Source organism: Bubalus kerabau, chromosome 4 (assembly GCF_029407905.1).
Source record: "Bubalus kerabau isolate K-KA32 ecotype Philippines breed swamp buffalo chromosome 4, PCC_UOA_SB_1v2, whole genome shotgun sequence".
Taxonomy (NCBI): Eukaryota; Metazoa; Chordata; class Mammalia; order Artiodactyla; family Bovidae; genus Bubalus; species Bubalus kerabau.
Window position 1 is genome coordinate 130,965,022 of NC_073627.1, and position 487,587 is coordinate 131,452,608.

At 40.7% G+C, this 487,587-nt stretch overlaps 3 protein-coding genes, 1 long non-coding RNA gene and 2 pseudogenes across 6 annotated transcripts; 3 read left to right on the top strand and 3 right to left on the bottom strand.

The window, feature by feature from the left end:
• Positions 1 to 109,688: 109,688 nt before the first annotated feature.
• On the bottom strand, positions 109,689 to 110,011 carry LOC129651621 (ATP synthase-coupling factor 6, mitochondrial-like; annotated as a pseudogene).
• A 3,507-nt stretch (positions 110,012 to 113,518) lies between these two features.
• LOC129651622 (dolichyl-diphosphooligosaccharide--protein glycosyltransferase subunit 1-like) lies at positions 113,519 to 115,342 on the bottom strand. Its single transcript, XM_055580255.1, has one exon. It carries the CDS (start codon positions 115,340 to 115,342, stop codon positions 113,519 to 113,521), a length of 1,824 nt encoding a protein of 607 aa, XP_055436230.1.
• Positions 115,343 to 236,748: 121,406 nt separating this feature from the next.
• On the bottom strand, positions 236,749 to 434,154 carry LOC129650965 (homeobox protein Hox-D9-like). Its single transcript, XM_055579724.1, has 5 exons — positions 434,033 to 434,154; positions 433,777 to 433,945; positions 416,883 to 416,998; positions 244,360 to 244,447; positions 236,749 to 237,374 (listed from the first exon to the last, which is right to left on the bottom strand). The coding sequence occupies exons 1-5, from the start codon at positions 434,152 to 434,154 to the stop codon at positions 237,372 to 237,374; spliced, it is 498 nt and encodes a 165-aa protein (XP_055435699.1). The 3' UTR covers positions 236,749 to 237,371.
• Positions 422,602 to 422,921, top strand: LOC129650312 (glutaredoxin-1-like; annotated as a pseudogene).
• A 1,778-nt stretch (positions 434,155 to 435,932) lies between the features above and the next one.
• Positions 435,933 to 478,559, top strand: NR4A3 (nuclear receptor subfamily 4 group A member 3). 2 transcript variants are annotated; one of them, XM_055578637.1, is made up of 8 exons: positions 435,933 to 436,389; positions 439,681 to 439,854; positions 442,707 to 443,680; positions 447,297 to 447,426; positions 447,886 to 448,058; positions 458,183 to 458,382; positions 461,414 to 461,592; positions 475,275 to 478,559. In XM_055578637.1, the coding sequence occupies exons 3-8, from the start codon at positions 442,709 to 442,711 to the stop codon at positions 475,520 to 475,522; spliced, it is 1,902 nt and encodes a 633-aa protein (XP_055434612.1). In that variant the 5' UTR covers positions 435,933 to 436,389; positions 439,681 to 439,854; positions 442,707 to 442,708; the 3' UTR covers positions 475,523 to 478,559. The 2 variants fall into 2 exon arrangements, with proteins under 2 accessions (XP_055434612.1, XP_055434613.1); XM_055578638.1 differs by lacking the exons at positions 435,933 to 436,389; positions 439,681 to 439,854 and having other exon boundaries at positions 442,178 to 443,680.
• A 245-nt stretch (positions 478,560 to 478,804) lies between these two features.
• LOC129651623 (uncharacterized) lies at positions 478,805 to 485,527 on the top strand. Of its 2 annotated transcripts, none has more exons than XR_008714250.1 (2): positions 478,805 to 479,394; positions 484,679 to 485,527. It is a non-coding gene; the product is annotated as an uncharacterized LOC129651623 (long non-coding RNA). The 2 variants fall into 2 exon arrangements; XR_008714251.1 differs by lacking the exon at positions 478,805 to 479,394 and adding an exon at positions 483,927 to 484,570.
• The last annotated feature ends 2,060 nt before the right edge of the window (positions 485,528 to 487,587 follow it).

Below are 487,587 nucleotides of genomic sequence, written 5' to 3' on the forward strand. Positions count from 1 at the left end.
TTCCTCATCTGCAAAATGAGGATCATTTTGATAAGAAACAAATTCAAATGTGATTGTTTCTGGAAATCTCAAGCACAGTACCTGTGCTCAATAAATGGTAATTGCAACTGATTCTAAATCAACTTCTCTAGACTAGTATTTCATACTGCCAGGAAACAAGCAAAGACAAATGATTCAGAAAACTAAAGTATTGGAGTTGATTGTGTTTTTATATTTAAAAAAAAATACCTCTCAATCAAGACAAAACAATCTCCACAAAGCAGTCTGAAAAACTTGCCATGGAAGCAAGGATTTGGGGGAAGGATAAGAAAAGAGACTTCTGTAGGATTATACTAGAAGAATCAGAGCCTCAAATTGCTTAGCGTCTCTAAAATTTGTGCTGCAGCTTGTTGTATAGAAATTCTAACAACTAGGATGCAATATATGTTTCCAGATGGCATACACTAATAGAATTATGTGTGTGGGGGGGTGCTTCTGCAAGTGTGTCTCTTCATCAGCCACTGATCTATAATCAATCTATCCCTCCTCTGTCTTAACTTTTCTTATATATGTACCCATCTGTGGTTTCATGTAACAATGTCATATGAGTAGGTGGGGGTAGGGGTGTGGTGGAGAGGCCAGGAGCTCAGACCCTGAAGGAAAACATTCCTGATTCAATCCTTGGCTCAGCCTTGTATTGTCTGAATGGCATGTTGGGGAGAACATATAAGATTATCTACCTTATCTACCTCAAAGATAGTTGTAAAAATGAGGGATACTGTGGTAAAAATGCTTAGCATAGTTCTACAAGTATCATTGTATAAATTCACATGGGCTTCCCTCGTAGCTCAGTGGTAAAGAACCCACCTGCCAAGTAGGATACACGGGTTTGATCCTTGGGTCGGGAAGATCCCCTGGAGAAGGAAATGGCAACCCACTCCAGTATCCTTGCCTGAGAAATCCCATGGACAGAGGAGTCTGGTGGGCTACAGTCCATGGAGTTGCAAAGAATTGCACATGACCGAGCAACTAAACAACAGCAATAAATTCCCACACATATACACATAAATGTAAATACTCATCCTTTCATTTAGGTATACTCATTCACATAGGTGCGTGTTGACAAATAAGCATGTGTACCTACACATGTGTGCATTTAAGTATAGACACACAGGGCATGTGCAACTTTTCTGTATAACCTAATGGAGAATACTGTTTCTCCCAGAGTTGGTGTCCAGAAATATCTTGGAGCCTGAGTTCCTATAATGCTCTGCATGCGGGGACTGTGGGTGGGGGCTGAGACCAAGCAGCATCCCTGATCATGCATGCTGCACCTCATTAACTTGCACACCCACACTGCCAGGCAGCACTTATCATCATCCAGGTGGGATGAGGAGACTGAGGTCTGAGAAGCTCTGTCCCTTGTCCAGGCCCACAGGATCAGAAAGTAGCCGAGCCTGGTCAGAAACCCAGGCTTCTGGAACCCCAAGTCTCTGCTCTTTTTGCTCTGTGCTGCCCATTGAGCACCTTACCAAGAGTTTCCACAAGCCTCATATCACATCCTCAATTACATCCTCAATTATCATCGTGACTCTTTTGTCCCTCCTCCAAGGGACATGTCCCACTCCCAAGCCACTTTAGTCCCTGCAAAAAATCTGGGAGTTTCCTATTCCTCCTGACACTCCCCACAAATTCTCATTTCCTCTCTCTTGCTGGGAGCAAAAGCCCCAGGGAGACTGAGCCTCACTGTACCAAGTACATAGCAGCCTGGGGTCCGCCCTGGGGATGTGGGGAGAAGCTTCTGCTCCCTGCACTGGAAACTTGCCCACTGAGCCTCCTTCCTTTTTGCTTGAAAGTGCTCTAGAGTTTCTGTGCTCACAATGCATCTCTTTGGAAGCCTGCCCTCTGAGGGTTGCCATGGTGACTATTTTGGTACTGCATGCTAGAAAAAGCCGAGGCACCTGCTGGTCACACCACCAAAACTTGTCTCTCTGAAAAATCAGCAGATGGCATTTGTCAGAAATTCCTACTTCTTGATTAATTTGAGAAAAAGAAGAGTGTGTAGCAATGCTTGTGTCCTTTAACCTGGATTGGCTGTGTTGGTGTTTCTTCGGGGAAGATGTGAAATCACTGTGCACGAACCCCATAAGCTTCCTTTGAAGGTGGTGGGTCACTTAGTTTTCCAGAGAGGCTAAGAAGTTTGGTGATTTGAATTTCAGTAGATGAAAACAAGGGGAAGGTGGTGATACCACTTTCCCATTAAGAGGGGTTAGGATTTCAAGACTAATTCTGTAAAGGGTCATCTCTCATTTCTAGTAACGTCCACAGATTTTCAAACATGCTTCAGATCGGATCCAAATTTTAATTAACATGAATGGGAAAAAAAAATCATGATTTTTTGGATTTGAATCCCAGCTCTGCCACCCATTAATTTTGTGACCTTAGGGCAGTTCCTCAGGCCATCCAAAGCTCAGATTCCCCAGTGATAAATCAATGATGATAAGAGTATTTATCTCACAAGTTTGTAATGAGGATTAAATGGGATAGCTATTATTATCACCATCACCATTATTATTAAGTAGAATTAAACTTAGGCATGGAGGGATTGACCAATCCATATGCTCATACAGATTTTACATATAACTCTGTTCATAAAAATAAATTAATTTCACTGTTGCAATCTAAGCAATGATATTTTAGTTAGAACAGCCCAACCCCTCCCCCCAAGAAAACTTCTGGGTGCACATTGTATAATGTGTCTCTAACTTAACTGTTCTCTTATTCTGCCTTCCTAGGTCTCACATCACGGCTTTCACATGCTCTTGTCACAGCTTGCAATATTCTTTGTTCCCAGTGTTATTTAGCAAACTTTGAATGTAGGTGTGAGCTGGTTCCCTAAACATACCTTGACTACCAGCTCTTAATTTGGGGCTATTTGCAAGCATCTTCAGCAGACTGGATTATGTAGATTTCTACCCCTTTTTCACTTGTTTGTTCTCTAGGAAGAATTTCTCTATGGTAATTTGATTCTATAATGAGGCCCGGTAAACTAGGGATGGCAAAACCTGGGTGATCACCCTTCCCTCCTGTGGCTGTGACAGACATTGCTAATCAATTACAACATTCTTCCCACCAGGCCCTGAAGGACTTGTGAACCTTCCTGAAGACAGTCTTCAAGGAAGCCATGCTAATTCACTAAAATCAGCACAGGAAAGGGAAGGAAATCTGTTTGCCATTCCTGGCATTGGGGAAAGAACCCTGGAATGGAAAGCAGTAAAGGTAATGCTAATCCCAGTTCTGCCTTTAACTAAGTCTGTGAACTTAGATTCATCATTTCCTTCTCTGAGGCTCAGTTTCCATATTTGAAATAAAAGAAAGAAAGAAAGAAAAAAGGAAGTCTTCCTTCTAGCTCTAAAAGTCTCTATACTCTCAGCATCCACCTCCCCACCTCCCACTACAAACACATATTCTCCCATCAGGTGGGCTCCCAACACCCAAAGCAGGCTCTGATCTGTTCTTTTCCTGGGACTTGTCCAAATGATCAGATTTTATCAAACATCCTGGGGTGGCTGAGTGCTAAATAAAACATTCTCAGATGCTTAGAATTACCAAATTGCAGCATTTGAGAGCTGAAAGTCACCTTAGAGCACACTGAGATGAATCCTCCATACGCAAGACTAAGAACTAGAACAAGTGAGTCCAGTGAATTCCCTGAGGTCACTCAGCAAGTTAACAAGTTGATCTGGTCCCCGTGTGGGGATCCATCAGCTCTGAGACCAGGCCAGTCCTCAGTTGTGTGGCCTGTGCTCCACCGGTCGGATGTACCCATGGAAGAATTCAGTTCAGAAGTGGAGCAGAAAGCCTTGGGAGTGTCAGAGCCTGAGGTTCTGGTGTTCAATGCTCAGTATGTTTGGTGAAAGCCGTGGTATTTATGCCTGCACGGGTTGCCAGTGGGGCCTTTGAAGATGTTATCTCACTTTGTGGTTTGGGCATTTGCCTGGCTGGCTACCTATATGCTGCACTCTTTGGCTGTCCTGGAGATTTTGTGAGCTATCTAATATTCTTTAATAAATTCTCTTTCCATTAAAATGAGCTAAGTGGGTTCTGTTGTTTATACTAAGAGTCCTGACTGGCACACCAACCCTTGAAAGGAAAGGAAATTCTAAATATAAACGCCACTTCACAGACACTTGTTAATCCTCTCTCTTCTCCTCCGCCCTCCTGCCTTTCTTCTGTCATGCCTGTCAAACTCATCATCATTGAAGCATTGTGGGACCTGTGAAAAGAGATATGTTGGATCTAAATTCCCACAAAATGACACTGGGTGTTTGAAAACGCATACAAAGAGGCATTGCTCCTCAATGGGGAGGGGTGGGCATCTCAAGGATTTGTGAGGGCTGCAGGGGATGGGTGGTGGCGGGTCAAAGAGGGTACAGATGTTCCTTTAGCTCTTCTCCTTCCATCTGCCCCATTCTAGAATTTAAAATACTAGTAAGAATGATGGAAGATAATTTTCATTGGCTCATGTGTGAACTTAAATAGGAGCTGATTCCCAGGTTGGTACTCCTGCTCTTCTCCTAGGTCCCTCCTTGAAAGACTTGTGCTATGTAGCAAGAGGTGCACATGGATTAATTTGCTTGGAGAACCTTCCATGCAATGACAAAACAATAACAGATGATCCAAAAAACAAACAAAGAGGGGCAGGGAAGGGAAATAAAGACCAGCGGAGCAAAGGAGAGGCTGAAAACAGAATAAATTCTCCTTACCTGAGTTCCACAAATAGCAACTGTTCATGCAACTTGGTGGGTGGAGAATGGACTCAGATCTACCTGGCATCCATTAGATGTGGGATCTCGGGCCTTTTGGGCAGATTCTCTAACCTCTCTGAGCCTCTCTTCCCTTTATTTTATATATTGCATATATTATATAGGATAGTCTGCACTGGGCTTCCTGGGTGGCTCGGTAGTAAAGAATCCGCCTGCCAACATAGGAGATGTAGGTTCAATCCCTAGGTCAGGAATTTCCGCTAGAGAAGGAAATGACAACCCACCACAGTATTCTTGCCCGGGAAATCCCATGTGACAGAGGAGCCTGGTGGGCTACAGTCCATGGGGTCGCCAAGAGTCAGACACTCCTGAACAACTAAATAACAACGACAACATAGATGTATTATGTTCTCATTACTTGTGATAGTTTGTCCTATAGACTGACTGGGAGTGCCGTCAGGAGCAATATTTGAATTGCTTCTCTGAGGAGAAACACATAACTTTGCTTTCTGTGTGTTTCTGTTTAAAGATACTAATATTATTGTTGATTCATTGACATTGAATTCCTGGCCAACAGCACTGGAATTCATGCCTGAATGAGGCTCATCTAACGCACATTTTCTCTATAAGTCACACCACAATCTCCTTGTGCACCACTATGCTTGGAGGCATTTTAAACAGTAAAATCTCCAACAAAAAGAGCACAGTATGTGAAAATAGATGGCAAAAACGAGCTTGTTTGCAGTATGAGAGCTGAAACAAGACGGCACCTTGTTGAACCTTGGCTGGGAATATCTGTGATGGGCAGCTCGGATTTTGAACTGCTCTGGCCATGTCTGCAAACAACTGTAGGGTGCTGCAAGTGTTGATTTTGGGATCACAGATCAATTTTAACAAGTAGGCAAATTCGTACACATGGAATCTGTGACTAATGAGGATTGACTATATTCACAATTATATATTGCTATCTTATCTCACTTAGTTTTTGTCAGGACCAAATGCATGGGAGGATTCATCACAAACAGTAAGACATTGTAGAAATTAATTTAATGGTTATATAATACACGTGCTGGTGGATGCCAGCACATTCTCTCAGTTCAGGTGTCACCTCCTCCAGGAAGTCTTATATCAAAGGCAATGACTTAACTATAAATATAAACTAGAATGGGTTCCTGGTTTGCCTGAGTGGGGTGGAAAGAAAAGAAGGTCAAGAAGACCACTTGTTTATTTCATTCAACTTCTCACCTTGTCCAGGAACCTAGATGCAAGGGTATACACTGCCAAGTGGCAAGGTCAGGATGTGTATCCAGGATTTCTGACTCCAGAGTTTGGAGTCTTAACCTCTAGGATATACTAAAACCAAATTTTGTCACATCATAATTGAAGCAAAAGCACATCACTTAAAATTTCTTGGAGAAAACTCATAGACTCTTGGGAATACCTCTCTGTACCTCCTCCCGTTGCCCCAGTTAGAGAAACATAGATTTACTGGAGTCCCTCGAAAGTGTGCTAAAGGTTATAAGCCTCTTTTCCTGCCCTCTTCAAACCACCACCCCAGTGGTGACGTGGTGGCTCCAAGATGACACAAGATGACAACGGCCTGGGATGAAGACTTAGGGCTCTGGGATCATGAAGTGGGAATGAGTCGGCTCTACGGAGGATTAAGGATGGAGATTCGATCTAGGAATGGGCTAAGCATGAGCAAAGAATACCGAAGAGGCTTCTGAGATGGGGACATGGCCGGATGACCTCTCCCCAGTCTCATTTCTCTTCTGCTGTTTGAGAGTTTATGGGGATATGGATTCCATGCACAAAGGCAAAATTTCCTAGAACTAGTACCCTGAGGAACCCACTCATTCTACAAATGTTTACTGAATGCCTGCTATATTCCAGGACTTGCATACTGACATCAAGCATTAGGGTATACTCATATCGTATTTACCTTAGGAGAGATAGTCAGACCCAGTGGTTGAGAACGTTTCCTCAGTTGACATGAAATTAAATAGGCTAATACACATAAAGGTTTAGACCAGTGCCTGTTATGTAACAAGCCCTCGTTATTGCTGTTATTAATCTAAGTGAGACCATGAGAGAGAAGGCGATGGCACCCGACTCCAGTACTCTTGCCTGGAAAATCCCATGGATGGAGGAGCCTGGTAGGCTGCAGTCCATGGGGTCGCTAAGAGTCGGACACGACTGAGCGACTTCACTTTCACTTTTCACTTGCATGCATTGGAGAAGGAAATGGCAACCCACTCCAGTGTTCTTGCCTGGAGAATCCCGGGGACGGGGGAGCCTGGTTGGCTGCCATCTATGGGGTCGCACAGAGTCAGACACAACTGAAGCGACTTAACAGCAGCAGCATGCGAGAGAAAGAATGTGAGAAAGAAAAAAGTTGTGCTGGCAACTATGCAAGTGCATATGCTTTCTTTCAAGGTGCATATGCTTCTGAAGATACGCAAGGTGGGATTTTGAGGTCATATTGATTGGCTATGGATTTCATGCTATGAATTTACATTTAATCCCTATATTTACCCCTAGATTACAGGAACCCCCACTGCAGTAGTAGTAAGTTCGAGCAGTAGTAGTGGCAGCAACGAGTATTTACTGAGCACATATGCATGTATCAGGCCACAGTGCTGTGTTTCATGCATGTTTCATCTAGTTCACACAATAACAGGTTCCATTGTTGAGGTTTTAAGAAACTACAGTACGAGGCAGTAAAGCAATGTGTCCAAAGGTACAGCTGACACAGGACCAGGTCAGGAGGTGAATTCAGTTTTTACAAGTGCAAATGCTGCATCTTAGCCAATAAGCGATACTGTCTCTGAGGAAACGCACAGCCTAGGGGTGCTGCTGGCAATTTTAAACAAATAATCCCAATAGGTGGGAAGAGTGCTGGAGGAGGTGACACGGTAATTAAGCTTTTTGCCAACCTGTTCTCTCCCTATCACTCTCTTGCTGGTGCCTAAATGGCAGGGACCAGATATTGCCCATCTTGGTTCTCCTTGCACTAGCCAAGTGCTCAGTAAATATTTGCAAGTTTGGTTTGATTTGAATGAGATATAATGACTCTTTCAGATGGTGCTCCATGACTGAGCTAATGATTTCTCTAGTGTGGATTACAAGCCCTAAGGGTATGTTATTGTTTCTGAAGCTGGAGCCAGAAATGACACTCTCTGTTTAAGGATGTAAGAATCCTCAAAATAGGAATGATGTTCATTGCAAGCAAACTTGCTAAATGTGGGCCCCTTTGGTTTTTGGGTCATTCACAACTGGCTACCTTTTACTCTTCTATGTTCCAAAAAGCTCCTGGCTGATCTGTTTCCCTGAGTCATGAGTTGAAATGCAAAATAATAAGGCAGATCCTATCTTTGCAACGAAAACCCCACGGGCTACATTTCATCTGTAAAAGCAGCTATGTGCCAATCTGACCTTTTCCCCAGTCTCATTCTCCTTTTGCCTCTATTTGGGCACACCCAGAGGAAGGGAGATCACCACCATTCATTCCATCTTTGAGAAGTTCTGAGCCTCAGGCAAGGTCATCTTACTAAGTGAAGCTGCCTATCTAGAGCTTTCTCCCTTTTGACAGCCTCCAAGGGTCACACAAATGGCCATCAGCTTCCTTTGCCTCAAGACAGTTCTTTAGAGATTAGCTATTACTTCTATCAAGGCCATATTCATAGTTCCTTTGAGCACCCTCCATAGAGCATGGTTTCCAGTCCCCTCACAGCCTGGTCAGCTTAAGTGGATGACAGCGTGAGGTCCAGAACTGAACATGGTGCTTTAGATACATTTTAGCGCAGTAAACATGGACCATGCTCTTTACAACATCCTTCTTATTTCTGCAGTGGCACCCCACCTTTGACGCAGCTTGAATTAGATTCCATAGTTTTTTTCTTACTATTGCTGTCAAGACAGTGCCCCCCAAATAGGGAGGCGTCAGTCCCAGGGCCCTGAGAGCTGGTGGGAAATTGCCATGAGTGAAGAAACAAGAGAGGTTGCCTCTTCTCCCTGAACAAGTCCCTGGATGTACAGAGAACATCCCAGGCCCCAGGTGAACAGGCAGAGGAAGAAGGCCTTGAGAAAGGGTGTTGGCGCAGGGTGGAGAGATTTGGGTTTAAAGCACACTATTCCACTTGCCATGAAGTGGAGATGCCAACTCCTCTGCTCACAGGGAGGAGACATGTCAAGGACAAAGTGGCAAGTAGCCTAAAAATTCTCGGTGACCGCTAGTCCCAACTCATTAGGTCATACAGTCAAGAAATATCTGGTCTGACATCCAGAAAGCAGTATCAACATTTTTATATTTTTCCTGAGGTTCTTTTAAAAAGGTAAAATGGAGAGATTTCATTGAATGAATCACAGCAAAAATTTTCTTTGCTTATGTATGTCCCCAAAGTCAGCCACACTTTGATAGCTGCACAATATCCCCCAGCTGAAAGTTCCTTTCTTCCCCCTTCTCTCCTTCCAAACCTATAAACCAAACTCTCTAATGAGGGGAACTATTGGAAGAAAACCTGACTCCTGATTATCTCTTTCCTTGCTCCTGCCTTTAATTGTGTTGTTCATTTACTCCATTTTTTCAAGAGATGCTTAAAAAGCACCTGTGTGATCCTGGGCAGGTCATTTGACTTCTCAGCTTTACCATGGGATAATGACTGTGAGGCATTTAGTATGTGACTAGAAATGATATGCCTCTTCCACAGCAAGTTACATTCAGCCAACAACATTAGGCTGGGGCTTAGAGGATATGCTCACATGTCTCAGACTGAATTTGCTTCTTGGAAAAATTCGTGGTACAGTAGTGGAGACAAGGCAGGCAGAGCAACATCACTAACAGAAAGCAGAGCCTGCTGAGAGGACAGGACAGGACTGTGAGAGGTAAGGATAGGCAGAGCCCAGAAGGCTCCCCGGAAAAGTCAGGTTTGAACACATCCCTGCTGAAGGGCCAGATTTGACCACAAAGGAACAGAGGAAAGGAGAGTGGGGTGCTTGTGCCGGGAGAGCGAGTTGCAACACAGAATGAGTAGGTAGCAAGTCTGGAAAGCAGATGGAAGGTGGGTATTAGTCTGATTAAGGTCTGACTTTCTTGTTTCAGAGCTGGAGCTACAAACAGGTCTTCTAAATGAACTTTTGCACAGACTTATGGGGTATGGGCAAAAACCAGTCCAGAAAGCTTTAATGCCAAGACCAAGTGGGAAGAAAGAGAAGTACTGAAAGTCAGAGAGGGCTCACTGTTTCTCCAGGCACATTTGGTGCCAGTGACTCCAGTGGAGGATGGAGATATTCTGACAGCCTGTGGCCCCCGAGGAGACCCGGTCCTTCTGCATGCCGTCACTTACTCAGGAACAGGGTCAGTGTGGGTATCATTGCCTCAGGCTGTCTCAGAGGGACGGACTTCAGCTCTTATGAGGCCAGCTGGGTGTAGCTCTAACTTTTATTCAGAGTCATCTGCCATTCAGGCCTGGTCTGTGCAGGCAGGAGTGACTGTTGGTTCTTTAAAAATGTACAGCTAAAAGCCTGTCACACTTTTAACACTTCAAACACAGCATTGGCTCTTACATAGCTGCTGGTGGCATCCATAATCTTTATATTTAAAGTCTACCTGCTTCAAGAACTTTAGGATAGTGTTATCTGCTTATAGACTTGAGGTTCCTGCCAATGAATCTTCTGCTTATAGACTCAAGGTTCCTCCAAAAGAATTTTCCCCAGGACTCTTACCAAGAGGTATAAATGCCAGGTTCAGGCTATTGGATGGTCTTTCTATGGGTTCAAGAGAAAGTATACGAGATGTAGGGTGGGGAACAGAAGGCCCAGGAAGGAGAAGACATCAGTGGAAGAAAGAGCATGGGGGAGAGGCCTGGGGGATATCGTAAACACTCAGAGGAATGTCTGGGAAGCTGGGTCAGGTAGGGGCAGAGGAAACAACAGACTTGAGAAATAATGCCCAGGACAGAGCATGACTCTAAAGAGGTGAGTCCACAGATGCCAACCACAAGGAAAGTTCTTACAAAGGATGGAGGGCTCCTCTTTTATGGAAGTCAGATGAGAGAGTTCCCTTCCAGTCAGTTCTATTTTCTCTGTACAGAGGGTCATTCTCTCTGAGGGTAAGATGCTGGGGTGGAAGTGGAGAGCAGGAAAGGGATGGATGGTACCCAAGGGCCCCAGAGAAAGTACTTGGGGGTGGAGGATGAAGACCACAGTGGCAGGAGCAGGAATTAGGGCCTCTTGCAGGAGTGGCTCTCACTGTTTGAACCCTCCACTCCCCTAAGTCTCTCTGTAGAAATGAGATGAGCAAGCAGGCCAAGGGGAAGAGCCGAGGTTACTCTGGGGTCTTCAAAAGCTGTGACTGATTACTGCCTTCTAAAAACTGGAATGTCAGCCTCAGGAGGTTGATGGAAAATGATAGGTATGTAATGACCAGAGAAGAAGCAGGCATATACTCTATGTCAACTCACGATTTCCTTCCTTTACCCCATAAAAGGTATTTCCCACTTCGGAATGTTGTAGCTGAAAAGGATCATGTAGTCAAATCTAACATTTTGCTACAGGGAGAAGAGGCAAGTACATTATAGGGTGATGGGTGCTCCCATAGAAAGAGCAGGGTCACTTGGGATCACTTGTGAAGGACACTTAATCCCCGCCAGGAGTGACCTCCCAGGGAGGCTCTCCAACTCGGATGCAGGAAGGGGACCCAGGGGTTCAAGGACTTTGTGGACAAGCGTCAGCCACTGCCCACACAGCCTGCCTTACCCAGCACGCTCCTCCCTCTTCCTCCTTCACCCCCAGGGGTGGGCACACACCCACACTGGCCCTGAGTCTTGGCTGCCCCTGGGATTTGTCCTACAGGGTGGCAAGCTCTCAGGATACTTGACTGGGACTAGAATTTCATTGTGGAAAATCTCCCCAGGCTCCAACCGCTGACTCATCCCTTGAGCCTTATCCAGGAAATCAGTTTCCAAATTGCACAAACTCACATGCAGAAAAGCTATCAATATGTTCACATTTGTATCTATGTCAATCTCCTTTCCTTATTCCTTGATATAATGAGTTATCTAATTACGGTGACATCTGTTGAGGAGGAATCTAGCTTCCCTCTCCCTGAACAGAACCCAGTACAGGGCTCTTTTGGGGAGATCACATGCTGCAGGGTTTATGGAAGATGGGCAAAACCCCACCAGGAATCAGCCACGGCTGCCACATGGCTCCTGTTATCACCAACAGCCAGCTGCTCTCCATCATCAGCACCATGGCAGACATGGGCAGACCCACAAGCTGAGCTACAGAGCCATGGCAGCCCAGGCTGATTGAAAAGTCCAGGGAAGAGGGGAAGAGAACACGTGCTGGTTGCTTCACCTTTGTCTCATAATTAACACATATGCTTTCTTTTCCCTAGTGGCTCAGACGGTAAATAATCTGCCTGCAACGCAGGAGACCTGGGTTCGATCCCTATGTTGGGAAGATCCCCCGGAGAAGGGAATGGCTACCCACTCTAGTATTCTTGCCTGAAGAATTCCATGGATAGAGGAGCCTGGCAGGCTACAGTCCATAGCGTCCCAAAGCGTCAGACACGACTGAGCGGTAAAACACTTTCTTTTCATCCAGAAATGAGTTTATATTGGTTAACTACCATATGACCTGGAGATTGAGGTAGCTGCAACTTCTCTCTTATGTCAGCACTCCTCAAATCCAAAGTTTAAAGTGTGCCGACAGCCATTTATTTGACAATTATTTGTCAATATTGACATATTGTCATATTGACAATATGAGTACCGCATACTGAGGGGGCCAGTGGAGGTGGGGTGGGGTGGTGCGTCCTGAGATAAATAAAGGCAAGCCTTGGAGAATTTAACATCCGGTGATACAAATGATTGCCGCACAGGCAGATGGTGCCCAGACTTGAAGAGGGCGCTGAAAGAGACTTAGAAGATGGGCTACCCGGGCCGGGGCTCCTTTTTTGCCAGAGCCCCTAGACATCTTTAGAAGCCGTAGTGTCTTCACCTTTCAGGCTGAATCCCAAAAGACTCGAAGTGGCATAGCCCAGTATGTCAAACCACTTTCAGCAGGGTCAACGGCCTCCCAGGGAACTTGGACTCATTTTGCTGGTGCTTCTCATTGTTCATTTTCTCAGGAGAATTCTCAGTAGCTTTTATTTTTTTTTCAAGCTTCCTGTGTCTTTGGGATAAATGTGGCTGTGGTACATATTTCCGACAGAATTTCCCTTCTTGATGTGTTAGTCCTAATTAAAGTGAGGGAACAGAGGCTTCACCTCTAACACAAGCCCTCACTATTTTTGATAAGATCTTTCTCTATGCCCTAATACTGAGCGTCATTTGGAGGTATTTTTTCAATTAAAAAAATTCTTCCACTGACTTTTCTAGGAAATTCCTAATGGTGTAGTCATAAAAAAACAAAAGTTTTAAGAATCTAGTGATCCCAATAATAGAACTTTAGGGCTATTGAGGACTTTCAAGATCATTTAATCAACTCTTCATTTTGCAGATGAAAAAAAAAAAATCAAGGCGCAGAGTTGGGTTTTGAGAATACCCAATGCTGCAAGGCTTGCCCTGTGCCCTTTCTGTATGTAGATTTTTAGGTTCCTGCCGTTACCCACATAGTCTGTTTTTTCCTTCAAATATTAAAGTATCCTTTGTTTACAGCACCATAGTTAAATTCCATTCTAAAGCTTACATCCATTCATTCATTCACTTACTGATTCATTTTACAAATATTTATTGAGCACATACTGCATAAATGCATCCTGTTACTCTCTGAGGAAGATGCACAAATGAATAAGCCACAGTCCTTGTGCTCAAAAGACTCAAATTTATTATGAGAATTAAAACACGGGCACATATAATTTAAATAGTAATAATAATGATGATGATGATAAGAACAGTCGTTGCTTTTACAAAATTCACTACATTCCAGGCACTGTTCTAAGCCTATCACACATATTAACTCATTAAGTCCTTACAGTGACGTTAGGAGAAAGGTATTATTATTATCCCCACTTTATATTTATGAGAAAATAGAGCCCTGGGAAGGCTAAGGGACTTGCCCATGGCCATAGAACTGGCAAGCAGTAAATGTAAAGCTATGGTTTGGATCCAGACAGTCTGATGCTAAGGTAAAAAGCCATCGTTGCAATTAGAAAGGTATCATCTGAAGAGGAGTGAAAACTCCAAGGAGGAAAGGTCCCTTCCAGGTAGGAAAATTAGGCAAGGCTTCATGGAGAATGTGGCACCTGAGTAGGGTTTCCAGATTTAGTAATTATACCTCCCATGCTGACTTGTGACCCTCAGTGTGGAGCTGGACATGAGGGCAGTGTGAAAACATATACGAAAGAGGGATATTCTTAGAAGCAGCAGTCCAACTAGTCTCCTTATCCTGAAAATTCCCCCACTCCTTCAAACAACCCCTCATTTCATCTAGAAAGAGAGATACGGTACTATCACTCTCTACTTAAAACCTTTTAGTGGCTCCCCAGTGCCCTCGAGATTCAGTTTTGACTCCTTTACCTGAGATTTGTCCTCTCTCATTCATTCACATCCATTTGCTCATTCATTCTATTTCTCAACCTTATTGCAGATAAATTTCCATCATCATAACAACTGAGTCCTCAAAACCTTCAGTGGTTTCCCATTGGCCAGATGGTACCAGTTCTCCAGACTGACTTTCAAGGCTGTCCACAGTCCAGGCCCTCATATCCAAATGCTTTTGCCAAAGAAACGACCTTCTCTGTCTGGGTTATTCATAACAGGAGCACATTCTGCTCATGGTCAGCTTCACACCTTGGTCCGTCTCATCCTGGAAAATGAGAGTCATCTCTCCTTTTGGCTCCACCTATTCCTTCCAGCCTTGCTCAGGTTGACCTCCCCTCCCCCACAACTCTTTCAGCCTTTGCCACACATTTAATCATACCCTGACCTCTCTGCTTTTCCAACAGCACAGTGCAGCCCTCAATTCTTTTCTCGGCAGGGCTGCTGCAGGGCCCTTTATTCCCTGGGAGGATCTGGAGTGTCATCTCTAGGCCTTCGCTTACAGAGATGATTATTTTATTTCGATGTGTTTTTGTTGGCAACGGTCTGATGCATCACACATCCAACTCAATGTGCGATGTGCATCACACAGTGCTCTTACGAGAGGAGTAAACAGTGAGACGCAAGAGCGGCTGTCATTTGTCTCAAAATGTCTCCATTCTGAGAATCGCAGGCTGCAGATAAGATCTGTCAATCAACAGTCACGAACATTGTTTAAACTGGCAAAGACTCTTTTCAAACTTTTTTTACAGAAGAAAATCCAAATGACTTAGGCTCTTAAAGTCAAACTCTCCCAAGAGCTTGTGAATCAACCAATAAGTCAATGAATTAATTAAAAAATATTTATGAACTATCACATGTCAGGCTGTGATATGCTGGTATATGTTGTTGAAGGTATTGAATAAAAAAGTCAAAATCCTTGTTCTCCTGGAGCTTGCCTTTTGTAGAGAAGTAGACAACAAATGCCTACACCAAGGGTCTGTGGACGGTGGTCATAGATTAAATGCAGCTCACCACCTTTGTTGTAATAAAGTTTTATTAGAACACAGCCATGCTCTTTTATTTATGCACTGTCTATGGCTGCTTTCATATTACATTGGCAGAGTAGAGCAGTTGTGATGGAGACCTTATGGCCTGCAAAGCCTAAAATATTTACCATCTGGCCCCTTTATAGAAAAAATTTGCCAACCTATGACCTAGAAACATAAGTATATGTCAGGTGATGATTTATTTCATGAAGAAAAATGAATAGGTGTGAAGGTAGAAATGATGGAAAGGAGGGTACCTAGCTTTGCACTCTGATAGTGTGACCATCGAGGACAGATCTGAGTGAAGGAGGGACCAAGCCACGAGAGACAGATAACTGAGAAAGGGATTTAGAGAGGAAACAGCAAGCATAAAGATCACAGCCAAAAAACCAAGAAGGCTGTGGGGCTGACGCTGAGTGAGTGAGGAGAAGAGGAAAGAGAAGAGTGAGGAGAAGAGGAGAAGAGATGGGATTGGAGAGATGGTGAGGGGCCAGATCACAATGGATTGGACCTTGGTTAGCCTGAGTGATGTGTGAAGCCAGTGTAGGTCTGGGGCAGAAAATGGTCTGATTGTTTGGAAGGATCTCTTTGTCTGCTGTGTAGAGAGAAGGATGTCCGGTGAAGGGTAAAAGCAGAGAGCCCAGTTAAGGAGCAACCACACCAGTCCAGGTAAGAAAGGCTCACATCTTGGACCAGGTCAGTAGCCTTGCACTGATGAGAGGTGGTCAGATTCTGGATACTATTTGAAGGTAGAGGCACTGGAATTCCCTGATGGGTTAGCTGTAGAGTAATAGAGACTCCACAGTTTTTGGCCTGAGCATCTTAAAGAGTGGAGTTGGCATTTATGAGTTGGGGAAGAGGAGGCATTTATGAGTTTGGGAGAGTGAGTGAATGGGCACCAGGGTTTCTGCTTTGAGTGTATATTGAATGGCAACACAGGATAGGCAGCTTCACCACGACTGCCCTCCTTCACTCATCACCTATGGCCTGTGGGCCCTGAGTGGCCAGGTCCTGCTGACCCTTCACTTACTTCCTGCCTCTCTCTTTCTCAACCCTACTGTCCAGCTATGCAGGTCTTCTGCTCTTGAGCAGATGGCACACCTTCCTGCCTGATGGCCCTTTCAGTGTGGCTCAATGCCCCTTCTCCACCCTCTCCTATTGGCTGCACCTCCTCCTTCAGGTTGCAACTTGAACTTGACCTCCAAGAAGAGGTCTTGCCAGATCACCCTACCTAAAGTGTTCCTCCTTCCACTATTCTCTACCTCAGCCCCCATATCTTACTTCAGTAGTGCTTTTCCCAGTTTTCAATTATTTTATCTGTTTGTTTACTTGTCTTCTGTCTACCCTAATCCATGTGTGTGTGTTAGACACTCAGTCACGTCTGACTCTTTGTGATCCCATGAACTTGTAGCCCGCCAGGCTTCTCTGTCCATGGAATTCTCCAGGCAAGAATACTGGAGTGGATTGCCATTCCCTTACCGAGGGATTGAACCCTGGTCTCCTGCAGATTATTTACCATCTGAGCTATAGGGAAGCACTACCCTAAGCCACAGATTATGTAAATAAATGAGAAGTCTGTGTCTGTCTTGTTCATTATCATGTCCCCAGAGCCTAGCACAGTCTCAACCTTTTAATTTTTCTTTTTCATATATAAAACCCTTTCTTTATGCTGAAATCCTATGCAGGAGCATGGCATATGCATTAATTCATTCATTACACAGATAAAACAGGTGTGACTTTTGTTGAATTGGCACTGAGGGGCCCCATATTGTGGCCCCAGAACTGAGAACCATTGTTCTTGTCAAATTGAATACCTCCCATGGTCTAGTTATGAGAGTGTCAGAATGTCCAAGAGGTTCCATTTCCTAGGCTGTTAAATGCCAAAAGAGAAAAAAAAGAAACATCAACACGAGACTGGCAACATTTCATTTTGCTAAATAAAGACATGAGAAAAATAAACAGCTACTCTCTTAGTCAGACTGGGCTGCAGGAACAACTCCCCAAGACTCACAGCCAAAGTTTATTTTTCACTCACACTGTGTGCCCAGCGAGGTTGGCAGGGTTGTGGTCACTGGGGGAGCCAGGTTGACAGAGGCTGCATCTTGACACATTTCCACAGTCTCTGAGGCTGGAAAGTGGAATTGCCTGACTCTCACAAATTCTGCCGGGAAGTGACTCATTCTTTTGACTTAACGTTTCATTGGTGAAAACAAGTCACTTGCCTGGACCTAACTGAAAGGGGGACTGGGAAGATTAATCTTCCCATGTGCTTGGGAGGTAAGAGTCAAAACAGTTATGACCAGACCCATGACTCCACCAACTACCAATGACAATCATTATAGTACCCAGAACATAAGAAGGACACCATATCAGAATAAAGGAAAACTTGAATAAATTAGCTTGATTCAAAAGTTGCTCTTTGTCCTTATTTTTCTTGTGTTCTCTGTGGACGAAAGGAATATAGTCACAGATTGGTGTGGTCCCCAGGCCAGTGCTGGTTAGCCAATGCTGGTTAGCCAATCCACTGGGTGGTCCCCCCTCCTCACCCGTATGCTGCTTCCTTTACCTGTAAGCTTGTCCTCTGCTTGGTCTCCCTGTTGCCCATTTTCTCCCATATTGCCCAATTTCTCCATTTTTCGAGCACCAGCAGGAAGCTTTCCCCAAGAAGGACGTCTTCCCTCCAGCATCACCATGACTTTGCCTCTTGGGGCTCTGAGCCCTTTCTGTTTTTCTGTGCATCACATTGAGGGGTTCAGACTACACATGAGGAACAGAAAAGCTACAGTCTGTCCACAACCCTACTTGTTCATAGAAAAAGTGAAAAGGATAAGGGCAAAGGTTCATCAGTTAGAGTTCCTTACGCTGAGGGAAAGGAGATATTCAAAGGGAACAGATGGCCCAGGCACTATTTGGAAACCCTCAGAAGTACGGTTTCCCCCAGACAAATGTATCGACTGGGAAACACAGATGACAGGAGGCAGCAGAGTAAGCTTCAGGCACCTGGGCGCCTGTGTGCTTTGGAGCGCCTAGGCGGCTTCTCAGGTGTTTTGTGTTCTGATTTTCCAGGGGAGGCTGGGGAAACTTTGTTTCTCCATCCCTGGGCAATTTCTGGCCCCAGAGCCAGCCAAAAATGATGAGGACCAGGAAGGAGAAGCAGGGCCATTTAGAAGAATGTACTGCAGCAGGCAAGGAGAGGTGACGGAGGGTTTTCAGGAACATCTCCTAGATGCCTTGGTCCATTCCAACCCACCGTCATATCTCATGGTAAATATTTGTTAAACACCTACTTTTTGTGTGTGTGTGTGGTGCTTTTGACACATTCTCTCATTTGCTACTTGCTACATCCCTGTGGAAGGGAAATACACTTCCATTCTACAGATGAGGGACCAAAATGTCAGAGAGATTATGTAACTTTGGGGGATGGGTGTCACAGTTAGTATGGTAGGCTGAATAATAATCTCCCAAATTATCCACATCCTAATCCCCAAAATCTGTGAATGAGTTACTTTACATGGCAAGAAGTGCTTTGAAGATGGACCTTAGGATAAGGACCTTGAGATGGAGAAATCATCCTACATTATCTATAAAGGGCCTGATCTAATTATCCTGGGAAGTGCCCAATGTAATCACAAGAGTCCTTTAAGAGGGAGATAGAAGGGTCTGAATCAGAGAAGGAGATGTGACCACAGAAGCAGAGGTCAGAGTGATACCATTGCTGGAAGGAAGCCACAAGACCAGGAATGCAGGCAGCCTTGAGAAGCTGGCAAAGGAAATGAACAGGCTCTCCCCTAAAGTCCCCAGAGGGACACAGTCTTGCTGATAGCTTGATTTCAGTCCTGTAAGACCCATCTTGGACTTCTGATCCCACAGAACTATAAAGTAATAAATCTGTGTTGTTTTTAAGCCATTCAGTTGGTGGTTTGTTTCAGTTTGTAACAGCGGCAAGTGGAAACTAATAGAGGTTAGCAAGGAGGGGAGTAAGGCTTTGAGTACAGGCCTATCTGTCTTTGATGCCCATTATGCCATCAGCCCAGAGGCCTGGGTGCCAGGCCTGTAACTCACTCTCTGAGGCCCACTTTCCTGCTGCATATAATTGTGGGGTTGGATTGTCCTGGTTGATTTCAGCTATAGGAGAACACAGTGGGAAGCTCCTGCCATGGCCCAGCGATAATGACCTGAACCACAAATAAGACAGCTGGGCAGTAGAGGAGAATGTAGGAGCTGGTTATGAGAAAATAACAGAGATGGGATATGGTGAGTAGTTAGATGTGGCAAGTGTCTTGTGTAATGGTGTGGGCTGGGAGGTGTCATTCACCTAGATGGGACACAATGGAGGAGGACCCAGGTTTTAGTGAAGATGAGGTCAGACTGGGGCCTGTTGAGTATGATGTTTATGTGAAACTGATCCCTGGGGGAGGGGAGGACCATGTGGATCTTGGGATCAGGAGAGTGACTTGGGGGACAGCTAAAGATCTGGGCATTGCAGGTGAATAGATGGTCGTTGAACCTGTGGAGTGAGGACTGTGAGAAGAGAGGAGAGCCAATGATGAACCTTCAGGGGAACCAAAACAAGGAGCAGCCAGAGGAAGAGGACTCAGAAGCAGACTGAGAAGCAGCCAGGCAGCAGGCAAGCCAATGAAGAGAGGGAGGGAGAAGGGGAGGGCGGAAGGGAGAGAGAAGGCGTGTGATGACATCAAAAGCTGACTGCAGCTGGGGTAAGTGAGACATGTCATTAGGCTTGGGAATTCAGAATCCATTGGTGACCTTCACGAGCACCGTTTCCATGGAGAGGTGGGTAAAAGCCAGATTGCTTTGGGATAAGGAAGGGAAGGGAGGGGAGGACACTCGAATGGCAAGTTATTAGAGAGACATGTTCCATTTAGCTTGGAGAAAGGTGTGCTTAGATGTGATACAAAACACTCCAAAGATAGTCAGAAAGCTTTCCAAACACCCATGAGAAGGGGAAAAAATTCCTTAATAACATAACAAAAACTACTCAAAAGACCGACAATAACCCCACATGGTAGTCAAAATAAGAGGGGAATAAAAGCTTCCCAGGAAAGTGGCAATATGAGGGACTTTGGGGATCAGCTGTACTATGGCCACTGTCCTTCCCAGGCTGCTCTGCACCCAGCCCATTTGTCCTAAGGGCCAAGAGCCCTGGAGAGCAACATTCAGGTCATGTCCTTTACCAGCCTCAGTTCCTAACTGTCAATGCCAGGCACTCCTTTGGTCAGATGCTGGTTGCTTGATTTCCTAACCTTTCTGTATCATTTAGGCTGGGGAGATTCTTGAGCTGCAGCTACTCCAGCATCCACAGGAAGGAGACCATATGGGCTCAAGGTCAAGGAGCAGATACTGCTGACGCCCTGGCTCACCCTTTAGGTCCACAGCCTGACTCTCACTCACCAGCACCTGCATGTGGGCTCTCTCTGGACAACAGAGCCTACTCCCTATTTAAGTATGCAGACGGATGAATTACTTCCACTGTCCCTTGCTCCTCGGACCAATCCTCAACAAAGACTGCAGGGAGCTGGTGTATCCACACCCCAGCTCTGTCACCCGTTGGGCAGGAGAACTGTGAGATGAAGCTCTGCACTGTCACTCACAGTCCCAGCAAGACTGAGATCCAGGTGTTCACGGTGGTAAGTAGCTTGATAACACCATCTACTGCTTTCCTTTTCTGCCTTACTTCCCGTGTTTCGTGGGACTGCCTCCCAAATAAACGACTTGCACTGGAATCCTTTTCTTGAGGTGTGCTGCTGGGGCAACCTAAATGAAGTGGGAGGGATCATCTGATCCACTGCGTGTGAACCTTCCTGCATATAAGTGAAGACTGGTTCCTGACAGCTGTGACGTCAGTTTTTACCAGTTATCCACAGCTTTAGTATCACCAGCATCCAGACCTACTAGGTCCCAGCTCCAGGCTAAGGGACCCAAACATTTTCTCATCTGTGCAAGAGGTCCTGGTGGTACATGGGATAATGCACCCACAAAGATGTCCACATCCCATTCCTGCAACCTGTGAATAGGTTACCTTACCTGGAAAGAGAGACTATAGTTATGATTCAGTACCTTGAGGTGGGGAGTTTATTCTGGACTATCATATTGGTCCTTTGTAAGAGGGAGGTAGAGGAGTCAGAGGAGAGACAGGAAATGTAACAAGGGAAGCAGATGTCAGAGTGATGTGAGGAGGGAACCACGAATCAAGGAATTGCAGGTGGCCTTTAGAAGCTGGAAAAGGCAAGGAAGAAGATTTTCCCTTAAAGCCTCCAAAAGGAAAACAGCTCTGTCAACATGCTGATTCTAGAACTTCTGACCTCTAGAACTGTAAGATAATAAATCTGTACTGTTTTAAGCCACTAAGTTTGCAGTAACTCATTGCAGCAGCCACAGGAAATCATTAATAATACACTCAATGTAGAGGTTAAGTATATAGATTCTGGAGCCAGAAAGCCCCAATTCAAAGCCTGATTCTATCATTTACTAGCTGTGTGATCTTGAGCAAGTAATACCTCTCTGTTCCCACCAGTAAAATGAGAATAGTAATAACATCTGACTCAAGGTTATTGCGAGGCTTAAATGAGTTGAGTTGAGTTCAGTTCAGTTCCTCAGTCATGTCTGACTCTTTGCGACCCCACGAACTGCAGCACGCCAGGCTTCCCTGTCCATCACCAACTTCCAGAGCTTACTCAAACTCATGTCCATTGAGTCAGTGTTGCTATCCAACCATCTCATCTTCTGTCGTCCCCTTCTCCTCCCACTTTCAATCTTTCCCAGCATCAGGGTCTTTTCCGATGAGTCAGCTCTTCGCATCAGGTGGCCAAAGTATTGGAGTTTCAGCTTCAGCATCTGTCCTTCCAATGAATATTCAACAGGACTGATTTCCTTTAGGATGGACTGGTTGGATCTCCTTGCTGTCCAAGGGACTCTCAAGAGTCTTCTCCAACACCACAGTTCAAAAGCATCAATTCTTTGACACTCAGCTTTCTTTATAGTCCAACTTTCACATCCATACATGACTACTGGAAAAACCATAGCTTTGACTAGATGGACCTTTGTAAGCAAAGTAATGTCTCTGCTTTTTAATATGCTGTCTAGGTTGGTCATAACTTTTCTTCCAAGGAGTAAGTGTCTTTTAATTTCATGGCTGCAGTTACCATCTGCAGTGATTTTGGAGTCCAAAAATATAAAGTCTGTCATGGTTTCCATTGTTTCCCCATCTATTTGCCATGAAGTGATGGGACCAGATGCCATGATCTTAGTTTTCTGAATGTTGAGTTTAAGCCAACTTAAATGAGTTAATACATGCTTATTTTACATGCTCAGAGAACTCACATGGCTTGCCAAAGGCCACAGAGTTAGAGTCAGAGCCCTCAGTTCCATTGGCCCAGATGCAGATGGAATGCAACTCTCCCAACAAGAACTTGGTCTTCTGTCCTTTTACCTACCCTCTGACCTGCTCTGCTCAGCCACGCACCTTTTTGTAGTTGGTCACCAGCTCAGATTGCAGGTGGCTAGAAAACACTGTAATTTTCATTAAATGTGTGAAGGGCTACCTCATAATACCCTTGAAACAACTCTAGTTGTGGGGAGTGGCAGTTGGGCTGGGCAGGGAGTAGCACCCTCAATCTGGGAATAAAGAAATAGGTTGAGAGAGGTTAGAAGACTTGCTCAAGGTCAATGGGCTCTTGAGAGGTAGAGCTGAGGGAGGAGGCAGGTCTCCAGGCTCCTGATGCTGAGCCTTTCAGGCTGCCTGTCAAATCCTTCTAAAGGCGCCTGCTAATTTCCTGCTGTTCAAATCCCAGCCAGTGAGAACTGCCATTGATTTAATGCTCGTTTAAGAGAATGTGATAGAAATCCTGCGTAGGTGGCCACTAGGATGTACACATTTTATTTCCCTTAATATTGCTTTAACTGAGTATCCCCTGGGCAAATACTTTGATTACCAAATGTTTGTGCTTCAAGGATTTAACTAAGTTAGACTTTTCCAGTGGCTGAAAAATACTGAGCTCTGTGATTATTTTGATTTTTCTGATGCATACAGTGGAAACCCAGAGTCCCTTGTCAGGGTTCACCGTCCTACAGCACGGGGAGCCTGCGTCACTGAATTCCCCGTGACAGTGAACAAATTCCTTTCCCTCTCTGGGCCCCCAGCAACTTGCTCTGGGAAATGAGGGGGTTGGACTAGATAATCCCTAAGGGTTTTCCTAGCTGGCGGTTCTGACGACGAACCCGCTCCCCAGCCCCCACTCGCGACGCGCGCGTGTGCGCGCGCACACACACACACACACACACACACACACACGTGTCGATCACACACACACACACACACACACACACACACACACACACACACACGTGTCGATGGTTCCTAGGAGCATAGAGCGTCTCTCCCAGCCTGTGTGCTTGGTCTCTGCCCTGAGTCCCAGCGCAGGAGGAAGGGCAGCCAGCGTCATCAGGAGCTGAGCCCTTGCCCCTCCCGCATCCCGGCCGCTTTTGCTTGCTCTTTGCTGTCATGGGGAAGCTATTCTGGCCCAGCCTCAACTCTTCCAGCGCAGAGGGGAAGTTACCATGAGGAGCTGGACCTCCTCTTGGCAATGCAGATAGGAATGCCTGTTTCCTGGGTCCTTCATTTTGCCTGTTAAGTGCCTTGACTGAGGGGGGCGCAGCGAATGGCTGAAAGCCAACTGTTGTTTCATGGTCAACTACACTGACAATGATCCGTCCATTGACTTTTTTACATTGTAAAGATGACCTTTTCCTTACTTTTAAAGTTGGACATTTTCAACTTATTTTGTACTGCCAGTGATCACCCAAGTTGTGTAGCATTCTTCGAAGCGTGAGGTTTTTATGTCCTTGAGGACGTCTTAGAGCGCCAGTGTTCTCAGGCCTCAGCAGACTGGGGATATAAGTGATATTCTGGTGACATGAATGCCCAAGTCTTGGTGGCAATTAGCCCTGACCTGGATCTGAATTCAGGAAAGTCTGAGTTCAAATTCTGTCTCTGTTTGCTCTCCAGCTATTTGAATTTGAGCAGGTTGTTCAGCTTTGTGAGAATTACACGAAATGCCAGACTGATTTGCAGTAGCTGCTCAGTAAATATTACTTTCCTTCCCAAGGGCACCGTTTTGCTCATGCACCACAGGGGAACTGGATATCTTCCCAACTCTGAGCATCCCAAAACTTTAAAAAACTTTGAAGAGCTGATGGAGGTGTTGTTTGAGCTTGGTGTGGAAGAAATGCATAGAGTTTGGAAGTATGAAAATGGGGAAAGGATATTCTACAAAGGAAGAATATAGTGAACAAAGGCCCAGGAGCAATAATATATACTATGGTAGGGCTAAATGAGTCACTTGCATTTGGGCCCTATTAGGTCTGGCAGTTTAGACAGCTTTGTTTTTCTTTTTCCTTCCCCCCCCCAGTTTGCTTCTTTACTTCTTAACTGTCTGCGAGAGGTTAAAGCAATCTGAATTAAGTTAGTTAAATTGACTTTTATTATTGAATTATAATCATTTGTGCAATTATGAAACCAGGTGTTCCTGATTGAGATCAATTATTCCTTCACCTGATCACTATAGAGCTAATAAGGACTTAGAATTGCTGTTCAAGTGTACTTCCAGCCGGGTTGAAGCCTTCTGGAAAGGCATTTATTAAGCCAAAGAGTGGTGGAAAAAAAATCCAGGGGAGAACAAGGACAGAGATGAAAATCCTTTAGGAAAAGGCCTAGAAAGGCTGATTTGATCATTAAGTAGCCTTGATGCATGTGGCTGGCTGTTGACAAGGAATCTTTGAGGTGTTTGCACAGGAACTTGGGTGGGGGTAAGGCAGAGTGGGGGCGGGGGAGGCATGGGAGGGAGGCAGGAAATGAGGACACACACAGTGTAAACTGAGGGTTAGAGCCTGTCTATGCTGTGTTCCTCTACTGAGGTGGAGTTGTCCTCTCTCCCTCCTGAGGCTTCATCTTGACTCCAGTGAGGATACGAAGACGCCATGGCATCCACTTCCACTGCGTGAGGAGTGTGTGGAGTGGACACACAGCCTCTGTTCCAGGAGGTGTTGGATTCCTAGAGTTCTAGGTTCCTTCACATCTGATCCCTGTGAGACCTCCGTGAGGAGGTCAGAGCAATAGTAGCTAGTCTTATCTAACAAGTGGTGACCCTGACACTTGGTCAACAGATTTGCCTTCATTCACAGAATGAACGAACAAGATGGGGCTGGGACCAAGCCCTCCAGGTGCCAAGACTGCTGTGTAAGGATCACAACTTTATTGCCACATGCTACTTTCCATAAGCAAGTAGAGTGAATCGGTCATCTCTACAGTGGTGTGCAAGCTAAGATACATGTAAAAATCCCCTGGGGAGATTAAAAGCATACCGGATGCTTGGGCATTCTCTAGATTCAGTTAAGAGTTTCTGGTGTGCCATTGTGTTTCAGTCAAGTCCGACTCTTTGAGACCCCATGGACTGCAGCACTCCAGGCTTCCCTGTCCATCACCAACTCTCAGAGCTTACTCAAACTCATGTCCATTGAGTTGGTGATGCCATCCAACCATCTCATCCTGTGTCATCCCCTTCTCCTCCTGCCTTCAATCTTTCCCAGCATCAAGGTCTTTTCCAATGAGTCGGTTCTTCGCATCAGGTGGCCAAAGTATTGGAGTTTCAGCTTCAGCATCAGTCCTTCCAATGAATATTCAGACTGATTTCCTTTAGGATGGACTGGTTGGATCTCCTTGCAGTCCAAGGGACTCTCAAGAGTGTTCTCCAGCACCACAGTTCAAAAGCATCAATTCTTTGGCACTCAGCTTTCTTTATAGTCCAACTCTCACATCCATACATGACCACTGGAAACACCACAGCCTTGACTGCTGCTGCAGTGCACTCAATAAATCACTGTCCTACTGTGTTTAGGAAAGGTTTAAAGTGTAACCTACACAGACACTTCCTTCTACACTAGCTTTCTAATCCTCTGGAGAAAAATGGTTCAAACCCCACATATTCCAGAAATAAGTCAAGTAAACTAATATGCTGCTGCTGCTGCTAAGTCACTTCAGTCGTGTCTAACTCTGTGTGACCCCATAGATGACAGCCCACCAGGCTCCCCCGTCCCTGGGATTCTCCAAGCAAGAACACTGGAGTGGGCTGCCATTTCCTTCTCCAATGCATGAAAGTGAAAAGTGAAAGTGAAGTCGCTCAGTTGTGTCCGACTCTTAGCGACCCCATGGACTGCAGTCTACCAGGATCCTCCGTCCATGGAATTTTCCAGGCAAGAGTACTGGGAGTGCGTCGCCAGCGCCTTCTCCGTAGCCTTGACTAGATGCACCTTTGTTGGCAAAGTAATGTCTCTGCTTTTTAATATGCTGTCTAGGTTGGTCATAACTTTTCTTCCAAGGAGCAAGCATCTTTTCATTTCATGGCTGCAGTCACTATCTGCAGTGATTTTGAAGCTCTAAAAAATAAAGTCTGTCACTGTTTCCATTGTTTCCCCATCTATTTGCCATGAAGTGATGGGACCAGATACCATGATCTTAGTTTTCTGAATGTTGAGTTTTAAGCCAACGTTTTCCCTCTCCTCTTTCACTTTCATCAAGAGGCTCTTTAGTTCTTCACTTTCTGCCCTAGTGTGGTGTCATCTACATATCTGAGGTTATTGATATTTCTCCCAGCAATCTTGATTCCAGCTTGTGCTTCCTCCAACCCAGGATTTTGCATGATGTACTCTGCATTTAAGTTAAATAAGCAGGGTGACAATACACAGGCTTGACAAACTCCTTTCCCAATTTGGAACCAGTCTATTGTTTCATGTCCAGTTCTAACTGTTGCTTCTTGACCTGCATACAAATTTCGCAGGAGGTAGGTCAGGTGGTCTGGTATTTCCATCTCTTTAAGAATTAAGAATTTTGTTGTGATCCACACAGTCAAAGGCTTTGGCATAGTCAATAAAGCAGAAGTAGATGTTTTCCTGGAACTCTCTTGCTTTTATGGTGATCCAACAGATGTTGGCAATGTGATCTCTGGTTCCTCTGCCTTTTCTAAATCCAGCTTGAACATATGGAAATTCATGGTTCACATACTGTTGAAGCCTGGCTTGGAGAAGTTTGAGCATTACTTTGCTACTGTGTGAGATGAGTGCAATTGTGCGGTAGTTTGACCATTCTTTGGTATTGCCTTTCTTTGGGACTGGAATGAAAACTGACCTTTTACCTAATTCAGCTAAATAGGCTTGGGTTATTTGCAGCGGGATTTACTGGAAGGCTTATTTAATCAAGAGGCATGTAGGAAATAAAGTGGGATCTCAAGGATAAGTTATATGTGGGAATAGAAAACTGCCTAATCTCACCTGACCCATCTCCATATCCCCTTTCCCTTGTGCCAAGTTCTGTGTGGTCACTTCATTTGCTCCCTCCTCAGGTTGTTTCTTCCCCAGTACAAGGGACCTGGTCACTGCCAACTCTAGACATTTCCACTGCTAGAGAAGATCTGAGACTTCTTCCTCCCCCTTTTTTAGGCAGGTGCCCACTCCAGGCCAATCACTTTGGTTACATGGCTGTGCCACGAAGAGACTGGCAGCCCCCATTCAAACCACATGGCTAGAGTAGGGAAAGGAGTTATTTTCCAGAAGGAGGGAGTACTGTTCCAGAAAGATACACAGTAGAGATTCTCTAGCCATTGTCCATGAGCTTCACATACCACTCCTGCAACTGGACTGCTTACATTGAGGGCAAATCCTTCAGTAGTGGCCTTGAGAGTCCTGCCCTGGTCTGGAATCTCACACCACCAAGGAGCAAAAATCAACAGCTTTGAAAGCAGGACAACTCTGGACCCAATCACTTCTTGAATGCTGAGCACCAGGATCCACAAGGCAGAGGAGCTAGATGCTGAGGCAGTGTGGACACCATTTCTATCCCCCGAGTCTGCCAGAAGCTCACAGCCTTGGGTTTGGATGGGACTCTATTAGTCAAAGACCTTCAGGTTGCAAGTGACAGAAACCCAGCTCAGGCTGATTTAGACACATAAGGAAATGAATCTTTAGGCTCACATGACTGTAAAATTCAAGGTATTTGCTTTCAGGGATGACTGGATTCAGAGCCCAGACAATGTCCTGAAGACGCGGTCTTCCCCTCGCCCTCTCTCAGCTCTGTTCTCCTCTGTGGTCTCCCCTCCCAGAAGTAAGATGATCATCAGACTGTCAGCTGCCCCTAAGGAAGGACCAGTATCTTTTCCTCCAATGGAATTAACAGAAAACTCCAGGATTGAGTATCATTGGAATAATGTGACCTAGACCTGCAGTCAAAGGATAAAATTGCATGAACTGAGAGTAGGAGATGGGAAAGCTTTGTGGGGGTGTGGAATGGATGCCAGGAAGGACTGGACAACAGATCTCTTTTAAAGACCCCAAAGCTCATTTAGTCCCACATGCCATAGGTCAACTGCCCGAACAGAATACTCTGTGAAGCCTTCTCTGACAAACAGCCTGAGAATAGTTAACACTCTCTCTTTGTCCATTTCTCATTTGTAGACAGAAAATACATAAAAATCACTTCTGGAACTTGCTGAGAGACTGGGTATGAATCAGTTGCAACAGAAATGTTGATCGGAGTTCTATTGAATCACAGGACTCCCAGAATCATCAAGCTGAGTAGATGGAATTCTGAAGTTGGGCCCAGATGCCTAGTGTGGAGCTCTAGTTCAGCCCTGATTCACTGTGCCCCTCAGACAAATCCCTTCTCAAGTCTGAGCTTTGTCCACACAATCTTGCTCAAGTACCTGTTAGGCTTACCCAGAGGTTTGCCTTAAAACACATGGGAGCAAGTTCTAATTGTCAAGCAGCATTATTATGTTACTTGAATAACCAAGGGACACTTTCAGAAAATACAGCATTATGAAAAAAAAAACCAAAAACAGTTTAAAGGTGAAATGAATGGAATGATGGAACTGCAGTGCAGCATTACAAAAAAAAGTCTAGGGAAAAATGATTTTAATAAAATATGTACTTTGAAGAAAACAGTGCAGTGGGGGTATGTGGGAGAGCCCAGCCAGAAGCCAAAAATCTGGAGCAAAACCAAAGAGGATGGCCATGCTGGAGAGAAATCCCTAGCACAGGCAGCTGCTGAGTTGTTAGCTGGAAAGAACTTTAGTCATGGTCTTTCCAGGTTTGGCCACAAAGGGATGCTTCTTTTGGAGGCCTTTCTCAGGCCTTCTCCTTTTCCAGTCTTCAGAATGAGGGCCAAGAAGTCGGGTGAGCTTTGCAGGCAGATTACAACCAGATCCAGGGCTGTCTGCTAATACTGTGGCTGCTCCCTTCCCCAACACTGAAGGCCGTCTGGCTTTCTTCACTCTGTCATCTTGGGCTGTGAGCAACCCACTTAAATCACCACTGGACAGGGAGTGGCTCGCAGCCTTCTTTGCAGCTCTCTTTCCATCCAAGCCATTAGTGTGTTTAATAGCTCTGGCCCCATGCTGATTTCTGACACACGGTAATTAATTCCTTTCCACTCAGAGATATGGCCATTCACAGGTCTGGATTCAAAAATGTCTCTGCTGTTCCATTTGAAAAACACTTAAAATGTTGAGTAGGGAAACCATTTGGCATTTTGTAAAAAGCCACCGATCTCTATCCCACCCTTACATGAAAATAAATTCCAGATGTGTTAACGATCTAAATGTAACATATGAAACCTTTATAAAAACACTCTAAGGTGAAAATTTATATAATCTTAGAGTGGGAGAGGTGCTTCTAAGCAAATGACCATAAGCAGAAGCCATAAAGACAGAGGTTCATAAGTTTGTTCACAACAAAATTTTAAACCTCTATATGGATGGCTTAAATTATAAAATAAAATTTAATTAGAATAAAAGAAAATGACAAATTGGGGGATGTGACTGCTACCTACCACAATGATGATGATGCTAACATTTATTTGTATGTGCCAGTATGTTAATATATACAGGATACTAACAGTTTAATTCACAAAAGAAAAAAAAAATCAAGTGCTAAAGAAACATAAAGGAAAATACTGTACAATGCCATCCTATATGAAGGACTTGAGTAACTATAGATTTTGGTATCCACAGGGGTCCTGGATCCAATCCCCCATGGATACCCAAGGACAACTGAATTCTATCTTATTTATAATCAAATTAAAGCATCAGTAAAAGGCTGCATGTGAAATTAATCAAGACAATAAAACAATAATACTCAAATATTAGTTAGGGTTCAGAAAAATGCTCACCTTCACACACTGCAGTTGAGAGTCTAAATTAGTGCAAACATTCTTCAGGGGAAACTTGTGAAAACCAGAAGCATGAATCCATTTCAGTATTAAGGAGTCTGACTTGGAGACATTATTAAGGATATGCACAAAGATATAGCTATAAGATGCTATTTTAATAGTGAAGGTTGGAATTAATTCAAATGCCCGGTGTTTACAGGTTTGCTAAACAAGTTACCATACATCCATACTATACAAACATTAAAAATTATGTTGCAGGTGTATATTTACTAATATGGAAAGAGGTTCAGCATCTCTTGTTAGTATATTCAGTTCAGTTCAGTTGCTTAGTCGTGTCTGACTCTTTGCAATCCCATGGACTGCAGCACGCCCGGCTTCCCTGTCCATCATCAACTATTGCAGCTTGCTCAAACTCATGTCCATTGAGTCATTGATGCCATCCAACCATCTCATCCTCTGTCGTCCCCTTCTCCTCCCACCTTCAATCTTTCGCAGCATCAGTCTCTCCCAGCATCAGTTCTTTGAATCAGGTGGCCAATTATTGGAGCTTCAGTCCTTCCAATGAATATTCAGGACTGATTTCCTTTAGGATGGACTGGTTGGATCTCTTGCTGTCCAAGGGACTCTCAAGAGTTTTCTCCAACACCACAATTCAAAAGCATCAATTCTTTGGCGCTCAGCCTTCTTCACAGTCCAACTCTCGCATCCATACATGACTACTGGAAAAACCACAGCTTTGACTAGATGGACCTTTGTTGGCAAAGTAATGTCTCTGCTTTTTAATATGCTGCCTAGGTTGGTAATAATTTTTCTTCCAAGGACAAAGTGTCTTTCAGTTTCATGGCTGCAGTCACCATCTGCAGTGATTTTGGAGTCCCCCAAAATAAAGTCTGTCACTGTTTCCATTATTTCCCCATCTATTTGCCATGAGGTGATGGGATCAGATGCCATGATCTTCATTTTCTGAATGTTAGCATATAAAAACAGATTATAAAAACATATGCTCAGGGGCTTCCCTGGTAGCTCAGTGGTAAAGAATCCACCTGTCAGTGCAGGAGACATGGGTCCAATCCCTGGTCAGGGAAGATCCCACAGGCTGCGGGACAACTGAGCCCACGCACCACAACTACTAAGCCTGTGCTCTAGAGCCTGGGAGCTGCAACTACTGAAGCCCGAATGCTCCACAACAAGAGAAGCCACCACAATGAGGGAGCCTGTGCACCATAACTAGAAAGTAACCCTTGCTCACCACAACCAGAGAAAAGCCCTTGCAGCAATGAAGACCCAGCACAACCAAATAAATTTTTTTTTTCCCCCAAGTGAACTCTGAACTTCTCTAGCTAGCCCCTCTTTGTAGGCAGAGTGCGGTGAAATAGACATTGTAACAAATAAATTTTTTAAAATACTTTTTTCAAAATAAAATTTTCTTATAACATTTTTTTTTATATGAAAAATGTATGCTCAGCATAGAAAATCTCATTTTTTCCCCAAAAATATCATGGAAAAAATACACCAAATATTGACTGTGGTAAAGTTATCACTGGATAGTAAAATTAGAGTGGATTTCAATTTGTTTTTTGTTTATGAATAATATCTAATTTTATGTAATGAATATATATTACTATAAAATAGGAGTAACAAAATTGCTTACTGCATCTTGCATGATTAGTGTGGGGATTGATGGTGTGGAAAGTGGTTTTGGTGCCCTTTGAATGGTAACTATGATTTCCAAAGGGAGAGCCCCAAGAAAGAGATGATCAGAGAAGTTGGGGAGGATGAACCAAAGGAAAAACAAACTTGAATAAGCCCATGGCACTCTGAGAAATTAGTGTGAAGGAGTTATATAGAGAGAGGGTGGACAGAAAATAGGGTCACAGACCTTCCTTTGGAGAGTCTGATAGAGTAGAACAAGGAGAAAGACTAAACAGAATCAAGAAGGGAAAAGGATCATGAGAAGGACCCTAGTGTTTTCTCCTTTCAATTTTTGAAGATTATGAAGTTCTGAGAATGTCTGAAAATGGGGAGAGCTTGTACAGACTCATGCAGAGGTATGCAAGTAATCACTCAGGATCACCAGTCACAAACCCCTCTTGGGTCCATGGCCCCTGGTGTGTGCCCTAGACAGGCTCCCTCTGTTTCATCTGGAAGTTCTATGGTGATCCCTACCTCTCTGCAAGTATTACACCATTGTGGTGTTATCTACCCAAAGGCAGTGGGTAAGATTAAGCAACCTTAGGGAGGATTCTCAATCCCACACAAGGAAAAGTCAAGTTAGAAGGAATTCTAAGGGCCCTGGCCAATTGGAGGATATCCCATTCTTATACAAATATCTTATATTAGTAGTATCTGCACCAGAAAGAGACGTGAGGATGACCTGGCTAATGTTTAGTCAATACTTCTCTCCCCTTTGCAATGATCCTGATAACCAGTTGTCTAGTCTGTTCACACACTTTCAGTGATTGGTAGCTCATTACCCCAAGCCAGTCATCCACAAATGGACGAGCTCCAGGAAACACGATAAAAACTTATGTCTAGAATTTCTAAGGTCCTTTTTCAAATCTGCTATGAACTTTTTATAGTTCATATTTTCTATTCACTACAGATGCTTTCAAGTTTGTTTAAAAAAATTTTTATGGTCCCTTTCACACATAGCTGTTATGAATATAAACTATTGTTTTATAGACTGTGTCTGATAATTCCCCCATGTAAAGTTTCTGTAGTTCCGTTTCTATTGTCTGTTGTTTTTGCTGGTTCTGTCTTGCAGAGCCTAATTTCCTTTTGTGACTTGTTGCCTTAGACTATTTGTCAGAAACTGTATTAGAAGAACTATTTTCAGGAATAGTTTGAGGCCTAGAAAGAAAGTGCATTTCTCCTGAGAGGATTTAGGTTTGCTGCTAACAAGGATCGTATTAAAGTATATATACTCTATAAGCAGTTTGTCTGGAGGGAGACCCAGGAATCTGCATTTTTAACTAGCTCTCTGGTGCCACGGATTTCCTGGATGCATGGACCATACTTTGAGCAGCAAGAGACTGGAATAGGATCCAAAGGTTTAAAGCCAGTGTGTCATTCTTGGGACTGTGTCACTTCTGGTCCCAGCTTATTGTGGGAAGGGTCTCCAAGGAGATGCCTCACTGTGTGTGGGCTGTGCTTTGCTTTCTGTCCCTCTCACCTCTTGACACTACCAGAACAAAGTTTTAATTTTGAGGGATTAAATGTGTTCAGATCAAAAGCAGTTATGGTGCTTGCTTATCTCACTATGTTTTCTTTTTGCCTGTATTTTTAATTCAGTAATTCCTTATTTTCTGGTCATCTCTGATACTTTTAAAAAGTTTTTTTTTTAATCTATATTTTTAGTTGCTTTCAGTGGGAGGATTGATCTGAATAACCTATCCCAGTGTTCCTAGAAACAAGAAGGTCTACTATGCCAAGCACGTGCTGTCTTCTCACTCACAAATTGTGCAATTCTCTTGAAATAGTAATATCCAAAGAACCTCCTAGCATTATCTCTTCCATCAGTGTAAGACTTCGTTTGCATCTATGATTACTTGTTTAGAATAGATTTGCAAAGCTCTCTCCAGTCACTTGTACCCGTCCTTCTTTTAAGGCTCTATGCAAGCTCCTTCGTTCAGCAGCGCTTCCCCTGCTGTTCTGGCTTGCCTGGCTCCTCCTCTTTGCACAGGCTTCTTGCCAGTGTCCCAACATTTCAGAATGGGGCCGCTAAGAGGAAACATTCGGCTCCACTTCTCCAGGTGAGGAGACTGCAGCCTCAAGAAGGGAAACAACTTGCCCAAGATCTCACAAAGAATTTACTGCTGCTCTTAAGACTAGAACCCAAACCCTCCTCATCCAGCCTGGCAGAGTTTCCACAATCATATGTGAGTCCTTCATTATGTTGAGCCAAGCTTGCCTCTCAGCAACTTCCATGTAGTAATTAATCAAGAAATGGCAAGATGTGTGTCTTCTAAATCTGGGAAAAACACCAAAAGAACTCAGTACATTTGTATGTAATTTTTATCTGCCTGGTTCTGAGGATAAAGGAAAGGTCCCCATCCGCAAACAGCTGAAGGGGAAGGAAGCAGTCAACACTGCTCTTACTCTTGGAGAAAGTAACAGGTCACAGGGTTTTACTTTAACTGTCCCCTTTTATTTAATTTCTATCTGTGAGAACTCTGAAACCTGAAGAGCCCTGAACACGCCATAGAATATACCCACTGTCCTCCTGGAAGGATTCCAGTAAAAACAGTTTCTAATTAAATAAAGGAGCTCTGCCATGTTCGCTTCAGATAACAGAATAACGCTTCCAATGACAAGCGCGTTTGACTGTGGTCCGTTTATTACTTGTTAAATAATCATTGAGTTTTGCTGTTCCTATCCATCTTACAACCTTTCACTAACTGAACACAGAATAATTATAAAACAAACAAACAAACAAACAAATCATAAGGAGGAAAAAAAAAAGGCAATGCTTAGGGAAACTGGAATGTCTATAATGAAATCCATTAAGAAAGGAAGCAAAATGACTAATTCAGGAACTGGGTAATAACTCATTCAATCTAATTTCTTAAACTCCTGAAATCCTGGCCCCCAAACACTTCCCGGACCATATGGTCTCCTGAGCACCACCGCATGCAGACACACGCACAGATGACACACGTGATGCTGTGCCCCAGCCACCATTGTCTTCCCAGTGGCCCCAGACGCGGCACACACTCCTGTACCTCTGTGCCTGAGAGTACGCTAGGCTCCAGGCTGCAACATCAATTGCTGCTTCCCCACCTATCAAAATCTCTTTCAGCCTCCAGGGCTTAACATCAACTTCTCTGAAGATTTCTCAGGGACGAAGCTCCCACCCCTGCTTGTGGGGATCCCCCTTCAGAGAGACCAGGGAGATCCAGCCTCTCTGGAAGGGATTCTGGCTCCTGAAGTGTGACCACAAGTCACATGGATCCTCCCCCACCATACTTAGGATTTTTTCCTTTTTTAGCATAAGGATGTCCCATGGAATAGTTGGAGTATGCTTAGGATACTAAACAATTCTTCATTGTTTATCGGAAATTCAGATTTCATTGTTTATCCCTGTATTTTATCTGGCAACCCTACTAGGAGGCTTGGCGGTCTCTGACAGTGGTTCATACTGGAGGACCTTTGCAGGTCTCACCACTCTGGGCTTGATCCAGGTTATATGCAACTTGCTAAATGATGACTTGCCCTCACCTTGATCTCTGCCATTTACTAAAACAAGTGAGTATAAATTATACATAAAATTGAGTCTTTCTGAACATAAGTGTGATTTTTCAAACACTTGTATAAACTGAAAAAAAAAAAAAAAGTGGGTGAGTGCTAAGTTGTTTCAGTTGTGCCCAACTCTTTGTGACTCCATGGACTGTAGCCCACCAGGCTCCTCTGTCCATGGAATTTTCCAGGCAAGAATAGTGGAGTAGGTTGCCATTTCCTACTCCAGGGGATCTTCCTGACCCAGGGATTGAACCTGAGTTTTTTGCATCTCCTGCATTAGCAGGTGAATTCTTGACCACTGTTCCACCTGGGAAGCCCAGTAATAATAATAATAATAGTATCTATATTCCCAGGTACATTTCCAAGCATTTTACAGGCACATGATAATCCTCATAACAACTTTATGAGGTAGGCAACAATATTTTCTCCCTTATACAGTTCTCCTCTGGAGAAGGGCATGGCAACCCACTCCAGTATGCTTGCCTGGGTAATCCCATGGACAGAGGAGCCTGGTGGGCAACAGTCCATGTGGTTGCAAAAAGTCAGACATAACTTAGTAACTGAGCACGCACAACTATACTATACCATTTGTATAAGGGACTCGAGCATTGGTGGATTTGGGTATCCTGCAACCAGTGCCCTATGGATACTGAGAAACGACTGCACAAGTGAAGGAAACTGAGGCACTGAGCACTAAAAAAATTTGCCCAGGGGACAGTAGGTGACTTGTAGTTAGTAAGTGGCAGAGCTGGAACTGAATCCCCACAGCCTGGCTTCAGAGCCTACCTTATCCACCACTCTCCTCTACTGCATCTTTAATAGTCAGCACCAATACATTACTCACAGACCCTCACCCCTGACTGTGACATTCCAGTGTGCTGTGACCTTACACTTGTGAACAGTGGCCTACAGAATCAATTCCAAGTTCTTTACCTGGGAGTCATGACTTTTAGCAAGTTGATACAGATTACTTTTACACACACAACTCCTGATACTCCCCTTCTCCACGTATGCTCCAGTGAACCTCCCCATGGGAGGAGACGCCTTTCTCTCTAGCGGAAGGGATGAACAGAGACTCAAAAACCTTGCCTTTTACTTCTCCTGCTTTGGCACACACTCTTTGTGATACATAGCAATACATTCTTTGCTGCAACTGTTCTTTCTTTTCCAAAAGGAAAATTCCTACTCATTCTTCCAGATCTAGGTCACCTGCCGCCTCCTTTGTGAAGGCTCCCCTGATTTTCCCTGGCTGTGTTCGTCCTTCCTCTTGCTTCTGTGCTCCTTTGGTACTTGGGTCATGGCTTAACTCCTGGTTTCTAGATTCCCAAATCAGACTTCTGTTGACTCCACTCTATCTCAATGAAATGTTTATCTGGAACAGAACTTCTCCACCTTGACTGAGGCTCTGAATCAGCCAGGGAGCTTGGTAATATACAAATACTGGGTTCTCACTCCCCAGAATTCTGATTTGGCATGTTAGATGTAGGATACAAACACTGGTATTAAAAAAGTCCACAGATAGTTCTGAGCTGCAGTGATGAGCCTGGTTCAGAGTTAGTATTCTGAGTAGAAGCAGTACCATACATAAGCTTGCTGAAGTTCAGCTCCATGCTTGATACCTAGTGAACACACTCCTCTCTGCTGGCTGGGCCCTTAAGGGTAGTTATAACTGACAGCCTAAAAGAGCTTTGGGGAGAGTCCTTAAGTTCACTTCTAATCCATCCTCCTATTATTCTGATGACATTTTCAGACATGATATTCAATTTCATGCACCCAAAGCAGCATCCCCTACTACAGCAACATCAGGGAAAGGTGCCTATTTTAGAAGTTGTTTAGAGTAGAATACTTTATAGTCCTCCAGTATAATCCCAGGTGGGGAGACTGAGGTTCAGAAATGTGAAGGGAGCTGCCCAAGGTTCTGGTTTTCCTGCCTCCATCCTACTTGTGCCCTCACATACCCTGTCCCTCACCCAATGCCAGGTCCCTAGGGTGGCATTCACTTTCACTTGAAAGCGAAAAGAAAAACGGCTTGACTCATGTACCCAACTTGTACCAAAACAAAGTAATTACACTCTGGTTATCCAATAAAACATAATTTGAAATGATAGCCAACTTCATAAAAGACACACACACCATGAAACATCACACAATTTAACGAAATCTTTTACTGCAATATTATTCAAACCAGTGTAAAGCAGCTGCACTTTAAAAAAAATTAAAATTGAATTCTGAGGCATAATCCAAGAGATAAGAGTCAAAAAAAGCCAATATGTGATGATTGAGTATGCATGACCACAGCCCGTAATCTCTGCCCATCCTTTGCAGTGTAAACAAATCTGCTGATTGTTGATGGTATTGCTGAAAACATCACTAATCAAACCTTAAATACCAAATACATTTAAGCAAATAACACTCCGGTTACAGTCATTCTAGCTAATCGTGAAGGAAATCCAAATCGGAGACCAGTTTGAAAATGGCCAGAGCTACCCTGTAGCTGAGCATTAATTGACCAGCATCCTAGAGGCAATGCTTTCTCTTAAGTACAGAAGGCCTGAAACACAAAAGGAAATAAGGAAGAAGTCCAGGAGGCAAGAGCTAATGCAATTTCAAACTGGAATTACATCAGCAGCTTTAAACAGATGGCAGAATGGGAATAAATGTGTTAGCTCCTTTCTCTTACTTGGGTTTTCATTGTTTATATCATTAAAAATAAGGAGAGTTTAAAATAACATATATCGTCATGTAGCGACTCGCAGAAACACGCAAAACTAGTTGGAAGGGAAAGACTGAATTTGGTCATACTCCTGGTTGTTTTGAAAATAACTGGGTGAATTCAAGTAAGTAACTAGCTGGCTATTTACAACAGAGGTTTAAACCTTTAAAGACGCACTGAACTGGTCACCAAAAACTCTGGATAATTCAGAGACTGGTTTAAGAACATTTCTCCTGTGTGTGAGAAAGTGGGTGTCGTGGATTATGGACTCATACTCCCAAAGTTCAATAGACTTAATCAATTATCTAGTTAAGGAATAACAAAGAAATGCATGAGTGTCAGCACTTTATGTTCCCAGACCTCAACAGATAGCATGAATCTATTCTAGAATCATTCCTGCTACTAGAGGTTTAGTCTCAGAATTCTTCTCTGGACAGTGGATGCTGCTTGTTCATGACAAGAGTGGGTATGTGGGAGCCTTTTCCCCATCACTGCTCTCATCCAACTCATTCATTTTTTTCAGATGAAGAGATGGGACCCAAAGATGATAAAGTGCCCAGAAATATTGATCATGGCCAGAACTATACTGCTTTGCTCTATAAATGCTTACTAGTGAAGTCAAAGTCTCTCAGTCATGTCTGACTCTTTGCAACCCATGGACTATAGCCTGCCAGGCTCCTCTGTCCATGGAATTCTCCAGGCAAGAAAATTGGAGTGGGAAGCTATTCCCTTCTCCAGGGGATCTTCCCAACCCAGTGGTTTATAAATACTTATTTCCTATGTGCCTGGCACTGTGCTAAGTGCCCTACACGAATCACCCCATTTGAGCTCACAACAATCTTATAGAAGCAATTTTTGTTTCTATTTAAAAAATGAGGAATCAGAGTTAGGTCAAATACTGCTCTTCTTGTCAGGATCTTAGAGTAAGCTCACATGAAATCCCTTTCTCTTCTTTGAATTCATAGGAAAGTTAATACAATACTTGAAATGCTTAAAGCACATAAGAAATAAAGGGAATAATTTGTGGATCAGGAAGAAAAAAATCTATTTATCTATTTAGTAATATTTAGGAGTCAAAGTGGGGCCATGGGAATAGGAACTGCATATGAGCTCCCCCCAAATTTTGGGGGGCTCTGAAGTATGTCTGAGCTTGCACTGTAGGCTACATACACCCACCTCTATCAAAAAGTTTCTTATGAAATCATGGACGTGTTACAGAGGGGAGTGAATTCGTGCTGCACCGAGACCATTTTGTGAGGTGTGGACAGACAACCTGCCTCAGAGGACTTGGGTTCACATGTCCATTCTTGCCTCTTTGGGAATGTAGCTTTCATTCTCTAGGGATAAAAAAGTTCCTCATCTTCCAAACAGAGTATTAATGCTTCTACTGTGTACTCGTAGCTTCTTAAATTTAAGTTAGGTAGGCAGCCTCCAAGATGGCTCCCAGAGGATCAGTGATGAGTCATCATGCTCTGTAACAGTCCCCTTGCACACTGAACAGGGCTGACTTAGTGGCCAATAGAGTATTAGAATAATTATAGTGTGTGTTTTCTGAGGCTTGGTTATAGGAAGGATTATGCCTTTTCCTTGTTCTCTATCACTTCCTCCCAGGGAAACCAGTGCCATGCTGTGAGATACTCAAGCAGTCTTATGGAGAGGTCCATTGTGGCAAGGAACTGAGTCCTTGTGCCTGTAGTCAGCCCCAATTTGGCATCCAAACAAGCAAGCCATCTTGAGAGCAGATCTTCCAGGGCAAGTCATGCCTTATGATAACAGAAGGTCTAGCTAATGTCTCAATAGCACCCCCATGAGAAACAACCCCACCAGAACCACCCAGCTAAGCTTCTTCTGAGTTTCTGACCCACAGACACTGTGAGATAAAAAATGTTTGGTTCTTTTTTTAACCACTAACTTTTGGGAGTAATTTGTTATGTAGCACTAGAGCACTAATGTAGACATATATAAAATAATAAACTGTGAAATTCTATCTGTATCTTTCATAGGGAAAATTTCCATATTTTCATATTATCTGAAAATTTCAAATTTCAGGTGATCGCATTTGTACTTTGTACAAGTCATTTGATCTTTTGTCTTGGTTTCTCTGGCAAATGGGGAGTAGTGGAACTAATACAGCACCACAAGTCATTACTAACAGAAGATGTGAAGTCTCAAGTTTCAGGAATGAAACGCAAAGGGCTTAAACCAGCACTCTCTCCCTCACCCCCAGTATATGGAAGTTGGGATTCGAGATGGTGTGCTCCAAGATGACGCCCCTGAGACCTCACTTCCTATATTAGCATCCAGACCAGTCAGCTTCTTCTTAACATTTCACCCTAAGCCTGCTGAATCACCTTGATGATTTTTGCATACACTAATTGAAGGCTTTGTTTTTTTTTTGAAGGCTTTGTTTTAGGAGAGAAAATAACAGATACATATTTTTTCACCTACTTGTATTACCAAGAATCTTTATGACATTATGTCAATATTTCACACAATTAGTCATATCAAACAAGCTAGTATATTTCTTATTTCTTTTTTTTGTAAATTAACTAATTTATTTTAATTGGAGGCTAATTACTTTACAATATTGTAGTGGTTTTTGCCATATATTCACATTTCTTGTTAATTTTTTATCTTTCCATTCCTTGAAAACCAGACATGGATATATAATACTTTGTTAGAGCTTTTAACAATTTTATAAAGTTAATTGCTTTCATGGTCATTTGGGAGAAATTTTTTGAATTATCATTCTTCTTTAAGGGTTAAAAACTTTTCAAACCCCTTCATCTTTGGATCAGAATGAGATTTTTAAAAAGTCACATTGGGACCCCAAATATTAACTGATTACTTAAATCATGATATTTCTCCAAATTTGTGTTTATACAAATATTTCAATGTGAATTGAATGGATGGACTTATTGGGCTTTTTTTTAAAAAAAGAATTATCTTGTGGCATGAAAACATTCTCTAGGTGATATATTTTTCTTGGGAACTTGTCCTAAGGCTAAGAAACCAGAAGAGTTACAGTTAAAAAATATTTGTGTATTCTTTGTGTGTCTAAAACAGCAAATCCTAATTATTCTTACCAGTTGCTTTAATTATGTAAAATTAAAATGTTTTCAGCTTATTTCTCACATACATGTTGATATCGGAGGCTGTCCCCCACAAACATCTTTACTTAGTTTAGGTCTAAATGGGCAACAGAGAAGATCAGCTCAAAATTTCTTGAAGTTCAAGGACATTGGGTTCAAGTCTGATTCTGTTGCTGGGTGGTTGTGGGACTCAGTGTCCTTGTCTATATAGAGTGCAGTGCCTGGTGGGTGGTCTCTATAGAGTTCTTCTAGGTTTAACTTTCTGGCTTCTAGTGAAGCACTACAGACTTGCCTTGTGATAATGATGAGAGTACTCTGCTTTCTGATACGAAATAGGTAGACTTATGTCACCTCTGACTTGTTAAGGACCCTAAAAGGTACATTTCACCTCCTTAATTTCAAACAGGTGCAGAGTTGCCATTCCCATTTTGCCACAGAGGGTAAGAACAAAGTATGTAAAGTCTCAAACCACAAGACATTTGAGGCCTACTTGGATAGCTTTCTCTGAATGGGTCAATATTTAGAAATTAATTTTGTTTTCTGATTAAGCAGTAATAGTTGAAAAAAAAAGCACAAAGTCTCAAAACACAATAACTAATATCTATGGTGTGCTTGCTCTGTGATGATACTGTTCTGAAGCCTTACTTATGTTAAATCATGTAGCCAGGACATGGAAACAACCTAAATGTCCAATGACACATGAGTAGATAAAGAAGATGTGGTGCATATATACAATGGAATATTACTCAGCCACTAAAAGGAAGGAAATAGTGTTATCTGCAGAGATGTGGATGGACCTAGAGTCTGTCATACACAGTGAAGTAAGTCAGAAAGAGAAAAACAAATATTATATATTGATGTATATATGTGGAATCTAGAAAAATGGTACAGATGAACATATTTCAAAGGCAAAAATAGAGATGCAGACATAGAGAACAGACAAATGAACATGGAAGCAGAGGGAAAGGGGAGAATGGGACTAACTGGGAGGTTGGGATTGCCATATATACACTACCATGTGTAAAACAGATAGCTAGTGGAAAGGTGCTATAAAGCACCTTAACTCAATGCTCTATGATGACCTGGAAGGGTGGAAGGGGGTGGGTAGGAGGGTAGGATGTCCAAGAGGGAGGGGCTGATGTACTTCATTGTACAGCAGAAACTAACACAACACTATAAAGCAATTATACTCCAATAAAAAATAAATAAGGCCATCCTTACAACAAGACTCTGAACTAGGCACTGTTATTGTCTTCATTTTAGAAATGAGGGAACTGCGCCACAGAAAGGTTGACATAGCTCATAGGCATATAGCAGAGCTGGGATACAAACCTGGATATCTTGTGCTCTTAATCCCTCGCTGTACCTATGAAAAGATATAAATCTTACAAATGATCAGTAAAATGAAAATTACATACTATTTTTTAAACCATCAAAGTAGCAAAAAGTTTAAAATTTTAAATTAAATAATGTCCAAGGTAAAGAAGTGTATGGGGTATTTTCATGTAGTTCTAGTAAGTGTGTAAATCGGTACAGCAATTATAGGTCCTCTGGATAGAGGAGCCTGGCAGGCTACAGTCCATGGGGTCGCAGAGCCAGACACGAGTGAATGACTTTCACTTCACTTCACATATATATTTATTTAAATCTTTTTCTTCCCTTTTTACACAAAATAGGGATTATTATTACATGATACATTTTCCCTTTAAAGTCTGCAAAGTTTTGCTCCATGGACGCTCTGGAAACTCATGCACCAATCCCTGACTGTTTTACCCTTCCATGAGAGCCTGGCTGGGGATGAGGTCTAGGGTGTGGGCCAGGGGTGGGGCTAGGGGCTATAATATCACATGGGCTACCATTTATGGGTGTTTGCAGGGTTCTCCCAACCCTGCCACAGACCTGATGCTTCTGATAAAGGATTTAAAGTTTGGGGAAATGGGAACATGAAAACTATTCCTTTTAGCATGTGAGTTTATCACTTGACTTGTAGACACACTTTTAATCTGTTTGAAAGTAGGGGCCCATCAACAATTGACTTCCTCCCAGAAATGGGATCAAATTATGGAAGAGGACAAGAATCAGAAAACATGGTTTAAAAGGGGGGTATTTGACAACTCTAACCCTCCAAGTGGATTCAACTGTCTTCCAGTCTGCCTGCCTATATTGGTGGTGTTGCAAAGTGTCTGTTCTCATGGTTTATTCATGGTTATGAAGCACTGGTGCTGGGATGGGTGCTAGATGGAAACAATACATTAAGCATCTGGCCTGTGGTCCAGAAAGGAAGATAATGTGTACATGTAGAGCCCTGATTCAAGGCAGATCTGATGCATTGCAACTAGTGGAGCCCTAACCAATCTGTCTGGCTTTTCAGGTGGCTCAGTGGTAAAGAATCTGCCCATCAATGCAGGAGATGCGGGTTTGACCCCTAGATCGGGAAGATCACCTGGAGAAGGAAACGGCAACCCACTCCAGTATTCTTGTCTGGGAAATTCCTAAGACAGAGGAGCCTGGCGGGCTACAATCCATGGGGTCTCACACACGACTTAGCGACAAAACAACCACCACCAATCTGATAAATAAGGGTGTAATAATGGGGACAATAGGATGAAATTCTGCTATTCCTAAATCTGTGTTCTTGGGGGAAGCGGGAGTAATTTTCCTACTTTGCTCTCATTGATTCATTCTTGAACTCATAAACTTGAAGTCACAACCCTACATGGTTAGAATGTCACCCCTGTGTTGGCATTCCCATTTTGGTTGCCTAGAGAAGTATAGCTGCATTTGACTCTGGTTCAGGGGCATCAAACATTAAATACACACAGTCTGTTAATACCTGGGAGGCAATGTGGGTTTGAATCTTTCTGGCTCCACTTCCTTATCTATAAAATGAGGATTTTTTTTTTTTTTAACATCTCTCTCATTTACCTCTTTCTATATACTCCTGAGAATCAAATGAGTTAATGGATGTGAAAGCAGGCTCCATATTTTGACCACTATAGAAACGTACCATTATATAGATTTTTATCAGAGCTGCAGGTCTATCAAATGTTTATATTTCATCCTTGGTGACCCTTGCTTTTATGTGAAATGCTGTATTCATCTCACCGGGTTTTTTTTTTTTTTTTTTTTTCTGTGAGACTAATCTTTTTATCCAGTGTCTTCAGTTTGTTTGCTAGAAAAAAAGTTGTCCAGGTGACAATGTTGATATTCAAAAGCCAATCTGAAAACATTTTCCATCTAAGAAGTGTTAAAAATCACAAATGTGTATCTTTTAAAAAACCACTTTATCTACTATTTTACAACTTTAGTGAAAATATTATCTGTTTTAGGTGTATGTCTGCTCTGAATATTTCTGGCATTCTTCATGGGCTTGAATGTGGTTCCTGATTTATCCCTTTTAAATAACCTGGTGATCCCAAGGGGAATATCACAATCTATAAGTATCTCTATTAACAAAGAGATGGATTTTCCTTGGCTAATTACAGTATTAATTTTCATTTACAAGTTGGTAATTCTGAGCATCAATCCTTTCCATGTCAGTGGGGTGGGGCCACTGTTTTCAGAGAAAGCCCCAGGAACATTTTTTCTATCCTATCTCCAGTCGTGCCACACATAACAGAAAATGTAGGGGAAAAGGATAAGATAGTTTCCTTGATGGTAGACTAAAACAGGCAGAAATTTCTCAGGTTTCTTAACACACTCTCCACGCAGAACCACACCACTCTGGGTTTCATCAGCATCTCAGAATCCTTTTCATTATTCTCCCTGCCTCATCCTAATGAAATCTCATCCCCACACCAGGTATGAAAGCATTATCATCATTATTGCAATATTTATATTCCCATTCCACTCCCCCCTTGCATATTACATCCCATGGCCAGGTGTGAGAAGAAAATCACAAAGTAACAGCATTTCCCCACATGCTCTGTTTCTCTGCTTTGAACCCTCAGTCCAAGCTGCCAGCAGGAGCACCTCAAGGGCTTTTAGAAACTCAGTCGGTTCCCAGATGAGAGCATAACAAGATATTAACCTTCATACTGTTGTCCTCTATGATTTGGATTTTCCACTTTTTGAGTAAAGTCTAGTAATTTTGCTTCAAATGGGACAAAGGAGGAACAGGAAATATGGAGGTGCTTCTAGGGCTGGAGCTCGGGAATTAAGGAATCCCCACAATAGAAGGCTGACCCTTTCTCTCCTTTTATTATTGGTTTCAGGATAATGGAGATTAGAGGATGATGGAGATCTGGAAAGCATCAGAGATGAGAGGTCAAAGTATGGGATCTGAACCCGAGCTGGACCAGCGAGGACCCGTACCCAGTTGCCATGCGGGTGTGAGTGAGCAGCCTTGGCTAAAAGGGCATGAAGCAGAGCCAGTCCTCGGAACTTGTTTGGGTTTCCCATAACGCTTCAACATGGTACAGGAGACAGGGATCAACAGACTGGTTCCAAATAGGAAAAGGAGTACGTCAAGGCTGTATATTGTCACCCTGCTTATTTAACTTATATGCAGAGTACATCATGAGAAACGCTGGGCTGGAAGAAGCACAAGCTGGAATCAAGATTGCCGGGAGAAATATCAATAAACTCAGATACGCAGATGACACCACCCTTATGGCAGAAAGTGAAGAGGAACTAAAAAGCCTCTTGATGAAATTGAAAGTGGAGAGTGAAAAAGTTGGCTTAAAGCTCAACATTCAGAAAATGAAGATAATGGCATCTGGTCCCATTGCTTCATGGAAAATAGATGGAGAAACAGTGGAAACAGTGTCAGACTTTATTTTTTCGGGCTCCAAAATCACTACAGTTGGTGACTGCAGCCATGAAATTAAAAAACGCTTACTCCTTGGAAGGAAAGTTATGACCAACCTAGATAGCATATTCAAAAGCAGAGACATTACTTTGCCAACAAGGGTCCGTCTAGTCAAGGCTATGGTTTTTCCAGTGGTAATGTATGGATGTGAGAGTTGGACTGGGAAGAAGGCTGAGCACTGAAGAATTGATGCTTTTGAACTGTGGTGTTGGAGAAGACTCTTGAGAGTCCCTTGGACTGCAAGGAGATCCAACCAGTCCATTCTGAAGGAGATCAGCCCTGGGATTTCTTTGGAAGGAATGATGCTAAAGCTGAAAGTCCAGTACTTTGGCCACCTCATGCAAAGAGTTGACTCATTGGAAAAGACTCTGATGCTGGGAGGGATTGGGGGCAGGAGGAGAAGGGGAGGACAGAGGATGAGATGGCTGGATGGCATCACTGACTCGATGGACGTGAGTCTGAGTGAACTCCGGGAGTTGGTGATGGACAGGGAGGCCTGGCGTGCTGCGATTCATGGGGTCGCAAAGAGTCAGACACGACTGAGGGACTGAACTGAACCGAACTGAACCAACGCTTCAACTCTGTATCATGGTTTTAGAACAGATAGCAGGATCTTCAGAAGTCATCTAGTCTTCTTTTATTGATTAGAAACTTTTAAGCTTTTAAGGAATAGGAATTGTTGATATATTTAGGTAAACAGACTTAGAAAGTGACCTGTCACAAAGCTGAAACAGGAGGACTGAGTCCCGATGAGGGATGTTTCTGAGAACTAGAAAGGAACCTGGTGTGTCTGAAGGGCTTGGTGAGTCTGCATGTGTTGAGAGGAGTTTTACAGCTTGGTCAGACAGCTCCAGGAAAAATGAGTAATAGGTACACAGAAAACTAAGCAAATGAAAAAATAAATGCACAAGAAAATGAAACTACAGTAATTTCACTACATAGTTGAGTTGCATGAGATACTTACGGGATGATGATGTAAACGCTGTGTGTGAGGGAGAGAGGGAAGTCGAGTCTTGGCTAGCAGGCACTTACCCAAATGGTAACTAACTAATGGAAAATCAGGAACTAGAACTATACACATGTTATTCAGAAACTGGGAGGTAAATTCTAGAAGAAATCATTAACATAATTCAAATGGGCTGCTACCGAGAGCAGCCCTTCAGAGTGGAGCAGGGGACTGCAAATTCTCATGACTAAGCTGACAGTTCTATCTTACAAGATACAGATTTTTTTAAAGGATATTTATGCATTTAAAGGGAGTCACTGGAACTGTCCATAAATATATAGTGAGCTCTTATATGTGGCCAAATGATGTGCTTTTGTCAATGAAATGAGACCAGAAGTGAAGTATCAGGAAAGAAGTGTATGATCCACTGTACTCCCTTCCCTATTTCAGCCTTTGTGCATCTGGAGCTGGATTTTCCTGCCACTGGGCCCCTGAGGAAGAACAGCAGAGAGCAAAGCCTGTCAGTCACCCCATAGCTGATAGGTAATAGGAGGGAAACTGAGCCTTTGTAGTTTTAAGACACTGCAGGGCGGGTTGTTCATTAAAACCTATACTCAAAGCTTATCTAACTGCTATAATTACTTCAATAAAGGTAGAATCAAGTGAAAAAACCAAAACTATGGAAATAGCCCATTCCATCCAAGTCACTGAGGGTGGAGCAAGGGGTAGAGAAATAAGAGTAGTGACAAGCAACTATGAAAAAGACTTATAGATAATTCACTATATATCTATAATATATATACATGTAAATATATATACACATGTACATATATAGACAAATTCAATATGTATATAAGAAAATTTAAAACTTAAATTATATATTTATAATATATTTAATAGATGTAAATTTTATATTATATTCATAAAATATAAATGTTATATATAAATATATGTTATATATTAATATAAATATTGATAGGTAGAATAATGTTCCCCAAAGATGTTCACACTCTAAGCCCTGGAACCATATTCGACAGGGTACCACCTATTGATTCTATATCTAAACCATCTCTAGCTTCCTCTCCACTCTTAATGCTCTTGAACTGACTGCTTCTCCCCTCCCCTCCACACCTCATCACATCTCCCCATTGCCTCCAGTCCTTTCAGTCAGTTCAGTTCAGTTCAGTTGCTCAGTCATGTCCGACTCTTTGCGACCCCATGAATTGCAGCACGCCAGGCCTCCCTGTCCATCACCAACTCCCGGAGTTCACTCAGACTTACGTCCATTGAGTCGGTGATGCCATCCAGCCATCTCATCCTCTGTCGTCCCCTTCTCCTCCTGCCCCCAATCCCTCCCAGCATCAGAGTCTTTTCCAATGTGTTAACTTGCCCAGAATATTCTGTCTGCCTGGAAAACTCTTATTTACAGTTTTTCTCAAGATCTGGTTCTTATGCCACCTTCTCTCTATGAAATTAACCTATTCTTCATCTGGACTCCCCACACATTTATCACTGACTTCTAACATCATTCTAGCATTTCCACCTCCTCCACAAAATAATGAGCTCTTTTTGTTTTATAGTTAGAGAAACTATGGCCCCCAAAGTCTAAATGATTTACTCAAATGAAAGTTTACTCCGTTTATCAATAGCAGAGACAGGTCTAGAAGACATTCTAAAACTAGGGCTCATGCCCATGATAAAATGTATACTGCTGCCTTTGGCTACAGAGAAGCATCTGCTGGGCTGAACCCATGACTGTCTTTGAGGTTAAAGCTGTACCCCACAAAGGACCTGTTCTGCACTGGGGGACAGAGCCAACACTCTAGTTGGTGGGCCTGCGAGTGTCTGCGTCGAGGGGCTGGGTGGAGATGTTTCGGCTTTGCTCGAAGGATGGCCTGTGGAGAGGAAGTGCCACTCCGATTTGTGAGTCGCCCATTTCCGCTCCACAGAGGCTTTGTCAAGTAGGAGCCTGTCAGCTCTCATCTCCATCTCTCTTACCCCTGGGGCCAAAAGTCAAATTCGGTTTCTGTGCACTTGTTTGATTTTTAGTGGCTCCTCTGGCAGCCCCAGCTCCAGAACCTTAAGCAAGTGGCTTCTTTTGAAAGTTTAAGGTGGAAATCTCTGAGCTGGTCCCGTGCTTCCTCTGACAAGTGTGTAATCGATGGGAAATCTCTCACTGGAGGCTATCCTTTCCTGAGTCTTGCTAAAAGGCACTTTGAGCAATGGGAAGTGCTCTTAGAGACCTTTTACAATGGACTGAGCTGGGCTAAAATCGTCACCTTTTTCCTCCTGGGTGACCATTCACTATCACCAACCTTTCTGGCAACTGGAGAAGAATGTGAAGATACAGACAGAAAAGAAATCATTCGCTTAATACATACAGGACAGAATGTTCTTAGGGATGGGCAGGAAAGCAGTGACTTGGAAGAAGTTTGTGAAGGGTGGGTGGATGCTGCACCTTTGGGCTTTGGTCTTCCGCCTCCAAGTATCCTCTCTCCCAGGGTTCTCTGCTTTTGATTCCTGGGGCCACCACCACATCTGGCCCTTCCCTACCAACCCCATAGGGAACACAAACCCTTTCCCTGTTTCTCTTGAACATAATTAAAACAGGCTAATACTTTCCAAAGGGGCTTCACTGACACACTAAAGATAACAAACAGAAAATATCAACAGCATTGGAAACCATCCAGCTTACTAAGGGTCACATCTCGATCCCAAGAACCCCAGGAACAGGTTTAAGAGAACTTCATCAAGCTTCCCCTGATGCCGTATCCTGCTCCACCCTAGTCTTGCATCTTCCTTCCCCTGCAGGTCCCCTGCCCTCCTCTCAGCTAGAAGGCCTCCAGGTACCATTCTGCTTTTGAAACCTGGAAGGTGGTGTGGAGGATGCTTTCATTCAAATCAAATCATAGCAGGAAGGAAACCAGTCAGGAGACAATTGAAATCTAAATTAAGGCAGTAGAATAAAAAATGTAAGAAATATTTAGGAGTCAGAATAAGTAGAATTTGGGGACCTATTAGATACAGGGTGGAAGGGTTGAATCTTCCCTTTCTCGTCTTTTAAGGAATCTGTTAAATTTAAGTTGAATTCCCTATACCTTTTGAATGTTGGAAATGATACTGCTAAAAAAAGAAAAAAAGCTTGGGGCTGGTGCACTGGGATGACCCAGAGGGATGGTATGGGGAGGGAGGTGGGAGGGGGGTTCAGGATGGGGAATACGTGTACACCCGTGGTGGATTCATGTTGATGTATGGCGAAACCAACACAATATTGTAAAGTAATTAGCCTCCAATTAAAATTAAAAAAAAAGAATTGGAAAGAGGGGAAGCACAGAGACACAAGGGGTAGATCAAAATTTTGTTATTAATGAAGACATATGGAATGGCATGTCACCTTCTAAAAGTATAATTTATTAAGGTATATTTTACATACAATAAAGTTTCCACACATTAAGTGTATAATTGAGTTTTGACAAATGCATACATCCATATCAATCAATATAAAGAACATTTCCACAACCTCAAAAAAAAAAAAAATCCCCTTGTGCCCTGTCCAGTCAATAGCTCCACTCCCATCCCTAGGCAACCACTGATCAGCTTTCTGTAACTAGAAATTAATCGTGCATGTTCTAGAATTTCATATAAATGAATCACATAGCATATAATCTTCTGTGTCTGATCTTCTTTCATTTAGCAATGTTTTTGAGATTCATTCCCATGTATCATTTTATTTTATTGCTGATTATTATTTCACCATTCAGATATATCACAATTTGTTTATCCATTCACCTACGGATGGACATTGAGCTGCTTTCAGTTTTTAGCTGTTAGAAACAAGCTGTCCTGAACATTTGTATGCAACTTTTTGGGTGAACATGTATTTCCATTTTCTTAGGAAAATACCTTTGAGTGGAATTGCTAGATCATATGGAAAGTACATGTACATTTAACATTATAAGAAGCTGGCAGCTCATTTGTTAAATTACAGAACACTTCCTATCACTATTTACCATAATTCAAGGATGAAGGAAAAACAAATTTGGCCCAATACTACTTGAATTATCATAAAATTTAAATTAGTGGCATCTGAATTAATGAGATTGAGCCATTATAAAATGTTAAATTAATATAAAAATGGTTTGAATGTTTAATTCATATGAAAAGAGTGGTTGTAAAAGAGTATGATAGGTACCAAGGGAAGAGAAATTTTGTGAACTTTGTATATTTCCACCCAGAAAAGAACAGCAATACATTGTTATTTTTATCAATGGGATTCAATTATATAAAATAAAACTGTGATGTGCTCTAAAAATGTACATAGGGTATTACTGTTTTACTTTAATGGAAACTATCATGGGACTGGTTCCAAATAGGAAAAGGAGTTTGTCAAGGCTGTATATTGTCACCCTGTTTATTTAACTTATATGCAGAGTACATCATGAGAAACGCTGGGCTGGAAAAAGCACAAGCTGGAATCAAGATTTCCGGGAGAAATATCAATAACCTCAGATATGCAGATGACACCACCCTTATGGCAGAAAGTGAAGAGGAACTAAAAAGCCTCTTGATGAAGGTGAAAGAGGAGAGTGAAGAAGTTGGCTTAAAGCTCAACATTCATAAAACAAAAATCATGGCATCTGGTCCCATCACTTCATGGGAAACAGGTAGGGAAACAGTGGAAACAGTGTCAGACTTTATTTTGGGGGGTTCCAAAATCACTGCAGATGGTGACTGTAGCCATGAAATTAAAAGACGCTTACTCCTTGGAAGGAAAGTTATGACCAACCTAGACAGCATATTCAAAAGCAGAGACATTACTTTGCCAACAAAGGTCCGTCTAGTCAAGGCTATGGTTTTTCCAGTGGTCATGTATGGATGTGAGAGTTGGACTGTGAAGAAGGCTGAGCGCTGAAGAATTGATGCTTTTGAACTGTGGTGTTGGAGAAGACTCTTGAGAGTCCCTTGGACTGCAAGGAGATCCAACCAGTCCATTCTAAAGGAGATCAGCCCTGGGTGTTCTTTGGAAGGAATGATGCTAAAGCTGAAAGTCCAGTACTTTGGCCACCTCATGTGAAGAGTTGACTCATTGGAAAAGACTCTGATGCTGGGAGGGATTGGGGGCAAGAGGAAAAGGGGACGACAGAGGATGAGATGGCTGGATGGCATCACTGACTTGATGGACATGAGTTTGAGTGAACTCCGGGAGATGGTGATGGACAGGGAGGCCTGGCGTGCTGCGATTCATGGGGTCGCAGAGAGTCTGAGACGACTGAGCGACTGAAGTGAACTGATCATGGGACCTGTAGCATTGTAAACATTATAAGCATTGTTTTGCTTATAAAATCATGTGGATCCAGTATATGCTATGATATCATCTTTCTGAGGTGACTCGGCCAGAAAGCTGGGACATGTATGTTGCCAGATAAGCCAGAAACTTGGAAAATTATAGCTCACCTCTTCTTAAGGATTCCCCTGTGAGCGGGAGCCTTAACATTGTCTCTAGGGGACTAACATCTCCAGGAGCAGCCTAATCATTGGCCCAGACACTTCTTTAGAAACTGATTGACGGCAGCTGCCAATCTAGATAATCACCAGAGAGCCCCAATTAAAGCTCTCTGACCATCGATCTTACCACCAGGGCTTGGGACTTTAATATAAATCCACAAGTGGAAAAAAAAATTACCCCCTGAGGAAAAAAGCAGTGTTTTTATAGTAGGCACTATATTACACAGCCATATTATACATTATTTATAATTCCTAGATCCATTTTAAACCCATCTTCTTAAATGTTGCATTGTTAGTCTAGTAAGATTGTTACTTAGAACCTTTCTTTTCCCAATTCTTCACTTTGTAAAGGGACATAGTAAATCTGGAAGAAAATATAAATGAAGGGGTATTTTTAGAATTGACAAAAATAGGAACTATTTTAAAGTGATCTGTACTATTGTCATTGCTGGGACCTTCATTTCATTAACCTCCTAAGGAGGAAGTGCCCAATGTTTTCACTAATCCTCCAGATGAGGCCAAGTTTAAAATACACTCTCCCTATAAGGATTATGTGAGGATGTTAAAACTTGGCCAGAAAGGTGACAAGCTATCTTGATAATTGAGACAATTCTGGAATTTGGCTGGTCTGTCCAACTGCTACGAACTAATGGTGGGTAATCAAACACAGCAGGTCTGCGCAGATACAGGCAAATGCCAAACAGCTTTCTGTATGCACAGAATTCAGCTTAATTAGTCACAGAGGAGAAATAGGCACATTTAAGCTAATCCAAGAAATCGTTATTGTTCAAGTTGCATTCATACAAACATAAAAATTGTTGTCCTCTTAAAACAAGCAGCTCCTACCTGCAAAGGGAGGGCACAGGAGAGAGTCATCTGACCTTTATATAAAAAAACTGTCCAGAGGATGCATTCTCTCCATCATTTCTTTTTGTAGCTATATCCCAGGCTTATTTCTCAATAGCTCTATTTCACCCCATAGATGATAAATGTATGGTGCACGCTAACTCAAGAGTGGCTACTGACAAGAAATACAAATGGACTTTTAAAGTGTTTGGGTAGTTTTTCGGATGAAGAGCTACAGGTGCTGCTGGGAAAAGGAGATATAGACCTGGCTATTAAGTCAGGGCTTTCTATGACTGTGTTGAGGGGAGGGGGGCAGTCTTTATCGACAACTGGAACAGGAATGGCAAGTGAGGGTTTTCCTGTTGTCCCAGAATTGCCACTAAGACTGAGCGGTGAGCAAAAGGCACTCAGTGTCCCACTTTCTAAGTCCTGATCTCTCCAGGGAGGCTTTGGGTGGTTGCGCCCAGCCACAACAACACAGGCTTATTCAGAGAGCTAATTCCAGAATTAGCCATCCCACCCATCCCCATTCCTCCCATATCCCCACCTCACAGGAGAACAGGATGTGGAGGTCAGAGAGGGTCAGCCCTGTGGGTGGTGCTGCGTTCACAGAGAGCAGCTATTCCCTTTCATGAGTAAGGTTAAGGAGAGCCTTCCTGTTCTTAGACCATCTTGAAGTGATGTACTTCCGCTCTCTAACTATTAATATACACAAAGGTAGGAGGTGCCAAGGGGCTTCCCTTGTAGCTCAGTTGGTAAAAAGTCTGCCTGCAATGCAAGGGACCTGGGTTCCATTCCTGGGTCAGGAAGATCCCCTGGAGAAGGAAATGGCAACCCACTCCAGTATTGTTGTCTAGATAATCCCATGGACAGAGGAGCCTGGCAGGCTACAGTTACAGTTTATGGGGTTGCAAGAGTCGGACACGACTTAGCAATGAAACCATCACCGGCAGTGCCTACAAGAAGTGGGGCTGACATCTCATTGATTATCACTGTTTAGGCTGTGAAACTTGAATGAGAAAAAGAGAGAGAGTCTCCCCATCTGTGTAGGTGTAAGTGGTGGTGGGGGCTACAGCCCCGACTGCCCCCACAGAGAGGACAAAGAGGCATCTGCATCAGAGGAACATCATAGGAAAGCCACCAGCTGGGGTACAGTTGGAATTTTCTTTCGAATCTGTCAAAAGATCTTTAATGCACGAGGTTGATGTTTGGGCACAAGTCCCTTTCCACCTGACACGTAGGAGCCACTATTGTCCTCCCCAAAATGATAGAAGATGAGGTAGAATAGCAGGCATCCAGCCCAGAAGGCCATTGCTGTACCCAGTTGCATAAAGAGACATCTGTACCTCTCTCCTCCCTCCTCCCCTACCTGTACCCAAAGCTCAGCACCCAGAAGGTGGAAGGGAAGGTATTTGAAGCCACATGCAGCTTCCCTTCCCTGGGTCCCAAGTGCTCAGGGCAGAGGTGCTGGCCTGTGCGAGGGTTATTCCTTCTCTGTCCCTGGATGAAAATCTAACAAGTCCCACAGCCTTCCTGGGCACTCTCGGGTAACAAAAAGTCCTGATGTTTTCACTCACAAAGGTGTTTTCCTTTCGGCAAATAATGACCAATTAACCTGCTTCATTCATTCAAACATTGCTTCATTCAGTGTTAAACCTCTCCACTCCCCTCCCAGTCCTGGTAGGCCTCCGGCCTGGAGGCTGTGGTGGGTCAGCTGCATTCCTAATCTTTCCCCATCTGGCTCTTCTACTTCTTAGCCACTCACTGGGCTGTCTCTGGGGTTGGAAATAAGATGAGGGGTAAAGAGAGAAGTGAGGGACAGGAAAAGGGTTCCCTGACTGGGTAGATGCAATCCACCCTTTGAGCAGGGTGGAGTACCATTGCTGATTCTGTCTCCTGAGTGATGCTTTCAAAAGCAACTCAGGGACCTCCCCTCTGTAGACTCTGACTGTGCTCCCTTGATGTGAGTGAAGCCCACTTCAGCCCCTGTGTATCTGGGGATCCTTCCTATTGTATTTTCAGGCAGTCCTCTCTGGGGGAGTCCAAGATGATCCCAGGCTAACTCCTTGCACCCTCTTTCTACTGAGGCCATATCTGGTCCCTGAAATATCCTCATCCAGCCAGTTCCCCACCGTTAATGGAAGCCCTTGGCTCCTGACACAGTCTCCAATCTGTGCCCATAAACCCTTTTAGTAGGTTCTTGGTTGTGAATTGACTTTAGACTAATTTGTGGATTTTTGTCTGATAGAAATGCAAATGACTTTTGTTTGGTGCAACAGATACTTCAATGGGTTATGATTTCTGGTCCTATTGGAAACTTTTCTATCTAATCCTTCAGTCTTTACATTGCTACAAATACTTAGCTTCTCAAATGCTCTTCTAAATGGTTTTAACATCTTAGTGGATCCCTCATGGATTAGCAAGTTGAATAAAATATTTGACTTGTGTTTATTTCATACTTGAAAGAGTCATAATTTTATCTTTTTGAAAATCATTCCTTACCAAGATTAAAATCCAACACTTTCTGCTAAGAAATTCTATTACCGTTTGATGACAGTACTACCTTACCTGTCTATAGCAATTTATAGTATGCAGCTGCTTTCCTACGGTGAGACGCTCCTTGAGGACAGAAGCGGGCCGTCTTGTGCACCATTGTGTTCCTTCTGCCTGGCATAGTCTCTAGTACAAAATAGGAGCCCAATGAATATTTGCTTTGAATCTCATTTGGTGTTCTCATGAGGTAGAGAGATTCACAAATGAAATGTATTTGGATGGCTTGCCCAGCGTCACACAGGTAGTGAATTAAGAACACTGGAACTCAACCAGACCTTATTTCTAGGGCAGTGCTTTCTGAGGATGCTACAATTGTCTCTCATGTTATAAACAACCTCTTAATACCCCCATACAAATTAGAAATACTTCCTGGCTAAAAGCTTCCTTAAGTGACTGCTTCTGTTAGGATGCTTCTAAAAAATTTTAAACATAATTCAATAACTAAAACTTTGCAATTTATGGTCATAAACATGAAGTTATCTAAGGTCATGGCAATAATTTCTAGAGAAGTAATTAAGTAAATTTGAGGAGGATGATTTGTGACTGAAACACTGGAGTCATGTTTGCCCTAATAGAGCAGTGTGTCTTGGTTGAAGAAAAATCCAAATGTAAAGAATCTTTGTTTTCCAAGCAAGTCACAATTAACACTAGAAAATCAGGAGCTGATTCCATCTGTAGCTGGAATTTCCTTTAGTCCATATTCTTGTTTCCTTGGGTGCCAATTGGACTCCCCTCTCCCTTGCCAAAAAAACAAAAAAAATCAAACAGACAAAACAGAAAAGTTGTTGGTCCCCTTAAAATATGCCTGAGTCCCCATTTCTTTCCATCTCCTCTGCCAGCACCATATTATAAATCATTGTCTATTCTTATCTGAAGTGCTAAAAAAATCTCCTAGCTCATCTCCCTGTACCTGTTCTTATGCTTCTCTCACATCAACACCACAAGTAAAGTGATTTTTACAAAACAATCTGACCTTGTACTTTTAAGCCCTCTCTGTGGCCTCCCGCTGCTCTTAGATTAAACCTAACTCCTTAATGTGGGCTTGATGCCCCACGTGATTTGTCCTTGCCTGACTCTCTTTCCAGTTACCTCCACCCTTGCTCCCATGGGACCTTCCCCATCTCAGACCCTTTGCACAGTGAATCCCTCTTCCTAGAAAGTTCTACCTTTGCCTTCATTTTGCTAATTCCTGCTCCCCAATCAGGGCTCAACTTCAGTGTCCCTTTCTTGGGGAGAATGCCTGTGCTCCTCCAGCAGGAGCAGTCATGCCTGCAATCTCTTTTACCGCATCTGCCTTCCCCCCAGACTCTAACTTTCTTGAAATTTATATTGTCTGTAGCCCTAAGTTCGCCGTGCGTAGCACAGTGCCTAACGTATACAGTATTTTACCAGTTCTCAGAAGTGACTTTTCTTTTTTTACTTTTTAATATTTCTGAAATCAGGATGCAACTTTCAGTCATTAGTATGTCATAAGTTAAATGGCAGTATTTTTCTTTCTCAGTGTAAGTGGAATAATTGTGTATCATATAACCAACACTATCTTGCATTTGAAGAAATATGTTGGCTGCCACATGAATGCTTACGTATAATAAAAAGTCTTCAATAATTTGTTTATTTTTTTTGCCTGAATACAGAAATTCTACTACTTATGAATGGTTGGGTTCTGAAAGACTATTTATGAGTAGCAAAGCAAAACAGTCAATTGCTGTTTCCTCCACTGGTCATGGGCAGAATCAGTGCATTTTCACCTGACATCTACCTAGATGCCATGCATGTTGGAAGTTCATTGGGAAAGGAATATTGTATCTGAGACAGCTCATGTAAACTCCTGCCTGCTGCTCTGGTGTCTGCTGATGCAACTTCTGTCAACACGACTCTGTATCCCAACCGCTGCTGTCAGCATCTCCCCTGCCAAGGCTGATGTCATATCAGCTGCCCAAGCTCAGATCAGCTGCCCCCATCGCTGTCCTCCTTCTACACCAAATAGCTCCTTCTCTGCTAGCTGAACAGAACAGGCCTTTGGTGCTCACAAGACACCTGCCCTGTCATACATTCAGAACCCTTTGCTGGGAGCCCAGCTAGAGCCTCCTGGGAGAGAAGCAGGGAGCTATAGAGTGCTTGATCACTCGTCATGCTCCCACCTTGATCATTGGTCCACAGGCTTCAGGCCAACCAGAATGCTTGAACCATTTTTCTTTGGGATCCAATTCTAACAGAGAAACAGTGATATATAGGGCCTAATTTGCCTTTACATAAAACATTAGCCCATTTTTTTCACCTCCCCTTCTTGGGAATCAGCTTTTTCTTTGATGGAGATTGTACCCCCTGATCACTTACTGAGAAAATTCCATCCATATCCATGGGCATGTTTCAACCCTTGCACAAGTAGACTTACATAGAACAGGTTTATTCAATTGACTGTGGCCTTGCTAAGTTGTACTCATGATTGACGAGGCTGCTATTTCTGGGTGTCCTCTCCCATCATTACCCTGCCTGGGGCTTTACAAAATAGCTGGGTTGAATCACACTGACAGAATCTTTTAGTCACTTTCAATTCTGCCAAGGAAATATAGACATGGGCGTTCAGCTTCTAAATTAACTTTGATTCCCTCCAGACCCTGATCCCTTTTAGGTCACAAAGCATCTTAAAACTGAGCTGGCAATTTTCATTTAAAAGAAAAGGAAGAAAAAAGGAAAACAGATAAGGGAGAAATAATTGAAGCAAATATGACAAAGAATTAAGATCTATCTCAAGTAGACTGTTACTCAAAGTGTAATATAAGTAAAGATCTTAATAAACAATTGGCATCAGCTCAAACTTTCTAAGCCTGAATGGAAGCGAGGACAGAACCATCCAGTTAGAGGGTGCCACCGAACAGTGATTGGCAGAGGGCTCTGCCCTCAAGTGCAGCAAATAATGGCCTTAGGAGACTCTAGTAAGTCAGGAGACACATGTGGGTTTGAATCCAGTAAACCAGAGAAGACCATCTGATGAAGTTGCCCCAGCTCAGGGACCAGGAGCAAATGTCGGAAGCTGAAATGTTGGGAGGATTACTGGGTATATAGACATTGAGATCCCTTAAGAAGCCAACTGAAATTACCTAATGAAAAATTTTAAGTGGGGGCAAATAACATCATTTTTGATGCTAGAGTAATATCTCAAGCACATATCATAAATTTTGAGGAATTTCTGATCTTCAAATGGAATAATTGGGCATCTGATCAAAGGAAATCTCCAAGGCAAAGGGCACCCCCAATTCCTTTGGGGTTCAGGCTAGAGGCCAGACTGGGCCAGGAGAGAGGGAGGATCTTTTCACTTGAAAATGCATCTGTTACCATGGGAGAATCTTTGGGAATCAGCTGTACTGGCAGGGGAGGTCTATGGTAGCCAGCAGAAGCCCAAAATAGCAAGGCTGCTCTCTGAGCAGGAGCCTCTCCAAAGTGATTCTGCTCTTCTCTGATATGGCCAGGCATTCCCTGATGTGGACTGTCAGTCAGACACTCTACCTGTGTGTGTGGAATGGAGGCTAGATCAGAGAGTTGGGTGCAGGAAGTTTTGTCAATATAAAGCTCCTCTGATAGACAACTGTAGCCCTGAACTAGGATTACATGGTCAACCATTCGGTTGAAGACTTTGAGATTCTAAGTCCATCCAAGTAAGACCTAAGAAGAATTTATCCACTTTAATTTTGGGCAAATACAGGCCATTATTCAAATATAAACATACACACATACACGCGCACACACACACACACCCCCCATAGAGGGGCTATTAAAAAACTTTCTACAACATTGAAAATAAATGTAACACTCAGAGATAGATAAAGTGAAGTCACTCAGTCCTGTCCGACTCTTTGCGACCCCATGGACTATAGCCTACCAGGCTACTCCGTCCATGGGATTTTCCAGGCAAGAGTACCAGAGTGGGTTCCATTTCCTTCTCCAGGGGATCTTCCTGACCCAGGGATCAAACCCAGGTTTCCCTCATTGCAGGCAGACACTTTACTCTCTGAGCCACCAGGGAAGCCCCAGAGATAGATAAAGGCAATTCTTAAAATGCTTATTTCATCCAGGTCATGGAAGTAAATTTTAGAGAGAATCTGCCTAATACCGTTGAGGAAATCAGAACAAAGATTCTAAGAAAGAAGAGATAAAAGATGAGATAATAAGACAATATATAAGCAATGAAGTAGTTAATTGAAGAATAAATGTAAAGACAACACTACAGTAATTTGATAACTGGCAAAGGCAATAAAGGAGAGAACTAACTTCAGAAAATCAGATCTGTAATGCAGAGGGTAAACGAAGCAATCTCTCAGAATGCACAGGGAAAAGATATAGAGATTGAAGTGATTAAAGATATAAATGGAAGTTAGAAAATGAAGCATCAGCGTGTGGGTCTGCTGATTACTAGCTCTAAAACTCTTGTTTCTCCTGAGTTTTAGGTGTTTCTTCAACTATAAAATGGGATAATAATACTACTATTCCATAGAGCCATGCAAAGATTCAGTGAGATAAAGAGTATAAAGTACCTAGCATTTAGGAAGCATCAAATAACTATTAGTATTACTAGTGTTTCTTCCACTGTTCTTACATTACACTATTATTAAATAAACACAGAGCCACACGGAAAAAGTCAGTACTGTGCTCTGTGTCCTAGGGCTATCAACTAAGTTTTGTCTACAGATAGATATTTTTTTCTCAAGAAGGGCTCATGGCTGCTACATTTCTTGAATCCTTTTTATATTTGTTTTTAAGGATATCTCCCTATTACCATCATATGTAAATAATAATTTGATGGATATAAAATGCTTGTGAACAACATCCTCTATAGCTCTGTACACAGTATATACCAGCTTCCTGACACTGAATGTTGCAATGGAGAAATCAGAGGCCAGTTGATTTTTTTTTTACTTGGAATACTTTACGTAGAATAAAAATTACAGCCACAATACTCTTTTTTTCATTGCAGTAACTCAAGATATGCCTAAAGAGTTTTTATTCTGAGTGGGTTTTTTTTTTTTTTTTTTCCTTTCTGAAATGAGTGCTCTGTTTTCCTGCAGGTTCAGCTCTTGGTCTATAGAAGTTTTCTTTTATGATATCTTGCAATGCTTTTATGTCTCATGTTCTCTTTTGCAGAAACTCTCATATGTTATGTTGGTTTTCTTTTATCTTCCATGTCATTGTTTTTCTTTCTAATTTATAAAAATCTTCTTACCATTTTCTTGGATATACTCATGTTCTGATTATTGCAGTTTCTAAGGTGACTCCTCTTTCTATAGTGGTTTTACAGTTGTGTTTAGTTTCTTTCTTAAACATTGTAAGCTCCCTTTTTCTCCTTTGGCCATCTTAGAATCTCTTCCTTGAGCTCTTTTTCTGTCTTCAGTACCTTCATTTTCTAAAGGGCCACGTACTTTTTAACTTCTCTGGAGGGAGAAAAGATTTATCTGGATTTTTTTCTATATTCTGGAGTAATTTTCCCTTATAACTTGGAATGATTCTATGTCAGATGTGAATTCCTAATCTGATTTTCACTTCTTAACTTTTCTTCATTCTTTTTCTTTTTGTAGTGTCTATGTGTGTGGTCCATTGTGGGTCTTTTATTCACCTGTCTTTGAGAGGGGGTCATTCTACCTAGTCTTCCATTTTCTCAAAAGTGGTGTGGTATGCTTAGGAAGGGCTTCCCTGGTGGCTCAGATGGTAAAGAATCTGCTTGCAATGCAGGAGACCCAGGTTTGATCCCTGGGTTGGGAAGATCCCCTGAAGAAAAGAATAGCAATCCACTCCAGTATTCTTGCCTGGAGAATTCCATGGACAGAGGAGACTGGTGGGCTTTAGTCCATGTGGTTGCAAAGAGTCAACATGATGAGCACCATGCACGTAAAAGAATGGACAGTGATCTGAAGCAGCTGAAGTGTTGTGAGAGTCTGTCCTTCTGAAGATATTCAGGGAATCTGTCTCTTAATTTTTATTCTTTTCACATTTCAGCTGAGCAGATCATCCAGATAGGATGCAGATCTGGCTCACAACAAAAGCCTGACTCACGTTTAATGTCCATCTCGTTTACGTGCATGCGTGCTCAGTCATGTCCGACTCTTGTGACCCCATGGACTGTAGCCCACCAGGCTCCTCTGTCCATGAGATTATCCTGGCAAGAATAGTGGACTGGGTTGCCATTTCCTTCTCTAGGGAATCTTCCTGACTCAGGGATCAAAATCAGGTGTCCTGCTTGGCAGCCAGATTGTTTACCATTGTGCCACATGGGAAGCCCTCCATCTCATTTACTTTTAGAGAAGTCTGGACCATGCTGAGGTCTGGAGGGTTATATATCATCTCTCAGCATCCTTCTTCAAATTGATCCCCAATTCACTGATATTCTGATATTTGACAGATAATCTCTTGTGCCTATGACTTGGAATTTTGTAGCTCTATTATTTATTGGAGATGCAGTTTTCTTCTCTATTTATGTTCTTTGGATTATTTTAATAGGTTATGACCCAGATAATCATGATGGTGTGGTCACTTACCTAGAGCCAGACATTCTGGAGTGCAAATCAAGTGGGCCTTAGGAAGTATCACTAAAACAAAACTAGTGAAGGTGACAGAATTCCAGCTGAGCTATTTAAAATCCTAAAATATGATGCTGTTAAAGTGCTGTACTCATTATGTCAGCAAATCTGGAAAATTCAGCAGTGACCACAGGACTGGAAAACGTTAGTTTTCATTCCAGTCCCAAAGAAGGGCAATGCCAAAGAATGGTCAAACAATTGCACAATTTCATTCATTTCACATGCTAGCAAGGTTATGTGCAAAATCCTTCAAACTAGGCTTCAGAAATAAGTGAACCAAGAACTTCCAGATGTACAAGCTGGGTTTCAAAGAAGCAGAGGAACTAGAGACCAAATTGCCAATATTCGTTGGATTATGGAGAAAGTAAGGAAGTTCTAGAAAAATATTTACTTCTGCTTTATTGACCATGCTAAAGCCTTTGACTGTGTGGATCACAGCAAACTGGAAAATTCTTAAAGAGATGAGAATACCAGACAACCTTATTCTCCTGAGAAACCTGTATGCAGGGCAAGAAGCAACAGTTTGAACCTTACATGGAACAACTGACTAGTTCAAAATTGGGAAAGGAGTATGTCAAGGTTGTATACTGTCACCCTGCTTATTTAACTTCTAGGCAGAGTACATTATACAAAATGCTGGGCTGGATGAATTATAATCTGGAATCAAGATTGCCAAGAGAAATATCAATAACCTCAGATACACAGATGATACTACTCTAAAGGCAGAAAATGAAAAGGAACTAAAGAGTCTCTTGATGAGGGTGAAAGAGGAGAGTGAAAAAGCTGGTTTAAAGCTCAACATTCAAAAAATGAAGATCATGGCATCAGGTCCCATCACTTCATGGCAAATAGAAGGGGAAAAGGTGGAAGCAGTGACAGATTTTCTTTTCTTGGGCTCCAAAATCACTTCAATCATGGTGATTGAAGCCATGAAATTTAAAGATGCCTACTCCTTGGAAGAAAACTATGACAAACCTAGACAGTGTTTCAAAAAGCAGAGACATTACCTTGCCGACAAAGGTCCATATAATCAAAGCTTTGGTTTTTCCAGTAGTCCTGTACGGATGTAAGAGTTGGACTATAAAGAAGGCTGAGTGCTGAGGAATTCATGCCTTTGAACTGCGGTGCTGGAAAAGACTCTTGAGGGTTTCTTGGACTGCAAGGAGATCAAACCAGTCAATCCAAAAGGAAATCAGTCCTGAATATTCATTGGAAGGACTGATGCTAAAGCTGAAGCTCCAATACTTGGCCACCTGATGTGAAGTCAACTCATTGGAAAGGACCCTGATGCTGGGAAAAGTTGGAGGCAAAATAGAAGGGTGCGGCAAAGGATGAGATGGTTAGATAGCATCACCAACTCAATGGACATGAGTTTTTGCCAACTCCAGAAGATAGTGAAGGACAGAGGAGCCTGGCATACTTCAGCCCATGAGGTGGCAAAGAGTAGGACACAATTTAGAGACTGAACAACAACAATAGGTTATAAAATGGGCACTCTAGTAAACAGACTTCTTACCAGAAGTCCAAGGTAGTGTTTTGAAAATAAAAATCTGGTGACATCACCCCCTTAGTCTGCTGCAGTAATATAATCTGCTCCCCATCTGCATCTCTAGCCCCTTCCTGCACTTTTGTCTCCTTCACCCTTCTGTATCATGTGACATAATTACTTGTTCTCCCCCTGAAATCTGTTTCCTCATATTTTTTGTTCTCTCTACCTGGAATGTTATTTCTCCTCCTCTCCATTTGCTAAACTCCCCTCCTACTCCAGGCTCTGTTTAAACATCCCTTGTCAAAGGATACTTTTTCTGAACACTCTAAGTTTACATCCATGCCATGCCTTGCACTTAGTATGTCAAATCTCCCTTCATATTTGGTTAGCAGTTCCCACAACATCTTAATTTCTCTTAATGTTGTTAAAATGTGGATTGGACAACAAATAATAAATTCAAGTCTACTGCAGTTTTCAAGTGAATATTGTCTAGACCAGATATATTAATGTCAAAGTAAAAACACTAAAGCTAAAGCTGAAACTCCAGTACTTTGGCCACCTCATGCGAAGAGTTGACTCGTTGGAAGAGATTCAGATTCTGGGAGGGATTGGGGACAGGAGGAGAAGGGGACGACAGAGGATGAGATGGCTGGATGGCATCACCGACTCGATGGACATGAGTTTGAGTGAACTCCGGGAATTGGTGATAGACATGGAGGCCTGGTGTGCTGCGATTCATGGGGTCACAAAGAGTCGGACACGATTGAGCAACTGAACTGAACTGAAAAACACATTGAGAATTGATTTTGAAGTGTTGTGTTTGTGTGTGTGTTACAGATATTCAAGCTAGAGTAAAAATAGTACTGATGAAGATGTATAATAAAAAAGGATGTTGTGGAAATCTGTATCTAAAAGTTCACTGGTGCCTAGGTCAGTGCCTGACCTAGGTGCTCAATAAATGTTTTGTTGAACAAATGAATGACTGATGTACCCTTGAGGTTTATGTTCCTGTACAGTACAGTCCCTCTGTATAGAAATAAAAAGAGACAAGAGGTTCTATTCAGGTAGAAGAGAGAACAGGTCAAGATAAATCAGGGTGTTGATTCAAGTTGTTCTGTCAGCTTGCTTCATTTGTTTTCATACTTCCTGTTCATAGGTAACCACTTTGTAAACCCAGACGTGAGACGGAAAGCCTGTGGATTCCCGCTAACAAGCTGTGTAAGGCATTCTCAGCATTTCTCCAGGCTGTCAGAGGGCTTAGATCAAGTGTTCTCACACATTGCCTAAGCTCTTCTCAGACATATTTGCTCCAGGCTTTTATCAACTGCCAGGAAACGAGCTGCTGTGAGTTCCAAACCTGGCAGGTATGTGAAGCTGTCAGCATGTCCAATTCTGATCAACTGGAGAGGAGGAGTTGTGCTAGGGTCAGTTGTGTGATACCCCTCCCCTCTGGCCAGTAGGAATTTGTGCAAGTTCTAGGCTCCAGCTGAACGAGGAATCACTATAGAAGGAGGTTGGCCTGGGGACTTCCGCCAAGCTGGCTCCCCAGCCCTTCGTAGCCCCTCCAGTGTCCTGTTATTTGAGATGACACGTGGGATTCCAAGAGCAGGCTTAACTCTGGTAGCCTCCACTGCCAGCAGTCCATGGGCTGCACTAGATTAATTCTAACGTCTGTAAACCATTTAAAATGTGGCTTACTGTGACGTTGAATTTGTTTTACCTGGTTTTAAAAAACTGAGAATTTAATTAACTTTTTTCCCCCCAGTTCTTTATAGAATTGAAAGTCAACTACTTTACGCTCAGGGAAGTGTTCATTGTTTTAATAGCTCTCAGGTTGTGTTTGGGTCTTAACTTTTGCATGTGGTGCCTTTTTTCAACTAATTACTTTTTAAATGTGTTAAGACTCCTTTTTAACTCTACTCTGCTTTAGAGTGATATTCCCATTTTATCTTTTAAATTTTATTAACTTTTATTTGGGTGGTTTAAAGAGTTTTCAGTCGTGAGATTCCATTCTCTTAACTAGAATCATAGACTTTCAGAGCTGGTAAGGCTCCTGAGAGCTTCACTACAACTCTTATAAAGGTGAAGAAACCAAGGTAAAGATGTTAAGACCCTTGCTCAGATTCTCACAGCCAGAGGCGGAGTTGGGGTGAGAAAAATCAGGGTTTTCTAACCCTCAATTGAAAGGTATTTTCACTTCAGCTGGTTATCTTTTCAAGATACTTTCACTGGCTTAGTATCTTACTCTGATAGTCACCACCACTGCCTTTGATGAAAATACATATGCCAACTTGTATGAAAGACAGAAATGGAGAATTATAACTACAGTTAATGTGATTTTTGTCAATTCCTCACCCAAGTCCCCAAAAATGCCAATACCCATGTCAGACAGTCAATCAATGGTTAATTAGTATTAAGTCCTTCTATATGTCAGGCACAACATCTGCCAAAATATGGAAGCCCTTGGTTCTTGTGACAGGGTCACAGGATACATGAAGTCCTAGGAAGCATATCAATAATCTAGCAAACTAGATTTAGCAGTGGATATGGGGGTGGTGCTTGAAAGCCAGATGTATTTAGATTACACATCATGAGCCAAAATAGCAGAAAAAAATCAGATGTGCTCTTTCAACTGGTAATACTGATAAAGTATACTGACTTTAGTAAGTTCTAATATTTTGTTGCAATAATAATAGTAATAATATTTTCATAGCATCTTACAGTTTGCAAAGCTCTTGCACTTTTAAAATCTCATATAATTGTCACAATAAATATTTTAGATAAGTATCTTCCTTTTCAAAAAATGACACTGAGACTCTAAATCTCACAGCATATTGTTTGGAGAAATTAGATTTCAACCTAGCCTCTTCCTATTCAAAAATTTCATGATGGTGTTTCTTCAACACACATTCATGGACCATTGTTTACGTGCCAGAGACTGTAGTAAGGAATGATCCCATCAAAAGTGCAAAATTGGTTCAACACAAGGAAAATTATTAGCTTAATCTATCACTTCAATAGACAAAGCAGCAAAAATTAGGTTTTGTGGCTACACTGGAGCGATAAGAAACAGCTCTCTTTGGATTAGCTCATCCGAGTTCACATTTTACAGATGAGGGAAATCTGGCATGGAGGTGGGAAACAGCTCAAGCATTCAGTGAGACAGAAGCAACTGTAAATCGGGTAGCTCAGATATTTCTAGTAGACAGCAGTGCTTCTCAGGAGACACACAAAGCTATGTACTTGGTAAAAATACTTGTGCATTTCTGAAGAGCAAGAGCAGGTATACACACGCCACACACACGCGCACACACAGATAAAATACATGTTCAGTCCAGTTCAGTCTCTCAGTCGTGTCTGACTCTCTGTGATCCCATGGAACGCAGCACACCAGGCCTCCCTGTCCATCGCCAACTCTCAGAGTTTATTCAAACTCAAGTCCATTGAGTCGGTGATGCCATCCAACCATCTCGTCCTCTGCCGTCCCCTTGTCCCTCCTTCAATCTTTCCCAGCATCAGGGTCTTTTCCAATGAGTCAGTTCTTCGCATCAGGTAGCCAAAGTATTGGAGTTTCAGCTTCAGCATCAGTCCTTCCAATGAATATTCAGGACTGATTTCCTTCATGATAGGCTGGTTGGATCTCCTTGCCATCCAAGGGACTCTCAAGAGTCTTCTCCAACACCACAGTTCAAAAGCATCAATTCTTTGGCGCTCAGCTTTCTGTATAGTCCAACTTTCACATCCATAAATGACTACTGGAAAAACCATAGCTTTGACTAGATGGACCTTTGTTGGCAAAGTGATGTCTCTGCTTTTAATATGCTATCTAGGTTGGTCATACTTTTCTTCCAAGGAGCAAGCATCTTTTAAATTCATGGCTGCAGTCACCATCTGCAGTGATTTTGCAGCCCCAAAAAAAAAGTCTGTCACTGTTTCCACTATTTCCCCATCTATTTGCCATGAAGTGATGGGACTGGATGCCATGATCTTCGTTTTCTGAATGTTGAGCCTTAAGCCAACATTTTTACTCTCCTCTTTCACTTTCGTCAAGTGTCTCTTTAGTTCTTCTTCACTTTCTGCCATAAGGATGGTGTCATCTGCATATCTGAGGTTATTGATATTTCTCCCGGCAATCTTGATTCCAGCTTATGCTTCTTCCAGCCCAGCGTTTCTCATGATGTACTCTGCATTTAAGTTAAATAAGCAGGGTGACAATACACAGCCTTGACGTAATCCTTTCCCAATTTGGAACCAGTCTGTTGTTCCATGTCCAGTTCGAACTGTTGCTTTCTGACCTGCATACAGATTTCTCAGGAGGCAAGTCAGGTGGTCTGGTATTCCCATCTCTTTCAGAATTTTCCATAGTTTGTTGTGATCTACACAGTCAAAGGCTTTGGCATAGTCAATAAAGCAGAAATAGATGTTTTTTTGGAACTCTCTTGCTTTTTCAATGATCCAATGGATGTTGGCAATTTGATCTCTGGTTCCTCTGCCTTTTCTAAGTTCAGCTTGAACATCTGTAAGTTCACGGTTCACGTACTGTTGAAGCCTGGCTTGGAGAATTTTGAGCATTACTTTACTAGCATGTGAGATGAGTGCAATTCTGTGGTAATTTGACCATTCTTTGGCATTGCCTTTCTTTGGGATTGGAATGAAAAACTGACCTTTTCCAGTTCTGTGGCCACTGCTGAATTTTCCAAATGTGCTGGCATATTGAGTGCAGAACTTTCACAGCATCATCTTTTAGGATTTGAAAATACATGTAGAAGCAAGTTAATATCATTCTCAGTGGCAAAACCACAGAAAGGCATGTTCCCGAAAGAATAGAACATTATAGTTTTTAATTGCATTAAGGATTCTCTATACAGATGCCCCCAAAAGGGAATTAACATAGAAAAGGAAAAGAGAAAAATCACTTTCTTTGAATCCAAAGGAATCCACCTAAAAGCTAAGGTAAACAAAGTGGCAGAATGTCAAGTAGTTACATAACAACTAATTCCTGAAGCCCTGAGATAAATAGCCATCAGATCAGATCAGATCAGATCAGTCGCTCAGTCATGTCCAACTCTTTGCGACCCCATGAATCGCAGCATGCCAGGTCTCCCTGTCCATCACCAACTCCCGGAGTTCACTCAGACTCACGTCCATCGAGTCAGTGATGCCATCAAGCCATCTCATCCTCTGTCATCCCCTTCTCCTCCTGCCCCCAATCCCTCCCAGCATCAGAGTCTTTTCCAATGAGTCAACTCTTCACATGAGGTGGCCAAAGTACTGGAGTTTCAGCTTTAGCATCATTCCTTCCAAACAAATCCCAGGGCTGATCTCCTTAAGAATGGACTGGTTGGATCTCCTTGCAGTCCAAGGGACTCTCAAGAGTCTTCTCCAACACCACAGTTCAAAAGCATCAATTCTTCGGCGCTCAGCCTTCTTCACAGTCCAACTCTCACACCATACATGACCACAGGAAAAACCATAGCCTTGACTAGATGAACCTTTGTTGGCAAAGTAATGTCTCTGCTTTTGAATAACTATCATAAAAAAAAAGCTAAAAAATTTTTTTTAATAAATCTGACTTATAATAGCTATATACAGCATGAAATATTTTATTTATTAATTCCATAAATGTTTATTCAGTGCCCACTACATGCTGAACAATGTTCTGGGCACTTGGTTTAGAGCAGAAAGTGAATAGACAAAGATCTTGGCCTCAGAGAGCTTTTGTTCTAATGGAGGATACAGACAAGGCATAAGTAAACTGTATCACATCCTTGAATCTAGGATTATGGGAACAATGGTGAGCAGTAGGAAGGGCTGCTATAGGGCTATAGGGAGTAAGCATGGTGTTATAGTTTTAAATAAGACCATTTAAAATAAGGCCACTGAGAAAGTAACATCTGGCCCAAAACCTGAAGGATATAAGTGAATTAGCCTTGCAAACGTGTGAGAGAAGAGTGCTCAAGACAGAGGAATCAGCTAGTGCAAAGGCCACAAAGTAGGGGTCTCTCTGTTATGTTAGAGAACAGCACAGCGAGGTGACCAACAAAGCTGCAGAATTAACACTAATGTGAGAGTGGGGGATAATCACACACAGCCTCAGAGACCCTTGTCTACTACTCTAAGAACATGGACTTTTGCTCTGAGTGAAATTCAAAGTCATATAGGTATTTAGGATAAGAGTGCGACTTGAACTTTATGTAAGTCACTTGGGTGAAGTGTTGAAACAATGCTCTACTTGATCACTGCTCTACCCTTCTCTCTGATTCTGGTTCAAACCTTCACCATCTCTCACTTCATTTATTGTGGATAACTGTGGTTCGGGCCAAGGTAAGGGCAGTGGAGGTGATAATAAGAGACTGAATTCTGGATATATTTTGAAGGTAGAGTCAACAAGATTTCCTGAGGTGGAGTATGAGAATAAAAGAAGGGCACTAAGGATTTCAGCCTTGACAAACTGGAAGGAGAGTTAATAACATAGTATGAGGCATGTGAGAATGGCTGAAAGAAAATGCTAAAATCCATATCAGATGGTACCAGAACTAGGACTCTATCCTTGTCTTTTCTGTACTCCTAGAGTCTATAACTATGTCTGGCATACAACAGGCACTCAATAAATATCTGTTAAATACATTGATGAATGAATAAATAATAACTACTGGATTCTCCCCTCTGAGGTATAGTTTAAACCAGTTTTCAAACTCTCACGTGTAATGGAATCCCTGTGTTATAAAAGATATAGGGCCTCACCCCCAGACTTTTGGTCCAATAGTTCTGGAATGGGACCTAAGAATTGGCATTCATCACACCTTCTCTGGGGGATGCAGCTGCCACTGGCTCAGGGACCACTCTTCAAGAACCATGAGTTTGACTGCTGTGCTGATGTGCTCTGATGGTGGGCACATCCCTGCCAAGCCCAAGACAAATGCCTGCCTCCTACACTGTGGTCCCAGCCCCTACATCAGGTTCTGAGGGCCAAATGGCTTCAACCACTCCTGACCACTCTGGGGGCCCTTATTCCTGCCCCTTAAAACTTTCGCTTTTGGTTTTCAGTATAGCCATGTTTTTATTATTATTATTATTAATATAAAAATGCTTTTATCTCTTATCTCTCTTTGTTTGAAGCAGCCAGCTTTGCCATTCAATCTCAGTTGCCTCTCACCTCCTGGGCCTGCTTCCTTCTTTAGGTTATGTCTCAACCCAAATGGGAAAATAGCCCCCTTTTCTTGATGTCCTTAAAGCACTGTAAATTCCCATGGCCGTCGTGTGGAGTGGATGTTTACTGAGGATTCTGGCATATAGCTCAGCAGAGAACTTAAAATTTAACAGAAGAAGCCACATCACTCTCCACAAATTTCATAAGCCATTCCCCAGAGATCAAATTTCTTCCCTCTCCTCTCCTTGTGGGGGCTTCCCTGGTAGCTCAGCTGGTAAAGAATCCACTTACAATGCTGGAGACACCGCTTTGATTCCTAGGTCAGGAAGATATCTGGAGAACGGATAGGCTACCCACTCCAGTATTCTTGGGCTTCCTTGGTGGCTCAGATGGTAAAGAATCTGCCTACAAGTCAGAAGACCAGGGTTCGATCCCTGGGTTGGGAAGATACCCTGGAGGAGGGCATGGCAACCCATTCCAGTATTTTTGCTATGACTTTCATTATTTGGTCTTTCTTATCCCATCCCCTTCAGAACCGCCCCTCATATACCCACACCCATTGTCCCCTAAACTCAAACTCCTTCCCTCCTGGCTCTACAGAGCAATTCTCAACAGACCATGCCCTGGGGGCTTTCCTTCCCAACAAAGTGATTTATTTTTCCAAAAAAATGACTTTCCCATTTATGGTATTTCAGCACCCAGTTTTAAAATCAAAACATTTCTCTCTACCATAACACACACACAATTAATTTTAATAAGCAAAAAGTCCATATTTCATTATGGTTTTAGTTTCCATTTCCTTGTTCTTTTAGGTACTGAGGTCATTCTTAGTGGGGGTTTTTTGTTTGTTTCAATTTATGTGTATCTTCCAAGTAAATGTTAACTTTTTATCCTTTCTGATGGCTTGCATTTTAATTTTGGCTATGCCAAAGTGTTTTAATTTTTATGTAGTCAATCTGCCAGTGTTTGTTCTTTGTGACTTCTTTAACCATGTGTAACCTTCCTTGCTTTACCCTGGAAGTGTTTTCTGAAAGTTTTATGGTTTTTGTTTTTATGTTTATATTTGGTCTTTTGTATTTGACTATCTATTATAATTGGAATAATTCACCTGTGATATAAAATAGAGCTTAAATGAAATTTTTTCCCCATCTGCTAATCGACCTTTTTAAAGTCTTATCCCCAGCAGAACCTGTGACACATAATGAATTCTTACTAAATGGTTACAGACAATGAACGCATCTCTGTACGCTGCAGCAAACAACTCTCTTCTTCCCTCACTGAACTCTGTTTTACTTGGGGACTTGATACACTTTGGGAAAAGCAAATTCCTCATGGAAATTGTTAGTCCTTCCTAAGTTGTGAATCTACAGTAGGAGGCAGTCAGAAAAGATTTAAGCATTATTCATAGGGCAAGGTCCAAATACCCTCCTGGGTCTCTGACAACAGAGGCATAAGAATTGGAAAGGGAGCGATAAAACAACCTCTAGTACTCTTGCCTGGAAAATTCCATGAACGATGGAGCCTGGTAGGTTGCAGTCCATGGGGTCGCTGAGAGTCAGACATGACTGAGCGACTTCACTTTCACTTTTCACTTTCATGCATTGGAGAAGGAAGTGGCAATCCACTCCAGTGTTCTTGCCTGGAGAATCCCAGGGGCGGGAGAGCCTGGTGGGCTGACGTCTATGGGGTCACACAGAGTCGGACACGACTGAAGTGACTTAGCAGTAGCAGCAGCAGGTATATGCAGCTGGTCTGGTTCTCTACCTGGAAAATCCAAGAGATATCAGAAAAACAGTAGGAAAATAGAAGACAAACAATGGAAGAATGTAGTGTAGTAGCACATTATAAAAGCCAACATATGAAAATCAATAGCTTTCCCTAAATCTGCTGCTGCTGCTGCTAAGTCGCTTCAGTCGTGTCCGACTCTGTGTGACCCCACAGACGGCAGCCCACCAGGCTCCTCCGTCCCTGGAATTCTCCAGGCAAGAACACTGGAGTGCGTTGCCATTTCCTTCTCCAATGCGTGAAAGGGAAGTCGCTCAGTCATGTCTGACTCCTAGTGACCCCGTGGACTGCAGCCCACCAGGCTCCTCTGTCCATGGGATTTGCTAGGCAAGAGTACTGGAGTGGGGTGCCATTGCTTTCTCCCTAAATCTAATTATGAGTAAATTGAATATCAATCAAATTGACACTCATTTTACAAAATAACTGGCCTGTTCTCTTCAAGTTTATCATGATCCCAATAAAAATATCATCAGGTTGTTTTTTTTTCCCCTCGAATCTTGACAAGTTGATTACCTGCTGCTCAGTCGCTTCAGTCGTATCCAACTCTGTGCGACCCCATAGATGGCAGCCCACCAGGCTCCCCCGTCCCTGGGATTCTCCAGGCAAGAACACTGGAGTGGGTTGCCATTTCCTTCTCCAGTGCATGAAAGTGAAAAGTGAAAGTGAAGTCGCTCAGTTGTGTCTGACTCCTAGCGACCCCATGGACTGCAGCCTACCAGGCCCCTCCGTCCATGGGATTTTCCAGGCAAGAGTACTGGAGTGGGTTGCCATTGCCTTCTCAGAGTTGATTACCTAGTTCACTTCAAAAATAAGCAGGCAAAAGTAACTAGGAAATCTCTGCAAAATAAGAGCAATTGGGGATTGGGTATAGCCCTATCAAGTATTAGACATATTTAAAAGGTTCTATAATTAAACTGTGGTATTGGTATATAAATAGGCCAATAGAAGATAATAGAAAATCTAGATATAAGCCCAATTTAAAAGAAAATGTATTGTGTGATAAAGCAAATCACAGAGAAAAGATTACCTGGGATAATGGATAGCTAAAGGGAAAAGGTAAAAATTTGGTCCCTTCCTCACATTATATACCAGGATAAACTCTAACTGAATCAGAGTTGTAAATGGAGAAAGAAAGAAAGAGAGGGCGGGAGGGAAGGGCGGTGGGCTGGAGACTGAGAAAGAGAGAGTGAGAGAAAGAAAGAAAGGGAAGAAAAAAGAGACAACCATAGAAGAAGGCATGGGTCAATTCTAAAACAGGAATGGGAAAACATCTCAACCTGTGTTCAAAATCTAGAGGCCATAGAAAATGATTGATATACTTGTCTTCATAAAAGTTAGAAAAATAAAGTTTACACTGTAAAAATACATCAAAAAATAGTAAAAGACAAATGACAAGGTGAAAAAACATGAACTTATAACAGGTTAATATTCCTCATATATAAAGACTATAATAGAAATAAAAAGAGAAATGAAAATGATTTTTTTCTTGCTTATAGAAAAATGAGCAAGACTGGCATTGAAAAAATGCTAATGGCTCCTAATCATATGAAAGATGCTTAACAGAGCTTGAAATAAAGGAAACAATTCAAAAGAACGTGAAATACCATTCTAAAAGTTTTCCTATTGATAAGGTTTAGAAAACAGACATTGTCACACATTGCTGGCAGGAATATAAAATGATATCATCTCCACTGAAGGGAATTTGTTAATATTTATAAAAATCATATATGCATTTATCCTTTGACATAAACATTCCAATTCTAGGATGCTAACTCAAAGACACACTGGAAAAAAATAGAAAAAAATAATAGGTACAAGGCTACTTATTGCAATATGATTTATTTTACCCAATGATTAATTGAATAAGCTATGATATATTTACATAAATAAGACTCCAAAAAGAATGAATATACACGTATATCCCAAACAATATATATGTACATCCCTAAGATGTACATACTCTTTGTTTTAGCCATTCTATTTCTAGGAATTTATCCTATGTGAATAATTAAAAATATATGAAAATTTGACTACTTGGCTATTCATTCTAGTATTATTAATCATATTGAACAAGTACTTGCCTTACCTCTATCTCAGGGCTATGACAAGTGTGCAGTAAAATTAAAAGGTCAAGATAAAAAAAATTCTTTAAAGAAATAAACTAATGTTCAGACCAGGCGGTTGGTTAAGTGTGTGTACTGAACACAGAATAACTGGAGAGATCCCTCCTCCAGGAAGTCTTCCCTAACATCCCACATTTGCACAGATCACTGTGAGGACGTCTCCACATCACTCTCCACTTCAGGCCTCGCTTTTGAAGAATTTGTGTATGCTTCTTCCCTCAGCTCTAGGTTCCTGGATCTAGGGAACAATGCATTGCTCATCTCTGTTTCTATTCCACCCGACTCTTACCTTTGCCCCTGAAGACTGACCTGTATCTTATATATATTAGGCCAAAAATGGCAAATAGGTTTTGTTTGCAGCATTAGCCCTAATCATTTAATAATAGCTTCCTGGAGCACCAAGCTGAGAATGGTTCTGAGGCTGAGTGCAGGCTTAGTTAAAAATAATGCTACAGTCAATTCTATCTTCCATACACATGGGAAAGAATCGAGCACATATACCATGCCTTGCATAGGAAACTACACATTGGTCACACTGACCTTGAGTAATAATTTGCTAACAAATGCATTGATTCATCTTGTAATGCGTAGTATGCTTAAAAAATAGAGACACTCACATATAACCATGGTATATAGCAGACTATGTTAAAGGCGATTAGTAAAAATAAATAAATAAAACATACTGCAGTTTTAATTCCAGAGGAAAAGACATTACAGCTAGCTGGGGAGACTAGAGTCTTCATGGGAGATGTAGACTGAGTCAAGCTGTGAAAGATGGACAAAATGCTAAAATCTGAACAAGAAGAATTAGGAAGAAGGGCAATCCAGTCAGGGGAACCAGTGTGAACAAGTACATGAGACAGAAAAGAATACGTCAGTTTGGTGGAGTGGCCATCCAGCATTCCCCTTCTTCCTAAATGAACATCAAATTTCTTTTGGACATTCACCTTTCTATCACACAGCTCCATGTGTCAGGAAGACTGACTCCTCTCCCAGCTCTAAGATGGCCCTGACTGGTTGAAGAGTAATGCCACTCATGATTGTCAGCAATTAGTCTGAGAACAGCATGCAATCTGTTTCTGGCCAATGAGAGATGAGGGGGAGTTTTCTAGCCCAAGGAAAAAAACAACAGGAAAGATGGTGTTCCTCTCTCTTCAAGACATCACCATGTGTGGGTATGATACTAGGAGCTGCTGGAGCCAATTGCTTCTGGTCTAAGGTTGAATCCATTATCAAGAATGGCAGCGTAGAGGGGTGGGGTCCTCAACTGCATCGCTGAACTGTTAAATCAGTCATCCCTGTAGCCTGCCCAATCTCTGGAATCCCTGTTACATGAGAGAACACACTTCCTTCCTCTAGAAGTCAGGTTGGGTTTTAGATGGTGGCAGCTGAAAGGATTTTGAGCCCTTAGAAAATGGTGAGCAGTCCCGACTGGTTCGAGCAGAAGTTACCTAAAGGCAATGGGAGGGAAAGAGACAGCTGGGAAAGAAAGCTGGGGGCGGACCTCATAAGACCTTACGTGCCAGGCCAAAGACTTCATAAATGATGGGGAGCTGATGAAAGTTTTGGTAAGTAGAGGGGAGCAGACTCTCAGAACAGATGGGATAAATATTGGTGCAAATACGTGGTGCAGCTAGAGGAAAAAAAAAAAAAAAACAATTTGATTCAGACTTTTCTCTCCTTAGTGAAATATGTATCTTCTGAGCAGCATCTTAACCAGACTAGGAACAGTATGGAAAGGACGTGGGCGTGAGTGATGATCAAGTTCCCGGGCACTGGTCTCAATGGTCACACTCATACACAAATGCTGCCCTTGGCTGCAGTCTCGCCAACATCATGTGTGAAACCAAACAGTTGGTTTCTCCGCTTTCCTTGGCAATGGCAAAGCCCCAGTTGGAGGCCCATGTTTGTGCTGAACTCCAGGCGGCACAATTCTGATTTATAACTTTTTAAATTATTATAAATGTGATTTCTTTTCATTGTAGGAAAATTGGAAAATACATACAACAAAAAGAAAATTAAGACACTTTTCAACCTATCTCCAAAAGATAAGTTACAGATAATATTTTGTTATAGCCCTTCCAGACTTTGTCTGTCTATATGCATGTGCATTTAGTAAACAAAAATTATATCATAATGTGTATATTGTTTCATCTTTTTTTCACTCAGCAATATATTGTGAATGACTTCACATGTCAATAAATATATTTCTACAAGATTATTTTTAATGGCTCCATTAACTTTGTTCTAAGGAAATATCATGGTTTATTTGATCAGTGCCCATTGTTGAATGTTTATATTATCTCCAATGTTTGTTATTATGTACACAGATGCAGTTGCAATGAACACTATTATACATGTACATAATTCACATACATTGTTCAGTTATCATCTTAGGATATAATACTGGAAGTAAAATTGCTAAACAGTTATAGAATAATGTTAAAAAGTAAAAATATCATTTTGAATTCTCTAAACGAAGTATATAAATAAGTGAAAGTGTCCCCTTCATACGAGACCTCCATTCTACATTTTTCCCCAAGCTTTTAGAATATCTCTTTAATATCTATTTAGACATATATCTAGGTAAACAAGTATCTATCTGTATAATTTATATATTTATGAAACTTATCTACCTATATAATTCAATATATGTGTATTATATATATATGTATATATATATGTGTGTGTGTGTGTGTGTGTGTATATATATATATATATATATTTAGATGAGGTGGTGGTGGCTTCCCTTGGTGGCTCAGATGGTAAAGAATCTCCTTGCAAGGTGGGAGACCTAGGTTTGATCCCTGGGCTGGGACAATCTCCTGGAGAAGGAAATGGCTACACACTCCAGTATTCTTGCCTGGAGAATCCCATGGACAAAGGAGCCTGGTGGGCTACAGTACATAGGGTCACAAAGAGTCAGACATGACTGAGCAACTAACACCTTCACAAATATACATATATATATGTGTATATATATATATGTGTATATATATATGTATATATGTGTATATATATGTATATATGTGTGTGTGTATATATATATATATATATACACTTTGCTTTTCACAAGAACAATAAATCTGTTGTGCTGGCATGACGATTTCTGAGCACTGCATGTCACATTGTCCCAATAACAATATCACCTGTCTATTGAAATTGGATGGGATTATGCCTGGAGAATCCCAGGGATGGGGGAGCCTGGTGGGCTGCCGTCTGTGGGGCCGCACAGAGTCGGACACAACTGAAGCGACTTAGCAGCAGCAGCAGCAGCAGCAGCAGCATGCTTTCAAAACAGGGCAATGGACCCAACTGCTGCCAACAGGCATAGCACCAGGGTACAAAGGGTAATTAAGATTACTGCCAAAGTCAGGTGACTTCAAACTCATTTCACTGCAATTCAGTCGTGAGTCACACTTTAAAATCTTTCAGATTCCTTGTTCTTTCCATCTAAGAATGACTGGGGCACCACCTCCTCCTTTCTCCGTGTGGCCATGGTACACATAATTTCACATAGTATCTGAAGATTTGACTGTATCATTGACTTTCTCAGTGCTGTCATTTAACCTCTCTTACTTGATTATGCAACCTGTGAAATGGGATGGCAAGGTGTGATATAGTGTGACTGAAATGGACACACAGCATTCTAAGAGGTCAGATCAGAGTAACAAAGTAAAACCAAAGGCATTTTCTGGAGTCAGGATGGACAATGCCAAGTGGGGAGCCCCCAAGCAAAAGAGTGCAGTGACGAGGCAGGGAATGGGTGCTGGAGGATCTGCACGGTGAACTGAATCATCCCACTGGGCTGTGATTCCCTGGCATGAGGCGTCTTTGTGGAGCCAAGCACACCCCTCCCTGCCTATTCTGTGAACTGTCTTAAAGATACCACCTGCTAAGGGTAGAACCAACCATCTGTGAGCCAAAACATGACATCACAATCATTTTGCACAATGGTTGAGACCTAGAAATCAAGTCAGATTCATGATATTTAGCCATTCTTACTGAACATTGATCATATTGAAGTCCTGAGCCAGGCTCTGAGGATTCAGAGGTGAATAAGGCCTAGTCCCTGTCTTAGTGGGACTGAGACACATATACACCAGACTATTTCAGTAAACTATGCTGGTCACAAAGACAGGGACCAGAAAAACTGTTCTGGAATACTTTTGAGTTGCACAAGGAAGATTACATGGAGGGAATGGCATTCGGGCAAAGAACTCCAGATATGCAGAAGTGGATCAGATGGAGATACAGCAGCATAAGAGCATTCAGGCAGAAGCAGCAGCTCGTGCAAAAGTGAAAGTTTAATAGACTAGGTTGGAACTACTTGGAATTTGTAGTGACCAAAGCACAAAAGACAGGGGAGGTGATGACAGCTTAAGCCAGGGAGGTAATCAAGGAGCACATAGGATCCCCATATACCATGCTAAAGATAATGAGAGCCATTGAAATAGTTCAGTGCAATGACAGCCAGATTGGCATTTTTAGAAAGATCACTGTGGCAAATGGATTGGAGAAAGCAAGGTGGAGGCAGGGAGACCCCCACCTCTGAAAACTGATGTCAAAATAAATAATTTTCTTTTAAAAATTCTCCTCTGTTCTTTATTCGTTAACATTTACAGAGTGTCTAGTAAGTGTCAGACCTTGTATGAGGCACCAGAGGTAGAAAGAATAGGACATTCGCCTTGTTAGAAAGTGGTTGATGGCCTGGGGCAGCTATGTGCTTGGGCGATGGGTTTGTTCAAGGGTGCGTGTCATTAGAACTTAAGCACACTGAATTCTCTTTGAAATGCACTGCAAAACCTTCTGCTTAGCTTCAGCTTCCTTAAGAAGGCAGCCCTCCCATCCCCCTTAATCCAATTAAACGAGCTCTCCGTCGTCGCTGTGAATGCCAGCCTAGCCATGCAGAAAGCTCCTGGCCGTGGAGGATGTCCCGTCCCTAGAGCTTGGCCTGTGCTGTTTGTTGGGCCCTTGCTCCTCCCCTGAGCTGTTTCCATGGGCTGCTGGCCATACTTTGAAAAAATGCACAGGTTGCCAAACTGTCAGCAAAAGCTTTAATGAATGGTTCTAATTACATTCAAGTAGCAGAGCCCACTGCCATTTTAATCAAATCTGGGCCTGGCAAGCTCTTTGGCGGGAATACAAGAGAAAGCCTCATGAAAATTCTGCCAAAACACTAATCACCTTTTATCCGAAATTTGCCTGATGGAGGCCTGGATGTAAAACGCTTAGGGGGAAAGAAAGGAAAAAACCTAACAATAACAACGTTTGGATATTTTAAGGAGCTTATTTTGGGGATTGCCATAAATTATTCTATGTGAGGAGGGGAGAAAATTCCAAGTCAGGAGTTGCCAGGTGACCTCCCTTCAGGAACAAATCCTCATGGAGGCAGAGGGGACGAGCCCTTCCAGGGCCCAAGACAGGAACGCTTGGCTAGGTCCAAGTGTAGCTTACATGCTAACAGAGGCATGACCACATGTCAGAATCCAGCTTTGGGAGGCAAAAGACCTCCAGCCCTACTCCGTGTCCTGGTGTCAGCTTGAACCTACACCCTGTCACTAACTGGAATTCTTCCAACCTGATATGGGGTGGTAGTAAATAACATTTTTTTTTTGGTAAGGGTGGCTTTCATATTAATTATTTCAATTCTCAAAAGCTGAAGGGTGAGGGCTTCCTTTACTGAACTATTCAAGGCGAGGATGCAGAGGCAATAGGGGAACTAAAACCCAGACAACCCTGTTCTAGCCAGAGCGAAACAGAAAGGAAAGGCTTGAGACAAACCAGGTTCCTCTCCCCTGGGGCAGAACAAGAGGAGAAGGATTCAAATTGCAGCAAGAGGGAATTCATTTACAAATAAAAAAGAAGCTTCCTGACAATGAGGATAGACAGTGAATAGGGAACCGAGATAAGGGATAAAATCTCCTTTACTCACTGACTCTGCCCTTGGAATACACTGCGGGTGTTTCTACACACTGTTCATCTCTAAAAGCTGGTGCCCTCAGGGAACAAAATGAAGGTCTCTACCATTTAATTCTTATGTCTTAAATATCTCAGCCAGTTGTTACCCTTAGCTTGTTGGTTAGATTCAATTTTCCGCATATTTTGTATCTTTACTCTCAGTATGAGGCTTCCAAGAACTCTGGGATATGAGAGAGTCTGGGGTGCCTGAAGGTGTTTCATGCATGAATTTGGAAGCTGTTTTTATATCTAATCCCTGCTTGCTAAATCACTTAAGTCGTGTCAGACTCTTTGCGACCCTGCAGACTGTAGTCTGCCAGACTCCTCCCCTCTGTCCATGGGATTCTCTAGGCAAGAATACTGCACTGGGTTGCCATGCCCTCCTCCATGGGAACTTTCCAACCCAGGTATCGAACCCCTTGTCTCTTATGTCTCCTGTATTGGCAGGAGAGATTTTTACTGCTAGTGCCACCTGGGAAGCCTGAGCCTGAGTTTCTGTCACTCATAAAATGAGGATTAAAATACTTGCTCCACCTATTCTACAGAACACTTGCAAGGATTAAATAAGATCCTTGCAAGTGTATAAAATATTCTATATATTTTATATATAGTGTATAAAAATGAACTTTAAACATTTACAAATATTTGCGCATTTCTTTTTTATATGAATGTAGCTATAAAAGAGCAAAGTTCTGAAGCTGAGTCTTGAATATCATGGTTCACTGACCAGGTGAACCCGCATTTTTGTTTCCTCGTCTGTAAAATGGGTATAGTACTGCCTTATAGTGTTGTTGAGAGAACTTGATAAGCTGTAATGAAAGTGAAAGCACTATGAAGAATGAAATAACAGAAAGATATGATTACACTAAAACGTGTTTACTGTGGGACCTCAATTATACTGGTTGGATCCTGGAGATGTGCCAGGAACAGAAAATTAGTCAAAGCCTGCCGTTTAATTTGGGGAGAACAAACATTTCAACAGACCCGGGGTTCCAACAAAACAAATGTCTATCCAAGCAATAGTTTCTGGGACTCCACTGAGGTGGTGGTGTCCAGCTCATGCTCCCACACAACTAGAAGACCAGGTTGAGTGTCCATGCCTCCAGGATTAATCCTCCAGAAGATAAAACTCCAACCCCAAAATGCAACTCCTCCAGAGCTCAGGTGAGGACATTTGGTAGGTAAGTTGTCAATGGGCTGACAACATTTCTTACCCCTTATCTGAGCAATAGCTAAAATCATGGAATAAACCTTCCTTTCATTTTGGAAAAACTTGGACTTAAAAGAAAATGTCCATGAGACAGAAGTAGGGTCACATAACCAAAGCCAAATACAAAGGTGTGGTAAGGGAGGACACTTAAGAACAGTGTCCATAGGCCTGAGCCCAGGAGGTATAGAGTGTTCTCCAAGAAGGATCTATAAGGAAGCATGGGAAGGTAGATGGGAGGATGGACTAGTAAGAACACAGGAATGCTGAGACCAAATAAGGTGAGCGATAACCTTTAAAAGGGGGGGAGAGAGAAAAAAGATTTCAACAAACTCAGAGAAAAAGGAAAAAAAAAAAAGGTACAATTCAACAATGAGAGCATTTCCCAACATGAGTTCCTGAACATTAATTTTGTGAAATGATATTATTAATGAAGGATATAGAAAAGAAAAGAAGAACTCTAGTCAAATAAGTTTCAGAATTGCTGGGCTGTGTAATCAATTAATGAAGTTTCTTTATCGAGGGACTTCCCAGAGAATTTAATGCTGCTGCTAAGCTGCTGCTGCTATGTCGCTTCAGCCGTGTCCGACTCTGTGCGATCCCATAGACGGCAGCCCATCAGGCTCCCCATCCCTGGGATTCTCCAGGCAAGAGTACTGGAGTGGGTTGTCATTTCCTTCTCTGATGCATGAAAGTGAAAAGTGAAAGTGAAGTTGCTCAGCCATATCCAACTCTTTGACCCCATGGACTGCAGCCTACCAGACTCCACCGCCCATGGGATTTTCCAGGCAAGAGTACTGGAGTGGGGTGACATTGCCTTCTCTGGAATTTAATGCTAATGTGCACTGAATGTCTCTAAGAAGATATAGCAAGTGTATTTCCCAAACTTATTTGACCACAGTATTTTTATTTTTTTCCTATAATACATCTTGCAGAAATAGAACCTCATACAACAGTTTGGCTTAAGAAACGTTGGTTTAGAAGATCCAAAAGAGAATATGATTCTAGACCAAAGGAGCCTTTGGAATATTAGAAATTTTGTCATTCTGTTAATTCATTTATGTATTCATTCCAGAAATATTTTTCACCATGTACTCTGCACTAGGCCCTAACCCAGGCCCTGGGAACACAGTGGTAAACAAGGCAGATGAGGTCCTTGCTCCCATGGAAGGTCTATTACTGAGGATGGAAAGGAGAGTTAAAAATATAAAAAAGTAAATATATGAACAAGATTGTGGTAAACTGGATAGTGGACCCTAAGGAAATCCACATCTTAACCCCTGGAACCTGTGAATGTTACCTTATGGTAAAAGAGGGGTTCGGGAATGACAGACAGGAGACAGTGATGTGACGATAGAAGCAGGGGGAGAAATGGCTATGAGATGCAGAGACCTAAACCAAGGATGCAAGCAGCCTCTGGAAAAGGCAAGGAATGGATTCTCTGCCAGAGCCTCTACAATGAACCAGCCCTGCCAACATAGACTCATTTAAGACTTCTGACCTCCAAAACTATAAGAAAACAGATATACTCACAGTCCCCAACTTACAATGGTTCTACTTAACAATTTTTTGATTTTCTGATGGCACAAGTGTGATATGAATTCAGTAGAAACTGTACTTTGCATCTTGAATTTTGATCTTTTCCTGAGCTAGCGATATGGGGTATGATACTGTCTCATGATTCTGGGCAGTGGCAGCCTCACCTCCCAGCCAGCCATGTGATTGTGAGGAAAAACAACTGATAACACCACTTACAATAATCCTGTACCCAGACAACAATTCTGCTTTCCATTTTCAGTACGGTATTTCATAAATTCCATAAGATACTGGACACTTTTAAAAAAAATATACAATAGACTTTGTGTTAGCTGATTTTGCCCAGTCATAGGATAACTGTAAGTGTTCTGAGCATGTTTAAGATAAGCTAGGTTAAGCAGTGATGTTCTGTAGGTTAGGTGTATTAAATGCCTTTTGACTTAGGGTATTTTCAACTTAATGATGGATTTATCTGTACATAAGCTCACTGGAAGTTGAGGAAGACCTGTATGTTGCTTTAAACCATTAAGTTCAGTGAAGAAAATATAAGAGGTCCTGACAGTGTGGCTAGCTGGGGATGAGGACAGGTTACTGTTTTCAGCTGGGTGCTCAGGGAAGGCTGCTGTGAAGGGTGTCGGTTGGCAGTGTGCACAAGATAACGCAGCTTAGCTTCTCTGCTGCCTTGCCCCCTCCGGAAATCAAAAGGGAGCTCACTGGCATTTGACAGCTTGACATGGCTGGTCCAAAGAATAAAGACTCACTCAGGTCACCTTAAAGGATGAATTATTTATTGAAAGGATAAATGCAGAAGCAAAGAAACCAAGCTTATCACCCTTGACCAAGTCCAAAGGTAATGGAGGGAAAACCTCCCAGCCAGATTCCCAAACAGAAGAGGAACTCTATTATAGAGATGCAATGAGAATTGTTCAGAAACGGACGGTTAGCTGCTCGGGATCCAGAGAAGGACCAACACAGTCACCAGCGGAATGGAGGATCCTTAGCCCAAGCCTTCCCAGTTAACTGACTTTTGTCTCTGCATCCGATTTTCTTCCTGTGTCTTTTTGCCTTGGCTCCAAATACCAATGGCTACTATGCTAACATCTTTCATTAAACTGCCCAAGAGAGAAAATCTGAGTGGTCTAGTTCTTCACAGTCTTCCCTCTTTTTTTCACTGGACAGCCGAAAGATTGGCTGCCTGTCTACAGTCAAGTGCTCATCCCTGATCCAATCAGCTATGGCTGGAGTAGCTGGGTTACTTGGCCACTGATGCAGGAGGAAATGCCCAGGATCGCAGCAGAGAGAAACGGGGGTCAGGCCCACCTGTTTCCTCCTGAAGAGGCTCTGGGTGGAGCTGGAACTTAGCACAAAAACTCATCTCAGTAAATCCAAATTCCTGAAGAAGAAAGCTGTTTGCCTGATCTCTTTCCTCAACAGTGTCTTAGTGCTATTCTTAAACAAAGAAATCTATATAAAAATAATGGTACTAAAATGTGTACAAGTCTCTTTATCATTTGAGTAATTCAAGGAGCCACTCTCGCAAGATGATACAAAAGGATTTCTTCACCTTAGTGTCTGACCCAAAAGGTTTTCTTAGAAGCCACCTGCATCTCCTGAGCTCCCAGATACATGGAAGGATACAACCTGAGTGTGCAGAAAGTAGATGTAAGGGCGGCTGGTCCAGATGACTCTAGGTTGTGACCCTGGCTGAAAGGAACAGAGAGCAAGAAGGAACCAGAGGTCAAGAAAAAATTAGAGTCCAGTTCCTATTTCTTCACCAAATTCCATATACTAACACAGGTGGGTGTGTCATGGGTTCAGGGAGACCAGGCAGATGCTCTTTTCCACTGTCATCCCCTCAGCAGATGAAGCCCATGTGGTCACTGTGGGGATAGGAGGGAAGTTCCCAGGGGTTCCTGAATACCATCAAAGATGAAAAGGTAGACGGACTCATCATTTTAGGGACCCCAAGTATGAGGCTCCTTTTACAGTTTATCTCTTTTAATGCTTACAATAGACTGGAGTAGTAGGGAGATCTTTATTAGTCCATTTCACTGATGTGGAAACAGAGGGTTGCAGAGGTGAATATGCATGATGTTCGGAGACCTCTGACCATTCTGTGAAGCATCATTCCCACCTGGGCACCTCTCATAGGGTTAGGATTCCAATCCCCTCCTCCTTTCTGCAAGCTCCCTTTTCTCCCAACCATCCACACAGCTTTCCTTGAGCAGACCTTCTGGATCTAATAGTCACTGCTGTACAGCAGGGAACAAGAGAAAACAATATCCTAGAACGCTGACAAGATCTGGCTTGGGACACAGATGGCCACTGGGCACAGCTTGGGAAGAAGGAAGAGGGAGCCCAGGCTCCGTCACTTATAAGCAGAGAGCCCTCATGAGAGTCGCTTCACCTTGAAACCTCTGTACCCTTGACTGCAAAACATTTCCATCCAGCCCATCATGTTACAGAGCTAAGGTAAGGAGTAATACCAAGACAGTTTGTGAACATGCATCACAAACAACAAAGATTTACTGTAGCCAGAAGGAAGGTTGCTTGACCAGACTAGAGTATCTCCCCAGGAAGCTGAATTCTGTCATCTTCTCATTCACTGTCTCAGGAGGCACCTTGCTCTCTCACTTCCAATTCCGGATGTAATCAGCACTGCTGGATGGTAGGGGCCTTTGTCTGAGCTTCTTTGTATCCTCATCAGCTCAGTGACTTAACTGAATGAATGTTTGTGCAGTGTTTTATAGTTTATACATATTTTTATGTAAACCATATCACTTATTTCTCACAGAAAAACCCAGTGTTGATCATAACCCTTTCTGCTGAGTACTAACGGTGGGCTAAGCACTACCATTGCAATTTTTGGGGCATTCTCATTTACTCATCACAACAACTCTATGAGGCAAATGTATTACTATTATCTCTTTATTCTAGACGGGAAAGTTGGAGCACAGAGAGGTTGGGGAAATTGCTGAAGGTCACACAGTAAGTGGCAGAACTGGGATATACTCCCAGGGTGGCTGGCTCCAGAGACCATGCCCTTTATAACATGTTAAACTTGTTAACATGTCGCAACATGCTAAACTTGTAGAACATATTCCATTTTCTATTTACATATGCCATGTCATTCAACTATCACAACAGTTCTACAAAGCAGATAATCCCACTAGACTGGAAAGGTGCAGTAAAGTGATTTTTACGAATCCTCACAGTAGCAGAGCGGGACTCATATCAGGTCTTCTAACTTCAGTCTGGTTCTCTTCCCTCTCTCATAATAAAGGTAAAAACAAGTTCTTTTCAAGGTGCTCTGGAGATAATTGAGATAACAAAGGGCAAGTGGTTTGATTTTCTTTGGAAAGACGGTTCTTGAGAAACTTAACATTTGATTATTGTTCCTGCATTTTCAGTGAGGAGCAGCAGTGTGGGGGTGATGCCAAATATCAATCAGGCAGCGAACAAATCAGTCATCTTCTGGGTAAGTGCGCACATCAAATTAGCATTTTAGGAATGAGGCAGAGAAGGAGATTTCTAATAAGTCTCTCTCCAAAACATACACCAGCTCTCAGAGACATTTCTAACTTCTAACATTCATAGGATTTTCACAAGAAAGTTAGTAATCCTAAAACTCTCCTAGGCAAATGGCATTTTCTCTTAGAAATTGTAACAATAATAATTCTGAAGAAAGCAGTAAATTTTACTTCCTTATTTTCCAATTTCACATACCCCACAGTGGTCATATGTGGGATGCTGCTGATTTCTAAAGAAAAGGCTTGTTTTAACCAGTGGAATTTTACAAGGGCGGAAACTTAAAAAAGATGATTACTCAATGAAATCAATAAGCCATCACTCACTATAGATATAAGAAAGCAAGATATGACCTTTCACCTTGAGTAGTTTAAAATGACCTAGAAACAAGAAAGGACATGCGGTAGTAATAGAAGCCTTTTTTTTCTTGTCAATTCAACTTTTATTTTTCTGCTGAAATAGGGTAAAATTTTAAAATTATTTTTATAGTGCTGGATATCTTCCACTAATTTTCTCCAGCTTTATTGAGATATAATTGACACATAGTATTATATAGGTTTAAGGTGCTGAATGTGATGATTGGACTCACATATATATTGAGAAATGATGACCATAATAAGGATAGATAACACATCCTTCACTTCACGTAATACAATTTTTATATGTGTAGTGAGAACATTTACATGTATAACATAGTATTGTTAACTATATTCACCCTGCTGAATATTAGATCTCCAGAACTTATTCATCTTATAAGTGGAAGTCTGTATCCTTTGACTGACCTCTCCTGTTTCCCTCTACCTTCCAGCCAACCACCATTCTACTCTGTTTCTATAAGTTTGTTTGTTTGTTTTTAGATTCCATATATAAGTGAAATTATGTAGTATTTGTTTTCTCTGACTTATTCCACTTAGCACAATGTTGACCATTTTGGAGTATGCAGCTCTGACGCTTACTAATTCTGTAATCTTGGGCAAGGCCATTTCTTTAACCCTTAAGCCTCAGTTACCTTATCTGCAAAATAGGGACAGTAATAATACCAACTGGATCACAGCGACCACTACACATCAGATACTGGTAGAAAGCTGGAGATGCCATATATAAGAAGACAGTCAAGGCCCTTAATCCTATAGAGCTTATGTTATAGAAGTACTCAATAAATTGCTTGTAATTATAATTTTTTAGAATTATAAGATTGAGATTATTAAGATTACTATTATTTACACTTTTTGTTGATTGAAATTTGGTGCTATTTTTCCATACCATTTTTTCCTTAAAAAGATTTTATTTCAATAGAAATCATTTTCTTGCTTAGATAGTAATTTTTTTTTTAAACCGTTGTTAAAAGTGATGGTATGAGTAGCCTTAATGGATCAAATAAACAAACTAAAAAAAAAGGTGAAATTTTCTATGTAGGCCAGGCCTGGAAATTTCCTGAGGTCAAAGAATCCCGGAGAAGTATAAGGTTCTTCTCAGAACAATCTCTGAAGAAAGCATGCTTATTATTGAGTACACAGGGAAGGCCTCGAGTAGAAAGGATGCTGGAAGCATCAAGGGGCCCTACGACTGCAGCCTCTGGAGAGACTTGGGTGGGTCCACTTAGGAAGGGCCGGGCCTAGAGGTGCCCTCGGACATATGCAGTTGAGGAGACCCACCAGGAACACGACGTTACACGTGCTTGCAGTGGCCCTCTCCAGTTCTCTGCTCTGAGAGGGACCCTCAAAGAGGTAGACCGACCACTCGCCTGTGCAGCTTGGCATAGACCCACCCACCTCACAGCTTCTCTGTGGGGCCCAGACAGACTTCTCTGCTTCTGAGGCATCTGGACAGTTTCATCTGGATGCTCCTACGTGGCTCCAGAACCTTCTTCCCTAAGTGTGCACATCACCTCAGCCCAGTCTTTACTGCTAGAATCAAAGCTTTGAAACAGAGGACACAAGGAAAAAGACTTGACTCCCAATTCACCTCTGCATTTATTTATTAACAGATATTCCTAATTAACCTTTTTGATAAATGAGTAAACATTCTCACAGTTCTTAAAGTTTCTTAAAATGGATAAACATTCTTAGAACTTCAGAACAATAAAATTTTAGAGATTTAGGGATATTGGAGCCAATTAGTCCAACCTCCTTTGTTCAGAGCAGAGGGAAACAGGGTTTGGAGAAGGGACGGGACACTTCCAAGGACCTGTGGCTAATATCTGGTAAATCTGGGACCATGACCAGGTCCTCTGACTCCCAATCTAGTGCTCCTTCCACCTCTTGATCAATTTACAACCTGAAGCAGGAAATTTGACTATCCTTCTAATCTCCTCCCAACTTGTGCAGCTACAAAAATAGATACAATCTGGAAGCCCAGCCATGCCAAATATTGTGGCAGACTTCCCAGCCTCACTCTCCTCCTCCCCCAGCTGATGAGAAGTGGAAGCTCCATAACACTCTTGCTAGAAAAGTGAAAATTATTTCTCTTTTATTCCTTTTTAAATCTAAATTCCACTGCCCGGACAAGTTCAAAGGCCACTTAGGATTCACTATTTGGAGAGAAGGAACCAGAGAGATCATCAGATAAACACAGTCCCCTGTTTTAGATTCTATAAATTTAAAATACAGGAAACAATTGTGAACATTTACATTTTAAAAAGACCCAGACTAATAATGAAGAAAACATGAGGTTCAGGGGAAACCTGTGTGGCTACATGAGGTCTTTCTCCAAAGATGAAAGGCTAAAAAGAAGTTGAACTTATTAAAAGATTAATTTCAAATGGTGGCTGGATCCTAAGAGAGAAGCAACCTGGATACAAAAGACAAGAGCATTTGAATATAATGCAAGCTGAACTTAAGGAACTCTTTTCCTTCATGCTGACACTTGGCAGCATAATGGAAAAGAGTAGATGGGAGATATATATAGAAGGACACTCACTGCAGCATTGTTTGTAAGAGAAAGAAATTGGAAATAATCTAAATCTTCTTCCACAGGAGACTTGTTGGAATAAATTGTGGTGCATCCATATTGAGGAATATCATGCAGCTGTTTAAAAACAGAAGATTAAGCTACATGTTCTATTGTAACATAGAATGGTGTCCAATGTACATTAAGATACTACGTAGCAAAAAAATATAAGTCATGGTATTATATAGTATGATCCCATTTGATTTAACAGGAAATGTATATATTTGTATATGTGCAGAAATTTTCTAGGAGAATATGCAAGAAAATTATTTGCTGGGAAACACTAATAGGAAGAGAAGGAGAATGAGAGGCTTTTATTTGTCATCTTTCATCCTTTGGATGTGAAAGTTTTACCACGACAATAGATTCCTGTTAGTATCTTTTCTATAAACCACAAAAATCTAGTATTTTTTAAAAACCACAAAAATCATCTGGAATTGATTTTTTCTCATAAATTTTAATTTATTACAAACTCTCCCACAACATAAAAATTAATGAATATGAGAGAAATATCCAAGAGCTCTTCACCAATACCTCTTTTTCTTCCTTTCTGAAGACTTCAGCCCTTGGACAAAATCTATCCTCCTCATCCTTGCCATCTCACTCTGTGTAACTCTGAAAGCTAACACCACGTAAAAGTCCTCAATCACATGCTTTTTTGGCCTCTTCCACACACCCCAGATTCATTCCACATCAGCCACCAGCCTTGTTGTGATACCTAGAGCTAGAATGTGGAACTTCCTTTCTCCGGTCAGGGCCCAGAAAGCTACGATCACAAAGAACTGGCACGGGCGCTCTAGCAGGTCATCGTTATTCTCTTTTTTGGTGAAAATACAGGATCAGGGAGTTTCCTTAGTGGACACTGGTGAGCTGCAGCAAGGCATTTGCCCAACTATCTGCAATATACTTTTGGACTACTCTGAATAGAGTGGATTGAAAGGGACAGGGCTACAGATTTAACAAAATGTCCACAACATGTAGGTTTCTAATGATGACAACCTGTATGGAAGCACCTAATAGTCTACAAAAGAGCCTACATTTGAACCTTTTCTTTCTTTTGTTGGCAAGGAAGAGTATTTTATTTATTTTTTTGGCCACATAAGCGGCATGTGGGATCTTAGTTCCCTGACCAGGGATCGAACCTGTGCCCCCTGCATTGGAAGTGCAGAGTGTTAACCACTGGATTGCCAGGGAAGCCTTGAGGAGGGATATTTAAAAAAAATTTTTTTTTAAATAATATGGGGGGAGGTTATGCTTTTCTAGCTTAACCTGTTTATCTATGATTCAGAAGACTAGAAAGGCATGTTTTCAGTATATACTAGTTTTTCACGTATCACACTAATTCTTCTTTCCCTCCAATTTGGGAAAGTATTCTAACTTCTGAACTGGAAAAGGTATGAATTGGATCATTTCTTTCCTATGTTAACAACTTGCCTGTCTCCATATCTACATACTGTGTGATTCTATTTATTCTGGAAATACTCTGGTAAAGGTAAAACTATAGAAATAGAGAATAAGGGTTAAGGTGGTGGTAGATACTACGCATTTTAAAACCCTTAGAACTATACACAATAAAAGTACAATTTTTACTGTCTGAAAGTTTTAAAATAAATTTTTAAAACTTTGCTTTTTCATTGTGAGATACCAATGTCCATAGTAATATTAGTAAATAATGATAATAATAATAGTACATATAAAAATGAATGCTAGCTCCTCACTTCAACAGCATGTCACTGAAAGGTAAAATTCCTCTGGCTTCTTCAGTGTTGGAGTTGAAATATCTGATTGGAAATATGCATCATGTCATCTTCTGCTCCCTACTTACCAGTTTCATTTCAAACACTGCTTTTCCCTCTCACTTCACAGTCCCAGGCCTAAATATACCAGGTTGTTTCTTGCTCCCATCAGCCTTCAAAACCCAGCTCAGCCATCAGCTTCTTAGGACTGCTGCTGCTGCTGCTGCTAAGTCGCTTCAGTGGTGTCCGACTCTGTGCGACTCCATAGGCGGCAGCCCACTGGGCTCTCCCGTCCCTGGGATTCTCCAGGCAAGAACACTGGAGTGGGTTGCCATTTCCTTCTCCAATGCATAAAAGTGAAAAGTGAAAATGAAGTCACTCAGTTGTATTTGACTCCTAGTGACCCCATGGACTGCAGCCTACCAGGTTCCTCCGTCCATGGGATTTGCCAGGCAAGAGTACTGGAGTGGGGTGCCATTGCCTTCTCTGGCTTCTTAGGACAGTCTTCCCTTATTCCTGATACAAATCATGCTTATTTATCTATGACCACCCCCATGATGCTGGGCTATAAATGTGTATCAATGTACCACTCACCCCCTTAGCACTCCATTAAACTGAGCTCCCGGAGGGTAGATATCACGTGTTATTTGCTTCTGAATCCCTGGAACCCAGCACAGTGCTGGGAACATACTCCAATGCTCAAAAAATATTTGAAGATAATTAAATAATTTTAAACAACTCATTTTTTTCTGACTAGGCAAACTAAATTACTAATTATGTGTTTGAGGAAGAGGGCATTTCTCCAAAAAAAAAAAAAATTCCCTAACAATATAATCATTTTCCCTTTTCCAACATTTTGTTACTACTTGGGAACAATCTCACGTATTAAGAGGATACAGTCAGCAGTAATCCATTTTATAGCATGTTTTGCAATATACAGTTCCATATTTCATTTAATCAGTTTCCTTCTCGTTTGCAAGTACTGGTGTAAATAAGCTTGTTGCACCTTTATGTAGTAATTCCTAATTACTGCAGTCCCTTTTACTTAAGAGGACAACTGCTTTTGACTTCAGCTGGGGCTTATCCCACACCCGAAAGCAAAAGGAGAGATATGGGTAGACCACACAGACTCTTGAAGGGACTGGAGTACATTCATTGTTGCAAGATTCTCAGATTAGTGTTTATGGTAAAACCCATGTGCCCTGCTCAAATGCTAACAGATCTGGAGGGACTAGAGGGAGGGATTTCCCATCCCTGTATTCTGTATTCATCAGGCTGATCTCATTCCCTGGCTCCGGTAACAGGATAGGTCAAAGACATCTGGCTGTTCCAGGCTGGGATTTTGGCAACGGCTGGGATGAACCTTTGCCTCCAGTGAGACTGCAGCAGGCTGGGTCTGCAAGGAGAGCTGCCAACCTTGTTGTCACACTTGCCCGAGTCAAGGCTAGACAAGAGTCTGCCTGGAGCTAGTGATGCAGGCAGATCGCTAGAAGTCTGGATAGGGTTTGAATAATGGCAAGGCCAAGGCTGAGGGCATGGGAACATGGCTTGGGGGCCCTGGCAACACCACTCATGAACACACTATCTGAAAAGAAGAGTGGCCTCTGTTACCTCTCTCATCCTCAATTTCCCTGTCAAAGACGGAGGATTAGAACCAGTGATTTCTAAGGCTCCCTTCTTGACCCTTGGCATAGGCAAAATGGCTTGGTTGCAGAGAAGTACAGGCAGGACCAGAGGGCAAGGCGGCTCAGAATTCATGGTGATCCAGACTTCATGCTGAGTTAGAGGACACAAGGTAAGAACAGCCCCCAAGGATTCTTGGATGGCTCCAGAAGCTCCCTGCTCCAATAAGCCTCTGGGAAGCTGGCTCCTGAACTCAGCAGGTTTTCCAGGCCAGCTAGCAACCTATCTACTCAGAGGATACATATTTGCCCAAGGAAAGGCCTTCAGTCAGAGGCCCTTGGAGCTGCATATGAGCAATGCACTAAAGAATCCCAGGGGCAAGACAGATACTTCTCAGTCTGGTTGTCCGCTCCATGCTGGCCCCAGGCTTAGCACTGTCTCTCCACTTCCTTTTAAACACCAGCCCCTCCTCCCCTACCTCCAGTGTGTATTTTGTTAGGAAGCAGCATGCATGGGGGAAAGACAGCAACTTTAGAATCTGAAACCCTGGATTTGAGTCTCAGCCCTGACTGTTGTGCATTTATGTGACCTTGAGTAGATTATTTTCCCTACCTATACCTCAATGTTCTTCATCTGTAAAATGGAAATTATGTCACCCATCTCCACAGATGTCTCCATGACTCAAATCAGATCACTAAATAGCTGTGCTCTGTAGACAGAAACACCAGATAGACCTAAGCCATTAGCCATGCCAAATTATTTTGGGAAATCGCTGGGGTCTAAATGATGCATAAATAAAACCAGAGCTGGAGAGAAAGCCTCTCTAGGCTCTGTGCAGACTCGCTGTCTCCTATCAGTCATCTGGCCATTCCCCTAATCCTCCCCTCCAGCCTGCAGGGCTTGGCTGTGGGGCCAGCCAGCCACTAACAGGACTGCTTGCTGCTCAGACCAGACAGTCCCCAGGGCTGCAGGCTTGTGCCTGTCAGCCTATCAGCTGGCACACTGACAGACAGGGAATCTGGCCAACAAGTGTCTAATCGAGATGGTACCAAGTCTTAAACCTGTCGATTCAGTGCAGTAAATCCACAGGGGTCACAGGCAGCACTATTAATAAGTGCCAGAGGTATGGTGGGCTACAAAACTTGGAACTTCAAGGCCATGGGGTATTATGGAAAGGTGGAGGATCTGGGGAAAAAGTGTGCCAGCATTCCTTGTGCAGAAGATAGTCCGTTGAAAATGCATGAACTTTGAGGCCCAAAACACTGGAAGACCAAGCCCTGCTCCACTATTTATTGACTATATAGCCTTGGCCAGAGCACTTCTCTGAGCCTTGGTTTTCTCATTGTACAATGGGCATTACAATAATAATACCATCCCAGTAGCTAATATTTACCAAAAACATATTATGTGTCAGACACTGTGTTTCATGTGCTCTGTGGGTGTTACACATGCAACCTACTTCTCAGGATTCTTCTGAAGCAACTGGCTAAAGTACCCAATGAGCTAATGGACACTTGACAAAGATGAGCCTCCTCTCTGTACCCCTCATCCTTATGTCTCACAAAACCTTACTGCTAGGGAATTCCCTGGTGGTCCAGTGGTTAGGACTCAGTGCTTTCACTCCCAGGCCCAGGTTTAATCCCTGGTCAGGGAACTAAGATCCCATGTGCTGCACAGTGTGACCAAATTAAAACAAAACAAAAACCCCCAACAAACAACCAAACAAAACCTACTACTCTAGTGCAGCAATTTCTTTATTCTTTGCAAATCTGGCTTCACCACTTAGCAGCTGTGTAGCCTAAGCAGTTCCTTAACTACTCTGAGCCTCACTTTTTTTTTTTTTTTAATAAGGTAAAACAATGAGTGATGACCTCATACAGTTGTGGGAATGAAATGAGATGGAGACAAAGTGCTTAATGCAATGGCAGCACGTAGTAAATTCTCAATGAATATTCGTTGCTTTAATGGTTATTTATCACCCCTCATATTTGTGTCATGTTTTTCACTTTATGAAGCACTTCCACATCTGTTAACTCTTTGGATTTATACTCTGTGAGGCAGACAGGGCAAGAATTATTATTCCTATTCAGCAAAGAAATGGAGGCTCAGAATTGTGGAGTGACTTACTCGAGGTCACATGGTGAATAAGAAGCGGAGACGAAACTGAAACCCAGATCTTCCTCCTCTAAGCTCAGTGCTTTGTCCCCACTAAGAAAAGGGCCAAAGCCAACCCCCAAGCTGGTCCTTTGGCCTGAAAAGGAACCCCATATGTGCAGCCAGAGGTGGTTGGTGATGGGTAAACGTCACAGCCCCAAGTGAGTCCAAAGTCTCCATCGCCACTATAAATGGAGGTCCCTTCCAGACACCAAGAAGCCCTTGGGGGATGATCCCTGGCAGGGACATGGCTCTCAGCAGAAACAATTCCTGCAGAGCTTGCAAGTCTTCTGACATTTCAGAGTCCCACAGAAATTGAATGCAAAGTTACATGCATAAGTACACTGGGTATTTTTCTGGGCAGGTGGTCCAATGTTTTTATCAGATTCTCAGAAGCATCCCTGACCCACAGAAGGGAAAGAACAGTTGTTACAAGCTGCAGCCTTGACTTTCACACCTGAATAGCCCTCTTCCAAGTCCTGTTCCCTGAGGGTGGCTTCTGTGAACCATGGCCATGATCAAAAGAAATAGCCACTAGCCTCTGCTTGCCTTGCCTGGTATGGCCTTTATTTTCTTCTTGTCTAGATTTACCAAATTTACTTTAGTGAGTAGACAGTACCTTTATAGTCAGTCTAAAACAACCAAGTTTTTCTTTTTTTTTTTTAATCCTAAGTCCATTATTTAACCCAAGAAACAAGAGTTAACATAAACAGGGTTTACCACTTTGTCTCAGCAAACACAATTTAGATGTGCTGTTTCTAATGAAAACCAAAACAGAGCAAATAATTAAGTTAAGAACAACAGCATCAATTTAGTAGTTTACCAATTAGCAATTCACTCCAACATGTTTTGAGTAAACGCTGAGCTCACAGAACACCATGCTTGGTGCTTCTGGTTTAATTGGCCTCTCTGCAATACTCAGCATGACTGGCCTCTGTCGTCAACACCACCACCTTCCCTTGGTCATGGTGACGCACACTTCTCTGACTACCTGTGGGCTCCTCGTGCATGTTCTTGGCTATGTTCTTCTTCCTCTGCCCTCTCCTTAGATATTAGCTCTGCCCATACACTTTTGTCTTCTAGCCGGCTGTCTCCCTGATGACTTCATTGGCTTCCACAACTTTGTTTACCATTTCTATCCTGATGATTCCCAAATCTGTAACCTTGGTTATTCTATCAATACTAATTTTGCTCACTTGGATGAGGACAGCAGCCTTCTAACAGGTGTCTTGTCTCCATTCTTGCCTGCTTTGATCTATTCACGCAGCAGTCAGAGTGACTTTCCCAATATGCAAACTAGATCATTGTGTAGGCAGAGAGGTGGGGGTCACAGACAGAAGACCTTGTAAGACATTCTCAGATGTTTGAAACTTACCCTGAAGGCACTGGTGAGCCACTGGAGAACTGTGCACAGAGTAACTATGATCTAGTCTGTGTTTTGGGAAAATCACTCTGGCCTTTGGCCAAATGTATTTCTTTTTTGACCTGATTGTGGAGGCCATTTTGTGGTGATTAAAAAATATATGAGTTTATTCTTCTTTCCACTTAGCTCTTTACGCATTGGTTATACAAAAATGTAGAGGTTATAGAGGGGCAAGACACTTGTTAAAAAGAGTTTAGAATCAAACAAATTGAAGGAGAACTGAAGGCTTCTCTTTTCACCTCTTTATTGTATGTTATGCTCTGGGTGCATGCCTTTCTCAGCATAAACACACCATCAACATGCCTAGCTCAGCGTTCTCACCCACAGGCTCCTCTGTGCCTTGAATTCTCTCTCCCAACCTCCATACCCAATGGTTCTCCAGGAAGCCTTCTTGATTTTCCTGGCTCTCTCTGGATACATGTACCTCAGGACTCCTAGTTCATGGGCTATGTACATGTACCACCTCTTTTGCACTTCCCACACATAACTTAGGTTTTGATAAAATTTTTCATGTAACTCAGTGCTAAAGAATCCTCCTGCTAATGCACAAGATGTAAGTTTGGTCCTGGATCAGGAAGATCCCCTGGAGGAGGAAATGACAACCCACTCCAGTGTTCTTGTCTGGAAAATCCTATGGATAGAAGAGCCTGGGAGGCTATAGTCCAAGGGGTCGCAAAGAGTCAGACATGACTGAGCATATATGCTTACACATGATAAAATTTTTCATATGAATCTGCTATGTTTCTCCAGACAAGGCTTTCCTGTGTCTCCAAATGAGGCAAGGACTATGTCTGATTCATCTTCATTTCTTTAGTGACTTTTGTTCACTAAGTACTCAGGAAATTTTGGCTGAATCAATAAGATCATCCAAGATCCAACCCTTGAGGGCAGCTTTACTCTGGGATTTGAATCAAGGTTTCTTTTGCAGCTAACCCAGAGCTACCAGCTATTATCCATAGATCATCTAAACAAAGTCACCCTTCTAGACATTCACATTGGATGGTATGACCCATTCAAGTCTGAACAAACTCTGGGAGATGGTGAAGGACAGGGAAGCCTGGCATGCTGCAGTCCATGGGGTTGCAAAGAGTCGGACATGACTGAGCAATTAAACGACAATAAGAAAAAAGAGTGTGGAACTGATGGGGACGAGTCCTGGGTGCAACTCTAATCTCATTCATCGCTGATTCAATGAGTCATGTCATCTCTTGCAAAAATAGTTTGTTTGGTTTTTTCCCAACTGCAAAATAGTTATTGTTGCTCTTCACAGGTTGTAAGGATTGGAGGAAGTAGTATATACCCAAAGGAGCTTTGCAGACATGTTAAAACAAAAAGCAACTTTGTGCTTGTGTGAATATTACCCTTTTATTTTTCTATTTACAGGCATCACTATTTTTCTATTCTCTTTCCATCCATGTCTGACCTTTCCATAACAGTGCTATTCACCATAGTGCAAGATGCTCTTGCCTACAGCAAACAGCAGTCTTTAAGTTCAAATTTTACAACTGTAAATGGAGTCATTCAAAAATACCAGGGTCAGGACCATGGCTGGCATCTACAATGAGAGTCCAGAAGGAGTGATACAAATCAAATGACCTCTCTTATTATAGAAAGTCAATATGCCCTGGAGGGATTCATCTTAGCAAATGAAATTTGCTAAGGTGGTGACAATAAAAGGGGATGTGCAAATGGAATTGGTGAAAATTATACTGAGTATCCTGTGAAAAGACCCAGTGTTTATCTCCTTTTTTTCACAATACTGCCAGCACACCAATATCTTGCATTTTCTTATCTATGGCCAAGTGAGTAAGGCCTGGTCATATAAATACAGCATAGATCCTTCATCTTTCTACCATTTGATATGTAGAATTTATATAATGAGAGTACTTATCTTATCTATTGATTCTAGATATGGGAGAGCTCATATATGTGTCTGAGAGACATATCCTTGGTGCCAAGACGTCAGGAGGACCAGATCTATGTGGAACTTTCCTGGGGCTCTTGTATAATGCAGTGTGCCCAGAGTCCAGAAGAAAATATTATTGCATGAGAACCTGAAAGACAAACATCTCTGAAATGGGGGCAAAGGTCACAGTGACAGCTTGTTATCCCCATCTCTCCTACAATTACCACATGTCATGGGTGGAGTGGCATTGAACCTAGAAGAAAACAGGAAATTTTGCTATAGGCTATGACTTCTCTGCTCTCCTGCTATGCCTCCTTCCTAACCACAGTCTGTCAAGTCAATCTTGAACAGCCAAGGGCCTTCTACCTTAGAGTCCTTGCAACTCCTTCTCTACATTTTAATCCAGTAGAGCACTTATAGATGATCTTTTTCTGGTTGGTTCCTTTCAGACTGTTAACTTCTTAAGATTAGCTACCCAATGGACTGACTATACAGTTCATGGAATTCTCCAGGCCAGAATACTGGAGTGGGTAGCCTTTCCCTTCTCCAAGGGGGTTTTCCCAACCCAGGGATTGAACCCAGGTCTCCCACATTGCAGGTGGATTCCTTACCAGCTGAGCCACAAGGGAAGCCTGAATTAGCTACAGATGTTAGATTTGACTTCTCTATCAAATAATGCACTGCAGGCCTAAGGCAAGGGAGGCACCAGATTCCTGGGACACTGCCCTTGTTAAGACTTCTGAGTATCCAGGTCCCTGATTTCTGAAAGGGAAAACTGGCACACTGTACACATATCCTCTGCAATATGCTGATAATCCTGTGAGATTCTCTCATCAGATGAGAGCTCAGTCTGATACTTTAGAATAATATATTTTCTTTGTCACTAAATCAGAAGTGCAGTTGAGAAGAGCCTGGAGTTGAGCTTGGCTGTAGGCTCAGCACGGGTGAGCAGTGGCATGGCTGCTTACCAAGTCTACAGCAATGTAGGCAGCCTTGGCAAATGAGAAGGGGCCAAATTAATGGGGGGGAAGTGGGCAGCCCCATTCTAGCCTGTGCTAGTCAGTCCACAGGTGCATTACCACACTCCCCATTACAAGTCCCTTCATAGAAGACAAATAACCTGAGTCCACAATGAGAAGAGGAGCAGGGTGGATAAACGGTGGGGCATAGAACAGAGCTGAAGAAACTGGGTATCTGAGCTTACAGGGAAGAAGGCATGTGAGGCCCTTTAAGAGCTGCCTCCAAATATCTGAAAGGTTGTCATTTGGAAATAAGATCAACCACGATCTATATGAAAACTAAAACCAATGGCTGAAGACAAGCTGATTTTTACTCAATGTTAAGCGCTCCTTTCCTAACAAGCAGAGCTGGCTATCAGTGGAAAAGACTGCCTCGTGAAGGAAGGCGGCCTCTGCCAGTGGGTGTTCAAGCAGAGATTTGATAACAAGCCGTTAAAAGCATGATGGTCTGTGAGATTCCAACTTGTGCGACTCAAAGCTAATGGCATCCAATGGCCATCTCAATTCCACAAAGTTTTGATGCCAAGAGAGAGTATAGAACCTAGTTCCAAAAAGCAGCCTTTCCTGCCACCTCCCTCTCTGTTCCCAGCACACTAATTTTCTCTCCTTCGGTGCTGGTAGGAAGCAGGACTCCATGAGAGATGGTAAGTGAGACAAGGCTCTGCCCAGCCCTCTCAGCATGATTGGCAATTAGCTGGACTCCAGCCTTCCAGGACTCACAGGCTCACAGCAGGTCATGATATTCCACTGGTGCTTATTTAGAACCCAAGGAAGGAGGCAGCCACAGGTAGCAGGGGCTTAATTCTGAACCCATGCTAACCAAACATTAACATTTGCATTTAAAAAGAGGAGCAGGAAAAAGAGCAATGAAAACTCTACTCAATTAAAGCTGTTTGCAAATGCAAATATGCCTGACACAGAAGAGAAAGGGACTCCTGAGTGGCCACCCCTCTCTGTTGACATTTGTGACCAGACAGAAGAGGGGAGTGTATACATATGCCAGAGGAAGAAGAAATTGGAGTGGGTGGAGGAGTGGAAGATGAGGAGGGACAGAAAGATAATTTTGTTCTATACCACGAAACCTATAATTTCATTCTGACATGAAAATTAGCTCTGTAGCTAATTAGCTTTCTAATATCATTTGCTGCCATAGAAAGGATAAAAGTTTATGAATTTATGAACCTACCTGAAAAAGAAAAAAGGGTTGCAAGTTTGCAAGAGGGGATTAGCTGATTCAAATCACAGGGGCCATTTTAGGAGATGTGGCCTATCATTGCCTTTGTGCCCAGAAGAGCATCTAGGAGCAGGCCTCATGTTGTGTCCGCACACCATCACCCTCAGTGGCTGGACTGGCTTCTCTGAGGAGCCCTCCAGTATTTGGAAAACCCTGATGTTAAAGGTCTCCTTGTGCAGTGGAAGACTCTGTGCTCTGCAGCACCCCACCACTGGTCCTAAGTGTGCCCTCTTGAGCCTCTGAGCACACTTGCCCTCCTGCTGCCCAGGACCAGCCTACTGTGACTTGAAGTAATTTATGAATCAGGCCATAAGTCCACCTGGCAGCTGGCCCGCTTACCCTATCAAACATCTTCCCTTCACCTCTTTGGACTGTTCTAGACCACTTGGCCTTCCCTACCAAGATCACTGTGATTCAATTAGATGTAGAACCTTCTAGAACTTCCAGAACTCAACCTGGCCCTGAGAAATATCTCTCCTATTTTTATTTTCCTTAAAATATAATTATTGTATGTCAGCAAGATGGCAGACTATGAAGTTCTAACTCTCATGACTCCCATAGAAACACTGATACTAACAAGCACTCATGGATGAGAGTACCTTTATTAGAGTCTAAGAGTATAGCAGAGGTTTCAGCACCTGGGTGGAGCATAAAATCCAAGAATGGTGCATTGCGTGTCAGAAGAGCCATTTTCCTTTATCTATGCCAACCCTAACCCACTCCAGTGTTCTTGCCTGGAGAATCCCAGGGACGGCGGGGCCTGGTGGGCTGCCGTCTATGGGGTCACACAGAGTCGGACACAACTGAAGCTACTTAGCAGCAACAGCAGCAGCATGCCAACCCTTCCCCAAAGTGGCACAGTTCAGGGCCAAGAGAGACCCCCATGGCCCATGGTTTTTCCCACAAGGGAAAGTGAAAGTGAAGTGAGCATCCAGCTTCCCCAGGCTTGCAGGGCACTGCCCAAGATGCCCACTTCTATCTCATCCCACCCAGAATACCGAGGGGATGGGCTCAGCTGACTCACCTGGGAAAAGCTAGAAGCAGAGAAATGGTGTAGGGGCTCAGAGCAACCAGCATGCATATCTTGACAACCACCCACAGATCCTGCTAACTAGCTTGCAGTCTTCAATAAGAGCCCTAGAATAGATCAACAAAACTATTGTTGGTTTTGTGAATAGATAAAATTGACAAACCTTTAGTTAGACTAAGAAAAAAGACTCAAATAATTAAAATTATAAGTGAAAGATGAAACAGTAAACTGATTCCACAGAAATACAAAGGATCATGAGACTACTATGAACAAGTATACATCAACAAATTGGGTAACCTAGAAGAAATAGGTAAATTCCTAGACACATGAAGAGAGTGTGATTAGTGATACCAAGATTGAATCATAGAGAAAAAGAAAATCTGAACAGGCCAATAACAAAGCAAGGAGGTTAAATCAGTAATCAAAAACCTCCCAACTAAGAAAAGTCCGAGACTAGACAACTTCACTGATGAATTCTACCAAACATTTAAGGAATTAATGCCAATCTTTCTCAAAATCTTCCAAAAATTTGAAGAGAAGGGAACACTTCCAAACTCATCTTACAATGCCAGCATTATACTAAAGCCAGACGAAAAACTTTACAAGAAAAGAAAATTACAGGCCAATATCCCTAGTGAACACTGACGCAAAAATCCTCAAGGAGATACTAGCCCACCCATTCAGTTCAGTTCAGTTCAGTTCAGTCACTCAGTCGTGTCCGACTCTTTGCAACCCCATGAATCGCAGTACGCCAGGCCTCCCTGTCCATCACCAACTCCTGGAGTTCACCCAGACTCACGTCCATCGAGTCAGTGATGCCATCCAGCCATCTCATCCTCTGTCGTCCCCTTCTCCTCTTGCCCCCAATCCCTCCCAGCATCAGAGTCTTTTCCAATGAGTCAACTGTTCGCATGAGGTGGCCAAAGTACTGGAGTTTCAGCTTCAGCATCATTCCTTCCAAAGAAATCCCAGGGCTGATCTCCTTTAGAATGGACTGGTTGGATCTCCTTGCAGTCCGAGGGACTCGCAAGAGTCTTCTCCAACACCACAGTTCAAAGCATCAATTCTTCGGCGCTCAGCCTTTTCACACTCCAACTCTCACATCCATACATGACCACTGGAAAAACCATAGCCTTGACTAGACAGACCTTTGTTGGCAAAGTAATGTCTCTGCTTTTCAATATGCTATCTAGGTTGGTCATAACTTTCCTTCCAAGGAGTAAGCGTCTTTTAATTTCATGGCTGCAGTCACCATCTGCAGTGATTTTGGAGCCCCCCAAAATAAAGTCTGACACTGTTTCCACTGTTTCCCCATCTATTTCCCATGAAGTGATGTGACCGGACGCCATGATCTTCGTTTTCTGAATGTTGAGTTTTAAGCCAACTTTTTCACTCTCCTCTTTCACTTTCATCAAGAGGCTTTTTAGTTCCTCTTCACTTTCTGCCTTAAGGGTGGTGTCATCTGCATATCTGAGATTATTGATATTTCTCCCGGCCGTCTTGATTCCAGCTTGTGCTTCTTCCAGCCCAGCGTTTCTCATGATGTACTCTGCATATAAGTTAGATAAACAGGGTGACAATATACAGCCTTGACGTACTCCTTTTCCTATTTGGAACCAGTCTGTTGTTCCATGTCCAGTTCTATCTGTTGCTTCCTGACCTGCATACAAATTTCTCAAGAGGCAGATCAGGTGGTCTGGTATTCCCATCTCTTTCAGAATTTTCCACAGTTTATTGTGATCCACACAGTCAAAGGCTTTGGCATAGTCAATAAAGCAGAAATCTATGTTTTTCTGGAACTCTCTTGCTTTTTCCATGATCCAGCAGATGTTGGCAATTTGATCTCTGGTTCCTCTGCCTTTTCTAAAACCAGCTTGAACATCAGGAAGTTCACGGTTCACACATTGCTGAAGCCTGGCTTGGAGAATTTTGAGCATTGCTTTACTAGCGTGTGAGATGAGTGCAATTGTGTGGTAGTTTGAGCATTCTTTGGCATTGCCTTTGTACAATAGCACCCCCTCAAAAAATACTTAGGAATAAACTTATCCAAGGAGGTGAAATATCTATACACTGAAAACTATAAAACACTGATGAAAAAGATACAGCAATCCCACTTCTGGTTATATATCCAAAGGAAATGAAATAAATATCTTGAGACATCTGCACTCCCAAGTTCATTACAGCATAATTCATAGTAGCCAAGATATGGAAACAACCCAAGTGTCCATTGACAGATGAATGGATAAAGAAAATGTGGTATATATATTGCATATATAATATATAATGTGATTACATATATATATATATGATATTATTCAGACATAGAAAAGACCAAAATCCTGCCACTTGTGTCAACATGGATGAGTCTAGATGACATTATACTAAGTGAAATAAACCAGACACAGAAAGACAAATGCTGTATGATCTCATTTACATGTGGAATCTAAAAAAGTCAAAATTCATAGAAACAGGGAGTATAATAGTACTTGCCAAAGGCTGGGAGCTGGGGAAAATGGGGAGGTGTTGGTCAAAGGATATAAATTTTCAGTTAGAAGATGAATCAATTCTGGGGCTCTAACATACAGAATGGTGTTTATACTTAATAACATTGTATTGTACACCTGAAATTTTCTAAGCAAGTAAATACTAAGTGCTCTCACTAGAATAAAAAGGAAAAAGGTAACTAAAATAGGTGATGGATGTGTTAAGGAGCTTGATGTGGTAATCATTTAACAATGTATATATATATACCAAATAACATAATTTAAAAATAAACAAAGCTTGAACAGACATCTTTCCAAAGAAGACATACAAATCACCACCAGGTTCATAAAAAGATGGTCAACAACACTAACCATAGATTGGAAATGAAAACCACAGTGAGATGAGATAGCCTCACACCTATTAGAATGACTATTTTTTTAAAAAAGATAAATGCTAGCAAGGATATGGAGAAAAGAGAATCCTGGTACACTATTGGTGTGAATATAAATTGGTATACCATGATAGAAAACAGAGTGGAGTCTTCTCAAAAAATTAACAAATAGGACTACCAAATGATCTAATACTTTTACTTTTGGGTATTTACCCAAAGGAATGGAAATCAAGATCTTGGGGAAATACCTGCACTTCCACATTCATTGCAGCATTATTTATAGTAGCCAAGATATGGAAATAGCATATGTGTCTATTGATGAATGAATATGTAAAGAAAATGTGATGTATATATAATATGATGTAAAGAGTTGTGTCTGACTCTTTGTGACCCCATGGACTGTGGCCTGCCAAGCTCTTTTGTCCATGGGATTCTCCAGGCAAGAATATTGCTGAGGAAGATTCTCCAAGGAATCTTCTTAGCCCAGGGTTTGAACCCATGTCTCCTATGTTTCATGCAGTGCCACCCAGGAAGCCCTCATATTATATTTTATACACACACACACACATACACACAACGGAATAATATTCAGTCTTTAAAAAGAAGGAAATCCAGCCATTCACAAAACCATGGATAGACCTGGAGCACATTATCCTAAGTGAAATAAGCCAGACACAGAAAGACAAATACTGTGTGACATCACATATATGTGGAACCTAAAATAGTCAGTCATAGAAGCAGAGTAGAATGGTGGTTGCCAGGAGCTGGGAAGAGAAGGAAATGAAAACATGACAGTTAAAGGGTTTAAAGTTTCAGTTATACAAGTAAATCTGGAGGTTAAGGAGGAGAAGGGGATGACAGAGGATGAGATGGCTGGATGGCATCACTGACTCGATGGACGTGAGTCTGAGTGAACTCTGGGAGTTGGTGATGGACAGGGAGGCCTGGCGTGCTGCAATTCATGGGGTCGCAAAGAGTCGGACATGACTGAGCAACTGATCTGATCTGATCTGATCTGATTCTTTTGTATACTTAAAATTTGCTAAGGAGGTAGATCTTATATGGGCTTCCTGGTGGCTCAGTCGATAAAGAATCCAACTGCAATGCAGGAGACCTGGGTTTGATCCTGGGGTTGAGAAGATCCCCTGGAGGAGGGCATGGCAACATACTCTAGCATTCTTGCCTGGAGAATCTCCATGGACAGAGGAGCCTGGCAGGCTGCAGTCCATGGGGTTACGAAGAGTCAGACATGACTGAGCAACTAAGCACAGCACAACACAGATCTTATATTAAGTATTCTTACCATAAAATAATAACAATAATAAAAACTGAGTGGGAGGAAACTTTAGGAGAGGATGGATATGTTTTCAGCCTTGATGGTTTCCTGGGTAGAGCTTTTTACATGTCAATCAAACCTCAATAAAGTGTTTTTTATATGTATATCATAGTCACATTTACTGAGCACATATTCTGGGCCATTTCATTTAACTTTTGCAGGGACCCTAGGAGTTAGATGTTCGATTATTATTTCCACTTAACAGTTGAGAAAACTGAGTCTCAGAGATGCTAATTTACTTGCCAAAGGTTACAGACCTGGTAAATTCTATAGCCAGGATTTTGAATCCCAGACTCATTTATTACTAGTATCACTACCTTATATATGCAGGACCTTTCACAGCTCATTGATTATGACTGCTATTACTTTGTGAATTCTCTCAGTCCCCCAGTGTGTGTGAAGAATGTGAGCCTCATAGAGATAGAGTGCCTGCCCCCATCCACAGATGGCAATCAGTGGTTCTGGAGTTGGAACCCAGACTTTCTGTTCATGATCTCTTTACCACAGCATGCTGACACACCTGCTAAATATTTTGCCCTAAAATTGTTTTATTATGACCTCTATAAACACAACCAAAAACATTAACAAGTGAGATTAACACAGAAATATTGAATGGTTGACTGTATTTAAACATTTTTTAGACGCTTTTCCATGGGCCCCTAACATAATTCGATTCCAAGGCTTTCTACACACAGATAGATATCAGCTCCTGGTCACATATAAACACCAAGCTCTGGGTCCAAATGATTTCTGTCTAAGACTCCTGGGGATGAGAATCCTTCAAAGCAGGCCATGAAGCTATAGAACCCTGCCCAGCTCCCCACCCATACAAAGCATTTTCCTGCCCTCCCTCCTTCCTGTTCCTCTCCCATTTGGAGGCTGGTTTTGCCCCATGACTACAACTCCCAGCCTGACACCCAACCTAAGTTCTCCTGGGCTGGGGCCCATTAACAATTCCTTTTTGGCCTCCCAACCAGATCTGGACACTGTGCAACATGCTCCCTATAATCTGTCCTTACTCCTTCCCATATTTCTTGATACCTATAGTTTGTAGTGAACTCAACCCCATACAAGACACTTTAAAGAATAATGTCATCCATTTATCTGATAAAGTCCACAATACCTAGAGCCCACAATGAGTAAAAGTGGACCCTTAGTAACAGACATTAAAGCTGTTACAAAAAATATCATCAGAGAGCACCAGGCTGAGGGGTGGGATCTTGGGGGTGTGTGGGAGAGAGGCTTAAGAGGGAGGGAATATATGTATACTTATGGATGATTCATGTCGTTGTACTGCAGAAACCAACACAACTTTGTAAAGCAACTATCCTCCAATTAAAAATAAATGTAAAAAAATAATAAAATATCTATATCAAATTACCACTCTCCTTCCAACTATCATTATGAATTAAGAGTTTCTTAAATGATTACATTCACTAGTTGTAACAAATTTATTTTGGGAGGTCTTAAAGAACAAATCTGAAGATGAATCATATAATGCTCCCTGATACTGAAATTGCTAAACTTCTCACAGAATTTGAAAAGCAAATTTACTTTTGAAACATATTCCAGTTTATGGGTCTTTGGGGACTGATTGCGAGTGTTACGTGGCTACTTCTATAAAAAGGTTTGTGATATCCAATAATAGTACTCTTCAAGAATAATTAGCATCTTTAGAACAGGATTCATGAATATTACTCATCGCATGGAATCCAACGAAGGCACAGTCAAGGAAATGACACTTGGTTGATATCCAAAAATAGCCAGAGCTGGCAGTCTGGTTTGCAGCCTCAGTAGTCCAAGCAAGGAGTAGAACAGGACACAAGGAGGCATGGGAGTAAATACTTCCCATCTGCGTGTCTCTGAGTGTGTGCATGACTTGTGTCCAAGTCTTCTGTGATGCCATGGACTATAGCCCGCCAGGCTCCTCTGTCCATAGGATTTCCCAGGCAAGAATACTGGAGTGGGTTGACATTTCCTCCTCCAGAGATCTTCCTGACCCAGGGATCGAACTCCTGTCTCTTCTGTCTCCTGCACTGGCAGGTGGCTTCATTACCACTGCACCACCTGGGAAGCCTAAATACTTCCCACAGCATTCCAAAGATGTGACCCCTAAGTTCAATTTTTCATTCCAATAATGTCCCTTAAAAAGCGTGTAGCTTAATTATAATGAGTGCATCCAGTTTTGATGCCTTTATGTCTTATCTAAGAATACTCCCCACTTTCTGTTTTATGTGATATCTATTACACAGTTGAGCTTCACTCTTTTTTGGTATAATTTCAATCTTTCAAAACTTGTGGGGAGGCTCTACTTTCCTCACAAATGAACAGAGTCCCTGATCTCCAGACAGCCTCTCCTTTTACCTCCCTGCTCTGTTAAACCTGCCACTCCCTTCCTTAGTCCCTCCAAAGTGGGTTCCACCTGAAGCAGACTTGCTATCCTATTCTTTACATGAGTCCTCCACTCCTTTCTCCGCATATTTCCCTCCCACTTCTTCATTTCCTCTACGGACCATACTTGTAGCTGACACACCTAAGCCCATTCTGGCATGCTGTCCTCAGGAAGAACTCCTTTGAGCCTGCTGTTTCCTTACTGAATCTGATATTTGGTCTTAATTACTTTGTTTGTTTCATCTCATTCTTTACACTTCACACAATTCCTCCCGACAAGCATCATCTTGGGTTCTCCCATCAATCACTTTTTTTTTAACAGCTGTGAAATGTATGTTTATTGTTACTTCTGACCCATTCATTGTACAACTAATCCAGCAAAAATTACCAGGAAAATTTTACATTATTTATTCAGGACTGTGGTTTCTCAACAACTTTGCACTTGGGGTCTTCAAATGTGAAGTTAGGGAAAGTGTTCATGTCTCCTTTACCATATATTTGGTCAAGCTTAAAAAGCTCCCTGTCCAGTTCTTGCTGATACTCTGGGTCAGCATCAACAGGTCCTCCAGATGTCTGTCACCTAGTTCTATGTTCTCTGATCTTGTCCATGAAGAATTACCGTACAGATCAAGTTCCTTATTAGATGCCACTGCTGTAACACCTGTGTTCCTCCTCAGAGAGACTGAGACTGCAGACTGAATGACAGTGGACCTGAGGAGCCTCAGAAGAATCATGGTGATCCTGTTACTTGCATTCAATCCCAAGCTGCCGGAGCCGCCACTGCCGCCAGCCACCCTGTTACCATCAATCACTTTAGAAATACAATGGAAATGAGGGTGGAGTGGGAAGGATGGCTTTTGAGAACTTGAATGCAAATGGCATTGCTAACAAGCTGTGCTACTTACGGAAAATTAGGTAGCATCTCTGAGCCTCTATGGGCTTCCCTGGTGGCTCAGATGGTAAAGAATCTGCCTGCAGTGTGGGAACCCGGGTTCGATCCCTGGGTCAGGAAGTTCCCCTGGAGAAGGGAACGATAACTCACTCCAGTACTCTTGCCTAGAGAATTCCGTGGGGAGAGGAGCCTAGCGGGCTTCAGTCCATGGGGTTGCAAAGAGTTGGCCATGACTGGGTGACTAACACTGAGCCTCTATTTGATGTAGAGGTTTGTAGAAGAGAGATTATTACCCCATTAACCAGGGATGGAATACAATGATCATGAAATGATGAAAGGGAAGGAGTTCCATAAACTACAAAGAACTGTTCAGAAGTAAACTGCTATTCTCCTAGCAACATCTCTGCAGCTGTTAGCAGCTGTATTTTTCCACTGACAGAATCAATGTTCCCATCTCTTCTCCTGATAACTTACTCCTGAGAGACCTGGCCTAGTGACCTGTTTTAGTTTCACAGAAGGTGAATCTGGGCCTTCCTTCACTGCAGCTGAAAGTCTTAGTGTGCTAGTGGTCCACCACATAGGTAATTTCTTAAAATGCCCCATGGCACATCGCATTCCTTCTCAGTCCCTGGAGAAAAGCACCTGGTAAGTGGTTAAACCGAGCCATCCTCAACACCTTGCCAGTTTACACATGTCTAGAGGCAAAAGAGTAGCGCAGGCTTTGAGATACGATGGGCCTGGGTTTGAATTCTACCAACAACCCTTACTAGGTGTATGATCCTGGGCAAGTCTCTTAACTCTGAGAGCCTCAGTTCTCTCACGTATAAAATGGAGACTAATATCTCACATAGGCACTCAATAGATAATAATCATTACAATGATGATTATACTACAGAAATGTGAAGAATCTGTTTAAGGAGCATCTAGCTTTACTGCTGGAGAAGGCAATGGCACCCCACTCCAGTACTCTTGCCTGGAAAATCCCATGGACGGAGGGGCCTGGTAGGCTGCAGTCCATGGGGTCGCTGAGGACACGACTGAGTGACTTTACTTTCATTTTTCACTTTCATTCACTGGAGAAGGAAATGGCAACCCACTCCATTGTTCTTGTCTTGAGAATCCCAGGGACGGCGGAGCCTGGTGGGCTGCCGTCTCGGGGATCACACAGAGTCGGACATGACTGAAGTGACTTAGCAGCAGCAGCAGCTTTACTGCTACTTTTACTGGGATTGTTCGTATTTCCTAATAACTTGTTAACCAAGTCCTGAGGTTTCCAGGAGCCACTGTGCCATTCACAGGCCCAAAGAGGGAAACCCTGCAGCATCCGCATAGATGACCTGTTTTTCTCCTAGGGTATCTACCAAGATAAATCCCATTTCTCATACCATGCTCCATATTGCCAGAAAATGGAAATGATACAACTCCTGGGTTAATTCCAAACAGCCACTGAGAGGTCCCCAAATAAGCCCCTTATTCTCCCGCCTAAATCCTACCCATCTTCCAAGTCTCACACTCTCTGCTTCCCCTGGTGTTTTTGGATAACACGTCTATCTCCTCTGTCCCGATACCTCCTAAAGAGCAAAAACCCTGCTACCATCTCACTGGGCAAGTTCAGAGTGGGGCTTAAGGGGAAGAAGAGGTAGAGAAGATGGTACCAATGACCCTTAGTGGAAGTAGAAAGATAAATTACTGAAGTCAGGGAAAATGTGAACCCAAGAGTTATTCTATGTTCAGACAGGATTTTCAAGATGGGAAAATGCAGTCTAGTGTAAGAAAACAAATGAGAGAAGAGCTATGGGGACTTTTCACCCTGGAAAGATGCAAAATATCCTCACAGGGCTTTCCATATACAACGTTCTATAAGGCTGTGATTAAAATACACAATGAAAAGCTAGATGTGAACAGAGAATAAACATTATTGTTCAATCAGTGCAGAAATTATCATCAATTAAGCTAACTGGAGAGTCTCAAAAAAGCAGAGATGTTCAAACTGTGCTAGAGGGCTCTTCTCCTCTGAGCATTTTTAGTGAGTTCAATACTCCTTTTGCCTGCAGTATACCAGGTACTGTAGCTGTTCCCTGCTGGGGCACCTCAGGAACAAAGCTGAGTTTGATTTCTGCCTGTCTTCTTGGTGCCCAACAGAGAGTGAGACACAGAGTCCTTCCTCTATATTTGGGTGCTGGACCACATTTCCTCATGCCTGAGCGAGCCTCAAGGTCAGGTCTTGAGTTGCAAAAATTTGACTCTAAGTCCAGAAACTTTCTAAGACAATGCAACCCCCAAACTGAGCCATCTCCATGAATATCTGCTGACAGAGACATGACCGCCTCCTGGCCCCCTCTTCCTTTACTTGTCTAACCCTGGCAGGAATGCCTCCTCAACCCTACCTTTGGGCTCAGCCTGGCCCCCGGTTCTGGGCACTACCCTGACCTAAGGTATAGAGAAGCATAAGGCCTCAGTATAAGCACAACCACCAACATGGTGACTGAGACAACTCAGATCTAATCTCTTGGAGGGGAGACAAGACCTCCAGTTCTTTTATCATCTAGTCAATGCTGTAACAACAATGGATTTGGAGTGCTAGCACCTTAAGAAATCACCTGTTTTCACTGCTCCTTGTACTAGTACAGACATAACTGTTCATAGCAAAAACCATAGAAAAATTAGAAGTTGTATTGTGCTTTTTGAACTTCACATTATAAAATTTTATTTCTGCCTTGCTATCTAGTCTTTAGTGGTCGAGTGGCTGCATAGTAGTCCATCAGGTTGATATACCACAATTTAGTTAATCAGCTATTCTGGGACACTTATTTACTTCCAGATTGATGCTAAACAATACTATTATGAACGCCTTTTCTCTGAATTTAGAATTACTTTCAAGATTAGATGTTCAGAAATGGAATCAATGAATCAAAGAATAAGAGCTTTCAAAGACTCAATACAGAGTATTTTTTTTTTTTACAGCCTTAGCTTTATTTTCATTTGGTCATGTGTGCTTTAAAAAACATACACATGCTTGTAAAATACCCAAATCTCAGGAATTAGAAGGGTGCAAAACAAGGGGCTTGAGGTGAAAAGAATATCCTAGGCTTCAGAACAAACAAAGCCAACTCAAAAACTTTTTGTTCAAAATTCAAAGATATTTTGTTTTAAATGATATCTAGGTGTTTTTTTTTTTTGTTTGTTTGTTTGTTTTGTTTTTTTAAGAACATTTTAGGGACAAAAACTAAGCTTCTTGTGTTGCTTGAGGCAAGGCCTGGCTTCTCTCTTCCTTGAAGACCTTTTGCAAAATACAGAAGCCATAATCTGCTGGCCTCCATGTTCACTGCCCACCCTGCCCTCTGGAGGGCTACAGGGTATCCAGGATGTGTTCAATCTTGCTGACCAGCTCCTGTTGCTTTCCCGAAATGAGCTTCTTATTCTCGATGTACATGTCTTTCTTGAGCTTGCCAGCCACCAGCCACTCGGCCTCCACTGCTGACTTCAGGACCAGCTGCTTGACCTGCGCGTCCAGTTTTTGCATTTCGCTCACTTTGTCACACAGGTTGGAGCCCTCGGTCTTCAGTCTGGCCTGCAGCAGTGCCACCTCGCTGGTCAAAGCCTTGTGCTCCATCTCCAGGTTCTTCTTGCCACTGTTGAGGGTGGACACATCCCGGGACTGTTTGTATCTACTGACTGTCTTGTTAAAGTGATGGTAGAGACCTAGTCTCTTGCTGACCAGGGTCAAGACCTGCTCTGTTATGCAAGCCACCTTCATCCTGGCTTCTGCAGCTGGATCCTTTGTGATGGATAAGTCCAGCCTGACATAGATGACGACGGTGAAGAACAGAATGGAGAAGGCGGCCACCAACAGCAGGGGCTCCTGTAGCATGAGCACCTTGCTGAAGGTGTAGTGCACCACGATGTCCTGAATATGTTGTTCCACCAGGTTTTTCTTGTGGGCCACGATCACAGGGTGGCCAAATGTGTCCAGGTAGGTATAGTATAGCTCGTCGGGGGCTCGGCTGATCTCATAGGGACTGTCCACCTGGATGTTCCTGGCCCCTTCAGGGAGGATGATCTTCACAGTCAGAGAGTCTACCACTTGTTTATCAAACACGTGGTCCACAAACCTCATCTTCAACACATACTGGTCTCCCAAATTATAGAGGTACTCATAGCTTGGGAGGTTGTAGCCAATGATGTAATGAGTCTTCCACCCGCCAAAGAGAGGGAAACGAGGCTTCATTTCCATCTCCACCGAGTCATCCAAAATAAGGAGGTGTCTGGTGTAAATGCTGCCAATCTCATCCCGGTAATAAACATCCTGGGCAGAGGCAGGAAGGATGGTCTTAAAGGAACGGATGGAGGAGATGCCACTATCTACCCATTTGTCATAATCATAACGTGAAAAAGACCCCTTCAGCACAGCCCCCGTGTGCTTCAGGTTCACGTTTTCTTCCACAGCAATATTACCCCAGTGGGAGACCTCGATGACTCGGGTCATGCTGGTGACGGTCAGGAAAGGGCTGTTGTTCTCAGAATGTACTTTAAAACTATCCTGACTATAGGCAGGGATGTCATGGAAAGGGCCGTAATCCAGGAGATTCTCGTGGCGCATGGGGTTGCCCAATTTGGTATAGCTCTCCACGTTTGGGGAGGCGAGCTTCACACGCATGGTTTGCGTCTTGGTCGGGTAGGGAGAGTAGAAATAATGGTTCCCCTCAAACACCACAAACTGTTTCTGAGACTGGGTGATCTGGATTGGATACGGCTGAATCGCGTGGGTATAAACGGCTTCCACAATGACTGAAACCTCGGCCCCAGGATCAAGAGCAACTGGGAGTTGGACTGTGAAGAATCTCCCGCTTTTACCGTTAATTTTGGTCTCCTGTACTTCCAGACTGTTGGTTTCCTCATCCACTCCCGTCACCTGCACGCCGAGGTGTGCCAGCTGGGCCTCGAACTCGGGCTCCACCGCTACCAGGAAGGAGGCAGCGCGGGGCGAGGAGTCACTGCCCGTGTGAGCCAGGACCACCTCGGCTGTCACCTTGGCCAGGTGGCTGCTCAGGTCCACCGTGCGCCTCACCTCTTCGTTGACCAGAGGCGGAGCCTCCGCAGAGGTGCTGCCTGGCTCCGGGGCCCAGGCCGCAAACAGCAGCAACGGCAGCAGGTGGACTGCAGGCGCCTCCATAGCCGTGACCTAGTTGAGTCCTGCCTGCGTGTGCGTGCCCTGCGTTCCCCACAGGGCAGCCCCTCATTGGACCACTCAGTTCCCCAAGATGGCGGCGTCCAGGGGCACAGTTAGTATTTAATGAGGTTAAGTTGTTTTTTTTTTTTTCTTTCCAATAATAGTGTCTGCTTTTTAAATTTATTTTTTTAATTGAAGGATAATTGCTCTACAGAATTTTGTGGTTTTCTGTTATACATCAACAAGAATCAGTGATACATAAAAATGGGGTTAGGGTTAGGGTTGAGGTATCTGTAATGACTACGTTACTATAAGCAATATGTAAGTAACTATTCCAGTTTTAGCACATCACCTCTATCAGACATGATTATCTAACATTTTTGCTAATTTAGAATGTATAGTAGTATCTCATTAAAATTTTCTTGTACTTCTTTACTCACTGGTGAGTTGGAAGGTTTCCTTTATGCTTGTTACTAACCACATTGCCTCTTGTATGTTTTGAAAGCACAAGAATGTTTACTCTAGTGGCGCAGATGTTTGGGTTCCTGCATTTATAAACTGTTCTCCCTTGCTTTGCTTTATAACCTATTTGCTAATCTCCCTGACACCACTTGATCCATTATTTGTGTACTGTTTAACCAAAGTCCACAAACTTGGGTAGGGATTAAGACAATGTCACTTGCAGTTTGGGATCCAGTATAAATTCCCTTTTTTTTTTTTAAAGCTATGTGGCGTTAATTGATTCACTTTTTATCTCAAAGCCTCTTTTCTTACCTGTAGAAAAGAGAAACACCACTTATCTGCTTACCCCACAGTGTTATATGAGAACTATAAGCCTTGTAAAAGCAGGGTCAGACAATTTTTTCTGTAAAGGGCCTTACGGTAACTATTTTAGGCTTACAGATCATATGATCTCTGCTACAACTACTCAACTCTGCTATTGTACCATGAAAATAGTGTAGACAATGATAGTCTGTTAATAAGCATGACTGTAGTCTAGCAAAACATTTTTAGAATATCAAAACTTAATTTTATATTTATGTATAAACATATTTATATCTAAATATATGTATATATGTAAATAAATTTACATTTAAATAAATTATATAACAAACATGTTACAACATAACATATATAACATTTACATATTATAATATAGAATTACATTTACAAATGTTATATAATTACAATTAAATTTGCATATAATTTAATTTTATAAAATTTTCATGTATCACAAAATACAGTTCTTTTTTTTTTCCTGCTACTTGCTTTTTTATTTGCTTAAAAATAGTTTCAGGTTGGTAACAATTTTACTACTCTCCCTGTTTGTTTGTTTTTTATTTTATTTATTTTAATTGGAGGCTAATTACTTTACAATATTGTAGTGGTTTTTGCCATACATTGACATGAATCAGCCATGGGTGTACATGTGGCCCCCATCCTAAACCCCCTCCCATATCCCTCCCCATCCCATCCCTCAGGGTTGTCCCAGTGCACCAGCCTGTTTCATGCATCGAACTTGGACTGGTGATCTATTTCACATATGGAAATATACATGTTTCAATGCTATTCTCTCAAATCATCCCACCCTCGCCTTCTCCCACAGAGCCCAAAAGTCTGTTCTTTACGTCTGTGTCTCTTTTGCTGTCCCGCATATAGGGTCATCATTACCATCTTTCTAAATTCCATATATATGCGTTAATATACTGTATTGGTGATTTTCTTTCCGATTTACTTCACTGTGTATAATAGGCTCCAGTTTCATCCACCTCATTAGAACTGATTCAAATGCGTTCTTTTTTTTAAATATAAATTTATTTATTTTAATTGGAGGCTAATTACAATATTTGGAGAAGGAAATGGCAACCCCCTCCAGTGTTCTTGCCTGGAGAATCCCAGGGGCGGGGGAGCCTGGTGGGCTGCCGTCTATGGGGTCACACAGAGTCGGACACGACTGAAGCGACTCAGCAAGCAAGAAATTACAATATTGTATCGGTTTTGCCATACATCAACATGAATCCGCCACAGGTATACATGTGTTCCCCATCCTGAACCCCCCTCCCACCTCCCTCTGGGTCATCCCAGTGCACCAGCCCCAAGCATCCTGTATCATGCAACGAACCTGGACTGGCATGCGTTCTTTTTAATAGCTGATAATATTCCATTGTGTATATGTACCACAGCTTTCTTATCCATTCATATGCCGGTGGACATCTAGGTTGCTTCCATGTCCTATTTACTGTAAACAGTGCTGTGATGAACATTGTGGGTACATGTGTCTCTTCCAATTCTGGTTTCCTCTGTGTGTATGATATTTTTACAGCTACTTAAAAGTGTAAAATGTAAAAGCATTCTTTGCTCATGCTCTATTACAAAAACAGGCATTAGGCTGGATTTAGCTCACAGCCTATAGTTTGCCAACCTCTGCCCTAATGCCCTATCCAATAGCATGAGATCTCATAGGACAGTCAAAACAAATAGGTACCCAGAATAGGCAACAGTACTGTCACTGATTTTTTGTTGTGAAAACAAGGAACAGAGAAGGTGTTGTGACTTGCCCAAAGCCACATGGCCCTCCAGAGGTAGAACTGGATTTCCATCAGATCTGCCTTTTTCCAAACCCCCAAGCATTGTCTGCTGTAGCAGCTACCTCTCCAGTCAGTGATCTCAGCCCTGGGTCAACTCTTACCTATTCCTGACCTTCTATCCTTCCTTAGCTTGTTCCACATTGCCCCACCCAAAACCAGGGATGCCATAGTAGCATCAGCATTTAGGAAAGAAAGAGAAAACCCAGTTCTTTTGGCTCCTACAAAGAGGCCCTTGATTCTCCAACCACAAAGTCATGTATTTACAGGAATCAGGCATCAATTTTCCGCATTCACAGAGATGTTTAGTGGAATACAGACTAGTGTGGCACAGTGTGCACTCACTCACTTGTCAGGCATCTCAGATTATAAATCTTCTCCCTCATGATGTGTTATCATAATCATATCTTTTTGTCTGCTTTTGAGGAGCTTTTACTCTTGAAGGACAAGGCCAGTAACAATAACAAAATCACCACTGTGGGAAATAGGAAACAGTATTGACAGGTACAAGAGTATCCAGTGGAAAGAGGATACAATTTGGAAAACTTTCACCAAAGTTCAAGTTGATTCTGCCATGAATTATCTAATCCCCCTGAGGCTTAGTTTCTTAGCTGAAAATGAGGATAATGAACTTTGAAAGAGAACATATATAGTGTGTGCTTTGTAAACTTTAAAGTGCTATACAAACTTTAGTTAACAGTATTATTACCTGTCTTATACAACTCCAAACACTAACTTGAATCCTGACCTTCTCAGCCTGATTTGAAATGTGATGCTCGTTGTCTTCTATAGAAGCTCCAAAGCCATGACTTTCTGAATGAATGGAGACTGAATTCATTGTGAATTCTCCTGGCACCAGCACAGATCTGAAGTATATGGGTTTGAAGTGACAAAGGATAGGATGTTATTGCAGGGGCTTGTGGGGCTGGCAGCACAAGTAGAAGAATGAGCCCCATCTTCTCTGGCAGTGGTATCAACAACCTCTGCACTACACCAAGGTGCCTCTGCATGACACCAAGGCTGCCACCTACTCTGAGCACATCACAAAGCTTCCTCCCGCCTCAGCTCTCAGCCTAGCCAGGCCCTGAAACCCCAGGGATGTCAGATACACACCTCACCCTGGCTCTCTGGAGACTTAGACATCTGGACAAGCATTCTTTCCTTAGGTTTTGATCAATGACTGTTAACCCTGTATCACTTGGTTCATTTTATTCATTTTACTTATGGGGAAATTGAGGCTCATATAGTAAAGGTGGCTTGCGCCAAATTATGTAAGCCCTGTCCTTAGCTACTATTAGGAGACTTTGGTGCAAGTTCCTATTCTGCAACCGACTAGCTATGTGACCTTGATTGACTTATCATAGGTGAAAGGTGATTAATTCTATCATCTATTAAAATTAGCATTTCAATAGCACTTTAGAGTTGATCCACTGTATTCATAATCTAATCCCTACAATAAACATTAAGACAAGGGGTATTGTGGTAATCTACATTTTGTCTAAAAGGAAAGACAAGCTCAGAGAAATTAAGTGATCTGCAGAATTACGCAGCTAATAAATGGCATCTTCTGATTCTAAATAAAATACTTTCTCCACCAAAGCATATGACTCAAATTCCTCAATAATGAAAAGGAATTAAAGCTTGTCTTAAGAAACTTACAGGATATATGTAAAAGTATGCTGAAGTAAAAACTACTCAACCATCAGTTCCTAGCATCTTGAAAATGAAGGCTTCTATTAGTTATCTATTGCTGGGGAGTAAACCACCTCTAAACATAGCAATTTATAACAGTGAACATTTAAGTTCTCATCCAGTTTCAGAGGGTCAGGAATATGGGAGCAGCTTAACTGGGAGACTCTGGCAAAGCTGTATCTCAAGACTTGACTGGCACTGGAATCCTCTTCCAGGCTGTCTCCTGTGGTTGGTGGCTGGAGGCCTCTATTCCCCCATGGTGGGGATGGGCAGTGATCTCCATGGGCTGCCTGAGTGTCTTTATGATGTGGCAGCTGGCTTCCCTTGGACTGAGTGATCCAAGAGAGACAGAGAGAATATACCCAAAATGGAAGCTACAGTCTCTTTTTAGCCTAATTAAGAGTGACATACCACCACTTTTGCAGTATTCTATTCTCAAACTCAGCGGGAGAGCATTACAGTCATACATGAATATCATGAAGTGAAGATCATGATGATCATTTTGGAGACTGGCTACTGTAGGATCCCTTTATAAATTCTAAAGTTTCTGTTGACTCCCATGAGATGAATATCATAGTTTTTATATAATGTTTTATTAAGATATTAAACTACATGAAATTGCCCCAATTTGACTATTTGTGACCCACAAAAAATGTTCATTTCATATGGTTCAGCCTAATTGATAACCTTTGGAAGTAGTTGATGCCAACAGTTCAGTTATGGAGCTGCTCTTCTATTCTACATAGTTACTGAGAAACTTTTATGGGAAGAAACTGATCTAGCTCCTGGAGGTACAATGGTGAATGAGACAGGGAAGATCTTTCCTCATGGACTTAATACTCTTAATGGTTTTCAAACCTGGCTTTTTAGAACTATGAATCCTTGAGACCCACCCTAGACTCACTAAATCAGGAAATGTGGGGTTGAGGCCAAGGATTTACATTTCCTAATGCCCCACAGGTGACTCTGATGCAGCTGAGTCCATGGTCCAGCATTTGGGAACCACTGGTGCATATTTCCATTCTCACCTTCTTCACCTCCCATTTACTCTACAGCCCACAGCAATGGGTTTCCACTTCACCACTTCACAGAAATTGCTCTTGCTTATATCACAATGAACTCTTGAGAGCCAAGTCCATTAACTCTTCTAGACTTCTCTTACTTTCTCCCTGTGGCATGATGTTACTGGCCTCATCTTGCTTCTTAAAATCCCCTCCTCTGGCTTTTAACAACATTCTCTTTTTGTTCTCCTCCTACCTTCACTCTGGTTGCTCCCTTTCAGTGTCCTACTATTGGTCCTCTTCCTGTCCCACTGGGTAAGTGGTGCCATTGCTCAGTATTCTGGCTTCAGTCAACCCTCTCACTCTCCAAAGTGTTCCTGGGTGACTTCCTCCATAACCCTGGTTTAAGCAGTCTATATCAATGACTTGAAACCCTGTACATCAGACTTCACTCCCTAGGACTTGTCCGCACACAATACTCAATAGACCCCATGATGTACCCCATTTATTCATGAAGGATATTAATAAACATATCCTTAGTTAGGATCCAGTGGTCCAGAGCTATTTATTAAGCTATTTTTTTATTGGATTATAACTAAACAATATAATTTAACTCAAACTACATCGTGAACTTCTTGAGGGCAAGAACTAAGTCTTGTTTATTTCTGTGTCCTCACATTATTCAGGACACTTTGAGAATATAACAGAAGAATCAGTTGAAAACTGACTTGTGTCTTGTTTCTCAATACCCACCTCATCAGCAAAGAAATAGAAAAAGTCTATGTTCCTGCCCCAGAAAATTAACCAGCCTTTTGTTTTAGAGAAGTCACCAGGTGAGAGCTTCTCTAAAGATGAGTGCTGAACAATATTTTTGTGTTTTAAATTCTGAGACCTAAAGGGAAGAGGGGATGGAAACAATTTATTGAATGCTTAAGGGAAGAGAAGGACAGGGAAGAAGAAAGGGTGGTACAAATATGACTTTTTTACACATGTGTATATGTGTGTGCATATGCATATTATCTCTGCATATGAAGATTATATATATAGTATATGTATATATGTGTACATATATTATTCTATAGCACGTATACAAAGATCACATTGTTGTTGTTCAGTCCCTAAGTCGTGTCCGACTCTTTGTGAACCCATAGACTGTAGCATGCCAGGGTTCCTTGTCCTTCACTATCTCCCAGACTTTGCTCAAATTCATGTCCATTGAGTTGGTGATGCTATCTAACCATCTCATCCTCTGTTGTCCCTTTCTCTTCCTGCCTTCAATCTTTCCCAGAATCAAAGTCTTCTCCAATGAGTCAGCTCTTCACATTAGGTGGCCAAAGTATTAGAGCTTCAGCTTTAGTATTAGTCCATCCAATGAATATTCAGTATTGATTTTCTTTAGGGTTGACTGGTTTGATCTCACAGTCCAAGGGACTCTCAAGAGTTTTTTCCAGCACCACAGTTTGAAACCAATTATTCAGTGCTCAGCCTTCTTTATGGTCCAACTCTCACATCCATATATGACTACTGGAAAAACCATAGCTTTGACTATGTGGACCTTTGTCGGCAAAGTGATGTCTTTGTTTTTTAATATTCTGTCTAGATTTGTCATAGCTTTCCTTCCAAGGAGCAAGTATCTTTTAATTTCATGGCTGCAGTCACTGTCTGCAATGATTTTGGAGCCCAAGAAAATAAAATCTGTCACTGCTTCCACTTTTTCCCCTTCTATTTGCCATGAAGTGATGGGACTGGATGCCATGATCTTAGTTTTTTGAATGTTGAGTTTTAAGCCAGCTTTTTCACTCTCCTCTTTTACCTTCAAAAGGCTCTTTAGTTCCTCTTCACTTTCTGCCACTAGAGTGGTTTCATCTGCATATCTGAGGTTGTTGATTTTTCTCCCAGAAATCTTAATTCAAAATTCAGGCTTAAACTGAAGAAAGTAAGGAAAACCACTAGGTCATTCAGGTATGACCTAAATCAAATCCATTATTATATGGTAGAGGTGATGAATAGATTTAAAGGATCAGATCTGGTAGACAGAGTGTCTGAAGAACTACGGATAGAGCTTCATTACACTGTATAGGAGGCAGTGACCAAAACCATCCCAAAGAAAAATAAATGCAAGAAGGCAAAGTAGTTGTCTGAGGAGGCTTTACAAACAGCTGAGGAAAGAAGAGAAGCAAAAAGCAAGGGAGAAAAGGAAAGATATACCCAACTGAATTCAGAGTTCCAGAGAATAGCAAGGAGAGATAAGAAGGCCTTTTTAATTAAACAGAGTAAAAAGTAGAGGAAAACAATAGCATAGGAAAGACTAGAGATCTCTTCAAGAAAATTGGAGATATCAAGGGAACATTTCATGCAAGGATGGGCACAATAAAGGACAGAAATGGTAAGGACCTAACAGAAGCAGAAGAGAATAAGAAGAGGTGGCAAGAATACACAGAAGAACTATACAAAGAAAGCTTTGTTGTTGTTCAGTTACAGTGGCCACAGGACTGGAAAAGGTCAGTTTTCATTCCAATCCCAAAGAAGGGCAATGCCAAAGAATGTTCAAACTACCACACAATTGCATTCATTTCATATGCCAGCAAAGTGATGGTCAAAATCCTTCAAGCTAGGCTTCAACAGTATGTGAACCAAGAACTTCCAGATGCACAAGCTGGGTGTCAAAGAGGCAGAGAAACTAGAGATCAAATTGCCAACATTCGTTGGTTCATAGAGAAAGCTAGGGAGTTCCAGAAAAACATCTGCTTCATTGACTACACTAAAGTCTTTGTGTGGATCACAACAAACTGTGGAAGATTCTTAAAGAGATGGGAGTACCAGAGAAACCTGAGAAACTGGTATGCAGGTCAAGAAGCAACAGTTAGAACCTTACGTGGGACAACTGACTGGTTCAAAATTGGGAAAGGAGCACATCAAGCCTGTATATTGTCACCCTGTTTATTTAACCTATAGGCAGAGTACATCATGTGAAGATCATATATATATATATGTATATATATATATATATATAAAACACAATGCTTCACATGATTATTATGTAAAGTAAATGAGTACGCAGAGTACATCATGTGAAGATCATATATATATATATATAAAACACAATGCTTCACATGATTATTATGTAAAGTAAATGAACTAATGTAAATAAAACACTGAGCAGGTATCCGGTACATAGTAATGAAGCATTCTGCTCTCTCCAAAATCCTACTTGCTTAAGCAAAGACAAAATTACAAAGCATTTCCATTTGAGTCAGACCTAATTGTTAAGCCTAACATTAGGCCAGAGAGAGTAACTGCACTCTTGAAACTGTATACATAATTTGTACAAAGATGCATATGTTTTTCTGAGGATAAAAGCCATAATTTTCATGAGATACACAAAGGAGTCCTTGTCTCTAAAAATTTCCAGAATGCCTAGGAATCAAGTGCTGGTCAACATTTCAACAATTGTTACCATTCTTACTTATTCTTAAACATACTACTTTCCCAATCAAGATATGCATCAGTGACTCAAAGATCCTCCTTTTAAGGAGATTAGTGGAATCTTCATTCATTCATGCCTGTACTCATGCATTCATTTATGCAATAAGCAATCATTTGTACTGACTCTACATTTAACATTGCTAAGCCCAGGGTACAGAGACACGCAGACTGTAAGATCATTCAAAAGACAACTACCTAAACTGTGATGAAGGCTTAAAGTGACCAAAGATTTGAAAAAGGAACATCCCAGCAGCTTAGCAGCAATAGCTTCAAAATCTGCTACTGTCAACAGCAAGAAAAATTGTTCTAAGGCAGGGAGATCACTCAGTAGTAGGGAGCAGAAGTGTAACAGAGAATGTTTTCTCTCTAACTGGGCAGAAGCTAAGGAAAGACAATCTCCCAACACGCCACCCCCCCACCCTAATCCCTGCCTCTTTTAGTTTTATTGAACTGAAAACTTTCCTTTATGTTCTTTTTTTTTCCTTTAGCTTAGTGTGAATTGTGGCCTCTTGAAATCTTTGAAGTGGGAAAGTCCCTAATCTACAGACACAGCATACAAATTAGGTCTAATCTTGAAAATATCCAATGTCAAGAGTCTTACTAATTTGAGAGGTCCATTCTATATTGAATGGGCCTAATTATTAGTTGTTTCTTCCTTGAGCTAAAATTTGCTCTAATTTTCGCCTCAAAATCCTAATTCCATCTTCTGGGATAATACATGTCTTCCATAGCAATATTTTTAATTAATGGCTTATAAAATAAATTTTGGAATTATATCCAGTATTATAATCAATGCAATTGAATAGGATAGGATAGGCTAATAGAAGAGTAGAATAGAAAATAATAGAATTATAGCATGTGAGAGAGACAGGCTTTGTTTTTCAAGGTATTTCAATTGTTTATAGATTTATGTAAATGTGTACCAGGTTTGATATTAAATGTCTTTCTTACTATGGGTTGCCACTGAAAAGTTTGGAAAATATCAGTTCCTTCAGGTTGAGTTAAGACAGCTGTGTCATGGACCCCTGTCTTCTGTTCTTCAGATTCACTGTCCCAGTATTCTTTAATAGTCCTCATTTGTCTTTGTTTCGAATCTCTTCCCTACCATATTCTAGCTTCTCTGACAAGACTCCCTCTTGAATGTTCCGCTTGAAATGGAAGGCACAGAACCTCTCAGATAGGACAGGACTGGGAGTCGTGCAGACAATACTCACCTTGGGGCAGGAAAACAGGTGGGAGTTCTCCCTACTACAGTGCTTGCTAAGTTCTCAGATGCCTTCAGCAGTGGAGCACCAGGGTCATTGATCCTATCACCAGAAAGCTTCCAAAAAGGTGTTTGTGGGAGACTTGAATTCAAAACTATATAATGCACAGCTGCTCTACCAGGTTTCAGTGCAGTGCCAAGAGAGAAAGAAGACCACCATCCTGTGCACTCCAGGCCCACTCACACTTATTAACTCACTCAATCTGTGGGCTATGCCGTATCATTTCACCTCACTTTACAAAAAGAAAACTGAGGCTCAGAGATACAAATAAAAAAACTTGATGTATTTTAGCACTGTCATAAAACTTGCAGTAAATGGTCATCAGACAACCTATAGTGTGCTATACATCACAATGGTGGTAGCTCTCACTTAAATAGCATTTCACTGTTTTCAAGGCACTCTCATATCCCTAGTCCAATCATCCAGGGGTATGTGCAGGACTCATGATAGAACTTCTGTCTTCCAGATGAGAACATGGGTCCAGGGAGATTATGTTAGTTGTACAAGACCGCACAGCTAGAAGGTGGTACAACTACCTGTAACTCTAGAGCCAGCTCTAAATCCAATGGTATTTTCACGGGCCTCTCTGCCTAATGCTGACAGTTTTACTCAGACTCAGAAGCAAATGCTCTTTATTTTCCCGGGTCTGGAAATTTACAAGGAGATTCTAGGATGCTAATGCTTTATCTGGCTATCCTGTTATGGCCAAGACGGCATGAGCGTTTGTGATTCTAGAATAAGATGGATCCTTCCCATAAATGGCCAACAAGTTTGGGCCAAGTTGTAAACATTATTTACATCAATCTCAGACAGTAGGTGAATCTGGTCAGGGTGCCAGGGAATATATGAGAAAATCAGGCAGCATTAATCTCTGTAGCATGTGTGAGGGAATAAAGACCCCCTTGACTGATGGTTGGCTTGATATGTCTGAAGAGGATTAAGTTTGGCTGTGACAGAAATGGCTGGGGAGCCAAAGTGAAGAGAACTCGATGAGGTATGGCCTTCAAAGTTTAAACTTCTAATCTCCATGGACCAGAGTGACTTCGTAAGGAATTCAAGAAGAACGCAACTCGCTCAACATATAATAGGATCCTGAAATCCTAAGAATGTTTGCCTGAGGCCAGAAAAAGGAAAGAAGTGTACTGGTGCCCACTGTGGGGTGAAGTCTCAGACAGACTCTGGCAGTGCTGTTTTGATAACTCAGTGCTATGGAGGTATTACGGGCTTGATGACATTTGCAGGGGTTGACACCCACCCAAACTCATCTTCTAAACGAAGAGCTTAATAGATAGAAGCAGCAGCTAAACATATCCTTGCATTCACCCAAACTAACAGACTGGCAAAGTCAAGCCCAGCAATAAATGGAATTTAATCTCTGGTATTTAACCCTAAATACCATCACTGGATTTCTGAGGTGATTCTCTGACTGTGCCCCTCTACCCAATCCCTGCTCACAGGTTTTTCTTCTTTTAGGGGTTTGTATTTTGATAATAAGCTCTACTTGCATTTGCAAAATATAAAAAAGTGAACTTCCAGATGGACTTCTTAAAGTGCAATCCAAACATGAGGGAAACAAGAAATCCAAAAGTCAAAGGCGAGTGGGAGGTTTTCTTCTCCCCCAAATCTCTGGGGAGTCCGATTCATTCAACATGTTCACATTCTAGTTTCATTTCCATTTTCTATAATAAGAGATGAAGATGTAATATGTCAATGTTGATGTATCAGAGAGATGATGAATTCCAGGCTAAAACACAGCGACATCTGCTTGGAAACGAGATGGAAGAAATTAAGATGCTTACCATGATTATTTTCCTCCCGAGCAAATTTATAGTATCTTTGGTCTCAAGGGCAGAAATTCCAGACAGATTAGCTTTTCATCTCCTAGGTAACTCTCTGAACTGCATAGCTATAGAAATTCATTGCTTTAACACTGGGTGTCCTTATTAGGGAAATATCTTAAATTCTGTGCCAACAAAGAAACTCATTGACTACTAAGCAATAGTCCTGAAAATATTTATGACGTGGATTACAAACAGGTGCTCCAAATAGAACAAAAGCTGGGGTTATTCACCACTTGGACTAACTGGGGAAATTATTTACACCTAGCACAGTACATTTTATGCTTTTAGTACATATTTTTTTCTGGGCTATATGTCCTCATATTCTTGGGATGGTACATTTGCTTAAGTACCAGAGGGAACTGGTAAATGTAAATAGAGCATATAAATAATAGGTGCTAGAGCACTAGAATTGTCTTACTATCTATACTCATTCATAACTTATTCAGCTAAAATGTATCCAGTCTCTACTACATGCCTGTGTTCAGCACTGGAGATGTAAAGATAAATACAATATGACCACTGCCTAGTTCAAAACTTGTTCTATTTATTCCTTTCAAACATCTTAGGAAGCTGTGTAGGCATAAGCATGTCCATTTCATAGATGAGGAAGCTGAGGCTGGGGGAGGTCACTTACCAGGAATTACCAAAGTCAAGACTGGTACTCCAACCTTTTTTATTTAAGTTCAGCGCTCTGCCCACTCCCTTACACACTGGCATGATTAAGATGAGACACAAAGGGGGTTTGGATGACCCAAGGGCAACCATTCACAGTGTCTGAGGACATCAAAGCTGGCTTTTGACCCAGTATTAACATCCCAATACGTTCCATTTGCACTTTTTTATCCAGATGTTTAGCACCATGTAGATATAACTTTGGTCTCAATCAAGACTAAGCAATACTTTGCAGGACTTATCGAAATGCTCATTGAAAAACTATTCTCTTCTAATTGCATTTTGAAATGATCCAGTTAGGGTTTGGACATTTTTGAAGCAGTTTCTCTCTGAATTTAAGCAACAAGAGTTGTAAAATGTTCCCCAAAATATTGCTTGGCATGAAAACATCTTTCAATGCAAATGAGCCATTGATAAAAGGAATTTGTTAAGAGAGACAGGAATTGGGGTGAAGCTCATTAGCCACTTGGTTGCCAGGGAAGCGAAGCTGCCAGAGGAGACTGGATTGGAGATGAACATGGGGTGGGGTGGGGCGTGGGTGTGTGTGGGCTGAGTGCACAGGTCATTTGCAGTCAATAAGGGGCAAAGAGGACATTTTTACACCCTTACTAGATACAACTTATTATTTTTTTTTTTTTAAATACTGGCAGAATCAATATGTGGCTACTCCAAAATAACCGTGGTGAAATGAAAACAGCACAACAAAATGGAAATGATATGGGGGTCAGAAAAACCTAGATTTGAGGATTCCGTCACCTGTTATTTGTGTGACTTTGGGCAATATTTGAATTTCTCTGAGTTTCCATTTCCTCATCTCCAAAATGAAGACAATCAATCCTACCTCATAGGATAAATATGATGAAGGATTTGAAAGCACTTATTAAACAGTATATAAATCAAGTTTTACTTTTCTGTTTACAAAAAAATTCAAATTCAGATCCAGTGAATATCTCTCTATGTGCAAATATTATTCACTAATACACTCTGTATTCCAGCTGCCCCAGCCTTGGTCATACTTGCTCTGGATATTTCCTATGACTGTACGTTCAGAGTGCCTTTTGTGGATACTTCCCAAGGCTTCAGTTTGGTCACAGGCCTGAAAATGTTACATCTCTGATTTGGGAAAGCAAGGCCTGTGATTAGTCTTCCAAGCACAATTATACCAAAGGCCACACACAGACTACGTTCAGATGTCTGATGGCCATCTTGAGTTTGGCTCTTGATTTCTAAGCTCTCCAGCTTGTTCCTTCACCGGTTCCTATCATCTCAGTAAATAGCAACTCTGTTCACTCAGTTGTTTAGCTCAACTCTTCTATTCCCCATTAATGTTCAATCTGTCCCTTAGAAGTACTGTCACTTCTATCTTGAAATACATCATGAATACAACCTCTTGTTGCCTCCCCACCAGCGCCACCCTACTCCAACCCACAAATTTCTCTTGTCTGGAAAACTGTCAATCTTCACTGGTCTTTCCACCCTTACCCCTTTACAGTCTATTATTCCTATAGCAACCAGAACAACGCTTAAAAGATATAACTTAGGCCAATCAAGAGACCTTCAATAGTTTCCTATCTCATTCAGAATATGGATGAAATCTTACCATGGCCTACAAGACCCCTGCTGAGCTGATCTGTCTTCCTACTACCTCTCAACTTCATTTCCTTCCATCTACTCACTTAATCCCGCCACTCTGGTGCTCTAGGCCACCAATTACCCTCTTGCTTCGGGAAAAATTGTGCTTGTCATTCCCCTTGCATGGATCATTTTTATACCAGATATTCACATTTCATTCCTCCACTTTACCCAAGATTCTGCAACAAACATCATTTCTTCAGAGAAATGATCACCTGGTCTCCTGATCACTTCTGATGTTTGTTATTCTTAGCACTGACATATTATGTTATGTTATACCATATTATATTATGTAACACCGTATTGTATTATATTATTGTTTACTGTTTGTCTCTCTACTGGTATATAAGCCCCACAGGGGTAGGCACTTGATCTCTTTCATTTGTTGCCATATCTCCAGCATTTAGATTAAATCCTCTCATTGTAGATGCTTTTAGTGGCTTTATGACACATCCTTGAACCTACCAGGAGACCAGAACTGCCTTTCAGCTGGGGAAACACTTAATCCAGGTTGGTCGAAGGGATAATCAAGGGTTTAGAGAGAACCATGTATCAACCAAAAGGTATTCTGCTTGGAGCTGAGGAATAAGGAGGAGCGATAAAAGAGCACAGAAGTGCCAGTTAACAGGAGGTAAATTACTTGCCCAAAGTTATGGACAGAATATATTCAATAAGAAACTGAGATCTGAACCAAAGGGACTCAGAACATGCCACTCCAAGATATGCATTTTGGCATACCAATTATTTTGAGCTGAAGGCACATGCCAGAAGGGTTCTCTGACTTCCCCTCTGTGACATGAAAACAGCTTATAAAACTTCCTATAAGCAAGGTGACCTCCCTGCACCAGGAAGAGAACATTCTTATCACCAGGTAAGTTGACACCAAAATGGATCTGTACACACAAATCTACTAAAATAATCCTTATATTCCATTAGTTTCTCCAATATATTTCCTAGTCACTTTTCCATGATCCTCCGCCCTAGAAACTTAAATGCCTTTTCCTTTGTCTTGTCACTTTTCCACAAATGTATCATTCTTTGTTTAAAAGGGTATGAGTTCTCAGTCCTAAGAGCTTCTTATCACCTTCAGAGGTCCAACTCACCTACATCTGGGGGCTACTGCCGAAAGGTTCAATTCAGTTTAAATGCATTAGGGAGGCAGCACTGCTTCTCTTGTAGCTCAGTCAGTAAAGAATCTGTCTGCAATGCAGGAGACCCAGGTTTGATTCCTGGGTTGGGAATATCCCCTGGAGAAGGAAATGGGGAAGACTCCCATATACATGTAAAAATATTAAATACAATTTGTATGCTTTTCTCCTGTTAACCTATTTCATGACAGTTAAATTCTCAGGTCCAGTCACAGAACCTAATAGGGTAAAGGAGAACTTCATCTCCTATGGAACAATACTGTAAACAAACCATGGTGGTAGTTCAGTTGCTAAGTCGTGTCTGACTCTTGCAACCCCATGGACTGTAGCCTGCTAGGCTCCTCTGTCAATGGGATTCTCCAGGCAAGAATACTGGAGTGCATTGCCATTTCCTTCTTCAGGGGATCTTCCTGACCCAGGAATCGAACCCAGGTCTCCTGCATTGCAGACAGATTCTTTACCGACTGAGCTACGAGGGAAGCAGGGCTGCCTCCCTAATGCATTTAAACTGAATTGAACCTTTCTGCAGTAGCCTCCAGATGTAAGTGAGTTGGACCTCTGAGTTAGTTCCTGGAGTATGAAAGGGCACCATAGAATTTCTAGAGCTGATAATCAGGGACATCGAGCCAGGACCTCACTGACCATTCCAGGAACCTCTGGTGGCTTTCACCTCTGACACTCAGGAAGCTGTGAGATGCATAGCCTCCTCTCAGACCCTAGGAGGGTCTCCCAAATGAAGACTTCATTTTTTCACCCTGAACTGGTCCAGCCTGAACTGGTATCATGGAATTCACCCAGAGAAAAGGTGAACTTCAGCTTGATTAATGATTGTGAAACTCACTGGGTTTCGGTTCCTAGGGACTGCTTCTTTCCTCTAATTCTCTTGAAATCTCTCAGCTATGGAAGCTGGTCACCAGGAAAATGTTTGTAAATATCCCTCTAGGGGACTGTCCCCTGTGCTGGAGACAATGCCCTGACTCTAGAGTCTTACCAGATCCTCTGAAGTCTGCAGAGGAGATGGGCCAACGTTTGTCCACATTATCTAAGGAAGGAGACATTTTCAAGCAGGTACCACTCGGCCTTGATAAAGGCACTTCTCCCCTGTCTCGTGAGAGGCCGGTCCAGTCCCTTCTGTATCTCCCAAATCCTAGTGCACTCTGACGTGAACTGTCTTCACCAGCGACAGAACAAGTGAAAATCCTTATCATGACATTTTGATCCCATACAAATATCAGTTCTTACAATCTCCAAAATTCTCTCACAATGCTCTGCACAGGCATTACCAATAACTAGTTATTCTTCTCTCCAGAGCCTGCTGAGAGAGAAAGCTATTTTACTGAAGATTGTTTCTTTGACATTCACGCTCCAACAAGGATAGTCTCTTCTGGGCTTAATTTGACTTCTTTATGTGCCAAGAGGAAACTTTCCATCTGAAGGGTAGGCATTCAGATAACTGAAGAGTCTTTAGGAGGTACTTTATAATTTCCTTGAATTTCCTAGAATGTTTGGAGAATAATGTGTATTGATTAGCTGTCTCTTTCAAAATGTTTAGCATTCTCCTATCCTTTTTTTTTTTTTTAAGGGAATTAACAGTAAAGAGAGAAAATAAAAAGAATATACCGACTCACTCATCCATATTTTCTGACTAAAAGGGGTGTGAATTAAAATTCCACGAAATGTAACGGAGTCCATGCAAGGACGGAAGCCAAGCAGTTATTCCTGATAAATTTGGAATTGAGGTTGTGAAAATAAGAGAGATGGCAGTGACTCCTTGAGACCATGTCACAATCTGAATCTGACACCAGGATGGCCAGCATGACTAAATGACGACTTTAGGAGTTGAGGGTTGAGATGGGGGATATGTAACCTTCAGCTGTCCAGCACAAAGGGAAGTGGAGATCTGATTATGCCACAGACGTAGTACGTGTCATTCACCATACAAGTGTATGACACTCCTAGGGCAATGTTCTCATAGAGAATTCTGCTTCCAACCAATGAACTGGCACACACACACACACACACACACACACAATTACAGCTATGACCAATGATGTCACATAATAGCAAAACAAGCATATTGGAGGGTTTTTTGGTTTGTTTGTTGGTTTGTTTTACTATAGTACCCTCTGTGGGCGGCTGCGACGGGCGCACTTAGCGTAGGCGGCGGCGGCTGCGACTGGTGCATTTAGCGCGGCGGAGAGGAGCTACCCCACGTCGAGGCCAGGGGCGGCGGCAGGGAGGAGCAACCCCACCTCCAAGGAGCGGTGTCTGCGCGGGCACCAGAGGGCATGTCAGGTCCATGAATCAAGGCAAATTGGAAGTGGTCAAACAAGAGATGGCAAGAGTGAACATCGACATTCTAGGAATCAGCGAACTAAAATGGACTGGAATGGGTGAATTTAACTCAGATGACCATTATATCTATTACTGCAGGCAGGAATCCCTCAGAAGAAATGGAGTAGCCATCATGGTTAACAAAAGAGTTTGAAATGCAGTACTTGGATGCAATCTCAAAAACGACAGAATGATCTCTGTTCGTTTCCAAGGCAAACCATTCAATATCACAGCAATCTAAGTCTATGCCCCAACCAGTAACGCTGAAGAAGCTGAAGCTGAAGGGTTCTATGAAGACCTACAAGACCTTTTAGAACTAACACCCAAAAAAGATGTCCTTTTCATTATAGGGGACTGGAATGCAAAAGTAGGAAGTCAAGAAACATCTGGAGTAACAGGCAATTTTGGCCTTGGAATGCAGAATGAAGCAGGGCAAAGACTAATAGAGTTTTGCCAAGAAAATGCACTGGTCATAGCAAACACCCTCTTCCAACAACACAAGAGAAGACTCTACATGTGGACATCACCAGATGGTCAACACTGAAATCAGATTGATTATATTCTTTGCAGCCAAAGATGGAGAAGCTCTACACAGTCAACAAAAACAAGACCAGGAGCTGACTGTGGCTCAGATCATGAACTCCTTATTGCCAAATTCAGACTTAAATTGAAGAAAGTAGGGAAAACCACTAGACCATTCAGCTATGACCTAAATCATATCCCTTATGATTATACAGTGGAAGTGAGAAATAGATTTAGGGGACTAGATCTGATAGATAGAGTGCCTGATGAACTGTGGACTGAGGTTCGTGACATTGTACAGAAGACAGGGATCAAGACCATCCCCATGGAAAAGAAATGCAAAAAAGCAAAATGGCTGTCTGGGGAGGCCTTACAAATAGCTGTGAAAAGAAGAGAAGCGAAAACCAAAGGAGAAAAGGAAAGATATAGGCATCTGAATGCAGAGTTCCAAAGAATAGCCAGGAGAGAAAAGAAAGCCTTCCTCAGTGATCAATGCAAAGAAATAGAGAACAATAGAATGGGAAAGACTAGAGATCTCTTCAAGAAAATTAGAGATACCAAGGGAACATTTCATGCAAAGATGGGCTCGATAAAGGACAGAAATGGTATGGACCTAACAGAAACAGAAGATAATAAGAAGAAGTGGCAAGAATATACAGAAGAACTGTACAAAAAAGATCTTCACGACCCAGATAATCACGATGGTGTGATCACTGACCTAGAGCCAGACATCCTGGAATGTGAAGTCAAGTGGGCCTTAGAAAGCATCACTATGAACAAAGCTAGTGGAGGTGATGGAATTTCAGTTGAGCTATTTCAAATCCTGAAAGATGATGCTGTGAAAGTGCTGCACTCAATATGCCAGCAAATTTGGAAAACTCAGCAGTGGCCACAGGACTGGAAAAGGTCAGTTTTCATTTCAATCCCAAAGAAAGGCAATGCCAAAGAATGCTCAAACTACCGCACAACTGCACTCATCTCACACGCAAGTAAAGTAATGCTCAAAATTCTCCAAGCCAGGCTTCAGCAATACATGAACCATGAACTTCCAGGTGTTCAAGCTGGTTTTAGAAAAGGCAGGGGAACCAGAGACCAAATTGCCAACATCTGCTAGATCATCAAAAAAGCAAGAGTTCCAGAAAAACATCTACTTCTGCTTTATTTACTATGCCAAAGCCTTTGACTGTGTGGATCACAATAAACTGTGGAAAATTCTGAAAGAGATGGGAATACCAGACCACCTGACTAGCCTCTTGAGAAATTTGTATGCAGGTCAGAAAACAACAGTTAGAACTGGACATGGAACAACAGACTGGTTCCAAATAGGAAAAGGAGTACGTCAAGGCTGTATATTGTCACCCTGCTTATTTAACTTATATGCAGAGTACATCATGAGAAACGCTGGGCTGGAAGAAGCACAAGCTGGAATCAAGATTGCCGGGAGAAATATCAATAACCTCAGATATGCAGATGACACCACCCTTAAGGCAGAAAGTGAAGAGGAACTAAAAAGCCTCTTGATGAAAGTGAAAGAGGAGAGTGAAAAAGTTGGCTTAAAACTCAACATTCAGAAAACGAAGATCATGGCATCTGATCACTTCATGGGAAATAGATGGGGAAACAGTGGAAACAGTGTCTGACTTTATTTTTTTTGGGCTCCAAAATCACTGCAGATGGTGACTTAAGCCATGAAGTTAAAAGATGCTTACTCTTTGGAAGAAAAGTTATGACCAACCTAGATAGCATATTCAAAAGCAGAGACGTTACTTTGCCAACAAAGTTTCATCTAGTCAAGGCTATGGTTTTTCCCGTGGTCATGTATGCATGTGAGGGTTGGAGTGTGAAGAAAGCTGAGCGCCCAGGAATTGATGCTTTTGAACTGTGGTGTTGGAGAAGACTCTTGAGAATACCTTGGACTGCAAGGAGATCCAACCAGTCCATTCTGAAGGAGATCAGCCCTGGGATTTTTTTGGAAGGAATGATACTAAAGCTGAAACACCCGTACTTTGGCCACCTCATGCGAAGAGTTGACTCATTGGAAAAGACTCTGATGCTGGGAGGGATTGGGGGCAAGAGGAGAAGGGGACGACAGAGGATGAGATGGCTGGATGGCATCACCGACTCGATGGACATGAGTCTGAGTGAACTCTGGGAGTTGGTGAAGGACAGGGAGGCCTGGCGTGCTGCGATTCATGGGGTCGCAAAGAGTCGGACACGACTGAGCGACTGAACTGAACTGAACTGAACCCTATTTGCAGGGCTTCTGAATTTTTGTTTTTCTTTCAGCCTAGGTCCTACCTTGTCACCCCAGGGGATTGACATTTTAGCATAGCAAAGACCACCCACTCTTGACACATCAATGAGCCATGGTTGAAGCTTTGCTAGTGGAAAGAACATCAGATTTAGAGATAGGAGACCTGGGCTGTATTCCTGATTGTTGCAGCTAGCTGCGTAACTTTGCACAAATCACCTAATTTTCTTAGGACTGTTGCTACATCTATAGAATTCAAAACCTGGAAAATTTAAAGGACTAATCTTATGAAGGAGGTATTATCATCTCCTTGCTACAGGTTGAGGAAACTGTGGCCATGCAATTAATAAGGAAAAGAACCAAGGCAATGTAAGATTTTTCGGATTATGTTTTCAGTGTCTGTCTACACAGTGATTTCCTGAGCTGCTCTTGATCTTGAAGGAAGAGGAGTGACCAGGAAGGGATGTTAGCAGAGAGGGGAAAGAATGGCAGTGAAGTATGCTTAAACACTCAAAACTCAAGTTCACTCATGTGCTTGTCCCTCAGAGATACCCTCTGGCTTCTAATGTGAGGAAAAGACCAGTCCCTAAATCTCTGAGTATCAACACAAGTGGACGTGTTGCACAAGTAGAAACAAAGGCCTGGAGTCCTACTTTAAATGCATTTTACATTTAATGTAGTTAACGCACAGTACATTAAAAGTTTCACATTAAACTTCTTCCGGTGAGCCTAGTTTCAAGTGTGAGGTGGCAAAAAATAACAGCTCCTGAAACCATTTTCTTTTTTTCAAGGTGTCCTTTAGGGAAGTTGGAGTTACAACAAAGGAAGTAAAACAGAACCTTTGCTTTGGTCTTCTTTCCAGCTTTCCTGTCAGCGTCAGGCCCACTCTCAGTGCCAGCTATAGCCCCACCTCCTTTCCTCTGACAAGTCTTGGCTGCAGCCTCATCTCCTCAGGGAAGCCTTCCATGGCTGTCTCCAGAGTCAAGGGACCTCTTCAACCTTCCCCCTGAAAGCACTAGGAACCTCTCCTCCTCAGCATATCACATGCTTGTCCTTCTTCCATTGAATTTGGGTAATTATTGGTTACGTGTCTGTCTTCCTGAGAGACTCTGAGCTTCCTGAAGACAGTGGCTGTGCCTGCTTGTTCACTCCTAAGCCCATAGAGCCAAGGGCAGTGCCCGGCGCAAGGCGGTAGGTGTTGGCCGAGCCACACCCTCATTAGTTTCCCCTTCCTCCCCAGGGTCTGAGTCACTTATCACGAAGAGCTATTTGCAGAGCACGCCCGATGTGTGGCATGGTGTTGAGTGATGTGGAACCCGGGAACTCATCTCCACTCCTGGAGTGAGCTGGCACTGAGCCAAGAGGCAGCCACCACGGTGGCATCTCAGAAACAATATGGCATCTTGTAGTCAGGACAGCCTGCTTCGAACCTCATTTTCCCCATCTGTAAAACAGGAATAGAAACACCTCAGACGCTTACCTCACAGAGTTGTTCTGAGGATCACATGAATAAACAATGAAAGAGGTCTCTGTGTCGTGCAGCATCTCACTGTCAATGTCCAGTTTTTATAAGCAGCATGAGAGGTGGGTGAGTTTTCTTAACCCCCACAGCAGAGCTCTCTTGTGGCTCCTTTTAGCACATCCTCCCCTCCAATTTCCTCTCAGGTGTGTGGTCCCAGAGCTCTCATGGCCTAACCCCTTATTTCACAGATGGGGAAACTGCAACCCAGACTGGGGAAGGAACCTGCCTCAAATCTCACGTGGGGTCAGAGGCAGAGCCAGGACTAGAACCTGGGCATTTGGTGTCCTCTCCACCCCTTCACCCTGGGCTGTCTCCTTCCCATGTCTCCTTGAGTCAGTTTCCATACCCCGAGATGGCTCCTTCTGCCCCTTTTGAAGCCGTTGCTACCCTCACTACATAGACTACAGATACACAAAGGTGCTGGCTCACTTGCTTGTTAAATATGAGTTTAGTTGGATGGTTAGTTTAGCTAGAGGTCCTAAAACAGTTTGGCATGGGCCTACTTGGTCCTTAACACCCCTCCCATTTTCAATTCATTATTTTAATGAGGCACCTTACCAGCATCCTCTCTTACTCTCTCCCTGTAAAAATGAACACATTTTTCCTCTATAGAAGAGAATTTTAGAGTCATTGCATGCTGGGGGAGAGAAGCGCCTAGCAGATCAAAGCCCACATCTGTGGAGCTGAAGGCGGAACAGGGAGAGGGGACCATAAAGGAGGAAGGGTAAAAGGTGTGACAGCTATAGGGCTGGCAGCAGTGGCCGCACGCACTGCGCTCCCTCCAGCAGTGCTGTGCTGAGCCCTAGCCTCTGTTATCTTGGTTCTAACAACAGACAGTGAAAGGGTACACTGTGTTGAATAGTATCCCCCCAAATTCATGTCCACTTGGAATCTCAGAATGTGATCTTATTGGGAAGTAGGGCCCTTATAGACGTAATTAGCTAAGATGAGGTCATTCTGTAAAAGAAGAGAAAACAGAGACCCAGACACACAGGAAGAACCACATATGACTACGGAGGCAGAGCTTGGAGTGATCCATCTACAAGCCAAGGAATGCCAAAGATTTCTGGCACCTACTAGAAGCTGGGAAGAGGCAAGGGAAAATGCTTCCTGAGGGCCGTTGGAGACAGAGTCGGGGCCTGCTAATACCTTGATTTTGTATTGCTAGCCTCCAGAACTGAGAGAGAATAAATTGCTGTTGTTTTAAGCCATCTAATTTGTGGTCGTTTGTTACAGAAGCCATAGAAAAGGAACAGAGGGAGTATTAAAACTTCAATAACCTAGATAAAGTTAGAAAGTGTCTCAAATCAAGCATCTTTGAACTTGATAATAAAAACAGAAGGAAGTTGGGGGATTCCTGTGATTAGTCTCCATCTTATGGACTAGGCATCTGAGGCCAGAGATGTAAGACAAGATGGTCATGTATGAGTGAGCATTACATTTGGGACATCCATTTCAAGTGAGGCCCAGAGAGATGCTCCCCTTGAATACAAATCCCCCTCCTATTGCCCAGCCTCTTCTCCCTCCCCTAAATAGAGGAGAAGATCCTGTCCCTTTCCCTGCACCATCTCGTGCAGGGCAGACCTCAAAAAACCATGAGCTCTTGGCCTTCTCCAGCCCCTCAGCCAGGCCTGTTTCTAGGTGTCAGGCCAACTCTTCTTAGATCTAACTTCCTAACTCTGATGTGCAGGGAAGATAATCCAGAAATTCACAGATATTTGGTAAACTAGGAACATAGTCTTGATCTAATAAGACAAAATTGGACTATATTTGAAAAAGTAGAGTGCAGTCAGCTTGTTATTTGGCCTTGAATGTAAAAACACTTCAACTAAAGTGGCTTCGCCTTGTCATTAATTCTTCTAAGGAGAAATTTACCTAAAAGTCAGCTCCCTTAAAGTGTTTTGAACATTAGATGAGATTAAAATGAGGATGTTAAAATGAAATTAAGCAATTGTTTTAGGGGGCAAGATTTTAGTTAACAGACCTGGAGCCTTGAATGTCAAGTTCTAACTATTCTAGAAGTTATGGGAGAGATCATCAAAGGGCTTGGAATCAGGAGTGATGTGTGCTCTGGAAAGGCTAACTAAGCAACCATGAGAAGGATGGATTGGAGAAGAGATTGGAAGACCATTTTATGGAGGTTGTGGTAAAAGTCCAAAGGACAGAGCTGAGCCCAGGGCTGGGGCAGGAGCAGCCGAGTGAAAGGGCCGATCAAAGACAGATGGCAGATGTACAATGGCATTTACTGATGGGTGATTATGGGGAATCAAGTGGGATAAAGCCTGGATTTTAACAGTCAATGGAAGTGAAAGGAGGAGAAGGAGCAAAGGCAGGCAGGAAGGTAAGTCTGGTTTTGTCAGCATGGACGTGGATGTGACCATGGGAACCCTGGTCAGTTATCTGAATCCTGGTCTGCTCATTTTTGGACTTTGTTTTAGTGACAGAAATATAAACTTCCATCTTATTTAAGTCATTGATATTTTGGGATTCCTGTTTCTTGCAATCAAATATAAGCCAAATACCAATATTGGAGCTTTTCTCTCACAGCAACAATCCCCTTTGAAAAGATAACTACTTTATCCCCAGAATGTGTATAACTTTAAAAGAAGCTTCTTCCCACTCTCAGAATTCCCATATTCAACCTATTTTCAAAGCTTACAGTTTCTCCTTTAAAGATAACTTTTATATTTGCCTTTCCAGTCTAGCATTCTTGATGATGCTTCTGTCTACATGACCACTCACCTGGCATAGCATCCCTCCTCTCCATCCCACCAATGCAGACACTGCTGAAGGCCTGCCACACACTGCCCTCATTGACAGCCCTGCAGCCTACCCCAACAATTTCAAATGCCCCACCTAACTTTCAAGATCTTTCCAAATTTGGCTTTGACCTATCTGACATTATTTTCCACCTTTAACCAACATGAATTTTAGTTCTAATCAAGCCAATCTTCTTTCTGAAATACTATAGCCATTCCAAGTTCCACAATTCACTCCACTTATTCTTTCTACATGAAATATCTTCTCACTCTTCACTTGGCTACCGTGTATACTTTTGTGTGTATTTAGCTATCAACATCTTTCAAGGACTCGAGCAAATTAGTCACCAGATATGAGTAGGTATGACTTGAACCAGGATGAAAATCCAGTAAGGCTACAGCCAAGCTCCCAGCCAGAGATTATAAGCAACTTGAAAGCAGAAATCCCTCAACATCAACCCCTTCCCCATAGTTCTGAGAAGAGTGATCAATACTGAATCTGGAGAGATTCTCCAAGTGTGGGAAGAAAAATAATGCAAAATGAAAGTGACATCATTTAAAGATTTACAGACAAATAACTAAAACTAAAACTATGTGATAGACTTCCCCACATAAATATAATTGGAGTTAAAAACTAGAATCTAAAACCTCATACCCTTTAGGATGGTTACCATCAAAAAATAGAAAAAGTACAAGTGTTGATGAGGATATGGAGAAATTGGAGCCCTTGTGCTCTGTTGGGAATGTAAAATGGTGCTGCCACTGTGGAAAACAGTGTGGCAGTTCCTCAAAAAATTAAAAATAGAATTACCATATGATCCAGCAATTCCACTTCTAGGGATGTACTCACAAGAATTAAAATCAGGGTTTTGAACAGATATTTATACACCCATGTTCATAGAAGCATTTATTCACAATAGCTAAAAGTTGGAAGTGTCCATTGGTGGATGAATAGTTAAACAAAATGTGGACTATACATAAAATGGAGTATTATTCAGTCTTAAAAAGGAAGGAAATTCTGACAAATGCTACAACATGGATGACCCTTGGGACCATTAAATAATTAGTGTATAATTCCACTTATATCAGGTACCTAGAATAGGCAAATTCACTGAGACAGAAACTAGAACAGTGGTTGCTAGGGGCTAGGCAGGGAAGTGAGGAATTATCGTTTAGTGGGTTCAACGCTCGCTTCTGTTTGGGAAGATTTTCTGGAGATTAGTTAGTATAAGGCAAATGTACTTAACGCTACTAAACTGTACACTTAAAATGATTAAGATGGTCAGTTTTGTCATGTACTGTACATATGTGTGCTTTTTAACACAATAGAATGTACAGTATTTGGTGTTCAATTATGGAAACACAATTGAACCACCTGAGGAATTATTAAAACAAGACATTGATTTCCCCTCCCCCCCTTCTCCTCCCTAGAGACAGTCACCTAATGGGTTTGAAGCAGTGTCTTGGATGATTCGACTGTGTAACCACAAGAATCACTAGCACAGGAATTAAGGGAAAACGTCAGTGGTCTCACATTTACTTTACAGATATGGAGTCTTATAAGAAATATGTGAGAGGAACAAGAAAGAGCCTGGACTTCAGTTTAATATACCTGAGGTTGACTTCCACCCTACTTTGTGACATAGGGCAGCTTAAGCCTCAGTGCCTGGCAAAGTACTCAGTGTCTAGCCTGATGCCTGGCACACAGGAAGCTATCAATAGATATTAGATTAAAAAAAAAAAACACATCTCTATGGGAGCATAATGACTATATGGTTACATTAGTCTGGAAAATTAAGTATCAGAAACAATAAAGGTAAAGTCCCCAAATAGTGCATAACACACAGTAGGCATGCAATAAATAACAGATATTATTTTACAAATGCTATGGAAAGACCTTCAGAGATCATTCAGTTCAACCTTCTCATTTTAAAGATGAAAACCCTGGGGACCAGTTAAGAGAAAGAATTCTTAGTATTCATTTTATTATATAATAGCCTTTCACTGTTTAAATTTCTATTCTCTGAAATTGCCTATACTAAGACTTCCAAAAATCAATGCTGCTGTTCAAACCATCACTTATGACAAGAACTGGGATATGTTCAGATAAGCCTGGCGGTGCCTTGCTCATCAATGTTAGATGGCAGAATATATCTCTTTATGACAATCTGTAGAACATCAAATCTAAGACTTGAGACTCCACAGGTCTGAGTCACTATGTATCGAAGGCAATTATCTAGGTTTCCTGGGGAGTAAATCACTCCTTACTGGTTTTCAAGAGCTTTCTCTAAAATGAGGCTTCAAAGCTTCCACCCTAGCAAGACCTCAGTGACCTACCAGTCACCCATGGTGCCCATGGCTCTCAGTTATTCACTGACAGCCCCTACAGAGTGTGACCAGAGGGAGGTACACAGACCATTTCTGGGGCCCATTAAAAATGAAGATTCCAAGACCTGAGGGTACAATCTTGTAGCCTCCATTTCCCAGACTCCCAGGTGACTCTTAAGCATCATAAAGTTGAGAATCATTGTCATTCCAAAAAACATCTGGCAGTTCGTTCATTCCAATGTTCAATATCTTACTGAGCAGGTACTCCATACAGGCCCTGATTTTGGCACTAAGTCAGAGAAGACATTGTTCTTATCCTCAAGGAACTCAGAATCTGCTAGAGGATAGACAAACTGCAGGTGACACAGTACAGTGTGATCATTTACTCATTTCATCATTCACTAAATAATTACCAAGAGCCCACTGTATTCTAGGCATAGATTCACATATAGAAAGGCTGTATGGTATAGTGGTTACACCATGGACAAGGCACCTGCACTATAGCTCTTATACTCACTATCAGCATGAGCTTGGGCAAGTGACTTAACTTCTATATACCTCAGTTTCCTCAGCTGTAAAATGGATATAATAATGACACTTCTCTCACAGGATGAATGTGATGATTCTATGAGTTAATACACGTAAAGCCTCGAATAGTCTCCTGGCACATAGTAAGTGCTGAGTAGATTTCTATAGGAATCTAAGCGTCACAAAGGCCATGAGATATGTCTTTTATCCCTAACACCTAGAGTGATACTTGTCACATAGTAGGCAATTACTAAATATTAGTTGAATAGATATGAATTTTGCTGTCAACATGGCAAAGTGAACTGGAATTAACTGATTCTTCTCCCCACTTTCAACACATATATGTTGGGCAATATAAATAAACATTTAAAAATACATATGTGCTCTTAAAAGAAAGATAAATTCCCAGCTACTGAAGAATCAAAGAAAGAACTCACAAGCAGAAATATAAGCAGAAGCTGGCATATTAGAAGTCTCAAAAATTGCCAGTTCTGGTGGTGGTGGTGATGGTGATGGAGCAGATAGAGATGATGGATGGATGAAGATAGGTCTTAAGAAGAATTACAAGGCACAATCTTCCTAGACTAACTACATGGGAAGTCATTCTTTCCCCTGCTTTTGCCTGTGATAAATATGACCCACATATTTACCAAATAGATTTCAACGTCCATGAATGTGGAGCTACCTAGCTCATCTCTACCTCAACTGTTCATGTTCATCACATGATCACTGAATTTCATACACTGAACTAGTCTTAGAAATTTCCCTGAAGCACTTTTTCCTGGTACTGGGTTGTGCTAAGTCACTTCAGTCGTGTCTGACTCTTTGCAACCCCATAGACTGCAGCCTGTCAGGCTCCTCTGTCCATGGGATTCTCCAGGCAAGAATACTGGAATGAGTTGCCCTGCCTTCCTCCAGGGGATCTTCACAACCCAGGTTACAAACACTCATCTCTTATGTTTCCTGCATTGGCAGGCAAGTTCTTTACCACTAGCGCCACCTGGGTCATCCATACACAAAGTTGTAAACTCATCAGTTCAGTCACTCAGTCGTGTCCGACTCTTTGTGACCTCATGAACTGCAACATGCCAGGCCTCCCTGTCCATCACCAACTCCCGGAGTTCACTCAAACTCACATCCATCGAGTCGGTGATGCCATCCAGCCATCTCATCCTCTGTCGTCCCTTTTTCCTCCTGCCCCCAATCCCTCCCAGCATCAGAGTCTTTTCCAATGAGTCAACTCTTTGCATGAGGTGGCCAAAGTACTGGACTTTCAGCTTTAGCATCATTCCTTCCAAAAAACACCCAGGGCTGATCTCCTTTAGAATGGACTGGTTGGATCTCCTTGCAGTCCAAGGGACTCTCAAGAGTCTTCTCCAACACCACAGTTCAAAAGCATCAATTCTTCAGTGCTCAGCCTTCTTCCCAGTCCAACTCTCACATCCATACATTACCACTGGAAAAACCATAGCCTTGACTAGACGGACCCTTGTTGGCAAAGTAATGCCTCTGCTTTTGAATATGCTATTTAGGTTGGTCATAACTTTCCTTCCAAGGAGTAAGCGTCTTTTAATTTCACGGCTGCAGTCACCATCTGCAGTGATTTTGGAGCCCCCCAAAAATAAAGTCAGACACTGTTTCCACTGTTTCCCCATCTATTTCCCATGAAGTGATAGGACTGGATGCCATGATCTTCATTTTCTGAATGTTGAGCTTTAAGCCAACTTTTTCACTCTCCTCTTTCACTTTCACCAAGAGGCTTTTTAGTTCCTCTTCACTTTCTGCCATAAGGGTGGTGTCATCTGCATATCTGAGGTTATTGATATTAGAGAAATCCAAATTGAGAAACGTTCTAAAAAATTATGGGGCTAAACTTCAAAAATGTCAATGTCATGAAAGATGAAGGAAGAGTAAAGAACTATTCCAGACTAAAATGGTTGTTTCCTTGAAAAGACTGATGAAATTGATAAACTCCCAGCAAGTTTCATCAAGTAAAAACAAATATGGACAAATTTGGTGTATCAGGAATGAATAAAGAGTGCATCACTACAGAACCTAGAGAAATTAAAAAGATAGGAATAAGATATTATGAAAAGTTTCGTGCCAATAAATCTGACAACTTAGATGAAATAGACAAATTCCTAGAGCACAGCTTTCTAAAACAGACACACACAAAAAATTTTTTTAAATGTGTAAATTCTATTTCTATTAAATAAACTGAATATCTATTAAAAAATATCCCACAAAGAAAACTCCACACCCAGATGTAAATTATCCTAAACATTTAAGAAAGAAATGACACCAACTTTATATAATTTCTTCCAGAGTGTAACAAAAGATATAACACTTGCTAAATCATTTTGATAAGGGCAGTACATCCTTGATATCTTCTTACTAAATACTGTAAGATATGTGATAATAATTTATTAAGAACTCTCTAAAACATGCCAGAAACCATTCAGTGCCACTCCAGGAAGTCCCTCCCATCTTTTTTCTACCCTAATTGTAAGGACATTTTTATTATTATTGAATAAAATCTTAGTTTGGATCGCTTCCTTCCATAAGTCCTACTTCTACCTTAAATGTGTGACTTTTGGGTCAGGCAGTTTAAATTAGGCACACTTCAATGTAGTTAAAAAAAAAACAAAAAACAATTTTTGCTCTTTTTGGGGAGGAGGGTCAAATAATGTCCAGAAAACAGACCATACACGTCGTTACTCAACCTCCAAATTTTACACCATCACCAATCCCTTAACTCTTAGTGTATCAGCTTAAGGTAAGGAAAAAGCTCATGGTGTATGTTCTACACATTACTTGAGAAAGATGCAGCAGAACTAAAGAAAATAAAGAGTTTCCCAAGTAATGATGACAACTCTTGGCTGTGTTGTTTACACTTCGCAAAACACTTTTTCATCTCATTTGTTGTAGAAGAATCCTGGGAAGGAAAAAAGGCTCTTACTATTCCCACTTTACATGGAAGAAAACTGAACTCGGAAAGGATTAAATATTGACACAAAGTCACACAGGCAGTGAATGATAAGGTGGGTTTTGAATTTGATGCCTTTAATCCCTAGTTTTACACACTTTCCACAATACTACACAGCCCTCAAACAGCCAAGTAATGAAAGTAACGCATATGGAAAAGCTTTAACTATCTGCTGCTGCTGCTTCTGCTAAGTCGCTTCAGTTGTGTCCAACTCTGTGCGACCCCATATGCAGCAGCCCACCAGGCTTCCCCGTCCCTGGGATTCTCCAGGCAAGAACACTGGAGTGGGTTGCCATTTCCTTCTCCAATGCATGAAAGTGAAAAGTGAAAGTGAAGTCGCTCAGTCGTGTCCCACTCTAGCAACCCCATGGACTGCAGCCTACCAGGCTCCTCTGTCCATGGGATTTTCCTGGCAAAAGTACTGAAGTGGGGTGCCATTGCCTTCCCCGTTTAACTATCTAGGGTTATACAATATGGAAAGATGAAAGTTAAAGAGGGATAGAATGAGAGAAGGCTAAGAAAAATTATTATCTCTCGCTGACTGCATGACTAATAGCCACCTTCTTAATGTGTCCTCCACATAGGCAAAATATAGGCTACTTATATATCAAAATGTAAGCATATAAGGACCCTCAGCCTACAAAATATCTCTCTCACCAGTCTGAAATTTGCTCCCTTATAATGATAACACTGGAAAGCACTGTCTTTCCTGCTGCCTAATATTCCTCCTATAGTTCTGCCTTCTTGGATCACCATATGCTCAGCTACAAAACTAGATGAGATGATCTTCAACCACTTCCTCTCTTGCCCTCTACACCAAACATTAAACAGATGTCAACTCTCTTTCATTCATTCACTCAATAAGGGTCTAAAAGACAGCCATCTGATATACTTACTGACACACCACCCTACATCATGAGTTGAGCTTTACTCGTGCATCTATCTCAGTAGACTCAGGCAAACCCCTGGGCAGGCCCATATCTTATACATCTCTGCATTCCTAGAACCCAGCACCACCCAGAGCAAATAAAAAGTGATCAGAAAATATTGATATCTGAAAGAAAAGAAGGAGAGAACTCATGTCCCTTCTCTATGCTAGAGCTATCTACTGATTTTTCCCTGGACCTCTACCCTTGGCTCCAGGATTTCCCCTTCTCCCATCCTATTTACTGCTTGCATTAGAAGGATGTCTATAAAACACAGACATGAACTATGTAAATATATCTTACCTCTGCTGAAAAAAATCTTTAAATTCCTTAGTGTTGTCCCAATTCACACCTGGAAACAGTGTCAGACTTTATTTTTTGGGGCTCCAAAATCACTGCAGATGGTGACTGCAGCCATGAAATTAAAAGATGCTTACTCCTTGGGACGAAAGTTATGACCAACCTAGATAGCATATTCAAAAGCAGAGATATTACTTTGCCAACAAAGGTTCATCTAGTCAAGGCTATGGTTTTTCCTGTGGTCATGTATGGATGTGAGAGTTGGACTGTGAAGAAGGCTGAGCGCTGAAGAATTGATGCTTTTGAACTGTGGTGTTGGAGAAGACTCTTGAGAGTCCCTTGGACTGCAAGGAGATCCAACCAGTCCATTCTGAAGGAGATCAGCCCTGGGCTTCCTTTGGAAGAAATGATGCTAAAGCTGAGACTCCAGTAATTTGGCCACCTCATGTGAAGAGTTGACTCATTGGAAAAGACTCTGATCCTGGGAGGGATTGGGGGCAGGAGGAGAAGGGGACGACAGAGGATGAGATGGCTGGATGGCATCACTGACTCGATGGACGTGAGTCTGGGTGAATTCCAGGAGTTGGTGATGGACAGGGAGGCCTGGCGTGCTGCGATTCATGGGGTCGTAAAGAGTCAGACACGACTGAGCGACTGAACTGAACTGAAAGGAGAACTGGCTCTGACATCAGCCCCACCCTCATGGCCACCTTCTCCAACTGTGCCACTCATTGAAGCTGTGCCAAAGGCAGGTCTGGCCCTTTGACCTTTGAATGGTGGCCTTCTCATGCTGTAACTCTGAGCCTGGTCCTGCCTTATTTCCTAGAAGTACTCTGTGGACCCTCTCCCTACCTTACCTGGTAGGTCCTCATACAGCCCTGATATCCAGACCCCTACACCAGACCCAGTCTCTCAGAGTCCACTTTCCTGGGAGAAGAATGTGGGTAAGAATAGCATATTAGACTCATAATAATCTGGCTACAGGTCAGCCTCCTGTCTTAGCCCTCATAAAATCTATATTTCAGTCACCTGAGAACACTTACCATTCCTCCCCTGTACTATGTTCTTAAACACATGCTCTTCCTGCTGTCTTAAACGGCTCATCTCATGAGCCTTCCCACACACACATCTCCCTGTAAAACTCCTCATCTATCAAGGCCCAGTTCAAACAGCATCTTCTCTCTCCCTCAGATCCAGTTTGCATTAAATATGGATTTGGGGCTATGCTCCTACTCTAACATCAATTTCATTTTACTCTTGACAGTGGTATAAGTTTGTCTTTGCCTACAGACCAAGAGCTCCAGGAAGATGGGGACTCTGTCTTGTTTACTGTTATATACCTAAAGATAAACTCCATGAATTAAAAGCAGGAACTGTGCCACTGTTGAATAAATGAAGCTGATAAGCATTAACAAGCTATCTTTTAATAAATGAATAATAGAGATGGCTTCCATTACACACTTCAATACCAATACCTTCTATCTCTGCTATTATCAACCTGAGGGTGTACACTGATTGATTGATTCATTCATTAATTTGCTAAATTCCTAATATTGCAACACAACTGGGTTAGATGCTGGGGACACGGAGGTAAGTAAAACATAGACCCTATCTTTGGGGAGCTCAGATTCTTCTAGACTCAATTATCAAATAATGTAAAAGTGCATTAATAGACATAAGCTTAAGGTTAAAATATTCTTTAAAAAACATACTATTCTTTCAAACAATATGAAGTTCACATGCTTGTGATAAATGTTATTTAATGGTTGGTAAAACTGCAGAAATTTGGAAGTGGTTCCATCACCAGCCATTTCATTCTCTGGGTGACTTTGGTTGACAGCAAGATCAAGAAAGCTTTTAAACAATACTTCTTTCAAGCTGAAAATGTGAATGGGTTTCTACCTGAAATAAATGATGAATCCTTTTCCTAAAACAGAGATAATTGTTAGCAATTTTGGAAGGTGAACTAGTAAAGGATTCATTCTCACATCATTCTCATCTGTCTGATGGAGATGGAAGGTTTATATAGGCTTGACTAGTCCCCATGGCAACAGCCTTTCTCCTGGGTTACCATAGGAATTGCGAAGGCCTTTATAAACCTCCATTAGCAGAGCCTAGGCCGGCAGCAGTCAGAAACGTCTGCAGAGGAAGACACTGCAAAGTGTCAGTGAGGGTATTTGGGAATTAATTTTACCCTAGAGGAGCTGAGCAGGTCTGTTTAGCCCCTACCTCTACAGCTACAAACACAAGATAACACTAGATTCGGTCTGATGCCTTGAACATTTCACATGAAGGGGTTTTCAAAATATAGTCACAGATAGACATGACCATGTTTCAGAAGATTTTGAGAGACTAGAAGGAGTCTATTCTGACAAAGCCTTACACAGAAGAGGTAAATTCACATTTTCTTTTTTCTTTCAGGAGAGGGCATTAAAACCATAATGATGGTTATATCACAATGTAAATGTTCTTAATACCACTGAACTGTACACTTAAAAATTGCTAAGATGGTAAATTTTGTTATGTGTATTTTACCAAAATTAAAAATTTAAAAACTGACGTAGTTATAATTATGTTACCACCAGTACTGAGCACCTGCTATATCACAGACACTAATGCTAGGCACTTCAGGTGCTCTGCATCGCACCACCCCACAAGCCTGTGAGTAATTATCCCTCCATGCAAGATTATTATTATCCTTACATCAAAGATGAGGACACTGAGGCTTAGAGAAATAAAGTAAGTTGCTCCAGGACACACAGCTAGTAAGTGGTCGAGACAGCAATCAAGTCCAAGTCTCTCTGACATTGGAATCTTGGTCCTCAACTACACAACTTCCACAACACTGTCGCATTCTACAGCAGCTCATGGGTATGGTAAAGAAACATTCTGTTGAACTGATACATGAAAGCTCTTACTGAATTCTGTTTAAATGTTTGTTGTTTTCATTTTTAAGACAAAAAGGGTAGTCTCTGAGAGTATGATTGTAGTAGGACTTTTGATTCTAACCTCTGAATTTCTTTACAATAATCATATAATTTTAGCAAACAAAAGTATTTCCATTTTAAAAAGTTGCATTGTGTAAAGATTAATAACTCCTAGCACTTTCAAATAGCAATCTCTATATATTTTTTTAAAAACCACTAAAATTTACAGGAGAATTGCACATATGGAAAAATTGTTTACTAAATAAACTGGAGAATTGCAAGTAATTTTTAGGCACTGGAGAGCCCTTTCTCATCAGGGCAAATAAACTGACCATGTTTCATGCTTCAAAATGTAGAATGCATGTGATAGTAATCTCCTCTTTGGGTTTTGGTCAAGCCATATGGACAAAATATGAAAAAAAAAAAAGTATGAATAAGAAATAATGTGAAAAAAATCCTTTTCTATGAAGAAAGGCATTCTGAATCCCTAGGGAATTTTCTCAGTAGCAAAAGGAAGGTATTAGGAGTCAGTTAGTTAAAACTAAACCTTTGGGGTATGCCACCAGAGAAGAGATGCGTCCTCCTTTGAGGTTTCTTCTACATGGTAGTCACAGCTGTGAAGGACACTAAGCAGGACCCTTCCATCAAGAGTCAAAATTCTGGGTCCCAGCCCCTGAAGCTCTCAATGCTCAAATAGGTAAATGGGAGAAGAAATTACTTTTTTTTCCTCTTCAAAGGCTTTAGTGGAAAAGAAGATACTAATTGGCAAGTGATGAAAATATGCCAAATTGCATTTATTTTATTTTTTGCTTTTGAAGTACAGTTTCTTAAATGCCTGGTGGTGTTTCTCTTTAGCTGCTTTGGTACTTTTTTGTTTTAAAAAGTAAAATTGAGAGAAAATGAGGAGTTAATTCATATAGAGTTTCAGTTTTGAGAGATGAAAAAGATCTGGAGATCTGTTATACAACAATGTGAATGAACTTAATACTACTGAACTATATGCTTAAAAATGGTTATGATGATAAATTTTAGGTTATGTGGTTTTACCACTTTTTTTAAAAGGTAAAATTGATGACATCTGTCTTAACTCAGGCTGCTATAACAAAATACTATTGACTAAGTGGGTTATGCAACAGACATTTATCTCTCCCCTAGTGCTGGAGGCTAGGGGTTCCAAGATCAAGGTGCGGGCAGATTTCGTTCCTGTAAGATCCCTCTTCCTGGCTTGCAGATGGCTGCCTTCACACTGTGTCATCATCAGACAGAGTGAGCTCTGGTCTCTTCCTCTTCCTATAAAGGTACTACTCTCATTATGGAGGCCCGTCCTCAAGAACTCCTCTAAATCTAATTACTTCCTGTAGCCAGCATCCAGGAACAGAGTGCTCTGGGCACCCTTGACCCCTTAACAGACAAAATCCAGAATGCTCTTGCTTTGCCCTCATGTTAACCTCACTTCCAGTCCTGCTTCTGCATTAATTCATCCTCTGACCTCCTGCTTTGCCTTTTGTCCATCACAATGATGATGTACATGATTTCTTTTATTTTGACCCTTAACTCTTCTCCTGGGTCCTCATGATGAACTTGTCCTCAGGTTAGATCTACTTCTGACCACTCTATCATCTGGACCCAGACCTTACCTTACCCTCTGAATCTCACCCCATATAATGACCCACCCTGGCTCATCTCAAAAGTGGGATGCATGGGACATGACCCCAAAGGCATCATCAACACACTGGACAAAATATTAAGAAATCACAAGCCGAATTTTCTCAAGAATATATTTAAACTCTGCTCTTTGACTCACTATATTGATTGTTTCAATCTGAGAGATGAGAAGATGTGGTTTGACAGCAATTCATATGACATAGACTTTGGGCTTTTATTGACCATCACTGACAAATCCAATATTAATCAACATCATTCAACAGTGTAAGAAGGTCACTAAGATTACTAATATGATGTTAGATATATCAGAAAGTCATCAAAAGTTTTTAGTGAAGGGACAGATAATAAGTATAAGTAATAACAAGAATTTGCTGGCCATCCAATCTCTGTCACAATTACTTATCTGTTGTCTATGAAAAGCAACCAGAAATAGTGTGTAAAAAGAATGGGTGTTGCTGTATTCCAATAAAACTTTAATTACAAATGGCAGAATTTCATTCTTTTTTATGCATAGAGGTAGGATATTAAGAGACATAAGCTACTAGTATAAAATAAATAAGCAAAAAGAATATATTGTTCAGCACAGGAAAATATAGCTATTATTTTGTGATAATTTTAACTGGCATATAATCTATAAAAATATTGAATCACTATGTTGCATACCTGAAACTAATATAATATTGTAAATTGCTGCTGCTAAGTCGCTTCAGTCGTGTCTGACTCTGTGCAACCCCATAGACAGCGGCCCACCAAGCTCCCCCGTCCCTGGGATTCTCTAGGCAAGAACACTGGAGTGGGTTGCCATTTCCTTCTCCACTGCATGAAAGGGAAAAGTGAAACTGAAGTCACTCAGTCGTGTCCGACTCTTCGTGACCCCATGGTCTGCAGCCTACCAGGCTCCTCCGTCCATGGGATTTTCCAGGCAAGAGTACTGGAGTGGGGTGCCATTGCCTTCTCCAATTGTAAATTGACTATACTTCAATTAAAAAAAAAAAACTTTATTTATACAAACTGGGTCAGTTTGCCAACTCCTGGGCTACAAAATACCAACCCACCATCAAGTACTTGACATTCTCACAGTACCCTGTAGACATCAAGCCATAAGCCAATCCTTGTGCAAAGAGTTGGACATGACTGAGCAACTGAACTGAACTGTGTCTTTTTTTGGGCTCTGAAAGTTTAATTGTTCAGTTGCTAAGTCATGTCCAACTCTTTGAGACCCCATGGACTACAGCCCGCCAGGCTTCCCTGTCCTTCACTATCTCCCAGAGTTTGCTCAAACTCATATCCATTGAGTTGATGATGCCATCCAACCATCTCATCCTCTGTTACCCACTTCTCATGCCCTCAATCTTTCCTACCATCAGGGTCTTTTCAAATGAGTCAGTTCTTCGTATCAGGTGGCCAAAGTATTGGAGTTTCAGTTTCAGCACCAGCCCTTCCAATGAATACTCAAGGTTGATTTCCTTTAGGATTGACTGGTTTGATCTCCTTGCTGTCCAAGGGACTCTCAAAGTCTTCTCCAGCACTACAGTTTCAAAGCATCAATTCTTCGGCACTCAGCCTTCTTTATGGTCCAACTCTCACATCTGTACATGACTACTGGAAAGACCATAGCTTTGACTAGACAGACATTTGTCAGTAAAGTGATGCCTCTGCTTTTTAATACACTGTCTAGGTTTGTCAAAGACAAAAAAACAGAGCCATTCCTACTGGCCAGTACTGGTTTATTAGTCCATTAACCTCAAGCACAGCTAGGAATCTATTTGGTTGGCCAAAAAGTTTGTTTGGGTTTTTCTGTAAGATCTTATGGAAAAACCCAAATGAACCAGAAGTATTAATATTCCATTTGAACTGCTCCAACTGGTTCCCAAGGAGAATATGGCTCACTTTGTCAGAGCTTTACTGAAATCAGAGTGCCCAAGACTATCACATCCCTTTGCCAATCTAAAAAGAGAGAGGTTAGTGTGTGGTATGTTAATCTTAGTGAACCCACACAACTCCCGAGGACGACCAATTCCTTTAAAATGTTTACCAGATGATCTTTTAATGGACTGTTCTAGCTTCTTAGCTGCAAGATGGCACATCTATGGGGAAAGGTCACGAATTGGTGGCCTGGTGGCTCTATCTGTCTACAGGTATTTTTCATTTAGCCCATATGATATATTTAAAAAATCTATTTAGTTATTCTCATTTGACAAATAATAAGAGTTAACATAAAAATCTTAAAGTTCTAGGACTTCTGGGAATGACAACAGCCAACTGGAGCTCAAGAAGAGTTGCCCTTTTAAGAGGGAGCCTGTCCTTTCCCCATCACTAGTCTCCAACTGCCCTACTTGACTCTTCATAGTTATTTTCTGGTTTCCATAAACATCTAGGTTTACAATCTCTCTACATAACCCACTTTCCCCCTTTTAGAGAATCATGACTATAATTAGCTGATTTCAGTCTCCTGACACACATCCCCCATTTTTCACAGCTCCTCCAAGATAACCAAAAGTGGCCCAATAATCTCATTTGCAAGGTCGCACGGTTCCCTAGAATACAATGTTCCTGGGCAGGAGACTAGAAGCTTTATGCTCACTCACAGTCTCTTCACCAGTTTGGCCTTCAATGATCTTTTTTATGCTCCTGTTTGTTCTACCCTTTCCATTCATAACGTCATTCTCCTTGGCAAAGTGAATGAAAGCTAAGAGCTTTTGAGCAGCTTTGAAAAAATTTACCCAAGGCATTTGTCTTTTTTTTTTTTTAAACTCTTTGGTTTGCTCCAAACAGAATTTTGTCCTGAACATTGTTCACAAGTCACAGTTCATTCTGAGTTTTTGCTTTTATGACATCATTTTCAAAAATCTTCAGCAACTTCTGTATTCATTATTGGTTTCCAGTCATGTCCTTTGAAGACCTGAACTCACACAGAGAGTTGCTGTGAAGCCAGAAGATTATTTCTATTCAAGGACCATGCTGTTTCTTCTTCATCAGGATTGTGTGTAATTTCATAGACAAAATGTACACACAGGGACCTTACCAACTCACATGAGACCTTTAACACTTACGAATTTCCAGCTAGCCAAATCTTTTCTCTAGATTTCATTTTTCCCCTTGGCTAACACAAGCTCTTTCTCTCAATTTTCTCCTTTTTCTGATCACAATTAAATACAGAAGATGGTCTCATCCCTTTAATGACCTGTTGGGAGGGAAAAAATTGTGGGACAATAACATCCGCTGGATCATGAAAAAAGCATCTATTTCTGCTTTATTGACTATGCCAAAGCCTTTGACTGTGTGGATCACAATAAACTGTGGAAAATTCTGAAAGAGATGGGAATACCAGACCACCTGATCTGCCTCTTGAGAAATGTGTATGCAGGTCAGGAAGCAACAGTTAGAACTGGACATGGAACAACAGACTGGTTCCAAATAGGAAAAGGAGTTCGTCAAGGCTGTATATTGTCACCCTGTTTATTTAACTTATATGCAGAGTACATCATGAGAAATGCTGGACTGGAAGAAACACAAGCTGGAATCAAGATTGGTGGGAGAAATATCAATCACCTCAGATATGCAGATGACACCACCCTTATGGCAGAAAGTGAAGAGGAACTAAAAAGCCTCTTGATGAAAGTGAAAGAGGAGAGTGAAAAAGTTGGCTTAAAGCTCAACATTCAGAAAATGAAGATCATGGCATCCGGTCCCATCACTTCATGGGAAATAGATGGGGAAACAGTGGAAACAGTGTCAGACTTTATTTTTTTGGGCTCCAAAATCACTGCAGATGGTGACTTCAGCCATGAAATTAAAAGACGCTTACTCTTTGGAAGGAAAGTTATGACCAACCTAGATAGCATATTCAAAAGCAGAGACATTACTTTGCCAACAAAGTTTCGTCTAGTCGAGGCTATGGTTTTTCCAGTGGTCATGTATGGATGTGAGAGTTGGACTGTGAAGAAGGCTGAGCGCTGAAGAATTGATGCTTTTGAACTGTGGTGTTGGAGAAGACTCTTGAGAGTCCCTTGGACTGCAAGGAGATCCAACCAGTCCATTCTGAAGGAGATCAGCCCTGCGTGTTCATTGGAAGGAATGATGCTAAAGCTGAAACTCCAGTACTTTGGCCACCTCATGTGAAGAATTGACTCATTGGAAAAGACTCTGATCCTGGGAGGGATTGGGGGCAAGAGGAGAAGGGGACAACAGAGGATGAGATGGCTGGATGGCATCACTGACTCGATGGATGTGAGTCTGGGTGAACTCTGGGAGTTGGTGATGGACAGGGAGGCCTGGCGTGCTGCGATTCATGGGGTTGCAAAGAGTCGGACACGACTGAGCAACTGATCTGATCTGATCTGATCTGAAGGATTTATTAGAAGCTGGGTAGAATCTGAAATTGGCTTACCTCTGACACCCTCTGGTTTCTTTCCTTTTTTTAAATTTTTATTGAAGGATAATTGCTTTACAGAATTTTGCTGTTTCCTATCAAATGTCAACATGAATCAGCCATAGGTATACATATATCCCCTCCCTTTGGAACCTCCCTCTCATCTCACTCCCCATCCCACCACTCTAGGTTGATACAGAGCCCCTGTTTGAGTTTCCTGAGCCATACAGCAAATTCCTATTAGCTATCTGTTTTACATATGATAATTAAGTTTCCATGTTACGCTTTCTATACATCTCACCCTCTCCTCCCCTCTCCACATGTCCATAAGTCTATTCTCTATATCTGTTTCTCCATTGTTGCTGTATAAATTCTTCAGTACCATTTTTATAGATTCTGTATATATGTGTTAGAATACGATATTTGGCTTTCCCTTTTGACTCACTTCACTCTGTATAATAGGTTCTAGGTTAATCCACTTCATTAGAACTGACTCAAATGTGTTACTTTTCATGGCTGAGTAATATTCCATTGTGCATATGTACCACAAATTCTTTATCCATTCATCTTTCAGTGGACATCTAGGTTGCTTCCATGTTCTAGCTATTGTAAATAGTGCTGCAATGAACAGTGGGAATGATGTATCTTTTTCAATTTTGGTTTCCTCAGGGTATATGCCTAGGAGTGGGATTGCTGGGTCATATGGTAGTTTTATTCCTAGTTTTTTAAGGAATCTCCATACCGTCTTCCATAGTGGCTGTATCAATTTACATTCCCATCAACAGTGCAAGAGCGTTCCCTCTTCTCCACAACTCTCCAGCATTTATTGTTTGTAGAAATTTTGATGAGGGCCATTCTGACTGCTGTGAGGTGATATCTCACTATAGTTTTGATTTGTATTTCTCTAATAATGAGTGATGTTGAGCATCTTTTCATGTGTTTGTTAGCCATCTGTATGTCTTCTTTGGAGAAATGCCTGTTTAGGTCTTTCCCCCACTTTTTGATTGGATTGTTTGTTTTTCTGGCACTGAGTTGTATGAGATGCTTGTATATTTTGGAAATTAATCCTTTGTCAGTTGTTTCATTTGCTATTATTTTCTCCCACTCTGAGGGTTGTCTTTTCACCTTGCTTATAGTTTCCTTTGCTGTGCAAAACCTTTTAAGTTTAATCAGGTCCCAATTGTTTACTTTTGTTTTTATTTCTGTTATTTTAGGAGATGGGTCATAGAGGATCTTGCTTTGATTTATGTCATCAAGCATTCTGCCTATGTTTTCTGCTAAGAGTTTTATAGTTTCTGGTCTTACATTTAGGTCTTTAATCCATTTTGAGCTTATCTTTGTGTATGGTGTTAGGAAGTGTTCTAGTTTCATTCTTCTATATGTAGCTGTCCAGTTTTCCCAGCACCATTTATTGAAGAGGCTGTCTTTGCCCCATTGTATATTCTTGCCTCCTTTGTCAAAAATAAGGTACTCATAGGTGCATGGGTTTATTTCTGCTCTTTCTATCTTGTTCCATTGGTCTATATTTCTGTTTTTGTGCCAGTACCATACTGTCTTGATGACTGTAGCTTTGTAGTATAATCTGAAGTCAGGAAGGTTGATTCCTCCAGCTCCATTCTTCTTTCTCAAAACTGCTTTGGCTATTCAGGGTCTTTTGTGTTTCCATATGAATTGTGAAATTTTTTGTTCTAGTTCTATGAAAAATGCCATTGGTAATTTGATAGGGATTGCATTAAATCTGCAGATTGTGTTTGGTAGTATAGTCATTTTCACAATATTGATTCTTTCTACCCAGGAACATGGAATATCTCTCATCTGTTTATGTCATCTTTATTTCATTAGTGTCTTATAATTTTCTGTGTATAGTTCTTTTGTCTCCTTAGGTAAGTTTATTCCTAGATATTTAATTCTTTTTGTTACAATGGAGAATGCGATTGATTCCTTAATTTCTCTTTCTGAGTTTTCATTGTTAGTATATAGAAATGCAAGTGATTTCTGTGTATTGATTTTGTATCCTGCAACTTCGCCAAATTCACTGATTAGCACTAGAAATTTTCTGATACTATCTTCAGGGTTTTCTATGTACAGCATCATGTCATCTGCAAACAGTGAGAGCTTTACTTCTTTTCCAATCTGGATTCCTTTTACTTCTTTTTCTTTTCTGATTGCTGTAGCTAACACTTCCAGAACTATGTTGAATAATAGTGGTGGAAGTGGACACCTTTGTCTTGTTCCTGATCTTAGGGGGAATGCTTTCAGTTTTTTACCATTGAGAATAATGTTTGCTGTAGGCTTATCATATATGGCCTTGGACTCAAGGAGAGCCAACCAGTCCATTCTAAAGGAGATCAGCCCTGGGTGTTCTTTGGAAGGAATGATGCTAAAGCTGAAACTCCAGTACTTTGGCCACCTCATGCGAAGAGTTGACTCATTGGAAAAGACTCTGATATGGGAGGGATTGGGGGCAGGAGGAGAAGGGGACGACAGAGGATGAGATGGCTGGATGGCATCACTGACTCAATGGACACGAGTTTGAGTGAACTCCAGGAGTTGGTGATGGACAGGGAGGCCTGGCGTGCTGCAATTCATGGGGTTGCAGAGTCGGACATGATTGAGCAACTGAACTGAACTGAACTGATGCTGAGGTAGGTTCTTTCTATGCCCATTTTTTGAAGAGTTTTAATAATAAATGGGTGCTGAATTTTGTCAAAGGCTTTTTCTACATCTGTTGAGATTGTCACGTGGTTTTTATCAATTTGTTAATATGGTGTATCACATTGATTGATTTCTGTATATTGAAGAATCCTTGCATCCCTGGAATAAACCCAACTTGATCATGGTGTATGAGCTTTTTGATGTGTTGCTGAATTGTTTGCTAAAATTTTGTTGAGGATTTTCGCATCTATGTTCATCAATGATACTGACCTGTAGTTTTCTTTTTTTGTGTTGTCTTTGTCTGGTTTTGGAATCAGGGTGATGGTGGCCTCATAGAATGAATTTGGAAGTGTTCCTTCCTCTGCAGTTTTTTGAAAGAGTTTTAGAAGGACAGGCATTAGCTCTTGTCTAAATGTTTGATAGAATTCTCCTGTGAAGCCGTCTAGTCCTGGGCTTTTGTTTTTTGGGAGATTTTTGGTCACAGCTTCAATTTCAGTGTTTGTAATTGGGTTGTTCATAATTTCTATTTCTTCCTGGCTCAGTCTTGGAAGATTGAACTTTTCTAAGAATCTGTCTGTATCTTCCAGGTTATCTATTTTATTGCCATATAGTTGTTCATAATAGTCTCCTATAATCCTTTGTATTTCTGCATTGTCTGCTGTAACCTCTCCTTTTTCATTTCTAATTTTGTTGATTTGATTCTTCTCTTTTTCTTGATAAGTCTGGCTAAGGGTTTGACAATTTTGCTTATCTTCTCAAAGAACCAGCTTTTAGTTTTATTAATCTTTACTATTGTTTCTTTCATTTCTTTCTGCTCGGATCTTTATGATTTCTTTCCTTCTACTAATTTTGTTTTTTTTTCTGTCTTCTTTTTCCAGTTGCTTTAGGTGTAAAGTGAGGTTGTCTATTCAATGTTTCTCTTGTTTCTTGAGGTAGGATTGTATTGCTATAAACTTCCCTCTAGAACTGCTTTTCCTGCATCCCATAGGTTTTGAGTTGTCGTGTTCTCATTGTCATTTGTTTCTAGATTTTTTCCCCCTTTTGATTTCTTCAGTAACCTGTTGGTTATTTAGAAATGTGTTGTTTAATCTCCATGTGTTTGTGTTTTTTACAGTTTTTTCTTGTAATTGATATCTAGTCTCATAGCATTGTGGTTGGAGAAGATGCTTGATATTTCAATTTTCTTAAATTTACTGAGGTTTGATTTGTGACCCAAGATGTGGTCTATCCTGGAGAATGTTCCATGTGCACTTGAGAAGAAGGTGTATTCTTCTGCATTTGGATGGAATGTCTGGAAGATATCAATGAGATCCATCTCATCTAATGTATCATTTAAGACTTGTGTTTCCTTATTAATTTTCTGTTTTGATGATCTGTCCATTGGTGCGAGTGGGGTATTAAAGTCTTCAACTATTGTTGCATTACTGTCAATTTCTCCTTTTATGTCTGTTAGTGTTTGTCTTATGTATTGAGGTGCTCCTATGTTGAGTGTATAGATATTTACAATTGTTATGTCTTCCTCTTGGATTGATCCCTTGATCATTATGTAGTGTCCATCCTTATCTCTTATAATCTTCTTTATTTTAAGGTTATTTTGTCTGATATGAGGACTGCTACTACAGCTTTCTATTGCTTCCTATTTGCATGGAATATATTTTTCCATCCACTCACTTTCATTCTATATGTGTCTTGAGGTCTGAAGTGGGTTTCTTGTAGACAGCATATATTTGGGTCTTGATTTTGTGTCCATTCAGCCAGTCTGGGTCTTTTGGTTGGAGCATTTAGTCCATTTACATTTAAAGTAATTATTGATATATATGTTCCTATTGTCATTTTCTTAATTGTTTGGGGTTGATTTTGTAGATGGTTTTTCTTCTGTTGTATTTCTTGACTATATAAGTCCGTTTAACATTTGTTGTAAAGCTGGTTTAGTGGTACTGAATTCTCTTAACTTTTGCTTGTCTGAAAAGCTTTTTATTTCTCCATCAATTTTAAATGAGATACTTGCCAGGTACAGTAATCTTGGTTGTAGATTTTTCTCTTTCAGTACTTTAAATATATCCTGCCATTCCCTTCTGGCCTGCAGAGTTTCTGCTGAAAGATCAGCTGGGTTTCCCTTGTATGTTACTTGTTGCATCTCCCTTGCTGCTTTCAACATTCTTTCTTCGTGTTTAGTCTTTGTTAGTTTGGTTAGTATGTGTCTTGGTGTGTTTCTCCTTGGGTTTATCCTCTTTGTGCCTCTTGGACTTGATTGACTATTTCCTTTTCCATATTGGGGAACTTTTCAACTATAATCTCTTCAAAAATTTTCTCATACCCTTTCTTTTTCTCTTCTTCTTCTGGGACCCCTATAATTTGAATGTTGGTGCATTTGATATGGTCCCAAAGGTCTCTGAGACTGTCCTCAGCTCTTTTCATTCTTTTTATTCTGCTCTTGACAAGTTATTTCAACCATTTTATCTTCCAGCTCACTGATTCGTTCTTCTGCTTCGGATATTCTGCTATTGATTCCTTCTTAGAGTATTTTTTTTCAGTAATTGTGTTGTTTGTCTCTGTATGTTTATTCTTTAATTCTTCTAGATCTTTGTTAATTGATTCTTGCATTTTCTCCATTTTGTTTTCAATGTTTTTGATCATCTTTACTATCATTATTCTGAATTATTTTTCAGGTAGTTTTTCTATTTCCTCTTCATTTATTTGGACTTCAGTGTTGTTAGTTTGTTCCTTCATTTGTGCAGGATTTCTCTGCCTTTTCATTTGTTTTTTAAAAGTTATTGTGTTTGAGGTTTCCTTTTCCTAGGCTTCAAGAAAAGTTGAATTCTTTCCTTGAAGAAGGTTGAATTTTTTCTCCCTTTTGGTTTCTGCCCTCCTAAGGTTGGTCCAGTGGTTTGTGTGAGGTTCCTATAGGGTGAGATTTGTGCTGAGTTTTTATTTGTTTGTTTTTCCTCTGATGGGCAAGGCTGAGTGAGGTGGTAATCCTATCTGCTGATGCTTGGGTTTGTATTTTTGTTTTGTTTCTTGTTTAGATAAGGCATCCTGCACAAGTTGCTACTCGTGGTTGGGTGATGCCAAGTCTTGTATTCAAGTGATTTCCTTTGTAGGAGTTCTCACTATTTGATACTCCCTAGGGTTAGTTCTCTGGTAGTCTAGGGTCTTGGAGGCAGTGCTCCCACTCCAAAGGCTCAGGTGCTTGAGCTAGAGTTTTGCATGTTTCTATATATTCTTTTCCCCTGGACAGGTACTCCTGTCTGCTCTCAGCTGGTGTTCTGTATGCACTTCTGTGTCTGAAGGTGTATTCCTGATGTATCTGTGAAGAGAGATGTATTCCACGTCCACTTACTTCTCTGCCATCTTGTTCTCCCTGGTTTCTAACTTTCTCCTTTGAATTATAAGGGAATCCTAGGGGAAGAACATATTTGGGTCGCATAAGAATAACTGGTAAGGTAGGTGCACTCAAAAGAAACTTAATTGTAAGAGGACTTGCAGGATCTCTTGGAGATAATTTACTTCAAAAGAAAGAGAGCCTTGTATGACTTGCCAGACTCAGTGATGGAACATGATGGTCTATGAGGAGAGGGGCTCCAGGTACCAAAATGGGGAGATTTTACTTGAACCCACCCTGACCCCACCATCTAGGTGCATATGTTTGGCCTGAAAAGAAGGGAACAGTTAGCCAACTCAAAGAGCTTTCTGCCAAAATTGGTTGTGGGCTCCTCCAAGAGACTGAGAATGGAGGAAGGAAAGGATGAGCCAGCTGGAGTAGCAGTTCAGTTCAGTTCAGTTGCTCAGTTGTGTTTGACTCTTTGCAACCCCAGAAACTGCAGCATGCAGATTTCCCTGTCCATCACCAATTCCTGGAGCCTACTCAGACTCATGTCCTTCATGTTGGTGATGCCATCCAACCATCTCATCCTCTGTCGTCCCCTTCTCCTCCCACCTTCAATCTTTCCCAGCATCAGGGTCTTTCCCAGTGAGTCAGTTCTTCATATTAGGTAGCCAAAGTATTAGAGCTTCAGCTTCAACATCAGTCCTTTCAATGAATAATTAGGACTGATTTTCTTTAGGATTGACTGGTTGGATGCCCTTGCAGTCCAAGGGACTCTCAAGAGTCTTCTCCAACACCACAGTTCAAAAGGATCAATTCCTCAGTGCTCAGCTTTATTTATGGTCAAACTCTCACATCCATACATGACTGCTGGAAAAACCATAGCTTTGACTAGATAGCTTTGCCAGCAAAGTAATGTCTCTGCTTCTTAATATGCTGTTTGCTGCTGCTGCTGCTGCTAAGTCGCTTCAGTCGTGTCCGACTCTGTGCGACCCCATAGACGGCAGCCCACCATGCTCCCCTGTCCCTGGGATTCTCCAGGCAAGAACACTGGAGTGGGTTGCCATTTCCTTCTCCAATGCAAGAAAGTGAAAAGTGAAAGTGAACTCGCTCAGTCGTGTCTGACTCTTCGCGATCCCATGGACTGCAGCCTACCAGGCTCCTCCGTCCATGGGATTTTCCAGGCAAGAGTACTGGAGTGGGGTGCCATCGCCTTCTCCGAATATGCCGTCTAAGTTGGTCATAGCTTTCTTCCAAGGAGCAAGCATCTTTTAATTTCATGGCTGCAGTCACCATCTGCAGTGATTTTGGAGTCCCCCAAAATAAAGTCTGTCACTGTTTCCCCATCTATTTAGCATGAAGTGATGGGACTGGATGCCATGATCTTAGTTTTTTGAATGTTGAGATCTAAGCCAGCTTTTTCACTCTCTTCTTTCACTTTCATCAAGAGGTTCATTTAGTTCCTCTTCACTTTCTGCCATAAGGGTAGTGTCATCTGCATATCTTAGGTTATTGATATTTCTCCCAGCAATCTTGATTCCAAGTTGTGCTTCATCCAGTCTGGCATTTTGCATGATGTTCTCTGCATAGAAGTTAAATAAGCAGGGTGCCAACATACAGCCTTGATGTACTCCATTCCCAATTTGGAATCACTCTGTTGTTCCATGTTTGGTTCTAACTGTCGTTTCTTGACCTGCATATAGATTTCTCAGGAGGCAGGTAAGGTGGTCTGATGTTCCCATCCTTTTAAAAATTTTCTCCAGTTTGTTGTGATCTACAGAGTCAAAGTCTTTAGTATACTAAATAAAGCAGATGTAGATTTTTCTGGAATTCCCTTGCTTCTTCTATGATCCAATGGATGTTGACAATTTGATTGCTGGTTCCTCTGCCTTTTCTAAATCCAGCTTGAACATCTGTAAGTTCTCAGTTCACAAACTCTTGAAGCCTGGCTTGGAAAATTTTGAGCATGACTTTGCTAGCATGTGAGATGAATGCAATTGTACAGTAGTTTAAACATTCTTTGGCATTGCCTTTCTTTGGGATTGGAATGGAAACTAACATTTTTCAGTCCTGGGCCACTGCTGAGTTTTCCTAATTTGCCAGCATATTGAGTGCAACACTTTCACAGCATCATCTTTTAGGACCTGAAATAGTTCAGCTGGAGTTCCATCATCTCCACTAGCTTTGTTTGTAGTGATACTCCTAAGGCCCACTTGACTTCACATTATCCAGAATGTCTGGCTCTAGGTAAGCAATCACACCAGTCTGGTTATCTGGGTCATTAAGATCTGTGTATTCTTGCCATCTCTTCATATCTTCTGCTTCTGTTAGGTCCGTATCATTTCTGTCCTTTCTTGTGTCCATTTTTGCATAAAATGTTCCCTTGGTATCTAATTTTCTTGAAGAGATCTCTAATCTTCCCCATTCTATTGTTTCCCTCGAATTCTTTGCATTGATCACTGAGGAAGGCTTTCTTATTTCTCCTTGCTATTCTTTGGAACTCTGCATTCAAATGGGTATATCTTTCCTTTTCTCCTTTGTTTTTCTCTTCTCTTCATGTCTCAGCTATTTGTAAGGCCTCTTCAGACAACCATTTTGCTTTTTTGCATTTCTTTTTCTTGGGATGGTTTTGATCACCACCTCCTGTATAATATCATGAACCTCTGTCCATAGTTCTTCAGGTACTCTATCAGATCTCATCCCTTCAACCTATTTGTCACTTCCACTGTATAATTGTACAGGATTTGATGTAGGTCATACCTGAATGGTCAAGTGTTTTTCCCTACTTTCTTCAATTTAAGTCTGAATTTGGTAATAAGAAGTTCATGATCTGAACCACGGTCAGATCCCAGTCTTCTTTTTGCTGACTGTATAGAGCTTTTCCACCTGATTTCACTATTGACCATCTGGTGATATCCATGTGTAGAGTCTTCTCTTGTGTTGCTGGAAAAGGGTATTTGCTATGTCCAGGGCATTCTCTTTGCAAAACTCTATTAGCCTTTGCCCTGCTTCATTTTATACTCCAAGGCCTAACTTGTCTGTTACTGCAGATACCTCTTAACTTCCTTCTTTTACATTCCAGTCCCCTATGATGATAAGGACATCTTTTTTTTTTTTTTTTGGTGTTAGTTTTAGAAAGTCTTGTAAGTCATCATAGAACCACTCAGCTTCAGCTTCTTCGGCATTAGTGGTTTGGGCATAGATTTGGATTACTGATATTGAATGGTTTGCCTTGGAAACGAAAAGAGATCATTCTGTCATTTTTGAGATTGCACCCAAGTACTGTATTTTGAACTCTTTTGTTGACTATAAGGGCTACTCCATTTCTTCTATGGGATTCTTGCCCACAGTAGTAGATATAATGGTCATGAATTAAATTCGCCCATTCCAGTCCATTTTAGTTAACTGATTCCTTAAATGTCAATGTTCACTCTTACCATCTCCTGTTTTACCACTTTTAATTTACCTTTTTTCATGGACCTAACATTCCAAGTTCCTATACAATATTGTTCTTTATAGCATTGGACTTTACTTCTATCACCAGTAACATCTACAACTGGGCACTGTTTTCACTTTGGCTCCATCTCTTCATTCTTTCTGCTGTTATTTCTCCAGTCTTCTTCAGTAGCATATTGGCACCTACCAACCTGGGGAATTCATCTTTCAATGTCATATCTTTTTGCCTTTTCATATTGTTCATGGGGTTCTCAAGGCAAGAATACTGAAGTGGTTTGCCATTCCCTTCTCCAGTGGACCACGTTTTGTCAGAAGTCTCCATCATGACCCATCTGTCTTGGGTGGCCCTGTATGACAGGCCTCATAGTTTTATTGAGTCAGACAAGGCTGTGATCCATGTGATCAGATTGGTTAGTTTTCTGTGATCGTGGTTTTTATTCTGTCTTCCCTCTTGATGGATAAGAATAAGAGGCTTGTGGAAGCTTCCTGATGGGAGGGACTGGCTGTGGGAGAATCTGGGTCTTGTTCTGATAAGCAGGGCCATGCTCAGTAAATCTTTAATCCAATTTTCTGTTGATATGCAAGGCTGTGCTCCCTGAGGCCAAGCTATGGTAGGGGTAACGATAATGGCAACCTCCTTCAAAAAGACTTAGGCTAGCACTGTTGTATTCAGTGCCCCCGACCCTGCAGCAGGTCACTGTTGACCCACGTCTCTGCGGGAGATTCCCGTACACTCACAGGCAAGTCTGGCTCGGTCTCTTGTTGGGTCACTGCTCCTTTCTCCTGGAGTAGCAGTGGGCATCAAGCGATGATATGTAAGCAAGCTAAGGACATTCAAGGTACAACACCTATACAGCTTGCTTCCTTACCAGACCTGCAATCTGGATCAGGGATTCATTTCTTCCATCTGGCTGGAAGATCTACAAGATGCCCCATGTCAATAATAACCTCTTTCTTTTATATTTTTGCCTTTCTCAAGATTTGACTCATAGCTCAATACATCTCCGTTCAACTGTTTGTCTTGTGATATGTGGCCATACCATGACAGTTCTGCAAATCTGCTCCTTTTCAACAAAGTGAACACCTTCACTGCCATATTTAGTATGAGGATCCTCCCATCAAGTCTCTGAGACCCTTCTAGGGTTAAAATACTAAAATTATTCTGTTTCACAGTGCTAAAAAATCTTTCCAACCCCTTTCCCTGTCTTCATCTTTGATTCCCTGAGATTCTTCCCTTCAGTCTTATGCTTCTGGATGAGTAATAAATAGCTCTACAATTTTATCTGAATAGTCACAGGGATATCATGAGCTTGCCAGTCTTCATGTGATAATAGTTACTACCAATGATGATGACAGGAACCACTTACTAGGTAGCTACTATGTGCTTTTACATGTCTTATCTCATATACATATTTTCTTTCTTTTTAAAAAGATTTATTTATTTGCTGCACTGGGTCTTAGTTGTGGCATGCAGTATCTTCAATCTTCACTGTTGCATGTGGGATCTACTTCCCTGATCAGGGGTCAAACCCAGCCCCCTGCATTGGGAGTGCGAGTCTTAGTCACTGAACTACCAGGGAAGACCCTCATATATGTATTTTCCCTTTATACATGAAAGAACTGATACGCAGGAGCCTAAATAACTTTTTTCAAAGTTCCTGAGCTATTAAGGATCTGGAGTGGCATATCAGGGTTCAAATGACATTCTCAAAAGAGATGATTAAAGAAAGTTTAATGAAGGGACAGTTTTAAGGTGTGAGCAGAGTTACAGATAATCTGCAAGGGGTGATAAAACAAACCTTGGATAGAAATGGCAGAAAGCTTCCACTATCCTTGGGCACAATGGTGAAAGAAGGATCAGTGGTTACTGGAAGCTGGAGTGAAAACTGTAAAAGAGAGTCACCTGTCAGGAGCAGCCACAGCCAAACTGCAGTCTAGCAGAGTGGGAACTGGGAAAGTAAACATCCTGACCTCACTTTCAATCCTCAAATTACCTACCAGAACCTCCCATTGGCTAAACCCAACAAGAAGCAAGAGAATAAACCTTGAGTCAGCCTCCTAGCACGCAGAGCAAGGTGAAGGGTGGAAAGTGGGTCTGAAGGAAAATGAAGAACAACCCTCAGAAGTGAGATACAAACACTGGGATGTCTAACTCCAAAGCCCTTGATCTTGTCAAAATGCCATGATAACTTTATCTCAAACTAAGAGCTCATTGAAAGCAAAATGGCTGTCTGAGAAGGCCTTACAAATAGCTGTGAAAAGAAGAGAATTGAAAAGCAAAGGAGAAAAGAAAAGATATACCCATTTGAATGCAGTTTCAAAGAATAGCAAGGAGAGATAAGAAAGCCATCCTCAGAGATCAATGCAAAGAAATAAGAGAAAAACAATAGAATGTGAAAGAGGAAAGATCTCTTCAAGAAAATTAGAGATACCAAGGGAATATTTCATGCAAAAATGGGCACAATAAAGGACAGAAATGGTAGGGACATAACAGAAGCAGAAGATATTAAGAAGAGGTTGCAAGAATACACAGAAGAACTGTACAAAAAAGATCTTCATGACCAAGATAATCACGATGGTATGATCACTTACTTACCTGGACCAGACATTCTGGAATGCGAAGTCAAGTGGGCCTTAGGAAGCATCACTACGAACAAAGCTAGTGGAGGTGATGGAATTTCAGTTGAGCTCTTTCAAATCCTGAAAGATGATGCTGTGAAAGTGCTGCACTCAATATGCCAGCAAATTTGGAAAACTCAGCAGTGGCCACAGGACTGGAAAAGGTCAGTTTTCATTTCAATCCCAAAGAAAGGCAATGCCAAAGAATGTTCAAACTATCACACAATTGCACTCATATCACATGCAAGTAAAGTAATGCTCAAAATTCTCCAAGCCAGGCTTCAACAATACGGGAACTTCCAGATGTTCAAGCTGGGTTTAGAAAAGGTAGAGGAACCAGAGATCAAGTTGTCAACATCTGATGGATCATGAAAAAAGCAAGAGAGTTCCAGAAAAACATCTACTTCTGTTTTATTGACTATACCAAAGCCTTTGACTGTGTGGATCACAATAAACTGTGGAAAATTCTGAAAGAGATGGGAATACCAGACCACCTGACCTGCCTCTTGAGAAATTTGTATGCAGGTCAGGAAGCAACAGTTCGAACTGGACATGGAACAACAGACTGGTTCCAAATTGGGAAAGGATTATGTCAAGGCTGTATACTGTCACCCTGCTTATTTAACTTATATGCAGAGTACATCATGAGAAATGCTGGGCTGGATGAAGAACAAGCTGGAATCAAGATTGCCGGGAGAAATATCAATAACCTCAGATATGCAGATGACACCACCCTAATGGCAGAAAGTGAAGAACTCAAGAGCCTCTTGATAAAAGTGAAAGAGGAGGGTGAAAAAGTTGGCTTAAAGCTCAACATTCAGAAAACTAAGATCATGGCATCCGGTCCCATCATTTCATGGCAAATAGAAGGGGAAAAAGGTGGAAACAGTGATAAACTTTATTTTGGGGTGGGGTAGAGGATCCAAAATCACTGGAGATGTTGACTGCAGCCATGAAATTAAAAGAAGCTTGCTCCTTGGAAGAAAAGTTATGACCAACCTAGACAGCATATTAAAAAGTGGAGACATTACTTTGCCAACAAAGGTCCACTTATTCAAAGCTATGGTTTTTTCAGTAGTCATGTATGGATGTGAGCTGGACTATAAAGAAAGCTAAGCACTGAAGAATTGATGCTTTTGAACTATGGTGTTGGAGAAGACTCTTGAGAGTCCCTTGAACTGCAAGGAGATCCAACCAGTTCATCCTAAAGGAAATTAGTCCTGAATATTCATTGGAAGGACCGATGCTGAAGCTGAAACTCCAATACTTTGACCACCTGATGCAAAGAACTGACTCATTGGAAAAGACCCTGATGCTGGGGAAGATTGAAGGTGGGAGGAGAAGGGGATGACAGAGGATGAGATGGTTGGATGGGATCACTAACTCAATGGACATGAGTTTCAGTAAACTCTGGGAGTTGGCGATGGACAGGGAGGGCTGGTGTGCTGCAGTCCATGGGGTCACAAAGAGTCGGACACTACTGAGCAACTGAACTGAACTGAAGAGCTCATGATTTCTAATATTTGATCTCCAAATTCAACTTCCATTGTCAGATATGTGTCTCAGGCACTCATTCACTTCCCAGATAACCTTATTTCTTCCAAGTTATTCTTGTAAATAATGACCTGAAGAAGCAGAGAAGAGAGCTGTTCCAGCACCCATAGGTTCTGCATTGTCCTATTTAGCACAGGGCTTCCCTTGTGGCTCAGCTGGTAAAGAATCTGCCTGCAATGTGGGAGGCCTGGGTTCGATCCCTAGGTTGGGAAGATCCTCTGGAGAAGGGAAAAGCTACCCACTCCAGTACTCTGGCCTGGAGAATTTCATGGTCTGTATAGTCCATGGGATCGCAAAGAGTTGGACACGACTGAGAGACTTGCATACACCTTCAGTGCAGAAGAATTCCTGTAGATATTGGTGATAACATTTGCCCACACAAATGATTCATTAAGATTGGGATATCTTAGCAGATTCTGCCACAGCCCAGACACATGCTTCAGGAAGTCAGTCCTCTCCTGACTGGAGGACTAGTACAACCCACACTCCTTTAAAATCTTTTATACTCCTTGGTCTCTTTGGTCTTTATTCTCCTTCCCTGTCTACCTCTTTCTTAAGGAGGAAAACCAACAGATATTCCCCAAGCTCTTTCACAATCTCCTCGATCAGGGAATCTGTTAAGACTCCCAGTGACATCTGGTTACTGAGTCATTGTATAACCAATATGCCCTCATCCATGGGTATCTTCTGTGACTTTCCCCAAAGATGAGGAAATAGGAATTTTATTGGTCAGTTCTCAGGACAAGAATTGGGCCACTTTTTCAAGAAGGCAATATCATTTCTTCTTCAAAAAATAATGTAAAATAAAACATAATTAAGTATGCAGAAAATCCTAAGAAATCTATTTAAAAAAACCTTCTAGAACTAATAAATGAATCTAGGAAGGTCATGGGTTACAAAGAAAATATATAAAATCAATTGTATTTTTATAGACTATCAGTGAAAAACTAGAAAATAAAAACCAAAGAAACAGTATCTATTACAGTTAAAAATGAAATAGGAATATATTTAATACATACATGCAAGACCTATACATTGAAGACTATAAAATGTTGCTATTATAAATTGAGAATATCTAAATAAACTGAGATACATACATATGTTCATGAATTGCAAGTCTCAATATTGTTAAGATATCAGTTTTCTCTAAATTGATTATAAATTCAACATTATCTCTGTCAAAACCCCAGGAGTCATTTTTTGCAGAAACTGACACACTGATTCTAAAATATAAATGGAATTGCAAATGATATAAAATATTTGAAACAATTTTGAAATAGGAGCAGAAAGCTGGAAGACTTACTCTACCTGAGTTCAAGACTTAGTATAAAACTATAGAACTCAAGCTGTGTGATACTGGTGTAAGGATAGGGAAATGGATCAATGGATTAGATAGTTCACATACATATATTTTCAAAAAGGTGCCAAGGTAATTCAAAGGGGGGAAAGGACAATCTTCAACAAATGTTGAAGGAATTACTAAATGTCTTTATGGAGAAAAAATGAACCTCAACTATTATGTCATATTATATCAAAAATTAACTTGAAATAGATCACAGAATAAAACAAAACTAAAACTATAAAATTCCTGGAGGAAGACATAAGAAAAAACCCTTGAGAACTTGAAACAGGCATTTTTTTTTCAAGACACAAAAGGCTTGAAACATAAAATAAACAAACTAATAAATTTAATAGCAAGAGTCCTGAGGCTACTGCCCAGGCAGTTTAGCTTGGCACCTAGATGAGTCTCTTTCTCTTTGCTTATTTTTGTCTTGTGTTAAGCATGTTGAACTGACCCTTGGCAGAAGCTCTGGAGTTCTACATGGCTTGAGTAAAAGTGCTCCAGACTAACTTGCCAAAGCTCTCTGTGCTGCACTGGGTCTCAGTCTCAGCTAACAATAAAATGTTGAGTTTGCCTTTGTTCTTTATAAATGTGTATCTTTGTAAACACATAAAGAAAAGAAGAGGCTGAGCTAAGACAAAATTTATGCTTTCCTGGGTCTTAGGTCAAAATAATAGCCAACTTCATTAATTCTCCATGATTAGCACAGGCTTAATGTACTGTTGCCAAGCTTTGTCTCATTCCATGGTTTAAGAACCAGTGTCTTAAGTTAAATTAGAATCCTTAAACTTAATTAATTGGAGGCCACATTTTTTTACCCTTCCTGAAGAAGGAGAACTCTTCCCAAGAGGGTGTGTCTCCATAACACTCACTGTCACCTTTGGAATACAGTATATCAAGATTGCTGTGGATACTGTCTCCACTACTGAAACACAAATGCTGCTCAAGGATCCAACCCTGGCTTAACAGAAGGTATGGACATTGATAAAGATGCATCTCTCCTTATAGGACTCAGAGATGTTTTAACTGCTTGAAACTCCCACAAGCTCTCTAAGTCCCTGTCTTCAGGGTCAGGACAATGAGATAGGTCACAGAAATCTAAAGACAAATGCAGTTGAGGCTGAAGACATCCTTTGAAGGAAGAGCACACGTCAGTGACCTCATAGATATGATACCAAAGACTGTACCTCTGGCTTAGTCCGTGACTAGCCCTGGACCTGTGGACTTGAATCTCTATTCTTCCTCATGAACTCATCAATTTCTGAATTTCTGATCATGCTGAAAGCTCCCCTCAGAACCTCAGGATTCTAGAAATGTCTTTAGCATCAGAGGCGTTCCTTTTGGTATAATCCCAGCTGACCTGCTTTACCCAACACTGGTTGCTATTCTGTTTTATAATAAGAGCACAGAACTGAGGGAAGCTTTTGAGGTTTTGTAGCATCTCTGTCTCACACCTTTTAGTTCAGCCTTTTTCTGGCCTTGGAGACACAAATTGGTCCTTAACTTCCTGATAATTACTCTCTGTTTAGGGAAAAACTGGAACAAGTGCCACAATTTTTTGAGCTAAGACCTGCCCGGTTTACAAGGTTGGTATGAGGGTCAAAAGAGAAAATGTAAAGTACATGTGTGAAACACACACACACATTCTGCACATAAGGACTATTACATAAAATGTGTCTTCCATTTGAGGATGCATTAATGAGATCCTCAGTCTGAAAACAGTACAAAAAATTAACTAGCAGAAACCTTATTTGAGCTCTAGATTTACACCAGAAAAATAAATAAATGAAAACAGTGCACTCTTAATCTCTGTTATATATCATTAAAGATCGTATTTCAGCTACTTTTAAAATGTGTTTTCCCTGTTTCCACTTACACAAAATGTCCCCTTGGATCAGAACTCTGGAACACTCTTCTAGTCTAACTCTTAATAGGTCTCAGCTCCAACAGTAAAGAATCTATCTGCCTGCAATTCAGAAGACCTGGGTTTGATCCCTGGGTCGGGAAGATCCCTGGAGGACGGAATGGCAACCCACTTCAGTATTCCTGCCTGGAGAATCCCATGGACAGAGGAGCCTGGTAGGCTACAGTCCATGGGATCATAAAGAGTCGGACACCTCTGAGTGACTAACATTTTCATTTCCCTGTCCAATAGGTCTCAGAAATGGCATTGAAATGGGTCCTCCACCTGTCCCTGGACACTTCTTGGACTCTACCATCAGCCTTTCTCTATAAGTACCCTATCTTCAATATAAAATTTAAGTCTTGTAGCTGAGTGGATGCAGATTTAACTCATGCTTAGCTTTTCAGCTCCTCCTCCTCATGTCAGTCCCTACCCAGCCTCACTTTTCTCATTTGTGTATGTGTCAATCTGGATCCCAACCTCGTTTGAAGGCCAGAAATATGTTTCCTTCATCTTAAGGAGGCCTCCAGCACTGTCTATTGCACTGTTGGCCAGTGCAATCCTTGGCCAACAATAAATCCAAATACACGTTTTAAAATAAATTAATACACTAAGCTTCTCTGAAGAAAAAATAAATATTCATATTTCCTCCTTAGGAGCTGGATACGACCAGCAATGACAGTGAGACTCTGGGGTTTGGATGGATATGAAGTGTGAAATGGTCAACAGAGGAATGGGGTTACAAAAGACACTGTTGCCAAAAGCTGGATAGTTGTCAATATGGGCCCAGTCTTTCCCAGGAGCACCTCTGGGAACCTGGGGATTGCAGACCATTAAGCCTCACCTCAGTATCAGGACAACAGATGAAGAGTTAAAGAAAGAATAGTACAACACAGATAAGGTGGATGTGACACTAGGTCTCAGCATGGCTTTCCCTGGGGAGCCTAACCAAGCTAAGTTCTTTGATAAGGAGAACGAAGGAACAGACTGTTTAACAAGGTTGTACAAGGATCAGATTTGCTCATGTTTTCAGCCAGTTTTGGGTGGGGAGTAGAATGCAGACACTCTAGGAAGCAGAGACAGAAGAATTTGCATGGGATACCGCCTGGATTCAAACATCTTTTTAGCAGCAAACAAATGTGATTAACCTGGCCAGCACAGTAGTAAGCTGGAAAGTCCTAAGGAGACACTTCCAGGCAGGTTTTCTATAGTGTGTGTTTCTGTTGGTGAATCCTACATTCCTACTGATTGCATTTTAAAAAAAAATCAGATATGGATTATTTTGAAATAAGAACAAATAGTCCAGTGAAATATATCTGTTGATCATATTATACCCACATATTATGAGCTAGAGTTATTATACCCAAATGCCTGTCAGCTTACCAGAATCAAAAACACCTACATCCAACGCTGAGACACTAAATTATAGACCCTCCCAAATCCACTCCCCTGGCTATGCTTCCTGTTTCTGAAATAAAGAGCACCACCATTCTCCCAGTCACACGGGTGTGAAACATAGGAGCCATCCTTAACTTTCTCTAGCCAGTTCTATCCCAATAACATCCTCCTTCTCCATCCCCATTACCGCTGCCCTGGATAGGACTTCATCAGGTCTCATTAAATGGTCTCATGAGATTAAACTGATAGCTTCCTACTGGTTCTTCTGCCTCCTGATATTTCCTGTTAATCTCCCTCTATATACTTCCAGATCGATCTTCAAAAAGCACATCTATCATTGTGTCACAACATATGCCTCAAAACCTTCAAAATCTCTTCATTGTCTTAACAAAATTTAAACTTTGTAACCTGGAATTCAAGAATGGCATAATTTGGGCCCAATATATCTTTTAAATATTTTGTTATTCCCCTGTATTTTCATTTTCCTTAAAATATATTTACCTTTAATTAAAATAATATCTACTATTTATTGACTAAAGCCCTGGTTTCCCCCACTCCCTTCAATCACTCTATGAGATGAGATGCCTTGTGATGATCCCCATGGGACACATGAGGAAAATGAAACTGGAACAGATAAAATAACCTGCTAAATGTTGTCTGAGTGGTTAGGTGGCAGAACCAGGTCACTACCTCCAAAGCCCATGTTTGAGGCTCTGCCTGTCCCCCATAGAAATTTCCCTTTTATGGGAGCACCTGCACTGCCCCCTCTTCCTCATGAAGGTGAAACGTTTATATTCCTCTTGCTTGAAGCTTTTAATTCCTGAAAGTTTTTTTGTTGCACAACCTGGAACTAGGAGTTTTTTAACTCCAATTTTCTATAAAAGATTTGACTCATGAGAACAGAGCACTCCTGGTGATTGTTTTGTCATTTATTTCTAATTCTGTTTTATCTGTATTGGGAGTTGTTCTTGCAGGGTGGAACTGTTTTCCCTTCTCTTTTGCTAAGCAATAAAGGAAGAATTGGATAAATAACATGTATTCACTTAAGGTAAAGCGGGTTGGTATTGAAATTTCATCTGAATCACCCCTTCTCCAAGGCCTGGTTTTCGCACAGAATTGAGAAGCATGTAAAGAGCTGGAAGAGCTGGGTAGAAAGCACAGTCTGAAGGCACAGAGGTAAGAAGATGTAATGCTGTAAGTTCTGAAGATTCTCAGAAGATTCATGACCTGCTAATGTTAAAGCTAAATTAGTGCTCTTGACAAAACTATTAAGTAATATATTAGCTGATTATTTTCATAAGTCCAATTCTAGCACCTCCAGGCACACTGGCCATATTTTTAAAACAAATAGATAATTCTCTAACTTTTCTTTGCAGACTACCACACTGACATAAAAATGCTTATGTAGATTTTTGAATGAATATGAGTCTCATTAAAATTTGCACAGGATCCACAATGTTGTATTAGATTCTTTTTTTCTGTATGTATTTCTTCAAATTTTATAAAGTAAAACATTTTCATAGTACTTTGCAGTTTACAAAGAACATTGACGTTATCTTATTTGATCTTTGGTTTTTCTTTGAAAGGTAAATAGAATAATTGTAGGTAAGGAAGTGTAACTCATACAGGGGAGGTGACTTATCTATGTAACAGGGATAATGCATGGAAAAGAAAGAATTTGAACCCTGGTACTTAATTCCAAATTCCAAGCTCTTTCCAAGCACCTTCTAGGCACCTGGCACTTGATGGGTCAAGAGGAACAAAATGCTGAATGAGAGCATGAGAAACTTAGAGTATAGTGGAAGGATGGACAGCGAAGCCAGTATAAAGCAATCTGAGGAGATACACATATGGTGTATGGAAGCTCTGAGGAAAGGCTCATGTATCAGCCAAGGGGTTTGTGAATGACTGGTGAGCTGAGTCTTAAAGAATGAGTGGGATTCAGCCAAATAAAGGACCAGCAAAAAATGATGAGAAATTCCATGTAAAGGAAGAACACGAGCAAAGGCACTGAGGCCTGTATGGTTGGAGGGTGTCAGGTGTGGACACTGTGCAGTTAATTGTTGCTGAAGCAGAAAGGATCAGGCAGAAAGCTCTGATCAGTGAGGCCAAAGACACCTGTGGGTGTTAGATCATGGATGTCCTTCTATGGGAAGAGCCTGAATATGTTTCTATAGATACTGGAGAATTATTTAAATGCTTTAAGCATGGGCTTAACCTGGTCAGATTTATATTTCATTAGATCGTATTGACTACGATATTAGGATATTTGTTGTTGTTGTTTAGTACTTAAGACATATTTGACTCTTTGTGACTCCATGGGCTGTAGCCCATCAGGCTCCTCTGTCCATGAGATTTCCCAGGCAAGAATATTGGAGTGGGTTGCCATTTCCTTCTCTAGGGGATCTTTCCAACCCAGGGATTGAACCCTCATCTCCTGCACTGGCAGGCAGATTCTTTACCACTGAGCCACAAGGCAAACCAGTATGAGAATATACTGGCAGTAAATAGGAACGGAAGCAGGAAGCCCTGTATGAAGGCCACTGCAACAGTCCAGGAGTCAGAAATGAAGACTGACTTAATTTGGCAGGATGTAACCACAGATACCATGTGGCTGGCAAGGAGAAAGAGAAGTTGAGGGAGACTTATAGGTACTGATAGAAGTCATGCAGGTAGAAGAGCTCTCTTTGGGAAAGTGTGTAACAGTGGGCAACTCTGGTGACTTCCAATAAGTGTAAGGAAGAGAAACCTACAAAGAAACAGATAAAATTGCCAGATACTATGAAAATCAGAAGAATGATACAAGGAAATTCAGAGTTTCAAGAAGGAAAAATAATGATTAACAATACCAAATATAGGAAAGAGGTTCAGTGAGGTGAGAACTGAAAAACATCTACTGGAATCATACAATTAGGAAGTTATCTTTGATGCCAGTGGCAGCTGTTTCAGGAGAACAATTGGACAAGAAGTCAGGCTACAGCAGGTTGAAGAATGAATGAGAGGTGGGAAACTGGAGGCAGTGAGTGTAGGCAACTCTTTTGAGACATTTGGATAAGACGCTACCCAGTTAGAGGTGAACATGGGGTAAAGGCATTTATGTTTTGGTGAGGTTTTTCGGTTTGGTCTGGTTTTTAGAATAGAAAAAAAAGACTGTATCCTAAAGAAGAAGATTTCACAGAAGGAATGCGAAGTGATGACTAGCAGAAAAATGTATACAAGGAGAAAGTGGCATTAAAGGATACATCTCTGAGGCTGAGGAAAGAAGAGGCAATGAATGGTAAGCTATTGAAAGTTGAGAAAAATCATATTGAAGGGATTGTTTTCTCAGTGGCATAAGAGACATGAGATTCTGTTAGCAATGTGGGGTGTGGGGCATTGTGAATGGAATTCAAGAAGAGTGGTAAATATTCAGAGTTACTGAGAAGGAAGGGTGAGTAATTGAGGACTCCAAAGAGGAAAAAGCAGAAATAAAGTTTGGGAGAGAGCCAAATGATGAGGAGAAAATGGAGGTGAAGGCATGAGGCTATTAGAAGGGAACTGAAGACCTCAAAGGGGAACCTCTTCTAGGAGATGGTCCAGGAGTCTGTGACTGAAGCTGAGGTAAGGTGATGGTCTCTGGAAGTGGGAGTTCCTGAATTATGAGACGAGGGTGTTGAAGGGTGCAATTCTTGCAAATGAAATCTCCCAGGATGGCGACGTCAGGAGGTGAGATGGTGAGAAAGATCATGAATCTGGTGCCAAAAGTCTTTAATAAATGAACAACAGTGACTGGAGGCTAGGAGAGGACAGTGATACAGAGAAGACCGTGTCACCGGAAAGCTCATGAACAATTCCTGGAAATAAAAATAGAACGTGGGTAAGAAAATAAAGTCTAACCTTTTTTTTCCTTTGTGCTTAGCCCAGTTTCCCTTGCTCGTAGGGTGCTCCGAGTCTGGGCGGCCAAGCAACAGCTTGGGAATCCAGCCTGGGGCGCTTCCCTTCCCTCAGACAGAGCTCTCCTTGCGGGAGGCCTTTGCAGTTTGGAAACCCCCGGGCCTTAAGCCCTCTCCAAGGAGGCCTGGCTCCAAGGTCCAAAGGGAAGGCAAGAGCGGAGCTGAGGCCAGGCAGGCGCCACTCAGGTCTCCCACACTCCCGCAGCCTTCTCCTTCCCGGGCGCGAACGCACACCTGGCGCTTCAGACTAGAATTCCTAGTGTGAAAGGACTACCTGACACGTCAGCTTGGGCTGCAAGCAGAGACCCTGTGCACGATGCTCAATTCAAGATGGTGGCAGCGGGCCGTGTGCAGAGACGCTGCACTGGGCCCTGCGCTCTGGAGCGTGAGCCGCACAGCTGCACTGCCCCGGTGGACCCGGCCCCCGCCTGCTGAAAGAACCTGATAAGGCACACCGCTGACAGCCTGTTAGGGAGTGCTCGAGAGTGGGGATCCCCAACCTCCGGGATCAAATGCCTGATGATCCGGGGTGAACTGATGTAATAATAATAGAAATAAAGTGCACAATAAGTGTAGTATGCTGGAATTATCCCAAAACTTTCTCCTACCATCCCGGTTCATGGAAAGAACTGTCTTCCAGGAAACCAGTCCCTAGTGCCAAAAAGGTTGGGGACTGCTGCTCAAGAGCACCAGCTCATACCTCTCCATTTTTTTGTCAAAGGATAAAATGTTTCTTTGTCTCTTAACCAAACTCAGTCTCCTTCTGTTGGCTTGAGCAACACCAGGCAGGAAGACTTTTATTGGAGCTCAGCTGGAAAGGGCTGGTAACAATAGTGGATTCTGTAGCCAAATAGAATGAAACAAAATAAAGTGTAATGTCTATTACACTGAAAACCATCCAGGAGTATGTCAAGCCCCTTATCAGCTTCATGGGGCATGAAAAATGGAAGAGTGAGTAGTTTCCCCTGGGGAAGTCCACAGAGGGCAGTCCAGGTCTCAGCAGATGAGGGAGGTGGATGGTGAGCGGTCCATCATGAAGTAGGGACCCGGGGCACAGAGGAGAGAAGTGGGACTCAATAGCGAAAGATGGGATCATTCAAGAAATAAGTGGGATACCTACAGAAGAAAAGGAGAGTCCGGGATAGCCTTTCATTCTGTGATAGAGAACTGTAGAGATGAGAAGCTTGTTAGAAGATATTCCCCCACCCCACACCCGATCAAATATTCTAACTGTGGCCCAGACTGGGCCAGCGTCTCAGGTAATATCCACTTGGTCTCAAGGAGACCACGAGGGCTGCTGAAGATTTACAAACAGATTTCCAGAGCCTTCCTCTTGTCTCCTAATACAAAAAAATAAAGTATTCTTATCCCACATTAATTTTTTATCCAGAATAAATTTTGAAATTAAAAAAAATCAACTCTCAGTCTTTTTAAATATGTTAAGTTAAAATGTGCAAAACAACTATTTTCTCCTTCCTTTAAAGAGAAACAGAGAAACCTTTACATTTGCTTTTTCATATTTCATAGGAGAAAAAAAATGGAGCAAATGATGTGATTGAAGCCAAGGTTGTCTATAAAGTTTGAAAGCACTTCCTTTCCTTCTTAGAAGCCAGGGCTAACTCTAGGAGGGAGAGGAAATTAGCATGAAAGTTTTACTTAAATTACAAGATGGGTGAGGGCCTTGCCTTAAGATGGTATCTCCCTGTCTCCTGTGACAGACAATGAATGGCTTTCAAAACCAAGGTCATTCTCTTTATTATGTAAATAGTTTCCAAGAAACTCACAGTCTGTTCTATTGGAGTAAGTGTGATGGTGCTGAAAGCAGGCTGACCCTGGAGTTTAGAGGGTCCGCTGGGTCTGTCCTCAATCTGCTACTTATGCATTGTGTAACTTTCAGTGAGATCCTGTTTCCCATTAAAAAAAAAAAAAAAAAAAAAATCAGAATCTATGCCATAGAATTTCTATGAGGATTCAATGAAATGATGATGGGAAAATTGCTCTGTAAGATGGAAAGCACCAGATGCATATTTGTCTATACTAAGGTGGGCTAGAACTGATGCTTCTGCATCCACTGTCTAACGCTTGGCCAAAGGAGTGGGCAGAATGCAGTCAGGCAGAAACTTTGGGCAGGCAGTGTCCTGAATGCTTCTCAAATGACATTGATGGGAACACTTCCTTTATCTGTCCATAACTGACCTCATTCATCCATTTTAAAAGATTTCAGAATAAGCGTAAATAAATACATAATTGTTACAATTTTCTTCACAATCTAGTCAAGAAACAATAAAGCTTTTTGTTTATCATAGTGAAGTCTCACACACATAATTCAATGGTCATCAAAGCTGTTTCTGCCAGAAATACATACCTATATAACATATATGTATTTATATGCACATATATATGTATATACACAGATGTGTTGTGCTTAGTCGCTCAGTCATGTCCGACTCTCAGCGACCCCATGGACTGTAGCCTGCCAGGCTCCTCTGTCCATGGGATTCTCCAGGCAAGAATACTGGAGTGGGTTGCCATTTCCTTCTCCAATATACACAGATACATACATAAATATATACATATGCTGCTGCTGCTGCTAAGTCGCTTCAGTCATGTCCGACTCTGTGTGACCCCATAGACGGCAGCCCACCAGGCTCCTCGTCCCTGGGATTCTCCAGGCAAGAACACTGGAGTGGGTTGCCATTTCCTTCTCCAATGCATGAAAGTGAAAAGTGAAAGCGAAGTCGCTCAGTCGTGCCCAACTCTTAGTGACCCCATGGACTGCAGCCTACCAGGCTTCTCCGTCCAGGGGATTTTCCAGGCAAGAGTACTGGAGTGGGTTGCCATTGCCTTCTCCAATATATATATGCATACAAATAAATAATTATAATATATACAACTGTATATTATAATTTCTGATACTAAATTCCTACAGTATACCTCCATCTGGATGCCCACCAGTTCCTCAAACTCAAAGCCCAAAGTGGAGAATGAAAGTAGGTGGTTAAAACAATGTACTGTTTCTCACAACTCTGTGGCCTGTCTGGCCTGTCTGTCTGGCCTGTCACAACTCTTCTTGCCTGGGATTATTGGTGTGCCCATACTCAGCTGGCAGACCTGCAGTGGGCTGGGCTCAGCAGGTGCTGTTGACTGGAGGGCTCTGTTTTCCCCCACAGGGCTTTGGCCTTTCTGATGTGTCTCAAGACACAAGAAGAAGAAGCATGGCAAGAGGATGAAAACGGAAGCTGCACGACCTCTGAAAGCCTAGACTCTGAAGCCATACAGTGTCACTGCAGCTGCATTCTACAGGTCAAAGGAAATCATGGGGCCAGCCCACATCCAAAAGAGAGAAAACAGGATCCAACTGATGAAAGAAGCAGCAACTCTCATTGCAAAAAGCAGGCAAGATGGGCAATGTTGAATTCATCTTCAGAAATAATTTGCCACATCTGATTCCAGCCATCTTCCTTCTTTGTTTCCTTCCTGTTCATTAAACTTACAATTATTAAGCACCTGCTATGAGCCAAGCAGGTGCTTGGTCCTCTTCTGGGTACCAGGGACACACTTGTGAAGGAGACACACGAGAGCCCTGGAACTTAAATTCTAGTGGAACTATGCAAATAGATGAAGGAGCTCGTCTTAGCTAAGAACAAAAAGTGGGGAGAATAAGGACTGAGGTAGGAGATGAGCAGGGCAGAGAGACTACCTTAGACTGGCCATCAAAGGAGCCCCTCAAAAGAGAGGACATTTGGCTAAAACTGGGGACAGAAACCCACAAGTGCAAAAGCCCTAAGGTGGGAGCAGATTTGGCCATAGCAGTAGCATAGTGAGCTGGGAGAGAACGGCAAAGCATTTTTTCTATATTAGTCACAGACAAAACTGGGTAACAAACTTGCAAGCCAGTTTACAATGTCATTCTATACTCACTTTCTCTCATCCCCAAATTCACTGGGGCCCAAGTACGAGTGTTTCTTCTAAAACCTCTCAGGTCTACTACCACACTTTGTCTTTCTTCTCACCAGGATCCAGAATTCACTCTCTTGTCTGCCTCTGCTTTCTTCCCACTTCAATCCAGTCTTCAAAAAGATGCCTGAATGATCACTTGAAGACATAGCTCAGCTACAGCTGAAAAGCCCTCAGTGGCTCCCCGTTGCCACTGGATGAAGTCCAAACTTCTCTTCTCTTTGGAAGCCTACATGATCTGGCCCCCTGTTTTCTTTTTGAGCCTATCTCTCCACTCTGCGTCTGGACTCTATTGTGAGAGGGCCCTTCCTTTGAGATTGAAGTATTATTCCTCAAGTGAAATGAGAACTGAATCCATAATCTGCCATTAATCTTTCAGCATGTATTAGGAAAGCAGATGTTTCTAAAGCTAGCTCTTCTAGACAGCAGAAAATTGGACTACAGAGGAATCAAAATGAAGAGGGAGGAGGGAAGAGATGGGCTCAGAGACAGAAGGAAGGATCAAGTCTAAACCTGAAGTGAGTAACTCTTGGGGACAAGTCAAGTACATGAAGAATGGGGGTGAAGGAAAGATCTAGAGCCATTGACAGAAAGTGGAATGGTAATTCATGTATCATGTATCATGCACAATTCATGGAAGTCCAGAGCTGGAAATTACTTTGGAGGTCATCAAGTCCTATCCTTTATCACACAGAGGAGGGTGACCATCCCAGAAAGGGGAAGTGCATTGCACATGGTCCCAAAACTCGCCCATAGGAGATTCAGCCTGGCCTTCAGCCCCCAGACTCCTAGGCTGTGTTGCCTCATCTCTCTTCCCTTTAATCCATCCTCCCATCCTCTCCAGGGTGGAATGACCTCATGGAGTCAGGCCCAGAAACAAGAAGCCTCATGTTGCTGTAGAATGTAACAAAAAGCCAAGCGGGGGAGGGTTTTCTCTGGCCATCAGGGTTGTACTCTCCCTGGCATACAATGGAAGCAACCAGGTCCAAAGCATCTGGGTCAGAGACAGAGGCTCCTTATCTTCAGCTGTGCTGATGTGACACATTAAGAAGCTGACAGGAGAACAACCAAGTCCATTTATTTGACTGCCATGATAAGTGAACTGGATCAGCTGTGCAGCTGCGCCAAGGAACTGCTTGGAAAGATGTCACTAGGGTGACCAAGAGAAAAAAAAAATCACCCTGGCAGCCAACATAGTGGCCTCTTACAGCCAAAAATAGCCGTAGCATCATAATCTTTCTAAAGAGGTTTCACATCCATTAAATTAAATTCTCCACCCAACACGTCTGTGGGGTAGGTACTATTTTCACTATTTAAGGATGCAGAAATGAGAAGCAGAGGGCACACTCAAGGTCACATGAGCTCATAAGTAGAAGAGTTGGAATTTGGGCACAGGTCTCATGATTGCAAATCCACATGACAAATATGATTGCGCCTTAAAAAGGAAGGAAATTCTGACACAGATTACAACATGGATGAAACTTGAAGACACAGACATAAAAGGACAAAAATACTGTATGATCAGACTTATACAAGTTACCTTAAGGGGTCAAATTCATAGACAGAAAGGAACATGGTGGCTGCCAGGGGCTGGGAGGAGGAGAAACGTAACAATTGTTTGAGGGGTACAGAGTTTCAGACGGGAATAGGAAGAATTCCCAGGGATGGACCATGGTTAAAACAATAAATTTTACATTATGTATACTTTACCATAATAAAAAACAAAATTAAAAAAATATTTTTAAAAATCTACATAAATGCAGTAATACATGTTTTCTAATAATTCTATTTCTAAGTTATAGTTTGTAGAATGCTGGAACTGAAAGAAGGCCTTACTTTATAGAAGAGACTGAGGCGCAAAGAGGAACACTGACGAATGTGGGTCAGTTAGGAGGTGAGGAGCCTCCAAGCTCTCCCAGTGCTTTCTGGCCCTGGTCCTCTCTGCCTATTCCCAAACCTCCAAGGCTAGTGTCTCCATCAGACATTTGGGCTGACATAACACAATACCACAGACTGAGGGGCTTAAACAACAAAAATGTCTTTTCTCACAGTTCTGGAGGCTGGAAGTCCAAGATCAACAAGCTGCCCAATTCATTTCCTGGTAAAAAATCTCTTCCTGGCTTGCTGACGGCTGTCTTCTAGCTATATCCTCACATGACAGAGAGAGAGCTCTTTCCTCCTGTTTCTAGAAGGCCACCAATCCTATCAGCTCAGAGCCCACTCCTATGACTTCATTTAACCTTAACTACCTTCTAAAAGCCCTGCTAAATATTCAGTCACTCAGGGAGAGAGGGGTTAAGGGTTCAACATGTGGATTTTTGAGGGACATGATTCAGACCACAGCAGCTGGACACCTTATACCAGGCACTTACCGCGTGCCAGGCCTTGTACTTTTCTGAGAGCCTCCTTTCGTCCACCTAGTCTCTTACTGATGGAGGGCCCTGGGCTTAATCCTGGATCTCTTCTTTGCCTACATCCATTCCCTAAAGTGACTGAGGTCAGTTCCCCGGCCTTCTCACAGCTATATCTTCAGTCCTGATCTCTCCTCTGAACTCAATGTTTCTTTATTTGAAGATGCTAAAGCATCTCAGATTTAATATATCTAAAACTAAACTCTTTATTGCTTCCCTGGTGGCTCAGTGGTAAAGAATCTGCCTGCCAATGCAGAAGATGTAGGTTTGATCCCTGGGTCAGGAAGATCTCCTAGAGAAGAAAATTGCAACCTACTCCAGTATTCTTGCCTGGGAAATCCCATGGATAGAGGAGCCTGGCTGGTTACAGTCCATGAAGTCCCAAAAAAAGAGTTGGACACAATTAGCAACTAAACAACAACAACAACAACAAACTCTTCCTTGCTGTCCCCCAAACTTATCCCTAGTTTGGTTTTCCCCATTTAAGTAACTTTATTCCACTTGCTGGAAGTCATCCTTTAATGTCTGTCTTTCCATTCTAGGAAACCCATTTGCAAATCCTGTGAGCTCTGCATTAAATTATTATTTTTCAATTCTAATTCTGGGTATTTATCTGAAGAAGATGGGAACATTAATTTAAAAAGGTGTATATACCCCTATGTTCATTGGAGCTTTATTTACAATTGCAAAGATATGTAAGCAAACTAAGCGTCCATTGATGGATGAATGGATAAAGAACATACTCCTCAGGCATACAAAAGAATAAATCTTGCCATTTGCAACAACATGGATGGACCTTCATGGTATTATGCTAAATGAAATAAGGGAATCAGAGAAAGACAAATGTATAATTTCACTTATATGTGGAATCTAAAAAACCAACAAATGAACAAACAAGACAGAACCAGACTCATAGGTACAGAGCACAAACTGTGGCTACCAAAAGGAAGAGGATTAGGGGACAGGCTAAACAGGTGAAGGGGATTAAAAGGTACACACATTCAGCTATAAAATAAATCACAGGGAACATAATGTGCTAATAGGAAATACAGCCAATCATATTGTCATAACTTTGTATAATGGCAATGGAACTAGACTTATCATAGTGATTATTTCATAATATATAAAAATACTGCATCACTATGTTGCACATCTGAAACTAATATAATATTGTATGTCAATTATAATTCAATAAGAAAATATATAATTTCTCACTTTCTCTCCTCCAATTCTCCCCATGCAAATTATCATCACTTCTTGGCCAGACTATTATAACAGGCCTGTGTCATGGGTTCTATGATGCACTAATCAGGCCCCCCCTTTAGGACTGAAGTATTTGTTTCCCTGGCTGCTGGGGGTTCTGGCTGCTGAAGTCTCAAGAGTTACATCCTTCTTTGGGAATGGCCCTCTGAAAGGAGCTGCTTTACCCAAGTTTGCTCTTCCCCCTAGATAACCACCTGGGGCAAGTCCTCATGTAATCCAGTATTGAATGTGAAAAGTGAAAGTGTTGGTTGCTCAGTTATGTCTGATTCTTTGTGACCCCGTGGACTGTAGCCTGCCATCTCCTCTGTCCATGGGATTCTTCAGGCAAGAATATTGGAATGGGTTGCCATGCCCTACTCCAGGGGATCTTCCCAACCAGGTATTGAACCTGTATCTCCTGCACTGTAGGCGGATTCTTTCCCTTCTGAGCCACCAGAGAAGCCAGATGTCTGTTCATTATGAAGGTCTTCTGACCACTTGACTTTAAAATATCATCCCCTTTATTCTCTAGCTCCATGACCCTGCTTTAATTTTTCTTCATAGCATGTATAAGGCTCTGACACATATTTATTTGTCTATTTATTTATTGTTCTAGAATTTAAGCTCCAAATAACACGGGGTATGTGTGTATGTATGTGAGTGTGTGTGTGTGCATGGGTGACTGCTTAGCCCTGGCCCTTAGAACAGAATCTGGTGGCACATGGTAGACATTGTATCAGTTTTCTCTTGTGGCTGTAATAAGTTACCACAAACCTAGAGGCTCCAGTTCAGTTTAGTTTAGTTGCTCAGTCGTGTCTAACTCTTTGTGACCCCATGGACTGCAGGATTAAAAAGCAGAGATATTACTTTGCCAACAAAGGTCCATCTAGTCAAGGCTATGGTTTTTCCAGTGGTCATGTATGGATGTGAGAGTTGGACTGTGAAGAAAGCTGAGCGCCGAAGAATTGATGCTTTTGAACTGTGGTGTTGGAGAAGACTCTTGAGAGTCCCTTGGACTGCAAGGAGATCCAACTAGTTCATCCTAAAGGAGACCAGTCCTGGGTATTCATTGGAAGGACTGATGCTGAGGCTGAAACTCCAATACTTTGGCCACCTCATGCAAAGAACTGGCTCATTGGAAAAGACCCTGATGCTGGGAGGGATTAGGGGCAGGAGGAGAAGGGGACGACAGAGGATGAGATGGCTGGATGGCATCACCGACTCGATGGACGTGAGTTTGGGTGAACTCCGGGAGTTGGTGATGGACAGGGAGGCCTGGCGTGCTGCCATTCATGGGGTTGCAAAGAGTCGGACACGACTGAGCGACTGAACTGAACTGAACTGGACTGGACTGCAGCATGCCAGCCTTCCCTGTCCATCACCAACTCCCGGAGCTTGCTCAAACTCATGTCCATCAAGTCAGTGATGCCATCCAACCAACTCATCCTCTGTCATCCCCTTCTCCTTGTGTCTTCAATCTTTGCCAGCATCAGGGTCTTTTCCAATGAGTCAGTTCTTAGCATCAGGTGGCCAAAGTATTGGAACTTCAGCTTTGGCATCAGTCCTTCCAATACATATTGGAGAGGCGTAAAGAACACAAATTTATTATTGTACAGCTCTGGTGGTCAGAAGTTTCAAATGAATCTCCCTGGGCTAAAATCAAGGTTTAGGCTGGGCTACATTCCTTCTAGGGGCTCTGGGGAAAATATATTTCCTGACTTTTTCCAGTTTTTAGAGGCCTCCTTCATTCCTTGGTTTGTGGACTGTTTCTCCATCTTCAAAATCAACAGCAAAGCATCTTCAAATCTATCTCTGACTCAGGACCCCCGCCACACATACCCATCTCCCTCTTCCACTTTTGTGATGACACTGGGTCTATCCTATGAACCCAGGATAATCTTTCTATTTTAAGGTCAGCTGACTAGCAACCTTAATTCTGTCTGCAAACCTTACTTCCCTTTTGCTATGCAACCTAGCACATTCACAGGTTCTGGGAATGAAGACAGAGATACCTCTGGGGTGCCAGTATTTGGCCCACCCAACACTCAATAAGTAAATGAATGGTTAATTACCTAATTTCACTCAGTGCCACTATTCTCCCTTTTTACAGATGAGGGAAATAAAGCCTGAAAGGTTAAGTCACTTGCCCAAGTTCACCTCTCTAATAAATAATAAAACAGAATTTCAAATATACACAGGCTGACTTGATTCAGTCTCTGACTGCCTCTGTTTACTTCACTTTTCTGTAATTGTCAACTCACAAATCTCTCTCCTGAACTACACTCAGAGCTGCTAGAAGGCAGAGACCATGGCTTTGCATATTTGCAACCCCAAAGCCCAGCCTAGGGCCTGGCAAACAGCAACAAGAGCAATAACAATAATAACAGTGGGAGTTTACTAAGCATTTGACACGTGCCAAGTGCTGTTATAAACATTTTATCTGCACCCCAAAATATTTATTGAGTGCCAGTTGAATGGATAAAACCATCTTTTCTCACTAAATCTCATTTTTAGCCCTATCTAATACTCAAGCTCTATACTAAATGTGCAAATTAAGTCATATTGAATTGGAGAGGCTCTAAAATATCATCAAGAGTAGATTTATTTCTGTCTTCTGGTCTGAATCCAGAATCCCAACTCATCATCAATCAGTCTGTCTAATGAATGAACATTCACTGTGAATAGATTTATCCATTCTAGATTAAGACTTTGATTTGACAAACTAGAAAATAATGACTAAGATACACAGAGGTCCTTGCAGTTTCCTAAGCACATTCACATATACATTTAATTCTCAGAATGGTATCATACAAAGGGGAAGAATGTATAATTACTCTCATTTCCTGACATGAAAGCCTCGACTAAGAAAACCTATATAGCTTGCCCAAGGTCATCCAAGTAGTGAGGACCACAGTCCAGATTTCCTCCTTCTAATTCCACATTTTTCTGCTGTATCGTGCTGCCAAATAGAACATCATATGCCTTTTAGCAAGGGGACTGCCCATGCAGACTGGCAAAGCTCAGCTTCCATGCGGATCTGTGGGGACTGTGCCAGCTCCTCGAATCTGCTTTACCCAGTCAGATCACCCAGCCCTCCCGATTACGAGGTTTACAATTTCTCAGTCTGCACAATGAACGAGAGGCCCTATGAATTCAAATCACTACCAAAAAAATCTACAAAAAAAGGGGAGGAGGGGGAAAGGGGAAAATTGCTAATGGGATGGCTTTTTATTTGTCCTGAAAAAAAAAAATATATATATATATATATTTTACTGAATATAAATTCTGCATGAGATTCAGGGGGAGAATCTAGCAGGTGTAGGAAATTTCTATTCTGTTTTCTTTTTATCCACTTTTCTAAGCATCCTTTCTATTTCCAGTGAGCTTTTAAAAGAGTGCAAGAGGACTCGGACTCCGGGATAAAGAGAGAAAGAAGAATCCTAGAGTTACAGAGCCTGGCTAACCCCTTTTCTGTGAAACTCTGTGTGTTCCTTTGTGCGGTAATGAAGAGATGGGAAAAAAAGAACTGTCCCCACATTATCCACCACTAGGCCAGCCAAAAGGACCTCTGACTCAAGGAGCAAAGCATACCCACTGCTGGCTCAGTCCCCTCGCATCTTCACCGCCAGATGATACTCTCAGGGAACTCTGTCCTCACAGCAATTGTCCAGAATTTGGGGGTCAGAAGCTGCCATGGGAAAAGTATCTCATTCCACTTTCACACACTTGCGCTGTCATCAACCCAAATACGGAAGTCTATTTTGGCTGTATTTTCACTACACAAAGGCAATAGTGCAGGGAAAGAACCAATGAAGAAATCTTCTAATTCATTTCTAAGTTATAATCGTCCTGATTTCATCTCACCAAACACCCTACAAGGTTTGGTGTTCCAAGTGACTGTGGGGTTTCAAAGTTCAACTCACATTACATACTCTAACCAGAGAGAATGTTCTAAAGCACAGATTTCTTCCCTTCAAGTCTCTTTTCCAAATTGTTTCCAGATTGATTTTTCTAAAACACACACTCATTTATTTGACAAGCATATATACAGTTGCTATTAGGTTGAGTGATAGCAACTTATCTAGGTACAGTGAGTGATCAAGGCAGGAAAGTACCTGTGTTTGTCAAGACAAAGAGGACAACATTAATCAAGTAAACAAATAAACAAGATTAATCAGATCACTTGTTGTTCAGTCACTAAGTCATGTCCGACTCTTTATGATCCCATGGACTGCAGTATACCAGGCTCCCCTTTCCTTCACTATCTCCCTGAGTTTGCTCAAATTCATGTCCATTGAGTCAGTCATGCTATCTAAACATCTCATCTTCTGCTGTCCCCTTCTCCTTTTGCCTTCAATCCTTCCCAGCATCAGAGTCTTTCCCAATGAGTTAGCTGTTCACATCAGATGGCCAAAGTATTGGAGGTTCAGCTTCAGCATCAGTCCTTCCAATGAATATTCAGGGTTGATTTCTTTTAGGATTGACTGGTTTGATTTCATGTTGTCCAAGGGACTCTCAAGAGTCTTCTCCAGCACCCACAATTTGAAGGCATCAATTCTTCAGCACTCAGCCCTCCTTATGGTCCAGCTCTCACATCCATACATGACTCCTGGAAAAACCATAGCTTTGACTATATGGACCTTTGTTGGCAAAGTGAGGTCTCTGCTTTTCATAGATTTTCTTCCAAGAAGCAAGCATCTTTTAATTTCATGGTTGCAGTCACTGTCTGCAGTTGTAACTTAGTAGTAGCAGAAAGAAATCAAAATGGGTCTTGGGATAGAAAGTGATATGGGTGGATGGATACTTTGGTAGTAAGTCGTATCTGAATCAAGGCCTTAGAGACAAGAAGGAAATTATGCCAAGATCTAAGAGAACAGCATTCCAGACAAAGGAAGGAGGAAATACAGAAGGTAGAAATGAACATGGTCATTTGCAGAACACAGAGAAGACCCAGGAGGCTGGAAGATTCAAGGGAAGGGTAAGTAGGGGGAGTTGAGGCAAGAGAAGTGAGGCTGGTACAGTAGGGGTAGAAAAGAAAATATAGAGATAGGCTCAAGACACAGCTTGGATATAGACTTCATAGCGCTTTCAGATTGACTTGGCACAGGGCATAGGAAAAAATAATCAACAATGATTTTGGGTTTTTCGCTTGAGTGACATTTTGAGTAGGGGCAAGAAGGAACAAAGCTGGGAGAAAAACAAGTGTTTTTCTTTGAACATGTTACACATAAAATATCCACTAGACATTCAAGTAAAATGTCAAGCCAATAGCTGGATACAAAATCCATAGGTAAATAGTCTAGGCTAAACATAAATGTAAGAGTCGTTGACAAATATACCTATTACTTGTACCTGTGAAATTCCTGGGGAGAAAGGACAAAAAGAGGGGCGAGCAGAGCCCTCGGGCATTCCAATATCCAGAGGTTCAGCAGTGGAGGATGGACTAGCAAGGGATAGGAAGAGAGGATGGCCAGTGAGGTGGGAAGAAAACAAGGAGTGTTATAAAAAGCCAGGAGAAGAAAGTGATGGAGAAGGAGGGAGCAGTTAATTGTGTCAAGTGTTGCTGAGCAGTTAACTGTGTCAAGAGTTGCTGAGCAGTAAACTATGTCAAGGGTTGCTAAGCAGTTTAGTTGGAAAAAAGAAAAGGAGGAGAAGTGACCAGTGGATTTAGCAAAATGGAAATCCCTGGTGACCTTGAGAGGAGGTTTCAGGGTGATGACTCGCTCACACTGGCCTGGCTCCACACTCACCGCGCAGACTGGGGCTGGCAGATGCCTTCCAGGCTAGTGAGCACACACTACAGGGTCCTAGAGGAAAGAACCCATGGCAGTACCTCCTTGAGGGGATGGCTTTGTGCACAAGGGATGCTTGAGCTCTTGCTTCAAGGTGCAGCTGAATCTGCAAAGTGAGGAAAGCATGGGGATGGGGGACAGACGGGCAGCTGGTGAAGGACAACATAGGTAGAGGGGAGATGACCTCTGTGAAGGCACAATGTAAAAGGACTTGGTGTGTCTTGGGATGGTATGGAGGGTGAACGGTGGCCCCTAAACAGTGTCCATGTCCTAACCGTCGAGACCTGTGAACGGGACCTCATTTGGAAAAGGGGTTTTCACTGATGGGATTAAGTTAAGGATCGATCTTGAGATGAGTTCAACCCGGATTATCCTGGATTGTTATGACAAAGATCCTTCTGAGACAAAGACAGAAGATTTGAGACAGGACAGAGGGGAAAGACACATTAAGGAGAGGCCACATGAGGATGGAGGCAGAGATGGGAGGGTGCAGCTACCGCAGGGCATGGAAGCCCAAAGAGGAGGGAAGAACTCTGCTAGAGCCTGCAGAGGAAGCATGGGCCCACCAACCTTAGCTTCACACTCCGAGCTTCTCAAAGTATGAGAGAGACTACTTTTGTTGTTTTAAGCCACCAAGTTTGTGATCCTTCGTCTCAGCAGCCCTAGGAGCCTAATACAGATGGACTGAAGTTTATTGTGGCAGGAGTTCAGGATGATTTGCTGGGTGCCCCAGAGACCCCTTTTCTATCAGATGTGGATCTGGGCCATGCTCTCCTTACTGGGTAGCAGAGAAAGCAGCCACTTATAGGTAGCCTGGCTTTTTTACAGGGGGAGCCAGGCTTATTAGTCAAAAGCAGACATAATAGTCACCTAAGCTTCTCAAAGAAGCAAGGCCAAAACACACTAACAGGAGGGAAAAATTTCTCCTCTCTAGGACTTCAAATGGGGTGGACTCATTCTAAAAACAGAGCAAAACTCCACTGCTGCCTGGGTGAAGTATATCTGCCTTGTAGGTAACCACACACAGAAATCAGACACTGCTCTCAGCAGAGATCATCTGAACTGGACCTGTGGACCTGCTGTCACTTAGAGAAACAGAGCCATCCTCACCTCTCCCTGGAGGACCCATAGAAACCTGAAGTGTCACTAAAGCTTGTGAGCTCAGAGAGAGGTGGCATGGCTCCTAGGCAGAAGTGAGCAGCGAGGACACCACACTGCAGAAGAAAGCATGTGGGGAAGGGATGCCACAGAGATAGGGACCCATCAGCAGATGGGAGACATGGTCCAGGAGCCCCCCTTTGCTGCATAAAAGAACAAGGAACCAGTGTCTGGATTCTGTGCCTTGATACTGTATGCCCCTTCTTAGATCTAGGAAAGACCTTCTCAGAAGGACACCACTGTCCACTGTCTGGCTGACGGGATTGGTGGAGGCTTGGTGGGGTAGGCTGGGGAGGGGAACCCTGGGAAGGGAGCAGCCTTAGGTGCCTCTGTTCTTTGGGACTGGAGGGGCGCTGGGCCTTACACCTCCTCTCCCCAAGCTCCAGCCTGAGCTCCTATGTGAGAGAAGTCATCGTGGGCGATGACAGCAGCAAAGAAACCCCACCCCAACTAAGCTGGGAGTAAAACCAAGGTACTGAGGTTTTCCAGCCATGATTAGATTTGCTTTTTATAGAGATCACTCTAAGAGCAGTGTGGAAAATGGAGTGCATGGGAAGAAACTGGTAACAGAAAGATCACGTTCCAGAATGTTTAAATAACAGTCCAAGAGAGAGATGAAGACGACCAGATGAAGGCAGTGGCAGTGTGGGCTGAAGCACTCACTGAAGAGGGGGTTCTAACTTGGGAGACTGAGCTGGGAGATGTTCTGTTAACCGAGATCTAGACAGAAGGCGAGTGGCAGGATTCTCCAGCTCACCCCTACTCCCAGAACACTGGGGTGTGGCACACCAGGGCTCTTCAGGGGTCAAGAGATATCCTAGGCATTTCTGTGTTTGAGGCTTTTGGTGCTTTAAATAAAAAGAAAGAAATGCAAAAACACGGCCAAATAAACTGGTACCTCTGAAATATTTGCTTTTTAAAAAATTATGGCTTTTAAACCATGTGCACAATGCAATGTATGTTTGGTTACTCTTCCAAGGCAATCATAGGAATGATCAATTTATTTATTGCACCAGAAGGGCTCTGGTCTCACAAAGAGGTGCAATTTTCTGTTTTATGAAGACAGTCTTCTCCCAGGCTTGGCAATGTTTCACTAAGACATGTGTATAACCCTGATCAGGGATGAGGTTAAAAATAGACATAGAGGGCTCCACATGAATGTGAGACCTAGGCATACAGTCCTCTGGGTAGACATCCTGAGGGCTGGATGTGAATATCATATCCTGAAAAACCACCCAAAGAAATAATTAATTCAAAGGTGCTGGCTGGAAAGAGCTATAAGCCAGAGAGACGAGGCTAAGAGTAAGAGCAAGAAGCAAATGGGGCAGAGCCCAAAAGCACCCCCAGCCCCACCAGCTGGCAGCCACATGGGTGATGATATGCTCTGAGATGTTAAGGAGACAGCCTGGAGCTGAATCACTTAGTCGCTCCAGCCAGTGATGCAAGAATAAACGCACATTTCATGGGAACCCAGAGCTTCTGATCAGGTGGGAATCTATCTCCTTCCCCATAGCACTCTTTTGAGCCTTGAGTCCACTAGAGTGGTCTTTCTTGATTAGGATTCTGACCTATATTTTCTTATCCTCTTACTCTTCTGTCTCTAACTCCAGGCACATGTACTATGGGGCAGTAGAGAACGGTGAGAAAAGCACTAGGTCACCCATCTCTAGCTTCAAATGCTTGGGCACAACCGTGCATTATTCTGAACCTGGGCTTCTCTACCTCTAAAATGGGGATGACAGTAGTAGCCTCATAGGATTTGTTGTGAAGATTAATCATTGTGAAGGTGCCCTGTGATCTCAAAGCATCACAGGCACTAGCCCAGAATGAGTTCATCCTTGTTGTAATTGGTGTGGGGAATCCCCCCAGCCCAGAACAGGGAGTCAGGGGTTGTAGCCACAGCATCATGACATATAACCTAAAGTTCCAGGCAGCCACAGCCCCCTGCCTGTGACTCAGTGCCACGAGACACCTTTCATCCCAACTTCTCTTTCTCCGCTGCTTGTAACTACCTGTCTCACTCCAACTGGCTCTTGCATGGCCCAACTTGAACCTATTCTTTTCATTTATATGGGGCCTTGAGCACTGTCCTGAGCTCAGGTTCCCTTTCATCACCATGCCTGTCCTACAAGGGCCCTCGCCTGAACACTGACAGCAAACATGTCTGGTCTCTATTGGTGGACAGAGCAGAATGAGGAGGGGAAACATGATCACACTGACCCTCCACCAATGATGCCCCATGGACAAGGTTTCGTGTTTGATCCTAGTGGTTCCTCAAAGCCCAGTTAACGTATAAAATCCTCCAGAAAGCTCCTTTTGGTTCCAGATGTTCTGAATTCTGAGTTCCATAGGCCTCCTCTAATGGTCCTGAGAACTCTGAGCCTTACATGATAGTGATGTGAATTCATATAGGTCTTTGCTCTGCATATCATACACTCCTTGACTTACCTACGATTTATGTGCTGGACATATGTGGATGCTCAGTAATGTTTATTGAGATTACAACAAATCCCCTCATTAAGGTTTTCTATTTGCCAAAGGTATCTTTTCCCTTCCACAATCTCAGTGCTTTATAGCAGAAGTCAGGAAACCAAGGCCCACCACCTGCTTTTGTAAATAAAGTTTTATTGGGACACAGCCACATCTGTTTGTTTATTCAGAGTCTATCTCTGTTTTCATGCTATAGAGGCAGACACCTCACAGACTGCAAAGCCTAAAATATTTGCTATCTGCCCCTTTACAAAAGTTTTGATTACCCCTGTTTTATAGCAAGGAAGTCCAAATTTTCTCATCTGCCAACGCAGAGGTAATAATAATAAGAACAACAACAACTAATATCACAGAACTGTTGTGAGGATCAGAAGCAGATATAAAACTGTTCTGTACATCTGTAAAATTATATCAGCGGATGTAAAATTGTTCTGTAAATGGCATCTACCTGCCCACAACACGAGGTCAAGATTAGGCTAGAAATCTCAAGTGACAAGTGTGATAATGTGACAAGTGTGAAGATTCACTTGAGGGATGGCCTGTCCCATCTAGTTGACACCTGGTAAACATACAGTGCTGCACAAATACGGAAGTCAGATATCTGCCCACAGGAATCCAATTCCCCCGCCCTCCAGGGCAGACTCTCCGGATATGACATTAATTCAGATAGGGCTATGGCTGCGGGAGAGAAAGAAATAGGCCCCTGAATGTTCCTGTTCCTCATTTATGAATAACACTCTGAGGAGTAAGGAAGTCCTTTAATTAATGCCATGGGCAGATTTGCATAACTGCTGCTTGTGGTAGATAAGAATGATTTTTTACTTGATTTGACAGAGCTAACAGCAAACTCCAAAATATTTTCAATTAGCCTAGCTAGTTATCAACATGGATCTCACACTTCCTAAGGTGGGCCTCCAGGTTTTGTGGAAGTGGCATGTTTTAAGACCCAGGGGAAGTGTGGGTAATGGGGGAGGCTGGTGGGGACAGAGCCCTCGGTTTATAAGAAAGGAGACAATTTATTGTGACTGAGCTGGAAGAGGTGTTCGTCACAAGGGCAGGGCTGTGCTGGGATTTGAAGGCCAGGCGGCTCCTGGCGGCAGGCTGCCTATGGGTGGGGATGGTAGGATCGGGGGGTGCTCTCCTGATAGTGGGTGGGAAGCACATCTGCTGTCATCAAGCTAAGCTATTTCACTCATCTTAATGAGATATGAAAGGGGGAGTCATGCAGGGATAAGCCTGACCCCCCAGGTTCCTCATACCCACTTGGCTATCCTCCCCCACCCACACTGCATGGGCACTTCACATTCCATCGGACACCCTCATTGCCCTCATCACACTGAACCTGGGAAGGAGACAGGGATCTTAACACTCTGATTGTGCAGAGGGGGAAACTGAGGTCCACGAGGTATGCACATGGAGGAACGTGGCTCCCCACCCTGCAGTCTTCTCCACCACACTGCCTGCTGTGATAATGGCCTCATGGCTCTCCAACCCTGACTACAAAACTCTGGGCTGGTCCTTCTGATCCCAGTGCCAGCAGTGAGGGTGGATGTCTGCTAAGGACCCGACTTCCTGTCTGAGATCCCCCCAAGATGGTGCCCCCAAATCCTGCTTCATGTGTCATTGATACATGCATCCTGGCAGGTAAGCCCCTGTTTGCTCAGATGGTAAAGAATCTGCCAGCAAGATAGGATACCTGTATTCAATTCCTGAGTCGGGAAGATCCCCTGGAGAGGGAAATGGCTACCCACTCCAGTATTCTTGCCTGGAAAATCCCATGGACAAAGAAGTGTAGCGGGTTACAGTCATGGGGTCACAAAGAGTTGGACACGACTGAGGGACTAACACTTGGACTTGAATCCTGCCAGGCCTGGTGCTGGACAGCAACAGGGAGCAGCAGGGCACAAACTTCAGGAGGTGCTCACTCTCAGGGTCATCAGTTACCTGACTATGAGGATTTAAATGAAATAAAGTGCTTGCTGCTGCTGCTGCTAAGTCGCGTCAGTCGTGTCCGACTCTGTGCGACCCCATAGACGGCAGCCCAACAGGCTCCTCTGTCCCTGGGATTCTCCAGGCAAGAACACTGGAGTGGGTTGCCATTTCCTTCTCCAGTGCATGAAAGTGAAAAGTGAAAGGGAAGTCGCTCAGTCGTGTCCGACTCTTCGCGACCCCATGGACTGTAGCCTACCAGACTCCTCTGTCCATGGGATTCTCCAGGCAAGAGTACTGGAGTGGGGTGCCATTGCCTTCTCCGAATAAAGTGCTTAGAAACAGATAAATGAAGTGCTGGCACACAGAAAGTGCTATAAAACCATTCACTGTTGTTAGTAGTAGTAGTAGCCCTAGTAGGAGTAGTACTGAGAGAATCTGTTTCTTCTTCTGTTAACTAGAGATGAAATTAATTTTTGTCAGTGAATAGACTCTGACTGCTGTAAAGCTACACAAATTCAAGCCACTGTTCCCAAAGGTCTGACACTACTTTGGGGGTTCAACTGTCCCTGAATGACTGATACTTAGCTTTGTCCTCTTCATGGCCACAAGCAAATCCTGACCCTGCCCTGCCCATCTTACCAGCTAGGAAATTTGGACTCCATGCTGGAGCTAACTGAAGATTTCAAGCTAGAAGTGATACTGCAAATCTATGCTTGATGAAGACCTCTCCGGTGGTGTGATTAGACCAGAGAAGGCCAGACTTGAGGCAGGGAGGCCAGTTAGAGACAAGTGAACAGTCCTGGCAAGAGACAATGAGGTCTGAAGTAGGGCAGTGATAGTGGGGCCAAGAAAGGACCAAGCAAGAGAGTGTAGATGAGGAAGTAAAATCTGTTCATCACTCCTGGAAAAACAACTGTGAATCAGTGATACCATCTTTATCCCCCAAAGCAAACAGATCCTTCATTAGTGCTAGCAATTGGGAGCTGTGTGAGGTTTGGTACCCACTAGCTGCTAAACATGCATATAAAAGGAAGCACACCATATGCTGTGATGAGTTTATGCCAATTGGCCCCACTCAGATATATACTGCTTTAATTTTAACACTTTATTTGAACAAAAGTCTACTTCTAATGAAGCTTAGGATTCCCAGAGTTGCTTGCTGCTAGCCAATTAGACTTGATTTCTTTCCTCAGTGATGAAATGTCTCTTTCAATAAGTATGGCCAGGATTCAGATGTCAACTCAACCGAACAGGAAACTTCATGGACAGTTGGAATGAGATGTCTCTGAAGGTAATGAGTTCTCTGTCACTGGAAGCATTCAAGAAAGAGCTGGAAGACCACTTGATGGAGTTGTTGCAGAGAAGATTCAAACATCAGAAGGTAAGTGGGATGGGGATATTAGACTTGATGACCTTTAAGGTCTTTAAGAACCATGAAATTCTAAGAGGTTGAATCACAAATGTAGTATTTGACTGATTAGGGGAAGCCCATAATCACAGTAGAGTCAGAATGAGGATCTAAGATTTTTCAAGCAAATCCAGAAACTATAAACGCCTTAAAGAAGAAATCTGGACAACTCATGGGCCAAGATAGCCTTAGGGCCTGTGAATGGAAAGGTCATCCTAAAGAATCTGGCTCTTTGACAATCTAGAGGTGTGGGATGGGGTGGGAGGTGGGAGGGAAGTTTGAGAGGGAGGGGATATATGTATACGTATGGCTGATTCATGTTGATGTATAGCAGAAACTAACACAATATTGTAAAGCAACTACTCTTCAATTTAAAATAAATAAAAAGAGTCTGATACAAATGAGAAACTTCTTTTAAGAATAAGAAGTAGGAAAACACTTTGGTTTTCATTTTTATATAACTAACCATGTGTCTCTTTTCACTTTGACCCTTATAAACATAATTTGCACATGAAAATAGCAACCATGCTTATTTATCATCAGTGGTCTCTCCTATCCTCCTTACACCATTCTGGCCTCTTATTTTAACGTATACTTTTCCTAGACCTAAGATAAGGAAATGGCAACCCACTCCAGTGTTCTTGCCTGGAGAATCCCAGGGACAGGGAAGCCTGGTGGGCTGCCATCTATGGGGTCGCACAGAGTCGGACACGACTGAAGTGACTTAGCAGCAGCAGCAATACTGTTTCTAATCCATAGTTTGCCTTCTATTGCTTCCTATGAACTACCTCAACTGCTCTGAGGAACAAGAAAGGAAATAAATAAGAAAATAAATAATAAGCTACCACCTGGGATGCCAATTGTTGGAGTCCATTGATAAATTGTGAAGAAACAGTAGGGGGAGCATTACTCTGGGAGTCACTTGAGTCATAAGCATTCCTCTGCTGTGGTCAAAGTGTAGGGAAGATGCTTCCTGAACTCAGCCTCCCTTTCTGTAAAATGGACTGAAGCACTGGGTGGGATTAGGCTTTGGCTCCCAAGACCTCCTCCTAGTTCCTGCTCAGGTTCCCGGGTACATCTCCAAATGCTCTCCCTCTACCAAGTTCCGGCTTCCCCTAGACTTTGAGGTTCCCTGCCCATAAACAGCATCCTAGCCTTTTTATTTATTTTTTTAAACAGCACATGTATATAGTATTCATTACATTTCTTGCACTATTTTGAATGCTTTCATGTAGTGATTAATTTAAATGTCATAATGATTTTGTGACAGAGGCACTCTTTATGCCCATTATAAACAACATAAACAACACTGAGGCCTTTGCAGATTAATAAGTCATCCCTGGTGGCTCAGAGGTTAAAGTGTCTGTTTGCAATGCAGGAGACCTGGGTTCAATCCCTGGGTCAGGAAGATCTCCTGGAGAAGGAAATGGCAACCCACTCCAGTATTCTTGCCTGGAGAATCCCATGGACGGAGGAGCCTGATGGGCTACAGTCCACGGGGTCGCAAAGAATCGGACACGACTGAGCAACTTCACTTTCACTTTCAGTAACTGACAGAACCAGATTTAAAACCCAGTCAACTAAGCTCTGAATTCATGCTCTTAACTACATGTTCCTTCAAATCCAATCACACTTTGGCTCAACTCCTCATCCTTATGATAAACCCTAATCTGGATTATCAACTCTCCTGGATTACTGCCATCCTGCCACCCAATTAAGCAAGGATTTTCTGAGTACCTACTCTGGGTCAAGCTCTGTGATGCACTGGGGACAGGAGTCAAACATACAGCTCACTCAGCAGAATCCAAAAAGAAATTAAATAGATGCTATGTGGAAGTTCCAGCAATGGGCTATGTCAATGGGACTTCCATTGGTGGAGATGGTGATGGACGAGGATGGAGAAGAGCATTGCAGGGGGAGGAAAAAGCATGAACGAGGCTGTTCTGGATATGAAAGTACAAGGTATGTGTTCCACAGTCTGGCTCTTGGCTTTCTTTACAGTCCAGTCTTTGATCACTCTTCCCATTTAACTGTTATTAACACATATTAACTGTTATTAAATATGTGTTATTTAATATAACACATATTATATAATGTGTTATATTATATAATATGTATATTATTATATACATATTTAATGTATATATATTAAATAACACATATTTAATATGTGTTAATATGTGCAGGGACTTCCCTGGTGGCTCAGATGGTAAAGTGTCGGTCTACAATGTGGGAGACCCAGGTTCAATCCCTGGTTTGGAAAGATCCCCTGGAGAAGGAAATGGCAATCCACTTCAGTACTATTGCCTGGAAAATCCCATGGACAGAGGAGCCTGGTAGGCTACAGTCCATGGGGTCGCAAAGAGTTGGGCACTACTGAGCAACTTCACTTTCACTTTCACTTTCTAACATATTTATTGAGGTGAGTCAAGCAATGTTCTAGGTCCTGAGGATACACGAATCAAGAAGACAGCTTCATTCATGACCCTTACAAGGTAATGGAGGGATACAATTCATTAACAAATACAAATGATATGCCAAGTGGTGGTAAGGGTGATGAAGAATTATATGCAGAGTAATGGGACTGAGAGTGGTGGAGGGTCACTCTTACAGAAAGAGTAATCAGAGAAGGCCTCTTTGATAATATTCAGCACAAATTCACATAGAATGAAGGAATGAGCTATGAAGACATCTTGTATGAGGGTGTCATAGGTAGAAGGGAGAAAAAATGCAGGTGTCCAGAAAATGAACTAGGTTTGCCATTTTTGAACAGCAAAATGAGGCTGATGGGAGAAGGGGAGAGGAAGTGGGAGGAATTGAGATCTGAGCTCCAGTGGGACCCTGGACCATGTGGGATCTTGTGCACTAGAGTAAGGACTTGGGATTTTGCTGTCCCTACAAAAGGAAGCACTGCAGGCTGTTGTGGGTGCAACCAGGATAGCCACATGGACCTTTCTAAATCTCCTTGCAAAGCCAAGTTCTGTCCTACCTCAGGGCCTTTACCCAGGCTGTGCCTTCTGCCAGGAATGTCCTCCCCAGTCTCTCCACTGAGCCATTTCCTATTCCCCTAAATGCAGTCTCTCAGGGAAGCTGGTGTTGACCCTCCCAAATAGATTAGATTCCCCTGCTGAACAATCTCACCATCCTATACTTCCCTTTTGTGGCACTTATCAAAACTACATTACATAATATAAACCATTATATAATATAACTTTCGTTTATTACTGTTTCTGCCACTAGATAGTCAGCTCCATGAAGCAAAACTGTGTATCCTTCCTCTTTACCTCTATATCTTCAATTCCTAGCACTGAGTCTGATTCTTAAGAAGCACTCAATAAATATTTGCTTAATGAACGCAAGAATAAATGAAATGAAAGATAAGGATGAGAAGGCAGGTTGGAGCCTCTAATTTTGGGCTGGGGAGCAATTTTGGCCTATAAACAATAAAAAGGTCACATGACAAGCATATGAGGGGTGTGATTCAAGGTACAAATAAGTCAAGCTCTTGATGGCTATGACCAGGAGAGATGGGAAGGTATTCAGACTAGAGGCAAAAAGAATATAAAGCAATTAAAAAAACTGCTTGGTGGACTCCCTGCCCTGTGTAAAACTCTCATATCAAGAGAAAATATACATGTTATAGATGCTTTCATGAATCTGAGGATTCACAAAGGGCTTGAAGGTATATCCCAAGGGATTCCTTTGTGGATGGTGATAATAATCAGCTACAACAACAAAAACAAGTGATAAATTTTACTATATGGGAATCAAGAGGACTTGGTTCATTCATTCATTCACTGTTCATGCAATAAATATTGATTATAGACCACAAACTGGGGCTAAGCCTTGGAGATGCACTGGGTTTAGGCTTTGCTTGTTGCCTACTAAGTATATAGACTTGGTCTAGTCACTTAACCTCTCCATCTAAGAAGGAAAAGAGCTCTCATTTTTACGGGAGTGGTCTTACCTATTAAAGAGAAGTAAAAAGCCCTCCAGTACTTGAGCTGTGTCTCCACATGGGAGGAGATGATATAATAAAAGCCCTAATTTTGTCCCTTGAGTTTCCTTTCCCTCTTCGAGTTCTCACTTTGATTCTAGCTAACACACTCAAAAAGTCTAGAAGGTTCTCATCATTTGCTTTGTGGCCTAGCAAAATCTCTACTTATTCCTCAAGGCCCACATCAAATGTCAGAGCTCTTGACACCTTGCCTGGCTCCCTGTTCCATGAATCCCTCCCATCCTGCCCCACACAGTGCACTGGGTGTTATACAGCTGACCACTCCCTGTGACTTACAGTTGGGCTCATCTGAGAACTGTGTCTTCTCCCTATTTCCCCAGCCTCTGGCTGAGTGTCTGGCCCAGAACAACATTCTCTGCAGCTAAATGGGTAAAAAGTTACTACTAGGCCAGCAGAATAGCTGGCAAACCATGCTGGGGTAAGAAGTTCAGACAGACTTACTACAACCAGAAAAAAGAGACTTGTTAACTAAACCGGCCAAGAATATAATTTAGCCTCTCTGGATAGGGAGGAAAAGATGACGGCAGCTTATTAAGCCATCTATGTGGATATGCCCAGGTCTCCAGATGGGAGTTTCAGCCCAAGGTGACATATCCTTGATGCCTTTCAGGCCTTGGGCACCTCTGACTTAGGCTTGTTAATAATTAAGGGACAAATACAAGACATAAGTCAAGCAGAGTAGTCGCCTGTATATCAAAGCTATGTATCTCACTACACTTTCACTTTGTCTAAAGAACAAATTTTTGTTTGTTGAATACTACTCTGTGCAGGCATTGTGCTAAGTGTTTTATGTATATTATATAAAACCAATATAGTGCAATGGAGGAAATTGTTTTGTTTTTTAATTTTATTAAAGTATAGTTGATTTATGATATTGTATTAGTTTCTGCTGTACAGCAAAGAGATTTAGTTGTGTTGTGCTGTGCTCAGTTGCTTTGGTCATGTCCATCTCTTTGCAACCCCATGGACTGTAGCCCGCCAGGCTCCTCTGCCCATGGGGTTCTCCAAGCAAGGAATGGGTTGCCATGCCCTCCTCCAGGGGATCTTCCCAACCCAGGGATAGAACCCAGGTCTCCTGCATTGTGGCAGATTCTTTACCATCTAAGCCATAAGGGAAGCCCAAGAATACTGGAGTAGGTAGCCTTTCCCATCTTCAGGGGATCTTCCCGACCCAGGAATCAAACTGGAGTCTCTTGCATTGTAGGCGGATTCTTTATCAGCTGAGCTACCAGGAAAGCCCATGTATCTATATGCTTTTTCATATTCTTTTCCATTATGGTTTATCACAGGATATTGAATATAGTTTCCTGTGTAACTATATAGTAGGAGCTTGTTGTTTATCCATCCTATATATGTTAGTTTGCATCTGCTAATCCCAAACTCCCAATCCTGAGGGTGGTTGTTTTTATATCCTCCCTTGGGATATAAAGGGAGAGTTTTCTCCCTCTCTCTTTCAAGGAGAAAACTTGAATTGTAAGCAATATTTTGATAGACCATTTGAGTGAGAGATGAGACCCCCAAAGACATACTGAAGTAACAACAGATGAGTTTAGACCTTTTTCTGATAACAGGCAGATGTTCACTTAATGACAAGGCTTTTAACTGCTGAGTAACAAGATGACTCTGGACTGTGCAATGATGTGCGAGTTTGGGGCAGAATTGAATTGTTCAGAAATAATAGAGGAGAGGCTGAAGACTGTGTTCTGGAGAGATCCTGGGGACTGTTGGGATTTCCTATCTCTCCTGGGAAATCAGCAGAAAATTCTTCCTTATTCCCCAATGCTCTTTGGACATGAGGATTATTTGACAGGACAGAAAGAAAAGCTGAGATCAGGAAGTCAGCAAACACAGGGGAATAGTCATAAATCTGTTTAGGTTTAATCCACAACTCTATGAAGCAAAATGTACTAACTCATCTTACAGATGAGGAAACAGAGGCTTATACAGCTTAACAAACTTGTCCAACATACACAGCTAACAGTGCCTGGGAAGCCACTCAAAACACATCTGCTTGATTCTAGTGCCTATAATTTTAACTCTAGGAGATACTTTCCTCTATGATTCTATGACTTTCTTGCCTATCAAAAGTTTGATAAGTTTGGTTACTGCTCTCCCTAATTTTATTTTAAGCCATATTAGTAACTGGAGAAAACAGTTGTACACAGAATAGCAAGGGAGAGATGCTTCTTGCCATGGAGTGTAAATAGCCTACTGATCTCCCATCTTCATAAAGGGGCTAGAAGTGGATCTTCAGCAGGAGGAGTAATTGCATGTAAGGGAGGGGAGCAGACATGGCACACATGGGCACATGCTGCTGAAAATGAGATGGGAGTTATCACTGCCATAGTCTTGACAACCGCCCACTATGGAATGACATCACTGCCAAAGCCCAATTAGCTCAGAGAGGACCCTGGCACTGGATGATGTTCCTTCAAGATGGCATGATATTCCAAATATAAACTGGGTCTGCACTGGGCGATGATTCAAGAAATCGTATTGGCCAGTTCACAGGACAGCTTGGCAACTAGAAATCCTTTAAACAGTCTTTTGAAAGTGTATCACCCCCTAAACAGACAGAGGTATAATTATACCCCAGATTCCTCAGTAAACATTTAGAAGAAGAAATGCAGAGGTTTTCTGTAAATGGTGTGGTTGTATCATAAACTATACTTAAAGAAGATAAAGGAAAAGTTTATCAAGATGCATCATCTTCTGGAGTTGCTTTGTTTTTTCAAGAAAATAATTGTTAAACACTTAAAACAGAAAAAATTCCTCACATTTTACAGCTCTTTACACTTTACTCCATACTTTTATGTACTTTATCTGATTTTACCCTCACAACAACTCCATGTGATTACTGTTGCCATTTTATAGATGAAAACCTCACATTTAAACGTGTTAGTCACTCAGTTGTAAATGACTCTTTGTGACCCCATGGACTGCAGTCCTCCAGGCTCCTCTAGAGGTCCATGGAATTTTCCAGGCAAGAACACTGGAGTGGGTAAGCCATTCCCTTCTCCAGGAGATCTTCCCAAACCAGGGATCCAACCTGGGTCTCATGCATTGCAGGGAGATTCTTTACCGTCTGAACCACCAGAGGTATATTTTGAGGATCTGAGAGCAGGAATTTTGCATCACTCTTCTTTGTGCCATCAGCATGTTTCCTAGGGCCTGACATATCACAAGGGCACTATAAATTTGAATGGAATGGAATACATTGGAAGACCACTGAGTGACTCGCCCAAGCTAGAAAGCAACAATAGAACTCACAGCTCAGCACTCATTATCTGATGTGCTGCCACATCATTCAACCAAATGTTTACCATGCACCTGTTTTGTGCCTGGGCCTAGAATAAACTGGAGGATCAGAAGAGCATGGAAGAAGGCCAGGTGTAAAAGAAGCAGAAGATATGGTTCCTGAATATGTAAATGGACAATGGCCAGACCATACATAGAGATACAACTCTGACCCACAATCAGCAGCCATCAGTCTAGGAAGTCAAACGATAACTCCTGTAGCCATCAACCCCAAATGGCAGGAATTGATTGATAAACAGACAAGTTTTCCCCTATTTTTGTTCTGACTTTCAACTTAGGACGAACCAGAAAAAAAGCCAAATATGTACTACTAGCCAGTCACATAGGCTGCCCCACCCCTAGTTAGCCCATCTCCAGCCTTCTCGTGCCAACAGCCTCCAAGCAGGAGGCTGTTGGCACGAGACAGACATAGCATTCTTACCTTTTCCCCACTATGAAGCTTTTCACTCCCTGCCTGCTTTTGAATCTCTGCCAAACCCAAGTGGTGGTGGCTGATTCCCTTGCTATTGCAAACTTCAAATAAATAGCTTTTCTTATTTTCATTTGGGTGATGTTTGTTTATTTGTACATCTGTGTTTAAGGAACTTATACTACAATGAAGAGAGAAGAAAGATATATATGTAAGAAACAATAAAATAATGGTATGAAACACTGCCAAAATGAGTGGTCAACTGCTTGATAAAATAAGGATTCTTTTTCCTAGTAGTGCAAAGAAATCAGTTACAGCTGCCTGGAGGAAGCATTCTATTACCAAGTTTGACTTGTCTCTGGTAAGGGGTCTAGAGGTGGCCTGAATGGACAGGGTATGAGGAACACCCAATCATGAGATGTCACAGAGATGACCAGGTTTCCCAGACTCACTGATTACTATGCATGTTTATAGATCAACAGAATCTCTAAAAGACCATAGATATCTCTATTGTCAACTGAAAGACTAAAGAACCCACATTCTCTTCCAGTTAAAAGGTGTAACCTTGAAAGATAAGCAACTGTAGGAGATAAAAATTCAGATACATAAGAAGGGTGGAGAGTTAAGTGTTCAGGAATGTGGTTGATAATGAGCTTTTGGAAAAGTACAGGGAAATCCTACTAGAAACACAAGATTCTTCATCAGCTTGATACAACATTAATTCATATAATAATTATTGAGCAGATAAGTGGTGTCAAGCATTTTTCAAGGAGCTAGAGATACAATAGAGAATAGCGTGGACTATCACTCACAGCCCTAAAAATCACTTGCTGTAAGTTACCATTTAAAAGAAAAGGAAGAAAACTGTCAGAAAAATTCTAAATCAGATGATAACAGGGTTTTACATAAAAGATATATGAAGTATCCAACAGTGCTGAGACTCTAATAGGAGAGGCAACCCATGTATCTATCCTTGGATATCTACATACCAATGCCAAAAGTATGGACATAAAAAACTCACCCTAAAATGTTAACATTGACTAGGAAGTAGAACTTACTAGGACTCATGTATCAGTCCTGGTGTCAACTGACTTTAAACTTCCATCTTCCCATCCTCCAAAGGCCATCAGAATATTATCTTAACTCTGAAATAGTTGTGACCATGTTACTCTCCTGCTGAAAACATTTCAGTGACTCCCCATTACCTAGTGCATGTATTTCAAGGCCCTCTGTTAAGTGGCATCAGTAAATCTTCCAATGCATTCTTCCAAAAACCCCATACCCCAAGATCCCTTGCTCTCTTCACTCTAGATCTGTGTTGTCCAATATGGTAGCTTCTAGCCACATGCAATTATTTCCATTTAAATTGATTTAAATTGATTAAAATTAAATGAAAGATACAATTCCTTAGTTGTAGTGGCTACATGTAAAGTACGCAATGGTCACATGTGGCTAGTGGCTACCATGTCACACAGTAAAGATACATACCCACCAACACTGAAAGTTCTATCAGATAACACTATTCTAGACTAATCACCAGTCTCTGAACACATCTTTGATTCCTTACTTCTGTGCCTTTAGTCATTCTGATCCTTCTGTCTAAATTGCCATTCCCCATCTCTAGCTAAAAGAATTCTAGACATCATTAAATTTTCCATTCAAATGTCACTTCCTCCAGGAAGCTTTCCTGAGTAAAAATGAATGGCTGTCCTCCGTGTTCCTTCAGACTACATGGAACCACTATTTTGTCACTAATCTTACCTGCCTTGAGCTAAAGTCCCTGCATAAGTAACTGTTTTCTCCAACAGACAAAAGTTCTTTCAGGGCTTTGTATCCGGTAAAGTGTCTTACACATAGTTAAGGACCAAACATTTTTTGACTTTCTGTTAATTCCTGGTTGAACTGAACTCCTGATTAAAACAAAGCAATGGGAAATAGAATGACAATACCCAAAGGAAGGAAGGAATGGTAGGCAGAATGATGCCCCCACAGCCAGAGATGTTCATGTCCTCATCCTCAGAACCTGTAAATATATTAGGATACATGACAGAGGAAGAATGACGGTTGCAGACAGCGTTCAGGTTGCTAGTCAGCTGACTCTAAAACAGGAAGATTATCCTGGATTTTTCAGGTGGGCCCAAAGCAGCCACACAGGTCCATAAGAGTGGAAAAGTGGGGTAGAAGAGAGAGACCCAGAGAGATGCTAGTGTAATGATTTGGTCAAACATCAAATCAAAGGATTCGGCCTTTGAAAATCAAAGGAGGCCATAAGCCAAAGAATGAGGACAACCTCTAGAAGCAAGGAAGGGATATGGATCCTTCTTGGAACCTCAGAAAGACACCTTGAGTTTACCCAGTGAGACCCATTGTGGACTTCTGACTCCCAGAACTGTAAGATCTTAAATTTGTATTTTCTAAGCCACTAAATTGTGGTAATTTGTTACAGCGGCAATACAGAGTGGCAAAGGAATATCATAAGTCAAGATGCATGATTTTTGCATGGATCAAAAACTGACAGTATTTGTATTCTTCATCTAGCACTTTACCTCCAAACACCTGTCCTATGAAAACAACCAGAATTCTCATGAAGGTTTATATCAGGATGTTAATTCGCAGCATTATTTATGCCAGTAAAAAGTTCAGTAAGAAGGGATTGATAGCTATCCACACAACACAGTATTATGTGGCCATAAAAATATCAGTTCCTTGAAAAATATTCAGTGACATGGGAAAAGCTGATGATCAAGTTTTTAAAAGCAGGATATAAAACAATATATGATACCAGTTTCGTGAAAGCTGAAGCAAATGTTAATGATGGATTTTAAAAAGTGTTCTAATGTTAATGATAGCAATCTTTGTGGAATAAGGTTAGGGGAAATTTTTGGTTTTCTACTTACACGTTTTGAATCTTCCAGTTGTTCTATAATAAGCATGATTAACTTTTATAATCAGAAAAACAAGCAATTTTCTTATATAAAGCAAGCCCCTCAGGTAACAAGAATCACAAAATTAATCATGCTTTTGACTGAGTATTCTCATTCATGGAAATGTATCCCAAGGAAACAATTCAAAAGAAGAAAAAATCTTATAAGTAAGAAGGCTTTCATAGCACTGTTACCTATAATAGTTTAAAATTGAAAGCCACCTGAATACCCAGCAAGTCAATTATGATAAAGCAAATTATAATATATTTGCTTGATAGAATATTGGGAGATCATAGAAATAATTAATATAAAGACTATCTTGGAATACAGAACCAACAGAATAATGCAAACCAAACAGTTCGAGCAAAAAAAAAGTTTACAATTAAAATAACTCCATATACATGTGGATAAAGACAGGAAAAGAGGAGTTATAAGTAGTTTCTATGCTAAAGAAAAGAGGATTTGAGCATAATTTGTAAAAAGTTGTGTTGATAGTAAATACAACTATTTGATAAAGACATACAACATCATGTCAATCAAGAGACCTGAGGAATAAAGACTGGTTAAGAGAATTGAAATAATAATGATACCAGAAATAGAAGCCATATCTGTGAGAAAGGACATGTGAGACCACCCACATAGAGACCACCTACACACTTTCATTCATCTACCCAGTAAATACTTATTGAGCATTTCCTCACATATTAATAAAACCATAATGAATAATGAGGGAAGAGAAACACAAAATTTAGAGTTAGAACTACTTTTGGGGAAGTAGGTAAGTTCTGTTGAGGAGGGGAACCCAGATAGTTTCATAAGGATTGATCATTTTTTAAGCTATTTCTTAAACTGGGTACATGGATTTTTTTAAAATTATTATTCTGATGTTTCACAAGTGCTTACAGTGTCTGGCACATATTGGCTCATACAAGAAATTATTGTAGAATGAAACTTTTCAGTGGCTCCATAAAGAAAGCTCAATTTCTCAGTATGGTGTCTGGACCTAATTTATCAACACCTACAATATCCCACCTAATCTACAACTACTGTTGTTCATTATTTGCCAAAAACACAGGAACCATTTGCTGCCTCTGAGAGTTTGTGTCTTCTGCCTGGAATGATCTTTTTCAACTAGAGAGCCCCTATTCTCAGGCCAAGCCCACCATATCTGCTTTGTAAAACATTGTTGATCTTCCTAATTGCTTTCTCTTCTGTGTCCCTGTGGTGTTTCCCATATTTAATGCATTAGAACCTGACTTGCACTAATCTATTTCAGTCTCTCACATTAATGCTGTATTGCTAACAAAATCCTCTTAGCTCCTTATATTTGCAATAACACTGTGAATCGTAATTAGCCCACTTAAAAAAGATGCAGAGTCAAACTTCCCAAGGTCACATGATTGGTTAGATTCAGTGAAAGAGCAGGACTTGAACACTGGTCTTCATAACACGTGGCCTCTGAAAGGACAGGGCTATCAGGACAAATAAGGGCAAAAAGAGGCTGAAAGGATAAAACTGAAGTCTCTAACAATAAGTCAGCACCTATAACATGAGAAAGACTATTTTCATGAGAATTAAGATAGGCCATGAAGATCTAATTCAGTGTGGTTTACTTTAGTTATACTTGTTAAAGTAGAAAGTGCGTGCGTGCATGCTCAGTCACTTCTGTCATGTCTGACTCTATAGAATGGACTAAAAGAATGATCACAGAAAAATTTTTTAATGTCAAATGAATTCAACACAATGAGCCCTACGTCTCACAAAGAGATTCCAAAATAGCAGTAAAGTCTCTAAATTAGGAACCATGTCCTATCCTATTTTTTCTCTTACTCCAAGAATCTAGAATAAAGTCCTAAAAAAGACTCAAAACATGCTGAATTAATGAATGAATGAAAAGAGATGCTATTATAAAACACAATTAGTTTTTAGCTTTCCTGCAACTGTTTCTCCTTGGTCACTTGGCCCTTTGAGTTTAGGGGAATTGAACCTCAGTTTCTTAGTTGTTCAGATACTGAGGGATGTCTGTAATGTTCAAAACCTAAACAAAATATTCACTTGTTTGAACCAGTCAACAAGTACTTAGGCAGTAAACTGGATCTAAACAGCAGACACCTGCTCTATCTTCTACATTATCTTTAACATTTGAGACATGTACAATGCCTGATTTGAAATAAACCCCAAAGCCACAGATCCAAAGAACAGAAAATATATAAAGCAAGAAACCTTGACTTGCCCTAGATAAATGGCTGCCTCTGATGAAATTAATAGTAATTTGGAGAAAAAGATAACTACTGAAAAACTCGAAGGCTTTGAAACCATCCCATTGAGCACCAATGGCTATCCACTTTATAAGCTGATCATAGAAAACATGTTTTTGGAAAACTAATCACTGGACAAATCAACCTTTAGCAAATTCTTTTTTGTGAACTAATTCTTAAAGAATTGACCTAGAGGTAAGGCTGGATAGTTGGATTCAGCACCGTACAGGGTTTCACAGCCTAGTCTGGGGAGGGAATTCTTAGTTCATGACTGACCATGGTTCTGACATACACTTCAGGCAAAGAACAGGCATAGGTTCAAGTAAATTGACTAAAAGGCAGTATTCTCAATAAGAAAGGATTTAAAGGATGTGCCAAGGCATACCTATCCTGGAATGGGCTGAGGGGATTGCCCCAGCTGCCTTCTCTCCGTGCCTCATTGCAGGTTATCATTTAGCCACAGAGAAGAGGATATAGACAGCTGCTGCTGCTGCTGCTAAGTCGCTTCAGTCATGTCTGACTCTGTGCGACCCCATAGACGGTAGCCCACAAGGCTCCCGTCCCTGGGATTCTCCAGGCAAGAACACTGGAGTGGGTTGCCATTTCCTTCTCCAAGGCATGAAAGTGAAAAGTGAAAAGTGAAAGTGAAGTCGCTCAGTCGTGTCTGACTCTTAGCGACCCCATGGACTGCAGCCCACCAGGCTCCTCCATCCATGGGATTTTCCAGGCAAGAGTACTGGAGTGGGTCGCCAGTGCCTTCTCTGATATAGACAGCAATCCTTCTCAAAGAACTAGGGTTAGAGCACCCATATTATAGCTCACATGTGCAGTTATTCTTATGGGTTCTGCCATTCCCAGACCCAAACTTCACTTACTCATTCTCTCACTTAATAAATACTTAACAAGTGTCTATGTCCTGTCCAAGAGTCTAAGAACACAGTAGTGAACAATACAGACAAGGTCGGGGTGCTTACCAATCTTACATTCTAGAAGGAGGAAATAGTAATAAGAAAATATCAGAGACTGTGAAAATTGAAAGCCCCAAAAGTCTTTGCTACCACAGACAACAAGGTTCAATCTTCCCAGAGACATTAGATGAACACTTGCTGTTAAACTGGATGGAACAGCAGACCTACTCAGATGCTCAGTGGTCCCTGGAAGGATCTGATTATGGGGGATGGTTAGGGGGATTTCTCTAACTATTTGGTCCAATTTCTAAATGGAAACTCACAGTGTTTGATGAATAATGAATGTGAATAATTAATGCATTTGAGAAAGGAAAATTTCTTACCTGTCAGTTACTTATCTTGGAGGTTACACATCCATCACTCCTCCCCCTAGGGGCTACACTCATCTCCATAGAAACTGGGGGCAACCCAGAATGTTAATTATGCCTCAATGCCAGATTTCCCTGCTCAGAACGTGACTCACCAGAAGACTTTCTAGGGCTAACTTGTGCTGAAAAGTAGAAAATTTAATTTATCTGTCTTATTTTTAAAGCCCCAAATAATGAAGTATTTTAATAAGCCTAAGAAACTATCAAAGGACTGACTCTATGTGCCCACACATTTGGGAAAGAATTGCATAGAAACATGTGCATTCTCTGGGAAAGACCGAATGGAAGAAATGATCCTTGATTCATTAATGACTTTAGTAACAGCACCTGGAACAATGACAAGCACACAGTAGATGCTCACTGAATATTACTTTTATTGTTGAATGTCATGTTGAAGGTTGTTGAATGAACTACCAGTTCTGTGCTGTGAGTTTTCATTTTATGGTGATATTGTACATAATATCCTTTGATATGCTTTTTTAATTTAATTTTATTTTTTTTAATTTTTTTAAATTTTATTTTATTTTTAAACTTTACATAATTGTATTAGTTTTGCCAAATATCAAAATGAATCCGCCACAGGTATACATGTGTTCCCCACCGTGAACCCTCCTCCCTCCTCCCTCCCCATACCATCCCTCTGGGTAAAACAACATGAAAAATAGGTACAAGTCCACAATACATTATCCATAATTTTTTAAAACACTAAAAACCAAAACTTTAGGGAAACTTATATTATGGCAAAGCCTGATTTCAGATTAAATGAGCCTATGCATCATCTTTATACTATTTCCTTAAATATTGACATATTTTGCTACATCAATAATAATATGATTGCTCTTGGAGTACTGCCCCAGTCATGCTGGGTTTGTGTTGACCTACAGAGTATATACAACATACTACCTTTATAAAAATTCTAAAAATTTCAGAATTCCAAAATACATCCTGCCCCAAGAATTTTGGTTGGAAAAATTATGGACTCATGCTATCATCCCAATAATGAAAGCTAAGCAATTTAGCCAATATCATGATGTTAGTAAGCAGATACTTAACCCAAAATTCTCTGATGGCAAATCTTTTGGGGTTTATTTTCCCCACCACATTAACCTTTCAAGAGATCTGAAGTTGAGTATTTAGATAATTGTTTATCCTATTAACATAAAGAGGTAAAATGATCAAAGGCAGCACACACTTGGTCAGTGCAGCAGAAACTGGGGAAGAACAAGGGGCATCTGGAGCTAGGTGCTCCCCGAAGGAAATGTCTTCCAAAAGGCAATCTCATTCTCCAGTGCCATCTCAAGTGCATATGAAATAGGAGCTGACCAAGGGTTGTCCTATAGGCGTCTTTGAAAAAATCAGATACGATCAAACATGATACTATAATACCACATCCATTTTTTCTAATCATGCATCTTTACTTTTATTTGAAGGTAAAAACTGAAGAGACTTAGCACACACACACACACACACAAATAATACCCAGATCCTCCTCTTGGGGAAAGAGAACAGTAAGACTAAATTATAAGGTTGGTACTTTTATTAGTCAGGACAGTCTAAGTTATGCTGCAGTAACAACTTACAAGGCTCTGTGGCTTAAAACAAATTTGTTTCTTGCTCTTGTGCTGTGTGCTGTGTTTAGTCGCTCAGTCCTGTTGGACTCTGTAACGCCATGGACTGTAGCCGGCTAGGCTCCTCTGTCCATGAGGGTTCTCCAGGCAAGAATACTCGAGTGGGTTGCCATGCTCTCCTCCAGGAGATCTTCCTAACCCAGGGATCAAACCCAGGTCTCCCACATTTCGGGTGGATTCTTTACCATCTGAGCCACCAGGGAACATGCCAATCAGGAGGGCCTCCATTCATTGTAAGCACTCTGGGACCAAGGATGCCAAGACAGCCACCCTCTCAAACATTGCCAGCTGTCTGACAGAAGGAAAGAGAAGCTAATAGAGCAGGTACTGGCTCTTTAAACTTCTACCTAAGCTTGTCACCTGTTGTCATTTCCACTCATACAATCCATTGGTCAAAGTAAGTCATTCAGTCACACCTAACATCAAATGGGGAGTAAGAAGAACAAAATTCATGACTTCTGAGATTTTCAATACATTTCCCTATTCAATAAATATTTTCTTGAGTGCGTGCTAGTGCTAAATCCTGTTCTATGTACTGGGGATTAAAGAAAAAATTGTATTGAATGCTATAAAGAAAAGTAAATGAGGGTAAAAGCTGGTGAGCAATTGGGTTGGTGAGGAGGAGGTGAAAAGTAAGTCCAGGGAAGGAATCTCTGAATGAGAGACCTGGAACAGTTGTGGGAGAGAGCGGGAGAAGGGAGATTCTGCTTTCGAGGCCAAAACAAGACACAAGGAACTCAAATCCCAAGAAAATCCAGAAGGATTCCTAAAATAGAGACAGAGGGGTAACACATCAACTGGTTGAATTTGTGGGACTGAAATAGTTGAGTTCTTTCTCTTCAAGCCCCATAATACACCGCCCTACTTCCTTCTTTTTCTGAAACAACACATGCAAAAGAACACTTCCCTTTTTTTCCCACAGTCAAGTAACCTACAAAAGTGCTTTACTTCAGGAGAGAAGAGCAATCAGCAAGGGTTCTGTAAACAAATAAAATTATCTACCATTACTGAGCAGAATTTATACTCTAGGAAGTGTCCTAGGTGCTTTAGACACTTTCTTTCATTGAAGAGGGTTGTTTTAAAAAGAACAGATGCATAGGACTAGTCCCTGGAGAAGGAAAAGGCTACCCACTCCAGTATTCTGACCTGGAGAATTCCATGGACTGTAGTCCATGGGGTCACAAAGAGTCGGACAGGACTGAGCAACTTTCACTTTCACCTAGGATTAGTATTACCGTTTTAAAAATGAAGAGGCTATAAAGAGAGGTACCTGACTTTGCGGTAAGGCATACAGATTTCTTGTGTGTGTGTGGCAAAAAATATGGAGTCAGCCTCTCAAGCCTGCACTCTAAATTACCATGAGACATAGTAAACTTTAGAATTTGGGGAGGAAAACTTGTGGAAATCCTTATCTATATGAATTCTTCCTTGATAATTTTAAAGATGGAATCACCCTTGTAAGTGGAAAAAGGAACATTACTTAGGCCTTTTTGCTAGACATCTTCTGCAATGGTAATCAGGTTTTTCTATAGGTAAGAGTGAACTCATGGCTACTTCCTCACATGTTCAAATATTTGTCCAAAGATCACCTTCTCAGACTATCCTATTTAAAATTGCAGTGCCTCCTCAGCACTTCCTACTCCCTCTCCTCTGGCTTTGTTTCTCCCTGTGGCATTTATGACCTTCTTATAAACCTTAGGATTTATTTGTTCACTGCTTGTCACCCACCACTAGAAAGTAAACCCCATGGTAAAGGAAATTCTTGTCTGCTTTGTTAACTACTTTTGTTTCCCCCAGAGCATAGAAAAGTGTCTTACACTTGATTAGCAATTATAAATGGTCAAAATGAATAAATGAATGAGTGAAAGGATTCAGAGAATTGTCTCTTACTTAAACAAGAGTTCTTTCTTAAAATTGAGGTATAATTGGGCTTCCCTCATAGCTCAGATGGTAAAGAATCTGCCTGTAACGCAGGAGACCTCGATTCGATCCCTGGGTCAGGATGATCCCCTGGAGAAGGGAATGGCAACCCACTCCAATATTCTTGCCTGGAGAATTCCATGGACAGACCATGGGATCGCAAAGAGTGGGAAACAATTGAACAACTAACCCACATACTTGACATATAATATTTGTTTCAGATGTACAACATAATCTTTCTCTTGTGATGAGAACTTTTTAAGATATACTCTCTTAGCAACTTTCAAATATGCAATACAATGTTGTTGACTATATTCACCGTGCTGTATATTACATCCTCGTGACTTATGTGTTCTTTAATTGGAAGTTTGTAGCTCCTGACTCCCTTCATTTTACTCATTCAAGTTTTCAACCTGGGATACACTAATAGGCACAGGGGTCTCTGTTAATGCCTTAAAATTGCATGGGGAGAAAAGTGTATTTATGTGTATAGTCAGCATCTCAAATACGGCAACTCAAAGGTTAAAAACCATTTTGTGTGCTATATCCATCCATACAATAGGATATTATTTAGCCATAAAAAGAAATGAAGTACTGTTACATGCTACAACATGGATGAACTTGGAAATGGTATGCTAAGTGAAAGAAGCCAGACACAAAACACCACATATTGTATGATTCCATCTATACGAAATGTCCAGAATAGGCAAACCTCTACAGACAGAAAGCAGCTTTGTGGCTGTCCGGGGCTGGAAGGGGAGGGGAAAGAGACTGCTTAATGGATAGGGGGTTTTCCCTTGAAGTGATGAAAATGTTCTGGAACCAGTGTTGATGGTTTTACAACATTACGATTATAATAAATGCCCCTGAATTGTACACTTTAAAATGGTTAAAATGGTAAATTTATGTTATATGTACTTCTTTTTAAAAGAAGAACCATGTTGTGAATAAGGGAAAGAAAGAGATGGTAAAGATGAGACAAATCGTCTCATATATCTAACAAGATGGATGGTGGCATCTAAGTCTGAAAAGCTGTCGGTTGCTATAAAACATTCTAATAATATATTGAATTGGAAGATTTATAACATTAGGAGTAACAACTTATATTTGAACCAGGTTTTGCAGTTTTGAAAAAATTTCCAAGCATATTCAAACTCCTAGGGAGCAAAAAAACTAGTGAGGTAGGCAGGTTAGATAAAATTCTATGATTATCTCCATTTTATAAATGGCAATAATGAGGTCCAGAGAGGTTAAGTAATTTTCCCAAAGTCACATACATAGCTAGCAAAGAGGAGATGAGGATCTAAATCCAGCTCTGTTCATGATTTGGGAAATTTTGTTCCTCCAGCTTTTTTCAACGTTTTAACATCTTTCCAGAAATCACCAGTGTTCCTGTGGTAAGACTTTCCATGTGTGTGTGCTAAGTGTATGCTCAGTCGTGTCCAACCCTTTGTGACCCCATGGACTGTAGCCGCCAGGTTCCTCTGTCCACGGGATTCTCCAGGCAGGAATGCTGGAGTGGGTTGCCATTTCCTCCTCCAGGGGATCTTCCCAACCCAGGGATTGAACCCACGTCTCTTACTTCTCCTGCACTGGCAGGTGGGGTCTTTACCACTAGTGCCACCTGAGAAGCCCAGATGAGATCAAAAGCCATGTTTCTTCTCTGACATCTCAAATCATATCATGAAAGTGTGGTCACACTGGGTACTTCATTGTGAGCAGAAGTTCTGACTAGAAATGGTACACAGCTATGATAAGTGAAAGTACTAGGAAAACAGTGTTACTGGTGTAAATGTTTGAGCAAGAATGTTGTACAATGTGGGGTCAATGGTAGGAAAAAGAGGTAATCAAAGCTAATAAATAAGCTAACAAATTCATCATCTTACCAATGAGAAAATTCAGGCACAATGAGGTTGGTAGCTTATCTAAGACACAGAGAGTTAGTGCTCAAGGTTAGACTTGAAGGCTCTGTGAACACACAGGGTTCCTGGTGAACCAGCCTTCCAGCCGAGTAACTGGGAAGAGATCACTTTGTGTATTTACCATCCAAGAATAAGATGACATTTATTATAAACAGAAAGGAAGAATTGGAGATTCTGTGATAGTAAATGACCTACTGCATAAATTTAGCCTCAAATGAATTTATTTTCCATCTTAGTTGTCTCCACTGGGTGAGCACACTAACATGGTGTCTTTTCTATCTTATCCAGGAGTAGTCAACTATGCAGAATTCACCAGTGATGTTTCATGAGCATGGTTAGTGGCTGGGTGAATAATTCAGACCCACAGTGTCACTTACATACACAGAGACACAGATGGTCAGAGCTGAAGGGGCCATACAGATCTTCCAGTCTGGGGTTTCCCAGCCATAGTCAGCTGACCTCCCTGAGCCAGCATCCAATGCCACCTTCCTTCTCAGAGAAAAAGCTTGTGTTTGGTCCCCTCCCGCTCCTCATCTTCTGCTCCCTCACTCTGAGAGAGGGTACAATGACTGGAGCATCAGCCATCTTGGGGAAGACATGGAGGAGAAAACTTGAAAGACAAGAAGGAACTTTGTAGAGAAAAGTAACTTTAGCAAAGCTCTTCAGTGTGTGATTTGAGCTGGAAGGAAGACCTTCAAAATCATGTAAACTAAACCCTCACTCCTTCCATGAAGAGACATGTTCCATGAAGGGAACAAATGTGACTTGTCCAAAATCACAGAGTCAGGAAGCAACAGAGCCTAGTCTAGACAGATCCTTCAAATTCTAGTCCAGGGCCTTTTCATGACACTTCTCAGTCTCCATCATTCTTTTCTGGTGAAATAATCATGAGCAATAACACATCAGTTTCACACTGACACTGACCATACTATGCATTGTTTTCACACTTCACAGGGTGTATTTTGACTCAGGACACATGAGTGAGGCCACAGGTTCTGTGTTATGCAACTGTATCTCTTTGTAACCAGTACTTCAGGCCTGTCTCATAGAAAATGCACATGATTTGTTTGATGGAATGGATGCTTTGGATGGGACAGGTGAGATGGGTAGAGTTCTAATATGGTTATTAATGTCTGTTATGACACGTCACCCTTTCCTTAGGTGAAAGCCTTCTCATCTTCTTCCGTCTCCTCCACATTTTCCCCCGCTGAAACTTTTTCAAGGGACCAAACTTTGTCTCTTGTTCTCTGTAGTGGGAAGGGAGTGCCCAAACTCTGGCAGCCAACAGCCTTAAATCTGGATGCTACCCTGACTGATGCTAACTGTATGATGTGGGTGAGTTACTTAACCTCGCTAAGATTTAACTCAGCCAGTTGTAAAAGAGTTGATAATACTGATTTCATTTGATTTTTCTGTGGAAGATGTAATATATGTAAAATTTCTAGCATAATATGTGCTGCACAATAGCTGCTTAACAGATGTTAAATTCCCCTTGCCTGGGAGATTCCTCCCATCTCAGTGTCCATGGTTCTTTATTTACCCTTCACTAGTTAATTATGCATTATTTTAAAGATTACCCACGACCTTAGAATACTTCTGTTTCCCTCTAGATCATAAACTGTCTTGAAGGTGCTCCTATATCAGAGGAATCTTTGCATTTGCCCCTTCAAGACTTCTCATGGCATCTGGAATGATGCTCAGCACGAATGTGGCACACACAATTTATTCTGCAGAATTGAAGCAAATGTGTGTGGTGGTGATGGAGGAAGCACATACTGTATCAGGCCTTTTGGATAATTTGCCTGAAAAGTAACCGCTCCTATACTGGTGTCATATGTTTCTTAACCATATATCTGTTTCTCCAGCAAGTGTAGGTGACAAGGTATTTGACAATGATGCCCCTCCATTAATAGGGAACATCTGAAGAGCTGACTCCTGCTCCATGAGTGGCTGAGCTGCGTTTCTGTGTTAGGTCTTCATGTCCCCGAGAAGAGGAAGTGGTATTTCAGGAATGGCAGATGACAAGGTGACGTCACCCATCTCCGTCAGTGCTCATTTCGTTTCTTCAATTTAAACAAACAAATGATAGAAAAGGTTGTTCCTTTATCACATGGGTGGCCTCTCTTTGTGTTTATTAAGGAAAATAGAGAAGGTTCTCCTCACCGTGCCCTTCACTATAGAGCTTCCCGTTTCAGCACCTACCTCTTTGTCTCAACTTTCTGGAAGAGGGAAAGGCCAGTAACTGAAACTTAAATGGTTAATTCACAAGTTGTATGTATCCAATATCATAATACAAAACAATTTTAAAATTGTTTTAAAAAATTAGAGTATTCATACCTATGCATTCCTAGGATAATAATCAAAATTAACAAATATCTGTAAATTATTATGCCCAGACAGCATTTATTGAGCTCTTCTTATGACCAAGTCATTGTGCTTTAGGTTCAATTACTCTGTTCACTCCTCAATCAGTGATTTCTATGTACTATTGTAGTTGTTTTTCTGTTTTGTATATTTTAACTAAGATATGTATTTTGCTTTTTAAGACATAATGCTATTGCAAACTTAATAGACTACAGTTGAGTGTAAATACTTTTACCTGCACTGGGACCATAACAATCTTATGATTCACTGTATTGCAATAATCACTGTATTGTGGTGGTCTAGAACCAAACCCGCAATATCGCTGAGGCATGCCCCTATATCAGATCAGATCAGTCGCGTCCGACTCTTTGCAACCCCATGAATCGCAGCACGCCAGGTCTCCCTGTCCATCACCAACTCCCGGAGTTCACCCAGACTCACGTCCATTGAGTCAGTGATGCCATCCAGCCATCTCATCCTCTGTCGTCCCCTTCTCCTCTTGCCCCCAATCCCTCCCAGCATCAGAGTCTTTTCCAATGAGTCAACCCTTCGCATGACGTGGCCAAAGTACTGGAGTTTCAGCTTTAGCATCATTCCTTCCAAAGAAATCCCAGGGCTGATCTCCTTCAGAATGGACTGGTTGGATCTTCTTGCAGTCCAAGGGACTCTCAAGAGTCTTCTCCCACACCACAGTTCAAAAGCATCAATTCGGCGCTCAGCCTTCTTCACACTCCAACTCTCACATCCATACATGACCACAGGAAAAACCATAGCCTTGACTAGACGAACCTTTGTTGGCAAAGTAATGTCTCTGCTTTTGAATATGCTATCTAGGTTGGTCATAACTTTCCTTCCAAGGAGTAAGCATCTTTTAATTTCATGGCTGCAGTCACCATCTGCAGTGATTTTGGAGCCCAGAAAAATAAAGTCTGACACTGTTTCCACTGTTTCCCCATCTATTTCCCATGAAGTGATGGGACCGGATGCCATGATCTTAGTTTTATGAATGTTGAGTTTTAAGCCAACTTTTTCACTCTCCACTTTCACTTTCATCAAGAGGCTTTTGAGTTCCTTTTCACTTTCTGCCATAAGGGTGGTGTCATCTGCATATCTGAGGTGATTGATATTTCTCCCGCCAATCTTGATTCCAGCTTGTGTTTCTTCCAGTCCAGTGTTTCTCATGATGTACTCTGCATATAAGTTAAATAAACAGGGTGACAATATACAGCCTTGACGTACTCCTTTTCCTATTTGGAACCAGTCTGTTGTTCCATATCCAGTTCTCTTGCTTCCTGACCTGCATACAAATTTCTCAAGAGGCAGATCAGGTGGTCTGGTATTCCCATCTCTTTCAGAATTTTCCACAGTTTATTGTGATCCACACAGTCAAAGGCTTTGGCATAGTCAATAAAGCAGAATAACATAGAGTGGTGCTATATTAATGCTATTTACAAAGGGCTATACAAGACCCCAAGAAGCAGAACTGAATTCTAAGTTGAAGTCTGGATAAGGGAGAGAATTGAACAGCTACCAGAGGTTGCTCTAGGTGTTTTCACATAGATGATCTCATATCATTTTATTTAATTATAAAATACTCCAGTGGGATATATGGGTTATACTATTCCCATTTTACCCATGTGGAAACCAGGTCCCACATGATAATAGCAAGTAGCTGTCTAGTATTTATCATGAATTGAATGCTATTCTAAAAGCTATACAAGCATTAATTTACTTAATCTTCACAACAATTCAGTGGTACAGGAGAAAATCCCATTTCAGAGAGGAGGAACTGAGTTCTAGGTGTTTGAGTCATTTGCCCAAGGTCTTACCACCACTAAGTGGTAGAGCCAGGTGGAGGAGTTCCTGAGTCCTTGCTCTCAGCCCTCATGTTACTGCCCTGTAGAGGCTAAGTAATGTGGTCAAAGTTACCACCTGGAAAGAGGTAAAGGCAGGATTTACTCCATATCTGCCTTTCTGTAATAATAATAATGTCCTTTGAAAAAATTATTTTAAAAATTTCATCCCAGAAAAGGAGAGCAGAAATACAGGTTGGAGTAAAATGCCCTGAATGCCATAGTAAAGAGTTAGAACTCTGTTCCATGATAAAGGAAACCCTGTAAAGATTTTGAGCAGAACATTTAAAAATCAATATGATTAACTCTGCATTGAGGAGGGGGAAAGCTCCCTAGAATGTAAAGAATGAATGACAAGTGGATGAGGCAGGAAGTAACCAATCCAATTAGGTGGAGGCTGCAAAAGTCCCAGTGATGAAGGTCTGAGAGAGGACAAGGTCACAGTTAACAGAGAATAAGGGTAGGGGGAAATTCAAGAGAGTCCTCAGAGATAGCATCTGAAGGACTTATCCAGTGTGGAGGGAGGACAAGTCAAAGAGGAACCTGAAGTTGGTAGCTCAAATAACTAAGAGAACAATGGTTCTCTTAAATGCCCTCGGTAACACATAGTTTTTCCTGTAGTCATATACGGTTATAAGAGCTGGACAATAAAAAAGGCTGAGCACTGAAGAATTAGTGCCTTTGATCTGTGGTGCTGGAGAAGACTCTTGAGAGTCCCTTGGACTGCAAGGAGATCAAACCAGTCGTAATGGAAATCAATCCTGAATATTCACTGGGAGGACTGATGCTGAAGCTGAAGCTCCAATACATTGGTCACCTGATTTGAGGAGCTGACTCATTGGGAAAGACCCTGATGCTGTGAAAGATTGAAGACAGGAGGAGAAGGGGATGACAGAGGATGAGATGGTTGGATGGCATAACTGACTCAATGGACATGAGTTTGAGCAAACTCTGGGAGATGGTGAAGGACAGGGATGCCTGGAATGCTGCAGTCCATGAGGTTGCAAAGAGTCGGACACAACTGAGCAACTGAACAACAACAACATAGATGGATAAGAAAGTTTTCAACCTGTTGAGTTCCTGGTGCCTGTAATGCCCTCTATGAAGCTAACCAGGAGAGAGTCATTTCAGCAGGGAAGAATTATTTAGTCTCCTGTCTCTGACCCTCCTAAGTATCCTTCAGGACTGGAACCAACCTACTCTTTGTAAGCTGTTTTAGCCAATAAGGCAGCAGTTGCAATCTCTTTTCTGCAGCAACACATGTGAGGGATGTCATTCATGGACACAGCATCCCTTTAACCACACCCACAACATCTTAGACTCCTAAAGTTAAGGGAGACAAGTGGTACACATTGTGCATAATTCCCAGAGGCCCTGCCATCATTCCAGATGAGACTGGGTGTGTCCAGGGTCATATGGCCAAAGACCCAGCTATCATCCCAAATCACAAAGCTTTTTCCTTAAGTATTTCTAATGACTTAAGAAAATGATTATGATGTAATCAGGTTAAGTGAAACAAAAGCTCTGTAACAACCTAGAGGGGTGGGATGGAGAGGGAGATGGGAGAGAGATTCAGGATGGAGGGGACATATGTACACTTATGGCTGATTAATGTTGATTTTTGACAGAAAACAACAAAAATCCGTACAGCAATTATCCTTCAATTAAAAATTAAATAAATTTTAAAAAAATTCTTAAAGAAGAACAAAAAATACATATAATGTATTAAAATATATGTATATAACATGCATAGAAAAAAAACACAGGAAGAAAATTCATCAAAATGTGAACAGAGGTCCTTTATTAAGCAAATATTTATTGAGCACCTATCATATGCCAGGAATTGTGCTATTCATCAGGCATGGTGGGGAAAATGACCTATTTGATCCCTTCATACAGTTTATAACCTGGGGACTAAGCTAAGCTAAGAACTTAAAGACACTTAAGAAACAAGTGCACAGACTCTGAGTACAAAATTCTTCTAGACTTTTGCAGTTGACTGAGTCCTTGCTCTCATCCATCATGTTACCGTCCTGTAAGGGTAAAGTAAAATGTCCAAAACTACCAGCTAGAAAGGGGCTGAGCCAGGACTTGAACCATGTCTGTTCCACACCCTCACTGACACCAATTCTTTTAGTGGCCTAACATTATCAAGGGTTTCTAAAACATTCAAAGTTCCCATAGAAAGAACTCTCTTTTGTGCTCATATTTCATTGATTTACATAATATACAATCAAATTCTATAATTATAATAACAAGTATAACTGGCATTTCCCTATTTGTAAATATGCACAAGTGATTCTTGGTGAGCATGGGCCCATTTGGAGGGGGCACGAGTGCCTGAATGCAATAAAGATCCCCTGGCCACCAGCATACAGCATGCTATGGGCCTCAGTTGGCATAACTACCGAAGTAATCAAGGGACTACATCTATCTAATAAGTTGATTAAGTGGAAACTGATTAAGAGAACATATACTGTGTCATATATCTGGTCACACAGCTTGAGACTGCCATGACATCAGGCAGTCAGTTAAATCCTATCAACTTCCCTGTCAGCTGAAATCTTATTTTCATTATTATTATATCTGCCACTAAGTCACAATTTTGTGAATTGTGTCACTCCACCCGCCAAAATTTGCATGTTGAAGTACTAATCCCCAGTACCTCACAATATGATTTTTTTTTTTTACTTCTTAGAGCTTTTAAAGAAGCAATTAAGGTAAAATCAGGTTGTATGGGTGGACCCTGATCCCATGTGACTGGTATCTTTATAAGAAGGGAAGATCAGAACACAGGCAACACATGCAGACCGAGGGGTGACCATGTGCGGACAAGGTGACTGTCAGTCAGCCAGCAGAGAGGCCTCAGAAGAAACCAACCCAGCTGGCACCTGCCTCTAAAACTGTGAGAAAATAAGTTTCTGTTGCTTAAGCCATCCGGCCTATGATATTTTGCTATGGCAGCCCTGGCAAACCAATAGAGTGCTTATCTCAACAGTTGGCACATGGTGAGCACTCAGGTAGTGATGAAACAAATGAATGAATGAAGACTGCAGAGGTCTCACATCCTGCATTTCTGTGATTGACTTTTTGAGGACTTTTTAAAAAAGAAGTTTATTTTATTATTATTATTAATTTACTTATTTTACTTTACAATATTGTATTGGTTTTGCCAAACATTGACTTGAATCCGCCATGAGTGTACATGTGTTCCCCATCCTGAACCCCCCTCCCACGTCCCTCTTCATCCCATCCCTCTGGGTGATCCCAGTGCACCAGCCCCGAGCACCCTGTATCATGCATCAAACCTGGACTGGCGATTTGTTTCACATATAATATTTTATATGTTTCAATACCATTCTCCCATATCATCCCACCCTTGCCCTCTCCCACAGAATCCAAAAGACTGTTCAATACATCTGTGTCTCTTTTGCTGTCTTGCATACAGGGTTATCGTTACCTTCTTTCTAAATTCCATATATATGCGTTAGTATACTGCATTGGTGTTTTTCTTTCTGGCTTACTTCACTCTGTATAATAGGCTCCAGTTTCAAATAAGTAGAGGTATGCTTGAGTCATCTGCCAGCACTGAGATTTTCAGATAAGAGAGTGGGCCTTCTCTTTCATCCATTTCTAGTTCTTAATCCTAGGACTGGGAAAACAAGTTCCTATAAATTCCAATTTAAGAGCATGTCAAATGATCAGAGCTGAAATCTCTGCATTATTAGAACAGAGCCAGTCCTCAACAGCTTCACAGAAGCATTTAGCTCCCTCGTTTTGGGCAATGATGTCTCTTGGGGCTTCACAGCGGCCCCGGTGTACACAGACAAGGCTGGGAGGTGAAAACTGCAAAGAAAATTGGTAGATGGCCAAGAAAATTGCCAAGGCCTTTGATACATGGTGTGTGAGGTCATGAAAACACTGAACTTGCTCCCTCTCTTCTCCCACAGAATGAGAATTAAGGTACTCCAAGAACCTGACATACCACCTGTGTGTGTTCTTAGCAATATGACCTCAAAACTTAATGGCAAATTATCTGGATTGTTAGCATTAGCACAGAACAGAGAGCCCACCGAAAACTTCGAGGGTCCATGGCCCAGCCTTCTCTATTTTGAAAGGAAGGAAACTGAGTTTCAAAAAGGGGAAAGGTCTACCCCCACTCTTGTCATCATCATTTCTTAAGCCTTTGGCATAGAAACTGAAGACATAGTTGAGTATTTCAGTCTTTCATATTACTTAAAAAAAATTTTCTTCCCCAGCATCCCTAGTGACTGGTCAGTAGACTTAGCTTAAATACTTCTAGGAATGGGGAACTCATGGTGCCTGGAGACAGTTAGACCATCTCTAAACAGAATCAGTTGCAGATAATTCCTTTTACTGAGCCCAAATTTACCTCCCTGCATCTTCCCCATTCTCAGTATGGCTTCTTGAGCATCATGGAATCCATCTAACTCCTCTTCCCCATGGTAGCCTTCAGATATCTAAAGACCAAGAAAACTTTTAACAGTATCTCATAGGTCATGGTTTTGAGCTCTCTACTCATCCTTGTCACTACCGTCAATGGCCTTAAATTCTCATAAGGCAGACAGACAGAAATATAACACACCCATTCAACAAATTAATTCGGCAACTGTTGTATAAGTTGTTGAAGATGTACACTGGAAATGCTGTGACAAAGAGAGCATGCATGGTTCTTGCCTTTGTGGAACTTATAATCAAATAGTCCCTGTTGCTCTTCAACTGATTTTGATAATAGACATCTTCACAAACTGTATTGGTGAGGGAGTAAAATGGTCAATCATCTTGCTAAACATCTTGTTATGGATTGAATGTTTATGTTTCCTCAAAATTCATATATTGAAACTCTAGCCCCCAGTGTGATGGTATTTGGAAATGAGACCTTTGGGAGGTAATTAGGTCAAGAGAGTGGAGACCTCATGATGGGGTTGGTACTAATATAAGAAGAGATACAAGAGGGCTTGCATCCTTTTTTGCTTTCCAACATGTGTGGATACAATAAAAAGACAGCCAGAAAGCAGACCCTCATGAAGAACCAAATCAGCCAGGACCTTGATCTTGGACTTCTCAGCCTTAAGAACTGTGAGAAATACATTTCTGTTGTTTAAACTATGCAGTGCATGCTATTTTTTTTTTTCCCTAGCAACCTGAACTAATATTCATGAAAACATACCACACCTTGGCAATTCTCTTGAACTGTTTATTGAGACTGGATGGGAACTGAGTACTGAAGGAATAGAAGCCTGGGTGACTGAGTGGTTGACCAAGGGACATTCCCATATACAGACATGCAGGTTTATTACAAAGATATATGGGAATGTCCCGTTGTCTACCACTCAGGAAAGCATTTATCAAGAAAGTAGGACTGGAGTTAAGTCTTAATGTATGGGCAGGAAGGGTGGGCCTTCTGGGCATGAGTGAAGGCACAGAGGGATACAAAAAAAGAACTCAACAGTCACTGGATAGGGATAAACAGAGGAGAACCAATTAAATAACCACAAATTGTGAATGTTACAAAACAAAGCCAAACAATTCAGATCACACCTAACAAACAAAATTATAATAGAAATACCATGTTTGCTCCCCAAACACATGCACATTCTAACACATTCTTGGAAAGAGTGCTGTAACATTGATTTATATCTGACAGTCCAAGTAAAAAAATGAAAGAGCTGCCAAATCTGCCTATATAAATCCCAGTGATTTCACATGTTTTTATCCTATGAACTGAAGGCAGAAAAAGAGATTTAAGCCCTCGAGACAGCAGACAATAAAACAGTACCCTAGTGAAACTTCTCAGAGGAGCCACTAGAATCATATTTATCATGTCCAAGACTGACATTAATTCTAATGTGCAGACATTCTTCATCATTCAGATGCACAATATTAAATAACTCTAACAGGTGAATTTATCGAGTTATGCAGAGCTGCATTGAGCTGTACAGAGGGAGTGTATAACTACAGTATTACACAGTATCAAACACTCCATAGGAGCCATGACGAGCTTCTTCTGTCGACAGCCAGATGACTGACAAGACCCTCTTCCAAAATCATCCTGGATGAAAGTGCTTCTCTTGCGCCTTTTCATAGAAAACCTTTCAGCTGTAAAAGCCTTGAGCAACTGATCAGAACCAAAACTGTTGCCTATGTAAGAGCAGTCTAGGCCATGCTTGTAGGTAATCCTGACTGGTCCATGAAAAGGAGGAATGATCCTCTGTCTTGGTGAGGTTATAAATCCAAAATCTCTTAACTATCAGATGAAAAGGTCATTGGTGCTGCTTCCTTGCTGCTATAAAGAACACCCTGCCTTGTAGACCCCACTAAAGAGCCTCAATTATTAGCTCTGAAAGCTACTGTTCTCATCAAAAGCCTAGCAGAAAGGTAAGAGCATGGATCTCTGGGGCAGCACCAGAAATATGCCTTTCTGATAAGCCATCCCTAAGCAGTTCTCTAACTTGGTTGATTACCAGAAGCATCTGGGAGCAATTTCAAAGCGTAGATTCTCAAAACATACCCCAGACCCCACCCCCCACCCCGAATGGAATCTCCAACAGTTTGTAAACTGCAACTGAAATCATGGATCATTCTGCTATTCAGTATTGTTTATATAACGATGAAAGAGATTCCAGTTGGTGTAGGTGTCACTTCTCTCTAATTGTTTGTTTCCTTTTACAAGAAAAGGAGAGTATGGTAACCCACTGAGTTTCCACTCTTGCCTTGGACACCAGGAAACTGGAAACTGATAGTAACTCTTCCTGGTTTAGATTTCTAGGTACAATCGTTTCCCTTTCTATTATTAGGTTCTTGAAGTATTCTCTTCAAATGTAACTTTGAATTAAGTCACATAGAAACAGTCAAAGCATAAATTACAAATTAGTGAGATATAAAAAATTCCAATTCAAATTTACCTTAAATTTCAGAAAGTCACCCTCTCTATTCTCTATTCACCTTCTCTATAAATGTGGGTAGATCTTACATTTTACAACTTTGTTACCAGTGATGGGGCCCCCATCAACTTACTCATTGGACAAATGACAGAGGATAAAGGGCCCAGAAGGACGGCTAAACTTGACAGAGTGGAGGAACCAGGGCCATGTTCAGTTGCTTTATGAGCTCACTTGTTCCCTTTCACCCCAATTATCTGCTAAAGAGAACAAGCTGTGATGTAGTGACAATAGGTGTGAATCTACAGTCAGAGGACTTAGGTTGGACTCTCAACTCTTTAGGGCATTTCACAAGTCATTACCTCTGTGGGTCTAGTTTCCTCATTTATGAAATGGGGGTAACCATCTTGACTTTGCCTGTTTCCTGGGGTTATTGTGAAAGTTCTCTGTAAAATGAAATGTTTCATAAAATGTAAGTTATTTAACAACTAATGGTAATAGCTCAAAAATACTAAATAAAATATACTCAAATGTGATAACTGACTCGTCAAACAGAGGTTTCCCATTTCCAGGAAGGAATGGTTGGTTATAAAAAGAAACCTAGAGTATTCTAATGTGCTCCCCAAACAGATGAAAACTTGCAAGAGAACAGTGTACAGCATGAGGTTCCAGTGAGGAGGATGGCCTTTGACTGTCAGGGGTTCAGGTTTCCACTAACAGATAAGGCTTACAACTGATCAGATAAAGCCTGGAGTACTTTTTCAATCCCTGACAGCTCACTGTAGGAGGCCCACCACCTATATCACGTCTGAAGGGAACCAACCAAAGTATAAGAGGCCTGGAAATAATGTCCCATTAAAAATAGTTAAAGGAACTTGGTAAACACAGACTGGAGCAGGTTCACAGGACAGGCCCTGGTCGTCAGATGCGTATGGTGGCAGAAGTGTCACGTAAAAAAGAAGTTCATTTCTTTCAGTGTGGATTCCCCAATGTGTGAAAGCTGCTTTAGACAAGATGTCAATTAGGGGAAGATTAATTTCAGAGCAGAGTACATTAGCAAGTGAAATGCTGAGCTTCTGCAATATCAATTGCCAGATATTTCAAAAGCAATTCTTGCCCTTAGTGAGAAGCTGCAATAGATAGATATTCTTTTAAATGTTCTGACCATAAGATGCTACAAGCCAGTCCCTTCATCACTGGCAGACACAGTTTCTCATTCTTAGAGACAAGACTAAAATTCTTCTGCTAAAGAACCTAAACTTGACTTGGGAGTTACCACTGAGAAAGCCTTGACTTTGGGACTTCAAGCCCATCCCATGCCCAAATTGGTGCTCTTCAACATCTCTGTACTTACTACTTCACTGTGATTGCTATGCTTCTCAGATCAAAGCTTCATGTATCACCATCCCCCAAAGCAGCCTCTCTTGGAACCAAGCCAGAAATCCACTGCTGCCATTTGTGTTTTCATTTAGTAAATAAAGATCAGAAATGGCTGCTGCTTTAATAGATTGAAATAGATTATTTGGTCTGCAAATAAATATCTTGGGGGAATTAGAGAAGATTTGGAGAACAACAGTCAATCTCAATATAATTAAAAATAAGCTCTCACCTGCTACTAATTTCCTTCTTGTTTCTTTGCTAACAGAAATCTTTGTTTGAGCAAAGAGGTAAAAGGCACAGTTAGAAGCTGTTTACATAGTGCAAATGAGAGTGCTAATTGTAGGGAGCCTGCATGTTAATGAGAAAGAGGTTATTTATCAGTGTGAAATTCTGAGTGCAATAAATTGCAGGTGATATTTCAGGAAACATTCATTTTCTAATGATTTCTTTTCACCTCCAACAGTGGTCCCAAATCAAAGTGCAGTATGTTGTAATGAAATAAGAATTGGTCTGAAAGCCAAGAGATCTGGTTGTGGTCTCTCTTGAATGAGGTGCCTTTCCCTCTCTGAGTTTCAGGCTCAATCTCTGTGAAAATTAGACATGTCTAGGTTTCCTTCCAGCTTTGATCATCATGGTATAAGAAGTCTGAGGAGTATACCTACTTCTACTGAGAAATCAGTTTCTCTTTCTTGGGATAACCTTTGTTGTTCTGAAACCAACTTAACAAAAAAACATTCTTGGAAAAGGCCTGGCTTCCTAGCTCCCAGGTTTTCCCCTACTCTGGCTGCTATGGTTCTGCCCAGCTCTTTTTGAGGAACTCACTGCAGATCCCTGAAACAAAGCCTTTTGGCAGGACCGCAATATCATGTGCCTCCCAGCTGCCCCTAGACCCACCCAGCAGCTCTGAAGATGCTCCAGGCCCCCAACCCCCTGTGATTCATTTATTTGGCACTATTTTTCGAATATCCACTGTATGTTCAAGGCATCATGCTGAACATTAGGAACCCAGTGACTGTCTAAAGGGGAAGTCAGATGTCAAACAAATAAGTATCCAAATAACAAAAAGTGCCAAGTGACAAAAATAGGGCAGGTCATGACAGGGGGCGGGGGGACTCGCTTATCCTGGAGGGTCAAGAAAGGCCATCCTGAGTGATGTTTTCATTAAGGGCTAAAGTAGAAGAAAGCTGGCCATGGGGGAAGGAGAGTACAAGCTGAGGAAACAATACATAAGATGCTGGGGTAAGGAGGTCAGCACATCCAAGGACTAGAAAGGTCAATGTGTCAGAAGACTCTGAATAAGCAGAGAATGGACAGAGACTGGAGATGTAGGTAGGGCCTGATTAGGATTTTTGGACTCTGACTCAAGACAATTGGAAGCCATCAATAGACTTTAAATGGAGAAGAGATGTGATCAGACAGAAGGGTTCTATCAATTGTTGAGTCTACATTCAGGTTTCTGAGGGGCTTAGAAGAACCCCTGTAGCTCTCTTCCATTCCCTCCCAGAGCCAGGTATGTGTACCATGCCCCAAGGGAAAAGGGTATCCCAAGTTACCAAAGAAACCAAATGTTTCAAGTGTCCAAGTAAAATGAACCCACAAATAATGCTTTGGTAACCATCCTCACTATGGACAGAGATTCCAACATGGACCTTAGGGAACCCTTCACCTACCCTCCTTCCTGCTCTCTGCCCTCAGGTGTATCAGGCAAATGGGATAGGGAAATGGGAAGGACCCTACTCCAAGGGAAATAGCAGGACAGGAAGTGATAATCAGGGAACCCCCAAGATAATAGCACAAAATGAAGTGAAGACACAGGAAAGGGTGTAAAGAAAAGACACCTGCAGGCTCTGGCCACAAACAAATGGAGTTTCAGCTCCTGCTCCCAGAAGCCTCTGCATGAACTCTTGTCAAGCACTGGTGGGCACAAATGCTTGTTAAGTGAGAGGCAGTAGTAGAGGTGGGTCATGGGATGCCAGCTCCCTGAGCGCACTGGGGATGCTAGAGGCTGAGGCTGAGGGCGATAGGTTAACAGCCTTCACAGTGTTTCTTAAAGCATTATCCACACACCATGTTTCTGAGTAAAAAGGGTGTGGGGACAAATATAGATCTCCAAGCCCTAGAATCAGTTCTTGTAAGTAGTACAAAAGTAGAGGGCAGGACCCAGGCCCTAAGTCAGACTAATGGTTTCAAATCCTGATTCCATACACTTACTAGTGATGTGAACTCAGGCAAATTGCCTCATCTGTTTTAGTCTGAGTTTCCTGGCATGTAAATTGAACATCGTAATAGTACCTACTTCATATGGTTGTTGTGAAGAGGAAATGAGATAACTCATGCAAAGTATTTAGAATGGGACCTTCCTGTGACACAATAAGACCCTGAAAATTGTTAACTATTAGTATAACTAGGTCAGAATCACTAACAGTGGGCCTGGGGAACCTGCATCTTAAGCTTTCCCCAGGCGATTCTTGGGACCACTCATTAATGCTCTATCTTCAGTTAGTACAGCCATCTATATGCCAGCCTCTGAGCTAAGCCTTTTATATGTCTTATCTCATTCAGTCCCATGAGGTGGCACTAATAATCCTCCACCTTTCAGATGAGGAAACAGAGGCCTAGAGTGGTTAACTACCTTGCCCAAAGCCAGATCTTGAAGTTCTAGATGCCCTTTAGGGACAGTATATTCTACCAGGTTGGAGACAGAGAAGTCAGTCAGAGGGGACCAGAACAGTTTGCCGCTGCTGAGCTCAGAGTAGCTGTGAGCAGACTCTGTAGCCTCTGTCCAGTCCAATGGGTGGGGAAGAGGGGAGAGTGGATTTAAGAAAGGGCTGAGGCTCACAGGTAGACCTGGCAATGCTGCTTCAGCCCTAGTCATTAAAGGAGCCAAGGAAAAAGGCTCAGCCTGAGTGTTGGCTGTCAGCTCAGCCCTGCCCATCATCCACTGTCAGTCTCTCTCCTTGCTCCATAATGCTCCCATTACATCACAACACCTTTCCAGCAATTTGAATGCCTTTCTCAAGGCACAGAGTGTGTCAACCCTCATTAAGCCTAACCACCTTATTGAAGATTAGCAGTGTCCTCAAAGCCAAGTGTGGTGCCTGGAATATGGGAAGCAGGAACAATAGAATGAAACATAAGGGGGCAGTGAAAATTCCCAAATCAAAAGATTTTGTCCTTCCAGTGGTCAAAAAGATGGGCAGTCAGGAGTCCAGCATTTCAGTCCCATCTCTGCCATTTTCTTGCTATGCATCCCAAGCACACTGTTTAAAATCTCAATATCTGCTTCATTTTCTATAAAATGACCAGTATAATCATTCAAGTGAGAATATGGATTTGAAAGATACTTGTACACAATAAACTGATGTACCAAGACGACATTTACCCCCATGTATGGAGACCTGCATTGCCCTACTATGATAGTAGAGCACAGTGTGTTATATCCTTAAGAGCTGCTGCCTTCCTGGCAGGACTGGCCCTCCTTTCTTGGAGCCCCAGGCACTCTCCATGAATGCATGAGTGAACAAATGATCCCATCCCAAAGAGGACCTTTTCATTAAAAAATTTCTAGAGGTAAAAATTTCAAAACAATATAAAGTTTCTCTAGAAACACATGTCAGGCACAGGAACACTAGTCACGGTAGATATCTAGCTGGGAACCTGGCCACTGACAAGGCTGTCATATGTTTCTCATGAATCCCTACAAAACTCCTATGGGGCAGGAATGGCCTTGCTCTGACACACTCTTCTCTGCTCCTACCTGCCTCCCTGTGTCACCCACCCCACTCCAAGCCCTTTTGCTTCCTCAGTTCATCCTTCAGATATGATCTGAGCTTAAAGGTCATTTCTTCTAGAAAGTCTTATTGATGAAGGATCTAAAGGAGCAGGATGCCCAGGTTCCTCCTACGACAGCTGAGCTGCCTATCATCTCATTGCAAAGGTACTGGTACTTTCTCCACTGGTCCAGTGGAGAAAGAGAGAAACTGAAATGCAATGCTTAAACACCCAGGGCCATGTTTACCAGAGGACGGAAGGTGAGACTGCTGCTGGACTCACTAGAATTAATTACTAGCAAGCCATGAGGTTAGCAGGAATAACAACAAAGAAAGGACAGCCAGCAGTCAGGGCTAAAACCAGCCCTTCTGTAAGAATAGGAACTGAACCAACAGGGCAGTTTTCTGTGGCAACACATGGGGAAATTTTTGGTGGGGGAAGGGCATGGAAATCAGCTAGCTCGCTGTGCAACCAGAAGAAAAGGTTTCTGTTGTGGTCCTGTTTCCCTTTCTACTGGAGGCAGAGGATGATGCATACCACAGATGGTCTCCCCTCACCATGTCCAGGACCTACAGTGAAGGGTCTCAAAGAAATACCTTTCTCTATAGTCGGCTTCTAAGGGAAATTATAATCAAGGACATAGCTGAGTATGAAACAAATAAGAAAATTATTCCAAACAAGCAGGGACTCAAAACCAATGTTGATAGCCTAAAAGTGATGAAGAAAGAAATGAAACTTCCACCAATTCTTACCATGATGGGAAAGTCCCAGTTTGTTTTTTTTTTTTTTCTTAAAAAAGGTAACAATTTATATTCCTCATAACAAATTCAGTGAGTTTCAGGTACCAGGGAAGCAAGAAAAATCTTGTTACCATCCCCTCTAACACACACACACACACACACACCTCCCAGGAAAACAAGAAGTGCCTCCTATACCATAACTGATGCAGCAAACTCCTAGACCCTACCTCCAAAAATACAAACCCCAAGACTCAAATACTCGGTCTTAGCATCTTATGGTGGAAAGGGCTCTGAGGCCAGCCAGGTTTGGATTAGAATCACTTTCAAGTCATGCAATAAAAAAGCAAATTACCTAACCTTTCTGAGCCTCAGTTACTTCATCTGTGAAGTGGAAAAAAAAGTTATCTTTCACACAGGGTTGTTATGGGCTTCAAAAGATATGACTTATGTAAAGCACTTGGCATCAGATCAGATCAGGTCAGTTGCTCAGTCATGTCCAACTCTTTGCGACCCCATGAATCACAGCACGCCAGGCCTCCCTGTCCATCATCAACTCCCGGAGTTCACCCAGACTCACGTCCATTGAGTCAGTGATGCCATCCAGCCATCTCATCCTCTGTCGTCCCCTTCTCCTCTTGCCCCCAATCCCTCCCAGCATCAGAGTCTTTTCCAATGAGTCAACCCTTTGCATGAGGTGGCCAAAGTATTGGAGTTTCAGCTTTAGCATCATTCCTTCCAAAGAAATCCCAGGGCTGATCTCCTTCAGAATGGACTGGTTGGATCTCCTTGCAGTCCAAGGGACTCTCAAGAGTCTTCTCCCACACCACAGTTCAAAAGCATCAATTCTTTGGCGCTCAGCCTTCTTCACACTCCAACTCTCACATCCATACATGACCACAGGAAAAACCATAGCCTTGACTAGACGAACCTTTGTTGGCAAAGTAAAGTCTCTGCTTTTGAATATGCTATCTAGGTTGGTCATAACTTTCCTTCCAAGGAGTAAGCATCTTTTAATTTCATGGCTGCAGTCACCATCTGCAGTGATTTTGGAGCCCAGAAAAATAAAGTCTGACACTGTTTCCACTGTTTCCCCATCTATTTCCCATGAAGTGATGGGACCGGATGCCATGATCTTTGTTTTCTGAATGTTGAACTTTAAGCCAACTTTTTCACTCTCCACTTTCACTTTCAAGAGGCTTTTGAGTTCCTCTTCACTTTCTGCCATAAGGGCAGTGTCATCTGCATATCTGAGGTGATTGATATTTCTCCTGGCAATCTTGATTCCAGCTGTGCTTCTTCCAGTCCAGCATTTCTCATGATGTACTCTGCATATAAGTTAAATAAGCAGGGTGGCAATATACAGCCTTGACGTACTCCTTTTCCTATTTGGACTCAGTCTGTTGTTCCATGTCCAGTTCTAACTGTTGCTTCCTGACCTGCATATAGGTTTTTCAAGAGGCAGGTCAGGTGGTCTGGTATTGCCATCTCTTTCAGAATTTTCCACAGTTTATTGTGATCCACACAGTCAAAGGCTTTGGCATAGTCAATAAAGCAGAAATAGATGCTTTTCTGGAACTCTCTTGCTTTTTCCATGATCCAGCGGATGTTGGCAATTTGATCTCTGGTTCCTCTGCCTTTTCTAAAACCAGCTTGAATATCAGGAAGTTCATGGTTCACATATTGCTGAAGCCTGGCTTGGAGAATTTTGAGCATTACTTTACTAGCGTGTGAGATGAGTGCAAATGTGTGGTAGTTTGAGCATTCTTTGGCATTGCCTTTCTTTGGGATTGGAATGAAAACTGACCTTTTCCAGTCCTGTGGCCACTGCTGAGTTTTCCAAATTTGCTGGCATATTGAGTGCAGCACTTTCACAGCATCATCTTTCAGGATGTGGAATAGCTCAACTGGATATAATGCCTCTCAAATAGTTGTGCCGCAAAGATGTTCGGAGTCCTTCCTCTATTCCTGTAGATTTACTTGAGAAAAAAGAAGTCAGAAGAAATCTGGAGAACGTCCCCATTAGGTAAAGGAAACTAAAAAATGTAGCAAGTTATTTCTTCTTCTAATTGAAGGTTATGAGTATTGAGTACCTTATTTGATCCATGAAAAGTATGTTAGGGTCACTCCTGGGTCCCCCTACAGCACCTTCATATCATCCCAATCACAGAACTTAGGCCACTACTTGATATATTATGATCACCTACTTACTTGTCTCTATCACCTACTAGATTATAAAGTTTAGCATCTTCTTAATGGATGTTTATCCAGTCCTTTGTGCCAGGTCTGAACATTTTCAAAATTACTGATATCAACATTTTTAAATTAATAAATATTTATTATTATTTAAGAGAACTATGTAGTGTAAGTCTCTTACAGTTAAAATCTGGATCAAAACCTGAATCAATAATAAGACTGGAAAATGGAAGGCAGAAATAAATGGTGAATTAAGGAGTGAAGCTCCTTGACTACAGGAGGAAAAGTCAAAAGATATTCTTTACCTTCTTCTCTAAAACTTAGACAAAACAAGCTAGAAAACACTCTTTAATTATAAAAGTAGCATTGAGTTTAAAATAAATAAATATTTCCCTAACAATGGAGAAGCTAAGAGGAAAGAAATAATATATTATAAATAGAAAATGATGCCCTAAAAGGTAAGAAGAAAAAAGAAAGTTAATGAAACAAAATGATAAAATATATACATATCTGTTTTAGCAAGAACATGTAAATGAATTATAATGCCCTATTCAAAGATCCTCAGATTGGGTCAAACAAAACCTAAAGGAAAAGATAAAGGAACATTATGTAAATGCTTAAAAATGATAAATTAAAATATAATTGTCTTGAATATTTATAGGTGAAATAACACTGTATTAGCACATGTAAAGCAAAAATTGTTACAATACAATGAGAAAAATGACAGAAATGTTATATTCAGAAATGCTAACACATCTGTCTTTGACAGATAAAATAAATGAAAATATAGGATATAAAGGTGCTGATCAATCTATTTATTAAAATTGATTTAATATACAGTTTTATAAAAGTGAACAATATTGCACAAACAGAAAATATACTTTCTTTTCCAAGACCTATGATCTATTTACAACAATTCATCTAATATTAGGATATAGAGAAAATTTCAAAGTTCTAGAACCAAAGTTCCACAAGCTGTATCTCTGAATATAATTTAACAAAATTATAAATTAATAACAAACATTTCAAGAAAGTACCAGTCCCTTAGAAATTAAAAAATTACCCTACTAAACAACTGTTTAAGAGGAAATATAAATCACAAATGTAGATAATTTTTAGTGAAGATGAGAAAACTATATATAAAAATTTATATGAAATGTCCAAATAGTTCTCAGTGAAAAGAATCCACAGTCTTAAATATTTCAATATGTAACAAGATGGGGAAAAATGAACTAATCTGTGAATTAAACTCTTGAAAAAATAGTATAATAGTATAAAAATAGTATAATTTTATATTTTAAAAATAAAAGGAATGAATGAAAATACAAAGGAGTCTAACAAAGGTAAAATAATAAAAAGACTGAATACTCAGTACTCAGAAGTGGTAAATAAACCCAAGAGCTGGTCTTTGAACTCAGCAGTAATGTAAACAAGCTTCAAACATGTAAATTAGAAAGAAAGGGAGGATTCTGGGGAGATGAAGTTGACAGCGGCAAGATCTGTCAGAAACCAGAGAGACTAGACAGCAAACTAAAATCCACAGACAATGTTTATAACAAAACTAGGTGGCAGGTGATGTCATCATATAAAGTTAAAATCTGACCTGTTCTTTTCATGGTGGTAGGTTGAATAATGGTCCCCAAAGATATCCATGTCCCAACCCCTGGAACCTGTTAATGTTATCTTATACTGAAAAAGGGACTTTGCAGATGTGGTTAAGGATACTAACATAGGGAGATTATCCTGGTTTCTCTAAATGGGCTCTACGTACAATCACAAATGTCCTTTTAAGAGGAAAGTAGAGAGGAAGACACAGAAAATGAGGTCAACGTGACAAGTGAAGCAAGCTGCTATACTGCTGACTCTGAAGGGGCCATGAGCCAACTGGCTGCTGCTGCCGCTGCTGCTGCTGAGTCGCTTCAGTCGTGTCCGACTCTGTGCGACCCCATAGACGGCAGCCCACCAGGCTCCCCCGTCCCTGGGATTCTCCAGGCAAGAACACTGGAGTGGGTTGCCATTTCCTTCTCCAATGCAGGAAAGTGAAAAGTGAAAGGGAAGTCGCTCAGTCGTACCCGACTCTTAGCGACCCCATGGACTGGAGCCTACCAGGCTCCTCCGTCCATGGGATTCTCCAGGCAAGAGTGCTGGAGTGGGGTGCCATTGGCTGCTAGCAAGTAGGAAAAGGCAAGGAAATGGGTTTCTCCCCAGAGCCTTGATTTCAGCCCAGTGTAGCTGATTTTCAGATGTGTGACCTCTAGAATTGTAACAAAATAAATGTGTGTTGTATTAAGGCATCGAGTTTGTGGTAAGTTGTTACAGCAGCAGTAGGAAGCCAATAAATACACTAATGAAATCATCTTTGATAATAAAGCAAGTCAGCAGCAATACAGGTGTACCTCAGAGATAATGCAGGCTTGGGTCCAGACCACCATGATAAAGCAGTAAATCAGGAGAAGGCAGTGGCACCCACTCCAGTACTCTTGCCTGGGAAACCCCACGGATGGAGGAGCCTGGTGGGCTACAGTCCATGTGGTCGTGAGGAGTGGAACATGACTGAGCGACTTCATTTTCGCTTTCCACTTTCATGCACTGGAGAAGGACATGGCAACCCACTCGAGTATTCTTGCCTGGAGAATCCCAGGGACGGAGGAGCCTGGTGGGCTGCCGTCTGTGGGGTCGCACAGAGTCGGACATGACTGATGTGACTTAGCAGCAGCAGCAGTAAATCAAGTTCCACAAAATTTTTGGTGCATATAAAAGTTATGTTCACACTATACTGTAGTTTCTCAAGTATTCAATAGCATTATGTCTGAAGAAACAAGTACATACCTAATTTTAAAATACTTCATTGCTAAAAAATGCTAACCACCATCTGAGCCCTCAGTGAATCATAGTAGTAACACCAAAGATAACTGATGACAGTTACATTTATTATTATGATGCCATAATAAACATAATAATAATGAAAAAGTTGGAAAGACCATGCTCCCTCAAATTTCATATATTGAAACCTAATACCCAGTGTGTTAGTATTAGGAGATAGGGCCTTTGAGAGGTAATTAGGTCTATGAGGGCAGAGCTCTCATGAATGGGATTAGTGCCTTCATAAAAGAGACCCCAGAGAGCTGCCTTGTGCTTTCTGCCATGCGAAGTTATTATGAAAATTACATGTCTATGAACCAGGAAGTGAATTCTCACCAGACACTGAATCTGCTGGCACTTTGATCTTGGACTTCCCAGGCTCCAGAACTGTGAAAAATAAAGTCCTACTGTCTATAAGCTACCCAGTTTATGGTGTTTTGTTATAGTAGCCTGAATCAGTTATGACCAATTAATATAACTAAAATATCATTTCAACCTTAAAATCAACATAAAACATTAAAAAACTGTCAGTGAAATATTTGCATTCTTTTTCCTAAGTTTTTGAAATCCAGTGTGCATTTTTCACTAACAGCACATCTCAGCTGGGACTGACCACATCTTAAGTCCTCAACTGCCACCTGTGACTAGAGGTTATACCATACTGGACAGCACAGTTCTGACATGTAGCTTACTTGTATACCCTAGAAAGCTCTAGAAGTCAAATGGATCAAGATTTTATTTTTAAAATATGAACAGGCTTCTTTAAAGCATATTGAAAGTCTGGGTTCACAAGAAAATGCGAGCCCTCTCACCACGGCAAAAACCATCTCCCTTTTCTGGTGGGCTTTCAGGCCATGCCACCAGATTGTGTGAGTTCAGGAGACTGGGCTAATGTGTGGAGCTGTGCAATTGTGGCAGTCCTGACTTCAGAGATGACAAGACAGGCTGCCCAGAACAAAAAGCAACACCTAATTAGGGTGCAAAATCTCCACACTACTCACTTTGCTAGGGTAAGAGATTGCAAGAGGAGGCCATCACAAAGCAACTCTAACCCAACTCTTATGTATCAAACCATTGTCAGCTAACGGCATTTGTTGAAATTTCCTCATCAGATCACACATTCAGTTTTGTAGAACAGAATATCATTGCATGACAATGTAGAGTTTATAAGTATTTTTCTATCATTATCTTACTGCTGCTGCTGCTAAGTCGCTTCAGTTGTGTCCGACTCTGTGCAACCCCATTGACGGCAGCCCACTAGGCTCCTCTGTCCCTGGGATTCTCCAGGCAAGAATATTGGAGTGGGTTGCCATTTCCTTTCCAATGCATGAAGTGAAAAGTGGAAGTGAAGTCGCTCAGTCGTGCCCAACTCTTAGAGACTCCATGGACTGCAGCCTACCAGGCTCCTCCGTCCATGGGATTTTCCAGGCAAGAGTACTGGAGTGGGGTACCATTGCCTTCTCCGCATTACCTTACTATATTTATCTAATATAATTATAGATCATTGCACTAGAGGAAAGGAACAAGAAATATATAAGCTTTGATAGGAGCACCAGATCATTTTATACTGCCTAATGTGGGCTTCCCAGGTGGTGTAGTGGTAAAGAACATGCTTGCCAATGCAGGAGACATAAGAGACGCAGGTTTGATCTCTGGGTCTGGAAGATCTCCTGGAGGAGGGCATAGCAACCCACTCCAGTATTCTCACCTGGGAAAGTCCCATGGACAGATGAGCCTGATGGGCTATAGTCCATAGGGCTGCAAAGAGTTGGACACGACTAAGCAACTTAGCACACATGCACAAAGTGATCTCAGGCTTCCCTGGTGGCTCAGACAGTAAAGAATCTGCCTACAATGTTGGAGACCAGGTTCAATCTCTAGGTTGGAAAGATCTATTGGAGAAGGGAATGGCAACTCAATCCAGTATTCTTCCCTGGAGAATTCCATGGACAGAGGATCATGGCGGACTACAATCCATGGGGTCACAAAGAGTGGTACATGACTAAGAGACTAACACTTTCATTTTCAATTCTAATTAAATGACAGAACTATAAACCATCATTAATATAAGCCTTTTTCTCATATATTGAGTTTTCCACAGTATAGGGAAGAAAATATTTCTTAGCTCATTAGCACATGTTAACATAGGATAGTCTTTAATAGTTTATTTTTTCCTACCAGTGTTCAAATAACAGCCTATTGGTAGCAAATATAAGGCTAAAAATAGGTGAAATCTCATTTAAAATCATGTTAAAGTTAAATTTCTCCTTCACAGAAAGCAGGTATTATTCACAGTCATTTTTACTCTTATTAAGACTGTAGATCTAAAGTATTTACTCTTGTGGAGCAGATAAAAGTGGAAATCTTTGCCTGCATGCTGTATTAGTGAGCTAAAAACACCTGTTTTCTCTCTGTCACAATTTCTCCATCTCCTATTATTGGAATGCTTAGACTTTATGACAAGGGTGTTATCTCACTCTGAAGTTTTACAAAAAGGGAGGAAGAATAGTTCAAAACTATGATGAAAACATCCAAGGTCATTATGCTCCTCATTTCTTTGCACTGAATTTATTTCCTTTTTGTATTTTGCTGTGCACACAAAAATTTCAATGTAGAAGAAATTCAAAAGCTTCTCTCTCCCTCCAATAAAATCTTTAAAAGTCATATATTTCTCCCAGAGACTTGAATTAAGTAAAACAGAATCAAATGTCCAAAATTCAGTCTAAAACTGTCAATAATGTAAGTCCTTTTTTTAAAAAAAAAAAAATCCTGTATGGAAAATGTAGGGTCTGCATTTTAGGAAGTCTAGTCAGTTCAGGACAGTCACCATCTCTTGAAATAGTCATCACCATTTTCAAAAATCATCTCTGGGGCTCATGCAGTATACCTGGCTGCATGTGCACTACACACAAATAATTCTTAACAGATGCCTTTTAAAGGTCCTGTTGACTAAGGTCTCAGCAAGGAAGTCCTGAAGGATCGCCTAATGAGACTAGCCCATGAGAACAGATAAACATGGGGAGTTCAGGACTAACAATCTGCAGGAAAATCATCCCAGAAAGGCGAATGCTTATTGTTAAGTGGGAAGCAAAGCAGACTGGCCAAGTACCCCCAAAGTTAAATTTGAGTGGGTTGCCAAAATGGTGCAAATAGAAATACAGGGAAATGAGCAGGTATTGAAACAGAACAAAATGAGATAAGATCAAGAATCAAGTGAGTTAATAATAGCCAGTATGGGAACTAATCTGGTGAGCATTGTGTCTTTCAGGTAAGACTTTATCACCGGGTTGGATAAGAGCCTGTTTTCAGAGCAGCATTTTCCAAACTTCAATGTGTATGGATTTCCCTGGGAAATTTGTTAAAATGATCTGAGGATAGGTGGAGATTCTGTATTTCCAGCAAACTCCCTGGTAATGTTGATGCTACTGGGCTAAGGGCCACATTTTGAGTAGCAATCATCAAGGACAGAATTTTGTCATAATTCAATAATGACTGTGGTAGTAACATTTTTCATCTTCATTCTACATAATCCTATTTTTTAGAAGCCATTTCTTCTAAAAAAAAAAAGTTTTAATCAATGCTCTTTAGTATTCATACTTGGGTAAAGAACAGGGCAAGACTGGACTTGGACAAGGGCCAGTATCTGAGAGAAAAGAAATACTCTAGGTCCTCAAGGAAATCATGATCTATAGAGAGAAGGACCTATTTGAACTCCTTCTTATTTAGAGGGTTACCTAGGGTGCAGGTACTGACATAAAAATAGCCAAAGATAAAGCCTACATGAATTTTGAAAATGATTCATATTCAACTCTTTAAAGTGGCTTGACTCTGAGTTTCTGCTTAATAGCAACTGTAAGAAGTAAAACAAGAACAAAAAAAATTCCAAGAGCTAGCCTCACAACAAACCTGTGTAGTAGGTATTGCTGACAACTCCATGTTACAGATGAGGGACAGGGCTTCAGAGAGATTAAGTGACGTGCCACAGGTCATTCTCCTAGTAAGAAACAAATAAGAAATAAACTAGGATCACAAACCAAGCCTGGTTAGAATATTTTATAATAAAAAGATTTTTAAAAATTAAAAGACTAGTTATAAAACCAAAATACAATTTAAAATGATCATTGCCATATCTTCCCAAGCTACTTCTTAAGGTGTTTATGAAGCTCCAATGAAATAATTCGAGATTTGAAAGGGCTTGGAAAATATGTGTAGCGAAACAAGAAAGAAAAACAGAAAGAAAGAAGTTGGCAAACAAAGGTACTTTGTAAACTATAGAGGATGAGTTTAGTTGTTGATGTGATTTATCATTATTAGGTCTCAAGATTGTGGAGCCAAGTCAAGGCTGCAAACATAAATCAATTCTTCTTCCAGTTTTAGGAGATAAAAGAACCTCTTTGAACTCTAAACTTCAACGTCTCTTGGCCTTGGTATCACCCTGTGGTAATTTATATAAATGAAGCCTAATTGTGAGGAAGATTATTTCTCTTTCCCCAAGGAAATACTGATGGAATTCCCTCCCCCTGACATTCTCTCTCTCTCTCTCTCTCTCAGCCCATTAGATATTACTTAACTTCTTATGAAAGCAACAAAAACTAAGATCCAGAGAATAGTGGTAAGACCAAAGTCAATAGAAGACTACAGAAGAGTCAACATTTAAATCAACATTTAAATCAACTATTTGACTACATGTCACCTCTTCTTTTGGAGAAGGCAATGGCACCCCACTCCAGTACTCTTGCCTGGAAAATCCCATGGATGGAGGAGCCTGGTGGGCTGCAGTCCATGGGGTTGCTAAGAGTTGGACACGACTGAGCAACTTCACTTTGACTTTTCACTTTCATGCATTGGAGGAGGAAATGGCAACCCACTCCAGTGTTCTTGCCTGGAGAATCCCAGGGATGGGGGGAGCCTGGTGGGCTGCCATCTATGGGGTCACACAGGGTCGGACACAACTGAAGCGACTTAGCAGCAGCAGCAGCAGCACCTCTTCTTTGAAGGGGAACTGGAAGTAGGATGGATTATCCCTTCCTTAAAACACTGTTTTTCATTCATTCATAATTAGACACATGTTTGTCAGAGCCAGACACTGTGTGAGTGTCTGGTGAATGAAACATACTACCCTCATGAAGTGTTTCTTTGTGCTGTCCTAGCCACTTTGAGAATACAAGTATGAGTTAGACTCAGTTCCTATCCTCAAAGAGCTACTACCTAATGTGGAGGCGAACATGTAAACAACTAAATTTCAGTCTATGTAAAGATAAGGGATCCTGAAGAATGGATAAACTTTTGAAAGGAAAGAACAAGAGCAAAGGGACAAATTGCAAATGGCTTTCGCATGCCATTTTAATGAGTTGAGAATTGACCTTGTAAGCAACGGAGAACTACTAAAAGTTATTGAGCATGGGAATGCTTAGAAATGTTGCATTCTAGAGAGGGCAGAAGAGATACAGGGGAGGGAAATACAGTGTCCAGATGTAGGATCTGACATATAGGGCCTCACTACTACAGAAAGTGGTAAAGAAACAGGATCTGGATCTGGAATTGTTTGGTTGGGAGGCATGTGGTTAGGAAGAAGACTCAAAGAAACCTGGGATGTGAGTTTGTTTCTAGAGAAAATAGCAATTCTATCAAAAAGATAGATTTGTGGGAAAAGATAATGGGTTTGATGGGACATAACAACCCTGGTGGAGACTCCTGGAAATACTATAACTGGGCTGCTGTTCTATTGTTCATCTCATTCAATGTTTAAGAGAGCGCACATGCAGTTATCTTCTCAAAGTAGAACCAAGCTTCCCATTCATCCTTGAGAGCCCTTAGGACTATTTGGGGCATGGCTTTTGATTTGTGGATATCTCTGCTCTGAGTTGGACTGATTTCTTAGAAACAACAATAAAATCAGAAGATAGTTCTAATTTTCTCACCCCAGCCTCATCTGCCCACATCTATAGCTCCAAAGCCTACCTTAAAAACTTTAACAAAGGCATTTCCAAACCTCTTTAGTAAAGGATCCTGGGCCTTGGGCTTCCATTGCTTGAATTTTGCACCAGAATCCTTCACATGATTTAAGTTCAATCCCTCTTCATAGGACTTTGAGGAAGACAGCTGATTCTGGTCCACCTCTTAATGACTAATCAAACCTAACATTATTTTGAGGGAAGGTCTGACCTGCTCTCTGTCAGCATTCAACATACCTGAGCACTTCCTATGTATAAGGTCTGTGCTAGAGACCAGGGCAGATACGAAGAGAATCATGAACAATTCCTGTTTGAGTATCTTAGTTTCTAAAATGAAAATACTGCAGTAAAATAACTACAAGAAGAGGGATAAAACACTCAGAGGCAGATGAGAGAGGTGTTAAGGACTGAAAAATTTGAGAAGGAAGAGATGTCTTTCATATGGGGGACAAGGAGGCTCATGAGAGGCTATGAGGATAAAGTAGCACTTAGCTAGGCATGGAAAGAAAAGCTTGTAGATGTTTGGACTTGGAGAGCAGCAAAAATGGTTTCTTCTGAGCCAAAAAACAGGATGCAAGACAGGTTTGGCTGAGGGAGTTTGAGGGGAAGGTTAAGCCACTGCAAGGTGGTATATTCAGAGGATCTACCCTATAGGGAGGAAATAGTCTTTATTCATACTTGGTATAGGTTCTACACTAACTCATGAGGCTTTTTCATCTATAGTCAGTCACATGAACCTGGATTCAGAAGAAAAATACATAAGGATTTTAAATTTAGCTTTAGAGGAAGTTTCTACCAAAAAGGGGTGGGGGCTGCTTTAAATGGTGAAGGAGGACAAGGGTAGGAGGTTTGCTTTTATCTCAAGAGTGGTACCATGGCAGGGGACATAGCTATACCAAGAGAGTGTTTGGATGAAATATCATGCTTTAGAATAAAGTCTTTCTTAGATGCTAGACTATGTAACAACACATAGGAAGAAGGTCAGTGCACTCGATCAAATAGGGAAACAAGCAAATCTCCTTAAAAAGTGAATGTCAGGAAATGATCATTATCCCCCATTCTTGCCAGACTGAGTAATGTGCCTATAAGTTTTATCCAAATAACATCCTCAATGAGAAAAAACACAGAACAATAAAATTACTGAAAGGTCTGGCAACCAAATTAAAGACTCACCCAGGGGGAGGGAGGTGGGGGGGTGGAAAGTGCCCAAAATAAATGTGCTGGAAAACCCACTTTGCTAATCATGCCAAGAACTAAACCCCACTTGAACTAGTAGGGCTTATGTGTGAACTTTCTTTAATGCCATTCTCAAGAGAGTGCACCTAACAAATACAAGTTTCCCAGGGAGAATCACAACTCTGCAATGGCATTTTTGTTTGTTTAATAAAATGCCTTTTTGTATGTCCTTTATTTGCAGAAGGGGTTTCTTTTTGTTGAGATACTAGATCCTTTCTGCACCTCATGCAACTCTGTAGGTACAAAGGAAGAAATAAAGCATTCATTTGGGGACAAAATCAAGAATAAAAAGCCAGTATCTTGAATAGGTAAGATTAATGGTGAATATTTTAAAACATAGCATAGCTTATTAAGAAATATGGATCAAAGATTCTTTTAAATCACTTTCAGAAAACTAAACATGGTTGTTATAAAAACAGAGGTGCATTTTCATTTAGCATATAGACCATTTCTGACAAAGTGATCCTACCTGGAAAATACTGGTGATCCCCACTAAAATCAACACAGCTAAATAGGGGTAATCCAAGTTTTCCCCTCCAATAGCAGCAAGGCAAGTTGAGCCAGCAGGACTTCTCTTTGCCCTATTTTCCACTAATTCAATTTCTCTAATGAAGAAATATTGTTGAGGCATCAGGTATCTTATTTTGGAGGAAGGCACTGAACAAGGCTATACAAGATCATACAGGCTTGCAAACATTGGCATCTGCCTTTCTCTAAGGAAAAGGAGACAGGAAATAGAGCCTTTTATCCCATGAACTGGCTGAAATGAAAAAGAGAAGAGAAACAGAATAAAGTAATCACCTCCCACAAAGGATCACTGCATATATTTTCATTTGAAAATACTAGAAAATAAAGATGTCATCATCAGCAACTAGCACAAGTTCCACAGGAGTTCTGAAGGCATGTTCAAAATGCTAGCACATGCATATCTATCACACACACACACACACACACACATAATGTGGCAATTTGGCATTTTGAATGCCCATGACAAGTCCATCCTACCCTTTTCCCTCGTAAATGGACCTATGTAATCAGCAAAACCATAGATCTCAGTCCAAAGATATAACTGTGTGAAGAAGGAGTCTCAGAAAAAAAAAACAAAAAACAAAAAAAACGATCTCCTGATTTCATAAACTTTTCATTCATGGATAATCTTAACTACCTCTAACTTTTTGCATCCATATGAATGTATGGATGCAAACTCCAATGAATTGTATTAGCAGTGGCGAGCCGCCACTTTCTCTGTTTTCTGAAGCCAACAGGCGTTACATTTTTTTACCTTTACTCCCCTATCCTCCTTTTGGACAATTAGAGGAGCCACTGTATTTCAAGCTACTCAGAATGACAACCCTTCAGCTCTGCAGAAACTATGAAACAGTCACATAAAGAAATCTGCTGGCTTTTCTGGCTTTAGGAAATAGAGATCTGCTAACCACTTCATCAGCAAAGCATGGTGCCATCCCTGCTGCCCTTTCCATAATTGCACTCTGGATGCCAGTCCCACTTCTGTGGTACTATGGGGAAAAAAAGTGAAGGTCTCAAAAGTTCCTGAGCATCCATTGAAACATTGCTTATCTTTACCTTATACAGCATTTCTAAACTCTGTAGCAGGTATCCTTTCAATTAAAAGCACTACATCTTCCTTAGTTTATGTAATTACTGGATTTTTTTTTTTTTTTTTTGATACTGCTAACCTCAAAAGAGCAAAAGTCAGTCTAAGTGGTCTCAGGGGAGAATAAATTTTGGTCAAATACTATGGCTAGAATTTAATCACTTAGCAGCCAGGAAAGAGTTAGAAGATGGCAATCGTTCTTTGAGCAGAGTCCCCTTTGTGGAACATAATCCTTTTAAGTTCACCAAGAATAAGTCAAAGCAAATCTCACCTACTTTTCTGATACAGAAGAGGACCGCAGATATAAAATATTTCTATCTCAATCAATATTGTATCATACCAAGTGCCTCATAATTACTTATATATCAGAAGAAGAAATATAGATTGAAAGAGAACAATCATATGGTTGCCCAATGAGTTGTGTTTAGTGTACCAAGGTCAACCAGGAGAGAACACTCCATTGGTGTACAAGGTTGCTTAACTAGCTTCATCTCCTAATAGCTTTCTCAGACCCTAAAAATGCAGTACCAACCTAGACAGGTATTTATAGAATCACTATGTAGTCTTCCAAAGTTACTATATTAGTTACACATTTTCTGTGCATTCCTATGAAAATATTTGAGTACTTGACCTGTCATTTTCCCCTGAGAACTTCTGCACTGTCTCCCACTGGTTTCTTCTAGGTCCCACCTACCAGAATCTAAGTTGCTCTTACATTTAGCATTTTAATTTTTCTCTACAATATTCAGTCAAATCCCTCGTGGTAGGTAAAACTCTCACACACACAAAAAAACCCACTGTTTTTTCCATGTCTTAATAAGAGATACTTTGTAATATTAGTTTGAACCACTTTTGAAAATCAAAAGAAATGGTCAAATATCAGCAATTTCATATCGTTCTACATAGAAAACCAAATCCAAATGTCTTCTGCTAAAAATTCCATTGGAAATCATCACAATGGGGGTGGGAGGCTGTAATTTATAGAAGTTTGTGAAGATGATAAAGGCAAGCATTTGAAGAAGTAGATATTACCGCTAATATCAGCTCAGAAAAACACATTAATTGGATAAAGTTCAATGAGCTTCAAGCACGTTTTTCTCCTTCTCTTTACAACTCTGTTCCTGAAGATGAACACTTTCTCTTTCTGCTTGATACCATGAAGGTCACTACTTCCAGCAAACTTGAGAATTTACCATGCTGTATTCTAATGTTGATGATTTTCTCTGTGCTCAATTTTTGAGTCTTCCTATAAACAAGGGAAAACAAAGAAATACTCTCTTCCTTCAACAGCTGGAATTCAACAGCTGGAAATTCCATTTAGAGCAAAATTGAAAATATAGAAAAGGGAATTTAATCATTCTATTTTAAATTCTTAATAAAAAACATTTACACAAAATTTATCAAATAAAATTACAAATAAAATTATGCATAAAATGTTTTGTATTTTTAAACAAAAGTAACTAATCTAGAAAGAGTATTTATCTGTACATTTTGTAAAATATAACTGCTTTTCTCAAAGTAAAGTATTTTTGTAATTAAAGATGTATATTTATCTTATGTCTAGATTCAAGGTGGTTTCCCTGATGGCTCAGCAGTAAAGAATCCATTGTCAATGCAGGAGACACAGGAGACTTGGGTTCAATCCCTGGGTGGGGAAGATCCCCCTGGAGGAGGAAATGGAAACCCACTGCAGTATTCTTGTCTGGAAAATCCCATGGACAGACGAGCCTGGTGGGCTACAGTCCATGGGGTCACAAAGAGTCGGACACAGTGGAGCAACTGAGCATACACGCACACTAGATTCAAGGTATTACAAAAATTTCACCTCACCAGTCTGAATTATAGTTCATAATAATCCTTCAATGAGGTCCCAAAAGACAGACCTGAAATATTATAGAATGTGCCTTGCCGTTAACTATTTCAAATATAATTTTCCTTCAATTTTTTATTAAAGAAAATTTATGGCCAGATGGAATAAAATGCAAGTATCTAAAATGCTAACCTATTTATAACATATGACCAATTAAAAAAATGGGAAAGGGGAACTGAGAATATGTTGCCCAAAAGAAAAATGACTATAAGGGAGATTTTTACTGTTATAATTTTTACTGTTTCTTAATTTGATCATTTTTGTTGTTTCTTAACATCAAAAATATGAAATCATAATTTAATGAATCTGTAGACTAGGAGTGAAGAGATGGGAGGAAGGTAAATGGATATCTACTTTACTCTTAAAGTGTCCTATTTTCATGGTTTTTAAGATAGCAAAATATTTTATGACTAGATTATTAACGCCAAGAAATTTAAAAAATTTGAAATCCAGGTAACAAAGAGGATTTCTCCAAGCCTGAATTATTTTCTATTGTCTTTTCTCATCTTTAGATCTAAGAATCCATGACCTGAGCAGGGAAGCTTATTGTGAAACAAAAAATGAATGTGAAAATAGTTGAAATTATGGGTGTTAACCTACAATGATTTATATTTTAGGCAGATATTATTTCATCTTGCCTAGTTCTGTAAAATTCTTTCATAAAAGTCCCCGACTCTCACAAAAACAGTCAGAACATGATGGAAGAACCCCTTTTTTGAGTTTGTGACTCATATAGTTAAAACTTCACTTGAAGTATCAGAGTTTCAGTTTAAGTTCCTTTTATTTTTCCCTCTGAGGATGTAGAAAGTCATAAGCTATCCAGATATTTCAGGTAGAAGAAACATACATGGAATAAAATAATCAGCATATGCTATGGGTAGAGATAGAAATTACCATGCAAATTATTTATCTGCTTGGTTGAATCTGTCTGCACTTAGCAAGCCAATTTTAGGTAAGACACAATGCTAGATAATTCTGAGACTTTAAAAAGGGGGCATTTTTCCTATTTGTCTGTTGTATTTTTCCCTCATTGCACAATATAAATAGAGAAAGATGCTTACAATAAAACTGAAAAATATGAATTGAAAATAAACAAAAGGACAAAGTAAAATATAAATAACAGCTATAAACCAGGGAAAAACAAGCTCAGATAGGCAATCTCAATGCCTTCCCACATTATGGACTATAAACTTTACTCTAACCTTCTGGAATGCCTTGTCAAAGGGAAGTATTATTCTTATAATTCAAGAAGCTAAAAGGTAGCTCTGTATATAAGTTAAATAAGCAGGGTGACATTATACAGCCTTGAAGTACTCCTTTTCCTATTTGGAACCAGTCTGTTGTTCCATGTCCAGTTCGAACTGTTGCTTCCTGACCTGCATACACGTTTCTTAAGAGGCAGGTCAGGTAGTCTGGTATTCCCATCTCTTTCAGAATTTTCCACAGTTTATTGTGATCCACACAGTCAAAGGCTTCAGCATAGTCAATAAAGCAGAAATAGATGTTTTTCTGGAACTCTCTTGCTTTTTCGATGATACAGTGGATGTTGGCAATTTGATCTCTGGTTCCTCTGCCTTTTCTAAACCCAGCTTGAACATCTGGAAGTTCACAGTTCACGTACTGCTGAAGCTTGGCTTAGAGAATTTTGAGCATTACTTTACTAGCCTGTGAGATGGGTGCAATTGTGTGGTAGCTTGACCATTCTTTGGCATTGCCTTTCTTTGGGATTGGAATGAAAACTGACCTTTTCCAGTCCTGTGGCCACTGCTGAGTTTTCCAAATTTGCTGGCATATTGAGTGCAGCACTTTCACAGCATCATCTTTCAGGATTTGAAATAGCTCAACTGGTATTCCATCACCTCCACTAGCTTTGTTCGTAGTGATGCTTCCTAAGGCCCATTTGATATCACATTCCAGGATGTTTGGCTCTAGGTGAGTGATCGCACCATCATGATTATCTGGGTCATGAAGATCTTTTTTGTACAGTTCTTCTGTGTATTCTTGCCACCTCTGCTTAATATCTTCTGCTTCTGTTAGGTCCATACCATTTCTGTCCTTTATTGTGCCCATCTTTGCATGAAATGTTCCCTTGGTATCTCTAATTTTCTTGAAGAGATCTCTAGTCTTTCCCATTCTGTTGTTCTCCTCTATTTCTTTGCATTGATGGCTGAGGAAGGCTTTCTTATCTCTTCTTGCTATTCTTTGGAACTCTGCATTCAAATAGGTATAGCTTTCCTTTTCTCCTTTGCTTTTTGCTTCTCTTCTTTTCACAGCTATTTGTAAGGCCTCCCCAGACAGCCATTTTGCTTTTTTTGCATTTCTTTCTTTTGGGATGGTCTTGATTCCTGTCTCCTGTACAGTGTCACAAACTTCCATCCATAGTTCATTAGGCACTCTATCAGATCTAGTCCCTTAAATCTATTTCTCACTTCCACTGTATAATCATAAGGGATTTGATTTAGATCATACTTGAATGGTCTAGTGGTTTTCCCTACTTTCTTCAATTTCAGTCTAATTTGGCAATAAGGAGTTCATGATCTGAGCCACAGTCAGTTCCTGGTCTTGTTTTTGCTGACTGAATAGAGCTTCTCCATCTTTGGCTGCAAAGAATATAATCAATCTGATTTCAGTGTTGACCATCTGGTGATGTCCATGTGTAGAGTCTTCTCTTATGTTGTTGGAAGAGGGTGTTTGCTATGACCAGTGTGTTCTCTTGGCAGAACTCTAGTAGCCTTTGCCCTGCTTCATTCTGTACTCCAAGGCCAAATTTGCCTGTTACTCCAGGTGTTTTTTGACTTCCTACTTTTGCATTCCAGTCCCCTATAATGAAAAGGACATCTTTTTTGGGTGTTAGTTCTGGAAGTTTTTGTAGGGCTTCATAGAACTGTTCAACTTCAGCTTCTTCAGCATTACTGGTCAGAGCATAGACTTGGATTACCGTGATATTGAATGGTTTGCCTTGGAAACGAACAGAGATCATTCTGTAATCTTTGAGATTGCATCCAAGTACTGCATTTCAGACTCTTTTGTTGACTATAATGGTCCCATTTCTTCTAAGGGATTCCTGCCCACGTTAGTAGATATAATGTTCATGTGAGTTATATTCACCTATTCCAGTCCATCTTAGTTCGCTGATTCCTAGAATGTCAATGTTCACTCTTGCCATCTCCTGTTTGACCATTTTCAATTTGCCTTGATTCATGGACCTAACATTCCAGATTCATATGCAATATTGCTCTTTACAGCATCAAACCTTGCTTCTATTACCAGTCCCATCCACAACTGGGTGTTGTTTTTGCTTTGGCTCCATCCCTTCATTCCTTCTGGAGTTATTTCTCCACTGATCTCCAGTAGCGTATTGGACACCTACTGACCTGGGGAGTTCATCTTTCAGTGTCCTATCTTTTTGTCTTTTCATACTGGTTCCACATAGGAAAAGGAGTACCTCAAGCCTGTATATTGTCACTCTGCTTATTTAACTTATATGTAGAGTACATCATAAGAAACGCTGGGCTGGAGGAAGCACAAGTTGGAATCAAGATTTCCAGGCGAAATATCAATAACCTCAGATATGCAGATGACACCACCCTTATGGCAGAAAGTGAAGAAGAACTAAAGAGCCTCTTGATGAAAATGAAAGAGGAGAGTGAAAAAGTTGGCTTAAAGCTCAACATTCAGAAAACGAAGATCATGGCATCTGGTCCCATCATTTCATGGTAAATAGATGGGAAAACAGTGTAAACAGTGGCTGACTTTATTTTTCTGGGCTCCAAAAATCACTGTAGACAGTGATTGCAGCCATGAAATTAAAAGATGCTTACTCCTTGGAAGAAAAGTTATGACCAACCTAGACAGCATATTCAAAAGCAGAGACATTACTTTGTCAACAAAGGTCCATCTATTCAAGGCTATGGTTTTTCCAGTAGTCATGTATGGATGTGAGAGTTGGACTATAAAGAAAGCTGAGCACCAAAGAATTGATGCTTTTGAACTGTGGTGTTGGAGAAGACTCTTGAGAGTCCCTTGGACTGCAAAAATATCCAACCAGTCCATCCTAAAGGAAATCAGTCCTAAGTGTTCATTGGAAGGACTGATGTTGAAACAGAAACTCCAATACTTTGGCCACCTGATGCAAAGAGCTGACTCATTGGAAAAGACCCTGATGCTGGGAAAGATTGGGGGCAGGAGGAGAAGGGGACAACAGAGGATGAGATGGTTGGCTGGCATCACCAACTCAATGAACATGGGTTTGGGTGGACTCTGGGAGTTGGTGATAGACAGGGAGGCCTGGCGTGCTGTGGTTCATGGGGTCGCAGAGTCGGACACGAGTGAGCAACTGAACTGAACTGAAAATGTAGCTATGTTTTTTCACCACTTAACTCTAAAATAAATATCTCTAAATGAGTTGAGGAATGTGGTGTAATGCCCTTAACCATGGTGCTAGCTACTTTCCAGTTCTTCCTCCACCTCAAATTCACTACCTGCTTTCTCTCTTCTGCATAGTAGGACACTGTCCCTCCCAGGCTCCTTGCTTGGCCTCAGGTTGGGTTTGGCTGGAGAATGGAGGTCAGGGGAAGAGAGAGAGGTTGCAGATTTCTTCCCTGCTCCTCTCAGTTTTGGCCATGTTTCTGATAGAGGGTGTATTTCTTCCAGACCATAGCTATGTTGGGTGGCATTTCCCCCAACTCCAATAACCCTTCAGTCGAAAATGTTAACAGCTTCCTACTTTGTTAACCTCTGGCCACTCAACAATTTTTGTTAGTTCTTTTAACTCTACCCATACTTCTCCTTGATGGCTTTCTTTGAAAGAATGGTATGATTTTCCTACCAGGACCCTGATTGAAACAGATGAATTCCTATAGCAATGCATTATTTCAAAAGCTTCCTTCTCAGAAGAAAAGTCAGAGCATGACAATAGCCCTCAATCACATGCCAATGAAAACACCTCTGAAAGAGGTGAATATTACTGTTCAAGTAAATAGAAACAAGGCTCCCCTGGTGGCTCAGTGAAAGAGTCTGACTGCAATACAGTAGACACAGGAGATGTGGGTTCGATCCTTGAGTCAGGAAGATCCTCTGGAGGAGGGCATGGAAACCCACTCCAGCATTCTTGCCTGAAGAATCCCATGGACAGAGAAGCCTGGTGGGCTATAGCCCATAGGGTCGCCAAGAGTTGGACACAAGTGAGGTGAATGGGTACACATGCACGCATATAGAAACAGTCTATAACAGTTCCAAGTATCCGATAGAGCTTTCTGAAATGATGAAAATGTTTTCATATCTGTGTTGCCCAATATAATAGCTGTTAACTATATATAGCTGTTGAGTTCCTGAAATGTGGACAATAAGGAAGTGAATTTTTATTTTATTTCATTTTAATTAATTTATACTTAGCTACATGTGGCTAGTGACTCCACTACTGTACAGCACAAGTCTACATTAATCCAAGAACAAAAACTAGAGACTATCTGAATTTATGGTACAAAAGTAAGTAGAGTTCCCACTGACAAAAGCCTGTAGTCATAGAGGGTTAAGCAAAGTACAATAAAAAGGACACAAAGTCCAAAAGAAGTAAAGTTCATACCAAATCACAGGCATTAAGGAAATCTTCATGGAGGAGTTTTAATTTAAGATGAGTCTGGATGATGGAATAAATTTTGTATTTGTTTTCTATGTCTACTAATAAAGCATCACATGTTTAATGGCTTAAAAGCAAATTTACTATCTTACAGTTCTGTAGGTTAAAAGAGCAACATGGGTCTCCCTGGGCTAAAATCAAGGTGTGAGCATGACTCTATTCCTTTCTGGAGGCTGTAGGGGAAAATCCATTTCCTCGCCTTTTTAGCTTCTAGAGACCACCCTCATGGCACCCTTTATCCATCTTCAAAGCCAGCAATACAGCATCTCTTGTTATATCCCTTTGACCACAACTAGGAAAGGTTCTCTGTGATTATATCAGCTCACCCAGCTAATTGAGGATTAATCTTTCCATCTCAAGATCTTTAATTTAATCACACCTGTGAAGTCCATTTTGCCATGTAAGGTAACACAGTAACCGGCTCCAGGGATTAGGATATGGACATCACTGGGGGCTTGTCTTGCCTACAAAAGATTGCCCACACAAAGACGTTGAAGATGAAAAGAAAAGGATTCCAGGAGGAGGTACAGGCCAAGAGCAAGACAGACCATAAGGAATTGACAGGATAATCACTACAATCTGTTAACTAGCTCACCCAATTACCCTGTGTTCTCTGTTTCATCTCTAAGATGTATTGTAACACATGCTGACTACTCAGGGCTGGTAGGCTACTCTAGGACACCTGCCTACAAGTACTTCTGCCAGTGAACTGCATGCTTACCAACAGCCAGCTGTGTTTTTTGCCAAATCTATTTAGGCCAGTTATATTGTCATTGTAATACATAATTTAATTAAATACTGCTGCCGCTGCTGCTAAGTCGCTTCAGTCGTGTCCAACTCTGTGCGACCCCATAGACGGCAGCCCACCAGGCTCCCCCATCCCTGGGATTCTCCAGGCAATCAGTATGAATATGAAAAGATTTGTTCCCAGGCAAATGAAGTCTAATGCTTTGGAAGGACTCTTTTTAAGGTACTGAAAACTTCTGCTAACAATTTTGGGGCTCAACACTTTGGGAATCACATTCCTCTCACAGGGTGTCTGATTTGTCACCTTCTTTCTCCGCCTTGGGACATGGTCTGGAGTCCTTAATTTCTACCGTGTCATGTTTAAGGCTCAGACTGCTGGCTCTGTATAGATTTGCTTTCCCTCTCACTTTCCATCATTCCCAAACCCAAATTTTCTCTTCTTTGTTACAGTCTGCTTTCTCTGGAGAAGTAGAGACTTTCAGGAGGATGGAGATCAAGAATAGGGTGCTGCATTTGGTAATTAGGAGATCGTTACCGACCTTCATGTGAATGACTGTTTCAACCATTTGAGTGGACAACTGAATAGTTGTCAGGATTGCCACATCAATGATCTCATGGGTACAAAGACCAGAAGAAGAATACAACGGCACCTATCCCAGTGGCATAACAATGATGACAAAAGCACTTTCATACTGCTGACTCAGTCTTCATCTGCTAGCGTAACCAAGACTTCGAGAATAGAGGGCCTCATCTCTTTCATTTATTATTGTGAAGTAGAGTGTTACCAAGTGTACACTTCAAAAAGGCACCCAACTAGACAGGGATGGCAATAAGGTTAGAAAGAAAAGAAATAACTGTGCAGCCCTAGGACTGTATTCAGAAGTGAGAAAGATGCCCCCACAAATCACTTCACCCTCATGCATACAAAGCAGAGTACAGACTGATTTATTTTCTTGTCCAGGGAACTGGCCAGATTTTTTCTAAAACCCTGGAGGGCAGTCTTTGTGCTCATGTTGCCTATGGACATGGCCTGGGAGACGAGCATCTGACTGTTTTAGAGCAGTTCTAATCTTCTTGGACTGCTTGGGAATGGCAAAAAATGTTTAAGTACATATGAGCACATCTATATCTGAGTATGTGTACATATGCATCTATCTTATATGTGTACATGTATTTATGCATGTGGACATATTGGCTGATAAAATGCAATAGATACCTAAAAACATTACATAAAAAAAATCAAAATGGACTATTCCCTATCAAAATAATGCCAAGACAGTCAGGTAGACAAATGAGTTTTGTTTTTGTTTTTTAAGTCCTGACATTGAACTGCATAATCTTTTATATTTTCATCCTAAGGTATTTCATAACATTTGTGAAAAAAATTGTTTCCTTCTGTTCTTCAGTCTCACAAAGTTCTCATTAACTTTGCTACTGTAGTCTGGAACAATTTAAACCTTTAGCTTTCCAATTCTCAAAGACATCTTCCTACTGACCACACTGAAGGAAGTATGACATGGCTTAAAGGGTCCTAAAGAGTGAGCCAAAGGACATGGGTTTAAGCCAGAACTCTACCCATTATGAATTTAGGCTGATCTTTCACACTCCTGAGTCTATTTCCTCATCCGTAAAATGCGACTGATAACCTTTGATCTGGGGCTTTCCCTAGTGGCTCAAATGGTAAAGAATCTGCCTGTAATGCAGGAGACCTGGGTTCAATTCCTGGGTCAGGAAGATCCCCTGGAGAAGGGAATGACTACCCACTCCAGTATTCTTGCCTGGAGAATTCCACAAACAGGAGCTTGGCAGACTACAGTTCATGGGGTCACAAAGAGTTGGACATGACTGAGTGACTAAGCACACACGCCACCCTGGACCCATTTTTTCATATAGGAGTTTAAAAAGAGCATCTGAGAATGGGCTTTGTAAACTTTGAAGTACTAAATATAGAAATGAATAGGTATTATTACAACTACAATTGTTAAAGTAGGTCTCATGCTTAAGAAGGAGCTCTAGTGATGAGTTCTCTGGTATGTTAAAACAGGAAGGAAATTATAGGATTCCAACACACACCTGTCCTTTGACTTCATTCATGAAATTTAGGGTGGAAATTTAAAATATTTCCCTCAATTTCCATTAGAATTACATTGGCTTCAAAGGAGGTAAAAGTCAAGATGTAACAAAAAATTTTATTCTAAATTGTTCCAAAGTGTGGGTTTTCAATCATCATGATTCCTTAAATTAGAATAGATCTGCAAAAATAGATACATGCGAGCATTTTTTCCTAAAATTTTTTCATGTAAGAGTATGCAGCCTGCTATATAATGTCACACATTAAAATAACGTTGGCATGGAATGGGAGTAAAATCCTTTCTCTGGAAATAAGCATATGTTATTAAAATCATATTCCATTTGTAGCCAACTACTAGAAAAGAATCCACATTTCAGTGTTTAAGTTTAGGATCAACTTGGAACACTGTGATTTTGTGCAATAAGCATAGGACTAAGGCAAGAGACTTGGGTTCTACTTCCAGATATTCCACTAACCTGGTGGCTTCAGTAAAGGATTGACTTCCATATGCCTTAATTCTCTCATGAATAAAATAGATTAACACTGCATGCCTACTTGCCTGTTTCATAGGGTTCTTATGAGGATCAAATGAAATATCTATGAAAATGTCCCTATGAAACTATGAAATGGTGTAGAGAAATAAAGAATTAAGAAAATGAGCTTTATATGAAAGTTCTTACAGCATAATACATCCATTAACCACAATTTATTGGATTTGTAATCCATAAAGATAAATTGATAATTCCTTTTTCCATACGTTAACTTTATAACAAGTTTACAATAACCTTGACCTTAATAAATCAGCTAAAGGAGCTAAATATGCTCTTTATAAATCATTCCTCTCTATGGTTCTTGAAGAGAGCTTAGGATCCCCAAGTCATACACACTTTGGGTGTTCTGACAAAGCTGTATATAGAACAAGCCACAAAATTATTATGAGGTTAATAACAAGAATATGAACAACACCACTGAATATTTAAAATATCCCATAAACACAATGTATTTATAGAACAATAATTAAGAATACAATAACAGACAATACAGAAAATTATGTCATTCCCTGGCTGCCTCACATTTGCAGACACTTTCAGAAGACTTTCCTCATGTTGTATTTAGCAGGAGAAATGTATGGTGAATTTCTTGAGCCAAGATTTTTTTTAATCTTTGCATATTTCATCACTTAATACATGTTTATGAATGAATAAAAATAATTAATGAAAAAAATTAAATGATGTCCTTGAAAACTCAATGTTTCTATAGAATGCAGCAAAATTGACTTGTGGAGAAAAAAGTCATGATGTTAGTAATCTCTCTTTAAAAGTTAAAGAATATCAGCTAAATATTTTAAAGGATAAAACACAAAACCAATCCTTCCGCACTGTTGGTAGGAATGCAAATTGGTACAGCTACTATGGAGAACAGTATGGAGTTTCCTTAAAAAACTAAAAATAGAGCTACCATATGACCTTGAAATCCCACTCCTGGGCATATATCCAGAGAAAAATAGGATCTGAAATTATACATGCACCACAATGCATGTATAAACACTGCAGCAGTATTTACAATAGCCAAGACATAGAAGTAACCTAAATGTCCATCAACAGAGGAATGGACAAAGAAGATGTGGTACATATATACAATGGAATATTACTCAGCCATTAAAAAGAATAAAATAATGCCATTTGCAGCAGCATGGATGTTCCTAGAGATTGTCATACTGAGTAAAATAAGTCAGACAGAGAAGGAGAAATATATGACAGCCCTCATATGTAGAATATAAAAAGAAATGATACAACTAAACTATTTACAAAACAGAAAGAAACAGAAAATTAACTTGTTGCCAGGGGGAAGCATGGCGGTGGGGGCAGGGAAGGGGAAGGATATTTCGGAAGTTTAGGATAGACATATAAACACTGCTATATTTAGAATAGATAACCAACAAGGACCTACTGTATAGCACATGGAACTCTACTCAGTGTTATGTGGCAGCCCAAACGGGAGGGGAGTCTGGGGGCAGAATGGATACACGTATATGTATGGCTGAGTCCTTTTGCTGTTTACCTGAAACTAACACAACATTGATTGCTAATCAGTTATGGCATCCTTAGTCGCTCAGTTGTGTCTGACTCTGTGATCACATGGACTGCAGCCTACCAGGCTCCTCTGTCCATGGTATTCTCCAGGCAAGAATACCGGAGTGGGCAGCCATTGCCTTCTTTAGGGGATCTTCTCGACCCAGGGATTGACCCCTGGTCTCTTGCATCACAGGCAGATTTTTTTACCATCTGAACTACCAGGGAAGACCCTAATCTACTATACCCCAATACATAATAAAAAGTTTTTTAAAAAGACAATCCAAACCAATGAAAAAGAAAAAACTAAAATTAAATAGCCATATCAGGAAATTGAACAGAAATGTAATTGAAAGATAAAACCATGATCTGACTTGCTAAAAAGATAGACCAACAGCAAGAAGTTAATCAAGAGTAAATTGCAAATAAATAGAAGTGACAAAGAAAAGAAAATCAATACACAGAATAAAGTGAGTGAATACAAAATTGAATGAAAATGAATTCTATGTAATGAATTATTTATTTTTACAAAATATGATAAAAACTGAAAAAAAATTGGAGATAATATCAAAGAAAGCAGAGGATTATATGAGCTCATGCATAAATTATCTAAAGTGATCACAGAATAGTATCAATTATTATAAACTACTTTTGAACATAGCAAAAAAGGTAAAACTATAAGTAAACTATGATCTTGGCTATAAAACCTGATAAAGATAACACCAGAAAAACACTATAAGATAATTTCATTTATTAATATACAAGCAAAGATGTTAAACAAATATTAACAGAGAGAATTCAGCTATTTACTAAAAAATAATACACAATGAACAAGTGGGATTTATCAAAGGAATTTAAGGAATACTCAACATAAGAAAAATTGCCAAAACAATACATCACATTAATACTACAAATAATAAGAACAAAATTTAAATATATGTTCAAGAGATTTTCAAAAGCATCAGAATTTATTTATTTAAACAGAAAATATAGGAATACAAAGATATTTCATTATAACTTCACAAAAATGCTATTAAATCCTTACTATGTGAAATGATATTCAATACAAAGAAGGGTCTACTTAAACCCATGAACTAGCTTTCTACATAAAGGAGGACAAACATTAGATATATTCTCATTAATAATACGGAGAAGGCAATGGCACCCCACTCCAATACTCTTGTTTGGAAAATCCCATGGACGGAGGAGCCTGGTAGGCTGCAGTCCATGGGGTCGCTACGAGTTGGACACGACTGAACGACTTCACTTTTACTTTTCACTTTCCTGGATTGGAGAAGGAAATGGCAACCCACTCCAGTGTTCTTGCCTGGAGGATCCCAGGGACGGGGGAGCCTGGTGGGCTGCCGTCTATGGGGTCGCAACAGAGTCGGACACGACTGAAGTGACTTAGCAGCATTAATAACAGAGACAAAGTGCAAATGTCCATTGTCATTGTTTACTAATTAATAGTGTATTCCAGATTCTTACAACTGCAATGACACTTAAGGAGATAATTTTAGATTACAGAGAAAAAAAGAATATGTTAATATCAGAAGTATCATTGTATACCAGTATTTTAAAATCAGCTATAAAATTTTCAAAGTTATTTAAAGAGTTTTACAAAATAGTCAGTGATCAATATATAAATCCTAGTACTCCTCTATACCATTTCCATATCATTAAAACTAGTCAGAAATAAAAATTAAAAACAGTTTACTCATTCCAACAACAAAAATGTAAATTAGAGATGTTTTAAAGGAATGCAAAATTTATGTTAAATTGTGAGTAGAAATTTTGGAAAGGAAATAATAAATATAATAAATATTATTAAAATGAAAATCCTTCATAGGTTAAATCTGTAAATTAAAACACCTTGAAAGTGAACTTCAACTATTCCTAATATAACTTGAAAAAATATTTTAAAATTCATTTGCAATGGAATTCCTTTTTAAAATGGAATCAAATTAGCAATCCTTGATGCAGTTACTTCCAGCAGCCCAGTAAAATTACCAAAAAGAGGAAAAGTCCAAAATTAAAAGCAACTCTGAAAACTGAGACATACAGACACACTGGTTGCCAGAATCTGGGAGGAATTTTCATTATCTATAAGACCTTTGGAGTTGGATTGAGAAAAAACAACTGGTGGCTTCCTTTTGCTTTATAAAAACATAACAATTTTTAGAAGTTCAAACAACATGAAATAAAATGTGAAGACCCTTGTCTCTCATTCACAGTCTCTTCCCTGCCTCAGAAAACTAGGATCAGGGCTAATCAGACTGTTGAGTATCCATCCTTCTGATATCATGATATTCCTATTTTATGACTTTTCTTTCAACCCTCTCTTCTTTCTACATTCATTCAAAGGAGGTACTGCTAGGAAAGGATTGTTAATAGGGGGAGGGATGTTTCGCAAAACCCCCCCCAAACTATCAGGGATTATGGGCTAAATGAAAACTATTCTCATGAAAAGCATTATATGGAGGTACAAAAAAGAAAGAGGCTTGGTACAGTACAGTTCATTTGTAACTGTAATTTTCATTTATTCCATTGTTTCAGAACATTAGAAAACTTGAAAGAGAGAACAGAAGATTTCACTCTTGGTGAGCAAAGCCACACTACATGAATTCAGGACAAACACTTAGAATTGGGCTCAGAATTGCATGCAACCAATTGTGGATCTATGGAGGGATTTGGCACAGAAAACAGAAGAAGCAGCCATACCATCTTTCTTTGTAAAAATTCTGTATAGATAACTCTCTCATTTGAAAATGAGTAAATAACACACACACATGCATGCATGTGCACACATGTGCGCACGCACGCTCACACACACACAACATGAGGCCTGTAAAAAATAAGGCAGAAGATGGGAAGAAGTCCATCATCCTAAAAATTAAAAGAAAAAGCAATTTTCTGAAAATAGTCTTCTAAGGAAGCAGAAGACATCACTAGAAATTTTTCTTTATATTTGCTCAGATGCAAAAACTAGATCTCCATGAAGAAGGATCAGAGAGCAATTAAAACAGGGAGGGGGAACTTAAAGCATGATAGAAGAATGAGAAATAAACTTAAATCTCACCAAAACCATTAAGGAAATAAACGTATTTTCCCAAATATTGCCCAGTTCAGTTGAATTTATAGGTACATTTTGCCAAACCTTCAAGGAGCGGATCATCTCTTATAAAAGTTTCTCCAAAAAATACAGAAAATGAGATAAAGCAATGTAACTCATTTTCTAAGAGTAATATAATCAAACTTTCAAAACTGGTAAGATTGGAACAAGAAAATTAAAATGTTGGCCCAGTACCTCTACAAATATAGATGCAAACAATTCTAAGTGCAATATTAACTAAAATAAGTCAAAAGTGTATTTAAAAATTATATATCATGATCATATGAATTTTACCATAGGAATTCAAAGGAAATCTATCATCATAATCCAAAATACTAAATAAATAAAAGAGAAAAATGATGGAGTATTTAAAAAGCATTTGGAAGAGACTGACTTCCAGAATGATAGAGTAAGGACCTTGGAATATCTGCTCCTCCATAAAAGCAACAAGAAAACCAGGGGGAAAAAGTCAAACTCAACTATTTCATAACTCTGGAGATTAACCAAACACTTGCAACAATCTGAGGATCATTTATTCAAGCAAAATGACTGAATCTTAATACAAACAGTGAGTTGTGTGGTATTTTACCTTATCCTATTCTCATCCTTCTCTCCCATTTCCATGGTAGTCTTGAAAACCAACTACCTTACAATCATGATATCTGTGAAAAACAGCAGCTTTGCAGCCACTGGAGAAGGCTGACATGTTTGAAGCTCCCCAAAAGCTCCAACTCCAGAGAATTGCTGCTATTGGACATGCTGGTAGTTTCCCTAGTAACCCCCTTTTGCAAAGCTCATCTTTATACAATTAGGTTCAGAATGTGCTCAATGAGAACAGACTTTTACATGAGACATTTGTCAAAAAATATCAACGGCCACCATTTAAACACTGTGGCTGCCTGTAATGTTGATAATGCTGTGCTGTGCTTAGTCACTCACTAGTGTCCAACTCTTGGTGACCCCATGGACTGTAGCCCACCAGGCTCCTCTGTCCATGGGGATTCTCCAGGCAAGAACACTGGAGTGGGTTGCTATGCCCTCCTCCAGAAGCATTCCCAACCCAGGGATCAAAGAGAAAGAGTTTTTTTTTGTTTTTTTTTTTTGTTTTTTTTTTTTTTTTTAATAAGAAGGGTTTAAGGGACCTCTGAGACAACATCAAGCATACTAACATTTGCATTTTAAGTATCTCAGAGAAAAGAGAGAGAGAGAGAAAACGTATTTGAAGAAATAATGGCTGAAAACTTCCCAAACCTGTGGAATGAAACAGACATTCAGGTAAGAAAGCGCAAAGATTTCCAAACAAGAAGAACTCAAAGACACTCACACTAAGACACATTATAATCAAAATGGCAAAATTAAAGACAAATAATTTACAGGGAGACCTCATATAATTTTTAGCTTATTTTTCAACATAAAGTTTATAGGCCAGAAAGGAGTGGCAGGATGTATTTCAAAGACTGAAAGAAAAAAAATTACAACCTAGAATAATCTATTTGGCAAGGTTATCATTTGGATTTGAAGGAGAAATAGTTTCCCACATAAGAAAAAACTAAGAGTTAATCACACTAAACCAGCCTTACAAAAGATGTTATAGGGTCTTCTTTAAACAGAAAAGAAAGGCCACAACAAGAAATAAGAAAATATATGAAAGAAAAAAAAAACTCACTGGTAAAGATAAATATATAGTAAAGACAGTGGATCACCCACTTAAAAGCTAGTAAGAGATTTAAAAGATAGAAGTGGCATAGTCAACTATAACTACAATAAGCAGTTAAAGGATACACAAAATTAAAGATGTAAAATATGACATGAAAAAACATAAAATATTGGTGGGGTGGGTAAAATGTAGTCCTTTTAAAATACTTTCAAAATTAAATGTCTATCATCGTAAAATCAATGGCTATATATCAACTTCATGGTAAACACAAACCAAAAACATACAGTGCATACACAAAAAATAAAAAGAAAGTAATCCAAGCACTACATTAAAGTAATTCATCAAACTACAAGGGAAGAAACCAAGAGAAGATACGGGAACTGAGAAGACCTACAAAAATAATCAGAATACAATTAACAAAATGGCAGTAAGTACATACCTATTGATGATTGCTTTAAATGGAAATGGACTAAATGCTCCTATCAAAAGACATGCTGCTGCTGCTGCTAAGTCACTTCAGTCACGTCTGATTCTGTGCGACCCCATAGACGGAAGCCCACCAGGCTCCGCCATCCCTGGGAGTCTCCAGGCAAGAACACTGGAGTGGGTTGCCATTTCCTTCTCCAATGCATGAAAGTGAAAAGTGAAAGGGAAGTCGCTCAGTCGTGTCCAACTCTTAGTGACCCCATGGACTAAAGCCTACCAGGCTCCTCTATCCATGGGATTTCCCAGGCAAGAGTACTGGAGTGGGGTGCCATTGCCTTCTCCAATCAAAAGACATACCATACCTGAATGGATTAAAAAAAAAAAAAGACCATCTATATGTTATGCTACAGGAGATGCACTGCACATCTAAAGGCACACATAGACTGAAAGTAAAAGAATGGAAAGAGGTATTCCATGCAAATGGAAAAAAAGTAAGCCAGAGCAGCAATACTTAAATCAGACAAAGTAGACTTTAAGATAAAGATTGTAACAAAAGACAAAGAAGGGAATTATATACCAAACAAAAGGATACAACATTTGTAAATATTTATGTACCTGATATGGGAGGACCTAAATATAAAAAGTGAATATTAACAGAAATAAAGGTAGAAATAGATAGCAATACAATTATAGGAAGGGAGCTTATTATCCCATATACATCTATGGATAGATTACAGACAGAAAATTAATAAGGACACATTAGATAAAATGGATGTACCAGATATACACAGAAAGTTCCATCCAAAAGCAGCAGAACACATCTTCTTGCCAAGTGCATGTAGAACATTCTCCAGATAGATCACATTTTAGGCCACAAAACAAGTCTCAATAAATTTAAGATTTTTTCCAACCACAATGCTATGAAACTTAGAAATCAACTACAAGAGGAAAACTGAAAAAGCACAAACACATAGAGGTAAAAGCACATGCTACTAAGCAACTAATGGGTCACTGAATAAATCAAAGAGTAAATTAAAAAATACTTTGAGACAAATGAAAATGCAAATAGAAATTTCCAAAGTCTATGGGATGTATCTTGATGAGGATACATCTTGATGAAGAACCTCTTGATGAAAGTGAAAGAGGAGAGTGAAAAAAACTGGCTTAAAACTCAACATTCAGAAAACTAAGCTCATGGCATCCAGTCCCATCACTTCATGGCAAACAGATGGGGAAATGATGGAAACAGGGACAGACTTTATTTTCCTGGGCTCCAAAACCACTGCATATGGTGACTGCAGCCATGAAATTAAAAGACGCTTGCTCCTTGGAAGGAAAACTATGACAAACCTAGACAACACAGTAAAAAGCAGAGACATTACTTTGCCTACAAAGTTTTGTCTAATCAAAGCTATGGCTTTTCCAGTAGTCATATATGGAGAATTGGACCATAAAGATGGCTGGGCACTGAAGAATTGATGGTTTTGAATTGTGATGTTGGAGAAGACTCTTGAGAGTCCCTTGGACTGCAGGGAGATCAAACCAGTCAATCTTAAAGGAAATCAATCCTGAATATTCATTGGGAGAACCGATGCTGAAGCTTAAGCTCCATAACTTTGACCACCTGATGAGAAGAGCTGACTCATTAGAAAAGACCCTGATGCTGGGAAAAGTTGATGGCAGGAGAAGAAGGGGACAAGAGAGGACGAGATGGTTGGAAGGCATCACTGACTCAATGGACTTGAGTTTAAGCAAGCTCTGGGAGATGGTGAAGAAAAGGGAAGCCTGGCATGCTGCAGTCCATGGAATCACAAAGAGTTGGACATGACTATGCGACTGAACAACAAAAAATGGGAGGTATCAAAAGCAGTACTAAGAGGGAAGTGTATAGCAATATAAGCCTACTTCAAGAAACAAGAAAGATCTCAATTAAACAATTTAAATACATTTAAAGGAACTAGAAAATGAAGAGTAAGCAAAGCCCAAAGTTAGTAGAAGGAAGAAGGTAACAAAGATCTTGTGGAAATAAATGAAATGGAGACAAAAAACAAAATTAGCCAGAGACATCAGGAAAAAAAGAGACCTCAAATAAATAAAATCAGAAATGAAAGAGGAGAAATTAAAATTGACAGCACAGATATACAAAGGAACATAAGAAAATATTACAAACAATTACATGCCAACAAATTAGACAGCAAAGAAGTGGATATATTTCTAGAAACATAATCTTCCAAGACTGAATCATGAAGAAATAAAAATTTAAATAGTCCAATTATTAGTAACAAAATTGAATCAGTAATTTAAAAACTTCTCAAAAGTGAAAGTGCAGGTCTAGATGGCTTCACAGGTGAATTAAACCAAGTATTTAAAGAAGAGTTAATACCTATCCTTCCCAAATTTTTCCAAAAAATAGATGAGGAAAGATCATTTCCAAATTTATTTTGCTAAGCCAGTCTTACTCTAATACCAAAACTAGTGAAATACAACACCAAAAAAGAAAACTGCAGGCAAATCTCTCTACTAACCATAGATGCAAATATCCTCAACAAAATATCACCACACATAATTCAATAAAGCATTAAAAGTATTACACACCATGATCAAGTGGGATTCATTCCAAGGATGTAAAAATGGCTTAACATACACAAATCAATCAGTGTGATACACTAACAAAATGAGCCGCAAAAATCATATGACCATTTCAGTAGATGCATAAAAAGCATTCTAAAAAATTTAACATCTTTACAAAATAAACTCTCAACAAAGTTAATATAGAGGGAACACACCTCATCATAATAAAGTCCATATGTGACAAATCCACAGTTAACATCATAGTCAATGGTGGAAAGATGAATGCTTTCCCTCTAATATCAAGAACAAGACAAGGAAGCCCATTCTCACCACTTTTATTCAACATAGTATTGGAAATCCTAGCAACAGCAATTAGGCAAGACAAAATAGGGCATCTAAATTGGAAAGGAAGATCTGAAACTGTTGTTCGCAGATGACAGGAAACTATATATAAAAAACTCCAAAGACTCCATACACACACACACACACACACAATTTTAGAACAAATGAACTCAGTAAAGATGTAGAATATAAACATTAATATACAAAATCTATTGCATTTATAGACACTAAATATGAACAATTTTAGATAAATAAAGAAAAGAGTTTTTAGAGAAATAAAACAATCCCATCAGCAATTGCATCAAAATATATAAAATTCCTAGAAATATAGTTAACCAAGGAGGTAAAATGCCTGTGCTCTGAAAATTATAAGACACTGAAGGAAGAAACTGAAGATGACTACTAGCGAAAGTGTTAGTCGCTGAGTCATGTCAGACTCATTGCAACCCCATGGACTGTAGTCCACCAGGCTTCTCTGTCCATGGGATTTCCCAGGCAAGAATACTAGAGTAGGTTGCCATTTCCTACTCCAGGGGATTTTCCCAACCCAGGAATACTCATGGCTTAGACAGTAAAGAATCTGTCTGCAATGCAGGAGACCCAGGTTTGATCCCTGAATCAGGAAGATCCCTGGGAAAAGGGAATGGCTACCCACTCCAGTATTTTTGTGGGGAGAATTCTATGGACAGAGGAGTATCGCAGGATACAGTCCATGGGGTTGCAAAGAGTCACACATGACTGAGCAACTAACATTTTTACTTTCACTTTGCCTACTATGCTTTAAGTAAAAAAATAGTTAATAGAGTCAGAGAAAAACATTTTTAAATCAGAAAGGGGTCAATTCATCAGAAAGATGTAACAATTATAAATATATATGAACTACATATACTACAGTAAGTGCAGTACACGTAATACTACATACACTATAATAAATACATGAAGCAGTAATTGACAAAATTAAATGAAGAAGGACTTCCCTGGTGGTCCAGTGGCTAAGACTCAATGCTCCCAATGTAGCGGGCCTTGGTTCCATCCCAGTCAGGGAACTAGATCCAACAAGCCACAACTAAGAATTTGCATTTCACAATTAAAAGATCCCGCATGCTGCAATGAAGATCAAGGATCCTGCATGCTGCAGCACAGTCAAGTAAATAAACAATTTTTAATTAAAAGAAGAAATAGACAATTCAACAGTATTATTGGAGAACTCTGTACCTCAATTTTGATAATGAATACAACTAGACACAAGACCAAAAAGGAAAGAGAAGACTCGAACAACACTATCAACCAACTAAAGCAGGATATACATTCTTCTCAACGGCAAATTAAACATTATCCAGGATAGACCATATGTGAGTCTGCAAAAAAAAAAAATCTCAATAAATGCAAAAAAACTGAAATAATACAAAATATGTCCTCTGACCACAATGAAATGAAATTGATGAATATAACTAAATGGAGAATTCAACAAGGTTGTCAGAAACAAAGTGAAAGAAAGTGTTAGTTGCTCAGTCATGTCTGACTCTTTACGACCCCATGGACTGTAGCCTGCCAGGCTCCTCTTATCCATGGATTCTCCAGGCAAGAATACTGGAGTGGGTTGCCATTCCCTTCTCCAGGGGATCGTCCCAACCCAGAGATTAAACTCGAATCTTCTTAGTTTCTTTACCATATGAGCCACCTGAGAAGCCTCATAAGGGGTTATAAAAGTCCTCCAAATAGCTTATAAATTTTTGAAGAAAACTAGAAAACAGGGAGTGATTCCTTCTAACCAGATATTATGACATTCTTCAAATATAATGGAAATAAAACAGCATGATGCTGGTGAAGGTCAAATGGGTCAATGGAACCAAATGGAGATCAGAAATAAATTCATGTATGTATGGAAACTTGATATAAGATAAAGGTGAATTTCAAAACAAGGAGATAATTATGGTATAGAAGATACTGCAAAGACTGGTTTACTATATCGATAGAAATAATGTGGGACTCCTGCCTTACACTGTATGCAAAGGTGAATTCAAGATGAATTAAAGACCTTTCTATAAAAGATAAAACTATAAAGCTAACATAATATATATGAAAATATCTTTGTAACCTAGAGATATGAAATGCTTTCTTAAGTAAGATCCAAAACGCATAAACCATAAGGTTAAAAAATATACTGATGGGTTTTACTATGTCAAAGTAAAGGATTTCTTATTTTAGAATAAATCTGAAAAAGAGTATGAGCAACACTTATATTCTTTTAAGTATTATAGCAATACTTATATTCTAAAGGAAAAACTTCTATTCTTATGAATATATAAGAATACTTATATTCTTTTAAGTATTAAGCAATACTTACATTCTAAAGGAAATCAATCCTGAATATTCATTGGAAGGACTGATGCTGCAGCTGAGGCTCCAATACTTTGGCCAACTGATGCGAAGAGTTGACTCATTGGAAAGGACCCTGATGCTGGGAAAGATCAAATGCAGGAGGAGAAGGGGATGACAAAGGATGAGATGGTTGGCTGGTATCACCAACTCGATGGACATGAGTTTGAACAAACTCCTGGAGTTGGAGTTGGACAGGGAAGCCTGGTATGGTACAGTCCATAGGGTCACAAAGAGTCAGACACAACTGAGTGACTGAACTGAACTAAACTGAATACATATATAAAATATTGCTGAGAGAAATTGAGGAAATTTAAATAAATGGAGAGATATATTTGTCCATAAATTGGAAGACTCGGGATTGTTAGGATGTCAACTCTTCCTAAACTGATCTGTAGATTTCACACACTCACAGTGAAAATTCTAGTGTGCTTTTTTCTAGCTATTGACAAACCAATTCTAAAATTCATGTAAAAATGCAAAGGCTTTAGAATAGCCAAAAAATATTTTAAAAATAAAAAGATAATTTGAGGATTAACATTATCTAATTTAAAGACCTATTACAAAAACACTGCAATCAAAATGGTGTTTATTGATGAAAAGATAAAATAGATCAATGGAACATAACAGAAAGTCTAGAAATGGACAACTAATTTTTTAACAGATGCAAAGGCAATTTACTGGAGAAAAAAATCATTTTCAACCAATGGTGCTACAAAAGTTAGATTATATATTTTTAAAATAATCTTTGATCCATACTTTGCACCATACATAAAAGTTAAGTCAAAATGGATCACAGATGTAAAACCCAAAACTATAGAATTTAGAGAAGAAAAAATAAGAGAAAAATCTTTGTGATATTGAGTTAGGCAAAGATTTCTTATATAGGACAACAAAAGCACAATCCATAAAAGAAAAAATCATAACTTAGACTTTATCAAAATTTAAAACTTCTGCTTTTGAAAGCCTTCATTAAAAGAATGAAAAGGCAAATCACATACTAGCAAAATATACTTGCAAAGCACTTGTATTTAGAACATAAATACAAGTATGCTAAGTCACTAAGTCGCTTCAGTCGTGTCCGACTCTGTGTGACCCCACAGACGGCAGCCCACCAGGCTCCCCTGTCCCTGGGATTCTCCAGGCAAGAACACTGGAGTGGGTTACCATTTCCTTCTCCAATGCATAAAAGTGAAAAGTGAAAGGGAAGTCGCTCAGTCGTGTCCGACTCTTAGCAACCCCATGGACTGCAGCCCACCAGGCTCCTCTGTCCATGGGATTTTCCAGGCAAGAGTACTGGAGTGGGGTGCCATTGCCTTCTCCAAATACAAGTATATGGGAATACAAATACATAAATATAAGTATACATAGGATATATGCTGCTGCTGCTGCTAAGTTGCTTCAGTCATGTCCGACTCTGTGCAACCCCATAGACAGCAGCCCACCAGGCTCCTCTATCCCTGGGATTCTCCAGCCAAGAAGACTAGAGTGGGTTGCCATGTCCTTCTCCAGTGCATGAAAGTGAAAAGTGAAACTGAAGGCACTCAGTTGTGTCCGACTCTTCACGACCCCATGGACTGTAACCCACCAGGCTCCTCTGTCCATGGGATTTTTCAATCAAAAGTACTACAGTGTGTTGCCACTCCTTCCTTACCTATAAGAAAGGTTAAAATTAAATAAAATGACCACATCGAGTGAGTGAGGATGTGGAGGAACTGGAACTCATACATCCCACTGACTGGAATGTAAACTGGCAAAACCACTTTGGTAACTTCTCACTCAATGCTATGTACTGCGTATGTGTGTGGGAGGGTGTATAAAAATCTATATCTATGCTATATAGATTATATATAATCTATATAGATAAATAGAGATTATATATCTATATATACATAGATATATAATCTATCTATATATAGATTGAAGCTTATTGATTTTTTTTACTACATAGTGTTCCATGATATCTGTCCATTCTCTGCAGGATGAAAGTCAAGCTTACCTTCAACTTTTTCTATCTATTCTCTGCAGGAAGAAAGTCAAATGTATCTACAATTATTTACTACATCCTTATACATCCCTTCTAATGTTTGTAGGAATTTATCCAGGAGTGGAATTTCTGGGCCATACATAGTACATATGTATGATAAACACTGTTACACTGTTCTGCAAATGGCTGATAAAGGTAAATTTCAACCAGTAGCGCCCATGAGTTTCCATTTCCCATTTTTTTGATAACTGCCAAATGGTGATCTTTTAATTACGTAATTCTTTTTACATTTATTACTTGACATATAAAGGAGAGCTTTTAAATCTCCACCTGCTCATTTACTTATTCATTTATTTAATCAGTATAGACTCAAGGACTTCTATTTTATTCAAGGGATTATAATCAATCAAAATCATTATTTTGATGCTCAAATTATCCCAGAATGGGAGTCCTTTCAAGCTGGTACATGTGTCCTTCTGATAAATCTCCACCAGTTTTTCAAGAACACATTTCAGTCAGTTCTAATGAGGTGGATGAACCTAGAGCCCAGTATACATAGTGAAGTAAGTCAGAAAAAGAAAGATAAATATTGTATACTAATGCATATACATGGAATCTAGAAAGAAGGTACCAATGCATTTATTTGCAGGGCAGCAATGGAGAAACAGACATAGAGAACAGACTTATGGACACAGAGAGAGGGGAGGGGAGGGTGAAATGTATGGAGAGAGTAACATGGAAATTTATATTACCATATGTAAAATAGATAGCCAATGGGAATTTGCTGTATGACCCAGGGAACTCAAACAGGGGCTCTGTATCAACCTAGAGGGATGAGAGATGGGAGGGAGGTTAAAGAGTGAGGGGACATATGTATGCTGCTGCTGCTGCTAAGTCACTTCAGTCGTGTCTGACTCTGTGTGACCCCATGGACGGCAGCCCACCAGGCTCCCCCATCCCTGGGATCCTCCAGGCAAGAACACTGGAGTGGGTTGCCATTTCCTTCTCCAAGGCATGAAAGTGAAAAGTGAAAGTGAAGTCGCTCAGTCATGTCTGACTCTTAGCGACCCCATGGACTGCAGCCTACCAGGCTTCTCCGTCCATGGGATTTTCCAGGCAAGAGTACTGGAGTGGGGTGCCATGGACATATGTATACCTATGGCTAATTCATGTTGATGTTTAACAGAAAACAGCAAAATTCTGTAAAGCAATTATTCTTCAATTAAAAAGTAAATATTTTGTAAAGTAAAAAAAAAAAAAAAGAATCAGCAGGGAAGGGAGTTAAAATGATGATTCCTTGGATGCATGTGTAATGTATGGCTGAGTCCCTTCCCTGTTCACCTGTAACTATCACAACATTGTTAATCAGCTATACCTCAATACAAAATAAAAAGTTCAAAAGAAAAAAAAATTTCCACCAGTTCTTTAAAAGACTTTCTAAAGAGCAGTTTTAGCTTTACAGAAAACTTGCACAGAGAGTTTCCATATATCTCTCACCTTTCACCCCCTTCTCCCCACTGTTTCTCCTTTGAGATCAGGTAAGGAAGGTCAGGTAATATTCCGGTATTCTGAGTATCCTAATAAACCATGAGGGCATTAAACACATTCTCAGAAATGGAATTTTTCCAATCTTTTGTTGCCAAAATGTTACCCTATATAAGCTTTACATATAAACAGTAAGTCCCATACTCTATCCTTGGAGGTATCTTCACAACCTCACAACCTTTCATAATTCTTCCTTTTAATCATAAAAGAAAAAAACAGAATGTTTGAAGCCATTTCCCTATCCCCTGAAAATATTCTCTATGTATGCCATCCCTAATTTCTGTATATCACAAAATTCATTGTTCATAGAGCCACAGAGTTAAAGCTATCAGACATTTTTTGCACTCATTATCCTATAGATGGAAGAACTGAGGCCTAGAGAGGTGAAGTCACTTCCCTTAAGGTAATCAGCAACAGTGCTAACTGAAGTCCATTGATTTTTAATCATCTTACCAAATATTCCTATGGTGATAAAAATTAATTCTCCCACTCACACATAAGCTTTTCAAACACTGGTTCACTTAAAAATTGCTCCAGAATTTTTGTTAAGAATTATTATTGTACCAAACATCAACAGGTTTGGAAACTAAGCTGTAAAATAACAGACCCTACACACACAATTATTTATACTGATACATGGTTGACCAGTATCCTATCTAATCAACAGGTTTCTTATTTTTTTTTGGCTGTGCTGGGTCTTTGCTGCTGTATGGACTTTTCTCTTGTGGAGAGTGAGGGCTACTCTCTAGTTTGCAGTGTGTTGGCTTCTCATTAGGGTAGCTTTCCTTGTTGTGGAGTACAGGCTCTAGGGCACCTGGGCTTCAGTAGTTGCAGCGTGTGGACTCAGTGGTTGTGGCTCCTAGGCTCTACAGCACAGGCTCGATAGTTGTGGCACACAGGCTTAGTTGCTCCCCAGCAGGTGGGATCTTCCCTGACCAGGAGTACTTGTGTCTCCTGCATTTGCAGGCTGATTCTTTACCACTGAGCCATCAGGGAGCCCAATAGGTTTCTTTAGTTTGTTTTTGTGGTGTGTGTATATGTGCACATTTGCGTGTGATTTTATCTCCAATTTCTATTAACATCACATTAAAAGGGAAGTTGGAAATGTGAAGGCTTCTATTGTTGAACAGACATGTGACTCTTGGCCTAAATGGCATTAAAATCGCTCAGACACTGAACTGAAATGAAAGCAAATGTGCGTGTACCTATCACATTACGTAGGGAAACCAATGTAGGTTGAGTTGCATGTCACCAAATGCCCCACATGTGACATACAGGGAAAATGACATAATCCAAGTATTCAGCAAAAGCAGCCCACAGTAACAAATGCATCATTTCTGAAGAGGAAGAGAGAACAGATGGCTCAGCAAGCAATTGTAGAACAGCCAGCTTCCCCCTCCGCACCTCCAGAACCAAATTGCCTCCCAGTGTCTCATCCTAGGCCCTACCGAAACTCAGAGGCAAAACACACTCCTTTAGCACATTAGCAGCAGCCATGGCAAAAGAAGTCCTAGGTCACAGTGCCCTGGGCTTGGACCCAAGGGACCTACGTCCATAGCCAGATTCTTCTTATCTTCCACGGTACCTTAAACAAGTTATTTAACTTTTCTAAATTGTATTTTCTCATCTCTAATAAGAGGTAGGACAACACTATAATGTTAAAGGAGATATTGAAATGAAAGCGTATCAAGAACTACCAAGTACTCAACACATGTGAAAGCTCATTAGTTAAAAAATACAGATTAATTGAAACTGATAGTTAGAAACCAACCTGAAACCTAATAGCATATATTGCATGCAGTGTTCAAAGAGCTCTAGTCCTAGTTGCCACAACCTCAGGGTTCCTTTTCAAAGATGGTCAGTGAATTTTGGTTGTCTCTATGTTAAAAGTCACCATAACTTTATTCTTATTACAAGAGAGGGATAAATCTATTTCATTCATTACTCATTAAAAAACATTTATTGGGCATCCATGCTAAATCATACATGATGAAAAATATGGTAGCTGAGGCTCTTTGGCTGCTAATTCTTTTTAAGATAACTATCTCTTTTTTGTTGCTATTGCTTAAACAGAAAGCATGGTGGAGGGAAAAAATTAACTACATCAAGAATGCTAGAGACAGACATATCTAGATGATTTGTGTCTCAGCCTAAGAATTAACAATGACTTACATTCCTAGTGTTTTTAAAAAATGATTTCATAGATGCAAACTGATTTAATTCTCACAGTAGCTCTATGAAGCAGGAATTATATCCCACTCTTTGCAGCCTGAATGCAAATCTAGTTTCTCTGACTTCAAGTCCCCCTGTACCTTACCACCTTTCACTTAAAGCCAAGGGACCTCAAGGAGGGAAAAGAAAAGTATATCCTTTGTGAGACAAATAATAATTATTTTCAATACTCTAGTGGATACTATTGAAGCAGTTTCCCAAAACTCTATCCTCAAGCTTCATAAATGGCAGAGAAAAACAGCTGAAACAAGCTTTAAGAAAACCATTAAATTAAGACTAAGTAATTTCTATAATCCCTTTTGTTACTGTTTAACCCCACACAATACATTTATTTTATTTGTTTATTCACTGACATTCTGCTAACTGCAGAAGAAACTCCCAAAAAGCTGAAACTAGACCAAAATAGTAGAACACTACTAATTGGTGGATCAATAAAGTACTCCATTTTGTTTGCATAAATAGACATTTTGATGGCAATCCTTTGCTTTGATGGCAACCAAAATAGATTAACTGGATCTTGAATAGCTGTATATAATAAGAATTGCAGACAATATGCCCTGAAGATCATCATTCTTGTCTTTGGGCAGATGGCAGAAATGGAGGAAAGGGAAAAAGATGGGAGAGAACTTTCCTAGAGCAGCTGTTGCATGTGGGCACCATGCTGGGCGCTTCACATGTTTTAACTCTTTGAGTTTTCATAATAGCCCTCACTGCAATTTTACAAATAGGGAAACAGAGTTTCAGATCAGTTAAGACCCTATTGCATCTCTTTCCCCCACTGCTTCACATTATCTTTGAAATGATCTGTTGTGGAAGGGCCAGAGCACGTGTGTGTGACAGAGGAGTACCTTGGCTCCTGGTAACTCCTTAGAGAGGTCAGGATTCTAGAGTCATGATTCAGGAACTGGACATGCTGCCAAGGTCACAGATGGTACACTTAAGGCCCCTTAACCTGTGCACAGAGTAGAAGAAACTCCCAAAAAGCTGAAACTAGACCAAGGGCTAGTAAGTTACCGCTAGTAATTAGCAATAAGGGCTATGGGTGGAGTCTTAGAAACACAAAGTTGGGAGCCAGAAACACAAGATGTGAAAGAATCAGAAAAGCACAAATTCATAGAAGTGTTCAAAAAAAGACTGGTTGTCAAAAGCTATGGCAGTCAATAAATATAAGACAAGAATGTCAGTAATTTGAGTAGAATTAACCTTTTTAACGACTGCAAAATATGAGGACATACTTTACAATAGAAAATTAATAAGTACATAAAAGTATAAAGAAGTTGGGTGGGGTGGAAATGGGGAAATCACCATAATTCCACCTTGATGTGATTAATGTTCTTAACATTTTAGCGTATTTTCTTCTAATCTTCTAGAAACTTTTTATGCAGTTGAAATCATACTGAATATGTAATTTTGTTTGCCATTTATTTAGTTTAATGTTATCATGAACATTTGCCCAAGCCTTTAAAAACTCCTGTATCTGTTTACTCTTGTATTCCACTGAGCCACCAAGACATCAAGGGTAAGGTCAGTGTTCTATTCTTTTTATATTTCTGTGGAACTCAGCATAGTCATTTGCAGAGGAGGTATTCAAATAATATTTATTGAGTGGAATATTAACACCAGTGCCCTCTCATCACCCCTTAATTTACTAATTCTCTGAGGCCCTAAATCTATGGTTAATTTTATGGTACATTGTGTCTATTCTGAGGATGTGTTATAATATCTGTTTCAGGCATGTTTGCTACCCTTAACTAGACAGTGTGTTTTCTAGGGAAAAAAAAGGTTCTTCAATTCCTCTCATATACATTGCCTTCCATCTTCACTAACAGAGCTTACTATAGTGTTCCTTCCACAGAAGATAATTTAATCTCATTAAGTTAAAGATATATTATAGCTATACAAAATTCAAAGAACTAGAATACATTTAATTTTATCAGTGATAACTTTTCGCAGCAAGAGAGCTTTGGTTTTTTCCCCAAGTTTTGATCCCTATTATCAAATCCTTCTTATGCTTTCTTTCTTCCATTTTATTCCCCTTACAGAAGACTGAAACCATATACAGGGATGTGCATGTGTGTGTGAGAAAGAGACAGAGACAGAGATGGAAAGAGAAAGAGAGAGAATTGGAAAATTCTATAGCCATGAACATTGTATAAATGAGAAATTAGGACATGATCTATCTTTCTTTCTTTGTACTCCTGACCAATTGTCAAAACAGGATAATTCAACTTTGGGCTGAATTAAAAGAGGTAAAATATCCAGAACAAGGAAGAAAACATGTTCTGCTCTGTGATGTTCAGTAATCCCAGGAATATTGTGTTCAACCAAAAAAAAAAAAAAAAAAAAAAACTATAGAAGATTGTTTAAAGAAATGCCCAGAAAGATAACGGGTGTCAAAAGCATAAGCAATTATTAAGGGAGGTGGTTTTCATATAGGAGACACGTTAAATAAATGGTCTGGTAAGTTATGGAAAGTTCTTGACGTTTCTCTGAAGGAGATGCGAGTGGGTTTTGAGCAGAAGAGTGACATAACTTGGGATTTTGGAGGATCACTTTGCTAAGAATAGATGATAAAAAGGCAAGAGTGGAAGCAGGAAAACCAAGTAGGAGGCTATTGCAAAAATCCAGAGTCTGTGACTCCAAAGGGTAGAACCTTCATGTGTAGAAGTCATAAGGAGGCATATGGTATAGGTTGACTCAGAAGGCAGTGTGTTCTCAGCCACCAAAAGTGTACAAGTAGAAAACCAAGGCAAAGATATTGCAGAGGTTGGCTTTATAACTTAAAAGTCATTTCCAACATTGAGACTCCAAGATCATTGCCTACAAGCTACCCATACCCTCAGACAGCTTAATAGCTCCATAACCATGTTAACTATTTTTTATTATAAAAGCATAATATATTCACTTAGGAAATTAGAAAATAGAGATACAGGTAAGTAAAAGGAAAAGAAATAAAAATACAGTCCTAACATCCAGAAATATTCACAGTTAAGACCATGGTAGCAGTAAAGACTCCACCTGCCAATGCAGGAGATGTGGGTTCGATCCCAGGGTCAGGAAAATCCCCTGGGGAAGGAAATGGCAACCCACTCCAGTATTGTTGCCTGGGAAATCTCAGGAACAGAGAAATCTGGTGGGCTACAATCCATGAGGTTGCAAAACAGTTGGTTGGACATGACTGAGCAATTGAACAACAATATATTCTTCCATTATATTCTCTTGACACATATATCTTTAGATAGATTATAAAAAAAAGCATAGGGTTTTTCTAATTAACAGGATTACTATTTTTATAGTATTTTATAATCTTTTAAAATTCAATGTATGGTGAATATATTCTATTGTCAATTTATATTTTCTGCTAGAATCAGAAACCCCCATAGATAGCCCCTACAAAAGCCTTGAAGTAATGAGTAATGTAAATAAGATAGAAACTGGCAGGATACACAGTCTTAGGAGATTTAAATAATGAGATAATGTCTTCCTCATGAGTGTCTCCCACCTAGCTCTGAGGGATATTTTGAACCACCTCCCATATAATATTTCACAATCCTCTGCCAGTTTCAGCACCCTTCCCTCTAACATCATAACAAGCTATATCCCAAGTTAAAAGTTGGGAGCATAATCAGGAGAGAGTGAAAGAACACCTGTCATTCTAATTGAGCCACAGAGGTCTCATTTTACTTTTCCCTTGTTACCTCTGAGCATCTTCGATTACAGCAGTTATTCATTCCAAGAGCATTTAAAAGTTTCTGAATGACTCTGAGCTTTATTTACCACCTTAGCACCAAAAGTAATACCTTGATATTTCCTCAGATGCAGCATCCATAGATTCATTCATCATCAACAAATATTTATTGAATATCTGCTATGTGTACCAGGCACTGTTCTTGATATTTGGGATAAAGCAGTGAACCAAAGAGGCAAAATCTCTGTGGAGTTTTTATTCTTTTTAAAGGAAACAGACAATAAAAAATAATTCAGTATGTCAGATGGTAAGAGCTGCTGTGGCAGGAGAGAAGGCAAGGAAGAAGGACAGGTAGTGACATGAAGGAAGAACAGCATGGTCTAGGAAGTCCTGGATGTGAAAGGCGGCTTTAAAGCAAAGACTGAAGTAGGAAGGGAGTGAACCATAGGATAGTAGAGGAAGAGCATTTTAGGCAGTGGCCCTGACGTGAGGAAGTACTTGGACGTATTCTAGGATCAAAATGGAGGCTAGTGTGTGGGGAACAGGGTGAGGATAAAAGTAATAGAAGACGAGGTCAGAAAAGATAGCCAGAAGCAGGATCACATGGGGCCTTGAAGATCAGGGAACACCTTGAACTTTTCTCTGCAGGAGGTAGTAACCACAGGTGAGTGCTGAGCAGAGAAGAGGGACATGAAATGACTTGAGTTTTGGGAGCATCATCTTGTTGGCAAGAGATTACAGAGGGCAAGAAAGCAGGGAGATCATGTAGGAGGCTGGAACAATCCAGGAGATAAAGGCTGGGACCAGAGGGTGGCAGGGTGGGTGGGAAGAGGCAGTCAGATTCTGCATAAGTCACAGACTCAGCATATGGTGACAGTTGAGAAAGAGAGGGAAGTCAAGGATGTCACCCAAGTTTTGTCCCTGGAAACTGAAAAAATAGAGTTATCGTTCACTTGGAAGATGAGCAGATCACTGTAGAAATAACAGGTTTGCAGTGGAGGTAATTAGGAATTCTGCTTTGGATACTTGAGTTGATTAGCCATCAAAATGGAGATGCCAAATAAATGCTGGATATATTAATCTGAATCTAGCATTGATGTCCAGGTTAGAAATTTGGGATTTATCCGCACATTGCTGCTAAGTGGAGCAGTAGACCAAAAAAGACTACAAAGGTAGTAAGTGTAGACAGAAAACAAATAGGTCCGAGAATGAACATGAGGGCATGCCAATATTGAGAGGGCAGAGGCCGTGTGGCAGAACCAGCAAAGGGGAAAAAGCATCAAAGACTAACATACATAATGTCTTCGTGCTAACTCCAGAAAAGCTGTGAATGAAAAGTTCCTAAGAAAAAGTAAATTACCTGTTATCAGCTTAGTGACCCTGAGATACACAAGATGATGCAGGGCTATAACAGTGTCTGACCACGGACAAGAAAATAAATATTGTTCCGAAAAGACTTCGTCCCTACTACTTAACAGTGACTTCAGAATGCCATTAATTCCAACTAAAGCCACTTCCAACAATATTCAACTATTCTGTAATTTAAGTAATCACAGAGTATTCCATATATGAATATGAAATGATTCATTCATTTATTTAAACAATTTCTTATTTCTGGACATTTACATTTTTATATCTCTTGGCTGTTTTAAATAAGACTTCAGTGAACATCTGTAAATACTTCTTTGAAGACAATTGTTTTTTTAGAATTCATTTCTCTAAGTATAATTACCAGACTAAGGGTGATGCACATTTTTAAGGGACTTTTAATATATATTTCCAGATTAGCCTCCACACGGATTGTCCCAATTGACATGCTCACTAACAGAGTATAAGTGTCTTACGACCGAGACATAACAAAGCTAGCCTGTGAAGTCAACGATCCTTTTAGTAGAATCTGTATGAACAGCCTTCATCTGATCTTTTTCTTAGCTTCTAACATCTAGACACCCCATTGGTTCCTACTCTGGCTTTAGACCTTGGACTTGGACTTTCAGAAATTCCTTCCCCTTCCAATCCTGGTTAAATGGCTCCAGGGTTCTTTCCAATCCCTGACCCTGCTTACCTTTTGTTACCCAATCCCCGTTCCAGACTCAACACAATCAAATTCATGTTATCCATCCAGCAAAATCTCAAGGTTTTGCCTCATTCAAGCCCAGGAGCACTAAGAAAGAAAACCCATCCATCTAAGACCCCTCCCACCAGGAAGGGGGAGAGGTAGTTGGAGACCATCTGTCTTGATTTCTCACCTTCCACAGGCCCCTTCCAAAAGCTGGTCCTCCCACTAAAGCCTTCCTTTATTCTGGTCCAAGAAGAACAGATTGATTGTCCCACTCCCATGACCCTGCCCAACCTCAAAGACCTGGGTAAGAATAAGAAGAGAGAGTGGGGCCTCAGTAATTAACCTCACTGGAGACTTGCACTGAGCCTGTGAAGTACATAATACAATCACATCATGTATGCTTATGAACTAAGAGAAGCTTCCACTTTTAAATATCTTACTCCTCCTAAAAGAACAGTGCTTATTGAGATAAATGAAAAGAGGTGGTTGTTTTAAATCAGTATGACTAATGTTAAAAAACAGCTGGTAAGGAATACTAGGTAATCATATACACACAAGCTACCAACTGGGAACATTACAGTGTTATACCTACCATAATTTAGTTCTCCCGCCCCACGTAGTCACTCAGAGTGGCAGCTGTGATCTTGGGCTTTGCACATTAGAGACCATTAGGAAAAGCAGCATGATTCATCATCTTCTGCCTGTGTTATTTTAACTTAGTCATTTGGGGGCAGATCTTCTGAGGCACTAACAATAGTCTGAGACTGGATTGATTTTCTTCCTTAAATAACATGTGGGTTTTTTTCACTGTTGAAATTTCTGCCATTTTAGATAAAGACACATAAAATCTTAGAAGTGGAAAAGAATATGGATGTGACTTAGAACAATCTCTCACTCTCATCAAACTATCCTCTATAATACTCCTGGCAACTAGAGAGTCCTTGATTTCTCCCAGTGATGGGAAGTTCACTACTCATTAGAGAGGACATTTTGGGACTTCCCTGGTGGTCTAGTGATGAAAGAATTTGCCTGTCAATGCAGGGGATATGAGTTAGATCCCTGGTCTGGGAAGATGCCACATGCCTCAGGGCAACTAAGCCGATGTACCACAACTACTGAGCCCTTGCTCTAGAGCCCATGCACCACAGTGAAGAGTAGCTCCTGGTTGCTGCAACTAGAGAAAGTCCATGCACAGCAACCAAGCCCCAGCAGGGCCAAAAATTAATTTTTTTAACGTTTTAAAATTTTAAAAAGAGGACATTTTGATTTTTCAAATAGCTCTCATTAGAGTATTTTCTCTAATGTGTTTCTATGTGAATCACTGGTTTTTTATATTTCCTTATAGATTAATCCAGAGGGAAATTATGCTCTTATCCACATAATACACATAATCAACAAAGACAGATTTAATTTTGTTGTCTTTTCATTTCTGGGATAAGCATTTGCAGTTTCTCTAAAATTTTCCCTTGGAATCCTCAGTATCCCAGACACTGTCCTTTGACTGAATATTGCTCTTAAAAATTAAATGTAAATTAAATGGTGTAAAATGGTGTAAAAATTAAACACAAGGCTCCAGGTGTGATCTAGCCGGAGCACAGTATGAAAGGGCACAATGCTTCTACAGATGCAACTTTAGGTTTCTTGGAAGCCATGTTACACAACTGGCCCGGGGATCCTTTTAAAACAGTCTGCTTTGCTTTTAGGATGTCCCTGGTTCTACAATTCAAGGATTTGTTTTTTAACCCCAACTCACTATTTTATATATTTACAGCTATCTAGTTTTTCTCTTATAGGCTTTGTACTAGTTTTATTCTTTTAGGCCTACATTTCAGGTATTAAGACTGTTTAATTATACCCACTGTCTCTTCGGAGGATGAGATGGTTAGATAGCATCACCTCCAGAGGATAAGATGGTTAGATAGCATCGCAGACTCGATGGACATGAATTTGAGCAAACTTCAGGAGATAGCAGAGGACAGAGGAGCCTGGCGGGCCACAGTCCATGAGGTCGCAAAGACATGACTTAGCAACTGAACAACAATAACAACTATCCCTCCTAAATTCTCATTCCTCAAAAATTCAATGGCTCCATCTTGATAACAGTTCTGGGTACCAGGCAGTGGGGTAGAAACATCAACCCTTTAATCAATGGTCTTGCAGTTTTATAAATCAGCTATTGAACCACAGTCTAGTTATAAAAGCAGTCCCTCAACTACCAGAGAACTGCATATCTTGATGGAATTCTCAAGACCCTTCACCCCTCAATTCCCCCTAAATACTTTTTTACAGGATAGTGCTGTAGCCTACACAAAGATACTTCACAAGAAGCAGCCCTTGAAACTCACCATTGCATTTCATGTAAAGATGTACTGAGCAGATGGTTTACTATATGACATATGTCCTGTTTATGAGAACCCATAGAAGTTTCTCCCTGCTCTCAGTGTTTTTCTTTCTTATAGACACTTTTATTTATGATGCTTTCTCTTTGCTTGGACTGTTAAGAAGCCCACAGCAAAATGTGCAAGCTACCTCTAGAAAAAGTACAGAGTAGGAATAACAGGATCACATGGTGTATGTTTTATGGACCAACCGCAAACTCATGGTTTCATCTTCTTCTCCCTAGCTTTGTTTTTCCTTTACCCTAATTTCCTCATCCCTCTCTTCTCCTTCGCCTTCTTCTATCTCTCCCCCACCTCCTTCATTTTATTAAATTTTGTGTTGCTAAAGCCACCAAAAAATCTTTTTATAACAAAAATAAAGATGGAACATAGATAATCTAGATCATTTTTATCTAAGTATTTTATCCACAAAGATATCATTATACAAATCAAAATGCACCATGTCTACAACATTAACATGATCCACAGGACTTACAGGGACTTACAGTCATTTAAAAGAAGTGGGAAATGTCCTAGGCCCAGTGAATCCTAGTTAAACACTAGTTCCTAACAATCACTGCTTTCTTTTCTAAATGCTTACAAGTTATACATATAGTTGCATTTTTAGAATTTTTCCAGGGATTGATATCAAGCTGGCTACTCTGTCATTTGGTGAGACTGGGGCAGGGAGATACATATTTTGTTCTTCCTTTAGAAATTTGGAATATTTGCTCATTCCAAGTCTTCTGGAATCCCTCCTATCCTCCAAGTCTTATCAAAAATCACTGATAATAGCTGTGAATTCTTCACTGCCAGTTCTCTCAGTATTCTGGGGCAAGTAAAAAATGCAATGAACTTTATATTAAAGTCCAAGAAAAATTAGGCATCATTCTTTTGAGAATAATGTTCAAAGTATGTTACAAGCTGTTAGAGCAGTTAAATTATAATAATTAATATTTTGTGCAAATAATTTTACCCCGATTAGAAACTTCTAAAGAAAGGGATAAGGGATATTAGGGAATTAACATTTATTGAGTACCCACAATGTATAGATATCATGAGGTGATTTACATGTTTTCTTACTTGACATTCATAACAGTCCTATGATTTTAGTTATTATCCATTTTACAGATGAGAAAACTAGGTTTTGGAGAGGTTAAGTAGCTGCCCTAAATCACAAAGATAAATTGAAAAACTGGGTCTCGAACCCAAAGTCCATACATTCCCCTGCCCCCACCATATCAGACATGTAAAATTGAGAGGAATAACACAAAAATGGTCATCCAGACACAACCTTTATCTGATCAGAAAATGACAGCCAGGAGGTTTGTGCCTTCCTCAGTAATTTTGTTCCTTCAGCAGAAAAGTCAAGCCTGAAGCTAATAAAACCTACATTAAAGAAGAATTCTGTGTCCCTAAGATTAGTAAATGTCTAAGAAAATATCCTCTTACCAGGACACTAAGAGTTGGGGAGGTGATTCATACCAAAGGTTGAAGGGGAAACTCCCTTAGCAAGAGTTAAGCCCTCATGCCTAAATACAAGAAAATAAGACAGAAACTGTCCTTAGAGCCGAGTGAAGGATAGAAAAAACAAAAGTTAGATGAGGTAAAGATATTATAGTTAAAGCTTAGTTAAGAAAAAGACACTACTACTAATGAACTCACAAAACAGAAACACTCATACTTCTAGAATGAGTTTATGGTTGCGGAAGGAGGATGGGGGGTGAACAGACAGGGAGTTTGGGAAGGACCTGTACACACTGCTATAATTAAAATGAATAACAAACCACACAATATACAATAACTATATAATGCAGAGAACTCTGCTCAGTGTTCTGTGGCAGCCTGGATGGGAGGGAGGTTTGGGGGAGAATGGATACATGTATATGCATGGCTGAGTCCCTTTGTCGACCATCTGAAACTATCACAACATTGTTTGTTAATCAGCTATACCTTAATACAAAAAAAAAAAAAATTAAGAAAAGATATCTATCCTTAGCTGCTTGTATCTCTTTACATTTGGTTTAAATTGCAGTGGAAGCTATAATAGTAGGATGTATAGAAGAGACTGATCCAGGAGGTTCGGGTAGAGTCCAGATATCTCTCTTTTCTCAATTCTGTCTAACTAACACTAGTGCCCAAATCCAACTGAGAAGTTTGGGCTATTGATTTTTCACAGGATGCTGTCCCAGCATCTAGGAAAGAAACTAAGCAAAGATGTCTTTTAAAATTGAGAATAGTAAATAATTAGTATGTAGTAGATAATATAACTTTCCATAGAAGTAATACATCCTAAGAGAATGTTTATAAATGTGTTACTAAGAATAATAGTGTGATTTCCCAAGTCTCCATCAGACAAAGTATTTCCTTGATTCATTCAAGATGACTAGCCTATGCTTCTAAGAAGACATGACTAGAATGCAATAGAACTGAAGATAGTAGTGACATACCCAATCGTATTGTTACTTGCTTTGTACAAGTGACTTTGGAGATGTGAAAAAAGAATGAATTAGATAATAAATGTCAATTTATCAATTTTTATCTAGCAGTATACAAGGAAAAGGGTGTTTTCATTATAGATGAGCCACACTGATTCTTTATAAAGAACCATACCTACCATGGGTTTCCTTGGTGGCTCAGATGGTAGAGAATCTGCCTGTAATGTGGGAGACCTGGGTTTGATCCTTGGGTCAGGAAGATTCCCTGGAGGAGGGCGTGGCAACCCTCTCCAGTATTCTTGCCTGGAGAATCCCTATGGACAGAGGAGTTGGCGGGCTACAGTACATGGGGTCACAAAGAGTCAGACACAACGGAGCAACTAAGCATAACACAGCACATACCTACCACAAAAAGGGCAATCAAGTCAGATAATTCTGCTTAACAGGAATAGCCCTTCAAAGCATACAAATTTCCATTCCATTGTGTCTCATCCTTATGCCAGCTATTCATAATAATGGCTGCGGCCAATCCTAGTGAGACTTCAGGAGCCTCATCCTATTGGCTATAGTACCTATGGAACCCTATTGTAGGTCATTCAGTTCCTAGCCCTAAACCCTAATACCTAATGCCCTGATACCTTTCATCACCATTTTTTTTTCTTTTTGGAAGTAGTTACCACTATAAACATCTATTTCTACTTTATTGACTATGCCAAAGCCTTTGGATGTGTGGATCACAATAAACTGTGGAAAATTCTTCAAGAGATGGGAATACCAGACCACCTGACCTGCCACTTGAGAAACCTGTATGCAGGTCAGGAAGCAACAGTTCGAACTGGACATGGAACAACACACTGGTTCCAAATAGGAAAAGGAGTACGTCAAGGCTGTATATTGTCACCCTGATTATTTAACTTCTATGCAGAGTACATCATGAGAAATGCTGGGCTGGAGGAAGCACAAGCTGGAATCAAGATTGCCGGGAGAAATATCAATCACCTCAGATATGCAGATGACACCACCCTTATGGTAGAAAGTGAAAAGGAACTAAAGAGCCTCTTAATTAAAGTGAAAGAGGAGAGTGAAAAAGTTGGCTTAAAGCTCAACATTGAGAAAACTAAGATCATGGCATCTGGTCCCATCACTTCACGGGAAATAGATGGGCAAACAGTGGAAACAGTATCAGACTTTATTTTTGGGGGCTCCAAAATCACTGCAGATGGTGATGGCAGCCATGAAATTAAAAGACACTTACTCCTTGGAAGGAAAGTTATGACCACCCTAGATAGCATATTGAAAAGCAGAGACATTACTTTGTCAACAAAGGTCTGTCTAGTCAAGGCTATGGTTTTTCCAGTAGTCATGTATGGATGCGAGAGTTGGACTGTGAAGAAGGCTGAGCACCGAAGAATTGATGCTTTTGAACTGTGGTGTTGGAGAAGACTCTTGAGAGTCCCTTGGACTGCAAGGAGATCCAACCAGTCCATTCTAAAGGAGATCAGCCCTGGGATTTCTTTGGAAGGAATGATGCTAAAGCTGAAACTCCAGTACTTTGGCCACCTCATGAGAAGAGTTGACTCATTGGAAAAGACTCTGATGCTGGGAGGGATTGGGGGCAGGAGAAGGGGACGACAGAGGATGAGATGGCTGGATGGCATCACTGACTCGATGGACGTGAGTCTGAGTGAACTCCGGGAGTTGGTGATGGACAGGGAGGCCTGGCGTGTTGCAATTCATGGGGTCGCAAAGCACTGGACACGACTGAGCGACTGAACTGAACTGAACTGAACCACTACAAAAGCTATAGCCCTTATATTCTGAGTATCTACAAATTACCAGGCAGGCAGTGGGCTCAGCCAGTTTCATAATTAATCTCAGAGCTCATCACGTGTGCATGCTCAGTCGTATCCAGCTCTTTGTGACCCTATGGACTATAGCCCACCAGGCTTCTCTGTCCATGGGATTTTCCAGGCAAGAATACTGGAGTGAGTTGCCATTTCCTCTTTCAGGGGATCTTCCCAACACAGGGATCGAACCCAAGTCTCCTATGTCTCTTGCATTGCAGCAGATTCTTTACAGTTGAGCCGATAAGGTAATAACACAACTTCTATCAATACCCTCAAGTTAAAGATGAGGAAATGAGGTCAGAGAACCAACATGTAGCAGAACTAGAATTGAAGCCCAGATATGTCCACTTCTAAAGCCCATACTCCTTCCACACTGTCCCTCTAACTACAGAGTATCTTCTTCCTCTCCAGTACTCACTCTTTCTCTGGTCTATCTTTTCTCAGTGTTAAAGTGAAAAGAAAATGAAGTTGCTCAGTCATGTCCAACTCTTCGTGACCCCATGGACTGTAGCCTACCAGGCTCCTCTGTCCATGGGATTTTCCAAGCAAGAATACTGGAGTGGGTTGCCATTTCCTTCTCCAGAGGATCTTCCCGACCCAGGGATTGAACCCAGGTCTCCTGCATTGTAGGCAGACACTTTACCATCTGAGCCACCAGGGAAGAATTTTCTAGTGTATCTCTTTAATGACTTAGGCTCATTAAACAGATTTTACTGTTATGCTACAGTTCCAAGTAGCAGTAAACCCAACTCCAACTGGCTTAAACATTCAAGGAGGTTTGTTTGGTTCGTGCAATTAGAAAGTTCAGAAGTAGGGAAGCAGCAAGTGTTCTCTGCTTAGGACTCCAGCCCCATTTCTCTGACATTCTATTGGTTGTGTTTTACTTTGTGAGTTGGATTTGCAAGATGTTTACAAGCAATTGTGTCATTGCTCACATCCAGGGAAAAGAAGATGCCACTTCAGAGAACATCACACAAAATTACTAGGGTTCACTCTAATGACTCCCTTTAAACCAGTCTTAGTGACCAAGGACAATAATATGCTATGATATCTTGGATCTCTTCTTCCTCTCCAGAACAATGCCTGAGCAAAACATGTTAGCAAGAGAGATAAGAGTACCCAGCTTGGTTAGTCCAGTGGTTCTCAGCTGTGGCTGCATATCCACCTTGTCTGATGAGCTCTGTATACACCACCAATGCTCAGGCCTCACTCTCAATCAATTTATAATTTTGTTAAATTCTCCCAGTAATTTGTATGTGTATCAGAAGCACCTGGTTTACATTAATCAAACCCCACTCTTCGAGTTAGGAGTAGAGTCAATCCCACACACACCATTAATTCCTCTAGGGTGAAGCAAAGAGGAGATAAGAATGGAGAAGAGGCAGTCTCCATGCTTTCTATAGCATTTACCATGCTGTTGCAGCTGCTTGTTTTAATTATGTCGCTTTCCCTCTAGACAATAAACTCCACGGGGACCTAAACCATGTCAACATTATTCATCATTGGATCCCTAGAACCTGGCAGATACCTGGCATCTAGTAGTAAATGCCCACTGAAACTTTTTAATGAATGGATGAAACTCAGATTCTATTGGGCTGGACTTACAAAGAAGCCCTATTTTCCTTTAAAAGAACCAGTCATCTCCTGAAGATTAATCTTTCAGTGTTCGTTATCTTTCTCCAGCATAAAACTCTCAGGGTTCTTCTCTGTCTTCATCATAATCTCCAGCAACTTTGTCATGTGTTGAAGGTTCCCTACAGAGCATCCTTCCTCTTCCTCTCCAATATCTTCTCTGAGGATCATATGTACTTATAAGACCTCATTATTAATGAATTCCTCTCAATGCATCCTCAATACAAGAGGTGCTCTCTTTAATTTTTTTCCTTTTGCCAACATAGAGAATGACTATAAAATTACCCTATTTTCATTTAAAAATTAAACTGATGTTCTGTCCAAAGCAGTCTCTTGAACTGTATGAAAGGTAATAACAACACTAAAAAAAAAAAACCCTAACAACGGACACTTTTACAGCTCCTATATAGACAAGGTACTGCTCTTAGCAGTTTATATGTTATATATTAATATTATCTCTTGTAATTATCCCAATAACCTTAGGAGATGAGTATCAGTCCTATTTTCCCAGATGAAAAAATTGAGGCACAGGAAAACTATGTGACTTGCCCGAAGCCATACAGCTAGTGAGCGGTAAAGCCAGGTCTTAAGCCCAAGTCATCTGATTTCAGAATCCAGGCCTTTAACTGCTACAACTTCAATATTCATCAAGAGAGCAAGCAAGGTGTCACAAGAGGCTAAATGAGATGACAGCAGTGGAAATGAATAGAAAGGGTCATCTGTGTATTCACAGAGAGATACTGCAAAGCAAGGAAGAGCAGTGAAAACTCAGCAATACCTTGGCTTACAGCAAATAGTGAAAATGAACCCATATTACATTGCCATATGTTAGGGCAAGAGAGAAATCTTGACAGAGTATAGCTATCAAACACCTTAAAAGCTGAGCTTTTAAAAAGAGATTTTTATATGATCTGAAGATTGATAGCATCCAGGGGGTTACCTGGAAAGAGTTTAAATGTGAGGGTGGCTGGGGTCAGAAACATGTGAGAATCTGAGGATTGGGGTCCCAGATCCATTGTCTAATACCTGAGTCAGACTATGACTCAAAATTTAAAAATTCAGCAACAGAATCAAAGTCTCAGAGGCCCAGCCCATGTGGCATACATCCTCTTGAGAGAGGTCCCTGGATTTTAGAAGTCTAGAAATGTGTATAGAGAAATAAGGCAAAACACAGCAGGTGATGCCAGCTGGAACCATCTCTGTTTTATTCATGCCTCGTTGGCAGGCGGCTGGTTCCCAGGAGGTGGCTGAATCTCACAAGGTTCAGATGTTAGAGGAAACAAATAACTAATTGTGCTGAACCTCAGCTTGGATTAATTCTGGGGTATGGACAAGCGTTTGTGTCTCCAGAGCTTGCAATGAAGTGGAAAGCATGTATTAGCTAGCTTGGTGATCTGAATTGAACAGAAAAATTGAACCACTGCCAAATCTGTGGGTGACTAGATGTCCTGTGTGAGCCTGGTCATCCTAAGAAATCATGGTAATTGTCAGCATGACCCACCCTTGCAAGGTAAGGCATGTCCCTCCTTTCCCCTAGCAATGGATTATGCGTCTCTCTAAAATGAAATTTGTTTGGTTAAATTTTTGTAGAATCATCTTCTATATTCTTCTACCTAGATAAGTAACAGGTTTGTTCCCTGCTGTGTAAAAGAACACTTCCCTTTTATTTGCTTTAAAATTACCTATTTGAAGCATCAAGCCCTGCCCTCCTATTCTAGTTCAGTTCAGAAAGGCCAGAATCAGAACAGTTTCTGAATGCTCCCCATCTGCAAGATCTTACGCTCAGAGTTGGGCAAGTAAAGGGAAAAGGATTAAAAGACTGGTTCTTGCCTTTAAGCAACTCCCAAATCACTGGGGATGCAGACACAACTTTTTATAATAGAAACCTGTGGCCAGTACAATTAAAATGACATAAGATCTCAAGTGAGGATGCAATTCATTATGTTGTAGGACTGTGGGGGCACTTCTTAGTGGAGGCAACTCTCAACCTAACTCTGAAGGTGGGGTAAGATTTCAACAGGAATTGCAAACAGTGGTTTGAATCCTCTGAGATTCCTTTAGAAACGAGGTGAGATATGAAAACAAAATAAAACAAACATTCAAACTGTTGTATTTGCAGGTGTCTATATGAAGACACCTACAAGGCAGTTAGCAATTCAGGATTTTAAGTACAGACATGAGAGCCACATACCTATGGAGATAAGCAAAGCCACAGACCTACATTTGACATGGCAGGAGTGGAGAGATGGAAGAGAAAACTGAACATGGAACCTTGGGGAATACCTGAGTCTGAGGCAGAGACAAAAATGGAGCCAGCAACATGGGCTGAGGAGCAGTGGTCTCAGGGGAACAGAAAATTATCAGCGTATCAACAGACTAGGGCCTCTGAAACATCCATCATGTAGGATCAAGACTGAGAAGAAGCCATAAGATTGGATATTCAGAAATGATTGTCAACCTTCATAAGAGTAGCTCCAGTAGAGGAGGGAGTGTGGAAGCCTGACTGAAATGCACTAAGAAATAAAAGGGAGATAAGGGAATGTTTGGAGCTCTTCTTTTTCACTAAGTGGGATAAAAGGGAGGTGGCATCTTGAATAGAAAGCTGCAAAAAGAACAGGATTTTGCTAGTAGCAATGCTTAGGCATTATATAAATTACCCGAACCAAAAAACTAGGGTTTATAGTCTGAGAGAGTACAATACAAATGCGTAAGTTATTTATGGACATTATGTATGTCATGGGTTTATGGTTTTAATAGGTATTGTATCAGATTGCTGGGCTTCCCAGGTGGCTCAGTGGTAAAAGAATCCTCCTGCCAATACAAGAGATGTGGGCTCGATCCTTGGGTTGGGAAGATCCCACGGAAGAGGAAATGGCTACCCACTCCAATATTCTTGCTTGGAGAATCTCACGGACAGAAAAGCCTAAAGGGCCACAGTCTATAGGGTCGCAAAGAGTCAGACACAACTGAAGTGACTGAGCATGCAGGTAGATAGTAGTTGTTTTCTTTACCTGGCTGTGTTTTTGTTGAACTGAACCTGCTCTAGTAATATAGTTCCAGCAAGGGCTACCAACCTTAAAACATACACACACACAGATGCCCATGCAGTTTTTGGATCAAGTGATGAGCATGTAACCAACTTGTGATTTTTCAAACAGGACCTAGCAGAGGAGATTGAGTCCCTCTCTAAAAGCAACGTTGGAACCTGACCATGGAAGCTGCTAGCAGCTATGCTTCAAGCCTAGAGGAACAAATTAAGAGTGAGAGAATAAATTTGATAAATAATGAGAAGCAAAGAGAGTAGATAAAGAGAAAGAAACATGAGATCCCTGCAGATATTCAAGTCCCTGATTCCAGAGGTCCCAAAGGCCCAGCCCTACCCCCGCCCATCTTGCAGTTTCGTGAGACTTCCAATAAATTTCTCTTTTCATTTCAGCTATATGAGCTCCCATCAAATGAAATTAAGAGTCCTGAATATTATAGAAGTATTGGCAAAGGGTAAAGAAGAATTTTTAGAAGTTGCACTTCTTTTTAAGATTTTCTATGGATGAAAATATTTTCAATATTCTTTTAGTTGACAATTGTACAGCTGGAGTTGGAAGAACATGACAACACAGAATATGACTTGGTAGAAAACTTGAAGGTAATATTAAGTGTGTAACACTCACTAGAAAACCTTCAGTAAGTGTCTGAATAGAGTGGAATAGAGTAGGTTTATGTACCCAGACTTTGGAGCCAGATGACCAGGATTAAAAACCTGGCTCTACCACTTGCCAGCTGTGGTCTTGGGCAAATTTTCCTTTTTATTGTGCTAAAGTACATATAACATAAAAATCTGCCACTTAAGCTATTTTCAAGTATACAATTCAGGGACACTTAATATATTCACAATGTTGTGTAACCATAGACATTATTGAGTTCCAGAATATTTTCATCATCCCAAAAGGAAACTTGACAACCATCATAGTGGTTCCTCTTTCCTTCCTACCTCTTGCAATCACTAATCTGTTTCTGTCTCTATTAATTTGCTTACTCTGGACTTTTCATGTAAACAGAATCATATAATACATGGTATTTTGTATGTGACTTCTTTCACTTAGCATAACATTTTCAAGATTCATTCTTCTTATACATATATCAATCCTTTATTCTTTTTATGGCAGAATAGTATTCTGTCGTATGGACATTTTCCATTTTGTTTATCTGCTCACTATTTGATGGATATTGGGTTGTTTCCAACTTTTGACTGTTACGAATAATGATGCTATGAATTATTGGTGTACAAGTTTTTGTTTGAACATCTGCTTTCAAATCTTTGTTTGTGATATGGTAACTGTATGTTTAACTTTTTGAAACACCCCCAAAATGTTGCACCATTTTACATTTTATAGTGATTTAAGAATTTTTTCTTTTCCTTGAATATACTTGCCAAAAGTAACAAGTGTATTTAATTGACTGTTTCTTTTAAAAGAAACTGTTAATTTATTAAACAATACTTTTTCCATTTATAAAATTTTAACTTTTCTAAAATTTGAATGTATCTTTCAATAGATGTCAAAGACATTTGGCAATGGCCAAGTACAGCTGCAGTTGCTACATACATGTGATCTTAGCCACACATAGAAGCTATATTCATCCAACTGTCACCTTAGATGAGTTATTAATATCTGCATTGATAGCCCAACATGGAGTTACATTTTCATTTTAACTTAAAAATGATTTCTGCATTTTACTTAAAATGTAACCCAAAATATCATGCCATGGAGCAGCATTGAAATGAAAATTTTTGTGTATGCAGATGATTTTCTGGCTCATACAGAGCAACACAATTAAAGGTAGTAGAAAATGATAGATTTTTAAGGTAGATAATAGAATATAGAAATATAAGAATAGGAGTGTGACCAATGCCAGTTGACTTCCTAGCAATGCTGACATCAAGCCATATGTACTTCAACTAAGGGGGGAAAATTATTAGTTTAACCCAGTAGAAAATGTAAGTGAACCACTTTCAGTATGCTTTCAAATTAAACTGTCAACTCTGAAGGTGAACTGTGGCTATGTTCAGAAGAACAGGGATAAAAAGCAGTGTGTCACCGTAATGTACGCAAAAAGAGATGCAGGAGGCATTTCAGACTGAGTGTGAGGAAGACTCAAGCTAAAAATGTGGTTGTAACAGTGAAAAATGAGAAAGTAGTATACAATTGTATTAATCATTTTATACTGCACTATATTTATTTACAGATGACACAATTGTACATTAGAAAATTCTAAGAAGTCTCCCCAAAACTATTAGAACTAGTAAGTCAATTTATCAAGATCACAGTATACTGAGTAAACATACCCAGACTGACTGTATTTCCATATAATAACAATTGGGAAATTATATTTTATAAAAACAAGATAGAAATGTGCAAAACCATATTTCTATATACTAGCAATTGAAACTAAAACTAAAACAATATCTTTTGCAATAGTATAAAAAACATACAATGTTAAAACTTGCAAGACCTCTACACTGAATACTAAAAAATTATACCTAAGAAAAATTAAAGAACAGCTAACAGTATGAAAAGATAAATCACGTTCATTGTTTGGAAGACTTAAGTTCTCAATTCCCTCTAAAACAATAACCAGGTTTAACGCAATTCCAATAAAAAAACCAGCAGGCGTTTTTCTTTTTTTTTTAAGAAATTGACAAGATGATTCTAAAGTTGTATACAGAATTGCAGTAAGCCTGGAAATGGTCAAAATCATCTTGAAAAAGTAGAACAAAGTCAAAGAAATTATAAAATCTGATATCGACTTACAATAAAGCTATGGTAATCAAGATTAAGTGTGGCATTCGTGTGTGTGCTAAGTTGCTTCAGTCATGTCCGACTCTTTGCAACCAATGGACTGTAGCTCACCAGGCTCCTCTGTCCATGAGATCCTCCAGGAAAGACTACTGGAGTGGTCTTCTCCAGTGGCATTTGTATCAGGATAGACATAGAGATAAATGAAACAGAAAAGAGAATCCAGAAACAAATCCCTACATATGTAGTCAACTGACTTTCAACAAAGGTGCCAAGGCAAATCGCTGGGGAAAGGAAAATCTTTTCTACAAATGGTGCAAGAAAAATTATTAATAGATACGTGTGATTAAAAAACAATTTGAACTTCAACCCCTATATATGCATATGTGCTCAGTTGTGTCTGACTCTCTGTGACCCCATGGAGTGCAGCCCTCCAGGCTCTTCTGCTCATGGGATTTTCCAGGCAAAAACACTGGAGTGCACTGCCATTTCCTTCTCCAGGGGATCTTCCCAATCCAGGGACTGAACTCATGTCTACTGTATCTCCTGCAGTGGCAGGTGGATTCTTTACCACTGAGCCACCTGGGAAGCATTTAACTCATATACCAAATATAAAAATTTACATTAGATAGAGAGTACACCTAATGCAAAAGACAAAATAGTAAACCTTCTAGGAGAAAATATAGAAAAACATCTTTACAACTTTGACATAGACTAACAAGACACAAAACCCATATAATTAATAAATCGAACTTTATCAAAATTAAAATTTATGCCTATCAAAAGATACCATTAAATAAAAATACAAGCCAGAGATTGGGAGAAAATATTTACAACACCACCTATATCTGGAAAAGGATTTATATCCAAGATATATATATATATTTTTTTAATTACTAATATTAAATATATTTTGAAATATATATATTTAAGCACCTATAAATCAGTAGTAAAAGTAATACATAAAAATTAGAATTAAAGATCTGTGAATAGCTAATAAGCACATGGTTTTTCCAGCAGTCATGTATGGATGTGAGAGTTGGACTATAAAGAAAGCTGAGCGCCAAAGATTGATGCTTTTGAACTGTGGTGTTGGAGAAGACTCTTGAGAGTCCTTTGGACGGCAAGGAGATCCAACCAATCCATTCTAAAGGAGATCAGTCCTGAATGTTCATTGGAAGGAATGATGCTGAAGGTGAAACGCCAATACTTTTGGCTTCCTGATGCAAAGAACTGACTGACTTATTTGAAAAGACCCTGATGCTGGGAAAGATTGAAGGCGGGAGGAGAAGGGGACAACAGAGGATGAGATGGTCGGATGACATCACTGACTCAATGGACATGAGTTTGAGTAAACTCCACGAGTTGGTAATGGACAGGGAAGCCTGGCGTGCTGCAGTCCATGGGGTCACAGAGTCACATATAACTGAGCGACTGAGCTGAACTGAATAAGCACATGGAAGGACATTTAACATCATTAGTCATGAGGGAAAATATGAATTTAAAACACAATAGGAAACCACATCACACCCAGGAGAATTAAAGTCTTTTTTTAAGTAAATAGCAAATGTTGACAAAAATGTGGAGTAGCTGAAATTCTTACTCACTGTTGGTACAATCTAAAGACTATTTTTAAAGATTTTGTCCATTTTTTAATAAAGTTAAACATATACCACAGGTATATGCTGCTACTGCTAAGTTGCTTCAGTCGTGTCTGACTCTGTGCGACCCCATAGACGGCAGCCCACCAGACTCCCCCGTCCCTGGGATTCTCCAGGCAAGAATACTGGAGTGGGTTGCCATTTCCTTCTCCAATGCGTGAAAGTGAAAAGTGAAAGTCAAGTCGCTCAGTCGTGTCCGACGCTTAGCGGCCCCATGGACTGCAGCCCACCAGGCTCCTCCCTCCATGGGATTCTCCAGGCAAGAGTACTGGAGTGGGATGCCATTGCCTTCTCCACCGCAGGTACATAAGCTGTCAAAATACATCAAATTATATTTAACATCTGCATACTTTATTGTATGGATAATATAATGCAATAAAATTTTTTTAACTTTTAAAAATTTTAAATTTTTAAAAATTTTAAATGTTTAAAAATTTAAAATGTTTAAAAATTTAAAATGTTTAAAATTTAAAGTTGGTCAAATCCTTACAGCTGAAGAGGCCAAAGTTGTTGAAACAAATTGAGAAACTTGTTCTAAGCAATCTGTTGTTTGAAGTTATACTCTTAATTTCCTGTTTGCCACAGCTATTATTTAGGAGACTGTATTTTTTAGTGGTTCTCAAATGGTTGAATTTTTGTTATTTAAATACAGTTGTTGGGGCTTTCCTGGTGGTCCAGTGGTTAAGAATCCACCTAGTAATGCAAGGGATACCACCAGTTCAATCCCTGCTCCGGGAGCAGCTAAATCCGTGCACCACAACTACTGAGCCAGAGCTCTAGAGCCCTTGAGCCACAGGTACTGAGCTCGCCTGCTGCAACCACTGAAGCCCGCGTGCCTAGAGCCGGTGCTCCACAACAAGAGAGGCCACTGCAATAAGAAGCTCACGCACTGGAACTTGAGAGTAGCCCCTACTCACTGCATCTAGAGAAAGCCCACACATAGCAACAGAGATCCAGCAGAGCCACAAAATTAAATAAACAAATAGATTAAAAAAATAAATAAATACAGATGTTAATTCCTAGTTTTAGTATATTATGGTCACTAATGTAATCTGTATAATTTCTATTATTGATATTTATAATGATTTTTCTTTTGGAGCAACTGGATGATGAATTTCCATAAAAGTTTTATTAACAATTTCTTAAAGGCTGCCTGAAATACACAAATAGATATAAAAGATATAGAGAATAGAAAATAGAAATGAAAATAGAAAAAATTCTATTTTTTATATTTTTTGATATTCTGTCAATATTAATTTTTCCTTATATTTTGAATGAATTTTGCACTATGTATCTCAAGGGAATGTTATCTTTCTGCTTAAAAATATTTTCATTTAGAATTATACCTATTATTAAAATAACATTTTTCATTTTAAACTTGTATCACATTGCTTTAGATGTATTTCCTGCAACCAGAATTTAGCTGACTCTGACAGAATGTTTTAAAAGGCAATCTGAAAAAATAAATAAATAAATAAAAGGCAATCTGAAAATTCAAATCTTTAATTATGTCATTCTTATCTCAGTAATTTACAGCTATAATTGATATATCAGATCCTATTCTTTCATCTTGTTTTGATGTTTTCTGTTTTCATGTTTCCTTAGTGGTTTTTTTTGTAAGACTTTCCAGATGGATTATGTTTCTTTTTGTCCTGCTTTTTTATTCTATTGATTGCTTTTTAGTTTTTTTAAGTCTCTATTCTCTGTCAGTCAAATATAAAATGGTATTTGCTACCTTTCTCTGTACAACTTCTCACAAGTAGCCTGATAGTAAATCTATTAATTTCTAAATTCCTTTACAATTAATTAGAGTTCTACATTCACATTATTATCAAATTTATTAATCTATTATATGTCTCCTTTGATAACAAATTTTGACATCTGCCCTCAGTTCTATAGGGAGATTTACAATACTTAGTTTGAACAATGGTTTTCAAACTTTGTTCCATGGAGTCCTCTGGTTCTGAAGAGGTCCCTCACAGTTACCTGTGGTTGGGTCTCTTGGTTCTTCATATCTTTTTAACCAGAGAATGACAAGAATAGATGTTTCATATTTGGGGTTTTCCAGGAAGAAATTTTTATCTCCAGATAAAGAATTTAATGACTAAAATACATTTGATAAACACTGATTCAGACATGTCCTTATTTTAATTGGATTCAGACCTAAGGATAGCCCTTTTCCAGCCTAAGTTCTCCATTCTTTGGCTTTTCCTTCAAGTAATTGCTATCAAGGAGAATATATATTTCTGAGTCTCTGCATATCTGAGATGTCCTTTTGATATTTCACTAGCTAACAATGACTAGGCTGGGTGTAAAACACTAAGTTACAAACTTTGCTTCTCAAAACTGTATAAAACACTCCATTTTCTTCTAAATTTAAGCTTTCCGAGTAAAAGTCAAAAAATGGCCAGATTTTTGTTATTTCTTCCCTCCCCCCCTTTTTTAGGTAGTCTGTTTCTTCCACTTATGTTTGTGGAAGTGTTTTCTTATCCTTATGAATTAAAATTGTTGCCAGGACATGTCCTTATGTGTGCCTTTGTGCATTGACTGTCTGGAACATAATGATTTTTTTTCAATATGGATCTTACTTCTGCTCATGAATTTTTCCAGTTATATCTTTAATTATTGCTTTTTTTCCATTAGTTTATCTTCTTCAAGAATACCAATTATCCATATAATTACTCTCTGTTCTTTAATATCCTTATACTTTGTATTCTATGGAGGAAGCCAAATACTTCCCAGTTTCCAGACACTCCAGTTATCATTTCAGAAACATGTTCTTTCTCTAGGAAGGACTTCTAGGTCTCCTAGATACTCTTTCTTCCCTTGCAATAAAGTATTCTTCACACAGTCCATGTGGTTTTTTTCTCCCTCTGTATTTATATTTGAGTAAGTGGAAATCTGTTCATATATCGAGTTTATCAGAGGAAGGCACAGTAACCCACTCCAGTATTCTTGATGGGGAGAATCCTATGGACAGAGGAGCCTGGCAGGCTACAGTACATGGGGTTGCAAAGAGTCAAACATGACTGAAGTGACTAAGCATGCATATGGTGTTTATCAAAAGATAGGAAAGTTGAAATAGCCTCAGCTCCACTCTTAACTATTAGATGTGCACAGCCTCCAGACCAAGGCCTGGTTTCCAGCATGATTTCCTCTAATGCACCCTTCTAATGAGGTTCCATCTTGCTCCAGCAACACTGTCTAATTTCCTGGGCCAGTGAACCTACAATGTATATAACAATCTGCAATTTCTAGCACGAACTATTTACCAGGGTTTTGGGGGGGGTGCTTTGGTTTTATTTTTGCTTTTGTTTTTGGTTGGTTTTTTTCTGATCCAACCTAAACCTAAGGAGCTTTACCTATAAGACATTTTCCCCTGAAAATGCAATATGCCTTCCCCAGTCCTCTGACTCAGCCAAACCTGACCTTGTTTTCTTAGAATCCAAGCTGTTTTCTGAGAATTTTAATTTCTCTGGATGTAGAATGATGCAACAATACTCTCAGCCCACACAGGTGAAAGTCTAGCTACCCAGTTATCTTAATAATGGACAGACAAGAGGACACAGTGCCTCCCTTCCTCATTTCAAAGGCTGTGCTGTGTCATGCAGTAAAGCTGACTGGCTGTGCCATAGACAGAGATTTGCGTAGTTTCACCTCAGTCTTGATTTATAGTTAGTATAGATTCTTTCACAATTTTGAGATGATTCTGCCCATTGTTTTTATTTTGATATTTAATTTATTATGCTTTTTCTTTGTCTTCATAGGCATTTTAGTTAAAAAAAAAAAAAAAGTTGGGAAAGACTTCACCAGGGGCATCAAGCCAGGCTCCGTTTTCAGCTGGAACTCCTATAGCTTCTTAATAAATAATTAAAACACGTCTGGGAAGGATATTCAGCAACTAAATCAATTCTAGAGATTATTCACTAAAGATGTGAAATCTGGGTATCTGGATGTAAAAAGAGAGAAAACACTGTTTTTTCAAGAGCAAAATAAAATTCCTAACTACTGACTAAGATCCCTTATAGAAATGATGACAAAGAACAGTATTCCCAAAATAAAAGGCTTATGCTGAGAGCTCAAGTTGCTCTCCTCCCAAGCAGAATTAAGAGTACCGTTCTGCAGATTTGAGACTAATGTCACCACATCGAGCCCTAGCTATAATGCAGGCAATAATATTTTGTAGAAAAGAATGCCATGTGGCGGCCCTGCTAATCTTCTGGATGAGAATAAGTTGGAAGTTGGCAACATGTATTGACATGCCTTGGACTAAAAGAAGTACTTAACATGACACTGCAGTTTTTAGGGCTATTCATAGATAAGAGATACATAGTCAAACATAGTGTGAAATATGGGCAATTGTAAAACAGTTGAATACTAAGCACTTCAGTCAAATGGAATTTTAAAAACATGTTCAAACAAAAGCCTAGAGGTAATAGACAGCAGTTAGTAGTTGATGGCTCTTTGAGTGGAATGTGGGGGAAATATTTCTAGATGAGGGTCCAGTAAAGGCTGAATCGTGTCATCATTTTTAAAAAGAATTTAGGTTAAAATTTTCAGTTAAAGAACTTAAAGAAATGGGTAGATGGCTCAGTATGGGAGTTAAAACTGCTTCCACAAAGAACAAAATGTTCCCCCACGAGAAATATGAGCTCCACATGTCTATGCCCTAAATAAAGAAAGCTCCATCACTTTTCTGAGGTCAATGTTGATATCCCCAACCTTCCAGAAGTTGAACAGCTCCAAGTTTTTCACCAGCCAAACGAGCAGAATTTAACAAGAAAAGAGCTTTGCCATGTTAAAGAAAGGCTAAAACTGCAGCCTTGTTGTTGTTCAGTTGCTAAGTCGTGTCTGACTCTTTGCCACCCCATGGACTGCAACACGCCAGGCTTCCCTGCCCTTCACTATCTAAGGCAAAATTGCAGCCTGCTTAAGCCTGATTTCCCAAGTAAGAAGTACTATAAAGCAAGTCAGGAACAGGGATACAGAAAGGGGATGGAACCTGAGCAGCTGAGACCAGGATGACATCAGGAGGTGCACAAAATATCTTTAAAAGCAGAATCTCAGTATTCTGGCAACATATAACAGGGAAGCATCTTGTTTGAGCTAGTCTGCCCTGGCCTTTCAAGAGGAGGGGCCCTGCTAATCTTGGATAAAATTATTTTAGAACTGAGAGAGAATTTAGAGATTATCTAGTCTAGCCCCCTCACTTGAGGACACTTAGGCCTTGGGAGATTAAAAGGCTTGCTGGGCTCATGCAATAAATTAGTTGTAGAAGTGGAATTATAACCCCAAACCTCCTGATGCTCACTGAGATATTCTTTCCACTACAACACCAATCTCCTTATGACTCTTTTTATGGAAATTCTAAGAGAGGAAGTATGATATAGTGAAAAGAGAACTTTATCAACTATAAATTTTGAGTTCCAGGCTTTTCTCTCCTAGCTTGAATAACTGAATCCTAGAAGTCATGACTACATTTAGTTCAACTTGCCTCCCAAAGAAAGAAACCCCTACGTAATATCCTGAACGTGGGTGACCGGGCTCTTGCAAACCCCTCCCAGGAGTTGATATCTCACTACCTGGGAGGGAGCTGATATTGCTCAATGATCTGGAATCTTCTGAAGCATCTATAAAACTTCTATTTTAACCTCCAAGAAGGGGTTTTTATCTCTTCTACATGTTAGCACTGTTCATTTAGATTCTGGGGCTATAAACTGAGAATTATAAAGCTGAGATTGAGAAACAAGAAAGAGCTTTGCCATGTTAAAGAAAGGTTAAAACTGCAGCCTTGTTGTTGTTCAGTTCATAATGTAGTCAGGGAGATGATCCTTAATTACTATTAAATATGAAAAAGGATGCCAACAAGTACCAAGCACATATAAACAATAAATGTTAGACACTATTTTTATTAACTATTACATAGTTCTTTCATTATCTTGTGTTCAGACTACATTTCCACTTCCTTCAAGTAGGCAGCATAGAAAGTGGCTTACAGATCAGGAGTCAGCAAACTTTCTATAAAGGACCAGACCATAAATATTTCAGGCTTTGAAAGCCATACATTACTGTCACAACTACTCAACTCTACATTTCTAGTATGAGAGCAGCCACAGAGACTAGGGGAATAATGGATGTGACTGTGTTCCAATAAAATTTGACTTATAACAACAGAGGGCTGGCTGGGTTTGACCACAGGCCATAGTTTGCCAGTCTCTGCACTAGATCCTTCATTGTCCTCACCACCCTCCTTTAGCTTGTCAATGCCCCTTTTAAAATGTGTCATTGAAAGCTAAACACTCTGCTCTAACAGACTGCTTTTATGTCAGGGCCAGTAAAAAAATATAAGATAGGGTTATTAGATACCATGAATAGGATACAATAAGTCAGTTGTGGTTCAAGACGGTCACTTTTTTAAATAAGGAAAGTACTTACATTAATTTTAGTTTACGATGTGCTTTCAGAAATACTCTCATTTAATTTTACTCACTGCATCCCATTATTGGCTTATATTAGTTCTGAGGTCAATTAGAAATCTTGAGAATAAGAATGAGGTGCTTTATTAAAGCAAAGAGAATAAGTGATACTCAACAATCTACATAGTGCACAACCTCCAGCACCTTTTTGCTAATTATCCCTCAAAATTCTGAGAGGAGGACTTATATTTTCTAATCCTGAGAAGAATAAGAGATTAAAGGATTACACTGTCAGGAAATATGCCTTTAAAAATGATACTAACATTTTAGAATCATGAACTAAACAGCGGGGTTCTTTCTGAATGGAGGGTGAAATCCACTTTGGCAATTTTCAACCTCTGCCCATAAATCTGTAATCTTCAATTAGCTTTTTAGTGCCTCATTTTTAAATACAAATGGAGAGCCAAGGATCACCAGGCATTTCAAATAATTTTCCAATTAATATTTAGAGATCAATATAAGCATGAAAACAAGGAAAGGAAGGAAGGAAGGAGGAATTAAAAAGGAAGGGGGAATTAAATACGAAAGCTGAAGAACTAGAAATAATACAAGGAATTTTAAAAGAAACCTTACTCCAAAAATCTGTTTAATATTTTCAGAGAGATTTTTTTAAAAATCTACTAGATTTACTAAACAAGAATAAAACGCCATGAAAAATGAATATTCAAATATTTTAAAATATAACATAGGAAAAAGTAAATAGATGAGAAGATAAAATTGAGAAGGTCATCAAAAGAGGAGAATAAAAAGAAAAGTGAGAATATCAACAAAGAATATTTAACAAATAACAAACAGGAATTCTACAAAGAAGTAACAGAAATAACAGAGAAGGCATTAATAGAGAAAGGCATTATCTAAGAAATAACATAGGCAAATTTTTAGAACTGAAGAAAATTAAGATTCCCAGTTGAAATGATCCCTGAGAGCACACAGCCCCTTGGCAAACTATAGATCAAGTGTTAGAAGTTACTCAGACAACTAATCTTTATTAATCTGGTCTAGGCACTGGTGGTTCCACAACAAACAAAAAGACAATTTCTGACTTCAGAAATTTATACTAATGGTGACCAGTCCTCTTCACACATATCCAAAAGATCCTGTCCACTAAAAGAAACAATTTTCCCATAGTAAAGAGAGTTTGTGCATGCTAAGTTGCTTCAGTCATGTCTGGTTCTTTGTGACTCCATGGACTGTAGCCCATCAGGCTCCTCTGTCCATGGGACTCTCCAGGCAAGAAAACTAGAATGGGTTGCCATGCCCTCCTCCAGGGAATCTTCCCAACCCAAGGATCGAATTCGAATCACTTATGTCTCCTTCATTGGCAGGTGGGTTCTTTACCACTAGTGCCACCTATTTAGCTCTTAGTAAATCGTAAGCCTGGTCCAATTAATCATCCTGCCCACTCATGCCTAACAGACCCACTCCTAGCCCTGAATTACTAATTAACACAGTGTAAGAGACAATCACTGAGGCATGTATTAATAGAAAGAATACTGCTTACCTAGGACCTACCCTGGCTTTCACACTTTCACAATTTTTCAGAACACAGGAATCATTTGCTAAACAATGACAAGAATTCTTAGCAAAGAATAGACGGTCCATCAGAAAAGACAGATTTGTCCCTGCCCTTTGATTGGTTTGTAAGTGGCCATTGGATTCCCTAACTCACTGCTGCTGCTGCTGCTAAGTCGCTTCAGTTGTGTCCGACTCTGTGCGACCCCACAGACGGCAGCCCACCAGGCTCTCTCGTACCTGGGATTCTCCAGGCAAGAACACTGGAGTGGGTTGCCATTTCCTTCTCCAATGCATGAAAGTGAAAAGTGAAAGTGAAGTCACTCAGTTGTGTCTGACTCTTAGCAACCCCATGGACTGCAGCCCACCAGGCTCCTCCGTCCATGGGATTTTCCAGGTGAGAGTACTGGAGTGGGTTGCCATTGCCTTCTCCCCCTAACTCACTAGTTTAATTTAAACCCCAGGGACCTGAGAACAACGGGGGTGATCTGACTCCTAGAAAGAAGGAAAGAACTCTGGAGATCAGAATGTGTTCCAAGATGGGATTTTGACTCTAGACAGAATAAGGAATCAGAAATTAGAAAGATGTGCTCACCATAGGCAAGAATTCTAGAATTTTATATTGGAGAAGACCTAAGAGACTGTCATACAATCCAGGTACCTATACAGTGCATGAATGGCCTCTACAGCATTCCAGATGGGTAATTCTCCTGAGACTGCCTCACCTTACAATTGAATAGAGCTTCCTTGCATATCCTAAACTGAAATTTCCCTCCCTGTAAGTTTAACTTTAGACTTAGGTGGTGCTGTCTGTGTCACTCGGAAATCAATCCTGGTTGCTTCTGTCTAAAATGAGATCTGAAAAGGCAGGATGTTACAAATCTGAGATAGTGTAGGGAATGAATGGAACCCAATGAGTGGAACTCAAACTTCATATATCCCATCCACTTTTTTTTCCTTCCCTTTGCCTCAGAAGAAGAGGTTCTCTCCTCCCATGAAAAGCTCATCTCTCCATCTACTCTATCCCAGTGGTTCTCAAACTTTAAAGTGACTCAGAATTACCTGGAGAAATTAATAAAATATAGATTTCTGGTTATCACCCCAAAGTTTCTGATTTAAATGGTCTGGGGTATGACTCAAGGATTTGCATTTCTGAATTACCAAGTGATGCTGATGCTGCTGGTCCAGGAATCATATATTAAGAACCACTACTCTTGACTGGGGTAAAAGACCTTCTGTTAAGGGCCAGATAGTAAATAGATTAAGCGTTGCAGGGCAGATGGTCTCTGTTGCAGCTACTCAATTCTGCTGCTGTAGTGTGAGGGCAGCCAAAGACATTATGCATAGATGAATGGATATGGCTGTGTTCTGTGGTGTTGGAGAAGACACTTAAGAGTCCCTTGGACTGCAAGGGGATTCAACCAGTCCATCCTAAAGGAAATCAGTCCTGAATATTCATTGGAAGGACTGATACTGAAGCTGAAACTCCAATTCTTTGGCCACCTGATGTGAAGAACTGACTCATTGGAAAAGACCCTGATGCTGGGTAAGATGGAAGGCAGGAGGAGAAGGGGACAACAGAGGATGAGATGGTTGGATGGCATCACCGACTCAATGGACATGAGTTTGAGTAAACTCCAGGAGTTGGCGATGGACAGGGAGACCTGGCGTGCTGCAGTCCATGGGGTTGCAGAGTTGGACACGACTGAGCAACTGAACTGAACTGTTTAAATAAAACTTTACTTTTTAAAAACTAGGCCATGAACCAGCCTGCAGGCTGTCATTCACAACCTCCTGCTCTAGACTCTTGCTCAGAGTTCTACTCTCATTTTTTCCTTTTATAGACAAGTTTCTTGAACAACTCAACATGCATTGTTTCCACTTCATCACTTCCCATTTACACTGCAATCCTTGTAATCTGGCTTATACCCACTCTGTTCCACTGAAATTGATCTCAGCAAAGTCATCAGTACTGTCACATGAGAGCTTTCAGTCCTTTTCTTATCTGCATTTTTCTCTTACAATGATTGTTGGTTTTATCATCTTTCTTAGAACTTCTTTCTCCATCAGCTTCTTTGACAGCACTCCCTTATAGCGGCTGTCATACTTATCTTTCTGCTGCTTCTGAGTTTTCCATGTCTCTGGCCAAGACCAGTTTCATGGAATCAGACCAATATAGCTTCACAAAACCCAGTTTTAGAAGGGTCCCTGCATGAAGCTTAATGTACTATAGTCACTGTCTCAAATTCTTAAAAATTTTCTCTTTGAATTTCTATTTTGTAAGTGAAGTCCAATGGAACATGCAATGGGCTTGGAGTCTCAGCTCATGTTCATCCTCCTCCTGCTACCTCCTGAGATGGGTTCTCCATGCCCACTGCCATGCCCCTACACATGGCTTCCCTCACCCTACACCTCCACTCCAAAACTGTTGCCACTCTCTGCCCCTGGAAAGGGCCTGGGCACCATACTGGGAGGATGAGGGTTGGGGACACATTCCATTCTTGTGCCACACCAGCAGCACCATGGCACGTGTGCCAGGTGACCAACAAGAGGCTGTCTCAGCCCATGAACTTCTTGGTACTCCCATCTAGGCACTCAGTGTGTTGTGACTCAGAGGTTTAAAGATCCTTGGGGGTCACACATCTGCCATGAGTTGGGGCAGGAGACCATGACTGGCTCCAACTTCCCCATACCCACCAACCTCTGGCCAGAGTGTGGTATGGAAATTCCACACTGACAGAAGGAAAACTTAGCATCCTCTGGGCCTAAGCAAATGAGGATGCATATGGTGGGGCAGGGCCTGCACTTGACACACAAGCATCGCCTTGCCAGAACACACCTTCAGCCGGCTCTAACGGAAGGAGAAGGAAAGAATCCCTTCTCTTCCTCCAATCTTCCTGAGTTTGGGTTGAATTTATCTCTTCTGCCAGCTCAAGGCAATCTCCATAAATGAGCCATGAAATAATATGAAATGTGTTATTTCAGAAATTCCACATACAAGTGAAATGATATGATATTTGCATTTAAAACTGGCACTCCTGAAAGAAGCCAGTCATAAAAGACCACATAATGTATAATTCCATTTATCCTAAATGTCCAGAATAGACAGGACTACAGAGAAAGAAAGTAGATTAGTTGGTTACCTAGGGCTAGGGGAGGGTGTAGGTGGGACTGCTAATGGGTGTGGGGGATTTCTTTCCGGGATGATGAAAAATGTTCTAAAATTAGATTGTGGTTGTGATTGCATAACTCTGTTCATGTACTAAAATTACTGAACTGCACACTTTAAATGGGTGAATTTATTGTATGTAAATTATATCTCAGTAAAGCTGCTGGGAAAAAACTGGCATTGCACAATATAAAGATGAATGATAAAATTCATGCTAATAACTCAAAAGTTTAAATTTTTTCTTTATTGGAATGACATTAAATGCAAATAAAAACTACCATGATGTCAATACAGAGACCACAGAAGAAAAAAAACAGCTTTGTAGAACTTTTTTTTCTTGTTTTGACCAATGAGTCCTCTATTTTCATTTACATTGGCTTTGCCTCTGACCTCTTAAATATTGGTGATTCCCATGGTTTTACCTTGAACTGTTTTTCCATACAGTCTCATTCAAGATCCAAATTTTAGCTACCATATGCTTCTTCATGCCTCACAAATGTTTATTTCCAGCCCAGACCACTCCATCCACAAATATCCAAAGGCCCACTGGCTATCTCCACAGGCACTTAAAATGCAGCATATATACCCATGAAAGCATCCTCAGTTTGTTAAGTCATGTCCAACTCTTTGCAATGCTATGGACTGTAGCATGCCAGGCTCCTCTGTCCATAGGATTTTCCCAGAAAGAATACTACAGTGGGTTGCCATTTCCTTCTCCAGGGCATCTTCCCCACCCAGAATCAAACCCATGGCTGTGCAACGTTTCCTGAATTGCAGATAGATTCTTTACCGCTAAGCCACCCAGGAAGCCACCTACATACACATGTATCCATAGTCTGCTCTTTCTGTGTTTCCTATTTGGTGAAGGATATTACCACCCACCAAACTGATCAAACCAGAAACATTAGTGTCCTTTTGATATTCCTCTCCACCTCCTTCCAATTCAATCATTCACTAAATTCTACAAATTCTAAAACTCCAAGTACATTCTAACCTAGACCTTCTTTTTAATTTCCTTTGATTCTGGGCTTGTTCATATCCTTATCAAATCTTACCTTGACTATTCAAATGGCTTTCTTATGAGTCTCCTTATCTTTAATTCCAACCACCTGCAGTTCATCTTTCACTCTTTTCAAAACGCAAATCTGATCATGTCATCCCCTTGTTCAAAATAGGCATCTGTGTCACTGTGACCTACATGATAAAATGGAAATTCATCATGATGATCATGATGTCAGAGACCCATGCATACATATTGTATTTTTTAACTTTCATCATAATCTTTTTATAGTAGAGAAACACTGGAAACAAGGCAAATACCACAAAAAAGAGCAGTGGTTAAGTAGTTGTGGTACATCACCATGATGAACAAGTTCATTTAAAATGTTAAAATGTTAATTGTAAAAATAGACGGTGACATGTTCACATTCTACTTTATTAATGATACAGTCATTTAAAATCAAATGTAAAAATAGTCATTTCCAGTAGTATGGTGAGCTAAGTATCACAGCTGAGCACTGGTTTTAAAAACAAAGAAACTGAAAGGTAAAGATTTTTATGTCTTCTTAAATTAATTTATAAGAAAATGATACCTAATCCAAAAACTAAGTGAAAGCAAACACTCAGAGAAGAAAAGAGAACACTAAATTTGGCTTTCATCAAGAGACTATTTGCCAAATCAGCTCAATTTGACTTTTAGGTTTTCACAATCTCATGAGGATTGTTCCAGGAAGGAAATCTAGTGAGCAACTCTTTCCATAAAGTTGAGATCTCAAAGGGTTATATCTTCAGGGTAAGAATAAATCAGAAATAAACTGACTCCCACCTTCAAAGAACTTATAAAGAAATTTTCTTGTCTGAGACTTTCATAATGAGGAGAGGCCTTCCCTGATGGCTCAACTCAACGGGTAAAGAATCCACCTGCAATGCAGGAGATACAGGAGACACAGGTTCGATCCCTGGGTCAGGAAGATCCCCTGGAGGAGGAAAATGGAAATTCACTCCAGTATTTTTGCCTGAAAATTCCCATGGACAGAGAAGCCTGGCAGGCTACAGTCCAAAAGGGTCACAAAGAGTTGCACATGACTAAGCAACTATGTACACACATACACAACAAAATTTAAATCTCCCAAGACCTTGAGAACTGGTAATAACAACCAGTATTCATTCACATTTGCAACCCACTCCAGTATTTTTGCCTGGAAAATCCCCATGGACAGAGGAGGCTGGTGGGCCACAGTCCATGGGATGGCAAAGAGTCAGACATGACTGGGCGACTAAGCACAGCACAGCAAACTAAATTTACATTACTTGATAGGTTTCAAGGAAATTTTTTTTAAATCTCAAGTTGAGAATTTAGCTTAAAATGTCCCTGCCATACAAACACCTGTTACTCCTCAGGCACCTGATAAAAATAAATGAAAATCCTGTCTGAGTGAAACCACCTTTATCATAGTCTCAGAGTTTACCCAAAGTTCCAAGGGCTTCCCTAGTAGCTTAATTAGTAAAGAATCTGTCTGCAATGCAGGAGACCCTGGTTCGATTCCTGGGTCAGGAAGATCTGCTAGAGAAGGGAAAGGTACCCACTCCAGTATTCTTGGGCTTCCCTGGTGGCTCAGTTGGTAAAGAATCTGCCCAAAATGCGGGAGACCTGGGTTTGATCCCTGGGTTGGGACGATCCCCTGGAGAAGGGAGTGGCTACCCACTCCAGTATTCTGGCCTGGAGAATTCCATGGACTGTATAGTCCATGGGGTCACAAAGGACCCCATGGGGTCACATTTGACTTTCACTTTTCCAAGGCACAAATCAGAGTCAAAATTCACAAAATACATAACAAAATAAGATTAAACAATAGCCAGCAGAATAGAACTGCAAATAGTTGTTTATTGGAACAAACAAAGACCAAAAGTTAGGAACAATTTATCAATGGAGGGGGGTTTAATAATAGATTAGAGACAGTGGAAAAGAGAAGTAATGAATTAGAAGATAGATCTGAAGAAACTATTTACAATGTAGGGCAGAGGGAAAGTATGAACTAAAGTTAAAAAATATAGAATGTCAAGCATATATCTATTTGGAATTCTAGAAGAATTCTAAAACCTTTTAAAATTGGAATATTCTTATAACCATTAAAGCAACTGAATCAGAGATGTAAAGTTTCCACATCTAGAGAAAACTCGAGATCCAGATGGCTTCACTAGGAAGTTCTACCAAACGTTCAAGAAAATTATAATTCCAAACTTACGAAAACTCTTCCAGGGAATTAAAAATAAGGGAATAAATTGCAATATATTTTCTTATTTTATGAGTATAGCATAGCCTTGATTCTAAAATCTGAGAATGACCTATGAGAAAGGAAAAGCAATGACCAATTTCAATCAAGAACATGAATTCAATAATCCTAAACAATATATTAACAATTTAATAATATACGACAATTATCAGTATATAGACAGGAAAATCTATCAAGTTAAATTTGCACCAAGAATATAATATTAGTTTAAACTAGAAAATCAATGGAATGCTCCACACTAATAAAGGAGAAAATACAATTATCTAAAGATGAAGAAAAAAGTTTCTTTAATTCAATATACCGTTACAATTTATCCCTTCACTATGCTTCCCAGGTGGCACTAGTGGTAAATAATCTGCCTGACAATATGGGAGATGCAAGAGATACAGGTCTGGTCCCTGGGTCAGGAAGATCCCCTGGAGAAGGAAATGGCAACCCACTCCAGTATTCTTGTCTGGAAAACTCCATGGGCAGAGAAGTCTGGTGGGCTATAGCCCATGGGATTGCAAAGAGTTGGACAAAATTGAGCAATGAACATTCTGTATTTGACTCACAATGACAAAAAAAAAAAAAACTCTTGGTAATCTAAAAAGAGAAATGAGCTCCTTTAACCTGATAAACTGCTGCTGCTGCTGCTGCTAAGTCACTTCAGTTGTGTCTGACTCTGTGCAACCCCATAGACAGCAGCCTAGCAGGCTCCCCCGTCCCTGGGATTCTCCAGGCAAGAACACTGGAGTTGGTTGCCATTTCCTTCTCCAATGCATGAAAGTGAAAAGTGAAAGTGAAGTCGCTCAGTCGTGTCCAACTCTTAGCGACCCTATGGACTGCAGCCTAACAGGCTCCTCCGTCCATGGGATTTTCTAGGCAAGAGTACTGGAGTGGGTTGCCATTGCCTTCTCCGGATAAACAATATAAACAATAACAAATATAAGCCTAAAGAAAACATCATAATTAATAGGAAAACTGAAAGTTTTTGCTTTACCATAGGAAATAATACCCCATTATTCCCAACTTTATAAAGTATTTTACTGGAAATCCAAACCAGGGTACTAAGGGAAGAAAATAAACAGTGATATAACAACAAGAAAAGAATTGGAACTATCACTTTTGCACATGATAGAATCCAAAATAATTTATAGACAAATGATTGGAATTAAAAAGGAAATTTAAGTATTCTTCTTGATACGGTGTCAATTTACAAAAATCAGGCTTCAATTACAGAGGAAACATTATTAGAATATTTTAAGGTACTATTTTCAATACCATTAAAAATAAATGTAATAAAAGTTGAACAAATCCTTTATGGAAAAAAATCATTTTAGAAAATTATAAAAGCCTGACAGCTCTGAGCCCCACAATGGGCTCCCCAGTCCAGGGTTTCTACCCCAGGAAGACAAGTCCCCACTACGTTTGGCTTTGAAGGCCAGTGGATTTTTGGGGAGACCCAGAGGGTTGGAGGAAATAGAGACTCCATTCTTAAACAGCACACACAAAATCTCACATGCTCTGGGTCCCAGGGCAGAAGCAGTCATTTGAAAGAAGCAATAATTTGAAAGAGACTGATCTTGGAGAGTCTCCCACCAAGGCAAGAGGCAACTGAAAGCAGGAGCTCACCCTGGGGATACAGACACTGGCAACAACCATTTTGTGGAGCTCAGTCTGTCACTTGTTGACAAGCACCATTGTGTAATCCTCCTTCTAGTTTATTAGCCTCACGACTCCCACCCCACCCCACCAGCCTATAGACTATAGTAATGGTATGCCTCAGGCCAGGAAACTAAATGATCAGGGACACAGCCACACCTACCAGCAGACAGGCTTATTTAAGGCACCCTGAGCCCACAGCCCACAAAAGAGTTTGAAATGCAGTACTTGGATGCAATCTCAAAAATGACAGAATGATCTCTGTTTGTTTCCAAGGCAAACCATTCAATATCACAGTAATCCAAGTCTATGCCCCAACCAGTAACACTGAAGAAGCTGAAGTTGAATGGTTCTGTGAAGAGCTACAAGACCTTCTATAACTAACACCCAAAAAAGATGTCCCTTTCATTATAGGGGACTGGAATGCAAAAGTAGGAAGTCAAGAAACACCTGGAGTAACAGGCAAATTTGGCCTTGGAATACGGAATGAAGCAGGGCAAAGGCTAATAGAGTTTTGCCAAGAAAATGCACTGGTCATAGCAAACACCCTCTTCCAACAACACAAGAGAAGACTCTACACATGGACATCACCAGATGGTCAACACCGAAATCAGATGATTATATTCTTTGCAGCCAAAGATGGAGAAGCTCTATACAGTCAACAAAAACAAGAACAGGAGCTAACTGTGGCTCAGATCATGAACTCCTTATTGCCAAATTCAGACTGAAATTGAAGAAAGTAGGGAAAACCACTAGACCATTCAGGTATGATCTAAATCAAATCCCTTATGATTATACAATGGAAGTGAGAAATAGATTAAAGGGACTAGATCTGATAGAGTGCCTGATGAACCACGGACTGAGGTTTGTGTCATTGTACAGGAGACAGGGATCAAGACCATCCCCATGGAAAAGAAATGCAAAAAAGCAAAATGGCTGTCTGGGGAGGCCTGACAAATAGCTGTGAAAAGACAAGGAGCGAAAAGCAAAGGAGAAAAGGAAAGATATAAGCATCTGAATGCAGAGTTCCAAAGAATAGCAAGGAGAGATAAGAAAGCTTTCCTCAGCGATCAATGCAAAGAAATAGAGGAAAACAACAGAATGGGAAAGACTAGAGATCTCTTCAAGAAAATTAGAGATACCAAGGGGACATTTCATGCAAAGATGGGCTCGATAAAGGACAGAAATGGTATGGACCTAACAGAAGCAGAAGATATCAAGAAGAGGTGACAAGAATACACAGAAGAACTGTACAAAAAAAGATCTTCATGACCCAGATAATCACAATGGTGTGATCACTCACCTAGAGCCAGACACCCTGGAATGTGAAGTCAAGTGGGCCTTAGAAAGCATCACTATGAATAAAGTTAGTGGAGGTGATGGAATTCCAGTTGAGCTATTTCAAATCCTGAAAGATGATGCTGTGAAAGTGCTGCACTCTATATGCCAGCAAATTTAGAAAACTCAGCAGTGGCCACAGGACTGGAAAAGGTCAGTTTTCATCTCAATCCCAAAGAAAGGCAATGCCAAAGAATGCTCAAACTACCACATATTTGCACTCATCTCACATGCTAGTAAAATAATGCTCAAAATTCTCCAAGCCAGGCTTCAGCAATATGTGAACCACGAACTTCCTGATGTTCAAGCTGGTTTTAGAAAAGGCAGAGGAACCAGAGATCAAATTGCCAACATCCGCTGGATCATGGAAAAAGCAAGAGAGTTCCAGAAAAACATCTATTTCTGCTTTATTGACTATGCCAAAACCTCTGACTGTGTGGATTACAATAAACTCTGGAAAACTCTGAGAGATGGGAATACCAGACCACCTGACCTGCCTCTTGAGAAATCTGTATGCAGGTCAGGAAGCAACAGTTCAACCTGGACACGGAACAACAGACTGGTTCCAAATAGGAAAAGGAGTACATCAAGGCTGTATATTGTTACTGTGCTTATTTAACTTATATGCAGAGTACATCGTGAGAAACTCTGGGCTGGATGAAGCACAAGCTGGAATCAAGATTGCTGGGAGAAATATCAATAACCTCAGATATGCAGATGACACCACCCTTATGGCAGAAAGTGAAGAGGAACTAAAAAGCCTCTTGATGAAAGTGGAAGAGGAGAGTGAAAAAGTTGGCTTAAAGCTCAACATACAGAAAACAAAGATTGTGGCATCTGGTCCCATCACTTCATGGCAAATAGATGGAGAAACAGTGGCAACAGTGCCTGACTTTATTTTGGGGGGCTCCAAAATCATTGCAGATGGTGATTGCAGCCATGAAATTTAAAGAAAATTTAAAATTTTCTTCCTCGGAAGAAAAGTTATGACCAACCTAGACAGCATATTAAAAAGCAGAGATGTCACTTTGTCAACAAAGGTCCGTCTAGTCAAGGCTATGGTATTTCCAGTAGTTATGTATGGATGTGAGAGTTGGACTATAAAGAAAGCTGAGTGCCAAAGAATTGATGCTTTTGAACTGTGGTGTTGGAGAAGACTCTTGAGAGTCCTTGGATGGCAAGGAGATCCAACCAGTCCATCCTAAAGGAAATCAGTCCTGAATATTCATTGGAAGGACTGATGCTGAAGCTGAAACTCCAATACTTTGGATGCCTGATGTGAAGAACTGACTCGTTTGAAAAGACCTTGATGCTGGGAAAGATTGAAGGTGGGAGAAGGGGAGGACAGAGGATAAGCTGGTTGGATGGCATCACTGACTCAATGGACATGAGTTTCAGTAAACTCCAGGAGTTGGTGATGTACAGGGAGGCCTGGTGTGCTGCAGTCTATGGGATGCAAAGAGTCGCACATGACTGAGCGATGGAACTAAACTGAGCCTCAACCACCAGTGGGCAGACACCAGCCCCAAGACATCTGCAGTACTGCAGCCTGCCTGGGCAGGACTCAGCCCAACCACCAGCAGGCCATTACCAGCCCTGGAAACCACTGGGCCCCAACCCCACTTGCCAGCAGGCCAACAAAAGCTTCAGAACACCCCAGACCCTGCAGCCAGCTGTCAGAAAGCAGCTCTACCCACCAGAGGTCCAACACCAGCTCTGGGATCCCTGGGCCCTGCAGCCAGGCACCAGGTCCTGGCTTTGCTCATCTCTGGGATGACACTAATCCTGGACCCCAACCCCACCCACCAGTGAGCCAGCACTAGCCCTGGGCCCTTAGGATTCTACAAACAGCCAGCTCGTGACCCAGCCCTGCCAACCAGCAGCCAGCAGCCTCCGCACAAGACAGGACCTGGCAACCAACTGAACCAGGACCAGTCACACCTACCAGAATGTCCACAGTAGTCAGCCTGATACAACAGAAGGACCCACACAGACCACAATAGAAGGCACACTAGAGAATATGGCTCTGGGGACCAAAAGCAAGTGAGCTGCTGGAATGCATAGGACATCTCCTACAGAAGGCAGCTTATCCAAAATCAAGAGACATAACCAGCCTAACAGATACATAAAAATTGATAAACAGAGTGAGAAATTAGTACTTTTTAACAAATAGTTAGAAAAGATAAAGAACAAACAGAGATGAAGACTACAATAACTGAAAAGAAAAATTCACTAGAAGGAATGAACAGTAGACTAAAGGATACAAGGGAATGGATCAGCAAGCTGGAAGACAAATTAGTGGAAATTACTAAAGTTGAATAGAAAAAAAAAAATGCACGTAAAGGAATGAGGACAGTTTAACAGACCTACAGGACTAATAGTAATATCACGTGTACTAAAATTCACACTATTAGGGCTCCAGGAGGAAAAGAGAGAGAAAGGGGCAAACAATATATGTGAAGACATAATAGCTGAAAACTTCTCTAACCTGGGAAAGGAAAAAGACATCCAAACCATGGAAGCACAGAGAATCCCAAACAGGAGCAACTCAGAGAGGATCACACCAAAACACACTGCCATTATAATGGCAAAAATTAAAGACACAGAGAGAATATTCAAAACAGCAAGGGGAAAGCAAGATACAGACAAGGGAATTCCATTAGGCTATCTGCTGACATTTCAGCAGAAACTCTGCAGGCCAGAAGGGAGTGGCATGATATACTTAAAGTGATGAGAAGGAAATACTTACAACCAAGAACACTATCCAGCAAGGCTCTCATTTATATTTAATGTTTTACAGACAAGAAAAAGTTTAAAGAGATCAGCACCATCAAAGCAGCTTAATAAGAAATGTTAAAGAGATTTCTCTAAAGAAAAAAGAAAAGGCCACAACTAGAAGCATGAAAATTACTATAGAAAAAAGCTCATCAGTAAAGGCAAATATACAGTAAAGGTAGCAAATCACCACGTATAAAGCTAGTAGGAAGGTTAAAAGACAAAGTAGTTAAGATCATATATATCCACAATAAGCAGTTAAGGGATACATATAACAAAGAGATGTAAAATACGATGTCAGAAACAAAAATCATGAGAGGAAGCAAGTGAAAATGCAAGTTATTAAAATACATTGAATGAAATATGTTTCAATTTAAGAGATTAGTAACTTAAAATAATCATATATTATATATAATTGCCAACATCTGTTAGATCATAGAAAAAGCAAGGGAATTCCAGAAAAAAACATCTACTTCTGTTTCATTGACTACGCTAAAGCCTTGTACTGTGTGTATCACAACAAAAATTCTTAAAGAAATGGGAATACCAGACCACTTTATCTGCCTCCTGAGAAACCTGTATGCAGCTCAAGAAGCAACAGTTAGAATCAGACATGGAACAACAGATTGGTTCCAATCTGGGAAAGGAGTACATCAAGGCTGTATACTGTCATCCTGCTTATTTAACTTATATGCAGAGTACATCATGCAAAACGCCTGGCTGAATGAAGCTCAAACTGGAATCAAGATTGCTGGGAGAAATATCAATAACCGTAGATACACAGATGATACCACCCTAATGGCAGAAAGTGAAGAGGAACTACAGAGCCTCTTGATGAAGGTGAAAGGGGAGCATGAAAAGGCTAGCTTAAAATTCAACATTCAACAAGAAAAAAAAAATCCCAAAATGGCAGTTATAGCACTAAAACAACTATACAAAGATACCACCAAGGTCCTAGGATCCTTCAGTCTTTTCACTCTACCACCCTTAGCATGCATCTTTTTTATTCATGCTTCCAAAATGGTGTTACACCTCAAGGGATGAGAGTATTGTACTAAGTTCCAGGCAGGAAGGGGGAGAAAGAATAAAGGGTTAAAGGCATGTGCCACCTGTCTGCCTTTTCTTACTTGAGGGAAAATAATTTTCCTGGAAACCTAATCCAGTGGACTTCTACTTACTTTTCATTGACCAGACCGGTATTTTCTAGCAAGGGAGCTTGGCATGATGATATTTAACTAGTACACTGCATACTGAACAAAAGTGGGCTTCTTTAACCAAGGAAGATAGGAGGATTGGTGTAGGGCAGGCAACTATGAGTGGGTGCCTCACCAGATATGCCAGCCATCCAGAGCTTCAGCTAGTCTCTAGAGCACTAATTGGATTTTTTTTCTTCACCACCTTTAAAGGCTTTAACTCTAGAGTCCAAGCAATGAAAACAATGAATAATTACTTTAAATGTAAATAGACTAAATGTACCAATCAATACACATAGAGTGACTGAACAGATACAAAAATAAGATTCGTATACTCACTGCCTATAAGAGACTCACTTCAGATCTAAATGTGTTAGTTGCTCAATCATGTCTGACTCTTTACAACCCCATGGTCTGTCCATGGAATTCTCTAGGCAAGCATACTAGAGTGGGTTGTCATTCCCTTCTCCAGGGGACCTTCTCGACCCAGGGATCAAACCAAGGTCTCCTGCATTGCAGGCAGATTCCTTACCATCTGAGCTACCTCAGATCTAAAGACACACACAGACGGAAAGTAAGGGAATGGAAAAAGTTATTCTGTGCAAATGGAAATCACAAGAAAGCAAGTGTAGCAATACTTAAAATAGACAAAGCGGACTTTAAAACAAAGACTGTTACAAGAGACAAAGAAGGACACTACATAATGATCAAAGAGTCAATCCAAGAAGAAGATAAAATAATTGTAAACATATATGCACCTAATATGGGACCACCTAAATATACAAAGCAAATACTAAGAGACATAAAGGGAGAAATTGACAGTAACAATAGAAGAATTTAACACCCCATTCACACTAATGGAGAGATGATCCCAACAGACTATAAGAACTCCTACAAACCAATAAGGAAAAGAAAAATACAAGCAAAAGATTTGAACAAACACTTCACTAGAAGATAAACCACCAGAAAAGATATTCTACCTCACTACCAATTTGAAAATTGCATATTTAAACCCAATGAGAAGCAAAAGATTTGAACAAACACTTCACTAGAAGATTAAACCACCAGAAAAGATATTTTACCTCACTACCAATTTGAAAATTGCATATTTAAACCCAATGAGAAAGTATTTTATACTCACTCAGTCAGTCAGTTCAGTCTCTCAGTCATGTCCAACTCTTTGCGACCCCATGGACTGCAGCATGCCAAACTTCCCTGTCCATCACCAGTAAAGAAATGAAAAAAAAAAAAACTTTATACCCACTAGAGTAGCAAAAATTATACTGCTAGATAATATCAAATTTTGACAAGGGTATAAACCAACCAGAATCCTTACACATTGCTAGTGGGAGTGTAATTTGGTTCAAGCACATTGAAAAACAATTTGGAATTATATACGTATTTGAAGAAGTACACATCCTATGATTTAGCAGAGTCATTCTTACATATATACCATAAAGAAAGTCTTGAACAATTGTAATAGAAATTGCATAATTACAATGTTCTTTACATTACCATTTATAATGGGGAAAAATTGGAATAAGCTCAAATGTTTATCATAGACAATAAGTTGAGGCATATTCATACAGTAGAATACTTTATACCATGCAAATGAATACAATATAACACACAATGGCATGGAAAAAATATAGGTGCTTAATATTGGGTGAAAAAAAATACACAGAAAATGTATTTGTACGAGTCCATTTAAGTATAGATTAAAAATATTCATAAAACTATATGCTATTTGGGAAATTAAAAAGAAAATCTAAAAGTACAATTAACACATTTTAGGATGGTGGCCATGTGACCTCCAGGAGGATGAGGATGAGATAAGAAGAGGCACTCAGGGACCTTCAAAGATAATGGAAATGTTCTTTATCTTAAACTGAATGATAGGCATATGAGTGTTCATTATTTTCTGATTCTTTATATCCTGCATGTAGTTTATAAATTTTTGCATATATTCAACATTGAATAGTTAAAAGAATTGTATGATGTAATACTGATGTGAAAATGCATTGAAATTACCATTACAAATTATACTATGCAGCAACATGTAAACATACTTTTGATATATTATTCTAAAATTAGAAGGTTACATATCAAAAGCTACACACAAATTACAGTTTTAAATGGATACAAACAAAATAGAATCAAAGAGAAAGTAAGACACTTGATTTTTAGTTTAACTTTTTCTCCTTTATTTTTATTTCCATTAATGTGGTCATATACTCTGAACAGGACTTCCATTAAAGCTATTTGGATACCACCATTCTCCTGGTGGCAGCTTATCTCAATTGCAAACAAAGTACCCAAAGAAAAAAATCAGTCTCATGACAGCTACACTTGTGAACCTTGCTTTACTTAGCAACCAAAATGTGCCTCATTGGCCTTCTTCATCCATGTTACCTTTGACCATATCCTGACAGAAACATGGTCCCCAGATAGCTGAGAAAGGACACTGCCACGAAATCTTTCTTAAGGCCAACTCTACCCCCAATGACCTCTTTTTATAAAAAAACATTGATATTAAGTGTACAGAAAAGAAAGATTATGACCAACTTACTTGCCATTGAGGGACTAAGAACAGGGAATATGATTTCAGGAAACTGCATCGGGTTCAATTCAATTTGCAATCAAAACTGTTTTTACTATCCTATATTTAAGTATTGTGAACAATCCAAGGTCATCAGAAACACTTTAAGTCAATCATATTAAGAAATAATCTAAATGGTTCAGAAAGAAATATACAGAGGAAACTTGAAGAGCATTAATACTTACTGTTGTACCTGTTCAAATATCTAAAGCTTGTGAAAGAATAGGAAATGAAGTGAAAATTAGTGATGGTGTTTAAATGACTCTAAATCACAACTAAAAATGTTCATACCATCAAACTTAGAAGAAAGAAATCAATACTGCTATATTGAAGTTAAGAATAAATTAGAGGCATGTAAAAGTCTGGAATAACAATATGCTATAAAAATTACTGATATAAAAATATGCCATTTAACAAATTTGATACTACAGAGGCATAAAATTCTACATAGAGTCTGGAAGCAACCATGTGAACATAAGGAGGTAGCTGGGGTGATGCCAACATGGTTAATTCAGAAAGAAACTCAAATTTATAACTGGTGAGGTTTAATTTCTGTTTTGAAGATAAAATACATTCCAGAATCTATATGTTTCAGAAATTTTTCTACTGATATTTAAAGATTAAAAACTGGACAATATAAAAAATACATTTTCAGGAAATATCTTCCCTCTTTCCTCCTCCAAATCTCATGAACAGCTCAGTTCACACACACGCATGCACGTACTCTCACACACATTCATATGCACACCTCCTAAACTATATTTCAATAATTAACAATTCTAGGTTACCAACTATAACAAAATATATAGATATAAAACACTGTAATTGTTTAAAAACTAGCTGTATAATTTGGGTATTCAAAGATTATTTAAAGAAATTGATTTCAGAAAAGTTGGAAAAGAAGCCTAAGTTGATTGACAGTCTGGAGTTAGTGTTTCCACCATCTGATCATAGCCAAAATGCAAATGTGATTAAGTTCTGAGAGACAGGGATCTGAAAAGTGTCTGAAGCTTATTAGAATCTTCCCTCTAGGGACCATCCAGCAAGGTCATCAAGGGTGACCTCCCAGCTTGTGGCCTCAAGAGCCCCTTAAAATAGGGAAGGGCAAATAATCTTTACTTTATGCACCAAATCTGACCCATTGGTGGAGTTGCTATTGGAAGACAGGGTGTTGAATTCACATCTAAGATCAAATAGGAAAAAAAAAAACAAACCTGAAATGGCTTGTTTGCCAAGGGCATACAAGAAGAAAATGGTGGCAGAAGTGCCCCAAGGTTTCTGTCTTTGCCCTAAGAAAATTCTGCAATTATCTATATCATAAGGAGCTAAAACATACTTATACACATATATACACCCGGCTACAAGTGCATTTCTTTATGCTATTAATCATGCAAAGAAAAGTAGCATAAATGTAACCCCATTTTATATAATCATTCAACAAAAACATTTAGAAAACCTATTTTATATATCCATTTAACAGCATCATAATTATATGTACCACACATTATTCTAGGTACCTGAAGATAAAGACTGAGAATTGGTTTGTGCTCCCAACAAATTCACAATCTAGACTAAAAGATAGAAAAATTATCATCATACACAATGCCAGTGGAGAAATGTATAAAGTATTAAGCAACTAACTCTTCCTTCCTAAGGGAAGTTACAGAGCTTTCTCAGAGGAGGTGACATGGCTTTTGGTCTTGAAAAACAGACATCTATCAAATGAGACTGGTCAAGTCATTCTTGACCAATGTGTGCATGCATGCTCAGTCGTGTCCAACTCTTTGCAACCCCATGGATTGTAGCCTGTCAGGATTCTCCATCCATTGGATTCCCCAGGCAAGAATATGGCAGTGGGTTCCATTTCCTTCTCCAGAGGATCTTCCCCACCCAGGGATCAAACCCATGTCTCTTGCATTGGCAGGCAGATTCTTTATCACTGAGCCAAATGGAAGCCCACAAACAGTCGTTTAGTAAATGACAATTCATACCTTCCAAGACCTGTGGTCCAAAAGTTTAGAGGCAGATGAATAATATCCAACAAAGAAAGACACTGGAATGGTCATAGGAATTAGAATGGCAATAGGGATTGTGATTCAAAGGAATATTACAAAAAGTTATTTTACAAAGTGAAGAATACCTTTATAAATCACCCTCTTGGGAGTTCTGTTTCTACTTAGGATATAAAAAGCTGGGAGGAGCTCAGTCCAACCCTAACAACAATAAAAAGCTGGACAGACTACAAATCATAACTTGTCTTGAACCATCAGAGAGCTGCAGTTGTAAGACAAACAATTAACCTGAACTCTAAAGAAAGACAGGGCCTTCCTAGGAGAGCCAGGACAGGAGCACTGTCTCATGTGAGCCAAGACAACAGAAGAGGAGACACTGGGTACCATATAATGAGTAAGAAGAATTCAGCTAAATTTTTTAACTAATTGCAAAGATCAGGTGTGGGTCAGCTTTTACCTCTCTCAACTCATGGCCACTACACTGCAACCATTGAAATAACAGGCTTGGGCAGAAACACAGCAGCTTTTTCAATGCTGCCAGGTCCTACATTTCTAGACTCTCTCTACTCCTTGTTTCTGCTCTCAAATTAGCTAATCTTTGCTCAAGCTCACCTCATTCTTGAAAGATGTTGCTGTAAGCAGCAAATAAAAGCCAAAACACAGCAATACTCTGGCTTTTTGTAATCACTTCCCCTGGAGTACTCACATGAGAATTAAATAAGTGATCTTGTGTTCACTAAACACACACAGTGTTCAAGTGGTAAAAGATGCTTACTGTGGACTCACACTCTAACTCATACACCTCTACACGCCTAAGACTCTCAATCTATTCCTCTTTCAAAATCACTATCAACACTTAGAAAACAGGACTAGAAATAGAATGGAGTCCAAAAATCGGCCCATACACATACAGTCAAATGGCTTTTGACAAGGTACCTTAGCAATTCAGTGGAGAAAGGGAAATCTCTTCTATAACTGGCTTAAAATAACTGGATATCCACACTAAACTGAGAGAAAGTGAAAGCAAGCAGGAAGTAAGAGAGAGAATGAATATGAATCTTAACTCTTACCTCACACCATACACAAAAAATCATCACGAGATGGGTTATAGACTTAAATGTAGAGGTAAAATAATAAAGTTAGGGAAAAAACATAGGAGAAAATCTTTACAATATTGCAGTAGGAAAAAACATTTCAAGAAGGATAAAGAAAGAATGAACCATGAAAGAAAAACATTGACAAATGGTACTACATTAAACTGCTCACCAAAAGACACCATTAAGGGTGTGAACAGACAAGCCACAGACCAGAAAAAATTTTACATTACATATATCTGAAAATATGTTTTCAGTTCAATTCAGTCACTCAGTCATGTCTGACTCTTTGCGACCCCATGAACTGCAGCATGGCAGGCCTCCCTATCCATCACCAACTCCCCGAGTGTACCCAAACTCATGTCCATTGAGTCTGTGATGCCATCTAACCATCTCATCCTCTGTCATCCGCTTCTCCTCCTGCCCCCAATCTTTCCCAGCATCAGGGTCTTTTCCAATGAGTCAGCTCTTTGCATCAGGTGGCCAAAGTATTGGAGTTTCTGTTTCAACATCAGTCCCTCCAATGAACACTCAGGACTGATCTCCTTTAGGATGGACTGGTTGGATCTCCTTGCAGTCCAAGGGACTCTCAAGAGTCTTCTCCAACACCACAGTTCAAAAGCATCAATTCTTTGGCACTCAGCCTTCTTTATAGTCCAACTCTCACATCCATACATGACCACTGGAAAAACCATAGCCTTGACTAGATGGACCTTTGTTGGCAAAGTAATGTCTCTGCTTTTCAATATGCTATCTAGGTTGGTCATAACTTTCCTTCCAAGGAGTAAGTGTCTTTTAATTTCATGGCTACAATCACCATCTGCAGTGATTTTGGAGCCCAGAAAAATTAAGTCAGCCACTGTTTCCACTGTTTCCCCATCTATTTGCCATGAAGTGATGGGACCGGATGCCATGATCTTAGTTTTCTGAATGTTGAGCTTTAAGCCAACTTTTTCACTCTCCTTTTTCACTTTCGTCAAGAGGTTCTTTGGTTCTTCTTCACTTTCTGCCATAAGGGTGGTGTCATCTGCATATCTGAGGTGATTGGTATTTCTCCCGGCAATCTTGATTCCAGCTTGTGCTTCCTCTAGCCCAGCATTTCTCATGATGTACTCTGCATATAAGTTAAATAAGCAGGGTGACAATATACAGCCTTGACGTACTCCTTTTCCTATTTGGAAAGTATGCTTAGAACATACAAATAAAACCTGTAAATCAGTAATTAAAAGACAAAGAACTCATTTTTTTAAATGGGCATAAAATTTGAACAGGTAACTTACAAAAGAAGATACTCAAATAGCCTATAAACACATGTAAAAATATTCAACATTTTTAGTCATCAGGTTAATGCAAAGTAAAATACAATGAGATATTACCACCACATACATACATATACATAGAGTTGTAATTTTAAAAATTATTAATGCTAGATGTTGAAGAGGATATAGAGAAACCTAAGTTTTCATAAGTTCTGGTAGAAGTGTACATTGACTTTGGAAAAGTGTTTAGCAGTTTCTTTAAAAGTTAAAACTTATGACCCAGAATATTGCTCATAGATATTTTCCCAAGAGAAATGAAAACATACATTTACATGAAAGTTTATATAAGAACGTTCATAGCAGTTTTATTCACAGTAGCCCAAAACTGAAAACAATCCAAATGTTCATCAACAGGGAAGGAAGTTTTTTTAAAACTGTGGTACTTTCAGTGAATGGAACACTGCTCAGCAATATAAAGGACTGAACTAGTAACACACACAGCATGAATGAATCTCAAAAATATTATGCTTAGTAAAAGAAACAAAACACAGAAGAGTACGTATTTTATGATTCCATTTATGAGAAATTCTAGAACAGAAAAAACTAACCTATGGTGACAGAAAGGAGCTCAGTAGTTGAGGCGGTGAGTATAAGGACTGACAAGCAAAGGGCACGAGGGGACATTCTGAACTGATAAAAAGATTTTACATCTTGACAGGCAGTTGTCAAAACTAACTGAACTTAAAGATCTGAGCATCTTATTATAAACAAATTATACCTCAGTTTTTTAAAAAAGTTAATAAATGTTGCTGTGTGTTATATTTTAGGTGGTACCTCCTTAGATGTAATTTATAAAACTGTAAACTTTTCTAAAGACCTGGCTCTGCACATTGGTTTCTGTCATACACAGAGTTTGATCCTCCCTATATGTCCATGAACCCCCTGTACTTAGGCTAGAGGAGTGGTCACCCCTACCCAACTAAAATTCTGCCCTGAGTTTTTGGTAGAGGTAGGGAGGAAGTAGCATTTCAGAAGAAACTCTGAGAACAGGGTGAGACAAATCCCATGGACACTGCAAAAAGAACAGGAGCTTTACCACCCTACTATGGGACAGTTGTCCAGAGCTGACTACCAGGTACAAAATTCTATAACGAGGTTATCAAGGAGTGATTCTTCACACCCACCCCTTTTTGCATAGAAGCAGAGAGGCAGTGAGGATATCTTACCTTAACTTTTCAATTAACCATAAACTAAACAAATTACCCAATTCATTGACTTGAACTCCATTTTGTCTTTAGAATACTCAACTTTGAATATAACCTTGGCTGGAAGAAGCCACCTGATCTTTGCTGTCACAAAAGACGGGACAAAGAAGAGAACGCAATTGACTTTCACTTAAATGTTTTGTTTCGCAAATGCATTAAGTCATTGGTCCCAGGCTCAAGCTGTTTCATACACCAAAATAACCGGTTTGGCCTCATGACTCCCAATAAAAGCTGGCACAGATTAAGCATGCTACCATCCTCCAAAACTGAAGTCTTTGGGGAAATGTGTAAGTGAATGAAAACGTTCAGCTGAGGAAGTTGGTAACTTCATTTTTAATGTGCTTATTCAGGGCTGAGACTAGTGTTGCTGGATTTTAGAGGCATTTGGAAGAAGAATGGAAGTTTGGTGTTCTTTGGTCATAAGAACACACTGTGACTTAAATATAGAAGCAGATAACATTGTTTTTTAGAGGAAAATAAGTGCTTTGATGATTTTAGGTCCTTGGTCTATTTATTTTACAAATGCAAGCATGGGTCTTGCAGAATCCGATTCTGGACCACAGTCGTCACTAACAAAAGCTACAACCTAAATGTAGTTTCTCTGCCTGTGATGAGCAGATGCAGAAGTGGGGAGACCCTGACCTTAAGCTTGATTTGTATCCATCCCTTAAACAAGTCAGAGAAGGCAATGGCACCCCACTCCAGTACTCTTGCCTGGAAAATCCCATGGGCGGAGGAGCCTGGTAGGACAAGAGTCAGACATGACTAAGTGACTTCACTTTCACTTTTCACTTTCATGCATTGGAGAAGGAAATGGCCACCCTCCAGTGTTCTTGCCTGGAGAATTCCAGGGACAGCGGAGCCTGCTAGGCTGCCGTCTATGGGGTCGCACAGAGTCGGACACGACTGAAGTGACTTAGCAGCAGCAGCAGCTTACACAAGTATCAGATGCTGAATGCAACCACATTATGGGGATAACAGCCTTGAGGTCCACAGAGTAATTTTTTTCCTGGTCTATTGTTGCTTAAATCAGAGAAGTATATATATGATGGTGTAATAAGGAAGGATGATGCTTAGTGGTTAAATTTCTGATTTTCTTGTAATCATACCCTTCTATGTCTCTGACCGCTTCTTTGTAGGTTCACCTTACTTGGTCAGTTCACCTTACCCAGTGGTGATATTCTACACAGTTCAACTCCTGAACCCTCTATTACTTTTCTTCACTATCCCCCCCCCCCAACTTGTAGACCTCTCCATTATTATCTTAACTACCACCACTTTATTGATAGAATCCAATCTCATGACTGCAATCCTCTTGTCTCTCTTTTTTCATTCTGATCCTACTGCTTACTTTTCACTTGGATAACCCATCATGCCCCTAACTCCGCATATCCAATCAGCACAATCCCCCCTTTCTATAATATCCCTTAATCGTATCGCCAGGCTTTAAGACTCCCTTCCCAAAACCTTGACTGCTAATTTATTTTTCTCCTTTCTTCATCTACATCCTGCCGTGCAGGTGGTGCACTGAACAATCCCTGAAATGCCATTAATATCACCGTCTAAGTGAATGATATCCCTGGAGTTAAGCAGGGCATAAACGATGTGGCCAAACACAGCAACCCCATGAACATCTTAAATTTCTGCTCTCTTACCTCCCACATTTGATAAAACGTTTGCTTGGTCTGGAATGCCCTTCTTGGTCTCCACCAATCAAACTCTAACCTATCTCCATAGTCCTGTCTCACTTCTGTACTCAGTCACAATGACTTGCATCCCCGAATTCCTATAACACATCTTACCTTGATATTTACTGTAGCCTATGTATTGGTTTTTAAATTTCTGTAGTGTAGTGTAGAGGAAAGAGCACTCGAACTGGAGTCAGAAGATGTGCCTAGGTCTACTTCAGCAACAGCAAGGGCACTTTGGAGAACACAAATGAGTGGTCTCAGGTAAACAGCATAAGGTCCAGAGCCTCAGTTTCCTGTCTGAACAGTGGGAATAGCAGTACCCTGCAGGTTGTTGTTGAGTGTGCTTGCAGGCTTTTGAAAGGGAGAATGATTCGCCTGAAGACACATGGCAAACAATGAAGTACTATACAAAGCATTTGCTAACTGGTAACTGTCTTCCAAACAGACTAGAAACTCCTTGCCGGAAAGGGGCTGTGTGTTTTACTCCTGGGTGTCCCTCAGAGTAGCTAGCAGTGTCATCCATGCGATAAGTAGTCAATTAACGTTTGCTGTGAAAGAACGAAGTCAGCCTGGCAACACAGGCAACAGACGATGGTGTCCCACAGCTCTGCTGTGCACGGCTGCCATCCAGTCTGCCACTGCCATGCTTAACCCCTCCCTCCCTGCTATACCCACCCCCCCAGGCTGCACATCCCAGCCTCCCACAGCACCAAACTCTTGAGGCAAAACAATGAACCCAGGGGCCGCACTATACAGAGTCAGTGACTCGTGGGTACTTTCCATTTTTTCTACGTTCACGACAAAGAATGGGAGCAGCAATAGAAATTCTGTGGTGACATGTTAGGCACCAAGGGGGATAGTACAGAGTTCCTTCAGCAAGTCATTCAGTTCTCGGGGATTGAGAATGGGATATAATCACACCTCGGTCTAATCAACAGAGTTCGTACAAAATCACTTAAGAGTCTGTATCTCCATCAGCAAAGTACTGTTAAAGATTGAGGATGGAGAGGCCATCTAAACACACAAAAAGATTTTTTTCTCTAGAATCAGAATGGAAAGAGATCTTTGATGTCATTTAGATCAAATTCCAATCAAATAAAATAATGTCTAACATATCTCATGGCCTCTACTGAAACATTTCCACTGACAGGAAACCCACTGTCTAGGAAGACAGCCCATTGAGAGACCAACTATAATTTCCATTTTATAGTGCATTTAATCCAAACCCTGATTTCATAGATTATGAAACTGAAGGCTGTAGCAGAAGAGACTTGACATCATATAGTAATATACAGGCAGAGCTCAAACAGGCTTCTGTCATTCTTCAGCTCGTAAGAAATTTAAATTACATCTGGAAAAAAAAATACATCTGGGCCCCACCACATCCCTTTTTATTCCTACTCTCTGCTTCTGGTTCTGTCTCCAGAGCCACAGGGACTCTATCTAATTCCTTTTCCACATGACAGTCTTTCAAATTTTTCAAGAAAGTCTTACTGCAGCTTTTGAATCTTCCTCCAAAAGAGAAGCCACATTCTTTACTCCTTCCCATCTTTTCAGTTTTTCTTCACTTGGCATGAGTCTATACCCTTACCACCTTCAGCACTCACTCTCTGACAGGTTGAAGACACTTTTCTAATTAGAGACATCGACTATAAAGAAAGCTGAGCACCGAAGAATTGAAGCTTTTGAACTGTGGTTTTGGAGAATACTCTTGAGAGTCCCTTGGACTGCAAGGAGAGCCAACTAGTCCATCCTAAAGGAGATCAGTCCTGGGTGTTCATTGGAAGGACTGATGCTGAAGCTGAAACTCCAATACTTTGGCCATCTGATGCAAAGAGCTGACTCATTGGAAAAGACCCTGATGCTGGGAAAGATTGAGGGCAGGAGGAGAAGACGACGACAGAGGATGAGATGGTTGTATGGTATCACCGACTTGATGGACATGGGTTTGGGTACTCCAGGAGTTGGTGATGAATAGGGAGGCCTGGCGTGCTGTAGTTCATGGGGTCTCAAAGAGTCGGACACGACTGAGCGACTGAACTGAACTGGAGTACTGAATAAAATCCCAGAAGTAAAAAATACAGTGGGTCATGAGCTTCCCTTGATCTTGACACCTCATTTCTATCATTGTTCAGAGAAACAGCTTTACCTTTTTAGCAACCAGATCACACTGTTGAACAAGTTACAGTAGTTATCTATTGAGCACTTAATATATCTCAGGTACTATTCTAGGTACTTTACATGTGTTTAATTCTTACAACAATTCCAACTATATTATTTAGAACTAATATCACCATCTTCCTCTTCCAGGCAAGGAAACTAAAACACAGGCTCTAAGAAACACATCCTAGATCATGCAGCTGGTAAGTGGCAGAGCCAAACTCTCACCCAGGCTGATAGATTCAAAGCCTGCAGGCTTAATGCAACAAATGACTTAATGAAAAATAAACCCCTGAACAAAAAATTGTAAATTCTGTTCTTTACTGTGAAGGGAGCTATTTCACAACCTGTAAAATGGAGTATTTGGCTTTATTCTGCATCCATCTCTATTAAATTTCCGATTGTAAGTTTGGGTTTCTCCTTTTTTAAGCCTCCTTTCTGTAATTCAAGATATTCACTAATTGGGACCTCCCTGGCAGTCCACTAGTTAAGACTCTGAGCTTTGACTGAAGCAGGTACGGGTTCCATGTCTTGTTGGAAAACTAAGATTCTATATGCCATGCAGTGTGGCCCCCCAAAAAAGATATTAGCTATTAACAGTTATCCTCGGGTTATGTCATCTTCAGATTTGATTGTGTATTTGCTTTCTAGCTTTTTATTTAAGCTGTTGATAAAAATGATGACTTAGCAAAGGGCCTCATGATACAAAAACTTAATTAGTAGCAAAAAATGATATCAGGGTTTACCCTGCTTCTTCTTTGTTCTTGCTTAGCCATTAGAAAGCTATATAATTATAGCTATTTTCTGGCCCATATTTATTGATTTTTGTCAGAAAGATATGATAATGAAATTTAACAAACACTGTATAAAAATTAAGACTGCAGAATTTCCAAAGCATACCTTTCAAAAATGGAAATAAAGCTAGTATGGTCTGATTTGTTCTTTGTGGATCCATGTTACCTCTAAATCATTACAGCTTTTGGTAAATTACTCAAAATTCATCTGCTTATTGATCTGTTTTAGAAATGGTAGCTGAAGTTGTCATCAAGCTTACTGACCTACAATGTCCAATATTTACCTTTTGTCCTTTTGGGGGTTTACTGGAACTAATTACAGCTTTCTCATTCCACATCCATCCTTAGAACCCTAATAAAAGTTTCCAACAGTTCCACCTCAAACACATATGCACATTCTTTCATTATCATGGGTGGTTGGTCATCTGAACCTAGGAACTGAAACATCCTCACAGCTTCAGACTCTGACATTCAATTTCCTCCTTGATATTTTCATTTGAACATCTACAAGGCATTTTCAATTTAATATTTCTCCAATGGAGCTTCTAGTCACCCCATTCTAAAACCAGGTCTTCCCACAATCTTCTCCATCTCAATAAATGGTGAGGCCCCTCACCTTGGAGTCAACCCTGATCTCACATGTGAGACTCAATCCATTAGCAAATCTTGTGGGCTCTGTGTTTCAACATTTTCCAGAATCCAACCACTTCTCAGCACCTCCACTGCTACATTCTAGTTCAAGTCAGCTTTGACCCTCTTCCGGACCACTGCATGAGTCTCCTAATTGATGCCTCTACCCCACCCTCATTCCACGTAGAAGATGCTGTTGGCATGCTTAGTTGGCCCTGTGGAATCCCTTGATCTCTTTGGTTGGCAAGCCTTTCTCTCAGCTGCTGTGGGTGCATCAGTGAGAACTGCACTTGGGCAGTGGAAGCCACCACACCTGGAGTGCCTAGGATTTACACTGTCCATACCTTTCTCCAGAGTCTTTACCCAACAACCAAGGTGAAGGTAATCATAACATGACATTTATCCTCCATGGCTCCCCGTGAAGCTGCTAATGCATGACCCCAAACCACATTCTTGTCCTTCTCCCCTTCTAGCCTGTTCCCTCACCCCCTACCAATTTCTCTGGAAATCACATACACATTCCCATCTTAGGCTCTGCTTTGAGGGAACTGAGCCTAATGCAGTCCCATTAATAGCAGACACAGTGGTCCTGTTAAAATGTTTATGTCATTCCTTTGCTCAAAATCCTCCACTGGCTTCCCATTTTACCAAGGGGAAAAACTCCCAAAGTCTTTACCATGGCCTCAAGGACTCTACATGATCTTCTCCAGCTAACTTTCTGACTTTACCTTTTTCACTCCCCCTTATCAATTCCACTCTGCTCTTACTGATCTCCTTGACATTTCTTCAGAGGCTCTGCAATCTCCTATACCAAGGCCATTGTATCTAAGTTTCCTCCGCTGAAAAAGCTCTTCCCCCAGACATCCACTAGGTTTGCTTATGTTTTTCAAGTCTCTGTTCAAATGTTAGTTATTACAGAGGCATTCTCTAACTACCCTACTTTAAAACAGCACACATATCCCACATCCTGTCACTCCGCTTGTTATCTGTCTCCCACTATAAGAATGTAAGTTCCCTGAGAGTGAAATCAGTGCTTGGTACGTTCATATCCCCAGCACTGAAACAGTGTCTGATGTATTTCAGGCAATAAATAAATTTGTTGAATTATATATGTAGATGATCTTTTGACTTTCTACACAAAAACTACACAATATACATACACATCCAACAACTTTCTTTGATTTCAAAGCCCTATTACACTATGTGTTCTGTTTTTTACACCTTGGAAACCATTACCTGTGATGGTCACAACAGAAGCAAAATAAAATTTGGGTTCTTACAACTTTTTGCTGTAATCTATTAATGTTGTTCCACTAGGGAAAAAACTGGATAATATGTGGAAGTCAAGAAACAATAGAGTTTTGCAATCCAGAAAGCTTGAGAATTGTACTGTTAGCTCAAATGGCTCACAGTCAAGTTGCTAGGCAGTTAACTCCAAAATATGGAGCACAGTTGCTATTAGCAGTGAAAATTAAAGAAATAAAATGTGAAGTTAAGAAAAACTTATGTAGCAAAGATCACTGATATTTAAAACCAAAGAAAGCACAATAATTATTTAATCATATAAAGAGTGGCTATATTTCCCTTATTACTCATAGGAAGGGTTCTGTGGTAGGTTCTTGGAATGGACAAAAAGTAACATAGAAGAATTTTGGAGTTTTTAGCGCTGTAAGTTATAAGTTGACCATGAAAATGAAATGGGTATTTTTAAATGTAAAAAATTGACCCTGTGGCAAATGGTATGAGAGACACAGGTTGATCTATGAAGGAACGCCATACTTCACTTCGCTCAAACCATAACTCAAAACTCTAGGAAAACATTCCTTATCCCATAGCTGAGAATATCTCCCTCCTCTATCTCAATATTCTTAAGATTCTCTTCTTTTTACAAAAGATAAATTAATGAAAATGGCATAAGAAGGCGGTCTTCACTGTGCACATATTAGCTTCAGGGCCTGTGGTTGGGGGAGTCCAGCTTGTTCACAGTTAGCGGAAAGAGTGGTTGATTCCAGGCTTCTTCCTACACCAAGCACAGAGCCTCCACTCCCTTATTCAGCTTCACACTCAGCTTCCCAACCCTCTGGGACATGCTGCCTCTGCCCTAAGGTCTTCTCACTAACTCTATCCAGTGAGGTGTCCCAGAAATCCTCCCCTCCCACATCCTTCTGGCATAACTGTCTATCCCTTAGTTGGCTCATTCAAACATTTCCCAGTGTGCCCCATGCTCTCTGCACCCAGGCATGATGGCTTTCCCTGCCTATCCTCTGTTCCTTCAGCTACCAGGCCCCTTGCTCTGTTTCCTTATTGATCCTGGATGGGGGAACCTCTCTCTCTGACAGTCTTCATTCCTCCCAGAAGGAATCACTATTTATTTCCCAAAGGAGACGTCTTTTACTCTTTGACCTTCCTCTAACAGTTCCTCTACAATCTGCTGCAGAGCCTTTCAAGGAGTAGTCTCAAACCTCCTGAGTCAAGCTCTTAGGTCTGGGCCAGAAATTCTCACTGCATCGTGTGTCATTTCTAATGAGGTTCCTAGGAGATTTTGTTGCAGGAATAAGTTTAAGAACCACTGCATTCATCCACCATGAGAGAGCATCTCTATAAACCTCTCTCCTCCTTTTATAGAAGTCAACCACTCCCCATGGGCAGCATCGAGGGTGGAGAGGCACATGGTCAGGGCTTCTTAGAGGCCATACAACTTTCAATTCCTGAGAATGGCCATATTTAAGAAAATGAACAAATTCCAAAGAGCATTACAAAGATTGCAATGTATTCTAAATGCTTACATTCAAATATATATTGTTGTTGTTCAGTCTCTAAGTCGTGTCCAAATCTTTGTGACCCATAGATAGCAGCATGCCAGGCTTCCCTGTCCTTCACTATCTCCAGGAGTTTGCTCAAATTCATGTCCATTGAATCAGTGATGCTATCTAACCATCTCATCCTCTACCACCCTCTTCTCCTTTTGCCTTCAATCTTTCCGAGCATCAGGGTCTTTTCCAATGAGTCAGCTCTTCACATCAGGTGGCCAAAGTATTGGAGCTTCAGCATCAGTCCTTCAAATGAATACTCAGGGTTGATTTCCTTTAGGATTGACTGGTTCAATCTCCTTACTGTTCAAGGGACTCTGAAGAGTCTTCTCCAACACCATGGGTTCGAAAGCATGGGTGTTCAGTCCTCTTTCTCTCATATCCAACTCTCACATCCATACATGATGTACATGACTACTGGAAAAACCAAAGCTTTGACTACACAGACCTTTATCAGAAAAGCGATGTCTCTGCTTTTTAAACACTTCTAGGTTTGTCATATCTTTCAAGGAGCAAGAGTCTTTTAATTTCATGGCTGCAGTCACTGTCTGCAGTGATTTTGGAGCCCAAAAAGAGAAAATCTTTCACTGCTTCCATTTTTTTCCCCTCTATGTGCCATGAAGTGATGGGACCAGATGCCATGATATTAATTTTTTGAATGTTGAGTTTTAAGCCAGCTTTTTCACTCTCCTCTTTAACCCTCATCAAGAGGGTCTTTAGTTCCTCTTCACTATCACTTCAAAAGTGGTAAGAACCTCCTTCCCAGGATGTACATATTCCAAGATTTGTTGTACAGTGAAAGAAACAAAGAAGGAGAACAGCCACTGTGTAAGAAATAAGAAAGCTGGGAGGGTTTAGGGACACCTGCAAGGTGAGTGCTCCCCAAGTGTGCTCTTTTGCTCATCTGTAAGCAAACCCTACAGATGCTATTGACCCAGCCTGGGGAGAGAAAACTGCATCTGCCCAGCCAGATCAGTGTACATGTGTCACTCTCTGTGACTGACACCTCTCTGTTACCCTCATTCTCTTCCCCTCCTCAATCCTGTAGCCAAGGCTTTATTGAAATTTCCAGCCTGGTCTCCACTATGTTACAGGAAATTAAGGCAAAACATGATGCCTGTTTGGCCCAGGGTGACCTTACTGGTGGCCATGGTAACAACTAGTGAGAGATTCTCAAAGAGGAGGCAGATGGCAAGGTCACAGGCCCCCTCATGGCATCCAGTGACACCCTGGGGACCTGGGACATAGTTTCAGGAAGGGAGCTGGTAGGGCTCATTCTAGTTGCGTAAATTAAAAATTTCCTCCATGCTTACCTTGTTCCAGTCATGAAAATCTGAACCTTTATAATCAGTGACACTCACTAGAGAAAAGAAGTTTTATAAACAAAAGGGGTATGTCCTCTTCCTTTGGGCCGCATTCCCATTTCACCCTGAAAAACCAGGTTTCAAACTGACAATACTTAGCAGAAACTTACAGTTGGGGGTGTTCAGTTCATCCATTTCTCCCCAAGGAAAAATAAAAATACTTTCCACACCTGGAGCCTTTCTTTTCTACTATCGTACCAAAGTAAAGCAGTATCTCCTTGGCAACTTGTGCCGGGATAAGAAAACAGTAAAACCCCCGGGCAAATGCATTCAGCAGCCTGTCTGCCAGGAGAGGGGTCTCCAAACTTCCTCCTTCCTCCTCCAAACAGGCATTCTGGAGTTACAGTCTACCCATGACTATGTGGATTTATTTAGCTACAATGTTATCATCTCCACTGAGCCACAAGTAGGAGACAATTCTCTGCTTTTATTTATAACCTGAAGGGATTATTTTTGAGTTAAGGCTTTGAGAATTCAGATCTATCAGGAAAGAACAGCTTGTGTAATGAACTTCCTGTTTTCATCATATTTGGACACCAAGCCTCCTTGTTGCCTGTTATTATTACCCAGTTAATATGAACTGCCTGCAGTTTATTTTTAGCCATGTTGACTCCATTGTAAGGACTGCATAACTGCTTTCAAAATGGGAAAATGTAATTACGGGATCTAACACTAAGTTGGGGATATTCTTAGGTTCTTTCACAAGGCAGTGGCTTAAAAAATGAAAATAGACCATTTTAAATGGCTAAAGAAAACACAGTTATTTGATCCAAAATAGCCCATTGATCCTTTTACAAACGAAACACGTTCTTCACAGAATAAAGTCCCATTTTTGTTTCAGTGACCTAAACATATGAATTTATTTCCAAGCTCAGAGTAGGGGGAAGAGAGAGAGGAGGAGAATTGGTGGAGAATAGAGGCAGGAAGGGTGAAAGCACACTTACCAAAAGAGCAAAATATTAAAACTGTGCTGAAAGTACCAAAACACCTAACAGAGGTTACCAGCTGAGGGCTGGGAAGGTGCGTGTCACTGCAGCCCCATCACCCGACTGTTGTACCCAGTGCACTCATCAAGCGGTGCCACGGGCGTGAAGGGAGTCTGCCCTCACGTTTGGTGGCCTTGGGTCAGTCACTCACACAGGCCACGGCCTCAGCGCCCACCTCCTCCATGACTCCAGATACTTGCCCACTCCATTATTCATCTGTTCAACAGAATGGAATTGAGCACTCCTCCAGGAATGCAATGGGAAACAAGACTTCAAGTCTTTGCTTGAAGTGTGACAAATGAACTGGTAGAGAGAACTTCAGAGGATTCCAGAAACACAAAAAAGGGGATACCTAACTGAACCTGGATGAGAGGAAGAAGACTTTCTGGAGGAGGTGATGTCTTGACTTGAGTCCTGAGGTACAAGCTGGGCTTATCCTGAAAAATGACATCCTAAACTGAAGAGGAAGCTGGGACAAAGGCCCAGATGTGAAGGGGATGGCAGTAAGGCCAGGTCTCCTGACTGAAGTGGAGAGGGTAAGGAGACATAAATAGAATGAAAGTCACAGTGTTAGGTGAGGGTCCTGTAAACCAAAGTTAAGCCTTTTAACTTTATCCTGAGAGTAATGGGGACAAGTTACAGTAAACTTCTAAGAGTGACAATATTTAACAAATATCATAAACATCAATGTATGAATGGATAAACAAGATGTGGTATAAACATACAGTGGAATATTATTCAGCCTTAAAAAGGACACAAATGTTGACAAATGCTACATGTATGAACCTTGAGGAAATTATGCTAAGTGAAATAAGCCAGTCACAAAAGGACAAATACTGTATGACTCCACTTATATGAGGTTTCTACAATAGTGAAATTTGTAGAGACAGAAAATAGAATGGTAGTTTCCAGGGTCTAGGGTAAGAGGAAAATGGGCATATAGTGTTTATCATGGATTTAGAACTTCACTTCAGGATGATGAAAAAAGTTTTGGAGATGAATGGTGCTGATGGCACCACAACGTGAATGTACTTAATGCTGCTGAAGTATATACCTAAAACTGGTTAAAATGGTAAATCTTGTATTATGTATATTTACCAAAATTGTAAAATTTTTAAATAAAAAAAAAATAAAACTGCAGTGGCTGGATTTAGGTAGATAGATAAGCAGAAAAGTAGAGGTAGGAGGTTGTTGCAGTAATCCAGTGACAGATAAAAGGGCCTGAACTTAGGCTATGTGAATAAACAGAAGGGAACACAGTCAAGATTCACTTGGACATTACACTAGGAAATCCTAGTATTAACTGGAAGGGAGCACTTTGAGAAAAGTAGGAGTTAGAATAAAGTCCAGATTTCGAGCAGGAGAAATTGTATGGATGGTGATGAAGCCAGTCTCTAGGAACAGTGAATGATTTAAAAAGAAAAAGAAAAAAGGACTGCTTAATTTCTCATGGAATAATTTAGAAAGTAGATGAAATAAGGTCATTTCAATAAGGAAAAACGATATTTCTCTGTCTGGTGGGATGTGAAAGCTATAAATAGAATGTAGCTAAACCTACAACTAAAATGCAAAATTTCAGAGAATAAGATGGCAGAAGAGTAGGTGGACATGAAGTATATCTCTTTCCATGGATACATCAGGATATACCTTCAAACACAGAAGTGCATGCAGAACACCAGCTGAGAGCAGACAGGAGTACCTGACCAATGAAAAAGAATATATAGAACCACTGAAAATTTGAGATCAAGCCCTGAGCCTTTGGAGTGGGAGCACTGACTCCAAGACCCTAACCTTCAGGAGTATCAAATAGTGAGAACTCACACAAAGGAAACCACTTGAGTACAAGATGCAGTATCACGCAACTACCAGTAGCACCCTGTGCAAATGCCTCATCTGAACAACAAACAAAACAAAAACACAAACCCAATCATCAGCAGACAGGATTACCACCTCACTCAGCCTTGCCCATCAGAAGGAAAACAAACAAAAACTCAGCACAAATATCACCCTACAGAGAGCTTACACAAACCACTGAGTGACCAACGTTAGGAGTGCAGAAACCAAAAGGAAGAAAGAATTCAACCTTCTTGAAAGAAAGAATTCAAGTTTTCTTGAAGCCTGGGAAAAGGAGACCTCAAACACAGTAAGTTAAAAAAAATAATAATAATAATGAAAAGGCAGAGAAATACTACACAAATGAAGGAACAAACTAGAAACACAGAAGTCCAAGTAAATGAAGAGGAAATAGGCAAACTACCTGAAAAAGAATTCAGAATAATGATAGTAAAGCTGATCAAAACCCTTGAAAACAAAATGGAGAATATGCAAGAATCATTTAACAATAGACCTAGAAGAATTAAACAGTAAACATACAGAGACAAATTACACAATTCTCAATGCTGAAAAACTAAAAACATTTCCCCCAAGATCAGGAACAAGACAAGGGTGTCCACTTTCCTCACTATTATTCAATATAGTCCTGGAAGTCAGCTACAGCAATCAGAGAAGAAAAAGAAATAAAGCTCTCACTGTTTGTAGATAACATGATACTGTAGAAAACCCTAAAGATAGTATCAGAAAATTACTAGAGCTAATCAGCAAAGTTGCAGGATACAAAATCAATACACAGAAATCACTTGCATTTCTATATACTAACAAGGAAAAGTCAGAAAGAGAAATTAAGGAATCAATCCCATTCACCATTGCAACAAAAAGAATTAAATATCTAGGAATAAACTTACCTAAGGAGACAAAATAACTGTACACAGAAAATTATGATACTGATACAAGGAATCAAACATGACATAAATGGATGGAGAGATATTCCATGTTCCTGAGTAGGAATAATCAATACTGTGAAAATGATTATACTACCAAACACAATCTACAGGTTCAATGCAATCCCTATCAAATTACTAATGGCATTTTCATAGAACAAAAATTTTCATAATTCATATTGACACATAAAAGACCCTGAATAGTCAAAGCAGTCTTGAGAAAGAAGAATGGAGCTGGAAGAATCATATACTACAAAGCTATAGTCATCAAGACAGTATGGTACTGGCACAAAAACAGAAATATAGACCAATGGAACATGATAGAAAGCCCAGAAAAAAAACCCATGCACCTATCAGTACCTTATTTTTGACAAAGGAGGCAAGAATATACAATGGGGCAAAGACAGCCTTTTCAATAATGGTGCTGGGAAAACTGGACAGCTACATGCAAAAGAATGAAATTAGAATACTTCCTACAGAAATGGTAGGGACCTAACAGAAGCAGAAGATATTAAGAAGAGGTGACAAGAATACACAGAAGAACTGTACAAAAAAGATCTTCATGACCAAGATAATCACGATGGTGTGATCACTCACCTAGAGCCAGATATCCTTGAATGTGAAGTCAAGTGGGCCTTAGGAAGCATCACTATGAACAAAGCTAGTGAAGGTGATGGAATACCAGTTGAGCTATTTCAAATCCTGAAAGATGACGCTGTGAAAGTGCTGCTCTCAATATGCCAGCAAATTTGGAAAACTCAGCAGTGGCCACAGGACTGGAAAAAGGTCAGTTTTCATTCCAATCCCAAAGAAAGGCATTGACAAAGAATGCTCAAAGTACTGCACAATTGTACTCATCTCACACAATAGTAAAATAATGGTTAAAAGTCTCCAAGCCAGGCTTCAGCAATACATGAACCATGAACTTCCAGATGTTCAAGCTGGTTTTACAAAAGGCAGAGGAAACAGAGATCAAATTGCCAACATCTGCTGGATCATGGAGAAAGCAAGAGAGTTCCAGAAAAGCATCTATTTCTGCTTTACTGACTATGCCAAAGCCTTTGACTGTGTGGATCACAATAAACTGTGGAAAATTCTGAAAGAGATGGGAATACCAGACCACCTGACCTGCCTCTTGAGAAACCTATATGCAGGTCAGGAAGCAACAGTTCGAACTGGACATGGAACAACAGACTGGTTACAAATAGGAAAAGGAGTACATCAAGGCTGTATATTGTCACCCTGCTTATTTAACTTATATGCAGAGTACATCATGAGAAACACTGGGCTGGAGGAAGCACAAGCTGGAATCAAGATTGCCGGGAGAAATATCAATAACCTCAGATATGCAGATGACACCACCCTTATGGCAGAAAGTGAAGAGGAACTAAAAAGCCTCTTGATGAAAGTGAAAGAGGAGAGTGAAAAAGTTGGCTTAAAGCTCAACATTCAGAAAACTAAGATCATGGCATCTGGTCCCATCACTTCATGGCAAATAGATGGAGAAACAGTGGAAACAGTGTCAGACTTTATTTTTTTGGGCTCCAAAATCACTGCAGATGGTGATTGTAGCCATGAAATTAAAAGACACTTACTCCTTGGAAGGAAAGTTATGACCAACCTAGACAGCATATTCAAAAGCAGAGACATTACTTTGCCAACAAAGGTTCATCTAGTCAAGGCTATGGTTTTTCCAGTGGTCATGTATGGATATGACAGTTGGACTATAAAGAAAGCTGAGCACTGAAGAATTGATGCTTTTGAACTGTGGTGTTGGAGAAGACTCTTGAGAGTCCCTTGGACTGCAAGGAGATCCAATCAGTCCATCCTAAAGGAGATCAGTCCTGGGTGCTCATTGGAAGGACTAATGTTGAAGCTGAAACTCCAATACTTTGGCCACCTGATGTGAAGAGCTGACTCACTGGAAAAGACTCTGATGCTGGGAAAGATTTAGGGCAGGAGGAGAAGGGGAGACAGAGGATGAGATGGTTGGATGGCATCACCTACTTGATGGACATGAGTTTGGGTAAACTCCGGGAGTTGGTGATGGACAGGGAGGCCTGGTGTGCTACAGTTCATGGGGTTGCAAAGAGTCAGACACGACTGAGTGACTGAACTGAACTGAACTGAACACCATACACAAAGATAAACTCAAAATGGATTAAAGGCCTAAATGTAAGACCAGAAACTATAAAACTCTTAGAGGAAAACATAGGCAGAACACTCGATGATATAAATCGAAGCAAGATCCTCTATGACCCACCTCCTAGAGTAATGGAAATAAAAACAAAAGTAAACAAGGGGGAACTGATTAAACTTAAAAAGCTTTTTCACAGCAAGGGAATACAAGCATGGTGAAAAGACAACCCTCAGAATGGGAGAAAATAATAGTAAATGAAACAACTGACAAAGGATTAATTTCCAAAATATACAAGCAGCTCATACAACTCAATACCAGAAAAACAAATAACCCAATCAAAAAGTGGGAAAAAGACCTAAACAGACATTTCTCCAAAGAGACATACAGATGGCTAACAAACACATGAAAAGATGCTCAACATCACTCATTATTAGAGAAATGCAAATCAAGACTACAATGAGATATCACCTCACACTGGTCAGAATGGCCCTGATCAAAAAGTCTACAAACAATAAATGCTGGAGAGGTTGTGGAGAAAAGGGAACACTCTTGCACTGTTGGTGGGAATGTAAATTGATACAGCCACTATGGAAGACAGTATGGGAATTCCTTAAAAAACTAGGAATAAAACCACCATATGACCCAGCAATCCCATTCCTAGGCATATACGCTGAGGAAATGAAAATTGAAAGACACATATATCCCATTGTTCATTGCAGCACTATTTACGATAGCTAGAACATGGAAGCAACCTAGATGTCCATCGACAGATGAATGGATAAAGAAGTTGTGGTACATATACACAATGGAATATTACTCAGCCATAAAAAGGAACACATTTGAGTCAGTTCTAATGAGGTGGGTGAACATAGAACCTATTATACAGAGTTAAGTAAGTCAGAAAGAGAAAGATAAATATCATATTCTAATGCATATACACAGAATCTAGAAAAATGGTACTGAAGAATTTACTTACAGGGCAGCAATGGAGAAACAGACATAGAGAATAGACTTATGGACATGTGGAGAGGGGAGGAAAGGGTGAGATTGTATGGAAAGAGTAACATGGAAACTTACATTACTATATGCAAAATAGATAGCCAACAGGAACTTGCTGTATGGCTCAGGAAACTCAAACGGGGGTCTGTATCAACCTAGAGTGGTGGGATGGGGAGGGAGATGGGAGGGAAGTTCAAAAGGGAGGAGATATATGTATATCTATGGCTGATTCATGTTGAGGTTTGACAGGAAACAGCAAAAGTCTGTAAAGCAATTATCCTTCAATAAAAAATAAATTAATTTTAAAAAACAGATGAACAAAAATTGACAGAAATTCGACAACCTAATGATTGACAACAAAGATATTTTAAACTCAATAAATGTAAAACAGAAACAGAAAAAAAATAAAATGTAAAAATTTACTTTGCAAACCCTCAGAAGAAAGCAAACATGATTGTAATGGATGAGTGAGACTCAAAGTGGAATGAAGAGGGAGGCCAGTCTGGAGGCTGGAGTTGGGGTCCAGGAGACCTGTGGCAAATATTGCTTGATGGTTTCTAAAATGCTTTACATTCTGCTGAGTCAGTGGCTTCCAGGGGACCCATCAGAATGTCATGCTTCATTCCTCAGTCACCATCTCCCAACCCTCCCGTGAATTTTCCCCCATGTCAGTCTTCCAAACCCACCCACCATTTTCTTAACAGGCTATATACCCTTAGATGCCTTCATACACACTTCTCACAGGTTCATGTCTCTGTCTTGAACGCCCTTCTCTCTCCTTCTGGACCCAGAAAATTTCTGCTTATTCTTCAAGATTCATTAATTTTGAGTCTGTTAACAAGCACCTTTTGACCTGTATTGGATACTGGGTAGGGACAGAGCTGATAAGATACAGTCTCTGCCATTAAAGGGTCAGGCATACAGGGCAGACAGTACACAGATAATTGCAATAAACAGGGCACTGCTGTAATCAGAAACAGGTAAAAAGTGCCACAGGAAAACAGCAGAAAGAAATACACTGCCTTGGGTTGGGGGAGGTGGGGGAAGATCACAAAAGAGCTTTGACAGTTCAAATGGCATTTGCCCTACAAAGAATTTCCCAGCTTCCCTGACCTCATGGAACTTTGTTTTTTTAATGCATGATATTTAACACAGTGTACCATATTAGATCAGTTCTTCTTACTCACCTGTGAGTTCCTCAACATTGTAGTCCTTCATGGAACGCTTCATTGTTCAGTCTATAGTATGTGTTCAATAATTTTCACTAGATGGATGGATGGGTGGATGGATGGATGACTGGCTTGAAAGTGGCTATTAATCCTCTAATTTAACACTTTCTATGGCAAGGAACTCATTGAACCTCAGCTACCAGTTTTCTCTGAAGTCTATAGAAGTAATAGACATGAATTAACAAGATTTTCTCACCGTTGGAAGTACTCCCAGAAAACAGAGGAAGTAACTATCTTGGATGTTCTTTAATTCTTTCAAATCACTAAAATATCATTCAGATATTTTGTACTCTAATACATATTTTGACATTTGACATTTTAGGTAGACTTTATACTCAGTAAAATCAGCCATAGACAAAGATGTGATGTAGGTAAATTTTCTTTTCATTTGACAATCTTCTTCCACTCCAGAACCTCAGAATTTCAAGGATGAAACTGGTCCTGACAATTCAGCCACACTAAGGTGTTAGGCTAGGTATGAATTCCCCTTCCAGGAGTGTTTGCATCTTGGATAAGGATGCCTTATCCTTATCCTTATTTTGGAAACGAAATTATTCAACCAACAAGTATTTTTCTGAGTACTTGTTATATACAATATCTTGTGCCAAGTACATCAGGGACTACAGAGAGGATAAAAACGTGTCCCAGTCTTCAACAGGTTAACAGTCTAGTTGACAAGAAAGTCACAGACCCATGAAATCTTGAAACCAATACAAGGAAGCCTCCAAGCTCTGGCTCCCTTGTTCTTCAGTGGTCTCCCACAATTCCCCTCCCATCCTCCATTCCTGCCACATCTGTCTTTCCTCAAACACACCAAGCACACACCTGCTTTAGAGTTTTTGCACAAACTGTTCCCTGTGCATGGAAACTCTTCCTGGAGAGATACTGCTCTCTCCTTCCGATCTAGGCTCATACGCCACCTGGTCACACTACTTAAAATAGCAAATTCCACCCCCACACCCTGTACACCCTATCTCTCTCTTATCCTCTTGACTTTTCATCACAGCACTTAATACCAACTGTTAACATCATATAATTTTTTGTTTATTACTTACTGACTGTCTTCCCCCCTTTCCATTAGAATACAATTCTGTAAAGGCAGGATGTTCTGCCTGTTCTGTTTACTGATACATCCTGGGCACCTAACATGGTCCCTGGAACATATTAGATGCACAGGTTGAATGAATGAAAGAACAAATGAGCAAATGAATGACTATGTTCCCCATTAGATACACTGGGGTGAAATCTACAAAAGCAATTCTACTCAGTTGCCTACACTTTCCTTATAAGATACCATAGTTTTACCCACCATATTTCATTAATTTCTTCTTAGTATGCGGCCAAAGGTATTGGCTTAATTCAATTATGAACCTTATGTCATAATTTCCTTAAATAGTAGAGCTATAGATGCTATAATAAATGATCTCTTCAAGGCTTAAAAAAAATCTATGAAGAACACTCTCGTCTAATTTTGAATTTTAATGAATAGTTTTAATGATGACTAATTTTGATATTTATAGAAATTGAAATGCATTTCTTCTTTTATGAAAAATCTAGTATTTCAGGAACAACAAATTCTTGGAGAAAAAAATTCTAATGAGATCATTAAAACTGAAAGTGTTGTACCTACTTACCTAAGCCAAAACAGGCACAGCAACTGAATGGGCACCAAATATTAATAGTACCCTCTTTCTTTTGCCTGACTCTGCTGAGTTCCTCACTTGCTCTGATCTGTATGAAATTGTGAGAGGAGTATTACTAGTGACTAGGAGTTTCCCAGTACCTAAACGACAAAGAGAAAAACCTGTTTTCTAATATGTGTTACAAGCAAAGCTAATGTCCTAAATCCAGAAGGAATTTACCACTTAATTTTTTCAACAATAGATTTTAGATAACATAAGGTACAAAATCCTCAGCATTATTTGCAAAAAAAAAAAACAAAACAAAAATGCAAAAGCATGTTCCAATAGACCATTCTTTGTATTTATTTATTTTATTTTGTATTAGAGTATAACTGATTAACATTGTTGTGATAGATTCAGGTGAACCAATGGACAATTCTTATATTGAATCTCATAAGAGCTCAGAGCATAACACTAAATTTTTAACTCAATGAGAGCATTCCTGTTGGGAGCAGAGGTGATCTGGCCCAGGTATGCTGCTTCTTGATACTACAACAAACCACAGGCACAGAGATTAGAGCCCTTAGAAGAGGAACAGAGGGCTTGCCTGTTCATCATCTCTACAGCTTCACGTCTTAGGTGAGCCCTGGGCAAGCGCACAGATACAGGTCACTGCAAGACTGAACGCTGACAAGTGCCTGAAGTGCCAGTAGTCTTTGATGTTGATTATCCATACACTTTCAACACCAGATGTGCAGGAAGTGAGGTTGACATTCTGTTGTCAATTTTTTAAGAACATGACTTGTATATCTGCCATCCCATTTCTGCTCAAAGATAAGCTGCAAGGGTTCCTGCAGGTGACAGCAGTATTGTCCTCAAAATGGAGTTTGAATCCACTCACATACGTAGACACTCTTTTAAAGACCCTGAGTGTTTCACCATATTGCAGACGATTTGGTCCAAGACTTTTCTTAGGAGAAGCATAACTGATCAACCATTTCAACTATTGAAAAAAAAAAAAAAAGCAACAAAATGAAACACCCTCCTTATGGCCCCCATTTAAATAATACCTGGTGTGCTTGTCAGGAGTTAGCTGCAAAAATAAAATGGTTTTTAAAATGCTCCTTTGTACCAGAAGGAGTTGCCTTCTTGGTTAAGGTTATCTGATAGTATCAACTTAAATGCTGGAGAGCATCTGTCAAATGCAGTGATTTTTAGCTCTGACAGAGTTGATGCTAAGCTGCTCTTTCTAACAATAATTAGTCAGCAGGTTCAGCTGCTTCTTTTATAGTATTGTTTATTGCAAAACATTACAAAAACATTGACAAAACTCAAAATAAAAGAAAGAAAAATCCACCCAAAATTCTGCCATCCTACAAACCAAACTGTTTACATTTTTTTTTTCATGCTCCCTTTCAGTTCCTGTCCATATGCAGACAGAATTTTTACAGTTGTAATCATAGCACAGATACAATCTTGTAGTCAGGTTTGCCTCAATTAGAGTTCTTAAAGCATTTTTCCAGTTCACTCTCTCATCTTCATTTCTACTACTAGGAACACTTCACCCCCACCGTTCTTGGTGACTTCCATGGGATCTTAAGTGTTGAGGAAGGCTGAAAAAGAATAATTCACAGAAGTGGGGGAAAGGGTTAAGTTTCCACTTGTAAAGAATGGAGTCTCTAGAATTAAACTCATGTGGAAAGGATTTATTTCTTTCCCACTTTGTTCCCATAGCTGGAAACCTTTATGAAAGTAGCTACATTTCCCCACCATCAACCATGCTTTTGTTATCTTCATAAAGAGCCCTCACAGGTATTTCCTCTTTACCTAGTTTGTTTTTAAGGCCTGCTCAGTATTTAGGATATAGGCATATTAGGCATCTTTTCTTCCATCTGCTATAACAATTTATGTAACTTGGAATTTTTTAAGTGTGGCTACTACTTCGTGCTATATCCATGTGAACGTGAAGTGGTATTCTCAGTTGTCAAAATGTTGGATACCTGGATGCATCTTTTTACATGTTAACTTGTATTCTTCAGTTTCTGGCTTCCATACCAGACTGTACATCAGACTCCTCCGGGGGTAGGGAGCCAGTAAAAAAAAAAAAATATATATATATATATATATATACACACACTCCAGGGTTCACCCTTGCTCAGATGAAGCAGAATCTCTGGTGCTGTCTATGGACTGATGTTTGTAACACTGTACATTCAAAATGTCATAAAGTCTCTTTCTTGATAACAGCTCTGACTGTTACAGTTTGTGGATTTTCAGGGGATGGAAAAGAAAAGAACTGTAAGGATTTGGAGAAGGAATGGAAGAAGCATGTGGCCCGTAGTTTTGTTTAAATGGCCTTTGAGTTTTGAGTTAGGCAGCCCCAAAATGTGAATCATCTGCTCTGATAACCTGGTGAGTGGGTGAAGCCTCCATCCTCGATACACAATCCTGGAACCCTGAGGGGGAGATGGCCACAAAGGTGGGGGGCATGTCTGGTAGAGACAATGCTGAGGCAGTGTGTAGTAAAACTTTTTTTGTTTTTAATGAGAATGCTTTGACCCTGGAAAACTCACTTTTATTAAAAATTCTATGTCCTATATTGTTTCAACTTTTATAAGCACGGATTTATGCATTATTGGCTAATTTCCAATTTACTAACGAGGGGCAATTTTGTCCCCTGGGGGATATTTAGCAATGCCTTGAGTTATTTTTGGTTGTCATAGCTGGGAGAAGAGAGTACCACTGGCATCTAGTGGGTAGAGGCCAGGATGCTGCTGAACATCTTACAGTGGCACAGGACAGCCCCTGCCCCCCAACAATTACCCAGCCCCAAATGTCAACAGTGCTGAGGCTGAGCCCCATGCTGCAGCACACAGTGTTAGGCAATGAACAGCATGAAGGAAATAAACCGGAGAAGCTCATAAAAAAGCCAGATCAGGAGAGGCCTTATAGTTTATGCCAAGGATCTTTTTTTTTTTTTTTTACCGTGGATGATGGAGAGCCAATGAAAGGAAATTACCTGATCAAATCTGGATTTTAAATATATCGCTCTGAAGGGTAAATCAGAGGAGGCCATTACTAGAGGCAGAGAAAGCCCTTAGGATGCTTTTGGAAAAGCCCAGAGAGGAATGTGAGAGCCTGGACAAGATAGTGCCAGAGGGATCAAGAGGGAGAACGGAGTCAACCAACACATCTTGAGGATGCAAAAGTCAGCAAATCTTGGGAACTGCATGGATATGGGAAGGGCAGGGAGGACTCCAGGGTAACTCCCAGGTTTCTAGTTATGATTATTGGATGGATGATGGTTAGATACAGAAAGAGATTTATGGAGGAAAAAAATAATATAGCTAGATAAAAGTTTCACAAAGTCTCAGTTATTCTCTGGAGGAGATAAAATAAATAACAGAAGCTACTCATTCAACAAATATTTTAATAGCAATTATCTGTAGAAAATAATTTATACATAGAGCTGGTTCCTTATGCAAGCAAGCTATTAGGCTGAGACTTAGTCTTTCAATTTAAGAAAAAAATATGTGATATTATTTTGAGGAAGTATCTAAGACACTCAATGGTTCTGTAATTTTGGGAGATGAAGGGTTTCCCTTTTTAAATCTAGAGTCAACCACACTTAGAGATCATCTTGAGGAAACCATACCTGTGGAGTTAATTGAGGTAAATAAGTTGGCAAGGACTTCAGCCAACTACTCAAGCAAGATCAAAATAATTCTGGCAGCAGAAATTCTCTTCTGGAGCTCTCTTCAGCCTTGAAAGACTAGGTTTTTTTAGGGTTGATGAAAATAATGGGTTCTTGCTATGGAGACTACTGGGGACAACAAAATGCAGAGAGGCAAAGTAGTAATTGAAATGATATGTTTAGTAATCAATCCATGCACATGATTCTGAATTTCTTCATCCTGAAGTGATACCAAAGAAGATCAAGTTCCCAAATGTGCTATGTTGGTATCCCTGTGGTCAAGCCCTGAATATTCCAGAATAGTTTAAGTTTTGGAAAGGACAATTTGTTTTTTAAAAGAACTGCAACTTAACGAGTCTTTAGATAACTCGATCTCAGTTATATTTGAGATGACATCTTGATAATATGGCCTAGAGCTTTTCGTTTCTTTCTGATCTCTCTTATAAAGCAAGAAATAAAAGCTCTTGTTCTTGAATAGTCCAGCAACATAGCAGTATCACCACAATTTGTTAATATTATGAATAGTTAGTCATGAAGACTTCCCGAATAAAATATGTGCCATAAATTCTTTATTATCATACATTTATTTCTTCGCTTCAGTTTAACTTCATTCCTAAAAATCTCCCTGATTGAGTTACGTTTAGGGACAGTTGCAAGGACATTTTGAAAAGTTCAGATTAAGTTTAAGAGAAAAATATTTACTTTCAACCAGTCTAAAACATCCAAGTCAAGGCTGTAGATAAGCCCTGAAGATCTAATTCTTCAATCATCAATAATGCTGCCTCTGGTTGGAAAAGTAAGTGAAAGTCCACAGATATATCCCACAGCCTGCCATTTACCATTATTGGAACTATGATTATAAATGAGTTTGACCAGATATTTTCCTCTTTGATTCAGACAGTTTATTCTTGGAGAAGTGCCTTAAAAGGAAGAATCAGACAATTGTAGGGTTCTGATGGATGTAGCTCTGATGGACCTGCTGCCAATCCTGGCATTCACATCCCCTGAAATTATGTCAGCTAATGAATACTTAGAAAACATAAAGTTCAGAAGGCTGTCAAATCACTGTACAATTTGAAGTACCAGTGTGCACGCTGTAGGAAAAAACGTACATATTAAAACCTTGATCAGCCTTGTGAGGACCTGGAGTAGTAAAATTCCATATAGTCTATGAATGCCATTTTTATTCAGTAAATGCCCCCCAGGTGCTGACCACCATGAGAAAAGTTTTCACAACAATATATTTCATCTATCCAACAATCCTTTGAAATAGTCATTATACTGTCTCATTCAGAGTTGAAGAAAGAGACTTAAAGTTCAAAGTCATCTTTCTAATAATTGGTGAAGCCACGATTTAATCCAGGTCTTCTGATAATAAATCTATCTTTTTGTCATTACACCACTCTATCTCTTATAAGCCCTAAAAGCACAGTAGTATAAGTTCATCATTTCTCCTTTCCCTTCCCAATTTAGCTCCTTCTGTTGGAAACTCACCATCTCTCTGTCTCCTTCCCTTAAGGCCAATCAACTGTCAATCCTCCTATTTTTGAGGGCTCCTAAATTACCATCAAAACTCTTGCTATTCAGTGTGGTTATGAACCAGCATCATTGGCACCACCCAGGATCTTATTGTAAAACACAGCACTCCAGACCCACCTGGACCTACTGAACCTGCATTTTTATAAGATCCCTAGAGAATTCATGTACATGTTGAGGTTTGAAAAGCACGTCTCTCATCTAAGTGAGAGGCTCCTCTCCATCCCTACTACCGCCATCATTTACCAGCCTCTCAGTGCCTCTGATCCAGAGTGTTTACCAATCCCCTAACGACTCTCTTCCCTCTTTTGGTCTCACCCTAATCCCTCACTACCCAATTCCTATTCATAAACACACTGACTTTCCTAAAGAAAAGATTGAGTCACTCTCCCCAACTCCCAACTCAAAACCTCTCACCTGCTCCTCAGGGCCAGTGAAAAATAACAATATAAGTATATCCCTTGTGCCACATATTTCATAAGACCTTTAACTAACTGGTTCATGCCTTACATCAACCCTGTGAAACTGATATATTATTAGCTGCATTTCAGAGATGAGAAGACTGAGTGAGGTTAAGTAACTTGGCAAAGGTCACGAGGCCGGTAAATGGTAGAACCAGTATTAAGTCTTCAACAAACTCCTTAGCTTGGCCTCAAATGTCCTCCACAGTCACATGAAAAAGGAACGGAATATATACAATATTACTCAGCCATAAAAAGCGATGAATTTGAGTCAGTTATAGTGATGTGGATGGACCTATAGCCTGTTATACAGAGTAAAGTAAGAAAGAGAAAAATAAATATCATATATTAATGCATATGTAAGAAATCTAGAAAAATGGTACTGATAAACCTATCTGCAAGGAAGGAATGGCGACACAGACGTAGAAATTAGTCCACATAGTCCACATACATAGTCCTCATAGACTTGTGGACACAGCTGAGGAAGGAGAGGATAAGACAAACTGAGAAAGTAGCAGCGACATATATACACTACCATATGTGAAACAGACAGCTTCTGTGTAACACAGGGAGCCCAGCTTGGTGCTCTGTGAGGACCTAGATGGGTGTGACGGTGGTGGTGAGGGGAGTGGGAGGGAGGCTCAAAAGGGAGAGGACACACACGTGCACATGGTTATCACTGATTTGAGCTGTTGTGCCACAGAAACCAACACAACATTGTAAAACAATTATTCTCCAATTAAAAATATTTTTTAATTTTTTTAAAAAGGAAGGGAGGGTCTTGGTCCAAGTATCCTTTTGCCAGGAACTTGGCTAAGAATTTCCTCTGGATTATACAACTTAAACCTCACAACAACCCTGTAGCAGGGTTTTGATGCTATAATTTCAATTTTTACAGGTCAAACTAGTAAAAACAAACCTGAACCAAAGTTCAGTTAACTCCAAGCCAATACTATTACCACTATATAGCACTACTGTTCCTTCCACTTAGGTGTTCCCTGCATCCCTGAAGGCCCGAATTTTACTGCCTTTTAAGGCCAGTACAAATTTTAAGCACAAATTTTCTTCTTTTCCTCTACTCTTTCCCTCTTCTGAAATTTCAATAGCGCTTTACCTCCAATTTTCCTTTGGCATGACTTCTATCTTCTATTATGGCTATTATGGTTATTTCTGCATGTGCGTAAATACATACATGTATGAACTGTAATTCAGTAACTGTGATTATTGTTCCTAAACTGTCCAAAGATTGATCTAAGGAAACAAATGAAATTAGAGTTCTTATATTATGACAATTTAACATGAATTCCTGAAGAGGAAAAAAGACAAGTATGATAATTGAGACTTGAAACAAGAATTATTATCCTGGATATGACAGAATTTGAGAAACAGATAAAAGTTAACATTTACCACTTAATTTCTTCCTATCAAATCAAGAAAAACCCTGTTATGAGTTGATTTTCCTGTAAGATGTTGTCTAGATAAGAAAATTTATAATATAAAAGTTGTAGCCAACTTTTTCACTCTCCTCTTTCACTTTCATCAAGAGGCTTTTTAGTTCCTCTTCACTTTCTACCATAAGGGTGGTGTCATCTGCATATCTGAGGTTATAGATATTTCTCCTGGCAATCTTGATTCCAGCTTGTGCTTCTTCCAGCCCAGCGTTTCTCATGATGTACTCTGCATATAAGTTAAATAAGCAGGGTGACAATATACAACCTTGATGTACTCCTTTTCCTATCTGGACCCAGTCTGTTGTTCCCTGTCCAGTTCGAACTGTTGCTTTCTGATCTGCATACAGGTTTCTCAAGAGGCAGCTGGTCTGGTATTTCATCTCTTTCACAATTTTCCACAGTTTATTGTGATCCACACAGTCAAAGTCAATAAAACAGAAGTAGCTGTTTTTCTGGAACTCTCTTCCTTTTTCCACGATCCAGCGGATGTTGGCAATTTGATCTCTGGTTCCTCTGCCTTTTCTAAAGCCAGCTTGAACATCTGGAAGTTCACGGTTCACGTATTGCTGAAGCCTGGCTTGGAGAATTTTGAGCATTACTTTACTATTGTGTGAAATGAGTGCAATTGTGCGGTAGTTTGAGCATTCTTTGCCATTGCCTTTCTTTGGGACTGGAATGAAAACTGACCTTTTCCAGCCCTGTGGCCACTGCTGAGTTTTCCAAATTTGCTGGCATATTGAGTGCAGCACTTTCACAGCGTCATCTTCCAGGATTTGAAATAGCTCACCTGGAATTCCATCACCTCCACTAGCTTTGTTCGTAGTGATGGTTTCTAAGGCCCACTTGACTTCACATTCCAGGGTGTCTGGCTCTAGGTGAGTGATCACACCATCGTGATTATCTTGGTTGTGAAGATCTTTTTTATACAGTTCTTCTGTGTTTTCTTGCCACCTCTTCTTAATATCTTCTGCTTCTTAGTATCTTCTGTTAGGTCCATACCATTTCTGTCCTTTGTCGAGCCTATCTTTGCATGAAATGTTCCTTTGGTATCTCTAATTTTCTTGAAGAGATCTCTAGTCTTTCCCATTCTGTTGTTTTCCTCTATTTCTTTGCACTGATCGCTGAGGAAGGCTTTCTTATCTCTCCTTGCTATTCTTTGGAACTCTGCATTCAGATGCTTATATCCTTCCTTTTCTCCTTTGCTTTTCGCTCCTCGTCTTTTCACAACTATTTGTAAGGCCTCTGCAGACAGCCATTTTGCTTTTTTGCATTTCTTTTCCATGGGGATGGTCTTGATCCCTGTCTCCTGTACAATGTCACGAACCTCTGTCCATAGTACATCAGGCACTCTATCTATCAGATCTAGTCCCTTAAATCTATTTCTCACTTCCACTGTATAATCATAAGGGATTTGATTTAGGTCATACCTGAATGGTCTAGTGGTTTTCCCTACTTTCTTCAATTCCAGTCTGAATTTGGCAATAAGGAGTTCATGATCTGAGCCACAGTCAGCTCCTGGTCTTGTTTTTGCTGACTATATAGAGCTTCTCCATCTTTGGCTGCAAAGAATATAGTCAATCTGATTTCGGTGTTGACCTTCTGGTGATTTCCATGTGTAGAGTCTTCTCTTGTGTTGTTGGAATAGGGTGTTTGCTATGAATAGTGCGTTCTCTTGGCAAAACTCTATTAGCCTTTGCCCTGCTTCATTCCGTACTCCAAGGCCAAATTTGCCTGTTACTCCAGGTGTTTCTTGACTTTCTACTTTTGCATTCCAGTCCCCTATAATGAAAAGGACATCTTTTTTGGGTGTTAGTTCTAAAAGGTGCTGTAGGTCTTATTAGAACCGTTCAACTTCAGCTTCTTTAGCGTAAAGAGTTGGGACAGCTTCAAAATTACTATGTGACTTTGGTTAGGTCATTCAACTACTTTGACCTCCAATTTCCTCTTCAGCATAAGGAAGGGAATGTATTCATTTGCTAAACAAGTATTTATATGCACATATACAAATACTACGCCGGGTGCTGGAAAAATCTGCAATGAACAGAAGAGTTGAGGTACCTTCTCTCATGGAATGTATAGTCTAGTGCTGTTAAATTATATAAATTCAAAAAATATGTAAATTCCAAGGCACTTTTGAGTTTATAGCAATGTAAGTATAATGAGACTTCCACTTAGTTTCAATTCTCTTCTGAATCAAATATAGAAACAACTTATGTGTGAAGTTTGTTTTGGACTTTTGGACATTTGTTTGACTTCAATAATTTGCACTTTGTCCTACAGGGTATTCCTTGGAGACCAGTGGGAGATGCTCTATCCAGAAAGGATTCAAGTCAAAATCTGCATACTGTATCCCCCTCTCTTTTAAAAAAAATTGAATTGATTTATTTTCTTGGCTGTGTCACGTCCTGCAGGCTTAATTGTTCTGGGGCATGTGGGGTCTTGGTCCCCCCACCAGGAATCAAATCCCCACTCCCTGAATTGCAAGGCAGATTCTTTACCAGTGGACCACAAGGGGAGAACATATCCCCATTTAAAAGTGAATCTTATAACATTTTTGGAAATACATTTTAGATCTCTGCTTTCTGAAGCACATTAGAAAGAAGAATTATTATAATAGTGCTCACTGACCTTTAATTTAGAGTGGGAGTCATCAGCATCAGTCAAAGAGGAAATGAAAGTTTTCTTGGTTGTGGCCAATATGAAAATACTTAGTGAACTATAAAATTGCATTCAGCTATAGATTATAAGATTCAGACTGAAATTGAAGAAAGTAGGGAAAACCACTAGACCATTCAGGTATGACCTAAATCAAATCCCTTATGATTATACAGTGGAAGTGAGAAATAGATTTAAGGGACTAGATCTGATAGATAGAGTGCCTGATGTACTATGGACAGAGGTTCGTGACATTGTACAGGAGACAGGGATCAAGACCATCCCCATGGAAAAGAAATGCAAAAAAGCAAAATGGCTGTCTGCAGAGGCCTTACAAATAGTTGTGAAAAGACGAGGAGCGAAAAGCAAAGGAGAAAAGGAAGGATATAAGCATCTGAATGCAGAGTTCCAAAGAATAGCAAGGAGAGATAAGAAAGCCTTCCTCAGCGATCAATGCAAAGAAATAGAGGAAAACAACAGAATGGGAAAGACTAGAGATCTCTTCAAGAAAATTAGAGATACCAAAGGAACATTTCATGCAAAGATAGGCTCGACAAAGGACAGAAATGGTATGGACCTAACAGAAGATACTAAGAAGCAGAAGATATTAAGAAGAGGTGGCAAGAAAACACAGAAGAACTGTATAAAAAAGATCTTCACAACCAAGATAATCACGATGGTGTGATCACTCACCTAGAGCCAGACACCCTGGAATGTGAAGTCAAGTGGGCCTTAGAAACCATCACTACGAACAAAGCTAGTGGAGGTGATGGAATTCCAGGTGAGCTATTTCAAATCCTGGAAGATGACGCTGTGAAAGTGCTGCACTCAATATGCCAGCAAATTTGGAAAACTCAGCAGTGGCCACAGGGCTGGAAAAGGTCAGTTTTCATTCCAGTCCCAAAGAAAGGCAATGGCAAAGAATGCTCAAACTACCGCACAATTGCACTCATTTCACACAATAGTAAAGTAATGCTCAAAATTCTCCAAGCCAGGCTTCAGCAATACGTGAACCGTGAACTTCCAGATGTTCAAGCTGGCTTTAGAAAAGGCAGAGGAACCAGAGATCAAATTGCCAACATCCGCTGGATCGTGGAAAAAGAAAGAGAGTTCCAGAAAAAAACTATTAGCAAGGTGAAAAGGCAGCCTTCAGAATGGGAGAAAATAATAGCAAATGAAGCAACTGACAAACAACTAATCTCAAAAATATACAAGCAACTCCTACAGCTCAACTCCAGAAAAATAAACGACCCAATCAAAAAATGGGCCAAAGAACTAAATAGACATTTCTCCAAAGAAGACATACAGATGGCTAACAAACGCATGAAAAGATGCTCAACATCACTCATTATCAGAGAAATGCAAATCAAAACCACTATGAGGTATCATTTCACGCCAGTTAGAATGGCTGTGATCCAAAAGTCTACAAGTAATAAATGCTGGAGAGGGTGTGGAGAAAAGGGAACCCTCTTACACTGTTGGTGGGAATACAAACTAGTACAGCCACTATGGAGAACAGTGTGGAGATGCCTTAAAAAACTGGAAATAAAACTGCCTTATGATCCAGCAATCCCACTGCTGGGCATACACACTGAGGAAACCAGAATTGAAAGAGACACGTGTACCCCAGTGTTCATCGCAGCACTGTTTATAATAGCCAGGACATGGAAGCAACCTAGATGCCCATCAGCAGATGAATGGATAAGAAAGCTGTGTTACATATACACAATGGAGTATTACTCAGCCATTAAAAAGAATACATTTGAATCAGTTCTAATGAGGTGGATGAAACTGGAACCTATTATACAGAGTGAAGTAAGCCAGAAAGAAAAACACCAATACAGTATACTAACGCATATATATGGAATTTAGAAAGATGGTAACAATAACCCTGTGTACGAGACAGCAAAAGAGACACTGATGTATAGATCAGTCTTATGGACTCTGTGGGAGATGGAGAGGGTGGGGAGATTTGGGAGAATGGCATTGAAACATGTATAATATCATGTATGAAACGAGTCGCCAGTCCAGGTTCGATGCACGATACTGGATGCTTGGGGCTGGAGCACTGGGACGACCCAGAGGGAGGGTATGGGGAGGGAGGAGGGTTCAGGATGGGGAGCACGGGGATATCTGTGGTGGATTCATTTCGATGTTTGGCAAAACTAATACAATATTGTAAAGTTTAAAATTAAAATAAAATTTTAAAAAAAAAGAAAAAAGAAAACAAACAAACAACAAAAAAAACCCAGCTACTTCTGCTTTATTGACTATGCCAAAGCCTTTGACTGTGTGGATCACAATAAACTGTGGAAAATTCTGAAAGAGATGGAATACCAGACCACCTGACCTGCCTCTTGAGAAACCTGTATGCAGGTCAGGAAGCAACAGTTCGAACTGGACATGGAACAACAGACTGGTTCCAAATAGGAAAAGGAGTACGTCAAGGCTGTATATTGCCACCCTGCTTATTTAACTTCTATGCAGAGTACATCATGAGAAACGCTGGGCTGGAAGAAGCACAAGCTGGAATCAAGATTGCCAGGAGAAATATCTATAACCTCAGATATGCAGATGACACCACCCTTATGGCAGAAAGTGAAGAGGAACTAAAAAGCCTCTTGATGAAAGTGAAAGAGGAGAGTGAAAAAGTTGGCTTAAAGCTCAACATTCAGAAAACAAAGATCATGGCATCTGGTCCCATCACTTCATGGGAAATAGATGGGGAAACAGTGCAAACAGTGGCTGACTTAATTTTTTTGGGCTCCAAGATCACTTCAGATGGTGACTGCAGCCATGAAATTAAAAGACACTTACTCCTTGGAAGGAAAGTTATGAGCAACCTAGATAGCATATTCAAAAGCAGAGACATTACTTTGCCAACAAAGGTCCATCTAGTCAAGGCTATGGTTTTTCCAGTGGTCATGTATGGATGTGCGAGTTGGACTGTGAAGAAAGCTGAGCACCAAAGAATTGATGCTTTTGAACTGTGGTGTTGGATAAGACTCTTGAAAGTCCCTTGGACTAAAAGGAGATCCAACCAGTCCATTCTGAAGATCAGTCCTGGGTGTTCTTTGGAAGGAATGATGCTAAAGCTGAAACTCCAGTACTTTGGCCACCTCATGCGAAGAACTGACTCCCTGGAAAAGACCCTGATGCTGGGAGGATTGGGGGCAGGAGGAGAAGGGGATGACAGAGGATGAGATGGCTGGATGGTATCACCGACTCGATGGACATGAGTTTGAGTGAACCCCGGGAGTTGGTGATGGACAGGGAGGCCTGGTGTGCTGCAATTCACGCAGTTGCAAAGAGTCGGACACTACTGAGTAACTGAACTGAACTGAACAGCACTTAGAACTTTAGTCTATAACCCCTGGTTTGGTATCATTTCTGCTGATTTCAACATAAGCAAATGCATATGTTGAGGTGGAGATGAAATGAATGAAAAGTGAAAATAAAATAGAAGCCTTGAGACTATTGTAAAACATCTCATCAGAAGCCAAAAATAAAAATATCTATAAGATTGGGAAGTTAGTCGCTTAATTGTGTCTGACTCTTTGCAACTCCATGGACTGTAGCCCACCAGGCTCCTCTGTCCACGGAATTCTCCATGTGAGAACACTGGAGTGGGTAGCCATTCCCTTCTCCAGGGGATCTTCCTGATTCAGGGATTGAGCCTGGGTCTCCCTCATTGCAGGCAGATTCTTTACCATCTGAGCTACCTGGAAAGCCCAAAGATTGGGAAGGGAGTATGCCAAAAAAATTTTTTAATTAAAAACTCTTCCAAGAATAAACAAACAAAACTCCCACCTTGTCTGATTGATGTCCACAACAACAATTACAGAGGTTTAGGAAAAAGAAAAACAAAACAGTTTTTAATAGTAGAAAATTAGCCCTTTTAAGGAAAGCAAAGCAGCACACAAAACAGAGCAGGTTAGCTATAAACTGAAAACTAGACCAAATATAATTTGAAAAATACTTTGAAAAGGACTCCAAAGGCAATAAAATACTTTTAATACAAATTTTTAAGTGAGCTGAAGACTCTGTAACAAGTTAATGATCAGTGTCTAAAAGAGGTACACTCAAGAAAAAAGATCAGATAGCAATTGAGTAAATGAATCACTCATCTTGGTTTTTGTGGGGAAAAAAATGGCTAGAGGGGAGATTCATGCATTATAAATGTGTTTTGTAACATACAAATCAGGTCTACTGTAGCAAATAGTGATATTTCTTATTAAAATGCTGGTAAACATCAAGTATCATAATACAGTAGATTATGTATAGGTATACATTTCTGACTACTATTGTTAAAAAAATAAAATAGAACTGGGCTAGAACAAGAAAAAACAAAAGAGGAACTAATGGTCAAGGAGATTATGGAATTAACATAGATGATCAAGGCAGAATTTATGCTCTTGAAATTTGTATTTAACCTAGGAATTCCACAATCTCTTTGGGCAATCTATTCCAGTACATGAATGTGGCTACCATTTTACTAAACCCTTAATCATAGCACTGTGCTAATCACTTTATCTCATTATCTCATTTAAACTTCAAAATAATATGAGGAATTTGGTGTTATTATCCTTACAGATAAACAGACTGAGGTTTAGGTAGGTTAAGTAGTTAGATCTACATAACACAGCAAATAAATGCCTGGATACGAACCAAGGCTGGTCAGCTTCTATACCAAGATTTACCACCATGTCACACTGCTTTACTCTTACCCATTCTTTCTTTGTTTACCCCTTTGAATGTAGCTGAATTGGTTTGCCCAGATCTCACCATGATATAACACATTAAACAGCCAGGTTTCCAAATACATGCAGGAGGGACCTTGTCATATTTGACTTTGTGTCTCCAAAGCCTAACTATCACTTAGCACAAGGTAAATGTTCAGTAGGTGCTTGATAAATTGAAATGAGTTGGATCAATATAATGAATATTGTAGTATCACAGCAAATTTCTGACAAGAAATACAGTTGATTATGTCTAGGTATACAAAGCCTATACATTAAAAATTGAGATTTAATGCAACAGATAAAGGTTAGACTTTCCTACGTATCAACACATTGGCTCTGACATAAAGAAATAGCCACTGTAGTTATAGGTATCTGTCAGTGGATCACAGAAAATCAGTGCATTAGGCAGACTTTCATGATGCAAACAATAAGATTGACATTGGCTACTGGGAAAAAAAAGAGAGAGAGAGAGAGAGAGAATTCATCGAAAACTACTGGGTACTTCACAGAATCAACAAAAAGACTGAAGAACTAAGGTCAAAATACATGTAAAAATCAGGAAAATACAGGTAACCAGAACCACCGACAAGTTCATATGCCAGGAATAGCCTGGTTAGGCACTCAGTCATCACCACTGAACTTTGGGTGGCATGGCTGGACTGCCACCACCTACAGCTTAGGGAACTCCACTAAAACTGCTGACACAACCATCACCGGGCACAACAGCCGCCACCACCACCACCACAAGAAATTTTAAACTGTCCATTTCTTTAGGTAATTCACCACAGATTGAAATTCTTGAGCAGGAGAATATGGCTAAAGTTAGCAAGCTTTTTTTTTTTCCTGCAAGACAGAAGAAAATAAATGACATTGTTGGCCTCCACATGGTGGACCCTGCTTCTCCCCAGATCTACACAAGATTCCACAAACACAGAAAGTGAATTTGAATGCTAGGTGACAAAGAAAAGATATGTATTTACTATAGAACTACAATCTGAGAACCTTCTACTAAGGGGGTACTAAGTCATTTTATTCTCACAATTACTCTATAAAGTAGATTCAGTTCAGTTCAGTTGCTCAGTCGGGTCTGACTCTTTGCGACCCCATGAATCGCAGCACGCCAGGCCTCCCTCTCCATCACCAACTCCTGGGGTTCACTCAAACTCATGTCCATCGAGTTGGTGATGCCATCCAGCAATCTCATCCTCTGTCATCCCCTTCTCCTCCTGCCCCCAATCCCTCCCAGCATCAGAGTCTTTTCCAATGAGTCAACTCTTCGCATGACGTGGCCAAAGTACTGGAGTTTCAGCTTTAGCATCATTCCTTCCAAAGAAATCCCAGGGCTGATCTCCTTCAGAATGGACTGGTTGGATCTCCTTGCAGTCCAAGGGACTCTCAAGAGTCTTCTCCAACACCACAGTTCAAAAGCATCAATTCTTCGGTGCTCAGCTTTCTTCACAGTCCAACTCGCACATCCATACATGACCACTGGAAAAACCATAGCCTTGACTAGATGGACCTTTGTTGGCAAAGTAATGTCTCTGCTTTTGAATATGCTATCTAGGTTGCTCATAACTTTCCTTCCAAGGAGTAAGTGTCTTTTAATTTCATGGCTACAATCACCATCTGCAGTGATTTTGGAGCCCAAAAAAATAAAGTCTGACACTGTTTCCCCATCTATTTCCCATGAAGTGATGGGACCAGATGCCATGATCTTCGTTTTCTGAATGTTGAGCTTTAAGCCAACTTTTTCACTCTCCTCTTTCACTTTCATCAAGAGGCTTTTTAGTTCCTCTTCACTTTCTGCCATAAGGGTGGTGTCATCTGCATATCTGAGGTTATAGATATTTCTCCTGGCAATCTTGATTCCAGCTTGTGCTTCTTCCAGCCCAGCGTTTCTCATGATGTACTCTGCATAGAAGTTAAATAAGCAGGGTGGCAATATACAGCCTTGACGTACTCCTTTTCCTATTTGGAACCAGTCTGTTGTTCCATGTCCAGTTCGAACTGTTGCTTCCTGACCTGCATACAGGTTTCTCAAGAGGCAGGTCAGGTGGTCTGGTATTCCATCTCTTTCAGAATTTTCCACAGTTTATTGTGATCCACACAGTCAAAGGCTTTGGCATAGTCAGTAAAGCAGAAATAGATGTTTTTCTGGAACTCTTTTGCTTTTTGGATGATCCAGCAGATGTTGGCAATTTGATCTCTGGTTCCTTTGCCTTTTGTAAAACCAGCTTGAACATCTGGATGTTCACGGTTCACGTATTGCTGAAGCCTGGCTTGGAGAATTTTGAGCATTACTTACTATGATTATATTCATTTTATGGATCCAGAAAGTGAGGCAGAGAGGTCACCTAATTTGCCCAAGGACAGTAGGAAAGCAGCAGGGCCAAGGCTGGAATCAGGCAGGCTGGCTACAGAACCTGCCCTCTTCACCGCCTCCCTTTGAGAGGATTTCCAGCAAATCTTACTGGATGGCTGACTTATACCATTTATTTCCTTGATCAGATCAGCCACTACAGAGAATTAGCATTTTACACATGAAGCATAGTAATTTTGTGGCAATTCCAACACTTCTACTTGCACACCTCTATCAACCCTTATGGATCAAGCCTATTTATCAGGAAAAAAAAAAAAAAAAAAAAAACAGAAACAATGTTGAAAAGAGAAATCATCACAGAAAGAACAAGCGAACAGAGTAATGGGTCCCTCACTAGCTCTGGCTGACTGTGAGCTTTTGATGGATCTCAATCTGCTGCACTTGAACTATACAGTTAAAAGGACCAACCAGTCAGCCAACCACATCTGCAAGTTCTGTACCCTCAGATACAACCATCTTTGGATCACAAATATTCAAAAATAAATTCCAGAAAGTTCCAAAAGGCAAAATTTGAATTTGCTGCACATCAACAACTATTTACATAGCATTGACTTTGTATTTACAACTATTTACTCAGAATTTATGTGGTATTAGGTAAAAGTAAGTAACCTAAAGATGATTTAAAGTACATGGATGGAATGGGGAGGGAGGAGGGAGGAGGGTTCAGGATGGGGAACACATGTATACCTGTGGCGGATTCATTTTGATATTTGGCAAATCTAATACAGTTATGTAAAGTTTAAAAATAAAATAAAATTAAAAAAAAAAAAAAAAATAAAGTACATGGGAGGATATGCAAAAGTTAAATGCAAATAATAAACCATTTTTTATAAGGGACTTGAGCATCCACAGATTTTGATGTTCATGGGGAGGGGGCTCCTGGAACCAATCCCCCCTGATACTGTGAGACGACTGCATGACCTTAGTACTCTGTGCTATAATGAATGTACATACATTTTGTTCCATTGCACTCTGTCCCCTGGGCGTCCTTGCCCTCAACCTGTTCATTTCAGGGCCAGGAAATCTTGGGGTCATCATGCCCACAACTTCCAGGCAAATCTCAGCTTCTGAATTGGCTAGATTCTTTCAGAAAATGGCCATTCTCAGTTTAAAGAGCAAAAATTTTCTGCCCATGATTTCTTTTTTTTTTTTTTAATTTTATTTTATTTTTAAACTTTACATAATTGTATTAGTTTTGCCAAATTCCTCTCCATTAATATTACATATATAAGGCAGGGCTCAAACAGGAAAACAGAATTACTCTAAGTACTTAAAGAAGAGGGAAAAAAAAAAAAAAGTCAAGTTAAAGAAGAGGGAAGGCAATGCAGTGAATTGGTTACACAAGTGACAGGTGAGTCAATTCGCCAGAGGACAGTGAAACAACACAGAGCTTAGCAACAAAGGGAAGACACTACCACTTCTAGACTGGAGGGACAAAGAAAACAGGTGGTGACACCGGAGCCCAGGGTGGAGGGTCCATTGCAGGCATGTCTGTTGAGAGCTAGCGTCACAGAGAAGCTGCAGTTACTACTGTAAAGGCTGCCCATGGTAGAAAGGGGGAGAAACATCCCCTTTTCTCCTTTCCTCTTCTTTTCCAGCCTCCTGTCAGTGTCTCCCATGCCTGACTTCTGTACCCCGGCTGATGGAGGAGTCTGAGAAAGGTGCCTGCGGGATCAGGCCCCTTGGGACACAGAGTAGATCAGGGCAAGGACAAGGAATGGGTCTGAGAGCAAACAGATCTTAGAGAGTACATGCCTCATTACCTAAATTACATGTTAGAGAATTATTTAATTTTTAGACTAAGTGAATTCACATGCATTAAAGAAGACATGTGTATTTTAACATAAAAGTATTTCTGAGATAATTCTCACTATTTCGAATCAACCCTGTTTAGGAGTGGTCCTAAATGAGGTGTATCTATGTATTTATTGTAATTTATTATATAGTGGTAGTATATTTGTGCTTAAGCTGGTTCTTTAATGAACTATATATAATCCATTAAATTATATAGCATCACTTCTTATTAACTAACATATTTGATAACATTTCTTTCCACTTTGCTATTTATTTTTCCTATATCTTATTATGAAAATTTTTAAACATAGAGAAAAGTTGAAAGAATTCTATGGTGAATATATATATATATACACACACACACCCACTGACTAGATTTTACAATTAACATATTGCTGTATTTGCTTTATCACATAGCTATTCAACTATATTATATTTCCACCTGTTCATCATTCCATATTAGTTTTTAATGCATTTTGAGATAACCTGCAGTATCAGAACACTTTCCCCCAAAACACTTTTGCATATATGCAATTAACTGGATTTTAGCATTGGTTTATAGCTGTTTTTGAGATAAATTTATGTACAGTTAAACTCATGAATACTGTGATAGCTGATGAGTTTAACAAATGCATACCTGTATAAATCACTAGAAATCTCCCTCTTGTTCTTTCCCTGTCAATCTCAGCCCATACTTTACCAGAGGCAAACACTATTCTGATTTTTTCAACATATATTATATATGGTATATATTATATTGTGTATATTATATATTCAATATATATTGTGATTGTTCTAGAATTTTATATAAATGGAAACATAAACTTTTTATTCTTTTGTATACTTCTTTCACTCTGTATAGTTTTTTAGAGTTTGGGGGTTTGTTTTTAGATTGTTTTCATGTTGTGTATAAGAGTAATTTGCCATTTTTAGTGCTGAGTAGTATTCATTGTTTAAATAGACCATAGTATTTTTATCCATTCTCATGTAGATGGACTCCTAGGTTGTTTGAAGTTTTTATTTATTTGAACAATGCTGTACATTAACCTTGTGCACGTGCTTTCATGATATTTCTCATTTTTCTCGGTTAAATACTTAACAGTGAAATTGCTGGGCATAAAGAAGTGTCTACTTAACTATTTAAAAAATTTTCAGGCTATTTTCCAAAGCGATGAAGTCATTTCACACACCAACCTATCAACCATGAAAATGTCCTAGTGGCTCTACATCCTCTTCAAATTGAAGACTTTTTAATTTTATTCATTCTAGTGGGTATTAAATGTTACCTCATTGTGGTTTTAAGTTGTACTTTCCTGATGACTAATGATGTTGAGCATATTTTCATGTTCTTATTATTGGCCATTTGTATATCTTCCTTTGTGAAATATCTGTTCAAATCTTTTGCTCATTTTTATTAGGTTGCTTTTCTTCTTTATTATTATGATGTCTTTTACAAGATCCAAGTTAAAAGAATCCTTTCAAGTACAAAAAGCAAGATACATGAACTGTTCTGCCTAAGTCACATTTTCAGTTGTTATATTAGTACTTAGATTAATTTTTTTAACTTTTAATTTTCCACTAAAAAAACTGAAACCCAATTTTTCACTAAATTCTTTATAAAATAGACAAATTAAAAATGTCTCCTTATGTTGAACCATAGATACAGAATATATGCAGTTGGTACACACAAATGTTGAATTCCTAGGTAAATGTAAAATCCCCTGGTCTACTTAAACATTTCTATAAAACAAAACATACCACTTCCCCATATTCTAAATCAGTGGTTATAATCTGACATCCATTTTTTTCCCCTAGGTTCTCTCAACTTCAAAGTTCAAACTCCAGGTCTTTTCACTTATTTTCTAGGCAAGATTATGGTCTTCTGTCTTCTAGAGAACAAGTTTTGACCAGCCTTAGATGTGAATCAGCTCTCCTTACCAATCTTCTAGCTATGCTTAAATCATTTCTCTTGGGATTTCCCCAATGGTCCAGTGGTTAAAGAATCAGTCCTGCAATTCAGGGGACATAGGTTCAATCCCTGGTTGGGGAACTAAGATCCCACATGCTATGGAGCAGCTAAGCCTGCCAGCCGCAACTACTGAGCCCAGGTGCTCTGGAACCCATGTGACACAACTAGAGAGTCCATGTGTTGCAACAAAAGATGCCACATGATGCAACAAAGATCCTGCATGCTGAAACTGAGACCTGATGCAGCCAAATAAATAAATAAATATTTCTTTAAAAAAACATTTCATGTGTTCTACCTGATTTTCTAATGACACCATTAATTGGACCACTCATTGTACATTCAGCAAAAGTGTTATCAATGTAACTCATCTAATATCTTCAGGACATTAATAAAATAATATTAACAAAATACATAGAATAGACTATACAGAGGAAGAGATGAGAAAAGTTGTGCTTCTTTAGGTTGCAAGCCAACAGAAATCCAGCTTGAATTAGATTAGGCAAAAGAAGGGATATATTGGTTCAGGTACTACAAGAAGGGCAAGATACAACTGGACCACAGACAAAGACTTGAATATAAGCATCTTTGGAACCAGAAGCTTGGGTACCACCAGGATTTTCTGTCTCATAATTGCTTTTTCTGCAAGTTTATTTTATTCTTCTAAACTAGCTGCAAGCACATGACGAGAAAAGTGGCCGCCCTCAGCTATCATACTTCATCTTGCCTTTACGGTGAGAAAAGAACAGCCCACACCTTCAATAGTTCCTAGTTCAAAAATCCAAACGATGAGTTCTGACCATCCATTAGCCATCAACTGTGACCAGGTGCAAGGTCTGTAAGAACACAGCAGCTCACATTCAAATCAATGCTTAGGGTGCAAAAACAAGTATGTCCCAGAAAGAATGGATAATGTTCCCAGAAGAAAAGAAAAACCTGGTGGGCAGACAAAATAACAGAGATTTACTACAATAGTATATCCTGAGCCTCAAAATACTTAGGTGAAGGAAGAGAAAGAGGCTGAAAGGAAGAGAAAGATTAAGGGAAAACTCTTATTGTGGGATCATGAAAGCAAAAGCTTACTTTGTATGTGAAGAGTTTTCTTTCCACTGCCTTCTTCTAGAGAACCCCTTTTAGATATGTAATACTAATACCAAAATGTCCCAGCTCTTCACTTCCCATGCCTAACAATACAGGCCCTACTCCTTCATTCTGGTCTATTCATGTGCTTCTTCTCTTCAACTAATATGCCAAAATGCCATACAAGATTTTGTCTAGTCTAAGAAGCTCAACCTTCCACTTTCTGAAAAAAGTAAGTAAAAAGATGGAAGTTAGTCACAACTTGAAGTCACTATTTGCTTAACAAAAAATAACTACCTTATAGATGAGTTGCATTTATTTCTCAACAATGCCAACATATCATAAATGATTTGGAGGAAAGATACAGAAATAGTTGAATCACACAGTAATTAGGTAGGTATTTTGGCTAAAACTTAATAATCTATCCCACTCTTAAGTAGTTGAACTAAATTTTAATCCAAAATAAATCTATTCATGTATTTATCCTGTATCATAAACCCTCAATTAATGCTTATTATATAAATAATACAGCACCCATAGGTACAGAAAGAAAGAAAAACTTAACTCTTCCTTTAGGAAGGAGGTCAAGAAGAGCAGCCTGGTTCAAAATTGGGAAAGGAGTACATCAAGGCTGTATATTGTCATCCTGCTTATTTAACTTCTATGCAGAGTACATCATGTGAAATGCCAGGCTGGATGAATCATAAGCTGGAATCAAGATTGGAATCAAGAGAAATATCAATAACCTCAGATATGCAGATGATACCACTCTAATGGCAGAAAGCAAAGAGGAACTAAAGAGCATTTCTGATGAATGTGAAAGAGGAGAGTGAAAAAGCTGGCTTAAAATTCAACATTCAAAAAACTAAGATCATAGCATCTAGTCCTATCACTTCATGGCAAATAGATGTGGAAAAAGCAGAAACAGCGACAGATTTTATTTTTATTTTATTTTATTTTCTAGGGCTCCAGATGGTGACTGCAGCCATAAAATTAAAAGATGCTTGCTCCTTGGAAGAAAAGCTATGACAAACATAGATAGTATATTAAAAAGCAGAGACATCACTTTAACGACAAAGCTATGATTTTCCTAACAGTCATGGATAGTTGTGAGAGTTGGACCATTAAAAAGGCATAAAGAAGGTCAAAGAACTGATGGTTTCAAATTTTGGTGCTGGAATAGACTCCTGAGAGTCCCTTGGACTGCAAGGAGATCAAACCAGTCAATCCTAAAGGAAATCAACCCAGAATATTCATTGGAAGGGCTGATGCTGAAGCTGAAGCTCCAATACTTTAGCCACATAATGTGAAGAGGAGGGTCAGAGGAGAAGAGGGTGACAGAAGATGAGATGGTTGGATGGCATCACTGATTGAATGGACATGAGTTTGAACAAACTCCTGGAGATAGCGAAGGACAGGGAAGCCTGGAATGCTGCAGTCCATGGGGTTGCAAAGAGTCAGACACAACTTAGTGACTGAACAACAAGAAAAGCAGCATGAGTTCACTAAGGGGAAGGGATAAGTAAAGGAACGTAGATAAGGGAAGAATATGTGCAATCACGGAGGTCTGAACAAGCAGGAAAATGCCAACTAGTTAACTATTAGAAGAATGGAGAATACAAATGGGGAAGTGGTGAGAGATGCAGTAAGAAAAGCTGGCAGAGTTTGAATCATAAAGGGCTTTATAGTCTTGTTAACTAATTACATTTTCATTCTGAAAATACTGGGAGACTCTGAAGACTTTTTAGTTGGGAATGAGTGAGGGAGAAGAAAAATTATCATATTTGCAGTTTTTCTGTTTTATAGCAACCATGCTAAAAGCATGAAGGAGATAAAATGAAGAGATCTAGGCCAGAAGCTTAGGAGAACCATTATGGGTGAATATTATATCAATTCATGGGATAAATAATGAATGGTCCAAATTGAGACATTTCAAAAATGTTTCATCAAAAGAAATAATAGCATTTGAAGCTTGGAAATCAGGAAAAGGGCAGAGACAAGTGGTACTATTGAATTCCCAGCTGAAAGAATGTTGGTGCCACAGTTCAAGATCAAGAATATAGAAAAATGTCTCTAACGGGCAATAATGAGCTCAGTTTAGGACATGGCATGTTTCCTGTGGTAAGTTCAGGAGAAGCTTCCCTGGAGGCAAAGTTGTATGCCCATCATCTGGGACAGAGGCCTGAGCTAAAGAAAGACATTTGAAACTAAGAGCAAAAAAGGTGGTCATTCAAGCCATGAAACTGGATGAAATAATCTAGGGGACTGAACAGAATAAAAAAGAGGAGTCCCTAGGACAGAAGCCTAGATGGTAGTCAACTTGTTTTTACTTTAGCCTGCTTCTCAATTATAAAATACACTTGTTTATAAAAATTAAAAATATAGGAAAAACTGCATATTGGTTGAAAAATTGGCATAGGACATAAGTCAGTTCAGTTCAGTTGCTCAGTCATGTCCAACTCTTTGCAACCAGGCTTCCCTTCCCACCACCAATAAACAGACAATTTTTTACATGAAAAATATAAATAGCTAAACATTATATATATGTATGTATATATGTGTGTGTGTGTATATATATATGCAGAAGATATGGTTGATTCACTTAGAGAGGAGTGATGACATTCCACAGAGCAACCCCCCTCAAAGGACCTTGAGTGGAAACATTCCACTTTCAGCTCAATGGCATAACACACACAGATATTCTTCCTGAAGGCCAAGGGCTAACTTGAACACTTCTTGTAGTAGTTCTTTGATAGCTCAAGAGTGTCCTGAAGGTCCTTCTGAAGGGCTTGCATTTTTCCCAGGTCATGGAAGACATCCATGATGTGAGAGCTGCAGTGAACTGAAGTAGCAGGGCTGCAAGTAACAGCTACTATGGAACTGAATATCATAGAGAATAACAAACTCTGGCATGAGAATTCTATAGCAGTAAAAAGGGTAGGTCCCAAAACTTTCTGTGGACTGATATCAATGGCTTCAATGACAGACTTGTTTACATTATATAGTTGTAACATTTGGGTAAGGACATAAAGCCAACCACCCTTATACCTCTGACCCAGAAAATCTCTGAAGGGAAAAATGAGTATCACCCTTGTGCTCTCAAATACAAATTTTTCAGAGTTGACCTAGAAATACTACACGAGGCTTATAAAAACTATCCAAAGATGGGACTTATGTGACAGGAAATCATAGAAGTATATCATGTCCCCCAAGAAAACTGATTTCTCAGTCCCAGCAGTCATTCAAGATGCTGTTCAATGGGTGTTGGAAGATGGCCAAAGAGCACAGATGCCAAATAGCCTTGCAATATATTCAGACTCTCTAAAATAACACTGGAAGGATAGTGTTTACTTGCCACTTCCCAAAAAACAAAGTTATAACTGTCCTGGCTGTCAAATTTCATAAAGACTTATACCCTATGTTCAGGAAGATCAACTGTAATGATAATAATAAATACCATTTATTGACTACATATCATGTGCCAGGCCCTATGCTAAGAACTGTACATGTATTAATTCAATTAAGGTTATGGCATCCCATCCCACTACTTCATGGCAAATAGATGGGGAAACAGTGGAAACAGTGATAGATTTTATTTTGGGGGGGCTCCAAAATCACCGTGGACAGTGACTGCAGCCACAAAATTAAAAGACACTTGCTCCTTGGAAGGAAAGCTATGACAAACCTAGACAACATATTAAAAAGAAGAGATGTCACTTTGCTAACAAAGGTACATACAGTCAAAGCTATGGTTTTTCCAATAGTCATATACAGATGTGAGAGTTGGACCATAAAGAAGGCTGAGTGCCGAAGAATTGATGCTTTTGAACTGTGGTGCTGGAGAAGACTCATGAGAGTCCCTTGGACTAAAAGGAGATCAAACCAGTCAATCCTAAAGGAAATCAACCCTGAATATTCATTGGAAAGACTGATGCTGAAGCTGAAGCTCCAATACTTTGGCCACCTGATAAGAAGAGCTGACTCACTGGAAAAGGCCTGATGCTGGGAAAGATCAAGGGCAGGAGAAGAAGAGGGCAACAGAGGATGAGATGATTGGATGGCATCACCGACTCGATGGACATAAGTTTGAGCAAACTCCAGGAGATAGTGACGGACAGGGAAGTCTGGCATGCTGCATTTCATGGGGTCACAAAGAGCCGGACACGGCTTAGAGACTGAACAATTAGTTCATTAAATTCTCACAACAGACCTATGGTGGGTTAAAATGCTTATGGCAACTTCTTACAGATCACATAGTTAGAAAGTGGTAGAGCCAGAAGTCAAAGCTAGATCTTACTGATTTCAGTGCCTATCTATCGTAGTTCTTGCTCTATGCTATATTGCCTCCTCTACTGACAGCTGTTACAGGTTGTATATATAAGCATGCTAGAGTGACAACTGTCATTCTAGAAAAGGTAAACACCAGTCTTTTTCTCATTAAAGAGAACCAAGATAGCTCCTGCAGGTGTGCAAAGCTGATAAATCTACCACCATAACTGCTGTCATACTCAAAAAGAACTTTAGCTTTGGGTTGAAAAGAAAGAACATCTTTGGTTCTGTGGCAGTAGAAATTCAAGGTTCCAGCTCCACCACGTGCAATCCTGGTGATGAGCACAGAGCATGAGAGTCAGGGTAGCTCTTCTGTCTTCCCATTTAAGAGTTCTTATAAGCACATTGTAAAGTTGTTCTGAATCCTCAGCACAGAGGTAGCAAATAGGATGGCGCCTGGCCAGGTACCAAGGAAATGTTGATGGCAGAAATTTGAAGTGAACTAAAAGGTATCTGATGCAGATCTGGGGAGAAGTTAAAGTAACTTGGGTTTCCCTGGTGGATCAGTGGTAAAGAATCTGCCTGCAATGCAGGAGACCCATGTTCAATCCCTGAGTCAGGAAGATCCCCTAGAGAAGGGAATGACTACTCACTCCAGTATTCTTGCCTGAAGAATTCTATGGACAGAGGAACCTGGTGGGCTACAGTCCATGGGGTCACAGAAGAAACAGACACAACTGAATAACTAACACTCTTACTTCAATAAAGTAACTTGTGATCCAGTGAAAAGTAACCTCCAGGCACTCCTGGCTTACACTTCAGACAGTTTAAGGGGGTCATTCTTTTTAGAATGTGACCCCAAAAGGATATCCATGGACAGTGTCTAAGTTTTTGAGTCAGATAACAAGTCTGACCTATCAAACCAAGTCTTCATCCACAGAGCCACCCAATACTTCATCATAGATGCCAGATTCTTTGGCCAGGAATACCTCTGAAATGCAGGACACCCCTTCCTAAACTTAGACCTAAGAGACAGCAAAGGTCAGAGGCCAGCCATCTCCTTGCAGGTTATGAATATGGATCGCCAACAGCTGTGCACACACACACACACACACACACAGACATTGGTAGACAGAGGTGTATGACTGGCTTTGATTTCACTCCAAGGATAAGTTCTACCAACTGAGAAAAGTATTAGAGGTTTTAGTACCAGTTCAGTGTGAAGGGCTCTTCTGAGGCCTCCTTGGAATTCAACCAAGAAAATAGTCATTCCATTCCATCTCCTGGGCAAGAGGCCAGAACGATCACTGACCCCACTTTACACTGAAGCCTATGGACATCACTGATGGTATTCCCATCTGCTTTCACAGCAGGAAAAAGGATAACCAACCATCACAAAATGCTCTGAAACACAAAACATCTAATAAAACGTCCACCTTTTTCTAAGGTCATTTTTAGTTTCAACAACCAAAAAAAAAAAAAATGTCTAGAGAATTTCTAGTCCGGAATAATAAAAATAATCTGCCTATGGCTGAGGCAATTCTGTCTGTTCTGTCTGTGGCTGTTAAAATTACACGTGGAAATGACACAGAAGACTTGTGATCCTTTTATTAGGATCCCTGATAATGATTACTGAAATTCAATATAAAGCTATTATTTGATTCTGTCCCAAAAGACAAATAAGAATATTACTTCACTACTACCTTTCAGGGAATTCAACCTTTCTTGGGGATCTGCTAAAAAACCTGAGTCCTCAGAAATTCAGTCTCATCTTAATAAGATGATTTATAAAAACTTAAGGGACTAAGTCTTGAGATCTGGAATAAATTAAATACTTTAAAAAATATTTTAAATAATGTTCTCATTCCATTGCTTAAGATGACTGATTACTCCTGAATGTATCATACTTTCCCAGACTATCTTCCACAACTGTAACCTTCACACTGAAAACTGTTTCTTTCATTATAGAATAGGCACTATGACAGCTCAGTTTCTTTTAGATAATAAGTTAATTGGCAGTCATTTTGTAAAAATCAAACATTTAAATATTTATATGCAAAATTAGAATTATTTAGAGTTTTGAAAAAATATTCTTACCCAGCACAGACACTATAGTTTAAGGAATATTCCTGAGTCACTTCCTATGACTCACTGACCAGCTATCATATTTGTTCAACATACATAAGCACTGATCTTTGATCAATTTTATATTTTTTCCAGATTAAGTCAGATTTCAGATTTAACCGATTCTCTAAATTAACCTTATAATCAACTGTCACATCTCTTTTCATGTAGAAAGAAGGGGTGGAGGTTGGAACTCCAACAGATCCATGAGTAAGTTGCTTGGAATTAAATTCTTTATTTGTAAAATAGTGTGGGTGGGGGAAGGAGGAACTCTTTGAAATTCTTTGAGTACTACTACTTGAAATAGTTTTCATTTTCTTGATTCATCTCTCACCTCCTCGTTCTTACTTGTCTCTTTATTACCACTCAAAACTCCTCTCATTCACCTCTTATTAATTCCGTGTTCCAAACCCTTAATTGGCCTTTCAAAAACTTTCTCTTCCTCTATGTTCCTAAAATCCCCAATCACAAGACTATTTCTAGCCTGCTAATATTCTGAGAAAATAGAAGACAGATGAGGTATTTTTCTTGTTATTTCCTTTCTCTCCCTGTCTTAACTCTTCTGTATTGGAAATTGTATTCCTCCTTTTAATCTTTGGCTCCAGGGTAAAATGTCTCTCTGTGTGATAAGTGTTTTCCTCTTTACCTTTACACTTGATCCCAACCACCCTCTGCCCCCACCACTGCCAGGCCATTTCCTTATGTCCTTACTCCTTCACTTCTCTTCCTTGAATTTTTTCATCTCTCCTGACCAGTCTTATCCTGTCTACCAGATAGACTCAGTCTTTAAAAATAAATAAAATTCTTCTATAGACCTTGCCCTTCCCCCGAAGTTTCCTCTTATCACCTCATCAATTCTCAAATTATTAGAAGATAGGTCTACATTTCTTCCTATTTTTCTTCACTAGCCCTTACCCACAAATGCCTTCTAGGATAACAATGACCTCTTACATGTCAAATCCAACTTCATTTTCTAAAGTTTTTGCATTATTTAACACTGTGAATGACTTTGCCTCCTGAAACCCTTTCTTCCCTTGGTTTTCGAACCCTGTACTATCCTGTTTCTCCTAAGAATCTCCTGGCCATGCCTCCCCTGTGTTCTTCCTTCTCCTGTCCTATGACACCAGGTATTCCCCATGGTTTTTCCTTTGGACCACCTCTTTACATCCTCTCATCCTATCCTTTGATAATCTAGTTCTTTGGGGCTTTTTTGACATCTGGGTCACATATTTTCACCTGACAGACAATCTCATTCATAACACTAGGAACTCCTCAAAGGTACAAACTATGTTTTATTCACTCTTGAACATCAACTCCCCACCTTCACTATCAGTGCCAGGAACAGAGGAGCGGGAGGGAACTCAGTGAAAGTTATCTAAGCTGAACTAAACAGTATTTCCCACTAACTTCTGAAACTAAACAGACAGACACAAAACCAAACAGCTGTCTGGCCCTCCACAACCCAAAACAACCAAACCTAAACTTCCCGGTTTCCTTTAATAACATTACCCACTTCTAACCTCCAAGCCTTAAAAATCTCAGTTTCAACTCTGACATGTTCTTTCTCCTTGCCCCTTATAGCCAATAAATTACCATGTGTTATGATTCTTCCTTTGTTATGTTTTTATACCTGTCTATAAATTTAGCTTCTTTCTTACCTTCAATCCAAGGCCTTAATTTCCTCCCGCATATCTTACTGTAATAGCTTCCCAACTCAGTGTCTCCATTTCTCCTACATACTCCTTCCAGATTAATCTTCAGTTAACACACTCTTAATGGCACTACTCTGGATCTCAAAAATAGTTAATATGTAGCCTCGGCCTTCCCCTAGCATCCAAAGCTCTTCATAATAAGGCCTTCAAAATACCTATATGCTTAAAAGACTAGAGAGATACTCAAGTTATTTCAAGAAAAGGAAACATTTCAAAGAATGCTCACTGATCAACTGAGAGTTATCAGAAAACAAGAAAGCTCTAAAACTGAACCACTCTCTCTTTCTATCAGTGCCTCTGCTTCTCTTTTCAGTTTCCCTTCTCTCTATTGCCCTACTTCCTCTGGTTATTCATGGTTTCCATTCCATCATAGACTCAGCTAGCATACAGCACAACACGACCACTCCCATGTGTGCACATGTGCTAAGTTGCTTCAGTCTGTCCGACTCTTTGCAACCCTATGGACTGTAGCCTGGAGTGAGTTGCCACGTCCTCCTCCAGGTGATCTTCCTGACCCAGGGATCAAACCTGCATCTCTTACGTCTCCTGCATTGGCAGGTGGGTTCTTTACCACTAGCGCCACCTGGGAAGCCATGACCACTCCCAATACCTTCTAAACCTTGGCAACTCTCTCAACTCTCTGTTCCCACTGCTAACTTGTTCAGTCTTTTGATTTCCCAGTTCCAAATCCTAGAGAATCCAAATGACCTAGTCCATCTTTCCAGGCTTTTACCTCCTTCAGTTCAGTTCAGTTCAGTTCAGTCGCTCAGTCGTGTCCGACTCTCTGTGACCCCATGAACTGCAGCACACCAGGCCTCCTTGTCCATCACCAACTGCCGGAGTCTACCCAAACCCATAACCATTGAGTTGGTGATGCCATCCAACCATCTCATCCTCTGTCATCCCCTTCTCCTCCTGCTCTCAATCTTTCCCAGCATCAGGGTCTTTTCAAATGAGTCAGCTCTTCGGATAAGGTGGTCAACGTATTGGAGTTCCAGCTTCAACATCAGTCCTTCCAATGAACATCCAAGACTGATCTCCTTTAGGATGGACTAGTTGGATCTCCTTGCAGTCCAAGGGACTCTCAAGAGTCTTCTCCAACACCACAGTTCAAAAGGACAACTTGTTCAGTATAGTAAACCAGGTAAGTCTCCACTGGCAAAGGTCTTAAGGCTCTGCTTCCATCATCTCTAACTAGTACTCAAAATGGAGCTATTACACTCAGACTCCTATCTCTTGCCCCCTCCTCACACCTCTCTCTATGCTCTACCTCCTTTCCACTCCACATTTCTCCTTTAATCTCTCACTCTCACTCTCTACTTCTTCCTTTCCTCAAACTTCATTTCTGGGTTTTCCCTCTCTCTCTTAGGTTCCTAGTGGCTCAGACGGTAAAGACCAGAACAACTAGGCTAAACATCTCCTACTCAACACAACACAGTTTTCCTAATTCTTTCATAGCATCATGGGCTAATAAATTGATAGTCAACAAAAAAAACTTACTACAAGCCCATTATATGCTAAGCTTTGTGCTAGGGAATTTAGGGCACCTCTCTTCCCTACATGTTCAACAAAAATACCGAAACTCTAAATAAAGACAGGATAAGTACTGCTTCCCAGGCAGCACTGCTGCTGGTGCTGCTGCTGCTAAGTCATGTCAGTCGTGTCCGACTCTGTGCGACCCCATAGATGGCAGCCCAACAGGCTCCTCTGTCTCTGGGATTCTCCAGACAAGAGTACTAGAGTGAGTTGCCATTGCCTTCTCCGCCAGGCAGCACCAGTGGTAAAGAATCAATCTGCCAATGCAGGAGACTCAGGATTGATCCCTGGGTTTGGAAGACCCCCTGGAGGAGGAAATGGCAACCCACTCCAGAATTCTTGCCTGGATAATTCCACGGACAGAGAAGCCTGGTGGCCTACCATCCTTGGGGATGCAAAGAGTCAGACATGACTGAGCGAAGAACACTTCCACTTTCACTTTCCTCTCTCTCTCTTACCACTCTTCCCTCCCCTTCCCCCATTCACATAAAAGAACTAAAGTGAGAAAGGAGTATGTTTCTCGTTCTTCCTCTGTTTCCCTACTTGAAGAATCACAAATTCTACCCTGTAGGTAATAGAAGTCTGGTAACAAAGATATCTAAGATATTTTGTTAGATATCAAAATGTCAGCTAATATTTTAAGTATAATTCAGACTAAAGTATAAGTTTATCAGAATTTCATGAGTAATCTTCTCTTTGCATTTGAGTGACAGTCCATTTATTTATTTTGATTTTCAATGGTAAGCTAAATGTATAACTGTGTCCTCTGTTTCTATATTTATTACACCCCCTTTAAAATATTTTGTGTAATGATCATTATGTAACTTTAGTGTCTACTCACATAGTGCTTCCTTCTGCAATCTTTACCAAAATCAACCCCTCTCTCCCAAATAGTAGGTATTTGGTGAACATCCACTATCCTAGTTCAAGGCTCTGTACTGAACAACATGGGTCTCTGTGCCAAAAAGTAAACAATATAATGTTCATTCATTGGGAGTAGCTCTATCCAAATAGCATATTGAGAAAAGTTCAAGTGTACATAGTACATGAACCCTTGAACTCTGAAAAATGTGGTTTAGAATCCCAACAAATCTGGTTTTTGGAATGGACATTCCAATTTCCAGTCAGAATGAAGATATTATAAGAAAACCCTGGAAGGAGAGGATGAAATTTGTCTATCTTAGATGAATATCAATGAAGAAATGGAAGAAAATGCCAGAAATCATTGGCCAAAAAGTAGTATGTCAAGCATTTGGATTGTACAAGCAAGTCTTTATAGACAATCTAAATTTCAAAAAAGTTTGTTCAAAATTATGCTTAAAACATAATAAATCCCCAAAATACCACCTTAAAAATAGTCATATAAATTAGGATGGTGCCCACAGGCCTAGGACTAAAGTAAAACCTATCAGCCAATATTTGCTGATGCACCAAACTGCTGAACAGCCTTAGCATATAAGTACATAAGAACCAGAACAACTAGCTTAAGTGTCTCCCACTCAACACAGTTTTCCTAATTCTTTCTTCACAGCATCATAGGCTAATGAATTCATAATCACTGAAAATACTTACCACAAGCCCACTATATGCTAAGCTTTGTGCTAGGGAATTTAGGGCACCTCTCTGCCCTACACATTGGACAAAAATATCAAAATTCTAAATAAAGACAGGATTAGTATTGCTTCCCAGGCAGCACTAGTGGTAAAGAATCCACCTGCCAATGCAGGTGACGCAGGTTCAATCCCTGGATCAGGAAGATTCCCTGGAAGAGAGCATGGCAATCCACTCTAGTATTCTTGCCTAGGAAATTCCATGAACAAAGGAGCCTGGCAAGCTACAGTGCACAGGGTTGCAGAGTCAGACATGACTGAATGACTTACAGTACAATATTGTCTCAGGCTCTGGTTATCAATAACTGGAGATGGCACAGCTCTGTTATCAATTCTACTTTTGTTGAAATTTTGACTTTTTGTTCATCATGGATTTTTCACATTTATATTTTAAAATATTGTATTAAAATGTAATTTAATCTTGATTACTGACTTTTTTGATGCTTTTGAACTATGGTGTTGGAGAAGACTCTTGAGCATCCCTTGGACTGCAAGGAGATCCAACCAGTCAATCCTAAAGGAAATCAGTCCTGAATATTCATTGGAAGGACTCATGTTGAAGCTGAAACTCCAATACTTTGGCCACCTGATGTGAAGAGCTGACTCATTGGAAAAGACCCTGATGCTAGGAAAGATTGAAGGCAGGAGGAGAAGGGGAAGACAGAGGATGAGATGGTTAGATACTCACTGACTCAACGGACATGAGTTTGAGTAAGCTCTGGGAGTTGGCGATGGACAGGGAGGCCTGGCGTGCTGTGGTCCATGGGGTCGGAAAGAGTCAGACATGACTGAGAAACTGAACTGAACTGAGCTGAACTGACTTTTTTGGTGCCTCTTTTAATTTTGCACCTTAGACAAGTTCTTCACTATTTTCATCCTAGTTTTGGCTCTATTCAGAGTTTACAACCACACAAATGGTTGGAAAATTTTTTCTGAAAAGGATCAGATAGTAAATATTTTAGTCTCTGTGGGCCACGAGTTTTTTGTCACAACTATTCAATTCTGCAATTCTAGAGCTAAAATACCATGGACAATAGTTCTTAAAAGAATGGCTGTGACTGTGTTCCAATAAAATTTTATTTAAAAAAACAGGCTGCAGACCATATTTATCCCATAGGCTGTCACTTGCTAACCCCTAATTTATACTAAATCTGCATTCTATTGTCAATGCCAGAGAGTGATTAAGTGGTTTCTAAATAACTAAAGCCTACCCTTGAGTCAATGGCTTTAATTTAACTAGTTTTGATCAAAATTTTTCTAATATGAACAAAATACATCACTGCTTCCCCTTAAAAATATTGCTTATACAGAAAAAAATTTTAAACAAAATTTAAATCACCCACTAAAAATCATACTATCTAACATTAATCACTTTTACAATTTTGATGAACTGTCTTCAAGTCTTTTATATTTTAATATTTTAACATTTAATTTTTAATAAAGATAAGAATACTGGGCAGGATATGCCTGATTATGCCATGGTATCAAATTACCCCCCCAAATCCCACTGGCCTAACTCAACTAAGGCTTATTTCCTATTCATCCTACCTGCCCATCATAGGTCACCAGGAACCTTTGTCCATCAAGGAGCCTGGGCTCATCAAGAAACTCCACCATTCTCTATTTATACTTAGAACATACGAGTTCTTCAGTCACCTTGGAAGAAGAAGCAATAGCTGGAGGCTATTACATCACATCTTCTCTACTTTAGCCCAGAAGTGGCACATAACTTTTATCCACAGCCCACAGTCTAGAACAAGTTACATACCTACAGGTAGAAGGATAGGAATGTCAAGGACATAAAACAGAATGTTTGGTGACCACCACTCTCCTTGTCACATTAAAAATCACACACTATAGGGGACATTCTTGGCTGTCCAGTTATTGGGACTCATGCTTCCATTGCGGAGGGCATGGGTTCAATCCTTGGTCAGGAAACTAAAATCCCATGTGCCTCTTGGTTTGGCAGAAAAAAAAAATCACACTCTATACATAAGGTTATTCCTCTCTTTGTGCTTAAAATTATAAGCATTTTTACACATCCTTAAATCTCCTCATAAACACATAAATATGAACCTCTGTTATTTAGTCATTGTTTTACTATTATCAATATTGCTGTGTGCCTGGCAATTTCCTAAGTACTTTATGGGCAATTTTTTCATTCAATTCTCACAACTAGTCTATGAGGAAGATACAATAGTATAACCACTTTATGGTTCTGAAAATGGAGGCCTAATGAGTAAATTTTCCAAGGGGACTCACACAGAGAACTGTCAGACATTCAAGCCTTAACGTTAACTGTCAGATGTTCAAGCCTCTCTTAAGCAATGAGTGTAAACTAAAGAACTGCTGTCCAAGTGTGAAACACAACACTGCTGCACTGGGTTACTGACCAGAAAGTGCAACAACACAGGGGTAGAAAAGGATGCATCAGACCATAAGGAACTGTTGTTACCGGTAACTTGCAGACAATAGAAACAATGACAGATGAAAATTGGAACCCAACAGAAGATTGATCAAATTTTCCAATTCTTTTTGTTTCCTTGTGAAGTATTTCAAAAGATGACTGGCCTCTTTGAACTCGTTAAGGTCCCTAGATTCTTAGATCATGTTGGAGGGAGGGGAACACCTAGAGATATAATGGACTCCTTCTACTCTGGAAATTTGATGTATAGGGAGATTTCAAGTGAAAAAAAAAACCTGAAGAGTAAACATAAGAATCTCCTAAGAACCTCCTGTGTTCTCTAATTAAAGCAAGAACTGACATGTATAGGCTTCTGTTGTAGATGAAGCATTCTTCATCTATTCATGTCTTGTCATACTAATTCTACAAAGTATAGTATTCATTATGTATTATCCACATCTTAAAATTCTTAATGAACTAAGTAAGTTATATTTTAAAAGCACTAACAATACAGTAATTAAATATCATCATCACAACTATGTATTAAGATGGTGGAGGTTCGTGACATTCTACAGGAGATAGGGATCAAGACCATCCCCAAGAAAAATAAATGCAAAAAAAGCAAAATGGCTGTCTGGGGAGGCCTTACAAATATCCCCCTATTTGTAAAGATGAAGAGAAGCAAAAAGCAAAGGAGAAAAGGAAAGATATACCCATTTGAATGCAGACTTCCAAAGAATAGCAAGGAGAAATAAGAAAGCCTTCCTCAGTGTTCAGTACAAATAAATAGAGGAAAACAACAGAATGGGAAAGACTAGAGATTTCTTTAAGAAAATGAGAGATACCAAGAGAACATTTCATGCAAAGATGGGCACAATAAAGGACAGAAATGGTATGGACCTAACAGAGGCAGAAGATACTAAGAAGAGGTGGCAAGAATACACAGAAGTACTGTACCAAAAAAAGATCTTCACTACCCAGATAATTACAATGGTGTGATTACTCACCTAGAGCCAGACATCCTGGAATGCAAAGTTAAGTGGGCCTTAGGAAGCATCACTAAGAACAAACCTAGTGGAGGTGATGGAATTCCAGTTGAGCTATTTCAAAGCCTAAAAGATGATGCTATGAAAGTGCTACACTCAATATGCCAGCAAATTTGGAAAACTCAGCAGTGGCCACAGGACTGGAAAAGGTCAGTTTTCATTCCAATCCCAAAGAAAGGCAATGCCAAAGAATGCCCAAACTACCGTACAATTGCACTCATCTCACACGCTAGTAAAGTAATGCTCAAAATTCTCCAAGCCGGGCTTCGGCAATACATGAATGGTGAACTTCCAGATGTTCAAGCTGGACTTAGAAAAGGCAGAGGAACCAGAGATGAAATTGCCAACATCCGCTGGATCATGGAAAAAGCAAGAGAGTTCCAGAAAAACATTTATTTCTGCTTTACTGACTATGCCAAAGCCTTTGACTGCATGAATCACAATAAACTGTGGAAAATTCTGAAAGAGATGGGAATACCATACCACCTGACCTGCCTCCTGAGAAATCTGTATGCAGGTCAGGAAGCAACAGTTTGAACTGGACATGGAACGACAGACTGGTTCCAAACAGGGAAAGGGGTATGTCAAGGCTGTATATTGTCATCCTGTTTATTTAACTTATATGCAGAGTACATCATGAGAAACGCTGCGCTGGGTGAAGCACAAGCTGGAATCAAGATTGCTGGGAGAAATATCAATAACCACAGATATGCAGATGACACCACTTTTATCGGAGAAGACAATGGCACCCCACTCCAGTACTCTTGCTTGGAAAATCCCATGGATGGAGGAGCCTGGTGGGCTGCAGTCCATGGGGTCGCTAAGAGTCGGACACGACTGAGCGATTTCACTTTCACTTTTTCACTTCCATGCATTGGAGAAAGAAATGGCAACCCACTCCAGTTTTCTTGCCTGGAGAATCCCAGGGGCAGGAGAGCCTGGTGGGCTGACGTCTATGGGGTCACGCAGAGTCGGACACGACTGAAGTGACTTAACAGCCACTTTTATGGCAGAAAGTGAAGAACTAGAGCCTCTTGATGAACGTCAAAGAGGAGAGTGAAAAAGTTGGCTTAAAGCTCAACATTCAGAAAATGAAGATCATGGCATCTGGTCCCATCACTTCATGGCAAATAGATGGGGAAACAGTGGAAACAGTGGAAGACTTTATTTTTCTGGGCTCCAAAATCACTGCATTTGGTGACTACAGCCATGAAATTAAAAGACGCTTACATCTTGGAATGAAAGTTATGACCAACCTAGACAGCATATTGAAAAGCAAAGACATTACTTTTCCAACAAAGGTCCATCTAGTCAAGGCTATAGTTTTTCCAGTAGTCATGTATGGATGTGAGAGTTGGACTATAAAGAAAGCTGAGCACCGAAGAATTGATGCTTTTGAACTGTGGTGTTGGAGAAGACTCTTGAGAGTCACTTGGACTGCGAGGAGATCTAATCAGTCCATCCTAAAGGAGATCAGTCCTGGGTGTTCACTGGAAGGACTGATGTTGAAGCTGAAACTCCAATACTTTGGACACCTGATGTGAAGAGCTGACTCACTGGAAAAGACCCTGATGCTGGGAAAGACTGAAGGCAGGAGGAGAAGGACGACAGAGGATGAGATGGTTGGATGGCATCACTGACTCAATGGACATGAGTCTGGGTAAACTCAGGGAGTTGGTGATGGACAGGGAGGTCTGGTGTGCTGTGTTCCATGGAGTTGCAAAGGGTCAGACACGACTGAGTGACTGAACTGATTTGAACTGAACTAAACCCCATACCAAATGGATAAAGATGATGTGGAACATATATACAGTAGAATATTATGCCACCATAAAAAGAATGAAATAATGCCATTTATAGAAATGTGGTTGGACCCAGAGACTGTCATACTGAGTTAAGTAAGTCAGACAGAGAAAGACACATATCATATGATATCACATGTATGTGGAAACTAACAACAACAAAAAAAATGGTACAAATGAACCATTTACAAAAACAGAAGTAGAGTCACAGATGTAGAAAACAAACTTATGGTTACCTGAGGGGAAAGCAGGACAGGGATAAATTGGGAGATTGGGATTGACATATATATAACAATATAAAATAGATAACTAATAAAGACCTACCTATACATAGTACAGGAAACTCTACTCAATACTCTGTAATACCTATATAGGAAAAGAATCTTAAAAAGAGTGGATATATGTATATGTATAACTGATGCACAATGATGTACATTTGAAGCTAACACAACATTGTAAATCAACTATACTCCATTTAAAATTAAAAACACATACATACACGCCAAACTTAAGCATGCCTAGTCTGTTCAGGTTGTTATAACAAAAATACCATAGACTGGGTAGATACAACAACAAACATTTATGTCTCACAGTTCTGAAGGCTGAAGTCCAAGATGAAGGTACTAGCAGATACAGAGTCTGGTGGGGACCTACTTTCTTGTTCATAAACAGCTGTCTTGTCCTGTATCCTCATTTGGTGGAAAGAGGGAGAGAAAGCTCTCTGGGGTCCCTTTATAGGGGAATAGAACCCATTCATGAGGGCTCCATTCTCATGATCTATTACTTTCTGAAGGCCCCACCTCCTAATGCCATCACATAGGAGTTATGATTTTTTCACAAGAATGTTGGGGAGACACAAACATTGAGTCCATAACACATGCCAAGTTTTCTTTTAGTAGTAAGTCCATTCTCAGATTTATTGTGGAGCAGGAAGACATATGAGAAATTTCAGTGATCAAGTTTTATTTATTTGGAAGTTGTATTTTTGTTCTCTATAGCTACCAAAACAAATTACCACAAATTTGGATGGCTTAGACAAACCTACACAGCATATTAAAAAGAAAAGACATTACTTTGCCTACCAAGGTCTGTATAGTCAAAGCTATGGCTATTCTAGTAGTCATGTATGGATGTGAGAGTTTGACCATAAAGAAGACTGAGTGCCAAAAAAATTGATGCTTTTGAACTGTGGTGTTGGAGAAGACTCTTGAGAGTCTCTTGGACTGCAAGGAAATCAAACCAGTCAATCCTAAAGGAAATCAATCCTGAATATTCATTGGAAAGACTGATGCTGAAGCTGACGCTCCAACACTTTGGCCACCTAATGCGAAGAGCCGACTCACTAGAAAAGACCCTGATACTGCCAAAGATTGAAGGCAGGAGGAGAAGGGGATGCCAGAGGACGAGATGGTTGGATGGTATCACCGACTCAATGGACATTAGTTTGAGCAAGCTCCAGGAGATGGTGAAGGACAGGGAAGCCTGGCATGCTGTAGTCCATGGGGTCACAAAGAGTCGGACATGACTGAGTGATTGAACAACAACAAAAACAGCAGAAACATATTGTCCCACAGTTTTGGAGGTTAGATGTCCAAAATCATGGTGTCAGCAGGGCTATGTGCTCTCCAAAGATTCTAGGGAAGATTCTTTCCTTGCCTCTTCCTTGTGTCCTGTGGTTGATGGCAATCTTTGTCATTCTATGGTTTGTAGATGCTTCACTCCAATGTGTGCCTCCATTGTCACATGCATTCTTCCTGTCTCTATGTCCAAATTCTCTCCTGTTATAAGGACACCAGTCAGTGGACTATAACTCATCTTAATCCAATATGACCTCACCTTAAACTGATTACATCTACAAAGACCCTTTTCATACAGTTCATAGGGTTCTCAAGGCAAGAATGATGAAGTGGTTCGCTATTCTCTTCTCCAGTAGACCACATTTTGTCAGAATTCTCCACCAAGACGTGTCCATCTTGGGTGGCCCTACACAGCATGGCTCATAGTTTCATTGAGTTAGGAGATCAAACCAGTCAATCCTAAAGGAAATCAGCCCTGAATATTCATTGGAAGGACTGATGCTGAAGCTGAAGCTCCAATACTTTGACCACCTGATGTGAAGAGTTGACTCATTAGAAAAGACCCTGATGCTGGGAAAGATTGAAGGCAGGAGAAGAAGGGGATGACAGAAGATGACATCAGTTGGGGACGCCAGTTGGATGGCATCACTGACTCAATGGACATGAGTTTGAGTACGATCTGGGAGACGGTGAGGAATAGGGAAGCCTGGCGTGCTGCAGTCCATGGGGGTCACAAAGAGTCAGACATGACTGAAGTGACTTAGCATGCACACATCCCATATATAACACTGTTTACCAATCAATCAACAAAAGGGCTCCCAGTTCAAACAAACTACCTTGAAAACAAAATTTGGCAACCAACTCATTTGAAAGTTAGGAACTTTTTATAATTTTGACCAATATTCATTTTCATCTATATTTTTCTAAGGAAAAAGCTTGGTTATTTGATACATACTATTTGTAAATACTATTAGAACTTACAATAATCCTTGAACTAAATGTTTAGCAACCAATATTAACAGACAATGATGATAATGGTAATTATGATGCTGCTGATCATGATAGCAAGAAATCTAAACAGACATTTCTAAGAATGTAGTAGCTTTCTGTTTTTATCATAAGAAGTAAAAATTTTAAGTAGATGACTGCATTCAAGTGTTTATTATTTCTTATATAACAAGTACAGATAAAGATCTGGAGCTTATGTTAAAAATAAAAAATTAACTAAAGCTCAAAATATATTCAGTAGGGAACAATAGTCTTGTAACAATGTAGGCTTTTGCAGAGCACCTTGGAGTGATGAGTCATTGTACTTGATGATCTTAAACTAGTTTACATATAATTAGAGAGGCATGGAAGTTAGGGGGCTGGTATTGTTGTTCTACATAGAAACCTAGCACCACACATCTAATAAACATTCAGAGGTTTGTATCACTATTATGTAAGAATTACAACTCTAACAGAAAAAAAATCTAGCCAGATTGTAATGATTTTTCACTTCCGTTTCTGAGTCATTTAGTGCAAATAGCAAACCAAAAATAAAAGCACAACACCAGGAAAGGAATCAAGCTAATTTCGTATTATAAATAGGTAGATACATATATACATACATATAAACATACATGTATACATATATAGATGGTTAGATACATAGATGAGACATATTGTATCTTAAGTAGGTATATGTATGTATAATTTTATAAAGTTTTGCAACATTCACAATATATTATGATATTAGAGGGTTTTTTTTAGTTTTTAATCTTTATTATTAATACTTAAATCTTCTAGAGACCATTTTTTCCCCTACAGGAACAGGACTACTATTGCCTGAATACAGACAGAATTTTACTTTAAATTATACATTAGAGGAATCTTTGGGGTTATATATTATTTCATACATACTATTCTTTTCTTCTAAAAATTAAAATCTTGAACACAATCCATGCCTCCCAAAGTCCTGTTTTCTTGTTGCCACTGCGCTATGCATATTCGGTATAACTTTACCTCACTCAGTCATGTCCAACTCCTTGCAACTCCATGGACTGTAGCCTGCCAGGCTCTTCTATTCATGGGATTCTCCAGGCAAGAATACTGGAGTGGGTAGCCATTCCCTTCTCCAAGGGACCTTTCCAACCCAGGGACCAAATCTGGGTCTCCTACATTGCAGGACATTCTTTACCATCTGGGCCACCAGGGAAGCCCAATTAGGCATCAGTTCAGTTCAGTCACTCAGCCGTGTTCGACTCTTTGCGACCCCATGAATCGCAGCACGCCAGGCCTCCCTGTCCATCACTAACTCCCAGAGTCCACCCAAACCCATGTCCATCATGTCAGTGATGCCATCCAACCATCTCATCCTCTGTCGTCCCCTTCTCCTCCTGCCTTCAATCTTTCCCAGCATCAGGGTCTTTCCAAATGAGTTAGCTCTTCACATCAAGTGGCCAAAGTTTTGGAGTTTCAGCTTCAACATCCGTCCTTCCAATGAACGCCCAGGACTGATCTTTAGGATGGACTGGTTGGATCTTCTATCAGTCCCAAGGGACTCTCAAGAGTCTTCTCCAACACCACAGTTCAAAAGCATCAATTCTTTGGCACTCAGCTTTCTTCACAGTCCAACTCTCACATCCATACATGACCACTGGAAAAACCATAGCCTTGACTAGATGAACCTTTGTTGGCAAAGTAATGTCTCTGCTTTTTAATATGCTGTCTAGGTTGGTCATAACTTTCCTTCCAAGGAGTAAGTGTCTTTTAATTTCATGGCTACAATCACCATCTGCAGTGATTTTGGAGCCCAGAAAAATAAATTCAGCCAGTTTCCACTGTTTCCCCATCTATTTGCCATGAAGTGATGGGACCGGATGCCTATCTTAGTTTTCTGAATGTTGAGCTTTAAGCCAACTTTTTCACTCTCCTCTTTCATGCTCATCAAGAGGCTCTTTAGTTCTTCTTCACTTTCTGCCATAAGGGTGGTGGCATTTGCATATCTGAGGTTATTGATATTTCTCTTGGCAATCTTGATTCCATAACCTTGCTTAATTCTGCTATCTGACTGTCCCTCTTTAACGTAAGTACTGCAGTCCTTTCTACTTCAAACCTTTATTCTTCAGTCTCTAATCCTGGCATCCCATATCCCTACTGTTTTTTCTTGGGATTTGCTCCCATTGAGACCTGATTCTTTCAGGCTCAACTGGTGACTCTTTCAATGGAAGAGAATGGTGAGTAAGCCCTTAACAAAGGAGAAAACAAAACAAAATCCCTCTTCTTTACCAGATCATATCATTGCAAGATTTGAACTTATGAAGCATTACTTGCTTACCCTCCCTTCTTGCCATTTCTTTATCAGAACCTAGGAACCCAATCACAGTTATATCCCAAAGAGCTGGGAAACTTTCCTCCTAGGCTTTTTGGACAGTAGTGCTCATACCCTTGTCACTAGGCTATGCAACATATTCTGTTTCCTCCATCCCTGTCTTGAACCTACTAAAGGAGCCTTTGATGCATAGATGAGCTTATAAAAACCTCTCTGCCCCATGAATCCTATAAAATAGCCAAAGATCCAGAAATGTGTGCCTATTTCTCCTTAAATCCCTGAACATTCAATGGTTCTATCTCAAATACCAATTCTGTATGATTCCTAAAGTCCATAAAAATATCTGCCTTTTTTCCACAGAAACCTTCTGTTGCTTTTCCTGTAACCTACCAAATCTGCAGGCACTGACTCCAATAAAATATCCTTCCTCCACAGAATCCATGAATCAAGCCTCAGCCAGATTTCCTAACCCACAGGGGCTAGAATGCCTGCTTATGTCTGGAATTATGCTTTTTTCACTGGAATGAAAGAGGAGGTAGAATGCTTTGGTGAGTTGGTCAAGTTCATAAAAATCAGTACACATCAGGAACATAAGGAAGCTCAGAAATTTTTAAGAAACAATCAACTAAGATTTCATGCTCTACTGAGTAGCAATAATGGAACTATGTTTCTTTGGATCCCTTAGATGTAAGAGAGCATGAATCCACACGGAAGGAGAAATTGTCTAGGATGGTCAAATCACAAAAAAGACATGATAGTACTAGAGCTCCCCACTCTATGAGCCTCAACCCCCAGCAAGATCTAACAGTTACTAAATTCAGATGCAGTTATCATTGAGCAAGCAGCCCAGAGATCAACATTTCAAATGAATAATCAATGAATGATTTCAATTAAAGTATTCTAAAAAGATGTGAAGTGGCTTAATATTGAAAATATACACCCTCTAAATGTAGTCCTATATGTAGATAAGATATACCATTGTTAAAGTGAAGAAATAAAATCGATTAGTGATATTAAGCTAGAGGAATCGTTACCAGTGGTTGCCATGTTCAAGCTCACAGTTCTGACCACTTGCCTTAGTGTGATGAATGAGGCTGATAATGGAAGAATTATATTCACCACTAGGCATTATATTCATGAGATTGATGCGGTAGCGACTTTTCTCACTTGGAAAATTAAATTTGCTGAATTAACAGCCACCAGCCTATTGGAAGCATAGTGTAGAAGGGCATTACTTATAAGAACAAATATGACATAATAACAACTAATGGCTCTACACATGGTATAGAAACAGATTTCCTTTTTTAATTCATCTCTCCCTGCTAATGAAACTGAAGATGATACGTATTGTTTCTTGTCAACACCACTGAGGCTGTTTTTGCCATATGCAAAAAGACTAATAAATAAATTTAAATGAGCTAGAGCATCACTTGATAAAAACATCTAAAAACACTAAGATTATACCAACATGGGATAACCATGATCCCCAAAAAAGATGTCTTAGGTAAATATACAACCAGAAGCTCAGTATGCACATTTCCATACTCAAAAGCACAATGAGGCAAAAGTCCCTTTGATAGTCTTGAAATCAATAACAGAATTTGCACATAAACAGGGCTTATTATGTATAAGTTTAATATATAATAAAGACCATTAATCAGTCCAGAAAAGAAATAATACACAATAAATAACGGTGTGATAAATTTGTATCTGTATCTCATAAATAAATGTCAGATGGATAACAGGGTTATATGCACAAAATGAACATTATAATGCCCAGAGGAAAATATTATTATAAGTAAAAAATGTACATTGGGAAAAAGTCATGGAAGTCATCTTGAAAATCATGAGAGAGTTTTTAAAGTAATGGATTGTTACATCTTTTTTCTTTTTTAAAAAACTCAGCATGGCAAAATATAAATAACATAAAATTTACCATTTTAACCATTTTCAAGTATACAAGTCAGTGGAATTGAGTACATTCACAATGTTATGTAAATACCACCACTGTTTCCAGAACTTTCTCATTATCTCAAATAGAAACTCTACTCATTAAGCAACAACTGCTTTTCTAATGCTTTTCTTCTCTCATTGCAGTCCCTGGTAACCTCTATTTGATACTTTTGGCTCTATGAATCTGCTTATTCTATCTAGCTTATATATGTGAAATCGTATAATATTTACTTTTTTGTCTGGCTTATTTCACTGAGCATGTTGTTTTCAAGATTCATCCATGTTAGAGTATGTGTCAGAATTTCATTCATTTTATAGCTGAATAATATTCCATATTATGTACATTTCGAATTTTGTTTATTCATCTGTTGATGGACATTTGGATTGTTTCCACCTTTTGGCTACTGTGAATAATGCTGCTATACATCGGTGTACATATAACTATTTGAGTCCCTGGGTTTTTTACTTTTTAATAAATTTATTTATTTGGCCATGTTGGGTCTTAGTTGTGGCATATAGGATCTTTTTTTTTTTAATTTTTTAACTTTACAATATTGTATTGGTTTTGCCATATATCAACATGAATCCACCACAGGTATACACGTGTTCCCCATCCTGAACCCTCCTCCCTCCTCCCTTCCTGTACCATCCCTCTGAGTCATCCCAGTGCACCAGCCCCAAGCATCCAGTATCGTGCATCGAACCTAGACTGGCAACTCATTTCATATATATTATACATGTTTCAATGCCATTCTCCCAAATCATCCCACCCTCTCCCTCTCTCACAGTCCTTGATCTTTGTTACAGCATGCAGGATCTTTAGTTGTGGAATGCAGGATCTAGTTCCCTGACCAGAGAATTGACCTGGACCTCTGCATTGGGAGCAGGAACTCTGGGAAGTCCTAAGTCCCTCTTTTAATTATTTCTGGTATATACCTGGGAGTGGAATTGCTAGCTCATATGGTAGGTAACTCTATGTTTAACTTTTTGAGGACCACCAACTATTTTTTCACCATAATGTCTTTCTGTTATCTGTTTAATCTCTGCAACGTCTGAACATGCATGCATGCATGCGTGCATGCTCAGTCATGTCCAACTCTTTGCGACCCCATGGACTATAGCCTGCCAGGTTCCTCTGTCCATGGGGTTTTCCCAGCAAAAATACCAGATTCTTTACCACTGAGCCACCTGGGAACATAGGTACCTGTTTTTTATGTTTCAACACATTTTTTCAATTTTTTATTGTTGTAAAATATATATACATATACAACAAAGTTTATTATCTTAACTACTTTTAAGTATAGAGTTTCAGTGGTATTAGGTAACTCATACTGTTATACAGCCATTACCATCATCTATCTCCCAAACTCTTTTCATCTTACAATTCTTTAACTGCCCTATAACATTATACAATAACTGCCCATGCCTCCCTCTCCATAGCCCTTGGCAAGAACAATTTTGCTTTATTTTTTTTTTTCAAATCTCCCTCACCCTTTAGCTTCTGGTACCAGATTCTTTACCACTGAGCCACCTGGGAACATAGGTACCTGTTTTTTATGTTTCAACACATTTTTTTCAATTTTTTATTGTTGTAAAATATATATACATATACAACAAAGTTTATTATCTTAACTACTTTTAAGTATAGAGTTTCAGTGGCATTAGGTAACTCATACTGTTATACAGCCATTACCATCATCTATCTCCCAAACTCTTTTCATCTTACAATTCTTTAACTGCCCTATAACATTATACAATAATTGCCTATGCCTCCCTCTCCATAGCCCTTGGCAAGAACAATTTTGCTTTATTTTTTTTTCAAATCTCCCTCACCCTTTAGCTTCTGGTAAGTGACTTAGCTGGAGAAGGCAATGGTACCCCACTCCAGTGCTCTTGCCTGGAAAATCCCATGGATGGAGGAGCCTGGAAGGCTGTGGTCCATGGGGTCGCTGAGGGTCAGACACGACTGAGAGACTTCACTTTCACTTTTCACTTTCATGCATTGGAGAAGGAAATGGCAACCCACTCCAGTGTTCTTGCCTGGAGAATCCCAGGGACGGCGGAGCCTGGTGGGCTGCCATCTATGGGGTCGCACAGAGTTGAACACAACTGAAGTGACTTAGCAGCAGCAACGAGTGACTTAGCAGCAGCAGCAGCAGCAGCAACCATCATACTATTCCCTGTTAGTATAAGTTCAGCATTTTGTGTTTGTTGTTGGCTTTTTGTTTTTTTGACTCCTCATATAAGTGAGACCATGCAAGATTTGTCTTTCTGTGTCTGGCTTACTTCACTTAGCATAATATCCTCCAGTTTCATCCATGTTGTTGTAAATGACAGAATTTCCTTCTTTCTTAAGGCTGAATAATATTCCATTGTGCATGCTCAGTCACTTAAGTCATGTCTGACTCTGCGACCCCAGGGACTATAGCTTCAGTCCATGATATTCTCCAGGCAAGAATACCAGAGTGGGTTGGCACACCCTTCTCCAGGGGATTTTCTTGATCCAGGTATTGAATCTGCATCTTCTGCATTGCAGGTGAATTCTTTATTGACTGAGCCACCAGGGAAGCCATATATACATATATATATCTCTCACATTTTCTTAATCCATTCATCAATCAACAAGCATTTGATTATTTCCATAATTTAGCTCTTGTGAATAATGCTGCAAAGAACATGAGAGTGCAGATATCTCTTAGAGATACTAATTTCATTTCCTTTGTTTATACACCTAAGTGGAATTGTGAACCATATTGTAGTTCTACTTTTAATTTTTTGAGGAAATTTTACACTGTTTTGCATAGTGACTGTACCAATTTATTTCCTACCAACAATGTACAAGGATTACCTTTCCCACAAACCTACAGTTACCAAGGGAGAAGGGGAGAGGGATAAATTGGGAGACTGGGATTGACATATATACACTACTATACATAAAACAGATAACTAATAAAGATCTATTGTATAGCACCGGGACCTCAATATTCTATAATGATCTACATGGGGAAAAATCTAGAAAGAGTGGATATATGTATAACTGATTCACTTTGTTGTTGTTGTTCAGTCGCTCAGTTGTGTCCGACTCTTTGTGACCCCGTGGACTGCAGGACGCCAGGCTTCCCTGTCCTTCACCATCTCTCGGATCTTGCTCAAATTCAGGCCCATTGAGTCGGTGATGCCATCCAACCATCTTGTCCTCTGTCATCCCCTTTTCCCCCTGCCTTCAGTCTTTCCCAGCATATCAGGGTCTTTTCTAATGAGGTGGCTCTTCGCATCAAGGTAGCCAAAGTATCAGAGCTTCAGCTTCAGCATCAGTCCTTCCAGTGAATATTCAGGATTGATTCACTTTGCTGTACAGCAGAAACTAACACAACATTGTAAATCAACTATACTCCAATAAAAATTAGCTTAAAAAAAGGATTCATTTCCCCTACGTTCTTGTAAACACTTGCTATCTTTTAACTTATCCTAACACATACTTATCCTTATTATCTTAATACATCCTAACAGGTGTAAGATGATATCTCATTGTGGTTTTGATTTGTATTGTCCAGATAATTAGTGATATTGAGCATCTTTTCATGTACGTATGGACCATTTATATGTCTTCTTTGGGAAAGGGCCAAGAAACAGGTTCTTAAGTAAACCGGATTTGACTAGAGGACTTGGACTCTGAAAGAGGGCACCTTCTGCTTTTTCCTCACCTACAAAGGATTTTTCCTCATTTCCTACAAAGGATTACCTTTCCCACAAACAAGGGAGAAGGGGAAGGGGATAAATTGGGAGACTGGGATTGACATATACACACTACTATATATAAAATGGGCTTCCCTGATAGCTCAGTTGGTAAAGAATCCGCTTACAATGCAGAAGACCCCGGTTTGATTCCTGGGTCAGGAAGATCTGCAGGAGAAGGGAAAGGCTACCCACTCCAGCATTCTTGGGCTTCCCTTGTGGCTCAGCTGGTAAAGAATCCGCCAGCAATGTGGGAGACCTGGGTTCGATCCCTGGGTAGGGAAGAGCCCCAGGAGAAGGGAAAGGCTACCCACTCCAGTATTCTGGCCTGGAGAAATCCATGCACTGTATAGTCCATGGGGTCTCAAGAGTCAGATGCGACTTGCACTTTCCCTTTTACTTTCATATATAAAATAGATAACTAATAAGGATATATCATATAGCACTGTGATAGAACCATATTCTAATCAGGTTGTTTGGTTTTTGCTATTGAATTATAAAGAGTTCCTTATACACTGGGTTATTAACCCCTTATCAGATATATGGTTTGCAAATAGTTTCTTCCATTCCACTGGCTGCTTTTTCAATTTGCTGATTCCATATAATCTAAAAGTGCAAACTGACCCCACTGTACCACGCTAAGAGTGTTTGCCTGGACTTCCCTACCCTCATATTGACATTCTCCCAAACGGATCTTCTTTTCAGAGACTCAATGAAAGAAGAAGGAAATGAACCTACAGGTGAGGGAAGAGCAGAAGATGGCCTCTTCTGAGTCCAAGGCCTCTAGTCAAAATCCGGTTTACTTAAGAACCTGTTTCTTGACGCAGGCCCGTATCCCAGCCAAGACAAATCCAAGTCTTCATCTTCTGCTTCCTTGGGTCCAGGGTGACTTTATGCAGCACTGGCTCAGTGGCTCTGAGACTTAGGATACGAGACACCTGCTTGGCTCTGTCTGTTCTGTCTGTGGGTGTAAGCAGTGGGGGTTATCTCTTTTCCCCCGGAGTCTCTGTGTGTGATTCTTAGCCCTGTCAGTGTTTTACTCAAGTCTGTTCATTCATGCAAATTGAACAGATAAGATCTGTGCATATGTGTGTAAACTATACCTACAAATTTAAAACTATAAAACAACAACAACCTCAAGTGGAGTGGGTGAAGTAAATGGGAAGTAGGTGGAGTCAGATAACCAAAAATGGCAGAAACTGACAAGTATTGAAGCTGGGAGATGGGTACATAAAGGGGGTCATTATAGTCTGTTTTTTTAATATATATTTGAAATTTACCTTAATAAAAAGTTTTGTTTTTTTTTAAAGTTTTTAAAAATTAGAAGATAAATACAAGTGGAGAAAATACTCATAGCAAAATAAAAAAATATGAAAATATGACTGATGAGTCAGTATATCAAGAGCATGCATAGATTAATAAGAAAAACCCTAAAATTTCAACACACAGATAATAAATGGCATGGATATTTAATTCACAAAAGCAGAAATGCAGAAGACTAACAATAAGGGGTTATATGTTAAACTCCACTTATGATCAAAAAGTAGAAATTTGAGATGTTTTTTGCCTATCCACTTAGTAATAATTTTTTTAATGCTCAATTCTACTTCACTCCTACCAGAGTTAGAAGAAAACAAATTAACAGACGAATGAGACTTGATGATATGATCAAAGGGGAAAATAGTTAAGGGATTTCTCTGGCAAACAGAAAAACTGCAACAGGGAATTACCTTTTCTCATACCCCAAGCCGGTCTGTTCCAACCCCCAGTGCCAGGTCGCTCACCTCCATTAAAGTGTGTTCTGGACTATATCTTTCAAATCTATAAAACTACCAAGCTTTATTGTTGCTGTGTTACACCTAAACTTTAGTTCTCCATACTCTTTGCCCTTATTCCCTGATGTCATATTTCCCCATATTTTACATGAAGTCCCTAACCTCTGCTGTTGATTCTTCTGAACTTGACTCTGCTTCCTACTGACATGATATATGTTAAACTTCCTTATATTTAGTAGAATTCCCACTCTCAGCCCCCTCAGCACAAGGTGATATGTTTTTATTCAAATTAGTGGAATCATATAAAGATGATATGGCATTATCTATACCATAAGATAATGAAAGTAGCTAATTTCATTATATGCTTCCTACAATCCAGGCAATCATAAGTGCTTTACATACTTTACATACATAATTCAAATGAGACCTCATAACCTCTTATGTGGGTGGGTAGTAGTATTTTTATTTTGCCTGTGAGGGAGATGTTAAGTGACTCACCAGCCTCACAAAGCTGCTGATTCCAGCCAAGTTGATTCGACTCCAACACACACTCTACTGCCTCCCTGGGCCTTTTATTACGTAGAACACATCATGAAGACCGTGATTTGACCTACAGAATAAATCCCTATTATAATAAACAAGGTAAAGACAAAGTCCTACTGTATTTGTGGCAGCTAGCCAGGAAAGTCAAGCACTTCCTGGGAAACAAGTTGCTACTGAAGTAAATAGAGCCTGATATTATTTTTTATAAACCATTATTTTCTATGACTTTTCTAGTAATATGAATTGACAGATATAAAAACAAAAACAAACCAAAATCCCCATCATACCATCACATAACACTGAAAGGCACTGACTGACAGGAAAATACAATACTGTATTTACATAAAACCAGGTATTAGTATGCCAGGATACTGAGTGGAACTTTTCCTGTGGCCCAGAACCGACACGCATCTACAGATGAAATCTACAGGCACTGACTCTCCGTATTGAAAGGGGCAGAAACCTTTCCTCGAGGCTTCCTAATAAACAAAACCCACACTACAACTGAGAGCCATCCACCAACCCTCACATTCTTCCTAGCTCCTATAAGAAGCCTGGGCAAGGAGGAGTGATCAGAGTTCCCAGCCTTGTGTTTGTCAGGGGGAGGGGCATGTGCTGCTGCAAGAGAACTCCAAGCAGAGTGGAGAGCATCTTGCAGAAAGGGAGATGGCTGGCATCTCACTGTGCCATGAGTAGAGCAGAGGGAAGCCTGGCGAGAGAGTTCTGGGGAGGACTTCGCCTGAAGACGGGTGTGTGTAATTGAACACAGACTTGTACTCACTTCTCACTGTAGATTTATGAAGGCAAAAGGCTTCCTGGAGTAGCACTGTAACAGCACACTGAGAAGTGGGGTAGCAATCCTGGGAAGAAAGGACGTGTGGCACCTCCACCCCAGTTTCATGACAGAACGTGTGGAAGAAAAGCTCGGTGGTTTCCATCGGTCCACAGGAGCACTCTAGAACAGATGAGAGTCAAAGAGACTAAAAGGACTAACCAGAACAAAAGACTTGACACTCTACCAGAGAGCCGTGGAGTAGGAAATGGCAACCTGCTCCAGTATTCTTGAGCGCCAGGGACAGAGAACCCTGGCAGGCTACAGTCCATGGGGTTGCAAAGAATCAAAAACATTGAGTGACTGAGCACACTACCAGAGACAGGACCGGAAATAGGGTCTACAGGAGGGCTAGCCTCTCCAAGGAAGTCCTCGTTGACAAAGTGGACCAGGCTGGCCTAAACAAGAAACCATCATGTAGAGATCATTACATCAGCAGAAGTTGCCATAAGCAATAAGATCAAAGGGATCAGAGTGAGCATACACACCTTCCCACAACTGGCAGGTGGTCAAGTATACAGAACTATTGTTACATCTATCCAAAAGCACTTGCCCTAATCCTAGATGGTCCACATGACAGAGAGAAAAAGAGAAGAAACTCTCTCTCTCTCTCTCTCTCTCTCTCTGCCCTTTGCCTTCTCTACCGCTCTCTTTCTCCAATCCCTCTTCCAGCCCACTTTTTAGGTCCCTTAAGCAATGGCTGGGGGAAAGTTATAAATTGGACATGATACTACAGTTCTAAACTGTATTAAACTAAGCTTATGCATCAAAAATTATCATAATGTTTTGATACTTACCTAAGGTGTCATGGAAGGGTAAAAAAGATTTCTACAGAGTTTAGTAGAAAGAACTGATGAAAACAGGTAAAGTGCTTAATATATCCCATCTGTATTGTTGATGAACAGAGCATCTTACCTCATGACGTACCAGAAGAACTGTCAGATCCTTACCATTTGAGAACACAAGATGCATGATGACTGAGGGACTCCAGTACCTAACATTAGTTTTTCAATCTTCTTGTTTAAAAAAAAGAATCATTTAACACAATTTGCCTCCCATGGCATTCTATCAGGGCACCAGAAGTTTAAAAAAATCATGTCAAATTAAAGACATAAGTCACATTTTTACACATCAGATAAACCTGAGATGGGACCTTCAGCCCCTTTCTCTGTGAGTCATTTTAATACTACAGAAAGCTGTGACCCTGTGTTTCCAGCAGGACCAGTCATGCAGCTCTGCTGTGCAGATGAGTCATAAGAAACCTGGCTAACCGTACTCTGACATCCTCAAGCTACCTCCCTGGAAGCTGGCCATTTTATTTCCACTCTCTTCCCACCCCACACCCCCACTATATTTCTTCCCAGAAGCCATCTTTATCTGAATTAATGTGACAAGAATAACCAGCCTGTCACCCCATGGAAAGGATAAGAAGACTTTCAAAAATCACTGTAACTACAAAGTGCTTCCACTATATGATTCCTACTTTAAAAAGTAAAATAGTCTTTTTTTCCTCCACCAGAAAGTGGTCCAGATTCTCAGCAGTCTCCAGTCTCAGTTTGGTACCATAACTGCCATAAATAAATTTCTTACGCACTAAAACCAGTTTTGCCCTTTTCCCAGGAGGCTTTTGTAAAGCTCAACATAAATTCAGCTATCTCATATGATGCAATTGTGATTTAGAAAAAGCCAAGACCATCATCAATACACAGTTCCATCCTCCCACACCAACAGCCCAATCTAACTGCCGCCAAGTCCCCAAACCCTGAAACTCCCACCCACAAGCTGCCAAACCCTCTGGTTGCCCTATCACTGGCAGATGCTACAATGCTCTGTCAGTAAAAGGTTTGTGAGAAACTGAAAAGTGTACAAAATCAAACAGAATGCAAAGACATTTTTACTGAATTCAGGATTCTGGAATACTTAATGCTTAAGAATTAAGACATATCTGGGGATCAATACCCTGTGATTCTCTATTTGATCAACTCCAAAATGGCTACTCCCTGCTGACCCTAAAAGGAATAGGAGATGGCAGTTTGCATAAACTTTGAACATCCCCCGTAAGAAGCATCGCGTACATACAACTCTGTAAATATAAATATTTCAATCCTGAGGAGTTTGTGTGTGCCAAGGTCACCATTTCCATGTTGAAGTAATATGATGAACACTCAGAAGTGAGCAAAGTTATTCCACTAAGGAATTTACATGCACTGCATTGAGCTGTGTCCAGGGCCACTGACTTAGTGACACAATGAGCTGAAATGTCATAACCACAGTTAGGTTATTCCTAGAGAGCTCACTAAGGTCCTTCACCAAATCGTGTAATTTTTATTTGAATCTGGGAAGCAATCCTGAGACACTCAGTCCCTCATCTCACATAAGGGAAGACTGAGGCCCAGGACATTTGTGTCAAACAACTCAGAGAGCAAAATACTACAATCTAGGCACTGTGATTCCTAGCCCTGGGCTCTTTGCATTCCTTTTTTCTGTTACCCAGCCTAATAAAAACCCATTGTTCTCACAAACACTTTCCCCATCCAAGTCTCACCTCTATGCTACGACCCATGTGCTCCAAGTCTCCAAAACTGCTTCTGTGACTGCTTGAGCTGAACCTCTTCTTCCCATTTTTAACTCAACCCCTCTTAGTAGCACTGTCCTTTCCCTATGACCATGCCCCTAAACCTTGGTCTACTTGTCTTTTCCAATGACTACCTCCTGTTCCAGATTTCACTCCACCAAGTCCCAGGACTCTCTTTTCTAATTCCTAAGCCCAGGCATCCTTCAGTCAATTCTTACTCTGAGACCTCATATCCTGAAAGAGCATATTCGTTTTCTATTGTATCAGTATTCTGTTGTGATATAACAGATGACTGTGAAGTCAACGATTTAAAACAACACACATCTATTATGGTAGAGTAGTATTGGTCAGACATTCTGACATAGGTCTCACTGGATTGAATTCAAGATGCATTCTCTTCTGAAAGTTTTGGAGAGAATTCGTTTACTGGCTTTTTCCATCTTCTAGAAGTCTCCCACATTCACCAACTCATGGATTCCTCCTCCATGTTCAGAATCAGCAATGTAGTACCTCTCTGATCCTGCTTCCATCATCGTATCTCTTTCCCTGACTCCCCTCTTCTTCCCCTCTCCTCCACTTTTAAGGACAACTGTGATTGCACTGGGCCAATCAGAATAGCGCAGGATAACCCTTCTTTTTCAAGGTCAGCTGATTAGCAACCTGAATTCCATCTACAACTTTAATTCCCCTTTGCCACATAACCTAACATATTCATGGGTTCTGGGGTAAAGGACATGAACATCTTTGAGGGATCATTAATCTTTCCTCTTCCCTTCAGCACCTTCTTCTCATCCTTTGACACCCCTCAGCTGATATAGAGAAAAATGGAGTCTAAATTGACTGAGTCCCCAAGTGATTACTGGAGCATGTAGGGTAAGATGGGCCCAGTGGTCATTTGGGGATCCTTTCCTCAGAGACCTGGGAGGGACACTGACCCCCTGGCTACAGCGTTGTATTCTACAACACTCCGTCCTCAGAGCTACAGAGGACTGAGCCTAGATGGAAAAGATAAGGACCTGGCATGGAATCCAAGAACCCAGGGAGACCAGCACACACAGTGCTATTACTAAGCATGGCCTTGGTGCTGATCAAACACAACATAAACACACAAGGCACTGAATGTGTGGGTTGAGCCTTCAACTGAAAATTCCTTGGAAATAGACTTTGTGGTCAAAATTATGAAAATCATTGCATTGTCAGGTAATCTACATTTACATTTTACGTTAGGAAATCTGCATTTTGCTTTAGGGGAAAAAAAAACAACTCAGACAATTATGGAAGACATTATATAAGGAAATTAGTCCTACAGAGTCCTATTAACAACCTCATAAAGACTTATTTTTTTAATTTTGAAATAATTAAATATTCATAGGATGTTACAAAGATAGAACAGAGAAGTATAGTGTGCCCATCACCCAGTTTCCCCTAGGGGTTGTATCTTACATAATTACAGTTTAATATCAAAACCAGGAAACTGACATTTGTGCAATATGTGTTTATAGTTCTCTGTCATGAGATTTACATTTTAAAAACATAACTAGACAAATGGATATGTCTGTGTCCACCGCTCAGTCAGAATCCTACAAAATGTCAGCAGCACTTCATGGGACTTAAGGACTCGCCTACCAACAGGCCTGGGTTGGATGACTTCTAAGAATCTACATAACCTCTAAGATAAAGTATGCAGTGAAGCACAGAAAGCTTGACAAGGGCCTACATCAGCAAGGTGAAACAACAGGGAACTCTCAGTCCGCCAGGCATACCTGCTGAAATGAGAAAATTCTCTTGAAACATTTTCAAATGATTTACACTCAGTGTAAAGGGAACTGTCCAACAACTTCAAAGATGCCAGTCATCTCTGAGAAGAAAAATAGGAAAGCTGACTGAAATACCACCCCAAAGTCTTACTTTTCTCCACCCCAGGCATGAACTCAATAAAAATCCTCTGAATCAGTCCCACAAAGTATTACAGAATGTTAGACTTATAATGGCCCATAGAAACTTCCTAGTTTGCTCCAATCTTTAAATTTACAGATGAAAAAAACTGAGACCTAGGATAGGGAGAGGACTGCTAAGTCACACAGCTAATTAGTAGTTGTGTCAAGATTAGAACCTGAGTCCTCTACCTCCCAAACTGGCACATTTTCTAGTATTCACATTATCTACCTTCAAACACATGCTCCTGAAATTTCAACATGATTTTAATAAAGGGAATAACATGATCAGAAGAGTAATTCTACATGGAATGACTATCAGTGGGGCAGAATTTGATAGGAGGAGACCAGGAAAAAGGCTGTTGGAATATAACAAAGACTTATATATCTTGGTGGCTTCAACTAAACTGAAGGCAATAAAAGTGGAAAGAAGCACAAGAATTCAAGATATATGTTGGAAGTACAGTCAGGATCAGCTGAACTTGTCATCTGGGTCACCAATAACAAATTTCTGATCATGAAAAATACCAAAGTGAGTAACCTATTTGCCAGGGGATGCAGGGGTGGGGGGTTATACTTGTACACTTGGCCTCATTGTCACTGCTGTTATTAGGACCCAGTAGCAGCTACTTAGTTCAGATGGTCCCATTTGTCTTGGCAAGCAGCACCTACCTGGCTCACACATTTATAGACCCAGCTTCCCCCATGCACTCAGACAGCTTCCTAACTAGAAAACTGATACACAGACTACACTACAGGATTAGGTTTAATCAGACACTGGATTTGGGGCACTGGCATCCTTGTCTGAGGCAGATGAGCTCTGTCTCATCTGCCTGTAAGTACTTCTACTTACAGGTTGAAGTCAGCCCAGATTGAGTGGCACATGAAGAGCTTCCTACCCTCTGTGCCCAGAAAGGCAAAGCAACAGCAATCTTGATGCTGGTATAAACTTCAAATAAAACCTGAATCATCCAAACATTCAGCACACAGCTGGTTCAGGAATCTACCCATGCTACCCAAGATCCTCTGGTTTCCTTCAGGAGCTGCAGACCCAACCAGTTCACTGGGGGAGCCTGACCTCTTGACCCTTTCCTGAGACTGGTTTTCTACACCTCTCACACGTTTCCCACACTCCTCCCGGGCTTGTAACTCAGACACATAGACACCAAGCACAATTATTGACCCAAAGATCTGCTGTTGCTCTCTGTATGTTTCTCTTGGATTGGACACCAGATCACACGCAAGTTGGTTTTGTCACATTCCTCCATGCTTAGCTTTGGTCTTCCCATTAAAAAAAGTCTGCCTTGTTTTTTACTTTATGGTGGTAGAAGGAAAAGAGAATGGGCAGCTCTCAAGCAGTGCTCATTGAGATGCAAATCCATGCAACCACTCTGAAGAGAAATTTGGCAAACATCTGAAAGAGTTAATGATGCACATATCCTGTAATCCTTTTCCTAGGTATACACCCAAGAGACATGGATAACAGGACCACCAAAAAAATCATGGAAGGTTATTCAGATCCACTTTATTTTACAGCAAAACTGTAAATAACTCAAATGCCTAACACAAAAAAATAGATAAACTGTGGGATAGTTATAAATAGACCAGGAATTTAAAGGAAACTTACTAATATATACAATACGAGTGAATCTCAAAAATATTATGTTCAGCAAAACAATCTAGACCCAAAAGCTAATATTGGTTATTCCACTTATAAGAAGTTTAAGAAAGAGCAAAACCAAATCTAGCTCAAAATAGTAATTATCTGTGATGGGATATACAGATGGGGCTATGGACTGAAAAAGCACATGGGAGAGCTCTCTGGGGTGTTAGAAATATTCTTTATTTTGCTCACTGCTGTAATGGCATATAGCTAACTATTGATTTGGGTTTCATAGCGGTAAAATATACATATAATGAAATGCCTAAAAGTGTACAACTGATGAGTCTTGATAAATGTATATCCATGTAACTACCACACCAGTCAAGATATTGAGCATTTCTATCACTCCAGAAAGTTACCATATACCCTCCCAGGCAACTACTGTTCTTATTTCTATCACCATAAATTTTCCCCCTCTATAACTTTATATAAAGAGAATAATTCAGTATGTTATTTTGTGTCTGGCTCCTTTCACTCAGCATGATCTTTGGGGGGATTGGCTCTTATTGCTGGATGTATCAGTTGTCCATTCTTTTTACTTGCTGAGCAGTATTCTTTTATCTGAATTATACCCTAATTTATCCTGGATGGATATTTGGGTTCTTTCCAGCTTGGGACTAGCATAAAGTTGTTGTGAACATTCTTTTGCATGCCCTTTTGTGGGCATACGTTTTCATGTCTTCTGGAGAAATACCTAGAAGTGGAATTTCTGAGCCACAGCACAGATACATGATTAATTTTTCAAGAAACTGTCAATTTTTTCCCAAAATGATTGTGATTTTGTACTCTATCAGCAGTTTTCCCACATTCTCACCAACAGTTGTAGCTGTCTTATCTTTTTAAAGTTAGCCATTATAATGAATATAAAACAGTATCTCACTGTAATTTTAATTAGCATTTTCTCAGATCAATGGTAATAAGCAATTTAATGTGCTTATTAGCTATTTGTACACATTCCTTTGTGAACTACCTGCTCAAGTCTTTTGCCCATTTTATATTAGATCACTTGTCTATTGATTTTCAGGAGATAGTTTATTATAAACATTTTCTCCTAGTCTGTGTCTTCCCTCTTCATTTTTTATTGTGGTAACTTTTAATGAGCAAAAGTTTTGAGTTCCAATAGATCTATTTTTTCCTTCCTGTTTAATGCTATTTATGCTCTCTCCAGGAAATCTTTGTCTAACCCAAGCATGTATTTTCTTCTAGAAACTTTATAATTTTTGATTTTACATGTGTGTCGATGATCTACTTAAGTATTTTGATTTTTGGTGTTATAAAGAATTCTTAATTGCATTTTCCAATTGCTTACAACTGATCTATAAAAATATAATTGACTTTTTTCTGTGGTCTTTCTAAATTCATTTTTAAGTATCAGTAGTGGTTTTGCAGATCCCTTAAGATTTTCTATGTACAGAATTACACCCTTTACGGGCTTTGTATCTTATACTTCTCTTTCTTGCCTCATTGCAATGGCCAGCAGCTCCAATGAAGTATTATCAATAAAAACAATCAGTAAGGAAGGACATCCATACTTTGTTCTCAATCATGGGGGAAGGCTTTCAATATTTCAGTGTTAAATGTGAGGCTGCTACAGGAGCTTTATAGATGCTCTTTATCGAGTTAAAGAAATTTCAATTCCTGATTTGCTGAATTAAAAATTACTGAATCTTGTGAAATATCCTTTCTGTATTTATTGAAAGGATTATATGGGTTGTCTTCCTTGTTATGTTAAAAGGTGATATAATTTTGGGGTTAAGCAATTTTGTTTCCTGGGACTAAACCCCACTTGACCATGATGCATTAACCTTTTCATACAGTCCTGGATTCAACCTGATGATATTCCTTTAAGGATTTTTATTTCTGTCTTAGTTACAGCTGCTATAAAAGAATACCATATACTGGTGACTTTAAGCAACAAACATTTATTTCTCGCAGTTCTGAAACCTGTGAAGTCCAAGATCAAGACACCAGTAGATTCAGTGTGTGCCCTCTTCCAGGTTGCAGGCTGCTGACCTCTCCATCATATTAAGGGTTAGGACTTCAACATATGAATTTTGGAGGGACACAAACACTGTCTATTGCAGTGTCTATGATCTCAGGAATACTGATCAGCAATTTTCTTCTTTTGAAGTATTTTTCTCAGGTTTTGGTATCTGGGTAATGCTCGCCTCATAAAATGAGTTAAGAAACGTTCCCTCTGTCTCTATTTTCTGATTTGTTTAACATTCATATTACTGCTTACTGTTTGATAGTATTCACCAGAGAGACCATCTGGACTTATAGCTTTCTTCACAGGAAGGTTTTTTTATCACAAATTCAAAATTTTAAATATAGGGCTATTCAGATTTTCTATTCCATCCTGTATTAGCTTTAGTAAGTTGTGTTTTAAAGGAATTTGAAAACATCTCATTTCTTGAATTTATTGGCATAAAGTGTCCATAATATTTATTAATCTTTTAATGTCAGTATGATCTATTCCTCTTTCGTTCATAATTATGGTAATTTCTGTTTTCTCTCCTTATCAGTAATGCTAAGAGTTCCTCAATTTTATTTTACTTTCAAAGGACAATCTTTTGGCTTTGTTAATTTTCTTCATTAATTGTCTCTTTTTTTTCTATTTCTGATTTCTGTTCTTTATTGACTTCTTTGGGGTTTAATTGGTCTTCTTTTTCTAATTTCTTCTGGAGGTTTGGAAACAGAGCAGGCTGTGAACAAGATTTATGTATGAAGGACACCAAATTCAAGCCTGGGTATCAGTTTCTCTTGAAGTCTTGGAGATGACCTTCAAGTGGTAGACAGATACACACAATACGTGGGCTCTAATAATGACATAAGTTCTTCATCTTTGGACACAAGTTGAGTGTTTCTGCATACTGCAGTACATCATTTGTAATCAGGACCAATCAAAGTCCTGAAGGCCCAGGTTCACTGCTTTGAACATGTCTGGACAGTCTACTGGTACATCGTCATGACCCTAAGATTAACATGAGTATGGACTTTCAGGCAAGCATAAAGTCCTAAAAGTTTAAGCCTCTTTTTCATGTTTCTAAAGGTTTTCCTAGGAACCCAGGGATATGAGAGTTGTGTCAACAACACTGTCTACATAAATTTGAGTTCTTATAGGTACCAGAATTATGAAGGTTATCTATTCTGGACTGAGGCCCCAGATATCCATAGCTATAATTTTGCAGGTTTTGGCACCCTGATAAACAAGTGATGTCAACCAATTTGAACTAATTAAAAATTCTTAAAAGGTTATCAGAGTTGGTGGGAGAAAAGTTATATGAGAGGGTTGAAGTTGAAAGAAAATAATGAGAGAAGATTATTACAATTTCAAATATAACTGATGATGTATGCAAAAGGTTCAAAAACTGGAAACTAAGAGAATTAGATCTGCTGCTCTCTGGGTTGGAAGTCTGTAGAAGCCAGTGAATTCCAAGGAGGCTTCAAACCTAAAAAATAAGTTAAAATAATGAACTTGGGCCTTCTAGATACCTTCTACTTTACTCAGATTATTTGCTCCTAGCCCTTTCTAACAGTATGTGTCTCCTATGATCTATTTATTTCCTTACAAAACTTAAATCTGTGGAAACTTTTCCATTGTGAAGTCATGAAATTCCAAAGACCCTGGAAAAATAACCAATCCCATGAGATGGACCTGCCTTCAACCTGGAGATCTTCTCCCAGGTTTGTGGGACATCCATTCAGCTCCTTTACCACCACAGCTATATTCAGAATAACTGAATAAATCTGGAACTTGTGGGAGCTCCAGTGTGGCAGTGGAGGTGAAGATGGGGCCTGCTCGCTAAGAACAATCCACTCTCATAAAACAATTTAAAGCAAGGCAATATATTTGCACATTTTTCTGTAATTGCATATCATTAAGATATTGAAGATGCAACGCATCTTTCAAAACCTATTTACTGAATGCCTACTACACACCAGACATTGTGCAAGAGACAAGAGGGATACAAAACTGAGCAAAGAAAGAGAAAAGAAAGCTACAAGACAATTGTGAGTGGCAAGAGTAGGAATGGAGAAGTTAGCATGCTGGTGTGCTCCTTTATTACCAAAGACTTTGTATATTCTTGGGTCCTTGAATCAGAAAAAAGTAGCTATGCTGGAGCCCTCTCTCTTATGGGGGAGAGAGTTTATATGTGTGGTGGGTTTTGGAGAAAATGAGAAAGCATAAGGAGAATACCTCAATTTCTGCCCAATGGAAGTGGGAGGATGGAATCACTGATGTTCCAGAAGCTAAGAAAGGAAAAATGTAAATTATTTTCTTTATGCATGTGGTTTGCACAACATCCTCCAACATAAGACTCCCACTTGGGTCCTAAAGTTGGAAAAATATAGGGAGTATGGAGATGAACAGAGCAACAGGCTTGACATGGTATCCCAGGTGTCAGCACTAGTAGACCAATTCCTAGAGGGAGATATTTGTAAGATATTCTCCAGGTTCATTACTCATGTGCATTATAAATGTGGAATTCATGTCATTAACCTAAATTACAGAGATGCATTTCTCACATAAGTCCCTATATGCAGGCTGGGTAGCAAAGAAGAGTTCTTAAAGTCGGGGTAATGTGAAGAGCTCTTAAGAATTTCCTACCCTAAAAGGTATTTCCCGTGTTGACTGAAATTCTTCATTGATTCCACTGCTTAGAACCTATCTTTAATCATCTCTCTGTAACCACAAAAGCAGTTACAATAAAGATTCTGAAATCAGATTGCCTTGTTCACCCTGGGCTTCACCACTAACTGCTCATGTGACTTTGGAGAATGCTTTTTCAATTTATCTTATTTATTTGGCTATGCCAGGTCTTAGTTATGGCATGTGGGATCTAATTCCCTGATTGGGGATTGAACCCAGGCCCCTACATTAGGAGCACAGAGTCTTAACTACTGGAGCATCAGGGAAGTCCCAGAGGTACGGTTTTTAATAATCAAGAATCACATTTACTGAGTATGCAGTCACTTAGCAACTATAGAGCTAAGCACTTTACATGTATTTGCATGCATGCATGCTTAGTCACCATGTCATGTAGCCCCGGGGACTGTAGCCTGCCAGGCTCCTCTGTCCATAGGACTTTCCAAGCAAGAATACTGGAGTAGGTTGCCATTTCCTTCTCCTTCAACCCACATCTCCTGCATTGCTGGCAGATTCTTTACCACTGAGCCACCTGGGAAGCCCCACGAGGTAGAGATAGCTATCATTATTATAGTTATCAGATGAAGACACTGAGGCAAATGTGTAACTTCCAGGTCCAAAACTAGTAAACTGATGAGCTGAAATTCAAACCTAAGCCATTTTAACTACTATTGTACAGTGGCCTCACTTAAACACTCTAAGACACTGTACCTACCTTAGACAGTTGTAAAGATTAGGTTAAGATAACGCATGCAGATTTGATGGAGTGCAAAAAGTGTTCAACTCTGTTACTATTTCAGATAAATCAATCCTTTAAATAAAAATGGAGCAATGTCTAGCAAATCCCCACACAAAGCCCCATAACAGAGGCACAAAAGACCCATCAGGACTCCATTCTTCTTGCCTCTCCAGTCTCATCTCCTACCACTTCCCCCATCCACACTCCAGCCTAACCGAGTTATTTCTCATCCTTCAGAGGTGCAAGACATTTCGTTCTCTCCATGACCTACAACCTGCTGTTCAACTCAAATCTGTCTGGAACCCCCCATCCCCTGCTAGGTGAGATGCTCCCACAGAATCCTGCACACACTGGTTACACTTCTTATGCTATAACTCAAAGTCCTTTGTTTATCTGCCTCCTCCACTACGCTGTAAGCTTGAGGACAGTCTGCTGCACTATTCTCCCATCCTAGCTCCCAGAACAACATATGCACAGCAGACATTCAGTGAATGTATACAGAATGAACACATTAATTCTAACTAGTGCTCTCATGGAATTATAACAATTTACTGGTAGGATGAGTAAAGACTGACTGGGAGGGTCTGCAACAACTTCTCTGAAGAGGCAGCACCTGACTTGGCTCTTTATGGGAAGGTAATACTCAAAATTCTCCAAGCCAGGCTTCAGCAATACGTGAACTTGAATTTCCAGATATTCAAGCTGGTTTTAGAAAAGGCAGAGGAACCAGAGATCAAATTGCCAACATCCGCTGAGTTCCAGAAAAACATCTATTTCTGCTTTATTGACTATGCCAAAGCCTTTGACTGTGTGGATCACAATAAACTGGAAAATGCTGAAAGAGATGGGAATACCAGACCAACTGACCTGCCTCTTGAGAAACCTGTATGCAGGTCAGGAAGCAACAGTTCGAACTGGACATGGAACAACAGACTGGTTCCAAATAGGAAAAGGAGTACGTCAAGGCTGTATACTGTCACCCTGCTCTTTTAACTTATATGCAGAGTACATCATGAGAAACACTGGGATGGAGGAAGCACAACCTAGAATCAAGATTGCCGGGAGAAGTATCAATAACCTCAGATATGCAGATGACACCACCCTTATGGCAGAAAGTGAAGAGGAACTAAAAAGCCTCTTGATGAAAGTGCAAGTGGAGAGTGAAAAAGTTGGCTTAAAGTTCAACATTCAGAAAAGGAAGATCATGGCATCCGGTCCCATCACTTCATGGGAAATAGATGGGGAAACAGTGGAAACAGTGTCACACTTTATTTTGGGGGGCTCCAAAATCACTGCAGATGGTGATTGCAGCCATGAAATTAAAAGACACTTACTCCTTGGAAGGAAAGTTATGACCAACCTAGATAGCATATTCAAAAGCGAAGACATTACTTTGCCAACAAAGGTCCATCTAGTCAAGGCTATGGTTTTTCCAGTGGTCATGTATGGATGTGAGAGTTGGACTGTGAAGAAAGCTGAGCACCGAAGAATTGATGCTTTTGAACTGTGGTGTTGGAGAAGACTCTTGAGAGTCCCTTGGACCGCAAGGAGATCCAACCAGTCCCATTCTAAAGGAAATCAGTCCTAGGTGTTCATTGGAAGGACTGATGCTAAAGCTGAAACTCCAATACTTTGGCCACCTCATGAGAAGAGTTGACTCATTGGAAAAGACTCTGATGCTGGGAGGGGTTGGGGGCAGGAGGAAAAGGGGATGACAGAGGATGAGATGGCTGGATGGCATCACCGACTCGACAGACATGAGTTTGAGTGAACTCCAGGAGTTGGTGATGGACAGGGAGGCCTGGCATGCTGCGATTCATGGGGTAGCAAAGAGTCAGACACGACTGAGCTACTGAACTGAACTGAACTGAACTGAATGCTTGGATCGGTGAACACACAAGTGGACCTCCCAAGAAGAAAAGGTTTGAGGAAAGGCTCTAGAAGAAAACTCTGGAGTATAATAAGTAAACTTCTATGACTAGAACATAGGAAACAGGGAGGATAAGGTCACTGTGACAATAAAACTGGGAACTGCAAAGAATCAAGATCATCAAATCTATTTTGAAACAACTTTCCATAAAAAAAAAGAAAAGTTACTGCTGCCCAAGTAATGTTATCCGCTCCCAATTCTTCGATTTGCATTTATTTTCATTCACTCATGAAAGTGAAGTTGTGTCCGACTCTTTGCGACCCCATGGACTGTAGCCTACCAGACTCCTCCGTCCATGGGATTCTCCAGACAAGAATACTGGAGTGGGTTGCCATTTCCTTCTCCAGGGGATCTTCCCGACCCAGGGATCGAACTCGGGTCTCCTGCACTGCGGGCAGACACTTTACCCTCTGAGCCACCAAGGGAGGACCTTAACCAACCCATAATGACCACATCAATAATACAGCAATGCATACAAAGAGGGATTGTAGCAAAAGGATAGAAATGGGGAAAGTAAAATAGTATAAAAAGTAGGATGAAACTGCTCTAAAATTAAAATACCAAGCAGATAGGAGTCTCACCTGTATCAGAGCAGGGCCCATGTCATCAGCAGTTTGACTGTTCTTACATTTATTTAACTTAGTCCTTTTTTAACTACATAAATTTCTGTAACGAACTCACACTAATTTATGATGCAGAGACAGCAATCACTGAAGGCAATCGCTATTATTTTAGAAAGGAAACCTTCTGACTTATGTACTTTGCACTCCACCCAGTAAGCCACTGGCATTACTAAAGAGTCAGTGAATGATACAGTGTTAAAATACAGGCTACATCATGCAAGAACAAAATTTACAACCACTGTACTGATTGTGTCCCCTGCTTTACACGCCAACTCGATACTGAATGCACACCTGTTAGGGGAAAGACACTGTTCATTGCATTGACAGGGATACCTGGATGAATTTGGTATGACCCAGACCCTTAAAGAATACACAGAAAAGGTGAGCCAAATGTGTACACGATAATCCAATTCAGGCTGTGATAAGTGTAGCATGAAAAATGTAGCATGAAAGCAAAAAAGAAGTACTCATTAATCTTAACAGGAAACATGGAGGAAGATTTCATGGCAGGGTTAACTGGGACCCCTAGGAAAAGTTTTCATTGTGTTTATTTTAGTTTTACAATTTTTTTTAATTACAAAGGTGATTGATGTTCATTATGAAAAAATACAGATAAGCAAAAAACTACAAATCACTACATTTTGGTATATGCCATTTAAATTTTATTTATTTATAAAAATAATAACATTTTACATTCTTTTCAGTAAGTAGCTTTTCAGGCAACAATATATTACAACCATCTTTCCACATTATTTACTATACTTCTAAAACTGACTTTTATATTTTAAGAGGAGCATATCACAAAAAGAGTACACAGCAAAAGCCTTCTCCCTTCTACCCTCCATTACCTTACACTTTTAAACAGAAGCAACCACTTTTACCAGTTTCTTGTGATCGTTCCACGAGTAGTCTATGACTATATGAGCATGTGTGTGTATATTTCTCTTTTTAAATAAATGGTAGTAGTGCACACAGTTTTGTACCTTGCTTCTATCCCCCAGGCAGTACACATATCATTGCCTTGTTCCTCTTAGTGGCTGCAGAGTGTTCCATTGTACTTATATACAATACCTTATTCATCCAGTACACTTTGATGGACATTCAGAATATTTCCAACCTCTTGCTAGTACAGTAATGCTACATATATCCTTAAAATGCAAATATGCACACATTTGTGACTGTATCTGCAGAAGGTCAAAGGATATGTACATTTTTAGTTTCATAGACATTACCACAGTATTCTCCATTCAGATGGTCCTAATTTCTAGTCCTGCCAACTACAAATGAGAACACCTACTTATTTCCCTACCTCTGGCTGCCCAGCAAGATACTATTTTCCATTCTCCTCCCCCACCACACACACACATACATACACACCCACACACACACACATACCCCTTACAGACAGGTGAGGTCATTTGTCTGGTCAACAGAATAAGGGATATGAACAGACATGTGTCATATTCAGGCCAAAGAAACTGAGAAGACGATGCATATTTTCTACCCTTTCTTTGTTTTTCTACCAGCTGGAAACAGATTTCAAGGCTGGAGGGAAAGGGAGAGCCATATGATGCAAGGAACCTGAGTTTCTGAATCACCTGAGAGGGAACAACTGTCTAGCAATCAGAAACATCCACATTGACTATTGCATGAGGGAGAAATAAATTTCTATTGTATTAAGCTGCTAAAATGTTAGTGTGTGTTATAGTAACTTGCTTTAGGCTAAGTAGTACACCAAGATACTCTTTTTTATATAAAACACTAGATCCACATTTCAGAGGGATACATTTGGGAAATGTTGTGTAAGTATTTCAATGTTAAGTATGACAATGGTTATTCTTCATTTCCTGGATTACTTAGAGCTATTTTTTGTTTCTGTCTTTAAAATCAAGAATGGGTACTGATTATCAAATACCTTTACAATGTCTGTGGAAATGACCTTATGGTTTTCTCCTTTGATTTACCAACATGATATATTACGTTACTATTTATTCACATTGCAATAGCTTCACATTTCTAAAATAAATCAGGTTTGCGTGGTTATAGTATTTTTATAAGATATTGAATGCAAAACATAAACAGAACAAAATATGATACTGGGAAATTCTTCAAACATGACTTAAATTTTAATTGAGGAAGTAAAAAGTAGAAGAGACCTTTCTGAAGAACAAATCTGTTATCTGGAAAAGCAAGTGAAAGTTTAACACACTGTCCAGGGAAAGAATAAAAAGAAATGGAATTCCTGAATGAAAAAAAAAAAAAAAAGAAGAACCAGAGGGCCGTTCTAGAAAGCCTAATTGTAAATAAAAGAAGTTCCAGAGGCAGACCAAAGACCATACTGGAGAAAGCAATAATGAAAACACAATACTAGAAAACTACCCTCAGGAGAAGACTAGAGTTGTTAGATCAGAAGCACTAACTGGGTTCCAGCAGGATAAATGAAAAAAGGTATACATTTAGACATATCCTCATGGAATTTCTGAAGTTTAAGAATAAGAAAGAAAAATATGAGTTTTCAGAAAGAAAGAAGAGATTACTTACAAATGAATGAGCATGAGGCTGGCAATGGGCACGGATAAGAATGTAGGCTCTGAAGCAAGACTACCTGGGCTCATACCTTGGTGTGACTTGGTCAAGTACTTAACTTCTTTGTGCTTCTGTAAAACAGGGATGATGATAGTTCTTAGCTTCTAAAAGGCTGGCTGGAAACAGTATTTTCGATAACACATGGGAAGTCTGGCACATCATTTGAGTCACCAAACTTCTACCCGTTAACATTGAAAGCTGTATCAGAGTCTGAACTCTGCACACTATTGAGAGGACAAAAGCCTGCCCTCTCCCCAGAGCTTAATGTGTAGCACTAATGACCTGAAGAGCTGGCTGGATTAGCCCACCAGAATGCCTCCAGCGGCAGCTGAGCTCCATGCAAGTGAGACATGAACTGATAGGCGGAAGCAATCTCACTGATTATTCTTTAATGTGAACAAGACACTGACAACAGTTTTTTGGCCCAGAGTAAAGATTAACAGAGAAGAAAAGGCCATAGGCTCCGTCAAAAGTAAATGGACTCACAATGGAATCTCTTGCAGTCAGTGGAGACTCTCCTACAATCTTACTGTTATTCAGGGATCTCCACAAAGTGAAACAGTATGGGACTTGTGGCTGCCTGATCTGGGTGTCATAAAAAATTATTTCATTCATTTAGCAAATTCTTTGAGCACATTTATGTATCAGGAACAACAGTGGGGATCTAATTGTGAACAAGACATACCAAGAATCTACATACATGGACCTTGATTTATACGACCCAAATGACCCATGTGATTTAAGAAATCTATCCCATTACCAAAGAATATCTCTTATATTCATTCACACCACATACACACATACACCTTTTAGTCCAATTGAACATGAAACAAAAGAGCTGGATTCTTGTTAATCATGAATAGTCAGATGTTACTTTAATTTAGTTCTTTTTTCATAGTTCTGCAAATGCAACCCTAGTGTAATGATTTGGTGGAATTCTTGGGTTAATTAGTTCAATTCTAGTAACTAAGCATTTAGCACCAAACATATGTATTTTAAATGTGCCTCTATACATACTAGCTAAAAATTCCCTAGCCCATTTGCCCACGTTCAGACAAGATTATTTCTTCAATCCAAAAGGAACATATAGAATTAAACAACATACATTGAATGCAGTGGGTTGAACTGGTGGTCCCTGAAAAAGGTACACATCTTAAGTCCCACTCTTGTCATTTAGTCCCTATAGGCTCTTTAGTAAGTAGGTTAGCCTCTCTGAGCTTCCATGACCTCATTTGTAAAAATGGGATAATCAAACCTGTGCTACTATCCCCCAGAAATCTGATCATACATGTTCTGATCATACATACAGAATCAATGAGATCATACATGTGAAAATATTAAGAATACTATAAAATCCTTTACAAATATGAATTATTATTCTTAAACTTTATCTGGAATTTCAAATGAGGTTTGAAGTTTGGGTTCTTTCGTCAAGCCCACTTACTGCAACCCTTTACACAAATCAGTACTGCCTAATTTTAGCAATGCCAACCTTGTATCAATTTTTAATATTAAATTTTATTTATAGAATTAAGCAATTACTAAAGTACAGAGAACTTCTTTAGTGCTAGAATTTAATGAAGAAGGTCTAATTACCACTAGCCTTATCAGCCATTTCTCTTCCCTCCAAATATCTTCTACTACTGTCATACTAATTTAGAAAAGAGACCATCTAATTGTTTTATTGCCCCATATACATTAACAAATCAATTCTAACTGATTTGCCTTCAAAGATATCTGTGAACTCACTTAACATAATCATAATTCTTTCTCTAGCTGACCTTAATTATTCCATACTGAATTCTTCTGGCTAAGAATGAACCATTAATAACTTCTTCCTCCTATTTTCTGGTTTTCCCCAATAGGTGGATCCTGATCTACTGCCAGATCTAGTTCTTCTTTCCTGAAATCAAGTATATTTATGAAGTATAATCATAAACTAAGAATATTAATTCTATCCATTGTACACTAAAGTTTCATAACCCTGTAATCTCACTTTATCCATGTACGAGTTTATATTTTCTAGAGAATTCTTCCATTTTTATTTCACAAGAAATATCATCAAACATATTCTGAACTATTGAGAAGCTAGTTCTACTGCAAGCTTCACATTTCTTTCCTTCGGAGCACAAAGTTTGACATTAAAAATAAAGAAATGGCACTCTGATGATGCAGTCTTTATTTTCTTGTTCCATAATCATTCTTTTCTATATCACAGTTGAATGATATTCAAAGTTTCCTCAGGTCTAACACAGAATACCATAAACATTTCATTCTTTGAAATTTTGCCTCTTCAGAGTTAACGTAAAAGAATTCCTCCCAAATAGAAGTTCAAAACAATAAAAATCTGAATGGACTCTTGAAATTTGTAGATTCAATAATAATCAATTGCAAGTATTATCATTGGTAACACATCCTTAAGATGAGATGTCCTTCAAGAATACATTAGGTGTCCCTACCAAGCCACTGAATTATGGGCAGTAAGTTATTTTAATATATTTAAATTCACTACCTTTCTATAAGCAAAAATTAAATCACTTCTGAGATATAAAATAAAACACCTGGCTCTCCCAATGACCACTAAATATTTCAAATCAAAAGTTACCCTTAGGAAATCCACAATCATTATTTTGTATAAATACAGATGAATACTACTCTATACCATCACAGGCTTTATCCGCCTACACATGGGTTTATAGAGGTTCCTACTGTATCATCTCAGATCAATAAGAAATTTAGTAACAGTGGTCTCCTAATTCTCTAAATGACCTACATAAAAGTACATAAAAACTGTGAATCTCTTCCAACAGCAGGAGCCTCTACATTTTTCAGACAATTGATCCCATGTGAGACTGCCAACATACTATTTATGTATCAATCCACCTGATCAGGAAAACCTGAAGTAATGATCTTTGTTAAGAATTTCAACTCTGGATCCCTTGAGGGTACTTCTTAAGAAACTGAAGACATCCTAAGAAGCCATCCATTCCCCAATCACACATCTTAGGAAACAAGTGTAGAACCTGGCTCCTCGCCACTAGAGGGGGGTGTTTCTTCTATTGGTTTCTCTTTCCCTTAATTTGGCTTACCAGAATTTCTGGTTGAACTAGAAACAAGCCTCAAGATCAACATCCTGACCTTTATTTCCCCTTCATACTGTGTGGCCCTTTCTTTTTATTTCAGGCTGTAATCTACCACTAAAATATCAACTTCAACCCGATTACTTGTACAATTATGTCTCACATCATATTTCATTGCCTTTTTGTGAACATACTAACAAGCTACAGAATTGATTCTAGAGACTTTGACATTAGTTTATCTGAAAAAAAAAAAAAAAAAAAAAACAAAACCAGAAAATCCAACCAAGACTGCTTATTCTTTTTCAGGAAAAAATTCTTTCATTTGCCATGTTCACATTATTTCATTTGAATCCCAATAAAAACTACTGGGAAAAAAACTGAACAATTAATAACAAATTCTAAAGAAGATACTCAGTCTCTTTAAGTGACTTGCCCAAGATTTCAGGTAGCAAATAGTGAAGCCATAAGACGACTCACAAGCCCTGACCCTTAGACATGTCAGGCGTTACTTGTACTATGCCATGAGTAAAAGGCACTAGATGAGAAAATGGACTGAAGACTGACCTAAGTCTTACTATTTGCCATACTAGTCTAGAGCAAACAGCTATGTGACTACTTCAGTCAGTCCAGTTCAGTTGCTCAGTCATGTCCAACTCTTCGCAACCCCATGAACCGCAGCACACCAGGCCTTCCTGTCCATCACCAACTCCTGGAGTTCACTCAAACTCATGTCCATTGAGTCAGTAATGCCATCCAGCCATCTCATCCTCTGTCGTCCCCTTCTCCTCCTGCCTCCAATCCCTCCCAGCATCAGGGTCTTTTCCAATGAGTCAACTCTTGGCATGAGGTGACCAAAGTATTGGAGTTTCAGCTCCAACATCAGTCCTTCCAATGAACACCCAGGACTGATCTCCTTTAGGATGGGCTGGCTGGATCTCCTTGAAGTTCAAGGGACTCTCAAGAGTCTTCTCCAACAACACAGTTCAAAAGCATCAATTCTTTGGCACTCAGCTTTCTTTATAGTCCAACTCTCACATCCATACATGACTACTGGAAAAACCAAAGCTTTAACTAGATGGACCTTTGTTGGCAAAGTAATGTCTCTGCTTTTTAATATGCTGAGTTGGTCATAACTTTTCTTCCAAGGAGCAAGCTTCTTTTAATTTCATGGCTGTAGTCACCACCTGCGGTGATTTTTGGACCCCCGAAAATAAAATCTCTCACTGTTTCCACTGTTTCCGAATCTATTTGCCATGAAGTGATGGGACCAGATGCCAGATCTTAAGTGTGACTACTTAACTCACTACTATTTCTGACAAAGATTATATACATCTTAGACTAGCCCCTACCTGCCATGAAGTCACAAAATGAGACAGGAATGGAGAGAGATAAAAGAAGAGAGGCTCAGGGAAGAAGAAAGAGAGGAAAATAAATTTATCAAACAATCTTGAGGTCAGGCATAAGATGCAAAGTATTCAAGAACAGGGACTAAAACATATCAAGAAATCAGAGTCAGGAAAAAGAACAAATGAATGACAAAAAAGCAGTCACATCACCAGACAGTCAAAAGATCCAAAAGGCTCCAGAAGAGATGACGGGTGCTGGTGGATTCCCTGCTGCCTTCTGTGAAGAACCCTGGTCTAACGCAGAGCCTCTAAGAGAAGACTGAGGCAAGAGCTGACTGGTTAAAAGCTGCACCCACTTTCTGAAGCCATTAACAGAGGGAGGGCAGAGCCTCAATAAAAGGAAATCTATCAAAATCAAATCAAAACCAGCTGCTGTGAATCTGCCTGTGACAAAGTGAGTACACCACTCAGAATGCTTTTGGCTGCAAGTGACAAAATGCCAGATCACACTGGCTTACACAATAAGGAACTGTATCATCTCACAGAACTGGAAGTTCGGAAGTAAGGCAGACCAAGTACAATACAATCAGCAGTTCAGTAAGGTCATCAAGAGCTCAGGTTTCCTCTCTCTGCTCTGCCATCTTCTAGATCAGCTTCCTGCTAAGTTAGTTTTTTTTCACTACCCTAAGATGTCTTGTGCAGTTCTAGCCATCATATTCAGACATAACAGCATAAGAGGAAGAAAAGGCACTATCTCTTTATCTCTTTTTAGGGTCAAGAAACCATTTTCCAGATGCACCCTGACCCTTCAGACTTTCCATCACATCTCACTGAACAAAACAGGTTACAGACCAACTCTAATTCTTCATTAGCAGATGAAATGGGATTAACCATGACGGCTTAGACTAATCATCTAGAACAGAATGAAAGCTGGGTAGTCAATCACCACGACCATACGATGGGCAAGTTCTGATGATGAGTAATTACCATGACACCATTTTCACTCCATAACAAATCTATTAACTTATTGTGTTGCTTCCAAGATCTTAACGAGGCATGTGCTTTGCCCAAAATTCAAATAATTACTCTTTGCTCACATTCCATACCTGCCATCATAAACTTTTTTAATCAGTTTTAAAACATTTTATTATGATTTTCTTGGTCTATCTACTATTAAAAAAAAAAACTTCACTCCCAAGCAATATTTGCAATCGAGGTGTCCTCCCACAGAGGCAGCAGCCTGACAGCATGGCTGAAGTATTTGTGAACAGCAAGATCCAGCCTGGGAAGGTGGTCATGTTCATCAAGCCCACCTACCCCTACTGCAGAAGGACGCAGGAGTTCCTCAGCCAACTGCCCTTCAAACAAGGGCCTTTGGAATTTGCCGGTATCACAGCCAACAGTAACATCAACGAAATTCAAGATTACTTGCAACAGCTCACAGGAGCCAGAACAGTACCTCAGGTCTTCATTGGTAAAGAGTGCATAGGTGGATGCACTGATTAGTAAATATGCATGAGACAGGGGAACTGTTGACATGGCTAAAGCAAATTGGAGCTCTGCAATAATTACAGAGCAGACCTAGGCTGATAACCCTTTTGAGGGATGGATGGCATTGCAGATAACAACAGCAGTTCCTAGAGGATGGACCTGGGGCGACTTTACCCAGCTACAGCAATGGTTTACTTAAAATTCTGAAATATGTTAACCTCAATAAAGGGGGAGAGGCATTTTGGGAGGCAAAAAACAGCTTATTTTGACCCAGTATTAAAAAATGGACCAACGTGCCCAAAATAACAGGTCTGAGCAGTCTGATGGATGTCTCGGCTTTCACGTGGATTGGCCTTTGGGTTCCAAAGGGACATGACAAGGTATGCTTAGGATTCACTCACTGATCCAAATCTCTGTGGCACATGTTCTTAGCAAGTGTTCTCCTTCTGCTGGGACACTGCTACCTCTAACTCCAGTGTTTCTCAACCAAGTATATCTCAGGTCCCCAAGGATGAAGCTAGAGTTTGTTTTCCGCTACTGCCTGAAAATTATTTTGTTGAGTTTGACTTCCTAGAATTTGTATTATGAAATCAATAGGTATTTTGAATGTGCTTTTTCAAAAGGTGTCTCCCAGGCCACCATCCCTACCCCACCTCACCCCCTCCTACTTTGACAGTCACTGCTGTGAACCACTGTCCTGAACCTTGACAACTCACAGATCTCATAGGAAATGTTCAACAGTTCTGTGAGGGGGCTGAGCACCCAATCTGAGAGATGCCATATAAAAAGTTAGACATTGTTGGTCCACATTCTGTGCTACAGGGATCAGAGGTCTAAATCTAGATGCGGTGACCATATGGCAACACTGTTAGGTCAGATGGTGTCCAGAGAATCCTGAACAAGCATGTATTGTTTAGATTACAAACAAAAGAAAAACATAAAAATTTAAATGTTGCGTGGAAAATATGTATCCCCCTCCCCCAAAAATATGTCTCTGAAAATAGCCAAATTTGGAAAACACTGTTCTAAATGTTCACTCTCTCCCCTTTTTCCCCCTCACTCAATGAGAACTTAAGAATTCCTTATTGTGAAGGATTCTAGAATTGCAAGATTAAGTTAATTTCCTTCTGTAGTCTCTCAAGTATGAATGGTTAATTTCTTCTCTATGAAAGAAGTACCCATGGATCACATAGTGATTTTTGCCAAATTCTTTTCTACATTCTCAAGACTTTAAGGAATGTCATCAATGCAAAATATACCAATTTCAAGCATTTTTTTCACATTCATCCCTCCTTCCATTATAAATAAAGCCACATGCTATTGTCCTTCAAAAAAAAAAAAAAAACTTCAATGCAATACCTTATAGCAAGAATGGTAAATAGTTTTGTCACAGCAACTCCAGTAGGTATATCTGCCTAGAATCCCATTTCAAGAAAGATCCAAAGCTGAGTTTGGATCCAATGAGTAACAGTACCGTGACTGATCAGTGATGTCTACCATGTACTAGAGCTTGGGCACAACACACAACATGTATCTGCCAGCCTTGATTTAGAGAAAAGCTATTTAAATAATTTCCCATTAATGATAAATGGATTTCTCTGCCTTATTTTTATTTTAGTCGGGACCCAATCTAATTCCTCTTTATAACTTCCATCTAATTTACATATATATACATAATATACATTAAGCATGAAGCATGAACACCAAAAATTATTTTGTAGATGATCAGAGTTCCACAGAGACCCTTTTGTAAATACACAGAAAGGATGGACAGAATCACTTAATTTATAAACTGTCTCACTTAAAGAAAGCAGGGGGCTCTTTGGGGCCCAGGCTAGTGATGGACCTCAGCAGGCTTCAGGGACTGAAGGAAAAACAGGCCCATAGTTGTAGGTCAAAAAGTAGAAAGGAACCAAAGTCTAAAACTGGACAAAGGTGATGAACCAATAGCTGCAGAATGCTTAAATAATGGCAGATGACAAGCAGCATTCAGAGTTTATGTGTATAAAATGCACTTGAAAAGAGAGAAAAGGACAACAGCAGTTATTCTTCCGTAAATTATAATTAATGGCTTTTTTTTTTCCTTTTCTACTAAGTCTTTATACTCCTTATCTTCATTTTTCTGAGTGTCCTGTACCACATACGCACTGCCATTTTAATGAGGGGAAAAAAGCAATAAAGGAAACATGTTTTTATCTTATCGCTCAATGTTTTGGTTGTTCCAATAACCAATAACCTCTTACTGACTTTGAGTTAAGATCAAGTTTGTCCAACTATGCTATTGTTGGGCAGCTAGGTTGTTTTAATCTTTTGGTATCACAAGCAACATAGTGCTCCTGTAGTTGAAAATTAATTTGAAATATAAAAGAAGAAAAATTAGAAAAATCTCTAGAAAAATGACCAAAAGTGTTTAAACAACTCATAATATACTAAAAGTATTACTACTCAAAAATTTGTAACTTAGCATATTCACTTTCTACTAAATAATTGTTTTAACCAAATTTTCTAGTGGACTAGTTCACTTTCAACTAAGTTGTATTTGGATAAAACTGATTTTGGCCAAAATGATTTTAAGATAAATTGGTATTGGACAGAGTATACTACCAGCATTAGGGGGGAAGTCTGAAGGCAGAGATAAGAAATAGGCTCCCCAAAAGGTTCATTAATAAGAACAGGCAAGTCTGAAACAGAAACATCACCAAGGGCAATGGTTCAAAGTAGAAGGAAATGTCTATCAAGGAGCTATAAAACTAGCCCAAATAACTTAGAAAGTGCTAGTATGCATATCAAGTAAATTCAGTTTCAGCTGCCTGCTTGGACATGCTCCCCTAGGAACAATGCTGTATTTTCCCTAGGTTCCCTAGATGAAAAAAATGTTTATAATTTGTTTGGGGTTCAAAATGAGGAGGCGTGTTCCCCAAATTATTCATCCACAGTCACTTTCCCAGTAAATGAGGTTCTGGAACTGACTACTGCGTGATGGGGAACCCAAATCACTTCTTGGGCATATTATGGTTCCCTCTCCCAAATTATAGACGGTAATATCCCAAATTGTCAGAAAAAGCAGAGGTGGCAAATGATGTGAATCTGCACAGAAAGAAGCAACCTGAACTGGACTGCCTCAGGAGTAAAATACCCAGGTAGTGGGTTTCAGCTTCTGGAACAGCTGATTAGCATGGCTAGAGCCCTCTCTGGTTTGAACAATCTTCAAAGGAACCTGATTATAGTTAAGATTTCTTTTTAGTCCATTATTGCTCAATGGAAAATCCTGGAGAGCTTTCTTAGAAGCCTGTATTCATTCAAGTATAACTGGCTGCCAAACTGCTGCTGTAGCTGAGGTAAGTAGAGAGGTAGCAGGGTGGAAGGCAAAGACATCTTTGCCATTAAAGAAGGTGTTCTCCAGGAAGGAAAATGGAGAACTGCATTTACATTCAGTCACAGCAAAGCAGATGTGAAAAAACAAGGCATATGAATCAATCTGTTTCTAGTAAGAAGTAAAACAACATAGAGAGGGACTAGTCACAAATAGTATTGGGGCAAGTGAGTAGCCACTTGGAAAAAAAAATTAATTTGGGCCTATCTCTCATACCATACACTAAGAAAAACACACCACAAACCTTATGTGTAAAACAGAAGCCATAAAAGTAGTAGTAGAAGACAATTATAACCTTGTAAAGAGACAGGCTTTTCTAATTAGGACAGAAAATCCAAAAAGTATAAAAGGTAAGACTGACAAATTCAACTACGGCTTAGGAAAAAATCTACCTGGCAAAAATACCACAAGCAAAGACAAAAGACCAATAACAAACTGGGGGTAAAGGGGATATTGCAATTCACTTTGCAAACCTCCATATTATAAACATCAACCACAAATTGATGTTCAAATGACTCCCCCAAAAAAGGCAAAGAATATGATACTTTACAGAAAAGGAAATACAAAAATATTTTAAACATATGAAAAAATATTCAAACTCACTCATAAAAAGAAATAAAAATTAAAAGTACACTAAGAAATTTTCACCTATGAGATTGGAAAAAAATTCGAAAGTTCAAGAACACATTTTGTTGGCAAGAAGACGGGTAGCATGGTGCTCTCTGACTCAAGTGGGGATATAAACTGCCTCTATGAAGGACAAATTGGCAGTACCTATAAAATTATTATGAGATACACTCTTTGACCAGCAATTCCACTTTCAGTAATTTATCCTACAAAAATACTTGCACTAGTGTGAAATAATCTATGTAACACTGCAGCACTGTTTCTAATAGCAAAGACTGAAAATTTCCCAAATGTCCATCAATATGGTACTGATCATATATCCACACAACAACATGCAAGAGATCTCTAAGACATATTGTTAAAGTGAAATATACTTCATATATTTCTCCCTTGTTATGTAAAGAACACTAAAACACCCTGTTTTGTGAAAAGAGCAGAATAATATGCATAAGCTTTCACTGGTATAAAAAAAGGAAAGCAGAACAGAATTTATATTTGTATTGACTTGGATATAAATTTTAAAACTCTGAAAGGATAGGAATTGAGTAGATGGTAGATAGAAGTGGAAGAGAAACTTTTTATTTTTAAACATATTGTAGACTCATGTGAATGCATTTCCTTTGCAAAAGTTAAATCTTAAAGTTTAATATAGTAAATGTTTAGAAAATATAGCTTGAGTTCCTAGATAATATTCTACACCTCTCCATTTTGCACCCCTCCATTTATAGGTTATAGATGGTAGACAAATGACTGAGGCCTTAACTTCAAATTCAAAGCACAATGAATGTTACAGAAGGAAATATGTAGGAGAAGGGAAGAACTTACCAACGAACAGGTTATAGAAACCAAGACTAAAGAAAAGAGGGAAGGATACTATCGTGCGAAAGATGGGAGCAAACGTGTCACATCAAGATAAAGAGATAAACCAGAGGTTAACTCTTGAGATGGTTCAGGATCAAAGGTGATATAATTCCATAGGGTACTTGAATCTGTTAGTTCAAACACAGATGCCACAGAATGCTGTGACTCAGGGGTGCTGCCCTCAGGTGGGCAGCTGCAATGGACGGAAGGGCAGTGCAGACGCAGCAGCACAGTGATGAACAGCAGGCCTTCTCTGCTGCTCACAGGCTGAACCCGAGTGAAACCCTCTGAGAAAAGCAAATAAGGCCACAAGGCTGGTTACAATAAAGGAAACAGTATTTTGAATGAAGTTTCTTGAAAACTGCTTTCATTCATTCATTCATCAAATATTTACAGAACACCTACTCTGTGCCAAGAACTTCTCCACGGGCTCAATAAATTCATCCCCCCAAATAAATATGTCCAAAATAATTTAAACCAAATGGCATTTTAAAAGATTTCTGAGATAAACAGAAGCTTAAAAGTTTAAAAAAGAAGTCGCTAAAAGTTAACTGACAACTATAAAGTGCTACGAAACTATGGTAAACAGATTTCAAAATGTACACAGGTTATCTTATTGTTTTTTAAAAAAGTGAAATCAATGACAACATGTGAATTTAAATAAGACAATCATTTTTAGATAATGAGGAATTATACTAAACTTAAAATATGGCTTCATATTCTCATCACTATAATTGATAAAACAAGAAAACATAAATAGGGAACTAATTCAGAACAGATGTCAGGGAAGAATTTTTCCAGTAGTGAACTATAAACATGAGAAGCAAATAATGAAAAATGTATTATGGTAAAATTTAGAATCAGTTACTAATTACACGATCCAAGTAGTAAATCAGATATTTAAATACCTAGAAGAGGCATTTAAAATTAATGGACAAACCATGTTTTTACTATTCAAACCTAACTCAGATAACACATAAACCTGCAATGTGTTAAAATCTGGCTATTCCCAATGCCTATAAAGTCAGCTCTTATTTATCCACAAGGGAGAAGGAAATGGCAACCCACTCCAGTATTCTTGCCTAGCGAATCCAATGACAGAGGAGCCTGGTGGGCTGCTGTCCATGGGGTCGCACAGAGTCGGACATGACTGAAGCGACTTAGCATGTGTGCGTGTATTTATCCATAAAAATGTATCCAACTGCAAATCTAACAAGTTTGCAAACAGAACTTATTGAATTCTTCCTGCCTGATTTGCTAACATTTTTCCAACTTAATACCTACGTGGTACTTTACTTTTGATCTGCTTTCTCAATATTTCACTTAATCTATTTACACTCTAAAAGGAAATGTAAAGACTTACAAGCCCACCATCACCAGTCCTATTCTAGGAAAAAGCAAAAAGGACAGTTTCGCCTTAGCTGCTACATTTAAGAAGAAATTATTTATGCTTAGCATGCAGTAAGAATCAGAAAGGAACAGGAGTAGCAAACAACAGTGTCTATTCCAATGAAAGTTTATTAATTTGTATGAAGTCAATTTGTGATTCATCCATATTCAAATGAATGAACAAAAACAAATTCCAAAGCTAAATATAAAATGACTTTTGGACTATCCAGATTTCTGCTTGTTTTCACTTTATGGACAAAACAAGGCTGTGAAGCTGGCAGTTCATTGACTCTTTCAGGTCACCAAGATCTCACTCAATGGCTACAGTTATTTACCACATAGGCCAAAAATGCTAAGCATGATATTACTACTACTACTACTATTTGTATAATATACAAAAGAGTTCTGAGCCACCTGACTACAACAATCAGGCAGTGACAAGAGGCTAGGTCAGAGCTGACACAAGCATTCAACCTCAGAAACTGAAAGATCCTTAAAGATCACATGGTAAGCCCAACATTATTATTTTACAGATGATGATACTTATGTTCCCCCAAAAGATTACTTAACTTACCCAAGGCTCGGCAGTTTCACAGCAGCAAAACCAGTCCAAGGCCTCTGAGAAGCAATCTAGTGCTCTCTGCAAAATACAGCATCCCACTCTTGGAGAATATGCTGAAGGACTGACCTTGTACATGTGAGGCAATCTTTTTTTTTTTTCCCAGAGTTGGGTGATAGTAAAGGGCTATGTAGTTAGTTACATGTGAGGAGATACTTGCTTCATCCATCAACCCAAGATAAAATGCAGATCTTATTTCATAGCCCTAAATAATATCCTGAATTTATTTATCAGATATGAGTAATAACTTTTCTCCCCCATATTACTGTGGGCTTCCAGAGTTTACCAGCAACTGGCGAAAAACATGACAAAGAAATAAACTATCTTTTCAAACAGACTGCAAGCCTGTCCTATTATTTACTAATGGGGTTTCCTTTGTGGCTCAGACAGTAAAGAATCCACCAGCAAAGGGGGAGACCTGGGTTCAATCCCTGGGTTGGGAAGATCCCCTGGAGAAAGGTATAGCTACCCACTCCAGAATTCTCACCTGGAGAATTCCATGGACAGAGAAATGTGGCAGGCTACAGTCCATGGGATCACAAAGAGTCAGACATGACTGAGCAACTTTTACTCACTCACTGAGAAAATTATTATTTAATGAGATTAAAAAATAATATTAGCACTTATACCATTAAGTAATCATTCCATCTCTGGCTTTTACTCTTTTCTGAAATTTTCCATAACAGAAAGTCTATGCTGCTCTATTATTTACTTTTTCCTTGTTAAATATTAATATTCAAATTCCCATGAGCCTCTTTCTAAAACTTCTAAGAAACCAAAATTCCAAAATCTCTTTGCCTCGCTTATTTCAACATATATGTAGTGTCACACAAATCTACTTACATATATTTTAGAAAAGATAAGAAATTCAAGAATTTTTATGTTTAACTGGCTATACATAGGTGCCATGGTTCTATTTCCTGAACCTTAAGAAATTTTCCCAAAATTAGTTGATATTAATATTTCCTCACCTACAGCAGCCCATTCTTCATTGAGAGGAAGCAGCACAAGAGAAAGTACCAATAGAGGGGAAAATGATAGAAGAGTCAAACCAAAAGTCTGTCAGGAAAAAAAAATCATAGCAAATCTTCCTACACAGATATAACACAAGTCAAGCTGCAATTTCTTTGTATCACCATGCAGCTGTCTGGCCTTGTGGTGGGCATCTTGACAAGGTATATTCAATTAAAAGTGTTAAAAGTTAAAGAAAAGAACCAATGCATGATACCATTTTGTCCATTCATTCCAAGAATATCCTAATCCATATAATTGGTTATTTATATTATAGCTGTTCTCTATTTATATTCAAATGTAGATGGGGGAATATTTTATGGGTATTTACTATCTCTGTTAGACTTAGGAGCCACAGGAATATCAAAGATATATGAGGCATGTTTTTGAAGCTTACAGTTTGACAGGAGAATAAGCAATGTACACAAGAGTACAAAAAGAAAGTGAAATAAGAACTTTATGAAAGACTAAAGCACAATCAGAATTCATTTCTTGAGCTAGTTTTAGAGGAAGGGTAAGATTTCAATAAGCAGAGACAAAGAAGAAGAGAACTCCATAAAAAAGAAAACTAGGAACAAATGCGGCAGGGTAAAAGGATGTCTTCTGAAGCACAGAGAGGATATCAATTTGACTAGGACAGGAAAATTACTTGGAAATAAAGAAACCAAGGTGTGCAGCCTTTGGGGTTTTATTTTGGAGACAATACCCAGCTGCTGAAGACTTTTGAACCCAAGGGTGATATAACAAAGGCCTATATTTCATATGTTTGGAAGAGACTATTAAACCTACGGTGTTATTTAGCATAAGCTTAAAAAAAAAGTGATATAACAGAAGCCACACTTGAGGAAGAATAATTTGGCAATAATAGAACTGACAGAGAAGGAATAGTATGCAGGCAGGTCAGACAGAATACTACAATTGTCCCACGTTCATAAGCCGAGTAATTTAAGTGGATAAGTCAATGCTATGCCAAGCTACCACATTTTACATACATATCTTGAATGTAATATAGAACTTCTATAGTGATTCAGGAAAACATGGACTCACACACAAGTCTCCTAATTTTCCCTCCTATCTTCACCTTAGTAACAAATTCTGGCTTGGAATTTTTATTTCACTTTACCTCACTCAAGTTTTTTTATCAATAAGACTCCTTATCATCTTTACATATTAGCAAAATCAACAAGATGTACATTATCAGTGCTTAATCAGAAGAGCACTTATAGCAATTTTTAAATCCTATTTTGTTAAAGAATTTGCTTTATATCATACACAATAAATTTCCCTCAAATTTCATATTTTATTTTCCAAGAGAAAGAGCACTTTCTTTCTTGCAGACTACAACCACATAATCAAAACAAACAAAACGTAATTATCCAGTGAATGTGTAATAGTTACTTCATAGAGTTTTTTAACAGATTGGCTGCCACCAAGTATATGAAAGCAGAAACTAACTGCTTTCTTTGCTTTGGGTGTAAACTGGGCCACACATGAATGTCCCTCTTCTAGAAAAAGGACCAAACCAGGTTAAGTTTTCAACATTTCACAGATTAAGATAGTCTTTATTCTACTGGATTTCCCAAAAGAAGAGATTTAATTATAAAGTACCGTTTTATTTAAAAAAAAAAAAAAAAGTCATCAAAAAGGTACACCAAAATGGTCAAGTTACATAAGCCTTACAAAAAATTATGCCTCATTTTTAGTAAATCAGAGTTTTGAAACAGTATGGAACAGGTATTTGAAAAAGAAGACTGAAAAGATTCACTTGGTTTGAGGTCATCTGAAGAAGTGCATATGATTAGGGCCCTAGGTTTAAGCAGGGGGTGGTGTCCCAGTTTGTAAGAAAGCCTAGTCTCTGCTTCCACGACTTTCCATTTGAGTGCAAAAATGTTGCCACTTATCAGTGACCACTGGAACCTCTCCAACAGTCAGTTCGGCTTCCTACCCAGAGGAGCACTGAGACAGCTGATTGGTTCAGAGCAATCAGACAACAGGCCTCAGCCTCAAAGCAGTCAAGGAACAAAGATTGGTGACCAGATATTCAGGGGAAAAAAGGATGTAAAAGGCAGGAGAGGGGGGAAGGGGACGAGGAGAGAACATAATTAACCAACGTAAGCGTCCAGAAAGTCACATCCACTCAACATGTCAAAGAGAAAAATGCGTTACCTGGAGACATTCAGCTGGGGTGGATTTTTTTTTTTTAATTTAAGATAAATAAGAATATCGCAACTGTCACGGAGGAAATCCAAGTCATATGAACAAACTTAACTAACAAGTTTTACATATTAACATTTACAAAACGTAGTTTACTCAACAAATTCACTGAAAGATGTCCTATTTCCTAAAAAACTGTACCTAACAGTTGTCCTTTTGAGTGATTCCAGTCCTGCACGCGATTTCAAATTGAAGGGGGAATGGGTGGGGTGCAGAATACATGAAATTTTTACAGCATGGAAATAAAAGTATTTTTAAACCTTCCTGGGGTGAAAAATTAGGCAAGAGGTAATACGTGGAAACTGTCAAGTCCTTCTCTACACACCCACCCACCAGATACCATCGCAGCCGGCTAGGGGAGTCTCCCTCTTTTTGCCTGACAGCTTCACTTTCTTTGAGGTCTGGAGCTGGTGATCACACTGGCCCGTCATGGTATTTTCAGTTAACAAAGCAGTTACTCAACAGGGGAAAAAGCCACAAAGGAGCCGAGCAGCTGCTGCTGCACCCGTGATGCAAGTGCAGGATGAGCCCCGGGCCGCCACCGCCGCCTCGGCTCCTCCGTGACGTCCGGGAGGGGTATCCCCGGCCCTCAGGAAGTGGTGGCCGCGGGCGGCTCCGCCCCCAGGCAACTCTGGGCTGGCTAGGACGCCGGGTGGCGGGAAGGCCGGGCCCGTGACGGACGGGGATCACCGGCCGAAAGCCGAGCACGCCCCGCGGTCCGCGCGCCCCGGGCCCTCCTTTGAGTCACCCCTCATGGCGGCCTCCGCGCCCTGACTCGCCCTCCGCTCCCGTCACAGCCCGCGCGCCCCACTCTCTCCCACAGCTCACACCCACTCACCCCGACCCCCTGCGCCGAGCCTGGCCCAGCGTCGCCGGTCACCAGACGGGGTCGAGCCGAGTCCAAGATGGCGACTCCACCCCCGCCCCCTCCGCACTCCGCGGAGTCAGGGCGCCCCCTCACGCGGCGCGCTCGCGCCCGAGGCCCGGCTAAAAATAACCAGGCCCGACTATATTTGGTGCGGCCGGATCCCGGCGCGGCCGCGCGCACCCCGCCCCGCCCCGCCCCGCGCGCACCCGGCCCCGCCCCGCCCCGCCCTTCCCCGCCGGGGCGCTGCGCTGAATGGAGAAGGGGCGGGGGTGACCGAGGGGAACCTACTCCGCTATCTGCGGCGCGCGCCGGCGGCGGGGCCGGGCCAACCGCCGAATTTAGTAACATCGCCTGCGTCAATCACGCGCCTCGCGTGCGTCAGTGCTGCGCGGCTCCAGGTCCTGCTCCCCCCACCACCCGCCAGTCTTTGAATGGATGCAATGTAGCAGCGCCCTCCTTCCTTCCGAGACTGGATTGGAACCTGTGGCAGTGCAGAGACTCTGTTCCTGTCCTCTAGGTCAACTTTCGTAGCACCCTTCCAGGTCTTCTCCACACCACCCTGTCTGAAGTGGAAGTGGAGGCGAAGAAATATACCCAGATCATATATATAACTTTAGTTTTCAAGTTTCCTGTGCTAGCTCGAACCTTCGATTCTGAATTGTGTGCTCCGCTCCACCCCACCCCCAACACACACGCAAAGATTGTGACAGGTCAGAAACATAAATGTCACGTCTGATTCAAGCGGACCACATGGAACCATTGTCTGTCTGCATAGATTCACTCAAATATTTTCTCCTCCTCAAAAATTCATTTCTAAAAGTGGTTGCTTGCATCCAGCTGCAACTTATGGAGCTAGAAGACTTTAACTCTGATAAAATTTTGTTATTATTTTCAGCAAGAAATTCACACTTAAATTCATCACTTCCAGGAAGAAACTGCTCTCCGTAACAGAATCTCGCAGGCTTTCAGCTCACCATTTCATAACAAACGCGTCTCGGGAGACCAGAACAAATCCCCTAACGAATGACTGACTAATAAATCCTGTTGATTGATTTCGAAATGTTTAATTTGGGAGGTGGAGGGGAGGCCCATCTACAACCATCAAAAAGTGAAAGTGCAAGCTGAGAGTTCCATTTCTGACGGGAGAAGGTGATTTGCAACAGTCAGACCCGCTCAGCTGTTCAACACGTGTGTGTTTGTTTTACACACATTAAGTAGTTGCTGCTACAGCGCGCGCGGATGGTGGATGTGCACTAAATTGGGTTATAAGGTCCAGTTAGGAAATTCACAACTTAAGTGTAAAGAAAGAAAACCTTATCTTCCCAGAGCCAACGGTATCCCTGTGCAAAACACGCACCCAGCAAATGACCGGAGGAGGAGAGGGATTAAGCCTAGGCACCGAGAGCCAGAGAGACGAGAGACGTAAACAGCTTTAGGCTGTTGCTTGGGGAAAGCGCAACTGCACCTCAGGGAGTCTTCGGACTGGTGCCTGACTCCTGTACTGGCTGCCAGGTCACTCAGAGAAGCTGTTTGGCGGAGCCTTGCCTTTCGGAAGAGCTGTCCTCTCTCTTACCCCCTCGCCCTGGCTCCCTGCCCCGGGGCAGCCTCGGAGGCGTGCCAGTAGCACTCCTCCAACTCTACTCCACCCGAGCCTGACAGCTGGGCGGTCCCGCCTGACCTGCGGGCGGGCCGCTGCACCCTCTTACCGACTCGCGACCGGGCGAGCCGCGCGGTTGCAAAGGGGTTGGCAGCACTAGTCCGAAAGGTCCCCGCGCCAGGACTGGCTGCGCCGCAGTTTCCATTGTGCTGCCCTGCGAATGGCCGGGGAACGCGCGCGCGCGTGCTCGCACATGCACACACACACACACACACACACACACACACACACACACACACACCCTCCCTCGCACACGCGGAACCGACTGGGCCAGAGGAGGGAGGAGGAGGGTGACGTAGCGTCCCATGGCGTCACATTGACGTCTCGCATTCCAGGCACTCTATGGAGAGGGCGCTAGGGCTCCTGTGGCATAAATGACGTGCCGAGAGAGCGAGCGAACGCGCAGCCGGGAGAGCGGAGTCTCCTGCCTCCCACCCCCCACCCCTCCAGCTCCTGCTCCTCCTCCGCTCCCCACACATAGACAAGCTCACACCCGCTCCCTCACTCGCACATACAGACACACGCGCGCACACACGCTCCTCACACACACTCTACTCTCTCCCGCGCGCTCACACCCCTCTCGCCCTGCGCCCTCGCGGGTGCAGCGCAGCACCACAGTCGGACTCCCCTCCCGGGCTCACTTTGCAACGCTGACAGCGCCGGCGGTGGCCGTGGAGGTGGGAACAGAAGCGGCATCCTATCCCCTGGTTGCGGCCGGAGACGGGACGCCCGCGGAACCCCTCGGCGGCGCTCTCCCATGAGTCGGGATCGCAGCATCCCCTGCCAGCAGCTCACTGCCTCTGGGAGCCGCTGGACTTGTACACCGCAGCCCTTCCGGGACAGCAACATTGACTCCCCTCCCAGTGCAGATTTCGGGGCAGCTTTCTAGAAACTCGCACTAAAGACGGAACCGCCACAGCATTCAAGTACGTATGAGATTCGCTCAGTTAATAGGGGGACTTGTTAAAAAGTTGGCGCGCTGAGAAGCTCAGCTTCTGAAATTGACAACTTTTTGAGTTGGGGTTTTCCCCCCCTAGCCTTCTCGCTCTGGCTTTGCTCGCGGAGTCGCCGGTGGGTTCTGATCTGAAACTTTTCCCTCAGGTAGCGGGCCTGCGGGGATCTCTGGAGCTTGTGGGATTCCTCTCCTTACCCGAAGAGGCGAAAAGCCTCTAACAAAGACCAGGACCGGGATTTGTGCAGTAGCAGCTCCAGCGATGTAATTCAGGGTATTTCGGCTCTAGTTGTCATGGTAATGATGCTCTAGGCGGCGGCGGCGGCGGCAGCGGCAGGGAGTTGCAGCTCCTGTGATGAACGGCAGTAATTTTTCTGCCTTTTAACCAGGATTGGAAATAGGGGCTCCAGTGGGTCCAAGTTAATCTACCTAATGGTGACTCCGAGATGGTTGACTGGGAGGAAGCTTGAGAGGGAAGAGGACCTGGCCGGAGTTTGCAGCCGGGTTCGGAGGATCTCAGGAAAGAGGGCGTAATTGTAGGAATGTGGCTTATTGTATTGAAATGAGCCTGGGGCTCCACCAGGCACGTCTGCCTGGCGTCGCCGACTTGCCCGTGTACACTTTTCCCTTCGTAGGTAATCGGGTGTAATTGCCGACCCCCGTGCCCCAACATGCGTGGGGACAGTGTCCCCCACCCCCACCCCCCTCCTCTGGGCCTTGACTTGGTATGGGTAAGGCATGTTTTAACTGACAGAATTCGCACTTTTGGAGAAGTTGCTCAGAGTGTTTTACTCTTGATAGAAATGAAAGTTCTCAGTGGTAAGAGAACGGTCAAGCGAGTGCAGCCTGCGGAGACTGACTTCCAAGGGCACCTCTCAAACCTTTTGGAAGTTTGGGGCAATCGTAAGGGAGAAGGCATTTGTCCCTTGATTCTAAAGAACGTTCTTGGAGATTGTCATTTATCTGTTGTGCCCACGGACTGTCTAAAGGGAAGAGCTGCAAGGAGTTTGGTAATCAGAAATCTCAGGCTATTATCCCTCGAGTCCTAGAGTGCCGGGAGAAAGGTACAGAGCGCCGTTCAGTCATTTCATCGCGAACCCAATCCTGAATCTTCTTTTCCCAAGACGGAGAGAGATTTTACAGAACTGAGTCGGGTAAAGGAAAAGCTGCCCAACGTGGCTTCTGAGCACAGTCAATGAAGTTTGAGTTTTTTCGAGTTCTCTTACCTTAACAAGATGCTCATAATGTGACTATCAAAAACCTCTTGGGCCACAGCAGACTTCACACCCGCTCCCAACCCCCGCACCCACCCCACCCTGCCCCCTTCCCCCTTCCCTCGGACCCTGCGCTCGCAGAAACTCTCCCCCGCGGTTTGCCTCCTCTCCCTCGGTCTTTCTGAGAATCTCTGTCTTTCCCTTTCTGTCGATCTCTCCTCCACTCCTCCTGCCCCCGCCCCACCTCCGCCCCCGCTCCCCAGGGTTGGAAACTCCGTGGAGGAGCCCCGGTCACAATGGTGCGTTTCACGGTTTCCTTCACACACTCCACCACGGGGAGGGGAACACGGGGGTGTTCCTTTCGTCTGCCCACGAGAAAGAAAGGGGCTTTGACAGAGGTAGTTATTTCTTCCTAATTTACAACCCCGAGGCTCCGTGTTCCCGGCCGCGGCGGCCGCGAGCGGGAGCGGAGAAACGTGTTTCCAGGCGCGGAGGCTTTGCCTAGGTAACCAGTCGTTTCGGGGCGGGGGGAGAGGGGGGGCGCGGAGAGAGTCGAGGGGCACTAGGCTCTGCTGTAGGAGGTGTGGTGTGGCTTGCCCACCCCACCCCACCCCCGCGAACGCTGGGCGCGCGAGGGAAGCCTCCCTTTCCTTGGGGAGACACTTCCCTCACCCACCCTAGCCAGAGGTCGATCCTTGGAGAACGACTCCGCTTGAAAGACCCCAAAGAAGGGTGGGAACGTGGTCACCTGGAGGAGGTGGTGGGAGGTTGCTGGAGACTCCCATTGAAGATGCGGAGGGACGCGAAGCGCACGTTACAGCCGTGGGAAGATCCTGCACTAGGGCGAGCGCAAGCTTTCTGTAGTATCAGCTGGGGCTGGGGGTGGGGGTGGCAAGGGAATCCCCCACTTCCTGGCTGTCAAGGGCTTTCCGGATCTGGGGACTCCGATCCCGTCTCCTTTCAGGCAAGCCGCGGGCGCAGGGGCGGCGGGAGACCAAACTTACTCGATACCCGCGGTCCGCGCACGCCGGAGGTTTTTGGGATTTTGGCGGGTTTTTTTTCGGGTACCGGTTCCCATTCTTATAGCTGTGAGTGGGTCCGGGCAAAGGGGGCGCTATAGGCCGGAGAGTCGGACATGACTGAGCGACTGAACTGAACTGAACTGGGGCCATGGGATCCTTTCCCGAGGCCCACCGAAATGCGCTTCCAGGTACAAAGTTTCGCTAAGGCTTTGCGCAGAGACACTTGCCCCAGAGCCGCTCTCGGCGCCCTCTGGAGAGTGCCCCCTCCGGGTCATGCCCCCTCCGGGTCGCCCTATGGCCCCAAGCCTCGAAGTCGCCCACTCTCTGGGATACCGCCCGTGGGTGCAGGGGGGCCTCCCTCCGCTGGCACCAGCAGCGGCAAACGCCAACAGCCTTGTGCCGTGCTTCCGGCGCCGGCCTATTTCCACTGCGTCCTTTTGTTTGCTTGACCCCTGGACCCCGAAACTCTCCGCTAATAGAAGCGAAGCTCCATTAGCATTTAGAATGAAAAGCGCAGACTTTCTTAATTCCTCGGGGCATTCATGCATTCGTTCCGGACCCTGTGCATTTCCTACGCAACGTGTAAAATCTGTATTTGAGGGGTGGGGGCGGGTGAAGTTGGAAAATATTTTCCGCTCCTGCACACTCACAGACTCCGATTCCGGCGGAACTCTTTCCTCAAGTGTTCCCATTCGGTTTTCCTGACATCGCTAGCTCGGAACCACTTGAGGGTCAGGCAGATTAATTTCTGGGCCAAAACTGGTTGCGCGTTTTCTAGCCTCGGTTCGGGAACCACAAAACCGCCGTGAGCGCGGACAACCTTTCCTCGGCTTCTCCACGGCGCTGTGATGCCTTTTGCCCAGGGACTCCGGTCACCTTAAACATTGCTTTTTTGCCTTTTAATTCTTTGTCATTTCTAGAGATTCCTACCACCCCCACCCCCGTACGCCCAGTCCAGGCCTCGGTGACCCAGCATAGTCTCACTGTGACCTTTATCCTTTCTCCTGGTGCCTGCCCCCGTCCCCCCAGAGCCTACTGCGGAAGAGCGCAGCCCGGCAAGCCCCATCGCTGAGACTGGACCCTCAGCGGAGCCGGGCAGCACCGCAGCCACTTCACCCAGCCGGACTTCCCCGCCTCCTCCACTCTCGGCCTCCGCTGGAGAGACCCCCAGCCCCACCATTCAGCGCGCAAGATACCCTCCAGGTAGGTCTGAAGGCACGACCCCTTATTCTTCCCGGGCTGGGAGATGTGGGGGGGGGGAGGGGGGGGAGGGGAGCCACACACCCACAAGCAGGCTGGTGGACTTGCCCAGCGCCAGGACAGTGAGTGACTGCTGGCCGCGAATTTCACGGCACAGGTGGCTTCTTTGCACGAAGCTCCTCTGGATACCACACGCTGTTGCTACCTAGTGGAGCAGCCAGATTAAATTAAGCGTTGCATTTCTCAAAGATATTTTTCCTAAGAAAAATGCAAATACACCAATAGATTGGGATCTTTTTATACATTTTAATGTCTTCATTTTTGCTTTCCTTTTAATGCTAAGGCATTTAAGAGTTATGGGATCATTTCGAACAATACAAAGCATTTTTGTTTGTATAAAACCCAAATCATTTGAGTGCAGACATTTGGATTATTGAAGCTCAGAGGGAAAGAGGGAAAGCATTTGAGCTGAAAACCAAGGAGGAAATTTGAGTTAAGCAAAAGAAAGGATTGCAGGTTTAGCTTGTAGAACCTCTGTTTGCATTTGGTAAAGGACTTCCCTGGTTGCTCAGTGGTTAAGAATCCACCTGCCAATGCAGTAGGCATGGTTCGATCCCTGGATTGGGAGGACCCCCTGGAAGAGGAAATGGCAACCCATTCCACCATTCTTGCCTGGGAAATGCCATGGACAGAGGAGCCTAGTGGGTCCATAGTCCATAGGGTCACAAAAGAGTCGGACAGGACTTAGCCATTAAACAACAACAAAGGGATACCAGGTGCCTAGCCAAAGAGATGCAAATAAATAGAACTCAGTCCCAGCAAGCTCACCTTCTATCTGGAAACCTCAGAAAGTCACAAAGAACAACAATAGGTAGGGACTGGTGAAGAATGATAGAAAAGAGTCATAGAGAAATCCAAGGGAAGAGAACAAATGAAACATCAGGCAATGTTCTTTTTTTTAATGACTAGCCTTTCATTTCACAGGGTAAGTGCTCTTTTAACTTGAAACTAATGATCATTTGTAGGGCCTTGCTTGGAAAATAGAGGCTTGAACTGGCCTCTCCTCATCACTGCTTCTTCCAACAGGCCCTCAACACCTTTTTTCAAGTCAAGATTTCATCCCATACATGTATGACTCAATCAGATTTGGAAATGTGGGTAAGAGAAAGATGTCAAAGGAAATGTGAAGTATTCGCTTTTCTATTAGTCACACCTTTTACACCATAGACTCCAAAGAGACGTTTAGCACATGGTTTTCCTTTGGTTCAGAAAAACCAACCACCAGAAACTGCCCGGTTTACTATTTATATTTAGCCATAGAAGAGAGGAAATAATTAGATACATTATCCACTGGATCCAATATATCTCAGGGCTTTCTCATTAGTTCAACCTCTCTGAACAGTAATAAGTACTCCAGATATCAGTGCTTTGGGGCTGAGGGAAACTATATCTATTAAGAAAATGTTTTCTTTTCTAGAGGTGCTAACTTTTCTATCATAAGAAAATATGTAGATAACTCACTTATTATAACCAAATTGTAGTTATTAAGCAGCTATTGATATATTTATTACTTAGATGGAGAAATATATATATTTACATATACATTTATACATATACATATATAGTGCTGGAGAAGGGAATGGCAACCCACTCCAGTATTCTTGCCTGGAAAACTCTATGAACAGAGGAGCCTGGAGGTCTATAGTCTGTGGGGTCGCAAAGTCAGACACCACTGAGCGACTAACACTTGCTTACATATATGTGCTAAGTCGCTTCAGTTGTGTCTGACTCTGTGCAACCCTGTAGACTATAGCCTGCCAGGTTCCTCTGTCCATAGGATTCTCTAGGCAAGAGTACTGGAGTGGGTTGCCATGCCCTCCTTAAGGAGATCTTGCTGACCCAGGGATCAAACCCAAATCTCTTATGTCTCCTGCATTGACAGTTGAGTTCTTTACCACTACCACTAGTGCCCCCTGGGAACCTATATATAGGTGTATATGGCACAGAGCAGGTTTGGTGGGTGTTTTGTTGCAGCTGCCCATCTTTTTCTTTGCAGATGGTGCAAACTCCCTCGAGCCCATTTCCTGGGCCTACGTTCCCACCTCACCACCTAGCTGGCTGAAATCATCAACAGGGGTCCAGTTTGAGCAGGCTGCCAGTCCTGTTTGGAGGAGTAGGGAGGGGGTGGGAGAAAGCAACCACAAAGTGTGTGGGTACCCTAAGTTGGCACTCATAAAATATTAGAATGTCACTGGGCCAGTAAGTCCCAAATAGGACACCTATTTTTCTTTCTTTTACTAACACTCAGGTTTACAAATCAGAGAGTTGACTTGGGGGGTGGGGGAGTAGTGGTCTCTTTCTCCCAAAATAAACCAACAGGGCATTCACCGGATTTCTTCTTGTCTTCCTAAATTGATAGCTGAGGTCACTCCATTAAATTTCCAGGGCTCAAAATCACTTTTTAAAACACAATTGGGCTTTTGAGGGAAGACATCAAACTTCCCAGATCTAATGAAGGACAGGGCAAGGGAAGGAAGGTGGACACAGAGGTCCCCAGGAGGCTAGGTTTTGACAGTCTGTGTCCCCATTGACAGTTCCTGAAGGATTCAGTTTTCTGCCCATGGAGGATGGGAGGAAAGTGGGGGGGACGGAGGGAGACAGGGAGGAAGGAAGGAGGAAAGAAATAAAAAAGGAATGAAAGAGAGAGCGAGCACTGGAGGGAAGGAAGGAATCAATGCTGCTAGAAAGGTGGAAAGACTGTCATTTCCTAGTTCCCATATTAGAGAGCAACGAATCCATTGCCACCCATTAGCTAGGAAGACGCTTCTGAGAGTTCTTTTTTCCTCTCCCTGCAGATATGCCCTGCGTGCAAGCCCAGTATAGCCCTTCACCGCCAGGTTCCAGTTATGCAGCACAAACATATGGCTCGGATTACACCACGGAGATCATGAATCCTGACTACGCCAAGCTGACCATGGACCTTGGCAGCACCGAGATCACCGCCACAGCCACCACGTCCCTGCCCAGCTTCAGCACCTTCATGGAGGGCTACTCCAGCAACTACGAACTCAAGCCCTCCTGCCTGTACCAAATGCAGCCGTCGGGGCCACGGCCGCTGATTAAGATGGAGGAGGGTCGCGCGCACGGTTACCACCATCATCACCATGAGCACCACCACCACCAGCAGCAGCAGCAGCAGCCATCCATTCCGCCCCCCTCCGGGCCGGAGGATGAGGTGCTACCCAGCACCTCCATGTACTTTAAGCAGTCCCCGCCGTCCACCCCCACCACGCCGGGCTTCCCCTCGCAGGCTGGGGCGATGTGGGACGACGCAATGTCCTCGGCGCCCGGATGCATCGCGCCCGGCACACTGCTCGACCCGCCGATGAAGGCGGTGCCCACGGTGGCCGGCGCGCGCTTCCCACTCTTCCACTTCAAGCCCTCGCCGCCGCACCCGCCCGCGCCGGGCCCCGCCGGCGGCCACCACCTGGGCTACGACCCGACGGCCGCCGCCGCGCTTAGCCTTCCGCTGGGAGCCGCCGCCGCAGCCGCTGCCGCAGCGGCCGCCGCGGGCAGCCAGGCCGCCGCGCTCGAGGGCCACCCGTACGGGCTGCCTCTGGCCAAGAGGGCGCCCGCCCTGGCCTTCCCGCCGCTGGGCCTCACGGCCTCCCCCACCGCGTCCAGCCTCCTGGGTGAGAGCCCCAGTTTGCCGTCGCCGCCCAGCAGGAGCTCGGCTTCGGGCGAGGGCACGTGCGCCGTGTGCGGGGACAACGCCGCCTGCCAGCACTACGGGGTGCGCACCTGCGAGGGCTGCAAGGGCTTCTTCAAGGTGAGCCGCTCTCCTCCTCTCGGCTCCCCTCCCCTCCACTGCCTGCCTCCCCAGCCACCCGCTGAGAGCATCTAAGCGGGTCCTTCCCGGTCCTAACTATTAGAGGTGTGATGTTACACTGTGCATTCCTGTAGCCTTTACTAGCACCTTCACACCCACTTTCTTGGGGCCTTTTAACTTGGTGTCCATCACAGGAGGCTGCCCCAGGTGGGCTTGCAGAGACTGTGAACTTCCCGACTTGGCTTTACCGGCTGCAATTTTTTTCTGGAGAGTGCTTTCAGAAGATTCGCAAAGGGATCTGTGACCTCAAAAATGCACACACCTCTCTGTATTCCTCTTCTATCCATCCCAAATGTCTGAAGGAATAGAGTCTTGTGTGCCAGGCCTTGGGTATTTGTATCTCATTTAATCCTCCTAGTGAGAGCTAGGACTCTAGATCAGACAGAACTGAGATTGAATTTTGGCCACCCACTAGCTAGTTTTATGAATAGCATCTTGAGGGTTTGAATTAGTTATCCTTGTTTTATAGATGAGGAGATGGAGGCTCAGAGAAGTTATTCAACTGCCCCTGGACACACACTCAGAAAGTGAGATGGAGGCAGGATGCCAACTGGTGTTTGCCTGACCCCAAAGTGCATGCTTTCTTCACAGTTCAGCAGCTGAAGAAGAGACAGGGACATCTGGGGGATGCAGCTTGGGGCAGCTAGCTCCCCTTGCAGAAGAGAGAAGCTGGAGTCTCATCAATCTGCTCCGCTTCTGTGCCACACACAAGGCCAGGTGTGGACACTCTTCATTAGCTCATAGACCCAAAGGAGAATTTTACAGTGGGAGGGGTCTTCAGCCTCCCCAGTATTTTACCCATGAGGATATTGAAGGTTAGAGAGGTGATTTAGTGGCACATGGGGACAGTTCCAGCTAGTTTCTGCTACTCTGGAGTTCAGTGCTCTTTGCACCACTCAAAGAGAAAAGGCCTTATTCTCTTGCAGCTCTACTTTTGCTCTTGACCCCCAGACACTTAATTCTGCACCACCCTCCCCGTTCCACTGCCTTGGTCATTGCATCAGATATTTCCAAACCCAAGAATGTTCTCCCACAGTTCTCAATTCCTAACCTCCAGTGCTGGCCAGGGTGGAGAGAGAGGAGAAGCTGGATGCTGACTGGGTAATGAGGATTTGGGAGGCCAATAGGCTGAATCTTTGAGCATGCTGGAATTAAGACTCAGAACACCCAGAAAGGAATCCTTGATCTGTCACCTATCAATTTTATGATGTTGGGTAGGACACTTCCTTCCAGACCTCAGTTTCCCTATCAGGTGAATACAATACAGAGAAGAAGTGTTAGTTTTAAATGAGATAAAACATTTATGAAAATATAATTTTTAAAGGGTCATAAAAGAATAGTACATTGTAAATGAAAACTACAAAATATTTATGAAAAATGCACATGTGTACATTGGTATACATACCAATAAGCAACAGTTATTTTTGATGGAGATAGGAATCATGTGATTAATTAAATTGTGCAGACAAATGAGAAAATGTTTGTGGAAAGATTTTACAGTATATTAAGCGCCATACAAGAGGTATGCTAGATTATGATGTCTTAAATGTAGAACCGTCAGTTTTAGTCATTTTTTTCTGTCAAGTAACTCCATTTCTTCAGCAGATTTGATTTTTACAGTGTTTCAGTGAAAATACTGAAAGGCAGTCAAACAGGCAGCCAGAAGAGGGAAAAGAAAGAAAAACAATTACGAGAAGTATAAGTAATCCATAAATATAACCACCCCTGAATAATTGAGAGTTGACCTAAATGCAGGAGTGATAATACATTTCTGGTCTAGAAATGTCAGTTGTGTTCCCCAACAAGCATCCTTGTTCTACAGCAATACCTTGAAAACAAATCTATACTTGAATGGGTGGGAGTAGGATAGGGGAGAACCACCCCACGGATCTGTTAATTAAGGGAGCAGGAGCAGGTTTTACCCAGTGGCTTTCTACCATTAAATTGAATTCTTTAAAAATGTGACATGAAGTGCAGTTAATGATGGGAATTCAGTGATTGAACCATAACGATCTCTCCCTGTCCTTAAACAGTTGTGCAGGCACACATAAATGTTAGGAAGGTTTCAGGTTATTGGGAAAACATATACCTGAAGCAAAATGCCACCAGCACTCAAATTGGTATATCCTTGAGGATGATGACAAGAAATACAGTTTTCTAAAATTACTTTGAAAGAGAGCTTTTAATTACAATGAAAGAGAGCTTCATTCAGGAAACACAAGTTTCCTACCCTTACAGACTGCTACAAATTTAAATGCTGGAAACATCAGAAGTATGTTGTATTTTTGAAATTTCTCATTTTGAACTAAAATCACCTGCTAAAGCAGGGAAAATGTATCTGGCTTTAAATTTTATATAAGCAGTTTAGAAACGATCCCTTAAAATGAAATTAAAAGGTGATAGAGTGAAAACTGATACAAGAGGATTGAGAATTGCTGAAAATTTAAAAAGATAGAAAGCAAATCTAGAATTTTAGACACAAAATAGATCACCAATCCTAGATTACCTAGATTTTTTTTTTTTCATGTAGCCCAGGCTTACCAAATAAATTCACCTTTCTGCTCTATTTGGAGTTGAATAGATTCAGGTAACTTCTGAATGAGTGATGAATATACATCCATTTGCACAGATTATTTTTATTTTTTTAAATCAAGCATTCTCTTGTATCTGGAGCATAAAATATCTTTTATTATTTCATGTTTCATTTTAAAATTGTATGTGATTCTGAAGAATACAACATTATTTTATATCCAGACCCAAGTTTAATGTTGCATCTTTTACAATATGGCTATTTTTTCATGTCAATAGTCATTTATGACATAACCTATTAATGGGAATTTTCCTTGAAAATATATGGCCCTCATATTCCTTTCTTTATCTCATTCTTTTTTGTTTGTTTTTTATTGGATGTGATAGTGGTTTTTAGTATCCAGTTTTAAATCTTTACTTTCAAAAGTCAGAAATGGACAGTTTACCATTCTTTTAAAAATAAAATACACTGCAAAGGCTGATTAAGTGATTTGTTTTTGCATTAAAACTTTATTTCCTATATGTTGTAACTAGAGAAGTCCTCATTTTTTGCTTTTTATGATTTCATCTCTGTTGGCGGACAAAGCCAGTTTCTGTGATATTTGACTTACAATAGTGATAGGCAACAAAGTATATCCCAGATAATTTTGATTTTATTTTAATAAGGTCAGCAATAATCAGGGGAGTGGACCAAGTAGAAAATTGTTCCCAAGGGGATATTAAAAGTGAAGATAATCTAATCCTCCAAGGTATGATATGTTGACCTGGTAATTTCAGATATGATTTTATCATTCAGACTTGGATATCTCCTGAGACTTGCTTCAGAACAATCTGAGATGATTTTCATTGTCAGCAGCTAACACTAATAAAATTGTTTTTCCTGCAGGCTAGTGTGTTAGGAAATTAAATTTATCTAATTATACGAATTGCACTGTCGCTTTTCACATTGTAATTAAAATACATCTTGTCAGGTCCTACCTCTTTCCAGAAACTATTAGTTGACTATCTGTGTATTGTATTTCCTCAGAGAACAGTGCAGAAAAATGCAAAATATGTTTGCCTGGCAAATAAAAACTGCCCCGTAGACAAGAGACGTCGAAACCGATGTCAGTACTGTCGATTTCAGAAGTGTCTCAGTGTCGGAATGGTTAAAGAAGGTATGGGTATAATGCTTTTTATCCAACTTGCTTGAAAATATTCTCAGATATCCCTGAAAAAAGTTAATATTTACATTGGGATGGTGAATTTTCCTAGTTTCCCTTTCCTTTCAGCATTTTATTTTTATGGTGTATTTACATTTTAAAATAGCAGAGTTCTGCTTATTCTAATTTCTCAAAATCAATAGAGAGCTTGTGTACATACATCTTTCTTCTATTTGAGAAGGAGACTTTTAGGGCTAATTCATTACCAAATGTACGTATGGGGTGGCTGTTATGCTGCATGTTTCAACTCTCATTAAATCATTGTGGGGATATTACTCCAAACTTTTTCCACTTTAAACAGTCAGTCTCATTAACGATTTGCTCAACTGTAAAGTGTTTTGTTTCCTTTCTGTGATTTATGGCTGTTTGTGGATATCTTTGGAGACGTTTTTTCTTTTTTTCTCTTGGTGTCAGTTGTCCGTACAGACAGTCTGAAAGGGAGGAGAGGTCGGCTGCCTTCCAAACCAAAGAGCCCATTACAGCAGGAAGCCTCTCAGCCCTCTCCACCTTCTCCTCCGATCTGTATGATGAATGCCCTTGTCCGAGCTTTAACAGACTCAACGCCCAGAGATCTTGATTATTCCAGAGTAAGTTTTATGATATCCTGCTTTTGAGTGAATGATCAGGGTCTCTATTCATGATGCTAGTAATAAGCTTGGATTGAATGACTTGTGTCTGGCACTGTGCTCAACCATTTTCATATCGTTTCTCTATTTTTTCACTTCACTTAGCAATTCCAGTGCATCCATTGCACCAAATAATTTTTGCCTTATTGAATCTCTAAACGCCTTAACAAATGACCCTGACAGTGCTGCACCTGTCATACCCATTGTTGCAGGATTCCTGATGGTTGTGCCAATGAAAATCTGCACAGGTGAATTACAATTTGTACATTTCTTTCATGCTTTAGACAACATGACTACTGTGTTTTTCATATTGTGACCAAACCAGCTGGGTAAGCCTCAAGTTATCCTTGAACAGTTTACCCATTTGCACTGGCATTGATTGACCTACTGCTTATGGAGAGGGATTAGACCATTGATGGAGAGGAGCAAACTCTGGCCTTGACATCAGGAGGTGTCAGGAGGACTGGGATGGAATGTTGCCTCTGCTGCTTCCTGCCTGGGTCACCTGGCTCCTGCTCTTGGCTTTCTCATCCTTACAGTGGAGATGATTACAATATTTAACCTCAGAGGGATGTTTTGAACATCAGTCACATAGGAACAATGGTTGAGAAAACATTTGAAACTGTAAATGACCACCAGTGTTGTTAAGTCAACCAAAATATATCAACACTTTTATTTGATATGGGATATAGTGAAATATCATCAGTTTGAAACCTGAAAATTCCCAGAAATTTGGATAACATGAAGAAGAATGATTTTCTGAGCAAATGTATGAATATTACTGGAAGACAGTTTTAAAAGAGACTTAGAAAAGCAAACTTCTAGTAAGGCAGGGTCTCACCAGAGAAAAAAAGAAAGGAAAAAGATCATAATTATTCAGCCATTTCTACATGCTAGACATTGTGGTACTTTGTCTCATCTAACGACCATTTAAAGAACCATAAACTGTAAGAATAGTTACTCCCACTCTAAGACAAGAAAACTTAGAAACACAGTTTCCACACAGAGGAGAGAGAAACCAGTCAAGGGATCCCCAATTGGTTGATTTGGCTTGGTAGCAATTACCAGATTGCCTTCTCCAGGTCCAATCAGTATCTTGAACTTCTGGTTGAAGGGTTGGCCAAGAGTGTGAGTGTGTCTGCCGTTGCCCTCTTTTTAGGTTGTAGTGTTGACAAAAATGAAAGGGTGATTGGTATACCTGCTGTGATCTTCCTCCCTTCCTCCCCTCCCTCCTTTTAGGCTGTGAGGCCTCCTTTGCACTCTGGAGCACAAGACTTCCTATGAGAAGCATGGTAGGTCCTTAGCATCAAAGGTTGAGGACTCTTGTTCTGATTACAAGTAGCATCTCTTGACTGAAGTCAAGTCTCAAATAATAGTTTAACTGAATAATGCAGTGGTTAAAGGGCTAAGGCTTTGGAACCGTACAGGCCTCAAGTAAAATTCCAATACCATCATGTATTGGAATGACCAATACATTCCAAGCTGGGTGACCTTGAGCAACTGATTGAATCTTTTAATATCTCACCTTCCTCATCTGTGTTATGGAATAATAATAATAATATCTATTTCCCAGGATTGTTTTTGTAAAATTTAAATAAGATACTTGTCAGAGCTTTAGCTCAGTACCCTGTATGTTATCTCCTTGACCATACCTTCTTATTCTGTCATTTGTTGAATGCTTTAATGAGTATAAACACTACATATGTCAGGTGCTATGTAGAAAAACCACTAAGGTAAGTGTGATGATTGCCATTTTATAGATGAGGAGATTGAAAGTGAGAAAGGCTAAAGAACTGACTTGCCCAAGGTCACATGAGTGAGTGAGTGAAGTTGCTCAGTCTTGTCCAACTCTTTGCAACCCCATGGACTGTAGCCTACCAGGTTCCTCAGTCCATTGAATTTTCCAGGCAAGAGTACTGGAGTGGGTTGCCATTTCCTTCTCCAAGGTCACCTAGCTAATATGTATCTGAGATAGAATTAGAAGCCAATGGGTCCAATTTGCCCCACAAAGTCTGTGCTCCTAAGACCAAAATTCCCTGCCTCTCTGGTATCAGTGAGAATGGGTGATAGAAAAGCATTTGGGAATAAAGACTTTTTCAAGAACCAACTCTGGCCTTCCCTTATGCAATCTGTCTGAATTAATGAAGCTTCTTGGCACTGCCTCCACTGAGGCTACAGCATACAATCTGATGTTGTTCTAGGGCATTGGCAATGACTATGGCCAGTCCAAAGAATTTTGTCCAAAGTGATGATGGCGGGGACACATCATCCAATTATTGGTCTACATGGCCTAATTAGTTATTCAGTGGCAAACCCTGTCCCATACTTTGAGTTGTCCCAGCTGGGAACTGTCTCCACACTGAAAAATCAATCCACTGTGTTTGCTTGCTTCCACACCATTCAGTGTGTTAGACTAGAGTCGTCATCCTCATCAACAAACATTTATCCAATTTAATTGTTAGCTTTGTCCAAAATAGCAGATTGACCATGCCAGAGTCTGGGTCACGATGATACTACCTTTGGGGCCTGGCTCAGTTTTGCAAAGCATATTCATTTTAATTGCATTGTTTTGGAATCAGATCGAACCTCATAGCTTGGATTCTCCTGCTTTTAGATAGCTTTACAAAATTATCAAAAATTGGACCCAAATCAATTAAATTAAAAGTCTTTTTTAAAAAATACAGTGAGTTTTCATCAAAAACTTGGATGAAGGCATAGAAGGCATGCTGATCACATTTGCAGATGACAGAAAGCTGGGAGGGATCGCTAATATGATGGATGTCAGTATCAACATTCAGAGTGATTTCGACAGGTTGGAACAGGATGGATGAAACCATCATGGAGAAAGTTAACAAAAATAAATGTGAAGCTCAGCATTTAGAATTTTTTTAAATGGGAGAGACTTAGCTTGTCAGTGGTTCATGTTGAGACGATCTCAGGAGTCTATTCCCTATGCTCAGTAAGAACCACCAGTGTGTTCAGGTGGTGGAAGGAGGGATGCTAAATTAGCTTCGGCCTCTGCAGAAGAAGGATAGGACCAGGACCAACTTCGTGGTGCCCCATGGGCTCTGTGCTGTCAGTCCACACTTCAAGGATGGAGTTCAGTTCCAAGCTGGGATTTAAGAGGGCAATGGATAGACTGTTTCTGAAAACTTGAAAGGGATAGTTGGAAGAAATGAAAGTATGTAGACAGAAAGAGAGTAGGTGTGTTGGGACTAGGTCACACTTTTGCCATGTTACCAAGAGGACAGTTCTCCCAAGGGCAGATCTAGAGGGTGAAGGAAGTGGCCTTTCCAGTCCATTCTGAGGACAAGAAAGAGTTCTATTGGCTCCAAGAACTGCTATGGAAGTATGAAGAAACTTAAGGAGAACTCTTTAAGGGTTCCTCACAAGAAGACAGGTTGTTTTGGCTGATATTAAGTTCCTTCCAGCTCTAAGATTTCATGATTCTAGGGTCTACCTTATTGTCCCTAAATGCAAGTGAATAGGTATATATATACATATAAGAATGTGTGCTGTTAAGTAATTGTTACTTCACAAGATTGAATTTGCTTCATTTTCTTAAAAAAAATTAACATAAAGTGAACAAAGCAAAATGAATTTATTGAAAGTCTACTCTGAGCCAGTTACCATCACATATATTTAGTTTATGTGGTATAATTTATGGTTTCAGTCATTTTTTAAATATCATTCATTGTAATTCTGTTTTCATATTACCTTCTCTTTAAAGTTTTTATTTAAGAATTCAGAGAACTGGAGGTGATCTTGAGGTAATCTAATCCAACATTCATATTTTCAAAGAGTAAATAAAAGTTTAAAAAGATTAAGTGGCTTGCCTAAAGTCAGTGGCAAACAGTTAGACCCAAATCTCACCCCTCAAGAGAGTATGTTTCTCACCATATTGCCTTTCTATTTAATGGAAATGTACTAGTTTGGTTTTTTTTTCAAATAAAAGTCTTTATTAGATTTTTAAAATTACAATAAGAGTAACATATACTCATGGTTTGAAAAAGGCAAACCATTTAGAAGTGAATCAGGTGAAAAATGAAAGTATCTTCTTCATTTATTCCTGCTTAAACCATAGCATAGTGGTAGACATAATTTATTACATTTTAAATAAGAAAATGCACTGTCAGTTTCAAGTCAGACAGTTGAACATGACCAAAACAATTTATTAAAGATGCTACCTTCCCCCAGTGAGTCAGAGAAATGAGAAAACATTTGCCAGACAGGTTCATTCTAATCTTCTTGTCCCAGCCTATATGCCTTTAAGGTAGTAAGTGGGTGTTTTCCTGGTTTGTGGGACAGGGAGGTGGAGGACTTGTTCCAAGTCACAGAGGGAAGGGTGTTTTCAAGGCCAGAAAGATTGCTCCTCCCTCTGTGAAACGTTCCTGGCGCTGAGACCTTCTCTTCTCCTTTGGGCCAGACTTCTCTCCTTCAAAAGTGAGCTCAGATCATTATATATCAGTGCAGTCAAAACATGTCAGATTTGATTTGTTTCGCCTCAAAATGTTGCTGTTCTCTACCCCACAGTTGCTTTTAATTTAGCATTACAAGTATATATAGATACCGGACTTGACTTCAGAGCCTGTGTAGTTCCTAATGAGAAAGTGTACTTCACATCCTCATTTGTTGGTAATTTTAAGTATTTGCCAGCAAACTAGGATGTTTTCTGGTAAGAGTATCACTTAGCACTGTAACAGACTCCAAAAACAAGATACAGTACAGATACAACCAGGCCCCAGCAAGTGGCATTTAAATATGTTAACAAAATAGCCTAAGAAACAACGTAGCTGGCACATGTTAGGCCTACAGAGTATAAACTACATGAAGATTCTGCAGAGTCCTTCTTAAAGCTACTTCAAAGACCCTCTCAAATTGCCACTAACCCACTGGATGATTTCAGGCCAGTTCTGCCCCTCTGTGGGCCTCAGTTTTCTCATCTGAATGATGAGAAGATTGGACTAGATGCAGTGCCACAATCCCTTCCAGCCTTCTCATCCCCTGACCCTGTGACCATTATACCTGCTACAATTCCCCTATCAGTACCGGTCTCCATTTCCCAAAGTGTGGTACCCAGACTGCCTGTATCAGAAGGAGCCAAGGTGTTTGCTTAAAATGCAGATTCCCAGGGCTACACGCAGGCCTACTGACTCAGAACTGGGGGACGGGGAAAGCAGGCAGGAATCTGCTTTAAAAAGGAATCAGTTTTAAAAAGGCCTCAGATGGTTCTTTGGCACACTAAGGTTTAAGAACCATCATTATAATTTAATAAGAACAATTCAATTTTACCCCGAATCTCCTATTTCCCAACTTGCCTGGCATTGAGAAGAAATGAGCAATAGATATGAATTTAACAGAAAGTAACTGACTCACTGAACAGTTCCTCCAGAGCAGTGGACACATTACTGAACAAGATGCAACTCCTGTCTTCATGGAGCTTACAGGCCAGTGAGGGAGACAGAAAATAAACCCATATGTAACTCCAGTGATGCCATTTTGGGAAGAGAGGAGGGTTTAGGGGTTTTGTTTTTGTTTTTTTTTAGAGAAGGGAGGCAATTAGATCAGAAAAGAAGAAATTTTGGGGAAAACTGTATTAATTGCCTGTTTTGAAAGTGTCACTTTTTACAGTGTAAGATCCTAAGACTATGTATACATAGTTTGGCTCATAGAATAGTAACATCTGAAATATAAGGACCCAGGGAAAAGTAACATTGTAAGAGAAAATAAAATGTTCTTAAGACATTTTACATATTTAGCCTCAACTGACGGTTAGATAGAGTGAGTATCAGATTCCACTCTGCTATGAAAACATCACATTGCTAAATTTTAGGTCTGGTGTTCACCAAAGGTCTTGCATAATTTATTTTAGGCCTAGCTGTGGCTGAAATCTGACTTGTACATACATGGTATTACCATTTGAAATGTGTCAACTCATTTAAATAATATTTGTTGCTTGCAGTCCTAGATTCTCAATCTAAGTCCTTCAGAGAAATCTGCATTAGACATTAGCTATCAGTAAATGCAATCCTGTGTCTTTGAGTAGTGGCAAAATCTGATTATTGATGGATCAATTATCCATAAAGGCTGGAATACAACGTTACATAAAGAGGAAAAAAGATTGACTTTTAAGGTCTTTCTGTATTCAGTCTATATCTGATTAGAATGATCAATAAACAAATTATTCCAGATTTTCTTTGGTGAACCCCAAACTGCTTAGCCCGGAGATGGAGCGATATAGGGGAGTACAGAAGCAGAGTTTGGGGTCTGGTTCTTCCAACCCCATGCTCAGCATTTCACAGCAAGCTGTTTATAAACTTCTAGCCCAGGCAGAGAGAGACTCTAATATGTTTTGTTCTGTTTCTTTAAACCTTATATTCAATAGAGGGGACAGTTGATTTATTTTTCACCCCCAGAAGTTGATGCTGACCCTCCAGTCACCTCCTAGTTACTGGTGGCTCAGACTGAATCCAGTTTGGCTCCAGAATTCTGGAATGTGAACCGGAATCACTGCAGGTGAAGCCCAGAGAATCTGGCTGGAGTCTGGCACACAGCTGCTGGCTTTCCTCCTTGCTGGACTCCATCAGAGAGAACTGCATACACAGGCAGCCACTGCATCTCCCTGTGTTCAGGATGCATGAAATGTGAGCCCAGCAGGGGCAGAGGCCTGCAGAGGACCCTGGGTGAAAGCTAAGTGCTCTGGAGGCTTCTGAGCAAATATTGGAAGCAGGGAGATTATTGAGTTGTGAGCCCTGCTTTCAGGGACAACAGTGCAGGAGGGAGCTGTTAGGTCCCATTCCTTGACCTTCTTTAGTCTTTTTCTCTCCATTTAACACCCTACTTTGAAACAATAAGGCTGAATTAGTATCAAATTCTAGGCAATACCATCATACCTGATGTGATTAGCAATGTTTAGAATCATTGAATGCAAGAGCCATCATGTGGAACATTCACCAGGATAGATGATGGTCTGGGCTGTAAAAGAATAGAAATCATACAGTGTCTGCCATCAAACCCACCCTGGAATTAAACTAGAAATCAATAACAGAAACACAACTGAATACAAGAGCCAAAGGAATCTTAGAGATTGGCTAGTCTAGTCACTTCCTACTTCAGAGGCAGAAACAGACCCAGAGAAGTTAAGTGCCTAATCTAGGGCTTCACAGCAAGTCAGTGTCAAAGCCTGGAGGAGGAACCCGAGATTTGCTGTCTGATCCAACATTCTCTCCTCAACTCTCCGTTACCTGAGGTTCACAGGTAGTGCTATCAGTTTTCTAAACGTGGTGCTGCCTTGAATTTCATGCTGCCTGTGGGGAACATTTGGAATTAGATTCATGTAAGAAGAGAAAGTTTAAAAATAAAATCTTTTTCTCCCCACTCTCCTCCAGTTAATAGTACATGTGCTAAAAGGAGGTGGTGGGGAGTGTCCGAGACACCAGATCATGCTGTCATCCTTGAATATCCATGGAAAGGAGAGATGACTGCTTCCTTCTACCCTACTTTCCTCCCATTCCAACTCAGAACATCCAGGGCTTCATATTAATAGAATCCTGGCCCTGGAAAGATTATTGGGAATAGAGGAGCCAGGACTTTGGACTGGACCTGATATTATGGGATCCTAGAAAGTCAGGCTGAAAATTAGGAACCTTCCAGTTCAACCTCATCCCTCATCTTATAATATGGGAGCTGAGGGACAGTGATAATTCTAAATATCAAAATCATTATCGGTATCATTACTGTCTTCATGTGTTAAATATGTTCTATGTGCCAGGTTTTCCACATATGTTATCACAGTTAATCACTGCAACAAAATGTTGAGGACGATAGTACCCCCATTGTACAGAGGAGAAAACTGAGGCTCAGAAAAGTTAATTTACCCTAGATAACTATAGTAGCAGAGCTACATTATTTCACAAATTAGGGGCCTAGAGAAATCTAGGATTGAAGTAATTGGGTTCCTTGTCTGAAGTTTCTTTTGTTATTTCATGATGCCTTTTGGGAAAACACAGTGGGATGAGGGGAGACCCAATTCAGACAAGGGCCTTATTTCTTCAGACCTATGTAATTCTACAGTCAACACCTGTCTGCTCTTTGGCTTTTTGTCCTCCATCCCCTGACTGTTCTTTCATTGAACAATATTCAACAATGGTTTGTTATGGTTATCATTTAGTCACTGAGAGTCAATTATGTGCCAGTCACTGTGGTGACAAAATATGAGACCAAGGAGTATATACATGGAGAGCAAGATACTTTTTTTTTTTGAAATGCAACCTTTATTACAGAGTAAATTCTCATATACACATATACTCTAGTCTTCCATTGATCAAAGCAAAATACTTCTAAAAACTATCCTAGGCCACCAGCTAGTAATATCAGAACTGTTAATAGCCAGAAGGTGTAGGACTGGAAATCACAGAGGCATGTTTAAGTCTTGGCTGTACCACTGTTCGTTATGTAACTTTGGAAAGTCTGTTAGCCTTTCTGTGCTTCTTTGAGTCTCAGTTGCCTCATCTGTAAAATAAGGATTAAAATCCATGCCCCTGGAAGATCAACTGAGAAAGGAGACACAAAAGCACCATCAGCTGTGTTTCTGTGAAGGCAATGATGCACATTTACATGAAGGTTTTTGCATATCTCTTAAGTCTCTGTTGTTGGTTGTCCCTGGATTATTACCTTGCTGTATCAATCTTTCTGCCTGAAGCAGGAAAGATTTTCCTCCAAAGATTGAAGCAAAACTCTGAGGCCACCAGCATAGCTAAAAGCTGGGTAGAGACTTTAATCCTGCCTGTACCTTCCTTCTCCTGGAGCCCTCTAGGTCAGTGTTGTCCAACAGAACCCGTTCTACACCACATGGTGGATATTGAGCACTTGAAATATGGCTAGTGTGATAGAGGATTTTCACTCATTTAAGTAGCCACAAGTCCTGAGTCTAATGGCACCCTACTGCCTGGGCCGTGCCAAGGACACATTCCTCCCCCAATCCCTCCTTTTTTGTTCTATCTCTCAGAAATCCATCAACAGTAAGCATTCATCTTCTTGAACTGGTTAATTCTAAGATTCTCAAACTTCACTGTGCATGAGAATTCACCTGGAGATCTTGATAAAACAGTTTCTTGGGCTACTCCCCACAGAGATTCTGATTCTGTAGGTCTGGGGCAGAGCTGGAGATTTTTGCTTCTAACACATTCCCAGGTGTTGTGGATGCTGCTGTTCCAAGGACCACAGTTTGAGAACCAGGGGTTAATTAAACATCTTGTTTGGAGACAGCTATGCCTTAGGGACTCTGTGGATCCTGGAGGCTCACAAAGACAACCCCCTAGGGTAATGACTCTCAACACTGGCAGCCCTTTGGAATCACCTGGGGAGCTTTTAAAAATTCCTGATGACCAGTCCCCATCCCAGACCAGTTAAATTAGAATCTCTGTGGATGTGACCCAGACATGAGTGTTTTTTAAAGCTCCCCAGATAATTGCAGTCAGAACTGAAAACCAGTGCACTCATGGGACTTAGGCAAATTTCATTGCCTATTTAAGTGGTAACAGAGTCCACTCTATTTATGTCACAGGGCTATCATGAGAATCTGATGAGACTATGAATGCAAAAAGGTTTTATAAACTGTAGGACCCAAGAGTAAAGATTTAGGCATTGACAGTCTTTTTTTTTTTCTTTGAGTGTAAATTGTTTTATTAGAAGGTGCTGGAAATTAGGGGGATGAGGACTAAGACTTGTAAGAGAAGCAAGCAATAAAATGTGCAGCATAACATAAAACACCGTATGGGCAGCTGACACTTGGTCCCAAAGGAATGCTCTAGGAGACAGTCCTAGAACCTGCATTGAACTGTAGTTACCCCACTCAAGGGATACACGGCTTGGTTATCCACCAACCCACTGACTGAGGTTCTCCAGGGAGGATGCTAATTTCTAGTACTTTCTGCTGTCAGTCACACTAAGAGTGGGCTCTGGTGGTCAAAGAAAGCCCTCCTGAAAAGAGAAGGCATTGACAATCTTGCAAGAGCCAATTAGCAAATGATGCTGTCAGCCCTATTGGACTGAGATAACGCTGCTCTCTGTGGTTTGCATTCTAGTACTGTCCCACTGACCAGGCTGCTGCAGGCACAGATGCTGAGCATGTACAACAGTTCTACAACCTTCTAACAGCCTCCATTGATGTATCCAGAAGCTGGGCAGAAAAGATTCCCGGATTTACTGATCTCCCCAAAGAAGATCAGACATTACTTATAGAATCAGCCTTTTTGGAGCTGTTTGTTCTCAGACTTTCCATCAGGTAATTACTATTCTTTTATCTCCCTTTAGTCCACTCCTTCTTTTGAAGAAGTTTGAAACCTGCTGGATTTTTAACTAAGTCAGTGGTGAAAAGTTTGCTCAAGAAGGACATATGTAATATGACCAGGCATTAAAAAAACTGAGCCGTGGATCGAACACTGGGCTGGTAGCCAGGTCTCCTGGGTTCTAGTCTCAGTTTTAACAGACTTGTTGTAAGACCCTAAGCAGGTCACTTGCTTCACCAGAAATCTAGTTTCCTTCTTCATAAAATGAGAAGGTTGGATTTGGCAATTGATGGGCTTCCCTGGTAGCTCAGCTGGTAAAGAATCCACCTGCACTGCAGGAGACCTGGGTTTGATCCCTGGATTAGGAAGGTTTCCTCGAGGAGGGATAGCAACCCACTCCAGTATTCTTGCCTTGAGAATCTCCATGGACAGAAGAGCTTGGCTGGCTAGTCTATGGGGTCGCAAAGAGTTAGACACGACTGAGCGACTAAGCACGACACACAGCAAAGCCCCTTGCAGCGCCATCATTCTGTGATTCCAGGAAGATTCTCATGGTACATAAGGTATTTCCTGGGAGCAAGTATTTTCAGCATTGCCTTTACCTCCCAGGTTTCTATTTAGTGTTACTTTCTGATACACCAGAGGGGGCGCTAAAGAGTTCCCACAGCTTTGCAGCCTCCAGTATTTATTCCAAGAGGGAGAAGGAAATGGCAACCCACTCCAGTGTTCTTGCCTGGAGAATCCCAGGGATGGGGGAGCCTGGTGGGCTGCCGTCTATGGGGTCGCACAGAGTCGGACACGACTGAAGTGACTTAGCAGCAGCAGCAGCAGCTTCTGGATCAATAAATTTGGTTCACCTTACCGCACTCAGTGACATCAAAAACAAACAGAAACTTATTTTTCAAAAAGCTAGAACCTGGAATCTAAGCTTCTGCCATAAAGTTCACATGTAGCATTTTAAATTCTATCTTCCTTGCTTCCTTTCAGTTATATATTTATAGGAGATGGTACCAACATTTTACCAATATTATAGGAAAAACCATCACTTTTCCCCTCTTTCTCTTCCCTGCTACCCACTCCCCAGTTTCACATCATGTTACCAGAAACTCTCATTTAAGATGCAAATTCCCATGCCTCATTCCCAGCTGTTTTGGTTTGGATCTACATTGAAGCAAGTCTAGAAATCTGCTTTTTTTTATGTATTTATTAATTTTTTAAATGAAAGATGAATATTTTTAATGATGAAATGTACAATTCACAAAGAAGATAGACATCGTAAACCATTAGACACCTAACAACAAAGAAACAAAGATACATAAAGCAAAAATCAGAAGAAATATGAGGGAAAAGAAAAAATATATATAATCATAGTGTGACATATTAACTTAGAAATCTGCATTTTTAAGTCATATTCTAGCAATTCTGATGCCACTGATCTGAGGTCCAGGTTTTAAACCCTGAGATTGAATCATTCTGTTCTGTGCATGCATGCCTCTGGGGAGGGATCTGTGGGAGAGACCAAAGTGGAGTTACAACCAGACTGCCAGTAATTAGCATAATTACAGCCAATCCTGCATGTGCAGGAGCCAAGCTGAATCAGCAATATGACTACTATCTATTAGGCAGGCAGCAAGGATTAAGTCCATGATCAGCTCCATGAGGGCAGACACCATGTAGGCCGTATTCATCAGGTTTTCTCCAGTGTCCAGCCAAGGAATGGCACTGGTTTTGTGCTCAAGAAATATTTGCTGAGTGAATGAATGAATGAAGTTATTTCTCTAAAATAAAAAGACATTAACATGTTACTGCAATGGGCCAAGAGAGAGAAATATGTAGCAAGAGATTTGAAAATTAAAGGAGAGTTAAGATTAAGTTAAGGTCCACCTAAAATTCAGAATTAGTTACACCTAACACTGGTTGGCGGAGAAGGCAATGGCACCCCACTCCAGTACTCTTGCCTGGAAAATCCATGGACAGAAGAGCCTGGTAGGCTGCAGTCCATGGGGTCGCTAAGAGTCGGACACGACAGAGCGACTTCACTTTCACTTTTCTCTTTCATGCATTGGAGAAGGAAATGGCAACCCACTCCAGTATTCTTGCCTGGAGAATCCCAGGGACAGAGGAGCCTGGTGGGCTGTGTCTGTGGGGTCGCACAGAGTCCGACCTGAAGCGACTTAGCATAACATAGCATAGCAACACTGGTTGGGCTCCTCTTGTATTCAGGCACTGTGCATAGACTTTCAAATTCTTTATTTTATTTAATTCCCACAACATTCTTTGGAGGTAGCAATTAGAATTCTTGTTTTATAGATAAGGATAAGGAAATGCAGAAAGATTAAAGGAGTGCCCAAGGCTCCACAGAGAAGTGGTGCTAACTAGAAGTTCCAGGGTGCCGTTCCTGAGAAAAGAATGGGATCACTGTGGACAGAACATAAACTATCAGGATGGATTGAGAAATAGCCCTCTACAGCCCCACTGTTAAAAGTGGAGAATGTAGTACAAAACAAGGACTCTTTTTACTTTAGACCATTGTTCAGTTTATGATTGATTTCTGGCGCTTGAGAGGACTTGGTGTTTTTAGAGTCTGCACAATGGAATTGTAGTGTCTAACCTCGGGCCTTATCAGTTTTCGACATTTAAGAAAATGAAAGAGAAGTCCTGGCGAAGGAGCACTGAAGGGAACAGTCTCATGTTCATGGCACAGAGAGATAGGGCACTGGGCTTCACTTCCAGCATCCATCCCAGGGCAAGCCAGAAACTGCTTCTAAACCTAAGAGAGCAAACGCCCTACTCTGAGCATCTCCAGGGCTGAGGCTTACCAGGGAAGTCAGACCACTAGCAGTGGTTGTTTATCCCAGGGCTGTTCATTGATGGTGTCTGGGCGGGTTTCACAGCACCACACTGGGTTTGTGAAGGCTGCCCAAAGCTGTGCAGGTACCGGTGCATTATGATGTTATCCCACTGGACAGATTGAACAGACCTATTTTTGTGTCTCTATCCTCACCCCCCTATGACTTTCTCTCGTAGGTCAAACACCGCTGAAGATAAGTTTGTGTTCTGCAATGGACTTGTCCTGCATCGACTTCAGTGCCTTCGTGGATTTGGGGAGTGGCTCGACTCCATTAAAGACTTTTCCTTAAGTTTGCAGAGCCTGAACCTTGATATCCAAGCCTTAGCCTGCCTGTCAGCACTGAGCATGGTCACAGGTAAGCGCCACCCTGACATGACGTGAAAGGACTGTGTCTCCCCCTCTCTCTTTTCCTGGCTTATGTTTGATTCTGGCTTTGGCTATCCCACAAACACAGGAAATTAGGAAAATGATTGCCCCACTTTGCTGAAATCCACTGAGTTTGTTGTTGTTTAGACGCTAAGTCGTGTCTGACTCTTTGCAACCCCATGGACTGTAGCCCACCAGGCTCCTCTGTTCATAGGCTTTCCCCGGCTAGATTACTGGAGTGGATTGCCATCTCCCTCTCTAGGGCATCTTCCCAACCAAGGGATCGAACCCACGCCTCCTGTATTGGCAGGTGGATTCTTTACCACTGAACCACCAGAAAAGTCCCCCATTGCTGCTGCTGCTGCTAAGTCGCTTCAGTCATGGCCGACTCTGTGTGACCCCATAGACGGCAGCCCACCAGGCTCCACCGTCCCTGGGATTCTCCAGGCAAGAACACTGGAGTGGGTTGCTATTTCCTTCCCCAATGCATGAAAGTGAAAAGTGAAAGTGAAGTCGCTCAGTCGTCTCCGACTCTCAGCGACCTCATGGACTGTAGCCCACCAGGCTCCTCCATCCATGGGATTTTCCAGGCAAGAGTACTGGAGTGGGGTGCCATTGCCTTCTCCGCCCCACTAGGTTTATCATAGTTTAAAACAGGAGACACACAGCTGCAACTTATTGTCATGAACTTCCAGGACAGAAGATTCCCAGTGGGTTTGGTTATTGTCAGTAAACCCAGTTATATGAAAATCTAAATTTCCACAGGGTCACTGTGGGCAGTTGGACTCACTGCTTCAGGGTTATTTTTACAGGAGCTTTTGAAGGATGATTACCATAACCAGCCTGGTCCTCTGGGACAGAGGGGTGGGTCTTTGCTTCTCCCCAGTCCTTGGCTAGTAACCCAAAGTAAAACCAAAGAACTACATACACATAAAACACACATTTATTTATTTACAGCTTTATTTAGCAGCTTTAATTGGCAGAGGACTGAGGAAAATGGGTATTCATATACAGCAAAAATGGTTCAACTCAACTACTTTAAGGGTTTAAACCAGAAGCCTAGAACATATTCAGCTTCTCTGCTATGCCTTTCTCCCCCTAGATGTCTCTTCCTGTCTATCTTTTGGGAGGTAAACGATTCCAAGGCAGAATGACAAAGAAAAACAAAGGCATAGTGGATAAGAAAGGGAACACCATCTCCCTGTAGCTGCTTGAGGTCCCAGCTCCCCTCTGCTCCTTCATACTTTCAGAGTTTCCTGTTCGATCTCATCCTTCTTGTTCAAACTGGGGCCTGGTGAGGTAGTGACAGTAGATGGAGGCTCCAGAAGAGGCTAGCCAGAGCGGGTTTCACCTCCCATCCTTTTCATCAGACTCAAGTACAGGCTAGGTCATTGGACTGAGAATTAAGTTTCAGATTCTTGACATGCTCTTGGCTGTGGAAAACATGTTTTTTTAGGCTGGTGATGCATTTCACAGAGGGCCAAATGCATCCTGGGGCACACACGTGCCCTTCTCTCTGATGCATCAGAAATATGCTTACACACACCTCCCTGGGACGTCTCCTGTTAGCTAAAGGGAGATGTGTCTGAGTACATTAACAGACTAAGCTGGTTCATCATCTGATGGTTTACATAAAGGCCAAGAAGAGTAAAGGTGTGTGCAATGGGAGGAACAGGACACCAGTTCCCTCAGGATTCCAAGTGGAAACTGACTCCTCCTGGTCTTTGGTCCTGACTGAGAAGTCTCCCCTGCCAGAGGCTTCCAAAGAAACCATTGACAAAACAAAAAGGAACAGTCTCCAAGAGTATGGATTTGATTAAGGGGTCTTTCAAATGGCACACATAAGGGAGCACCTGAAGAAAAGAAACACATTGAAGGCACAAACGTTTCACTCCAGCAGGACTGGAATGAACCTGGGTCAAAGGCTAGCTTTCCACTGAAGCCCTCCAGTTCAGTTTTAAAATCATTCAACTCTTCCTAGAACAGTTAAACCTTCAAAGCTAGAAAGTATGAAATTTAGTTAATTTAGAAAAACAGACACAAAACCCAGAGCCAGCTAACCTTTGCTTTCAGTGAGTAAAGCCAACACATTGCACATCTCTATGGAAATGGGTTTTGAGTATAGTTCATCGACAAGTATTCCCTGATCTAGGCACTCTGCTGTAATTCAGTGGGTTTTCAGAGATGGTAACACATATCCCTGGAAGAGATAGAGCACGCAAAAGAATCCATGTGATACAAAGTGCTGAGTGCCAAGGTGGGGATGTGAGAGTGGGTACAAGGTGCTGAGAGACCCATGGTGGGAGATGGTCATCTCAAAAGAGGTAGTGTAAAAGAATCTAAAAAAGAGTGAATACATGTATATGTATAACAGAGTCAACTTGCTGTACACTTAAAACTAGCACAACATTGTAAATCAACTATACTCCATTAAAAAAAATTTTTTTTAAGATGTAAATATATCCAAACCAGGAAAAAAAAAAAGGAGGCAGCATGAGCTGGTCTTTGATAAAAACATAGGATATCTCCAAGCTAAAATGGAAGGAGTGAGAATTCTAGGCATAAATATAAATTTGCTAAAGCCATTGAAAATGTGGCTGTCATACATTTCAGGTCTAAAAACCAGAGTGATGGGAAGTGAGACAGGTGTGATAGGTTAAGGTGAGGCACAGCATGGAGAATGTTTCACACTTGGATGAGAAGGTTGGGGTTTATCTTGAGAGCAGTGGGCATCCATAGAGAGGAGCATCATGGCCAGGCTTGCATTTTAGAAAAGTCTACCCTGACAGCTCCAAAATCACTGCAGATGGTGACTGCAGCCATGAAATTAAAAGACGCTTACTCTTGAGAAGGAAAGTTATGACCAACCTAGATAGCATATTGAAAGCAGAGACGTTACTTTGCCAACAAAGGTCCGTCTAGTCAAGGCTATGGTTTTTCTAGTGGTCATGTATGGATGTGAGAGTTGGACTGTGAAGAAAGCTGAGCGCCGAAGAATTGATGCTTTTGAACTGTGGTGTTGGAGAAGACTCTTGAGAGTCCGTTGGTCTGCAAGGAGATACAGCCAGTCCATTCTAAAGGAGATCAGTCCTGGGTATTCTTTGGAAGGACTGATGCTAAAGCTGAAACTCCAGTACTTTGGCCACCTCATGCGAAGAGTTGACTCATTGGAAAAGACTCTGATGCTGGGAGGGATTGGGAGCAGGAGAAAGGGATGACAGAGGATGAGATGGCTGGATGGCATCACCAACTCAATGGACATGAGTTTGAGTGAACTCCGGGAGTTGGTGATGGACAGGGGGGCCTGGTATGCTGCGATTCATGGGGTCGCGAAGAGTCAGACACGACTGAGCGAATGAACTGAACTGACCCTAACAGCTGGTTTTGAGCACAGATTTTAGCAGGAAAGAGACTGAGAGGGAAAAAGCCAGTCCAGGTATGAAAGTTTGGTTTAAAAGGTGGTCCTGAGGCTGACATCTTTTTTTGTTTTACCCTTTAAGTAGAAATTAATAGACAACAGTGAGGTCACAGCATGTGAGTGCCAGGCAATCCCAACCTGGAGAGATTGGCAGTTCAGTGTGGAGAATACGGACTAGGAATTAGGAGAAGGTGGTGCTAGTCCCATCTCTGCCTGCAGTTTGCTGTGTGTACAGCAGTTACAGATGCTTTGCTGCTGCAGCTGTTTAGTCAGTAAGATGTGTCCAACTCTTTGTGATCCCACGGACTGTAACCCGCCAGGCTTCTCTTTGCATGGAATTTCCCAGGCAAGAATACTGGAGTGGGTTGCAATTTCCTTCTCCAGGGGATCTTTCCAACCCAGGGATCAAAGTCACATCTCCTGCATTGCAGGCAGATCCTTTGCTGCTGAGCCAACTATAGCTGCTCAGCTTTTGCCCATTTATGTGGAGACTTGCTCAGAGAGGCAGCAGGTTGGCATGGCAGAAATTGCAAGGATTTTGGAGACCACCACCCCAGGTTTGAATCTGAGATCACGTATTTAATAAGTGCATGCTACTGAGAAATGCATTTCTCTGAACTCAGTTTCCCCATCTGTAAAATGGGGATAATAATATCTATTCCCTCTGGTGGCAGCAAGGATGACAGATAACTAGGTTTGTGATGTAGCCAAACTGGTTTCAGAACAGGTGCTCTCTGCATTTATCTTCCATCCTGGAGGGATAGTAACAGGGACTCCCTCAAATCAGGCACATGCCTGCCCTTTCCACAAACCCTAGCAGTCCAAAATCAAACTCGGCAGCATGAGGAAACAGGTGGTAGCCTTAGAAGGCAGTGTGTTTGGTGAATATCTCCTAGGACGCTGGAGAGAGGCTTGAAGAAAGACAGTGATATTAAAGAAATTCGGCTCCACTTACCAGGCTCTGACAAAGGGCCCAGTCCTTGATGGGGTGCTTCCAGGCCCTACTGTCAGTCCCAAGGCCTGTGCAGAGCTGGTTGCTACAGGTGCTATAGTTATAATACACAAGAAAAACAAGGCCTCTTCTCTCATTTCTGGATCTCGCAGAACTCTGTCTGTGATTTGCTGGTTAGGAGAGGGGTTGAAATGTGTGAAAACTTCAGGAAATGGCAGAAAAGGCAGTGCCTGAGCCCCAGCAGTGCACTTTGTCATGGATATTAATTTTCATTTGAACGTGGGCTTCCCTGAAATCTTGACCTCTGAGAAAGCTCCATTGATCATAAAAGGTGATTGTGGAATATCAGTCGGGCTATTGGCAGGAGAAAATTTGTCCCCAAATTGTCTGCTCCAAACCACACAGAACTCATCAAAAGGAAATGGGGTTTTAGACATTTAATCAGTCTTGCTTCCAGGAAAGTTATTAAGAATCTGTACCACAATGGTAGTTTGTACAAACATGACTTTTTTTCCTAATTCTTTTTTTTTTTTTTTTCTTCCTCCACTTCTGTCTCTGTGCCCTGATAAAAAACTAGGTGGCGAGGTGGGGCAGGAAATGGTTTTCTTCAGATCACTCTCCTTTCGCACAGTAAAAGGAAGTTCCCCACAGTTGTGGTTGTCACATGTTTTTACGTGTTTTTACGTCCTCACTTTATCTACACTAACCACTCCTATATTTCTGACATAGGAGTAATGGAAACGCTTTGCTTCTGATAGAATACCAATGAGGTAATATCTAGTTGCAGTTAAGTATGTGTAATAAATAAGAAGCCCTCTCCCAAATAAAAAGTTAGTATGGAATTACCATTTTATAAGTATTGTTCACTAAGTAAATATTGAGGCCCTACTATATGTGGGGCACGGTGACAGTCTCTAGGGATGCAAAGATGAGCCGATGAGCCATGTGTGAATTCTGCTGTCAGAATTCACAGCAGAAAAGTGTATGGTCTACTAGGAAGTCACATGTGTTGATGTAGTGAACTCAGTGTATGGTAGTGAGTGCTCAGATCCTCAAAAGGGATAGATTCAGGGCAGGGGAAGTTCAGATTACTGCTAGCACTTTGGGGGTAAAGGAAAATGGAGGTACTGGTCATGCATGGCTTCCCAAGCAGATGGCATCGAGAAATGAGACTGTTTAGAGGAAGGACATTCCGCTGTGCAGTGGAGGAAACTGCATAGCAGGGGCATGGCAGGGGAACTCTTCACAGTCTGGGGAAAAGCAAGGAGCTGGAGTTGCATTATGTATTTTTTTTATTTTTTCCTTTTCTTCAAGATTTTATTGGCGCATAGTTGATTTACAGTGTTGTGTTAGTTTCAGGTGTACAGCAAAGGGAATCTGTTATACATATATCTACTGTTTTTCAGATTCTCTTCCTATATAGGCCATTATGCTATACAGTAGGTCTTTTAAATCCTATATGTAATCTCAGTAGAAAGAACAGAAAAACTAAAAGAGTACAAGCTACTGCACTTGATGATGCTGTATCTTAGAATGAGCATGAAAAAGAAGACATGAATCCACTGTGGGCCAAGGACTCCCTGCTTCTGATGGTGAGAGCTGACAGTATGTCCTGTACTCTGGGGAAATTTAAAGAATTTTCAGGGAAAAATATTGATTCTATGTAATATTTATCTTATGGCTTATGATTATGATCTAACCGCAGAGTAAAATGCATTTCCCATAGAGTGAAAGGGGTTTCCCTGGTAGCTCAGCTGGTTAAGAATCTACCTGCAATGCAAGAGACCTGGATTCAATTCCTGGATCAGGAAAATCCCCTGGAGAAGGAATAGGCTACCCACTCCAGGATTTGCTGGTTTCCCTGGTGGCTCAGATAGTAAAGAATCCACCTGCAATGCAAGAGACCTGGGTTCGATCCCTGGGTTGGGAAGATCCCTTGGAGGAGGGCATGGCAACCCACTCCAGTATTCTTGCCTGGAGAATCCCCATGGACAGAGGAGCCTGGCGGGCTACAGTCCATGGGGTCGCAAAGAGTTAGACACAACTGAGTGACTAAGCACAGCACATAGAGTTAAAAAGGAAGAACATTGGAAAGGCAGATTTAGACCAGCTAGTAGAGAGAATCTTGAGTGCCCAAATGCCATTTTGCAAGACACTACATTAAATCAATGTTCCCCATGGCTTTCATTCCCTACTCATGTCTTCCATCAGGTAGAAACTATTCTTTTCTTTTCTTTCTGTAGTCTTTCTCTTTTGTCTTATGGGAATGTGAACTCTGAGATTGAGGAGGGGGCAGAAAGCAGTGAAACAGTGACATGGCAGAACCCAGTAGGTGGCTGATCCTGCCACACCCTCCAGCACCTGTCTTCTCAGAGCTCCCCTGTTCACTCAAAATGGTTACCTGGTTACTCTGTTTTTCTGTCGCATATAGCCATCAGCTACATTGCAAGGAAAACTAAATGTAAAACTTGGCAGGGCCATATTAAAAAAAAAATGGTAGTGGAGAAGGGATGTCATGGGAGTTGGAGATTGGAGGACTGGGTTCAAGTCTTCACCATGCTTACTTCCTAACTGTGCAATTTGGGGCAAGTTCCTTACCCTCTCTGAATCTCAGTTTTCTCCTTTTTCACAGGGATAATGATGTCTACATGTAGGTTTCTTGTAAAGATTGAATGACTTAATGTGTACTTTACAGAAAAAAAAATTAGACAAATCTTTATTATTATTACCCTAAATGGCACAAGTTTTACTTCCAAGAAGAGCTGGCAGTTCTAAGAATCCATAAGTCGCTTCAATCATGTTTGACTCTTTGCAGTGTTGTGGCCTGTAGCCAGCCGGGTTCCTCTGTCTGTGGGTTTTTCCAGGCAAGAATACCGGAGTGGGTTGCCATTTCCTACTCCAGGGGATCTTCCCGACCCAGGAATCGAACCCGCATCTCTCATGTCTCCTGCATTGGCAGGTGGATTCTTTACCACTGGCACCACCTTTGAAGCCCCCCAAAATGTTGATGCTTCCCTACAGTTGTTTGTGCACATCACATTAAGCAATTTCTTTGGGTCTTTCTTTTCCAGCTAGAGTCAGGATTTCTTAAGGGAAGGGAGAGGTTTATTCATCTTTATAATTACTTTAGCGTTGAAAAGTGTCTGGCATAAGGTAAATATTGCTTGAATGAATGGGTTAATTGTGAATTGCAGAGAGTGTCCCAAATTAGGAAAATCTGTGTTATTTATTTTTAGTCCACTACTTTATTATTAGAAGATAGTCAGAATTCCTGAGAACTACCTTATTTTAATTCAGAGTGGCTCTATATTTATTGAACATCTGCTATGTGCCAGGCATAAAATCCCTTATCCTTGAAGAATCTGTGGTCTCATTGGGGAGACAGACACCTGCTCTAATAAATCAAAGACAGCCTGAAATGCACTATTACAGCCTGAGCACAGGTTGCTGACTGACTTGTGGTTTCCTGATCAGTGTGGGCTCAGCGTCTATGGGACTGCCCGTCAGGAAAGGATGTTATGACATGAGAAGTAGCAGTGAGATGACTTCCCAGAGAAAGAAGTAGAACTCCGAGCAGGAAGTCCTGTTTGTTAGTGGGTGTCTGAGTTACACACACACATCTCTCCCCAAGTGCTCTCTTATCCTTCCCCTTTGGCTGGACCTATATTATTGTTGTTACTGAGTTGGCCTGTGCCAGGATCTGTTCAAAGTCGAAAGAAGTTACTTTTCCTTATTGAGGCTGCTAATGGTACCATCACTCCTTTCCTTACCCCCTGATCCTTGCCATGAGGAAGAGGATTTGGCATTTCTTGTGTGGGCCTAAGAGGCAGAACTGTAAACTGTAGGAAGGCAAAATTTAGCTCAACATAAGGAAAGCTTCCTAAAAGACAGAACTATTTGAAATTGGAATAAGCAGCCATGGGGAGTGAGTTCCTGCCTAGAGGAGTGAGATTTACAGAGATTGAATGAATGCTACTTGTATGTTGTATCAAACATCTTATGGGGACTGGGATTGATTGTAACAACAGCTTCTCCAACTTTCACGTGCATGCAAATTATTGGACATCTTGTTAAACTGCAAATAATAACCATACAATAGTGAGAAAGTGAGCAACAGTCCATGGGGTTTACATTTAATGGAAGAGGCAGGCATTGGTCACAAAAAAATACCTGATTTCAACCTGTTATATCCTTCAAAGGGAAAAAAAAATAGAGAAAATGCCACAGGAGAACAAGATCTAGATTTGGAGTAAAAAGGGAAGCTTCCTTGAAGAAATATTTGGTCTGTAATCTACAGGATGAATACATGTTAACCTGGTGAAGAGGGAAGAACAGGAGCACAAAGCTAAATGGCTTCATTTTTTCACTCAGTCTCTCCCCATCTCTCTCTGTTTCGTACCTTCTCCTTCCCTCCCTCCCACCCCTTCTCCCCACTGCCTGTCTCCCTGCCTCCCTGCCTTCCTCTCTCTCCTAGCAGAGATGTCTACTGCATGGCTAGCTAGAATGCACAGGAATCCAGCAGTGTCTTTAGATACTAACACGAGGCAGGTTAGAAGTGCAATCTGTTGTTGCTCGCTTTGTTCGCTGTTCTAATCCCAGTGGCTATAACACTGCTTGGCACAGAAAGTGAAAGTTGCTCAGTGGTGTCCAACTCGTTATGACCCCATGGACTGTAGCCCACCAGCCTCCTCTGTCTGTGGGATTCTCCAGGCAAGAATACTGGGGTGGGTTGCCATGCCCTTCTCAAGGGGATTTTCCTGACTCAGGGATCAAACCCAGGTCTGCCGCATTGTAGGCAGATTCTTTACCATCTGAGCCACCAGGGAAGTTGTTGCTCTGCTTTGTACACTGTTCTAACCCCAGTGGCTATAAAGCTGCTTGGCACAGAACAGATACTCAAATATTTGTTGAAAGAAGCAATTAGTCAATTAGCTAATTAGATACACAGAAAGTAGGAGGGAGTTACAGGGAGGCTGAGTTCATCTCAGGAAGAGAAGGGACATTCTAACAATGTTCAAGGCAACCAGATATAATAGAAATATCTCTGGACTTGGCATGAAAGAAATGAGCCACTTGTTAATTTTAACTGTGGCAAATCACCTAACTCTCTGTGCCTTAACCTTCTTATTCATTGAATAAAGATTATCTTTGCCCTGCCTAGTTCATAGAGTTATGGTGAATAAAATAATAAAACAATAAAATAATCTAAATTTTTAGAATGTAATGTAAAGTACTATTAAATATATTTTTATTATCAGGGTGTAAAAGTAAACTCCCAGTCTGGCTGGTGTCAGGCACTTTCTTTGTGGTATCTTGTAGTGGAGACTCTTGTCTTAGGAGAGAGTTTGAACTAAATGACTCAAATGCTTTCCAATTCAAATATTCTATGGTTATGACACATAAATCCATATGTGTGGGCATGCATGCTCATTCCGACTCTGCAACCCAAAGGACTGGAACCTGCCAGGCTCCTCTGTCCATGGAATTCTCCAGGCAAGAATACTGGAGTGGGTTGCCATTTCCTCCTCCAGGGGATCTTACCGACCTAGGGATCAAACCCACATCTCTGGCATCTCCTGCTTTGGCAGGCAGATTCTTTACAGAATCTGTATTTTAAAGTTATGAATACATGAAGCTGAGTTAAAATACATATTGGATAAAAATGATGTAGATCAAAATGCAAGAAATACCGAGAAGCTTGCTTTACTTAATTGGACAAAGATCTTAAACTGAAATCTGTATATAGAAAGGGGGAAAATCCAAATGTCTAATTTCCCCTACAATTTATGAACTCTCTGTATATCAGCTCTGCAGCCATGTTTACCAAGCTGCAATAAGAAAGGGAGGTTCCCTTAAACTAAAATGTCAGTGATTGGGGTTTTAAGGAATTTCAGATTATGGGGAAGGTCTCAGACACTTAGTGACTCCCTAGTGATTTGAAAATCTTACTGACTGCTGGCAGTAGTTTGCCTGGAGACTGAATTTTATTTCAATCCTTTTGAAAGAGTAAAGAAGCCACAAATCCAGTAGCTGTTCAACACAACAAAGAAGGTGCCTTTGGCTTCTAACAGGAGTGTCTCTGAATTCCTCAAGGAATTCCAGGCCTAGGGTTGATCCAGCTGGCAGGAGGTATCGATCTCCACTTGAATTCACTGAATAAATAATGGTTGCCATAGTTATCGAGCAGTCACAACTGGTTGGAGAGCAGGGAAAACTCTGAGGCACCTTCTGCGAGTTTGGCCATGAGAAAGTCTGGTTACAGGGTTCCATAATCAACCCCCTCCTGAAATCCAGCCCACACATTGCTCAGTTTCTTTCTTCTGATAATGAATATAGGATCCTGAATATAGTGCAAGACATGAGGCATGGAAGGGAAGGGAAAGCTTAAATCAATGGATTGGTATTTTATTCTGGGAAAAGCATCTCTCCCTGCATTATGAACCTAATTTGATATATCTCAGGATTTAATAGAATTTACTATCAGCAGGATGACTGTTTGATCATGTTACAGCAACAAAAAGGTTTCACAAAGGACCAAATCCCAGTTTGTTCTCTTTTAACATTGTTATACCAATACCATTAACCTGGATATTTTAAAAGAAAAGGGTGATCTGACAGTCTCATGAATATTTTCACTTTTCTGTTTCCATTCACTCTTCTCTGTGTGTGTTCAGTCGCTCAGTCGTGTCTGACTCTTTGCAACCCCATGGACTGTAGCCCACCAGGCTCCTCAGTCCATAGATTTTTCCAGGCAAAAATACTGGAGTGGGTTGCCATTTCCTACTCCATTCACCCTTCTCTAGATATCAGAATAATTTTTGCATAGATGGTAGCACAGCTTAGATACCATTTTGTATTCCATTCTTTATTTAATGTAATAGTATATATTTCACCATGTTGCTTCACAGCCTTCATGTCCTTTTTGATGTCTACAGAATCTTCCATTATGAGGACATACTGTTTTTTACTCAACACTTTCCCTATTTTTCTTCATTTTATCCCTTTCTGTTTTTTTTTTTAATTGGAGTATAATTGCTTTACAGTGTTGTATTAGTTTCTGCCGTACAATAAAGTGAATCAGGCATATGTATACATATATCCCTTCCCTCTTGGGCCTCCCTTCTTCACCCACATTCCACCCCTCTAATTCATCACAGAACACCGAACTGAACTCTCCACGCTATACAGTAGCTTCCCACTAGCTATCCATTTTATATTTGGTTATGTATTTATGTCAAACCTAATCTCCCAGTACATCCCACCCTCCCCTTCCCCATCCTCCACATCCACACGCCAGTTCTCTACATCTGCATTTCCTCTCCTGCCCTGCAAATAAGTTCATCTATGCAAATTTTTTAGATTCTAGGTGATGCCACCCCAAGTGTCTTCTTGCCTACAGTCTTATTCTTTTTTCAACATTTTCTTCAGATAAATTCCCAAGAGTGGGATTACTTGGTCAGAGACTATGGACATTTTATAGCTTTTGAAATTTGCTGCCAAGTTTGCAGCCAGATTTTTTGCTCTTGAGGTAGACAGTAGGCAGCACTAGTGGTAAAGAATCTGCCTGCAATGCAAGAGACCTAGATTTGATCCCTGGGTTAGGAAGATTCAGGAAGATCCTCTGGAAAAGGGGATGGCTACCCACTTCAGTATTCTTGCCTGGACAATTCCATGGACAGAGAGGCCTGGTGGGCTACAGTCCATGGGGTCGCAAAGAGCCAGACACGACTGAACGACTAAGCACAGCACAGCACAGCATACTGAGAGAAAGAGGGCCTCCCAGGTGGCTCTAGTGCTAAAGAACCCGCCTGCCAATGCAAGAGACATAAGAGAGGTGAGTTTGATCCCTGGGTCAGGAAGATCCTCTGGAGTAGGAAACAGCAACACACTCCGGTATTCTTGCCTGGAGAATTCCATGAACAAAGGAGCCTGGCGAGCTAGAGTCCATGGGGTCTCAAAGAGTCAGACATGACTGAAGCGACTTAGCATGCACATACTGAGAGATGAAAACTTTGCCTGAGATAACAGGGGCCAACGTCTTCTTTCAGGAAGGAGGCTCTGAAATCTACACGCTGAGGGAGAGCAAACTGATTGGCACTGGATGTCAGGCTCCTTTTTGTTCACAGGAGATACAACATTGCTCTGGAACCAGAGGACAGAGGCTGCCTCAGAAGACTGGGTTCAAATCCCAGTTCTTAGCAGTTGTGTGACTTTGGGAAAACCATTTAACCATCTATACAAAATAAGACATCATACTATTTAACATAGGGATAATTTTATATATTATTTTATAAAATATAAGATTACTGGTGTTCATGTCTTGCCACATTATGAAATGCTTGCATCACCTCCTCAGGTCCCCCTCTTCTTCTCTTTGACTTTTCCATCTTCACAGACGAGAAACATGTGCCAGGTATAGGTCAATAGGAGTATGCGAGTGGGGAGGGAGGGGATAAAGAAAAGAAAATCTAGATTCTTCTCAATGCTGGTTAGCATGAAAACACAAGAATGCACTTTGTATTGGGGCAGCTTTTGCATTCGCAAATGGAAAATTACAGCCCCCACTACCAAGTGAGTCTGTCAGGATGGCAAGATTTTTTCATTTACCTGGATGTGTGTCTGTGTCACTCTGAAAAGAGTTGCTTCCTCATGGGGCTTTTGTAAGACCTCTGTCAGATGATGTGTGCAAAATAGTAACCACCCTGTTATTCATTCACTGTGGCTCTGTGCTGGGAACTGTGTGCTTCATCTGTGTTATTCTCCCAAGCTGGTCCTCCTAGAAAGTCTGAATTGGGTATGATTATTATCTTCATTTTGTAAGGAAATCATGGCTTAGACGTTAAGGGACTCTAGGGGACACTGAGTAAGTGACAGGACTGAGATTCAGTCCCTAGTGCTGTTTGATACTGTGTGCGTGCCTGCTAAGTCACTTCAGTGGTATCCGACTCTTTGCGACCCTGTGGACTATGACCCGCCAGGTTCTTCTGTTCATGGGGATTCTCTAGGCAAGAATACTGGAGAGGGTTGCCATGGCACCCTCCAGGGCATCTTCCCAACCCAGGAATCGAACCCGTGTCTCTTATGTCTCCTGCGTTGGCAGGCGGGTTCTCTACCACTTGTACCACCTGGGAAGCTGCATTTGATACTAAAGGCCATGAACTACCTCTAAGAGGGAGGGCACTATGACTGTAAAATGCCATCCCAACTGGCAGAACAGGACACAGTCCTCCGTTAGGGATTCAGGGTTTTTTAAGATGTAACTGCCTCCTAAATTTTCCTATCCTTTTCTATCCCTCTGCAGAACGACATGGGTTAAAAGAACCAAAGAGAGTGGAGGAGCTATGCAACAAGATCACAAGCAGCTTAAAAGAGCACCAGAGTAAGGGCCAGGCTTTGGAGCCCAGTGAGCCCAAGGTCCTGCGTGCCCTGGTAGAACTGAAGAAGATCTGCACCCTGGGCCTCCAGCGCATCTTCTACCTGAAGCTGGAAGACTTGGTGTCCCCACCTTCCATCATCGACAAGCTTTTCCTGGACACCCTGCCTTTCTGAGCAGGAGCAGCCTGAGCAGGGAGCTGCCTCATCTGCTAGCAGCCGCTTGCTAAGTAGCAGAGGGAGGGGGTCTGGACACCTACCATTTTCTGTCCTTCCTTAAGAGAGAAAGCAAGCTCCTGTCGAAATGAAAGACTTTTTTTTTTTTTTTTTCTGGCACTTTTCCTTACATCTGAAAGCCAGAAAACTTGCAAAGTATTGTGTTGGGGTTGTGTTTTATATTTAGGTTTTGGGGTTGGGATGGGAGGTGGGTATAGTTCATGAGGGTTTTCTAAGAAATTGCTAACAAAGCACTTTTGGACAATGCTATCCCAGCAGGAAAAAAAAAAGGATAATATAACTGTTTTAAAACTCTTTTTGGGGAATACAATTATAGTTGGTTTGTATTTAAAAACAAGAACAGCCAAGGGTTGTTCTCCAGGGTAGGATGTGTCTTGAGACTGATCCCTTTAGAATACACTTCTTGTATCAAGGGTATGTATGTGGTGCAAACAAAGCAGAACTTTCCTCTTCGTAGTTTCTTTCTTCCTTTATTTTAACAAATGGTGAAAGATGGAGGATTACCTATACATCAGACATAGCAAAATGATAATGGCTGTTCGCTTCCATATACAAGTGCAATTTTTAAAGTGCTGTCTTACTAAGTCTTGTTTATTAACTCTCCTTTATTTTGTATGGAAATAAAAAGGAGGCAGTCAGGTTAGCAAATGACACATGCTAATTTCCCTAGCAGAGGCTCTGTCCACCTGCCCTGTAGAACCCTTCTGAGGTTTGGTCCATCCAAGATTTTAGGCCATTCTTGATGGATCCAGACCCCTGCCCCAACTGTCCAACTGTCCTAAAGAGGGCTCAGATTATAAGACGGATTGCCACATAGCTTCTTTTTTGTCATGTTTTGTAAATCCTGCCAGAGTTCCCTAAACTTGCTCCAATTATAGAAACTGACTGGCATTCATTCAGAAGCCCCAGGAGCATTCAATAAGTTTCAAGTATATTGAACCCTAGATAAGAACATACAAATAAGTAGGAATGGATCATACAGGGTAAGCACCAGGGATAATAAGGTTTTTTAAAATATATATAATTTAATTTTTGTTATTGGTTAATGAGACAATTTTGGAGAACAGGCAAGTCTTATTATAAAAAAAATAGTGTGAATGTAAGTACTAGAAAGAATTAGTGGGCTGCGTTTCAACATTCCGTGTTCGTACTCCCTTTTGTATGTTTATACTGTTAATGCCATATTATTATGAGATAATTTGTTGCATAGTGTCCTTATTTGTATAAACATTTGTATGCACGTTATATTGTAATAGCTTTGCCTGTATTTATTGCAAGACCACCAGCTCCCGGAAGCTGAGTTACAGAGTACTTAAATGGGGTGTTCACGGTGAACTTGGATACACCACTTAGAAATTAAATAAGCAAATACATATATAAATATAGCAGGTTACATATATATTTATAATGTGTCTTTTTATTAACCATTTGTAAAATAAATGTTACTTTCCATGCGGTTATTTTATGGTTCATTTGCAGTGACTTTTAAGGCAGTACTGTTTAGCACTTTGATATTAAAATTTTGCTTATGTTTTGCTAAATTCAAATAATGTTTGAAGATTTTTAGGTCTAAAAGTAACTTTATATTATATATATACTCTGTATCAAGTCAAAATATCTTTGGCCATTTTGCTAAGAAACAAACTTTGAATGTCAAACTGATGTCATAGTAGTTTTTGTTAGCTTTAAATCATCTTTGCTTTAGTCTTTTTAAAGGAAACATAACAAAACTATGCTGTTTATATTGCCATTAAATTATACAATCAAACAAATGCCAAATGATTGCCTAATTGCTGCAAAGGAGAGTCCAGATAGCAAATCGTCTATGTTTTTTTCCAAGTGTCATTCTGATATTTGATCTTGTATTATGTTTGTGTGAGCTTTTGTGAGAGATTATTTTTATATTAATATCAAGATGATAGGATCTGGAATGTTAGGATCTTGGAATGTTAGAAGGGGCCTGACTTGTCAACTAGTTCAACCCTCCCTGAAATTCATAGAGAAGAGAACTGGGGCCCAGCAAAAGGCAAAGTTATGCAAGATCAAACAGCTGGTAACAAAATCAAGACTAGGACTTAATTCTTCTTTCCATGGTCTTCTTACTTAATTTACTGCATCTACAGGAAAACAGGCTTTTAAAAATAACCACTAATACTTACATTTTACCATGAGTAAAGTAGTACTTTTGCAGTAATTTTTTGAGTTTATATGCAGACATAATAGACATTACTAAATATCAGGAAAGCTAACATTTCATACAAGGTAGCTTCAGACCAAATTCAAGTTGAATTTGAATAAATTAGAAATGCTGTGCATACATATAACCCTTTTGTGCACTGTTAGTCTTAGAATGTTAATCCTTGTTTTTTGTCATGTCTGTAAAGGAGAAACAAAACAAAAAACCAGAGCCCTAGAGAAATGCTGTCACTTTTTATTTTTACACCCATTGGATTTAAGGAAGACTTTTTAGTCAATATTGATTGGTTGGAAGGAATGAAGAAGGTCTTTAGTTATAGGTCCAGATACTAGTGCTGAAAATAAAGATTATAGCCAGTGTTCTTCTGTCTTCCATAGTTACTACAACTATGAGAGCCCCCCAAACCCCCACCAAGTCATCTATCAATTCAGCTCTCTTTTTTTTTTTTTTGGTCTTAATGTTGACACACAAGTTTATACAGAGTGGATTACCGAACTAGCTCAGAAGAGGACAGCAAAGAATTAAAGCAGGTGATCTTCCCTTGTGGGAGAGCTCTCTCAGTGCTAATATGCCTTCTGTGGGCAGAAATCAGGAATCCACCAGCTGTTAATGGAGAGTGCCTTGCTTCCATTTCAGACGGCAGAGTTTTCCAAAGTTTCTCTGCTCCTCTAACAGCATTGCTCTTTAGTGGGTATTAACCTTGTGTTTGAAAGAAATGCTCTTGTACATTAACAATGTAAATTTAAATGATTAAATTAAATTACATTTTATCAATGGCTACTGGTCTGTTGAATAAGCACGCTTCATTTAACGGTATTTTCTTAATCATTTATATAATGGTATTTGCTGTGAACTCTTAAAGTGAAGAAAGTGAAAGTGTTAGTAACTCAGTCATGTCCGACTGTTTGCAACCCCATGTGAACTCTTAAACATATCTCAAATGGATTTTTTAAAGGCTTACTAGTGCTGAAAAATTAATAGGCATTCTGAATCAGAAATATATTAAACTTCACTGATTGGGAAGAGGGACATTCTAAATTCAATAACTATCTATTGATTACTTCCTACAAGCAAAGCACAATTGGGTGCTTTGAGGAGATACAAACGTGCAGTGTATGAAGCTTTTGCTTTCAACTGTATATAGTGGAATTAACAATTTGTTGCCTAAAAGTATCATTTAGGCATGTAAAGGATTTCTTTCTGTTTCAAATTAATGGGATATCAGTTATTTGTGAACCAGAATTTATAAGAATCCGGGTTAGAGTTCTCAAAGATTGATTGGTACTCTGCCTTTTTGCTGAAGCCATTACTACCTACTACATTGCTTAGAAACGCCCCTGTGGGCAATGCAAATACAACTTTTATTCAACACTGGCCGAAACATACAGGCTTCCCAGGTGGCGCTAGTGGTTAAGAACCTGACTGCCAATGCAGGAGACTTAAGAGACACGGATTCGATCCCTGAGTGGGGAAGATCCCCTGGAGGAGGGCATGGCAACCCACTCCATATCCTTGCCTGGAGAATCTGATGGACAGAGGAGCCTGGCAGTCTACAGGGTTGCAAAGAGTTGGACATGACTGAAATGACTTAGCATATCCCAAATATATATTCCAAGTGAGTACAAATATTTTTTTTAATTGGCATATAATTGCTTTACAATGTTGTGTTTCTGCTATACAAAGAAATGAATCAGCTATATGTATACGTATATCCCTTCCCTCTTGGCTTTCCCTCCCCACCCCCATCCCACCCCTCTAGGTCATCACAGAGCATCAAGCTGAGCTCCCTGTGCTCCCTTTACAGGAGGTTCCCATTAGCTATCTATTTTACACATGGAAGTGTATTTATGTCAAACCTAATCTCACAGTTCCAAATATGGGTTTTTTTTAATGCATGGATAGCTCAAAAACAGAAATGTGGGAGTTTTCATGATTTTCTTTATTGGTTCATACATAAAGTATTTTCTGTGACATCTAAGTGCTGTGTGTGGTCTAGGAGCCAAACACTTCTCTCTGCTTCTTGACAGTACCTTCATTCCTCAACTATAAAATATTGTATGAAGAGAATGAGAGATACAGTAAAGCACCATCTTGCATACAAATTCAAATGTCAATGTCTGGACCAAAGGGATAAAAGAGAAGGGGAGTGGAGAAGCTCGCTCTTTGGGGATTCTAGGGGCAAAAGTCTGGTTTGAGTGGGGAAGGAGGCAAGAAAGATTAGTTTTAGATAAGGGGCATATGCCTATGGATGAATTTCCATTGGTTTAATGGACAAAGATAACACAAGAATTGTTATTTTTGTGCACAATTTTAATTGATTTTTTAAAAAATGTGGTAAAACACACAGAAAACATACCATTTTAACCATTTTAAAATGTACAGTGATGTTAAGACCACATATTGTTGTTTAAACAATCTCTGGAACTCTTCTTACAGAACTGAAGCTCTGTTCCCATTAAACAATAACTCTCTATTCCTCCCTCCCACAGCCCTGGTAACCAATATTCTTCTTCTTGTTTCTATGAATTTGACTACCTAGGTACCTCATATGAGTGGAGTTAGTCCTCTTGTGTCTGGCTTATTTTACCTAGCATAATGTTCTCAAGATTCAGCATGCTATAGCACGTGTCAGAGTTTCCTTCCTTCTTAAGGCTAAATAATATTCCATAACAAATAATATATCACACCTTGTCACGTGTCAATGGACACTTGATTTGCTTCCTCCTTTTATACTGATGTGAACATGCATGTACAAATATTATCTTTTCAACACTTTGCTTTCAATTCTTTTGACTAAATATTGACTTTTGAGCTTATAAAAAGCCTAATGCAAATTATTTTCAAAGATAATCTTGATTATATGTGATTTTTTTGCCTTAGGCACTGATTTCACACTCTCCCCCATTTTTTTTCTATCAGGTAGCTTCATGACCAAGCTACTTATAAACTTTTGTTCTAAGACTAGGAGAAAAATGGAAAAGAACAAAATCAAAAAACAGAGAATACTAAAATCTGAGAGTATTAAATAGTCCATCATCTTGTCCAAATATTTGAAAAAGTCTGTACTTTGCCCAGCAGGTTGAAAATCTCATCAGGCTTCAAAGAGGGTGGTTCTTGTACCATCTATTATCTGACACCCCTCACCATGAACAAAATTCTTCAAAAGATACTTCAGAAAATTATTCTTCAGTGTCATCCTGAACTGCATTGTGACGTTACTATAAACAATACTTTTGTGTGTTCTATTCAGTTAGTTTTGCAAGCACACTGGCATTTTTGTTTTATTTTTTTTTAAGTCTCAGCCCATTTCATGGCTCTAACAGTCAGCCCAAGGATCACTGGCCCCTTAACCTGATCACCTGCCATGATGCTGGTCATCCTCCAGGCTGGGGTTCTAAGGGTATTTTATTTGAGGAGAAGAGGAGACTCAACGCTTATTAGGCATCTGTTATGTGTGCCAGCTATCCTGATAGAAATACTCATCCATGACATCACTTAATGCTCACTGCTGCTGAGAAGGTGTCATTATCCCCTGTCTGAAAATGGGGAAGGGAGCTAGGAGAGGTTGAGTACCTTGCCTGACATCCCGTGAGATTTGAATGCATGTCTATATGGCTCCAAAACCTCTGGCAGCCTTCCTGGAGCTTAGTCTTTAGACCCCTGCCTCCTCTCTGAGCACAGAGATCATTTATGCTGAGTTCCTTGCTCATCAGCAAGTGGTAAGAAACTCTACCCAAGCACAGAGCTACTAGCCTATACTCTGTCACAACCTCATTTTCTCTTTCTGTCAAACTTATCACCTGTCCTACTAATTCTTCAGCCTCCTTGACTCAAGGTATCCACCATTTTGTCTCCAGGAACTCTGTCCCTCATTAGCCTTAGACTGCAGAGCCTTGTAATACGGAAGCTCTGCTCCACTGTTGGAGTTCCTTTCCTGTGCTTTCCCCCTCTAAATACAAATGTTCTCTGTCCTCAGAGTGGACTTCAATCATTCAACGCTTCACAGCTCTTTCCTGCCCTCAGCCAACTTCCCAATTTCCAGTTGATTTAAAACTTACACTCAGGCTCTGTCGTCAATGGCCTCAAAGTTGTCCTCCTTCAGATTCTAGAGTCACCTCTCTGTCCCCTTCTGACCATGATCACTAAACGCACAAAGAGTGGCCTCCTGATCCCCAGAACCTACTTTCTTTGTCCCTGAAGAGGGGTGCTACAGCAAGCAGAGAACCAGGCAGTCCTGGACAGTCTCGGAGTTGTTCTCTTCCCAGAAGCCAGGCCTTCATTTTGCACATTGAATATATGTGTTCCTAACACAATTTCCACCTTTTGTTCCTAAAATCCTAATTTCTTCACTCTGATTATTCCACCCTTGCCCATTTTTTCCTGCGCGTTTCTAATCAATTGTTCAGAATTATACAAAAGTGTTTTTAAGTATATATTAAAAAAGACATGTAAATATACTATCCTAACATAGCTGCTTTCATATGTTTCACTGTCCATATGTACATATTTAGGGTTTTTTTTTCTTATTTAAAAAAATAAAGAGTACATCCTTATATATTTGCATTTTTGCTTCTTACATTGCCAAAAGAGCCTACATGAAACTAAAGTAATATAAAACTGGAAAAATAAAACTGATTTAAAAAGTAAAATATTTCATATATACAAAAAATAAGACTAATTTAAAAGAAAAAATAACTGTAAAATTATTTGTACATGCAAAACAATAATATAACAATCATCTATTAACTTATCACCCAATTCAAGAACTGTTGGAATCTCTATGATTCTCTAATAATATTCCTCACTTCTCCCCAACATCCTGAATTTTGGTTTATCATTGCATATATATATATATTCCTAAACAACTTATGGTTTAGAGTTACACTTTCAAAATTCTATATTAGTTGTATCATAATGTATATATTCTTTTGCAACTTGTTTTCTCTTTGCTCAAATTGTATTTTTCCATCTGTCAACAGATGAATAGATAGATAAATAAGATATATATATACAATGCAATATTATTCAGCCATAAAAAAGAAAGAAACAATGCCATTTGCAGCAATATATGTAGGCCTAGAAATTGTCATACTGAGTAAAGGAAGTCAAATAGAGAAAGACAAATATCATATAACTTATGTGTGGATTCTAAAAAATGATAAAAATGAACTTATTTACAAAACAGAAACAGACTCAGAGACATAGAAAAAAGGCTTATGGTTACCAAAGGGGAAAGCGCTGTCTTACTATACTGTTGGTATTGAAGAAGAACATGCATTGACGCTTCAGAAAGTATTGTGACTTGAATAGTTTAAATCTGAAAGAGCTGTAAATATAGTGGTACTGTAACTCTCATGTTCAGTACAGTAGGAAACTTGACTTGGCTTATGAAGCCATTGTGGAGGGTAGTTTCGGTAGAATCATCCTGAGTATCTAGCACAATGCCCAGGTCAGCACAAACCCTTAGAAATGCTTACTGAGTGAATTCAAGTTAGATATTCACTGATGGAGGTGGGAGACAGAAACCATATCAAATTCCCAAGAGAGAGACTATGTCATGATTTTCAAAGTTGGTATCTAGAGTGTAAGTGTCTACTTTCATATTTTTCTGAATTTCAATGCCTGAGAGAGAGAGAAAGAAAAGCAAAAATTCAACACAACCCTAAGGAAGGTTTATTTTTTTTTCCTTTCCCTGTAGAAAGCAGCTGTCAGTTTAACTTATCCCAAAATACTGTCAGTGATGAGCATGACTGAAAATGCGTTTTATCTGTAATTAGAGAGATTACATTAAACACTATTATTTGCAGACACACATTGAATTAACCCTAATCGAGGCTAGCAAATAGTAGAGCCTGCCTATTTTTCACCTCCAAATTTTTAGAAAATTGTGACAGTTGACACACGAGGGACAATGCTGACAAGATTTCTTTCCATCAAATGCCAGACAGTAATTGTAATTGCCTTTAAAAATGTTTAAAGCAGTTTCGTTAGTAAATCAGAAGTTGTCACAAATCATGCTGATAGTTTCTAAACATGGAGGTTGTTGACTGTGCATTCCAATGTGAGTTTAATGAATTGATTTTCTAAGGAATTTAACGTTGCATCTGTTTTCAGGTGTAATTAATTCACTCTGATTAATGTGATTAGCATAGATATCAGTGGATTACACATGATGCCCTCTATTTATTCACTTATTTTTAATCTGCCACACTGTCCATTGGGAAATTATATAAATGTTTTTTTGGGGAAACATCTTGCTCATGGCTCTGATCACATTGGATTTCTGCAAAGCAGAATCCTGGTAGGAATTCATTGATTATTCACAGGCTGTGCAGCAATGTACTTTTGTTTGAGGGACCTATTAAAGTTTACACAGTCCCGGGCTTTAAAGAGTTTATAATCCAGAGGGGAGGATGAGACAAACATTCCGATGCAAGTCACTCACAAAGAAGAATGACTGGCCTCAGAGTCTGTTTTTTTTTAAGCATCTCTTCCCTGTTCTCCTTAAGTAATGCTTGTGTGTGAGCTCAGTTGCTCAGTTGTGTTCAACTCACACACACTTGTGTGTGAGCTCAGTCGCTCAGTTGTGTTCGACTCTTCACGACCCCATGTACTGCCAGGCTCCTCAGGTCCATGAGATTATCCCAGCAAGAATACTGGAGTGGGTTGCCATTTCCTCCTCCAGGGGATCTTCCTGACCCAGGGATCAAATCCATGTCTCCTGAGTCTCCTGCATTGGTAAGCAGATTCTTAACCACTGAGCCACCTGGGGAGCAATGCTATTACTTAAGGTATGTCGATGGTTCTTGTCTTCTCCAGTGCTTCCCACTATCCTGGGCACTCTTATTTGTGGCTTCAACCACCACTCCCAAATCTAAGTCTCTACTCTGTCCTTGCAGATGCCTCCAGATATCTTCACCTGGATAACCCATGGGTACTCCAAATTTAACATACAAAACCCAAATCTGCATCCAAATGTTTCCCTCCTGTCTTCCCAATTTCCGTAAATGGCTCCTCCATCCACCCAATCAGCCAAGCCATACTATTATTGCAAATCTCTGGACAGAAAAAATTCATTTATTTCCCATCGTTCTCCAAATTTAACATTCATTGGAATCATCTGGAAAGCTAATTAAAGCACAGTTTCCTGAGACTCATGCCCAGAAATTCTAATTCAATGGTCTGGAATGGGATCTATGAATTTGCAATTCTAACAAGCTCACAGGTGACAGCAGGGCTGTTGGGCCAGGGTCCACAGTTTGAGAACCACTGCCCTAGATAATGAAAAAAACATAGACACATTTCTGTGAGCCGTCAAATCCCTACTTGGTGAGCAATCATTGCCAAAGAATGAAGGCCCAGGAAGTAAATCTCCTCTGGAGAAACAATCTCTGCATCAACCAGAGACAGGATAAATTAATGAAATGGCATGGGATTTAATTATTCCTTCATTCATCAACCATGTTTTGAGTGCCTACTCTCTGCTCGGCACAGTACAAGGCGCTGAGCTATACAATGCTGGATAAAAAAATGACATAATCCAAGTTTTAACAAGTGAACTCAGGCACTCTATTGAGACTGTAAAATGGGAATCATAATGCCATTGTGTAGGCTTTATGAGACCTATCAAATAGAAGACTTATAGTAAGTGCCTAGTTCAGTGCCTGGAGTATTGATTCTCAATAAGGATAATGAACAATTGGTAACTAGAAGATATTAAGAACAGGTGGCAAGAATACACAGAAGAACTGTACAAAAAAGATCTTCATGACCCAGATAATCACGAGGGTGTGATCACTGACCTAGAGCCAGACATCCTGGAATGTGAAGTCAAGTGGGCCTTAGAAAACATCACTATGAACAAAACTAGTGGAGGTGATGGAATTCCAGTTGAGCTATTTCAAATCCTGAAAGATGATGCTGTGAAAGTGCTGCACTCAATATGCCAGCATATTTGGAAAACTCAGCAGTGGCCACAGGACTGGAAAAGGTCAGTTTTCATTCCAATCCCAAAGAAAGGCAATGCCAAAGAATGCTCAAACTACCACACAATTGCACTCATCTCACATGCTAGTAAAGTAATGCTCAAAATTCTCCAAGCCAGGCTTCAGCAATATGTGAACCATGAACTTCCAGATGTTCAAGCTGGTTTTAGAAAAGGCAGAGGAACCAGAGATCAAATTGCCAACATCCGCTGGATCATCCAAAAAGCAAGAGAGTTCCAAAAAAACATCTATTTCTGCTTTATTGACTATGCCAAAGCCTTTGACTGTGTGGCTCACAATAAACTGTGGAAAATTCTGAAAGAGATGGGAATACCAGACCACCTGACCTGCCTCTTGAGAAACCTGTATGCAGGTCAGGAAGCAACAGTTCGAACTGGACATGGAACAACAGACTGGGTCCAAATAGGAAAAGGAGTACGTCAAGGCTGAGTATTCAAGGCTGTATATTGTCACCCTGCTTATTTAACTTATATGCAGAGTGCACCATGAGAAACGCTGGGCTGGAAGAAACACAAGCTGGAATCAAGATTCCTGGGAGAAATATCAATAACCTCAGATATGCAGATGACACCACCCTTATGGCAGAAAGTGAAGAGGAACTAAAAAGCTTCTTGATGAAAGTGAAAGAGGAGAGTGAAAAAGTTGGCTTAAAGCTCAACATTCAGAAAACTAAGATCATAGCATCTAGTCCCATCAGTTCATGGGAAATAGATGGGGAAACAGTGGAAACAGTGTCAGACTTTATTTTTTTGGGCTCCAAAATCACTGCAGATGGTGACTGCATCCGTGAAATTAAAGGACGCTTACTCCTTGGAAGGAAAGTTATGACCAACCTAGATAGCATATTGAAAAGCAGAGACATTACTTTTCCAACAAAGGTCTGTCTAGTCAAGGCTATGGTTTTTCCAGTGGTCATGTATGGATGTGAGAGTTGGACTGTGAAGAAAGCTGAACGCCAAAGAATTGATGCTTTTGAACTGTGGTGTTGGAGAAGACTCTTGAGAGTCCCTTGGACTGCAAGGAGATCCAACCTCTTGCCTGAGGAGACAGATCCAAAAAGATATTGCTAAGACTGATGTCAGACTACAACCTATGTTTTCTTCTAAAGGTTTTATGGTTTCCAGTCTTATATTTGCATCTTTAGTTCATTTTGAATTTATTTTTGTAGATGGTATGAGAAAATATTCTAACTTCATTCTTTCCCTTGTAGTTGTCCAGTTTTCCCAATACCACTTATTGAAGAGACTGTTTTCCTCATTGCATAGTCTTGCCTCATTGTTGTGGATTAACTGACCATAGGTACATGGGTTTATTTCTAGGCTTTCTCTTCTGTTCCAAAGATCCCTGTGTCTGTTTTTGTGCCAGCACTATGCTGTTTTGAAAGTTAATGTCAGTATGCTTGATGTCCCAGAGGGACTCATTTTTTAAAATTTTTTTCCTTTTCGCTGTTATGATTAGGCAATTTCCACTAGTCTGTCCTCCAGATCAGGATTCCCAGGTGGCCCCTAGTGGTAAAGAACTCACCTGCCAACACAGGAGACATAAGAGATGCGGGTTTGATCCCTCCTCCAGGGAAGATCCCCTGGAGGAGGGCATGGCAACCCATTCCAGTGTTCTTGCCTGGAGAATCCCATGGACAGAGGAGCCTGGTGGGCAACAGTCCAAAGGGTTGCAAAGAGTCGGACATGACTAAAGCAACTTAGCACGCAGGCATCTTCCAGATACTTATGTATTCTTTTGTATCACCTAATCTGTCTTTAATCCCTTCTAGTATGTTTTTCTTTTCAGTTATTATATTCAGC

Excerpts from the sequence above, each read along its gene's own strand:
- NR4A3 (XM_055578637.1), top strand. The coding sequence starts at position 442,709 with ATGCCCTGCGTGCAAGCCCAGTATAGCCCTTCACCGCCAGGTTCCAGT. Across the intron at positions 443,681-447,296 it reads GCTGCAAGGGCTTCTTCAAG|AGAACAGTGCAGAAAAATGC; the intron begins GTGAGCCGCTCT and ends GTATTTCCTCAG. Across the intron at positions 447,427-447,885 it reads TGTCGGAATGGTTAAAGAAG|TTGTCCGTACAGACAGTCTG; the intron begins GTATGGGTATAA and ends TCTTGGTGTCAG.
- LOC129650965 (XM_055579724.1), bottom strand. The coding sequence starts at position 434,154 with ATGTTACTAAATTCGGCGGTTGGCCCGGCCCCGCCGCCGGCGCGCGCC. Across the intron at positions 433,946-434,032 it reads CAGCGCCCCGGCGGGGAAGG|TCGGGCCTGGTTATTTTTAG; the intron begins GCGGGGCGGGGC and ends CACCAAATATAG. Across the intron at positions 416,999-433,776 it reads GCTCGGCGCAGGGGGTCGGG|AAGCACAAAGAAGTTAAGTA; the intron begins GTGAGTGGGTGT and ends CCTGTTTTACAG.
- LOC129651622 (XM_055580255.1), bottom strand. The coding sequence starts at position 115,342 with ATGGAGGCGCCTGCAGTCCACCTGCTGCCGTTGCTGCTGTTTGCGGCC.